At 36.6% G+C, this 534968-nt stretch overlaps 106 protein-coding genes, 4 long non-coding RNA genes, 5 other non-coding genes and 3 pseudogenes across 164 annotated transcripts in view; 61 read left to right on the top strand and 57 right to left on the bottom strand.

The window, feature by feature from the left end:
- LOC148168368 (rho guanine nucleotide exchange factor 10) overlaps positions 1–8427 on the top strand; it is a 25461-nt gene extending 17034 nt beyond the window's left edge. For all 4 annotated transcript variants that reach the window (XM_088046768.1, XM_088046767.1, XM_088046770.1 and 1 more), the window contains 7 exons: positions 3756–3933; positions 3982–4420; positions 4892–5188; positions 5234–5326; positions 5370–5594; positions 5646–6338; positions 6388–8427. In XM_088046768.1, coding sequence (XP_087902894.1) covers positions 3756–3933; positions 3982–4420; positions 4892–5188; positions 5234–5326; positions 5370–5594; positions 5646–6338; positions 6388–8199 — 3737 coding nt within the window. In that variant the 3' untranslated portion in view covers positions 8200–8427. The remainder of the gene's footprint in view (positions 1–3755; positions 3934–3981; positions 4421–4891; positions 5189–5233; positions 5327–5369; positions 5595–5645; positions 6339–6387) is intronic.
- A 791-nt stretch (positions 8428–9218) lies between these two features.
- Positions 9219–22933, top strand: LOC148168367 (transmembrane protein 47). 3 transcript variants are annotated; one of them, XM_088044751.1, is made up of 5 exons: positions 9219–9425; positions 11061–11115; positions 19336–19522; positions 20972–21121; positions 21315–22933. In XM_088044751.1, exons 2-5 carry the CDS (start codon positions 11065–11067, stop codon positions 21536–21538), a joined length of 612 nt encoding a protein of 203 aa, XP_087900877.1. In that variant the 5' UTR covers positions 9219–9425; positions 11061–11064; the 3' UTR covers positions 21539–22933. The 3 variants fall into 3 exon arrangements, with proteins under 3 accessions (XP_087900877.1, XP_087900878.1, XP_087900876.1); XM_088044752.1 differs by lacking the exons at positions 9219–9425; positions 11061–11115 and adding an exon at positions 15931–16186; XM_088044750.1 differs by lacking the exons at positions 9219–9425; positions 11061–11115 and adding an exon at positions 19164–19287.
- Positions 22934–23071: 138 nt separating this feature from the next.
- Snm1 (DNA cross-link repair protein snm1) lies at positions 23072–24699 on the bottom strand. The gene is made up of 2 exons (XM_088044748.1): positions 24411–24699; positions 23072–24296 (listed from the first exon to the last, which is right to left on the bottom strand). Exons 1-2 carry the CDS (start codon positions 24461–24463, stop codon positions 23186–23188), a joined length of 1164 nt encoding a protein of 387 aa, XP_087900874.1. The 5' UTR covers positions 24464–24699; the 3' UTR covers positions 23072–23185.
- Positions 24692–29236, top strand: LOC148168365 (uncharacterized). Its single transcript, XM_088044744.1, has 2 exons — positions 24692–24782; positions 25777–29236. The coding sequence occupies exon 2, from the start codon at positions 25809–25811 to the stop codon at positions 28881–28883; it is 3075 nt and encodes a 1024-aa protein (XP_087900870.1). The 5' UTR covers positions 24692–24782; positions 25777–25808; the 3' UTR covers positions 28884–29236.
- Positions 29237–29581: 345 nt separating this feature from the next.
- Positions 29582–31381, top strand: Cdc50 (cell cycle control protein 50A). The gene is made up of 4 exons (XM_088044749.1): positions 29582–29768; positions 30073–30909; positions 30957–31122; positions 31169–31381. Exons 1-4 carry the CDS (start codon positions 29723–29725, stop codon positions 31209–31211), a joined length of 1092 nt encoding a protein of 363 aa, XP_087900875.1. The 5' UTR covers positions 29582–29722; the 3' UTR covers positions 31212–31381.
- Positions 31382–36406: 5025 nt separating this feature from the next.
- On the top strand, positions 36407–43093 carry rictor (rapamycin-insensitive companion of Tor). Of its 2 annotated transcripts, none has more exons than XM_088044742.1 (16): positions 36407–36624; positions 36677–36724; positions 36774–36936; positions 37179–37501; positions 37551–37779; positions 37826–37979; positions 38388–38839; positions 38885–39029; positions 39389–39490; positions 39725–40786; positions 40836–41079; positions 41128–41578; positions 41628–41743; positions 41791–42288; positions 42339–42377; positions 42427–43093. In XM_088044742.1, the coding sequence occupies exons 1-16, from the start codon at positions 36567–36569 to the stop codon at positions 42837–42839; spliced, it is 4497 nt and encodes a 1498-aa protein (XP_087900868.1). In that variant the 5' UTR covers positions 36407–36566; the 3' UTR covers positions 42840–43093. The 2 variants fall into 2 exon arrangements, with proteins under 2 accessions (XP_087900868.1, XP_087900869.1); XM_088044743.1 differs by having other exon boundaries at positions 36408–36624; positions 38885–39023.
- LOC148168362 (sterol O-acyltransferase 1-like) lies at positions 43062–44777 on the bottom strand. Its single transcript, XM_088044745.1, has 5 exons — positions 44654–44777; positions 44456–44605; positions 44262–44404; positions 44076–44215; positions 43062–44024 (listed from the first exon to the last, which is right to left on the bottom strand). The coding sequence occupies exons 1-5, from the start codon at positions 44677–44679 to the stop codon at positions 43185–43187; spliced, it is 1299 nt and encodes a 432-aa protein (XP_087900871.1). The 5' UTR covers positions 44680–44777; the 3' UTR covers positions 43062–43184.
- A 75-nt stretch (positions 44778–44852) lies between these two features.
- LOC148168361 (sterol O-acyltransferase 1-like) lies at positions 44853–46600 on the bottom strand. Its single transcript, XM_088044746.1, has 5 exons — positions 46318–46600; positions 46128–46268; positions 45939–46081; positions 45754–45893; positions 44853–45705 (listed from the first exon to the last, which is right to left on the bottom strand). Exons 1-5 carry the CDS (start codon positions 46344–46346, stop codon positions 44872–44874), a joined length of 1287 nt encoding a protein of 428 aa, XP_087900872.1. The 5' UTR covers positions 46347–46600; the 3' UTR covers positions 44853–44871.
- Positions 46601–47832: 1232 nt separating this feature from the next.
- On the top strand, positions 47833–49825 carry LOC148168360 (pescadillo homolog). Its single transcript, XM_088045774.1, has 2 exons — positions 47833–47944; positions 47996–49825. Exons 1-2 carry the CDS (start codon positions 47921–47923, stop codon positions 49709–49711), a joined length of 1740 nt encoding a protein of 579 aa, XP_087901900.1. The 5' UTR covers positions 47833–47920; the 3' UTR covers positions 49712–49825.
- Positions 49708–51575, bottom strand: pelo (pelota mRNA surveillance and ribosome rescue factor). The gene is made up of 6 exons (XM_088045775.1): positions 51380–51575; positions 51040–51283; positions 50511–50988; positions 50272–50464; positions 50116–50222; positions 49708–50061 (listed from the first exon to the last, which is right to left on the bottom strand). Exons 1-6 carry the CDS (start codon positions 51418–51420, stop codon positions 49970–49972), a joined length of 1155 nt encoding a protein of 384 aa, XP_087901901.1. The 5' UTR covers positions 51421–51575; the 3' UTR covers positions 49708–49969.
- A 313-nt stretch (positions 51576–51888) lies between these two features.
- kl-2 (dynein heavy chain 2, axonemal kl-2) lies at positions 51889–67825 on the bottom strand. The gene is made up of 43 exons (XM_088044816.1): positions 67756–67825; positions 67280–67708; positions 66956–67234; positions 66450–66910; positions 66148–66405; positions 65736–66101; positions 65176–65691; positions 64887–65126; positions 64668–64838; positions 64430–64622; positions 64033–64381; positions 63732–63978; positions 63359–63607; positions 63144–63313; positions 62768–63097; positions 62534–62720; positions 61552–62163; positions 61272–61491; positions 61061–61223; positions 60700–61016; positions 60148–60653; positions 59807–60098; positions 59463–59761; positions 59213–59415; positions 58985–59170; positions 58516–58939; positions 58063–58472; positions 57701–58011; positions 57325–57593; positions 56989–57273; positions 56761–56942; positions 56507–56714; positions 56007–56458; positions 55787–55958; positions 54733–55740; positions 54486–54685; positions 54125–54438; positions 53774–54080; positions 53512–53728; positions 53271–53462; positions 53040–53224; positions 52103–52995; positions 51889–52057 (listed from the first exon to the last, which is right to left on the bottom strand). Exons 1-43 carry the CDS (start codon positions 67823–67825, stop codon positions 51903–51905), a joined length of 13497 nt encoding a protein of 4498 aa, XP_087900942.1. The 3' UTR covers positions 51889–51902.
- Positions 67826–68000: 175 nt separating this feature from the next.
- LOC148168357 (5-taurinomethyluridine-[tRNA] synthase subunit MTO1, mitochondrial) lies at positions 68001–70470 on the bottom strand. Its single transcript, XM_088045158.1, has 8 exons — positions 70144–70470; positions 69977–70095; positions 69434–69928; positions 69084–69387; positions 68874–69037; positions 68492–68826; positions 68162–68441; positions 68001–68115 (listed from the first exon to the last, which is right to left on the bottom strand). The coding sequence occupies exons 1-8, from the start codon at positions 70337–70339 to the stop codon at positions 68023–68025; spliced, it is 1986 nt and encodes a 661-aa protein (XP_087901284.1). The 5' UTR covers positions 70340–70470; the 3' UTR covers positions 68001–68022.
- A 2093-nt stretch (positions 70471–72563) lies between these two features.
- On the top strand, positions 72564–73734 carry LOC148168356 (epithelial serine protease-like). The gene is made up of 6 exons (XM_088045159.1): positions 72564–72668; positions 72717–72907; positions 72957–73123; positions 73170–73256; positions 73310–73446; positions 73496–73734. The coding sequence occupies exons 1-6, from the start codon at positions 72609–72611 to the stop codon at positions 73658–73660; spliced, it is 807 nt and encodes a 268-aa protein (XP_087901285.1). The 5' UTR covers positions 72564–72608; the 3' UTR covers positions 73661–73734.
- Positions 73735–73889: 155 nt separating this feature from the next.
- Positions 73890–74968, bottom strand: LOC148168355 (epithelial serine protease-like; annotated as a pseudogene).
- Positions 74969–74985: 17 nt separating this feature from the next.
- On the bottom strand, positions 74986–76140 carry LOC148168354 (epithelial serine protease-like; annotated as a pseudogene).
- Positions 76141–76185: 45 nt separating this feature from the next.
- Positions 76186–77292, bottom strand: LOC148168353 (brachyurin-like). The gene is made up of 6 exons (XM_088046068.1): positions 77213–77292; positions 77016–77166; positions 76808–76974; positions 76666–76758; positions 76482–76621; positions 76186–76435 (listed from the first exon to the last, which is right to left on the bottom strand). The coding sequence occupies exons 1-6, from the start codon at positions 77271–77273 to the stop codon at positions 76268–76270; spliced, it is 780 nt and encodes a 259-aa protein (XP_087902194.1). The 5' UTR covers positions 77274–77292; the 3' UTR covers positions 76186–76267.
- Positions 77293–77489: 197 nt separating this feature from the next.
- Positions 77490–78457, bottom strand: LOC148168352 (epithelial serine protease-like). The gene is made up of 5 exons (XM_088046197.1): positions 78400–78457; positions 78194–78344; positions 77888–78144; positions 77702–77841; positions 77490–77654 (listed from the first exon to the last, which is right to left on the bottom strand). Exons 1-5 carry the CDS (start codon positions 78455–78457, stop codon positions 77490–77492), a joined length of 771 nt encoding a protein of 256 aa, XP_087902323.1.
- Positions 78458–79550: 1093 nt separating this feature from the next.
- LOC148168351 (high affinity cationic amino acid transporter 1-like) lies at positions 79551–84764 on the top strand. 3 transcript variants are annotated; one of them, XM_088045521.1, is made up of 11 exons: positions 79551–79734; positions 79860–80138; positions 80867–80995; positions 81045–81308; positions 81518–81792; positions 81840–81937; positions 81988–82230; positions 82301–82372; positions 82439–82775; positions 82828–82936; positions 83009–84764. In XM_088045521.1, exons 2-11 carry the CDS (start codon positions 79910–79912, stop codon positions 84568–84570), a joined length of 3318 nt encoding a protein of 1105 aa, XP_087901647.1. In that variant the 5' UTR covers positions 79551–79734; positions 79860–79909; the 3' UTR covers positions 84571–84764. The 3 variants fall into 3 exon arrangements, with proteins under 3 accessions (XP_087901647.1, XP_087901646.1, XP_087901648.1); XM_088045520.1 differs by having other exon boundaries at positions 79857–80138; XM_088045522.1 differs by lacking the exon at positions 82301–82372 and having other exon boundaries at positions 79857–80138.
- Positions 84765–84984: 220 nt separating this feature from the next.
- Positions 84985–89358, bottom strand: LOC148168350 (uncharacterized). The gene has a single exon (XM_088046196.1). The coding sequence runs from the start codon at positions 89356–89358 to the stop codon at positions 84985–84987; it is 4374 nt and encodes a 1457-aa protein (XP_087902322.1).
- Positions 89359–89405: 47 nt separating this feature from the next.
- Positions 89406–92399, top strand: DCTN2-p50 (dynactin subunit 2). The gene is made up of 5 exons (XM_088045526.1): positions 89406–89555; positions 89603–90075; positions 90123–90522; positions 91960–92062; positions 92113–92399. Exons 1-5 carry the CDS (start codon positions 89520–89522, stop codon positions 92292–92294), a joined length of 1194 nt encoding a protein of 397 aa, XP_087901652.1. The 5' UTR covers positions 89406–89519; the 3' UTR covers positions 92295–92399.
- On the bottom strand, positions 90526–91490 carry LOC148168349 (uncharacterized). The gene is made up of 3 exons (XM_088045528.1): positions 91334–91490; positions 91086–91239; positions 90526–90996 (listed from the first exon to the last, which is right to left on the bottom strand). Exons 1-3 carry the CDS (start codon positions 91488–91490, stop codon positions 90606–90608), a joined length of 702 nt encoding a protein of 233 aa, XP_087901654.1. The 3' UTR covers positions 90526–90605.
- Ssl1 (general transcription factor IIH subunit 2 Ssl1) lies at positions 92308–93939 on the bottom strand. The gene is made up of 6 exons (XM_088045527.1): positions 93778–93939; positions 93529–93730; positions 93178–93480; positions 92877–93130; positions 92574–92823; positions 92308–92525 (listed from the first exon to the last, which is right to left on the bottom strand). The coding sequence occupies exons 1-6, from the start codon at positions 93831–93833 to the stop codon at positions 92397–92399; spliced, it is 1194 nt and encodes a 397-aa protein (XP_087901653.1). The 5' UTR covers positions 93834–93939; the 3' UTR covers positions 92308–92396.
- A 221-nt stretch (positions 93940–94160) lies between these two features.
- On the bottom strand, positions 94161–98826 carry l(3)mbt (lethal (3) malignant brain tumor). 5 transcript variants are annotated; one of them, XM_088045781.1, is made up of 8 exons: positions 98747–98826; positions 98535–98690; positions 96408–97702; positions 95678–96355; positions 95403–95631; positions 95040–95351; positions 94770–94989; positions 94161–94723 (listed from the first exon to the last, which is right to left on the bottom strand). In XM_088045781.1, exons 3-8 carry the CDS (start codon positions 97698–97700, stop codon positions 94240–94242), a joined length of 3216 nt encoding a protein of 1071 aa, XP_087901907.1. In that variant the 5' UTR covers positions 97701–97702; positions 98535–98690; positions 98747–98826; the 3' UTR covers positions 94161–94239. The 5 variants fall into 5 exon arrangements, with proteins under 5 accessions (XP_087901907.1, XP_087901909.1, XP_087901904.1 ...); XM_088045783.1 differs by having other exon boundaries at positions 95040–95342; XM_088045778.1 differs by having other exon boundaries at positions 95040–95631.
- A 201-nt stretch (positions 98827–99027) lies between these two features.
- Positions 99028–101573, top strand: LOC148168345 (uncharacterized). Its single transcript, XM_088046081.1, has 3 exons — positions 99028–99999; positions 100049–100193; positions 100520–101573. Exons 1-3 carry the CDS (start codon positions 99303–99305, stop codon positions 101361–101363), a joined length of 1686 nt encoding a protein of 561 aa, XP_087902207.1. The 5' UTR covers positions 99028–99302; the 3' UTR covers positions 101364–101573.
- Positions 101574–102430: 857 nt separating this feature from the next.
- On the top strand, positions 102431–103070 carry ND-B18 (NADH dehydrogenase (ubiquinone) B18 subunit). Its single transcript, XM_088046783.1, has 3 exons — positions 102431–102660; positions 102715–102883; positions 102930–103070. The coding sequence occupies exons 1-3, from the start codon at positions 102528–102530 to the stop codon at positions 103012–103014; spliced, it is 387 nt and encodes a 128-aa protein (XP_087902909.1). The 5' UTR covers positions 102431–102527; the 3' UTR covers positions 103015–103070.
- On the bottom strand, positions 103059–105836 carry Plap (phospholipase A2 activator protein). Its single transcript, XM_088046776.1, has 7 exons — positions 105603–105836; positions 105363–105556; positions 104939–105314; positions 104589–104891; positions 104061–104542; positions 103460–104013; positions 103059–103411 (listed from the first exon to the last, which is right to left on the bottom strand). The coding sequence occupies exons 1-7, from the start codon at positions 105731–105733 to the stop codon at positions 103085–103087; spliced, it is 2367 nt and encodes a 788-aa protein (XP_087902902.1). The 5' UTR covers positions 105734–105836; the 3' UTR covers positions 103059–103084.
- Positions 105837–106332: 496 nt separating this feature from the next.
- On the bottom strand, positions 106333–108439 carry LOC148168342 (dihydrolipoyl dehydrogenase, mitochondrial). The gene is made up of 6 exons (XM_088046778.1): positions 108347–108439; positions 108047–108193; positions 107616–107999; positions 107241–107567; positions 106995–107193; positions 106333–106949 (listed from the first exon to the last, which is right to left on the bottom strand). Exons 1-6 carry the CDS (start codon positions 108386–108388, stop codon positions 106528–106530), a joined length of 1521 nt encoding a protein of 506 aa, XP_087902904.1. The 5' UTR covers positions 108389–108439; the 3' UTR covers positions 106333–106527.
- An 82-nt stretch (positions 108440–108521) lies between these two features.
- Positions 108522–110429, top strand: und (methionyl aminopeptidase und). The gene is made up of 5 exons (XM_088046779.1): positions 108522–108756; positions 108809–108931; positions 109135–109827; positions 109877–110051; positions 110101–110429. Exons 1-5 carry the CDS (start codon positions 108522–108524, stop codon positions 110351–110353), a joined length of 1479 nt encoding a protein of 492 aa, XP_087902905.1. The 3' UTR covers positions 110354–110429.
- On the bottom strand, positions 110418–119852 carry l(3)80Fj (lethal (3) 80Fj). The gene is made up of 22 exons (XM_088046772.1): positions 119583–119852; positions 119410–119512; positions 119167–119362; positions 118933–119119; positions 118476–118884; positions 118048–118424; positions 117158–118003; positions 116932–117110; positions 116674–116884; positions 116054–116627; positions 115728–116007; positions 115478–115682; positions 115203–115436; positions 114297–115155; positions 113474–114248; positions 112745–113399; positions 112067–112694; positions 111787–112016; positions 111545–111738; positions 111037–111499; positions 110759–110980; positions 110418–110701 (listed from the first exon to the last, which is right to left on the bottom strand). The coding sequence occupies exons 1-22, from the start codon at positions 119595–119597 to the stop codon at positions 110573–110575; spliced, it is 7971 nt and encodes a 2656-aa protein (XP_087902898.1). The 5' UTR covers positions 119598–119852; the 3' UTR covers positions 110418–110572.
- Positions 119853–120047: 195 nt separating this feature from the next.
- Positions 120048–122925, top strand: LOC148168339 (gametogenetin-binding protein 2-like). Its single transcript, XM_088046777.1, has 7 exons — positions 120048–120384; positions 120513–120703; positions 120753–120896; positions 120944–121194; positions 121355–121523; positions 121575–122412; positions 122475–122925. The coding sequence occupies exons 1-7, from the start codon at positions 120283–120285 to the stop codon at positions 122673–122675; spliced, it is 1896 nt and encodes a 631-aa protein (XP_087902903.1). The 5' UTR covers positions 120048–120282; the 3' UTR covers positions 122676–122925.
- LOC148168338 (3-oxoacyl-[acyl-carrier-protein] synthase, mitochondrial) lies at positions 122917–124380 on the bottom strand. The gene has a single exon (XM_088046781.1). It carries the CDS (start codon positions 124186–124188, stop codon positions 122932–122934), a length of 1257 nt encoding a protein of 418 aa, XP_087902907.1. The 5' UTR covers positions 124189–124380; the 3' UTR covers positions 122917–122931.
- A 118-nt stretch (positions 124381–124498) lies between these two features.
- On the top strand, positions 124499–126051 carry LOC148168337 (uncharacterized). Its single transcript, XM_088046780.1, has 2 exons — positions 124499–124776; positions 124831–126051. The coding sequence occupies exons 1-2, from the start codon at positions 124648–124650 to the stop codon at positions 125956–125958; spliced, it is 1257 nt and encodes a 418-aa protein (XP_087902906.1). The 5' UTR covers positions 124499–124647; the 3' UTR covers positions 125959–126051.
- On the bottom strand, positions 126018–128542 carry LOC148168336 (DENN domain-containing protein 2D-like). Its single transcript, XM_088046195.1, has 9 exons — positions 128490–128542; positions 128357–128447; positions 127942–128301; positions 127482–127889; positions 127055–127433; positions 126830–127007; positions 126611–126782; positions 126336–126563; positions 126018–126291 (listed from the first exon to the last, which is right to left on the bottom strand). The coding sequence occupies exons 1-9, from the start codon at positions 128540–128542 to the stop codon at positions 126058–126060; spliced, it is 2103 nt and encodes a 700-aa protein (XP_087902321.1). The 3' UTR covers positions 126018–126057.
- On the bottom strand, positions 128172–133696 carry LOC148168335 (DENN domain-containing protein 2B-like). Of its 3 annotated transcripts, none has more exons than XR_015770838.1 (9): positions 133577–133696; positions 132151–133503; positions 130906–130968; positions 130165–130614; positions 129513–130117; positions 129290–129461; positions 128819–129046; positions 128405–128769; positions 128172–128344 (listed from the first exon to the last, which is right to left on the bottom strand). XR_015770838.1 is itself a non-coding variant. In XM_088046775.1 (9 exons), exons 2-9 carry the CDS (start codon positions 133363–133365, stop codon positions 128563–128565), a joined length of 2673 nt encoding a protein of 890 aa, XP_087902901.1. In that variant the 5' UTR covers positions 133366–133503; positions 133577–133696; the 3' UTR covers positions 128172–128562. The 3 variants fall into 3 exon arrangements, 2 of the variants coding, with proteins under 2 accessions (XP_087902901.1, XP_087902899.1); XM_088046775.1 differs by having other exon boundaries at positions 128172–128769; positions 132151–132250; positions 132518–133503; XM_088046773.1 differs by having other exon boundaries at positions 128172–128769.
- A 264-nt stretch (positions 133697–133960) lies between these two features.
- On the bottom strand, positions 133961–136508 carry REPTOR-BP (REPTOR-binding partner). 2 transcript variants are annotated; one of them, XM_088044506.1, is made up of 4 exons: positions 136377–136508; positions 134417–134504; positions 134236–134366; positions 133961–134144 (listed from the first exon to the last, which is right to left on the bottom strand). In XM_088044506.1, the coding sequence occupies exons 1-4, from the start codon at positions 136419–136421 to the stop codon at positions 134049–134051; spliced, it is 360 nt and encodes a 119-aa protein (XP_087900632.1). In that variant the 5' UTR covers positions 136422–136508; the 3' UTR covers positions 133961–134048. The 2 variants fall into 2 exon arrangements, with proteins under 2 accessions (XP_087900632.1, XP_087900633.1); XM_088044507.1 differs by having other exon boundaries at positions 134236–134357.
- Positions 136509–136862: 354 nt separating this feature from the next.
- On the top strand, positions 136863–138381 carry LOC148168333 (ankyrin repeat and MYND domain-containing protein 2). The gene is made up of 2 exons (XM_088044505.1): positions 136863–137254; positions 137304–138381. The coding sequence occupies exons 1-2, from the start codon at positions 137063–137065 to the stop codon at positions 138279–138281; spliced, it is 1170 nt and encodes a 389-aa protein (XP_087900631.1). The 5' UTR covers positions 136863–137062; the 3' UTR covers positions 138282–138381.
- Positions 138382–140341: 1960 nt separating this feature from the next.
- Positions 140342–143864, top strand: LOC148168332 (solute carrier family 2, facilitated glucose transporter member 1-like). Its single transcript, XM_088044504.1, has 8 exons — positions 140342–140500; positions 141975–142094; positions 142148–142433; positions 142481–142759; positions 142810–143012; positions 143059–143271; positions 143320–143591; positions 143637–143864. Exons 1-8 carry the CDS (start codon positions 140423–140425, stop codon positions 143779–143781), a joined length of 1596 nt encoding a protein of 531 aa, XP_087900630.1. The 5' UTR covers positions 140342–140422; the 3' UTR covers positions 143782–143864.
- A 633-nt stretch (positions 143865–144497) lies between these two features.
- On the bottom strand, positions 144498–146205 carry LOC148168331 (uncharacterized). Its single transcript, XM_088044938.1, has 7 exons — positions 146049–146205; positions 145851–146004; positions 145708–145814; positions 145464–145663; positions 145177–145415; positions 144880–145131; positions 144498–144832 (listed from the first exon to the last, which is right to left on the bottom strand). The coding sequence occupies exons 1-7, from the start codon at positions 146101–146103 to the stop codon at positions 144556–144558; spliced, it is 1284 nt and encodes a 427-aa protein (XP_087901064.1). The 5' UTR covers positions 146104–146205; the 3' UTR covers positions 144498–144555.
- A 159-nt stretch (positions 146206–146364) lies between these two features.
- On the bottom strand, positions 146365–149402 carry LOC148168330 (solute carrier family 25 member 35-like). Of its 3 annotated transcripts, none has more exons than XM_088044943.1 (5): positions 149246–149402; positions 147184–147446; positions 146902–147140; positions 146627–146852; positions 146365–146579 (listed from the first exon to the last, which is right to left on the bottom strand). In XM_088044943.1, the coding sequence occupies exons 2-5, from the start codon at positions 147425–147427 to the stop codon at positions 146389–146391; spliced, it is 900 nt and encodes a 299-aa protein (XP_087901069.1). In that variant the 5' UTR covers positions 147428–147446; positions 149246–149402; the 3' UTR covers positions 146365–146388. The 3 variants fall into 3 exon arrangements, with proteins under 3 accessions (XP_087901069.1, XP_087901068.1, XP_087901070.1); XM_088044942.1 differs by lacking the exon at positions 149246–149402 and adding an exon at positions 147983–148114 and having other exon boundaries at positions 147184–147566; XM_088044944.1 differs by lacking the exon at positions 149246–149402 and adding an exon at positions 147983–148114.
- Positions 147723–150645, top strand: LOC148168329 (solute carrier family 25 member 35-like). 3 transcript variants are annotated; one of them, XM_088044939.1, is made up of 5 exons: positions 147723–147833; positions 148177–148430; positions 148478–148716; positions 150140–150365; positions 150419–150645. In XM_088044939.1, the coding sequence occupies exons 2-5, from the start codon at positions 148187–148189 to the stop codon at positions 150613–150615; spliced, it is 906 nt and encodes a 301-aa protein (XP_087901065.1). In that variant the 5' UTR covers positions 147723–147833; positions 148177–148186; the 3' UTR covers positions 150616–150645. The 3 variants fall into 3 exon arrangements, with proteins under 3 accessions (XP_087901065.1, XP_087901066.1, XP_087901067.1); XM_088044940.1 differs by having other exon boundaries at positions 147730–147833; positions 148166–148430; XM_088044941.1 differs by lacking the exons at positions 147723–147833; positions 148177–148430; positions 148478–148716 and adding exons at positions 148957–149047; positions 149472–149754; positions 149801–150039.
- Positions 150646–150657: 12 nt separating this feature from the next.
- On the bottom strand, positions 150658–153111 carry LOC148168328 (matrix metalloproteinase-24-like). The gene is made up of 9 exons (XM_088044937.1): positions 152867–153111; positions 152495–152647; positions 152340–152443; positions 151835–152295; positions 151391–151791; positions 151202–151346; positions 151032–151154; positions 150847–150984; positions 150658–150797 (listed from the first exon to the last, which is right to left on the bottom strand). Exons 1-9 carry the CDS (start codon positions 152972–152974, stop codon positions 150658–150660), a joined length of 1773 nt encoding a protein of 590 aa, XP_087901063.1. The 5' UTR covers positions 152975–153111.
- A 17725-nt stretch (positions 153112–170836) lies between these two features.
- hry (bHLH transcriptional repressor hairy) lies at positions 170837–172924 on the top strand. The gene is made up of 3 exons (XM_088046298.1): positions 170837–171086; positions 171260–171355; positions 171967–172924. Exons 1-3 carry the CDS (start codon positions 170976–170978, stop codon positions 172591–172593), a joined length of 834 nt encoding a protein of 277 aa, XP_087902424.1. The 5' UTR covers positions 170837–170975; the 3' UTR covers positions 172594–172924.
- Positions 172925–180343: 7419 nt separating this feature from the next.
- LOC148168326 (NADH dehydrogenase [ubiquinone] flavoprotein 1, mitochondrial-like) lies at positions 180344–182113 on the bottom strand (annotated as a pseudogene).
- Positions 182114–186006: 3893 nt separating this feature from the next.
- On the top strand, positions 186007–187356 carry LOC148168325 (uncharacterized). Its single transcript, XR_015770802.1, has 2 exons — positions 186007–186238; positions 187204–187356. It is a non-coding gene; the product is annotated as an uncharacterized LOC148168325 (long non-coding RNA).
- Positions 187357–193041: 5685 nt separating this feature from the next.
- LOC148168324 (uncharacterized) lies at positions 193042–193834 on the top strand. The gene is made up of 4 exons (XM_088046194.1): positions 193042–193107; positions 193153–193615; positions 193678–193698; positions 193743–193834. Exons 1-4 carry the CDS (start codon positions 193048–193050, stop codon positions 193832–193834), a joined length of 636 nt encoding a protein of 211 aa, XP_087902320.1. The 5' UTR covers positions 193042–193047.
- On the top strand, positions 193762–195995 carry nAChRalpha2 (nicotinic acetylcholine receptor alpha2). Its single transcript, XM_088046800.1, has 7 exons — positions 193762–194111; positions 194159–194203; positions 194254–194363; positions 194411–194591; positions 194717–194873; positions 194921–195666; positions 195714–195995. Exons 1-7 carry the CDS (start codon positions 193926–193928, stop codon positions 195903–195905), a joined length of 1617 nt encoding a protein of 538 aa, XP_087902926.1. The 5' UTR covers positions 193762–193925; the 3' UTR covers positions 195906–195995.
- On the top strand, positions 195878–196901 carry LOC148168322 (uncharacterized). 2 transcript variants are annotated; one of them, XR_015770840.1, is made up of 2 exons: positions 195878–195951; positions 196002–196901. It is a non-coding gene; the product is annotated as an uncharacterized LOC148168322 (long non-coding RNA). The 2 variants fall into 2 exon arrangements; XR_015770839.1 differs by having other exon boundaries at positions 196002–196631.
- Positions 196902–197249: 348 nt separating this feature from the next.
- Positions 197250–198307, bottom strand: SrpRbeta (signal recognition particle receptor beta). The gene is made up of 4 exons (XM_088046805.1): positions 198095–198307; positions 197879–198045; positions 197556–197827; positions 197250–197507 (listed from the first exon to the last, which is right to left on the bottom strand). The coding sequence occupies exons 1-4, from the start codon at positions 198177–198179 to the stop codon at positions 197303–197305; spliced, it is 729 nt and encodes a 242-aa protein (XP_087902931.1). The 5' UTR covers positions 198180–198307; the 3' UTR covers positions 197250–197302.
- A 264-nt stretch (positions 198308–198571) lies between these two features.
- LOC148168319 (uncharacterized) lies at positions 198572–200998 on the top strand. 2 transcript variants are annotated; one of them, XM_088046803.1, is made up of 5 exons: positions 198572–198663; positions 199995–200164; positions 200212–200446; positions 200497–200720; positions 200772–200998. In XM_088046803.1, the coding sequence occupies exons 1-5, from the start codon at positions 198627–198629 to the stop codon at positions 200943–200945; spliced, it is 840 nt and encodes a 279-aa protein (XP_087902929.1). In that variant the 5' UTR covers positions 198572–198626; the 3' UTR covers positions 200946–200998. The 2 variants fall into 2 exon arrangements, with proteins under 2 accessions (XP_087902929.1, XP_087902930.1); XM_088046804.1 differs by having other exon boundaries at positions 198573–198663; positions 200004–200164.
- Positions 198808–199927, top strand: LOC148168320 (U3 small nucleolar ribonucleoprotein IMP4). Its single transcript, XM_088046801.1, has 2 exons — positions 198808–199635; positions 199699–199927. Exons 1-2 carry the CDS (start codon positions 198883–198885, stop codon positions 199882–199884), a joined length of 939 nt encoding a protein of 312 aa, XP_087902927.1. The 5' UTR covers positions 198808–198882; the 3' UTR covers positions 199885–199927.
- Positions 200999–201033: 35 nt separating the features above from the next.
- On the bottom strand, positions 201034–201859 carry LOC148168318 (uncharacterized). The gene is made up of 2 exons (XM_088046806.1): positions 201596–201859; positions 201034–201546 (listed from the first exon to the last, which is right to left on the bottom strand). Exons 1-2 carry the CDS (start codon positions 201761–201763, stop codon positions 201124–201126), a joined length of 591 nt encoding a protein of 196 aa, XP_087902932.1. The 5' UTR covers positions 201764–201859; the 3' UTR covers positions 201034–201123.
- Positions 201792–202553, bottom strand: LOC148168317 (uncharacterized). Its single transcript, XM_088046807.1, has 3 exons — positions 202495–202553; positions 202308–202449; positions 201792–202261 (listed from the first exon to the last, which is right to left on the bottom strand). Exons 1-3 carry the CDS (start codon positions 202509–202511, stop codon positions 201896–201898), a joined length of 525 nt encoding a protein of 174 aa, XP_087902933.1. The 5' UTR covers positions 202512–202553; the 3' UTR covers positions 201792–201895.
- A 66-nt stretch (positions 202554–202619) lies between these two features.
- On the bottom strand, positions 202620–210561 carry LOC148168316 (constitutive coactivator of PPAR-gamma-like protein 1 homolog). 2 transcript variants are annotated; one of them, XM_088046637.1, is made up of 14 exons: positions 210419–210561; positions 209887–210152; positions 209550–209836; positions 208906–209052; positions 208534–208707; positions 208296–208488; positions 208132–208250; positions 207987–208083; positions 207611–207784; positions 205508–206154; positions 205157–205457; positions 204631–204962; positions 204491–204582; positions 202620–204452 (listed from the first exon to the last, which is right to left on the bottom strand). In XM_088046637.1, exons 2-14 carry the CDS (start codon positions 210095–210097, stop codon positions 204302–204304), a joined length of 2925 nt encoding a protein of 974 aa, XP_087902763.1. In that variant the 5' UTR covers positions 210098–210152; positions 210419–210561; the 3' UTR covers positions 202620–204301. The 2 variants fall into 2 exon arrangements, with proteins under 2 accessions (XP_087902763.1, XP_087902764.1); XM_088046638.1 differs by having other exon boundaries at positions 202620–204437.
- On the bottom strand, positions 210513–211469 carry LOC148168315 (uncharacterized). The gene is made up of 2 exons (XR_015770828.1): positions 211174–211469; positions 210513–210602 (listed from the first exon to the last, which is right to left on the bottom strand). It is a non-coding gene; the product is annotated as an uncharacterized LOC148168315 (long non-coding RNA).
- On the top strand, positions 210915–212888 carry Cth (Cystathionine gamma-lyase). The gene is made up of 6 exons (XM_088046642.1): positions 210915–211015; positions 211463–211628; positions 211678–211956; positions 212009–212273; positions 212321–212648; positions 212695–212888. Exons 2-6 carry the CDS (start codon positions 211473–211475, stop codon positions 212834–212836), a joined length of 1170 nt encoding a protein of 389 aa, XP_087902768.1. The 5' UTR covers positions 210915–211015; positions 211463–211472; the 3' UTR covers positions 212837–212888.
- Positions 212821–215850, bottom strand: LOC148168313 (histone H2A deubiquitinase MYSM1-like). Of its 2 annotated transcripts, none has more exons than XM_088046641.1 (8): positions 215579–215850; positions 215044–215494; positions 214635–214997; positions 214240–214590; positions 214038–214191; positions 213838–213986; positions 213636–213788; positions 212821–213588 (listed from the first exon to the last, which is right to left on the bottom strand). In XM_088046641.1, the coding sequence occupies exons 1-8, from the start codon at positions 215665–215667 to the stop codon at positions 212875–212877; spliced, it is 2424 nt and encodes an 807-aa protein (XP_087902767.1). In that variant the 5' UTR covers positions 215668–215850; the 3' UTR covers positions 212821–212874. The 2 variants fall into 2 exon arrangements, with proteins under 2 accessions (XP_087902767.1, XP_087902766.1); XM_088046640.1 differs by having other exon boundaries at positions 214035–214191; positions 215579–215849.
- Positions 215851–218626: 2776 nt separating this feature from the next.
- Positions 218627–224361, top strand: gl (glass). 2 transcript variants are annotated; one of them, XM_088045927.1, is made up of 5 exons: positions 218627–218858; positions 222158–222422; positions 222470–222800; positions 222849–223089; positions 223582–224359. In XM_088045927.1, the coding sequence occupies exons 2-5, from the start codon at positions 222202–222204 to the stop codon at positions 223992–223994; spliced, it is 1206 nt and encodes a 401-aa protein (XP_087902053.1). In that variant the 5' UTR covers positions 218627–218858; positions 222158–222201; the 3' UTR covers positions 223995–224359. The 2 variants fall into 2 exon arrangements, with proteins under 2 accessions (XP_087902053.1, XP_087902054.1); XM_088045928.1 differs by lacking the exon at positions 218627–218858 and adding an exon at positions 218881–218910 and having other exon boundaries at positions 223582–224361.
- Positions 224362–224395: 34 nt separating this feature from the next.
- Positions 224396–227521, top strand: LOC148168311 (facilitated trehalose transporter Tret1-like). Of its 2 annotated transcripts, XM_088045926.1 has the most exons (3): positions 224396–224895; positions 225831–225908; positions 226100–227521. In XM_088045926.1, exons 2-3 carry the CDS (start codon positions 225845–225847, stop codon positions 227428–227430), a joined length of 1395 nt encoding a protein of 464 aa, XP_087902052.1. In that variant the 5' UTR covers positions 224396–224895; positions 225831–225844; the 3' UTR covers positions 227431–227521. The 2 variants fall into 2 exon arrangements, with proteins under 2 accessions (XP_087902052.1, XP_087902051.1); XM_088045925.1 differs by lacking the exon at positions 224396–224895 and having other exon boundaries at positions 225815–225908.
- A 556-nt stretch (positions 227522–228077) lies between these two features.
- Positions 228078–232755, bottom strand: LOC148168310 (tyrosine-protein phosphatase 69D-like). The gene is made up of 17 exons (XM_088045764.1): positions 232729–232755; positions 232598–232666; positions 232358–232547; positions 232041–232309; positions 231837–231984; positions 230959–231131; positions 230373–230850; positions 230170–230321; positions 230038–230125; positions 229907–229986; positions 229597–229860; positions 229430–229551; positions 229250–229385; positions 228763–229203; positions 228592–228717; positions 228390–228547; positions 228078–228339 (listed from the first exon to the last, which is right to left on the bottom strand). Exons 3-17 carry the CDS (start codon positions 232521–232523, stop codon positions 228120–228122), a joined length of 3021 nt encoding a protein of 1006 aa, XP_087901890.1. The 5' UTR covers positions 232524–232547; positions 232598–232666; positions 232729–232755; the 3' UTR covers positions 228078–228119.
- A 3345-nt stretch (positions 232756–236100) lies between these two features.
- LOC148168309 (tyrosine-protein phosphatase 69D-like) lies at positions 236101–240823 on the bottom strand. 2 transcript variants are annotated; one of them, XM_088045767.1, is made up of 17 exons: positions 240788–240804; positions 240658–240725; positions 240412–240601; positions 240095–240363; positions 239891–240038; positions 239013–239185; positions 238427–238904; positions 238224–238375; positions 238092–238179; positions 237961–238040; positions 237651–237914; positions 237484–237605; positions 237304–237439; positions 236817–237257; positions 236646–236771; positions 236445–236602; positions 236101–236394 (listed from the first exon to the last, which is right to left on the bottom strand). In XM_088045767.1, the coding sequence occupies exons 3-17, from the start codon at positions 240575–240577 to the stop codon at positions 236175–236177; spliced, it is 3021 nt and encodes a 1006-aa protein (XP_087901893.1). In that variant the 5' UTR covers positions 240578–240601; positions 240658–240725; positions 240788–240804; the 3' UTR covers positions 236101–236174. The 2 variants fall into 2 exon arrangements, with proteins under 2 accessions (XP_087901893.1, XP_087901891.1); XM_088045765.1 differs by having other exon boundaries at positions 240658–240823.
- A 1056-nt stretch (positions 240824–241879) lies between these two features.
- Positions 241880–246784, top strand: LOC148168308 (aromatic-L-amino-acid decarboxylase-like). Its single transcript, XM_088045076.1, has 9 exons — positions 241880–241983; positions 243841–244157; positions 244206–244565; positions 244612–245151; positions 245203–245368; positions 245429–245496; positions 246081–246280; positions 246329–246412; positions 246572–246784. Exons 2-9 carry the CDS (start codon positions 243843–243845, stop codon positions 246729–246731), a joined length of 1893 nt encoding a protein of 630 aa, XP_087901202.1. The 5' UTR covers positions 241880–241983; positions 243841–243842; the 3' UTR covers positions 246732–246784.
- Positions 246785–253050: 6266 nt separating this feature from the next.
- LOC148168307 (aromatic-L-amino-acid decarboxylase-like) lies at positions 253051–255981 on the top strand. Its single transcript, XM_088046336.1, has 2 exons — positions 253051–253497; positions 254370–255981. The coding sequence occupies exons 1-2, from the start codon at positions 253183–253185 to the stop codon at positions 255756–255758; spliced, it is 1704 nt and encodes a 567-aa protein (XP_087902462.1). The 5' UTR covers positions 253051–253182; the 3' UTR covers positions 255759–255981.
- A 523-nt stretch (positions 255982–256504) lies between these two features.
- Positions 256505–258882, top strand: Tif-IA (RNA polymerase I-specific transcription initiation factor RRN3 homolog Tif-IA). Its single transcript, XM_088045596.1, has 7 exons — positions 256505–257130; positions 257176–257281; positions 257332–257484; positions 257537–258001; positions 258069–258247; positions 258296–258554; positions 258602–258882. The coding sequence occupies exons 1-7, from the start codon at positions 256677–256679 to the stop codon at positions 258777–258779; spliced, it is 1794 nt and encodes a 597-aa protein (XP_087901722.1). The 5' UTR covers positions 256505–256676; the 3' UTR covers positions 258780–258882.
- A 116-nt stretch (positions 258883–258998) lies between these two features.
- On the bottom strand, positions 258999–262516 carry LOC148168305 (ATP-binding cassette sub-family F member 3). The gene is made up of 10 exons (XM_088045595.1): positions 262323–262516; positions 262159–262267; positions 261934–262108; positions 261674–261888; positions 260980–261627; positions 260762–260935; positions 260540–260714; positions 259647–259827; positions 259379–259599; positions 258999–259332 (listed from the first exon to the last, which is right to left on the bottom strand). Exons 1-10 carry the CDS (start codon positions 262393–262395, stop codon positions 259177–259179), a joined length of 2127 nt encoding a protein of 708 aa, XP_087901721.1. The 5' UTR covers positions 262396–262516; the 3' UTR covers positions 258999–259176.
- Positions 262517–263108: 592 nt separating this feature from the next.
- On the bottom strand, positions 263109–315642 carry Epac (Exchange protein directly activated by cAMP). 3 transcript variants are annotated; one of them, XM_088044991.1, is made up of 19 exons: positions 315457–315642; positions 300849–300991; positions 289956–290047; positions 278185–278331; positions 276653–276704; positions 270531–270698; positions 270305–270475; positions 269918–270101; positions 269701–269846; positions 269042–269186; positions 268807–268989; positions 268565–268759; positions 268269–268502; positions 268098–268219; positions 267800–268050; positions 266143–266255; positions 265896–266087; positions 265498–265847; positions 263109–264514 (listed from the first exon to the last, which is right to left on the bottom strand). In XM_088044991.1, exons 1-19 carry the CDS (start codon positions 315483–315485, stop codon positions 264390–264392), a joined length of 3042 nt encoding a protein of 1013 aa, XP_087901117.1. In that variant the 5' UTR covers positions 315486–315642; the 3' UTR covers positions 263109–264389. The 3 variants fall into 3 exon arrangements, with proteins under 3 accessions (XP_087901117.1, XP_087901118.1, XP_087901119.1); XM_088044992.1 differs by lacking the exons at positions 289956–290047; positions 300849–300991; positions 315457–315642 and adding an exon at positions 282841–283375; XM_088044993.1 differs by lacking the exons at positions 289956–290047; positions 300849–300991; positions 315457–315642 and adding an exon at positions 282401–282518.
- Positions 296161–297241, bottom strand: LOC148168304 (uncharacterized). The gene is made up of 2 exons (XM_088044997.1): positions 297028–297241; positions 296161–296973 (listed from the first exon to the last, which is right to left on the bottom strand). The coding sequence occupies exons 1-2, from the start codon at positions 297037–297039 to the stop codon at positions 296350–296352; spliced, it is 636 nt and encodes a 211-aa protein (XP_087901123.1). The 5' UTR covers positions 297040–297241; the 3' UTR covers positions 296161–296349.
- Positions 304168–305208, top strand: LOC148168303 (uncharacterized). Its single transcript, XM_088046335.1, has 2 exons — positions 304168–304369; positions 304415–305208. Exons 1-2 carry the CDS (start codon positions 304213–304215, stop codon positions 305116–305118), a joined length of 861 nt encoding a protein of 286 aa, XP_087902461.1. The 5' UTR covers positions 304168–304212; the 3' UTR covers positions 305119–305208.
- Positions 315643–317206: 1564 nt separating the features above from the next.
- Positions 317207–318381, top strand: Mob4 (MOB kinase activator 4). The gene is made up of 2 exons (XM_088046848.1): positions 317207–317361; positions 317467–318381. Exons 1-2 carry the CDS (start codon positions 317293–317295, stop codon positions 318073–318075), a joined length of 678 nt encoding a protein of 225 aa, XP_087902974.1. The 5' UTR covers positions 317207–317292; the 3' UTR covers positions 318076–318381.
- AP-2mu (adaptor protein complex 2, mu subunit) lies at positions 318372–320624 on the bottom strand. The gene is made up of 6 exons (XM_088046841.1): positions 320412–320624; positions 320053–320251; positions 319837–319999; positions 319572–319790; positions 319015–319525; positions 318372–318887 (listed from the first exon to the last, which is right to left on the bottom strand). Exons 2-6 carry the CDS (start codon positions 320227–320229, stop codon positions 318641–318643), a joined length of 1317 nt encoding a protein of 438 aa, XP_087902967.1. The 5' UTR covers positions 320230–320251; positions 320412–320624; the 3' UTR covers positions 318372–318640.
- An 84-nt stretch (positions 320625–320708) lies between these two features.
- On the top strand, positions 320709–322123 carry Pex14 (peroxisomal biogenesis factor 14). Its single transcript, XM_088046847.1, has 5 exons — positions 320709–320985; positions 321036–321341; positions 321386–321612; positions 321663–321857; positions 321906–322123. Exons 1-5 carry the CDS (start codon positions 320929–320931, stop codon positions 321982–321984), a joined length of 864 nt encoding a protein of 287 aa, XP_087902973.1. The 5' UTR covers positions 320709–320928; the 3' UTR covers positions 321985–322123.
- A 1145-nt stretch (positions 322124–323268) lies between these two features.
- Dd (CTD nuclear envelope phosphatase 1-like protein dullard) lies at positions 323269–326108 on the bottom strand. 5 transcript variants are annotated; one of them, XM_088046844.1, is made up of 6 exons: positions 325816–326108; positions 325482–325548; positions 324303–324493; positions 324027–324255; positions 323797–323947; positions 323269–323358 (listed from the first exon to the last, which is right to left on the bottom strand). In XM_088046844.1, the coding sequence occupies exons 1-5, from the start codon at positions 325912–325914 to the stop codon at positions 323802–323804; spliced, it is 732 nt and encodes a 243-aa protein (XP_087902970.1). In that variant the 5' UTR covers positions 325915–326108; the 3' UTR covers positions 323269–323358; positions 323797–323801. The 5 variants fall into 5 exon arrangements, with proteins under 5 accessions (XP_087902970.1, XP_087902968.1, XP_087902972.1 ...); XM_088046842.1 differs by lacking the exon at positions 323269–323358 and adding an exon at positions 323453–323749 and having other exon boundaries at positions 323806–323947; XM_088046846.1 differs by lacking the exon at positions 323269–323358 and adding an exon at positions 323655–323737.
- Positions 326109–326154: 46 nt separating this feature from the next.
- LOC148168297 (uncharacterized) lies at positions 326155–327457 on the bottom strand. Its single transcript, XM_088045560.1, has one exon. It carries the CDS (start codon positions 327372–327374, stop codon positions 326178–326180), a length of 1197 nt encoding a protein of 398 aa, XP_087901686.1. The 5' UTR covers positions 327375–327457; the 3' UTR covers positions 326155–326177.
- Positions 327458–327689: 232 nt separating this feature from the next.
- Positions 327690–331289, top strand: LOC148168296 (uncharacterized). The gene is made up of 6 exons (XM_088046193.1): positions 327690–328122; positions 328168–328706; positions 328752–328866; positions 328914–330833; positions 330881–331017; positions 331062–331289. Exons 1-6 carry the CDS (start codon positions 327690–327692, stop codon positions 331287–331289), a joined length of 3372 nt encoding a protein of 1123 aa, XP_087902319.1.
- Positions 331290–331344: 55 nt separating this feature from the next.
- Positions 331345–333633, bottom strand: LOC148168295 (cationic amino acid transporter 2-like). Its single transcript, XM_088046192.1, has 10 exons — positions 333311–333633; positions 333138–333266; positions 332932–333090; positions 332781–332885; positions 332461–332735; positions 332178–332415; positions 331885–332133; positions 331672–331838; positions 331514–331622; positions 331345–331463 (listed from the first exon to the last, which is right to left on the bottom strand). The coding sequence occupies exons 1-10, from the start codon at positions 333546–333548 to the stop codon at positions 331345–331347; spliced, it is 1788 nt and encodes a 595-aa protein (XP_087902318.1). The 5' UTR covers positions 333549–333633.
- Positions 333634–334291: 658 nt separating this feature from the next.
- LOC148168294 (cationic amino acid transporter 2-like) lies at positions 334292–336827 on the bottom strand. Its single transcript, XM_088045845.1, has 8 exons — positions 336425–336827; positions 336252–336380; positions 336046–336204; positions 335620–335999; positions 335086–335572; positions 334873–335039; positions 334722–334830; positions 334292–334671 (listed from the first exon to the last, which is right to left on the bottom strand). Exons 1-8 carry the CDS (start codon positions 336660–336662, stop codon positions 334556–334558), a joined length of 1785 nt encoding a protein of 594 aa, XP_087901971.1. The 5' UTR covers positions 336663–336827; the 3' UTR covers positions 334292–334555.
- A 1425-nt stretch (positions 336828–338252) lies between these two features.
- LOC148168293 (protein RER1) lies at positions 338253–340160 on the bottom strand. 3 transcript variants are annotated; one of them, XM_088046537.1, is made up of 6 exons: positions 340029–340160; positions 339841–339945; positions 339492–339596; positions 338988–339084; positions 338721–338941; positions 338253–338673 (listed from the first exon to the last, which is right to left on the bottom strand). In XM_088046537.1, the coding sequence occupies exons 2-6, from the start codon at positions 339910–339912 to the stop codon at positions 338575–338577; spliced, it is 594 nt and encodes a 197-aa protein (XP_087902663.1). In that variant the 5' UTR covers positions 339913–339945; positions 340029–340160; the 3' UTR covers positions 338253–338574. The 3 variants fall into 3 exon arrangements, with proteins under 3 accessions (XP_087902663.1, XP_087902662.1, XP_087902660.1); XM_088046536.1 differs by lacking the exon at positions 339492–339596 and adding an exon at positions 339623–339727 and having other exon boundaries at positions 339841–339935; positions 340029–340159; XM_088046534.1 differs by having other exon boundaries at positions 339841–339935; positions 340029–340159.
- A 139-nt stretch (positions 340161–340299) lies between these two features.
- LOC148168292 (NECAP-like protein CG9132) lies at positions 340300–341663 on the top strand. The gene is made up of 5 exons (XM_088046533.1): positions 340300–340542; positions 340630–340835; positions 340882–341066; positions 341117–341316; positions 341365–341663. The coding sequence occupies exons 1-5, from the start codon at positions 340457–340459 to the stop codon at positions 341414–341416; spliced, it is 729 nt and encodes a 242-aa protein (XP_087902659.1). The 5' UTR covers positions 340300–340456; the 3' UTR covers positions 341417–341663.
- Positions 341664–341888: 225 nt separating this feature from the next.
- On the bottom strand, positions 341889–342592 carry ND-B17 (NADH dehydrogenase (ubiquinone) B17 subunit). Its single transcript, XM_088046538.1, has 2 exons — positions 342497–342592; positions 341889–342440 (listed from the first exon to the last, which is right to left on the bottom strand). The coding sequence occupies exon 2, from the start codon at positions 342432–342434 to the stop codon at positions 341934–341936; it is 501 nt and encodes a 166-aa protein (XP_087902664.1). The 5' UTR covers positions 342435–342440; positions 342497–342592; the 3' UTR covers positions 341889–341933.
- Positions 342569–344408, top strand: LOC148168290 (26S proteasome regulatory subunit 8). Its single transcript, XM_088046531.1, has 5 exons — positions 342569–342723; positions 342975–343340; positions 343388–343574; positions 343625–344127; positions 344180–344408. The coding sequence occupies exons 1-5, from the start codon at positions 342706–342708 to the stop codon at positions 344318–344320; spliced, it is 1215 nt and encodes a 404-aa protein (XP_087902657.1). The 5' UTR covers positions 342569–342705; the 3' UTR covers positions 344321–344408.
- Positions 344356–345489, bottom strand: LOC148168289 (lys-63-specific deubiquitinase BRCC36-like). Its single transcript, XM_088046532.1, has 4 exons — positions 345213–345489; positions 344958–345168; positions 344706–344909; positions 344356–344659 (listed from the first exon to the last, which is right to left on the bottom strand). The coding sequence occupies exons 1-4, from the start codon at positions 345330–345332 to the stop codon at positions 344403–344405; spliced, it is 792 nt and encodes a 263-aa protein (XP_087902658.1). The 5' UTR covers positions 345333–345489; the 3' UTR covers positions 344356–344402.
- Positions 345490–345579: 90 nt separating this feature from the next.
- Positions 345580–351350, top strand: LOC148168288 (uncharacterized). Of its 2 annotated transcripts, none has more exons than XM_088046530.1 (8): positions 345580–345931; positions 347409–347524; positions 347823–347977; positions 348027–348234; positions 348283–348412; positions 348462–348529; positions 349091–349488; positions 349535–351350. In XM_088046530.1, the coding sequence occupies exons 2-8, from the start codon at positions 347516–347518 to the stop codon at positions 350145–350147; spliced, it is 1581 nt and encodes a 526-aa protein (XP_087902656.1). In that variant the 5' UTR covers positions 345580–345931; positions 347409–347515; the 3' UTR covers positions 350148–351350. The 2 variants fall into 2 exon arrangements, with proteins under 2 accessions (XP_087902656.1, XP_087902655.1); XM_088046529.1 differs by having other exon boundaries at positions 347820–347977.
- A 602-nt stretch (positions 351351–351952) lies between these two features.
- Positions 351953–353203, top strand: LOC148168287 (brachyurin-like). Its single transcript, XM_088046191.1, has 5 exons — positions 351953–352032; positions 352081–352265; positions 352315–352873; positions 352927–353022; positions 353078–353203. The coding sequence occupies exons 1-5, from the start codon at positions 351979–351981 to the stop codon at positions 353201–353203; spliced, it is 1020 nt and encodes a 339-aa protein (XP_087902317.1). The 5' UTR covers positions 351953–351978.
- Positions 353204–354634: 1431 nt separating this feature from the next.
- On the top strand, positions 354635–355575 carry LOC148168286 (brachyurin-like). The gene is made up of 3 exons (XM_088046061.1): positions 354635–354692; positions 354737–354927; positions 354972–355575. Exons 1-3 carry the CDS (start codon positions 354642–354644, stop codon positions 355540–355542), a joined length of 813 nt encoding a protein of 270 aa, XP_087902187.1. The 5' UTR covers positions 354635–354641; the 3' UTR covers positions 355543–355575.
- Positions 355576–357059: 1484 nt separating this feature from the next.
- On the top strand, positions 357060–359196 carry LOC148168285 (uncharacterized). Its single transcript, XM_088044839.1, has 6 exons — positions 357060–357116; positions 357164–357375; positions 357425–357979; positions 358123–358207; positions 358256–358470; positions 358517–359196. The coding sequence occupies exons 1-6, from the start codon at positions 357060–357062 to the stop codon at positions 359076–359078; spliced, it is 1686 nt and encodes a 561-aa protein (XP_087900965.1). The 3' UTR covers positions 359079–359196.
- A 110-nt stretch (positions 359197–359306) lies between these two features.
- Positions 359307–361490, top strand: LOC148168284 (uncharacterized). Of its 2 annotated transcripts, XM_088044840.1 has the most exons (7): positions 359307–359417; positions 359534–359632; positions 359754–359998; positions 360042–360521; positions 360565–360834; positions 360882–361046; positions 361088–361490. In XM_088044840.1, the coding sequence occupies exons 1-7, from the start codon at positions 359378–359380 to the stop codon at positions 361361–361363; spliced, it is 1575 nt and encodes a 524-aa protein (XP_087900966.1). In that variant the 5' UTR covers positions 359307–359377; the 3' UTR covers positions 361364–361490. The 2 variants fall into 2 exon arrangements, with proteins under 2 accessions (XP_087900966.1, XP_087900967.1); XM_088044841.1 differs by lacking the exon at positions 359534–359632 and having other exon boundaries at positions 359309–359417.
- A 314-nt stretch (positions 361491–361804) lies between these two features.
- Positions 361805–362926, bottom strand: LOC148168283 (uncharacterized). The gene is made up of 2 exons (XM_088044842.1): positions 362262–362926; positions 361805–362214 (listed from the first exon to the last, which is right to left on the bottom strand). Exons 1-2 carry the CDS (start codon positions 362646–362648, stop codon positions 361828–361830), a joined length of 774 nt encoding a protein of 257 aa, XP_087900968.1. The 5' UTR covers positions 362649–362926; the 3' UTR covers positions 361805–361827.
- Positions 362927–363006: 80 nt separating this feature from the next.
- omd (integrator complex subunit 5 omd) lies at positions 363007–366328 on the bottom strand. Its single transcript, XM_088044838.1, has 9 exons — positions 366015–366328; positions 365778–365970; positions 365366–365727; positions 365184–365319; positions 364901–365116; positions 364446–364851; positions 364158–364402; positions 363296–364110; positions 363007–363245 (listed from the first exon to the last, which is right to left on the bottom strand). The coding sequence occupies exons 1-9, from the start codon at positions 366240–366242 to the stop codon at positions 363021–363023; spliced, it is 2826 nt and encodes a 941-aa protein (XP_087900964.1). The 5' UTR covers positions 366243–366328; the 3' UTR covers positions 363007–363020.
- A 5-nt stretch (positions 366329–366333) lies between these two features.
- On the bottom strand, positions 366334–366848 carry LOC148168281 (uncharacterized). The gene is made up of 3 exons (XM_088046190.1): positions 366758–366848; positions 366568–366712; positions 366334–366523 (listed from the first exon to the last, which is right to left on the bottom strand). Exons 1-3 carry the CDS (start codon positions 366846–366848, stop codon positions 366358–366360), a joined length of 402 nt encoding a protein of 133 aa, XP_087902316.1. The 3' UTR covers positions 366334–366357.
- A 59-nt stretch (positions 366849–366907) lies between these two features.
- On the bottom strand, positions 366908–370921 carry iav (transient receptor potential cation channel subfamily V iav). Of its 2 annotated transcripts, XM_088046680.1 has the most exons (13): positions 370707–370921; positions 370286–370663; positions 369972–370237; positions 369699–369924; positions 369536–369651; positions 369358–369488; positions 369207–369312; positions 369008–369159; positions 368745–368961; positions 367613–368696; positions 367279–367567; positions 367115–367231; positions 366908–367067 (listed from the first exon to the last, which is right to left on the bottom strand). In XM_088046680.1, the coding sequence occupies exons 1-13, from the start codon at positions 370843–370845 to the stop codon at positions 366908–366910; spliced, it is 3381 nt and encodes a 1126-aa protein (XP_087902806.1). In that variant the 5' UTR covers positions 370846–370921. The 2 variants fall into 2 exon arrangements, with proteins under 2 accessions (XP_087902806.1, XP_087902805.1); XM_088046679.1 differs by having other exon boundaries at positions 369972–370663.
- Positions 370922–370950: 29 nt separating this feature from the next.
- On the bottom strand, positions 370951–383005 carry Nuak (Nuak family kinase 1). Of its 2 annotated transcripts, XM_088046678.1 has the most exons (14): positions 382752–383005; positions 381828–381929; positions 379260–379677; positions 378957–379209; positions 378681–378904; positions 377511–378633; positions 377033–377462; positions 376827–376985; positions 376555–376779; positions 376269–376509; positions 376088–376221; positions 375639–375790; positions 371661–374151; positions 370951–371614 (listed from the first exon to the last, which is right to left on the bottom strand). In XM_088046678.1, the coding sequence occupies exons 2-14, from the start codon at positions 381923–381925 to the stop codon at positions 371491–371493; spliced, it is 6072 nt and encodes a 2023-aa protein (XP_087902804.1). In that variant the 5' UTR covers positions 381926–381929; positions 382752–383005; the 3' UTR covers positions 370951–371490. The 2 variants fall into 2 exon arrangements, with proteins under 2 accessions (XP_087902804.1, XP_087902803.1); XM_088046677.1 differs by having other exon boundaries at positions 377033–378633.
- A 321-nt stretch (positions 383006–383326) lies between these two features.
- Positions 383327–387293, bottom strand: LOC148168278 (uncharacterized). Of its 3 annotated transcripts, none has more exons than XM_088045436.1 (8): positions 387140–387293; positions 386491–387048; positions 385912–386443; positions 385656–385868; positions 385301–385609; positions 384915–385255; positions 384455–384874; positions 383327–383613 (listed from the first exon to the last, which is right to left on the bottom strand). In XM_088045436.1, the coding sequence occupies exons 2-8, from the start codon at positions 387046–387048 to the stop codon at positions 383482–383484; spliced, it is 2505 nt and encodes an 834-aa protein (XP_087901562.1). In that variant the 5' UTR covers positions 387140–387293; the 3' UTR covers positions 383327–383481. The 3 variants fall into 3 exon arrangements, with proteins under 3 accessions (XP_087901562.1, XP_087901563.1, XP_087901564.1); XM_088045437.1 differs by having other exon boundaries at positions 384915–385243; XM_088045438.1 differs by having other exon boundaries at positions 384915–385198.
- A 139-nt stretch (positions 387294–387432) lies between these two features.
- On the top strand, positions 387433–389096 carry twf (twinfilin actin binding protein). Its single transcript, XM_088045452.1, has 7 exons — positions 387433–387624; positions 387684–387761; positions 387813–387924; positions 387972–388134; positions 388177–388414; positions 388463–388725; positions 388773–389096. The coding sequence occupies exons 1-7, from the start codon at positions 387600–387602 to the stop codon at positions 388926–388928; spliced, it is 1035 nt and encodes a 344-aa protein (XP_087901578.1). The 5' UTR covers positions 387433–387599; the 3' UTR covers positions 388929–389096.
- Positions 389085–390108, bottom strand: 140up (RPII140-upstream gene protein). The gene is made up of 4 exons (XM_088045454.1): positions 389862–390108; positions 389647–389812; positions 389513–389601; positions 389085–389465 (listed from the first exon to the last, which is right to left on the bottom strand). Exons 1-4 carry the CDS (start codon positions 390029–390031, stop codon positions 389099–389101), a joined length of 792 nt encoding a protein of 263 aa, XP_087901580.1. The 5' UTR covers positions 390032–390108; the 3' UTR covers positions 389085–389098.
- A 9-nt stretch (positions 390109–390117) lies between these two features.
- Positions 390118–391774, bottom strand: shams (glucoside xylosyltransferase 1 shams). The gene is made up of 6 exons (XM_088045451.1): positions 391479–391774; positions 391288–391435; positions 391108–391239; positions 390815–391007; positions 390445–390767; positions 390118–390391 (listed from the first exon to the last, which is right to left on the bottom strand). Exons 1-6 carry the CDS (start codon positions 391649–391651, stop codon positions 390245–390247), a joined length of 1116 nt encoding a protein of 371 aa, XP_087901577.1. The 5' UTR covers positions 391652–391774; the 3' UTR covers positions 390118–390244.
- Positions 391775–391832: 58 nt separating this feature from the next.
- On the top strand, positions 391833–392785 carry Nf-YB (nuclear factor Y-box B). Of its 3 annotated transcripts, none has more exons than XM_088045461.1 (5): positions 391833–391943; positions 391990–392141; positions 392201–392398; positions 392446–392515; positions 392602–392785. In XM_088045461.1, exons 1-5 carry the CDS (start codon positions 391859–391861, stop codon positions 392706–392708), a joined length of 612 nt encoding a protein of 203 aa, XP_087901587.1. In that variant the 5' UTR covers positions 391833–391858; the 3' UTR covers positions 392709–392785. The 3 variants fall into 3 exon arrangements, with proteins under 3 accessions (XP_087901587.1, XP_087901586.1, XP_087901588.1); XM_088045460.1 differs by having other exon boundaries at positions 391990–392150; XM_088045462.1 differs by having other exon boundaries at positions 391990–392150; positions 392568–392673.
- Positions 392786–392818: 33 nt separating this feature from the next.
- RpL37a (ribosomal protein L37a) lies at positions 392819–393460 on the bottom strand. Its single transcript, XM_088045466.1, has 3 exons — positions 393369–393460; positions 393039–393174; positions 392819–392989 (listed from the first exon to the last, which is right to left on the bottom strand). Exons 1-3 carry the CDS (start codon positions 393369–393371, stop codon positions 392856–392858), a joined length of 273 nt encoding a protein of 90 aa, XP_087901592.1. The 5' UTR covers positions 393372–393460; the 3' UTR covers positions 392819–392855.
- A 2529-nt stretch (positions 393461–395989) lies between these two features.
- On the top strand, positions 395990–396616 carry LOC148168272 (uncharacterized). The gene is made up of 4 exons (XR_015770731.1): positions 395990–396161; positions 396208–396323; positions 396369–396454; positions 396504–396616. It is a non-coding gene; the product is annotated as an uncharacterized LOC148168272 (long non-coding RNA).
- A 3070-nt stretch (positions 396617–399686) lies between these two features.
- Positions 399687–411699, top strand: LOC148168266 (uncharacterized). Of its 2 annotated transcripts, none has more exons than XM_088045435.1 (8): positions 399687–403426; positions 408890–409116; positions 409167–409340; positions 409389–409543; positions 410563–410701; positions 410750–410938; positions 410986–411126; positions 411179–411699. In XM_088045435.1, the coding sequence occupies exons 1-8, from the start codon at positions 399946–399948 to the stop codon at positions 411326–411328; spliced, it is 4656 nt and encodes a 1551-aa protein (XP_087901561.1). In that variant the 5' UTR covers positions 399687–399945; the 3' UTR covers positions 411329–411699. The 2 variants fall into 2 exon arrangements, with proteins under 2 accessions (XP_087901561.1, XP_087901560.1); XM_088045434.1 differs by having other exon boundaries at positions 399687–403483.
- On the top strand, positions 406118–406190 carry TRNAA-AGC (transfer RNA alanine (anticodon AGC)). Its single transcript has one exon. It is a non-coding gene; the product is annotated as a tRNA-Ala (tRNA).
- On the top strand, positions 406616–406688 carry TRNAA-AGC (transfer RNA alanine (anticodon AGC)). The gene has a single exon. It is a non-coding gene; the product is annotated as a tRNA-Ala (tRNA).
- On the top strand, positions 406769–406841 carry TRNAA-AGC (transfer RNA alanine (anticodon AGC)). The gene has a single exon. It is a non-coding gene; the product is annotated as a tRNA-Ala (tRNA).
- On the top strand, positions 407420–407492 carry TRNAA-AGC (transfer RNA alanine (anticodon AGC)). The gene has a single exon. It is a non-coding gene; the product is annotated as a tRNA-Ala (tRNA).
- Positions 407574–407646, top strand: TRNAA-AGC (transfer RNA alanine (anticodon AGC)). Its single transcript has one exon. It is a non-coding gene; the product is annotated as a tRNA-Ala (tRNA).
- Positions 411676–415112, bottom strand: ppk23 (amiloride-sensitive sodium channel pickpocket 23). Its single transcript, XM_088045440.1, has 9 exons — positions 414697–415112; positions 414449–414649; positions 414234–414393; positions 414038–414183; positions 413890–413992; positions 413420–413832; positions 412117–412214; positions 411808–412070; positions 411676–411763 (listed from the first exon to the last, which is right to left on the bottom strand). The coding sequence occupies exons 1-9, from the start codon at positions 414861–414863 to the stop codon at positions 411683–411685; spliced, it is 1632 nt and encodes a 543-aa protein (XP_087901566.1). The 5' UTR covers positions 414864–415112; the 3' UTR covers positions 411676–411682.
- A 181-nt stretch (positions 415113–415293) lies between these two features.
- On the top strand, positions 415294–417214 carry Skp2 (S-phase kinase-associated protein 2). Its single transcript, XM_088045450.1, has 7 exons — positions 415294–415499; positions 415548–415858; positions 415905–416128; positions 416174–416460; positions 416508–416635; positions 416685–416844; positions 416892–417214. Exons 1-7 carry the CDS (start codon positions 415438–415440, stop codon positions 417079–417081), a joined length of 1362 nt encoding a protein of 453 aa, XP_087901576.1. The 5' UTR covers positions 415294–415437; the 3' UTR covers positions 417082–417214.
- A 224-nt stretch (positions 417215–417438) lies between these two features.
- Scox (Synthesis of cytochrome c oxidase) lies at positions 417439–418707 on the top strand. The gene is made up of 5 exons (XM_088044740.1): positions 417439–417715; positions 417763–417949; positions 417996–418193; positions 418238–418446; positions 418493–418707. The coding sequence occupies exons 1-5, from the start codon at positions 417635–417637 to the stop codon at positions 418640–418642; spliced, it is 825 nt and encodes a 274-aa protein (XP_087900866.1). The 5' UTR covers positions 417439–417634; the 3' UTR covers positions 418643–418707.
- A 165-nt stretch (positions 418708–418872) lies between these two features.
- Positions 418873–419619, top strand: LOC148168262 (general odorant-binding protein 72-like). The gene is made up of 5 exons (XM_088044741.1): positions 418873–418984; positions 419033–419108; positions 419156–419244; positions 419292–419477; positions 419528–419619. Exons 1-5 carry the CDS (start codon positions 418925–418927, stop codon positions 419543–419545), a joined length of 429 nt encoding a protein of 142 aa, XP_087900867.1. The 5' UTR covers positions 418873–418924; the 3' UTR covers positions 419546–419619.
- Positions 419620–419948: 329 nt separating this feature from the next.
- On the top strand, positions 419949–420970 carry RpL10 (ribosomal protein L10). Its single transcript, XM_088045458.1, has 4 exons — positions 419949–420022; positions 420146–420174; positions 420247–420552; positions 420598–420970. The coding sequence occupies exons 2-4, from the start codon at positions 420152–420154 to the stop codon at positions 420926–420928; spliced, it is 660 nt and encodes a 219-aa protein (XP_087901584.1). The 5' UTR covers positions 419949–420022; positions 420146–420151; the 3' UTR covers positions 420929–420970.
- Positions 420925–423791, bottom strand: LOC148168260 (acylamino-acid-releasing enzyme-like). The gene is made up of 9 exons (XM_088045439.1): positions 423608–423791; positions 423355–423563; positions 423153–423304; positions 422552–422968; positions 422360–422505; positions 422145–422316; positions 421847–422098; positions 421659–421796; positions 420925–421615 (listed from the first exon to the last, which is right to left on the bottom strand). Exons 1-9 carry the CDS (start codon positions 423617–423619, stop codon positions 421005–421007), a joined length of 2109 nt encoding a protein of 702 aa, XP_087901565.1. The 5' UTR covers positions 423620–423791; the 3' UTR covers positions 420925–421004.
- Positions 423792–429948: 6157 nt separating this feature from the next.
- On the top strand, positions 429949–434674 carry LOC148168259 (leucine-rich repeat flightless-interacting protein 2). Of its 5 annotated transcripts, XM_088045446.1 has the most exons (7): positions 429949–430170; positions 431363–431599; positions 432304–432413; positions 432461–432939; positions 432988–433172; positions 433428–433535; positions 433886–433949. In XM_088045446.1, the coding sequence occupies exons 1-6, from the start codon at positions 429964–429966 to the stop codon at positions 433530–433532; spliced, it is 1323 nt and encodes a 440-aa protein (XP_087901572.1). In that variant the 5' UTR covers positions 429949–429963; the 3' UTR covers positions 433533–433535; positions 433886–433949. The 5 variants fall into 5 exon arrangements, with proteins under 5 accessions (XP_087901572.1, XP_087901571.1, XP_087901573.1 ...); XM_088045445.1 differs by lacking the exon at positions 433428–433535 and having other exon boundaries at positions 433886–434674; XM_088045447.1 differs by lacking the exons at positions 433428–433535; positions 433886–433949 and adding an exon at positions 433253–433421.
- A 176-nt stretch (positions 434675–434850) lies between these two features.
- On the top strand, positions 434851–437916 carry Tsp39D (Tetraspanin 39D). Its single transcript, XM_088045457.1, has 6 exons — positions 434851–435202; positions 435259–435341; positions 435394–435582; positions 435636–435806; positions 437488–437706; positions 437754–437916. Exons 2-6 carry the CDS (start codon positions 435279–435281, stop codon positions 437817–437819), a joined length of 708 nt encoding a protein of 235 aa, XP_087901583.1. The 5' UTR covers positions 434851–435202; positions 435259–435278; the 3' UTR covers positions 437820–437916.
- Positions 437917–438461: 545 nt separating this feature from the next.
- On the bottom strand, positions 438462–441333 carry Ubc2 (ubiquitin conjugating enzyme 2). The gene is made up of 3 exons (XM_088045463.1): positions 441211–441333; positions 440275–440741; positions 438462–439300 (listed from the first exon to the last, which is right to left on the bottom strand). Exons 2-3 carry the CDS (start codon positions 440735–440737, stop codon positions 439203–439205), a joined length of 561 nt encoding a protein of 186 aa, XP_087901589.1. The 5' UTR covers positions 440738–440741; positions 441211–441333; the 3' UTR covers positions 438462–439202.
- Positions 441334–441461: 128 nt separating this feature from the next.
- Positions 441462–443608, top strand: LOC148168256 (RING-type E3 ubiquitin-protein ligase PPIL2). The gene is made up of 7 exons (XM_088045441.1): positions 441462–441629; positions 441683–442491; positions 442537–442685; positions 442733–442884; positions 442933–443122; positions 443170–443309; positions 443479–443608. The coding sequence occupies exons 1-7, from the start codon at positions 441598–441600 to the stop codon at positions 443552–443554; spliced, it is 1548 nt and encodes a 515-aa protein (XP_087901567.1). The 5' UTR covers positions 441462–441597; the 3' UTR covers positions 443555–443608.
- Positions 443609–443767: 159 nt separating this feature from the next.
- LOC148168255 (23 kDa integral membrane protein-like) lies at positions 443768–447379 on the top strand. The gene is made up of 5 exons (XM_088045455.1): positions 443768–444021; positions 446446–446634; positions 446682–446858; positions 446907–447146; positions 447194–447379. The coding sequence occupies exons 1-5, from the start codon at positions 443953–443955 to the stop codon at positions 447257–447259; spliced, it is 741 nt and encodes a 246-aa protein (XP_087901581.1). The 5' UTR covers positions 443768–443952; the 3' UTR covers positions 447260–447379.
- Positions 447380–447490: 111 nt separating this feature from the next.
- Positions 447491–449207, top strand: LOC148168254 (CD63 antigen-like). The gene is made up of 5 exons (XM_088045453.1): positions 447491–447834; positions 448092–448280; positions 448328–448510; positions 448595–449014; positions 449062–449207. Exons 1-5 carry the CDS (start codon positions 447769–447771, stop codon positions 449125–449127), a joined length of 924 nt encoding a protein of 307 aa, XP_087901579.1. The 5' UTR covers positions 447491–447768; the 3' UTR covers positions 449128–449207.
- Positions 449208–449281: 74 nt separating this feature from the next.
- On the top strand, positions 449282–452476 carry scat (VPS54 subunit of GARP complex scat). Of its 2 annotated transcripts, XM_088045855.1 has the most exons (4): positions 449282–449313; positions 449370–450612; positions 451049–452115; positions 452161–452476. In XM_088045855.1, exons 2-4 carry the CDS (start codon positions 449430–449432, stop codon positions 452368–452370), a joined length of 2460 nt encoding a protein of 819 aa, XP_087901981.1. In that variant the 5' UTR covers positions 449282–449313; positions 449370–449429; the 3' UTR covers positions 452371–452476. The 2 variants fall into 2 exon arrangements, with proteins under 2 accessions (XP_087901981.1, XP_087901980.1); XM_088045854.1 differs by having other exon boundaries at positions 449282–450612.
- An 8-nt stretch (positions 452477–452484) lies between these two features.
- Positions 452485–453393, bottom strand: LOC148168252 (cilia- and flagella-associated protein 161-like). Its single transcript, XM_088046189.1, has one exon. The coding sequence runs from the start codon at positions 453391–453393 to the stop codon at positions 452485–452487; it is 909 nt and encodes a 302-aa protein (XP_087902315.1).
- A 1736-nt stretch (positions 453394–455129) lies between these two features.
- numb (NUMB endocytic adaptor protein) lies at positions 455130–469336 on the top strand. Of its 2 annotated transcripts, none has more exons than XM_088045547.1 (3): positions 455130–455359; positions 467775–468008; positions 468058–469336. In XM_088045547.1, exons 2-3 carry the CDS (start codon positions 467802–467804, stop codon positions 469243–469245), a joined length of 1395 nt encoding a protein of 464 aa, XP_087901673.1. In that variant the 5' UTR covers positions 455130–455359; positions 467775–467801; the 3' UTR covers positions 469246–469336. The 2 variants fall into 2 exon arrangements, with proteins under 2 accessions (XP_087901673.1, XP_087901672.1); XM_088045546.1 differs by lacking the exon at positions 455130–455359 and adding an exon at positions 462757–463052.
- Positions 469337–534968: the final 65632 nt, after the last annotated feature.

The raw sequence follows: 534968 nt of genomic DNA, 5'->3' as shown, positions 1-534968 counted from the left end.
GTATTTAAAGGCCAACTGATATTGATCATCATTGACATATTCTGTAAATCTGAAGCAATGATTTACTCAAAATTGGTCCCATTGCTTGATGTTCCATCACATTTAGTAATGTTTACATTTCACACTCTCTAATAATATACAGTGTTTGATTGAGTGCATTGAAGACTGGAAATTTAACAGGTTGTGGGTTCTATGGTGGTAAAAATAAGCTTAAGAATCAGAAAAACAAAATTGTTAAATTTTGGTTATTATTTTAAGCTTGATCTGTCGTTTTTGGCATTGTTGCCAACGAAACAGAAGCCAAAAACAAATAAGCTTTACTCTGCTTGTAGTTTTAGCACAATGTCAAGAAGGTTTGTACCTAAAATATTTCAAGATTCGCACTTGTACCACTAGAAACTTAAGAGGTTGGTATAAAAAATGTTGAAGTGGAAGATAAAATTTTGAAATGTCAGAGTCAAAATCTACGTGTAAAAATACTAAACAAATTAATTTTTGTCGATTTTGACTTTTATTGAAACCATGGGGAATTTTGTTGATGAAATCCGTCAGTTGGCAGTAATTAAAATTTGCCATGTGCTTTACATTAATCCGGCCTGTTTAATTATAATTTGACGAATGAACGAGCCGCTTCAGTTCCAAATATCAGTTGACGATTGCGATCTTCTCATTTTCCCAGTTCTGCCAACAATCCGCTGTCATTGCAAGAGCTTGTCATATTTTACGATCTATCCCGAGATTTGGATGTGTAATTATCCTTTCTATCAAAGGGTCTAAACTTCGTCGATCTCCAATTCCATCGTTTCGGAAATGGCATATGTCAGATCGACTCAAATCCCGTTTCACACATCCGAAATCCGTTCTCTTCATTGTCGTATTTGTCGTCCCATAAAAGAGACAAAGCCCTCTTTTTTCATGCGTAAAAGCGGCATGAACTTACACAACGTATTACAAGAGAGTGTTGGAACATCTGTACAAAGTCGTATTATTTTTAGCGTGAACATTAGCGCATTTAGAACGGAATTCCCCCCAAGTCGTCCACTCGTAAATCGCGAAGGAAACATCTCGAAAATTGCGATTATCCCTAACGAAACAAAAAAGTTGCACCGCCATCTTTACGCCAAAGGAAAGAGCGATAAGAAAGGTAAACGAACCAAGTTCACACTATAAATATCGCTCCTATTATGTTTTCGATCATTTGTGAACGTACCCTTGTAGATCAAGTTACACGATAACATTTGTTGCTTTGTTTTAGATCGGTTTACAGTGCTACCAACATCCGTCTGATTAAACAAAGTCCCCTACTAATTTTTGATCGTTGACCACGCATGACTCACTTTTTCGGACAATCAAGGTGTAACGAAAATCGAGTTCAATAAACCGAAAGAATTTTTCTCGCGTTCCTTGATTAGTTTTAATGTTGGCAATAAAATTAAAGATACGGGTTCTGGAAGAGGGGGTTTGTTTTGTCTTTTCATGGAGCGCAGCTGGAGAAACAAAAGAAGCAGGTGCTCGACAGGGGTGCCAACCGCGATGGTAATCTTTATGGGGTATTGGGACATGGAGAAGGGGGTCAACCTTGGGATGGGGGGGGCTAAACAATGACATTGCGTAACACTGGATTACAAAAACAAGGTCGGTGACCACGTTTCGAGTTCCCGGAATGGTCAAGTTTGACAGATCCGACCTTGAACTGTGTCTTATCACGTCTACTCTTCAGAATAATATTTTTTTGTTGTCGTTATAAATCAGCAGTGACCTTTTTCGATAAGGGCGTCCACAATGCTAGCAATTACCCACATCCGCTTCCAATCCCTTCGAAATTAACTTCCATGACCCCCACTAAACCATTGAATCGATAATAGAACGAGTAATTTTATTTACTAGAATGAAAGAAAAAAACGAAAATGTTAACAGACTCGGATTAAGGGAAGTTTGGACTAATCCAAACCGAGCGGAACTGCAGTATCCGGCCTATCCTACGGAAGCTTAGGGTCGCTTCCATCTGGATTTTAGCCTCTGGTAATTAGAATTTCCCACACTTTGGTAGCTTGTAAGCTTCATGTATGTTTGATGATCGATTTAATCGTTTCACGAGTTATTTATCATAAGAGTGACGGCCACTCCAGTGGGAAAACTACTGGATGAGTTAATTAAGGCTGCATCAAATCGGGAACACGCGGCGGCTAGATAAAGTGTGAAGTAAAGTGGGTTTTTATGGAGTTAGCAAATTAACTTTCAAGAAAAAATAAACCATGAAGTAGAACATTTCAACTATACAAATTTAGAACGTTTAGAATAAATTTACTTCAAGCTTTTTGTCAAAAAACATCAGTTAGTTACTTTTAAAATGATTACCGCACTGTTAAAACTTCTCTCCCGAATCCACAACACAAAGACTGAACATTTCTCAAGAAAGTTCACTCACGATATCCCACAATCGGGTCAGTAATAATAGAGAATTTGCATTGTTATTTATTGACTCGGCATCGATATCCGAATTCTATTTTGCGATGTGACAGTATGTACCAACTGATAAAATTTAATCAGTGCGCAACATAATATTTGAGGTTCAATGGCTACAGCCTCCACCGCTAGTCAATAAAGCAAGTAAACAAACTATTATACAAATGTAAATACCAACATATTTGTTGCGGATGAGCTCCGGAAATGGCCAATAAAAAAGCAACTGAGCTGTCAGTCACAGCCACGCCTACTTAACAATTAACTTAATTATTCGGCGGAGTTTTAATTTTGATATGAAGAGTTTATCGGTAGATGCTGAACATCTGTTGTTTGTTTATCTTTTTGTCTGGTTAACCCGACAAGTGGCTTTGCTTTGTTAGAATAAGGCGAAAGTGTAATTAATTGCGCGATTTTTTCTTTAATGAGATTGTTACCTTGCAAAATATGTAGGTAAGATCGGCGCCGAGACTCTGAATTGCGCGGGTGAAACTGGTCAACTCTCCAACTCCAACGCGCTTCCAGTCGCTGAGTGAATTTTGTGGAGAGTGGTTGCTCTCGTCGGAAAATGCGAGTTTTCGAGTTTGTGAAAAAATTACAGGACTTATGCACACCTTCTTAGCTAGAAAGTCTGGACCCGGTGCCCGTAAGTCACTTTAGCTACTTTTTTTTCTTAACTCTTTGTTTCCTTTTTGAGTTATTTGCCGACCTCGGCTCGTTTCCAATTAGGAGATGTTATTTTCGCTACGACACTCTTGAACGTCCTTTTCAGTGTGTTCCCTTTCAGTTGAGCTCTCAGCTTCAATTAATTATCTAAGTTTTAATTGATGCGTGAGCTTCTTCGGTGAGTACCCTTCGGAAATTGAGATTAACGTCCAAGGCCGTACCAGTTTACAAGCTGACGTAATTAAAGCAATTTGAAGTTGTTAGAGTGAACAAATATACACTAAGACTAATTATGAATGTGTAGAGAGACCGCCACTAAGAAGTGAAAAAATTAATTGAACCCGTTTGTTGCGCGGTTAACAATAATTGCTGACTGTTTCCTGATTAAAACGTTGGAGAGACGCAAATTGTTCGCTTTGTCCCCCGTTGGGACGCCACTGCTATTATTATAGGTCTCATGGCCAACTCCGTTGTGCAATCGTTTGCGGAATATCAAGTAGCCGAAGGAGACCTTGATTGGCAGTCGTAGGCAGCTAGGGTTCCAAAATCGGAGCTGGCTTAGCCTGTTGTTAGAACCATGTAAATTGTCCGTTTCCGTCATGACCCATTTCCCACGTTCATTCCAGACGAACCTCGTCTTCGTTCGGGCACATGGGAGGAAACCCCTTGCGAGCACCGCGTACCCCCTCGCACCCTCCAACACACCATCTCCCAGAGAAGCTCCGAAGACAGCTGGTGCTCCGGCTCGGACCAGGAGCTCTCTTCTGATGGCGAAAGTGACAGAAGTGCCACTTCCAACTCCAGGTTAGCCCAAAAATTGTACCAACATCATCAAAGTTTTATTTCCCACAGGCTCAATAACACCCAATTCCGTAACACGTTGAACAAAGCAAAAACTTTATGTGATAAGTTTCGGGCTAGTGGGGGCATCGGGTCTAACCACAGGCTATCCCTCGATGGTACCCTCCCAGGAGACCCTGCAGCCCAAAACCAAGCCAACCAAGGCAAGTTGTCCAGGTGGTTCTCTATACGAAGAGGAAGTGCGCACCAGTACGATATAGAGAATGTGGACGGGACCAAAACACCTCCGGGTCATAAAATGCCGCTTCTACCAGAGGTGGAAGAAGAAAATGTGTTCAATTGTGCGGCGCAACAAAGGCGGCAAGTGCCGCCCACGCTGCCACCGGCGCCGCCAAACTTGACGCCGCAACAAGTAAAGAGGAGGATGATAGTGGCGGCGATTGTACATAGTGAGAATTCCTACGTCGCGACACTGCAGAGGCTAGTCAATGTGAGTTTTTTTGATCTAGTGATTGATTGGTAACACTGATTGTCCAGTGTTTCCACCATTTATAATAACTTTTTCATAGTGTTGTAAACTTGCCCTTTTTAGGAACAAGTTTTTGCAATGCAATCACAAATTCGCTGCACCTTTATGACTTTTTCACATTTCAAATTTAATTTTTGTCCGGCTACAAAAAATAAACCTATCAAGTTAGCTGCGTCCAGCAACAGCAGCATCGTAAACATAAATTAAGCACCAAATAAAAGTAACTATGTACGAGCTCGGCTCAAGTCGTTATTATTTATTGTTAATAAATTCCATTTCCAAACGAGACAACGTAAATAACGCGGTTTCAAATGTTTAGACTCACGTCGACTTGGGAATCTTATTTATATTTTCATTACAATTTTATTTGCTCTAGTTAATGTTTAGTTCAAAGTTTCTGTCCGCGAAATTTAAAAACGCGCTTCTTTCCAGGACTACAAAAAGCCTCTGGAGGAGAGCAGCCCAGCGATTCTGAGCAGCTCGAAGATCTCCATTCTTTTCCATAGACTCCCGGAGATCTTACAGTGCCATACTCTGTTCCGCATCGCTCTGGCTGAAAGTGTACGTAATTGGGACAGAGACGAAAGAATCGGCGACGTCTTCGTAGCCTCTTTTTCCAAAGCCATAGTACTCGACATTTACAGCGGTTTTATCAATAACTTCTCCGTAGCGATGGACTTGGCGAAGATGGAAGCCAAGAGAAAGTCCGCCTTGGCCGACTTCTTAAAAGTAAGCGCCAAAATCGCGAAGAAAAGACTCTAATTTTATTTGTAGGTGAAACAGATCAGTTCACACGATCGGTTGTCATTTTTCGGACTCATGGTGAAACCGGTGCAGCGGTTTCCGCAATTCATCCTCTTCTTGCAGGTGAGTGTTAAATTGGTAAAGATGTGGTCTAAACGTTTCGCAGGATTTGTTGAAGCACACACCGCAAGGTCATCACGATCGAATGTCTCTACAGTTAGCGCTGACCCAACTGGAATCTTTAGCCGAGATGCTGAACGAGCGAAAAAGAGAGTCTGAGCAGTACCAGGCGTTCAAAGAGATGTTGCGCCACATCAGCGGTAAATTCTCGGCGAGGCCTTTGTCGGACTGCAACAGATACTTGTTGCGGGAAGATAACGTTATGCAACTCGTAAGTCCTAATTGCTGTAGTTTATGGTTGTTGTACACGATAACATTATAGGAGTACAACCAAAGCGGCATGATCACAAAAGCGAAGAATCGGCGACTTCTGCTTTTGAACGACTTGATCGTGTGTGTGTCTGTAGCGCCGAAGGCCTCCGATGACTTTGGGGCTAGTGAAAGACTGAATTTGAAGTGGACTTTCCCTGTCGCGGACGTGGAGATCCAAGACACGAGTGCATCACCGACGTTGAGTAGAGTGTTGACGGCTGGTTTAACCAAAGGAGGAAGCGTCAAGTCGAATGGGTCTTTCGAAGGACAACCACAGGACGCGAACAGTTTATGTACGGAAATGAGTAGTTTGATGCACGACTATGAAATTATGAGCCGGATTTCGGACTTGGTGGGCTCTCTCAGGGGTAACTACAAAGACATCACCTTAGAGAACACGCGCAAGATCCTCCAACAGATCCAGACTTCTATCCAACAGAAGGACGAAGAGATGGCTTGGGTGGATTCGTGCTGTCTCCAACTCGTGGTCAGAACCAAAGGAAAAGAAGAGATTTTCACGTTTAAAACTGACAATCCTTCTATTAAGAAAGAGTGGATTACGGAGTTGAGACTCGCGCAGTTAGCGTTGGACCCTAACAACTCTCCAGCTTGGGAAGTTCCGGAACAAGAGCAACGGCCGTCGACGAAGATGCCGCTTTTCGTGAAGTCACAGTGTGTGTACAGATCACAGCATCAAACCGAGGTAAGTCCGCCCTCTAGCCGCCGCCTCCACGCTCATTGCTCTGTTCTAGGTGCGCTGTGGTTGCTACTACACTGTGAACTCTGTAAAGACTACCCGTCGCCGCCACCGGACACAAAACTATCTCTGGATTTGCACGACAGACGGCGCCAGTAGTCACATCGCGGTCTTGGCACAACACCACCAACAAGCGAGTGTCTTAAAAGACATTACCTCGTTTAGTTTAGTGGAAACACAGGTCACTGCAATGGAATTTGTAAAGGGGGCGCCGCCTCCGTGCCCAAGTCTCGCCTCCGATTCGGTTTGGATGGGGACTGACAGCCACCGGTTGTTGCTCTACGCCGCTGACGAGCCCGAGAAGCAGGAGGAGCTCGCCACCGTCGCCGTCTCGGACGTCATAACCCAAATTAAATGTCACTGTGATAGCGTATTCGTCGCCTTAGCTAACGGAACCTTAAATGTATATAAACGCAGCATAGTTGATGGTAGTTGGCTGCTACAAGAACCCCTAGTATTGAATCTCGGCAGTGAACCTGTCTCGAGTTTATTACCAATAAACACATGTTTGTACGCAGCGTGTGGGAAAAAAGTTTGGGTGGTGAGCGGCGTCACTGGAGAGATTCAAAAGAACTTCAGCATCCAACACGAACACGTGGGGAACGTTAACTTGATGGCGCACAGCGGCATCGGGTTGTGGATCTCCTTGAAGCACTCTAGTACCATCTGTTTGTACCACACAGAAACCTTTAAACACCTCCAGGATATCAACATTGCGTCGAATGTTATGAGGGTGACGACGCCTTCCTCAAGTGGCCGGGACTGTATGAACAACAACCGTTCTCAAGTCAATGTTACCGCTCTCTTAGCTTGCAAGGGATTGCTATGGGTTGGTACTAACGTCGGCATTACTCTGACCATCCCTCTTCCACGACTGGAAGGCGTGCCTATTATCAGTGGACGGGTTAACATCTCGTACCACGCCCATTTCGGACCAATTTCGTTCCTTCTAGCTCTACAACCAAAGAGTGGAACCACCTCCACGAAGTACCAGAAAGAGTCCCCGCCCACTCAGGAGAGTCTAGACGGTAGTTTTATTGAGACTCCGCCTGAGGACCGCCCCAAAATGGAAAAACAACTGTCTGAAACTTCCATGTCGTCGAAGTTGCGCTACTTCACCAGCAGCCCTGTGATGGTCCGTCGCCGAAGATCAAAAGACTGCGACATCTCGAGACTGTCCAAGACTTTACCAAGAGGTTTCGGTAATGGAGGATCCATTTTCTCGACTTCGAGTAATTCGTCTCAAGTTTCCGGCGACACGTGCGATGTCTATGGACTCTACGGCGAACTAATGTACATAAAAGACTACGAAGGTGACGAGAACATCCTCACTGATCCGATCTACGAGTCGCTACGTCGTAGCGACCCCGAATTGGCTCTTCCAAACAAAGTTAGCACGTTAGATAGACGACTGAAAATGAAAGTTAGTCGCCCTAGATCGTTGGATTTATCAAATTGGTCCGTGGATTCTCGCTCTTCCAGCTTGTGTACTTCTTCAGGGAGTGAGGAGAGCATGGCTATACGTCACAGTGTAGGGCGGAGCGTGTCGCGGAACAACTCTACCGCAAGTAGACAGTTAAATGGTGTGAACGAAGAAAAAGAAAAACCAACGGGGGCGGGGACTAAAACGTTAAAAGGCGGAGTTATGGATAATGCACGACGGACAGTGATCACACTAATGGGTGGGCGGGGCTATGTGAATTTTAGACAACCCTGTTGTCCGGCTGACAAATCGAAAAGTTCTTTCGCTATTAGAGAATCCAATAGAAACGACGCTCATGTTGTTATCTGGGAATTGAAATTGTGATGGCCTATATCCAGAATAGATATTTTTGTATAAAGTTTTGTAGGTTTATTTTTTATTTATTTGTTGTAAAGTTTTGTAAGTCGGATAGCTGATGCAGTACGTGACTTTGTTAGGTTTTTATCCATGTGCCCTGTTGCTAATAGTTGCATGTTTAATTATAATAAATTTATTACTGTTCACTGTGTTATATCAGAGCATTTATTGAAAATAAACCCAAATGCCACCAGGCATACTCGTCTTATTTCCAATTCGAACAAGGATAAATCATTGAAGGTGCGTAATTTTGTCATAAACGAGACCTTAAACGATTTGGTTTGTTTGGACTTCTAAAATTTGCGAATCATTAAACAAACAATTCTTTGGAATTGATTACTAACAAATGAAAGCGCGTAGGTGAAGTGTTCACTTGTTTTGCGATTACTCATAAACGGATGACTGGATGACGTATTTGGGAAATCGAGGCTCATCAAACACAATTGCACTTACCGACCTTGATGTGCAAACGATTACCTTCGAATAACATTTTATTGATTGCAACCGTTTGTCGGTTTTTATAGATGTGGTCAAAAACGTTCCGCCAAACATATTTATACAGGCTATTTGTAACTTTGTATATTTTTGAATGAAAAGTTAGCAAAAACAAATATCGTAAAGAAATATTGGTTCTGGGAGTTTTGAGTTTTTGCAGTCTTAAAGAATAATAAATGAAGTCGTAAAAAGTTAAATTAGTGTCTATAAAAATCAATGATGGTAAGCAGAAATTTTCGTGGGTGTTTTCCGGATGTTTTAGCTCTTTAATGAATTATGAGGTGCATTAATTTAGAGCCAACTTCGCGTCAAGGTCGTAATATAAATACTACTATTTCCACGGATTGTTTACATTTTTTCAGGATGTTTCTTATGCAAACCATTACCTTTCTTGTTTGATAACAAACTGATAAGATTAGCAATTGCATTGATAAGCAATATCCGGTGCATGTATAATTGGTTGCCTACATCAGCTAAATTTCTCCGTGAGGTGGCAGCACTGCGCCCATTGTCAGTGCCCAGTGCCCATATTTCTGTTTACAGCACATTTTTCTTCGGTCCAGATTCATCAGCATCTCCGCCATGTTCTCAAAACAAACATGGACGTGAATGTAGTGCAAGTGTCTCTTCATTGAGTGCAACAGCCGATATCTTATCGGTCGTAATCTGTGTTTATATTGATCTTTGATAACGATAAGGTAAGTGAACCTCAATGACGTCGCTCGAAACCGTATCGTTATTAACAATTTAAAGATCCTTTGACATGCAAATAACACCCTGTTTATAATAATACCCCATTTACATTCAGTGCCGAAATTAAACCGTGACTCGCATAACAAAGATTTTAAAAGTAGGCCATCGAGGTGTCAAAGTTAAAACAGGTGTCGATTTTTTACTTTGAGGTTAGGTAGGAAGGGCGCACCTGGCGTACCCTGAGAACCAGTTTAGGGGTGGATTTCGTCCAAGAATCGTGAAAGTTTCATTAAGTCGCTTCGCTGACTGTGTAATTTTTAGGGGTTGAAGTACGCAAGTTTCGTGATGCGGAGGAATTTGGGGCTGATAATGTCGCTTTTGAACACGAAACGTAAAAGTGAGCTCAAGAGGGTGGAAATTTGATTAGACATAGGGAGGGAGGCCCAGTTCTGACCTTTCACAAATTTCTTACAATGAGTCAGATTTTACATTTTATGGAATTTGTGGTCATAATTGTTACTTGTGGGTGGGAAGTTACTGCACCAACGTGGGATTTTACAAATAACGTTTAATTTGTAACGTAAACTTTTACTCAGATTCATAAAACGGCGCTTAAGCAGGCATTGAACACGGAACAAACTGCAAGAAGGCCTTTACTGCTCGCCGTTTTTTCGAAGACTTTCTTAATTAAAAGTTAGACAGGGGCAGTAAAATTGTCGACCACGATTCCAATCAAGGGCATGTAATCCGGATGCTACACTCCTGTTTCAAGGGTCAGGCACGGATTTTCCTGCGACGTGACCGCTTTTAACTAATCAATTTAAGGGTAGAATTGGAATAATTCGAACTGAACTCATCTGATAACTTCCAAGGTTATAAAGTTATCGCAGAATTAAAGGATTATAAGGGCCCCAAGGTTTGGTTAGTACGGTGCTGATTCAAATTTTGATTCATTCCAACGCCAGCTCCGTTTCAGCTCCAAGTTTCCAGCTTTAAGACCTAAAGTATGTTAACCTTTTGTCAGTCACGATTTCGAAGTGTCACGAAGAAAGCAGAGCAGCGTTTGTTAGTCACACAATGTAAATTCTGAATCACACTTAAAGCCAAGTCCACGTTCCTAATTGGTAGAATTTCGGCAAAAAGACGTGCTATTTTAATTTAATTAAATTAGATAATTGGACAATGTGAAGAAGTCGCTGAAATTAAATTTTCAACAGAATTAACCCTTCGTTAATTAATTAATCGCTGCAGCCTGATGAAACGTGAAAGAATGCGAAAGTTCGCTGAAAGTTTCAACGGGAATTCAAAGCTTGCACTATGAGGAGCGATTGAGACTTCTAAAAACTAAAAATCCCGTTGAAACGTGCCCCTATTGATTCAATTGTCGTAATTAGCCTAGCATCGCCCTCCGAAACAGATTTATGATAACAGCTCCACGTCCGATTGGCTTCTTTGTTAAATCGCCCCTAACTGTTTTAATGGAAAGTTCACGTCGTGACGACAACACAAAAGAGCAAACTTACGCCAAGAACACCGGTCGAAGTTTTAGCTTGATTGAATCGTCGAGTGCGGATTTATTAGAAGGTTTTCATCGCCGGGGATAGTTATTTCTGTGAGGTTTATTTTTGGGTCTGTTGCAGTGATATGGCGCAGACGACCACCATCGAGACTGTTACCATCACCAGGCCGCTTAAGGTAAGGAAATAAAACAAAAAGTATATGTGAAAATTCTCAGATGTTGGCGCACAATAGGCTTTGGGAACAACTTTCCCTGAAAGAAATGTCAAATTGAACCACTTTGCTGGTGGAAAAAGCGTGTGAAGAAAACCTTAAAAGAGGGCAAAGAAAAGTCGCCTCGTTAGCGGAAATCTATTGTTTTTGCAGGTGTTACGATATGATCGAAAAACGAGTCGCGCAGGCTTTGGATTTTTTACATGTTGGTGGGTTGTTGCTTTGTTTTGAAAATTGAAAATGATAAACACGAATATTTCGACATTTGTCACGTTTTTTCATACCAAAAATGCCACATCAGTTATAAAAGTGAAACTAGGACACAGAATAATAATATTTTGAATAATACAGCGTAAAAATTTGAGTTGTTCCTATGTGAAGGATATTCACATAAATTTGATCTACATATTGAATTATTATCGATTCCATTGTACATGTTGGCTGCACTGATATTTTCGGTTTTGACAACTCTGACATAGTTAGCCTTTCCAAACTTTCATGTCTATTTGGCCGTCTCGGGATGTTTTTGAAATACAATAAGACCACTCTACTTTTCAATAACTAGAGCCCGCTTTAGCCCATTTACGTCTTTCACCTCCTTTCACTAGTCTTCATGGACTCGTACTTTAGAGCAAGTCGCCATCAATCTCTCCAAACACCCATTACCACCGCCTCTCTAAGGCCACAGCTTATGAATGCAATCTTAATCTCGACAATGGCGTTTTGCCCCAAGGTGTCGTCTTGTTTCCTCCTCCGATCAACAAGACAACAGTCGTAACCCTTCTCCCTCCTTACATTTTATTGCCCATTTACCCCCGAGCGATAACAGCGATTACGTTTTGTATGATTGGTTGTATCTCGTGGGGGCAACGTCGTCGTGATTCCAGGAAATTGACGTATTTCGTTCATAGGAAAAAGTAGAAATTGCGAATAAACATGTCTGAATGTCGAATGAATCGAAATCTGGGTCGAGGGCTCTTTCTCTCTCATCGTGTGTGGTGGGCTTTCTGCTTTTGTCAGTTGTTGTTTCGACGTAATTCATTTGGGGGATGTGGTGGTGGCGGTGCGGAATTTATAATTTGAAGAAAGTCATGACAACACGTGGAATTTTCTCCCTCAATGAGAACGTGACATTGGCGGGTTCAGGGGGGTTGAAGATCCATCACAATTGAGGGAAGTTCGCCCTTGCACAGTTTGACCCTTCTCAAGTCTCTTGTTTGTGCGGATGTGCCATAAGCACTCTTCTTCCGCTTTTGGAATCAACCCTTTCCTTTCTCTTATCTGAATCTTGCAAAAATCGTCCCCATTGTTTCCTTTTCTCATTGATTCGAAACGCTTTCTTTGTACCTACGTTTGTTTATTACACTTTTTCTTTTCTTCCAGTTGGCAGCTCATTTAAATTAGTGCTCTCTAGAGTTAGCCTTCTCAGATTCCACCCCCGAACAAAGCACCTGATTACAGAGAAACCACGGTCTCATATTTTTCTTCGTCGAGCGTGCTTATCGATTGGCTACATGCCAAATCCTATAACTCTTGTTAACACATAGGCGTCCGTCGAACTATGCCCTAATTGAGCGAATAACTCATGGAAAGGGTAACGGGTTTTTGTGACAGTTGATAAGTTACATCTTGCTACTTTATGAAGCATGACCGTGTCTATTTGGTCCTTCGAGCCGGATAAAACATCAAGCGCATAGGTGCTGCAGAAAATAGAACAAAATCATGTTCCGTCACATCACTGGTCACAACAAACTCAACGAAGCGTAGTGAAGCGAATTATATCGCAAACGTTATTTTTCTCAAACTAATCGGCAAACTTTTCCCGTCCTTAAATAAATTCCCGGCCGACTGTCCAACAAAAATAAAGCAAATATTGAATAATGAAATATCCGCTAGAATGAATAATGAACCTCGCGTTGTGGAACTCTGTTTTGTCTTGTAACAGAGGCAAGACGAATCGCGTATACCAACCGAAAATATGTTTTTCATTTCGAAACAAAGCCTCGGAAAAATCCCCGATGTTTATTCATATTTCACCCGAAACAAATTTATCACAGGAGAGGCCTCATTGTCCGCCTCCTACACGTTTGAATAATTAAAGATGGTCCGATATCCTGAACTAAACGCGACCTCATCAAATAAATTCGTACGACATTTTATTTTATTGCTCACCGAAAAGAAAAACTTTATCCATCCCTCGGCGTATCGGGGCCAGATTTAGTGCGTTGTAAAAAGTTTCTTTTTTCCCTTCGAGAACACAAAAAAGACAAACAGAAATATGCTTCGGGCCAGGAGCCAGACGAGGCAAATTAACTCGTCGATAAAAAGCCGGCCGGTCGTTTCGATTTTCCAACGAGGTGGTGTCGTTTCATTTTGCCTCGCCTCGCCCCGCCTCGCTTAATGATCCAATTAGGTTTCGGTATTGAGAGAACCAGCGGATGTGTGAATCGGTTTCAGAAATGGAAAAAAATGAATGTATTCCGACAAAGTGTTAAACCACGTCCCTTTGATATATCCCGTGATTGATGTCTGATCTAACCGTCTCGAGCATGTCAGCCCGACGCAACAGCAAAAGGGTTGTGCTTTCCTTTCGACCCTTTCCCTTTCGCCAAACTGACTTTCCGTAATGATTTATTAAGCCCAATTTTCGAGTCGAACGATTCTCAGCGAAAAACATCGTCCGAAATCGATCCCCGAGAAAAATAAAAGGGATCGCATTACTTTTATGTGAAACCATGAGAAATGAATCCAATTTTACGACGCTCTTTTCCACCGAGATAAACGCCACCACCGAAAATATCAAATTTTAAAAAGACACCACACAAAGAGAGAAACAATAAATCCCTCCTCGAACGAGGGTTGACTTTCGCGGCCACCCCCATTTTCAATTACCATAAGGGGGTAAAGTGTCCGGATGGACGTGGTTGTTAGATTGGGCGTGAGACCTCGTTATGGTCTGTAGAGCACGAAAATGAGAAGAATGTTTTATGCGACAATAATCAAATTTAACAGGGAGAAGACGTGGTCGTGGAGACCTTCGATATTTATCATGGGGGTTGGAGGCACTTTTCATCTGTACAGATTAAATATTCCCGCGATGGGAGACGTGACCCGTTTCCGGTCCAAATAATGAAGGGGATGGGTATTTCCTGTATAGTTTAATCATGGAAATTAATGCTTTCGAGACGACACGGCCGGCTAACAGAATGAAGAGAAAGAGAATAAAGGCTACAGAAGTTCCATCGCGTATAGTTTAATGTATTCATTCAGTTTTTTTAATTAAATTAAATTGGAAACTAATACAGCTTCAGCCCAATAAAAATCTGCTTTCTCAGCAACTCCGCTGGCGATTAAGGATCTCATTTAGCCCAACATTTTATTTTAAAAATTCCATCAATCTCTTCGACATCCACTCTCTTTTTCCTCTCATCCAGTGAGACGTAACCGTCCGTTGTATTACACTGTATTTTAATTAAAAAGTTATCCAAGAGGAGTTGCCTCTCTCGATAAAGACGTCTTTCGCGAAATTAGACCCAAACTTGCCCCACGAAAAAAGCACAAAACACGGATTATTCTCATAACACCTGCATCCTGTTTTATAAAGCTCCACTCTCGTTCAAAGCTTTAGATCCGTTTCAAGCTTTGACGTCGTCAGAGCCTGAAAAGCTCCAGGCTAAACTCATAACGACTAATCACACAAGATCGATTCCCTTGAGGGAGGGATGAATGCGTATATTTAATCAATTTTTGACGCGCGTTTCGGATTGTTTTTCTCAGGAAAAATTTGCAACGGCGGCGGTCATTAAATTGATTTTTCATACCATTCATCAGACCCTTATCAAGGACGTCGACAGATCAGTCATTAGCTGGAGTTGTTGGCTAGCATTTGGGGCGTTTGTGACTGCATTAATCTTTGGGGGTGCTTCCGGAGGGATGCGAAGAAAAAGAGTGCGGCTGGCGATTTGGAAGCACATATGATAATTAAAAATCGATCGCGGAGGGTTTTTGCAACATTCTAGGCGGTTTTTTGGGCTCCAACAATAGAAATACAGGAACGTCGGCATCCAAGTTTCATGTTTATTTTCGCGTCTTTGCGGAGTGAAATTAGGGTGAAGTTATAGGAAATAATACTTGTAAAACAAACAAATCGCTGATCTATAAAAACAACCGTTCCTCTCTATTACTGCATAATTAGCAGTAAAAACATGCCGTCACCCTTTCCACTTAACTACTAATTGCTTGATTACAAAAAGGATTCCAAAAGTAAAAACGCGTTTACGACCGATTTTCGAACGTTTTATTAGTTCCCGGCTTGTTTATGTACGAATTAACGACTTTGAACGTTTTATTAAGATGGGGGTCGACCGCAGCCCCCTTTGAATTGAAACCAGGCGTGATTTTATCAAATAATCAGATAATCCACGAACTTTGATGTGGCCGAACACGGGTCAGCCTGTTTGCGCTCGGGAATACAGCTAAAGTTTGTCTCATTTTCATATTATTGGAGATAAACCTGTAAACAAGGGGAAACTGTGATATTTGCGGGTGGAAGTCACACCCTAACCAGGAGACTTTGTATCCGGCCGATTAACATAAATTCGGGGTCAAATTGACTGGACGGAAAACGTCCCGAGGACAACGTTCCCAGTCGCATTTTTACATAAAGTCACCGAGGACGGCGGCAGCAGAAGAGAAAAATCCCTTCATAGGCCGCACAGTGTAGGTTGGCGGCGGCGCATCGTCGTCGTTCCGATAATCGATTCCGGGGGCGGCAGCGGGGCGGCAGCACGCACACCATACACACTCTGGGCTGTTCGGGTCGTCTACAGTTCGAATTTAGCGCTCGGTTTCGTGGTACAATTTTGCGGCACGTGTGCCATTTTGTCGTTTCGTGGTACATGGATTAGACTGTGAGTGATGCGGGGTGAACGGCCGAAACCGGACACATGCAGTTTACTAAATTACATTTTCTAAGACCCTTTTCTTGTGACAGTTGATAGTTTTGGCTTTAATGGCGGAAAATCAGATCGCTCAGGTAAAATTTTGGGGTTTCAAGTCACGGCAAGGGTCTCCGAATTACATGTGTTGTTGTATGGGGTGCGTTGGTGCAGTGGCGGAGAGTTGTTTGGGTGTTTTAATTAGTTTTAAAGTTGGATTTAATAGCTCATTTAAGTTGGGATCGTTATTAGCTTGTTTTCGTGTCAATTTTTTGATGGATGTGGCGTTCGTGGGGCTCAAATGGGATTTGCTCGGAATAATTATATTAAAAAGTTTTCAGGAGATTTTATATCAATTTCAAGGACTAACTATGTATGTAGTTAATTGAAAATTATTATTTTTATGGAAATATGTTAGATTTGGTATATCCAATAAACTCTTCCAATTTATTGAAGTACAGCAGACAAAATTTCGGGAAAATATTTTACGAATCCCAATTTGAAAGTGTGACAGTTTTAGAAACCCGTTTTTGGTTTTAAATAGATGAGATCAAATATTTGGGAGTTATTAGTACTTTTTTTAATTGCCCGTTTGGCGCCTCCACCATTTTTAATCTTTCAAAAATTCTCGCTTACCCAAGTTTCTTTGAAATTAAGGGCGTTTTTTTCTTCACTTTTGGATTTCACTTCTCGTTTTTCATTTATGGCAAAGTTATTCTTTTCATGTTGTAATAAAAATTTTTAATTTAATTACCTAGTTAATTTCGTAATTTTTGAGCTTGCAAGAGCACACGCCCTTCGCTTTTAATCTTTTCCCCTTTACATTTTTCTTTTACATTAAAATCCTAATTACGCAATTTTTCAAGTGTAATCTTGTTTATTCGAAGAGCTGACTGCTAGCATCCCTCCACTTAATAAAAGTAAAACTTTATGAGACCATTTCCTTTTTATTTGATGCCCGATTTTATTTTATTTGTTTACATATTCCGAGTCCTGGGAACAAAAAAATTGTAATAAAGTGGCTATTAAGTTCTTTTATAGTCTTGACAAAGCGGTCCGTGAATAAATCCCAAAAGTAACCCCCACACCTCCAGTAAACGAAGCGTTTTGAAATCAAATTATTCAGAAGAAAGCATATTTTCGTCGGAAAAATAATTTCCTGAGCGAGTTGTTTGAGTTGTGATGTGCCTGATTTTTTCATGTCTTGACACTAAGAGAAATAAATGACTGCTACTGTTACGCACAGCATATTCCAAACGGGCGCTATTCTGCTCTAATTATGTAAATGTACCTAAAAATGGGGCAAAATGTTTGCGGCGAGGCAAAATTTACAGCGCCGTAGGGGTGAATTCATCCCTTTACCTGTTGTGTAAAGTGGCAACCCCTTTCACTTAACTACTTTAATCGACACCCCTGTTTGCATTCCGGGGTCGAACATCAAAACTAATTTACATTTACCCCGTTTTACATATTTGGCGATTTTTCAACCCCCGGAAAAATCCGGAGCGTCGCAACCGAGCCGTAACTCGATTATACTCAGAGTTCTTTGTAACAACGACGAGTAACTTTCACATTTGCGTATTTAAGGGTTGTTCCTTCAGGTTAATTCTGTTCACCCCCGACGTGTGCTACAGGGGGTTGATTATGGCGCGACGGAGTCACGCCTACTATCGATTTTTTTCGTCTGGAAGAAACCGGCAGTGAGTTACTATGGTTACAAGGTAATTTCCAGACAGCAGTTACATCCAAGAGGGACATGATCAGAACAAATGACGGCGGGAGCCAAACTGCCAATGCGGGGTGACGATGGAAGTCACGTGACGATCCTGCACCAATTAAGAACGAACAAACCGTCACGTGACACTACAGCTCCCGACTATAATAACATTGTACTTTTCTATTGTGTATTTTGTAATTCCATCGAACCGTGAAGCTTTACAAACGCCGAAATACATGAATGCAGTCGAAAACTGCTGGAAAACTATTGAAAAAGTTTCACTAGTAAAAAACTGGTCAATAAACCTTGAATTATGAATCATTGCATCAACGTCTAGAAAACTAAAAATGAATTGATTCAATTTCCGGGACATTTAATTAAATTCACCACCACCAGAATTTAACGTTTACCATCCGATAAACCGAAATTTCAAACAATTTCACTGATTGCGGTCATTCTAAATGTCAACACTTCTCATGGAGAAATATACTGGGTAAATGTGCATTCTTGATTAAAGTAAAGCTCAATTTACGAACCGGAAACGGAAATTTTCTTAAAAAACGTGTTTTCCTGGCTGCGAGCCAACGAGTAAACCAATTTCAGCAATGACAGGAAAATCCAGTAATTACTTAAAAACTACGAAATTTGTGGAGTAAATCAGATTGGATTAAAACCATGTCAAAGTTTTTTCATAAAATACATCGCAACATTGAAAATAGATAAAAGCAACTTGTGGAACGTTTTAGAAGTGGGCCGAAGTTGTTTCAGATACTTTATCGAAAAACGACTGCTTTAAGTAACATCACGTGTTGAAAGGCAACAAGAAATGCGACGATCGATTAGGGAAAGACGGCGGAAATGTGGGTTGTGATGGTGGCAACAGTGGTAAAAAATCTGGGGCTTCGGATTTGTGTCGTTGGCAAAGACTGTCTTGTTGCGATCACGTGGTTTGTAATGAAATTGGGAATTAATCAATTTCAACCTCAGAACGTTTCTTTGACAGTTTGACGTTTAATCATATTTGATATAAAGTACGATGGTTTTATTTTCCATGTAAAAAATGCAAGCCTATCCGGGTCACGGAAATTGGTTCTACGGGTCCAGTTTTATTTAGACACACTGTATAAATATTTACGGACACGATGCACGCTCCATTAACAAATTACAATCGTACTTTGCATCCATGTTTGTTTTGGTGTTGTTTGTCCTTCGAGTTTAATCAAGCTTTATCGCAGTAATTAATACGGTTGCGCCTTAAGACCAGTGGATTAAGTTCCAAGATATCAAAACAGGAAATAGAATATTTTTTTCCTCATCGACTTTGCTTCGTTTGGAAGTTAAAATGCAGTCCCCACCAAAACTTGGTGTTATCACTACCTGAGCCACACCTGACTTAATCATTTAGTCGGTGTTGGAAAACAAGTGAACATGGGGGAAAAAATAAAAGTGAAAATCGCCGCTCAAAGCAGTCGCTATCGTCTGGTAGACTTCTTGCGAATTTTTATCAACTTTACTTTTTCTTTTTTCCAGGTGATAGCGTTCATATGTGGACTTATAGTGATAGTTTTGATGATCATGGGTTTGGCCTCCACGGACTGGTTGATGGCAGCAGGATGGCGACAAGGCCTCTTCATGCACTGTATAGAAGAAGATGCTCCTCAACCTCTTCCTTTCAATATGCAAGAACCTCCAGGGTGTTACCAATCCAGAGATGCAGGTATTTGGGGGGGAATATTCAACAAGTTTTGCGGGGGTCTGTTGACCCAGATATGAGGATGTTTTCGAGAGGAGCGTCATCAATCTTCTGCCTTGGCCAACGGAATGCAAATATCGCGTTTTATTGGCAGGTTGTTGCGAGTACAATTAATAATGCAAGGGGTGCTGGGATTGAGGGTTGGAGCAGTGGCGTGCAGGACGGGATTTCAAGATTAATAGGCCGGTTTTTATTTACCTTCAAACGTTTTTATGAAGAGCATCCAAACGCGGATTGGAATTTGAAGGGCGTTGGTAATTTGACGTTATACAAAGAATTGTATTGACTTATTGGTTCGGAAATGTAGTGTCAATATATTGTTAAGTCTAGACGTTTTTTTGTTGCATTATTGTTCGTTTAGCAATAAACCAACGAATATGTACTTTGTAAATTGCAAGTAGAATATTGAGCTTATTTTCAGTTTTTTTGTTAAGAAAACAAAAAATTTAGGTTTTAATTGTCAGTGTCAAGATTTAATAAAAAAAAAATGTTATAAAACTCGATGGCTACTAAACGATTTTACAATGAGCAATCAGACGAGATTCCAAGCAAAAACCTGTGGCGCCCGGAAACTAGTAATTGTTTTTCGATAAGACGACGATAAAAAAGTTATTTTCACTGCATAGCCAATTACGAATTATTGTCCGAGATAAAATCAATAATGAGCGTAATAGGATATTAAAATTTACAACCACGATAAAACAATAAGTAAGAAACAAGATACAACAGATTACAGCGATAATCTGAGACAAAAGGAAACGTGACATAAACCGTGACGAGATCACTAATCACACATTAAGTAAACATTAGCTAGAAATTTTCTTGTCAAACGGAATATAAAATTGACGATAAACACCACATGCTTGGAAGTTAAACATAATAATGAAGCATTTCGAGAAGAAAATTACTTTTACAGGGTGTGCGAAATAAAGTACGTTTGATTAAAGTGTGTTTGTGTTTTTCGGGAGTTTCTGTATAATCAAATATAGCTTCACACCTCTCGTCATTATATTCACATTTTCGAGCCTATAGAAATTTCCTTGCTGCGTCCTCGAAACTTGATTAAATCGACGCGAATGCGAAAATAAAGCGGAACCGACTCAAAGTAATAAAACATCAATCATGTATTTTTAGTTCAAGACGGTGACAGGTAAAAAATGTTTGACAATTCACCACATTATCGCTGTCAGCTTTAAACTGCGAAGATATTTCAACCTCTCTCTTTCGTACACTTTTATTGTATGTACTTTATTATAGAGCGATTTTTCAAAGTAAAACGGAGGAGGAGGCTTGAAATTTATTGGGGGTTGGTAGATCTGGGGGTGTCAAATTGACGTCGTCATCGTGCGGTTGTTCGTCACATTCCTAAGCCCGGAAATAACAATCGTAGAATGAATCATTTTATTTTTTTAGCATACATCCATACAGCGGCGGCGTTATGCGTCATCACGCTTGTTATGGACTTGGGAGCCACCATCCTCACGGGATTTGGGCTCAAAACCAAAGATCATCACGCCAAGTACAAGTACTATAGATGCGCTGTGATAGTCATGGGATTAGCACGTGAGTACTAGACAGGAAACTAGTTAGGAAGCGTCGGAAACATATGTGCTTTGAGGCTGCACTGATATAATGTAGACCGAAAAGTCTTGACAGTTTATGAGTTTGAAACTTTCCTAACTTGATTCGAATGCAACCTGGATTTGAACTTTGGGAGAAACATGCGAAAACTAACAATTGTCTGTTCGTTTTTTAGTTGTGACGATCCTCATCGCCCTGATCATCTACCCCGTGTGCTTCGCGGCCGAGTTGAACCTCGGTAATCGGACAATATGGGAATTTGGTTGGGCATATGGAGTGGGTTGGGGCGCCGCCATTTTCCTCTTCGGCGGTGTGGTGCTCCTAATGTGCGACAAAGAAAGCGAAGAGATCTACTATAAGGAACGAAAAATCGTGCACGATAACGATTCGAGAGCCTAGTGGCCACATAGTCTGCCCGATGTTGTTCTCTGATCGTAAGAGCGGAACCTCTCTCAGAGAATGCGAAATGAACGAAAGATTCGTATGAATGGGTCGCTTGCCTGACATTGGATGTGCACCTGGTCAGTTTGATAACGACAAAAAAAAACTTCGTTTTACGTTTGGTGCGTTTTTTCGTCCGGAACTTCGACGTCAAACTGATTAGTGACCGTTTTTTCCTTGATTTCTATGATTTGCTTGCCTGGTCATCGCCAGTCAGCCAGTTTTGTAGTTGTTACCATTTTAAGGCGCTAATTTGTTCTGATTGTTCGGGCCGATCACACTAAATTTTTTTTTGGGAAGTGCGGCGACCGGCTCGAAAGATCGGTAGAATTCGTGCAGGATGTATGAATAGAGCGACTGAGAGACAACCCGGGCAGGCTAGATGTATGGTAATAAAGAAATAAATAAAGACTTGAACCAACTATTTGAAAGAACTGTTTTTCATGTACATATTCTGTTGTCCGTTCGAGCGTTTAGTGGACGTGATAAAACAGTTCGTAGTGATGTCAATATAGTTATAGTTATTTCTCAATAAATGGCAGCTATTATTATCTTTCCAGAATGGGCATTAGTTCTGTATTTTCTATTTTTATAAAACGAAATTCGTTCGTGCAGCTGCGCTTACATTGACCAATACGTAGTTGTTGAGGCGGGAGGCATCCGCGACGAAAATCGCCACGGGCGCTTACTGCCAACTTTGGAAACAAGCATATCGATTTGAACAATTTTCCGTAATCATTATGTATAGTTAGGGTAATTTAATACTGGACCAATGTTACTTTGCTTTGAAAAACTGCCAGATTTTTTGTGGCCACAGCATCGGTTCCATTCATTTCTGTAATTATAGGCGTAATTTTGATAATTCATCCATTTTTTTATTTATTACATTGTAAATAATGATATTGTCACAGAGCATGGTAATGTAGTGTTTGTGATATATAGCTTATGTATATAATAGATGTGAGAGCCATATATCTTGGTAGAAAATGCAACTTATAAGTACAGACTTACAATTTATATTTTCTACTATTTATTTCATTCCATTAATTATAATGTGTAAATTACTGTTAACGATTGTAAAAATAAAATTCAATTCTCTTTATGTAAGGGTAGTTGATCTCAAACTGGGAATTCGTTACATCGTGTATTTCATAAAAGCACTTGTACCTATCTTCTGTCTAAATAATAAATTATTTGTATTATATCGATAGCGCGGCATTTTTTCCAACGCCGACGAACTACTCCCAAACTAGATCTTCGGGGACTCCCATAAACCACGGAAACATGACTGATATTACTAACCATAAAATAGATTCGGTTTGTTATGTAAATTCAATAAAGATTGTAAGAATTTTTTTGCATTTATTTGCCTTTACACATATTACGTTTTAGCTTTTTTAGCTTGTTTACAAGTTTATAGCTCTGTTTTACTTTGCAGAACTTTAAATTACTGAAACCGACTGTATTGCTGGTTGCATAAATAATTTAAAGTAAATTTATTTATAATTTTATTTTCTACAAAATATACAAAAGTGATTAGTACGTATAAAAATACATCTTGAAATAACAATTAAAAATACATCTTTAAACAACAATTACATCTTGTCAAACATTGGCCCCCCTTGGAGGCGAATCCAAAATACTTTTCTCAAAATCTGTCAAGCCCTCGCCTTTCTCTTCAGTCCCTCTCTTGTTCTCTTCAATCGGAAAAAGCTTTACCTTCTTTCTTTTCGGCCCCTCCTTCACCAAAAACCCTTCGATATTTTTCACGATCTCGTCATTAACAGCAGCACTAGCATGTAAAACGTTAGCCTGTACCCTCTTGGGTTTAAGGAATTTCAACAGTGCCGCTCCTTCTTCGAACGATGCATGCGTTGAATAGCACACAAAATGATTGTTCTGTTGGTTTTCACTAATCCCATTCTGGAGATTTTCACTTTTCCAACGAAACGCTGAAACTTTGATGGTTTTTATCTTGTAGGCGATAGTGTTACAACAGATAACGCTGTAATGACTCCCGCAAGCGCTATGTATCTGTGTCTTATCTAGGCGCGTTACCGCGTTATCTAGCTCTGGAACTCGACTATAAAACTCGAAGATCTCCCGATTGACATGTATCGGCATCTTGAGTTTCTTGTAGATCTCGATGAAGAGATACTCGTAACCGTATTTCGCTGGAGCGTTAAGAGCCACCACGTGTTGAGGACTCCTTGAAATCCACTCGCTGATTATGTTGCAAACCTCATCAAGACTCTCGTTGCGTGAAGGGAATTTTTCGTATTTTTTTAAAAAGAAAGTTGTGTCCAAGTAGACGGCGTGAATGTTCTTTTTGTTGCCCATGGAGTCATAAAAAGCCCGAAATTTTGGGAAATCAGTAGGATTGATCCTGTAGTCCCCTGTATACAGGATGTTGCAGGCAGACTCGAAAAGGAACATCACAGATCCTGGACAGTGTCCTGCAGGGATTGGGGTTACAGCCACACTCCGATTTGCCAAAGTGAGGGTGGTGGAAAAGTGGAATTCTAACTCTACCAAGTTGTTGGCTATAACTGGGTAGGTTTTCTTGAGGATTTCTGCAGAGACGTGGGATAGGTATATAAAGCGACCTGTTGAGACGAGGTTTTTCTGGAAATTGGGGTTGTCGAGGCCTTGCATATGGTCAATGTGGCAGTGGGAGAGGAAGAAGGCGACAGCGTCAAAGTTGTCGCCATCGAACCTGTAAAAACCACATTTTTTGCGATAAAAGTCGCGCAATATTCTTGATATTCTTTTTTTCAATTATTATTACATAAAATTGCAGAAAATTAAGTGTTCGTGTTGGTTCTTATACCTGTCGATGCTAATTTCGGGTAACTCTTCAATTTTCCCGCCGAAAGTGCTCATTTTCAAACTTCGCGCGCTCCCCCTAGCGGAAGCGCGTCGTTGTTTTGGCGGTTGTTGTGTAGGTTATTTTGTCGTTAACCTAATTTTCGTAGGGCTTTCAATTGAGGCCCTAAATTAGTGCCACCCCCCCAGTGATCACCTCTTTGTGCCACCTACAAAATCCGGTGAAATTCGAGAGTTCCGCCGTCTCCAGTTCCGTGCCGCCGTTGCACCACAACACCAAACGACAAATCAAGCAGCCATTGCTCATTGCAAGTGAAGGTCGACGCTGCGTTTGTAAAGCTTGGTTAGGTTGTCATTTTTCGCCGTAAAAACCGATGTAAGTATTAATTTTAAGCGTTTTTTGAGTTCGCTTTGTGGTTTGGAAGTGATATTGAAGGTTAGTTTTGGGGTTAGAGCAGTTGTCGTAGTGAAATTGGGCCGTGATGTAATTGCCGTTTTCCTTTCTTTCCTTCGAGATTGGTATGCAATGGACGTTTATAGCACGCAGTTGTGGATAATTTGATAGCGTTTTGAGTACGGTAGATTTGCGGGGCTTTGGAAATGGGTGGAAATCGATCGCGAAGGCTTGAAAAACGACAATGTTTACGTTTTTTGAAATTGTAAACTGTGCTAACCTCAATTAAGCATAACCTCACTTGTCAAATTTGTTTAACCTCAACGGGAGACGCGTTTGAGGGGTTACAAACAAAAAGGACAAAGAATCGAATTTATACGACTCCAAGGCCTTGCTGCCTCCGCAGCGTCAGAAATGCTCCAATTTCACCAATCTCTGGTAATGAGTTCGATACTCTCCAATTGATTTATGGCAGTAGCGGCGTCACAATTACGCTTAAACCAATATTTGCATTTATTATTATGAAAAATGAGGTTTTGCTGTTGTGGCAAGTCAATTGTTGACTGCAATGACGTCATTTTGTTGCTCTGCTAAAAATGTCAACTTGGGCGTTTAATTTATTTCGCGGTTTCTAGTAAACCAAACAATTGACGACCGGTTGTCAGGAGCCGCGGCAGTAATTTTCGTTACATCATTACGTAATGTTGGCAATAATGACCTCGAGACCCAAAATAAAAAAAAAATCTTTCAAGAATTCAAGTTGTTATTAAACAAATTTAGAACCACATTCAGGACTCACAGTCAATAAATCCAATTCATTCTTATTTTATAACACGTTTAAGTCGTAATTTTGTAGATCTTTTACAGAATTTCATAATTTTCGTTTTATGCGTAAAAAAGAGACATATTCACAACAACACAAAAGTATTACAAAAACCGCGTCCTTTTCAATAATATTTTTGTTTTTTTTTTCCAGACTTTTAACAATTATGTCTAAGCTCGGCAACAATGGAAGATAATTTCGCGTTGGCTTGGGAAGACTCCGCCGCCGTCGTCCAAGGCGAAGAAGTCATCTGCAGCATCGAAAATGAGATCCTCCCCGCAGAAAGCGAGGAGTTCACTGGTGTCCAACAGACCGAAGAAGAAGAAGAAGAAATTCCTCTGACTGAAACAATTCCCGAACCCGAAGGTAACATCGTGTACATAACCGAAGACAATGTCCTCGTCATGCAACCAACCCACGCGGTTAACTTCCAAGAGCAGTTCATGGAAGTTGCCGAAGCGGTTTCTGAAGAAGTCACTGAAGAAGTAACAGAAGAAGTTTTAACAGAACAATGGGATGAAAGTTGTCCGCAAGAGATCGTGGTGGGGTCTGAAGAAGCGGTGGGAAATGAAGAACAAGCCAATGAAGATTTTGATATTCCGTTGCCGACGGATCAGGATGAATATACAGCGTCTAGGCCGTATCCGTGCGATTTTTGTAGTCGGAGGTTTAGGAAGAAGGCGAATTTGATGAATCATATGGTGGCTCATCAGACGGATCGGCCACACGGGTGTAATTTATGCGGGGTTAGGTATATAAGAAAATGTGATTTGATGAATCATCTCAAAATTCATGCTTATATTCCGGAAACGGATGGTTTGGAGGAAGAAGACGTCCAGCAATTGGATGAGTCAGATGGGGAGAAGAGAACGAAAAGAAAACAGTTCCCAAGGAGGAAGAAATCAAAGATTAAGGAAGAGTATGATTCGTACGAAGGAGATGATACAGTGGCCTCTAGTTCAAGGTCTTATAATTATGTTGATGAAGATATGCGTCTTATGGAGGCTATGGAGAACAACGTCAAAGGCGACTATGCTGACTACAGTGACTACATGGCTGATAACCAGTCTGTGGAAGTTCGGTACCCCATTACAGACCCCCGCAAACCATTCGTTTGCCAACATTGCGGAGTAGGTTTTGCCAGAGAGAAAGCTCTAGCTTCACATGCGCGCATCCACGGTGGTGATAGCCCCTTTGAGTGTCAAAAGTGTGGCGAGATGTTCTGGGATATAGCTCTGATGCGCGAGCACTTGCGCAGTAAACATGGTGACATCGAAGACTTTGACGAAGATGAAGATGAAGACTATTCCGAAGAAGACACGAAATATGGTACTTTCTATTGCTCGACTTGCGGATTGTCTTTCCATCGTCAAGACAACTTGAAGCGGCACCAGAGGGTTCACATCAAAGAAGAGTATATTAACGATCACGAGTTTGGTCATATCTGCAACGTTTGCGGGGAGTCTTTTCCTGAAGCTTTAGATTTACTCGCTCATGCAGAAGTTCATGCGAGAGGTTCGGAGCATCGTTGTATGATCTGTGGAGAGGTTTGCACTGATGATCAAGCTGTTGCTGCTCATGTTCAGTCTAAGCATGGCAAGAACCTTCCTGCTAACACGTGTATGTTGTGCGGACGCACGTGTAAAGATCGACGTACGTTATTGAAGCATTCTTGGGAACACTCCAAAGAGAAGAGTTTTGCATGTTCCAAATGCGCTAAGACGTTCCATAATAAGGCTAGATTGAAGCGCCACATGCTGTCTCACAGAAACAAGATCGTATCATGTGATGTCTGTGGCGAAGAGTTTCCTGACGGACGATCACTAATGAACCACAGACACAGCCATAGTAGTCTCACCGGGCGACAATTTCCTTGTAGAGAATGCGGGAAAACGTTTGGATCAAGAAGTTCCCAACAGATTCACATAAGGATTCATACAGGGGAGCGGCCTTATGGGTGTCGTTTCTGCTGGAAGGCATTCGCCGATGGTGGCACTTTAAGAAAGCATGAGAGGATTCATACAGGGGAAAAACCCTATGCTTGCGCTGTATGTCCACGAGCTTTTAACCAAAGAGTGGTTCTTCGCGAGCACATCCGTTCACACCATTCGGGTCCCGATCCGAAATACACTCACAGCGTCACTCCTTATTGTTGCTCGGTCTGTTCGGACATGTTTGCAACATCACAAGATCTGATCGTTCACTTGATTCATCATTGTGATCTAAACACGGCTATGAAGAGGCAACCCCAAGTGGGTCCTAGGAAATATAAACGGAGGAGGAAACTAAAACCTCACGAGTTGGAAATGATATCGAATAAAGCAGATGATGATGTAGAAGACGAGGAGGAACAACCTCATTACACCGATTCAGAAGAGGAAAGAGAGCTTCGGAAAAAAAACAAACAGAAAAACAAAAAAAGCTCCCCGAAACCTTCGCTCAACGAATCTTACACAGATTTATACAACAGCTGTTCTTCAGCAATAGAAAACATCAATTCCATTGTCAATTCCAAACCAGCATCTAAATCTAAGAGGAAGATAAAAGCGGAACCTGCCGTTCCATCGCGACCGAAAATGATACACACTCAAAAAACTCGAGTTCCTGTAGAAACAGGAGAAGATGGGAAAGTTCGACACAAGACAAAGACTTTAGTCACACGGACACAACCAACTGAGCTGAAATCAGCAACTGGAGAACGAATCCGACCAAGAACTAAAAACGTCAGTTACCACATCCTCAACACTGATAAACTGCCTTTGGCGACGTTCCCCGATGACGACACCGAACAAGCCGTCAATAGTCTCCTTAAGGAAGATCAGCTAAATGACCAAACCAACGGTGTGGTCTACATGGATCAGAGTGACCCACCACCGGACGTAGCTTCCGAACAAATCGTTGAAACAGAAGATGATAATGGACCGGTGCCAACGAACATCATCAAAGTCACACCGTCGCAGTTAAAGCTACGCCCAGGTCGTACCATTATTGGACCAGGGAGTAAAGTAGTCAGATTGGTCAAAGGTGGTATGATCATCACTAAAAATAAGAAGATGGAACCAGAAAACATCCTCCCGGATATTGAATCTAGCAAGGATGACGAAATGAAGATTAAACAGGAACTTGTAGATCCTAGTCCACTCCACGAGTTGGCTGAGCTATCGATGCAACATGCGCAAAACATGTTCAAGTGTGAAATGTGCAGTGCTGTTTTTGACGATAGAGCCAAACTTTTAGATCACGTGCCCATACATATTTGATTGTAAATACGTTCTATTGAGTTTTGTACGATGTTCGGTCGATTGTCAAAATTATTTTTTTATGATGGGTCGATGGGGAGAGAAGAATTGAGTTTGGACTGGACGAGCGTTTGAATCCTTTTAACTATGGATATATTTTTGTATTATTTTCTATGAGGAAATAACTTCTTCAGTGACACATTTTTAATACCTATTTTTTCGTTAAGTAATTGCATAATACTGTAGCTGACTAAGATGTATTTTAACCTCTTTGTAACGATTTTACTAGATTTTATGTATATAAAATAGATGCACTAGATATAGACACTGTAAGTTGTATGTTATTGATGGAAATAAATCTTTGGTTAGGCAAATATTGTGTTTACATGACCAAGAAAATTTCAAGGCCTTTCGGTTATTTGCATATTTGCAGTTCTGTTGTAGGTCGATCTGGAGCGGCAGTATATGCTAACGTAATTCAATTTACAAGGCTTTATTAGACACAGGTTATTTTATCCGTGATAGTAATTGCATAATTTTTTAAATAAAAATTATTTCGGAACAAATTTCTTAAAGTTGGTTGCGAGTATCACGTAATATCGTTACCTACGTATGCTGCATTAAACATGTCATGCCTATAATTACGATGGTGTTTATCCTATGAGACACTTTTATTGATTTAGCAAAAAGATTAAAGGATTTCCACCAAAATTCAAAAATCCCACTTCCTTGTGTTGGCTGCCATGATTTTTGACATTTCCTCAGCCATCAATTAAACGTCAATCAATTCGGGGGTAGTTTTTCGCGTAAAGCCCAACGAACGTTGGGAGAAGTGACCTGTTTTGATTGTGAGGGCGAAAATGGCACACGACGGCACCGAGACACCCAAGACTAAGAAGCCATCAGGTAATTATGACATTTCAAGGGTAAGACATTTAGCAGCGAAACCGCCCCTTGTTATTGATCTGGTTCGATAAAAAATGATACATAGTAAGTAAATTGATGAGAAATTGCCATGTGTTGCGTTTAAGGTCAACAACATAGCAATTTTCCTCAACTACAAAGACTGAGAAATAATTAAATTACAATGATTTATTATTCATAAAGTAAGATAAGGTTGGATGTTGTGGTTAGTTGTAGTGAGACGATGATGGGAGGATATTGTATGTTTACTGTTGCTGAGATTACGTGTATTTTTGGTATGTTTCAGACAGTGCTTTCAAGCAGCAACGTTTGCCAGCCTGGCAGCCAATTTTGACTGCAGGCACCGTCTTGCCCACGTTTTTTGTCATCGGCATTGCTTTTATTCCTGTGGGAATAGGCCTCCTGTATTTCTCAGATGAAGTCAAAGAACTTGTAATTGATTACACCAACTGCAACCAAACTCTGGACAATCCTGAGGGAAATTACAGCATTACAGACAACCTGTGTGCTGATATAATCGCCAACAATTCAAGCTCTCCTTGTAACTGTACCATCCCCTTCAAGCTAGACTCTGATTTCAAAGGAAAAGTCTACATGTATTATGGTTTGAGTAACTTTTACCAGAATCACAGACGTTACGTAAAGTCTCGTGATGACTACCAACTCTTGGGACACCTAGATCAGGAACCCTCCACCGATTGCGCTCCTTTTGCGAAAACCAAAGACAATAAACCTATTGCTCCATGTGGGGCCATTGCGAACTCCCTCTTCAGCGATGTTCTGACTCTAAAACGCAAGGAAAACAGAGCGTGGATTGACGTTACTTTAATAAGACGCGGCATAGCGTGGGATTCCGATAAAAACATCAAGTTTAGGAACCCCCCAGGTGACTTAAAAGAGGCTTTTAAGAACTACGACAAACCCATTGCTTGGAAAAGGAATATCTGGGAATTGGACTCTGAATATCCAGATAACAATGGTTTTCAAAATGAGGATCTTATAGTTTGGATGCGAACTGCAGCATTGCCAACTTTCAGAAAACTCTACAGGAAAATAGATCACAACCAAGATGGGTACAAAGATGGTCTTCTTAAAGGCGAATATATGCTTAAAGTGGAATATTGTAAATGACCCAAATTTCTATGACATTTTTCTAATATCTGTTTGTAGCTTACAATGTTTTGCCCTTTGATGGTACAAAACGTATGATTCTGAGCACAACATCTCTGATTGGTGGAAAAAATCCCTTTCTGGGCATCGCCTACATCGTAGTGGGCTGTGTATGCTTACTCCTAGGCATTGTACTTTTATTCATCCATATTAAATGCGGGAAAAGGTAACGAAAAGCGCCATCAATAATGTAAATAATAATTCCATTCTAGCACAAGCGAAATGATTAATGTCAATCCGAGGACAAACTACTAAACATTCCTAGTATTAGACACGAGGGGCCTTACTTCGTTCTCACCGCTATTTATTTTAAGTTGGTAACGCTAGATGTAAGTTTAATTGTGATAAACGTACAAGAAGAATTTTTTTATTGCAAGTTGTATATTTTTAGTCGTTAATTCGTAATAAATGTGACGTATAAGAAATTCATTTGATGTAATCCCCAAAAAAAAAGAGTTTAGTCTGCCGTCCGCGTCGGTGCTTCCACTCAGAAAAAAAAAACTGACAAAACCTGCACTGCCATTTATCTTGATCAGAAGAGCAAGCTGCGTCATTTTCTGTTTTTGTTTGTTTTTCACGGAGAAACAGTTTTGAATTGGGTAATTACGTTTCATTTTAGTTTTTGTTTGTATTGGCGAGGTTGGTAGCCCTGCTCCCCTCACTTCACTTCATCCCTCAATCACTTGAAAAACAATGTGTGTTGAGAAAATTACTGTTTTATGGCCTTTGTTGAAAGCATCCACGTTAATTTACGGCCTTCACAGCTCGTTAAATATGTTTTTATTTAATTTTGTGTTGCTTGTTCGGTTGGTAGGGTGGTTGGTTACCAGAGTACGCCACTGTCGTTCAACAATGTGGCAGCACCGTCTCGCTGCCAACCAGAAGACAAGAAGTTACCAAACTAGACGAAGGACACGATCGGCTTTGGTGGTGTTAAAATCAACCCCAGTTTTGCCGTCCTTTTTCAGAGAGACAGCACGTGGTAATCTCGTGGCGTGATACTTGTTTGCCTGCATCTTGTTTTGTTTTAGTATTAAATAATTGTTTTAATTTAGCGAGTTTTATTCCTCACGCGACCTAACCCGTTAAATTGGTGACCCCGATAACTCTCGCGCGGATCTACAGAAGTACGATTTTTCTTTTTCGGTGTTTACTAACAAAAGCCACGCCACATCCGCCATGGCGACCGGAAGCGGCCCAGAAGACCGACCCAACGAGGAGCAAATCGAGGTTGAAGAGCTGAAAAATGTTCACATTCCGCCGTTCTGGCGAGTGAACCCCGAGATGTGGTTTGCCCAAATTGATGCACAATTCAGAGTTAATAAGATAACGAGCGACACAACTAAATATTACGCCCTGGTCGCCCGCCTAGAGAGCGATGTCCTCCAGTCCGTCGCTGACCTCGTCCGGAAACCGCCAAATACGGAAAAATACCAAGCCCTGAAGACAAGAATCATTTATTGTTTCAGAGACTCGGATGATAAACAGCTGCATCGGCTGTTAACTGAGATGGACCTCGGCGACAAGAAGCCGTCGCAACTACTTTTGGAAATGCGTGCAGCCGCAGGAGAGCGTTTGAGCGATGAGGTGCTCAAAAGCCTATGGCTTCATCGGTTGCCCCAGACGGTCCAAGCCATCTTATCAACCAACGCGACGCTAAACCTGGAGGAAATAGCCACAATGGCCGACAAAATTTTAGAAGTTTCCCCACGCGCTAGCATTTGCGCCATTAGCCCATCCAAACCCAAGGAGGTTACAATCGGGCAGGCAATTGCAGATGCCTTGACGCCATTACTGCAACAGGTCAAAGAACTGACCACCACAGTGGAAGAATTGAAACGTTCCCGCCATCACCACAATGGCCGACGCAACGGCGAACAGAGGTGGCGCTCCAAGTCGCGCAATCGCGAAAAATCGGCAACACGCAGCGCTCACTCCGCCGAGTACTGCTATTACCACCAGCGTTTCGGCGCACGCGCGCGCAAATGCGAGCCCCCATGTGCCTACGCGGGGAATTCAAAAAACGAGTAGGAAGTGCCGGCGTCGCGGCACTGGTATCCCTCAACCCCCACACCACGAGACTTTTTGTGCGAGACAGAGACACCCAGGTGTGGTTTCTCGTCGACACCGGGTCAGAAGTGTGTGTGTTTCCGCGAAAATTAGTGCCCGGTAACCACAAACTCCATGGACAGCAACTTTACGCCGCCAACAACTCAACCATTAAGACTTTCGGACGGGTGAAGTTAAATTTAGATTTAGGACTTAAAAAAACTTTTCAGTGGCAGTTTATCGTGGCTGACGTCGCCAAACCCATCATTGGGGCAGACTTTTTGGAACATTTTAACCTAGTAGTAGATGTGCGCGGCAAAACTCTTAAAGACAATGCAACAAACATTTGCAGCCACGCCAAACGCATGGGCGTGAATGTATTTGCAATCCAGAAAAGTCCACCAAATATGATAACTAAAGTAGTTCGCAAATTGCAGGAACTAGCGCGCGCTACCAGAGCCTCAGCCCCCAAACATTCGGTAGTCCACCGAATTGTCACCACGCACGGACCGCCCACAAAATGCCGCCCCCGACGTCTCCCAACCGACAAACTGCAAGTGGCACGTACACTTTTCGAAGAGATGGTCAAAGAAGGCATCGCGAGACCCTCGAAGAGCGATTGGTCCTCGCCGCTTCACCTGGTGCCCAAGAAACAACCCGGCGAGTGGCGACCTTGCGGCGACTTCAGGGCTCTAAACGCTCGCACCGTGCCAGACCAATACCCAATCCCTCATCTCGAAGACTTTGCCCAGTCTCTCGCGGGTAAGTCGATCTTCTCGACACTGGACTTAATTCGTGCATATCACCAGATCCCGATTCACCCTGCGGACGTTCGAAAAACGGCAATCACAACACCCTTTGGAATGTTTGAATTTCCGAAGATGTGCTTCGGATTACGCAACGCAGCACAGACGTTTCAACGTTTTATGGACGAAGTTCTGCGAGGTCTCGACTTCTGCTACGTTTACATCGACGACGTACTCGTAGCGTCCACGTCAGAAGAGGAACACATTCAACACCTCGAACTTCTAATAAAACGATTCACCTCATACGGCATCGCCGTGAACGTCGAAAAATGCCAGATCGCGCAGCCCGAAGTCACCTTTTTGGGTTTTAAGGTTAACCAAAATGGCATTCAACCACCAAACGAGAAGGTCAACATTATAAGGGCAATCAAAGAACCCAGAACTATAAGAGAACTGCGGAGATTCCTGGGGATGGTGAACTTTTATAGACGGTGCATCCCAAAAGCCGCCAGCATCATGGCACCACTCACGGCGCTACTGAAGGGCCCCAAAACCAAAGAGAAGACCCCAGTTCCGTGGTCGGATGAAGCGAGACGAGCTTTCGGCGAGGTCAAAGAGGCACTCGCGACCACAACTGCTCTTGCCCATCCAGTATTAAACGCCCCTCTGGCTATCGTTGTCGACGCGTCCAACACAGCGATCGGGGGAGTTTTACAACAAAAAACAGACAACCAGTGGCAGCCATTAGCTTTTTTTTCACAAAAGCTAAACAGTACGCAAGAAAAGTATAGCGCTTACGACCGCGAGCTGCTGGCAATCTATGAAAGTGTGAAGAAATTTAGGCACCAGATTGAGGGCAGATCTTGCAGCATTCTAACAGATCACAAGCCAATAACTTTTGCGTTCCAGCAGAAGCTAGACAAATGCTCCCCACGTCAGTTTCGATACCTAGACTTCATCGGGCAGTTTACAACCGACCTGAGGCACATCCGGGGAACTGACAACGTCGTAGCTGACACACTCTCGCGCCTTGAAGCTATTAGTTGCCCACAACCCATCAGTTACGTCGAGATCAGCAGAGCCCAAGATACAGATCAAGAACTGCAAGATTTGCTAAAAAACCCCCAAAAAACCGAGTTAAGGCTTAAAAAACTACTCGCACCAGACTCAACGGCGCAAGTCTACTGCGATATCAAGAAATTGGTACGGCCATACATCCCTCGCCCCCTGAGAAAACGCATTTTCGATAGTTTACACCACATGGCCCATCCAGGCATCAGAGCGACAACCAAATTGGTGGCAGACCGCTATGTGTGGCCCAGTATGCATAACGATGTTCGCAAGTGGACTAGAACATGCATCTCTTGCCAAAAATCCAAAGTCGGTCAACACAACAGGAGTGCATTAAGCTCACTGCAGAGTCCGGAGAACAGATTTACAGACATAAACATAGATATTGTCGGACCTTTACCCGAGTCGGATGGCTATTCTTATTGTCTGACCATCATAGATAGATTCACTTGCTGGACTGAAGCCATCCCTCTGCGAGACATACGGGCAGAAACGGTCGCAGAGGCCCTGTATTCTAATTGGATCGCACGATTCGGCGCTCCCAGCAAAATCATCACAGATAGGGGCCGACAATTCGAATGCTCCTTGTTTATGGCGTTGGCACGAATCATGGGTAGCAAGGTGTGTCACACGACAGCGTACCATCCACAGTGTAATGGGAAAATCGAGAGGTGGCACCGAACCTTAAAAAACGCACTGAAAGCCCATACCAATCCACAGTGGACCAGAGTCCTACCAACAGTCCTCCTCGGACTGCGTTGCGTCGTGCGAGAAGACTCCAAGACGACGCCAGCAGAGATGGTTTACGGTCGTACTATTAGACTCCCTGGCGAATTTATCGAAAGTAATGCAACGCCTGAAATTTCACCGAACGAGTTCGTCACTCGACTTCGACGAGCCATGGACGCGGTGAAACCAATTCCGGATTCGAGCCACACCAAACGCAAAACATTTGTCAACCCTCACATGGATAAGACCACTCATGTTTTTATTCGCAACGACGCTGTTCGTCGACCCCTGCAGAGCGCCTACGACGGACCGTATAGAGTGTTATCCAGGACAGACAAATACTTCACGGTGGAAGTCAACAATAAAGAACAAACAGTTTCCATAGATCGACTGAAACCGGCATTTTTACTGCATGAACCAGCCCTAACGGATCACAATTATGCAAAGAAGCCAGAAGAACGTCCACACCAAGCAACTTCAGAGCACAGTTACGCCAAACCTCCAAAAAAACGAGTGACTTTCAAGCTATAAAACCTGTCATTCGAATTTTAAACTTCTTCCCGCCTGCCACATAACCTATCTTCGCAGCTGTCATCGTGCATCGTGGCTGCGCCACTAGGGGGGGAGTATTGTGGCAGCACCGTCTCGCTGCCAACCAGAAGACAAGAAGTTACCAAACTAGACGAAGGACACGATCGGCTTTGGTGGTGTTAAAATCAACCCCAGTTTTGCCGTCCTTTTTCAGAGAGACAGCACGTGGTAATCTCGTGGCGTGATACTTGTTTGCCTGCATCTTGTTTTGTTTTAGTATTAAATAATTGTTTTAATTTAGCGAGTTTTATTCCTCACGCGACCTAACCCGTTAAAACAACACTCCTGTCTACATAACCTACAAAATGTACTTTGACAGTTAAAAATGTGTGCATAAATTAAATAATGCAGTGTTTTTTTAAATTTATAAATAAGAAAAGAGCCGTTTAGTGTTCACGGATAAAGTTCCATTAAATAGGCGAACATGGCTGCATCAAGTTGGATGCGATATCCAAATACTCGTTACGGTCGATTTCAGAAAGGTAATGTGCTGGTTTCGGTTTTAAATTGCGTCTTGACGATTTGTGTTTACAGGACGGCATCAGAACAAAGAAGACGATATTAATTTTGATGTAAATAGCGGTAATTACGTTGTTTACGTCGTGAGCAAGTAAACAAGTCTCTGTTCCAGATTCACGCCAAAATGTTACAAATATTCTATCAGCGCTTTGCCATATTTCCAATATTTCCGACGGAAAGCGGCTAAACTATCTAAATGCTTTTGTTAAAGTAACGTTGCATATTGACGGGAACTTTGAGGGCATCGGATTTTGCATGAGAGACATTTTATGTTGGTAAGCTTTTTTCTGAGAGACTTTGGCGTTTAAATTTTCGTGATATCACACTTCTCCATGTCCTGGGATTCCCAAACGCATCTCACAGATTGATATCAGAACCTGAATTACCTTTATATCTCTTATCAGTGAAAACAAATAAGTTTTGATGTCCTTCTGGTGCACTCCCCTTAGTAATATACAGAGTGATCTACACTCGCTCTATATTTTTAAACAATTTTTGTCATGATCGACGATTGCAGCCTCCGCATAGCTCTTCTTCACGAGTCGACCCAGGTGCGTTCAGGAGGTCTAAGAGCCATTCGCCACGTTTTGCGCAACGAAGACGATATAGCGCAACTCAACAACCTCCTAATTCCTTTTCTAATCGCCAGATCCTTAGATCTAGTTCTGAAAAACGATGTAGAACGAATCGAAGCGATGAAACTCATACGAAAAATTCTGCTGCTATCACCATCCAACTTTCACATAGCAATGGGGCGGAGTTTAGTATCATTAGCCAATGGAGGAGTTGAAGAAAAAGACAGGCTGCTTCGGATATGTCTCGCTACTCTTTGCGAGTTGGGTGAGTTGAGTCCCGCGGACTTGAATCAGTGTTTTTATTGATGTCGTAGGAGTGGTCAATACCCGGTTGTTTATTGAAACGGGAGGCGTGGCAGCTATCACTAGAAACCTTTTAGAGTGTCAAACCCCTAAAATTGCAGAATCGTTGTGTGGGGTTTTGTTATTGTTGTTGGATAAACCGGTGACAAGAAACCAGGCAGGGATTGATCTACATTCAATAGCAGCTCCTTACTGTGATTTTCATTACCGACATGGATGGAAAGACAATGACAAATATGTGTAAGAACTGAAAAAACATCTTCACTGTAAAAATTGCTTATTTTAGAGACGAACGAGAACTTCGCTTCAACTGCAGCAGATTGGCTCTTTTATCAATCTTACGCAGTTGGCCAGGCATCCTTCATTTCTGCGGCCCGGCCAATAAGGCGGGGCTTAAGGCGGTGGTTGAAGTTCTCTATTTGAACCAATTAGAAGTCAGAGTAAGTTAAGTCATCTATCTCATCACTTGTTAAAGTCCGTTTTTTTTTTAAAAACCACCAACACCGCAATCCTCCCCTGCATTACAACCGGCAACGTTGCCTAGGAAGATTTTTGGTGAGAAAATAATTGTCATATTTTTGACATTTCTGAAAATTAAGACAGTGTTTCCGTTAAAAACGTTTCTTTTACAACCTGTTGGATTGCAAATCAAATGATTTAATAGTGAAAAGACTCGGCACAGCCTGAAAGGCCGTTTTGTGTAATCATATTGTCAATTATGCAGCTAACCTATTTGATTTTATCACCAAAAAGTCGCCATCGACGACGTTGCCGGTTGTAAAGTGGTGGGAGAGTGCGGTGTTGGTGGTTTTTTAATAAAAAAACGGACTTTACTCCTGCTTCTCTAGAAAGCGGTTTTGGACTTACTCTACGAACTCCTGGGTCTTCCTCAACCGGAATGGACTGACGAACTTTCCGTAGCTTTGAGTGCAGTGGACCCCTGTGAGCCTCAATCTTCATGGAGACTCAACGAAGGATTTGTTGCTGCTGAAGGTCGCTCGATTTTACCACACCTAGCCAAAACCACTCCCAGCATTAGTGATATGCATTTAGCAATCTTATTGTATTGTTTTCTTGAATCGGGGCTTTTGGGGGCTATAGTGGAAGTCATTGCTACCAGCGATACGTTTATAAGTGTACGAGCTACGGTTCTTTTAGGGGAACTATTACATTTAATTCAGGTTCTTTTACCTCCTGAATGTTGTAACATTTCCCCTGCTCTGCCGTCGCTGTTGGAGTACGCGACATATGGGAATCCTCAAGCTGTCAAGGCAGTCAGTGGCTTGCAACAGTTGCAGAAGTAAGTGAAGTTAGGTAATGGGGTTGGTAATGAGATAAATTTTAGATTGCTGAGGATGAGACCAGCGTCGTACAGTCTGTATTTGGATTTTATTCTTCGCAGCGGTGGAAATGTCAAGTGTTCAAGTAAAAACAGCAAGAAAACGAGACACAAATTGAAGACTTTGAAGGTCAAGTTACAACAAGTAAGTGTGAGTAGGTTTAAAATTGTCGTATTTACATCTGTTGTGTCGTTTTTAGTTGTCAACATTAGCTTATTAAAAGATAAATTCAATGTAGCTGGCTTCGCTCGCTTTTTTCTCCACTATTGTGGGGGATTATATCACGTAATTAATAAATGTAAGATAAGAGCTATGTTCATTGTTTATTCATGTTTTTATGTCCAGTTCTTTAATATAGAACTGAAAGTTTCTCGCTTCGCTTGCTTTTTCGCTAATTTAAATATAAGAGGGCTTTACATCTGGATGAAAGCAGTCAGAAATCTATATCAGTTTTAAAATTAAGGCGACTTTATTTGAACTCAGTGACGAAAACGATTGAATTTTGACAGTTGGTGGGCAAGGACGGCGACGACGTGATTAAAGAAACGGGAGTCTTGCTGAACAAAGATGCCTATCCGTGGAACTGGAACTTGATTCGAATAGTCCTCAAGGTAACATACCGTGTGATCAAAAAAAACGATCAAGACTGCGTTTTATTTCTACGTTTTTTAAAAATTACTTGATCAAATCTTTTTGGATCTTACAGTACATTCACAATCATGGTTGTTCATTAATAATGTCATGATTACGCTTTGCACAAACTTAACATTTTGGCAGCTCTGAAATGTTAATCAGAGCTACCAACATGTTTCGTTTTTTTTATGACTTGAGCCATTTTTACACAGGGCGAGTCTTTGAAGCTGGATATGACTGAAGCCTCCCATCGCAACTTTATGCGTCGTCTCGTCGATTATTATAGACCTTCGTGTAATCGCTATTCTCATATGGACCTCAGTACCAACCGTATTTCGACAGCGTACACACTTACCGGCATCGACCTCATCAATTGTCTTCTCGAAATAGAACACGAAGAAAGTAGTCGGATGTTGCGTGATTTGTTTACTGATATTTCCGATCATATAACGGCGATCACGAGCGGTCGCAGTGTTCACGACTGTCTTTTTAGCCCCCAACACATGAATAGTACTCAATGCCAAAGTTATTTTCTTTTTGTGGGTCGTCTAACGTCCACAGACATAGGTTTGCAACTCGTAACGAATTTGCAGTTATTTAGGACGTTGGAGCACTTGGCGACTACGACGAACAACGACTGTTACGTCAAATTGATTATCTCGTCGCTTGATTACGGGAGTGCTCCTTGTAGAGATTTACTGGGGGCTGTCTTGAAGTGTCCTGTTGAAAGTTCGAGATTATATGCCACTCAGTTCCTTTTAGTGTTACTCAGAGCAGGAATCGCCGGCTTTTCGGATTGGGGAGTCAAATTTCTAGTCAGTCAGTTAAAAGACAAGTCAAGACCTGTGACTTTGGCGGCTTTAAATATACTACATGAAGCCTGCGAGCTTCAGAGTTGTTTGGAAACGATGGTAAAACTTAACCCAAGCTTGACTCATTTGGGAGAAAGAGGGATGTTACTAACGATCAGATTGGCGTCGATACAATCAGGCTTCCAAGTGTTAAACAAGCTTGATTTTTTAATTAACGAGATTAAAAGATGGAACGAACATTTTAACTATCGATATGTGAAGTTAGTCGAAGGCGAGACATCAGATGTTTTGACTCTACATCAACGAGATGAAGATGGGAAATATGATAAACGAACAAGCTCGATACGAATGACCGGTAGGAAGGACTTCTTTTTACCTCCGCATCTGTACGGACAGTTGGCACGTCACACTGAAGGGTTTGTGATGTTGGTACATCATGGCTGTCTGGAAATGATGATGCAGGTAGTTTTTACATCCACGAAGGCACTCTTTTGTACGTCTTCCGTTTCAGACGTTAACAAACGCGCTCTGTGACACGGACGATGACATTTTGAAACTAAAAGCGGCTTTGTGGACACTGGGCCACTTTGGGAGCACCAGCGAAGGCCTTCGATACATAATTATCCACAACTGTTTAGCTATGATGATACTCCTAGCCCAAGACTGCTTAGTTTTTTCAATTCGAGCAACTTCCTATTACTGCTTGGGTTTGATCGCCACGACGCGTCAAGGCGCTGACGAACTATTCAAATTAGGTAAGCTTCCAATTAGGCATTCTTCATATTTTCCTCCGTTTCATTTAGGTTGGTTCTGTACTCGCCACAATCGACACGTTGTCTGGCCTATAATCGAAGAAGAAGCTTGGGAAGAAGAAAATGATGATAGTCTCCGACTCCAAGGCACTTTTCCTGACATCTCCACGACTTTATACTACTTTGATTCGAATATCAAAGACGTCGAAGGCAGCACTGATGATGATACGTCGGAATCGCTGATCCCTGATAATGTGGTTGCTGGCCCCCAGAAGTCTCTCACTCTTCCAGCAAATCAGAATCTGCCATCTGGCTACCACAAGAGATCGCTCTCCGAGTCCAAGACGTTCGAAATCATCCGAGCACCGGTCGAAAGTAAAAAAGGCAGCTTAAGAATAAGCACGGAAGTTGTCCGGAGGGTTCGAAACAACTCAACGACGGAATCAACCACGTCAGGTGTGAGTTCGTGCGATTCCGTCGGAGGAGGCAGATCCGCCATCTAGTAAGTCATCGTTGACTCTAATTATTTTATGAAACTAAGTGACTTGTAGCGAACGTCAACAACTTCTAAGTCCTATTCCGAGTTCCTGCAGCTTAAGTACGTTGAAACAGTCTGGTCAGAAAATTCGACGTCATTCCGAATCGTCCCGTCGTGTCTCTGTCCAAAGTAATATTCTTATTTTATGCAAACAATCAGTGATATTTGTTTCTTAGGCGGTTCTAACTCAGATAGATCCCTCCAATCGTTAGTGGGGGGCGTATCAGGCAAGCTCACCCACCAGGACCTGGTTGGATACGCAACATTACGAGCGTTAAGGAAATCACCTAGGTACCTTGAAGAACTGTCGTACGACACCGACGAAGTAGTTAACGAAACAGTGTGGGACATCCCCATCTCGTTGGTGGAGAACTTTGATTTGCTAGGTGCCACGAGCATGAGTTTTAAGAGGTTCTCTGTGCATGACGTGGGAGAGGAAGGGGAGGAGCGAGTGTATATGGGCGTGTCGTTACCACACGACATCAACAATTTGTTTCTAGACTTGGAGAAAGTGTCAGTGGAGAAGTTTACCGTAATCGACGATGAGATTGTGTATGCTATGCACGATTTTAAGGAAAAGGAGGTGACACTATGGAGGCATGATACCGAGGTCTGTTTTAGTTGCTCGCAGAAGGCTACGAAAGAAGAGCAGGTTTTTGTGGTGACACCAGAAGGTCTGTTTTTTATTTTTTTGTAACAGTAGTCAACTCTTAATTTTTTCTAGATTTTGTGGAGACCAAGTACGACACCAACAGCCCCGACAGTAAGTACTACCAAATGTCTTTATTATTATCATTATTATTCTTGTTTAGGTGTTATAAAAGCTCACGTGTTGCGTCTCGTCGACCAGTTCGCGAATCCCGTCTGGTGGAAGCAAGTGCGACAGTCGCTCCTCCACTGCAAGCAAAGCAGCCCCCACGTCTTCCATAACGCTTGTTTGTACTCAGAAGTGTGTAAGATGTTATCGGAGTGCACTTATCGCCTCTCCCCTCGTCGCATGCTCCACGAACTTTTTCTCGAAGTAAAATACGACGATTTGTATTCAGAATGCGCGAAAATCCTCAAAAACGCACAGAACGAGGTCGATTCGGGTAAGTCGTCGGGTGATTCGATCGATAACCAGGGAGCGCAGCCATCGAACATAAAAAAACTAGATTCGTTGAAACTCGCATACAAAGAGAATAAGTTTCCGATTCGGAATCGTAACGAATCGAAAATCGTGTAACTTTTGGTTCCTTTTTTTGTATTAAGTATTTATTTTTCGAAGTCGAAGAATACAGACAGGGTGTTCTTTTTAGTTTTATCTTTGCTTATATATCGTCGCTTTTTCTGAGTTTGGCTCATTCCAAGTTTTGGTTACATCCAAGGGCAATTTTTATGTATATAACTTTATTTATTTCGATTTTGAATAGCTGTTGTTGTTTTTATTTGTGATGAAAAAGTGAAATTTGTGTCTAAAAGTACGTTTATTCACAAGCAGTTATCGTTACTTTTTTATATACCTACAAAAGGCAAATAAAAGTGTTTACTACACTATGAGTAGTCACCCTAATAACCACAATTCCCGATTTCACTCTATGTAACCTAAAAAACGTGGAAGCAAGACATCCGTGTATGTTTCATCCACCTTAGGAACATTAATCCTAGCGTAATTTTCCATAGTATATAGGATGATCCCAATAGCCATTCCTAAACTTAAAGAATACCAAAGGACTACATTCATAATCGGATTTCGGCATTTGATCGAGCTGAACAACGAACCGAGCACGAAAAATTTGAAAAACAAAACTGGAAAGAAGAACTCTAAAGTGCTTGCAAGTAACCACTCGTGAACTACTGCGGAAATAAAAACCACCGCTAGTCTAGCGGCATTTACGTTTACACCTAAACTCTCCTTCAATTCGTTGTATACATAGACGAACAGCCAGTCTTGTACGATAATATTCCATTTTCTGAAATAACAAGCATAGTTGGTGCAAGTCCACCAGTCACTGTAGAACATCCTGTCACCAAATCTGGTGATTTCAGCGAAGAAGTTTTGACTTGAATGTAAAATTACGAGAAACATAGCTAAGAGAATGAAGGTTCCTGTAATTGTATTGTCGAATAAAATCACCACGAGCTCTTTTATCGTGTACTTTCGAAGTCCAAAATCTCTTAGTGGAGGAAGTAGAAGACTCTCGCTTGCAACGCTGAGAAAGAAGATTGCGCCAGCACATTCCAAGAGTCGTTGGAAAGCAAAAGTCCAGTTAATTGTTTCCCTTCGAGGATAATTATCTCGGTAGAGCAAAGTCGGGGCGAAAAGAAAATAGAAGTAGTTGGAAAACAACGGAGATTTTAGATCCTCTTTCTTTAGAACTTTCGGGGCGTTGTTTCTAACGAAAGAGTGAAACTTCATCAGGAATCTAACCTGGAAAGGCGTTTTAAGGTAGAGGTAGAGTTTACAGTGTTATCAACCTACTTGTTCGATCAAGATTACAGCAGCTGAGCCTATTGGTAGCTTAAACTGACTCACTATGGAGGCCGCCATCTTGAAACTGCTCAAGTAATACAGAAACACCATAATTAAAAACGACCGGTCCCATATTTTCACGTAGATCACTGAAAGTAGATGTTGGTCAACAGGTTTGCAGTTTGAATTCATTACATTTGGGGAAATTTCGGTACTTCCACCAAAAAATGAAGACTTTGAAGGCTAGACAAGAAACCAGTAGGTACAAAGACCATGTGATAACTGTAACGTGGAATTTTGCGAAGCCTACTTTGATTAGTTTTAAACCAAAAGTGATCCTGAAATTTGAGATAATGTACTTATTAAGGACCTCACTTTCATGTACTTACTCATTATTTTCCACATAAGACTTCACAGTGGTGTTGATCGACAGACCTACTAAAATGGCCGCAAACAAATTGTATGTGGTCCTAATGTGCTTGTTTTCTGATAGATCGGTTAAAATTGAGTTCCTGCTGGTAAATTCTTTGTCGGCGCATCTATGGCACAATTTATGGTATAACTAGAAAGAGTGTCATAGTACTCACGTTTTATTATTTTTCATCGAGTTCATGCTACTTTGTAGTAAGAACAAACAATGACATAAAAACGCAAAATACTGTCGATATTGTATTGTGCTTTTGCCCTACGACTATTTTTTACATGGTTTTTATTTTAGCGCCATTATCATCGGCGGGTTTCAAGGTAAAAACGACAAACAGGATTCGTATTCAAAGTAAACACTGATAGGTAGAAACTTGATTTATTAATACTCGATACATTCACACGTTAAAAATCTAGGGATAATTGTCTCTCTAAACGTTGGACTCTCAATAGGCGCGTTGGTTCTAGCGTAGTGTTCGATACCATACATCGTCACTAAGGAGCCCATTCCTAATGATAAAGAATACCAAAATAACACATTAAAAAGGTCCGTTTTAGGAGCGCCCAAAGAGTTAAAAATTGAACCAAAAACTAGAAACTCCATGAACAACAAAGGGAAAAAGAACCCGAACATGTTCGTCAAAATCCACTCATGCACCACAGCCGACACCACGAACACAGCTAGTTTTGATAACGTGGAATTTCCACAGAACAAGTATTTGTAGGCATCTTTATAGATGTAATTGTAAAGCCATTGTTGGACAATAATATTCCACTTGCGGAACCATCCGGAGAAGTCAGTGACGGTCCACCAATCGCTGTAAAAAAGTCGGTCTCCGAATCTTGTAACTTCTGCAAATAAGTTCTGCCAAGAATGAAGAATCAGGAAGAAGCTGGGAAGAAGGAAGAAAATCCCCGTAACGGTGTTCTCAAAGATGCACAAGATGATTTCGTTGATGGTGTACTTGCGCAGGCCGAAATCTTGCACGGAGGGGTTCAGAAAGCGGTCGATGACGAAGCTGAGGTAGAAAATCACAGCAATACATTCAAGAAAGCGGAGCAAGACGAAAGAGGGTCTAATTTTATCCGAACGTGGGTAAACATCTTGATAAATTAGAGTCGGAACAAAGAGAAAGTACAAGAATTTATCAAAAGTTGGAGGAGATCCTGACACCTTGTTTCTGACGAAGGAATGAATCTTCATCAAGAACCGTGTCTAAAAAACTCAGTTATAACAGAGACTCCTTGTATTGTGTTAGCGAACCTGTTCCACGACGACCACGGCTGCTGAAGCTGGTGGAAGCTTAAACGTCCCAACAATATATGTTGCTAATTTGAAACTACTGATGTAGTAGAGCACCAAGAGGGTCGACCAGAACCAATCCCAGCATTTCGTTACTTCTTCTAAAAGTATTTATCACGGCTTTGTATGAATAAAATCCAACTCACTTTGACTGAAGTTTCTGTTGTTTCTCCAAATTTTGAAGAAGTGGTAGACTAGGCACGTGGCTAAGAAATAGCCTAACCATGTTATCAACGCAATGTGAAGTTTTCCGAATCCTTGAACGATCAGTTTTAGCCCCAAAACCACTCTGGAATTAGCAATAAAAAAGTGTCGCAATGAAATTGTGTACTTACTCTCCTTTCTTCAGAAAGTCGTAAGCTAGCGTGTTTACAAACAAACCGATGAACGTGGCTATAAATAAGTGATAAACGGTGCGAATGTGAATATTTTCAAATAAATCAGTTAATAATGAATTTCTGATAACGAAGGTGGTCCTAAAAACCGATTTATATTTTTTTGAATTTTTTTAATGTTGGGACTTACGACCGCTTCTTTGCATCCTCCGCGCCCATCGTAGCACTTAACTGCGATAAATAGGAACTAATCTCGTGTTTGGAATGAATAGACAAGATAAAAGGTCACTCAATTATTTATGTTTTTGTGTCTGTTTGATTTTTTCTATCATATGTGATAAAATCGGGAAGGACAATCCATTATTCTTGTATTAGAGTATTTGTTGTGTTTTGGTTTTAATTGAATTTGAATGGTCAACAAATTATGTTATTGTTAAGTCTTGTTAATCTAGACGTTTGACTACAGGATTTTTGATTGGTTTTATGTACAGGTTATCCAAAAGAATAATCAGTCCACTTGTTTTATTAAGTTTTTTAATAAACACACCAATACTATTTCTTTGATGGTTTTAAAAAATTAAAAGTGACACGGCACTTCGAGTTGATAAATTTATAGAAAATAGAAATCACGTAAACGCTACTGCATAAGAGTAGTCTGACGATGTAACTCGCTAATTTTTGGAAACGGAAAAACTGTATTACCTGATGCGTCGGGCAGTCAGTGGAAAGAAATTCAGCCTTCGTAATAATCGAATGCTAAATTGTTGTGTAGTGATTAAAATTAACAGATAAAATAGTCATACTTTAATACTGGTCGGTCGTGGAAATTTCCGTTTTAACTATGTAAGGACACTATTTTGAGTAAAAAGTATTTTTTACAGAAATACAAAGAATAACATATAATAGCAAATAACAAAAAATAACGTTATCTATTCACAGTAATCCTGATTTCCTTAATCTTAATTGAATCGAATCATTTTCTTGGGTGATTTAATATCCAATATTACCAATACATATTTGATGTTCCGAGCAAATTTCATTAAATTGTTTTAATATCTTTTTGGACTTTACCTTTGTCTTTGTCAAGGTGTCGCAGTCAGTAATTTTTTTTTAGATCATTAAACCAGTGCCAATTAATTAAATGCATTTATCAAATCATGTTTTGCCAAAGCAACGATTTTGTTTACCAGAGAAAGTAATTAAAATTGTTATTAAGTTATTAATAATAAATATAAAAATACATCGACGCATGTTAACGTGCATTTTTTAAGAAAACATAGGATTCCCATTAAAATTTGCTGATGTGTTCAGTGACCAATGATTTGTATTTTTAGGTATCTGTGGAGTAGTGCACGATTGTTTGTAATCAAATGTTTTTTGTTTTAAAACGTTTTGGCGTTTTAGTTCAAATCTGTCGTTGAAAGTATCTTTTTTGAAATTTTGAAATTTATTATTTTAATATCTTTCTTTTCAGTATTGAATTTTTTTGTATTATTTTTTTGTTTGATATTTTGAATATGCTTTTTATATGTGGACTAAAACAATCTTAATTTTTATTCGCTTATTTTATTTTGCTAAATTTAACTATACCTTGGGTATGTCGAAATTATGACTTGTTTCACTGCGATGACGGATTTTTTATCAATATATTTAAAAATACCGGTTGTGCGACTTTAGCCACATCCCAAAACATGCTTTTGTAGGGATTTTTGGTTTGTACGTCACGTATCTAATTTTGACATTTATTTCTAACCTCTAGTGCACGTGTTTCTGTTTGTGAGGTCTTCAAAAAAATGGTTGCTCAAAGAAAGAAGAAGGTATGTGAATAACAATAATGTCAGCATGTTTTGTAATCATTCTTTTTGTAGTATGCGTCCGGAGAAGGGGCTCAATTTATGACCCGCAAAGCGGCCCTGAAAAAACTACAATTATCTCTTAACGACTTCAGAAGACTGTGCATTTTGAAAGGAATTTATCCCCGAGAACCTAGAAATAGAAAACGTGCGCAAAAAGGCAAAGCTGGTATTAAGACTTTGTATCATGTTAAAGACATCCAGTTCTTAATGCATGAACCAATCATTTGGAAGTTGCGCGACTATAAGATTTTTAACAAGAAAGTAGGAAGAGCTCGTGCAGTTAAAGACTTCGAATCCTTGAAGAAGTACCTAGACAACCATCCAACGTTAAAATTGGATAATATTGTGAAGGAACGATATCCTACATTTTTAGATGCTTTGCGGGATTTGGACGATTGTTTGACGTTATGTTTTCTCTTCAGTACTTTTCCTTCAATTTCTCATGTTCCACGGGATCAGAGCGCTTTGTGTCGGAGACTGACGGTGGAATTCTTACACGCGGTGATTGAGGCAAAGGCTTTACGAAAAGTTTTTGTTTCCATCAAAGGTTATTACTATCAAGCAGAATTTAAAGGAGAAACTATAACATGGATTGTCCCCCATCACTTTTCGTTTGAACCACAAAATAGGACTGAAGTTGATTTTAAATTAATGTCAACTTTTGTAGAATTTTACACAATAATGTTGGGTTTCGTTAATTTCCGACTGTACCACTCTTTGAATTTATATTACCCGCCAAAATTCTCCGTTGCAGTTCAAAGCAGCGAGGAGAAAGAACTCGTTGATGAAGGTGTCTTTGTCTCTGAACGTGTAGCCGCGTTGAATTTCCCTCTTTCAAAAACCTCCGTGGAAATGGAAGAAGACATTGAAATTGATAATTTCAGTACTGATGACAGTCCTGAGAAAATAGAAGAAGCTAAAATTGAAGCAGAAAAAATTAAAACTTTGAAAACGCTCTTCAAGGGGTTGAAGTTCTATCTCAACCGTGAAGTACCGCGGGAGCCTCTAGTTTTTATTATTCGTTGTTTTGGGGGTGAAGTATCTTGGGATAAATTGTTATTCGTCGGCTCCACGTTTGATGAAAATGACGAATCAATCACCCATCAAATTGTTGATCGACCGTCGATGGACAAACAGTACATTTCACGATATTACATTCAGCCACAATGGTTATTTGATAGTGTAAACGCTCGACAGTTACTTCCCGTTAACAAGTATTTTATGGGGGAAGTCTTACCACCCCATTTATCGCCATTTATTGATAAAAGCAGAGATCAACAGTATATTCCACCAGAAGAACGTGCGTTATACGATCCCGAAGCTTTGGAGAAACTACACAATAAAGATGATGGGGATGATGATGATAATGAGGAATCTGAAGAAGAAACGAAAGAAGAGGCGACGGAACAGATAGAAGATGAGAGCGAAGACGACGAAGCAGAGGAACCAGAGAATGACGACGGTCATCCGAAGAAGAAACTCGCAGTTACACAAGGACAAGTATACAAAGAAATTCCATGGGAAAAGAACAGACAAGAAAGACAAGAATTCAAACTTAGAGAAAAATTAGTGAAAAACAAACATAGAAAACTGTACAAAAGTATGATGGCTGGTAAGAAAGATAGAGCCAAAGAAATTTGGTTGTTGAGGAAGAAGCGGAGACTACATGATGAAAAACAAAAAGAGGAGAAAAAAATTAAGAGGAAGGCAGAAAAACAAGTGAAGTGATTGCAACGAATTTTTTTTTTATAAAGTACATAAAATAATTTCTGTGGTTTAAGTAATACAATAAATAGAAATATTTTAAAATGTACAATTTCTAATAAATACATACATAGTTGAGACGGTATTTACTAAAACCTGACGAATATTCACATAACAATTTAATAATATACAACAAATTACCTAACTAATAAATCAACAAAATAATTTAAAACACATTTACATCTATTTGTTGAACCTTTTATTTGCGACACATTTGAAAGTTTAATCTCCATTCTCGCTGTCTTCTTCATCTTCGTCTAGTTCTGGCATGGGAAAACGAAGAATTGCTGCTACACCCGTCAACTGTTCCAATTCTAGAAATAAACAATTTACATCAAAATTGAATGTTTCAATTTTTAGGAACTTACGCTCTCCCGATATATGCAAACTTGAGAAGATTTTAACATCTCCACCTGCTTCTTTAACTGAATCAACCAAATTAACATATTCCTTACGTAAATTTACATCCTTACATCTGAAAATTAAGGTATTTAACCGGATTGTTTTATAAAATAACTAATTACCTAAACAAATTATCAGAAATCAGCAAAGTTTCAATCGCTTGTGCCTCATTGGCTTTTTCTACGTGCTTCTTTCCATAAAAGGCTTTATCTGGTTCACACTGCAAAGTGGTGTAGAAATTTTCCAGAGCTTTAACTTCACTAGCAGCTTTGGTATCAGAAATTTTATTGACCACAGCTGGATCTTGCAGAATCTCTGAAAACAGTGTATTATTCCAGGGTGTTATAAATTTGAGTTAAACCTTTTAAAGAATGCTTGAATCCTGTTGAAGAATGAATAAGCATAAACTTGGACTTGTTCTCTAGTAGTGTTTTGTTGTCTGTTTTAACAGCCATTTGAAACATGTATTCATAGAATTGGTCACGAACAAAGCCAGGCGACGCGATTAACACGCATTTAACAATATCAAAATCAATATGTCTCAAAATTCCTTGTATAATATTGTCATAAAATTTAGCAACAGCTTTCTCATGTTGCTGGATGAAATTCTTCCTTTTCCTTGGTATAGAAGCTTCGATTTTCGCCCTCACAAGTGTCATACTTGATGTTATTAGACAAATATGCGCCAATCCATCTTGCATGATCACTGCTGCAACATCTGCGCTTTTTGTGGGATCACATGCTAATTCTACTCGTTCTAAAGATACTGAATCCCATTCATGTTTAAACAATCGGAATTTTCTGTTTAGTTCCAAGTCAAGAGTGTGGTAGGCACCCATCTATTAAAGAGATAGTGAAAAAGACGTCTGTTTATTGAAAGTGTTACTAACCTTCACATATTGATTTTCTTCAATATTTTTGCCTTTGAGCCTCAGCATACATGCTTGGGTATCAAAATCTATAGCCTCCACTGCAATTGTCAGCATGGTACGGACACGACTTGATGTAGATGAGCCAGTTGACGATTCAGTTTGGACTTTTCGGACGGTGGTACTTCGCACAGAATCTCCCTCAGAGATGAGATTGTATGCGTGCCACATATCCTCGGGTTCCTCTGGGACAAGGGTCACATACCTAACACAAAATAACAGATTAATTAGCAGTAATTTTCCAATCTGTTGAACGTAACCTCAAAACACGTAAGCACTAAAAAGTGGTGTTTACACTCACCCTTGCCATTCCTTGTCGATTGATTTATCAATAAGTTTCATTTTGACGATATTTTTGATGTATAAGCACGAGACAAACGCGTTTTTCTCGGTGAATTCATAATTTTTGGAGAAATACTGTTTTCAAGGACATACATGACAACCCTCGTGTAAATTTTCGCCATTTCCTTGGACGATCGAGGGTTCGGGAAACTTCGGGTCAATAACAGGTTGTTTTTGAACAGGGCCGGGCTAAGGGAAAAAAGGCCTCCATGGACGGTCAATAATTTTTCCTAACATTGTTATAGAGAGGTTTTATAATAATTATTAAGGTAAACAAGTTATTGTTGAACATTTTTTTATATAGCGTGAAGACACTTTTTACCAATTTTTCATATCTACCCTCAATTTCAAAATTTGTTGAACGAACGTAAAACAGAGTGGCCTTGGCTTTCTTTATTATTTATCAAAACAAAAATTATTTGTCAAAAATTTCAATTTATTTTCAAATATTTTTGTTGAACAGTAACACTTAACACCGTAACTCAATTGGACAAACTAAGAAGCAGAGCAGTCCCTCGTTTAATCCAAAAATCAGAATGTTCTGCTCCACTTTTCAAATCCACAGCCACGACATACGCAGGTCTATTGGGAGCTCCTGTCCTCACTGGGAAGTAGTAACACGGACAAGAATACAGGCCTATGAAGTGAGTTAGAGACAAAAATAATTCCCCCGACTACAAACCTCTAGTTTTCTTCTTCAACACTTCTTGTGGCCTAAAGTGTATTATGGGCATTGCGCAAACCAGCTGCATGGGCTGTGGTTCAATCAAACACGCAGCTTTTTTGTCCCAGCCTGCACCTTCTAGGAACATTCCTCTGACGTACACACCACTTTCGGGACGTTCAATGATTTGGCTTTCATCGACGATCATTACGGTGAACTCCCAACTAAGCGTGTCGATGGGAACTTCGTTGGCTCTGGCTGCTGTCTGCAACACAGCTGTCAAAAAGCCTGTGGGGAATGTGTAGGCTGAAAGCCAGAATAGAAGAGGGGGATGTGTAGTTTGAGCCCATTTTTCAAAATGTTCTACTCTGGCTATTAAATCTCTTGTCCAAGATCCCAGGAGTTTCATTGAAGCGTAAACTTTGAGCCAGTTAGAAGGCACTCTTCCTTCAAAGATGCAGTTGAAGATTTCTTCCAACTCCGACGACATTACCACCAAACCTTTAATTCCTTTCTCTAACTCTTCCAAAGATGTTAAAATCCCGACTAGCAAGCTGTTGTATCTTAAAATTTCTTGAAGCAATACCACATCTAATGGTTTCTTGTCCTGTCCTATCAGTTTCTCGGTAGTCTCGTAGTCGATAGGATTGGGAATCTTTGATAGTACTTCTGCGGCTAATACAGCCACTTTATCCTCCTTTGACTCTGATTTTGCTGCTGATGATTGAATTTCCAAAGACATCAATGTCTCGCAGAACATTCGACTTTCCGAAATTAACGACGTAATGTCTGCGTTTGGATGCTGACCAAAAGCTTCAGGTCTATCAATATTTGGCAGTAATCTCACGTAATCTTGGTAGGATTGAAGGGAACCGTCACGAGGAATATAATACGTTGGTAACGAAGACAATCTAAATTTTCTATAAGAATTATAAAATTACATTGATGATCTCACCGATAGTAAGGTTCGCTTAAACTTTCTTCACAGAAATACTGATTGATGTAAGTCAGCAAGAGCCGTCTATCCCAGTCGTCGGTTACATGACCTCCGTAGTTAACTCCAGCGATCAAATATTTCAGAGCGTCCCAAGGAGTTTCCTCGTATTCGTCTAAATAGATCGTCAGCAAGTTTTCAGACACCTTAAATACAAGTTGGAAGAAAAATTAAAGACTTTTTAAAACAAACCTCGAAGTCCGAGTCGTTGAAACTGTAAATTACGTTCCATCCAAGTTGTTGGAATTTCTTTCTTTCTAAAAGAATAGCGTGAAAGAAACATAAGCTAAATATTAGTTTCTTATATTTCTCCGGCCGTTGACAGACCGAAAACTGTTCCTCTGTCATCAGTTGGTATAATCGCAAGAGATTTGCTTTGAGACCCTGATAATATTTGGTTTAAAGAATGAGGGGGATGATACGACTGAAATACTTTTGGAGGCTCCGTTGTCATTTTGATACCAGCTTGCAGGATAGAAATCGGGAATTCAGGATTAGGACTAGAACTTAACCATAGTCGAAATTTCGGGTTAATTCTTCCGGTTTGAAGAGTCTCGACGATTTTATCTAGTTGTGGCATCCAACTTAATGATAAATGACAGTTGGCGAGAAAAACCCAATGGCCCTCTTTTGCCCCTCTTTGGATCATCCTGTTAGAAATTACTTTAGTTATGTTTGATTGGTTTCAATCTTACTTTGTGGCAATTGGTGATTGTCCTTGGCCCAAACTCAAAGAAAAAAACTGTTTATCCATCCCTGAAGTTTCAGCTAATTGCATTAGACCAGGCGCGGGATCGACTCCCGGCGAAAGAACGAAAATTAAAGGAGTTTGAGCAATAGATTCGTCCAAAACTGATCTAATTTCTAACACCGGTGGCTCAACGAATTTACTGCCTAAATTGTTTATAATATAGTTTGTGATGCAAAATGACATCCTGTCTTGACGTAGTGAGCGAATGAAAAGCATTTTTTGGAAAGTGTTGCAAATTTCATTCCACTCGGCTAAAATTGAGGTGTCTAATTTGAAGCGTATTTTGCGGCTTTACCTATCAGTGGTAGCGTTTCTGGCTCAGTGTGAGTGTACCAAGCATGCCAGTCTTTAGGATATTGCTCAAAAGTATCGATAATCCCATGAAATCCCGCTAATTTATCCAGTTCAGTTATGTTATCCCATCCTTGGTCACTGAGCCAAGCCGCGCAAGGATTATCCATTTGATTTTCTTTATCCAGTACCACTCCACCGCGTAGCAAGAAATTGTATTCTGCTTTAACAATTTTTCCCAGGTTGTCCAAAATTTTTACACACATGTGGAAAGAAAACATGAGCTTGTGATGCTCAAAAAGGCATCGACATGTATTTCTGGAAATTTTAGAACAGTCGTGAAAATACCATAAAATTTTTACTACCTGTAGACAGCGTAAGTATGGTACTCATTCAAGTCCACGATACGTTCTGATAAAGAGGCACTTTTCGGACTGTTCTGTATAGATCTTTCGAACAAGAAAATGTAAGATTCTAACGCAAACTGGTACATTGGGTCAATTTTTCCCATATCGTTCAGAACAAAGAATAAAATTGACGCGCGCTCAGCACAAGATCGATAACCCTAATAAACAACAATAAAAACTGAAAAAAACGTCCTGACAAAGTTACCTCTCTAGCGGCGTCAATTTGAACTTCTGTGCTTTCCGCCGTCTCCAAACTCTTCTGCACTGCTATGGACGTTGCTTTAGACGACTGTAAAGTATTGAACAATTCCGCGTCTTCTAAAAGCGACCCGCGAGTTTCGTTCAAAAGTCGTAACAGCTCGTTTTCGAGATCAATCAATTGTCTTTTGCCTTTAGCAATAGCTGTCACGAGCTTGTCTTTCTGTTCTTCCAATTGTGGTCTTTCTTTTCTAACCACAATTCCCAGAAGTTGCGCCTCTAGACCTTGTTCTTTCACAGCAAAGTTTACAAGAGTGGTCTTTGTGCTAATCTCTGGAGGATAATGCGGGTTCGTAAGTTTCGTGGTGATGAAGAATCGGAAGTTTCGGTTGTACGACACCATCCTGTCGTCAATCTTCATCAAACTGAGCCCGCCTTGTTTCACGATGGCTTTGCTGAGGACAGAATCCAAAGAAGGGTCCATAGTTTCCAATATATTTTGTAACAAGACAGGTTTTCCAGTTTTAATCGCGTCAACTAGAACCTGCATATAATGGTGCATTCCTAGGTCAATCACTTTTAGATTATTCGCAGCTTCCATGTTTTTAATCCATTTCTGTGCTTGACATTGGGGGTCAATCACCAGAGGCCATCTACTTCCTGTAGTTACTATTATTCCATTTTCGGTACTAAATTCGTCAGCTGGAAGTCCTTGGACATTCCATTCCCGTATCGTCGTAGGATCCGTCAAGAAGTTGATTACAGTAAAAGTCAACGTATATGGAATTTCCAATTCTGACACTTGTGTTTTCCACATTTCCATTAATTCCTCGCGATAATTCGACACGTATGGACCTAAATAGGAAAGGAATGCGGTCGCAAGGAGACAATCTCCAGGTAAAGCTTCGTAGGAAACATCGAGCTGGGCAACAGTCTGTTGCCACCTGACACGTTCTCCAGCTAAACATTCCACCAAAATATAGGCTCGTTCTAATTTAATTTTGAGCAATTCGGCCTGAGGGAGCCAAATATAGTTTGTTTTTGTAGTAATAAAAACTCACTTTGCGATTTAACTCCTCTTTTTGCGCCAACTTCTCTTCGTACTCTTTTTGTAGTCGAGCCAGCATCATGTTTAGTTCCGCCAATTTCGCTTGGGCTTCCGCCAACATCAGTTGCTTTTCTTTCAAGGACTGCATAGCGGCGTCAAATTTCATCTGTTTTGGTTCTACCATTCTAAGAAAGAAAGAAAATCATAATTATATAAAATATGATAAAAACTACCTCCAAACTTTTCCGTATTTTTCGATCGCGATCACCCATTGACACAAACTTTTCGCTGCCAAGGACACTGTCCCTACTTTTTCTGGTACGAATTCAGGATTTTGTGTGTAGTTGGCAATCTTCTTCATCGTGCGTTCGGAAATATGGTTTCTGTCAAACTCTTTCAAATCTTTCAAAAAGTTTATTTCTCCCAGTTGTCGCTTCGATTCTGTCCAAGTTGGTTCGACTTGTTTTAAGATCATGACCGCTTCAAGAACCATCTCAACTTTCGCGGGAGGTTTGGTGTACGACTTCATTTCACTGATATCTTTCTTGCTCAACGCGTCCAGTGCTCTGATCGCTTCTTCTAGAGTCGGCATTACCTCGTCTAAATCCGCTTGGGCGATATCTGCAAGCTTCTGACATTCTACTTCATCTTCTCTGATTTTTATGCTCTTTTGAGTGACTTCTTTCTGTAAAAAACGATTTTATGGTGTGTTTTGGAACGGAGAGAAGCGGACCTGTTGCTCATCGGCTTGCTTCTTCTGTGCTACTATAATCACGAGGTATTCGTCGCATTGCTGTTGGAATTCCGCGACTTTGACTTGAGCTTCTTCTAGCTCGACCGACATCGTCTGGACTTTGTTGCGGCAATCGTCGATTTTCGACAAACCGTTTCTTAATTTGTTGGCTTCTGACGAGACAACACCGCGTTTATTTTGGAGCATCCTAAAATTACTGTTAAATGTTGTAACTAAATAAAGTTTTTTCTAACGCTTTGTATCCTGCAACCAACTCCAAGTAGTTTGTCGGTGTAACGTAACTGTGTCGTTTCATTTCTATCACCATCCGTTTAGCGCACTTAGCGACTGAATCATGGATGGTCGCAAAAGTAGCAGCCACAGCTTCTCTCAATCTGTCTTGACTTGACATCAAAACTGATTGTCTTCGTTTCGTCTTTGGATACAATTAAAAATGTGAGAGATTTTTCATGGGAACTTACTGTAATTTCTCCAGTGATGGTTTCGACGAAATTCACATCGCTGATGTATTTATTTGCCACTTCAAGAAGAGCAATTTTTGGCCATTCGCAAAACCAGTCAATTGTCGTACAATTGACAATGGCGGGATATTGACGCAAACGGTTTCGGAAAGCGTCTCCAATGGGGCTCATGCAAATCACAATGTGTATGTTAGCACGAACTCTTTTTATTAAAAAATTGTACATTGCTTCTGAAGTTTGGATAACTCCGGCTTTCACTGCGGCGGGATATAATCTTGATTTGATCTGTGAAAATTAAAATAATTTTTCGTTTTAAAGACGATGTAGAGAACTTACATCTTCAAATTCGTCTGGTTTGTACAAATTAGCCACTTCTCCTGAGCTAAGCATGTTATTGATAATCTCCAAGAAACTCTCGTCGGTAATTTGCGTGTCATTGAAGAGAAAAGTTGTTGCTCTGTTGTCGACACCTGTCGTTGCGTACAAAACCTTTAAATCTTCACGGAATTCGGGGACTTTGTAACTTCTTGTTACGGAAATTTGGAAGGTGCCGTATTCGCACATGTATGCTGATATCCTTGAGAGCGATTGTCTTCCGCTACCACCTATTTACGTCGAGTTTACTATTTTATACTGATTTTACCACACTAGTGGGGGAAATCACTATTTGCCCACAAAGTCATTCGAGAAAAAAATGTTGTATGAACGTTACCTATTCCAACAAGAAGCATGTTTCCCCTCGGCTGCGAAATGACTCTTACAATTCTGCAAATGTGTTCAATGGCGTCTTCGAAAAGAACCAAATCCATTTTAACAACACCGGGCGAATGATTGTACTCGTCCATTTGTACCTCCAGATATTTACGTAATGCGGCACCGTCTTGCAGGTCTTCGTAAATTTTATAAGGGTTTACAAAATCAGCGAAAATGGGAATTTTGAGCTTCGGGCAAAGATTATGAAGAGTTAGTTCAAAGTATTTGCCCAGTTGGTCGCCCATGTGGTTAATGAACCATTCGCGGTCTCTAAAGTAACAACATGAAATACCAATTTATCGTACCAACTGTCTGTCTTACTTATCATCAATGAGTCTGTCGTAAAATACTCTGAAACACTCATGAATCCACAGCCGAAGAAGTGCAGTTTTATTGTCGTGGTAGTCTTTATGCGCACGTAGAAGACCTTGAAAGATTTTCGAAATGTCTCGCAAGTTGAAGAGATAATGAATTTTCGTTGGCGTAGGCAACATTTTCATTGATACTTGTTGATACAAAGAAATCGAAGCTTCCGTGATTTCTCGTCCAACGATTTTTACCATCTCGTTGAAATCGGCCAAGTGTTGACCCAACATTGTACCGTAAATCCGCAAAATGTTCGGTTCATCGGGGAAAGTAATGTTGATCACATTGAACTCGCTTAAAAGCCGCTCGGAAATCACATTTCTACCACCTCCAGGCGGTCCCATGGCCCCCAAAATGTGCATATTCTAAAAAATGAAATAAAGATGTCTCCAAAGTGTTCACTCTTACCATGACGTATTTTTTCGTTTGCTTCTGCCTGTCGTACCAAAACTGATAGTCCAACCACTGTCTCAACAACTCCAAAGGAGGTTGAGAACCATAAGTCTCTTTCGCTGGCATATTCATATCGTCTAGAAATGTAACCAAGAGTTTACCACCAGGAGGTCCAAAAACGCCCTTCGTTCTTTTCTCCAAGCGGCTTTCTATAGCGTCCTGTAGGTTTAATGATGATGTCTGAGCCGACATGTTTACGTTCAAAACTGAGTATTTATTTGTGTTTAAACTCGCTAAAACCGAATGAGCTGTGGAGGTTTTGCTTGTCCCCACGGGTCCAGTCAGTAGAACTGGATCACCATAAGATAGAAGAGCGTTGGTAATAAACTCGTAGCGGATGGTATCAACGGTTGGTACGATAATTTCGTAAAACGCGCATCTGAAAAGTTTTTGTAGAGGAAATTGAAAAAAATCTTGATGTTACCCTGGGTCGTATTTCCAATCGTATGGTAATTTAGTGTCCCATAAAGCAAAACATCTTTTTCTAACATCCACAAAGTACTCATAGACCGTGTCTTTTATTGGAAAGACACCTTCTTTTTCACGTATGTAGGAATCAACTTTTCTTCTTCCTTCTTCGTTGGTTGTGCAACAAACCGACCAAATCATGCTAAAGTAATGTTAGACTTGAAATTGAAATTGTTAAACGTACCAAAAGAGGAACCAGTTTTTTGCCATATCTGCAAAATGCTCCTCATCTTTGTGATTCACACCGTTTTCAACAGTTGTAAAAATCTCCAATAATTTACAAAGAGACGTCACCAAGTTAATTTCGACACAACCGGCAGCCTCCTCACACTGCAGTCTTTTAAAATCAAGAATCTTTTGCAAGTAGAAATGAAAAAAGCCCATCATCTACAAAACAAATTTAGGGATTTTCCCGATAACTTTTGATTTCTTACAGTCTCTTGGTACTCTTTTCCACGTTTCTTTTGTTTTTGTATCCATGATGTCACGTATGGTACCCAACCCCAGTCTTTATAGTCGTTGTAGACCATCCCACACCTGCTTACAGTAGCCGGTGATGCTACAGACAAGTCACCGACTTCAAATAACAGTGATACTTGTTCCGGCATAGTGATGCGATCACTGTTTATTAGAGTTAAAATTTTGTTATCATCCATGACGCTGTTCATATTTTCGATCCAAACAGCGTCTACAGGCCCGTCGAATAAAATCCATTTTTCGTCGGGGCTTTCCTCTAGTGAAATAATTCAAACTTGGTTAATTCAAAATCGGAGTTTACCAGAACATGTGGCTCTCATCACGGCACTGATTACACCGTCCAACCATTCACCGGTGCTCAAATTATATTCTCCGTACAATTCTCCCAAATTTAGCGCTTTTGGATTAATAGCAAAAACAAGGACAGTGTTAAAACCGGATTTATTGAGTTTGTGCAGTTTTGTCATGGCTCCTTGAAGGGTTTTCCACGTTGTGGACTTGGCAGATCCTGTTTTTCCCAAAATCATAACTGAATGACGGGAGTTTTTAGTTTCGTACAATTGAATGACTTTCGTGATTGCGCTCGGGATTGGCTTGAATTCGACGTTATTTTTTGGTAGTTTTTCCCAAATTTTGACTTACCTGGTACCCATTTTCATGCATGAACTCTATAATGGCATGATTCATGTCGAGATAATCGACTGTTGGTATAGAAACACCTGGAAAAATATCCGACATAATCCCATTGAAAAGAGGCAAGTCATCTGAAGTTAGTCTAGCTATATTCATGTCGCGCATCGCGAGATAGATAATCTCATCCTCAGGAAAATGTGGAAATTGTCGTCTTTTTCTCCCGCCGTATCGTAGCAAAGCGACCATAGAGCGAAGCCCAAAATCGTAATGATCCTGTTTACTTAATTGTTGCATTGCTAACTGGTACAACGTGAAAACTTTCTTGGCTAAAACTTTTGTGTTTTGAAATCCGTCACTGAATAAGATATTCTCAGCTATGATGGCACTATCAGGGACCATCATTGAAATGGGACGAAACATGGATTTTAAGTTATCCGGAAGCTCTGTTCTTCCGGCGTATCCAGGATTCATTGTGATGAAAATCCCACAAGTTAGTTTCAAGCAGATTTCGACTCCTAGGGCGATACATGTTACGTTTTGGAAACACGCTGGATTGATTACCTTCAAAAACAAATCTGCGGTCTTTTCTAGCAATAGCCGATAAAATACTGAGAATCTGTTGAGCGACAACAGACAACACTTCAATATTGATTCGGTTGAATTCATCGAAGCAACCCCATGCTCCTGTTTGGGCGAGACCGGAAAAGCATTTTCCCATACTTTTGTAATCTAGTCCTTCCGAACAGTTTGTTACAATGACCCACATGCCCATCGCTTTTCCTAAATCTTTGACCGTTTCTGTTTTACCGGTCCCCGCCGGTCCTTTCGGGCTTCCGCCGCGGAAAAGATGAAGGGCTGTTGTGAGAGTGATGTAGCATCTAAAACTGGAAGTTCGTAATTTTCTTTGAGGAAAACTACCAACCTGTCGGTTAATGGCGTTATAACTAGACGACCGGAATTTCCGTTGTATTCGTAACCGTACAAGAAAGCCGTGTTGGTTTGTTTTATGACGCAGTCATCTAGATCGCGATCCCAGTAAAATCGTAGCTGAGAGAACCATTCGAAGGCGTTGGTATCTCTGCAGTCTGAAGAATAAACGGTTCATGGAGTAATAAAAACGTTGAATTTCTTACTGGCTCGGTACATCCTGTCTATAACATCACGGCAATGGATTTCAATCGTTATCAAAGCGTTTGCTTTAAGTCGTTGAATTTTGGTGAGATCCCGTCTGCTTAATTCAGATAATTTTCCCAGTACCTGGTTTTGTTTTTTTCGGAGCTTCTTTAACGGTTTTTTACTTTCGGTTATTTGGGCATGTACCAGCGCCTTCGTGCAATCAGTTGTCCATTGTATCTAAAAACGAAAATTGTTGCCTTCAACCAGCGTTGATGATCAATTAATCATGATCATTACCTGACTGCAAGCATTGCACAGTTGTCCAGAATACGTCAATAACCACTTGTCCCTTTTAGTCAACATTTTCTTCAAAGCGCTCCGACACGGCTTGAATTCTTTCCTCAGAGTAGCTTTCATTTGGGCTTCCAAAGTGACAAGCCACGCTTCAACGGGCCCTTCCAAAGTTATAGGCTTAACGATATCTAAATATTCACCGTCTTCAGAAAACATTCCAATCGCTTCTTGTTTCCCAGAGGCCAAGTTTTTGGCGATTTTCAGTTTGGTCAGATTATCAAAAAGTTTTTTAAGATGTGGTTGTACAGCTTCTGGCTTCTTTGAATTCCCCAAAATTTCTAACATATCGTCGTTTGATATGAAGTAGAAACGTGGAAAAACATGTCGCTTTGTTTCTAAATATTTCTCCAGAGCTCTTTGTATCAATTCCAATTTATCGTTCATTCTGTTGAGTTTGTTGTAGAGATATGGAGGTGAGTCGTAATGGGTTGCTCTCATTGCGGTACCTCCAGTGTTCATGTGATTTGTGACCGATTTCCATTCGTCCGTGATTTTATCGAAGGCCTCAGACTCGTGGGGGAGTTGTTTGCGGATGTCTTCGCCGAAGAAGATGTTCTAGGAATTTATAAAGCGAATTAAATTAATAACACTAATTTACAGCAGGTTTTTGCGAAAGAAAATTTATGTTTTAAAAATTTTTATTTAAAGATCCACGCCCGTTCTTCATAGCAAAATGGAGAATGCGGTTAAAATCGGATTACAACGCAAAAAAAAAATTCATTCTATTGGCTCGCATTATCTTTATCAAAACAGTTTTTATGACAAAAAACGCACCCAGACCAACCCGCTCGATAGTAACTTTTCTTTCATTGGCTAGACGTTCAAAACTGTTGTTTATTGGATACATTTCTTTACTAATTAACTCGCACACAAGGAAGAATCAATTCATTTAATAATTCGGAGAAAATATGCCACTATCGCTTACCTCCAGATATAGCCACTGCCTCTGCACAAGCAAAGCAAGTTCCAGCGTTTCTAGAATATAAGACAAAGTCCTTTCCCAATAATCAACTTCTTTAGTGAACGGTTCCACAAAACGCGTACTTTTCATTGTAGACAACTGCAACATGTGGTCTTCCAAAGTTTGAAAACATTCTTCCACGCTTTTGATTCTACAGAAAATTATTGAAATGTTTGATTGAATTTTGTGGTAGTTTACTTGTAGACTCCTTTCTCCTTATAAGGAATCATCTCAATCTTCATATCCAACCAAATGAGGGCAATATTGGCAATACCCTTCTCAATCTGCAATTCCATTGTCGCCGCATGCGAAATATCGCTAATTTCCTCCACAAACTTGTGCATTTCCATGGCATATATTGCTTCGAGGTTGAATTCCGGCGAGTTTTCGTCAAATTCTACGCCAATGACTTTGCGAACTCGATCCCAGTGCCTCGGTCGCATCGAAGGATTTTTCAAGTCGCCAATAAGTGGTAGAGTTCTTCGGAAGTTATCAACACGTTGGCGCGTGTGTTCAACAATATCCCAACTATCATAAAAGGAATTAATGGGAATTAATTTCGATTTGTTTGTACCCTTTGTCTTTCAACTCGCGACTTAATCGAGTTAACTTTCTGAAAAGAGTCTGGGCGGTGACTTCCATTTCTTCCGTTTCGATCGACCAGAACTCCCCCGATTTGTATTTTTCCCAAGCTTTGTTCCATTCGTCTGTTAGTTGCCAGACGAGTTCGATAGCGGCGATTTCCTAGATGACGAAATCAGAAAAGGGATTATCAAAAGATTAACGTACTCTCTCAAGTTTAGTTAATTCAACAGTGTCGGGAAGACTTAATGCGAAGATACCCAAGTCTGCTCTTAAGTTATTTTCATGATCCCTCAAAAGCGCAAGTTTGGCTTTTAATTCTGAGATGTATTTCAAAGCGTCTTCAGCAGACCAATCGGAGGAAAACGGTCCTTTGGAGAGGAAATCTTCCAACATTTCTTTGCCGTTTTTTCTCAACGTTTCAGCTTGATCCAGAAGTTTGGTTTTGAAGGTGTCCTAAAATTGTGTAGTTAGTTGAGGTTATTGATATTTTGACTGAGTGTGTACCTTTCGTTAAGGAAAGGAAAAGTGTGGAAATGTAAGGAGTGGTTTATTGTGTCTTATGGCCTCTAACTAATACCTTGGAATAACCAAGCATTTTTTCCGCCTCCGACAGGATATCTAAATACCGAGCCCATTCCGTCGGGATTGCTTTTTCTCGATTACGCACTTCATTAGAAACTTCCACGGCGTATTTTTCCAAAACGACCATCTGATCTGTTATCTTCGGAAACATCGCTTCTCTTGCCTTAACTTCATCTTCCAAACGTTCGTGAAGAGCGATAGCCTTTTCCATTTCGACCAAATCTTTCGGTTCTTTCATAACTCTGAATCAAATAATCAAATCAGTAAACAAATGGATAGTCTCCAAAAGGTATTACTCCTCTGAATTAATTTTGATGTAGTCATAGACATCGGTTATGTTGTTAACAGTTAGTTTGTACAACAATTGGCATAACTTTATTTGCCACTGGACACAGTGCTCGATGATTGCTTTCTTCAGCTCTGAACAGTTTATCCGGATGAAATGAACAACTGTAACGCTTTCTTGGATTTGCACGTTGTTAGCAACTTCCGTGTATCTTCCGATGTTTGCATCAAACTGAGCAGCATTTGGGCTCTCCTTTTCGTACTTCGACATAAAAAGGTCCTTGTCGATTTCCCAAAGATCGCGAAAGGGCTCCCATGTTGTCATGTATTCTTGTATCAACTTCACGTTGTAACTTACCTCTAACAAATAAGGGAAGCATAAAATTAAAAGGAAATTGCAAGACAAACCATCGTTGAGCATCTTCTGCACGTTAACACACTCGGCATCTGTCTCAATAATACCAAAATAAGGAGTAAAATCAGTTTCAGCCACATGAAACTTATCGTTTAAGCGTGGTAAACTCGTTAGCGCATCCACGATGTTCGGTAAAATGTTGTAAATAACACGCGCAACTTCACTCAGAGTTGGTTCAAATTTAATCTAAAAGTTTGTTCAGAAAGGTGTTAATCTCACAAGAGATCTTACTCGGTTTTCGTCTAAACTTGTTATTAGCTCCAGCACTGGATTCGGACCGAGCGTGTCGTCACCGTGAAGGCATTCGTACATGTGGTTTAAAGTGTTTCTGCAGCAAATTTTTAGAGCCTCCTCCATGAGAGTGTCGAAATTGTTAATATACGTGATCCACTGATTTGCCATCTAAAATAAAAACTTACGACTGATTCTGAGATTTAACTCAATTCTTACGATAGTCATGTAATTTTCAAAACCTTCAAACACCAAAATAAGAAACTGAATGATGCTGTGATAGAACTGAACCAGCTTCTCCATAGTAGTTTCTTGTTGCTTCGATATATCAGCTACTAATTCGTTAATATTGAAGACATAATTCGGAGTGATTCGGAACATGCAAGTGTCGCAAATCTTCTCGCAAATCGCTACGATTTCTAAATTACAACTCTTGTAGTCATCCAAGAATTGTTGCAACTGCAAATAAATAAACCTCTGAGTTTATTTCCCAAGAAAGTTAACCCACCTCGGCTGTGTTATGGGAGCACTCAGCAATGTATTCATCGCCGACATCTGAAGCCCACGTCAGTTTGGATAGTCCGGGAGCGATTTTCTTTTCCACTATTGTTATCAATGGTTTAAATAACAATCTCTCGTCGTCACTTAAAGAAGCGACAATTTTGTTATAATCGAGCACCACGGCGAGCACACTTTCATAGACAAATTTAATGTTTTTGGCTTTTTCGGCAACACCTTTGATGTGAGAAGGAACTTCATATTTTAGACTCTCCCAGTATTTCGCCTCTTGGAAAATCTCCAAGAGGGACCTATCAAGGTTGCATTCAAGAAGTCCAGGTTTTGTGATGCTTTTACACATCAGAGGTCTGTTCAAACGTTTGGCGATGTCCTCGCCTAGCCGAACGTTCCATTTTCGGTAGAGACTCAGTACTCGTTCGTCTATAGAACTCGCTAGTTTTTCGTACTGGGAAAAAATCTCCGGAGCGGTACTACACGGCATCATCCATTTAGCATCCTCAAAGAGCTACAACAGTGTTAGTTTGGTACCAACAAATTTAGAGAAAATACCTGTCGGATTAGAGTTAGTCTGTTTTTCTTCATATTCGCCACCATTGCGCGCCCCGCGTAGTATGGAAGACGCGCTGGATACAATTTTTCGTTACTCAAGTCACGTTTCACTTCATGAATCTCTTCTTTGAACATCTCGTAGACAAACTGAGTTTTTGAATCAAATAAAGGCTTCAAACTCTCGCGCTTTGCGTAATTGTTCAAAGCAGCTAAACTTTCAATTCCTTCTTCGACATTCGCGACTTCTTCAAAAACCGCGTTTGTTAAGTTTTCAATGACGACTTCAATATCTTTAATTCTGTTCTTGAACTGTAACATCTGGTCGTACCATTGGGACTCTTGAACGTTTAGAATGATGGGTTTCACCTTAAAAGTCTGTTAAAACAAAGGAAGGAAAAACTGTTTTTATTACATCGTGGATGTATTTTAAACTTTCCGCAAACATCTCTTCGACTTTTGAGCACCAATTGAGAAACTCTTTGTGTCTGGAACCACCAAAATTAGGCTTCGGTATGTCTTCAGTCTCGTCGTGGCGACCAAAATTGATCATAGCTTCGCAGATTTCGATCATATCTTTGCATCTTTGAATGTAAGAATCAACGTGGTTGAAGATCGGTGCCTTGTCTAGATTCCACGGTTTGGGGCCGTACTTTGTATGGCTTTCAGATATCTAATAAAAATAATAAGAGACAAGTTTTAGAAATTCGTACGTACCAAAACGTAGGTCCGGATGTAATTAGTGAGGCATTCTATGCAGGTTTCAAACATTTTTATCCCTTGTCGGCTCTTTTTCTCTTCGAAAATGACATCAAGATCTATGTATCGGGTGCATTGTAGAATCACCTGATTACTCAGAGCTCGACATAAATTCGTGATTTTTTCTTTCGTGTTGTACGCGAGACTGTTCATCCAAATAAATCTGATGATTTGTAAGATTTCCGCGAGCTTCTCCTGCATTTCGATGGGATTCTTAATCTGAAAGAGTTCAGTGCATGGTTCTTTCAACACCCCCAGGTATTCGATATTTGACTTTGATTCTTTCACGTTTTTTTCGATTTCATCGGCTAGTATTAAAAACTGGTGGACATAAGTAGACTGTACTGCTATTAAAATGTTGCAGATGTGCTTCAAACTATCATTGGTGAGTTGGTAGTTTAAACCAGACAAGTTTTCATCTGAAAAAAGCACGTAGAAAACAGACAAAGTAGAAAAGAACTGACATCTATAGACCCAGAAATCGTACTCATCAATGGGACACAATAAATCGTCAGGGGCGTTTTGATCTTGATCTTGAAGCCCCACTCGAATCTGTTTAGTCCAATACACAACAATAGCTTCTAGTCTTTTTACGAGTTCCTTGTCTTGGCTCGCTATTTCGGCAGTGATGTCAAGAGCCTCTCTTGGGATGTAAAGAACAGTTAAACCTGATAACTTGCTGTGGATGTCGGTGAACTTCGACAAGAACATGTGGAGATTATGCGAGAAGTCATTTTTCACACCTAAATAAAATTGTGATAATTAAGAGGGGCTCATAGTGATACTACTTTCAGGCCAGTGGTAACTCTTGAAGAAAACAGGAGCGTATACGTTTTCCACGATATTTAAGATGCTCCCTTCTATATTCTCGTCCATCGTACCAAAATTAATTGTATCAAAGAAAGTGTTGACATCGAAAACCTCAAGCGGTTGTCGTAAAAAGTACGTAAGATCCGCACAAGAGACTTCAGGTGTCCCCAAAGTGCATGTTAGATCATCACCATCGAAATATACAGTCAACAGTGGCTCGGTGGGTGTGAGGAAAAACTGTTTGATAACTTCGTGATTTTCCTCAGTCCAATCAGTCGAGCGTAAATCGTACAGTGTTGTCAAATTCTTAACAAAACTCACTAATTTGTTGAGATCTTCATCTGTGTAAGTCACTTGAGTTTGTTCTTCAGTTGCGGTTTCGGTACTTTGAAGTAACGCGGCTTTGTCTGCATGAAAGAAGTTAAGACAATGAGGAAACTTTCTAAAGTTTTACCTTCGGATTTTTCCGAGAAAAGAGAGTCCTTTTCTTCTGGGGGGTCGTCGTAGGGCTGAGGAGACGTCATTTTTTACGTATAAAATATATTCAAATTCTTAATATTTTAGGAGAACTTTTTTTGTGTTTTCAGCAAAAATAAATTTGTCAACAATTTTATCGATGTCGTCGTGGAGACCAAACATCTGCCGCCTATTTAATTTGTATTGATCGATGTAGGGGTGAAAAAATAATAAAGCACCAGAAATTTTCAACCAGTTTATTTATTTACATTGTAACTTGAGGTTTTCTCTTAACAAATCGTAACAACCTAAAGACCGACGATGGACTAATCCCGGGGATTCTGCTAGCAGCGGCTATCTGAAATTTTCCCATCAGTTCAGAAATTCACTTAATTTAACACTACCGTTTGTGGTTGAATGATGAATAACTTCTCCCTTTCTTCAGAATTGAGACTAAGGCTATCTGAATTATAATCGATGTCTTTCGGAATAACCAGAGATTCTTCTTTCCTGACTTCCTCGACTTCCACAGCTTGTTCAGCAGCGGCAAATTCGTATAACGCCTCTATATGAAGACGATTTTCTAAAAGTGGATCTTGCGTTAACTGTAGTAATTCCGGTGCGGCTTTTGCTAGCATGCTTATAGTTATTCCTTCGTTATTAATATCCAAGACGTTAAAAGCCCTGTAAAAACGATCAAGATAACACTTCGTCGTTATTATAAGAGTCCCTACTTCTTCTGCATTGCACTCTTCGACGGTGTGATCCCCAACAGCTGTCTCCACTGATGGACAGGTTTACTAATACTCTTAAGAAGCGCGATGCCGTCTTGTAATTTCTCCCGCATATCTACCATTTTATTATATCGTTCTTTGCCAACACATCCGATTTCAAAACCTTTAGCCGTCAATCGTTGATCGGCGTTATCAGGTCTTAAAGTTAACCGAAATTCGGCCCTACTTGTAAACATCCTGTAGGGTTCATTTGTTCCTAGAGTTGTGAGATCATCGATTAAGACGCCGATGTAGCCTTCAGTACGACTGATAACAAGAGGAGGTTTCTCTAAAGCCTGCAACAAAATCAATATTTCAAAGAATGAGGCTACGTAAATATTACAAGAGCTGCCGCGTTGATTCCCGCAATTATCCCTTGGGCTGCAGCCTCTTCATATCCGGTGGTTCCGTTAATTTGACCAGCGAGAAACAATCCGTTTATTTTGTTTAGTTCTAAGGTGGTTTGTAGTTCTCGGGGGTCAACAAAATCATATTCAACGCCGTAACCTGCAGTGGTGTGTTATTGTGATAAAAATAGTGAGATCGTACAAACCCGGTCTAACAACTTCCGCTTTTTCTAATCCGGGAACGCAATGGATTAATTGGACCTGGAGTTCCTCGGGAAGAGTACAGGACAAACCGTTTGGATAGATAATGTCGCTGTTTAAACCTTCCGGTTCTAACCAGACCTGATGCTGACGTCCTCCAAATCTCAACACTTTGGATTCTATGCTTGGGCAATACCGGGGACCTGTGACTTCCTCCCTAACATGTCTATTGACATGGAGATTACTTTTTATGATGTCTTCAATTGCTAGGGTTGTTTTAGTAAGATAACAAACGAGTTGGTCTTCGGGCTGAAATTTCCTTGTTACTTTGAGGTATATGTTGGGAGTTTGATACCTTAATCCAAACTTTGTCATTAACGAAAGAGAACGGCAACGGTGGATTATCACCCTTTTGAATATCACAGACAGTGTAATTTATAGTGTTGGCTCGGATTCTCGGTGGAGTCCCCGTTTTCAAGCGCCCCATTCGTAAATTCAGGGAAGCTAAAGTTTTTGCCAAGCCAATCGCAGGTTTATCCCCGATCCGTCCCGCGGGATAAATTTTAGTCCCTATATTAATCTGTCCGTTTAGAAAAGTGCCAGTAGTGATGACCACACTTTTTGAACGGATTTTTGTACCATCATTTAAAATAATTCCTTGGCAGTCTATAACAGTGCCGGTGTTAGTTTGATTTGCATTTTCTGTGATGAGGTCTTCCACAGAAGCAACTAAAACGTCTAAATTTGGGGTGTTTTCAAATAGTTCTTCTTGAATATGCTTCTTGTATAAGTCTCGGTCGATCTGGGCGCGGTAGCCCCACACTGCAGGTCCTTTTCGTTTATTCAAGACCTAATTTTAAATGAAAAAACATGAAATTGTACTAAATTGAGTTAATACCTTGTACTGGATTCCAGATAAATCGCACATGCGGCCACAAATCCCATCCAAAGCGTCAACTTCTCTCATTAAATGTCCTTTCCCTATTCCTCCGAACGAAGGGTTGCAAGACATCTCTCCTATTTAGATTTGATTAGTGTTGGAAGGAAAAGACGAGGGTTTCTTACCCACTGTCTCTTTTTTATGCGTAATTAGAAGAGTTTGGGCCCCCATCCGTGCAGCAGCCGCACATGCTTCACTTCCAGCGTGACCCCCTCCGACAACAATCACGTCGTATTGTTTTTCTTTCGAAAAACCACGGAAATGATGGATATTTCTAGTTTTAGGGCCACGGAACAATGTCGTCAGACTGTGTCGTATCATTTTATAATGCTAGTGTTATTAAATTAGATGCTTGGGGGATTGAAATGGTTAGAATTTGAAATTATAATATTTTTGGGATCGGAAATAAAAAATAAGGTTAACTTGTTGTCATCGATTCCAACCTCAAAATCTCAAATGTCAGAGTGTTCTTGCGCATTTTTGCGCGCACCATGTAACCGGAAGTGTGAAAATCTGAATTTAAAATTTTTGTGAGTAGGGCATAATTTGAAAATTCATTTAATAAAATTAATCCATAAAATTGTTTATGTTATGTTGCGTATTTCCTGGTGTATTTGACTGTGTGCGTCAATTTAATTAAAATTAAATACTTGATGAAAATGGTGGATGCGCCGGTTCATGTCATTTGTGTAAAATTCTTCGTAACAACTGAAAGTGAATAAAGAAGTAAGATCAACGTTACAATGTTTATTTCTGAGCTTAAGCGACAGTGACTTAATTACTATTATGTGGGATTTGAAGAAATGATCCGATTTTATTATTGTTTATTCAAATAGCTATTTACTTATGTAATAAGTAAATAATTTAGGTCTTTATGGACGAGCCCTTTAGTTTATAGAAGAGGGCTTGCGAGCGAGGCCAATAAATAGGACTAGTCTGCAAAAGACTAATTATGTACGAATTACATACAAGGCTTTATGTTCGATTGGCATCAAATCTTGTGACGGTTTTAAAGTGCGCCGTTTTTAGTGTTATAGTGCAAGTGAAAAACACTTAAATAGTGCATAAAATAGAAAAAATAATTGGAATAGTATCAAAAACTAAGGAATCTCTTTTTTCTATCAAGTCCAGACGTGTGTATGAAAAATTTACAACGCATGCAAGAGATTAAATTGTATTTTAACATTAATTCATTACTATTATTATGGACACCGTCCATATAGAGTCACTTTATAGAAGCTAAACGATATCGTAAAACATAGATTATTATTCAATCGGCAATAAATACATTTTTGATTGTTTTGAATTTTATTAATTATTGTTGATCAATTTGAATGCGGTCAGACCTATTTTATAACCTAATTCGGTCCTGGGCACATCAGAGCGCGATCAAACCCCCACCTTATCAATAGCTAATTATGATTGGCGGAGTAAGAACAGTGGATCTCAGCGATAACAGAATATTTTGTCCGAACTCGATTTATAAATAACTACCAAAAGCATGAACCATATTCTACAAAATAATGAAAATGTTAAGCAACACACTAACAGCTCGATTTCTTTTGTGTTGTGTGTGGTTTACTTTCATCAACGTCCAATGGATTGATTCTTTTTTGTGCATGACTCAATTAGCATAGAAATGAATTCAATAAACAACAGATTTGGATATCTAGCGAATGAGAGAAACGTTACGATCGAGTTGGTTGTTTGGGTGCGCTTTTTGTTATAAAAACTAAATTGATAACGATAATACGAACCAATGAATAAATTTATTTTTTGGGTTTAATCGGATTTCTCACATTCTCCATTTTGTTATGAAGAAAGGGATGATCTTTAAATGAAATTTAATCAAATGGGGTGTTGGATTAATAAGAAAGCTAAAATCTTGCTCGATTTCGTTACTGGATAATTAAAACTAGAGATACAATTTTTAACTCTTCTCTAAAATTTTGGTTTTTCTATACAATAAAAATTTGGAAAAATCGTCTTTTTGATGAAGGTGTTTATTTAGTTTTAATCACTGGTGATAACAATTTATCATCCTTGGTGACACAATTAAAGTAGCGGATGCAAAAGGCTTCATTTTCTGTTTATCAATATTTTGTCGTCAATGCGATTGAAATCAAAGAATGTACGACAAATAAATGGTCATGTATAGATTTAATTAAGAACCGGAAATTTCTTCTTGATTATGTTTAAAATTCGCACGTGGTCATATAAGTGGATTCTTATAAATCCATTAAATCAATAGATATATAAATTTTAATGGATTTTTATCTATGTCAATCTAAAATTAAAATTGTGTATTGTCTTCTAAGGATGCAACAACTCCGTTTCCCTCAGATAATCTAATTTTAGCGTCGTTTTATAATAAATGAATGGCACAGTTGTACTTCAGGGTTTCTTTAATCTTTAAAGAGGTTTATTTACAACACATCGATTTTTGATCTTCAAATTACAAAAGCTTTTATCAACACTTGAGAAATTAGGACATTGCAAAGTTTATCATTGGGTTTAGTCAGATCTAAAAAAATAACCATACTCGAGACCTTATAAATAGAAATCAAATTTCTAGAAAATCATTAGCACAATGAAATCTGTCATCGTACTGTGTTTGTATCTGGCTTCGGCCTGGGCTGTGCCCCTCATTGTAAGTGACTTATATAAAGTGAAGTAGCGCGTCTAATTCGTTGTTTAGGACATAGAACCATCAAGGCTGCAAGTGGTTCAAAGTCACCGTGGTCGGATAGTTGGAGGAGAAGTTGCTAAAGAAGGACAATTTAAACATCAAGTTGCTGTGTACTATGATAACGATCAAGGATCGTTTTTCTGTGGAGGAGCTCTGATTTCTTCAAAATGGGTTTTAACCGCTGGACATTGCGTTTACCAGTAAGCTACAATTTCTATCAAGAGGGACACTTTTCAATTTCCATTTTAGTGCGAGGGAATTTACTCTTCACTTGGGTTCAAACAATTTGGTGACCAACGACACTAACAGGGTAGTTCTTGGAGCTGCTCACTCCGTAATTCATCCAGATTTCGATCTTGAAACTCTTCAGAATGACATTGGTCTAGTCAGAATCGATACTCCTTATGACATGAACGGTAAGTTAAGCTTTCAAAAGTGTTGCGTTTCTTAGAGATTTTTTAGACCATATTGCGGTGATCCCGCTGGCTTCTTCCGAGCTTTCAGACAGTGTCGAAGTTACCGTAAGTGGATGGGGAGCTTCTGGAGATTGTAAGCGTTTCTTACCATTAAAAAAATGCAGTTATTAAACTTTAAATTTTAAGGGGATGGTGTTGAACCAGCCTTACATTACGTACAACTGAAGACAATTACTAACGACGCTTGCAATGAAGTGTACGGAGGTGCTATTCATGATGGCATGGTCTGTGCTTCTGGAACTTGGAATGAAGGAGTTTGCAATGTAAAAACATCAATAATAGAAAAAATAGGACGCTTAATTGTGCTTGCAGGGTGACAGTGGCAGTCCTTTGATAGTTAGCGATGAAAATGGTAATGCTATTCATGTTGGACTTGCCAGTTTTGCTAGTGCTACTGGGTGCACCACCGACCATCCTTCTGGATTTACAAGAACAGCGTATTATGCAGATTGGATAAAAGAGCATATTTCAGAATAATTGATTTGTAATGATTGTGATACTTTTTCAAATATAGACAAATAGAGTGTAACAATACATCTTTATCAGTGAAACTTGAGTGTTTTGATAAATGAACACTTCAAAAAGACGATTTTACTGATTGTTTCCAATATTTGTAGAACGACAATTTGTCTAACAATAAGTTTTGTTGAGACATTTTGTATAATTGTATAACCACAGATCAATAATTGAATACGGTGAGTTTTCGTTAGTTATCTCTTGTGATATTTTTAATCCAGCCATTGTAAGCCTCAACTCTCGTGTATCCTGTGGGATCCAAACTTTCACAACCATGAAAGTTTATAAAACTTGCAATAGCTACTTGAATCATGTGATATCCAACAGGTGCAGCCGTCATTAAAGGACTTCCGGTGTCACCCTTAAAACACAAATAATCAAATAAAAAGGATCCAAATTGAATCGTACAAAACAAGGCCCTTCATTATAATTTCCTTCGGCGCAACACATGCTGCCCCACAGTTGCTCACCATAACACTCTTGACATTCGGTTTGCCCCCGGATAGTCATTTTTACCCAGTGCAATTAATTTACTATTTCACCCTCATTTGTAAAGAAATATCGTGTTTTCTATTTATAGCTTATTCCATACAAACCGCTGGTTTGGCCCAGGCAGCAACTTTAGACAACTCTCCCTTGGTAAATGTGACCCATGGAATTGGGCAGTATTGCCACTGGTTGAATATAATCTACAAGATCGTTGATTTTACCACCGTCTCACAATTTTAAAATTACCATTAAAGTCAATGGGTAAACGCAGTTTAATCAAACCCACCTCGTGTCTTAAAGTTTCCGGATCAAAACGCGGCTCGTAAAAAACCGTCGAACTAGTTAAAACCAAACGATTTCCATCATCTCCTGCTAATGTACTCGAACCCAGTTGGATAATAAAATTTGTACCTCTAAAAGTCAATCAGTGCGGTTTTGAATAAAACTGAAATGTTTAGTTAAAATCCATTGTTCACTATAAATTGAACCAGAACAGAAGTATCTGCCATCTTCTGTATGTTTGTATTGCGATCCATGGAAATTGACCGACTCGGGCAAGGTCTCCTCCAACTATTCTGCTTGCTAAACAAAAATTTTCTCGTTTGTACTTAAATCGGGGTAAAAAAATAGTTACTTGGTATATTGTCTGGGATTCTTCGAAGATAGTTCTTGGAGAAAACCGCAGAGAAGCAGGAAAGAAAGAACAAAGTAAACAACTTTATGGTGACGACTTATTTACGAATTGTTTGGTAGTCTTATATAGGTTAAGGGAGCAAACATAAATTAATAATAAATTCCTATTTGATCTTTTAAGAAGCGAAATGATTTATTGTGAATATAGATACCATCAATGTTTAGATTAAAGTACTTATTTCCTTATCTTATCAATTCTTCCAGAAAATCTGGCTTTACTACATATTTTTTTTAGTTCTCAATTATACCATCGACGTTGGTTTAGTTATATTCAAAATTCAGTTTCCATAGACATCAGACATCTTACATACCCAGAAGGATGTAGCTCCTCACAACCGTGGTCACTATAAAATCCAGAAACTATTTGAAATACTCTGCAAGACTGACGGCCACAATAAGAGGGCCTCCAGTATCACCCTAAACTTGATAAATAATACTTTTGTTCAACAAGTATGAAACTTACTAAACAAATTCCTTCATTGTAATTTCCAACCGTGCAGATCATAGTTGTTTTAATTTGATCTCCATAAGTTTTCTCGCATTCTTTATTTGATATTATAGCAACGTCCACGTAATTGAGATTATTAACAATTCCACTGCTCGCTGAAATAAAATGGCCTAAAATTCCGTCGCGAGCTTTTTTGTCAAAAGCTACAATCACTTATTTGGCCCCATCCTGACGTTATACCGACTCCTCCCTCATGTGTTTGGCCAAGTTGAGCCAACTCAATAGGTTTGATGTAATCTGTAAAATTGGCTTAAACTTGTCACCACTCGTCACGTTTCTCACCATTAAATGTGATTGACATGTGAAGATGGATAAGAACAATATCATGTTCAAGTGTGTCAGGGACGAAACTTGGGAACATTATCGCGGTTGAGGATGCAACGATTAGACGGTTTTCTTCAGGAGTCTGGAGGGTGGTTGATCCCAAATGAATTGTATAAAGTCTTCCACTGTTCAAAAAATTCCTTTGAGATTGTAGCTCAATTTTTAAACTCACTTGTATAAACAGTGGGCTGCTGTTAAAACCCATTGGGCGTGGATCAAAGATCCTCCACAAAAGAATTTACCATTGGCAGTGTCAATGTAGACAGCTGCTTGCCAAGGGAATTGGCCAACTCTTGCAGGTTCTCCTCCGACGATACGACCTGTCAAGACACTCAAAAATTGCAGATGAAGCTTTACTTTTTATTACCATTGTTGATTTTACAATGGACGACCACACAGTACAAAAGAAATATAAAAAATTATTCATGTTTTGCGAGGGACTAGGATGGTTCTAAACTGAGACTTTATCGACTAGGGGCAATAAATTTTTATTAGCCGCTTAAAAAATATAATTCTTAACTGCAGTAATCACTTAAGCCGTGCGCTTCTGATTATCAGAAAGTGCTAGTTACATTAGTTATCCAATCATAATAAATATCAACTCTTGCATATCCTGAAGGATCTGTGCTTTCGCATCCGTTTTGGCTCATAAAACTGGCCACTGCAATGAGGAGAGGATGCGCGTTAATTCCGTATTTTATCAAAGGTCCTCCTGTATCCCCCTTAAATAAGAAAACAGAAATCAGAATATTATTCCGTTTAACTCACGATGCAAATTCCCTCGTTGTAATTACCAGCAGCACAAACCATTCCGTCTTTGATCTGACTGCCGTAAACTAACTTACATTCAGTATTTGAAATTATGGTCATTTCCACGTAGTGCAAGTTGTTGTTGATTCCAGTAGCACCTAAAGTCTTATTTTTGTTAAAGTTTAACAGGAGTTGGACATACTGTCGCTTGTTTGTCCATAACCGGTGATGGTTACTACTGTTCCATCAGCGATTTCACTACTCGTGGATGCTAAATCAATCGGTTGAATATAATCTAGAACAAAAATTACATCTTTGTTTCTTTTCTTTTCGCAGTGATTTACCGCTGAATGTAACAGGCAAGTGAAGTTTAATCAGTCCAACATCATTTTCCAAAGTGTTTTGGTTGTACTGAGGATGAGCAACGTACGTTGAAGTCGCCAAGATTTGCCGATTCTCATCAGGAGACAATAAAGTGTTTGATCCCAAGTGAATTGTAAATGCTCTAACTCTATTCACATCGTTAATCTGACTGTAAAACATAGAACTTACCCGTAGACACAATGAGCAGCTGTTAGTATCCACTGATTGGTAATGAGAGCTCCTCCGCAGAAATATTTACCAACTACGTTGTCTAAATAGATAACTGCTTGCCATGGAAACTGAGCAACTCTAGCATCTGATCCACCGACTATGCGAGTTTCTAGAAACGAACTTGTGAAGACACTTTTAAGATCACGTTTCTATACTTGTTGCCACGGAATAAGTTAAACACGTTGAGATCAATAAAAGCAAGAAGAGCTTCATCATGATTTTGCTTCTGATGTTGCTGTCGTTATAAAACGGTATGTGGAGCAATCGAAGATCTATTGTTTATTGTTTTGTGATGAGGAGCTGATATGAGAATTTATGGCTGGGGATTAAGTGTCATTGAATTTGTTCTTAAAATGGTGGATGCGCTAAAAAATTAAAACTCGACATGAAGTAACAGTTTTATTAATTATTTAAGAGTATTAGGTAAAAACATTATGCGCTTATTATTTTGTATATCCAGTCGTGATACACATCCGTTCTTGTATATCCAGTTGGTTCAGCGGTTTCGCAACCGTTTTGGCTCATGAAACTCGCAACTCCGACATGAAGAGGCTCTCCTTTAATTCCAGGTTTGATGATAGGACTTCCAGTGTCACCCTTTTAGTGAAAATTTAAGTATCTTACTTACATGATATTGTACGTACCAAACAAATTCCCTCGTTAAAGTTGCCCACAGCACAGACCATCCCATTTTTAATTTGAGTCCCATAAGTAATCTGACACTCAGTGTTTGATATTATAACCAAACCCACGTAATTTAGCTCGTTAGAAAGACCAGCAGCATCTACAGCATCTAGTCTTAATATAGTGTTAAAACGTGAGATTTTTACCATCGCTTGTTTGCCCCCAACCGGACGCTGTCACTTGAACACCTTCAAAAATTTGGCCCATGTTTGCAATACTGATTCCTTGAATGTAGTCATTGAATTCGATGGGCATGTGAAATTGAATGAGACCAACATCGTGTTCTAAAGTGTTTGGATTATATTCCGGGTGTACTATATAAATTGATGTAGATACTGTTAGTTTGTTTTCATCGTTGGATTGGAGGTCATTGGTTCCTAAAGTTACAGTAATCTTTTCGGCTCTGTAAAGTTTCCTTGTGGAATTTAACTACGGAATTATTGATAACTTACCCGTAGACACATTGAGCAGCTGTTACCACCCATTGTTGGTTGACAAGAGCTCCTCCGCAGAAGTATACGCCAGTCTCAGTCTGGACGTAAATTGCTGCTTGCCAAGGGAATTGTCCTGCTTGAGCGGGGATTCCACCAATTATACGAGAGGCTTAATTCATCAAATTAAAAGTACTTAATAAAACTTTTATAATTGGTAATCTTACCTCGATGAAGGTGGCCAAACTCGATGCATGTTAGTAGTAAAAGTAATATTAGCTTCATTTTTCTAGATCATTTAGCTGAATTATGAGACTGATAGGAATGGAAACCTGTTTTTATTTAATGTATCTATCCAAATCCTTTAATCTCGTTATTTATAAATAGTAGTAAAATTGTAGCAAAAATTGCAAAGTAATGGTTAAAATCAATCTTATTGAGATTAAAGGATTTGGATTGAAACATTAAAGAAATGTCTCAATTTAAATGAGATAAAAATGGTGGATGCGCCGGGTCAAAGTGTTAAGTTTTTTGGAAAAGATTTAGTTTCGGTTGCTTTAATGAGCATGTGTAGGGAACATCTCGGAAAAAAATATTTATTAAAAAAAATAAATTTCAAGTTTTGCGACGCTTTGTATCATCCTTCATAAAAATGATCAAACTTTCGTCGTTTATTTGCGTATTTTCGGTTCTTTTCCAGCCGTAACAGAATCATGTATTTTGGGTTGTCATCATTTCACGAGTTAGGGAGCTGATAAAGACGTATGATAAGTAATTTGAAATGTAATAAGATTAGTCACTCTTAGGATTAGTTTTTATCACAATTACATTGATACAAATAAATTATTGGGACAAATTTTCCGATATAACAAATGCCGGAAAAAAACACATAGCTTTATTTTTGTTTATGTTATCATGCAACGACCAAAAGGCCGCTTAAACTGTTCAATATACCTAATACCTACCAATTATGAGATTTGATTTAGCTTCGTCTCGTATTTAATCTAGCCCGTTAGGTCGTTGATAATACTTTCCTTATTTACGTTACGTAATATATAACTTTAATACTAAAAATTAAGACTGCACGTGCGTCTGAATAATAAATCTCAGAACGTAATCTAAAGAATTTTCCCATTTTGATAAACAATGACAATATTAATAATTGTTTTTCAGGAAGCAATTACAAAATATTTCTCAATTATTAAAACTTAATATGTACTTATAAACCACGATTACTGCTCAAATTGACCAATAATTTAGTAGAAAAAGTTTGTATAAACTGCATTTTTATTTCAATAATTAAAATCACCTGTTTCCGAATTTCAAACCTCCCGCCACGTCCGGTTTACAACCAAAATAAAGGGGCGGACCCACTGTCAAAACAGTTCATAATCATGAGTTAAATTTGACAGATGTCACGGATTTTTTTATCTCTTATCAGTTATAATAATTACATTATTTTAGCTTAGTGAACACTCGCATTTATCGCAATTCTAATTTCTGCGTCTTCGGATGTCCGAACGCCCAAGAAGTGTTTGAATCTTGACGTCAACAATCAACAGGTGAGTTTAAGGTTACAAACAATTTAAAGATTCAGATCCTCAACAATAAAGTTTTGTTCAAATATGGTTATCGTCGTTATCAAAAATGCAGCTTATCATGACAATGTCATTGTTTTTTGTAGTAGCCGTTAGATGAAGTGAACGGAATGTTGATTTAATTCAAAAATTTGAGAGGATGAATACTGTGTGGAAAGTGTTGACGAGAAAAAAAGTCCTTGATCCGGTGTCTACTGAACAATCGGAGTTAGGACGAGTGTTGAATACTCTTGATTTAACAGCTCTAGGTGTTGGAAGTACTTTGGGTGTTGGAGTTTATGTGCTGGCTGGACATGTTGCAAAGGATACAGCAGGACCTTCAGTTATCCTTTCTTTTCTTATAGCTACAGTTGCTTCAGTTTTTGCTGGTAAGTTATTTAAGGAATTTAGGTATTTAGGAAGTACAAGGATAACCTTTGACACAGTCGGCTGTATTATCTAAGTATTACGCGAGTCTGATAGTAGTGACACAGAGACATACTTTTGCAAAAATTGTTAATTACGCTATTCAATAATAATAACAGATAAGGTCATCAGCTGGTGGTTGCTAATAACAGTAAAGTTCCATTTATATTGGATTAGGAGAGGTGTCCTAAATTCCGTGAATCGTCTTATCTGCTCACAGGTCTTGTTCTTTAACTTTTGGTGTTCTGATTAGATTTTTTTAATGACACATTAAACACAAATTTTGATTAATGAGTAACATCACTTTATGAGTTCATAATCAATAAAGATCACTTATCTGGTGATAATAATATTTAAAAATAATGTGTCCATTGTTAATTTGTTGTTACATGTTCAGACGTTTTTGTTCAAACAGTCAATAAATCATCAAAATCTTTTTGGATATCCAACAGTGCAAATGGTTATAACGTAATAGTTTTCGAAAAAAACCTCATAACAGATAAAAATGAACCAATTATTAAGTTGTAGGCACTTTCTCCCATTACATAAGAATCTCCCTTTGTGTGTTTTTTAAAAATGAAATGAAAAACAGCACTAATTACAACATGCGGCCAGTAGACATTCAGTAGTCTGATCAGACGGTCGTAGTGCAACGTTTATTATAATCAAACTCTATTTCACTTGTTTCCAGGGCTGTGTTACGCTGAATTCGGAGCCCGAGCACCAAGAGCCGGATCTGCTTACATTTACAGTTACGTGTGTGTGGGGGAATTTATCGCATTTGTAATAGGATGGAACCTAATTCTAGAATATGTTATCGGTATACTTTGTATAATTTTCTACAATTACTGCAATTTATTCAATTTTAGGTTCAGCGAGCGTGGCAAGAGGCTTAAGTCTTTATTTGGACACCCTCGTCAATAACACCCTTAAAGACACATTTATTGATATAGCTCCTCTAGGAGATGTGTCTTTTATTTCCAAATATTTTGACTTTTTTGCATTTGGAGTTTCTATGCTTTTGGCCGTCGCTTTGGCGTTTGGGTTAAAAGAGAGCACTTTGGTCAACAATATCTTCACTTTCGTGAACTTAATTGTGGTGGGTTTTGTCATCATCGCTGGAAGCATCCATGGTAAGTAAGATATCTGTTGATTATTGTGTACCTATTTTTAGAAAAAAGTTTGAAATCACGACATTTTATCTACTAATTTGATGACGTTATTTCTTTTATTGTTATCTACAAGTGGCACGATTTAATAAACGAAAAATGTTGACTTCATTTCGTGGCCACATAAAAATGGAGTGCTTTTAAAGTTGTAATATAATTTTATCTACAATTAGCCGATTCTGGAAACTGGAAAATCCCTGGCAATGCAACCAATTCCACGATAGGCGAAGGAGGATTTTTTCCTTTTGGTGTAGAAGGAATGATAAAAGGTGCTGCAACGTGTTTTTACGGGTTTGTTGGATTCGATTGTATAGCAACGACTGGAGAAGAAGTTAAAAACCCAAAAAGAGCGATTCCAGTGGCCATTGTGGCTTCATTGTTCGTAATTTTCCTTGCCTATTTTGGGACATCTACTGTTGTTACTTTAATGTTGCCGTATTATGAACAGGTACGGAATTCCAAAGAAAGAACACAAAAACATTATTTTTGTCTTAGGACCCCAATGCACCTCTACCACACGCTTTCGCTAGCGTTGGCATGGAATGGGCAAAGTGGGTAGTGGCCATTGGTGGAATTTTCGGTCTATGCGCCAGGTTAGTCCCACTTTCTCTTCCTTCTATTTGTAATATTTCCATCGTTTTAGTCTTTTTGGCGCAATGTTCCCGCTACCTAGAATAATCTACGCCATGGCTTCAGACAACATCATCTTCCGTTTCCTAGGCCGAGTCAGTACAAGATTTAAAACTCCGGTCGTGGGTACACTTCTCGCTGGACTTTTAACCGGACTGATGGCTGCTCTTTTTGAGTTGAAGCAGTTGGTTAACATGATGTCTATCGGAACTTTACTAGCATACACAATCGTGGCAGCAAGTGTCCTTCTGTTACGGTAAGAATTCATAACGAAATCATCTTCAAGCTTTATGTTGTTTGTCCTGATAAATGTTGTCCATTGTCAGCTATCAAGCGAGTACTGGTGTCATTTACACGCCTCTATTAGGGTCCATTTCGGACTCGGAGGACAATGAGACGTAAGTAAGTCTTACGAAATACCAGACTGCCGAAACGTGTCATGATTCTTTCATTTCTTGTTACAGATATTCAGAGAATAGAGGGTTGGATATAGGAGAATCAAACGAAGAAGTGGAACTAATCGACGATGACAATGGTTCATCCAGTGTTTTAAAGCAGATTTTTAATTGCGGGGGTCACCAGACTCCGTCCGAAATCACAGAAAAGATAGTTAAAGTTGAAGTTTGTTTATACTGCGTACTGTGTGTTGGCATCGGGCTTTGCGCCATGCGTTTGAAGACCCAGATTAGGGATGGTGAAATCTGGGCTATTGTGATAACAGCGGTGATTGTTGCCTTGGCGGTTCTAGTACTTATGTCGATGGTGACTCAACCCAAATCCAGAAAAGAACTGTCTTTCAAGGTAAGTAACTGCGCATCACGTAGTAGTAATTGTAGTATAACGTTTAAACTAGGTTCCTCTGGTCCCTCTCATTCCTGCGTTGAGCATCCTGATAAACATCTACCTAATGCTGATGCTAGACCCCAACACCTGGATCCGTTTCGGCGTCTGGATGGCAGTAGGTCAGTAAACAATTAATAAATTTTTTCTTTTTCTTTAAATGCACGCTGTAAATAATATGCATGGGTATTCAGGCCTTCCTACTTACTATTTTTCTGTAAAAACCCATACCGATGTACGAAACGAGAGCATAAGCAGTCGCTCATCCATTGCAAAGAAAGGAAAGCTCAACGGTTTCGCCAATATCGCCTTCGACGCCGAGGAGGTCAAATCCGAACCGAAAAAAAGACCTGCGCCGCAACCTCCTACGTCCCCGACTGCAGTAATTGCAGATCTTGATGAGATTTTGGAGACTGCCGAGGCAAACCTGAACGATAGAAAATTCTCAGCTGATTCCTCCAATTCTAACATTTTACTTAAAGAAAACATTCAAGCTGATGTGCATTGTTCTGATGTACAACCAAAAGATGTTCCTTTGTCTACGTGTGATAGTGTAACGTCTTCCAATCCCGATCCCGTTTCTAGTAACGTTGCTGACTCTCCTACTGTTGCGCCTGGTGAAGAAAAAATCGTTGCGGTTGAGGTGCAAGAGCCCATTCCAACAATTCTAATAACCGAAGAAAAACAGCTAAGCGCCGAGGAAATTCCCGAAGAAATACAAACAGTCGAGAATGAGGAGAAACATTTGAGCGCTGAAGAAAAACAACCAGTCGAGAATGAAGAAAAACAGGTAAGGGATGAAGACAGTCCAAAAGAAACGCAAATAACTGAGAGTCAAGAGAGTGAAAAAAATCGTAATGGGACACCAATTCCGGAAGGAAAAACAGAAACGGATGGTGTGGCGCCGCAGCTTGCAGCTATACCAACGCCGCCCCCATTTTTAATAAAAATGGAAGATACATCGAACGAACACATTCCAAGGCCTATTTTCACTGCGTCTGACTTCATGAAATTGAAACTAAAACCGTTGGAAATTAAAAAACCGGTAACCCCACCAGTGGATTATTCTCGCCAAAATTCGGTGATGTCTCCAACAGATTCTAATATTAAATTCGGAACTCCTCAGTACAAGGAGTTCAGAGAAATATTAGGTCATCAACTTCAAGAAGGATATGCTCCATTACCACCTCTCGATTTGAAGAAGAAGCCTGTCGCTCAAAGTACCGGTGCTCTTGTAAATGAGAATGTTATCACAGACCATATAGACAGAGAGCTTGTTAAGGAAAAATTTACCCAGTTCCTAGAAAGAACAAACAGTTTGCCTTCAGAAGCAATCATTAACAAAACTAACAAGATTAAAGAAAATCCCCTGATTAAAATAGATTCAAATGAAGAAAAGAAAATGCCAAATGGAAATTCAGCGGATGACCAAGAACAACATAGGCAGAATATTTTTAAGAGAAAAGATGACAAAAATAGCGGGATGGAAAAGCCGCAAAATATCCCAGAGGCAGATTATAAAGAACAACATCGAGAAAATATGCAACATATTTTTAGAAGCGTTAGACTACGCAAAGAAGACAGTTTGAAAGAGAAAGGAGGACCAATCAAAAACAGGACTATTTCCAATGGTTCTATTGTAAACAAAAATAGTGAAAATAACGATCACTTACAACACCGAAGAAACATGGATGATGTTTTTAAAAGTATTAAATCGAGAAAAGTTGATAGTTTTATACAGAGTGAATCTCAATAAAGCAATACAAGAAGACATTGCAATGATATTTGGGAAGGATTTTTTGATATTTATTTGATGGAGATTATAAAGCTTTTGTCCATTTCCTTTGTTGTCGCTTTCCTGTTCTAATTGTCACCCAGCTTTTTAACTTTGCATGATTTTTACTAACAATTAAGAAAACATTGATATTAAGTTCAGGAACTATTATAAAGTTCTTTACAGGTTTTACAATTTATGGACTTTATGGTCTTCCAAATAGTGTAAGAACGTACAGAAATTATGAACGATTAGAATGATTGTCTTAATGTTTTCCTTTAATCTTATATTCCGATTATATATTTTATATTGTGTTAATCAAAGTATTTAATAAATTATGTTGTAACTTTGGCTAACTGTGTTAAGAATTCAATACGAAGAACGCACCTGACCTGTTTATTTTCCAGATTTTTTCACATTGCAATAATAGTCGGAATGAAAGTACCCGGGGAATTTTTTGTTTCTGATCAAATACTTGTATTTCTCGCAACTGCTCCTCCAAATAGCAATAATATCTTGTACTGTCGGTTTGTCAAAATCTACACTTCTGCTTAGACTGTTATGGTCAATAGAATCGTCACGTTCCAACATCGAAGAATGATAAGAAGATCTAATCTCTTGTTTAGAGAACAAATTTTCCGTGTAAAAAGTAACCAGCGCTTGAATTCCTTTCAGTAACTGTTGAGAGCCTTTCTGGACTTGACTTTCCAAATACGTCTCCAACTTTGAAATCACTTCTGAGTGCTCTGCGAAATTCTGGAATTCAACCAAAATCCGATACGTAACGTAGAACACTTTTACATTCATATTTGGGTATTTATATTTCGATAAACAAATGTCGTGTTTATCTTGTGTCCTCGTGAACCTACCATTGAAGTTTTGGAAGATATCCGTGAAGAATTCCAAAGTTTGTTTTTTAATTAACTTGTTCATGTAATTTGAATATTTGACGTTTTTACTGATCTGGGACTCGTGTATTTTTTGGTCAATGCGACTGTCTTTCCACAGCATAGTCCCAGGGGGTCCCCGTTCATTGAGAATGAAGAACTTTTGTTTCTCATTTGACCAAAAGTGATCGCAGTCACTTTTATTAATTGGTCCCTTAATGAAGTTGGAACTGATCTCGCATTGTCCAAGACAGTCACAAGAGAGGTATTTATTGTAGCTATCATAACACTCCAATAATTTTGTCGTGCTGTTTAAATAAATTGCAGTAAGAGATTCGGCTGAACACGAGTCACAAGCTTTCGTAAAAGTGATAATATCAGAAGAGACTTCCAGATTTATATTTTTTTTATCCGTGGAAACGGAAAGAGAGTTTTGGTGATTATTGATAACGCTGTCTTTGAGGATCAACTGAGTTTCGCCTTCTTTCAGTTGATCATAATGAACAGTGACGTAGTCAGGGTGCTCATACGTATAATCTATGACCACAGACACCCAACCTTCGCTTTTATGTTTGCTGGTCACGAAGATCAACTCTTTCTCAACTTTGGGCCAAGAAGTGATTTTCGTCCCGTCTGGAAATCGAAACACGTTTTGCCCCATTCTGTATTTAATACATTTCATGCCATCTTCTCGTTCAAAGAAAACCTCTTCAGCGTGATAATCGTGTTCGTTTAACACATAATACTCTTGTTTTTCTGTTAGTTCATTCCCAGAAAAATCGATCCGCTTTCCGTTGAACTGCAGAAGAGATCTGTTAATGTAAGGAGCATCTTGAAACTGGGAAAAGTTGTAATACGTTCTTGTTTCAACATTCGAAGAGTCCTTCCGTCTGCTGAGTTCATACGCGTTTTGATCCCCATTTTTGAAAACACGTGTGGTGTTTTTCGCGCATTTTTCACTGTACGAAGCTGGTTCGTTCGTCAGGGTGATTACATCACCGTTGGAACAATAAGCTATGGTAGTGCCATTTTCAAGTTTCACCACGATCCATCCGTTTGCGTAAAAAATGCGGTACTGCTCTTTATGTGAGCTGTATTTATGCTCCTGCTTCACTTCAACTACAGTTTTGTTTCGTGGTAATGTTGTTATTAACAGTCCGTGTGGTAGAATGATCTTAAAGTCGTACTTCATTGGTACCATCTCTAGACTTTTTGGAATGTTAAGAACGCTGTAGCCCCCAATTTTGCGTCTTCTGGGCTTCGGTTTGAAAAGAATTCGTTTTAAAGTGTGAACTAGTGGGAGGTGCACCGGTGAAGTCATCCGTTTCAACCGGCGAACTGACGGCTTCGTTGATATCTTGTAGATGGGATCTTGGATGGACACCGCCGCTTTGAAGAGTTCCAAAATCTTGTCGAGGTTCTTATCATCCATTTTAACTTTCTTGTCTTCAATAGTGGGCTTGTTAGAGAAACTCGGGATAGTTGTAGAAATTTTGCTTTTTCGTAACACTTCAACCCAGTAGTCGTTGTAGTTTGGTATTATTGCATCTTCTTCCTCTTCTTCTACTGTACAAAAAGATTCTGGAAGGGAAGGAACCCGTGTACAAAGTTCCACTTCTTTTTCAAACTCGGCGAAACTGACTATGGTTCCATCTTGTAAAATAAAATGGAACGCCGATGGTCGTTGTTTATGGAATACTAAAGCATTCCCATCAGATTCTACATTAATGGTACACTTTGGTTCTTCAACTATGAATCTTGTGGTGTCGATCGTAATTTTAACATCGTCTTCACTTCGGAATATGGTAGTGTGCCCGGTTAATTGGCACTGTTTCGGACCTAAATCAAACCCAAGCAGAGGACCATTATTGTTGCAATGTTCAACAAGACGGTCACTTTTGGGGTATGTTTGAAGTTCCGCCATGATTTCATCGAGGATCTTTTTGTTGTCATTGCTAGTGCTAGTTTCGGGCTCTAAGAGGTGTTGATAGTCTTGATATACTTCTGATACGTGAAGATCAACCAAACCTGGACATTCCTCTTCACTCTTCAAGTCATATTCTGGAAGTTTGTATTTCTGTAACCATTCTTTATCGTCGTTGCTTGCAAACCGACAAAAATCTCTTAAACAAACTGGAGTCCTTAAACTTTGGTCCCAGATCTTTGTGTGTACCCCGAATTCATTGCAATCATCGTGGAACCATAGAAGGATAGCTTTAGTATCATCACAAAAACAGCGGTCCCAACAGGAATAATCTTTCATTGCTTTAAAGACAAGTTGACAAAGAACCGACGTTAACAAATCTTCCTTCATGTGGTAAGCTTGAACCAGATCCTTAGGAGCACGATTAAAAGTGACGGAACCCTTAGGAATAGCTTTTAGAAAAGCTTGGTTCTGATTGTACGTCACCAAGTTCTCGGTAAAATCATATTCTTCTGGTTCTTTTGGTACGAACTTTGGTCTTTCCATTTGATAGAACATCGCTAGGTGTTGACAATCAACGAGATCAGTTGAATCTTTGCAGTAGCACTTATCTTCAGTGGAAACTGCGCGGTTTTCAAAGCGTCGTGTTACAGGAGGTGGAAATGGACTTAACGGTTGCAGCAACTTCATGTATTCAAGAGTTTGTTCGTAACATCGCCTACCGATTTCACCATAAGTTTTCATTGCTATTTTCAAGAAGTCTTCTTCGTGTACTTGGTAAGAATTTACTTGTTTTTCAATAGATTCTTCACTTTCTGAGGAACTCAAATCGGACAAAGTGTAAACAGAACCAGCAGCCCTCCACGTAACTTCATTGACTAAAGCACGGACAATGAGAGGGACATTTACCAGTTCGCAGTGGAAACAATTAAGAATTCTGCTGTATTTTTCTAGGTACTTGGAGGATAGTTTTTGGGGAGCTCCACCAAGATCAAGCAATTGAATACTTTTGATGTAGCTCAAATGTTGGCGTTTGATGTAATTAATTCTTTTGATCAGGTATAACAGTTCCTCAAGAGTTTGTTTGAGATCACCATCACCGTTGTTTCGGTATTTCATCCAAACTGTGTTCTCCAAGTAGCTCGTTTCTCTGGGAGTATCAAACATTTCTTGTAACTTTACGATCGAATCACATCCTTTGTCGGAGGAATTCAAAGAAACATCAATAATCGCGGATACCTGCACGTTAATTTTAATAAGGTCCTGGAGGACTAGAGGATCTGGAAACCCACTCAGAACTATATAAATCAAGTGGTTATCAACGTTGTAGTCAAAAATTGTTTCGTTTTCCTCAACTTTAATCTCAGTGTAGTCGTCAACAATGATCTGTTCAGAAGGTTCTTTTTTCGTGTTGCGAGAACTCGACTTTTTTGTTTTTTTATCACTGTTTCCTTTCCTTTTACCACCTTTGCCTTTCGCTTTACCTTTTTTTCCTTTTTTCCCTTCACAGTTCTTTAGTAGTTCATTCAGCTCTCCCTCGATTTGTTTTCTGCGTTGCATGTTAACTACCTCACGAGTGTATCCTTCGTACAACGTTTCAATGATTTTTAATTTCGTCATCAGTGCAAAAAAATAGGGCGAAATTTCCGGCCTTGCTAACTCATTGAATATCATTTGTGGTGCGGGCACTCTGAGAAACTTTGGTAAATTAACATCGGTGCCCTTTGAAGAAAGTCTTTCGATCAAGTTGCAAACATCGAGATATGTAATGAAATAAACTTCAGAGATGGGTTCATACTTTTTTCCTGTTTCAACAATCTCGTTGACGAATTTCACGTCGTTTGTTGTGAAAGCTTGCAGGAATTCTATCTCAAACAATTTCTTGTAGCAAAACTTGGAGAGAGACAACTTTGATAACTCTTCTATGGGTGAAAGCGACAGTTTCTTGATTTTCGACATTACAGTGTCGTTTTAAATTTTGCGGGTTTAGACGTTTAGTGACTTTTCAGGCTGACTTTTCGTTTGACACTGACAGCTGTCACTCTGACACCCAGTGAGTCACCAAGGTTAGTTTTGAAAATAACATCAATAATTTAAATAGAAATATTAAAATACACGCAATGGCCGATCCAAAGTACGCCGATTTACCAGGAATTGTAAGCACAACCTGTCAATAAACTCAATTTGTGACATTCCTTTTAAGGCACTGGATGAACCTGACGTGTATGAAACTAATGACTTGCCGGAATCGGAACAAACCACCGATTTTTTCGAAGAAGAAAACAATACGGTGGAGAAGATCCACGTTTCGGCAAACGAAGCGTTTAATAAGTTTAAAGGGAAGTTTTTGAGGGCTAATAATGTTGATTTTTCTGAACGCATCAGTAAGAGTATCAGAACTGGTTACGACGCTCAGTCTGGGGACTGGGAATTGGGTGGTGCGGGTGAGAAAGAAACGCCCTTACAGAAGTATAGAAGGCTTCAATGTGAAACGCAAGAGTTGCTAGAAGAGGTCAATAAAATTCAGAGTGAAAAGAAAGGTGAAGAGAGTAACTGCCAAGTTTTGAGCAGCCAAGTTGAACAAGCTCTCAAAAAGTTGGCTGATTTGAAATTAGAAGAAGCTCTAGGAAATGAAGTTGTGTCCAGCATTTCTGATCCACAGGGCACTAAAATAAAGTACAGTCATCATTTTCTAGTAACTGAAACTAATTAGTTTATTTCAGAAAACTACTGACCCAGTTAGAGCAGTTTAAAGCAAATGCAAGGGAGAAAACTGAATCTCAGGCTGAAAGTGATGATGGTTCCAGTGTTGTTTATCAACTGAGTTACAGACCAGAGCAGGCCAGACTAGCCCAAACTTCCAGAGTTGCAGAGTTAGAAAGTAGATTGCACCGTTTAGAAACAGTTCTAGGGAACTCTAATGATAAATTGGCAAGACTCACGTCGGTAACAAATAAAGGAACTCTGTTAGAGACTGCACAGTATCTCAGTGCAACTGCCAGTCTTTTAGATTCATCACAGTTGGATCACATTGAGGGACGTTTGGCTTGTTTGCAACAAAAACTTGATGCCATTGCTGAAAAGAAGAAGCAGCTGGCACAAGATGAAGAGAAGGATAAAATGGTATGTTACAAAAATATGATTTTATTTACATGGTAGGAATTGGAATGGACAATTTTTTTAAGTATCACAAACAAAAAAACGAGTTATTTATCGTCGTCGTACAAGTACTTCTCCAGTAGTCCTAACACCTCTTTTTTAAACTTGATTTTCTTCCTTGGAGGCATGCTTTGACATTCATATATCACAGATTTCATGAAATAGTGATCAGATTTATTCATTATTTCGCTGTCGTTGTGAACTGAAACAGCATCGCCTGGAGATGTAGTAGATAACAACGCTTCTTTATCCAAGAAGGACTCCTGATATGTTATATCTGAAGCATTAGACTGCGTCTCTGTTTTTACATTTAGGGTATCATGAAGATCCTGCATTTCGCTGCTTTGAGTGTCATCATTTACAGTCATCTGAAGCGTTTGAAGTTGGGATTGAAGAGCAGATTTGTTGTTTTTCATAAAGACGATTGACGATGTCATCCTAAGAAAAGATTTAAGTTACTTTTTCTTTTTTTTTGAGAGATAAAAGTAGCGTTTAAGATGTTGACTTTTTTTTTGGAATTAACTCACCTCCGCTTCCGTATATGTGGAGCTAGCCACAGCATTTGATCAAACAATTTAAATTTGCTTCTAACCAAAGAACTGTTGCCAGAGCTCGTATATTCCCTATAAACTCGGACAAATCTATCTCTTAAATTTTCCCATCGTCGTCTAACGCTCTCAGCTGCAAAGTATTTTATTTTCAGTTAAACGAAAAAAAATCAACGCGTTATCATTCCCGTTTACGTTTATTTTGCTATGTTAGAATGAAACCATACCATCCAAATTTAGCGCGCTAGCGATGGCGTCCCAAGTTTCTTGTTTCCGTTGATAATCCTTGTAATGATCGTGACGTTTATCGTAAATTCCAGGATGTCTCGCAATCAAAGAAACCAAGTATTCATCACCATCTACTTTGGCGGTAGAATGGTTCATCGTTATAACTTTCGGTAATGATATTAACGTAAAACGCCAGAACGCGATGTTTTATCGTCAACGCGGCGTCGGTAACTGTAATTTTGAACTTGTATGACCTTTGCGTTTCCGTTCCCGTTATAGGAGGGGAAGGGAACGCCAAATGGTACGTTACGCGATCGATGCTCGTCATGCAAGGTCACAAGAATGGAAAGTTTCGTTTTGCGGCTTTGGGGCCAGTTTTTCTGTTTTTAACGCTGTTATCGGTACACAGGAATTTTGCCAACGTGATATCGATGCATTCCTCTCCCGGCATATGTTCAGCTTTGCGCAATTGGACGACGCAAATTAAGAATTTCGTTATTTTATGTTGTCAATAATCGAATAAACAAAGTTATCAAATCGTATTTTTTTATCGGAATCGAATGATAAGCGTGTGGGATGGCGCTTTCGTCATGGAGGGAAATTTGAATTGCACTTTTTTTTCTAGATTTTGGAACTCTATGAACTGGTGAAAAACAGTGAAAAAATAAACACATTGTTGCCCAAGACAATCGAGCGTCTAAAAGCCTTGGAAGCTTTACATAATAAAGGTAAGCCTTGATGTGGATTGTTATAATGATCTTGTTTTTATTGCTTGTAGCGACCGACTTTGCAAAAACCTTGACCCTTGTGGAAACAATGCAGTCCGAAATGGCCGGAAACGTGCAAAATAACAAAACGTTATTACAAGGAATCCAGGAGAGTTTCGCCACAAATCTTAACGAAATTACTTCTACTGTCGTGAATCTTGATAACAGAATCAAGGCTCTTAAGAAGAAATAAGTATAACACAATAAAAAAAAAAACGTATTTTAATTATTTTCTTTCATAATTATGTAACATTAATGTAATATTTTCCATTTATTAATTAAACTAATGTCACTATTACGTTGAATGCGCTATCTGGAACGTTGATAAATTCGTGGCACAGCCTGGACAAGTGTGTAAAATGTCGTGGACAAAGATATCACAGTTGATACAAAATATTTTTTGGCAGTTTGGGCACTGGTACACCTAAAACGATCGAATTACCACAAGTACTACTCTACATGGGAAAGTTACTTGTTTTTCAGTATCTCCAAAACTCTTCTGACATGCAAAACAAATTGGAGTCTGATTTTCAAACGGAAGTTCGTCGTAGTTTGCCGCTGGGAATAAATGGTGATATGATCGTGCTAAATGTGGAGCCGAGACTAGAGTTAAACCACAGGCTCTGCATTCTACTGGTAGTTCACAGTACTTGCTATAGCACTGGGGGCAGTAATAGCCCCCCGTGTTGAGTTTGCTACCTTCATCTGCGCTATCAACATGACTGGAAAAAAAAATCAATTTCTATTTCTAAGTCAACAAAATGATTACTCTCACCACATGCACATAGTAAGGGGCTCTTCAGTACCCTCAGCAGACATCTGATGAGGGAACCCCATTTTAATTAAATTCGATTCTAAAGTAAGGGCAGCAGGTGGTGGGTCCACTTGTTGATACAACAAGTCTTTAAAGTGGCAATCGTCCAATATTACGTTGTAATAACCACCAGTTTCATCGGCTAACCGGCGACAGACGTGAACTTCCGCAGCTAGTCCTATAACTGAGCAGCGCACGCCTTCTGATTTTAAAACCTAATCAAGAAAAGTTACAGCAGTGTCTTCTGTTGGTAGCAACTTACAGAAATGGTTGAATTGATATCTCCAGGATCACAGGTGGTTAAGCTTCCCATTATAACTAAAATTTCCCTACTGGCATGTGATGGTAGTAGCTTAAGAGCTTTTAGGGCCATTTCCAAACTGTTTTGTAGAGAGGGTTCTCCAATCAGAGACGTGTGTTTTAAGCCGCTGACAACTTTGATATGTTTTCTTGGATTTCCAGCTAAATCGCTTATTTTTTCCGCGCGTTTGTTGTGCATTATTATTATACCAATTTGGCTAATTGGGTTTTGGTCAAAAAACTCCTCAATAAAGTTTTCCAAGATCTAGAGAGTAACTGGTCAATGATACACTTCTACTAATATTATACCCACTTTTAGAGTACACAAGTGGCGTGTGGGTTTCAGATCTTGACTGGACATAGAGTCTGAGCAGTCCAAGACCACAAACAAGTGTCTCATCATTCCAAGCTTAGAATTTCCTTGTTTTTGGGCTTGGCGCTTTCTTTTAGCTCTTTGAATAATGTCAGCCACGGAGGCTTCGAGAAACCCGTCGTCATCCTCCTTGATTGCTTCCCTACAAGAAAAATTCTTAGGTTAATTAATGAGGGGAATTTACGCTACCATGTCTTTTCATAGCCAGTTTCCCATCTGTATTCTTTTGGATCTTCTTCTTCCATGATTGTGCTAAATTAATGCGTTATGTGTGAGGAAAATCCAGCAAAAACAATAATAAACACTCAAATGCCGGTCACACACCACATAGATGTCGCTTCTGTTGCAGGTCAAACTAGGGGAAAATCTAAAGTCACTAAATTTTTTGGGTAACTGCGGTAACTGCTATCAGAGATTGATAAGTTGATAATCTGGCTAACTCCGACTTTAGAGTTCGGAAATGTTATAAAATTAGACTTAAGGAAGCCTTATTTAGTCGTAGCCGGTTTGGTAAACTGTTTAATAATAAATAAAATACAAAATAACTCCGTTTGGGCACCATGAAAAAACAATTTACAACGTACGGAATATATTTTAAGTTATTTACAATGTAAAACGATATAACGATTTCTGATAAAAAGACATAAACGGTTATGAAAACAAATGACTCACTTTCCGCCTCAACAAAAGAATCACATTGTACAATTTTATAGCAGGTCCAACTTTAACATTTAGGATGTCAATTAAATCCCTTTGATTGAGCGATAGGAAAGCTTCTCCATCAATTTCCATGTCTTGAAAAAGTTCAGCTCTAGTGTAGAAGCCAGGAATAGAAGACACAAACTCAAACACTCGGTCTACACTCCACTGATGAAACGAGTTGTCGACGTTTTCTAGGTAGTCTTCTAAAAACCGACTGTGTCTTGTCCATGACTCTTTAGTGGCAGGTTCTAGCTTGGATTCTTCGATGAACGATTCGAGTTTGATAATTTTTAACCTCGGTTCGTCTTCATCAATGGTTTGTTTTAATCTTTTCCTGTATTTTCGTTTAGGTTTCTTTGTTGGTTCCTCGTCTGTTTCTTTAGGGATGGGTTCTACTCGAGGAAACTTGGGAGGGCGGCCTAATTTCGGTTTTCTGAAAAACGACATTCGTTTTTTAGACAATTTTAGTGACAACTCACATTTTTTCTTTCGGTTCTCTTGATACTGGGACAACAGCCTCGATCAGTCGGTCGGGCGATAATAACCTGTCTGGCAGGATCCTATCCAAGTCAATGTTATCTTCAGCGTAAGGACAGTATTTTTGCTCAGAATGAGTGGCAAATTTGGGGCCTTGAATGTGTCCCATTCCTCTACAGCCAACAGTTGGGCATTCAAGGAAGTCGTACACGTCATCAGGAGCTGCAATCAATCACAAGTTACAACCGAAAATTTTTAAAATGAAGACTTACTCAATGGTGTTTCTATAGGGTGTCCAGTTTTATGACACCACCCAACTGGATGTATATCAACACTGTTGTCGTCCACCCAGTAACTATACCGATCGGGCCAACCATCAAAGTGTATCCTGACTTTATGGTTTCTGACCTCATCAACCGTAGCTACTCTTATCAATTGTGGGACTCGTTTATCGACGCATTCTAGGCGCATTCCTCGCTTGAAACCACAGATTGGGCGTTGTTTGAAAGCGCGTACTGGAGCTGCCACGGATTTCGTTTCTTTCAGGTACTTCTCCCAAGAAAAATTCTCAGGGTCTGGATAATCTACAGAATAACGCAACGGATTCAGTGGTTTTGAAAGAGAAGTTCTTTTACCGTTTGGAGGTGTCAAATTGTGACCATATTGATCGCACCAACCCACTGGATGGATGTAGGGTGATGTTGGGTCGGCCCAATAATCATAAATATCGTCCCAACTATCAAAATGAACTAATATTCTGTTGTCCATCATGTCTCGGACGCTAGCTACGCAAACTAATGAGGAATTCTTCCTGTCCACAGCTTCCAACTTCATACCAACTCGGAATCCGTTGGGACAAATAGCCTGAAATGAGATTTAAGTATTTGGTAATTGGGTTTGAGCGACTTACACTTCCGGCTCTGTTGACAAACAGATGTTTCGGCGCTGCTGTAGACTTGGTGTGTTTTAAATAAAACACCCAATTGAAATTCTCACAATTATACCCTGGCGGTGCTTGTAAAACATGTCCATGTTTCTCACACCATCCTGGTGGAAAAATATCCATACTATCTGCATTCACCCAGAAGTCATAACTATCGGGATATCCATCAAAATGCAATCTCAGACGGTATCCACACACTTCAGCAACACTTAAAACACAAAAATACGACGGATGTTGAGGATCAATCCCTTCAAGCTTCATTCCAGGTCTAAACCCATTGCGATTGTAAGGAAACGGATCCTTAAAGAGTTTTACAGGAGCGGCTTTCGCTTTGATATGATCTAGATATTTCGTCCATGAAAAACCTTTTTTGGAGCACGTCCATGGATAGGCGTATTTGTCTTGAGAGTTTTCATTTGAGGTGTCGTCGTCGCTTGGACTGACCGGATCGGATTCTACTTTTCTAAGGGGAAAACCGCCTTTCTTCTTTTTCTTTTTGTTCTTGTGGTCCTTTTCTTTCTGGAGTTTGGTGTTTCCATTTTCTTGGCAATCAAGACTGCAATATTTTGATGTTATGAATTCGGAGGGCAAGCCGTAGCAGCCGCATTCCACGCAACGTAGATCTTCTTGGAACTCGCTTTTTGGCTGAGAAAAAAAAACACAGTTAAAAGTAAACTTTTGAAATGTGCGGTTTTACCTTATTGGCCTTGCTGAGTTTCTTCTCTACAATTTTATCGTACTCTTCCCTTGTTACGTACTCGATCAAGTTGAATTCATTGACGATGAATTTAAGGTCGCTTCCTGGTAAGCTCCCGACGCCCTCCTCCCACTTCAAGATTTTTTGTAAATCAAAATCATCGTTCATGTTTATGTCGGTTTTCTTCTCTTTGATGACTTCAATCTCCATAAAGTCGTCTTTTTTAATGTCCTCCATCTGTTCAGAATTATCCAATTTGGTCAGAGTAACATCAGAATCAATTTTATATTTTTCCTTGGACTCTACAACTTCCATATCGTCGTAGTCTTTCCGGTATGAAAAATTCGATTTCCGTCTGCGTTCTGTTTTTTGTGACTTTACAGGATCAGGATCTAGAAGTGGGTTAGTATTAGTATTGCGAGGCTTATCACCTTGATAACTCTTTTTAAGGATCGAGACGCCATGTTTAGAGAATTTGGGCAGGACCTCTTTACGTTTCTCCACTAGAGGCTCAAAATTAAACCCAAAACTGTCGTTTTTGGAGTTTGAGTCTTCCATGATTGATAATTCGTATTCTTTCTCACTCTTAGTTGGACTGTCCAAGTTTATAACTTCATCACAGTGAAGATCGCGAGATAATTCTTCGTTTTCTTCTATTTTCGGTGCGATTTCTTGGTCTTTTTGCACCTTACCATCTGCTATTTTTAAGTTGAAAAGTTTATTATTTTGTTCATTGTTTCCTTGTGGTATTGTTAGAGGCATGAAGGCTATTTTTTGTTGTAAACTGTTTGTGGTGACAGTCACTGGTAACCTGTTCTTTATTACTTTCGGCATGGGGGCTATCATGAGCTTTTGCCCTTCACTCTTCGTCTCTGTAAGTTTCGCCAAGGGCTTAATCATCGTCAGATAAGTCCCTGCTATTTTTGAGCCTGACGATAACGTCACTGTTTGCATACTGTTAGGTTTGTGAATCACCAGCTGCTGAGCTTTTGCTACATTTTTGACCGGTGTTAGAATAACTCCCTGGCCAGACCTACTTGGGGGATTTTTATTAACTATGTTGGGTGGAAGTGTCGCGAATTGGAGTTGTGGTACTGTATTGACCATGTTGGTTTTTGCAATTGACAATGGTAACTTAGATTGTGTCTGAATATAAACCAATGGAACCACCTGAGTTTTCATGGGGTTGGTTGATATTGATGTCGGTGCAGGGAAGCTTTCGGATGTGTTTGTGTTGAGTTCTGGGACAGACTGGCCCATGTCCCCTGATTCAGTAACCCCAGATGACGACATCTCTGCAAATTATAACCCTCTTTGGGTACATTTCATTTACACAAACAAAAAAAGTAACATCCATGGAAATCTCAGTGTGGTACAATGACGTTGCTCCCATGAATGTTACGTGCTTTTTTTTAAGTTGAGAAATGGTCCGTTACGGACCTGTTTCCACTAACCTTCAATATAAACAAAAGATCTTAAATACTAAACCTCACCTATTATGTAATTAGTACGTCCCTGTACAATAAATAATAAAATTATTTACATCCATGCGAGGTCGGTTACGATTTTTAAAGTAAAAAAACACATTCACAAGTTTCACGATTTTCAGTTTGTACATTACGTGCTGGATATAAAAACACTTTGGAAAAGTCTAGAAAATGTACAATCAATCGCCAAACAGGTGTTCAATACAGTCTTGTTATAAAATAATTCGTGAAAAGTTTATTTTATGTTATTCACTATAAACCTGAGACAATTGTGACGCATGCGCACATGGGCACGGGGTAAAGGGGGACATTTTGAACGCTTTTCCCGCCCCTGAATTAACAAAATTTTACAAAAAGAAACCAAAAAAACAATCAAAATCGTGCTTAAAAATACAACCAAGTTCACATTGCACGGGCACGTTTCAAATAACGCTTGACAAAAAACGATTTGCTACAGTATACAAACAAACTGTTCCCTATGAAATCGTTTTATTTGCAACAAAAACACTTGAATCAATGATTTGTGGGGGCCCACACTTTGTCTGAGCCTCAACAACATCAAATTTCACGCTTTTCTGGCTCAACAGTCAAAGGAGTTCATTCATTTTTCATTTCATGTAAATTATGTTAATAAACTCACCTCGGTATTCTTAACAATTCAGGACTTGAAGGGACTTCCACAAATACAGTAAAGGGAGACTCAGAGACTCTTGGATATAAACTTGGATCTAAATAAATGTGCACTGATAAGAGGCAATACTGTAAGTGGTTGATTACATATTTCCACACAAAAAATCTGAAAAAATTGAGGATTCTAGCTGTACTGTTTAAAATGTAATGGAATTTACTTACTGGACTCGCTAAATTATTTTACAAAGTAATATTACAAAATAAAAATTATTGAAGATAACAGCGCATGCGCCGACGATGGATGAATGAGTCGTACAACGTTGCCATATTAACTTTTGACAGTTTGGAACCAAATTTCAATTTTTGTTGGTTTTATTAATTTTTCAATCACATTTTTTTAAAATTAAAGAATTTAAAAACAAATTAGTGAAACCCCAAAATGTAAAAAACTAACAATTTTTATTTAAAATTTTTGGAAACATAAATTTTGAACCGCACCGATGTGACAACGCCGCCCAGCTTCCTATTTGCCGTCATTTTAATGTCAGCTGATCGTGTTGTGATGGTTGTGTCGTCAAAAACCGAATTTATCGACGAAAAGAGTTTTTGTCACCTCTAAATCATACAACCAGCGTTCTATTGACCCCATTTCGGATGCAAACAACGCGATTCTCCCCTCGTTGTCGTTTATTTTAAACTCGTTGACATAACAAAGATAAACAAAATTTTCATCAGAACATAAGACGCAGTTTGATTTCGAAATCGGAAAAGTTAAATCATGGGGGCGGGTGTGAGTGCCGGAGAGAACAACGACGATCTGATAGACAATCTAATTGAGGCGAATTACATTAAAACGTCTTTGGTTGAAAGAGTGTTTCGGGCAGTTGACAGGGGGGCTTACTTCCTTCCTGTGCCACCAGCGGATGCTTATCGCGATGTGGCTTGGAAAAATGGGAATTTTCACATATCTGCTCCGTGTATCTACAGTGAAGTCATGGAAGGGCTTAAATTGAAACCAGGGTTGAGTTTCTTGAACCTCGGATCAGGGACTGGGTATCTAAACACAGTCGCTGGCCTGATTCTTGGGAGCTATGGTATAAACCACGGGATCGAATTACATGATGATGTTATCCAGTATGCTTACATGAGATTGGAACAATTCAAAAAACACTCTGGTGCTATTGATGAATATGACTTCTGTGAGCCAAAGTTCATGCAAGGAAACTGTCTTTGTTTGACTTCTGGATACAATTTGTATGACCGCGTTTACTGTGGGGCTGCTTGTCCTGAGAAGTATCTCAGTTACATCAAAAATCTGATTAAAATTGGGGGGATTTTGGTCATACCAATTAGTGAGAGGCTTGTTGAAATGAGAAGAGTGTCTGAAACTTGTTGGACGACTCATTACCTGCTGCCAGTTTCATTCACAAATTTGGTAAGGCCAGAAGTTGAAAATTCCGAGATTGTGCCATGTTGTAAGTTACTTGTATTATCAATTTGTTGTGTTATCTCATGTCTTTTAAGTTGATATTGAACCGCTGTCATTGCAAGAGCTGTGCAGAACCACCATCAGAAACCTGTTAAGAAAAATCATTGAGGGTGAATATCCCAATGTCAAGAATCTCAAAAAGAAAAGAAAGACGTCAAAGAAGAAAAAACCTGTCAAAAGGTATATTTTCCTTCTGTATTTTGATGTTAAAAACGTGTCGTTGATGATCAATTTTAAACCAGGTCCGTTTTAAACCAGTAAATTGTTTTAAACCGGTTTCAGTAATAACACTAATAACAGTCTTGACTCAATTAGCGGACTTTGTGGTTCTTGTAAATAATTCCTTTCAATATTAAAAGTAACAACATTGACCAACCATTTTTTATAACGCTACATAATGGTTCATAAAAATTTGCATTCAGTAATTCATAATCATGTCATTACATATACAGCACAGCTAGGCAATTTATAAGATTAAAATATGTGCTAATTCTTTGTTTAACCAGAAACGGCCGCAGAGACACCCCAAGAGGCTCAGAAGAGCTGCTCGACTTCTTCTTTCTAACAATCGCCCGCAAGAAGAAGAGAGGAAATCTTGCGGCAGCGCAAGAACGTGACAATTCTTCAAGTTCTGCAAATAACGAAGATACGGATGAAACGTCCTCAGACAGCGACGATTCGTCGATAGAAGATCCTCTAGACACAATACAAGAAGCGTTTCACGTTCTAGAAAGACGCTCGCATCGAAATATCAATTCAAATGTCAATGCTCAAGATAACAACACTGAAGAAGCAAGCAGCAGCAGACAAAATGTTGAAGAAACAGAAAGTGATAACAAGGTGATAGTACATAGAGAAAATACAGAGAGTGAAGATCAAAATGTTAGATATAACATATCTGTTGAGCCAATCCTTGTGGAAGAACAAATGTCAGAAGGTAGTGAGACTGAAAATACAGAAGCAAAGCAGAAGAATAGCAGAGATAAGTTTGACAGTGGGTTAGGAGATGAGTTGATTTCTGAAGTACCGGTGGATATGGTGGAAGCTTTGTCTACTAGCAGTGATGAAGATCAAGAAAACAAAAGATGCAAGAGGGGTCTAAAGGAAAAAGGTAAAAGATTGGCGTCAAAATGGCGCAAAATTGATAGAGTGGACACGCCAAAGAAATGTGACAGAGAGGATAGCACTGACAATGAGGACAAAAGTGATAGTGAAAGTGAATATGTTGAGGCAATGCGACGTATGAAAATGTACGTAAGTCCGTACAGTGTGCACATGAAGAGCAAAATTCAACAACTGCCCTTGCCAATTAACGTGAAGAAATTTCTAAACTTTTACAGAGAATTTTAATCTTTCTGCGAATATTTGTAATTACAGTAGAGCGTTTGTTTTAGGACTATTCCCAGCAGTTAATGATGTTATTAACAGTGTACTTTAAAGGAATTTTGTACGTTGGTGATATTGTGCAAATGATTCTCTGTTGCGGTCTCATTTATTGTATTTTACATATATCTACATTTGTGCTTGTAATTGGGTTCATTAAAGGATTTGGCTGAAGAATATTTTTATTAAAAATGAAAATTTCTAAAATTTGAGTCTGGCTTTACAATTTTGCAATTTGGTGGTCGTGTTAATGCACGAATCCAAAAAAACGTCCCTAAATTTCATAGCTGCAGTTCTAAAATTACCACATTTACAAATTTTATTGAATGATGTCTGAAATTTTTAGGTCCTAATTCTTATTGAAATTGCTACACTAATAATTCTCGAGCTCCCCGCTTCAGAAGAAGTGATCGAAAAGCGTCGTATTTTAAGTGCAAACTTCTCGACCGTTCTTTTTGTGGTCCTTTCGATCTGCTTTAGTTTCGCCTGAAAGGCGTTTGAGAGTTTCGTCCCCTTCGAACTTTTCACTTTCGCGTGAGAGAGGTGTTGTTTCAGTTTAAAGCTGCCCCCTCTGACGTTTGATTGCACCACATGATATTTGGATTGGAATAGAGACGTGCAGTGATCAGTGATCTGCAGTACTGCAGTAACGTAAATAAATCTTGATTTCAGAACAGAAAACAAAAGGAATGCGATTAAACATTTTAAAATAACATGTACGTTGCATGTCTTATTGAAATCTCTTGCACAATATCCAAGTCAATCGAGAGAAACAACTACCCTTTTCCGGGCTTCCATTTATTTCAAACAAATTAATGTTTCGCCAGCCTAAACGTTTTTTGCAGTCTTTGGCAAGTCTTTGTAAGACTGATGTAAATTCAGTGTCATACACGTCGAATATCGCTCTATTGACTCGTATTGTTGTGATTGCTAATAAATTTCACTGAAAAATCTCTTATGTGCCGTGATACATAATAATTAACGTTTCAACTGCAATCATTTACGTTTAAATATGGCGCTTTTTTGCCGATAATACAGGTTTCCATAAAATTTCAGCATTACATAACCTCATTCGTCTTGTCAAAAAATAAAAAAATTTTGATTCTTGAATGTTGTGGTAATCAAATCGCAATGGGAGCTACATTTGGTTATTTCCCCGAGAGTGGTTACAATTTATATTTCAAACCAGAAGTTACTCCTTCGCCCTTTGAAGAACCAACTTTTGATCCCCTTTTAGGTTTCGAAAATGGTCGTAAAGAACGAGGTAATTTTCCAAAAGTAGTTATTTATTTTATATAACGTTTGTGTATTTTTGTAGTAATGGTAGCTACAGAGGAGCAAATGAGGTCAGCAAAAATACCACCGTCAGAGCGAGATTACTGCGCCCATTTCTTACTTAAATACATGGACTGTCGCAGGGCTAATTGGCCATTAGCTGTGAATTGTGAACACGAAAAACACGTTTATTCCCACTGCAAATATGAAGAGTAAGCTCACATTGTGTAATAGCACTCATTTATGTTTTTTTTTCAGTCATGTCATTCGCATGAAAGAATATGAACGTGAGCGACGTCTCCGAGTCCGCGAACACAAAGCCCGACAAATCGAAGCTGCTTAAAGAGTGGCTTAAAAAGTAGGTTGTTTGTAAATACATTAAAATCATTAGAAAAAGAATCAGATTTTATTAATTAGAAACTTATCCCTAAAAGATCTTGGACCTGACTGGCACAGTTTCTTCGTTTATTTTCTACTTCCGTCTGTCCCGACAACAAATGCAATTGTAAGGCACTGACAAACCCAAAATTACTCTTCACTTTGGTTTTGATCTCGGCTTGAGCAGAGTTTGCTGTTGTAAGTAGAGTCCCTAGTGCCACATACGCTCTAAACTGTGCCTCTGAATCGTTCAGTTTTGTTAAAATGTCGGGGATCACGTCAGCGAGGACTGAAATTCCCACATCATCGGCTTTTTTCAGGGTTGAAATCGATAAGTTCAATAGAAGCGTCCCTAAAGCCACCTAAAAAAAACATGTAATATCTGTAATAATCGAAAAGTTCCGTCTTACCTGACCGTTTTTGTTAAGAACACCCAAAGCAGTCACATTTTCCACAATGTCAAACCGATGGTCAAAAACCAGTTGTTCTCCCTGTTCATGACTGAATAAATTGCACAAGCTTCTTAAAGAAACAATAACATTGTTAGCAATCCTGCAATTTTCGTTTATAAAACCCAAAAGTTTTTGAAGAAGAGTTCCGTTGTTGGCTGTGGCGATGACTTCGTTATTTTTTTTGTGTCTGACTGCCAGTCGTACCACATCGATTACGGGAAAGACGATTTCGTCTGGCCAATCAAACAATTTAAATAAAATATCAAAAGCGTTGGGGTCGTCTGGTGGGCCATTGCACAATTTTACCAATTCTACTAAATTAGCTTCGCTTACAGTGGTGGTTTTACCATCGCCGGTTCTTTCGTTGAATTCTTTTAACTTCGTTAAAATTACGTTAGAGTCGCCTACTTCAAACGTGCGGTAGGCGCTAATTGGGAAGAATTTACTAGTAGAAGTAGATGTGGCTGAACTTTGCTTTGGTAGACTTGAAGCGGTCGAGTAACTGCTGCCACCTCAAGAGATAATTGTATTTTTGTTGTAATTTATACAATGGCGTTACCTGTGAAAGGGTCCATGTTTGCCCCCGCGAACCCTTGACTCCCAGCGCTGTTAGACGGTGTGTACCTTGAGCCCCCAGTAAAAGGATCAACATAATCACTGGTTGGAGCCACATACTTTTCTTGTGTGTTCTTGAGAATAAAATCAACAACCTGCTCTAGGTAAGTTGCAGGCAACATGTTCTTGGCCAAGAAGTTGTTCGCCGCAACGTAAGGATCATCGCCTCTATTATAGGGTAACTTCAAGGGTGGTTTCCCGTCTTCTACATCCACAGTAAATACAAAATCATAAGCCTTGCCTTCAAACATCGTTTTATCTTGATCTGTTTTGTTGGTACTGCCAAGAACATCCCCAACTTTTTCCCAATGACTATTATCACCATCTTCAACCCAAGTGTACGCCACAACTCCTCCATCTTCTCTTATCATTTTCATCTGTCCAGCTTTTCTCCCTGGGTCATACAGAGCTTCTTTACCTGGCAAACTGAATTTAGTGTTATTTTTGTAAAATTAGAGTAAACTGTACACACTCTGATACTTTGTAGCCTCCAATCTCCTGAGTGCTTTGTTTAGTTAAAGCGTCCACTTCTTCACCAAACTTGTTCAGAGTTGCTTCATTAGCAGCTCTGCTTTCATCTTGAGTGAATATTCTGACGACTCCATCACTTGTACCAGTGACGATGTCGCCGTTTGTAAGACATCCAACTGACCAAACTGACTGAGCTGGTAATCTAATTGTGTCCACATTCTCTCCATTTAGCCAAAATCTAACTGTTCTGTCTTCATCTGAGGTTACAAAGCTGTTTTGACCTGCTGCTTTACATCTTGCAATGCTACAAGTGACAATAAAGTAACTATTTTAACAACATTAGAACAATACCTGTAGATGAAATTAGTGTGTCCATAAAGAACACTTATACTTTCCCCTGAATAGGACCAAATTCTGATGGTGGCATCATTAGCAACAGAAACAAACTGTTGCAATTCTGGTAGATCAAGCAGTGCCCTGACACAGTCAGTATGACCAGTCAATGAATTTAATCTAACTCCATCAGTGTTCCACAAGCTGATGATCTTATCAGCTGATGCAGTGACAATTCTGGAGTCTTTTAACTGGATAATTGACCAAATAGCAGCAGAGTGTCCTGTGAAGGTTACCACAGAATTGTTTTTACCCAGGATCCATAATTTGGCAGTTGAATCCCAAGAACCACTTACAAAAGAACAGGGATTTGAAGACTGAGAAAGACAACTAACTACAAAACTCCAATTAAACTAATTCATGGTAGTTTTAGACAACTTACCAGCATTAGTATGCTCCTTAAATGTAAAAGTAGCAAAAGGTTCATGTGGTTTATAAACGTAAATTATGTTATCATTGCCCCCTGTTACAACCAAACCATCCACATACTCGCTAGTGGGTTCTAAATACAGGACAGTAATAACAAAGTTCTTTTGGTCTCGGTACGTTTGCACGGGAGTATAACCAGGGTCGACCCTGAAACAACACACTCAAAACGGGCCACAAAAAGCTGAGTACACACTGATTAGGACTCCAAAATTTTGCAGTTTTATCTCGAGAACCACTTATTATAGAGTTGTTAGAGGTTACCGCCACACTTCTCACGTCCAAAGAGTGGGCAAAAAGGGAGCAACTTAGCTTGAATTTTTTCATTTTTAATTATTTTTAACTATGACAAGCGAGTTTGGTTACGCTGAGAATGGTGCCGGTGAAACGTCAACGGATGACAGATGTGGTTATGGTTACAGTTACGGCGAAGATGAAAGAATCTGATGAAAAGGAAAAGTGTTTTTATCTCCATTAAGAACATAAACACCGCCGAACACCCACATTAACATCTTTAGAGTTTTGAATTTTAAATTATGTCGTTTTTTTTCTTTTTTATACATATAAGACACGAGACGTAATTTTAGACACTTACTCTTGAACCCGGAAAATTTGAAAAGTCCCATACCAATTTTTTTTACTTTTGATTCCAAATACAGAAGTTCTGTACACAAACTGGGTTTCGGAATTAAATCCAATTAGTAAAATGATACTGCATTTCATATAATACTTGGGAAATTAAATGCTTTAAAAGCAGAGAACGTAAAGTGAAAAACAGTACAGACAATATCTTTGTTATTCATAAACAAATATGTTAATAAAATTTAAAACCAGGATATCTGAAAAGGTACAGATTGATTTGGCTTTATTATTCTAACAAAAATTAACTACTTTAAAACACTCTAGGAAGAACTTAAATAAAAACGTGTTTACTTATATTTTATTTAATAAAACGTTTATAATTCGTGATGGAGATTGCGGTGTGTCACAATTTTGAGTCCAATTTAACGACTTTGGTGAAATTAGTACTGTAAATATAAATAATGATTGTAATTATTACTTTTTCTGATATTACATTTCACTGAACGTATTTACACAAATCAACCGGTTTCACTTAACAATTAAAAGTTAATGGCTTTGCCGAAGTACGATACAAGATTCGCCTCTCTCAACGCTTCCGCACAAGTAGGATGAGCATGACATACTCTAGCAACATCTTCACTGGATGCACCATATTCTTGTGCTAGTACGGCTTCGTTAATAAGTTCGCCAGCAGAGGGTCCAATAATATGTGTTCCCAAAATCCTATCTGTTGCTTTGTCGGCCAAGACTTTAACAAAACCGTCAGTTTCATTGTTGGTTTTCGCCCTAGAATTAGCCATGAACGGGAATTTTCCGACTTTATAGGCGATTCCTTCGCTTTTTAGGTCCTCTTCTGAGCGACCCACCCAGCCTACTTCTGGATGTGTGTAAATAACTGAAGGAACGCAGTTGTAGTCGATGTGAACTGGACCGCCTTGAATCCCCTCGACGCAAATAATACCTGAAACATTCATGATAGTTTTTGATAATTTACTATGTTTCTCACCTTCATCTTCTGCTTTATGGGCTAACATGGGACCATGGATGCAATCACCGATGGCGAAAATGTTTGGAATTACGGTTTGGAAGTGGGAGTTGACTGGGATTCTACCTTTCTGGTCTCTTTCAATGCCGATTTCTTCAAGACCGAGATTGGTGGTGTAAGGGCGCCGGCCAACACACACGAGGAGAACCTCACATTCCAACTAAAATAAACAGTAAAATACCGCCCCAATCGTAAAAATTAATCAACCTCTTCTTTGTTATCGGGATTCTTAACATCCTCAATGTTGACGCGGATGACGCCCCCTGATTTCTGTGCCCCAGTCACTTTAGTACCCAATCTGAACTTCAACCCTTGCTTAGTCAAAACTTTCTGGAATGTCTTGGCCACTTCACCATCAATTCCAGCACCTCCAATGGAACTCAGAAATTCCACAGCTGTTACTTCTGAGCCTAATCTTGACCAAACAGATCCCAATTCCAACCCAATAACACCGGCTCCAATTACTACTAATCTTTTTGGCACTTCTTTAAGTGAAAGAGCGCCAGTTGAAGACACAATTTGCTCTTCATCAATCTAAAACTTAACAACTAAAGAAACAAACAAATCTCCAGTGGAAGTTACCTCAATTCCAGCAAAAGGAGTAACTTCTGATCCTGTTGCAATCATAATGTTTTTTGCATTAATCACTTCTGATGAGCCATCAGGTTTCAGAGCTGTAACCTGATTTACACCTGTGATTTTGCCATGTCCACTAACAAGAGTGACTTTGTTCTTTTTAAAAAGTTGGGCTATGCCCCCAGTTAGGGCTTTAACAGCGTTAACTTTCTGTCCCATGAGCTTGTCCAAGTCAAGTCTGATGTTGTCACAGGCAATGCCTCTGTCAGCCAAGTCACCTGAATGAGCCATGTGATAATAATAGGAGTTGTTTAGTAGAGCTTTTGACGGTATACAGCCTACATTGAGGCAAGTGCCCCCCAGAGTTGGATCTTTTTCTACACATACTGTCTAAAAGTTTATTTTTAGTTGTGATTTTAACTATAATAAGAAAATACTTTGAGGCCTAATTGGGCAGCTTTGATCGACGCAACGTAGCCCCCAGGTCCAGAACCGATGACGACCAAATCAGCGTCGTGTGTAGTTGAATACTTGCGGTGTAGGGCACTGAGGACACCTTGGTGACATCTAATCAGACTAGATGGCTACAATATGAGACCTTATCAGGTGACCTCTAAATCTCTTTTAATTACGCAAATATAAAAACTTGAAAAGGTTCGAAGAAAAAAAGGTTATATTACGTAAACTTTACCGACTTGGAAGAGCCTACTGTGCCAAAAATTAGATTTTATGCTTACTTTCATTGAAGACGAGACAACATTTCGAAGGGCGTTCTGCATTTTTTTGTTGGTAATAGCTGGAGAAAGTTGTTAAATGGCCGAAAAAAACCCTCGAATTACGTCTTCTTCTTTCTTACTGCTGGAAACCGAGAAATGTGAAAGACTTTAGGACTGCTGTCACCTGTCACTGTCAATGTCAAGCGGTTCTGGGAATTGTCAAACAAACACCGCCCTCTTTAAAAAAATTTCATGTGATTCGCGGTTGACAGCTTTTGTTGCGAAAATGGCGGCGTTAAAGACCGAAATTGATCCCCAGGATAATGAAGATGACAACGTTAATGACGATGATGTTGAAGAAGTAGGTGGTGAGAACGCTTCCGCGGAAACCGGGAAAAAGAAAAAGAGAAAGAAGAAGAAGAAAAAGACTGGTAAGTCAAAACCGACCGGTCGCGTGCCACCGGGTGATACTGTGAATTTTAGCCACTGAGAATCACAACGAAGAAAGTGAACGTCCTGAGGATGGTGCGAAGATCGAGGAGAACAACGACGGAGCTCCTGAAGGCGACGGGGAAAAAAAGAAGAAAAAGAGGAATAGGAAGAAAGGTATGCATAGACTTGAACGTGAGATTTTGGGGCTCCTGCTACGTTATTGTTTATAAATGGGGTGACAACTAAGTTCAAAAAGTTTGACAAAAAAACTGCGTCATTTACGTAAGATAACGAGATCGCTCTTTTTAGTAGCTGCAACCCAAAATACACGCGTCACATTTAATAAACTTAAATTTCCAACCCCATTTTGTGTTAAGGTGGCGGAAAGCCCACCCAAACGGACCCTCCATCGGTCCCGATAGTGGATCTCTTCCCTGATCAAGTATTTCCGATTGGAGAAATTCAGGAATACCGAATTAAACAGGACGACCGTACAGCTAAAGACCGCTTCACATCCGAGGAGAAGCGCGCTTTAGACCGCATGCACAATGATATCTACAATGAGGTTCGTCTAGCTGCTGAAGCTCATCGCCAAACTCGTCAGCACATCCAGAAATGGATCAAACCGGGGATGACCATGATCCAGATTTGCGAGGAATTAGAAAACACTGCCAGAAAATTAATAGCAGAGAACGGTTTGAAAGCCGGTTTGGCTTTTCCTACCGGGTGCTCACGAAACCATTGCGCTGCCCATTATACACCAAATGCTGGTGATCCCACTGTTTTGGAGTACGACGATGTTGTCAAGATAGATTTCGGTACTCACATCAATGGGAGAATTATTGATTGCGCATTTACCCATACGTTTAACCCGAAGTACGATAAACTGGTTGAAGCAGTAAGAGATGCGACCAATACTGGAATTAGAGAGGCTGGAATTGACGTGCAGTTGTGCGAAATCGGAGCGGCGATTCAAGAAGTTATGGAGTCGTACGAGTTAGAGTTGGATGGGAAGACATATCCCATCAAATCAATCAGGAATTTGAACGGACACTCCATTTCACCATACAGTAAATAAATCGATAAATATTTAGTTTTATTCTAATGGTATGGTTGCAGGAATTCACGCTGGGAAGACTGTACCCATTGTCAAAGGCGGTGAAGCGACTGTAATGGAGGAGAACGAATTTTATGCTATTGAAACGTTCGGATCCACTGGACGTGGTGTGGTTCACGATGACATGGATTGCTCTCACTACATGAAGAATTTTGAAACTTCTTATGTTCCTTTAAGGTAATATTGTCCAGTCGTACGCGAAAAATTATTAACACCGCTTTTACAGATTGCAATCTTCTAAAGCCCTTCTCAACGTAATCAACAAAAACTTTGGTACTTTGGCATTCTGCAAACGCTGGTTGGATCGTGCAGGAGCCACCAAGTACCAAATGGCATTGAAAGATTTATGTGACAAAGGTGTTGTCGATGCATACCCACCCCTCTGCGACATCAAAGGTTGTTACACAGCTCAGTTTGAACACACTATTATGCTTCGTCCGACTTGCAAAGAAGTGGTATCGCGTGGCGATGACTACTAGTCATGTTCATCAATTTTTGTAAATGTTTTTCAATTTGTTTACATGAATTGTAAATAAAAGAATCTTTCTCAAGTTATTCGTGATTACATATTTAAAACAAAATTTACAAAATCGGTTTTTATGTAAAATCAATAAGAAGCTAATATAAATGAATTGAAGAATGCACAAGGAAGGTGGAATATAACATGTAAACGCTTTTATGTTATTACATAACTCTAATCAGGTCAGTAAGGTGTCGTCCAGCTCTTCTTCCTTTCCTTCAGGTTGAGACATGATCTTTTTGAGAACTTTTTGAACGACATCGGCCAAGGATTCACGGGCACCAACATCCAATATGCTGAGGCATCTCTGCGCGAAATTTTACCATAATAAAAATACCTAAAAAACTATTCAGCGTAAACATACCTGTTGCATTGCATCACCGTCCCTCAATTTCAACACCGCAATTAGTGCAATTTCAGAATTAGCCTTCACGTATCCGTTCTTCTCTTTAGTCCCATTAACCAACGTCGGTAGCAATAACTTCAATAAATCCGTGGACATCTTATCTTGCGGAACAGTCTTTGCTAAATTGATGCAAACCCTTGCCAAAAGTTGTTTCACATCGTTATTATTGTTGTTCATCGTCTACAAACAATACGGATAACAGATAAGAGGTTTTGCATCATTGTAAAAACACTTACCCTAACGAAAGGACCTAATAGACCTGTTGGTAAACTTTCGTCGTTCAACATCAAATACTGAAGTAAATATCCACATGAGCGCACCGCTGTTTGCGTAATTACCACTTTATCAGCGGATAGTTGACTCAAAATCGTTTGAATTATTCTTGTTTTGTATTGCTCTTGCCATAAACTTGAAGACGATTCTTTCAAAGCCACCGATAATGCTGCACCTCGGCCGTGCCGCAATATCCAATCAGACGAAGAGTCATCCAAGAGGTGTTCATTGAGGGTTACATCTAATTGTTCTGGCGATAACCAACGGCAGAGGGCGCCTAAGCATCCAGCTGCACAATTCCTAATCACATCTTCTTGGTAACTCAACAGCAACAGCAGCGTTGCGTGGATTTGTTTCTTCACTGGGTCGGATATTTTATCACCGGCCGGTGTAATAATACCGCGTAAAGCATGTAAAGTCGTTTCTCTGCAACAGTATGTTAATAACAAGAAAAATCGTGGAAAATCTCACTTTATGGTGGAGTCGTCTGTATTTTTAATAGTGTTGTGTAATTCCAAGAACAGAGGATCGGCTCTCTGGTGGATAACAATCAAGTGGCTCAAAGCAGCAGCTGATTTAAGTCTAACAACACGATTGGGATCGTTCAGGGCTTTGACGAAGGTCGTTTGTAGTTGTGGAAGGAACTGTTTCAACATTACTCCAACCTAAAGTTTAAATAATTACTCATTTTCTTCGTGTAGTTTTAACATTACCTTCGACAAAAGAATCGCCAGCGTTTCCAACACAGCAGTTTTAACATTTGCGCTGAATCGGTCTCCAAGGATCCTAATTAAAGGTCCTGTAATGGCGACTACGCTCGGTTGAAGGGCTGGTGCGCTAGTGACTTTGATGACTTCTCCCAAACCTAAAGCCGCTAATTCCTTCTCATCGCCATCCCCGTTGAGGATCGCTTCGCGGAAAATGGGTAAAATCGGTGCAATCCCTATGAAAAAAATAAAGGTTTTTGAAAGTTTTGAACACATTGAACTGTACCTTTGGGTAAGCAAAATCCAGGCAACAACTGAGCTCCTTTCATATCAGACATGGCATACCTCACCGCCTGTTTAACATCATTGACGTACGTCGCTTGTAACTTTGGATCCAACGTTTTCGTTACAGCGTTCAACGCTTCCCATGACATCTGCAGCACATCTTTATCACTATCAGTGCATAAGTGTATCAGTCCTCTCAACAACTGCGGAACGTGTGTTGTATACTGAGCTTTAGAATTGGCACAGAAACCACACAACAACGTTGCGGCGGCTCTTCTCTGATCGGCATTTTCATTGCGTGTGTTCTCAAGCATTGTATCAATGATAGTTCGGATTCCAACTTCATCAACAACAGACAAAACAACAGCTTGGCAGTACTCCAATTGTTGAGCTTCTTCCGGAGTCCCCCGCGAATTAGCCAAGGTTGTTTGGAGGGCAGGAAGAATACGAGGAAGATATTTGTTTAGGGCTTCTCCAGCCACTGACGCCAGAATTGAAAGAGCCTTCGTATTGGCAGGAGGTGCTGTTAACTGCGGGACTAAGTAAGGAAGAACAACGCGGGATTTGATCGCCATGACTTGACGGAGACCGTCGAGGGTCCATTCCACAACGTCTGGGTCCGGGTCGTTCTACAAAAACCAAATAATAACTCAAAAACAAAGAATATTAGCAAACAAACCAATTGATTAAGCATTGTGGGTAAGATATCATCCAAAGCTCTTGCTCCAACAGTTGAATGTAAACTATCAAACGTTTTTGCCGCGGCTTGTCTCACTTCCGGCAACGGATCACATAGTGCTTTCCTCACCGTCGGTACCAAAGAATTGACAAAAATCAAAACCATTTCTTTTGAAGTCGAACCCATGATTTCAGACAAACCGATACAAACACCTTGACGCTGATCAGGTTGATCCGACTGTAAACCTCTTTCTAAAATTGGTATAATCTCAGGCAACACTCTTTCTCCCAGTTTTCTCACTAGATCTCCCAAAGTTCTTGCAGCCACTTGTCGCTTATCATAACTATCACTAGCTAAACAACCAAGCAAGAGACCAAAAAGAGTGGGTAAAATTTCTCGGAGAGTACGCGGGGTGTTGGTAACAACAACTTTCCAGACGTGAAGGGCGGCTTGCCGGACCATTAGAGCAACGTCGGAGCGACCCATGTATAGTCCTGCTAAAACGCGGTTCCTGCGCTCAGCCCCGAGAGATTTAATGATGGCTTGGTGGGATTGTTCAGTACCGAAGTTGTCGTCTTCGCTTGCTGTTTCCGTGCTCATTTTACCGGTAACACCAGAGATGCGATACAGCAAATCACCCAGAAGTTGGACAGAACTGAGATAAAACAAATTGAAGGAAATCTCGAATGGTGGAGGCGCCGGGTTATTAAAATCGGAATTTTTACCTACCTGTAACGAATCCTCCAGTTCTCGTCAAACAGCCCTTTCTCCAATTCCGGCAACAACAGTAAAATAGCCGAATCGGCATACAATGTCACAATTCTTTGTCCAGCTTTGAGTGCAGTGTCCCTGACGTACTCATTCTCGTCAGCTAATGCTTTTAAAATCGGATTAATAATCTGTCCAATATACACCGTAAAATCATTGGTAAAGACCACTGGCATGTAAATAAACATCATAATGTAACCATCTTTAACATGTGGAGCTATGTCAGTTCTTTCGGCCGTCGAAATAATCTCCGGCATTAATTTGTGGAGTTTCTCTACACCGAGTCCACCGACCACTTCACTAAGACCTTGAGCGGCTCCAGATCTGTCTACAGAACTACTTTCGGAGGTTAGTGTCTGCATCAACCATGGGAGCAGATCTTCAAAACTGGATTCACCCATTCCTCGTACCATAGCCCCCAAAGCCCGAGCACTCACACTGCGGACTTCTGGTACCGGATCCAACAGAGAAGTTTTTAGACCAGGAATGATCGTTGGAAGGTACGGAAGGAGGTCTTTTTGATCAGTGAGGGAGTACATGTTACCGATGATTTGCGCGGCCATCTTACGCGTCTCTGTAGATCTATCCATGAAAGCACGTTGAACGACTGGCATTATAAGAGCGAGAGATGGAGCATCGATAAAATGAACGAACTGAGTGTCTAGGAGTGTTTGGAGGCACACGGAGGTTTTGTTTGAGGGGTCTTGGAGAGCTTTTAGCAAAACCGGGACAATAGCTGCAACCCCAAAATTAAACTCGTTCACACATCCAAAACCTTACTTACCTTGAATCTCGGGATTTCGGATAACTGAGCCAATGACTTTCAACGCGGCGGCTCCCGCTTCTTGCACTTTCATATGAGAATCACTAAGAACTTCAATCAACTTTGGTACGATGCTGGGCAAGCATGATGACAACTGCTTGGGCGCACAATACGCCATAGCTCCTAACAATTCAACAGAACCAGTTTTGGTCCTCCACGAATCTTGTTCCAAAGCATCTAACAACGACGGTAAAACTAATTTAACACCATGGCCTGACAGTTTGCCCATGACTACTTTAGCAGTGTCGTCAGCAGCTGCACGGACATACTGGCTGGTATCGCCGAAACATTGAAGAAGATGTGGCAGAACGTGGATGATGTAGGGTTCAAACAACTTCCCCAACATGTGGAACAACATCTCAAAAGCGAACAACGCCCCTTCGCGGTGTTTGTAATTCTTTTTGTCTTGTATGGCATCGGTGAGTTTTGTCATTATATCGTGTTGTTTCAGTGCCAAGATGCCCATGCCTTTTACGATACCTGCTAAACCATACGCTGCACCTTTGCGCTCGCCGTATTTGTCGCCTTTTAGTAACTGGTGGAGAAGTTTATTGATCAAACCAGGAGCCTCTTCTTTAATTGAATGGATCAAAGGAGGTAAACAGTTTCCAACAGCTTCTTGAACAGTTTGAGAGGGAGTGGAAAGTGCTTGAATTAATCTGAGGACAATTGGTTTGATTCTTTCGTCGTCTTTATCCAAGTGACGTGCTAAAGATCCCATCAAGATTACAACTGCTTGTTTTACAGCGTCCAAGTGCGCAGACTTTGTCGATTTACCCATGAAAGTGTCAAAGACCGGCCATAGCGTACTAACAGTTTCCTATAACAATATTGTTAGAAAAACTGTACAGATTTCAGACCACATACTTTTCCATGTAAATCAACAATCCTCAAAGCTGCATTCAACATTTCTTTCCTAACTTGTTCGTTTCGGTCGCTCAACGACGTCGATACGAAGAACTGCACCAAGTTACCAATTAAATCAGGTGTGATCAAAGGCGCTAACTGAGCTAAAGCTAGAGCTACACCTCGTCTTGGAAACCATGTATCAATAGGCTTCTCTAATTCACGACCAAATTCGTCCAGTTTTGCTGGAATCATCTAAAGAGAGCATAAAACAGTTTTGTTAAAACTTCTAATACCTGTAGCCTCTGATTATACAACTTCAATAATTTATCCAACGTTTCTTGCACTTGTTCTGTGTTAGTTTCCAACAAAGCAGCGAGAGCTCGCGAAGCTGCTGCTTGTACGCATTCAACAGGATGTTCAATGTCGGGAATGAGTTCTTCACTGAGATAAGCAGGGAAGTCTAGTCCGGCCAACTCCCACAGTTTATCAGCCAATACTCTAATGAATTAATTACTTAATTGGTCGATGGCTGCTGTAACTCACCTGTTGTCTTCATTTTCGTCGAACTTGGTGATCCATATCCTTTTGCTGATTTTCATGGCGTATTCGTAGTTACTTTCGTGAGTTGGTAAGGAAGAAATTATAATAGTAAGACTCCGCAATGCTGCATCGCGTACAACAACTGCTGGGTTTTGTAGTGCTCCTAGCAAAACGTCGATTTCTTCAATGGTGGCTTTGGTACAACCGGGATCTCCACTGGCGCCGGTCGCGACGTCCAAAAGACACGCTTCAGCTTGTGACTGTACACGACCAACGCTGCTGCCTTTAACACAACTTTTAGTACCACTTACATCTATCGTTATACTTACTTATTATTTCCACAAGAACCTCAAACATTTGTTTAATCGGCAAATACTGTGGATCATAAACATCTTTGATTCCGTTTTGTTCCTTCGCTCGCAACTTTGCATGTTCTGAAATGATTTGTAACCCGTCGTGAACTAAGTCGTCGTGGTTTCTGGCGTAATTCGACAGTAAACTCGACTTTAACAACATAAAACTATAACAGAAAGCTGGCACTGTAAATAACGGAGGAAAATCATCACACTTTCTAACAACTGTCTTTTCGTGGATTAAAGATACAGCTCTGACCATCGCTTTGTTCAAATTTTCTTCTTCCCAGTTACTATCTAGATCACATTGTGGTTTCAGCAGTCTCAAAGTAACGAAAGCAATTAGTTCTCCCAGAGTTTCCAACTGTTGAGTAAAAACTGTCGTACGGAGGTCAGTGTACAGTTTACATAAATAAGGCGCTGCTAATGGTGACTGAAGGTCACTTAACACATATGGAAGGAGATCTTTAAAATGGAGAGACAACTGTAAAGCGTTGCCTTTAGCCGCAGCTTTGACCATCGACACACAATTAGCGATTGACGTGTTCAACTGGAAACAAAAATTACTTTCGAAGAAACTAAAATAAATTACATACAGTAGTTAATCGTGTCCTTATCGCCTGCTCCTTAATTTTTTGATTTTTGATTGCTTCTAATTGTTTGGGGGTGTATTGAGGAGGTTTAATTTTTCCATCTTTTTTCTTTTTCTCTTCAATTTCACGACGGAGCTGCAATTCTTCTAGCTGTTCCTTGTAACTGTAGACCTTACTTTCGCGTTTCAAATTCATTGTTTCGTTAACATCATCCCTAGAATTTAAGTTAATAAAGATAATAATTTGTGTTTTTTTTTTTACCCTGGTACGACACTTTTGTCGTACAACTCCCCTTCCGGCGTTAGAAAAGTAAAGTAGTCATCTTTAGAAATTTGACATATGCGAGGATCTTGTAAATCAGAAATAACTCTTGCAATTAGAGGTGGTAATATCACATCAGCATTTAAAGACACTGCTGTGGCCAAGGCATTTTCGTGTGTCTAGAATTGGTGGGTTTCAACTGTGTACAAATTAAAAATAGTCTTACCGATGATGACACATATTCTTGAACTAAAACTTTCTTAAAGAACTCTCCCTGTTGGACAAGAAGAGTCTTGGGTTTGAGCTTTAAATGTTTGACGACTTTGACCCACAAATCAGGGGCGACGGTCACCACAGACGGATGATGAGTCGGTAAAAATGCATCCACTGCCAACAACTGAACATCTTCTGGTGTAAAATTTGTTGATGAACACAACGATGTTATACATTCAACTAGCGCATGTGGCGATACCTCAGAAGTGCCATCTACTTGGTCTTTATCAACTTTACTGGGAGGCTTGCTACTTTCAAGAAAGTTATGCAGCTCCTTGAATAAAGCACACGCCAACGAAGATCGCGAAGAATTCGACATCATCCTCTTCAGAACTGTTAAACATTTCCTGCGCACTTTCGTGGAAGAGAAGATCACACAGTGTAAAACTGCTCGGTAGAGGGGAGAATTCTTCCCGTTGAGTTTTTCAGGAAATTCTAAAAGGAGTTTCTCGCATAACTCCATGACGTGGACCAGCCCGTCGTCTCCAGTCATAGAAAGGAACTTTTCGGAAATGAATATCTGCTTGTCCATGTCGAGTAAGACATTCCAGAGGTTTTGAAAGTTGTTCTCTTTTTGACCCACTACAGGGAACAGTTTTAGGAGCATACAGCTAGCGCATAGACCTTCTGTGACAGAAAGCCACTGTGAAGGTTGAGCTACTGCTCTATCCACAGCTTTCAACAGCACTGGAGCTAATGCAGCTGCTTGGTTTATAGTCTTTGATGTGAAACAGTTGAGCATACATTTAATATACGTTGTGCGGACCAAAGAGGTTGAAGTTTTTAATTCCATTCCGCTCTACAAAAGACATTATTTCTACAGCCCTAAAGAAGCGAACATACCATAAAAATTTCTAAAACGTTTTGTGGAACTTCATCGCCAAACTTCGCAGCCCACAAAGACAACATATCTAGAGCATGACACAAAGTTTTTTCATGGACTTCCGTCTTCAATACCTTGACAAAAGATTCGCCAACGTATTTTAGAACGTCTGATAAATTTTCTTCAGAAACCTTATTCATGCTAAAGTTTCCAAGAGCCTGTAATACACTGATTTTATGATCTATGACAGTCAGTTTTCCTTCAGATCCATGAAAAACATCGAAAGTTTTTTTCAATAGCTCAATAATCACTTTGCTATCTCTGATCTGTTGGGACAATCTGCGACAAGCATCAGCTGCTTCTGTTCTTGCTTGGTCATCCTTTGAATATAAGTTCGCTAAAAATGAATATGTATGTATTTAAAAGTAAAAGAAATGAGGATAATTACCAATTAAACTGTTTCCAATGTCAACACCATAAGGACTTAAATCAAGACTTAGGCCTGTGATTACTAATCCCACACATTCAAGGATGACCTCTGGGTTTCTTAACATTGCTTTTTGAAGAGCAGGCCACAGGTTTTTCTTCAGTAATTCATCATTGACTTGGCTTAGCAAATAGTAGGTTGCAACTATGACATTAGGCGAAGGTCTAGTTTTACAACTAACAAAGTTCTTGATAAAGGCTTCAAGGAAAGAGTCTAAATAACCAGTCAGAAGTTCTGTTTTGCTAATCAGAGATAATCTTCTAGCTAAATATGAAGCAAGAACTACTACATATCCACTAGGTTCCACACTTTTCAAGTTTTTTAGATAAAGTGTCTCACTTTCAGGTATGCAATTCCATGTATTGTTTAGCTAAAACAATGAACTAGATTTGATAGACGCTTGATAACACTTTCTTACGATATTAAAAGCCTTGGTAGACCTTTTCTCATTACCGGCAGCCACCACAGAGGTCAACAGTAGAGCTTGAGCTTCAACAAGTTGAGAAATATGAGTCAGAAGAACACTCTGATTGGTTTTCCAACCAACTGACATGACTAAACATGACCAGTGTAGTGCATACAGACCAGTTTTACACGTGTTGTTCCTAAAACCTCCAGTTAACTGAGGACAGACATGAATCTAGAGACATACGTAACAGCCAAATTTTTGTGTTGAGTTGAAATATCAACCAACATTGAAGTCAAAGATTTGATCGCTGCATCGGAATGTTTCTCAACCAAAGCCACAATTAAATTCCGTACTAAAACTTGAGATGCGCTGTCGCTGTATCGCGGCAGAGTCAACTGTATGACGCGACATATTCCCTTGATTATAGTTTCATTTATTGCTGAAATCAATTTTTAGAGATAGTCTTCAAATTTGTGTTAAAAGTACCAGAACTTTCTAAGACATCAATGACACTTTCTATGACTTCTCTCCGTTCCTTGAGACTCGCAGTTTGGACCCTGTAGGGAAGATCCTTGAGAGCCTTTGAACACTAAAAACACAATTGTTAGTAAAATCCGTGCATTTTGGGAAAGGCCAAATCCACGTGTTGCTTTCCTCACCTCCACATCTGCCATTTTTTAAAATGACCGAGTTGATAAGTAAATCAGATGGTTTTTGAGGTTATAATGTTTCTTCTAAGCAGTAAAATTGAAGTATTGACTTAAACTACACGATTATAATTTCATCTAAAAATACAAGTTTCCGTTTTATTTCATGTTGATTTCCATTTTTCTACTACGAAAAACGTGAATTTTATCCGAATATTTAGAACACGGGCACCGGAAAAAAAGTCGGCCACCAGAATGACCAACGTAACGCAACCAACTATACCAATGACGCACGCAACAATACACGTGAAAATCACCAGTTGCTGTAATCGAGTTCCCTCGGGATTACGACGACGGGGTCCAAAGGGACGTTTCAGTACAATAAATGAGATGTGTGTGAGTGTGTTCATTTTATTGAGAGTTTAAGAAAATGTCTACGGACTGTTTATTAAAAGTGCGAAATTGTTAGATTTAAATTTCGCGGGGTGTTGGACACCTGGTGCTCACCAAACGAGTTAATTTAGTAACTTTCAAAATAAAATAGTGACAATTTTTTGAAACGTCAAACGTCAACCCATGATAAACTGCGAACGGTGTCGAAGTGTTGCAAATGGTGTACTAACGAAAATTGTTTGAGAAAATTGTGCAAAAATCGTAAACCACCTTTATATAGAACATACTGAGAAATTGGTGCTAGTTGTCTTTCAAAGATATGAGTTACAAGGAAAAGTTACCAAAACTAGTTGACGTTTATCGTTCTTCAAACTCTTTGAACAAGAGGCAATTACCTCTTGTAGTTGAAGAAAACTTAACGGTAATGAAAAAACCTTTCAAATATATTAAATTCAGGGTGTAGTCAGAGCATGATTTGTAGTGACATGTTTTTAAACCTCTTTATCTTAAATCACACCTCGCCAGTGTTTATGTATTTCTTTATTTTAGTTGGTTATGGATTTGAGACGGTCAGGTCTTGTTTGTGATAATCCATTAATACGAGGAAAAGAACTGGATGAATTTACACGCAAGTGTGAAATTTTGACTGAGCAAGAACTACAGTCTGCTATACAAATTACAAAGTCTGAGCTCATGGATGTACTGAACCAAAATGTGCCATGTGTTGGTTGTCGTAGAAGGTCACTATTTTATCTAAAACAAACACTCTTACTCAAATTTTAATTCCAGTGTGGAGAGATTGTATTTTCAACTATTCAAATTGGGACATTCCACTTTAGACCCTCTCATGGTCAGGTCTGATGGCATAATTACAATTAGAGACGGCAAACAAATGATGCCGCAAATATTATGCTCAATTTTTCACGATCATGCGTAAGTTTAATAATCCGCGTAAAGCAACAATTCATTTTTACTTGCAGCATTCGCTTGGCTAAACTCATTGAGAATCAACCCAAAAGGAGTAAGAAAAGTTTAAGGTGCCTTCTGCATTCTTTGGATTCGCAGCGTAGCCGTCCTTTGACGCATGTTTGGAGAGATGTATGGTCTTGTATGCAACAAGAGTGTAAAAAAGATGTTTGTATCATTGAAGCGCCTAGTCTTCATGCCACACTTGAAACATACTTGCGCAAACACAGGTTTTGTGGAGAATGCAGAACTAAGGTGTTGAAAGGTATAACGGATTTATTTACGTTTTGATAACAGTTTTTCTCTTCATGGCTAACCAATCTTCATTCAAAGTAAAAGAGCTGCAGAAAGGCTTTTTAGGAGTAACGAGGATATTAGCAGCCAAAGCGAAACAAATTTTAATTCTTTTTCTTAATTATTTTTAGCCTACACATTACTAATGGAAGAGTCAGAGCCGTGCAAAGAAAAAGGCTACGTCACATCCTTGTACGCGGGAATTAAAAGATGTTTTCCCGACAAACACATTCACTTACCAACAAACACAGAGTATATAACAAAATTGATCAGCCGCGCTGAGCCAGAGCTGCTAGGAAGGTACGTCCAGTTCTCCTTTTATCCCAGCTTTGTAGTTATGTCTAAAATTAGCCGTAGGGAGCGCCATGCTAAGACCTTGGAAATCGCACAAGAAGAAGTTCTGACCTGTCTTGGAATCTGCATGTATGAACGTCTTCACAGGATCTACATCCGTATGCGCGAGGAAGAGTGTACCTGTCAAGTATTTGCTGCTGTTGCTGTAGATACTCTGAGTAGAAGTTTCGAAACGGCGGTTGAACGCAAAAGGGGATTCTCTCAGTTGGAATTACTGTACGCGGAAATAGCTAAAGAGGAACAACAAAAGCAAATACGCAAAGAACAAAAGAAAATCAAACGAAAGCGTAAGAAGTGTAAAAATTTAGAACAAGAAGGAAAGGAAAATTGTAACGATTGCGAGAAAGACTACGAAGGTGAAGATTACTTGAAGAGGAATTTTTCGTGTTCTCACAATGAAACTGATCTGTCTTCATACAGCGAACTGTTATCACCATTGACGAATAGCTTATTAAAATATGGTGACGATTTGAACGGGGAGTATAGCTGCATTCAGAGTCATTTAAGGAAACAGAATAATTTACGATGTAATAAATTATGGACAGAAGGCTGCAAGTGCGAGAATGAAAACACAGAAAACCAGAAGAACACATACAGGTGTGTCTCGCCTGTTAATTTCAAAAATGTTACTAGTTCATCCAGAGATCATTATCCCGAGTACGACTACACTTCAGAGAACAGTAATAGCTGCTATGAAACCATGTCACTCATGTCGAGCATTTCAAGCTCTCCGGAAGGATCAGAATTAGCCTGTTATGATACGTGTTGCCAACATGAAAACGAGTTGTTGTCTTTTAGGCACGGTTCACAGCCAAGTTTACAACAGATGCTGGAGGTTTGTAACTTTTTTTCTACAAGGATGTAAGTATTTACTAAAAAACTGTTTCTCTTTTTCAGGGATGCAGTGAAGACGAGGACGATATTCACTGCAAATTAACACCTGAAGAAGTCTGGGAATTCGAAAGCAACCACAAACAACTGGTCGAAAAACGACAAGAGTTGCGCGAAGCCTTAAAACAAAGATTTATAGATTTCTGTGTATATGGTCCGTTACCGGTGCCTCGTTTACTTGTTCAGACGAAATATGCTTCAAATTAGAACAGTTGATTACTTTTTACATATTTAATATTTCATTTGCAGTACAGTTTTATTTGATGGGATGTATTTTTTGAATTTCTGTAGATTGTTACATCGCCTTTTTTATAAGCCGTGATCAAATATGTTATTTACTCGTTTCAATACATTCCACTTTTATGGGTTATTGTTAAGACAACTTGTTTTGAAATACGTTGATATATTACATCACGATTTATTCAATGTGGAAAAATAAATTAAAAAATGTTCAAAACATCTTTTATTCAGTGACTTGAGATATACAAAGAGATGCGTTGGTTCCTCCGAATCCAAAGGCGTTCTTCAATGCTATTCTTCTACTGCTTTCCCACTTTTGGCTTTTTTGCGGTACAAAATTGATATTCGTTTCTTCTGTGTGTTCTAAATTCAACGTAGGAGGAAGAACACCTTCTTGGACTGCTTTTATTGTAAACACGCTTTCTAAGTTTCCAGCTGCACCAAGTAGATGCCCATGGGCCCCCTTGGTGGAAGAGACCGCAAGTTTACTAGAGTGATCACCGAACAGCGTTTTTATCGCCCCAACTTCGATACCATCACCAATAGGTGTTGAAGTAGCATGCGCGTTGATGTACCCAATATCAGTTAGTTGAACTTTAGCATTGGTCACGGCTCTTTTCATAGCTAACATGGCACCTCTTCCTTCCGCATGTGGTCTAGTGAGATGAGCAGCATCTCCAGAGAGTCCACATCCTAAGATTTCCGCATATATGTTGGATTTCCGTGCTTTGGCATGTTGGATTTCTTCTAAAATCAAAATTGCACTTCCTTCTCCCATCACAAAACCATCGCGTGCTTTATCAAAGGGTCTTGATCCCTGATGAGGATTATCATTGTATGATGTGCTTAGAGCTCCTAATCTACAAAATGCGGCTATCGCTAGGGGCGAAATGCAGGCTTCTGCAGCTCCACATACCATAACATCAGCCTCGCCATCACGGATAAATCTAAATGCGTCTCCTATTGCGTGAGCCCCAGAAGCACACGCTGTGGACACAGCATGGTTTGGCCCTTGAAACCCATATTTCATACTAATCTGCCCAGCAGCCATATTAGGTAGTATTCTAGGGGCGAAAAACGGGCTCACTTTATTGTAACTTTTCTGTAACGCTTCATAAGTCCTACAGATGTCTTCTAAATCTACCATGCCCATTCCAACAGCTACTCCTATTTCCGCCTTGGTCTCTTCACTTACATCTAACAATTTCGCATCTTCAATTGCTTCTTTGGTTGCCAGTAGCGCGTAGCTTGTAGCCGGACACATAGTCCTCAGTTCTGCATTTTTGAAGTAGTTTGTGAGTTGGATTCTACTGCCGTTTTCTTGGACGAGCCCCCCTATTTTACAAGGGAGGTTTTCGAACTCTTTTCCCAGACTTGTAATGCCACACTTTCCTTCAATTAAGTTCGTCCAAGCTTCTCGTAAACCTATCCCGATGGGGGACACCACCCCCATGCCTGTCACCACGACTCTTCGGTGCATTTTACTTACCAAGAAGTGGAGACATGAAACTTGTAAGGTTATCAAAAATGACACACACGTGGTTGTTGTTGCAATCAGATTGCAACCAAAGTAAAATTTTTGAATTCTCCGCCTCTGACATTTCAACACTAGTGACCGCCCTGACAGCTGTGACACTTAAAAAATAGATGGCCTGGTTGATAGATTCATTTAAAGGAAAATAATCCATTCATTCCCAGTTTAGATTAAGAGAATTGTGTTTGTTTACTTGTTTTTGTCAATCATAAGCTTTAAAAACAAACTAGAGAAAACAAAATTAAGTAAGACCAGTTGTCTCTCTATTTTATCAATGGCAGTGGCGCCTAGTTGACGTTTCTGACGTCTCAATTTGTAGGTTATTCCTGCAATGTTTTGTTTTGTGATTTGAAACTCTCAACCTCCCAATTTCAACTTCTCTCCGGTAATCTTGAACAAAAGACAATGGAACTCGATCTACTTAACAAATGCCGCGCGTGCTTCGGAGAAGACAAACAAATGCACTATTTATTCAACGAATTTGACCAGGGATTAAGACTGCGCGATATTTTAGTAAACACCACAGGATTCGAGGTAAGTCCTAAATTAATATGTATTCACCTATAGAACTCATAATATTTCGATCAGGTTGAAGAAAACGACGGTTTTTCTGCATATCTTTGCCAAAATTGCACCACTGTCATTATCGAGTTTTACAATCTGAAAACGATTTATGAAGAAAATGAGAATCAAGTAAAGACAGTTTTGAATAGTGTGAAAAATGTGAATGTTAAACCGAACGCAACGCCTGATGTTGCTTCGCCGGTTGAGGAGACTTCTGAATTAAAAGGTGGAGAAGATGATTACATTACCATCAAAATTGAGACATACAATAGCGATTATGAAGAAGAAGAAGAAGATAAATCCAACTCAGATTCAGACGGTGAAGAGAATCAGTTGAATGAAAGTGAAGTTGACTTTGAATTCCAACAAATAAAAACCTTCACATGTCCTGAATGTGGGGACTGTTTTCTTCATAAGAATGATATCCACACTCACATGGTTTCAAAACATGAGTTAGAGGACATAGATTATGACGAAATCTCGGAACTTTCGCTACTTAAAGTTGAAAAACGCAACGACGCGGCTACTAATAAGTGTAAAATATGTAATAGAAACTTTGCGACGGCGGAAGCGTTTAAAAAACACATGGAGACTCATAAAAAAAATGTTTGTGATGTTTGTGGTCTTGGTTTTATAAAGAAGTCATACCTGAAGGACCATCAAGAAATTCATTGCTCTGAGAAAAGACACGTTTGTAACTACTGCAATAAAGCTTTTAAAAGAAGGACTGTTTTGGTGAAGCACAAGAGGATCCATACACATCCTAGACAATGCATCTGTGAGGTTTGTGGTAAAGCTTTCAATGATAAAGGTACTCTTAAAACCCACATCATGCTTTTACATGTAAGAGAAAGGAACTACATGTGCTTAATCTGTGGAGTTAAATTTCCATTGAAAGGAACTTTGGAGAAACACATACGTAGACATCAAAATAAAGAGAGAGAGTTCTTCTGTACCCAGTGCCCTTTAGGCTACAGAGACAAATCAAGTCTGGACCGACATATTTATGTAAAACATAGCGGTCAAAATGTAAAATCCACCTGTTCTGAATGTGGTAAACAGTACACCACTGTCAGCAACCTGTTCAAGCATCAAAGAAACTGTCATGGGATGATGGTAAATCCTGATGAAGACGCACAAAATTCTGAATGAAGTTAGGAATTATGGTTCATGGTGATTATAAAAAAGCCTTAGTGTTAATATACATGACCACTGTATAAATATATTTCTAAATTTGCCATTAAAGTTGCTTTATTTGTCATTTTTCAGAGCGAAGGATGGCGTTTTCTTCACTTTGAAGTACTTCCTGAAAATTGGTTTGGATTTATCGGATTCCAGACTTGCTATTTTTTTATCAAACAAACTAAAACTGTTCGGATTATTAATAGCAGCTTCAATGAAAGACAAGAACATGTTTGTTCCAGTAAACCATTTCAAAAATCCTTTGATTCCTTTTGATCTCCCATTCATTATAAACGCATCTTTCTAAAAAATCATCATTTCGTGGTCATTCGTATTAAATTTCTCACCTCAAACGTGTTGTTAACGATGTGATTCTTATAATGTTTCAGTGCAAGAATGAAGACACTGATGTATGCATCGCTTAAAGAAACAGAATGACTGTAATCCTCGTGAGAATTCCTCTGGGCCGCATTTATTCCTTGATACCAGAGTTTCTTCATGGTGGGCGACAGAATATTGTCTTCATCCCCTTCTTCAATCATTATATTTTCTGTGTCTAGATCTACTACTATACCCTAAAAACGTGTGTAACGAATCGGCGTTAAATTAAACGTCAACTTACATATTCAATTTCGTGCTCATTAACGACTGAAACGGATAATATTCCACATACTACAGGAGTTGGGCTTTCTACAATATCCCATAGAGATTGTGGTAAGACCGGGATAAACGTGTGCGGCCACGAAAATGGGTACAATATACTTTGTAAAGCATCCACACAACTTGATAATTTACTAAAACAGAGGTCATGCATAAAACCAAAAAAAGTTGACGCTGCTACCTTATCACACAACTAATTAGTATCACTTTTCTTTCCAATAAAAGCGAGGCGAAAATTTTCAAAAGAATATGAGAAGGTAACGTATGCAATGGCTTCAAGTCCGCTTCTTCATATCGAATGTCCGGATGTAAATTCAGAGTAAATTGCAACGAAGAAACTTCAATTTTAGTCGTCGGATCTAAAAATTAAAATTAGCTTCTTACTCTCTCTTATCACGCCTCATACCATTCTCTTCGTTTTGAACACCATTAGAGTCTTCAGTTACATGAATTTCGATTGATTGTCCCGGTTGCGGAAATTTGTGGTAATAAAGCTTACTTACTAACTCATCTCTCATTTTGTAGGGAATTCCATGACTGGATTCTAATTCAGTCAAAATTTTCTTATAAAACCGCGGCGCTCTGTGTTTGCTAAGTATACAGTACGTTAAAGGAATGCATCTTGATGAACCCTCTGGTATAATTCTGCGACAATAGCCAAAGGTGCGTTCGCCTTTATCATCGGTAATGACAAGAGAGTAACATTGAGCGCTACCAGATATATCGAAAGGACCGCTAGCGGTCTCTGGATAACAAAGATCCTCAATTTTGGCCGGAATCTCCACCTAAAACCCTTTATAAGTAGGGGTAGTACTATAAAAAAAAATGCATACATCATGGGGAAACTTGAACATAATTTTAGGTTTATCTGTAAATCGGTCCACAATTAAACAGCAGTAAAACAAGCTGTCATCTTTCGTTAGAACAGGTTCTTGGTATTTTGGAACCATTTTCACATAATTTTGAAACTTGCACAAATTTGCAAAAGCAGATTTTGGCCTTTTGATCTGTTCATTCTTTTCAGTATCGGAAGTGTAATCTACGAATCTTTCCAAAGTTAAATGGAGTTCTTGAATCCGTCTAGTTTTTGAATAGTTTTTGTCGTTAAAATGTCCATTCGCTTCAAAATTAAAAGGTTTTTTTCTTAATTCTGGAGATTCGCAAGAAGGGCTTATAAATGACGGAGTCGAATCCTGCAAATCCGAATCTAACGATGTCGATGAGCCAATCTCCGGAGAGGTCTAAGATAAAAGAAATATTTGTCTGTGACGGACTTTATCTTTATATTTTTACCCGAATTTTCAAGCTATCTTCCCTTTCTTCAGTCATTTCACTGTTTTCTTCAATTTTCTTTTGATTCACTTCCCCGGTATCCGAGTTTTTCGTTTTATTGTGCTTAATGACTGTTGGCAGAAGACATCGGCACGTATCACAGATATATAGAATTTTTCTTTCATTTGCCCTTAAACAAAAAAGTTCGCTTTTGCTTAAACCACAACACCCCCAATGAAATAAAGTCTTGCACAAATCACAAACGATTTTATTTTTCTCATTCACTGAATCTTCGCTACATTTTCCACAGATAGTTGGCATTTTAACGAAATTCATTTGGGTCGGGTGCCGTAAAAAGTAATATCGCGTATGAAAAAATATCTAACACGGAAATTAAATTGTTTGATTATCCGATAACAATTATCTGAAAACAAACTCGTGAATATTTTCCTTGTCGATTTTCATAGACTAGGAAATGTTTCACCTGTACAAATACAGACAAGGAAGATTTGATGGGAAATAAAACGCTTTGTATGTATACAACATTATTCTAACGTTATAACGACCACTGTATAAAAAATATAGAAATTGTCATTAAAATGGAATTATTAATTTGGTCCATCTGCGGTATTACACAGGTCCTTATTTTTTATTCCAATCTCGAATTTTCGTTAAAATTGGTTTAGCTTTGTCAGATCCATACATCTCAATTCTCGTATCAAACAGACTAAAACTGTCTGGGTTATTTATCACAGATTCAATAAAAGAAATGAACATCGTTGTCTCAGTAAACCATCTCAAGAATCGTCGAACACACTTCGGTTTTGCGTTCTTTATAAATGCTTCTTTCTGTAAAAAACGAAGTTTAAATGTATTTACACCAAATTTAGAATATCACCTCAAAAGTACTGTTAACGATGTGATTCTTGTAGTGTTTTAGTGCAAAAATGAAAACTCTAAGGTAAGCATCACTTAGAAAGACGGAGTGACTGTAGTCATCCGGGGAGAAAGTCCGGGCTAGACTCAATCCTTCGTTCCAAACTTTTTTCATGTTATGTGACAATATGTTGTCTTCGTCTCCTTCCTCGATTATGATGCTGCCTTCGTCTAAATCCACAACTATTCCCTGAAAAAAAAAGGAATTGCATAAGAAACCCAGTTCGCCTTGATATTGAAACATTTTTTTCTAAGAATACAAGTGTGGTTTGCATGATTGTCTGATTACAATATTTGTTTTTTATGGGAAGAGCCTTTTTTATGAAGAAGATAAGATAATAAGTAATAAAGTAAATACATTCACAATAGTGTCGTTGAACGTTTCAATCAATATAGCAAAATCTGATAAAAAATGCAATAAATTAATACTTACATGTTCAATCTTATGGTTATTAATAACAGACACGGATAATATTCCGCATATTACCGGAGTTGGAGACTCAACTACATCCCATAAACACTGTGGAAGTATTGGAATAAAAGTGTGAGGCCACGAAAGCGGGTACAATATACTTTGCAAGGCATCAACACAACTCGATAATTTGCTAAAAACAAATTCACTTTACCAAACATAACAAACGAATTAACGCAATTACCTTATTACACAACTAATTAGTATAACTTTTCTTTCCAACAAGAGCGAGGCGAAGATTTTTAAAAGAATATGAGAAGGTAACGTGTGCAATGGCTTCAAGTCCGCTTCTTCATATCGAGTGTCTGGATGTAAAGTCAGAGTGAATTCCGACGAGTCGTCAAATTTTTCCTCATTTTTAATATCACTAAATCCATTCATGTCTAGAGATTTTTTCGCTTCGCCGGTCCGACAATGTCCGTTTTCAACTCCGTTGTAGTCATTGCTTAAATTGATTTTAATTGATTCTCCTGGGCGGGGATATTTATTGTAATAAAGTTTGTTTATTAACTCGTCTCTGAGCTTATCGGGAATTCCGTGTCTGGATTCCAGTTCAATTAAAATCTTCCTGTAAAACCGGGGCGCTCGGTGTTTACTAAGTAAACAATATGTTAAAGGAATGCACTTTGTTGAGCCTTCAGGTATGACTCTTCGACAGTAACCGAAAGTGCGTTCACCTTTGTCGTCGGTAATTACAAGAGAATAACACTGGGCATTGTCTGATATATCCAGAGGTCCACTGGCGGCTTCTGGATAACAAAGATCCTCAATCCTGTGCGGAATCTTAACCTGAAACCCTCTCATTAGTTAGAGTAGTCACAAAAACAAAGTCGTACATTAGGGGGATACCTAAACATAATTTTAGGTTTATCCGTAAACCAACCTACAACTAAACAACAATAAAACAGGCAGTCATCTTTTGTTAATTTTGGTTTTTGGTATTTTGGCATCGTCTTCACATAATTTTGAAACTTATTTATGATTGCATCAACAGACGTAGGCCTTTCTGCTGAACACCTATCATTGCAGTCTTTTGTTTCGTCATTAAACGAGTTTTCTAGAGTTTTTTGTAGAGATAATTGGAGTTCTTCGATTCGACGAGATCCATCGAAGGAAACGTGGCACTGATTGTCATTTTGGGAAATTGTCTTTTGCTTGGTTTCAAAATTATTGATGAGTTTTTTGATTTTGGAGGTTTCTGGAGACGTCTTGCTAACTAAAGGAGTCGTATCGGGTTGATCGGACTCAGAGGTGATAGAGGAGATTGAAGAGTTATCCGGAGACATCTGAAAATAACAAAAATAGCTCATTTTGTTAAACCCGGAATTTAAAGTTTAGCTTTGATAAAAACTAATAAGGCAACTTTTGAAATTACGTAAACCCAAAGCAACTATAAAATTGGGTTTTTTTTTGTATGTTTGAAAGAAAATGTAAAGACACGTACACATTTTGAACAATAGAAATGCAATCGCTATTCAATTTCATGAGATACGCTCACGGATTTTTTTTTGTGGGAAGTTCACGGTCACGAAGATAATAAAACTCCCAAAGTACGCATTTTCGGGAAGAGTACCTACCTGTTGGTTTAGCGACTTATCCATTACAACGCAGTCTTCTTCATCACTCAACAACGATGTGCTCTGCAACAACAGGAAATGTCACATAGATTTCTTACAAGCGATAAGAACTTCCACCACAAAACCAACCAGAAAATTTAACCACTAACCACACGAACGATCTGTTAAATGTGACTTCTAATGGAAAACACTTTAAACACGACAATGATTATACTCTTCTTAAAATCAAAGTCAGATTTTATAAGTTGCGAAGGGAATTTCCACATCTAGTGGAAATACGATTCATACTGCCGAGGTTTAAGTGATGCCATAAATAAAGGAACGCCTCCGCGAGTTATTACCGAACACGTAACGAGTTCATACTGTGGTTAAAAGTTTGGGAAAATTAATGAGTACAGAAGGGGAAACACGCAGCGAGACATGAAAGAACACAGGTGATGCGTCATTGTCATCGGAAGTAATTAATGGCATGCTAATGACAAGATGAACAAGATATAAAAAGTTAAGGCCATTCCGTGAAGGTAGTCATTATGTATATCTAGATGACATAAAAAAGTTACCTCCCGCCTAGTTTCATAGCTCACAGATTTCTCATATCGAGAAATATTCATGAGTGATAATGCGTTATCTTGAAGAATTCCTTCAGTGTACTAAAATAAATTTGTTTGCCGGATGTATTAACATGTATTATTACTCTGCATCAAAATTAGTGGACAAAAAGGCCATTGTTCGAAAGAAATTTCCATTTTTTTAAACAGTAACTCGCTGTTTGAGTAATTTGCGCCACCTTAAGTGAAGATTGAAAGTTAACATTTTAATTGCATTTTCACCAAAAGTTGGCACAGATCTGTTTAGAGGTCATTTCTATTTTTAGGAAAAAAAATCTAACTACTAAAATATTTCATTCAAACTGTGCAGACCTTGAAACATTGTTACTTTTGCAACTTCGAAATCCACTATTCCATAAATATTTAATTTCGAATAAACGTTGGGCAAAAATAGCCTTTGATGCGAAACAGAAGTGTTTAGCACTTTGCAAATGTAAAGCAAAACAAATAAAATTTATGGGATTTTGTTTAATAAACAGACAAGATTAATTGCACCCAAAATACCGATGAAAAGCATCTTTGGAATGACAAACTAACAAAAAAAGTGACGATCGCAACAATGTCTGAAATAACTTAAAGAAATTATTAAAAAAAACAAACATTGGAAGAAGTGAAAAATAACGTTGAATAGTCTTACCATATAATGAAGGCTCTTCGCAATCTTGTCGTTTATGGCATTTTTGGAAGAATCCTGCATGTTACTAAAGGGCTCAGCGTAAACAGGCTCGGGTCGGCAGCTAACAAAAAAAGACGAATTTGGCTCCTTTATCGCCTCGTAAGTGGGTTTAGAGACAGTTAGTCCATTAAAGCAGTTAAAGTTAAAAAAAGATTGTGCATTCTGAGATGAAACAGGAACAGTAGAAGTGTGACTGTGTGATTTGCTCTTGTATAGAACACTATCATCACTATCTTCGCTTGAAGTAGTAAAGCTTTCGAGTTTCACTGGTGTTTTAGTTCGTATTTTGTTATTGCGCAAGGCACATTCTAGCTTACTTAACATATACCTAGGGTCATGTTTTTGCTGGGTTTTTGTGACGGGCGCTACTTTTTCCTCTTTTTTGCTGCTTTCGTGGTGCAAAAACGATATATTTTTGCTATTACTGGGAACAGGACTGTGTATAAAAGTCCGAGGGGGTTTTTGAGGTGCTGGTCCATCAGGCAAGGGTTTTTTTAAAGCTGCTTTTAGAGTGTCGGTCAATACCGACTCTTTAATATCACAACTGTGGTCATTACGTTGCCTCAACGGCAGAGTTTTTGCATTATTAATCTCATTCTTTTCTTCAGTTCTACTCTTGTTCTGTAAGTGCTTTGGAATAGGCTTTGCATAGAGACACGAGATTTTATCTTCCGGTGCCTCATCCTTCACTGGGCTTGTTTCAGGTTCTAGTTCTGATGTTTTATTTTCAAACTTGCTTCTAATCAATGTGAAATCAATGGAACTTTTTGATTTTATTAACGGCGGTTTAAAATCACTTTCTTTAGCTTTCTCTGTGACATTCACTTTGTCCTCATGTAAGTTTTTCTTGTTGAGGTCAATGTTGGTCTTTTGAACTGCATTGTATTGTTGTACTCTTTCAAGGTAGAAACTTCTATTACAAGTAGCGGCTCGTTGAAATGTATTCTTTTCAGCGTTAACATCAATTCTGAAAGCTGGTGACCTTTTAACATTTCTTCTAGATGGGTCACTCAACTCTGACAAATTTTGTGTAAACCATTTAAGATTAGCGGCATCTTTTCTAATTATTTCCGGCCTTGACTCATTCTTTTTCACATTAGAGTTTGAGTTCTCCACATTCTCAAACCTAGTTTTGATTGATTTGACCCGATTACAGTTCTCAGGAGGTCTGTACATTATTATTTACTCTTTCTGTAGATCATTATGTATTCTATTCTACAGAGCACTTAAATACAGTTAGATCGAATTGTACTTTGATTAGTTAAGTTTTATACGGTAAAATTGAAGCAACAAGTGGGTATTGTCAGGTTAAATCTGAAAAAAAAAATGGATTACTTACATTCTTAGGATCACGACAGACACCGAGAGTTCTTGGTAAATTACTTACTAATTTCAGCATGAGCATGAGTAACACTTTGGATTAATTAAAACAAGTTCTTTAAACGAAGAGTTAAGTTTACGTTTATATGTCAACTGTCAAAACTGTAGGGGGGGTTTGTCAGAAAACGTCAACGAGTTTGAGTAGACGTCAACAGGTGGCACTATTATTTTCAAAATGTCAACTGTCAGTGTCATTCATAAAAAATTTAAACTGCGTATTCTGCGGGTGTTTTTGGAGTATTTACTGGTTCCGGAATTAGTCAGGTAAAATATCCTACCTACAGTAACTTTACCCGAACTAATCGTACTTAAAATTTCGCTCAGTCTTAAAGAAAAGTTGTTATAATAAAATTACCTTCTTGGTATTTCCGCTCGCAAGTATACAAAGAACGCTTTAATAAAGTATTTATTGATAATATTTACAAAAATTAAAAAATACCAATTGTAATTCTTGTGTGAATAATTTTCACGTTACAAAATTACTTTTCTTTTTTGAGAGTCCCCACATCTTCCAAAAGCGAATGAATATCTTCTGGAACTCTACCTTCATCAATTTCTTTGGCCCATACTTGAAACTGAAAAATGCACAAGTTCGTATTAGACAAATTCTCACAAAAAGTTGCATATAACATTCACTGTGTAATACTAAACCAAGGATTTATTAACCTTTTCTAGTTCTTTTCGGAGCGCAAAAACAGCTTTCTCTCGATCAGCAACGAGTTCCTCCAAATACTGATATCTTAATTTTTTTCTGGCTCTACATTCCCTTGCACTTTGTCGGCTACGTTCTGTAAAAACTGTCGTTTAAAAATAATGAAAGAACGAAATGATAGGATTTAAAACTCACCTAATTTAGCTTTCATGTCAACTTTATCACCAGATTTTCTGCCCGGCTTGCGTCCCCGTTTTCCGGATTCTTTGCGATGAGGGCCCTCCTAAGACAAGAGAGCTAAATTAATCAACTAAACGTGACTCTTTCGTTTGCTGCGCTTATTCTTTTGTTTACTTATTTTGCGTCATCGCGAATGCATTTGAATTATTCTAGGCCTGCTGCCTGCTAACTTGACTATAATCAATATCAAAGTTTTTATTAAAATTGATTTAAATTACAAGGTTGGAAACTTGCATTTGCAGCTTAAACAAGTTGCGTAGTTCTTTTTCCGTAAACAAGATCCACTTACTAAAAGCTGTAACTTTTTATGTAAAAATGGATTTTTTTTGCAACGCAAAAACTGCAACTGGCTTTTATCTATTACACATTTCCTGAGATAACAAAAGTATGTAATGAAAAATGCACTCGCTGTTTATTTTTCCTGTCTTTTTATGGACTACGAATTATACCTGTTTTGGTTTATTTGATAGTAAAGTACATAAGTAACTTTGTTAACTACATAATATGATTAAGTTCCACGAGAGTAATTAACATGAGCCAATCGCAATATGAATGAAACAATTTTTTCCGTTAAATTTTCTTTTGAAATTGATCCCATCTCCAAAAAACAATCATTAGCCAAAACCGAATTTCCATTCACTCCACCTATTATACTTAACCCAATGTCAAGGCTAACCAGCTTGAAAACGCAAATATTTTTAGCCGGCCGGTCAAAAAAATTCCAAATGATTTATTATTTAAAACATTGATAATAAATATCTCATCTTTACTATTTATGTGAAGGCAAAAAAAAAGAAATTGCGTGTGAATTGTATCTTTTAGTTTCCAAGCCGCTGCATTCTAGTCATTGAGAATAATTTACAAGTTATCTGTAGTATACTGCATCTAAAACGGAGTTTCTCTTTATAGCATAAATATCCCACACAGTAAACAAGCGGAGTATACAAACAAAATTATTATAGCAAAACAAGTAAAAATGAAGCGAAATTTTATTAAAGATAATTTAGAGTGAGGGCTAATATAGTAATAGTGGTAAAATACTACTTGCTTACCGTATTGCGATGTTCTAAATGCGTAGTAAACCCGGTATTCGTACGCAATGACAGGCAACCGAGAACGACGTGACTGCTCTCTACGCCGGTTATTGCGCAGTATAACTACGATTACCGTGAACTTGTCCTGAATATTGGATATTTCTAACAAAACACGTAAAAGATAATCATAAAATGCCACAAGCAGACAGTATGGCGGACAAATGAGAAAAGTGAAACTTCGCTCCGAGCGAAAAGGGGCAAGTCGCCTTCAAGGTCCACGGACTATCGTCAAGTGACGGTGGGAACGAGAAGAACGATCGATTTTTTAATACAATTATTCAAAATGCGTCCTCATCAATATCAATTTATGCGTAACATTTGATTTTGACAGAAGTCACCTGTTTTTGACGTTTTGAGGTAGACAGATTTGACAGTAAACCAAAACGAAATTGTGACGTTAAATGTGATGTCAAGTGCAATTGTGTTTGATTACTGTCAATTATAATGACTCATTAATTTGACAGTTATCCATTCATAGCCTTCTTGGATCAACCAGGGTCTTGGTTTGACCATAACCATGTCTTTATCATGCGTATCCACCAATAAAAGCTTCATTTGACCACTATTTCACTGCGCACGCTTCGTTTTTCCAAAGTAACCCAAATGTGCCTCCCATCTCGTCAGAAACTAAATTATTTTTTATGAAAAAAAACGAAGAAAACACTTTTGGAAACACCGTTTTTCGTTTCCTACTACCTCAAATTAAGGGACCATTCGCAAGAATTGGCATGACATGTGTGTTGATGGCCAGTATGAACTATGGAGCCATGATCTTTTTCAGCATTTTTATCGCACAAATGTGTTTGTCATGAATTTCTTACCGTTGCACATTGCTCCTCTATCACTGACATTTCCTCAAAATCCATTGTTATATTTTCGTTTAACTCTCACCAAAGGGAAATTCTTCTTGATCAACGGTCGCACTATCAGACACAGAGATCAACGTGTCTGTGTGTTTACAAACACATGCAAGGTCATTCGATGTTACGTCAGTCATACTCGGAAGATAATCAATATTCCTACATGTTCCACTTTTATTTGACAGGCGCTTACTGTCAAATGTCAACGACAACTTCCTGGCGTTGTCGCTGAATTTTCTTTTTGAATTCCAATTTTTTCTCAAATTGATTTTTCCAATTAGCATCTTATTTGAACTGGAACTTCTAATTTTAAAAATATATTTCTACAAATGGTGGATGCGCCGGGTCCAAACAATATTTTTTTGTCCATTTTAGCATTTTAACACTTGTGGAGCTGGTAATAATTAAAAGAATGATGAATAACTCTCAATTAAAATTGAATTATTGCGTTTTTAACACCTCGCATTCAAAAATCACTTCACATGACACTAATTGCAGCCAACCGAAAAGCGATTTCAGTCGAAAATAACTGCTGCACTCTTGTGTTTTCTGACAGTCGACACTTAACCTCAGATAGCGAGCTTCAGCAGCGGCGAGATAAGTGTGAAATTTAGCACATTCTTAAGCGTTATTTAAACATTGATGCAATGACGGAATCCGCGGGTGGTGAAGTAGAAAATCAGCTTTTCGCTGCGATTGAATCAGGTGAAGTTATTTCTTTGAGAGCCATCCTACACTTGCACCCCAATGTTAACATCGTGGATAATAACATGATGACCCCCTTGCAACATGCTGCTTACAAGGGGAACAAGGAGATGGTCCAGTTACTTCTCGATTATGTTAGTTCTTATTTTATATTGCGTGTTTTTTCTAAAATTGTATTTTTAGGGGGCTGATCCTAATATGTGCAAGCATCAACACAACTATGCGGCTCTCCATTTCGCTGGTTTGTCCGGAAATCTCGAAGTTTGTTTAGCTCTATTAATAGCTGGTGCCAAACCTGAACTAACAAATGCTGTGAATAGAACAGCAGCCCAAATGGCAGCTTTTGTGGGTCACCATAAATGTGTTGCTATAATTAATAACTACGTGAAGAGAGCTGATGTTGATTACTATACTGTTATTCAGGGGCAACAGACGGAACCGTATTTACCACCATTTTTGGCAGAAAGCTTTCACCAACTTGTAATTCAGGTTACTATACACCCTGTGAAAATTGCAATGAATATGTATAGTTTCATTGGAATTGCCCATCATTTAGTACAAGTAAAAAAAGTACTAGAATTATTGTGCGAAAAAGAAATGAAAAGAGAAGCAGAAACCAATGAAGTAATGGCTTTTAAATTCCACTATTTATCATACATTGCTGGACATCTAATTAAATTGCAAGAGAAACAAAAAGGGGATGAAAACAAGAAAAGCGACGTCCTCCAAGACTTCTGTAAACACATTTTAAAACCCGGTAAAGACGGCGCTTTGGATATACTAGAATCTTTTCTTAAGGACTGTGTTAAAAACTTCCCATATAGAGAATGCACTTTATTTAGACAAATGGTTTCAACACTAACAGGCCAAGATGCACCAAGCGCATTGAGCGTTGTCACATCTGCAATAAATGGACAAAGAGGTTTTATTGATAATGTCCCTCTCTGCTGTACCTGCGGAGAAGAAAAACCAAGCAAGAAATGTTCACAATGTAAAGTCGTACAGTATTGTGATAAAAACTGCCAGAAGCTGCATTGGCATTGGCACAAAAAAGTATGTGCAACATTGGCGCATGAGAACCAAAAAAATAGCGAAAGTGATAAAGTCACGCCTGTTGATACCGCAGAGCTTTCGTCGGAAATTAAGAAGCTCTTGGTGTAAAAAGTGGAAATCACTTTTAGTACAAGTTTTTTTTACCTTACAAAATCGACTGTTTGCAACTCGTAATTGTTTTTCCAAACGTTTATTTTACACTACAATTGTAAGAATCTTTTTTAACATTAGTGTAAGTTATACAGTTTGGGGAATTGATACCCGATGAATGGGAACAATTTTAATAAGAAGTGGGAGAGGAGTAGTGTCAGTGGGTGGCATTACTCCCCTCAATGCATCCTAGCGACAAAGTTCTCGAAAATTGTAACTCAAATTCATTGAGAAATACAATGCCTATCATTACTCATAAAAAAATAAAATTGTTGCATTTTGCATTCGAAGGACCAAATCCCTCTAATAGCGAAGAATTACTAAAGGAGCAATCATGTTAACACCTCGTCTTGCCAAAAATGATAAAACAATGCCACGACGCATGCATTCGCGCTGATGGGGGTAAATTATTTTTATCTTCCTCGCTCCAATGGCAATTATGGTTTTCTTTGTTGCGCTCATCTATTTGTCCATTAATCGGTCTTGGACTCACCGAAAATTCATGTTTCTTGATGTGTGTGAGAATGAAAGAATGCAAGAATCTCTTTCTCGCTCGGTGTCCCCCACTTTCTATTAAATTTAATTCCATGCATCGGGTGTCAATTCCCCAAACTGTACTAATAGTCGCTAATAAATAGGTACAAATTTTTAAAAATTAAATCCACCTAAGCACAACCCAAATTCTCGGTTTCTTCCTACTTGAATAGATGGCGACACATAGGCCGGATGTTGTGATTGAGTCACAAATGTAACCTTAAATATAGTGTAGTCGAATTTTAATGTTTATTACAGATGGAAAGATGTAAAAAGACCCAAACAAACGGATGCGCATTAGCAAATCGCGTCAATACTCATGCGCCAGCGAACATCTGACGTGATGCAGTGGCGTCGTGTCAACACCAACATTGGTTGAAAAATAAAACCACTATTATGGGACGTGTTTATAATTTAGAAACTACGCCCTAGGTTTAAAAATCTTCTTTTAGATAATTTTTAGTAACCTTTGCACTCTGATTCGATAATAAATATTTGCGGGAATGTTCTTTCAAATAGTTCATCTGTGGCGCCTATGGTTGGGAGGCCCGTCAAATGTCAAAAATACCCCTCTACCATGCGCATGTTTGGGTTTATTTAGATATTTCCAACTATACCTCGTGTATTGCTTAGTATTTTAGTAATGTAGATTTGAATAAATGTAGACCGAAATCCGCAATAAAAGTCACTTCATTCATCCCTGAAAGTTGTAAGTATAGTCCACCATAGAATAAGTTGTAAAGAGAATAGATCAATGACATGAATACAAACTGCTTATTTTTACTAATACTAATATTCTAAATTAAACGCAATTTTCTCATACTAAAATAGTTTTAAATTCGAATATTTTTTTTACATTCTACATTTTATTTGGGCAACATTTTCATTCAGTATTTTGTGATAATTTTTCTCAACCCAATTTAATACATTTCCATACAAAGCTTAAAAACTCATAAATATGGATAACATTTGTATCGATCTATTTATTCGTTCTTCTTTTCTTCATATCTAAAATTTGTTACAAATTCTAGTGCGTATATTGCGCCAAATATAAAACCGAAGGTTAATCCAAGCGACTTTAATTCGATTTATCAAATATTGCAACATTTATGATTTATATTTTCTTATTATGTACTTAGATTTCATAAAATTTATCTTTATAAACAAAACTTTTTTATAAAAATGTATTTCTGCTAGTAAAAATAAATAATTATCTTGATGTTTTATTTCTTTTACATTAGTATGAATTCGTGTTGTAAATATAAGCCAAAAAGTAGAAATCACGTACAAAAATGCTCTTTTAAAATTGATAAAAAAAAATTAAAGAACCTCAAATATCGAAAAAAATTACGAAGAATAAGTTGAGCGAGATTTATCTAAGCTTAGTATATTAAGCATTTCAATTATTTCTGTTAATCTAAATCTAAATACTTTTGCTTTAAGCAGTACTATTAAACTAATTCGTTGTTGTAAATATTTCCAGGTGACATGTACTACACTTCCGAGTTAATTCCAGCAAGGTTTCTAATTTTAGTTGCACATTTTGTCATTTGTGTCTTATTATTATGGAACAGTCCCCAGAGCGTGAAAGCTTGTTTAATGGTGGAGACGTCGGATCAAATCTTTCAAGTTCACCATACTCAGTGAGTAATCAAAGAAAAAATATAATGTCCAAGCAGTTTAACAATGCACTGTTAAATTGTTTCCACATGACTTGAAACGTGGAGCCAAATGTAGCCGTAATTTAATTTAATTAGTTGTGTGTGGTAAATTTTAACAACCGTATTGTTGGTCAGTCGTACCGCGAGTGGCGACCATGTACCATCGTAAGGTGATACGCTTCATTTTTCTCAAATTTGTACAAATTTCCGAGCATCTCAGGATAATATCTAACACCCTGAAGATGTCAGAATCTCGTGCGACTGCTTTTAATTTCGTTTTTTGCATTGCAGGCTGGTGGTTGGATTGAGTGTTGCTATTGGAATGATTTGTTGTGAACTGTTAGTTTTTCTGACTGGTCTAACCATGTTTCACCCTACATCTGCCTTGTTATGTATCCTTCATTGTTTCATTAAAAGCTTGCCGGAACGTGGATTTGGGTTTATAGGGGGTTCAATAAGTTCGTAATAGCTTGACTTGTGTTTTATCTTTTAATTAAAACTGATTACGCAATTAATAAATCGGCGCAGTTTCGATTTTAGACGCAACAAAAATTACTTCAATTTACGTTATTTCTGAATTTAACGATTCTTCGACGTAGATCAAGTCAACCTTGTAATATTGTTGCAAGCGTTAACAGTTTCTTTGTTCGCACAATGTCATTTATTCGATTTTTCCTTAACTTATTCGTACAGCTATAGGCTGCCACGCTAGTGCATGCCTCCTTCTCAGTTGCATTGTATTGGATGGTTGGCAGTGTGGATGGTTTTGGTGGGTTTTCGTCCTGGGCTCAGTAGTACCAATCTTTAACGACTCCTGCATTCTAGTCGATATTATAGTTAACAAAAAATATTAATTTGAGTACAAACTTAATCTAGTCTAGTCAATTTGAGCTGTGTTTTTCATTTTACAACGCACAACAAAGTGATTTCTTGGCGAATAAAAAAAGCGAAAGTTTTTGCCGAAATTAAAAAAGAGATTATATTATAGTTATGTAATTGTATTTGGAAAATTATTCTTTCTGACCACAGAAAAATTGCATATCAATGGCGCTACTTTAACAGATATTTTTTGATATTACTGCTTTTTACTGTACAGGACTACCAAGCTCAAAAAAAATCAGTTTCAATTTTTTTTCTGAGCTCGGTAGATTTCGTAACCAAATCCATCCGCTTAAAAGCAATGACAATTCTCAAAACAATATTTTCAACATAATGTATTTTATAAAAAAATTAATAAAGTTCTGCATCTCATTTCCTTTCGTTTCTATCAACTGACTTTAATTAAAATTAGATAATTTTAATTGAAAACACGTTATCACAAACTGGAAATTACATAAAGTACTGAAGGACTCTTTAGTCGCCAGTTATTGAAGCCATGTCATCGTCCAAGGTACAGTTTTAATGCCTTCACACTCGTCTTGCTCCCCATCTTCAAAAAAATTTTCCCTGTTTCCAGGAGATCTCAGTATCTCGCCCATCATGGACGCGAGTGTTGATCTTGGCGGGAGTAGCAACCACCATCGGTTCCTCCTTACCAGTTGGGTACAATATTGGTGTAGTCAACTCCCCAGCAGGAGTAAGTGATGGTGTCATCCCACATAAATCAAGTTCCCCTGTCTTTTTTTCTAGGTTATTAAAGAGTTTTGCAACGAAAGCGTCCACAGCAGATATGGATCAGTTTTACAACGAACTGGGTTGGACTTCTTATGGTCCACCATTGTGGCGATTTTTTTGGTAGGTGGTACTATTGGTTCATTGGGTGGTTCTTACTTTGCTGATAAAGTTGGACGTAAAGGTGCCTTAATTGTTAGTTCCGTGATTGGGGCTATAGCTGGTATACTGTTTTTTGTGTCTAAAGCAGCGAATTCTGTGGAAATGTTGATAGGAGGACGACTACTGGTGGGGGTTGCTTCAGGTATTGTTGAAATGAGTCTGTCACGATTCAACGGTTAATTTTTTTAGGGTTGATTACAAGTGTTATGCCGATGTACTTAACGGAGTTAGCTCCGGGTTTACTTAGAGGGTCTATGGGAGTTTTGTGTCCTTTGGGAGTAACTTTCGGAGTTCTAGTAGGACAGGTTTTATCACTAAGTCAAATTCTAGGAAACGAACTCTATTGGCCACATTTATTGGCTGCTTATTTAATACCTTTAATTATGTGTGGAGGGTTATTATTCTTTTTGCCTGAAAGTCCCAAGTACCTCTTCATCGTGAAGAAACAACCCCATTTGGCTATTAAACGTAAGTGTATTTCACGTCGAATAAAGAAATTTGAAATTTATTTTCCATAGAATTGGCGTTTATTCGCAATGTCAAAGAAGAGCTCCTTCAACACGAAATCCAAGAACTCCGATTAGAAGAACAAGACAACGACGGTGACAACACCACAGATTCGTGGAACTTACTCAGGGTGTTAACTGATAGGACGCTACTACTGCCACTTCTGCTTGTTTGTAGTCTTCAAGCAGGCCAGCAATTTAGTGGAATCAACGCTGTTGGTATCATAACATTCTACTGACATTTACTTATCATCTCTTCAGGTCTTCTACTATTCTGTCTCGATCTTCCTAAAAGCAGGTTTCTCCTTAGAAAATAGCCAACTAGCAACAATCGCGGCTGGTTGCTGCAACCTTTTTATGGCAATTATTTCAATTCCTGTCATGGCGAGATTCAACCGAAGATCAACACTTCAGCTGAGTTTGATAACAACTGCGTTTTTCCTACTTCTTTTAGGTGTCGCAGTTACTTTAATTGTACTCACATATTTTCAGTGTAACCCGATCTAATTCATTTTATTACAGTCAAAAATATCGTGGATGCCGTATTTAAGCATTGTTGGTGTCTTGGGTTTTGTTGTATGCTACGGTATTGCTCTTGGTCCCATTCCCTACTTCATTGGTTCTGAATTATTTGAAGTTGGCCCCCGGCCTAGCGCTATGGCTCTCGGTAGCATGGCAAATTGGGGGGGAAACTTCGTCATCGCTTTGTGTTTCCAATCCATGCTCACTTATCTAGGAGCAGCTTCGTTCTTTATTTTTGCGGTGGTGGTAATCGCACTCTACTTCTTCATAAGGTGAGATTCAACTAACTTCGACTTGAAGTAAATGAAGTTTTTCAGATTTTATCTGCCTGAAACACGAGGGCGGGATCCAGCACAAATTGCTCTCTTGTGTAAAAAAGGATTCGCGTCACGACCGTTAGAATCGCCAGTTCACTCAGCAGGCACGGAAGAGACATTCTCAGTAACGGAAAAAGAAGTGTAGCAATTTCTTAGCATGCATCACAATTTTTGGATAGGCTTTTTATCACCGTGTCTTCCATTTTAATAAAAGTACACTTAAAATGACGTTTTATTCTTAAGAGACCATTCCAAAAGAGGTATTCAGGTTTGACAGAGAGTGTTCGTGGCATTTTTTCGAAGAGACATTCTTACATTATTAAAAAAATTCCATGTCCAACTGCAATACCTATTCAATTTTTATTCTGAAATTTACTATCTGTATTGCTATCGGCCCCTCCCTTGCTTTATGGGTCATGAGTTCTGAGACATCCTGTATATCGAAATCAGAAGTTGTTCTATTAATTCCTTTTTAAATATTACTCTATTATTGTTACCGAATTTGATAGAAGAAATTTTGCATAAAATCTTGTAAAACCGCTCTTACGTCAAGTAGGAATAAATAAATTGTTTACATTTTACCCACATTCATTCAACTCCACTTTACAACTTTGTTTACGTTTGCTCCAAGTTTGTAGTAAACAAACCCGTACGACTTTGCGACAACCAATCAAAAAATTCACCCTGAAGGTGCATACTTCATGACCTAATTTTGCGATCTTCAGCAGAACCGGTCGACCTTGAGAACAAAAACAAGAGTGGAGTCTGCATGCCATCGAAGGACGTGTTGGACGCGTTTGTATGTCACCCTTTTTTGTTCAAATGAGTCACAACTTCCCGTTTTTTAGGTTGGTGCAAAACTTTATTCTCAACTTTTTCTTTATTGAAATAATAAAAGCGATATAATAGAGATACGAAGTTAAAACAAGCGATCTAGCGTCTTCCGTACTTCATCAATAAATTCCGAAGTACTTAAATATTGATTGTCTTTGTAGTTTTTTCCATGAACACACGCTGCCAGGTCTTTAGTAACCAAACCAGACTCTACAGTATCCACAGTCGATTTTTCTAGCTGCTTTGTAAAGTTCTCCAGATCTTGATGCTTGTCTAATTTCGCTCTATGTTGCAAACCTCTCGTCCATGCAAAAATCGATGAAATAGGATTAGTAGAAGTCTTCAACCCTTTTTCATATTCCCTTAAATCACATCTTAATTACAGTTCTCTTCCTAAACACGTAGTTACCGATAATGTCGTGTTACAGTACCATGAGCAGGTTCCGTCATTATAGTTCTACCATCATGTGACACTAAACTGTGGATCATCAAACCCATGGAACCAAATCCTTGTCCCACGACATCAGAAAGTACGTCTCCGTCGTAACTTTTTAAAGCCCATAGAAAACCACCTGATGATTTCATAGCTTGGGCTGCCATGTCGTCGATTAGACGTAGTTCAAAAGTGAGATTCGCTTTTTCGAATTTTGACTTGTACTCTCTAGAATATGAACATCAGAGGTTTTAATTGGTAGAAAAATCGTACTTTTCGTAAACATCTAAAAAGACTTCATTGAAGAGCTTGTCGTACTGTTTCAAAAGAGTGCTCTTGGTGGCAAAAAATAGTGGGAAATTTCTCTCCAAAGCCATTCTAAAACACGATTCGGCGAAAGCTCTAATACTGTCTTCTGTGTTGAATGTTAACATTGCCACACCTTTACCTTTGTAACTGAAGGCTTCGATGGATTCTGTTTTACCATCATCAGACTGAAGAGTAATAAAAATCTAAGAAAATCTACATTAGAACTGAGTCATTAACTCGATTTCTGTTACTTTCGTGGGTTTGCTAATAATCAAATCTTTACCACCGTATTGATCACCAAACGTATGTCGTCCCATTATGATGGGTTGAGTCCATCCCGGGACGTACTTATTCACATTTTTACAAATAATGGATTCTCGAAATTGAGTGCCGTTAAGAGCATTCCGGATCATACCATTAGGACTGGGCCACATTTGACTCAAACCAAACTCTGAGAAACCATTTCAATTTCACTAAAAAAATCGTAGAACTCACCTTTGACTCTTTCTTCATCTGGGGTTATTGTAGAGCATTTAACACCAACATTGTGTTGTAAAATAGCCGCAGCTGCGTCTTTCGAAACCTGATTTTGGGTTTTATTTCTACGAGAATTAGCGAGAACACAAACAGAAGCTTACCTGTTGGTAAGACTGCAGTCGTAATACTCCCGATTCAGATCAACGAAAGGAAAGAGCAATTTTTCTTTGATTTCGTCGAATATTAGTTTGGTCATTTCATCGCCATCGATTTCCACGATAGGCTTAGCGACCAGTATCTTTGATTTTGCAGCATCTAAAAAAACGAGTTCAAACTGTGGTGGAATTGAAATAACTTACAGTTTCTTGTGAAGAAGTTGACGGGAGAAGTGACGCTGATGCGTTGGGAGAACATTATGCAATTGTTAATTATAGAGTAAACTATCACATGTTTTTGATGGTTACAATTTATATCGCTGGATTGATAGGTCAAGTTAAATATTTGATCGGTTTATCCTTGAACGTCGCCTTTTATGTATACTACAAATTTATCTTATCAAGACGTAATTGAGAAAGATTTATTTTAGTGACCACTTGGTTGAAAGCCTCATCATTTTGGGATATTAAAAATTACGATAAGGGTCATTTATTGACGTAATTGGAAGAAAAGAGCATAACACATAAAAAACTTTATAATTGTTCATTTAAATCGATGATACAAATCTTTAAATTCATCCCAAAAAACTAAACACAAAACTGTGTGTGGTCCTAATCTAAAATAACTAGGACCTAGCCCTTTATAGAACCCTAAAAATCCTTCCGTTTTCCATATTTTGAGAACACAATCAGTATAACCATTATATAGCAACCCCTTGCCGGCTTTATCCACCCCTAAAATACAACACTAATAAAATCCTTCCGGATTTATGTTGTTTTACCTTGATTGTACAGCCTTGTGGAAACCAAATCGAAAGGTGTCATCATAACACTGATGGCAACACCTCCAACCATACTCGCTATAAAACTTAGAAGCAAAGGCGAATTCTGTAGAATGTCGTACTTTTTCATAAACTCTTTGCAATACGCAAAAGAAGTTAATTGGGAAGTTGAACCAACAAATGCACGTGGGACTGCCGAAGACGCACCTCTAAACAGTCCTTTCATCTAAAAGACACAGTGACTTTGGGAATTTTCAAAAAAAGTAATTAAGTACTCCTTGTTGCTTGAAAATCCCCCAAAGACCGGACCATGTCCCTCTATAATGGTACTGGTGTCCAAAAGCAATTTCCTTAGAAGCTTCCGCCTGGAGGTGCGTTTTGATTAGATAAAAAGGGCTGGCGATAAAAGCACCGGTAGCGCCAGCAAAGCCCCCAATCGCCACACTTCTATAAAATATCAACTTCCCTTTTTCATCTTTCATGTACCCTTTATCGTCAAGGATCTGGTAGAGTCCTGAAACCGATTGTTATTTTATGCTAAGTTAGTTAGTTTTTACCGAATCTATAGCCATTTAGAACCAGTTGGAACCACAGTCCTGGAACTAATCCTTTTTGTAATGCTAGAATCCCGTCGTGTTTTGCAATGACATAGCCTGCATGAAGCACATTTTTGTAATGAACTGCGTGTTGACCTCTACTTCGCAATTCTCCTTGGAGTTGCATTCGTGTTTTCATTACCTCCAAAGGGTTGGTGAAAAACCCGGCACATACCGCTGCGACGCCGCCTATCGCAAAATCCATTTTGGGGGAGATTCAAACGCTAAAACCAAAGAAGTGACTGTGAATGTTTTGATCTTCATGATTGCAAGCCGTAATTGTCGGAATTGGGTGTCATGCCCCACCATTGCATGACGGTTTATTTGCGTAGAGAGAAATCAATCTAAAAGAACGGAGATGAAGATAGAACTTATCGATTAATTGGTGACGGATAGTGATTTTAGGAAATTAGACAAATAATCTTAATGAATTATGTTGTTTAACATTCGTATCAAGGTTTTTATTGCAAAGAGATATTCGTTTATAAATATAGTATTGTTTGGAATTTTCCCCATTGTATCACTGTCCATGACTTATAATTTGATTGCAGTTCAACACTAAGCAACAAATCAGACTAATTATGTGTCGATCATTCAAGTGAAAACAACAGGTATTTATAAATAATTGTAAAATATTGAAATAATTAATAAATTGCATCACTTGTTTACATATTTGGTATTAAAACTGCTTTATTATTATTAATAGGATAAAGGGGCTAATTTTTTTTTATAAATTAAAATTAATAATTCAAGTACGCACCTGTAAATCTGTGTAAAGACTATTTTTCCTATTTTTTAATTTAAATCACACACTTCCACTACTAATAAATGTTAAGTACTATTCTTTCCTCTAAATCTGCTATTATATAAAAGAATCCAATGATAAGATAACAGGACAACCGACTAAAATCTATATATGTTATTATACTAATGATAGAGCAAGTTTTGTTCCAGTTCTTATAAAATGGATTTTGTGATCGCTGGTGCAGCTGCGGTGGGCGCTGGCTTCTTCACCAACCCCTTAGAAGTCTTAAAAACTCGCATGCAACTGCAGGGTGAATTAACTAAAAAAGGGGAATATACAGTCCACTATAGAAACACAATTCATGCCACTTACATGATAGTAAAACACGAAGGGATTTTATCCCTACAAAAAGGGCTGTCTCCTGCTTTGTGGGTTCAGTTTATTATGAATGGAGTTCGACTGGGTTAGTTGGTTGGATATTAAAATAATTTTGAAAGAAACAGTTTTTAGGGATCTACGAAACATTGGAAAATCGAGGGTACATTCTAGATCGATCAGGGAACACAGTCTTTTATAAAAGCGTTCTAGCTGGAGGTGTTGGAGGAGTCGCCGGACAAATAGCTTGTAGTCCTGTTTTTTTAGTGAAGACGCATCTACAAACGCAGTCTTCGGAAGCGATTGCTGTGGGGTTTCAGCATAAGCATCGGGGGATGTGGCAAGCGATGAAGATGATTTACGGAGAACAAGGGGTTAGTTTCTTTTTTAAATTCCAGGGAATTGGCACTGAGCAAAAAATTAAAGTTGTTTAGCTGCTCTAGTAATTAAATTGCTGCTCAACTAGTACGTTTTGGGGCCAAAGCTACCATACGCAACCGTCAAAACTTGTGTATTGCTGGTTTCCTATTCGTGAAGTCTGTGCGGTTGTGTAATCAATAGACGTAATTATGTATGTGTGTTTATCAGACAGCTGTACAGCTAGCAATAATAACAGGAGCGCAGTTCAAGTTTTTGGTGTCGAAATACATGAGATGAAACAGTGATAAATTGTGATATTTTGGATTATTATTAATATATACGTAGGTAAGTACCATCCATAATGTTAGTGACTTAAATTAAGTACTTGCCTAAAATGGAAGTAATATTATTCGGAGCTTTAACAATTCAGTACAAAAAATATTTGAAAATGATTATCTGATACTATTGTTATACAATATGTTCTTAAACCATTGATAAATAATGAGATATGATGTAATGTTTATTCTACTAATCACAACTTACTTCAAAGTTAATTCAATTGAAATTATTATACTCATTAAAGGAACTAGATTCGAATTTCTAAACTTGCACAATTAATAAATTCGCATCATGTGCACGTGCACTTCAAAATTTCACTGACTGCGCATGTCTGACTTCGCGTTTTTTAAACTTGCAAGTACTAACTATACACATACACATACTTAAATGAGAAGCACTAACGATTTATCGTTTTTCCACATCTTTCAAGGCTAAAAACTAGAAGCATTCCTAATGCTATATACCAAAAATGGACTTCGCAATAGCAGGAGGAGCAGCGATGGCCGCATGTCTCTTCACAAACCCCTTAGAAGTCCTAAAAACTCGGATGCAACTTCAAGGTGAACTACAGTCAAAAGGGCAGCACAAAATTCACTATAAAAATGTACTCCACGCTGGTTACGTAGTCGTTAAAAATGACGGAATTTTGGCCCTTCAAAAAGGCTTAGTTCCAGCTTTATGGGTCCAACTGATAATGAACGGAATGAGATTAGGCACGTACTTAAGTTCAGACTGTCTCTTTTCTAACTATATCTACAGGAACATTTCAGTTTGGTGAAAATCGCGGCTACATTACCGATAAAAATGGAAATCTGGTTTTCTATAAAAGCGTTTTGGTAGGAGGAGCAGGTGGAGTCGTTGGTCAATACTTTGCTAGTCCTTTCTTTTTAGTGAAAACACATTTACAGTCACAAGCTGCTCAAGCTATTGCTGTGGGGTACCAGCATAGCCATGAAGGAAGTTGGAGTGCTTTTAAAAAAATATACAAAATGAATGGAGTAAGTTTGGGAATAAATTTATTAACACGAAGAGTAGTTTTTATTTCACCTTTACACTCGTTTAAGTAGCGTATTTGTTTATGTCGAGATTATTTTTCAGCTCAAAGGTCTCTTTCGTGGGGCAGGGGCATCAGTACCGAGAGCTTTCGTTGGATCCACATCCCAACTTACCTCTTTTAAATATAGCAAGGAGTTTCTCAACCAATATGAATACTTCTCTGGAAAACCTTTGCTAACTTCTTTTTGTGGTAGCATGGTCGGGGGAGTTGCCATCAGTGTTATGATGACACCATTTGATCTTATAATGACGAGGTTGTACAACCAACGTAAGCAACCATATGTCATTGTTCTACTGAAAATTTTACCATTTGTTTTACAGCCGTGGATGCTAATGGCAAAGGATTGTTATACTCCAATTACGTCGATTGTGTAATCAAAATCTTTAAAACTGAAGGCTTCCCGGCTTTTTATAAAGGTGTAGGTCCAATGTATTTGAGGCTGGGTCCTCACACCGTTTTGTGTTTGGTATTTTGGGACCAGTTAAAAGCATTGTATGATAAATTTTTACCAAAGTAACATTGTTTTAAATAAACTTGTTTCGTTTTATTGTTAAGCATTTTATAATCGGAATAAAGTCTGGTAATCTTCTGGACACCCTATCCAAAGCTGAGGCGAAGGCAATGGAGATTGTTCCGTAACTATAACCCAGTTATTATCAAATTTCCAGTACAATTCGTCCTTAAAGAAGTACGTCACACCTGAATTTTGTATTAGTAGTAATTCGTGCAAGAATAAGCAATTACGCACCTCTAAATGTTGCCGCAGCGTCCAGATTATGCGGTACTCCTCTCCATCTTTCCATGTGCTTCGGATAATCTTCGTCCATAGCTTTAGTTGTTTCGTTATATCTCCAGAATCTGTCTTGCTTGTAAAAATAAGTTTTTCCTATAAAAATTGAGATAATCTTCAAAAATTTCGGTCTAAAACCCCACCATTTCTAGCCCAGGTTTGAACTGCATCGATTTGATCAATAGTTGATGGAAGCCCATAATAAGAAATCGGCTTTGGGCTGTTTTCCACAAACGTTTTGCCGTTGTAAACCCAAAATTTGTCTCCTATTAATTGAAATTAAACCACCTTTTTACCAACTCCACTTTTTCACCTGTAAATAAAACGATCATTCCGTCTGGTCGTTCGTACGCGGCATCAATTTTCACAACTTCCTTAGGAAGACCTGGAAACATTTGTCGGAACAAAATAGGGTACCCCTCTGACACTTTTCCCATTTCTTTGAGTCTCCAAACGTACTAAAAACCTAAATGATATGCGAGCGGTACCTTTAAAAACGAACCTGTTCTTTAAAAACAAAAATTTCTTCTCTCAAAACCGCCACAGCGTCAAACTGACCAAAACAAATATTCGGTAAACTTGGAGAGTTTGTTGAAGGAATATTATGCGTTGTGTCGTGGTTCTTATGAACCTGAACTTCTTCATCGTCACCCTCATAGATTACTGAAAAATTTCTGGCAGTTGTGGTTTTGTAGAAACGTGTGGTTGTCTCGGAGTACCAAGGTGTGTTGTCCCTTTCATTGGTAGTAAAAGTAAGGGTAGTGCCAGGGTGAATAAAAGTTGTTTCTGTTGTTGTTGCATCAAAATGGGTAGTACTAGGGTGAGTAACAACTGTTTCTGTTGAAGTTGTGTCAACATGAGTAGTCGGGGGCTGTGTGGGCTCATCCTTTATATTTCTACGAACTATAACCAAAATTGCAAGACCCTTATTCTTTGTGTTACCTACTATACAACTCGTACATCCCAAGAATATCGTCATAACCCAACTGAAGATCTTTTTCCGTCTCGTAGCCACGATAATACGGAAACATAACAGAGTCAGGTACTATAGAATGTGATAAACCCAAAGAATGTCCCAATTCGTGAAGAGCCACAGTAACAAAATCCAACCCATCAGTCTTAGCTGCTTCTTTAGAATCAGTCCAATTTTCATCCGCGTCAAAATGAATATCACCACCGAACGACTGTTCTTCGTAAGGAAAGAAAGCATGAGCTAGAATATTTCCGCGACCATCGAAAGGATAGCGATCGCCATGATAACTACTTCCAAATGCCACAATAATATCAGCATCCGGAGTCATAACTCTTCTGAAAGTTAAACGTCCGTATTTCGCCCAAACATCGAGTGCTAATTGAATGTTTTTCGCAACTGAGTCTTCTCCAAGCTTCGGGGACCAGTTCGCTATACTATTTCAAAATGAAAAAAGTTCAATGAGATAAGAGAGACTTACAAATAAGTAATGGTTCTTTTATTCCACCCTGGCGACCCCAAATTGTATCTCTTTACTCGTTTCCTTTTTATGTCGGGGACGCCGCAGCGAGGAGATGTCATAAGCTGGAAGAAGGATAAATTGGGTTTTTTTTAAGGACTCGATAATGAGGTTACCGCTAAAGTTGCATTGTCTAGTATTCCAGTTTCTTCAAGAGCTCCGAATTTTTGAACGACTTTGATAGTCTCCGAAATACCTGATTCCGTGTATAAGGCTCCGGAATTGGCATCATCTTCTTCGATGTAACCAAATTTTTTAAGGAAGTCCAACTAAAACCGAAAGTGATTCAAGCGAGGCAACAATGGAATGCCATTTTTTGTGATTATCTATTCTGAAGGTAACAGTTCACATCCACGTCCGTTTCTCTGCGTTGTTTATTATCGGTAATAACAATATCAAAATTTTATCGATGAAGTTAGTTCAATTAACATTGCAGACAGTTATAATTAGTTAAGTTGTTAAGTAAATTGTTCAGTAAAATCACTTACCACTTTCGGGGATGGTACTTGAGGGTTACTCAGTAAATTTAAAGGAAAACTATCGATAGTTCCAACCAAAATCAGTGCGATTAGTACTATCAAATGACCCACAAACATAGTGTAATATTCGTTGATAATCAGAAAACAATGACTGTTATGTGAAGACACCAATATACTTGACACTGTGATTAATAATTCATTAATACAAAATATTGACACGATTTGGTTTTTGTCGATGTCTGAACATCTTTACACGGAGCTTAACCGCGAGTAGCTGTAAAGATAGCTGGAGGGTCTCGTTTTTCCGTGATTCATAATTTATTTATCATCCTTCTTGGATAACGAGAAATACCTATCTTTCACAACAGGAAAAAGTACACGAGGGTCGTATTGCAATGTTGTTTTCTTGGTTCTGTTGAAACAGTGAGTAATTAGATAGGAAGTAAATACAGAACTGAATTGAGAAAACCGATTCAGATTTCAACTTTTTTGTAACATCAATATCGAGTCTCTTAAAATCTGGAAAAATCACAGATAATGCGTGAGTTTCTTTTAATCTCTGAACACAACAATTTTTTTTACTGAAATATGTAATTCCTTTTTGTTTTTTGTACAATTACTAAAAACTAAACCAAATAACAAACTCAAAAGTAGAACTACTGAAGTATGCAGCGCAGGGCGCGTCAGTGTGTTTGTTGGGTTTTCTATACTTGTCTTCCATGTGTTGGAAGCCTTAAACCCTTTATTCTTTGATATTTTATTATTTCCATCACACGAATGCTGATAATTTTCTGCTATCAAAATTTTAAAAGCCGTCCATTAGAACGGTTTCTAATCAACTAATCACCAAAAACTATAAATTTCTTATATCCGTTATGTTACAACACATGGTAAATTGGTTTCGTCCTCCCCTAACTGTAACATCGATGATTAATGAAGTCATTCATAAGGCAAAAAAAGTGGCTGAAGTTTTAAGTTCTAAGTCGCTCATTTGGTTCAAGCAGGTGCCGCTGAATGTTACAATGCAATAATTTGTAAATTCACAGGAGGGAAAAGGATAAATTTTTCTATAAAAAATAGTTACGCAATAAGATGCAATGCAGCAGCTATTGCTTATAATAAAAAAAGTAACTATTTTTCGACGATTTCAAAAAAAATGACCGGACGAAGTCCAGGAAAGTACGCAAAAAAGTACATTGAGCGTGAAAAGAAAATCTGCTTACAATAAAGCTAGGAGGCAGTTGTTTCCTCGACATAAAAAGAAGTTGCACCACCTGACGAAGATTACGGGATTCAAATGGACGAAGAAGAATTTTTAAAAAAACGGCAGGATTTATTGACAAGTTTGAAAAAGGACGCTGAACAAATAAAGTTTATTGAAAAAGAGACACGAGGACAAACCGCTAATACTAGGTGGAAGGAAGAAAGAAGATACCGATTGACTGCCTCTAATTTTGGCACTGTGTGCAAATTACGAAATTCAACAGACCCAAAAAAACTATGCCAAAACATTTTGTCGAGTGAATTTAGAAAGAGCGCCGCCATCAAATGGGGATCCGAAAACGAGAGTACTGCGAAATTATTATTCCAAAGACAGTTTGAGGTTACCGTTTCAGATTGCGGATTTTTATTGACAAGGATAATAACTTTCTTGGTGCTAGCCGGGATGGAATTATTGACAAAGACAACATTTTAAAAATCAAGTGCCCTTGGTCAGTAAAGAACAGAACCCTTCAAGAAGCAAGCGAGGAAAAAAAATTAAATTACTTGGTACGAAATGATGGAAATCTCCAGCTGAAACGAAACCATCAATATTTTTACCAAGTACAAGGACAGCTGGCCATCACAGGAGCGAAATATTGTCACTTTATGGTTTGGACTCCTTGTGGATTTTTTGTTGAAAAGGTAAAATGTAAACATTAATTAATTAACGATATTTATGTATTCATTTATTTCCAGATCGAATATGACCAATCATTTTGGGATACAATGCTGCCTAAACTAAAAAAAAATTACCTAGAATCAATGGCCCGTGAAATTTTAAAATAAACAATTGAAAAATACTATGTAACAATTTTGTTCAATATATGTATTTTTTATGCTTATTATTCTATTTACCATAGACCTACACACCAGCATCGTAAACTCCCATTCATCCCTCAATGCTCATCTGGTTAATTTGTTATGGTCAGGTCAGAACCATTTTTCGACCAATAACAGGGAACTTAAAAGTGTCGAATTTCAGTTCTCTAAATGTTTGTATTACTTTCTTTTTCTTACATACTGGTTGCACCATTGCTTATTCACAACTTAAGTGATTTCTGCCAAATTACAGTGCCCTGCCCACAAAAAATCTGAATACTGTTCGACTGCGAAGATCCCCTTAACTCTAAATGGTGACATTTAGTTCTAACGAATATAGGAATTTTAGTCTTCAATAATCCCAAAAAGTCCAGTGAAAAGTCCAAACAAAATTCTGGAAAATCATTAGAGCTTTCATGGAAATTTATGTTCATCCAAATGTGGAAATGCATTGAATACAGGGTGATAGGTTACGACCATAGTGAAAGGGGAGATGGAGGAAGCCGTGAAAAGTAAAGTTTCGAAGTTTTTTTCCGGTTTTCTTTTAACTATTTAAAAACCAAAAAGTAAGAAAGACAAATTTTTAATCAAAGTTATCATAGGAAATTTTAGGATTAACATCAAACTTACACTTATTGTTGTTTGCATTTGTGAAAATAAACTTATTTGCAACACAATAAAGCTATCGTTATTACGGCAGCCACATGTCATTTTGAACATTTATTAAAAATTTATTTTCTCTTTGTTTTCCAAACAAAATTGCAGTACTTTTTCTTCCTGTTATTGGCACCACTGATTCAGTGACAAATTGTTCATTTGGTCGAAAGACTACTTGGATTTTCGCAAAATTCAAAACTAGATTGAATGAATCTAACTGGACGATTTCAAAGTCTTGTATCTTTGTAAATAAAACGAAAAATAAATAATAAAAATAATGACGGATTCCAAGAGAGTTTACCTTCCTTGATTAGCTATTACAACTTTACCTAATAACACCCTGTTCATACACGCGCAAACTGTGAATCAAATTGATGAAAGTTGAGACGTATTTTAGGAATTGAATTTTGTAACTTACAATAATTACAATTTCGAAGAATACAAAAAAATGTAGAAAGAACAAAGAAAGGCTGGAGTTCTTTTCTGTGGTAAGTGCAATTATGAATAAAAACTAAGCTTTAAAGTGCACAATTTGTCTGCATAAAGCACCCTTTGAAAGCGTTTGAATAGTGTTTATTTCCGGTGTTCCTGTGTAATCTTTTTCCTGAATGAATCAATCTCAAACTGTCGAGTCGGGCAAGGGAGAGTCAGCCTAAATTCTTTGTGTCCAATTCAGTTGTGCCTTTTGTGTCATCACGCATGGGTTACTTTGAGGAGCCATGACCGCCCACATAGTTCTCAGATTTGACCGCTCACTACCTATTTACGTACCCACACTTTGTATTCTTGTTAGTGCCCCTATCACCACACCAAATATTTCACAGAGCAGTCGAAATAATTATGTATCTTATCAACAGTCTCCAAGATGTTTTTATTATTCAGAAACCATAACTCAGTTGTACGCTCGTAAAAAGTGGCGGTTTCGGTCCAACGATGGGCTAAAGTAAAACAAAACCGGATGAGAAGGCGGGGTTGGAGTCGACCTACTCAGAATTAGCTTTATTGTCGGCTCTTAAAATCCCTAAAATCCCGCCGAAGTCAATCATCAATAGACCAAATGGGTGTTTGTTGGACACGTTTTCAGTAATTTATCTCTTTGGTTAGCCGAAGGACATTGTTAAAACAATCACTGGCTCCAAGAATAAGATGGGGAGGTAGATTTTTTGCTGTTTAGGGAAAGGCACGCGTTTATGGTCCGTTTCTTTCATCGGGCGGTGTCAGAGACTTCCTTCTGCTAACGGTAACAAATATCCCACTAATAAGGGAATGAGACGCCTAATAATGGTAACACATGTGCGGCTAAAATGGGGCTTCTTGGTGGGCGCTGTTGTCAAAGTTTTTTTGTTTATCGGCAGGAAGCATCCGTAAATAAACAAAGCTTCCGGTCATTTTTTCTTGAGACTGGTAAGTGGTCCCGATTGTTTACTTTTCAAAAGCCAGTGACAAACTTCAGACAAAACGAACGAAACAACAATAGACAAGCTTCCGTTTTTGGGTGATTTTTTGTAATATTCTAATTCTAATTTCGTGTTCGTGTTATCCTTTCGACACATCCAAAATTGTATTCGAATTTGCAGCAATTTGCGAGGCGATAATTGTAGGCTTGGGTGTGATGCGAAGACAGGATGCTAGTGGCACCGAACCAGCACTTACCAAAAACAAATACCTCCACTTCTTTGTGATTAACACGAAGACAACAATTACGCCGGTTGTCGAAATGTTAGAAAGCCGCCGTAATTTTCGGCAGGTGATAGCTCGTTCGCAACCGTGATAATGAAAGATGGCCAGCATCCTACGAAACTGTGATTATATTTCGCTTAGTCTATACAAAATACTAAATGGGCAGAGTCCGTCTGTGATCTGGTGCTGTAAAATGCAGGCAGAGCGCCTCATGGGCTGTAATTACTGCCACGATGGGTGATGAATATCTAACCTGCCGTGCGAGATTCAACAGGTTATCACCCAACTAGAGGCGGCTTTACGGGCAAGTTTGGGTACGTTTACACGAAGCTGGTGGGAGGGAAGAAGGGAAAAGTTTGGGTTTTATGAGAGAGGAGACGACTGTAAACATTTTATTGCAATTATAAATAATCATAATGTTACATCGAATTGGACGTAATCCTTTGGCGGATCAACTTGATTACGGACTTGGAGAGAAGATAACATTTTTACATGCGTTTATTCGAAGCAGTTTTAGTTAGATCTTTTATTGGTTGTTCAGGAATATGTTTTATTGCAACGTACACCATCAGGTTGTCATTTTTTCAAAAATCTTCGCGTGGTTTGGCCATTTTTTCTCATTTCAAATCCCATATTTATGCACCATGCAGCTTATTAATTTCATTTTTATTTTTGTTTGCCATTTCGATAATTAAATATCTCGTGGTTTATGAAATGGTGGTAATAAAATCCGTTGGTATAATATTCTCTGGCTCACGCATACATGCTGTGCAAATAAATTTGAGCAATAAAATATCAATTTTTAAACAAAGGTAGTTATATGGTAAAATACATATGTGTTTTACATTTCCATAATAAAATTTATGGTGCTGTAAAATCCAAATATTCCAGATAAGCTGAAATCTGAACGAGTCTCGTATAAACGTGGTCGGCCACCATTTGCCGGTATAATATGCAATTAAGGTGTTAGTTTTTGGTATAATTTATATACCTTTGTTAGTTATAGCAGGCTTTCGATGTTTGTAAAGTAGCGCTTGATTACACAGTATCGTAGACCCTCGAAACGCATCGTCGAGATTTGCAGATGTTGATGGGTCAGACATCTAATTAAGGTGCTCGCATTTTCGGACTGTTATTAAATTATGTGCAATGCGTTTACTTACTTTTTTTAGTTTAATCATAACTTTGCATTCGATTCACAACGAGATGATGAATTTTAGCTTGCTTATTTGAAAATTGCTGCTTCATCTTCCATGCATCATTTAGCATATTGCCTTCATAAATCTTCCTCTGAGCGAGGCTCTTCACTGTCTTTATTATATGAAAGGTGACATTCTAATATTGCAAGCTACAGGTGGTTTTCCAAGATTACATCTAACGTTTGACACGTCACTATCTCTCAGAAAGAATGAAAATGTTGGTAAAACTGCAAATATCACATATTTGAAAATGACTGGCCGATCTTCCATGCATCATTTAACATATTCTTCCATGTCTCTATTATTCGACAGCTTTTTAAAGACATTCTAATATTGCAAGCTGCAGGTGGTTTTTGAGATTCTATCAAACGTTTAACACGTCACTTTCGGAACTAAGGACGAAATAATCGCCTTCGAAGTCGTTTGTTGTTCATAAACCCTTTTCCTAAAAGCAATATGCCTTATCCAAACACCTTCCACCCAATAATAATCTATAAGCCTCGTTGAAAGCCATTGACTGTATGATTAACATAATGGATGTTTTCACAGCTTCTTCCCGTATTGGTTTTGTATTTTAACTAATCGAAATAGCTCCAGGTAAGACAGGTGAAAAAATATTGCTGAAGCCTGCCAACCCTCAACAATTACCCCCGAACAACCACTTGACCACCTTAAAACATTCGACTTCAGAATCAAGTTAAAACATCAGCTGTTGGAAGTGGAATTTATGGGTAGGTGTAGACAAGAGAATTATAACCATCTCAAAATTCCATCAAAAGTCAGGTGTTTGATATAAAGAAACCTAAATAAATGGTGATCACGTTTTAATTTGTACTGTTTGCTTTAGTGGGATTCTCCACCACGTAAACGTTCTTGATTGACTCGATGTCAAGGAAAAATAAATGTTATGGCTACGACAGTGTCAGGGATCGCTATCCATTATTTACCAAAGAGCGGTCTCTTCTTCTATGTATAGATATGATCCGCTATCTAGACGGATGTTTATGTCGATAAATAAGTCGTTAATAAGTCGAAAAGCGAAGCTTCGATGACCTCTGACCGGGGCCGGACGTCGTATGTGGCGTGTTCTTGATCATAGATCGCATCGTAAAATGTTTATGTGCAAGGCACAAGGCACGCGTTTTGTCTTACATATCTCTACTAGACAGTTGTTAATGAAGCAGATAAATGTGTAAAGGTTTTGACACCGACATCAAAAACCTCGACGACCTTTCACCTCATCTCCGTCACGTTGCCGACTAGGTCTTTTCCCAACGGTCAAGTGTAATAAATAACCAGAGAAGCGAGATTTTGTTTTGGTTTTATCGGCATTTTTAGTTAATTTATTCCGGTTTCGAACAAATTAACGACCGACCAAAGGCTTCACCGGTGCTAATAGCTAAAAAGGTAAAAGGACATTGATATCTTATGAACTCCAGAACTAAGTTATTCGTACTCTTTTTCAGAATGAGCTTTGAGTGTTGGCAGTCTTATGATTATGACACTTGACATCTTTGCATATCAATTAATACGTAACCTCGAACTGTCAAAGAAGCGTTGTGGGATAACAAGCAGAGCTACCAACATATTTCAGATTCCGAAGCCTCTTCGGACCGAGTTTTACTCATTAACGTTATGGTTATTAGTTTATTAGGAAAAACTAAATAATTTGAGATTTTTAGATCAGTATCTCTCCAATTAGAAAAAAAAGGATTTGAAAGCATGGAAGACTGTTCTTATCTCAACCAACCAACAGCTAAATTTATTATTCCAAAAAATTAACATTTTTGCAGACATTTTCAAATATACGTTAATTAAAATCAAGTCGTTGATGCTCTCAAGGCTCTTTCTTACAAATACAAAAATCTTTAACCATACAGAACATACAGCAGCTGTCGTAACTCTGTTGTGCTCGTTTCGCAGTGTAATGAAATGTTAATTTGTTGCTTGTTTCTCAGGTTGAGAATAAACAAGATAATTATATTGCTTTGAAATACGCCATAACTGTTTAATATTCCTGGAGTGGTTTCAAAGGAAATAACTTTTTCAAGAATTCCGTATATACCATATCTAATTCAACCTCTCCATATCGAAATTTTCAGTTAGAGCCATAAAGGCAGCAAGATTTATAACCCGACGAAAAATTGGAAATCCCTGTAGCTTTCTGGGTGTGCCTAATTCTTCTTCAAAAATCCTGTAAAAGCTTCAAGGGTGTCTATTATTGAAAAAGAGCACTGACCGCAGTAGCCGCAATTACCACAAACACAAACCATAAACTCCACCAAGAAACTAATAAATCTTGTCGCGATGGTTCTCCGTATTTTTTTTTGCAATGGAACAAGTGACAAAACCTTCTCCGACATTTTGACGGACATCCAATCGGATATTCAATAAGAAGACCACAAAGAATGGTGGTAATCGAACACCGTCTACGCAAAAAGAAAGCACAAGACGCTGTACGTCAATTAACCCGCATTACTCGTTCATTTCATCACATCCACCGGCTCGTGCATCACCATCACCCATCTTCTCTTCCTTGCCCATCAGCAAATTGAACATAACATGCAATCTTCGCTGTACTGTGAAAATAAGTATCATCTCGTCTCGGTTTTCGGCCGTTTTTAATTTCGTTGCGGCCAATCATGGATGATAAAAAAGACGAGTGGGCTTAAAAGGGATCCAATTTTGGTTATGCATTTTTGCAAATTGTTTTATATGATCAATAAAAATGCAAGTTGGGGAAAATTAGGTACGGAGGTAATGAAAGGGCCGTGGAATGCTCAAGAATGTTTAATTTATGTGCGGCTAAGTCGAAAAAAATCGATGACAAATCACACAATGCCGCTCTGAAAATTATGGCGCGGAGATTCCACACAGACTTTTAAACCTTTATTTAGGAGGCCTCCCATAAAATCACCAAATTCACTAAACCTGTTGCATTACAATTTTAATCGTATAAGGCAGAGTCTGTTTAATTTGCTTTTAATTTATTCAGAGTAAAGAGCCATAAAATTGGCAAACATTCTTTGTGGGCAAAATAGGTCATCAGTACCACTGCAATAAAACGATAACTAAACATTACAAGGTAAATATTTTACAAGGGTGCTGTTTGATTAATAAAATGTGCACTTTTATGACCGTTGAGGACTCACCGACCGAAAAAGGCTCAAAGGGAAGCTATAATAAATAGTGTACACATAGCGGGCCCAAACCTTTTTATTATCGGCGGCTTTTATGTTGCAATTTCGTCCCACCAAAATAAGTGTGTGTTTTTAATGAAGAATCAGTATAAATTAGAAATGTTTTCGAAATATTTGTATGTATAATATACACATAACGGAACATCTGCTTAGGGACGCTTTATTCTTAGTAAGGGTTAAACTCAATATTTTTCTACAATTTTGAAAGGAGAGAATAAAAATCCCAAGAGATGAGTTGATATTTCTACCTGTGGAAGTTATGTTTTTACCTGGTAAGACAAAAATAAGACGAGGCAGCTGACTCAGTACAGCAGGATCGATCGGAAAATAATAATCAATAAAGGAAAATCTGAAACTTGATTCAAGTTTTGTTCTTCTATTCGTTTGAAAAATATTTCGTGATTTATAAACACCAGCTAAAACTATTTTGTTATGAAAGAAAAACCTGGAAATTATAGGTATGCCGCAGTGTTTATAACATTGTTGCGATAATCATTGCATTCAAAACACTGATATAATTTTATTGCAGATTGAAATATTTTGGCAGACTCTGTCTGAAGATAACAATATATAAACTGTTATTATTATAAACTCGTCCAATAAAACAACTTATTTTGGTAACAGGATCACGCGCCTTGTGGACAAAAGATTTCAATATCTACTAATCGCATCACGTGATTGACTTTAATCAGTCACTAAACAAATTAATCCGTCACCTTTAACCCGCCTGATAAGTGCAATTTTGAAACATGATTATCTCGTCTAATTACCAAATTTTTCAAAAAGCAGCTCAAGTTTATTGCCAAGCGTTTTACCCACAACCAGTTCACCGCAAATTAATCATCGGCGATAATCCACACCGAAAAAAAGACTCTTAATAATAAGTTTTTTGTTGTAGAAAAGAGCCGTTCTTCCAAGTCTTGTTACCATAACAATGTAGTTAATTATAAGCGACGTAAAAAAATAGCGTCGATTTTTTGTATTAATAAAGCCGAGCTTCAAAAGCAAGGGCAGACAGTCATCTAATAAATGTTTTTTTGCTCTGTTTACTACCACAGCAGATTGGGTAAGCTAGTTAATATTCGCCCAAAGGTGCCGAAGCCTTTACCTGTACCGCTTTGCAAGGTGCTAATCAACGGAGAATCGCTTGCTACCTGCTTTTCTCGCGAACACCAACCTAACAACTACCTGCACACTCAAATCAGATGCACCAGTATTTTTTTTGTGGCGGATTATTACTGATTAGAGCCGAAAAACGATTTTTTTCAGCACTGTCGTTGTAGGGTGAATTAACACAAAAAAGAAATAGGCCCGAGAAGTAACCGAATTGGGAGAAAAAAAAAGATACGGCTTGACACACCTTAAAAACGATCACTGGGACAAGGCTTGAATAATTGTCCTGTCTGTTGAATAAATTGGACAGAAAATCGTCATTTAGGTGATTAACATTTTGCCGCGATGCGACGGTTATAAACAGGTGTCTTTTTTGTATTTTTTTAATGGCAACTAAACTTTACTTGCGCTATTAAACGACAAACTCTTCCTTGCATAAATCTGATCATTTATGACAGCACTTTATGGCATCTCATTCTTCAAAAAGGTGAACACCCTAAAAATATGACTACGTGTGGTGTCGAGGGAGGTCGTCCTTGACGTGTCTCCGTTTCTGCAAACATTTTACGATAGTTTTGGAGGATTTTATTGTTATTACCGCCGTTAATACTTATTATGAGCATTGCCGAAATAAAGTGCCGACTAGCCCAAAAATGACTTTCGCTTTTAACGGTTAATTTGCACAATAAATTTTATGGATAACGGAGGGTAAGTACCGCTGTAAAGTTTTGCACAACATCGACCTGTATTCGGCATTTTGCTAATGGTGCAGTTCTTTGTCGGATCGGCTCAATAACGGTAAAGGCGGCGACTTTTTGACTGTCGACTTTAAAACCGTTTTCGAATAATGGAACCAGATTTACATTGCGCATTGAAGATAGTTGCACGTAGTCGCATTTCGCGGAAATAGTTCCAAGTGGGCGAAATTTAGAAAATGTTATGCAGGCTTGTATGGCAGATGGGCACACAATTTTTCGTATTAATTAGTTATTATTGTATAAAATTATAGTAACGTTATCGTAACAGATGTTATATCTTCAGCTTCACAAAAAATCCGACTTGTAATTCTTCATCATAATACCTGATAGATCAAATCACGGCAACTGGTAGATGGTGCTGATACCATGTTATGTATTAATACCAGCAGCCACAATAATAATAAATTAATGCCGGTAGTCAACCTGCCAGCTTAGGGGCAGGAAGTGCAACACCACACGTGAGTACCACTGCAAATTACTTTTCAATTAATCACAGAAATTCCAAATTCAAGGTGTGAATTCTGAAAGTGACTTTTTTAGGGAAAAATTTCTCCGTTCCTACGACACGCTATTACTAATCCACTCCGTAAAGACACTGATTTAACGGAAACATCCTTACAAGGATTTGAAAACTCTATTAGGAACGCAATAAATGCTACAGACATTACTGGTAATGCTTTTCAAGCAGGACTGACACACTTTCTACATTTTACAAAACATTAAAATTCAAATTCACACTGATGCGTAATGAAAGAAGTCAAGTGGAACGAACTTCTTGGTTTTGGATTGTGTCAAAAATTTTCATGCTGTCGTGCCGGCATTAACATCGTTTTACAGTTTGTGCACGAATAAGGACATAATGGGCCCCGTTCACAACAGTAAACAGCAAGAAAAGACATTTAAGTTTTTAGTAAACAATGTGGGTATATTGAGAAAATGTTGAACTCTTGAATTTTCCGAAATAAAAGAGTATTTCTCAAAATATTTCCCAGGTGTACATATATTAAGAAGTACAGTAGACTCTCGATAATTTGAAACTCAAGGGACCTGGCAAAAAGTTCAAATTATCGAAAGTTCAAAACATAGTGTGGTTCAAATAGTCGAGAGAAAGACAAGAAAAAATTCACAAATCAACGAGAGTTTCAAGGCAAACAGACAATAGTCAGGATAAACAAACCAATGAGAGAAGGAGCGTAAAATCCACAAACTCCACTTTGTCGAAATATCGTAAAATTTATATTTTGTAAGCTATTAATTCTTCTGGTGAAACAGATTTATGTTACGAAACTTCCAAGAGTCCTTTATTACAAGACATAAGTCAAAAAATGTAAATCTGATTGTAAACCTGCAATTGCATTTGTAAGAATGGCTTGTTCAGAAGTTTTCTGTTTTTTTTTTGTACGCCCACGCGAAGGACTTCAAGTTAACAAGAGTTCTTGTGGGAAAAATTCAAATTATAAAGGGTTGGCCGGAAAAAAATTCTCTATTTTACTTCAAATTAACGAGGGGCCAAAATACATTGAAAATTTTTAATTTATCGAGAGATATCGAGGGGACCGGGAAAAACTTCAAATTATCGAGAGCCTACTGTATAAGTATAGGAAAACTATTTATGGAGCAAGCTAAAAAAGTGCTGTTTTCTTGTACTAGGTGCGTGCAAAAGGCTTTCTCCAATCTCAATCAAAGTCATACTGGTTTTTTCATTTCGCTTATTTGGACAGATATTTTTAAAATGTTACAATTTTGAAAGATCGTGTTACCGTGTTAAGATAATATAAAAATTTGTTTTATAAATGGTGAATTTACCTTCAACTTCGTGATTCGTACATTATATTCATTCCAGGCTTCTACACATACTTTGCATATCATTTAACATTCCTTCATATATTATTTACGAAGCATTTTTAATTTTTATTAATTCTCTACGATACATCACACCTAAATCTGATTGTGGTCCAAGACTTGAAGAATGTAAATTTCTTTTTTTCTCATCCATAAACGATGCAAATGATACTCATGATAATTTATAGCAGAGGCGTCCTAAAAAACGTACAAGTAGCCCGACCGCCTCGCAAATTATTCAAATTAATAATTAACAAACAAATATTTTTTTTCCTTCTAACAGTCGGTGTGTGTGTGTATTTCCATATGGTTTTGTTTTTATTACCATGAATGAGTGAATAAGATGGAAGAAACGACGACGTCGACGCCTTGGGCGGCGTGAAATCACGACATCAACGAGAGAGAAGGAGAGATACTTTATTTATAAATAATTCATGGGAAGGTGGTGGATTCTGGGAACGGCGGCGAGCTGTGTTGTTGATATCGCGGGCGGCCGTGAGTGAGTGGAACAACGCGGTTAAATGACGTCAGATGGAGTGGGTCGAAAACGACGGCCTCGCAGAGTACAACCAGACTAGGACGAGACCGTAGCCTGTTTACTAACGACTGGCGAAAATTTTGACTTTTGACACACACCTTTCCAACAAGCTATACGTATTCCTGTCATCTTCCATCATCTTATTACGGCGAATCGTGTGCGATTATCCTTTTTTGATCTCTGAACTTGTTTCACAACTTTCTTTGTTATCGCCTCATCGCGTGCCCCACATTTTGGGTTTCTCAAGATTTTATAGAGCGCTTATTAAATATCATAAGGACACCAACACCACAAGCAACGCAATTTGAGAAAATTGTGAATCTCCTATGATTTCTAATATATTGGTAGTTCTGGTTCTCTTTGACAGTTTTACGTTGTCACTGTCGCCAACTTTGAATATCAAAACCGTAAAACAGAAGGAGCAGGAAGAATAAACTAATCCCATTTAAACGGTCCCTTTTTTTCCTGCTCTAGAGCTGCTTTTTATATCTTCAATTAAATTCTAAACTAGCTCACGGATTCTATCTCCCGACCAGTTGACAATTTGAATGCAAATAGGCTCACATTCGATCCGTGTTAACAAAAGTTGTCTGTCTATCTCTTATCGATCTGAAGAAAAGCCGCCTCTTAATTAGCGACAATCTGATTTTCTTGTGAATGCATGAAATTGAGTTTTATAAGCCTAGATCGTTATCTTAAAGTTTGATAGTGGACCTCGGTTACTACTTGTCTCCGAGCGTATTCTACCATGGCACTATTCTTAATTAAAAAAAGATCAGGTTTCAACAAATCATTTTCGTGTGGCAGATTTATCAATGATCGTGATCAGCGAACCATTTATGTGGCGGCGAAGCTATTGTGGACTCTTATGGTGATATAACTTTGAAATCGAATAGCTAAACCCAACGAAGGATTAGAGCAAAGTGGTGTTTGAATAGTTTTACGCCCCATGGAGTTGGACAGGTCGCGATGGTAGACCAACCAGTGGCGGAGCGTGCCAAAAACAGACAACAATGGAAGGGAATGGTGAAATTAGCCCATCGTCGCCAATTGCCCGTTCCAAAATGTTTATTTTTCGAGTTAGATCACGAAAAAAAAATCACACACAAATCACAAATCAATGGTGGTTTTGAGTGGATAACTTTTCGTTCTTCACGAACCGTCTCTGACGGCGGCACAGACCAACAGAGTGGGACTGTGGGAGCCGTAATGATAACCATGCCAGCGTGTCATCTCTATCTGATAATGCAACGGTCCAGTGGACGCAGACACGTGCACCCGTGGGCGCGATGTTTTCCAGCTTTGTCGTGCATATTAAAGGTTAAAATATCGTTGGGAACAAAAAAAAGGTCTGACCCTCCTCCACCGACGCGTACAAACTAGTTTCTGCGGACTTTTAAAAATTTCTTTTCGATAGGGTAAACGTCCCTAAAATGGCCCCTATTTTTTGCTGATGCTATTTGGGTTTCCGGAATGTTTATAGCCCAGGCTATCAATAAAAAACCCCCTAGAAAGGTGTCGGTTCTCCTCAAGCAGCACTTTCAAGACCGCATGAATCAGTTTCTCGTTATCCCAACCGGAAAGTCCTAAAGCAATTTTCCTTGGAACCCAACACGTTTTCGCCGCTCCATTTACCGATCACGGTGACCCCTCGGCGCGTTTTTTGCTCAGTAAATAAATGTCATTGTAAAGCCACAACAACGACCTTCCGTTGTGTCCGGCATGCACACATATCGAAACAAACTTAGCGTCCGTCGACCGCCGCCCCCCGCGCCACCGACACCAACGCAATGCTATGCCGAGGCGACCGTGATTCACCCGACTCGGTAAGCATCATCGGCGGCATGAATCAGGCAGGCTGTGTGTCTTTGAAGGATGCGGCAGTGAGCCACCCGCGGTCCGGGGCGGGGCTTTCCCACAGTCGTGAGCGTGACGCACGGAGGCACGTGTTGCTCGACCTCGGGCCAGACACGAGAACACCGTGCTCGCCACAGCCTGCTTGCTTGCTTGCTCACCCACCTGTATCTCGGCAGCAAACACTGCACGCTCCCCACACATGTGCCAGTGGCGGCGCGGAGGCGCGGATGGCGCCGAGAAGGCGGAAATTGCGGAAAACCAGATCGGAGGAAATGGCTTTCAATGGTTTTCATGGAATCGAATATGATACTTTGACGTTAGGCCGACCATCGGAATGCTTCTATCGACACTCGTGGATTATACCAGAAGCTTGAAAGAAGTTGAAAATCTTCAAATAGTGTAAATCACAAAATATAATACATAGTTTCACAATGTGCCTCTCCTCGCCTCGCTGCAGTTGGCACCTTTTTACGTTAGGCTTCCAACTTTGTCAGTGTCAAAATGTTTGATTTTTTTACGTCGCCTTAAATTGTTACGTTGCTATTTTTGAACAAAATGGGTTTTCACTTTTATAAATAGGATAACAGAATGGTACAACATTGGATCCTTTTATGTGTTATTATTTCAATCAAGAAACATTCTATACTACAGCTCATTACTATTGGTCCACTTATTAAAAAGTAAAGTTGGAGCAGCCCCTAGCAATTTTTATCGAAAACAGTTGGCAAAAAAGCGTTTGACCTTGAAGCAATTGGGACATGCGTAAAGTCCGTTTTTTTTTAAAAAACCACCAACACCGCAATTTCCCCTGCATTACAACCGGCAACATTGCCTAGGGAGATTTTTGGTTAGAAAATTGTTGTCAAATTTTTGACATTTCTGAAAATTAGGCAGTGTTTTCGTTAAAAACGTTTCTTTTACAGCCTGTTGGATTGAAAATTAAATGATTTAATAGTAAGACTCGGCACAGCCTGAAAGGCCATTTTGTGTAATCAAATAGAAAATTAGGCAATTAACCTATTTGATTTTATCACCAAAAAGTCACCATCGACGACGTTGCCGGTTGTAAAGTGGTGGGAGAGTGCGGTGTTGGTGGTTTTTTAATAAAAAAACGGACTTTATATGCTAATCGTCCTGTGCAAGTTTGCTAAAACTTGTTAAATTCTTATTTAAATCTCTCTTTTAGAACTAACCTTTGATTAATTTTTAACTAATGTGAGATGTTGATGCATCAAACGTTGACAACGTGTTAACCTCAAAAATCGTTATTCAATTTTCCCCTAATTTGCTCCCTAATAAATTAAAAGCCGGATTCACACCCGAGAATTTTCGAAAATTTACACAGGAGAGTGGACTAATAGCAATGAGCTGGACTTTAATTTCATTCCCGAATTTTCAAATCGCGGATTTGACGACAAATATGTAAAAAATTAAGAATGGACTTAGCTACTTAACGACCTTAGCCGACGATTAGTTTGTATCAGACACAGACACTAGGGAAAAACAGTTAATGCAAGAGTATATCCAAGAAGGCCTTGTATGTCATCGTTGACAGGAAATGCATGACAGTTCAGTAATGTCAAAGTCCACGTGTGAATAACGTACCATCGCGCTCAAAAAAATCTAAGACAGTGAAATTTTAGTCGATTATTCTTGGTTTCAAGTCGTGTGGTAATTTTTTTAGTAATCTATGAGAATTTATTTGTCAAAATGACATGTCTAAATTCTGCCATTCTGGGATACAAAAATCAGTTACACCAACCCACTTCTAACGTGGGCATGGCTATAGTTAGATGATAATGAAGCAAATGTTGACAAAACGGCAGTATTCCTGTCTCGAGAAAAATTTTTCAATTTTGAAAAAAATTTCAAATTTGACACATGTCACATATCGGAAAGACGGATCCAGCTTGCAATAATAATGTCTACATGAACATTTCAGTTTTGGAAGTGTTTAAAGGAACATCTTGTCTTAGTTTTTTTTTATCGCGATGGTAACAAAAAAACAGAGGCTCTTTGATTACCATTTTCAAATAGACCGACAACGCCCCGAAAAGATTACATTTCGAATATCTTATAAACTAATTTTGTAAAAGACTTGTGGGGCATATAATTTAGATATTTGAACGGCACAAGGATTTTTAATATCTCAAGGATACTTTTAACTTATGTATCTTCATATGTTTGTTCGTTTTAATTTGTCAGATTTCCTGTAATTATGATAAAATTTAAAAACCTTTTTTTTGACACACATAAACTTCATTACGCTCCCTCCAATTTGTACACCTTGTGGTTAACAAGTATTTAACTTTTACCGTTAATTTGTTCGGGGGAAACCATCAAGAAGTCATAAAACGGCCATCATGTGGCGTCGAAGGGATTTGCTAAAACAGTCATGGGCACCGTCTCCAAAGAGATCACTTCTTTGTTCCTCACAGTAGGAAACTTTATGGAAATGAACCCTAAATAATGTGTGCATATTTTCGTCGGTTTTCGGGATTACGACCACAATAAGTTGTATTACTCATTTTTACACCTCCAGTGGCTTAACTTACGCACAACTGCAATTTATTGTCTGTTTCAGGAAAGAGATTAGATAAGCTGGTCCTCTAATGCCTTAATTTACGACGGGGTTAAGAGGGCGCGCGCTGGGGATTTTGATAATTACAGGACAGGTTTAAACCGGACCATAGCGTTAGTGCAACTATTTATTAGAAACCGCAGAGATAATTTGTCACATTTTATCCATTATTATTTGATCTGTAATGTCATCATGGATGTATTTTATCTTGTGCATGCAAAAATCCGACAACCGCTGCGTCCTGCAAGAAGCTTTGTAGCACAACCCGAGCTTCAATCATCTCAAAATTTAAACCCTGAGAGTGTCTTTTATTATTTCGCTGAATATAATGGATAATGACTTGAAAAAATAATTTGTAAAAATAAACGAGTGAGTACCTCAGGTACCGCCACTGGTCGACATCGGCATACCTGAGGTCCGGATCCAGCCGAACGTCTGTGGGAACGCGCCGAGTGCATCATCTCACATCCCCACTCCTCTTAAGCTCATTCCGGCTACTGAGACGTGCGCCTCTGTAAAAGCTCAGCATCGCATTCCGCGATTAAACCTCGTGTAGAGTGGTAGATCCTCGGTGTCAAGAACTATACGTCAGTGTCTTATCAACATCGAAAATGGTCACGGGAACCAACAGTAACCCAGTGCAACCCAACCCTGTCTCAGCCCCCAACAACCCCACGATGGAGATTGCTTCTTCTACTAAAAGAGTCAGTGATAACAGAAGGGTAGGTTTTTTTTGTTGCTTTTTTAATTACTGCCGCCCACATTGTCTTGGCAGAGCTAGTGGCTATTTTGATCTGACGGATGTTTTGAAAAGTGTCCGGGAAGTCTGCCAAAAGCGGCTCGTGTTTCGTTGAGTAATTTCGGTTCCCACGATCATACTTTGTTTTTTTTGCAGAGTAATAAACCGATCATGGAAAAGCGGAGGCGGGCGCGCATCAACAATAGTCTTAATGAGCTGAAGACGCTGATCTTAGATGCTATGAAGAAAGACGTAAGTACCATAAAAAAAAGCCTTTGATCTTTCCACACGCGCGACCTTTTAAGTAAACAACCAATTCCGAAAACTATCGAAAATAATGATGCTTAATTTCCCAGAGGAAAAAACCGTCCTAATGTGTGATAAACACAACAACCTCAAAAAAGCGTTTAGTACTACTTATTATTACACGTACTCTCGTAGTAAAACTAGTTTTCGGACCACGTTTAACATCTTCATCTTCAAAGATGTATCATTATGTAATAAGTGTTACCTCCCCTATAATTTCTTTTAATTACATTATGAATTTTGTGCTCGATGCACGAACTGGACGCACTTCGACGACCATTATAAACTCATTTCTGTTTAACTGACAACTTAATCATGTGGAAACGTCGGTCGGAGTAGAATTTCACAAAGCCGGGTCTTTGAAAACATCGTCAAACTTAATTAGTTTGGTCGTTAGGATGTATCAGTTAAAATTCGAAGGAAATAGAGGGTGCTAATGAGGAATATCAACATCTGCAAAACGATTTGGAAATTTGAAATAAGCAATTCGAAAAATGCGAAAACATTCCGATTAACACCAAAAGCTGCGTAAATCTAATTGCGTATTTCTGTTTCAGCCTGCCAGACATTCCAAGTTAGAGAAAGCCGACATTCTCGAAATGACCGTCAAACACTTGCAGAACCTCCAGAGGCAACAAGCCGCCATATCCGCAGCCACCGATCCTTCTGTCGTTAGTAAGTTCAGGGCCGGCTTCAGCGAATGTGCGACAGAAGTGGGCCGTTTTCCTGGCCTAGACCCGATTGTGAAGCGGCGCCTCCTTCAACACCTTGCCACCTGCCTTAATCAAGGCTCTAAGCCACAAGAAGTTCCCCAAGTTCAAGTGCATATTGTTCCGAATCCTGGTTCAGAAGTTGCCCAGAATAATGGCATTATTTTGAGTAACGGCAACGGGACTGGGGTACAACTGGTCCCGACGAGACTGCCCAATGGTGATATAGCGTTGGTGCTACCAACGGCTGCCGCGCCTCCGCAGACAAACGGAAATTCCCCGCTGCCGCTCTTGGTGCCGATTCCGCAAAGGACGTCTTCGACAGCGTCGGCGTCGTCTTCAGTGGCGTCGAATTATTCGCCAAGTCACAGTCCTGAACCGGATGTTGTGTATAATCATCAGCCTAAACCGTTGTCGTTGGTTGTGAGGAGGTGTGAGGAACCTACGGAGGAAAAGCCGTGGAGGCCCTGGTAGGGGAACAGTATTGTGATCGAAACTGAAATTGTGATAATTTTCATGAGAGGGATCTTATATCTTAAGAGTGTTGTTTCTGAGATTCTTCTTCATTTTGCCATTTAGGATTAAGAAAAGCGTATTATTTGTACATAACGTTATTTTGTTGTAAATTGTATACTTTTTTTAAAAAATGTTAAGTTATTGATATTTTAGATTTAAGAATGTGTTGTAACGCAGTGCCTTATCAACAGCAAGATCATTCTGTCTTCCATGTTGGTAAATACTATACATATTTATATTAAATTGTATATTATTTTTAATAAAACATTATATTTTAATAAGTAATAAACACGTGCCTTTATTTGAGAAATACTTTCCCGATTACATTAATTGCAGCAGTCGTGTCACTGACTAGTAATTAGAAATTAAAACGTCTTATCGATTACAAAACTGAAGTATCATTTGAACTGAAGTGTTACTTAAAAAGAAAGTGATAATATAACTAGTCATTGCATCAATAACGAGGCATTTCATTACAAGCATAGAAAAAAGAGCATTTGCGGCATCTTCATTCGCAACGGGGTTTAGATGTTTGTTGGGTTGCATCCCTTAGCATTTCAAACGGGTAAATATGTGATGAAAAGTGATAACGATAACACACGACTGTGTTTTAACTTTAGTACTTTTACTTAATATTACTGATTTTACCATTAATAAAAGGTTGTTTTGATGGCTTTTTAATTCATCATCATAGTGCAATCAATTATTTTTTACATGTAAAAGGAATTATTTTTAATTTCAGTTTATAATGAAGTGTCTTTCCGAATGCCAATTTATTTTCAATTATGAAGACATAAATAAAAACATGCACATGAAATGATTACAAAAATAAGCAGAATTATTACAGCAGAAGCAATTATAAATATCGTTACCTTCCAGAAATTCAAAGAAATTTGTTCTAAATTAAATAAATAAAAATGGAAAGACATTTAAAAATCAGTTGATAAAATAAAACAGTGGGATTTTGGTGTTGGTAGTTGGTATCTCACGTCACCATGACAGCTCCCTAAAACTAAATTAAACTAGGGCCGCCAACTCACTTCAAATTCCACAGACCGTTCAATCATAACTTTTATTCGATTAACTGGTACTTTTTAAATTACAAACTATTCAGAATTAATTGCAGAAATAAGTGAAGCAAGAGTCAAGCAAATAACCACTTCATGATGATGATGTTACAATCTCCGAAATGAAAAATGATCTCAGAATAATTTAGGTTATTCCACTTAATCAAGAAACCAACAAATTCAACTCAACACATTTTAGATTTCATTTGATGTGTTTTTAAGATTCTTGTATACTTCTGCAACAGGTGTTGGTGATCGTAACACGTTGAAAATTAATGGAGCCATAATTTAAGACATTTGAATTAATTAAAATAATTGCATGAGCGATTTTGACACTTTCACGCTAAATCGTTGAAAATTTTTTGTAAGGTTCTCGTGATACATTGGACTTAACGATTTTAAGTGCATTACGAAACGACGTACTTTGAAAAATTAGCACTTCATAAATCAGCGCTCTGTATCAGTTGATCTTTACGAGTTATAAAATAAAGTTAAGAATTAAAATGTATTCCGGGCATTTCATGGAAAACGATATAAAATAAAATTTTCTCCGTGTAATAACGTGGTGCTAAAAACTTGGGAGATAAACAGGTCCCAATTTGTGACCATTCCGAAAATGGTGTGGTCCGCAGGACAAATTCGAGCGGTACTCATTTTAATTTAACTTTCAAGTACGCATTTCTGATTTTTATCGCTTGTGCAGGACGAATTAATAATTATTAATCTTCAATTCCAGTACGTACCGACTCTCTCAGAAAATCGAAGAAGTTGATTCCGGATAATTATAATTGGGAATGCCGACTGTTTCTTAATTAAAAAATTTGCTCGTTTTGTTGTTCCAACCCAATTAAAAATTTGTCAACGGGCCTAATTTATTAACAGGTCCTTGTTGGTACACGCAATAATATTTTATATGAACGATATAATCCTGAAATCTTACAAATTGCCTGACGTTAGCGTTATTTATTGCTCAATTTTAGCACAAAAATATGCCATTAGCTGTGAATAATTTTCACGTTTAGCATCGCAATTATCAATAATGTTGACTTATTTTTTACGATAATTACACAAACAGTAATTTGCCTATATTACGTGCTAACGTCATAAAACATGCGTCACTTTTTTATTTTCGTAAAACAACAATAACAGTGCAAGTAAATGACCTATGAACTCCTCAGGCCTAGAGGCGCGTGGCGTTTCAAAGGTTCTAATAATAAGAGATCCTGATTTCGAAAGAGCACAAATCAAAAGTGACTGTTGCTGTTTGCTGGATATCTATCCGAATCAATAAATTATAATCGTACACACGCACAAACAGTTTTAAGAATTTGACCTTGACGATTATCAATCAATTAAAAGCGAGTAGCAGATGAGGTGATCTATAGACGGAACGCGTGTACACGTGCCACGCGAATGGAATGAGCATGTGGCACCGGTCATACACATGGCGTTGTTCCGAGTATGGTACAACCAGTGCGAGAGCAGGGCCGGATTCAACTGATTTTGACAAAAACAGTAGTTGTTTACCTAAAGATTAGATATACGGAAAAATAGGTATTATCATCCGATCAATTAAATTTCAGACGACGTTGAGTCGCTACTTTATCAGCCAAGTCAGACAAAACACCTATAAAATCTTCAATCTAATTGAACAAAAGAGTCGTAAATTGGTAATTTGGTACAAAACTTTCCAAATGGTCCTTGATGTTATACAAAGCACGGGATTTTGATTCTCTGTACGCTTTGTATGCATGACTCAACCTCGACGCGTGTTATCCACCAGGATGTAAATAACACACTGACATTTTAATATAAACAAGTACACACTGTCGCATTTAATTAAAGGACGGGATCCGCGTCTCTGTTACACCGCATATAAACACACCAACTACGCAACGCTCAGTGGCGTAACCGGACATGGTAAATGGGACCATTATTTCTAGACCACTTGCAGCTGAATCTACAAAGCGAATCTTTCATTAAGGGGATTCTATTTGAAAAATTACGATAAAATTGAAAACCGCACAAATTTCGGTCGACGTCTGAAGGTCTGCTCGGGTCTGAGTTTTGTCAGAATAATACAAAAATTTAAGACAGGGGTAAAATTGAATTTTGGAATACGGGACACCGAATTCTTATGGCAATAAAAAATCGCGAAAAACTTGGCGAGAACCGTATCTTTTTGTTTGTCGTAGTTCCGCATTTTTGGAGTTCTGAAAAAATTGTCACTGTATTAAATCCACCTCAAAAATTAAAACGATTCAACTTTCGAATTGGAGATGTGTAAGACCGGATTCTTATTAGCAACATAAAGTCGAGAAAAACGAGAAATTCCGGAAATAGGAAGCTCAGAAAAATGTCACCAAAATACATTTTTAGCAAAAAAACTGCAAGGGAAACGAAGCCGAAAACCGCTTCTTTTACAGGGTGTGTCAATTATCGTGGATTAACTCTTCAGGCCGTTGCGTTGTGTAGAAGCGCTTAAGAAATAGAACGAAATAATAAAAAAATTCGTTACAATGTGGATTACAAAACAAACAAAAAATTTGGCAACGCTAAACGTTCCTGCAATGCCCTTCAATGTTTCAATGTATGGGACCATGGGAGTGCAATTTTCGTTAACAGGAACTTTTGTTTACCATCACCCAACGTTCTTTTCAAATTAATTTTATCAAGTTATTTCAAAAAAGACACTCATAGGGTCGGTTTACAAAAGCTAACTTAAATCATTTATTTCAATTAAATATTTAACGCCATGTTAAAACCACATGTGACCGTTTTTCCGCCAAACAAGTGTCAGCAATCGTCAAATCAGTTGCGAGATTAACTTAATTTCAATTAAATTATACAGGGGGTGTCCCAGAACTCGCGCCCCAGAGAAAAAGGACTTATGGAGGCAACTATTCTGAAGCAAAATTTTGAAACAAAAATTTTTTAGGTCAAAAATTTATCGAGTTACGACAAACAAACGGTAGCCAATCTCGAAATTGAACAGAATTTTAAAATTGGTAACTATGGACACATACTATCATCCATTGAAGTCAGATGAACATTACACTGTCGTTGCCTAGGAAATTGGGATGACCTGTTTTTCCACCTCTAGAATGAGACTTCGGGATTGGTTGTTATTTTTTTTCCTTTCTCGAATACTATTAAACTTAATCAATTTTTGTTTTGCAATTTACCATCTGTATTGCTGTCGGCACCCTTCCTTGCTGTCTGGGGCGCGAGTTCTAGGACACCTGTATATTGTTTAAACCAGCCCGTAGGGTCGGTTTACAGAAGCTAAACTGAAGCATTAATTTCGATTTAATATTTAATATTTAAATTAGTTGCGAGACTAACTTAATTTCAATTAAATTAATGTGTAAACCGGCCCGTAATTTTAGAAATTTCAAATAAAACAGTAAATGAACATTATCAATGGATACATAAAAATGAATTACACGTGTTACTAGAAGTAATTTTGAGAAGAACGTTTCATATTTTTGTTAAATGCAGCGAAAGAACTGAACTTTCAGATCAATTATCTCCACCAAAATGTCAGAAGAATATTTTTTACTATAAGTATATTTTTTTCAAGCAGCAGTAGGTACATTAATCTCAATATTTGATCTGCCAAAATACGGCAGGAATTAATTTAGGTATTAAATAATTGAATTTTGAGCATATTAGCAAAGTCCAAAAGTGATTTAAGTGGACAAAATATAATCAGTCTGAAAAAGAGTAGAAGCAAACTAACTCATTTCCAAAGTCCAGTTCTGTACGTGATTTTGCCAGTCATTTAAAAAACGATAAATAAATAATACATTGGTAGTGTCAAAATCTATAAATGAACAGAGCTACCAACATGTAGTAAGAAAAAGCAATGTCTTCTTGACGTTTTTTTTTTAATGTTATACTCATATTACTGTCATGAGTACTCGCAAGATAAAGTACCTGTTTATTTTGCACTTTACAAAAGTTCTTCCTTGCACATGTTCGTATCAACTCGTAGGTACATTTGCAGAGTGTGTATCCTCATGAAACCATTAATTTCAAGATAAAAGCTAATCATAGGACGCGTGTCTGACGTACGACCTTTGAACAATGGATTCCTATGATAAAATGTCGTGATATCGTCCACCTCAACTGGCAGGTAAAGACAGAGATGACAGTGACTAAAGATAGGATTATTCTAACATTGTGAGTTGACCGTGCCACCTAGGTAGTAGAACCAACAATGCTGATTATGTGACGGTTACATTCTCACACTAATAACCGTCAATCAAATCAAAGAAAAATGACAGGATCATTAGAAGTGGTTTTCTAATAGTCAACAAAAAGATGATAGTGACTTTCGCTAGGAGTTTAACATCCATGAATGTTGTAGTTTAGAACGTGATTTATCTGTCTGATGGAAGATTTAGAAGGCGACGTGTTATTTTAAAGAAATTCGTCATGATCACGTTTTCACACAACAAAATATTAACAGAGTGACCGCACACGAACGGAGTATTGAGTATTTCCCGAAATTTTTCTTGGTGCGAACTTATCAGCAGCAAACGATAATTAAATTCGTTGGTATTTAACAATTGAAATGACTGAGTAGGTATAGCTTCCACTAGCTGCTATTAATTTGTTAAAGTCCGACAGTGGGTTTAGAAAATCCAAATTAAGCAATTCAGTTCGAATTATCTCCCCCTCTGCTAATAATGGTGTACTCAAATTATCGACCTTTTTATTTTGTCTGGTTATTTGAAATCGTGACCAAATCTAATTTTGTAGTTTTACAAAACTGATTAAAGTCAATTTGTAGAAAAATATCCCGCGGGTATTTGTAATCCAATTAGTCGAACATCTGTCATTTACATTAGTGTCTTTATTGAACCAGATTTGCATTCATAATTCGTACTTATTAGCATCATGGCAGAGACAATCAGAGCGCGTCAGTTGGTAGTCCAGAATCCGCGAGTGTTAATTATTTCGATAAAGCATAAATTTTCAATTGGTACCCAGAAATTTCGGACACGATATTAAAAATTCATGAATGAAATTAAAATCAAATGATAATCCATTAAAATCTCAGACGTCCCTCTCGGTGCTCATCGCAGGAATATAAATGCAGGAACGCGTGTGTGGTCTAAAATGGTTTGATGAGTTAATTCGAGTGGTGCAAAATTACTATAAAATATTCCAAAATAATAGTAAACAAAACACTGAGGACCACCTGCCTACTGTGTTATTAGGGTAGCAGACTTAATTGAATTATTTACTGGTGGTCTTGGTCGGGTGTGCCCGTTCGACTTCTACTATTTGTAACAGAAGACCCGTAATTTTGATGAATTTATTTTTTTGCGTGTGTTATTAGACATTTTCGGTTTTTTAATAAATTACTATCTTTGGATGTCATGCCATGATAGCGATGGATCTCGTGACATCTGCACCGGTGGTTTTTCCTAGATTTCGCAATTTTACGCTATTTAAAAAGTGCAATTGTACGCTGCATCAGATTCGTTTGTGGACGGAATCTGTTTCATGGGCAACGGGCCATTAGATTGGGAGAAATAATTTTCAGTATCTATACCACTAAATGTCCATTATTTATCAAAAATTGATGAAAAATAAACTGAAAATCTAGAGAACTTTGCATAATGATTATATTATTTAATTTTTTTTTTACTCGTTATTCTCTGTTAAAGACTGGATTCTTGTTAATTTATTACAATCAAAAGCTCAAATTGAGAAGCAAAGCTCGGCATCTAAGCCTTGCGATAATATTCAACGACAGAACCTGGAAGATGAAAAATGAGAATTCTTGATGTCTGCATTGAAATATCTGCTCGTTGTTCGCACTAATAGACATCCAGTTTGTGTAAGATATTCAGGAAGCGATCATTCAAACAGTAAACATCTAAATGAATGCATATATCAATTTAAAGTCAAAATATAAACGATCTGAAGACATGATTGTGGACAGCAAATATGCAAATACGTCAAGTGGCAGTCCGTTGAAGCTCCCGTAATACGTGAATACTTCCCAGATGTTGATGGATCGAAAGATATGTTTATTAACAACAGTGTGAAGTTGAAATCCAAGTTCTGTTCCACCATCCAGGTTCGCGTGACATTTTCTAAATGAATGGGTTATATGTTTATTTGTTCCGCGAAGCAAACAGCAGGAACACGTTCCAGTAATCAATGACTTTTATGGGTAACGCCAGTCACCACAATAACAGCTTGGCGGCTGTATATTAAAATGGTGACATTTACAACCGAGTCGGCAGCAATCTCATGACCCTGATTAGTGAAGAGCTATCAGCTTTTTGTATTTTTAACGACGACGCTTAAGAACGGAACTTTGCTGCAATAAAGCATGATTCGATTTTTTCAGTCTTTACAACATCTGCTTCAAAGAAAACCGACGGGATTTTTCTTCGAGAGACTCGTCAAATTAAATCCATACTATCCACACTTCTTCGCACCTAACATTAAGCATGGAACGGGTTCGTCGAGAGCAATTTTCATGGTATTTTAACAAGATCAAGCGTCGTAAAGGAAAAACATTTTAAAAACATTCAGCACTGTTGAAGTATAATCATCTTGAAAGATCCCGACAGCAATAATTTAATTTTATGGCATGTACATTTTGGGCTCGCGGGTTATTTCAGGAACTGAGGTTTGCTGAAATGAAATCAAGAACCATAATTAACCTCGCTTTCTAAATAAAGCCTTCTCTGTTATTATTGTGATGATTTAACGCTTTAACAACCTGTTAAAAGAAAAGCGTCGTTTAATGCCGAATTCTTTTCTTTGAACACTCAATACGCCTGCAAAAAATTCGTAAATTAACCTGCTGGTTTGGTTTTTAGTTTACTTTAATAATTCTACCTCAATTACAGATAAGCAAACAATTAATTTTTTAGAAGGTCCCATCGATTGCTTGAAAATTGCCCCCATTGTCCTTCAACTAGCGTTACATTGCTAATGATGCGTTGAACTACGCTTCAGTGGAAAACACCATACACGACGCAAACAGATTTTTGTCTAACAATTCTTTTCGTGGAAATCCTCCATTCGCTGCTCTACGTTACACCTAAAATGCCGAATTAGTCCTTGCACCGGCCAGACAGCCCCATCTCCAAGACCACAAATAGTATGTCCTTCGATTTGTTTACCCAACTCCAAAATCATATCATATCAAACCTCCACATTATTTTATTCAACCAGTTGCAACCCTCTCGGCAAGGTGTGCACTGTCCGCAAGACTCATTTTTGTAGAACAATGCCAGTCTAGCTATAGCCTTAATAATATCAGTGTCTTTGTTCATGACTATAACAGCGGCCGTCCCTAATCCGGACTTCACAGCTATCAAAGCATCAAAATCCATCATTACTTCTTCGCAGATGTCCTTGGGGATCATAGGAGTGGAAGACCCACCAGGAATTACAGCGAGGAGATTATCCCATCCGCCGATAACACCCCCAGCGTGACATTCTATTAACTCTTTCAATGGGATACTCATTTCTTCTTCGACAGTGCAGGGGCGGTTAACATGTCCCGAAATGTTGAACAGTTTTGTGCCAGAATTCTTAGGTCTTCCGAATGAAGCAAACCACGAACCTCCTCGCCGACAGATTGTCGGTGACACTGCCACAGTTTCGCAGTTGGTAACTGTGGTAGGGCACCCAAACAGACCTATATCTGCCGGAAAAGGCGGTTTTAACCTAGGCTTTCCTTGCTTGCCTTCTAGAGACTCCAACAGCGCTGTTTCCTCTCTACAGATATAAGCCCCAGCACCTCTATGCACGAAAACATCGTAATCATAGCCAGAACCACACGCATTTTTCCCAAGAAAGCCAGCTTGGTAGGCTTCAGCTATATATAGCAACTTGAAGACTTGAAGCCTCGTTGTAAAATTCGCCTCGAACGTAAATATACGGCACGGGTCCCCATTGCAAATCCAGCAATCAGACAACCTTCAAGCAATTTATGGGGATCATGCCGCATAATTTCTCGGTCTTTACAAGTCCCGGGTTCTCCTTCATCACCGTTGACCACTAGAAATTTCGGGCGACCACCACTAGGTTTGAGCATAAATGACCATTTTATACCGGAAGGAAAACCAGCAGCGCCGTGACCTGACCTGACCTGACCTGACCTGACCTGACCTGACCTGACCTGACCTGACCTGACCTGAGATCTTAATTTCACTGATGATCCAATCGGGGCCTTTGAGCAAGATTTCTTTGGTTTTGTACCAATCACCGCGTTTTAGAGCACCAGATAAGCGCCAATCGTGCTTTCCATAGAGGTTGGTGAAGATGCGGTCTTCGTCTCTGAGGGGCCCGAATTTGGTTTTGGTCGAGAAAGAGAAGACTTGGCGGGTTTTGTGGCGATTTCGAAGGAAGAAGCTTAGATAAACTGTCATGTCAATGGAGTGACGGAAGTGTGACAAATTTTATGATGCTGTCAAAGATTATTACTTAACAATTATTATTATTGGTGCAAGATAAAAATTGAAATACCTCATGGCAATCTCCAGGGACATTACAAGAAGAATTCTGTTATGTCAAAGCATCTTCGATGCTTTTTATGCGGTCATATGACGATGATAAAATAGCAATTTTGCACACCTCAAACACTTTTCATCTTCTAATTTACACCTCATATTAAAACCCAGTTGTTGAACATTAAGCAAGATAAAATTAGCATCATCTGGCAGTAATACCACTCCAACACAATTTGACAAATTCTGCAATTACAAGTATTTACCGTCTTCATTATCTTCAACTGCTCGCTAAGTATTACATAAAAGCTGTGTTAACCCCAAGGATCCGCGTCTGTGAGCCGCTCCTTAAATTTTGTCGCCTGACACTTATTAATTGCAAGATCATCGCTATAAATGAACATCGGCTTCTCGTTTTATATTCGACACAAAAATGATCAAGCGAGAAACCTTTTCGCATACTTACATAAAGATTTATTTTGGTCGAGCGGTGTGCGGGATCAAAGCAACCCACGACGGCGACCGTTTATTGTTTACCTTGGCACCGTCGATTGCGATTTCGTCTTGGGGGGCCACACTTCCAAACAAGTTGCATTCAAGCGAGGCAGGTCATAACGAGTCGTGGTCATATGAAGAGAAATGTGACCAAGACGGAGGTTCTTGCGCGAAATTAGTCACGAAATTATTTTGAGTGCTTTATTTTCAACATATAGACGAAATTTTGCTCCGTCGCCACCAAGGCTTTGATTTAGCACTTTGCTTCGGTAGAGGCAATCAACTTTTTGCCGGCGACCTGTTGACCCTGCACCCACATCTCACTGTTTTGTCTAAATCCATGGGTTTATAAACACTGTTTAAAACAGTTTATATTTCTTCGAGTAATGTGTAATTATACCCAAATATGTAGAAAGAACATTCCTCAACATCGGCATCTAAAAATTCCAGCTTTTAAGACATTTCCAAGTAATAAAGATACGGTTTATAACATCACGAAAAAACACTATAAAGTCTGTACCAAATTATTTTAAATTAAAACAGGGAAGATTTTAATGGCACGGTCCAACACACCATCGGCTCCTTCTGGGGCGCGGTCTGCCCCTTAATAAGAAACGTTTTAATTACAACCAACATTATATAGTTGTAGCGTGGCTAACGCTAATGACAGGTCGTTGGTTTTAATATGCACTGCTGAGATGAATGGTATGAGAAGAGAAGGCTGAGTCTTATAGGTGTGCCCCAACCGTACGTAATTGATGTATGACGTGAGGGTGGTCTCTGTGTGGTCCAGCACCGTCAACACGACATCTGTGATATCTTCTTAGTGCTAATAGATGTCCTGCGGCGACTGTCATTCGTTAACGTCACCTACACAGGATTCGATATTGCCAAGAAGTTCCTGGAGAAATTGCAAACTTTGCAGGTACAAAACGTTTGTGGGCAATTAAACACACATTGCAAAAGTTATGCCCAAAAGTGGGATGTTATCGGCGGCGGCATCTCTGTGCGTTTTACTGCTTGATTTTTCTAGCCGGTTGTAAAACATCTAATGAGATTTCCGTTATTAGAAGAATTGGTCGCGCTCCTTTATGGGATCTGTTTGGCAACACAGCGCCCACACAAACTACAGACTCTCCAGGTCTATGATAAAAAATAAGAAGGTGAAGACCAGAAAATCTAAAATTCTTGAAACGATTTAATGTTTTTTTTTTTCGACCGCAATGTATGGTGTTGCTCAAAAGCCCCCATACCGAGTACCTAGTGAACCCCCCGATGTGGGGAGACTGATTGCCGACAGTTCAAACATGCGTGCTGCTGTAAAGAAATTAAACTTTGTCGGAGACTTAACGTGAAAGTTCAAACAATTGTACTCTTTCGTAAGTGAACTGAATTTATAATGAAGACATTGGAAGTCCTGAAAGTTCAAACTGGTAAAAAGAAAAATGTGACCGAAATCGCTCCAGTTTGTTTCTACGCCCATAAAAAAATTATAATCAAGCACCGAAAAAATGCCTATCATCTCATAATTCCATAATTATTGATTTCATTTCATTACCCACCTGTTCATAATGACTTAACAAGATTTTGATTAAAATTCTGTGCACATATCTACGCTTTTTTAAATTATTTTTTATAAATAAACCGATCCGACTGAAAAGTGGTCCTCGCTGGCTCTGATAGGTGCATCTCCTTGCACCGCATGCACCAAGGAAGGAATGCGAAGATCACCCATCATTTCTCACAGTAAAGCGGCCGACTGAAAGAGCGCAACGCACGACCGGTCCTGCCCAGACAGAGGCGTCTCTCCAAGGAGTATGAAGAAATAAGAAATCAGTGCTAGCAGCAACACATGTTTGCATGCGACAAGTAAAACGAAGCAGTTAAATTAAGTTGGTTTCAATTTTATGCTTCCCTCGAGCATCGAAATTGTTCTAATTATTTATTTATTTATCGAGGTGCATTCTTATTAGCTCGTAGACGCCTATGTATATTAAAGCATCCTGCTGGGAAAGACTTTAGAGAAAGATAGCATGTCCAATCAACATACACACGTGCCGATGCCTGCTTGTCCTGCGGCTGAAAGCCGAGAACAAAGATTTTCAGATTACAGAATCCGCTGTCTCACCAACAGTACAAGACTACCTTGCAATGAAAAAAGAGGAAAGGACGTTTTACGTTTACTGAGAGCATTTTTTAATTGCGTGACCTTATCAGTGGTAGAAACAATGGATTTTTCACATTATCAACATACATATTTTTCATGACACGATGAGAACGGAAATGACTAAAATGTGTAGGTGGTGGCTCTTCAAATCATCTGCTCTTATTTATTTTTCCCACAGTGCTTTCCTTGACATTTATCCTTGTACCTATGTTACTGTTTTTACACGTCTGTAAATTTGTCGTATCAAAGTTTTGGTAAATACGACTGTCTGTGAGAACACGGCATTCGTTACCATGAGCAAGATTTATTTGTAACCAGAATAGAAGATGAATAATGAGACTCTAATTAATCAATTACAATGTAAGCTAACTTGACGTGTCTAGCAAGTAAATGTTACTACAATAAACAATTGAAAGAACTTTTTAATTACTTTTATTAAACATAATCAAATTCTTCGTGGCGGTAGTTTTGAGCATCTCTTAAAATTAGTACCGCCTGCTGAAAAGAAGCAAGTAATTACAACGCAAATTTAATTATAATTAAATTGTTTTCTTAATGATCAGGTAGATGGTGTCTGGCGCCTTTTCCATAAATGGTAACATATCTTGAAAAAAATCCCATTCTTTCTTGTGGTTGCACTCTTCGTTTTAGGTCGTTGCATGCAAAAGCTCATTGCGAGTGCTTCAGAAAAAGAAGGAACACAACTAAATCGCAGTTCGTCACAAGATTACTGCGAAGATGTTGCAAGCACGAGAAAATTTAGCATTGCGATGTTAACAAAAATCTCCAACACAGCGTGGGAGGCATACAAAACATCAAAAAATTGGAAACCAGGATGAATAATACCCATACAGATAGAGCAAATTGCATCATGAAGGTCAAAAGTAACTTTATGCGTGTTAAATTGAAGAAAGCGTCTGAAAGCTCCCAAGAGCTCCTAAGTCCTTAAAATCATCTTGGCGCCGCGGACCACCGCCCAGCACAATTTTTATGCAAAGCTCGCGATAACGCCCCAGGTCGTCCCACGAAGGAAAAGCTCTTTGTCATCTCACTCCATATATTTTTGCCACTTTGTTTCATTTTATAGTCTGTGACTTATAAAGGTCATATTACAGAAAAATCCGAGTTGAAGTATACATGTTGTAAGCGGCGTGAGCGTGGTCGGCGGACTCGGACAGTCTCCTTCTCCTTAAGCATGTGTTGGTGTGTACGAGGCCGTGAGAACGTGGAAGGCGCGCGAGTCCCAGGCAGGCGTGCGCGCCAAATTAAAACGCCCGCGACTACGCCACCGTGCTCCTCGATTTCGATTGCTTTCTTCTTCCTCCGCTCGCTAGCACCGAAGAACGCGCCAGCGGCTGCCACCTTGCTCAGGGTCGACGGTAGAGGTATTATAGATCCAGACATTAAATTACAGTGAAAACTTGAAAGAGGAGGAGGCTCTAGGTTGGGATTTTTGGTTAGCGAGGACAGCGGAAATGTGACGCGAAGACATTCATCACATTTTTGGATACCTGATTGCGAGAATCCAAACTTGCGTCATTTTTTTGTACTCTTCTTCGGTAGTAGCTTTCATTTTCTTTGGAACAATAACTTTATTTTTTCACTTCTGAAATCGTTTTAAAATGTTTTAAAATCCCGAGATTCAAAAAAAGTCCAAACAAATCAAAAGGCAAAAAAGGATCCGAAGAACCTAAAACAGAACATAATAAATATGAGAAATTATAAAAAGACAACCATCATATTTATACTGATCTGAAGAATTTAGAGGCTGTGAAAGAAATAAACTGAAAGTTTCGTAAATTCTAGAGGATTTGTATCAATTCCTGATGAAATTGATTTAAAAAAACGGCAAAACGTAATGATTGCCAACCGCAGGAAAAGAAGTAAGGAAGGAGCTTTGTTTATTTTTTGAATGTTAATCGAATAGGATAATAACCAGCAAAATAATGAGTTAAAAAGCGAGTAATAATAGAAAATGAATAGCAAATTACAGTGATTATGTCTAAATTTGAAAGTACGAGCAAACCCGAGTAATTGAATTCTAATTTGACAGTAGGTTATCCATTAATTGAGCCTGTCGAGCGCTTTACACCCGGTAAATGTAATTGTTCCTCGCGGCAGTAATTTGGACAACTTCCTCTAGAAATTAAAATACGAGAGGATACCGACTGAGCATGATTGAGTCATCTATTTCTTTGTAGGAAATTTTTTTACCGATTTCTCGATTCGTTGCAAAACCTCGTCCCATTAACATTTTTTCGTGAGTTATCTGATTTTCGCCGAAAGGCGTCAGTCAGCATTTCGAAATAGTGTGTCATCCACATATTTATTATGCAAGTTTCCCCTTTAGCCGAAGTGTGGGTACCAGTTTGTCGTCTGGTTTCATCGTCCTCGTCTACGGTCATCAACAGTGGCGTGAGTTCTTAAGCGGCAGCCGCACAGCCGCCTCATCCCACACACAAGTCTGCGGCTTTTTATTGCATCGTGTGAGAAAGCTCCAGAGGACGGAGGAAGGACCGATACGACCACCTCATTGCCGGACTTCACGCCCAACAAAGCAATACCACCATAAACCCCACACAACACCACGGTTACCAATAAACGCCTCTTCAACCAAACAATCACTTTAATGTTAGTTTCTTTAATAGTAATAAAAACGATAAATCACTTTAAGTATCGGAATTTCGCCGAGTTACTGGCACATAATAAAATACCCATCAATAATGTGGTGCCAGATTTGGAAAGCAGACTTCAGAAGGTCGGAGGCCAACACTGCAAGGAGAGCAAGGGCTGCAACTCGGCGCAAAAATCTTTTGGCACAATAATTATTGAAAGTCTTTTAAGTCTAGACTGAACCACGACTTTGGTAATTATTAAAAAATAAAATTCCAATAATGTTAATCTCACGTGCGCCCTCCAATTAAGACATTAATTTTTTAAAGCTACTCTCAAAATTTTTCGTTTCAATATCAGTATAATTTTGCAGTTTTTATGACAAGATGTCGCTTTAACCTGTGTAAATTACAGTAACTTCGCCACTATGGCCCCAATTATGAATTCACCTTGCTCGAAAATTACAATTCTTCCACCTCTAAAGACCTGCTTATATTATATTTGGCGGTTTACACCCAAAGCCAAGGTCGTGCTGAAATGCAGACCGGCAAACTTCAAACCAAATTTGTTTGGTTTTTTTTCTACGACTTTTTATGGGAGTGAATGTGTATCAATCATGATTCTATCCGCTTTATTTTACTACGCATTTGGAGTGTAAACATGACTACATGTTTGGTCATAAAATGACTAATTCGTTTGTAACTGTTTATGCCGTATATCGGCATCGTTACCAAATGTGCCACTTCGTCGGACGATTGGTTTTGCAAGGTCGTTGGATTGTAAAAGGCCGTTTGGGAAAAGCCGTTGCAAGGTGACTCATGTTTACTTAGTGGAAGTGCAATGTTAGCAATGACGACCATGTGTGCAATGGTCACGAATAAGTCATTAATTGTATTTTAAAATGCAAATTAACAAGTCTGTAAATAATTTTCGCTTGGAGTTTGTAAATTAGCTGCAATTACTTATTCTCAAGTGAGAGAACGAAGCAAGAATTGAATAAACGTTTAAATCAATATAATCAAAGTAGTGCCAATGTGGTAACCATAAAACATCTCCCGACACGTGCCTCAGCACTAAAAGAATTAATAGTTCCAACAGATGTCAGAATTTCATGATACAGAAAGGCTTATTTTATTTAACATCACGTAACATTTCACGTGCAAGGTTTTTCGGCTTATCGGCAATAAATTGCACGTCATGCCAAGAATATAAGAGTGGTCTCATGGGATTTTTACGTCATTACCCACGTGCAGCACCATGCAGAACATGTATACTGAGAAAGGATGCTGTCGACGATTCCCGCGGTATCACACAGAGAAAGCGAGCGACTGCCACACGTATACGACCTAATAAAAAAAAACATCACCGAAGAGAAGAGCTAACTCCACGTACTAACCATCCAGTAGGCATGCGAACTGCATTTTTGCAAGTTTCGCCGCGGCTTGCAGTCTGACTCGTCTTCAAAGCTATGCATGCAGGACCGGATTCTATACGTGGTAAAAGCTCGGATGCGAGCTTCTCCTGTTTCAAGAGTGTTAGATTATTCTGTTACAATTTCGACGATTTTTTCTGGTTTGCTGTTGAAAGCGCGTTGATCACATTGAAACCACTGTTCCTCCCTGAGTGAAAATATTTTGCTAATCTGTCGGCATGACTTATTTCACCTTAAAATAAGTACTTTGATCATGTACAAATGACTTTTATGAACTCGAATAAGTATCTCTAAGTCGTGGAGTTTTGTTTGTTTTTCGAGTTAAAATTACTTTTGATCACATTCGTGCTACTGACTTTTATTATCACTGGAAGTACGACCATAAGTTCAAACTTTCTTTGATCTTGTTTAGACTACTGAAATCCGTCATTTTATGTAATTTAATTACAAAAGGACTCTTTAATTACTTTCCGAGAAAGAGAATTAAGTTTGATACTAAAACATTTGTAATTTTTACTACGAAACATTGCCTATGATTATCATGTAAGTATCAAAAAATTGAATTAACACTTCTTACAAAACATTGTGTGTCAATTTGACTGTAAACAATAACGTTACAATTGTTTTTAACATTTGCACGACAAACACGTGGCTTTGTTTGTGCACTGCTTTCCATCAACAAATTGACATGAATAATTAATATGTTTTTGAAAAACACAACTTGTAAATTCTGTTCTTAGTTCCTTAAGATTGTGTTAGTGTGATTTTAGTTAGCACGCCTGTCAAAGCAGCTAATCCAAAATGTGTTTGTTGTGTTATCTGTTTTAATTGAACTTTTTCAATTTAAAGTCATTAAAATATAATTTGTTACTAATATTGGCGGGCCCACATTTAATTATTGTGATTAAAAAATGATAACTAATCAAGTTTTTTCATGCTTCGTCAGCGAGGTTCCTAATGGACCTTTTTATCTTGATCCATCTCCAAACGGCCGATTTTGAATCTGACCTCCCCGTGTTTTTCACCGATCGGCAACGTTGTCACAACTTTGTAGCCTTCAGATGGATAATTGTCGTTTTAATAAATATTTATTGTAATAGCCCAACGGTAGATACAAATAAACAAGAAATAATTTAAACAGATTTTATCGCCGTTTTTACGTCCCGCCGCCTCTGGCATGCTACAGTTAACGACGAGTTACCTTGGTTCGCAGTAGTTACACGTACACGTGCTTTTCATTAATAATGAAGCTATTATTTATGTCGAAAGTTCTACTCCTACGAGAAGCGTCTTCCTGCAAACTTGGATGTGACAGGATTGGCAAATGAGTGAGACCACTTTCGTTGGTTCTACCTGTTCTCAGTAATGGATATTTTGAAATGAATGGGTTGGTGTTACTACAACAGGTGCTAATTGAAGTTGAACGTGTATGATCATCTTACCAGTTGCTATTATTAAAAAGAACGTTAGACGCTAAAAACTTGCTTGTAATTCAAAAGAAAATTAATTTATCCGGAGGCTGTGATGGAAAATTTGGTACCGCCCGTGGGTCATCCACACGATGATGGTACCACATACCATATGGGTTGTTGAAGTAACAGGATACATCCATAGGTGTTTTGAAGAAGAAGAGTTACGACTCGGGACTTACGTATTTCATGGTCCATCACTTAACTTGTTATAATAGTATATCCGAGAGCTATAGAAGAGCCGCAGCGGCATTTACACACTGTAGCCGTTAACTAGCCTTACATGACTTCTAATTTATGTAACTAATTAAGCATTCAGCGTCAGGAATGTGAGCGGCCCACAAATAAAAACTATTACTTAACAAGTCTTGTAAAGAGGAAAGCATCTTCGCTTTTTGAACAACCTTTGACCGACAACATTCTGAAAAATTACAACAAGCTATTTCAGTTTGTTGACAATGTTCGTTAAGAGACTTTAACAGAAATTTGTCGAACCAGATTGATTTAATGCGTTAAGTATACAGCAATTTAGCGTTCACGTGTCAGGATGCCTAATTATTTATTTGAAATTTCTATTACGCCAAAACGTGCAACACATAGTAATAAAATTTAAATAAATTAGCAATGTTTGGGACAATGATGTTTATTACAAGTTCAAATTTCAAATCCGACTTTCTTATAGATTAGCCGACCGGTGTAAATTGCATGACGTCAATATTGGTGTTTCTAATTGAAATACGGTGTAAGAATCTACGTGATGTCGGGAATTAGGGGCAAGTGACTTTATAGAAATGTACGTGGATTCATATTAAGGAGAAATTGTTTGATCTAGATAGTTCGTTCAACGTTTAATGGCCAAGACAAAATATTTACCATCGCCCCGATAAAGCGTGAGAATCTGCAGCGACGTGATGTGGTTCTTACCTGGTTGATATAATATTTACTTCCTGTTTCATGTTTTAAGGCAGGTTTTATAACAAATATGTATTTTAGGTTTTTTAAAATATAAATAGGAATAATTATACTCTGACCCCCTAACTCTATAGGAAATTTTCGTTGTTTTTCGACACAGTTATCACAGATTTATTAATTGATTCCATTTGCGCAGATAAAACAATCCTGGCGTCATTTATTATTGTCGAAAAAAAGCGTAAAATCACAAGCAGGAAGTCATTTTCCGCACTAGCGACGTGTGAATCAAAAAATACTATCTCAAGATAGGCAGAGAATGCACAATTAAGGTAGGTCGTAAACTAAAATCTAAAACTCAACAGTTTCTCCTAGCGGTTTCTTCAAATGTTACTCCAATGAAATTAATTAATTTATTACGAAACACTTTCTTGCTGCACCTGCTACAATTTTGAACTTAATTTCATTTCACTATAATTTCATTAACCAAATTCTTCTAGTTGTTGACCTTTCAAAATTGACAGTGTTGTGTAGGTAATCATTAGTCTTTGATTCTATTGCGTCCATTTAGAGTCCCCAGGTGTTTCTTTAATATCAAAGTATCGCAAAAAATGTGTTGAATTTATAAAAGGTGATCAATTACGTGTTGATTAGATTGACAATCAAATCATTGATTAGTTTTATTGCTGCAATAACTTTGAATAGAGTTAAAAATTAGAGTTTTATATGGTGCCATCAGACCATCACCAACTCGTTAGGAAATAGGTGATAATTATTATTAATATACATGAAATGTCGTTGCTTTAATATTCCCCGATAAATATAACAATTAACTCAATGAATAAATTAATGCTAAAATGATTATTTGACATCGCACTGAAATTGGAAATACGCGTAGCGGTATACAACCAGCAATACTTTGCTAAAAAGTTCAAAATGTTTTTTTCAAAATTTTGGTTTCAAAACCTTGTTTATTAGAACAATGCCTATTTCGGTTCGCAAAACATTTTTTACAGCTCGAAACAACAAGAGCAGTACATTTTACACGGTAAAACAGCTATTGTAGCATTTAATTAATAAATTACACATCTTTTTTATTTGATGCTACTGACCCAAAAACAAAGGCACAAAAAATCGACCTTCAGGAAGTTGGTCATTTTCATGGTATTAACATGGTCGCGTTTGACTGATACAGGAAATTCTTCGCTGTTGACAAATCTCCCATCAAGGTATTATAGAGTGCTATAAATAATGTCAAAAACCATGAAACGCACGATTGGTTCCAGCATTATTTTTTTACACTCCGATACCTTACAATCAAATCTTAATATAAATTTAATTTGCTGCCTCACCTCACAAAAACCAACCTTTTAGTCACTTTTAGCTTGGATAAATTACCAAAACACACCTGTTTTACAATAAAATGGGTCACGGTATTGTTAAAAAACCAAACCATCAGGTATGATTCCGTTCTTCTGTCATGGTAACTACCAAATTGTTTTAATTTAATTACGACATGAAGAAAGAGTCTGATTTATCGTTCAACAGAAGCGGTTCGGCGTAATAATGAGACTCATTTGAGAAAATTGTGGCTACTTTTGCAGATCATGGCCCTAACTGAATGAGCCACGTTACCACATTCTCAGTAAATTGCTTTAAAATCGTTTCCTGCATTATCATCATAACTGATCGAAACTGATAAATCATGAATTAAGGATAATTAAAACTGAATTTTATCTGCTGAAACTTTAATTTTGGAATACAATTGAGGATGACTTCCACAGTTGCAGTTTGGGCGGTTTTACTGTGCATTTTTATCCAAAATTCAGTGGTAAGATAGCTTATTTTAAGACTTAAACGAAAATTTTATTTTTAGAGATGTGAGAAACATTTATTGTTCAAAAATTTCGGTATGTGCGACAAAGGAGTCGAGTACCCCTCAAAAGTATACACTACCTTCTACACGAAAAATGGAACTCAGCATGTTACAGGCAATTTAACTTTTTCTCAAGATTTCGGTGACAATATCATGGTTTATTTCAAATTGTTTTTATTTTCGCCTGTAACTAATCAATACAGAGAAGTATTCTCCGGTAAAGAAAAGTTTTGTACGATGATTAGGACGTACATGGGGCCGTTTTTGGACGAATTGGAAAAAAGGGCTCAGATTTTACCTGGTTCTTGCCCCATTGTTAAGGGCAAGTACCAAGTGGCCGATTTCGCTTTAAACACGAATAAATTGACAATAAAAAATATCGCACCTCTTGGTAAACTGAAAATAACTTGTGAAAATACCGAGATAAAAACTGGAAAAATCATCCTGTGCTATGAGTTGGAATGTGAAATATCTTAATTTTGTCTCAATAAATTCACTTTGATTGCAACGGTGTTTCTGTTAAAGTGGTGATAAATTATAAAAATGGTCCATAAAAAATTGTTATTGTATTGACTAGGAGTCTTTCTCAGGAGCGCTCCACTTGCGCAGTTTTATTGATTGCCTCCCATGCTCCAGGCAAATGCAGACTCCACAAGATCTCCCGTTCAACCCCGTCCACTAGGATCTCCTTAATTTCACTATGGTGACGATACGCGTTCGATTTCCAAACAAAAATAAAATGTGACAATGTAGTGATGTGGTGATAATTAACGATGTGGTGTTTACCATTGGCCTTTCTTTTATTTTTCTTTGTGCATTTCAGTCATACAAATCCTGATGCGAAAAGACTTTACGACGATCTGTTAAGTAATTACAACAGATTAATTAGGCCTGTTAGCAACAACACAGACACTGTTCTCGTTAAATTAGGATTAAGACTATCCCAATTGATAGAATTGGTGAGATTTAACCTTTAACCTTTCGGATTCTAAGTGTTTCATTGCAGAATCTCAAGGATCAGATTTTAACCACGAATGTTTGGCTTGAACATGTGAGTCTTTACTGTAGGTCATAAAGTTTCTAGTCTTACTTTTACTGCAGGAATGGCAAGATCATAAATTTGTATGGGATCCTGATGAGTATGGTGGAGTTACAGAACTCTATGTTCCTTCCGAGCATATCTGGCTACCTGATATCGTTCTTTACAACAAGTATGTAACTCTGCAGATTTTTTTTTGTATTTATTGATCTGTTAAAGTGCTGATGGGGAGTATGTCGTTACGACTATGACGAAAGCTGTGCTTCGCCATACGGGAAAAGTTTTATGGACACCTCCTGCAATTTTTAAATCGTCATGCGAAATTGATGTGCGCTATTTTCCATTTGATCAACAGACGTGCTTCATGAAATTCGGGTCATGGACTTATGACGGGAATCAGGTAACAAAATATTTAAAAAAAAGCGAAAACTTTGTGTTTGTCTGTTACCCAACCCGACCCAAAAAGATTGTGAATGCATAATAAACAAAACCTTGGAAATCTGCATGAATGATTTCCTTTTCTAGATCGACTTGAAGCACATCAACCAAAAAGTGGGCGAAGACAAAGTCGAGGTGGGAATCGACTTACGCGAGTATTATCCCAGCGTTGAATGGGACATTTTGGGCGTGCCAGCTGAAAGACATGAGAAATATTATCCCTGCTGTGCAGAACCCTACCCAGGTGAGAATTTACGGGCATCATAACTCCTACTAAAACTATCTTTCTAGATATTTTCTTCAATATAACATTGCGTCGTAAAACTCTTTTCTATACCGTCAACCTCATAGTACCATGTGTAGGAATATCATATTTATCAGTCCTAGTTTTCTATCTCCCGGCCGATTCTGGGGAGAAAATCGCTCTCTGCATCAACATCCTCCTCTCCCAAACAATGTTTTTTCTTTTAATCTCTGAAATCATTCCATCGACATCGTTAGCCCTGCCATTACTCGGAAAATATATTTTATTTACGATGGTTTTAGTAGCTTTGTCTGTCGTCATCACCATTATAATCTTAAATGTACATTATCGTAAACCCAGTACCCATAAAATGGCACCTTGGGTTCGTAGTTTTTTCATTAAAAGCGTTCCAAAGTTGCTTTTAATGAGAGTCCCCAAAGATTTATTAACGGAGCTAGCTGCCAATAAAATATCGACTTGTAGAATGGTCATTAAAAAACGCGAACTCGAATCGATGCCTTCGACAGGGTCATCTTCATCTAGCTCTTCGAGTTCTTCAAGAAACCGAGCGAGTGGTTGTAATGGGTTGCATTCTTCCACAACCAACAGATTGAGAGGATTTTCTGGAGCGTTAGGGAGTAGATTGGGTTACAATGGGCTACCGTCTGTTTTTTCCGGGTTAGATGAAAGTGATTCTGGCACCAGAAAGAAGTACCCGTTTGAGCTAGAAAAGGCAATACACAACGTGATGTTCATCCAGCACCACATTCAGAGACAGGATCAGTTCAATGCGGTAAGACTGAAGTTGAAGTCTTTCTTTTTTACCGTTGATCGTTACAGGAGGATCAAGATTGGGGGTTCGTAGCGATGGTCTTAGACCGACTCTTTCTATGGATTTTCATCATAGCATCTATCGCTGGAACATTCGCAATCTTATGCGAAGCTCCAGCTCTCTACGACGATACTAAACCAATCGATACAGAGTTGTCATCAGTAGCCCAACAACAGTTTTTACCAGAATTAGATTTCTAATCGGCAATAAATCACTGTTTGGTCAATATAATCACGTACTTATCAAGTTAGTATGTAATTATTAAATAATAAAAATATTAACTAAAACCATTTCAGTCTGTTTGACAAGGGTCTAAAAATGCACCTGAATCGATGACTAAGCGGTTATCTAATGTAACATTAATATCATTCAAGCGAATAAATTTAACAGACCGTTACGATCATGAATTTGCAACTTGGCATTTCCATACACCTTTTTTAGTAATAACTATTGATCGATCGATTAATCATTTGATGCAACCCTTCCAAAATGTTGGGTTGTATTCCCCGAAGACTGCTCTTTGTCGTCAGTTTGCTGGGTGAAATCTGTAACGGATTTTGTGCAAAAAAGACAGTACTAAAAAGTATAAAATGAACATGTCTTATTAAAGTAATTGTGATGATAATGATTAATGACAGCTTTGTTGTCGGGGCGGCGTAAAAAGTGGAGACGGAGTTTAAAGAATCGCCTTTTAAAATATATGTCATTGAATATATCAGTTACTTTTTTACAGGTCTAAAACCCAAACTTTTTGCTGCATCATCTCGTTCTTATAATTGTAACATTAGTTATGTAATTGAAAAACCAAACTACAATTTACAAACCCATGAGGTCTCAAACCCGTGAATCGAACGAGATACTTATTATTTTATAAGACATCACCACCATTACTTTTACCCAATGCAACTAACGAGATTGCTTTTATCACGTTACTAACTGCTATGTCATGGTTCATTATTATTCGGCACCTACTTTGTACTCATGTAGGCACATAAATACATTCATTCAGTGGATAATGATGATCTACCGGCAGAGAAAATTGTTACCAGTTTTTTTTTCATCTAATTGGATACCTGTCATCTTTTTGGAATATTTCGATAAGATATATGAAAATGCTGCTTAATCATTTGCGCAAGGGTGTCATTTTGTTGCTTATTTTTGCATGTTGTAAGAACGCTCCACTTTGCTGTGTCATTCGAAAATAATTAAAGATAGGGGAGATCACTGACACGATTTCGATTGAAAAGGGTTAAAAAAGGTCGAATTGCCAAAAATTAATATTAATTATGTGCATTCAAATGCGATGACAGGCAGTGCACAGCGACAATGTTGAGATAGATAGGGTTACCCTAAAAATGGGCTGTTTCTTGCCAGTCACGTTTTTCTGTCTTTTTAGAAGCACGGAAGGGAGCTAGTCATCGATACCGATTCTTTGATACATAACAGTGAAATCTGATATAATACAATAAAGAAACAGACAAAAACTGAGTAATAAAAAGTCTCCGTTACATGATATATTACTATCTAAACAATAAAAAGTAAGGAACATTGTAAAGAGCTTTATTTAATAAATTAACAATAAAACAAATACAACAACTCAAGCAACCTTAACCAACCATTTCTTCAACTGATCAACATCTACAGACCCATTCTTATTAAATGCGAAAGATTCGGCAAATTCAACCTTAAAATGAAGTGAAGAAAATGAAAAGTCAGAATCACCAGATCCTAAAATTGCCGTCTTCTTTGTTTTGGGATCAACTGAATCCAATTGACTCGCCTTCGTGACACGTAAAGTATTCCTAAAAATATACAGTTTATATGTGAATAACTACTCCTAAAAAACTCACAATTCCTTCTCAAGAATAGACCTAACAGCATTGCTACCTTTAGACAAAGTTTGATCTTGTTTATTGCATAAAATTAAAATACTTGGAGCATTTTTTGAAACCACAGGATCTACTAAAACGTTGTAAAGAAACTCAGCGGCGTCTCTAACATCCTGTTGGATGCTAGAGGAATCAATTACAAAAACAATGCCTCTAGTGAGTGCCTTGTATTGCTCTACAAACTTATCTCTAAGTCTTTCATGGCCAGGGATGTCTACCACTTTCAGATACGACTATAAAAAGGAAAATAGTAAAAAAAGGCGAGCGGAAAAAGACAGTGTTACATTATTTATAATGTAGGTCCCGATATTTTCCTTGATTGATGTTTGAGTTTGAATGAATTTATTATGTAAGAGTTGAGCGTAAATTAGTGTTTTGCCACTGTCGCACAAACCTGTTAACAATACGCAATTCCTGGAGGCCTTCTTTCGCCGATACAAAACAAATATTACTGGAAATCAAAAATGTTAACCTAACATATGGACATGTCAGAAAATTACCTAGTGTTAGTACTATGACAAGAACAGCTACTAGAATATGCAATAAATTGCTTTCTTCCATTTTGACGGGGACGTTCCCTTCCATTTATGGCAGGTTTAATTGATTATAAGGATTTTTTAACACATGTAAAAACAACAAAGTTGTCACTTTAAGTGACAGCTGACAGGTGTGGAGTACAGTGTGTTGCATAAAGACGAAGAGGTAATCATAGGACGCTATTTTACCTACAATTTTTTTTGAAACGAAAAAAATAAAAAGAAGTTTGAACGGAATTTATACGTGCCGATTCGAGCACTCATTATTCTAAACTAATTCAGTGTAAAATGGGCTGAAAATTACGGATTTATTCGATTATTTATTCAACTAGGGACTTTGGGTTTTCGCTACTGGTAACGAAGCAGTAACGATTACTAAAGCAAAACAATTGGTCCATTTATGCATTTCCCTAAATTTGAGTCCAATAAAACTTGTTTTTTTCATTGAAATTACAATTTTCTTGGGCATTAGCTAGTTGAAAGTGTTGTTGAAGTCATGGAAGGTTTCCAAGGAAAGAAACAAAAGTCTGAAGGTTCGTACTAAAATAGTCTTTAATCAATAAACTAAATGAAGGGAATTACCCTTTGTGAAGTTCACAGTACAATAAGCCCCCAAATATCTCTTAAAAAAGCATTTTTAATCATAAAAACAGTAAAAGTCGTACAATTCTGATGTTGGTACCCCCTCATGTTTACTTGTCAAATAAACGTCAATCGGTCACGTTGCAAAATTGAGGTTAGTTTACATCAAAATGTTACGTCGTCAAGCGCGTTTACGGCGCGAGTATCTCTACCGCAAAACTGTGGAAGACAAACAAAAGTCGATTCAAGATAAAAAGAACAGAATCAAACGTAGTTTGGAGGAGAACATCCCCATCCATGGGGACCTACAAAAGAAGGCTTTGCACTACTCCAAGAAGGTTGAATGGGAAGATGCGGGGCCCCAAGCAGCAGTTGAAATGGGTGGTGAAAGTGGGGGAACATTCGCGAACTCTCAAGACGATGAGTACAGATACGCGGGGGTTGAAGATCCGAAGATTGTTATCACGACTAGTAGAGACCCAAGTTCACGGCTTAAGATGTTTGTGAAAGAACTACGGTTGATTTTCCCAAATGCACAAAGGATGAATCGCGGAAACTACGAAATGAAGCAGTTGATCCATGCTTGTCGTGCAAATGACGTGACTGACTTTATTATTGTTCATGAACATAGAGGTGTTCCTGATGGCTTAGTGGTGTGTCATCTCCCTTATGGCCCGACTGCGTATTTTACCATGACCGATGTGGTGATGAGACATGATATTCCTGATTTAGGGACCATGTCAGAGCAGTACCCACACTTAATTTTTCACAATTTTAAAACAAAGTTAGGGGAGAGGGTTACCAGTATTTTGAAGTATTTATTCCCTGTGCCTAAGGAGGACTCAAAAAGAATCATCACGTTTGCGAATCATGACGACTACATCAGTTTTAGGCACCATACATACAAAAAAGTAGATAAACAGGTGGGTTTTCGCCCTCGTGCGCTTCACAAATTGTAATTTCCAACTGATTGTGTGTTTTTTTAGGTTGAATTAGCAGAAGTGGGGCCCCGTTTCCAGCTGAAGTTATACGAAATCAAACTAGGAACGCTAGACACCGCAAACACTGCAGATACTGAATGGGCGCTAAGGCCTTACATGAATACCACCGTTAAAAGGCGTTTTTTGAGCGACGACGATGGGTGGCAACAAGAGGATGATATTTACGACTAATTATTTTGTTATTAATAAAAAATCACAAAAACTCGTATTTTAATTTATCTTTTTATTTTATCTAGTTCTTTTTTGTTTGGACACTGTGTTAATAGAAACAATAAATTTAGAAGTAACAGGTATCTCGAGGAGCGGTAGAGTTCGCAAGAAGTCTTCCAAGTTGATGGACTTCGAGTCACCAGACGAGATCGACCGAACGTACAATAAAAGACAGAGTGGGATAGGCCGAAAATCAGACTTCGATGTTCAACCACCACGGAAACTTCCTCGTCCTGAAGACGTAACGTGATTAAATACCCCGTAAATCACCCTAACTCTCACTTGTAGGTCTTTATCAAGTCAGAACACGGCTTTGAAAATTTCGACATGGATCCCAGCGACTCCGAGTATGAAAGCGAGTACGAACTCCCTGCAAATACTGAGTCAAGTATCGACTCTGTTGACACCGACAGCGATTTCGACGACCAAGACACCGGCGGTTTCAAACGATTAGACACTGATACCTCCAAGAAACGTGTACTTATAAAAGATGGAAGGATTGTCAAAACTGAGAAACACCAAAGTAGGGGTAGATTAAATGACTAATTAAGAAATGAAACCTTCAAATTTTAGGGGGCGGAAAAGTCACACCTAAATCAGGGGGAAAAAAGACGCCCGTGTCGAAAACATCACCTGGAAGTTTGTCTTATGACACTTCTAGTATTTCTCCACCTAGTCCGAGAGGGAAGGATTCGTCTTACAAGGGTAGTGGAATTAAACCTATAGATGTTGCAGCTCACTTGAAGTTGCTGGGGGAGAGTCTTACTATCATTGGGGAAAGGCTGAAAGAACATGAAGTAAGTTAGTAACACTGATAAATTTTTATGCAAATTTTCGTTTCGCTTCAGGGACAAATTGCTGTGTCCGGCAGCTTGTCAGTGCTTTTGGATTCGTTGCTTTGTGCTCTTGGGCCATTGCTTTGTCTCTCACAACAAATACCGGAATTGCAAGAGAACTGTTGCAGCCCTGAACAATTACTGAGTACTTTAGATAATGTAGCGTTCATTATGCCCGGACTCTAAGTTGCTTGTCTGAGATTTGTTATTCTAATTACTATAATAAAGTTTAGAGTATATTTCGAATTTTTTTTTAAGAATATCCCGGCGCATCCACCATTTTTAAACACCAAATAAGGACAAAAGACATTTATTTAAACTGCACTTTACCCTTACCTAACGGACTTTAAACAAAACATACACATCACGGCCACCTCCCCGATGGTTTAATTCCCGGGGGATGGTTGAAACAATGAGCTTTGCAAGGATCGTCATAAAGACAGGGTCCCTCTTTTGGTTTCCAGTGTTTACAGCACGGTCTGCAACACGGTCCAGGCACATACCGATTGTTTTTGTTCTTCGGTTTGGGTGGACAGGGTTGAACTTGGGCACACCATACTCCACAAGGATCACAACAAGGAGGTGGAGTTAATTTCATGGTACATGGTTTGTATCCTGTGGGACACCCGGGTTCGGGAACGCATTCGTTGTTCTTAGTGTAGTCTTCGCAACAACGTTGTGGTTTCAAGTTTTCTAGAGTTGGAGGACAATGCGGCGGATGCCAATCAATGTTGTAATTATTGTAGAAGTTGTCGATGCGGCTTCGCACTTCTTCTTCGGGTGTTAACTAAAAAAAAGGTGTAAAAAGGAGGCTAAAGTCTCTATCAATGGTTTACCGGTGGTGGTTGGCAACTTGGAGGACACGGTAACTGGAGAGGTTTCACTGGCTGAGGAACTGTGGGCGCAAGAATTGGAGGCGGACAAGTCATGGTAACTTGGGCGTACGGGAATGTACAAGGAGGACAACAGAGTGGTTCACAGGAATTCTCAGCACAACAAGCCATTTTCCCCGGAATAACAACAAATTTAAACACGTAGAATTTAGAGACACAAATTTGGATATTTTTCGAATTGTTAGAGACGTTGCATGACAACTGGGTTTTGTCACGAAATTACAAAACAGCCAACTGTTATCTTCATCCTTTTTTGCATTTACTTTTTTTAAGAGCCGCCCCAACTTCAAGCAAGTTACACGGCCTTGGTTTGGGAGGACATGGTTGAACTTCCGCACACCATACTCCACACGGATCACAACAAGGAGGTGGAAACAATTTCATGGTACATGGTTTAAAACCAGTAGGACACCCATCGAGACAACAGGGCGGTTTACACTGATCACAACAGGGTGATTTACCATCAACAGTAGTCCCTTTTTGTTTCTCGGGGGTACATTCGGCAATTTGAGATTTATTTCTATAACGTGGACTCTCAGGATGCCAGTCTAAATTATAATTGTTGTAAAAATTGTCGTAGCGCAAATGTTCCCGTTCTTCTAGGGTCAACTGAAAATTAAAATTAAACTCATGGAGAAACGATTAGCGTGTTTACCAAAGGTTTTTGTGGACAGGGACAAAATAGCCCGAGAGGTTTCACTGGTTCAGGTCTTGTGGGGGCTAGAATAGGGGGTGGGCAAGTCATTGTAACTTGCGCGAAGGGAAAAGTGCAGGGAGGACAGCAAGGTTCGCAACAGCTGAAAAAACAAGTTATCGAATTGAAAGTTTAAAAATACACGTACCAGTCGAATTGAGCCATTTTTGTTTTTTTAGAAACGGAAAATTTAGAACGAAACTTCAAATTATAATTTTGAAAAGTGGCAACTTGACTCCGGATTAGAAGGAAGGTCAACAATTAAAACAAACATTAATCAATCAAACTTTTTTCATCTGCACATTACAGATACTTGGTGGTACCTTTCCAGCATATCAGCCACATCAAATCTCATTTTAATTAGTTGTAATGAATTAAGAGTGAATGAGCTCTAAAGCCATTACAACGCAACTAAACTGTTTTTATTTATATAATTATAAATTACAAGAAAAAAGTGTGAACCTTGAATTTATGGTGATTTCAGAAAGTTACATCAAGACAATAAGCGTTAGTTGAGACATTGATTTACCCAGAAAATTAAATTGAAGAAATGAACAGGAAATTCTGTGATATTGTCCCAAGTTTTCTAAAATCACGTACTAGTTTATCTAAATATATGTATCTCAATATTTATTCATATGGATGCCCTTTCACCCACAGAGCCAATATACACATATATAAAGTTAAATATATCAGTTAGAACAAAAAAATTGTAAATACTCTACATACTTTCCAAATATCTAAATAGGTTAAGCATAGAATATACATTATGATTAAAAAAAGGGTTTGCGTTGCGTAATTAGTAAATCATCAAATAAATCTAAAGAAAAAATGAAAGATATACCAAAAACTAAGCATTATAAAAAGAAAAAGAGCAGTAATACACCACGGGTCTAAAAACAAAGTTTCATAATATTTTCGTAACAAAAAAATTACACCATGAACGTTACAATAATGCCATCCAGAACGGATAAATTACTAATACAATGTCTATTATTGGTAAGCTAAATTATGTAATTTGTTTTTCTCTACATGTGTATAGTTCAATAAACAGCTACATAAAATGTAAGTATGGATTAATTCAATTTTTCGTTTCCGTTTTTTTACGAGTGTTTACTCCAAGTAATTTTCGGCTATATTGTCTCCCATGAGCAATAGCGCAAGTTTCATTGGTAAACAGCAAAAAATTCCTTTTCAATGGAAAAGTAATTTTGTTTCAACATTTGAACATCAAAATTTGTTACTTTACATGAATTCTGTGCATGATATTAAAGTTGTTGTCTTACAGCAATGGACAAGATTTATTGTCAAACTTCAAATACAGACTGTTGCAAAACATTTGTTAAGAAGTTTATTTAAGATCAGTTTATAATTTCTGCAAAATGGTATATACCGAAAGGTCACGTTTTCAAAATGAGAAACCATCCTATAACCAACTCTCAATTCAAACAACGTAAATTGTTGCTCGGAATTTCTTTGAAAACCGCAACAATTTATTTTGTTGATCCAACAACAGATCTAAACGTATAAATACCATAAATATGATCACAGCAGTGCTGAAGCACTCTCTCAGTCAATATATAATTATAACAGTTGTAACAAACATAGAAAAATATACATATGCTCTCAAACAATCAGTCAGCGTTTCAGATTCATCTGAACACAGCTTAAGCAGTGTTGGTACCACATTTTCAATCTCTTCTGATAACCAATCGGCGCACCAACACTGCTTTAATAGATTATCGTTGTTGAGCTAACGCGATTAAAAAACCAGTCACTATGATAAACGCGAGATACTCGCACTTCTGAGTTTCCAGTGTGTCAAACACTTAACGATAGTCATAAGGCTCGTAAACTTCCACAGGTAGGGGTCTTTCAAGTTTGTAACTAAAGAATACTTAAAATAATTGTAAAATAATCCAGCCATAGAACATTAAACACAACACGGACACGATTTAGTGAGAAGTGTTGACCAAGTTCGGAGCATCGCCTTGACCTTTATGCTCACTGTTCTTAATGCAGTCTTCTGATTTGCTTCCCGTACTCACTGTACCATCATTATTGATGATGATCTCATCAGCTGGAATGTCTCTGAAATTAACAAAGCTAAAAACGTTATTAAAACGATTTGAAGACCATTTTACCCGCTCTCAGTCTTCACTGTTAGCGTGTGATGCTCCTGGGTCATCGGGTTTCTGCCGTTGGGTTTGTTGGTGTTGTTACGTTTTTTATTTGGCTAAAAATACTTTTCTTATTGTTTAATCACCGTCACGTGATAACTTACATTATTATTTCTTCTATTATTGACTGGGAAAGTCGGTGGTCCTGGTTTGCGTTGTTGTCCCCTACCTCTGGATAAATTCTGTTGATTAAAATTACTTGGTCCTGCAGGACCCATAGCGCCACGTCCTCTACCTTGGTAACCCATGATCGGTGCTTGCTGCCTCATGTTCTGATAACCGTAATTCGCACCCCAAGACCCCACTACCACGCCTGCGACTTGTAGTTGGCCTCCTCGCGACGAAATCGGTCGGGGGCGCATACCCGCTGGAATTCTGTTTGAAGGTAAAGGCATCGTTGGTAGACCTTGGGGAGGTAACCCTTGCCGCATCATTCCTAACACAAATATCGCATTTAATACACGTCACATTAGCAAAATTTGCCTGTCTTAACTCAGATTGAGGACTTCAACTACAGTCAGTTGAGTCACCACCCAGAGCTAATTTAATGTTCTTCCATGCAACAACCTGCCAAGTCATGTTTTAACTTGACGGGTGCTTTTTTGGAAGGGAACATGAGTGAAAAAATACCTGGGAATGGCGCGAGAGGCATTTTGGCGAACTTGACGTCTAGTCCCTCCAAAATGGCCTTCCTCATCCTTTCCACTTTGACCACCCGTTCGATGTGATTCTCGCACACTTCTAAGATGTTTTTTGAGTGTGCAGACCTATTGAGGGTGTGATGGAACAACTTTCCGTCGAAATACAACCAAGGACAACACATGAGCCACGGTAACGGTGCTCCGCAAGCGTCATTCGCTAACAAGGCCATTTCAACTCCTTGCATGAATAAAGCTGCCAATTGGACTCCTCTGCTTGTAACCACATTCAACTAAAAATCGATAAATCAAAACCCTCGTGTCACTGATGAAAGGCACTCACAGTTAATTCTTGAAGGTACTGAGGATTCATGAGATCAACATTAAAAGCCTGACAAAGAAAAGCGTCGAGTTCGTGTCTTCTCATAATAGGCTTATCCTGCGACATAATATACCGTAAAACGCATGCCATTATCAGCATATGTTGAGGCACGTATCCTGTATTTAGTATAAGAGGAGTATCTGAATTCAAACACGACAACAATGCCCTCATTCTCCGCCTTTTATCATCTAAAGCTGGTCCAAACCATAATCTCTGAAGTGTCGGCACGGCCCACGGTAACGGCTCCGCTTTAACTTCTTCAGGACATTGATACGGATTAGAGCGACTATAGATCCACTCTTTGACTATAATATCAGGTTGAGGCGCGTGTTCGGGTATTTCACCAGATTCCTTTTTCTTCGTATGCACATAACGTAAATGGTGCAAATTGAACAATACTGCATAAACTCGTTGACGGAGAGGCTGATAGACGTCGTGAATTGGAGGAAATTCGCGGTTACCTTCATCTTCCATTAGACACGACAGACGGACTTCTTGAGTACTTAGCACGTGGAGAATCGTTGAGGCCATCAAACCTTTCTGGTGGCGGAGGGAAGCCGTTCTCAAGACGTCCGGTGAAATCGTTGGGGTTACCATGTTTTGAAGAGCTGAAAAGAAAAGTTTTGGTTAAACCGACATGCTTGGCAATAATGTAAACTACTGTTTCAACTCAGATTGAGGACAAAATTTCGTTGAAATAGTGTCCGCACCCAGAGTTGAATTCATCTCCTTCCGTGCAACAACCTATTTAGTTACAAGAAAAACGTAGGCAGGCGCTTTTGAGGAAGGTTTAGTTATCAAACGAATGTTTTCAGAAGATGTTTGAACTCAGATTGAGGACTAAATCTGCTGAAAAGAATGTCCGCACCCAGAGTTAAATTGATTTTCTTCCGTGCAACAACCTATTTAGCTATAAGAAACACGTAAACAGGTGCTTTTAAGGAAGATATTATTACAGTAGTCACTACATAGTTCTCACGAAAGTTGTAATGTGACTGTTTAAACTCAGATTGAGGACTAAATCTGATGAAAAGAATGTCCGCACCCAGAGTTAAATTGATTTTCTTCCATGCAACAACCTATTTAGTTATAAGAAACACGTAAACAGGTGCTTTTAAGGAAGATATTAATTACAGTGGTGACTACAAAGTCCTCACGATGGTATTGTATTACTGTTTAAACTCAGATTGAGGACTAAATCTCATGAAAAGAATGTCCGCACCCAGAGTTAAATTGATTTTCTTCCGTGCAACAACCTACTTAGTTATAAGAAACACGTAAACAGGTGCTTTTAAGGAAGATATTATTACAGTAGTCACTACATAGTTCTCACGAAAGTTGTAATGTGACTGTTTAAACTCAGATTGAGGACTAAATATGCTGAAAAGAATGTCCGCACCCAGAGTTAAATTGATTTTCTTCCATGCAACAACCTATTAAGTTACGAGAAACACTTAAACAGGTGCTTTTAAGGAAGATATTATAACAGTAGTGACTACAAAGTCCTCACAATGGTTGTTTATGTTATGTTACTGTTTAAACTCAGATTGAGGACTAAATCTCATGAAAAGAATGTCCGCACCCAGAGTTAAATTGATTTTCTTCCGTGCAACAACCTACTTAGTTATAAAAAACACGTAAACAGGTGCTTTTAAGGAAGATATCATTACAGTAGTGACTACAAAGTCCTCACGATGGTTATTGTATTATTGTTTAAACTCAGATTGAGGACTAAATCTGCTAAAAAGAATGTCCGCACCCAGAGTTAAATTGATTTTCTTCCATGCAACAACCTATTAAGTTACGAGAAACACTTAAACAGGTGCTTTTAAGGAAGATATTATAACAGTAGTGACTACAAAGTCCTCACAATGGTTGTTTATGTTATGTTACTGTTTAAACTCAGATTGAGGACTAAATCTGCTTAAAAGACAGTCCGCACCCAGAGTTAAATTGCTATCCTTCCATGCAACAACCTATTTAGTCAAAGAAAAACATAAACAGGTGCTTTTAAGGAAGTTACAATAAAGTCAACTTAAGTTAGTTTAAGTCAATTCAGCTTACCAGAAGTCGGTCGAGTGCTCTGGGCAGCATGTTTTGGCGACGATGGAACACTACTGGTATTTGAACTGCTTGAACTGACTAGTAAATTAACTCTAGTGCCGCTAGAAGTACTAGCCAAATTTTGGTTGTTATTCGCGATTGATCCATTGAGGAGCCCATTGAAGTGAGGAGTATCTAAAAGAAATCACAATGTAACTTTCTCTCAATTTTAGGCTTCAATAGAAAAACTTGTTGAGCTCAGAATGAGGACTTTTTTTTTCAAAAAATACTCGTTCAGAGTTCAGTTAATTTTCTTCCATGCAACAACCTGTCTAGTTAAGAAAACAACATAAACAGGTGCTTTTTAGGAAGGTACTTTAATAAAAAAAATAAGTACCCGAATGTGAGTTGATGGTTCCGTTCTGATCTAACGTATAATCAGACGACATAACTAAATTAACAGTCGCTAACTTATAATTCTGTAGAGTTTCTTCCTACAAAACAAAAAATGTTGTTTTGTACCACTCAACTAAAGGACAAACCTCTTGTTCTGTTGTTTCTGAAGCGAAACCAGCGCCCGAAACCTCCAGATCGATATCATTGTCTTTAGTAGTTGCTTCATTGTTGTTTTGAGAGTTATTTTTCTTTTCTTTCGGGGTCACTGAAAAGTTCAATCATAACATGTTTAAACTAATGAAATGGTTACCTGGTGGAGCGCAGTACTTCAGAAAACCACTGGCAGTACCATTCAAGTAATATTGCACCGACTGTCTAAATTTAGAGGCACGTTTCTCATCGATATATGGTATAATAGCGGTAACTAATGCATCCATGTTTGACGGCGGTGGTAAAGTTCGAACAAATTCGGCCAAGATTTTCACGTTTGACTCAGGCGGTGTCTAGATAACTGATTAGAGACGAACCAATGAAAGGTGTGAACTTACTTTATTATCTCTTATCACATTCGTAACACCGATTTTTTTGTGGAAATCTTGTAAATCACTTTCAGTGAGGAGAAAGTTGCCCATTAGAGATGCCATAACACAGAGTTGTTCTTGGGTTAGTTGAAGAGATTTTGTTAGTTCGTTTACCATGTACTCTTTGGTCTCAAGAGAGCCCTGCGTGAACACTCATTATAAGAACGCAAAAAAAAACAGAGAGAAAAGAATTGTTCAAACTCAGATTGAGGACGGGATTAATACAATCCTGTCACCACCCAGAGTTTCTTTTTTTCTCCTTCCATGCAACAGCTTGTGTAAACACTGAATTATCTAAACAAGCGACTATTGGAAGGTTGATCAAATTTACCAACTTACCTTATATGTGAGTTTTAAGTTTTCGGATGAAAAATAACGAGGCGGGTCAAATGCGGCGTACTCTGCATCATCTGCTAAAAGACCATGAAAACCGTATTCTCTACAGTAGGCGATGACATCTTGATGATGATCATCCATTGAACACATCTGTAATTAAAATTTAATTGCAGAAAGCGCGTGGGAGGGTGAAAACATGTAATCTGCTTCATTACAAATTAATAGAATTGTTAACTTGTGGTAAACGCATGCAGAAAAATTATATACTTCCGTATCACACCACATTGTTGATGGGACCAATAATGTGGTACTTGGAGGAAGAAAAACATGTCATAAATATACATTTTATTACAATAATTTTTTGATTACAACTAAAAGGTTGTGATTTGAGAATAAAATGACGTAAAACATTAATGCATCAGAATAACTCGGCTTAGTTTTTGTGTAAAATTTCTTTAATATGTAAATAAATATCAAACGTGTATTAGAAGATTGTATAATAGCAAAATTTGGCCTTGTTTTGTTTTAATGTCACCAGGATTATAAAAGATTACGCAATTATGCTACGATTAGAGCAGCACAGGGGCGTTTTTTTACACTGCATGATCAAAAAATTTGTTCATAGAAATAGTAAAATTTGAACTTACCACAGTCACTCCAAGATGCCTCAAAGCCATTCTCAGCGCAGATCTTAGACAAGTTGGAGGTGTCCACCAGATCTTGGGAGGGGGTGTAGCCTTAGTGTTTATGTGTTTCAACACCATCCCAACTTTCTGTCTAACATTAGCTTGTTCAGCAACCCATTCGTTCATCCTACATGTTTCTATAGTACCATTAAAAACCACAGCCAATTCAATGTTCCCTCTTTCAATAGCTCTTGTTAATAGAGACAGAAACTGAATCATTCGATTCCATTGACCACCGCAAGCCCAATCTAAACAAAATTTCTTATAGAGTTGGAATAAACGCGATCGAATACAGTACCTGAGAAATAGCCACCATATAACCTATCCAAACAATTTTCTGCGTCTACAATTAATTTCAGTTTGTTCCCTAAAGGTCGAATTTTTCGGTTTGTATTATGTGGCTGTTGCCGTTGAGTTACATTTCGAGCTATCTTTAATAAATCAACAGAGACTGCGCCTCCTTCTAAAGTCGGGCTTTCGAGATAAGCTTGCAAATCGTGGATCCCCATTTTGAACGATTATTTACAACAATTTAACAGAGACCGGTTTTCATTTCCTTTCAACCTGAAACATAATTTCAAAGATTTTCTTAAAATAAATATCATACCGTGGTCTATTTGCGGTCGTGTAAGCAACATATTTTAAGAAAACATTTACAAATTATGAAACCTGAACCGCCATCATGGAAATTAAAACCGCATGAGAAAATATTTCCGACACAGTTTCAAACAACCAGAAGCGATACAGCGGATAAATCAATGATAAAAATACTTTCACAGTGAGAATGTTGATGAAAATCGATTTTGATACAGCTAAATTATTGCTATTACCTCACCAAGACGCCTTCACATTTCAAGATGCCGGCACACTGCTTCCTAGTTTTTTTCTGACATGTTAAGCGTTGTAAAAGCAACAAATTATTGCAAAAACATTATATTTCCTTTAAATTATGTTCTGCAAAGGATTTGAGACTTCTTTTGGGTTTAATCAACGTGTAGAACTGCATGTTTTGTGCTTGAAAAGATAACAAAATATTTACCGGAAACTGCGTTAAATGCGTTACTAAACTGCGCATGACGGAAGCCGCCATGACGACAACGAAATTCGAAAACGCCCGCGAATTGACGATTCAAGTTCATTGCATCGGTAATCAATCATTGCTAAAAACGGAATTTCATGGCACAGACTTAATAAAATTAATACACCCGAAAAAGATTATGAAATCGTAACATACATAACTCAGTCGCCTGCAAAAAATCCAAGATAAAAAAAAAAATATTCAATATTTTTTTTTAAAAATTTGGAAAAACATCGTTCAACACGCGAAACAACGAAGCAAAAGCGATTACACATTTACGATAGCACGACAAAGATAATTGTGCCTGCTGACGTGTGTTAAAATACAGTGAAACTGATTCATAAACCACGTGAGTATTAAAAATATTGCCCCTCGTTATCGCGTGGTTTTTTGTTGACAATCGTGCACTTATTATTACATAATTAACTTTAAATTACAACTTAAATGATGCAACGACCACGTGGCGTAATATCCGAGCACAATGCGATAACACAAATCAATACATACATATTTTTAGTTCCATTTTTAAAATAGCTCGATTTATGACTCGTCCGTGAATAAAACTACTTGCATATTTGAAGGCAATTGGATAATTGTAAATGTTTAACATTACACGACTTATTTTAATCAATTTAGAATGACCTTGAGATTACAGAGTTTTCTGTTGCCGGCCGAAAAGCCACTGGCGGGTCATTTTCAAGTGTTGAGTAATGTGTGATAATAATTTGTTTATTCTTGTGTAATCAGCATCTTTATAGACTTTAATATCTGCACCGTCATATCTTTTCTTTATTAGTTTAGAAGAAATGTCTGGGGAAAGCGACTATCTTCCTGCGCCTAAAGGATTTGCAACGGCTGCAATCCATGCGTTCCAAGAACCGGAGAACTGGGATTCTATGGCTGTGGTGACCCCCTTGGTCACTTCAACCACGTTCAAGCAATACGGCCCTGCTAATTTCAAGGTAATTTTGTACGGTGTGATTGATATTTAATCTTTGGATCCTGGTTCAGAAATTCGAGTACGGCCGTTCTGGGAACCCCAACCGTCTGGTTTTAGAAAACTGCCTAGCGTCTCTCGACAACGGACAGTATGGCCTTTGCTGGTCTTCGGGGCTCGGTGCTACTTCCGGAATCGCGAGTCTTTTCAAGGCTGGTGATCATATCATTTCCGGAGACGATGTCTACGGGGGCACCAACCGACTTTTTAATAAAGTCTTCACCAATCATGGACTCGAGTTCTCAATGGTTCATGAAGACAAGATCGAAAGTGCCATCAAGCCAAACACTAAAGTAACTCCTCGTCGGTCTAGTGTTAAATCTCTTTCTATTTTCACGGTTTTAGTTGATTTGGATTGAGAGTTTGACAAATCCGACTTTGAAAGTGATAAATATTCCGGCAATTGCGGCTATAGCTCGGAAACATAAGATTTTATTGGCGGTCGACAGCACGTTCTTGACGCCGTATTTTCAACGACCTCTTGATTTGGGAGCCGACATCGTCGTACATTCCATCACGAAGTATATTAATGGTCATTCCGATGTTATAATGGGGGCCGTCATAACGAACAATAAGGAGATTTACGAGCGATTAAAGTTTCTTCAAAATGGTATTGTATCATGATGTCCCATTCCTAAGAAACCATTGATTTTGTAGCAATGGGAATCGTCCCATCACCTTTTGATTGCTACCAGGTCACCAGAGGTATAAAAACTTTAGCACTACGAATGAAACAACACATGAAAAACTCCATTCAAGTGGCGAAATTTTTGGAGAGTCATCCTAAGGTAGAAAAAGTGGTACATCCGGGGCTTCCATCGCACCCACAACATGAACTCTTCAAGAAAGTATCATCGGGATGCAGTGGGATGTTGTCATTTTATCTGAAAGGTGGACTTGAACAAGCACAAACTGTTTTGAGCTCTTTGAAAGTTTTCACACTGGCGGAGAGTTTGGGGGGTTTTGAGAGTCTAGCGGAGTTACCGTAAGTTTAACCTGTTTGGCTTCTCTCTTTGACTATGTGGATTTAGGTCGGTGATGACCCACGCTTCTGTTCCCGAAAATGAAAGAAAAGTGTTAAAAATCACTGACAATATGATACGATTGTCCGTCGGTGTGGAAGATGTCGAGGACTTGATAAGCGACTTGCAACAAGCTCTGGAAAAGATCTAAATTTATTATAAATAGAAGTCTACAAAATACACTCTCAATTATACTGAACAAACATTCGAAATATTTTCAATCAGGTAATCACACGTCATTTTATTCAGTGTACCGCACTTGGCCAAGTGCATCCTCACACTTGTAATATATTTTTCCAAATAAGTTATCGAATTATCTTGAAAGTACGGTTTAGTGAAATCTATTTTACTTTCCTTGGCACCTGCGGGGGTGCTAAAAATCCTGCGCATGTTCCTAAAAAACTCTTCTATATCTTTTTCATTTGTTACAATCTCCACTTGGAATTTGTAAGGCACAAACTGGTCATCAAAATTCTCTTTTTTATCAACAACCATACAACGGAAAGGCGACGCTATTAAGGCTCCATGAGAACTAAAAGGCGACAAAATCACCCCTAAACACGGAGTAGTACTACCAATCCACAACTGCACATCCTGTTGCGTATCTAAATCCTGCTGCGATGGTTCCGGAGCAAACGTTGGATGAGAATGGAACCACCCCAAAATATCCAACCCTCGCTGATGAATCAAATCCGCAGCTTTGGACTGAGAAATCGGACACATGTCACAATGAGTTGCCGAAGACGCGATGTTTCGACACGGTTCATAATGCGATATCGTCAGGATTTTTTTACTAGGGTCCCATGAACCGGCGACTAGACCCATGACTTCAGCAAGGGAAGTGTGGGCGTGAAAATCCATCAGGAGGAGCGTCGTTAAATGCATCTTGACTTTGTACTTTTGCTGGAAAAGAAGCGTGAAACTGGTGGGGATCACCAAGTTGAACTTACAGGATTTCCTTCAGGGAATGGCCTACAGTAGATTAACCGAATTGCGGGTTTTTTAATGTAGATTTTGGGCTTTGCAGGTTCTTCGTTGACAATGGTGGTGTTGATAACGTCTCCTTTTTCGTCGTGGGTTAATGTGCAGCCACCTTCGCCGTCCTAGGACACATTTTTTATTTCACACAGATTAATAAACTATCATATTTACATTAGTGAATTTCCGTTTGACTCTTGGTCGGCATCCGAATTCTATTGTAGATTTTGAATTAATTTTATTTTCTTTGGACGTTTTTTCCCGAGTTGTAGGAGCAATAGCTTGAAAAACATCAAGCAACGGACGAACATAACTGGTTTGGGCTACAATTCAATGTATTTGCATAAATCAATGATTGTTACGAAACTTACTACATCCAAAATTAATTACTCCAGTTTGTTCCAGATAACAATGAATGCGACTAATACAATTAACATCGCCACAATTTTTTAACCCTTGGCGAATCGACGTTTTTGTTATGTAACTTGGTTTGTTAGATAACCAACAGTTAATTATATGATTTCTTATCTGAAAAAGACAAAATAAAGACACAAAAACCATTTAGCGCCTCCTTACTTTTAGGTATCTCAAAGGTGTCTTGGTTGGACGTCCCTCAAAAAATTCACTGTGCACCACTTTTTCCAGGTCACTTATGAAATTTTCGTTAATTTTTACTTCAGATTGTGGCACTTCAAGACTTGTTAACTCTTTGACTAAATGATCTTCCAGTATTGACAAATCAATACAAGTTTTTTGAGATTTACTGATGGAATCATAATTTTCATCAATTTGCTGTTTAGTCTCTTCCTGTTCTTCTTTCTTAATCTTGTTAATAACAAGACTTGGCTTTATTTCTGGCTTTTCTTCATCAGAATCCTCAATATCAACCTCCACATCTGAATCTGAATGATCCTTACTTATTTTCACCTAGAAAAATTTGCTACAATTTGTCAGTTTTCTAAAAAACTTACAATTTCTTCTCCTTCACAAATAGGAACCCCAAGCCCTTTCCCTGTTGTTATTTCCACCCTACTTATCTCAGTTTTTTTATTTTCTTGGTTCATAATCTTAACTGTTTTTTGTTTTAGTTGATTCATAGGAAATTTTAATTTTGCTTTGATTTTGAACTTTACATTCTTCTTCAGCTTGTTTTTCACTTTCTTTTTCTGGAGATCTGTTTTGACATTCTGTTTTCGTGACGTTAAAGGGACAGGAATATCTAAATCATCATCAGTGCTGTTAAAAGAACTGCTCTTTTTACGCGGTTGCTTTATATGGATGGTTGGTTTTGCTGTGCTCACTGCAGCTATAACTTCCTCAATACTTGCAGGGATCTAAAATTGTAAATAACAAACATAATCTTAAATTTTGTCAACTAACCTGAGTATCATCTAAGATGTCTGAAACTAAATGATTTGAAATATTTACTTCTTCAACCATACCAGAGTTGAAATTATAAGCATTTTGTGCCTCCATGTAAAAGTTTTTCAAATAATACTTCACTTCAGCTGGAGTTTTAGACCCAATAAACTGCGCTAGTCTCACATTACTCTTTCCAAATATTTCAATTCCACGTTCTAACAAGTTCTTTTCCTTCTCAGTCCAGCCACTTTCATCAGTTATGGAGTTTTCTGTTGAAACATGTCCCAAGTTCCCACTGTCATTAACCTCAAAATCTGTGTTTGTTTTCTCTGCAAGACTGGTTGACAAAACATTGTCATACCAACAATCAGGATTCGCACTGGGTTTGTCTAAGAGCCACTGAGGATGAATTGTGTAGTCACAGTTCAACAATTCCGTATTTTGAGACACCAAGGGGGCGTTTTCATAACTAAGAAAATACAAGAAAGTAGAGCCGAAGGGTCGATAAAACGAGAAGAAATATTGAGTCTTTTCTAATTAGAGGCGTACTTACATGCCGGTGTCCGTTTTTGTTAAAAAATTATCTAAATTAAAATCTCCTAAAATATCAATTTCGTCATCTTCCGCCATTTTTGTTTTCATTTGGCTTTTGTTTTTGGGGCTACGCAGAATAAAAACGATACTTTTAGGATTTCTGGGATCTCATTTTTAAGAAATAAAAGAAAAAAAGCTTTTTGAAGCTCACAATTTTTGTTTACACGTTTTTAACACTAAACGGGAGAAAGAAAGGCAAAATCAAATCTTTCTAGGGATTTTATGGCGATTTGGTTGGTCAGCGCTGGTACCGAACAACCGCGAAGTGTTTAAATTACAAATACTGTTGGGACTGCAGTAATGTTAAACAAGTTCTGGTTTTAATATAATATTACACCGGTAATAATGTTTTTTATGTGAAAAAATTAATAAACAATGTAAATTAACAAACAAAACAAGCAATGGAATGCAAATAAAATACATGAATTTTATCTTCTTTGTTGTTGTTTACATGAAAATATGTAGTCAGAAGTGTTTACATTATAAAAATTCGACGAAAACTTCAAAAAACAGCTATAGAATTATCACCTTTATATTTTTATACGTGAATTTCTATAAAGATAACTGCGTTTTTGTTTTATCAGATCGGTACAGAACGTTGTTATTGATTTACATAATTTCCAGGCCTAGACCTAGATTAAGTCTTCTTAGTCATCCAAAGACCTGTAATTTTTTCCTCAAATGAATAAACGTCACCAAATTCACGTACGTTCCAGTTAATTACTATCGATTAGCCCTTAGAAGGTTTCTTAGGACTTTCAGAACTCCACTTGAGTGGCTTCAACCATTGCCTTATTAAATTAATGCTCGTACTGACGCTCATCTAACAGCGTCGAGACGCTCTCATAATTAACTAAGCGTAAACTGATTTATTATAATTATGTCCACCTGAAAAATTCCATTCTTTCTCTCTACACCCTACAAATACTTTGTTGCAGCAGGTAAGCTCGGAAATCCTTTGGTCAAATACAGGTGGCCGCTACCACTGAATAAATTAAATCTGATATGATCATCATTGAAGAAGCCACTTGGCCAAACAACTTTTATTTATTCAGACCGGGATTCATCACTGTTACAGGAGAGGATAACCGTAACAAAAGAACACACGTTGTTAAGTCGAGGCACGTGGCTTTGTGATATTTAACACCAACAATTTCAGCCGCAATCATTTGCTTGAAGATAAACATCGACAAGTAATTAAATGTTGGCGGTGTCCCAATGGGATTGGTATTAAAAGTCGCATTGTTTTTGATCCATGATAAAGTTGACATTGATATGGTTTGGAAATTGCAGAAGAAAAACGGTTATCTAGTTTTGAGTTTACTTTAGGATTTTTTTTGAAGGGTGTGGACGTGGACTTTTAAAGAGATGAAAGTGGGCGACACATCGTCTAACGTGTGTCTGTTATCCTCTTATCTACCACAATATCCAAAGTGTATCCATTATAATAAATCAAGTGGCACTTTGGATTTCATTGATTTTCTAGATGAGTATCGGAAGATCAGTCAGAATAAATTATTCGGCGGATTAAACATGACAATTGGACGAGTCCAGTTTGCAATTTGTTACTATCTTTTATTCTAAATGCCAGAGCGAATAAAGACATCTGGTAAAGTACCTAGTGGAAATTGAATTTTGCACTGCGCACGACAAAATGAAGTCAAATGATTTCTCTTGAGTTTTGATCGCAGTTCCGTTAGTACCTATTCCTTACCTTGAAAACTTTTATTATTCTTAATTGGTTACATGAATGATATAGTGAATAAAATTATTCAACTATAATTAAGTCATTGTCATTAGTATAATTTATAAGAAAGTGATTTAATTCTTTAACAGTTTTACATTCCAAACTCATACCTTTAACCTATTCCTATTATATAGCAAGTTTTACTAATTGCTGTTTCGATTTATTTAAGTTCGATCGTCACAAAATATGAGTAGTCTGGTTGCTGTGATTTTTTTTATTTTAATCATCGTCATCAATCATTCAGTCTCTTGTCCTTGGAACTAACAATAAGACATTTTGATACGATAAACTCGGATCTTTCTTAAATGTCCAATCTTGATTTTGAAAAATTTCAATTTTACTGAAACAAATCTCACTCTAATCCTCATTTTTAGAAGATCTCTTGGATTTGTAAAAATGGCAAACTAGTCATAAAATATGGTAATTTTTCAGTGTAAAAGGAAATGCCGGTTCAAGACTGAGTTTCGCATTTACCCTTGCCTCAATAAGTAAAAATAAAAACCATGTCATTTTCGCTTTATTTTTTCCATTTATACTTAGTCAAGTATAAATTCTTGAAAATTGATCCCCTTTAGTGTCAGGTCAGGACGAGGTGTAACTCAATACCGTCTCAGGCATCTTACGAAAAATAATCCCCACATTTTTTATAATATAGGAAGTACACATTGTAGGGTGGGAAATATTTACTTTCACATTCAAACAAATGTCTACAATTCCCGAGCTTGAGCTTTTATCTAATCGATTGCTTTCGCCGCCATACCAGGATAATAGAAGAGAAAATATTCCTATTGGTCGAAGGGCTGGCGAATCGAGGGGATTATAAGGGATGCGCCGCCCTGTACTGCCATAGATACATTAATTTTCATTTACATTTTCAAAGAAAAATCAACGAAAATGTAGAAAGTGCATTTAAAGCAAAGGAAGATGCGTGTAAGGGACTTCCGAGCCGATGGTTCAGGGATGTATTAAATTGTAGTCAGGTGGTTAGCGGGTGGAATTGCGGAATATCGATGACTGTATTCACGGGAAGTGAGGAAAATTGATACCATGCGTTATCGATGGAAACAGACCCATCGAAAGAAACAAAGAGTTTTAATTGATTTTTTTTTATTTCACCAAGCTCTGAATTTTACATTTTAAAATTTTCCGACCACAAGATCCTGATTTTTTTACCCTCGTTGTTTTTTTTTTCTGTGGTGTCACTACATACATTATTTAACCTGCCCCCCACAACAGATAATTCGCTCGAATCAAGTGGCTTGTTGATGTAATAATAGAAGACAACCCCCGCCAATAAGGGGCGCGGGGACAGTATTGGACGCAGATAGGGTGATCGGTCACTCATACCACTGTTTAAAACAGTTTGAATATATAAACTGTAATGAACTGATGATACGTCGCGAATCAGTGGAAATATGTGTGGGTCCTAAGAAATTCAAGTTTTGTGATGACGAAAAGTGATTTTTTTGTGTCTTAAATAAATCTGATTGAGGTGAGAGTTTCAAGTGTTTTTCTTATTGTTTGTGAAAATCTCAAGTGGAAAGGTGAGAGATTATGAGTAATTACAGTAGCGGGAAATTTTCCAAATTTTTTGAAGGTTGCGACAGATTGATGCACATAGTGTGTTTCTTTCAGTTGCAATTGTAATTGTTTAAATAGTTTTTTAACATAATTATCTATGTTATTGTTATTTTGCAATATTGTAGGATGATTTTAATCTAACAATATTTTAGCAAGGTTCAATCGAAAATGAAATTGTTATGAGATTAGAAATTCGCTTTGTGTACCTAGAATTTTCTAGGAGACACTTCTCCAGTTATCTTGTAAAATAAAATTTCTTTTGTAGAAGGTCATAAATACGCGTATCAATAAAATAAAACACTAACAATGCCATTTTTGTGTTTACTTTGTTGTGGTAAAATTATGCAAGTTAGATTGGTTTATAATTATTTGGGAACCAACAATTCAACAATTTTTTTTTGTATCTGATCCCATTTTAATTCCGTTTGAGATCAAATACAGTAGAGCCCCCACATCTTTCTATTTGTCGTAGTCCAAAAGTTCCAAAAAAAGTGTCATCGAAATAAATCCACCTCAAGAATTAAAAAGTAGAAGGTTTGAATTACAGACTAAGGACCGAATTCTTATATTAGTAACAAAAGTGCAAGGAAGAAAAACGATGACAAAATCATTTCTTTCGGAAATATAAAGCTCCGAAAATTCCGGAATAAATATTGTACGGATAATTGAAACGATGATTCAAAACCAATCTTGAGTGAATTAACCGCAGCCGGATAATCAGGACTCTCTTCTGTAATAATAATAATAATTACAAACAAATAAAAATGTGGCAGATTACTCTATAAAAACATTCTTATTGAGAACAGAACAATCACATCGGAAATTTTTCTAAGCTTTTAAAACCGTTTCGACATGGTACGACGCGACGTGGATTAATACCCAAGAAGTTTGCGTTTATCTGCGTTTATTTGTGTTATTATTTGAAATAAAAGGTAAATTTGTTATAAAATAAAACTATCATTTAACAAAAATGCAATTTTGGGCGATACATTTGAGTGCCGTTTTTTAAAAATATTTTTTAATATTTATTTACCTAAGCTGGGCGCGATTCGATCCTTGGAGATGCTTCAGTTTCTTTTGATGTATAGTTTTGACATTTTAGAATATCCTTGGCTGAAATGCTCTACACTTTTAGCATTTTTGTAGATATTGATCTAAGCCAATAAATAAAAGATTTTTGAAAAGCTTTAGATCCATTTAATATATTTGGCACAGGATCAAAATGAACTGATCAATAATAAAGATAAAATCAAAATGCCACCATAATAATAAGCTTGATTAACTCCTTAAATCCCTTAATAAGTACTTTCAGTTTAGTTTAACATATCACTGACATTTCAAGTTTATATGAATATCTAATTTAGATTGAGAAGTCTACCATTCACTGGTCGTATAACTACATATTTTAAGTTTAGGGCATTTAGCAGAACTACCAACTATTTTAAATATCACATTTTGATTAAACTGTGTTCTTAGTACTTAATACTTTATTGATATTTTTAGCTTCATATCTGAGCTGCATTCGCACGCATTTGTCACCATATAATTGATGGACTGGAGAACGATTAAAAGATTAAAATTTTACTTAGATGATTAAAAATAATAAAAGAATTTTTTTCGGACCATAATCTTTAATTGTTGGGTATAACTTTTATTGTTCTAATAAAAAAATATGGAGAAAAAAATAAGACACCGTTTTATTAGTTTTTTATTAATTTTCAACTACTACCACTATAAAATGACATACTGAATTGAAGAACAATAGGAATGTTTCATTTTTTTCGTGATTTTAGTCTCATTTTCAATATCTGGATTTTTGATTATTTCCATTATTGGCTTCTTTGTGGACTCGTTTTCATTGAGGTTTAACTCAGGCATTTTAGACTAAACTGTCGTCAGAATTGGAAAATTCTTCGACTTTGTCTCGGCTTTTAAACAAGCTTAAAAGTAAAAACTATTTTATGTTTAATTGAATAATAATCTGTTTTTGGATATCGTTTAGTGTCTATTAAGTGGCTGTTTATAGATAGCGTCCGTAATGATAAAGTAAAACGGCCGCTTGCCTGTGTCAAATAATTGTAAATAAATTAATGTTATAATGCAGTTTCACCTCTTGTAAGCGTTGTAAGTTTCTTCAAACATTCTTCTGGACTTTGGTGGGAAGAAGATATTCGCTAGCTTTCGACGATTTTCCAGCTGTTTCTTCTATTTTATGCAGGATTTCAGTTTTTTCATTTGCACAAATGTGACCACAGTTCGTAATAATTGCACTAAAAACAGCACACTTTCAATTTTAAATGCCAAATCTCATCTTTTGAACATTCGAACATAAACATAAAGTCTTGTATACAATTCGTACATGATTAGGCTTGTAGACTCTCTCTTTAACTTGTCCAAAAATTAATCCCCTTTTTCGGATAACACAATCTTAAACTGGAGCTAGACAAAAGTAGCCTAAGAAAGTTTTCTAAGTTCCAAGAGAACACACTTTGACATGGAAGGAGCGATAATGTTTTTATTTCTATATTCGATTGGAAATTTTTGTACTTTTTTCAAAGGAAGTTTGCAATATAAACTTTTATTGCACGTGTATCCATGCGAGAATAAAAATCTCTGTTATCTGCTTCCTAGTATAGTACACTATAATACAGTAGGATTATCCCCATTAATTCTAAAGACAAAGGTTTAATTCCTAATTTATTGCACTCAAATCAAAAAGAGAACAATTTCTTTTATACAATAAACAACCTATCAATTATCAGATGACACAATGATTAGATTCTAATCTTTGTGACCCCTTTATTTGACTCCGATCTTATCTCAACTAATTTATTATTATTTAATACGAAAATTAGATAAATTGCTCTGAAATGTATTTGTGAAAAACCTCCTGTGGGAGTTTTCGGAGAAAAACCTCTTTGAATTCGTAGCTATGACAACCAATTAATAGAGAGTTGACTTTTTGGGGCTTCCACTGCGGATGGAATATTAGTTTGCAGGAAATATTTTCCGGAAACAAATTTCGAGCTTCCTTTTATCAAATTTCATCCCTTTTGAAAGGAAACAATAAAGACCACTCTTGCCACATCCGCTGTTAATTTTTTTTTTCAAAACTACGTTGTTTAAACTGGTCAGAATCAAGACTACCAAATTGAGGTCGGTAAATTTTGTTTGATTCATAACGCCTGTATGGTTTCTGTTTTGTAACAGGTGCGCAAGTTCGTCCTTTTCTTTGGTCCTTATCCAGCTTCGCGATGGATGCCAGTTACGTCCCTAACAACCCCCAGTTCGGTTTGCAACTTGAATGCAACTGGAATTCTGGCTCAAGTGCAGGAATTCAGCAAGCATCTTCGTGTACCGACGATCTTTCCTCTTGTTGGAGCGAAGATATGGGATCTTTTTCTCTACCATTAGACCTCGAGCCTTTACCAAGTCTTTTTAATTTCTCACCTTGTAACAGCAGTTCAAACTACAAGTAAGTGAAGACATCCACGCGATTTTTTCCAAGACACTCGTTTCCAGGACGGAATCTTTAGCGCAAAGTCAAGCACCACAGTACATGCTACGCGAAAACAAACAACCAACTTCGGACATGGCGGATGTTTTATTATCCTTAAAACACGCAGTGGTGCATCCTGGACAGAGTCCTTCGGAGAAATACGATGCTCAACAACATCTTTATCATCCTCAAGTTTTGTTATCACCAGGGGGGTACTCTGGGAGTTTGTGCGATCAGAGTTTCACCCAACAACCCCCCATGTTTCCCAGCATGTCGGTGAATGTTTCTATGAATATGACAATGCATGGATATCACCCAACTAGTAGTTATCCAACGAATGATATGTGTCCTCAGGTTCGTGAAATTTTTCTAAGTTTCTTGTTTTTCGATTGAAGTTTTCAGGTACAGTGGAACACGACTCCTCAAGGAACATCTCCAGCAACATATCAAACGCAAGGACTTTTGAGTCCTTCTTATGGTGGCACAACTTACTCCTTCACGGCTGATTTCAGGCCACCTCAAGAAACTCCAGTTTTAACGTCGTACAAATCAGTCCCTATGTCTTTTGCATCACCACGGAGAAGGCACAGTATCAGTCTCATCGACGACGATAATCAAAAACCCAACGTGTGTAGGATTTGCGGTGAGATTTATGTCAATGTTACTGCGGTCTTGACAATTTTCTTGACACAGTTCAATTTATTAGATAAGTTTTTTGTTTTAGATTAGGTGGGACGGGGAAAAAGTTATAAAAAACGCTGTTTTGGGGATAAGTGGTCGGTTTTAAAAACTTTCCATCACTTGGAAAGGACAAATGAATGAGAAAAAAATAGCTTTAATCTATTAATTGGTTTAGATTTAGAGGAAATACTTTTAATCCTTTGAACTTTAATCTACATCGGAAAGATTACTCGTTTTGTTGGATATTGTTGTATCTAAGCCGTACTTTTTATAGGTAGAATCTTTCGCTCAGATACATATAGAATTAAGAAAAAGTCAATTATCACTTGGACTTTTATGATAAAATTGGTCTTTGAAAGTGTCTACTCAAAATTAGGAGTTTCTCTAAATTATTAACACTCAAAAAACGTGTTTTTTGGTGACTTATTTATTCATTGGATGTTTCATTTTGTAGGTAAAAGCTACGCCCGCCCCAGCACCCTGAAAACCCACCTGCGCACGCATTCAGGTGAAAAACCCTATCGCTGCATCGACTGTAACAAATCCTTTTCACAAGCTGCTAACCTGACAGCGCACGTTCGTACACATTCCGGAGAAAAGCCATTCCGGTGTCCGGTATGTGACAGACGTTTCTCCCAAAGCTCATCCGTGACAACACACATGCGCACCCATTCCGGAGAACGACCATATAGATGCAGATTATGCAAGAAAGCCTTCTCTGACAGCAGTACTTTAACCAAACATCTCAGGATACACAGTGGAGAAAAACCATACGAATGCAAATTGTGTCTTCTGAGGTTTAGCCAAAGTGGAAACTTGAATAGGCACATGAGAGTGCATGGGGGAGGGAATATGATGCCTCCGTGACATGGGTTTTTACCATATGGGGCTATTTTTTGATGAATTTGGTTGGTAGATAGGTAAAGAGAGTTGTACGCTTTGACCACAAATTCAGAGTGCTGTTTGATCAGATTAAGCGAAAAATAAGAGATTTGCTCGGAGTTAAGACTTTGATCTGCTAAGGCAAATACGGATAAGTTTAAATATTTAAATATTTGACTTTTTAATGTGGTGTTAGGAGACAATGACTTATTATAATTTTCCGTCGTTCCTTATAACACCAATGACGACTATTAACTAAAACTTTTTATTGAGCGTTTATTGAGAGAGGGGACAGTGTTTTTCAAAATTACCTTCTATAACATAGTTTTTAACTGTAAATTTAGTTTTGGGGAAATTTTTTTTTAGCACCATTCTAAATCCATAATTTATATTTCAAATTGGCCATGGTAATAACGCCACCGGATTAGTTTTTTGTTACCTCAAAAAAAAAGTGATGATAAACAATTAGGAAATTAACTATTAATCTCTTTATTCGAGTTGTGTTTCGACTTTTAGAGAAGATTTAGTAAGTGTTAATTTCAAATAGAAATAATAATGGCAACGGTGATCCTTTCTTCCATTACCATAAAAAGAACGCATTTAATAATTGCTGCAACGGTAAACAGAGCAATAGTCGATTTACTCGAAACATCTCGTTTCTCCATAAACCATAAATCGGCACAATTCCTCCCAAAATAAAACAACAAATTTTAACAATGTTTTCGTTCAGTTCCACCGAAATCCGATAAAAAATGTTACGGGAATTAGATTTCCCAACAACAAACTCTCTAATAAATATAAACACTCAACACCGCGACGAGTGAAAAACAAGATAACTTGAAAGAGTGCAGTGTCAGTGCTGTCTATTGTAAGCAGTATTAAAAAGGTAACAATAGTTTACGTACTTTTCGCCCTTCAATTCGAAAATTTAAAATTTGTTTTCTCAAAAAGTAGATAGAAAGTCAAGTGCGGTGATAAAACCCGAAAAAGAATTCCGGAGCAGGTCAACGATTTATTTGCTTAAGTTGATTGATTTGGATCAGATAATTTGGAGTGTTTTAGATTGGTCTTTCTTCCTTCCCGTTGCTACTGTTTTTCATTGTAAATTTCCGCTGAATTTTAGACTGTGGTCAAAACGTGGCAATGTTGTTAAAAGTCGAAACTTTAATGCAACGATCTGTTATAATCGAATTCTGAATGTACCAAAGACAGACATTAAGTATTGAAACACTAGTCATTTTTTGTAAATTGTAAATATGATCTCAATGTTGATATTTTTAATAAAAATTCTGTACAGACTTGTGGGTTTTCCTTGAGATTCTACGCAGAGAACGGGTAAAATGATTTAAATAAACACCTTCATTACGTCAGCATAAAGACAGGGCAATGGGGGGTCCCAATTTCTCTCAGTTTAGTTTTCCTCATCTTAAAAAACGTAAGTTTTTGGTTCTTTGTTAATCAGGATTTACTGGGACCAATTTATTTTTTTTGCGAAATATATCTTAATCCTCATTTTTGTTCAATTTTTACATTCTTAAATATTGACAACAATAAAACATTCACCTATGCCCATATATTTTGAACAAATAATTTTGACGCAATATTCTCACAATTTATATTGTTTTGCGGCTGAAATTTAAAAATCCATACTTGACAAACTAAATAAGATAAGATATTTAGAGAGAGGGTAACTCGTTTATTAGGGCACCTTATAAAAGAGCAGTATTGATTTAAAGCGTAAATCCTTTCCGAGATAATTCATTGTTGTATTAAATTCCGAGAAATTGTGTGATTCTGTTTTAACAATGGATACTGATGCAGAGTATCAAACTCCGATGATTCCTCCAATTACCAAGACGCCAGGGCAGAAGCTGAGGCAGTATATTGCGGCCACATCAGGTAGGATTTTATTACAATTTTTTATACAATTTCTTGTAAAAACCTTAAGTCATTTAGTCAAAAGATAAGAGTGTTCAAACTTAACTTTGATTTAACATAATCATCAAATAACGCAAAGACACGCATTCAAATCCCCAACCAAACAACATTAAGTCTTTTTAAGTTTTATTTTTTTAACTTGAATTTTCCAGTTTCGATGGGCGCGCTGTGTGCTGGAACCTCTTTGGCTTGGACCTCCCCGGCTCTTTCTCAACTCTCCGAAGTCCATCACAACTTATCTTCTAATGATACAGAATCTTTCTATCTCTCAAACTCCGAGGGTGCTGCAATCGGAGGAATGCTTTCAATCGGAGCTCTGGTTTCTGCAATCCCCGCCGGTTACCTCGCTGACAAATTTGGAAGAAAGAAAGTCATCCTGACCCTCTCGCTAACTTACTTGTTAAACTGGCTCCTGATAATATTTGCTCAGAACTCCACAACTCTCCTCGTTGGTCGATTCTTCGCTGGTATTGGAACTGGTGCGATCTGTGTCGTGGGTCCTATGTACATTGGTGAAATAGCGGAGTCTTCAGTTAGAGGGATTTTAGGATCTTTCATCAACATGTTTCTCTGTTCGGGGATTTTATTAACTTGTGTGTTTGGTTCTTTCACGAGTTGGAGAGTGTTGTCAATGATTCTAGCAGTCGTTGCTGTGGTCTTCGGTGGAAGTTTTATCTTCATGCCGGAAACGCCTGTCTATTTAGTGAAACGGAAGCAACTTGAAAGCGCTGAGAAGACGTTGACTGGACTCAGAGGGAGCAACTATGATGTGCACACTGAACTCAAAGAAATACACAAAGAGATAGAAAACTCGGAGAAAAACTCCGCAAGTTTGAAAGACATCTTTTTGTCGAAAGCCAACAGGAGAGCTTTTCTGTCCGTTGTTCCAGTAATGGCGTTTCAACAGCTTTGCGGGGTCAACGCCGTGGTCTTCTACACTGTTCCCATCTTCAAAGCCGCCGGCAGCAGCATCGCTCCTGAGATTGCTGGAATTATAATAGCACTAGTTCAAGTTCTATCTGCTTACGCTTCTATTTTCATCATAGAAAAAGCCAATAGAAGATTCTTTTTGATGTTGTCTTCCGTTGGGATGGTACTCTTCATGACTAGTCTCGGGATGTACTTCCATCTCCAACGCTTGAATCTTGATATTAGCCATCTTAGTTTTCTACCAATTGGTAGTGCTGTTTTCTTCATGATTGCGTTTTCTATCGGGTACGGCCCAGTACCTTGGTTGCTCATGGGCGAGCTTTTCGCACCAGAAATCAAAGGAATAGGAAATGGGTTTGCTATTGCCACAAGTTGGTCGTGCGCTTTTCTTGTCACATATTTCTTCCCTATTATAAACGATACTCTTGGGGCTCATGTGTCATTTTATATTTGTGCCGGGATTATGGCATTTGCTACTTTATACGTAGTTTTTGTGGTTCCTGAAACGAGAGGGACAACACTGTTGGAAATCCAAGAGATTTTGAGTAGATAAGCTGACAATCACAATGTCTAGAATAGATTTTATAAGACTGTTATATTTATTTGTTTTTGTAATGTATTTGCTGAATAAAATTGTAAAAATATGCGCATTATTATCATTCTTAGGAAGTTTTTGTTTTTAGTTACTTAATTACATAAAATTAAGTAATTAACACCAAGATGTGGTAAAGATGTGTACAATTTACGAAAATATTTACGTGTGGCTCTTATATCTAAATTTTTACGAATTTAGATGAGTATTTCAAATTTTTGGATTTAGCTTTTCTTAGCATTTTTTGAATTATTAAAATCAGATCTTTGACATTCTTAAAATTTTTAAAGTTTCGAATGTACATTCTGTACATTCTTGAATGTTTCAGTTTCTTAAGGTTTTTTGAATTATTCTCTCCATAAATAAATAGATGCTTTGAATTTTTGGTTTGAAGCAAAATGTGATAAGAAATAAAGAGAACAGAGATATTGATCGCAATCTAAAGTTGGAGCCGCTGGCGCCATCACGTGAAATTGTCACGAATAAGCAACTGATAACGGATTAGATATCTCTAGAAGTTCCTGAAAAATCACAAGGAGATAAGACGGTTCCTTTTTAATGTTTTATCAAAATAAATATGGATATTTCCAATTTTATTTAGGCATAAATAAGAAAATTCTAAACACATTTTATTACGAAAAAAAGAATCTTTAAAGCGTTAATGTTTTCTTACAATATTTATGAAAACAATTTTTATAATACATCAAAGCGCAGTGATGTAAGAACACAAATTGATCGAAATTGATGAAATTAGTGTGAGAGCGGCGAAGAGCTCGCACCGCAGCCACAATGTCACACTTATGTTCTTCAAGCATTTTTTCAACCAAATAAAAGAAACAAACCACAAGACTACTCGAGACAACACCATCGCTGGAAATAAAAATCGCCAGTTGAATATGAAGTACAAAGAACAAACTTACTCGCAACACACAAGAAGAGGGAAATTTTGGACCTTTCCGTCTTTTCCTCCACAAATTGATTCCCAGATGTTGATAATCACGTCTGTGGATTCTGGAATCGCTTTGATTTTATGCCAGTTTCTGATATTGTACAGATTGATGTTCGAATGAAGTTTACCCTGCAAAATAACGTAAAATTTGTTTACTTCATGGGGGTTACTACCATTGAGTAGACTTGCAGGTGCACTTTCTCGAAGAGGAGGTGGTTATCGAGACTTTTGAAATGAATGCTCTGCCCTTGTGTTTTTATCACGTCGTTTTCTAGCGTTGGGTAGAATTGCACGTCACCCTGAAATATTTTGTTTAGAAAGTTCTCGTGAAGTTAGTAAATTACCCTGTGTTGGGCACCCAGTTCGTGGACGTTAATGATGGTCTTAACATGATTCTGAAGAATCATCACCCAGAAATCTGACAGAGTACTGGCGAGTGGTTGTTGAGCCACAATGTAACTTTTATGTTGTTTATAGTTGTTCACAAACATAGCATGGATATAGTCAGGTTCTTTGTATTGTAGTGCAACCCTGCTATGTTCCACAGGTAACAATTTATCATCCGGGTACCGATTCCTTTTGCGGTACTTCTTGCACACTTTATAAGGCGTTATAGCTTCGTACATCCAATCTGAATTTTCTAAATACTGAGACCACATGGTTTTGGTGGTATTCCCTTCAACCAGTCTGCTGAAGTAGGCTTCAAAATCGTGGTTAATTTCAATAGAACAGTTTTTGTAGGTAAGAAAATCAAAAATTATGAGATGCGCCAGTTGATATTGTCTCTAAAAAACAGTTTAATTAAAGTTAGGCTTTATTTGAATGACATACCAAGTTTGGTACTGTCCCTGCCCGACATTCCCTCATCTGAGTGACGATATCGTACAAAGGTAGCATATTTTTAATAGAGGAAGTACGTAGAGCAATGTCGCACAGTACTATCGTGGCTGATCTTCCAATTCCAGCTCTGGAAAGCTCGTTAATTTTAAACCACAAAAAATTCGAACTTACAAGCAGTGAAAAACTATCGGAGCTGAAATATGAGGAATTTTCAACAAGTGGTTTATAAACTGCAAAAAAATATGAGACGAAAGAACGTCCTGTGGCCACGAATTGAAGTGTAAATGAGTCAACTGAAATTTCAATGTTACTACTCGTATTTTCTCAAATAGACGTACATTTCGGTATTGTCCGAATCGTCGTATAGTTAATTGGCGGTGGGTGTAAAACTCGTAGCTCGTCACATCGTCAGTGTCGATTTCTATGTCACCAAATCTTTTAGTTTTGTTTTTATTGGGCCAGTAGCAAAAGAACTTCTCATTCAGGTTGGTAATCATGACGATATATTCGACCCCTTCTTGCCATATCATCTTGCAAAAATCTTGAACAGTGTGCTCCAGAGGGTTTTGTGTTAGAATGTATTCTTTATCGCTGTTATATCCCTAGAATGAAACTGTTATTTTTAATTAACACTTTAAGGTAAGTTACTGTGACATAACTCGCGTTGATGTAGTCGGTAGAGTCTTGATCGGTTAAGGTTTTTTCGAGTTTGACTCGATTTTCGTCGTCTAAAAACAATTTTATAAGACAAATGTTAAATAAATAAAGAGAAAACGTACAGGGGCAAATATTGGGATATCTATTTTTCTCGACGTTTCTCGGTAGTTTTCCAACTTTTGCGTCTTTTAAGTATTCCATAGAAAGGCACTAAAATATCCCCTTAATTTATTTCTTTAGTTAAATTGACTTACTTTGAATTGTTTTTCAATGTCGTTGTGGGTCCTGTTTTCACCAAAAGAGTCCCGTACGTAATCGGCAAAGACTTCGGTTTTGATAGGAGTCCAGTCACAACACATTTCAGTTTCACCTTGTTTCTTCATGTCTAAAAGTTCTTTTTCTTCGCCTAAAAATTTAATTTGAATGGAGTAATGAGTGTGAGAGCTATTTGTGTTACCTGTTAGTATTCTTCTTTCTAATTTTACCTTTCGTATGTACAAGAACCCGAAAACAAACATGATAATTAACAGAACTATCGGAATAATACCGAATAAATAGGATAATGAAGCCTTTTTCGTTACTGATGGTTCTAGTTCTTCTGTAGCTGAAATGTTTTTTGATACATATTTCATTATATGAGGTTGCGTTAAGTTTCTAAAGACTTCTTCTGACACGAAGTCAATTTTTGTATTGTTTGTGTTTTCACAAGTCAAATTGTACGCTTGTATGTCTGACTGCTTGAGTTGCAAATATCGTTTATTATCTTCACATTTTTTGGATGATAAATAGCCGATATCACCGATGGCCCAAAATAGCGTGCTAGAATCGTTAGGATTCTGATCTGTTGTATTTGATGTTATAGATAAATTAAAACATGTTGATATGTTGGGCATTTTATTAAAATTTATTTTTATTGTTTTCCAATTACCAGTTCCCTAAAATGTTAAAATGATAAAAATCTTAACGATCTTTTAGAGTTGAATTATTATTAAATAAAATAAATTAATACGCATAAAGTTTTGACGCACATGACGTTTACTTACGTTAAAATTTTCAGTGTGAGTGTTGTTTCCTGATTCAAATATTAAAATTGTCGAACATTCTTGGCATGAAGCTAAATATATTTGAATACATCCTTCAACAACATCTGAACAGTTTTTTGAAGATTCGTAAATTTTTTCCCTCTCTTTTTTCTTGTCGGTGTAAAAATATGCATCTAAAAAATAGTACATTATGTCATTAAGAGCAAAAATGAAGCTTTATGTGCTGAGCCTGCCAAACGTAGTGAGGCAGACATTAACGGGTGATTCAAAAGCCATTTTTGCTCCGAATGGCATATCGTCGGCTTATATTGTTAAGTTGATAAGCCCATTTTTGAACAAAATGCGTTTTTAATTTTATAAAAAGATAACAAAATGGTACAGCGATGGATCCTTGCATGTGTTATTATTTCTGAATTAAGAAACATTCTATTTTCATTGCCTAAATTTCCAAATTCCAGATTTTACGACAAATATTTAAAAATTAAGATTTCGCAACCTCGGTTAAAAAAATCAAAATGGACTTAGCAACTTAACGTCTTAAGCCGACGATAAACGATTTTTTGCAAACTAGAAAATTACTTTATTTTACATTAATTAAATTCATGCAGAATCATAGTGCAATGGAAACATTTTTATGGTTACGGTGGAGCCCAAGTATGTAATATAAAATGCTGTATTCTGCTTAAGCATATAAGGGAAACTTTTACCTTGACAATTGAGCTAGCTAGACAACGTGTCAATTTTTTGACGTTTGAAAAAAGGTTCTTTATACTCTACAGTTCCCTATTTTTTAGATAAAACAAGAAATCATAACATTTATACTAAAAATATCAGAATACGGAAAGTAAAATAGTGTAAGTAGGAAGAGTATTACTTACAGTTGTGTAGTTTCCAAAAGCTCTTTTTGCTTGCAGTTTTAATAAAAAAGTCCGTGTTATTTTGTACATCAATAGGATTTGAACAATTATCCATTGCAGAACCTGCACAATTAAAAAATCTGCTTTCTTTTAAAAGTAAATGGTGCCACTGAAACATGTACACTTAATAATTTGAAAACAACAAAAATAAAATTTTTAACTCACTTGCTTTTCTTTAAAATCGTGACTGACGGTGTCACTAAAGTCATTATAAATTCTAACACTAAAGAAAAGAGATCTATTTTCTGAATTTTCTAATATTGACTCAAAAATCGAGTTCTCTTTATTATTAATAAAATATTCCCACCTTTCATCAAACACACCTTTGTTTAAACGTGTTCTATTTTGAATGGAGTTTGCTTTACTCCAATTAGAATTTGAATCAAAAGAAATGTTGAATTTTGTTGTTTTGCCCACTCTCAAATGTGCGGTTTCTAAAAGGAAAAGCTCCAGTGGTCAATGATCATATGAAATTGAATTACCTATAAAAGCGCTATCTCTTCCTTCTTGATCAGCAGTCATAATACCAAAGTCATCTTTTGCTATACAAAACTTGATGGAATCGGTGTAATTTTGACAGAAAACGCTCGTGAAACCAAAGACAACTAATAACAGGATGTTTTTCATGATATGCCAACCAAGTTTCATTTACATAATTTTAAATAAGTTTACCTAAAAATTCACATTGCAAATAATTACAACTTCCTTATCAACAGACTTACATTCATATGTGTGTAGAGTTAATAATTCATCACGATGATAGGACAATTGAAAGATCTTGATGTTAGTAACTAAAGAAATTTAAGTTTATAGATTTGCATACAAATAGTCAGTTTAATAACTAAATAATTACTTTACTTATAACACCCTTTTTCATTTTGAGTGGTGACTAGTTTATCTGGTGACACAATAAACAAGATAAGATAAAGATATACATATCAATCTTCAATGAAAAAAAAAATGTCTAAATAAGCAAAAGTTTTAAGCAATTTTTTTATGAAACATAAAGTTTGTAACTCGACTACTTATTTAAAGTGAATAATAAAGGAAAAAAAGCTCTCGTTTCAAGTTCCACCGCGACATTGTGTAGTTTGTGGTCTTTACATTGCGCCATAAACTTGGTGTAATCAACGAGGAAGAATCAGGAGACGTCCTTATAATGCATTCCCTAAAATAAAAATAAAACCCTTCTAAATTGTTTGTGTAAAAATAACCGCCGCTTAATTGAGTCCTTTCAGATCATATCCACGCCAAGTCCACCCCTAAAAAAACAATTTATTTCTTGGAGTTCTAAAAAAAGCAGAATCGCGTCCCAAATAAATTCTAATTATCTGAAGATGTACTCGTTAAATAAAATGGGATGTGTTTTATTTATATTTTTCGTCTCGTGAAGAAGAGTTCATTTAATGGCTTTCGAGTTGAAAAGAGATAAACCCACAACGCAGCATCAGTAATGACGTTATAGAAAAATTTAATAGAATGTCGAAGGCATGATATTGAGGTCGATCCAGTACCCTACTCGAGTGCGAAGGATGAATTCATCGGAATGCACCCCATTCCGAGCGACGCAAATGAAATTTAACCCTGTGCTTTCATTGATGTTTTTCTTTCCGCATTTAGCTTTTTTTTACAAAAATATGGAAATAATTTAAAGCAATTCCATGGTTTTATTAAGAAAGAATGAGCATTTTCAGCAGAAACCCATAAAAACATAAAACCCTGGAAATCCTTTAAATTTAATTTTAGAATCCGATAAAAATTAAGCTATTTCTATTGTTGTGAAAATGAGGTTCTATTAAGTCGGTGATTGGAGTAAAATTCCTCCAGGTTTTACGTCTGTGCGAAAAGTCAATTAGATGGAGAAGGTCTTTTGTAGTCGAGGATGGAAAATTATTAGGGAAAGAAGTCAGCGGTTTGGTGGAGGAATTATTCGCAGAGTTAAACGGTGACTTGCGGTGGTGAAACTTGTGGGTCGCGAGGAAAAGCGATACACGGAAGCAACAGGTAGGAACAATGTTGATTTTGCGGGAAATGCAACACATGTTTGCTCCAAATGGAGTTTCCAGTCTTCTGAATTAAATAGATTTAATATTCATCGAATGCACCGAATTAATTAAATGATCTTTGAATTGATCTTTTTTAATTGTTTATTCCCAAATTTTTCAATGTTGGCGTCTAGATTTGACTTTTGTTTTACTTATAAAATTTTAGTATTTTTTATGATACCGCAATGTAATTCTGGGAAGTTATTGCTTTTGATCTGCTCATCAACTGTGCCAATTTTCAAATTAATAAAACATAACAACGTAACAACCTTTAGAATTTTTTATTTAAGGAATTACCAAAAATTTCTCACAATTTTTATAAATAATAGCAACTGTGTAAGTTTCAGTATTACAGCGATGTAATTTGGGGAGGTTACAACTTTTGATCTCTTCATTATCTGTGCCAATTTCCAAATTTATAAAGCAAACGTAGAACACTTTAGAAATTTTTAGTTTTAGAAGCTGTTCAAGATTTTTCAGATTTTTTTATAAAAAATTGAAACTCTGGTAGTTTTAATTTTACAGCGACGTAATTTGGTAAACTTACAACTTTTAATCTGCTTATTAATTGTACTAAAATCCAAATTTAGAGAGCAAACGTAGCACATTTTAGAAATTTTCAGTTTTAGGAGCTGCCCAAAACTTTTTAGAGTTTTTTTAAATTGAAACTCTGGTAGTTCTAATGCTGTAGTGATTATGTTCGAGGAGGTTACACCTTTTGATTTCTACATTTTCTGTGTCAAATTCTAAAGTTATAAAGGTAATACGTTCTAGAAATTTTTAGTTTTTGAAAAAACCAAAAATTTCCCACATTTTTTATAAAAAAATTAAACTTTGGAAGTTTTAATGCTACCGCAATGAAATTTGGTGAGGGTATAACTTTTACTCTGTTCTTTATCTGTAAAAAAATTCCAAATTTTTTAAGCAAACATTACCACATTTTAAAAATTTTAAGTTTTAGAAGCTGTCCAAAATTTCTCTTATATTTTATATAAAATTAAAACTCTGGTAGTTCAAATGCTTCAGCGATGAAATTTGGAAAGGTTACAACTTTAAATCTCTTCGTTATCTGTGGCAAATTCTAAATTTAAAGAACAAACGGAACACGTTTGAGAAATTTTCAGTTATATTGTGTGATTCATTAAATTTCCATTCGCAGTTGGCTTTGAGAACAAAATTCATGTCGTAACTAACACCATTACAGTAGTTTCGACTTAATATTTGCGAGATTTGCTAGTTATCGAACAAGAAGTCAACGCACGTCCAAAATACACGGCCTACCTAGAATGAAAATTTAATGAATCACACTAATGAATCACACGATAGAAGCTGCCAAAAATTTCCCACATTTTTTATAAAAATTTGAAACTCTGAAAATTTCCATGCTACAACAATGAAATTTGGTGGGGGTATAACTTTCGATATGTTCATTACATGCGCAAAATTTTAAATTTATAGAGCAAACCTAGCACATTTTAGATATTTTTAGTTTTAGGAGCTGCCCAAAACTTTTTACACTTTTTTTTAAATTGAAACTCTGGTAATTCTAATGCTACAGCGATGAAATTCTGGGAGGTAGCAACTTTTGATTTCTTTATTATTTGTGTTAAATTCCAAATTTATAGAGCAAACGTAGCAGTTTTTAGTAATTTTCAATTTTTGAAAGGGCCAAAAATATCCCATATTTTTTATAAAAAATTGAAACTCTGGAAGTTTTAATGCTACAGCAATGCAATTTGGTAAAGAAATAACATTTGATCTGTTCCTTATCTGTACTAAATTCTAAACTTATAGAGCAAACGTAGCAAATTTTAGAAGTTTTCACTTTTAGGAGCTGCAAAAATTGAAAGTCTTATTATAGTTTTAATGCTACATCGATAAATTAGAAGTTTAGAAGGTCACTTTTTAAAAGTTTATTTAATAGGAAAGTTTTTGCTCAGAAATGCACTGCAACGAATTCCGACAAAAAGGCAAAGACATGATTGACTACATTGCAAAATGTGATAAGAAATAAAGAGAACAAAGATATTGATCGCAATCTAAAGTTGGAGCCGCTGGCGCCATCACGTGAAATTGTCACGAATAAACAACTGATAACGGATTAGATATCTCTAGAAGTTCCTGAAAAATCACAAGGAGATAAGACGGTTCCATTTTAGTGTTTTATCAAAATAAGTATGGATATGTATTTCCAATTTTATTTAGGCATAAATAAGAAAATCCTAAACACATTTTATTACGAAAAAAAGAATCTTTAAAGCGTTAATGTTTTCTTACAATATTTATGAAAACAATTTTTGTAATACATTAAAGCGCAGTGATGTAAGAACACAAATTGATCGAAATTGATGAAATTAGTGTGAGAGCGGCGAAGAGTTCGCACCGCAGCCACAATGTCACATTTCTGTTCTTCAAGCATTTTTTCAACCAAATAGAAGAAACAAACCACAAGACTACTCGAGACAACACCATCGCTGGAAATAAAAATTGCCAGTTGAATAAGAAATGCAAAGAACAAACTTACTCGCAACACACAAGAAGAGGAAAATTTTGGACCTTTCCGTCTTTTCCTCCACAAATTGATTCCCAGATGTTGATAATCACGTCTGTGGATTCTGGAATCGCTTTGATTTTATGCCAGTTTCTGATATTGTACAGACTGATGTTCGAATGAAGTTTATCCTGCAAAATAACGTAAAATTTGTTTACTTCTTGGGGTTACTACCATTGAGTAGACTTGCAAGTGCACTTTCACGAAGAGGAGGTGGTTATCGAGACTTTTGAAATGAATGCTCTGCCCTTGTGTTCTTATCACGTCGTTTTCTAGCGTGGGGTAGAATTGCACGTCACCCTGAAATATTTTGTTTAGAAGGTTCTCGTGAAGTTAGTAAATTACCCTGTGTTGGGCACCCAGTTCGTGGACGTTAATGATGGTCTTAACATGATTCTGAAGAATCATCACCCAGAAATCTGACAGAGTACTGGCGAGTGGTTGTTGAGCCACAATGTAACTTTTATGTTGTTTATAGTTGTTCACAAACATTGCATGGATATAGTCAGGTTCTTTGTACTGTAGTGCAACCCTGCTATGTTCCACAGGTAACAATTTATCATCCGGGTACCGATTCCTTTTGCGGTTCTTCTTGCACACTTTATAAGGTGTTATAGCTTCGTACATCCAATCTGAATTTTCTAAATACTGAGACCACATGGTTTTGGTGGTATTCCCTTCAACTAGTCTGCTGAAGTAGGCTTCAAAATCGTGGTTAATTTCAATAGAACAGTTTTTGTAGGTAAGAAAATCAAAAATTATGAGATGCGCCAGTTGATATTGTCTCTACAAAACAGTTTAATTAAAGTTGGGCTTTATTTGAATGACGTACCAAGTTTGGTACTGTCCCTGCCCGACATTCCCTCATCTGAGTGACGATATCGTACAAAGGTGGCACATTTTTAATAGAGGAAGTACGTAGAGCAATATCGCACAGTACTATCGTGGCTGATCTTCCAATTCCAGCTCTGAAAAACTCGTTAATTTTAAACCACAAAAAACTCGAACTTACAAGCAGTGAAAAACTATCGGAGCTGAAATATGAGGAATTTCCAACAAGTGGTTTATAAACTGCAAAAAAATATGAGACGAAAGAACGTCCTGTGGCCACGAATTGAAGTGTAAATGATTCAACTGAAATTTCAATGTTACTACTCGTAGTTTCTCAAATAGACGTACATTTCGGTATTGTCCGAATCGTCGTATAGTTAATTGGCGGTGGGTGTAAAACTCGTAGCTCGTCACATCGTCAGTGTCGATTTCTATGTCACCAAATCTTTTAGTTTTGTTTTTATTGGGCCAGTAACAAAAGAACTTCTCATTCAGGTTGGTAATCATGACGATATATTCGACCCCTTCTTGCCAAATCATCTTACAGAAATCTTGAACAGTGTGCTCCAGAGGGTTTTGTGTTAGAATGTATTCTTTATCGCTGTTATATCCCTAGAATGAAACTGTTATTTTTAATTAACACTTTAAGGTAAGTTACTGTGACATAACTCGCGTTGATGTAGTCGGTAGAGTCTTGATCGGTTAAGCTTTTTTCGAGTTTGACTCGATTTTCGTCGTCTAAAAACAATTTTATAAGACAAATGTTAAATAAATAAAGAGAGAACGTACAGGGGCAAATATTGGGATATCTATTTTTCTCGACGTTCCCCGGTAGTTTTCCAACTTCTGCGTCTTTTAAGTATTCCATAGAAAGGCACTAAAATATCCCCTTAATTTATTTCTTTAGTTAAATTGACTTACTTTGAATTGTTTTTCAATGTCGTTGTGGGTCCTGTTTTCACCAAAAGAGTTCCGTACGTAATCGGCAAAGACTTCGGTTTTGATAGGAGTCCAGTCACAACACATTTCAGTTTCACCTTGTTTCTTCATGTCTAAAAGTTCTTTTATTTCGTCTAAAAATTTAATTTGAGTGGAGTAATGAGTGTGAGAGCTATTTGTGTTACCTGTTAGTATTCTTCTTTCTAATTTTACCTTTCGTATGTACAAGAACCCGAAAACAAACATGATAATTAACAGAACTATCGGAATAATACCGAATAAATAATATAATGAAGCCTTTTTCGTTACTGATGGTTCTAGTTCTTCTATCCCTGAAATATTTGATGGATATTTCATTAATTGTAGAGGTTGCGTTAAGTTTTTAAACACTTCTTCTGACACGAAGTCAATTTTTGTATTGTTTGCGTTTTCACAAGTCAAATTGTACGCTTCTATGTCTGACTGCTTGAGTTGCAAATATCGTTTATTATCTTCACATTTTCTGGATGATAAATAGCCGATATCACCGATGGCCCAAAACAGCGTGCTAGAATCGTTAGGATTCTGTTCTGTTGTGTTTGATGTTATAGATAAATTAAAACATGTTGATATGTTAGTCATTTTATTCAAATTTATTTTTATTGTTTTCCAATTACCAGTTCCCTAAAATGTTAAAATGTTAAAAATCTTGACGATTTTTTAAAGTTAAATTTTTATTAAATGAAATAAATTAATACGTACAAAGTTCTGAGGTACATGACGTTTACTTACGTTAAATTTTTCAGTGTGAGTGTTGTTTTCTGATTCAAATATTAAAGTTGTCAAACATTCTTGGCATGAAGCTAAATATATTTGAATACATCCTTCAACAACATCTGAACAGTTTTTTGAAGATTCGTAAATTTTTTCCCTCTCTTTTTTCTTGTCAGTGTAAAAATATGTGTCTAAAAAATAGTACATTATGTCATTAAGAGCAAAAATGAAGCTTTGTGTGCTGAGCCTGTCAAACGTAGTGAGGCAGACATTAAAAGGTGATTCACACAAGCCATTTTTGCTCTGAATGGCATATCGTCGGCTTAGGTTAAGTTGCTAAGTCCATTTTTGAACAAAATGTGTTTTTAATTTTATAAAAAAGATATCAAAATAGTACAGCGATGGATCCTTGCATGTGTTATTATTTCAGAATTAAGAAGGATTCTATTTTCATTGCCTAAATTTTCAAATCCCAGATTTTACGCCAAATATGTAAAGAATTAAGATTTCTCGACCTCGGTTAAAAAAAATCAAAATGGTTTTAGCAACTTAACGACCTAAGCCGACAATATACGATTTCTTGCAAACTATAGAAAATTACTTTATTTTACATTAAAAAAATTAAATTCATGTAGAATCATAGTGCAATGGAAACATTTTTATGGTTACGGTGGAGCCCAAGTATATAAAGTGCTGTATTCTGCTTAAGCATATAAAGGAATTTTTTACCTTGACAATTGAGCTAGATAATGTGTCAATTTTTTGACGTTTGAAAAAAGGTTCTTTATACTCTACAGTTCTCTATTTTTTAGATAAAACAAGAAATCATAACATTTATACTAAAAATATCAGAATACGGAAAGTAAAATAGTGTAAGTAGGAAGAGTATTACTTACAGTTGTGTAGTTTCCAAAAGCTCTTTTTGCTTGCAGTTTTAATAAAAAAGTCCGTGTTATTTTGTACATCAATAGGATTTGAACAATTATCCTTTGCAGAACCTGCACAATTAAAAAATCTGCTTTCTTTTAAAAGTAAATGGTGCCACTGAAACATGTATACTTAATAATTTGAAAACAGCAAAAATAAAATTTTTAACTCACTTGCTTTTCTTTAAAATCGTGACTGACGGTGTCACTAAAGTCATTATAAATTCTAACACTAAAGAAAAGAGATCTATTTTCTGAATTTTCTAATATTGACTCAAAAATCGAGTTCTCTTTATTATTAATAAAATATTCCCACCTTTCATCAAACACACCTTTGTTTAAACGTGTTCTATTTTGAATGGAGTTTGCTTTACTCCAATTAGAATTTGAATAAAAAAAAATGTTGAATTTTGTTGTTTTGCCCACTCTCAAATGTGCGGTTTCTAAAAGGAAAAGCTCCAGTGGTCAATGATCATATGAAATTGAATTACCTAGAAAAGCGCTATCTTTTCCTTCTTGATCAGCAGTCATAATACCAAAGTCATCTTTTGCTATACAAAACTTGATGGAATCGGTGTAATTTTGACAGAAAACGCTCGTAAATCCAAAGACAACTAATAACAGGATGTTCTTCATGATATGCCAATCAAGTTTCATTTACATAATTTTAAATAAGTTTACCTAAAAATTCACATTACAAATAATTGTAGATACAACTTCTTTATCAACAGACTTACATTCATATATGTGTAGAGTTAATAATTTATCGCGATGATAGGACAATTGAAAACCCTTATGATGGTAACTAAAGAAATTTAAGTTTATAGATTTGCATGCAAATAGTCAATGTAATCACTAAATAATTACTTTACTTATAACACCCTTTTTCATTTTGAGTGATGACTAGTTTATCTGGTGACACAATAAACAAGATAAGATAAAGTTACACATATCAATTTTCAATAAAAAAAATTAAGTGTCTATGCAAAAGTTAGTCATACTTTTATTTATTCAATTTATTTAGCAAAATTTGTTTTGGTGCATTGAAGCAAGTTTTTTTTGAAACAAAGTTTGTAACTCGTCTACTTATTTGAAATAAATAATAAAGGAAAAAAGCTCTCGTTTCAAGTTCCAGCGCAACATTGTATAGTTGTGGTCTTTACATTGCGCCATAAACTTGGTGTAATCAACAAGGAAGAATGAAGACACGTCCTTATAATGCATTCCCTAAAATAAAAATAAAACCCTTCTAAATTGTTTGTATAAAAATAACCGCCGCTTAATTGAGTCCTTTCAGATCATATCCATGCCAAGTCCACCCCTAAAAAAACAATTTTCTTCTTGGAGTTCTAAAAAAAGCAGAATCGCTTCCCAAATAAATTCTAATTATCTGAAGATGTACTCGTGAAATAAAATGGAATGTGTTTTATTTATATTTTTCGTCTCGTGAAGAAGAGTTCATCTAATGGCTTCCGAGTTGAAAAGAGATAAACCCACAACGCAGCATCAGTAATGACGTTATAGAAGAATTTAATAGAATGTCGAAGGCATGATATTGAGGTCGATCCAGTACCCTACTCGAGTGCGAAGGATGAATTCATCGGAATGCACCCCATTCCGAGCGACGCAAATGAAATTTAACCCTGTGCTTCCATTGATGTTTTTCTTTCCGCATTTAGCTTTTTTTACAAAAATATGGAAATAATTTAAAGCAATTTTATGGTTTTATTAAGAAAAAAAAGAGCATTTTCAGCAGAAACCCATAAAAAAATAAAACCCTGGAAATCCTTTAAATTTAATTTTAGAATCCGATAAAAATTAAGCTATTTCTATTGTTGTGAAAATGAGGTTCTTTTAAGTCGGTGATTGGAGTGAAATTCCTCCACGTTTTACGTCTGTGCGAAAAGTCAATTAGATGGAGAAGGTCTTTTGTAGTCGGGGATGCAAAATTATTGGGGAAAGAAGTCAGCGGTTTGGTGGAGGAATTATTCGCAGAGTTAAACGGTGACTTGCGGTGGTGAAACTTGTGGGTCGCGAGGAAAAGTGATACACGGAAGCAACAGGTAGGAACAATGTTGATTTTGTGGGAAATGCAACACATGTTTGCTCCAATGGAGTTTCCGGTCTTCTGAATTAAATAGATTTAATATTCATCGAATGCACCGAATTAATTAAATGATCTTGTTTGAACTGATCTTTTTTAATTGTTTATTCCACATATTAATGTCTTCGGTCTACCACCACTATTACGTTGAATGTTAAGTTTGTTGCCTAAATTCAACTACTGCTATCAAATTTTTCAACGTTGGCGTCTAGATTTGATTTTTTTTTTACTTATAAAATTATTTTTTATGCTACAGCAATGTAATTCGGGGAAGTTATTGCTTTTGATCTGCTCATCAACTGTGCCAATTTTCAAATTTATTAAACATGTGTAACACCCTTTAGAGTTTTTTATTTAAGGAATTACCAAAAATTTCTCACAATTTTTATAAATAATAGCAACTGTAGTAATTTTAATGTTGCAGCAATATAAATTAGGAAGGTTACAACTTTTGATCTCTTCATTATCTGTGCCAAATTCCAAATTTATAGAGCAAACGTAGTACACTTTAGAAATTTTTAGTTTTAGAAGCTGTTCAAGATTTTTCAGTTTTTTTTATAAAAATTTGAAACTCTGGTAGTTTTAATTTTATAGCGATGTAATTTGGTACACTAACAACTTTTAATCTGTTCATTAATTGTATTAAATTCCAAATTTATATAGCAAACGTAGTACATTTTAGAAATTTTCAGTTTTAGGAGCTGCCCAACATTTTAGAGTTTTTTTTAAATTGAAACTCTGGTAGTTCTAATACTGCAGCGATTAAGTTCGGGGAGGTTACAACTTTTGATTTCTACATTATCTGTGTCAAATTTCAAGCTTTAAGAACACACGTAGTATATTTTAGAAATTATTAGTTTTTGAAAGAGCCAAAAATTTCCCACATTTTTTATAAAAAAAATTGAAACTTTGGAAGTTTTAATGCTACAGCAATGAAATTTGGTGAGGGTATAACTTTTACTCCGTTCTTTATCTGTAAAAAAATCCAAATTTATAAAGCAAACGTACCACATTTTAGAAATTTTCAGTTTTAGAAGCTGTCCAAAATGTCTCTCATATTTTATATAAAAACTGAACTATGGTAGTTCTAATGCTACAGCGATGAAATTAGGAAAGGTTACAACTTTAAATCTCTTCGTTATCTGTGGCAAATTCTAAATTTAAAGAACAAACGGAACACGTTTGAGAAATTTTCAGTTATAGAAGCTGCCAAAAATTTCCCACATTTTTTATAAAAATTTGAAACTCTGGTTTCCATGCTACAACAATGAAATTTGGTGGGGGTATAACTTTTGATATGTTCATTACATGCGTCAAATTTAAAATTTAGAGAGCAAACCCAGCACATTTTAGAAATTTTTTGTTTTAGGAGCTGCCCAAAACATTTTACACTTTTTTTTTAAAATTGAAACTCTGGTAATTCTAATGCTACAGCGATGAAGTTCTGGGAGGTAGCAACTTTTGATTTCTTCATTATCTGTGTTAAATTCCAAATTTATAGAGCAAACGTAGCACTTTTTAGTAATTTTCAATTTTTGAAAGGGCCAAAAATATCCCATATTTTTTATAAAAAATTGAAACTCTGGAAGTTTAAATGCTACAGCAATGAAATTTGGTAAAGGTTTAACATTTGATCTGTTCCTTATCTGTACTAAATTCTAAATTTATAGAGCAAACGTACCAAATTTTAGAAGTTTTCACTTTTAGGAGCTGCAAAAATTGAAAGTCTTATTATAGTTTTAATGCTACATCGATAAATTAGAAGTTTGGAAGGTCACTTTTTAAAAGTTTCTTTAATAGGAAACTTTTTGCTCAGAAATGGACTGCAACGAATTCCGACAAAAAGGCAAAGACATGATTGACTACATTTGTAACTATAACGAAAATCTCCACACTCGCAGAGTAACTCCTAATATTGAACCCGGCTATCTCCGTAAACTCCTCCCCGAAGAAGCCCCCAACAACCCCGAAGACTGGGCCTCTATTATGGCCGATGTCGAGGCAAAAATCATGCCAGGAGTAACCCATTGGCAACATCCACGTTTTCATGCTTATTTCCCATCAGGAAACTCGTTTCCGTCGATTCTGGGAGACATGCTTTCAGGAGGGATCGGTTGCATTGGTTTTTCTTGGGTACTTGGACATTCACCACCATTATTTTTAGTAATAAAGTAATTCCAGGCGGCAAGTCCTGCGCTTACAGAACTCGAAACAATAGTTCTTGATTGGTTAGGTAAAGCGATAGGGTTACCAGACCAATTTTTAGCGTTTAAAGAAGGAAGTCGTGGTGGAGGCGTCATCCAGACTTCTGCAAGTGAATGCGTTTTGGTTTCGATGCTAGCAGCACGAGCTCAAGCGTTGAAGAGATTAAAACAACAGCATCCTTTCGTTGAAGAAGGATTGTTGTTGTCGAAACTTATGGCGTATTGTTCCAGAGAAGCACACTCTTGCGTGGAGAAAGCTGCAATGATTTGTTTCGTAAAGTTGAGGATTTTAGAACCGGACGAGAAGTCGTCGCTGAGAGGGTCCACTCTGATGATGGTACTAAACCTGACGAAACTCTTTTTTTCCAACCCTTAATTTTCAGGCAATGGAAGAGGACGAAACAATGGGTCTCATCCCGTTTTTCGTCTCCACAACCCTCGGCACGACTTCCTGTTGCTCCTTCGACAACCTCGGCGAAATCGGCCCAATCTGTCGCAAATTCCCATGCGTTTGGTTACACGTTGACGGTGCATATGCTGGGAACGCTTTTATTTGTCCCGAATTAAAATACCTCCTTTCTGGAATCGAATACGCCGATTCCTTCAATACCAACCCCAATAAATGGCTATTGACTAATTTTGATTGTTCAACAATGTGGGTACGTGACCGGATTCGACTAACATCCGCTTTAGTGGTTGATCCGCTTTATCTCCAACATGGATATTCAGATGCAACCATCGATTATAGACACTGGGGAGTCCCATTGAGCCGAAGATTCAGATCTCTGAAATTGTGGTTCGTACTGAGAAGCTACGGAATTTCCGGATTGCAGGGTTACATCAGACACCACATTAAACTCGCGAAGATATTTGAGTCGTTAGTGCTGCAGGATAAAAAATTCGAGATATGCAATGACGTCAAAGTAAAATCGAAGAGTTTTCATTACATAAATTGTTAATCTAATTCGTTGTAGTTGGGGTTAGTTTGTTTCAGATTGAAAGGCTCAGACAAACTTAATGAGAAGTTATTGATTAATATCAATGCTTCGGGGAAACTGCACATGGTACCTGCTAACGTGAATGATAAATATGTTATCCGGTTTTGCGTGGTTGCACAAAACGCCACCGAAGATGATATTGGTAAATTCATTTCTTCATTTACTGCTTAATCTTGCTTGTCTGTATTCAAAAAATTTCCAGATTATGCCTGGAAAGTTATTAAAGAATTTTCTGAAGAACTTCTAGATACTCAGGTTGAAAAAGAACAAGTAAGTTTTTTTATCATTAAACATTGAAGTCCAATTTCTCTCCGGTAAGCAATTTCACGTAATTGTTTACTTCTTTATTTGCTTTCAAAACGGCTACATTTATACACATTTAATGACGTAATTCCTATCACTTCTGCAATTAAGTTTATTTACTAGTAACTAATTTGGGTATTAGCTGTGTTAATTAAAAGCAAAGAACTTTCATTTTTGTTGTGCTATGAATAGCCGGGACCAAATTCGAACCCAAAAAGCAGAAAATCTGCGCTGGCGAATTGTACAAACAAACGTTAACAATGTCGCTTCCTTTTTTATTAATTGTAATAATAAACAAAGTGACAATAAACAGACCAAAAATGAAAAAAGTCAAAACGTTGATGAATCACAATCGAGCCTAGAACGCAATTCATGAAGTAATTTATATTTATAGCTGTCAGATTTCAACCGAAACACTTCAATTAATTAAGCTAGAAATTGCTGATCTCACAGAGTAAAAGCTACATTAGAAATGACAAATCCAAGCATCAACTGTGCCTGCTTTCTCGATTGAAATTATTCAAATTCATTCTCAAATATTTGGGTTGAAGGAATTGCAGGACGAGGTGTTTGAACTTTTGGAACGAAAAAAGAAAGAGACTCTGGCTCAGAAGAGATCGTTCTTCGTGCGTATGGTCAGTGATCCGAAGATATACAATCCATCGATAGCCAAATCTTTGCCTGCGACAAGAAGACATTTGACCGAAACTGCGGAATCGCCCGATGGCAATGTCACAGTTCAGCCGCCACTGTAATTATCAATAATTCGATTCTCGTTCGATTTTAATTATGTTTCCAGGAGCGCTTCTTGGATTAGTTGGCCTTTGGCATTTTTATTCCAAGGAATTGCTGAAGATGGAACCAGCAGCGACGTTCCCATTCGGTGAGACTTTATTAATATTCCCAAAACGTGCTCTTGCTCCAGAATTTTACTCGGAAATATTTTTACTAATTCCACGCAACGCGACTATAAACGAGAAAACGGTTTTTACTTATGAGTCCTTCAATTAGTTATGTGGCTGTATCAATATTTACCTTTCAGATTCCGTCATCTCGACACTAAAGTTCGCTTGAAGACCACTGGAAAAGCCACCAACGGTGGGCAATCACCGTCCCCAGAAGGGGAAAATAGTAAATCACCAAAACGCTCCCCGGTTCTAAATAGAAAATTGCTGTCTTCTCAAGTACATGAAAATCACTAAATGTAACGCTTTCCCCTTATAATTACAATAAATTAGGCTTGCAAAGTAATAAAATTGGCATTACTGGTTTTATTGAGTTCAAAAGTTGGTAGCAGCTACGAGCTAACTTAATTGATCGTAAATGCAGCTGGATTTTGTTGAGAAATATGGAAAAGTAAGTGCGTCATTGTTGATGAAAATCGGACGATAATTCGATATTAATTCAAGAAATTTATGGATTCATGAATGTGTGACGACAGATTTATTTCGTAATGAAAGTGGTACAGATGTGTGCCACAAACTTAAGTTAAATGAAATAAAAATGAAAAAATTAGTTCACACTTAATTATAAACATTGATAAAACGACAATAAATTTGTTTTTTGTTTGGTTTTAAGCATAGAGAACAATGAAGTCGTACGTTATAATTGTAAGCGGTTTGAAATAAATATCGCTAATTAATTTAGAGTTGGGCAAAGTCTAAACTCGCTTGTTATAACAAAAATTATCATAAAAAAGTTTGTTTACAAACTAAATGGAAACAAAAGAATTATTAGTATTAACGTTTGGTAAGGTAATTGATGTAATTTTTTCTTGTATTTTGCATAATGATGGTTGGTATGATGAATGGAAATTTAAAAAAGATCTTTAGTTTTTGGAAAAAAATCCAGTTTTTAAAATTTTCCGCATATTCTAGTTTTTGGATCCTCATAAAATTCCGTGGTCTTCGATCATTCTTCAATTTATTGTTGAATTCTCGGAAAATATGCAAGTACCAATAGAAGCTGCTTACCGTTAGGTGGGTTTTGAATGAGAAAGCGGTCTGTAGGTTGTGTACACAAAAGAAAGGGATGAATTGTAGTACCTGGTGAGTCAAAGTCAATTTGAGCGAAAGTACGAGACAAAAAGAAAACTTTCACCAAACATGGGACCAGTGGATTGGGGTGCTCTTATGTTGTTCTGTTGTTGGATTGGCCCCACAGGTGCTTGACTCAGATTGGGATCTGTCACCAATTTTAAGATCTGCATCGTGATTCACTTCAGCTGCTTCAACTCGTCCATTACGTAAAAATAAAATTTTGCGAGCTGTTCTCAGCAACGTAAAACACCAGGACACCACGCCTGCAAATTGTGTGTTTTCTGAGAATTCAGTGCATTAGCTAAGTGGTGATCCTCAAAGAAAATTGTTGGATCAAATCTTGGTGTTATTTTAATTTAATTAAATAGTTTAATCATCGCTCTGATGATGTAGCATTAGTATTCAGTGTTTGGAAATAAATTTTATTTTTGATAATAAGTGGCGATCAAAGTTTCTTTATTTTTTTTTTACATTTGCATAATTCTTGACATTCTTCTAATAAGTCCTGACAAATAATATTGATACATTAGATTATAACTTTAAATCTCTTCGTTATCTGTGGCAAATTCTAAATTTAAAGAACAAACGGAACACGTTTTAGAAATTTTTAGTTATAGAAGCTGCCAAAAATTTCCTACATTTTCTATAAAAATTTGAAACTCTGGGAGTTTCCATGCTACAACAATGAAATTCTTGACATTCTTCTAATAAGTCCTGACAAATAATATTGATACATCGAATAGGCGCAAATATATTTTTTCTCAGAAAGTCGGTTTTACCTTTCCTGTTGGTTAAATAGGTAATTTATTGCTCTTTTCTGGGAACGTTCTGACAAATTAGTAAACTGAAAAAAGTGTTAACATTATTAATCAATGGTTCTGTTAACTATGTAACAGATTTGTTGTCAAAAATGGTAACTGGTTCACTATATGAGTCACAACCAATAAAAATTTATAATTAATAAAAAATACCGTTTCTGGCCAAATGACTCGTCTAAGAAAAATTTATGTAAAATAATGCAAATTATGAAGTCTGTCTGTGCTAAAAATAAAATACAGTTAATAATTATAAGTTATTTATAACTTTCGAAAGACCACGGAAAACAATTTGGACAATAGCAAGCTCCACTTTGATTAATTAGCCAAATATTTGCAAAATGTTCCTATAAAAAGATGTGGAATCACTGCCCAAAAATTCAGTGCCTACCATTCTTCGACTCTCAATAAAACTCCTGACGTCATTCTTATATGCTGGAGAGTAAAATTATCTACTGAACAGAAGACTTTGATTAATAGGTCTTTATTTTAAGGCTGTTCACGCCCATGGATATAATTAAACGTGAAAAGAAGGAAATGATAAATCTGCTACAGGTTATTATGATGTAACAGAAAAAAGCAGCAGACAAAATACTTAGTCATTTGGTCTTGACATTGGCTCAAGTCCAGTTTCACAAGTAACGACATTCAATTGAATTGGTAAATTTCGACACGTGCTATCAAGGATATCGATTTCACGAACAGGAACTGATAAAGTCCGGTTGAAAAAAGGAACTGTTACATATTTTAGCGGTGCGCCTACTCAAGCGGATTTCAGTTAAAAACAAGAATTAACATATTGTTATCATAGTTTCCCTTTGTTATCACAATTTTCATCTCTCACTTTCTCGTTCGGTTAGACTTGACCCGAAACTAGTTTTCGTGTCCCTAAATTTTGTAATAAACCTTTCAGTTTCCCACGTGAAAAATTTTCGTGGACAGATCTTTTTGGGTGCTTACTCATCAAGTGTAGGTCTAATGACGTATACCTAAAATGTTTCATAGGTGAATTTTCAGTGTTTACAAAATTCTAAAACTGGAAACAGCAGGATAAATACACATTCAGACAATCACTAAATCGCCACTGTCAATCTCTGAAAAAGTCACAATTTATTGTTATTTTTATTAAGACGCACCATGAGAGTATAAATAGAAAGGTGAATAAATAGAGCAATTTCCGAAATTCTGTCATCAGCTTCCCTGGCGGTTTAAAAAAGTCAACATCATTTTTATGAACCTGTTCATTGACAGAAATAATGGAGGTAATGTTAAACGGAAATTTTACGATACGATGACAGTTTTCCATAACAAATTAAAAGTCGTGGTTTGAAAAATTGTAATAAAAATACCATCAAGGTCGTACGATTAAGAAAAACCGTCAACCATAAATCATGCTAGACAAATTTGGTTAATAAAATATAACTCAAAGTGCTTGTAAAACGATTCCCAGTATTTAGAAAATTTAGCGCCAAGTCTGTAAATACTCTTGCACTTTCACACTGTTAAATTTCTTGATTCACCATCGATTTCTGGGAAGAAATGGCGAATCGATTGGTCCAGACGTTGACCTGAGTAGGTCACTCCTGACTGAGATGTTGCCTTGAGAAATTCCGCGCAAATTTTGTTTAATTACCGTATTTTTTATATCAAAATAGCAGTGGCCTTCCGCGGTGGGCGTAGAAATAACAGGCTCGCATACTTTCCTTTATCCAGAGTATGATAGTACGTCAGATTTCGCTAGGTCCTGTTTCATCTCCCGGACGTCCGCAAAAAAGGATTTACCATTCACGTTAGAATAGTTTTCGACCCAGTAATTTACCAGATAATATCACCCGCGAACAAAAGGTTCTGCATCCGCAATGTCAATATGTTACAAATTACACAAAAATGACATTGCACTTATCTATTTCGTCATGCTTTTTAACAGATCCTGCAATTTCTAGTTCAATGACTTTCAAAAAGTGCCCGCTAATTTTTAATTACCGTTGCTTTTAAAATTGTTTCAACCACTTTCATCGGGATTTTTGGCACAGTTTGTCTTTTGTGTGCGCAAATTATTAAAATTGTTTTCTTTCTGATTGGAATCTTAATGGGTTCGTGAGATTTTTTAAAGAAACCGGTTGTCGGCTTTTTGAATGGCGAAGAAAAGCTGGGGAATCCACTGTTGATGATGTCATTTGATTGTGCTGTAAGATTTTGACGTAATTAGCACATTGCACACACTTTGTATGTTTCCGATGAAAATTCATTTTAACAGCAATCATTGTTCTCTGTGAAGTAAACTTTCCGTCAAAGAAATGTAAATAAAATCTAAAAGTTAACTAAACTAAACTTTTGGCAGGCGTTCGTTACAGATTTGTCACAAACGATTTGCGACTGTGGTTATTGTTAGATTTTATGATTATATTTTATGCAAATTTGAAACTAATTCGAGATTTTCCTTGAATTTGATATTTTATTACATGTTAATAAAAATAATACCAAATGGCAATGTTGTTATTTTGGAAAGATGACAGTGGTGCTGTAATCGCTATTTTTTATTTCATATTCATATTTTGACAATTATCTAAGCTGGCTCCACTAAATGACATTATAATTGAACTTAAAAATGTCTCAAAATTACTTAAAAACGACGATTTTGTGTGTTTAATTGTTTTTTAACCATCACTCTGTGATTAAAAAGCGGCTCAAACCAAATTAAACTAAATTCTTGTAACGTGGAAAATAATTCGAATTTGAATTGATCCAAAGTAGAAAAATTAATGAAATACAGCATCTGCTTTTAAGACTTTCGTAGAAAAAGATTAGAGAACTGAGATCTTTAGCATTGAAAGAATTTTTAGATTTAGAAAATTTTACAAAACTGGAGAGTCAAAATTTTATTTGATTAAAACAGATCCACCAAATTTGCAATTAAAAATTTCGTTCTCCCCCTTCATTCTCTGGATTTTTCTACATTTTTTTTACCTATTTAGTGAGATCAAAAAATGTAAAATAAATATGCAAGTCGCAAATTAAAATTAAGAAATTGGCGCATCCACCAATTTGACAATAATTTTAAAAATGTATTTTTTTCTATATTTTGTTTGTTTAGTTTATATGAATGAAATCTATATGAAAATAGGTTCCTGATAAAATAGGAATTTAGACATTTTCAAAATTGGAATATTACAGCAGTATTTTTTAATTTTTCTGGGGCAAAAGCTTAGAGATTGTGAAGTATTCATCATTTTAAATAAATTTTTCCACTCAAATTGTGATGACCTTTGAGTGTAAAGGAGATAAACACCGCTTCTATATAATAATTCATTGATTTATTTTAAATGAAACCTCAACAACAGACCTCAGAATGAATGGATTTTACCTTGAAATCCTGAGGAGAAATTCTAACTTTATCTTTATCTCGAATTTTTTCAAGAAATAAGTTTTGCACTTCAGTACCAATTATTCAAATTTTAATGAATTTCGATTGATTTGGTACACATTGCATAATCGTAAAATAATCCAAAATTTATTCCCAGTAAACTTCTTAATTATACGTCTCTCATGTTTATTATGTAAAGTACTCATCCATGTCTGCATAATAAAATCGCCAAAGAATTTTGTCTGGACTTAAAAGAGTGTTGGGTTTATCCATAATTTAGCAATTTCTGCAATAGAAAACTACGTAAATGCAGAAAGATTTTTTATGGACTATGGGAAAAACCTTCAATAAAGGTACTGTGAAGATTCTCGAGCGAGAAGATAAATTTTCCATAAAATAATTGACCTAACGTGTTACTCCAATTTAATTCAAATGAAAACCACAAACATCTCATAAAGTTCTTTTCTTAAAATAACATTGTGAGTTATTGAGTAAACTAAATAAAAAAAATTGTGTTAAATTATATAATGGAGGTAATAAATTAGCACCTGGTCAAATGAATGCATGATTTTTATCCTGTAAAAATAAAATTCCAAAATTTCCTTAACTATTGTGCAATAATATTTAATTCAGAAGTGATACAGCACTTTTAGATGAGCTGTGTTTACTCATAAATAATTACATGTTGCCAAGATAATGAGGATAATGACCATAAATGTGGCAATTTCAAGTAGCTAAATTTAAATTAAACTAAGTTTAGGTTGTACAAAAGTAGTAATCATAAATGAATCAGTTTTGTAAAATATTTAACGTAGAGAAGTGGAATCTAAAATGAACCTTGGAGTCAAGAAGAAGATGTAATAAATAATAATAATTAAAAATGTAGACAAGTGTCAACACATTTGCCAAAATTGCTTCTCTTTCCAATTTTCTATTTTCGCCTGCACCAACATCAGATTCGAATAAAATTCCTGAAAAATCCATTTAAAGTCAGCTCGGTAGCAAACGTAACTGTAGGAAGCACTTTATTACGTCTATTTAATGTAATCCTGCTTTTATTGTGAACGAAGCTTAAAATGGCATTTTATTGGCTTCGTTGCAGGTCCATAAACTATTGCAAAATTGAATTTCAGACAGTTTCTTAATATTGTTTGCTTGCGTACCACAATGTATGCTTTACGTCAATATTTAATTAATAAATTACATTCTAAAGTTTATTAAACAGTATCGTGTGCGACAGCATCTCTTCTTGATAATCAAAGAGACGGAACCAATCGACAATAGCTCATATAAAAAATAATTTACCGCGAACGGAAGCCAAGAGTGGGGAAGCCTTTTATAAAAGTGTAACACCTACTACCTAAGCGTGTAGTGATTGAACACTGGAGGAGTCTTGAGTGATACCACGCTAGTGAATAGTGAACAGTGCTACAAGATGGATGTCGAAGAGTTTAGAACTAGGGGCAAAGAAATGGTAGATTACATCTGCAAATACTTGTCCAATATCGAGTCGGAAAGAGTCCATCCAGATGTAGAAACTGGTTATCTTCGCAAACTTTTACCAAGTGAAGCTCCCCAAGAACCTGAAGACTGGGACAATATCATGTCCGATGTGGATAAGAAAATCATGCCTGGAATCACCCATTGGCAACATCCGAGGTTCCATGCGTACTTCCCTTCTGGAAATTCATTCCCTTCTATCCTCGGGGATATGTTATCTGACGCCATAGGATGCATCGGTTTCTCATGGGTGAGTTTCAACACTGTTATTATATAACGCAAAAAGACGTAGTATAAACAAATCATTATAACAAACAACTCAGAGTTTATTTTAAGTGTCAAAAAGAAATTTTCTCACGATGTTTCGGAAAGAAAATTCGCCTCCATTAATTTTATTTGTTTTCTGGAACGGAGAGTACCTAACTACGTTTATTTTAGAAACTGTTTTATTTCTTTCGTGTAAATGTTTTTCTAGAGTTAGCAAACACTTTTAAATTACACAAATTAGCAACGAGAATAATATGAGGGTCATAAGTGATTCATCAAATTTGTACTCTCACAATGCGGAAATTATTTTTAGGTCTAGCACGAGTTTTAAATAAACAAAACTCTGCGTTAATAAAAACTCGTGATCTTCCAGAAGTAGACTTTTCCAAAATCATCAAATGCACGTGCGTAATTCAATTGTGGGATTTTCTTTGTACTCAAAGGGTTTCTTTTAATCTAATCGAACAACTTTCACCGATTGACGCAAATCATTTTTCAGACTCTGATTGGATTAGTCTTAACCTTTCCAACGCTGCTAAATATATCGTCTAATTTAATTACAAGAGAAGAGATGTCGCAGATGGACCAAAATTAGAACGAATTAGAGCGCCTTGTCTCATTTTCGATGACACGCCACGTGCACCGTGTAATTATTAATTACAACCGGGATAATTACAAGTTACTTCTTTTTGCAAATAATATCCGGCGAACAATGTGATGTTACACCATCGGGAAATTAATTTGTTTGCTTGAAAACCACTTATTATTTTAAATTGGCATGAACAAAATGATTGCTCTGATATCTGAACGAAATTGCTTTCATTTTCGAAATTTCATTTCTTGTTTTGATTCCAGGCCGCCAGCCCCGCATGCACCGAACTCGAAACCATCGTCATGGACTGGTACGGCAAAGCCATCGGCCTTCCAAGCGATTTCATCACTTCTTCAGAAGGTAGCAAAGGCGGAGGAGTCATACAAACATCAGCCAGTGAATGCGTCTTAGTCTCCATGCTTGCAGCAAGAAACCAAGCAATAAAATATTTAAAAGCTGAGAACCCACAAACTGAAGACAGCGCATTCTTACCAAAATTAGTCGGTTACTGTTCGAAAGAAGCTCATTCTTGTGTGGAGAAAGCAGCAAAGATTCTCCTAGTCAAATTGCGGATTTTGGAGCCTGATGAGTCTGGAAGTCTTCGCGGTGACCGCTTAAGAGAAGAAATGGAGAAAGATAAAGAGAAAGGGTTGTTCCCGTTCTTCGTATCGAGCGTTTTGGGATCAACAGCGTCGTGTGCTTTTGATAATTTAGAAGAAATTGGACCTGTGTGTCAAGAGCAGGAGCGGTGTTGGCTGCATGTTGATGCTGCCTATGCTGGAAACGCGTTTATCTGTCCAGAATTGAAGTATCTAATGAAAGGGATTGATTACGCTGATTCCTTCAACACCAACCCGAATAAATGGTTGTTGGTAAATTTCGACTGTTCTTGTTTGTGGGTTCGTGACAGGATTCGCCTAACTCATGCGTTGGTCGTCGATCCTTTGTACCTCCAACATGCAAATGCAGATGAAGCCATAGATTACAGACACTGGGGAATCCCTCTGAGCCGAAGATTCCGGTCCTTAAAACTTTGGTTCGTTTTAAGAAAATACGGACTTAACGGTTTACGCTCTTACATTCGCAACCACATCAAACTCGCAAAATATTTCGAAAAACTCGTTTCTGAAGACATTTGTTTCGAAGTTGTTAACGACGTTAGACTAGGTTTAGTGTGTTTCCGTTTATTAGCAAGCGACAATGTAAACCAGAAATTATTGGCAGTAATTAACGCCTCGGGACGTCTCCACATGACACCATCGGTGGTAAAAAATAAGTACATTATAAGATTTTGTGTAAACTCAGAACATGCTGTGAAGGAAGACATTGATATTGCCTGGAGCATCATCAAAGAATATGCCTCTGATACCATGGCGACACCAACCAAAGAAAGACCTCCTCTCACAAGACAGAAATCCAAAAGATTTTCCTTTACCAGAAGCATTTCCAAAGAAATGTACAAGAGGACTTTGAGCAGATCAAATTTACTGGATGGTGCCACCCCGATCTTGGTGGCAGATTCAGATGAAGAAGATGTTGTGGTTGATGATACCACGATTTTACCAGATGAAGAAGATGATGTCTTCACGAAAGAATTTGTAGATGGGTTTAGGATAAATGATAAAGAAATTAAGTACAATGGTGTTAGTTAAGAAGACACTTTATAGACCAAATATTATAGAAGAACAGTATTATTAGTGTTATTAAATTGTAAGGTAGAGTTTACGCGATTTTCTACACTACTGTTATAAATATTTATCGTTCGTGGATCGTTCGATATTTTGTAGAATACTCAGTCTATTTATAAGGTTTGTAAACTATTTAATGATTTTTTTAAAGCACTATTTATATCAATAAACATAGAAGTAATTTTCATCTTGTCTTTTACTTGACTAGTGGTCCTAACTTGGAACTGCATTTTTCGTTTTTGGCCCACAACTTCTAAAATACTTAACTCGTGGAGGTTAAATTTGACTCACTTATAGATTTTGAGTAGTTCTTTCGATTGACATAGGATTCAATCAGAGTTGAGGACGTTTTCGCATTGAAAAAAAAACTTGAAAATGAGGTTCTTAAAAAACTAAATAAAAAAATCTCAACAAAATTTTGTTCTGAGAATACCCGATTCCCAATTAGCAGTTCATGACTCATTTTTGTTTGTGTAATAACAAATTAATTCAATAACTAATGATTTCTATTGACAAACAACGTTTTTGTTGATATTATCGATTTCCACATCATAACAAGATAAGTACACAACAAAAAAAGAATTCCGGACTTTCTTTGTCATCTTATTTTTAGCATTTCACCTTCACTTACTTTATTTTTTAATTTTTATTCAAACGTTTTTATACCGCCAAAATTCAAACAGTTAGCGCCACGATACCAACTTAACTACACGAAACTCCCCAGTCAGCTGTCAAAAGACAGCACGTTTTTATTATAACCTTCAAGTTAGAACATGTTTCGCTTGCACAACATTGCAGCGAATTTGAAATTGTATCGATTTTCTCGTTAAGTTTATTGTCATTTATTGTGACTCTTCCAAAGAAGACAGTTCCACGTTCATCATGTCGATATTTGGGGGCCCCGCAAAGTCGTCGACCCCCTCGTCGATTCTCAAGAAGGCTCCTAGTATAAAAAGTACTCTAAATCGCTCGATTAAATATAATACTCCCAGTAAAGTTCGTTTTACGCTGCCGCATTCAAAGAAGGTACAAAACATACTGAAGGATTATGTTAAGAAGAATAATGTGAAGGAATATGAGAATTTGGTTTGTTTGATAAGAGACTCTGAGTTGTTTGATGATGATATATCGTCATTGCTCGATGAAGCAACTGCTTGTATTTCCATAATGAAGGAAGAACTAAGGTTGTTTGTGGAGGCTATACTTTCTATAAATTGGGTAGAAAGGAGTGATAATGTAGTGAAGCAGTATCAGTCATTTATTGCAAATTTAATATCGGCGCATAATTACCACGCGGAGTGTGTTATAGGAAAATTAGTGTCTTTGTTTATACCTGGTGAGTGAGAAAAGTGTCAGTTTTAGTGGTAACATTGAATTGTAGCCCCCACTGAGCCTGAATGGGAAAATGGACGACCAAACCAAACAGATTACAAAAAGTGTCAACATATTCATTCACTTCTGATTGAGCTTCTCAGGGCTGTGCCTTTGTAAGCATCAACTTTAATTCTTATCAAGATTTGTACAACGTTTTTTGTAGGTGTAACCAACTGTTGATACATTCCCTCATAGATCAGTTCCCATTTATGAACAAGACCACTCACATCCATGAATATTACATACAGAACCTTCTGTGGGTTGTTCACTACCAGCCCTTGCTGAGACCTCAAATTCTTCACTTAATTTTTTCAAAGTATGTTTACAACATTAATGTTGTACGATTCCCAATTCTTTTTTTTTTCTAGATTAATTATGATGGACGTGAGCGCCCCCCGCGAAGAAGTTCTTAAATTAGACAACGACGAAGACATATTCATGATGGATGATGACTCAAAAACCCAAGCAACCCTAAACCTGGAGTGTGTGCACGCAATTTCCCACACCCTCGACGTCTGTCTTGACAAAATCTTCAACTATGTGTATTCAGAATGTCATGAAAGTGGAAGCATCGAATTGAATTGGTCCAAGACCAAACTGTTGTATCAAGATATATTAACAACTTTTGATACCGTCATTCTGCCCACTCATAATACTCATCATGTTCAATTTGTTATGTTTGTACTGTGTTCGTTTAAAACGACACTAACTGAGGGTTTTTTCAATTACCTGTGGAAAAAAGTCTGTGATCCTAACGTACCGTCAGTTTTACGCCAAGCTGCGATAAATTATGTCGTCAGTTTCATGGCGAGGGCGACATTTGTGCCGTTATCGTAAGTCATTAACGTTAGGCTCCCGAGATGGAGGTCAAAAGCATCAAATTCAATTCTTTGCTTGTAGGATGGTGAAAGGAACGTTGCAACAAATGGCTGATTGGATCCATTCATACATAGCCACACAGGATGGCTTAGAGTGTGTTAATTCAGATTTAAGAGTGCATGTAGTTTTTTACACAGTGTGTCAAGCGTTGTTTTATATAGTTGCGTTTCGACACAAAGATTTAGTAAATACTAAAAAAAGTAAGTTGGTTTGTAATCGTAGGGATGATAATATAATTTTTTTTCCAGATGTCGTCTTTTTAGAAAGTTTAAATTTATCTAAAATTGTAACAAGCAGGTTGAATCCATTAAGGGTGTGTCAACCGGCAGTCGCCCAAAACTTCGCGGCGATCACTAGAAAGTATCAATTAGCTTATTGTTATTCTGTAATTGAACACAATTCAAGGAATAACTTGCCCACTGTTTATCGAGACGAAAAGGGCTATATCACTATATCTAGTAATATTTTAGAAGCGTTTTATCCCTTTGACCCTTACGTTTTACCAAGGTAAGTTCCACGCTTCTGGGGTTAACAGTTTGACGTTGTTTTTACAGGTCTGGTGCTAAAGTTCAGCCTTACTATCGCAATTATACTGAAGTTAGTTTAGATACGAACGACGTCGATGTGAAGGAAGGTGGAGACGCCGATGATTTCTTAGAACATGAAGCTTTTAGTTCAAAATCGCAAAAGTTTTCTTATGGGACTTCTCCTGGGTTCAAGTTCAAGGGTTGAGTTCTATTTTTAACCCGTTGTGATACTTTTGTATAAAGAATGCTGCAATTTATTTATTGAAGAGAATTTAGAGCATTTCTGGTAAATATATATTTGTTATGAACATTTTATTTTTATCTTGTGTGGTCATCAAACATCCTCTTCGAAATAAAAACTGTTCTAGTTTCTTGTTGCGTAATATACTGTAAAAACTGGGAAAGGTGTGATAAAAATGCGGCGTTTTGAGTTGGAGACCGTGGGCGCAACTTCAAAATATGATTATTTATTTTAAATACCGTTATAAACATGAATATATTATAAATATAACAAAAAATCATAATTAAATAGTGTTTTTCCACTTAAGGAGGCACATTTATACAAATGAATTTTCCTAAAAATTTCACATAAAATCTCAACGTTATTTAGACTGTGCTGCTTCAAGCTCTTGTTCAACAATTTTTCTATACTCATCAAAGCCTTCTATACTTCTCACAGAGCCATTAGCACAGACCCACAACTCTTTACAGACTCTTCGGATAAGTCGCTCGTCGTGCGAAACTAAAATAACACCTCCCTAAAAAAATTAATTAAAAAAGGACTTTTTAGTAAACACAAATTACTGTATATTTGGTGATAGCATTGCCGAGTGCCTCAATAGTCTCTATATCTAAATGATTCGTGGGTTCATCAAGAACTAAGAAATTCGGTTGTCCCATGCACATTCGGGCAAAAGCAACTCGGGATTTTTGCCCCCCTGACAAACTAGCGACTGTTTGTAAAGCGAGATCTCCTGAGACTCCAAAACTTCCAAGTTGTCGTCTGTATTCCTCAATTGGTTTCCCTAAGTAACAAAGTAAATGCAATTGGAAAGTAAGTTCAGTGAAATACCTGGAAAAGCACTTTGAATGAGTTCCACTGAATTTACATTCATGTCAAGTTGGTCCACGTGGTGCTGACTAAAGTAGCCAAATTTGAGATTTCGATGGACGTTTCGCATGCCGGAGGAGGGTGACAAAATACCCATTATGATTTTTAGAAGGGTGGTTTTGCCCGCTCCGTTGTCGCCCACCTAGAAAAAAAATCGACCCTGTTTGTTTATTTATAATCAAATTAGTTCAATCAGTAGTAAAAAACGGACGATGTAAAAATGTTGTCAATGTCTTGGGGTAAAAAACTAAACATTGTGATGTAACTGTTCTGCTGTTTTTTGCTCAAAAATTTGTTTGATTTGACGATAATACCGAAGTATTTGTTTTTTCTCCCATTACGAACAAGTTGTGATTATTTGAAGAAATATTTGGTTTTATAGCGCCCATAAAACTTATCGTTGACTTCTCTAATATCATAAAATTGATACTTTTCGCAATATTGCTCTCAATAGAGGAGTTATTTTTCAAAACTTAATAAATCCAATTTTGACTGACAGTGGGTTTGATGTACATTTCAGATTATTTTGGGTAAATCTAACAATGTGTATATTTTATTAAGGTGAAAAACCTCATGCTAAAACATCGTGTTACCTTCTTATGCCAAAATAGTTGAAGAAAATTTCAAGAAAATTGAACAAATTATCGTTTTCTCTAAATCCTTGTAAACATTTATCAAACGGAATTAATGAGTTTTGAAAAATAACTTCTCAATTAGCACTGGCTGATATCGAAAACAAGAAAGTAAGTTTAGAAACAAGACGCGAGCGCAGCGAGCGTGTCTTCGACCAAATCGTGCATTAATGAGTCGACTAAGAAACGACTGTCGAAGATAACAATCAAACTGAAACTTACGATGCAGATTCGCGAGTCCATCGTAGCCCCAAGGTTGACATTACTAAAAATGACGTTATTTTTCACATATTCGAACGTGACATCATTCAACTGCAAAATTGGCGGTGAAAGAGGCTCAGTATCCGGGAACTTGAGCACCACATTAACTTCTTTCTCCACAGGTTTCAGTTCGGGTCTGAAAAATTGAGTAATAAAACCACCCCTTGGTTATTTACGCCTTACAATTTCTCCAACATCTTGATCTTTGACTGTACTGAAGCAGCGCGATTCGCATTATACCTAAATCTATCAATAAACTCTTGCACGTGTTGGCGGTGTTGCATTTGAGCGTCGTATTCTCGCTGTTGGTTCTTTAACTTCTCTGTCTTTGTTTTCTCGAATTGTTCGTAATTACCTCTATAAATTAGTGTTAAGATGGTGACAATTAAAAACGAAATTACCTATAAGCATCGATTCTTTGAGTATGAAGATGGAGGATATCCGTTGGCACAGTGTCTAAAAAGTTGCGGTCGTGCGACACTACAAGTAGCGTTGTCGGCCAGTTCTGCAAATAGTTCTCTAACCAAATTATAGCTTTAATATCCAACATGTTCGTGGGTTCGTCGAGTAACAACAAATCAGGTCTCGAAAACAGCGCTCTGGCTAGAGCCAGTCTCATTCTCCACCCTCCTGAGAACGTTTTCGTTTCTCTTTGTTGCATGTCGGTTGTGAAACCTAAACCATTGAGAATAATTGAAGCTTTAGCAGGAGCTTTATCCGATTCTATATTTTGCAACTGAGCATAGATTTCAGTCAACTGGTTTGATAACTCTGGATCATTAGAACCTGAGTTAATCGCAACGCTGATTTCTTTCTCTTTTTGGAGGAGATTCTCCCGGACCGTATCACACTGAAGAACGCTTTCTATAGCTAAAGTTTCGTCGCCTATGACTTCTTGTTCCACGTGAAGAATTGATATGTGTGATGGTATCCTGAGCTGACCATTAGAAATCATACGGAGAAGAGTTGATTTGCCTAAACCATTACGTCCTACTAGACCGTAACGACGACCGCAGGCTAGAATGAGGTCTGCGCCTTGAAGTAAAACCCTGAAAAATCGGGATAATGACGATTTTTACGAGAGGGTTGAATTACCGGTCCCCGTAGGCTACATCAAAGTTTTCTATTCTGATGTCTTGGGTTCTGTTGTTGCCTTTGGCTTCCATTTTGCTCTCTTTTTTACTGGTAACTTGTGAGGCGGTGGCGGATTCTAACTTCACAGGCGCTACAGTTTTTACATCTTTGGATCTTTTTTCTTGTTTTTCTTGTAGTTTCGCCTCTGCCTTCTCTAGTTTCTTAGCATCTACTTTCTACAACTGAGTTTCAAACAACGAACGAGAGAAAAGAAGAATTACCAATGTGTCGTCTCTCTGCATCACCCAAATACTTTTTATATCATCAACATTATTCTCCAAATTTGCAGCCATTGTAGCGAGATGAATGGGAGCGTTTAATACTTTCGTAGGCCCGTTCTTTGTAGAACTACCCTTATTCGGCCGCATCATATTCAACAATTCATTACAAATGTTCCTAAAGAGTGTCCACATTGTCTTACATTGCACAATTTAATGACATCTTACCTGATGTCTTCTTCAGTTTTATCACTTGAAACTTCTTGTAATACTTCACCGATAGCTTCATACACTTCTTCGCTGTCTTGAAAATCATCAGCGCCGTTTTCTAACACGCCTACAAGAAATTTTTTTAGAAAAACTGTCGGATTTTTGGGGTGAGAGGTTACAACCTTCGACGTAATGTTTTAAGTCTTCGTCTATTAAGGGAAAAACGGTTTTTATGTACTCACTACACGTAGTCATCGTGGATGTTACACTATTAGTAAAAGGGACAAAAAACGGATTTTTAAATGATTTAACCTACAAATTTGTCGCAAAGATGACTTTTGCGATGACACTTGCGCGTGTGGCTGGCGATACTAGCGAAACTGAGCAAGACGGAAGGATAGGAACTAAGACGGAAAAAACGTCTTGTTGGTTGCATAACCCAGTATTATTGGTAAAAATAAAAAATAAACAATTTCCAATGGTTTGATGCTAATTTTGGGGAAAACTGACCCGGCGCATCCACCATTTATTATTATTATTATTATTATTATTATTAACCATTGATTGGTAACAGTTAAGTTAATCAGTTTTAATTGAGGTTCTAGAAAATTCAAAGAATTCTAAGAAAATTGTAATGAATTAAACAGACTGATCGAAAACCTAAAGAATTGAATGGATATTTAAGAAACGCCCGAGAAGATCATACAAATACAAGGTTAAATTATATATGTTGCTTTTAAGATTAATAACTTTCAGACCCGGCGCCTCCACCATTTTCAAGCAAGTTTTAGAAACTCGTCTAATGGCTCCATACACTCTAAGTTTGAAAATTTATATAATATTTATACTTACGACTTTTGATTGATGTTCGATTTAAGCGAAATCGATTAAGTTAAATTATATGTACCTTATTTTCCAACTTCAAACTTTCAAGTCGTAGATAACAGGTTCGGATGGATAAAAAAGGGTAAATTTAGTAGTCTTTTATTCGATCTTGTATGGAGTAAGTTATGATAAAAAATTTAATTGCCTATGTAATATGTATATACACTTTCGGAGATGTTAATTAACTCTAGGTAAAAAGATGACTATAACAGAGATCGTCCACAAAACATGCATTGGAGTGTTTTCCTTACAATTCTGTCATAAACGACAAGGTTAAAATATAAAAATAAATAAGTGCGTGGGCATCTAATAGATATAGAATATAAATATGCACGTAAACATGGATTTCTTCGATATCACATTAGATAAATTTTGCTTTATACAATAAGCTGTGAAGCCGACTGTGAAGCAAACCTTACAAATGGTTCTGGAAAATTCCCTAAGAAGAATCACTAATAAATAACAGTTACGCAAATATTCCTTTCCGAAAATATAGTAGGTTACATGACATCTTTTTAGATAAAAATAGTTAAACATCAAATTAACTAGCAATTGAAACAGAGGTTATAAAACACTGGGAGATATACAAATGATAGATAACTAACACATTTTTGCAACGTGACTAGTTTCGATTGCATTTTAATATGATTCTTTACATTTTACATTAGTTTGTAATTAACCAGTGGGATACATTATTATCTAATAAAATTACAAACTACTTATCATCCCTGATTGTCGTAACAAATCCCTATCGTTGAAGCATGAAAGTTGCACGATTTTAACGAAAATCTTGAAACTTTTACGTTTCAGTCAGTTCAATCGTCATCACAATAATGATTTTGAGAAGAATTTGGCTATAAAATGTGTCTTAGTCTAAATAAAACAGTCCTATAAAAACTGCGTGCGAATAGAAATATTTCAACTAACACAATGTTATTGCTTATTTATTTCAATTATTGTAATAAATGTGTCCAAAATTTGCATCCACTCTTATAAGAATATAGAATTCTCTTATCTCTACTTACATTGTTACAAGTGCTATTATATTTTCACAATTATTCTATGATTGCTTACTCTTTAGAGTAAGTGATTAAAGCTTGAAGTGAAAGGTTTGATTTCGACATAAGATTCTCATTTTTATAGGTATAGATTGAACGTACATGCAAATATGTAATATGTGTAGATTATGATGTTGGAATATACTGTGCCTCCACCAATATGAAAATATATTTCAAAAAATATCGTCACTGATATAAGAAAGTTTAGACATAAGCTGGTGGCGGCTTATAAAACGGAAACGGACATGCCATCCAAAATCTCCAGCCGATGTAAGTGATGACTCGCTTCGACAAGACATAATGCCACTAAGATCGACGAGGTTCCAGTTTTTGGGACATACTTGTCAACACTCTTTGATTGTCAATTACCCGTAAACACGAAATGTAGGATTTTACTTCTCCTTCGCTCTTGGGCGATGGCGGCTCCAAAACTGGCAAAAAATCATCAACATTAAAATGTGTTATTACGTAACATAATTTCTTAAATAAAACCGATCTTGACTCATTTCCAAACAATACAACATTATTTTTATTGGTTACTTAATCGAACAACGGATTAAAACTTTTTTGTCATTTATGTAATGTTAGTTAAGCCTGCGTTCGCAGTCAGTAACATTGGGACTTTTGTCGAGTCCACTTCGTTTTGTGTTCCTTGTGCAAATAATTGTTGTTAACGAAGAAACCGGAATCGGGGCGTAAGTATTGCCGTGTTTACTTAGATTTATTTTGAACTTTTATAATCTATAACTGTCAAACCAGAACTGGAAAAATTTCGTTGCTGAATAACTAATAAAACAAAATACCGTTTATTTTGTCTTTTTTTTTCTTGTTAATTTTCTAATGTGAATCATGAAATCAGTATTTTCTGATTTCTGATCCTCCCTTTCCTTTCACATTTCGTGGTGCACCGCACAAAGTTGCTCGACGTGCTGGTAAATAATGAATGAAATACCATAAAGCACGCAGAGAACAATTTCAATTCCGTACCGAATTATAAAAAATTCTTTAGATTTTTGAATTATGACTTTGAATTGAGTTCAGTACAAAGTAGTACAAAGTCTCCACATTGCTTTGAATTACATATTATTGCTCAGATATTCATGAAATTCAAAGCATTTCGTGAGTATGCTTCAGATTCCCTAAATATATTTAGCGACCAATAGTCTAGACAACTGGGACAAGTACATACTTGCTCTACTAACTATTCAAATGCAGTGGCGTCACTTTATATTTCTTAGCTACAAAGTATGAGAAAAACTGGCTAAGAACTTTTAACAACATAGTTACAGCGCCAGAGTACGAGAATATTTACGAGCGGCTGCTAAAACTGTACAATAAATTCAAACTTTCCAAATTTTTATCGTGTTTAAATTTGGTTTTACTGCCAGTTTCATAGTTATAAATCGTCACTTACCTAAATGTCTACTTCTACAAAATCGTATGGTCCTCATAGTTTGTGCCAACATGTGCATTTTCTCAAAGTTAACCAAACCATCGAAACTCGTTTTGTTTCCTTCATGTGTGAAAGTCATATCTTTCAATAATAAAGGCATGAAAGGTACCACCGGCGGCTGTAGTTTTCCAACGCTAACTCTATAAGCTCTGTGATTCCTGCTTGGATCTATGAGTGATTCAAATTCTGTGTAGAGCTTTCTGAATTTTCCTGGTAGCTTTTCCCAAGTGAGCGACAAACGTGACACAGCCACATTGCTTAATCCCATTACTATGGCACAGAATGCGTTCAAGTTTTGATATTCTTTACAACTGGAAGATTCAAGTGGTTACATCACGCCTTAGAATATCAACACTTACTATGCAGCTAATTTGATGAATTTTCTTAAGAGAGCTACACGTTTACCGAGACTTGTTGTCATGCAAATTTCAGTCACAACCCAGAATTGAATCTCGTTGAAACGACGAAGGAACACGTCCAAGTTTGCTGTTATTTGCCCGAAGTGGTGCCGGCCAAAAGTGTGGTATAAAAGCTCGTATTCATGAACACACCTACGGATTGTACATTATTGATACGGTTTTAGATGTGCTTTCGGAAATGCATTACCAGAAGAGATCCCAATCGAAAAGTGTCATGTAATATGCCAACTCTTTTGTACTAAAAAGTTCAATGTCGGCGTCAATTCCCTGTGTTGGCTCTTCTTGCTCAGAAAGACATGTCTGCAAAAAAATTACATGATTTTTCACTCGTGGTCGTCTCGGAAGAGAATAATTTAAGTCCAATCAATACGACTGTTTTACTACTTGCATCGTGTTTATTGCAAATTTACAACTAAATTCTTTTTCATTGCAGTAATTTAAAACCGAAGTTTTCCTAAATAAAGTTCTTTTTATAGCGGTCATTACAACTTTATTTGTCCCATTTCAACAATCTAAACACTCCGCATATTTTCCAATGAAACCAACTAAAAAATACACTACAAATATTTCCTTTGGATCCCGAAACAAAGAATTGTTTTCACAAGAATTTATTCGCATCAATAAAATAAAGCGGAAATTTGTCCGCTATTTTCTTGTTTCTTTTATTGCAGACGGACCGTAAAACATGTTCATTTAAATTCTTACAAATAATCCAGATTTTATTCTAACGTTCTTTTAGATAATGTAATGAGTATACAGGGATGTAGATAAAAGCAGTAAACCTGTTTAGTTGAAATGCTTAATAAATTCTCCTTCGACGTCCCTCGGGAACTTTTGTCTAATAGAGAGTTTCTCTTTGTTTGACGAATCTTGTTACAATGTTGCATGTTTTTAATCTTTCATTATACGATCTCGTCTCGTAAAAGCTGAAGATGCTCTAGATTAGCTGTTTCATTAATCCATCCCGTATATGCAGACACGAAATGTGGTAGTTTAGATACATGGAAGAATGAAACTTTGCATGAATATTAATCCTCCACTTTAGCACGTATCCGTGTTATAAATTTCGTTTGGAATGTTGCGAAAAGCTGCACTCTATAATCTGATAGCGGTTATTAAAGGATTCTATTTATTCAAGTTATTTTTTACAAAAATTGATACACGCCCGTGGAATTTCATCATTTAAAATTTGTATTTTTAGAAATTTAACACGCTCACTGTAAAACAAACAATGAGTTTTTGCGGTTTTTTTGGCTTCAGCTGAGCGTGTCAAATGAATAGTTTTTTTTTTGTGGAGTAATTGCTGTAGACAATCGTTTACTATAAATTAGTTTATAACTACATGAAACTGAACGCAAGTTTACGTAGTTAAATTAGTGTTTGAAACTCATTTAAGAACAAAAACTGATTCCAACTTTGTAACGAGACGCATGGAAATAATTTAATTATTCATAATTGATTGAATTGCAGACGTTCGATAATTACCCTTTGTTGGGACAACGTCTGAGCGGTGAAAACGCGGCTACTAAAAATTTACTCTGCTAATTTCTAAATAACGTCCATTACCTCCACTTTATAAAGTACACGGTTGTGCTTTCAAGCTAGAAGTTAAAAGTGCGTGGCTCATTTCGTACCTGTGGTGTAATGAAGATGTTGACAGACCACTTAAAATATGATTCTATGATTAATAAATAATAATCTCATTTTACTTGAAATCTCAACAGAAATGAATAATTCATGAGAAACTGAAACTTTGGTCGCTCTGATTTGGATTTATTAAATTATTCACCCCGAATGGGACTTCCTCTTTAAGGTCATGATATTGCCGATTGAAATCTACTTACCAAAGCATCCAAATGGTCTTTAGGAGACACAAAAATTCTCCCGTTTATTGAAAGCGCGGTGGGTATACTAATGTCGTTGTCTTTGAAGATGACCCTTTCACCATTAGATTTTACTTCAGCAAGTAAAAGCTCATCACTTGACCTCATTTTCAACTTTTCAGCAGCCACTAATTTGATTGCTTCCGCTGGAGTGTCTACAGCCAATCTTAAAGTACAGTAGGTATGATCAGCGCAGTAAACCCTGAAAATGACTACAAGACAAAAACTCAAAGGAGCTCTGTGCTGAAAGGATCCTTACTGTCATCCTGAGGCATTATTATTGTACGGTTCGTGTCATTTCCACTAAACAAACTTATCGGTTGACCGCAAGGAGGGAGTTTCCATTTCTGTCCTTCATGAGCTTTTCGATCTTCTTGGTATCTTTTGAAACAAACAGGGTATAATTGAATGGGGATGGAAATGCCGTTACCTTCTCAGCTGAGACATGACGTGGTGCATAAGAGAGGCTTCCTCTTGTAATGCGTTGTATTGAATGCAATCGGATTCTAACTCCGAAGCCAAGTCTTCGAGAAATTCTACAGCTACGTCGTCTTCGAAGACTGGCTGGCGGATGGTGGTCACCCAACGGTACACAAACTGAATTACTCGTCTTTTACACGCTAAAACGAACTCTTTGTCTTGGTTTGATGAATCTATTCTATAAGTACGCTCCATTAAGGAAAATATCGATTAGAACGGCTATTATCTAAATTTCTGAAAGGATATTATGCATCTAATTCCGCAGCGAGCTGGTGAGTAGGAATGAACACAATATGCGTGAGTAAAAAGTCATCCAAAAACGGATCTTGTGCTGACGTGATTATAAAATTATCCCCACCACCCATGGTCCCTCGTCCATCAAGTCTTGTCTCCAGCAAATGCTCCAACATCTTTTGCGCCGTGCCTGCCATCACAGTGTACCTGCAACTCTCGAAATCACCCCTGAAACTCATCCCAGTTATAATTACTTGAAATGCGTCGTGAATATTTGTTTGCTGGGAGTGTTGATCTTTTCCAAAATTAAAACATCTTTGCCGTGTTCTTTCAGTCTGACGGTATTAGCCTCGACGTCTCTTAATATCCGGTTGAAATTTTCTTTATCGACTCGCAAAAAGTGACAATTGTTCTCCCTTAAAACTATAGTGGCAGCTCTGAGGGGAGAAAAAAGTGAGAAAACTCAATTCAATCAGGGATGAATCTCACCTTGGAGCGTCATTGATAAGAGCAAGTTTACCGAAATCATCCCCTTCGTGGAGGGTATTAACTGTGCCCTTGCCGTGAATCACAACGTCGACAGAGCCGCGGACTATAATGTACCAAGATCTACCCTCATCTCCTTGATGAAACACTGAAAGAGACAGTTTATAACATAAGCAGGAAGTTATTTACGTTGCGATTGATACGAAAAAGTTTAAGCGAATTTTTTCGAAACGAATTTAAATGCAATTTAGAAACGAATAAAGTTGGGGGAAGGATTCCGAATAAATAAAAGGAATCATTAAAAACCGAGGCTTTACATAACTAGGAAAAATGTAATTTGTTTATTAAACCACTATTTCAGTATTTAATTGCTCTTTTTCTGTTTTTGTTTGATTTAACCGGTGATATCGATTTTCTCTTTGTAAACACGTAATTATTACATTTCCTCTCGGATTCATTATTCAATAAAGTGTGTTATCGCGAAATTTATTCGACTTTATAGCTGCAATTTGCATCATTTGCGTGCTTTTGTTTAGTCAGCATTTAAAACAAGTTCTATTTTTTGCAGCTTTGAATTTGTTTGCTTTCCATTGTGTCTTGCTTTTATTCGCGCCAATTTAAATTATTAATAAATGCTTTGAAATTTTCAACCCTTTACTTACATACAGTCCCTGCTCTTGGATGAGCCTCAAAAACAATGGCTGAAGACAATTCTCTTTTCACTGAGTTAGACAGATGAGACAATGCCCGGATATGAAGTAGCTCTTCATATATTGTTTCTAAATCGTCTGACGTTCTTTCGTGGCTCCTGAAAAACAATGAGATTTGTAAAATTCGGTCCATTCCTTCTCTGAATAAAAGTGAAATTGAAAAACGTACTGTTTCCTAAGTATCATCCTGAGCACGGCATCAGGACCCCGATGTATTAGTGTCCCCAAGGAGTCCTGTATTTGCTCTTCTGCGGTTGCAACATCCTCTAACGGAGGAAGTGAGGTCGGTCCCTCTTCGTCTTGCCAAAATCGGTACAGGAAACATTTATCTTTAAAAGGTTGCTCCTTGTTAACTGGAAAGTAAATTGCCTTGTTTCAAGGAAAGGATACAAGAATGAATGATACAGATAAATAATTTTCTACCACTGTAATTCGCAACTCAAATAAATAAATTCGTCCGATACGACTTGGAAAAGTCTGATCGAATCTCCATCAGACACACAAAAAATCTTTTTATCTCAGCACCTCTTCACAGTCTTTGCTTTTTTTTACTAACCGTGAGATATGACGCCTTCTTCTAGTAACGCCTGCCACATTCCCGCAGCTTGTGCTCTTGTGTGGATACTAGAAGACAAACCTAATAGCCAATCCACCAGTTCAGTCCCCGGAGCGCATCTTCTTACCAATCGCCCAGACACTTTCCTGTCCTTGAGACACGTATTTTGAGCTGAAATCGTAAAACAGACATTACCTCCAGTTTCTTTAACCCGAAAGTCAATTACATAAAAGCAGAGTCCTCAACGCCCATCCTATTCTTCCGATTATTGTGCTTGGAGATTCTGTTATTGGTTCAGCCGGGTTTGGTTGATCTGGAGACATTGATCGTCGAGGAGGTGGTGAAATTGGTTGCTGCATTCCACCACTTTTCGTTCCACTCACTGTGCCGAAACCTGCAAGGCGGTGGCGGTGTTAGGAATTCCAAAGAAAACAAGAATTTTGATGCGAAATTTTATTATATAATTGATTTATCTGTTGACAACACTCATTTACTTCTGACAATCAGCACAGCTGCCGAGTTAGTTTGTACGGCGGAAAAAATATTGTTTTGTCGTGACAGGTAAGAGCTGATATCATTAAGGGTCTACGCTACGCATATACCCGTATATGGCTTACGATTTTTCGTTTTTGAAGCGCATTTTGGACTTTGAAAAATCGCTCGACCTCTGTATGTATGCGTCTCAGGTAGAGCTATGGAGGTGACATCTTCGAATTTTGAAAAAGTGAAAAATTTGACTTTAATTAATTAAAAACTGAAATTCCCATTTTTCGTTTTTAAGGAATATGAAGCAACCTACGAAGTTAAAAAAAATACCAACATGTGGAGAATTAAAACCTCTATGGAGGTGACATTTTTGTTTTTGTCATTATGCTATAATTTTGAAGTTATTAATAAAAAAACAAATCAAAAATAGGCAACCAACAGTACAACTAACGCAAATTATCTTATGCAAATCTCATGATTTACGACCGCTCACTAGGGGGTCACTGACGTTCCGCCCAATTGTAATAAACTGCTATCGGGTAAAAGCAGGTAAAGACCCAACTGGTCGCTCTCGGCAACAAATATCGAAGGTACTTGTAGCTAGTGTATTGAGAAATAATATTTTATTATCTCTGATACAGGGTCCGGCAACATTTGTGGTCACCCCCAAAATTGTCTTAGAGATAAAATTTTAAAAATTTACATACTCTAATGGACAATCGAAGAAGCTCTAGAAGATGACGCAAAAACTTGTTCTTTATCACCGATAGTTTTGGCGTCGCGACGCCTTAAAAGTGTAATTTTTATCTATTTGTGAGGGTTTTTGGAACCATTCAATATATATATATATATTTTAATATAAATGTGTTAAAAATATTTAAGTAATTAAGGCAGTAAACCTTCATATTAATCCTGACATTGTAAATAATTCTTTAGCGATGGTAGGGAGCAAAGGTATCTTCAACTGCGACAACGCAATTTTACGCCACTGATTTAAAATCGGGCCCTAAGTTCTTATTTTTCAATGTAAATAATTAACTATTTCTATTTAGTGTCCAAAAGGTGCAACAATCAACGTTAATCAAAATTGAAGTGACTTGTAAAAAATTGATGTAGTTTGCCACTGTCCGTCATAGTTTTAAAAACTAACTTGTTAAAACAGCAATTTATGCTCAGTTACATTAAATTTAAGATGAAGCTGGTCACAGTTATGTTAAAAAAACAATTCGCGAGTATTTACGCAAAAACTCAAACATCGCTAAAAATTACTCTTCTAACGCATCGCAAATTTTTGCGTTAGATTGTTAAGCTTGATAAAGCGAATGCAAAATTGCAAATATTTATTTTTGAAACTAAAAACGATTTTGAGGGTGATTATTACTGTTGCCGGACTCGGTATAATTCACTGTTTTTCACACAAAATTTTGTTATTTACGCATTAATTTTACATTTCGTATTTTCCAGTTTGAAATTAGAAGACCTTTTTTCCGCAATTATAAAATGTGTATTATTGGGAACATTTTCTATTTCAAAAACTTTATCCGATAATTCTGACTTAAAACCGCTACTTACATTTTTACTTTCGGAACTATTCCTAATATTTTTCATCACCGTTTTTTAATAAAATTGTTGGCTCAAATCTTGGTGTTGATAAAAATTATCAAAAACACAATTTATTCCCAAACACCAAATTTTGTCAAAAACTGCTGACGTGCAAGTTTGATAAAAGCAACTGACCAACTTTAATCGACAAAACTCTAGAAATTTAAAAAAGTAGGTACATTGATTTACAAGTCGAGCACAGTCAAAAACACAAGTATCCAAAGATTGAAAGAATTTAAATATTTTTTCAAGATATTTATTTATAGGTTTTCCGAAATACATTTTTAATTGCTTTTAAAATTCGTATAATTAAACTACTAAGATGGCCCCTTGAGAACACAGCTACTTTTTAAGAAAAACACCCCGATTTTCAAGGGTTAACAGAAAAGCAGAAAAATCGTGAAAAGACTCCCGTTTTTAAAGTATATTTTAAAATTAACATTTTTTAAAGAATTTGTCCGGTTTTTCCAACTCTTTTTTAAAAAAGTCAAAATTTTAAGAAGTATATCCTGTTTTATCAAACGTGAATACGGTTTCGTACAAACAAATTTCCCTTTTAAAAACATTTAAAATTAGGAATTTTACCTTGTTTTCAAAGATTTTACTCTGTTTTGAATTTTGTACTAGTAGGCCCCCTCAGAACACAACACATTTTTAATGCTTTTAGCCTGGTTTTCAAACTAACTTGAAAAGTTAAAGTTTTTAAAGAATTTGACCGGTTTTTCGAAGTCACCCTTTTTTTAAAAAGTCAACATTCCAAGGAAAATACACCGTTTTTTCAAACAAGAATACGGTTTGGTCCAAACAAATTTCTCTTTCAAAAACACTTAAAATTCGTCTTTTTACCCTGTTTTTCTGTTGGACTACTTCAGAACAAAAATGAATACGGTTTTGGCCTGGTTTTCAAAGTAGCTTTTAAAAAGTTAAATTTTTTAAAGAAATTGCCCGGTTTTTCGAAATACTTTGTTTTTTAAGCAGTTTAGTCCTATTTTAACAGTCTTCTTAATTAAAAGATAAAATTTGCCTTTTTTGCTCAGTTTTTCTATGGAGCCACTTCAGCACACATATGAATATGGTTTCGGCCAAGAAAAGTTACAATTTAAATATACTTAAAATTCGTCTTTTGTCCTGTTTTCAAAGATTTTACCCTGTTTTGAATTTTGTACTAGTAGGCCCTCTCAGAACACTTTGTTTTTAATGCTTTTACTCTGGTTTTCAAAAGTTTTTAAAAAGTTAAAATTTTTAAAGAATTCGCTCGGTTTTTCGAAGTCACCCTTTTTAAAAAAGTCAAAATTTTAAGAAATATATCTTGTTTTATCAAACGTGAATACGGTTTCGGCCAAGAAAAGTTACCATTTAAAAATACTTAAAATTCGTCTTTTTACCCTGTTTTTTCTGTTGGGCTACTTCAGAACAAAAATGAATACGGTTTCGTTCAAACAAATTTCGGACAAAATCTCCATGAGCGAAGCGAATTTCCCTTTCAAAAACACTCAAAATTAGAGATTTTACCTTTTCAAGTATATTTTTCAGACTTTCCCTTGTTTTTAAAAAAGTTAAAAGTTGAAGGTACTTATTTTTTATTCAAACATACATTTTTTTAAGTTAATACACTATATGTTGAAACAATAAGTATATATTTATATAATAAGTATTTATATATGATATATTCTAACTCAGATTATTATGCCTAGTTTTCTTAGTCATTTTCCTATTTTCTATGCATTTTTTTCAACAAAAACCCGTATTTCTAGCAAAACATCAAAAAACAACATTGAACTTTAATCGATAAAACTCTAGAAATTTAAAAAAGTACATTGATTTACAAGTCGAGCCCAGTCAAAAACACAAGTATCCAAAAATTGAAAGAATTTAAATATTTTTTCAAGGTATTTATTTATAGGTTTTGGGTTTTACAGTCTTTTCTTGAAATGAAAATTGTGGTGTTAGCTTCGACATATTTGAAAGCTAATTGTCTTATTGGTAACCTATAAAATCCACCGGTAGCAGGTAAGATTAGAGACGAGGATCATTGTGTAAAATTCGTACAATTAAAGACACAAGTGGATTCAGATTTTTTAAAAAATAGTTTTTTTGCATAATAACATTAAACGCCAATTTTGCTTTTCCTGAGTGGTTCTGGCTTAAAAAATATTAATTAGGGAAGTATTTTTATTGATTAGTGAGATGTATTATTATGAAGAGTTAACTTTTAAATCACAGAAAACAACAGAGTCTAAAAGGTCCAAAAACTCATGTGTCAGGTAAAAGGTTTGGTTAAAAAAAATTAAATGCGTTTTTCTCAAATAAAAATATTAAAATAATATGTAATTTTAAAATTTCCCCGGCGACCAGTGAGGAAAAATTTTGGATCACATTTACGAAAATTACATTTTTCAATTAAAAAAAACATTCTTCCATTACGTACTATGGGAACTGGAAATTTGGGGATTTTATACATACATTTTCCATTAATTGAAAAAAAATTACGCCCGTAAAATTTTTGTCTACTAGAAGCAGAAATTTCACAAGCTCAAAACGCAGAGAAACTCAAATCCTGATATTTTAACTCATCTTTCGTCCAACACGAATTTATTGTTCCAACCGCTGGGTTTCTTAGGAAATGTGCAGGTCAAGCGACCTTCCATAAAGTTTATGATTCCCTCATTACCAAATCCTCGGTAATCCCTTTTGGCAGCTGTCAATCAAAGGTGTTGTTAAAGTTGCATACTTTTCAAACACGAAATTTTCGGGCAGGCTCGTAGACCCTTAATAACTTTCTCATAAAATATTCGAACGTGGGAGATTAAAAAAGGAACATGCTGATACCGAGCGGCTGACGTGTAGCTTATGGAATTTTATTGTTAATAAATGGTTTTGGGAGTCGCTAGTCTTTTTATTAAAATTTTTTACGTGGAAAATGGTTGAATGATAGTTTAATTTCCGGGTTTCGTTTGTATAATTTCCGGTTATTTTTATATTTGCAGTGGAATTAAATCCCCGTTTAAGTTTGCAGGCGCTGTAAATTTGACGGATGATTTTCTGAATTAGACAAATAATTTATTTCAGCGTGAAGAGAAATTTTGTTGGGAAGTTTCAAGGTTTAAGACAAATAATATCGAATGTACACAAATGGTGGATGCGCCGGGTGTAATGCCGCTTTTTGCAAAAATAATTTCTTTCGCTAATGCACTAAAATAGCAGTCCCTAATTCAGATAATATCAGAGCTTCCGGGATGTCTCCTGATATTAGGTTTTGCGACATTAATCACTTTTTTTAACTTCATTATTTAACGTCACTTTTATCTCAGACATCCAGACTTTCTTAGTTTGCGGAGTAAATTCGTTTTGTGACAAATGTAACGAGCTTTGTGCAGTCATTCTCTAATGAGTTTTCTTTCAAAATTATTGGTTCACCTTAAGTTAAAGTGACAATTTTCTCCAACACTCACAATTTCGCGGTGGCAGATCATTGTAAATTTCCCATAAAATTCCTCTCCCTATTTATTCACAAACTAGCGATAAAACTGATAAAAGTTATAGCCACATAAAGAGGAGAGGTGTCATATTAAAGTTTAAAACCATAAAACCACAACATTACCTTTTCCCGAACGTTTTGTCTTTTCCCAATTACAGAAACGAATTTATTGCGTTAGCACTGCCGAAATTCGCGAATATCGACGAGCACGACACGTAAAACTCCACCTAGAAACTGAACGTAACTGGTTCATGATGGTTACGGGGTTGAATTTTATCGGATGATGAAACTAATTAGTTCGAGCTTCGTCATAGTGTGGGGGTTGCTCAGCGAATTAGTCATAAGTCACCCCCACATCTCTCGAACTTCCCTTACGCTAGTCACGCACGTAACACAATAAAGTTATTTGTTTGAGTGGGAATGTAATGAATGCTGCTCCTGCAAGGATTCGACGACGTCAGCCGAATTAACAGTGACGCAACGTAATTGCGACTAAATTTTTTGGCACAGTATCTTTGGTTTGTTATTTATTTAACATCAAGGCACGTGTTTGGAAGCACATTGCTATTGATTCATTGTGCTCTGGTGCACTTTTTGGTCATTCTTTCGAGTTATTGACTCACGCGGAAACACTCCTTCGTTTCAGTTCGTGACCATACAAAATCGATTGGATAAATCAGAGAATGGGATGATGACAAGTTGATTGATTAATTTCACACTCTTGTCACATCAATCTTATTTAGATAACTCAATTAATAATAAATAAATATGGTGGTACTTACCATTTTTGAGCTTACAGTTGGAGACCAAGTCGTTCATCAACTCTTTGTTTTTCTGTAAACAGGAAAGGGACCACATTTATAAATCCAGACACATCCAAACGGGTGCTGTAATTATTTTAACGTCGACCTTTGGCTGTAAATTATGCAGAACCCGATAGTTTCTGTGGAAATTGGCCACACGTTATAGCCATTCTTTATTTGTTATATGTTCACAATAATAACGATCTGATAAGATATAAATTATTCGACATTACCACAGATAAAAGTATCCTGGCCTTGCTATTATCACAAAAACAAATATTTTTACATTTAAGCCCAAAATTACGAAAGTGGGAGTGAAAAAAGCGGCGTGAAACTTAATCTAATTAACTTTAGTTGAGCCTTCTTTAAACCGATTTATGTCATTAAGTAACTTTGCTATTATGGCTTTCATAAGCAGAACGACAAACTTTAACTTTCAGAGCTATAAATATTCAAGTTAATTAATTAGTTAACCGCGGACCAAATTTAGAAGGGACACAAATTACTTCAGGGAATTTTGTTTTTTGTTTGGAGCTGAGAGGCTTTTTCTTTCTTGGGGCTAACAAAGTTGGGACTATAAGTTTAAATTAGAATGTGTAGTGATGCTGTTTCCTGAATAAAAATGCAATTGAGGTACGTGAGAAAATAAATAGTTGAATTTAACCTCCTAATTCCCCATTCCAGCCGTATTTTTCTTATGGAAATTGCAATGCAAAAGTTATAACAAAATATTTCGAGAGCAGATTTTTTTTGATGATTTTTTAGTAAATGAAAGCTTTAATTATTCTACAGAGGCCTAATTTTCCATATTTTGCTTAATTTACAATGTAAATTTATTTTGGTACATCATATCTCCGGAGCGACAGATAAAAGATGCATTTTTTCCGGAATTATTATTGATTGATATCAATATTGCATTAACAAACTTTGACATCTCCAAAGATTCTTCAACATTCCATCAGGAACATCTGAAGCAATCGCTCCTGATCGCCTGTAGTTCCAATAAAATTTTAATTTGCTTAAGCAACTAAATCCAAGAACAAAGCGAAATCCCGGAGAAAGTTAGGAATTTCATTAAAGATCGAGTTTGTGCAAGGTCTACTCTTGTTAAAATACAGAATTAAGATTTTTTTTTCTTTTGAAAGGAACTTTATTGATGACTATAAAACAGCGTCTGATTGGATCGCGACAGTCAAAGTCTTTAAACTGTTTGTATGTTCCAACGAAGAATATTTTGTTTCAAATGTGTAAGTAGAAATTCGAAACATTTGTAATAACTTCCTTTTCATTTCCGGCAGTGCCCATAAAAAATGTAATTTCAACTTTACAGCAACACCACTATAAACATCAAAAAACCTTCCGTAAACCGAAATTAAAGCAATTACTTTTATACATATCCTAGTTGCATAGATGCACCCATATTAAACATCGTTTTAGCATGTTTGAAGCACAATAACTTTCTAGTATTAACAAAATTGTTTCATTTTACAAAACTACAACACTTTCCTTACCTCCCATATAAGTTTAAAATCGTGCTGTTCTACCCTCAGCAATTCGCACGTTGTTTGCGTAACGACCGTTGTATCCCTCGGCAGATCCTGAAGGATTGATTCGCCGAAAGTTGCGCCAACCCCCAGCGTACATAACGTCACAGGTACCTGGAACAATTTTTCAATATGATGAAAGGAGAATTTTCACCTCAAAAGGTGGCTAATTGAGGTGAAGTTGATTTCATTTTAAACAGATGTGGAAATTCTCATCGACGTGCTAATTAAATCGATTTATTTGGTTATTGCGTTGATGGGAGCTGGAGGAAATTTAAATTAAGAGCGTGAAAAGGAAATGAACGGTGAAAGGCTTTGAGTTTTGAAAATAATTTATTTAAGGATAATTTCCTCGACATTTATTGGATTCCAGGTGGAAGAAAAAGTCCGGGATTGTGGGTCCGGCGCCTCCACCATAATTCGCGAAAACAACGCAATTGTCGAGATATTAAAATTAAAATTGTAATTATCATCCTGCGGAAATATGAACTGATTTGGGTTTAGCTCGCAGCGACACAATTAACTTCCGATGTAAAAACCCGCAATCCCCCAGTAGTTTCAGTTCTATTTCGTTATTACGACTGCAGAGTTCGACCCCCATTTCTATAAATCCTGTGTAATACAAGTCGGAGTGTCTAGGGAATTTGAAATATTTACCATGGTCAAGAAAATCGACGTCCAACTCCCTGGAAAAGTTTAATTCGAATATTTGTTCGATAATTTCCACACAATGCTGACTCCACCAACCGAATCTGCATCTTAATGATATTTCATTGTTTTTGCAGACGTTCGTGCTTTATAAATCTAAACACGCCGTTCTCTTTAATTAAGCTTTCGCTCCGCATCGTCAAAACAAGAAAATCTGAATTTGAAATGTCAAAGAAATCTAATTTTTTTAGGTAAATATATTGACAGCGTCGTGGTTTTGAGGTGCTTTCCTTTCCACGTAATCCTAGAAAATGAGCTTTTCGACAGTTTTATGCAGACGTTGCGGTGTTTTCACTGCAATATCACAATATTTTGATAGGGGGAAACACAAAGAATTGATTTCTCGTTTTTTAAAGCACAAAGAAAGAAAGTTGTGGAAGATCCACTACAAATAACAAAGTTTCCAGCCAAGCGGGGTTCGAAATTAATATCTTTTTTTGAATACAAACAGGGAAAACTGTGGATTTCCCAGGGTTTTTCTTTTACCGTTATTTCCGTGATGAGATTTCCGGAGTTCCGGATTTTAGAAACAAATCCGATGTGGTTGTTTTAATAATTGTCTAAAATAGCATCAGGAGCATTTTTGTTGTGCTAAGCACTATTCCTAGCGTTATTTAATAATGAAGATATTTCATTTCTGGGTCAGTTGGTAACCTTCGAACGCAACTACAATTTAGCTTCATAACTTCCCCGGAGGAAATGCGAAATTAAATTAGAACATATGAAGCTCTGCGATTAAATATGTACTCCTCGGAATAGATGATTACCTCTTAAGGCTTAACAGTGAAAAATGACACTGAATTTTTGATCTCACTTCTGCCACAACTTGCATCCACTGAATATTAATCAAACGAATATCAAATTAGTCTTACAACGCAGCAGAGTAATCATCGTTCGACGTAATTGCTATTTACATATTTATATGCCCCGGGCTGAAATTCACGAAACAACACGAAATTCGAGTATTTTAGTACCACACAGTGAATATTCTTTTTAGAGCACCGTTGCTAACTTGAAATCCCAGTAGAAATGAAATTTGCATGTCGATAAAACATTTCCATGAACATTCAATGTGCACATGTGATGAATTGATTTTTCACGTGATGTGTGATGTGCAGATTTGGTTTTGGTGTTCACACAATATGATGTTCGACAGACAATTTCAATCAATTAGTCGAAATATCTCGTGGAAAAGCGAGTACGAGGATTTGAGGAAAAATTGTTAGTAAAGCCTGCTTTGGGGCGCAGCCAGCCAATTTCACTATAAATCCTCCAATAATCCGATTTTATTTAAACCACACCATTATCTTATCCGCTTATATCTTATAAACAAATTAAAGTTGTAACAAGCTTGTTGACAGGAATTTTATTCGTTTGTAGACAATGAGTCAAAAAGAGAGTTTAAGAGGATTTAAAGTGTTCCGAACTTGTTGGAACTTCCGCTGACATGACTCTAGATAACGAACTTGTTGCTTTCAGTTAAATCAGAATTTGGCTGGGGAATTCTATATAAAATGCCGATGTTTTACCAGTGGCGCTAAAAAGTCCTCTAAAAAGGATCAAACTGACACTGAGACGTGAGGGTGAAGCTACTTAAATTGTCTATCTGCCACATATGGCTTTTTATTGGCTTAAAGCAACATTTTGTTTGGCGATGTGGAAGCAGGTGCATGGAAGGACCACTTTCGCATCTGAAACCAACTTTAACAGACAGCGGCTACGTGATCCGTGTAATATTAGGATAATGAGGGTATAATTGGTAAAGGCGAAAAAAGTCAGTCACACCTGGGAAAAGTTGGTCATGTTGGCGGTAATTCTATTATTGACTTTGCTGTAATTGTTTGCTCAACTTGACAAAACATGTTCAGCTGAAGTGGAAAATAGCACTAGTTTCAAACAATTTCGGTTTTGTGCGAACAATAAATTTTGTTTAATTTTGGGCTTCTAAATTCAGATTTGCAATCTATTATGCCAAGGTTTTGAGATTAGGCAACAGAAAATTATAATACTGAAATCTTTTGTGATCTTTACATTTTATATTCTCCGTATTTTTTATTTCAATAAATTCATTAATTAATTTTTTAAGAACTTATTTAAATTTTTAGATTCCTTAGATTTTTCTTAAATTTTTTAAATTTACTTTAGATTCTTCTTAGATTTTCTAATGTATTTTCTATTTTCCTCGGATACTCGGATATTTTTATATTAATTTTTTAGTTTTTTCCATCATCTGCAAAATTATGATTTAATTTTCGTTGTATTTTCCTAAAAGTCCGTTTTAATTTTCATTGTATTTTCAAGATTTTCGGCATATATTCTTTAGTATCCTTTTAAATTTTAGGTTCTCTTTTAGATTTTAAATTTTTCTTGAATTTTCTAAATTCTATTAGAATCTCAAGATATTCTTTAAACTTTTCTCAGACATTTTAGATCTATTTTCTAGGTTTTCCAGATTAGTTTAGACTTCGGAAAGTTATTCATACCTTTTCTTTAGGCCGTTTAAATTTTCTTTAAATTCTTTTTGGATTTTCGTCAAATTCTATTTCGATTTTCATTGGATTTGCAACATTTTATATGTTTTGCATTTTTTTTGATTTGAGGTTCTCCGGTTCTCTAGATTTTTCTTAGATTCAAAATAGTTTCAAAATAGTTCTAGTTTCTTAGTCTCAAAATATGTATGTTTTAAATTTTTCTCAGAAATTTTATGTCTCCAGATCTAGAAAAATACGGTTTGTGCTATTATTTTTCTTGTATTTAGGAATACAAATTCTGATTCAATAGCCTAAAAAAATATTTTTGTTTTTTTTCTTCGACTTCTAAAATATCTAAACCATAAAGATCAGAATTGGCCCATCTATAGATTTTCAACTGCGCTGTTGACTGACATAGAATACAAGCAGATTTGACAACTTTTTCGCGTCCAAAAAATCTTTAAAATGATCACTATTTCTGTCATTGATGTCAATTTTTCGTTTATTTTTAGCGTAAATCTAATGGGTTTAGTTTTTGCTTACGCTGAATATAATGCAAAATCCAAATCTTCTTTTAAAATTGTCGTAGAATCAATTAGAGATAAATTTGATCAGTTTTTTTTCTTTAACTTCTAAAATACTTGAGCCATAGAGGTCAGATTTGGCCAACTTATAGATTTTGCGTTGTTCTTTCGACTGATGTAGCATACAAGCAGATTTGACAAATTTTTCGTGCCAAAAAAAAATGAAATTAGAATGTGTTACTTCGCCGAACTCTTCTCATGGCCATAGATTCTTCAAATTCAACTAAATTGCTACAAACTCTTCTCACTCGTTGCATTAGAAATTTTAAAAAGGGCTATCTCTAATAAAATTTCCGTTGCGTTTTGTGTAGGTACTTAGAAAAACATGAAGGAGAATTCGAAAATGAGTAATTTCCCAAACTGAACCAAATAACATCGGTCTAGGTGTTTGACTTTTCAATTTATAAACTTGACTCTTACCTTTAAACTTATCAAGGTAGAAGCCCGTATTTTGAGCATAATAAATTACCACTTACGATCGATGAGACACATCTGGTTTCATCAGTATTCCATTTCTGATGAAACCTGCGTTTTAAAATTAAAATATTTATGATGATAAATTCCGACATACACGTTTTCTACACAAAAACTTTATCTCCAAATCTGGTCAAGGTTGACCAAAGTCTGAGATGTACCGTAGAGTTGTTATTTGAAATGTTCACATTATTAATTTGAATAAATTACATTAACAAAGAGGAATATAAATTTACAGTTACTGTATCATTGTAAAAAACAATAGCGCGGTTATTATATAACCAAACATGTGCAGAATGTAATAAAACTGTGTAAAATTCCCAGGTGTTATGAGAAATTAAATAAGAAACTCGTAACACCTGTGACAAGCGTAATTCATAAACTACCTTTTTGTTCCGTTGTATCCTGTAGAGCCCCTTTTTGTTCCACATTTTACAAACTCACCATCTTAAGCTCTCGCAACAAACTTTAATGCAACTCGTGTAAACAGACGGTCACTGTTTAATCAATGAAACGATGAAGAGATAATAAAGATAACAGAAGTGGTTATTCTAATTCACGTCCGTTTCGGCTTTAGCCCTATCGTATCTCTGAATTAAAATCAGGTCTCTATTTATAACCAGATTTTCATGACAATGTCTGTTGTTGGAGTAAAATTAGCTGGTAATGGAAGGTCTATATGAAATTAGCACGAGCCATTATTAATTTAGTAACAATAAATTTATGGCCATAGAATCAATCGAGCGACCGGAAAAACGGATTATTTCAACAGCACTTGTGTTTAATTTAGGAAAAATGTATTCACTAAAGCGTTTTTATTATCACGGGTAAATAAACAGACGATGTGTATTATCTAAATAGAGTGTTATAAACGCGCACGACTTGCTACTATACTGAGCAGAATTAAGCAGGAATATTGCAGGAAGATCATCGTGCTACCTATGTTGGTGAGAACTCATTGTTGTTATAAGAGGAATGAGGTCTTCATCGGTGCCATGATGAGAAACAGTGATGTTTTGAAAGCGACAGCTGATATACAATGTGTAATAAGTTACGAAACGTGATCTTAGATTAATACGCTGGAATAACAATAACGCGGCGAAATACTAACTCCAACATCTTCGATGCACTTTCTAAACTTTACTCCTCGAATAAATAAACTCCTCCAGAAATACCCCGTGAAAAATGAAGACAAATGATTGATTCTGAGCGTTTAAATTTTACTTTTTAATTAATAACTTCCTCTTCCTACGATCCTGCGAAGGAAGTAATTTGTGATTCAAAGCGATAACTCGGTTAATTCAGTAAATGCATGCGGGTCGGGCTGTGTTGTCTAGAATTTGTCTAGGTCGCCGCTGGTTGTTGCCTGGATAACACTTAACAATTATCCCTTCAAAGGTTGAACTAAACTGCATGATTGGATAGAGTAGACGATTCAATTTAGTTTAAGCTTTGCTGGTGAAAACATAAAACGGAGTTTATTGCAATGGTTAAATTGGTTCTAACTGTTGGTTTTTCATTCTGTGCTAGTCGCGGTTCTTGTAAAAATATAAGAGCCGTACATGTGTGAAAACAAGCAATTATGCAGTTTTTTATTATTTTCCTTGCCGGGTTGGTTTAAAATTCAAAAGAATTGTTAGGGAATTTTACAGTTCCTGTAAATATCAACTTATGAGAGAATTAAAGTGAATTTTTCAAGTCAACAGACAAAATACATTTTCATTAAATTTAAAATTTTCTCCTTTATTTCCAAGCGAACTCAAACATCTGAAATTTACAGTAAATCCATTGCATTATTTACATTCTTTTTTTGCAATCCTACGAGACTTTTTTACTCGGCTTGTTTGTTGTTCCTTTGAGTTTGAAATTGAGAACGCAGCTCAGTTCATATTTAGATTCTGTCCAGCAACTCATCTAACATTCATTAAAATACTTTCAACAATAATTATGGAAATTTTAAGGTCCTACTTGATACGGCGCATCCACCATTTCCATCGTATTTCTAGGGACAAATATTAACTCATGTTTTATGTAAATGTAATGCAATTGGGACTTATTATCTGTTTTTAGAAATTACCTAGGATAACAAATAATTAGAAGCGATTGAAATTGCAGGTTAATGTAAAAAAATGTGAATTCCAAAAATTCGGCTGATATTTTGGAAATTCGCACAAATAAAAAGGCGAAATTTGCGCTATCGTTTTTCTCGGATTAGAAATGATGTGTTTTCTTATCTTATCTTAATTTTCAAAATTTTATTTTATTTATGAAAAATATTGATGTTTTGTTTTTTATCTTTTAACCACAGGTGTTAAATTCTGTGTAGAATGAGCACCAATAACTTCAGTTTGTTACGCAAATATGCGTGATATCAACCAAATTTAAGATTTACGTACGTAATTTTTTTGAAAAAATTGAAATTTTAAAAAATGATGGCGCAAATTTGAAAAACGATTTTTTAAAATTATAAGAAATTTTTTTTTTGGATTCACTAGACTACAAAATGTCAGTTTTCATTTTATTACCGAAAACTTCTGAAATACTCATAGATTTTGAGCTCCTCTTTTGATTGCTGTAGGGTACAATCAAATGCAGCGATCTTTTTGTGTCCAAAAACTTCTTAAAAATAACTTTTTATTTCTTGATGTGTGAAAATTGTTGTTTCTTTGGGTTTGAAATAGAGAAAACAGCTCAGTTTATTTTCTGCCCAGTTACTTATTTAACATTCATTCAAATACATTCAACAATTATGGGAATTATGGTTCATCTTGACGTGGCGCATCCACCATTCCGTCATAGAACCAAATATGAACTCATGTCCAATTTTCCGTTCGAATAATCAACCCACAAATAGCAATGCGTTTTGAAAGGCAGAGTTGGTCATTGTATTCTCTACAGTTTGTGGAGTTGTGAGTGAAACTTTTGTGAGATATGAGGCCACAAAACGACTAAATACGTAATCCAAGTCCTCCGATACCAAACGAAAAATTCATACCACCGGGTATGCATACAAATAAGAGGATATCGTATATTTTTAGACGTTGGATTTGTGCTGCATGAAAAATGTATCCTTTAAGAACAACACAAGGCTACAATAATCTATGAAAACTACAGCATTACAGACTTTTCAACTCAAAGGCTAAACTATTTTCGACCAGTTCTCACAAAGAGACTGCAGTCTTTGAATGAAATTTTAGGATTAAGTTGAGAGGAAAATATGAAGTGCATCGAGAGTGTCTATTTTTCCAATTTCAGGATTATTCCCGTGGCGTTGTTTTGCTCCTTAAACGTGTGAAATCAAAGTGGAAATTTCAAACGCACCACAAATATCCAATTTTCACTTCATCACGGATATTTTAATTCCATCTCGTGTTCAGACGATAAATAGAAAATCAGAGCTAAAATTAGTTTCTGTGGCTCTCACCGCTCAAACAAATCACCACAAAACCATGGAAACTTTATTAAACGAACCTTTACTGTATTTACTTGACTCGACTAGTTCCTGAAATAAAATCAATAGTTTGTACAAATTATAAACTAATAATTCTAAACGAAATTCGAAGGTGATGAATGCACTATTGATTTATTAAAGAGTTTGCTCTACTTTTTCACCCATCACATGTGTTTAACGTCGGAACGAGTTCATTTTCAAGTCAATCAATTTTTCAGCGGAGTAAGTCACGTTTAATTTGTTTGCCCCGACCGTATGTAAATAAAGGCAATTTTTACGTTTTTTGTAAAGGTTTCTTTGATTAAAAACTCGGTTAAAACTGGGGTTTGTAGAAGCGTAAAAAACAAGAGATTTGAATTATTTCCTCGTGGGATTAAATTCGTAATTTGTTTCGTAGTAGTAATTAGCAAAATTTGCGGAAAAACGCGGAATATTTCAGGGAGTGTGTTATTTACAAAACAAAAAGGTGTATATTTGGTTGCATGCCTTCCAGTTTTTAATTGGAATTGATATACGCGGATGAGTACACAAATTGATCATAATCAGAATAATTCATACGGGTAATCCTATTTACATCATCATAATTGTAGGGAAATTCATTAAACTTTAATTAAACCAAATTGTCAATAAATTTTCCGATTTATCAATTATTCGGAGGCGTTGGAGTAAGTTCCCTGTGTGTCATAATCTCCACAATTCAAGGGAGTCTAGGACTTGGAAGATATATGTCTTTAATATAACAGGATTTGAGTAATATTCCCTTTTAATCCTCTGCCGAGGCCGCCGTTTAAATCAACTAAGTAATCCTTTAGTCATAACTACTGTTTAGCCAAAAAACTTCGCAAACAAATTACCAATTATGCAGGATTCGTGCACGTAGTTGCTCAACTCCTCATCTAACTTGTTTTCGAGGTTGCAAAATCATCCAAATTGTTCACAAGTTACAATAATTCCTCCTGTTAATTTCAGTTTAGTTCTATTTTTTTTTCAAATGTGTAGAGATAGAGGAAACAGGAAACATGTTTGTTGCAAGATGCGGTGGTACAACATCGAAACTTCGTTGTTTAAATCGATGTAATACCACTCTGCTTGCTTGTTAATTGTTCATACGTTGTACTTAGTGTCTATAGAGGCATAGCCCATAATTCGTTGTTTAAGGTCTGAATCGATATTATCTAAAATGGAAAATAATGCTTGCCAGTGCAAGACGTAAATTATGGTTAAATGGCGGAAAATACGATCATGATACTCTGCCAAATATGCAACAAATTTAGAAGCAGTAAATAGTTATTTGTTTCACTAGGCTGGAAAATGTTCTTTTGGATATGCGAGGAAAGTGACGAAAGGTTTCGGGCATTTTCAAAGTATTTTTCAGATGTATGAAGCATAAAATTTTGAAGGCCGACAATAATTAATAGTTATCTGTTTTAACTTTTCGTATGAATTTGAAACGTCATTTACTTTTTCAGGGAAATTTTATCAGAAGAGAAATAAATTGGTAACACCGTATTCAAACCAACAATTCAAGATTAATTAAATTCAAATGTGTTTCTGTAAATTTTTGTTCTAACTTTACTTAATTGGTTTACCTTTATTATTTTTGAAGGTCATTGGCGTCCAAAACTACACAAATTGATACAATTGTACTTATACAGTTATCCCAACTATAGCAAAATTAAAACCAATTATTCAATTATTCAATTATATCACGTTTGATTCGGGATTTTCCCAGAATTTAGGGATTTTTGAAGTATTGGAGGAGAAAAGGAAATTTCGAAAACATAATATTTATTGCTTTCAAGAAAAATATTTCCCATAATATTTAGATTTCCTTCCCTAATCTTTGGTTTTATTGAAAATACTGCATTCATCTATACGTCATTTTTCTAGGAGAGAATTTTCCAATTTACAAAGGAGCAATTTAAAAAATCAGGAGAATTTAAAAAGGATAAGTTAGATACCTGTAGCGGATACACGTCAATTTTGTTAAATAGATGACTCCACAAGCAACTGTCAAGTTTTTTGTAGTAATCGCAAAATATAATAATTGAAAAACATAAAGTGATAAAATATCTAGTAAACTGCAATTGTTGACAATTTAACAAATGTAACAGTTCTTGTTTGACTTTTGCCAGGGGAATTGCTAAACAACCAATCATAGAGCTGCATTTTAAATTTGGTGCCTTCAAAAATTCATTTCAGGAAAATTGAGGTTTGAGATCTTCGAGCGAAATGCCTTGACGAAATTGGTACTATTCTACATAAGATCTATTTACAGCACATTATTGATTCGTTTGCAATTTCCAGAATGTTTAGACGTATGAAATGCATGAGGACTAGGAATTTTTCAGTTTAGAATCTAGGGATCATTAAAATTTTGATGTGGTAAACTGCTTTAAATGAAAATCTATGCAAAATTGTGATGACGGAGGCGCACATATTCTTTTGGAAGTTTGAAGTTTTTAAAACTGTGACTAAACGTTGCTTTGAAGATCAATAGCACCTTGGTAATGTAAATGTTTACTTACTTAACTGAAGCGTCTTTTCTCCACTATTACAGTGTCTCCCTTTTATCAAACATAATATGATTTATTTTTGAACAGCTTACATGGGATAAAAGATAATCTTCGCCAACACATGCTCTCACATTAATCAACTTCCTCTCGGGATATAAAATGTGACACAGACGGTCCAGTAATAATTTCCCGGTGTTAATTTTACAAGAGTTTGGAACTAGATAAATCCAAAGTTTCGATCAACATTGATTCTACCTTTTAGTTAAACCATTCATCCTGTTCCACTGATACCGCGTTAAACGGTGACCTACTTTACAACAAAGCATTGAAATTTGTTCAATGATACGCAAGCAACTGGAGAGTTTTTCCGAATTAATTTTGAAATCATCTCTTAATTTTAGACTAAAACCAATATCGCACAATTGAATTCCGTGCAGGAAACGCAATATTCACCGAAAAACAAAAGCTCAAATAACCATAAAATGAATCAATAAAATTGTTTTCCGCTCGCACACTTTGTAATTAAACTAAAACACTGAGTATTATAATTGGATGGCCTATAATTTAAACAAGTTCACCTTTAGTTTTCCAATATTATAGAAGTTTCTAACAATAACTCTCGCCGCTGAAAAAATAAACAGCCGCAGCACAATAAACGAAAGAGCAAATATTGGCGCCACGGTTGTGTTTTTAACTTTAATGAATTGGGGCAGAAACGTGAGTGATGGAGTTCTAATTTCTAAAACGTAAAAATATGATGGAGAAAAACTGTCTGAAGTCATTGGAAAGCTCGAGTTAGGTGTTTCAAGGGAAATTGCAGCCAAAGTATAAATAGAGGGATATTTTCAGTGGCGCTCAAATTACATTCAATATTAGAGTGGGTTTTATATAAATTGAGCACATGTTTATATTGATTGTGTCTGGGGTTTTTCGTGTGGGTTCAAACACTTAAATTTTTGTATTTTCTTCAATGATTATTATTTTCGAGCTATAACTTCCTCCGCATCCCACTCACATCGTTTCCATATTTGTCTGATTTTTGCCCAAATGGAAACCTATAAAAACAAAGACTAGTCCAAAAAAATCCCCTAAGAAATATCACCCAGGAGAACGCATCTGGTTTTCTATCGCCGAATCAACAAAATTTATTACGGGCATTCTTCCACTAGAGTAAAAACAAAGTGATACCACATTTAAAGTCCTCGAATTGTGCCTCGATAAAAATGGGGCTCTCGCCTTCTGGCGGAGACAAATCAAAAATGAGATTGTAGATGTGTAAACTTTCATTTAGTTGAAGATTGAGTCGGAATTATGCATTAGAACGACAAAGTCGGATCATCTCATGCGACGAAAGTATTTGCATTTCAATCGATTTCAGCGGTCAGAAATTCATACGAGAAAACATAATCCTGAGCGAAAAAGGAAAGATGAGACTATTTTAGCAATATGTTAACATATTTTCCACGGGTAAAAGGCTCACAAATCATACCGAGATGAGTCCAGTCACAACGAAAAATAGCCAAATATTTCATACCTTTGTATCACTTTCGGGTTGATTTATCCGTACTTCCAAACTTCCGGCCATTACAGCATACCAGCATTTCCCTTTATCCCCTTGTCGGAACACTGCAAATAAAAATATCGTTACAAAAGACTCAAACACTAAATTATACGAACCCTTTCAACGAAAAATTTTAAGAAAATATTAGTTTAACTCCCCCAGCTCTAAATCGATACCGAAGTTAGCGCGGTTAAATTATCATAACGTGTCAAAATCCACTTCCGGAATAATGTGCCGGGGGTGAAATTTAGCTTTTAATTGGGAAAGTTTGGGGAAAAATGTAGTTTGGTTTACGGGAGATTACTTTTAAACTTTCGGAGATACAACGTTTGACACAAAAATAAGGAATAGTTGGACGGGAATTGGTATTTAATTCGACTCAAAGTAAACAGTTTTAGTTGAAACAAAGTTTAAGAAATTACGTATCAATCGTTTATTGACTTAGTAAACTTAAACACGATTTGGGGCTTGCGGAAATCGGAATGAATGACTTCCGCTTCAGTATTTAAATAAATTATTTGAAATGACTAAGAATAGAGTGGTAATGAGTCCACATCCTGTAAAATCTGCCGTGCTTTCTTTGTTTATATCAACTGAATAGTATTGATCTCAACACAGAATTCACATACGATCACTCGAAAACGGCAATTTAGATTTTTCAGTTTAGATAAACTCCAATATTATTTACATTTTCTAAGAAAAGCACTCAGTTTTCAATGCTATTGAAAGATCGAAAGAATGCGTGATAGTCGCAACGGCTGTAAGTAATTGAAAGAGAGTTGCTTTTCACTAAATCTCACACAAAGAATGCGTATATTCTTGTTTTTCTTTTAAACATGGAAAATCTTTTATGAAACTTTCTATGGTTCTACCGAATGCTGGAAAATTTCACGGTTAACGAGCCCAATTAATTCGAACTCCTGGGGCTGTTTAGCTTTGAGCCAAAATAGATGAAAAATTGGCTAAAAAAACTACTAGTGTCTTCTAAGTTGGAAATAATCCAAGAAACAGATGGATATTGGAAATCCTTTGAAGGGTACAATTGTCAAGGATAGAAAATTGTAAAGTGAGGCAGTACAAACACTGCAGGTTTCCGATGCATATTGGATCTGGGCACGGAATGTACATAGCTTTATTAAACCAAGAGACGCAATTTTTCATTATTCTCAACCGGTTGCCTCCTAATCTTCAAACAGAATAATATTCTATCAGATATTTAGCTGCCCAGAGAGAAGGAAAAAACTACTCCGGCGCATCCACCATTTTTGTACGTTGGAATTGTAGATTTAAATTTAGGGATTTTCAGCTCGAAATTATGTATGCAGTTTTGACTTTTTTTTTATTTTTTATAGATATAAAAAAAACAATTTTTTTTTAAAAGTATAAAGTTAAAATTAATATTTTTATAGAACTTAATTCACGCATAAAATTCATTATTAAGTGCTCCTCGTTTGTGGCAGATTTATTGGCAATAATTTAGTAATTGGATTTAGTCAATATTGGCCGTACTAAGCAAATATCCTGGTGCATATCTGCCAGCACTATAATAAAAATATCCCAAATCGCAAACAGTAACCGTTAACACCACGATCTATATTTATACAAGAGAGCTTCCTGCTCTCCCAACCATGTAAATATTGAAATCTCATCAAGAAGGCTATCAAACTATGAAAGTTTAGATTGTCGAACCACCTAATTGAGAGTGACGTGATTAATAAATCTTCAGCAAAACAGGCAAATGTTTGGCATTCCCTTTCTACATCCATTTCTAAGACATTTACGTTTCATGGTTCGTAAAGCAGCTATTTTAATTTTAATTAACACATCTAACTTGTCCTTGCTGTTTCAAATTCAATTACAGTGTCACTGGAGTGATTTTCGTACGAAATTTATATTTTCGGCTTTTATCTTCTGTTCTTTTTCCGATAAAGTTTATGTAGCTATTTGAATGTTATTGTGTTAACAAGTTGCACGTGTAGGCGGAAGTTAATATTAACGGTATAAAGTTCACTAAAGGGTTGTAAATATGGAGAATTATTACTAAGACCCTCCACCAAACATGAATTGATATAGGACTCCACGTAATGGTCCAAATGTCGTAATTTCTTAATGGCTTATATTACCAGAGAACGTAAAATGAATATAATGATCGATAAATCAGATTAAATAAAAATATACCAACTCTGCAGAAGTTTGCTCCTCTTTGTATTTGATACGTTGTTTTAGATTTAACGAATTGCTTTGAAGCTGTTGAAAGTATGATTACGTTTCTTGTGCCGACACTACAAAAGCACATACTTTGGGATGTTGAGAGCATACTAAACCGTTCGCGTGTTTTTTAATGAGATAGAATGAGTGAAAATAAAAATTAGAAACGCCACGTTTCGTGCCCTTGGACATTATTTCCGGGACAAAGCACATCGCAGTCAATAAAGGGTGAAATTTTTATCAGCCTTCAAATATTCACCATGATCAGATTCGATTCACCTTCAACATCAGAAAGGAAAATCGGAGATAAAGTGAATACGATCGAAATCTTCGGCAACTAAGTTTACGACCATTTATGGTAGAGTGCTCGCACTGAAAATAACATCTGTTGACTCCAAGACTGCCTACGAGGCTTTTTAAAGGATAGTTATATTTTTTTGTGAGCCGATAAAGCCATTCGAAATATAATTCAAGATTTATACCCTCCGATCGAAGCGAGCTAACATTGTAATTCAGTTTCAGCTCGAGCAAAGGTGGACAAAGAGCTTTTGGATATTTCATGACGGAGGTCGAAATGTTTTACTTCTACAGGTACCGAGAAGTGTAAAGAAAACTTCGACTTGTTAATTAGTAGGCAAACGAAGCGTTTAAATTATGCCCGAGAAGTTCTCATTACTATTTTAATTAATTGTGAGTTTAGACCAAAACTACAATACCAAGAAGCGTAACATAAATAATAGTGAGGGTTGAATCAGTGGGTTAAAAATTTTGTGGTTGAATCTACAGGTGGTGTAATTAGCTTCACTAATTAATTAACAATATTAACAGGATGTATTAATGTCATCACCGGTATAATTGGATGAAACTATGCGTGTCATATCGAACAAGACGTCCAATTGATGTTAATTAAGGTGCAGTGGTAGTCCAGAATTTCTTTTACGACCCTAATTCTACTGACGTAATAAAATTCGGTTTGTACTTTGACCACAAAACCACAAATTTTTGTTTTTAAAACGAACCAAAATTTTCCTCTGGTTTTGGCAATGAAAAACTGCTCTCGTTGGCTATCTCCATGAATCCCGATAATTCAGTGTGATTTACTGTTCAAAGAACACAGCAGTCTACAAAAACCGCCATTCATCATTTTAACTTAAATCGCTAATATAAAAAAAGTTGATTTACTGGAAATGTCTACTTACTCTTTTTTGATTGCGAACAAGGTTCATTTAGAATTTGGGTCGTTTTAAAAGTGAAGTGAGATCAATTATCTGACCACAAAAAAATCAACGAATTGTGTCTGCAATTCTCAAATGTTTAAACAATGACTCATTTAATTAATTTGATAACTAGGCGTTGAATAAATTGGCAACGAGACTTGTCAGACTCTCAATATTTTCATTAGATTCAATAAACTACATTCTTGAAGTTCACGGAGACTATGGAATTAAATGTAATTTAATAATAAATTAGATCAAATTGTTCACAGAAACCAAAGTTTCCTATAGAAATATTAATAAAACCATAGTTTAATTAAAAAATCCGCATTTTGAACATAAATTATTAAAACAGCAATAAAAAATAACCGGTTTGATCAAAATTGTGATAAATTATTTATGAGTTTATTATCAATCGGATGCAGATTTAATTAAACCGCATCAAATTTAACTAGATAATTATTTCTGTGTGGATGCATAGTTTGGCCTTAAATTATTTCAGTTTAGCCCCGCTTCGAATTTTAATTAAGCAATTTCTCACCGCCAAAACTGCAGTTTGCTTGTTAACACATCATACCAAATTAATATTCTATTAATTTATTTTAGTTAGTTGTTGTAAATTTGGTTAATTATTATGATCCACAATTAATAACAGATGGTTATTATGCGCTCAATCAAAAGGTGGCAAATTTCTGAAATGTGGACATCTAATTTAGAAACCAGCTCAAGAGCCGACATGTGTTATATAAATGAATTACCACTAATTAGAGTGTTCGTTTTAAAACAGGTTTGTAGAAGTAACCACAAAAAATTGTATTGCAACGGTGGTGCTGAAATATGAAAATCCAATTCAGCTTAATTACAACCACAATAATTGCGAAGTTAATTTAAGTGTGCATGGTTTTAAATTAGAAATCGCAGCTGATTTTTTAACGAAAATTATGCGAATTACAAACTCGATAAGCAAACAACGTTTGATCTTGACGAATTCAGTCTTAATTGAGCTGTATTGAAATGAGCAGCGCAGAAAAAACAGAATTATGGTATTCGAGGAAAAAACGAACGAAGATAAATTATATCATGTTTCCTTACAAACTCAATAAATTGGCCGAGCGTGTTATTGTTATTATACTAATTCTATAAAAATAAAATCAAACGTAGTCAAATTATGTTATAATAGGCTCGTTTACACCTGAAATTTAGCGTCATCTGACGTCGCAAATCAAATTTCTTACATAATTCAATTTCCGACCGCGAAATAAAACAAATCGTCCGCCAACAAAGAAGCCCCGGATGTAGAAATCAAGAAATTTCATTCCCCCAATTCGCAGCTCATTTGAAATGCATACTACTTCATCACAGTGAGCTGTGACACCCATCAGCCCACGTGACAATTTCGCGGCCTACTTTTTCATAATATATCTCCCCAGGGCCGGACTTGATTCGATTCATGAAATTATCATTCCGTCGTACGCGTGTATGTGTTAGGAATTATCCGGGGGCCCTAATTAGGACTGGAAATATAGGAGTCCTCTTGAGTCTCAAATTTAATACGGTTTGAGTACTCAGGACGTTGGAATTCTCTCCGGAACAATCAATTAATCCAAGTTTATATTTTGGTACAAATTGCTGAAACAAGCACATAAATTCAGTTGTTTTAGATATAGTCGAGAGCGAGAATGACGGAAGAAATGAATGAAATCAAGAATCGATGGAAAGAAAAGATGTTTCATTTATTTCGTCAGTTGACGGAACTTCCATTTTGCTTCGCTGCTTTTGTTTTAAATTTCTTCTTTAGAAAATAAATTCTACCAAAGAGAAAAGCGCTGGCTTTTTAATAATTTATTCATTTATTTAAGTATTTATAAGTTTTGTTTGAGTTCTGCAATGTTGCACAACTCATAAAATCGATATAAAAATCCAATGTCAACGTTTAGTAAGAATTTAAAGTTCAGTTTTTAACAAATTTGCAAGTTGCACTGGCCTTATTTATAAACTAAATTAAAGGTTTCTGATTCCGAAGGTGTGTCTTTGATCTATGCTCCAGATTGGTCGATAACCAGTTTTTTTGGTGATTCTTCTCACAAAATAAAGTTCAAATTTAATGCCACCGAAACATTTAATTATTAGCCTTATAATAATTATTACATGTTACATTTCGCAATTAGCTTTAATCACATTAATTTGTGGTTACATTCACTGCCGGTGTGTTGGTAACACACATTTGAAAGGTGACAAACATTTTGGCACAGAAATTATCCCCATTATTGTCTCTACCTTCTTATGTAGTGTGGAAAAAGCGTCAAATAATTTTGTCTATAATAATTTATAATGCTTTTTTCAATTTTATTTGTTTAAAAAACTATCAAAAGTCAAGTCCAAGACCAACGAAAGTTAAGACCACAGATCTGAGAGTCTGAAGAAATAATCGCTCAGACGAAGTCTTAAGTATCTAATTAAAGTTCGTTTGGCATGTCATTGATCCATCCACTGTTTGAAAAAAAATAATCTGCTGTTCCTTTATTCCACCTCTTTACAATTTCGTGCTGGCTTTTTCACGAAATAATTATTGGATGTTTGAAAAGGAAAGATCAAAGCAAAAAATTAGCAAGTAGAATATTATTTTCCAATTAAAAATTATGGATCAATTTTAATTGTTTTGTGCGTATTTGTATGTGTAAATTAATATCTATGATAAAAATCGCAAATAATAAATTTAACGCCTCTCCATGAAAAACAAATAAACTCTTTAATAAGTTTAATAAATATTTTATTCAAAAATTCAGTACAATATATCGTGCAATAAAATAAATACAATTTTGAACAAAATGTGCGTGACATTTTCATAAAGAAAGAATTTACAATATGTACAACAAACGAATCATTTGCATTACACTTTCACCCTACCAGTTACATTATACCGAATTTTCTTTCATTTCAACAGTTTAGAAGAATTTGGAGGCATAACCGTGACCGGCATAACCGAAAGCTGGGGCATGAGCAGCGTAGCCGAGAGCTGGGGCGGCGTATCCATGAGCTACACCGACGGCGGGAGCGGCGAATCCATGAGCGGCGTATCCGTGAGCGACACCGACAGCGGGAGCGGCGTATCCGTGAGCGACACCGATGGCGGGAGCGGCGTATCCGTGAGCGACACCGATGGCGGGAGCGGCGTATCCGTGAGCGACACCGATGGCGGGAGCGGCATAAGCTCTAACTGCGGGAGCGGGGTGGACAGAGACAGCTGGGGCAGCAACAGCGTGGACAGCTGGGGCAGCGTATCTGACGGCGGGAGCGGCGTAGGCGGCTACGGGGGCAGCAGCTACGGCAGGGGCGGCATAAGCGGCTACGGGAGCGGCGACGGCATGGACGGCGGGGGTAGCTTGGGCGGTGTAGGCGTAAGAGGTGGCGAGTGGGGCTTTAGCGACAGCTACGGCAGGGGCGGCGTAGGAGACGGCTGGGGCAGCAGCATAGGTGGAGTAAGCTGGGGCAGCAGCGTAAGTGGAGACGGCGGGACCTCCCAAATAACCAGCATTGGCACAAGCCAAAGCGGCGACGAGGATTACGAACTGGAATTTTTTGTTATTGATATTGTAAATAAAAGATTAAGTTTTTGGTTTTACCTTAGCTGCCATTTTTGTGTATTGGTGATTGCTGTAATGCAAATGATAGTGATGCTGGGTTTAGTGGTGGCTTTTATATCGAAAAAATTGACAAATTTGGTAGGTGTGTCTCCCCCCAAATCGTTCTAAACGAGGCTCGTAACCAGTTTCAGTAAAGATCACTTTTAATGGTATTCTCGTTGTTATGATTTAATTTTTCAGGGCTTACGAAATCTGATTTATTGTAAAGACTGTGCACTACATAATTTTATGGTCACTTCATGGGCACTGTGAACCTACAATCAGAATTCACGGCCAAAATAATTTAGATTTTAATTCCAACTTTCCATTAGATTGAGTAGTCTACGCAATCGCTATTTACATAAAAAAATATATGTTTCATTGCCATAGGTAAAAAATCTCATTAGAACTAGACTGCAATGCGAAGCGTTTGAAGAATTCTAAATTACGACTTCATTTATGTTTATTTAGACCTAGAGGATGGAAATGGCTGTTTCCGCATTTTCTGCTTCCGATTCTTTCTTAAACAGTTTACTAGAGTTATTTTATTAACGTAACTAAATTATACAAATATTTTTAAACATCAAACCCACTTTATTTATCAAGTACTCTAAATTTTAAAAGCAATCTTCTGTTTAAATGTCGAGGACCATGCACTTCATTCGCACCGTCCATAATTTTTCAAAATTTATATCTTTGAATATCAAATGCAACATCAAAATTCTCTCGGAGGTGTAAGGACGAGCATACCGCAAATCGTTTGTAAATTCCACTGACATTTTTGCTCAAATTGTAGCATCCATTAAAATTCACCCATCTGAGTGCTACTGGTCAAATAAAAACTGAATTTGAATTAAATTATTCACGCGTAATGAAAATTTAAGTGTGAAATTAGATTATCCAAACATAGTCAGCGATAAGATCAACGAATTAGCGTCAGTTCGATTCAATAAGTGAAGTGTTATAGACACGGACACACCTTCTGATTACAAATTCATCGCGAGACATTGCGTACTGTTTACAACGACCGGAGATACGATCAATTGTGAATCAATTGTCGGCAAAACTTGCAATTGCTGCGGGAAAAATGATGGAATATTCATGTTTCTGTAAAACACAGCTCATTAAGAATAGTGCTCCAATTTAATTGAAACCAGTTCCATTCGCCAGGAGTTACCAAATAAGTCAACGAGTTGTTCTTTTGACATTTGGAAAATTGTTACGAAGTTAATTAAGCCAAGGGTTGTCGTCTGACTTTATTGCCACTTACATTCCCCTAAAAATCGCCTTAATCTTCGCATAACCACGTACAAGACATAATGGTTAAAGTTTAAATTGGACCGTTTCTTGGAACTGATGAATTTTTAAAGTACAACAAATCCAGGAGAAGCAGGTTTGTGTGTAAAAATAGAGTTTTCGACCATCTTTTTGTTTGAGAAAGCATTCAACCGCACTATTTTCCATTCCGCTGAACAAGGAGTGAAATGCAAACGAGACCTTTTCCTACCAGAGTTAAGGCTTTTAAAGTTTGTCTCGTAAATGTGCTTAATAGTAACACAAAACCACATCCTGTCTACACCACCGCTGCTCCCGAACTTGCACTAATTGTTACGGAATATACGACGCGGGTATAAATTACGCTATGATGCCGACAAAATTAATTTATTTTGCGGGAGCTGTTAACATTGCCCGGTTTTTGCAGAATGGGGAAGTTGGGTGGTGTCACGGGAAATTGTTTTGTAAAAAATGCACGCATGCAGGACGTTTTTTACTTTTTTTATAAAATAAATGTTTAGTGTCAAAATCAGAGTGTAATCGTGGCTTGCATCCTTTTGTCGCTTCCCAAAAATCAATGATTACCCTAGAAAAATGTGCCCATTCTTCCTTATCGTCTGTCTAAACAAACGAATTTCAAATCGCGTCGTTAGTAAGGCAAATCGACTGAACACACAAAGAGACGAATTCCCTTAAAACATTTTCAGCGGCGCCGCGCTCAATGAAATTCCAGCTTTTCTAAATAGGAACAAGCAATTCAACTTCACAATTTCAGAATTGCTGAAATTAATATTCAGATCAACTACATGACTCATACTAATCCCGCAAAATAAACATGAGAGAAAACGCTACAAGCTCCTAATTGCTACACTAATTTTCCAAATTTTCCAAGCAATCAGGATAATTATTGTTTAAGTAACTTTAAGGAAAACTTGATACAAATTCGGAATAATCACGGCGAAGTTGGGAGAAGCATTTCATTCCCTTGACGTCGATCACAGATAAAGTTTTTCAGGAAAATTATTTCTGACAGTGGCGTGTATTCCACTTTGCGCTTTATGTAACTTTCGGGTTTTAAGTGTTTGATATTATGTACTTCATAACAATAATGGAACTCGGGCGATACTGGATTAGAAAGTCACTTCAAAGTAGCAAACGATGTAGATTTTAATGGGATTCAATCCAACTTGTCACAGTCTTAAATGTTTATAAAAGGTTAATTAAAATGTTTCTTTTGTCAGGGGAAATTTATTATTACAAAGGGTGTTACTTAACCTGATCAAATTATAACGAATTTATATAATCAGAATCACATTTCCACATTATTAAAGTGGTTTCACGAACAAATGGAGCTGCACTGGTAAGAAACAAACTTTTTTGAAGTTTCCGTAGTCATTTCGCTAACAACTTCGTGTTGTCCTTTTGTACAGCTCTAGGTTTCGCTGAGATGTGAATTCTTTTATTATTATTATTACAGTCGAGTCCTTCGAAATTGTTTATATTTTTTGTTTTTCGTTTAAGTGAAACCTATTTGTAACAGCAAGGTCGTTAACTTTGAAATATAAGGTGTAAAATATAGAACTTGGAAAGGTCAAACCTTTGCACAAAATTTCTCCCTTGTAATCTTAAAAGCTATTTTTACAGGACGAATTGTCTCAGCGGTTCATTAAGGTAAGCCAAACTCAATTACAGTTGTTTTCATGTTGAATTTCTGTCGGATTAAGTAATTATCATCAATCAAAATCTGTACGAACTATTTTCATTATCATTAATCAAAGCAGCAAGACATTCACAAAGGAGATTCTGTCGTTGTTATCCGATGTAGTTGCAAGTGGGCATAATCTGGAACTTGGTTAGTTCGGAAGTTAAAAATTGGGCGTCAAAAGCGCAGCAATGCTCTAGATGCTCCAATCCACCGAATTCCCGAAAATTTTTGGCTAAATTCTTTGGTTTTCACATATTTTAGCTCAAAATCTTTGATCCTGTAGATCACTCAGATTGTCAAAGTACTTAAGACTGCTAATCCTGACGATTTTCATGACTTTATTTAAAGGATCTCTCAAAAGACTCTCTAGACTCGGTTTTTATATCCTTTGGCATTAGACCCACACATTATTTACATTATTATGTTGTTTAGTATGTCAAGATTGGATTTCGATTACAGCTAAAGTAACACTTTGAAAGTAATTGTCCGTCAAATGAAAAATGAAGACATCAAAGTTAATGGAGACCTCTGAATCTTTAATAAAATCCACTCTGTAGTCATGACAATTGATAAAAAGACCGTTTTGAAAACGACCCTTTAAATATTCGAGTGGGTCATCAACTCGGTTATTGTGACCGTCATATACGTCCAAATACACACCAAAACGTTCATAACATTCTATGACACAGGCAATCATAACCGCATGTCCAAGACCGCTATTGTTTATCTCGTTAAATTATCTAGTACAGTGCAGCTCATTTGTTGGAAATGCTTATTGATTACACGTCCATTTGTGTACATTCAAATTTCATTACGATACGGATCCATGAATACAACTTACAAGTGACTCCTTTTTCCAAATCCTCATAATATCCACATAAAGCCAATTGTTGGAGAACTGAATTGGGTAGTTTACACAGCTGGTCCACACGGCGGAGGCGTGCTGATATTAACTCAACATCTTTCACATTACGATCACAGGGCCTGGAAATGAAACAGACTATGAGTAAGTGCTGGAAAAGATATTTTCTGTTGTAATTAGCAACAGAAAGGATGTTGGACAGAATTATTTAACTGGAGACAGTATAGTAAATACAGCAGGGGTTAAAATGGAGCGCGAAAGTGCTCTTTTAAGCCTTGAATAAATAATTTTAAGAATTAAGAATTACATTTTCGACGGAATATTTCAATTCTGGTTTTAACCAAAAATGAAAATCTAATATTTAATTATTTTAGTGATTGGTACTGGGAGTTTCGCATCTAAAAGTAACCGCTGCTAGTATGTAAATATCTGCTTTTTCTATAAATATCACCAATTTCCTCAAAACCTCATCCCTCATCTCATTTCAAATATAAACGAAAAAATCCAAAGAAAAACTTGTGCGTCATTGATATTCGGTTGGTTGGTCGAATTATAAAATCCATATTGACCTTTGTGTCACGCAACAACCTTCAGTTAGTTAATCGGTTGGTTGAATGGCTTGAAAGAGGAATCAGCCGTGCAGATTATTCGTATACCGATACTCTTACCACTTTAATATCAAACGATCCATTTTTTTTATAGAAACAGATACTGGCTCTACATCATGTTTCTCATTTTAAAGGTACGTGCTAAGAATGATAATTCAGTGAAATTGGAGCGGAAAAAGGCCAATGTTTTTCCTAAAGTTCGGAAAGTCTAATTAAAACGAAGACTTCCTCAGTAACGTATTATTCTGTGGTGGAAAACGGTTTAGTTCTAATTATTTATTTGTGATTATGGAACTGACAGAACGGATTAAATAAAGCTTTTGTCTTTTGGAATTGCTCCATCCAGACTCAGTTAACTGAAAAATTATGGAATTGATGAAATTTCAAAAATTAACAATACCCTGCAACTGACACAATTCCACGTAACATTTCTCTGATTCCAGTTCAAATTCTATTATGATAATGGCAAACCCTATTATTACACAAGGCGATGCTGTAACTAAGAGCCCACACATTTTAACAAATTATGACACGAAATGATTCCCATTTCCTACAATGACTTCGTGTTCTACCACATTGAATTCACGCAGAAGCTGTTGCATAATCTGTCAGGTTTGAACCTTGTGGGTATTGGAATTATCTCTTCGGGATCACTAAATTATTAGGAACTATCACTATCGACCATCACCAAAACCGATTAAATAGATCTTATGTTGCAAGATTCAAGGTAGCCAAGTCATAACAGATAAACAAAAGGAAAATGATTTATTTTGGTAAGTGAACTACATTTTGAATATCAAAGTTCGTGTACTTTGAGAGCCTGTGAAAAATGCGGCTCTGTCATCAAAACTAGTCCTAATTTATTTTCTCGCAAGTTGCAAAATATCCAATTATTACACCCATAAATCATGATTTTGTTCCATTATGAAGGATTTTCGAGGCATCGAAATGGTGATATTAATATTTCCTCAAATGGGTTAATGCATCGATATCTGTAATAGGTAATTTATTATGATTTTACGATTTTATTTGCTGCTGTGTTAACATGTTTTGATTTACAGGTGAAGATTCGAAACGCCGAACATAAAGAAAACGAGAAATTTAAATTCTCAGCCTAGAATTTTACAAAATCATTGTAAAGTCAGACGATTTTAGAGCGCCAAGAATATCTTTTGGCTGAATAAAACTGTTGCTCTTCCTACTTCTAAACGCGAAATCCTTTTTAAACTGTTTGGTTTTTATGAAGTTTCCAATTGAATAGTGTCCACTTTTTAGTAGACATTAAATTATAACACAATAAAACTGATGAAATTATGATTGCGATTTATTTGCGCCAAAGCCCCTCTTATTGTACCCCAATTTTCCCGTTTTTGATCCCTGTAAATCCAACCGTTCAGACAATAAAAACTCCACCAAATAAAACTAAGTACCTCGTTTATGCCTTCTTACTTTTTTACCACTAAAGCACCGTTAAGCTCCTTTTTGAGACGTTTATTTAAATATGAGAATCTTTTGTGAGCGCTATGTAAAACCCGATTACACAGTGAAACGATTTTGCTTTGTGTCCTCTTGATATGTCTCGTCTAAAATCCTCGAAATTAATTTTTGAAAGAGTGGAGTGTTTCGTCTCGCTCGTAATTTCCGTCTGCATCGTTATAAATAAAAACGTGTACAATGACGTTCCCTGAAGCTTAACTGGACTTAGCAAAGAAAACCGGAGTTGGGAAGCAGCCTATTTCCTTGTGGCGTGATAATGTTCGAGATTAGGTGTCGTGAGTCGGCAAAATAACCTTCAATATCCCCTTTGGGAAAGAAGCTTAATACTTTGCTCTAACTAGTTGCGTGAGATTGATGTTCAATCATAATCAGGAGCGCCTGAGGGTTTCACCTTATTAATTAATTCTTATGTAAGGATATTATAGCCAATTAAATTTTACAATGGTGGTTGAGAATCGGGTTTATGGCTGCCATTTCGCATGGAAATTTATCTGAATCATTTTAAAAATTCAAAGAAATTTATGTATCTAGTGCATTCACGCCACAGGTGGAAAAACATTTAATCTGAACACAGGTTTTTTTTTAATGTGGCACTTATTAATTACAATTTGCAGTTTCTTCTTTGCGTTTACATCTTTGTTTCTCTCTCAAATTCTTGACAGTTCATATTCCAAATTTTTGAATTCAATTTTTTTAGGCTTTCATTTAATCCTGTAAACATGAAAATTTAGAAAAAATGAAAACGAACTGAAGAACCCGAGAACCAGAAAAGCCCCAGAAACAGAAAACGTAATTGAGTACCTGGGAATCGCGAATTTATGTATCTACCCCAATCACGCCACAGGTGCAAACTGGGTACAAAACCGCAAAAATTAAACGTAATGATTGTAGGGAAACGCCGACGTCGTGTGACTGATATGGGTCTGACGTGAAATTATATGTACAGATTTCATCACGATATCAGTGTTGCGAGAAATGTAAGCGACAGATTGTGAGAAATGTTTACGAAAAAGCGGTCTTTAAATAATTAGAAACTGTACAGAATAAACTGGGGCCATGAAAAGGGTATTGTCGTGTCAGAAACAAGCCAAAAATGCGCCAATTTTATAAGAATTATAAACTTAAAATTTGCGACAATCTCGACATTGTTGGTTGTGAACCGAACTTTTTGTTTACTGATGGAGATAAGTTTTTGTATCAGCTGATAGGACGTGCTCAGTAGTGATTTTGAAGACACGATGAATGAAAGTTTCGATATTTTTGATTTAGCAAGACGCGAAGAGTGCCTTTCATTAATCAAAATGGTTTTGGAGAACCTCGACATTTACGATTGTCACATTAATTCTCAAGATGCTGATGGGAACACATTGCTTCATTTAATTATAGAACATCAAGGTAAACTCCCGTTATAAAATGCAAGGAATAACAAAACGCTTTCAGATAACCACCAACTAATTGAACACTTAGCATCGTATAATCCAGACGTAAATCTCCGGAACAACATAAACGAAACTCCTTTATATTTAGCTTGTCGCAAACAGAACTTAGAAACAATGAAATTACTCTTAGAAAAAGACGCCGACTTGCACATCAAAGACACGAAATTGCGCTCCTTACTACACATCGCCGTCGAGCAAAACAATTTGGAAATATGCAAGTTTTTAATTGGACAAGGAATCGATGTGAATAGTCAAGACTACGAAGGCGCAACACCTCTCCATTACGCTGTTGAACTAAAATTAAACACAATAACATTTCTCTTGGTTCACAAAGCTGAGATTGATAAAATCGACTGTGATGGTTACACTCCACTTCATTTTGCCGCGAAGAAAAGTGGAGAATTAGTCAAATTTCTGGTGCGGAATAAAGCTTCAATTGAGAAAAAAACGTTCAATGGAGATCTGCCTCTACATCTTGCTGCGTCAAATGGCAATTTAGAAGCGGTGCAAGTTTTGTTAAATGCCAACTTTCAACTCCGATGCAGCTTGAATAATGACAATTATAGTCCTGGGAAATTGGCCGAAATAAATGGCCATCAAGCCATTCAGGAGCTGTGTGATGGTGGCACAGATGGACCACAAACTAGAGCTCAGGGAGCGGGACATTTGCGGAAAAATCGCACAAGCTGCGCTGGACGTTTTTAGTTCGCTTCATTTAAAGGATAATCCGTGATAAATTCCATGAAATACTGTTTTGTAATTGGATAACAATGTAATTAAACTTTTGCAACAAAATTAATTCAATCGTCCATGGTCGAGTATGCAACCAACAATACAATCTTTTAAACATGCTAATTCACACATTGCTACCAAAGCTCCCCAAAAAAATTATTTCGGTCAATATCTAGCTTACTTGTTAAGCAAACTTTAGCGATTAGTACTAATTTGATGCAGAATTGCACGCAAAGTCCAAAACTGTGCTAATTTTTTCTGTACGTCAACAAATAACTGAATTAGTTGCGATTGAAATTTCGCATAGTAAGTTTTCTATTTTTTTGCTTAATCTCCGAAACTACGACAAATAGAAAGACGCGGTCTTGGTTTTCTCGTATCTTTTGCTGAGAATCCACTTTCAAATATCCAAAATTCAATAATCAGTTTTTTTCGGAAAAAAAATTACATCTCGAATGACGAAAACTTTTGAAATTTTGTTTTTTGACCACCGCTCGTAAACTATATGTCATACCGATCTGAAATTTAGCCAGTTGATAGATTTCGAGCTTCTCTTTTGGTTGATGTATAACTTTAAGTTATTGATTTTCGTTTTCGCGCCAAAAAAGTTCATTGAAAATCATCCTAAAAAAACTTCCTAAAAACCTATTTCGGTCAATTTCTATGTTTATGTAAAGCAAATTTGCATTATTGGGACTTATTTTACGCAGAATTTTATGCTGAATCCAAACCTATGCTAATTTTTTCGTTTCTCTCACATTTTCCGGAATTTGAAAATTGAATTTTTTCGAAAAAAATTATGACTAAAACTAGGTACGTTACTAAATCAACTTTGGTCGAGTCTTGTTTATTTTTAGAATAAAAATTAAGTACCTAGTACTTATTTAACGCAGAAATTCACGCACGCAATGTGGACTTAAAAATGCAATTTAAAAGTGCATTCCAATCTTGTTTTCCTTCTGGAATATTCAATCAGCTGAATGCAGCGCTCGCGACCAATATGTAACACCATAATGAATATGAAATTCAAATTTACGAAAACTTTGAAATGCGCTGACCGTTTTTGCAAAGGCTAAACTCCGGCAGGAAAAATCTCTTGATTATGTCGTCTTTTCATCGTTCTTGTTGTTTGATGCGCTTTGAATTTCAAATTACTTGGGTTTTTATGATAAAATTTTGCTCTTTTTAATGCAGGAAAAATCATACAATAATAAGAGAAGAGATGTTAATTTTGCAGTGTCAACATCCGTCTATATTACAGCTTAATTAGATCTAACGCGAGATAATCGGCAGTGTAAACGTATATGAAATATGAGACAATTCTAAAATGATTTATCAACTTTGGATGGAAACAAAATCCTTAAACGTAGAGTTCGAAGTACATAATTAATCTCTCACACAAGAAATAAATTTGCACCATTTAATTCAAAGCTTTAATCGGTGGAGCGCTTTGTACTTTCCATAATAGCATACGCTTTCTTGATGCCAAGAAACAACCCCGGAAATCCTTCTACGGATTTTTATCCTCCAGCATGGAAAGCTCTGCGATTTCCTCTCCAACAAGTTACAGAAAACACTTTATTTTCCACATGTTTGGAATATCGTTTCGTCTATAAATAACAATTCATGCTGTTATAACACAAGGGCGGAAAATAGCAACGCGTTCATTCCTACAAAGCAGATTTAAATCGAAAGGGATTATTTTTGAAACAGTTCTCGGAAAGGTTAATTTATCTCGACTATTGATTGGGTGTATTTTCATTTTTGTTAGGACAGCTTTAATTACCAGAGTTTTAACACCTCCAGCAAATTTACTACTGCAGCAATTTGAAAATAAATCTGTAAACCCGGAAATTTTGAAACCCCTTGAAAATTGGGGTGCTAAACCTAAGAATTGCTACTTTAGTTTACAAACAAGTTTGTCTTTTTTTCACTTCTTGTCTAATTAATTTTAAATTCCTCGAACCGTTCTCAATTCATTCAAGCCCGATAAAAAATTAAAAACATTCTTTGTACCAAACTTTTTTAATTTGCATTATTTCTAGAACTGATTAAAACATGACCTGAGAGCTCTATAAAGCTCTATCAAAAACTGTAATTTCCTTGGCTTCTTTGAAGATTAAGTTCTCTAGTAAATAAATAATTCATTCATTATCATTGCTGTACTGATGAAAGTCGTTTTGAGGTATAATGGTATTGGAAAATGGAGAAGAGCAATTCAAAACTTTGTTTATTACAGATTGTGGGTTTAAATTCTTCGTAGGACATCGGAGACATTGATTCTAAATAATTGCACCAATTTAACACTCGGTGGAAATAATAATGTTCTGACTAATAATCATCGGCTCTTGGCGTGCAACGATTTAATTCCCTTTTCCTACAAATCGATTGCTAATTGCGTTTTGTCTGCAAAACTTTGCAAGTCTTTATGATAAACATTTAATTGCTGGATATGTTATGAAATAATTATCAGTAGTTTCCGCTGTAATTGCTCTAAATGGATCAGTGGGTTTGTAATCGATTTTTATCGGTGATAATTAAATTTATTGGAGTGGGAACATGCTGAGTGCACCAAAAGTTGGAGGTTAAAAATAGAACTAAATCTCACATCGTTGACGGATTCTACTTCTTCGCACTATTTCCAATAAAATAAAAATTCATGATCTCAGAGTTACTTTTTCGTTTGATTTATGTTTTCTGGAGGTGTTGATGGAGCTTGAAATAGTGGAAATTATTCCATTAACTTTACGGAGCAATAAAATGTTTTATTAACACCGGGGAAAAATTAATTAAAAGCGCAATTTAAAGAATTTCCAGGGGCTCATTAAAATACTTTAGTTTGTTCTTATTTATGAGACTACGATATGAAAAGAGTGCAACAAATTTCATTTGTAAAGCTTTCGCAAAATTAAATTAAAATCAAGCAAACCTATTCGGAAAAGCCATTAGTATTCCTCTTCGTCGCTTAAACCTTACCTTTATTACGCAGAATTTACATAAAATATTTTATCAAAACATCGGAATATTTCAGTGTGTGGAAGAGTTAACGTCTAATCCAGCTCTTCTGACTTCTCGATAATTGAGCTAAGACCGCTCATTGTCAAAACAGATGATAAAATACGAGCTATAATATGCGGTGACAGATTGAAGGGGAAATGGTGATATTTCTGCAGATTCTCCTGGGGTGATACTATCGATCGAGGGGCAGAATCCCGTCTTTTGCACTTGCTCAAACTTCTAAGTGCTCTGGAAATAGCTATGTGACTTAAAGTCACCTGAACGAACCGCACTGAATTATACAAAACTTACATTTACCCTCCACAATAACCGAATTTATGGGATGAAAAGATAAGCAGACGAAGGAATAAAATTTCCTTTAATCTGTTCGAGGAGTGCACTCGAGCATCTGTCGGATAAATTTAACTCGTATATTGAAAAATTCAGACTCAGACCGCGGCCAATTGTTACAAAAGGGCCCGAGGGTGAAAATGATGATAACGGGGATCTACGTAACTTCATCCATCTTCAAACTACCATAAAATCCAAGATGGATTTTATCTTGAACCAAGAAGTCCGGCCTTCATCATTTTGAAAAAGTTTGACTTTCGAGCCATTATATAGATTACTTAAGATCTCCGAAATTGCTCACCTGTCAAAGACTGATAAATTGGAAAGTTTACGAGTTTTGGGGCGAAATTTAATTCAAACTGTTATCTTGGCCGGGAATTTTTAACGTGGTAATTAAGTAACTTTTCAGGTTTACAGTGCAGTTTTGTTTAAAACCAATCAATCAAGAAACAAACCGAGTTAAATTTTAAACTAATTTCCAAGCTCATTAGGAAACTTGAGCAGCACACAAACGTATTCTTGATTTCGAATTAACGTAAACCTGAATTCCAAATAAGATGTCTCGCATCGAAGTCAATTTTAACCTTCTATTTAAGCGTCGCAGGACAATGATTAAATATTGATTACAACAAGACAATACAAAAAAAGCTCATTCGTTTTCAGACGAGTTTCGAAGCAATTGTCGTTCCTTCAGTGGGTTTTTTCAATTATCTAAAAATGTAATATTCTTCAACTTAAATTAAAAATATAAGTGGCGGACGAAAGTGCTCCGAAAAAGTAATTTAGAGCACGAATCTTTTGCTTTTTCTGTAACTTGAGACAAATCACTTCAAATTTAGGTGCTGTTTTAATTAATTATGTTGGCGAGTGTAAATTGCGTGACTGATGCATATTTTAGATGTTGAGTACGAAATTACCACTATGTGTACTAATTCATGCATATTCTGACATGAAAATCAATATTTGTCTTTTATAGCGGTGTAATGTAGAACGAAGCCATTTACAACTTTACCAGGTGGACCTATGAATAATTTCGACTTTTTTTGTGATTGTTTACAATTTTAAGGAAAACAGGATGGAGCCTTTATTTGGAAAGGTTCTTCAGATTGTTAACGTCTCACGTTCCTGACTTGGACCAAATTAGCTGAAACCTGAAAAACCTCCTTTATTCCAATTGTCGTTTTTCAGGTGAAAGCAGCTCCTCATGTCTCATTTCGAATTGAATTTCTGGTATACACGTCCACTCGAGGGTGATAGATACAACCCGGAGATTACTTTCGCCCAGATTTACCTTCCCTTACACGGTAAAGGGGAAGGGCACCTTAACAAGATGTTCCTCTTCACCGTATATCTTAAATAAGGAGAGGTTATAAAGGTAGACTACCTTCACCCCGCTTCCAAGTATAATTTAGCTTTCAGGAACTTTCAATATATTTTTAAATTTACTGCATAAAACCCGAAACTCCGCGAAATAGTGTTCTGTTTCCCGGAACGTCATTAAGTGAAATTACCCTCAAGACTCGAGATACGACACGTATTGTCAATAATAATAACCGTTAAGTAAAATAATTTATAACAACTGTTTAGAGTTAAAACTTTGGTGGAGCTCTTCATTTCTTATTCAACGATTGGCACGCTGCATCGTAACAAATGGTAAGTAGTCCATTTGGACTAATCTATCAGAAAAGTATGTAAATGCTGTCGGAGCTAGAGAATTGAATTTGTCAACAACAAATAAATTATTCACATATTTATCCAATAATATGTAAATGCGTAAAGTTGTGTTTACTGTCAACGTCTTGGTCTGACCTCAAAGTATAATGTTCGAGAAAAATTCTCAGTAATAAAAGTGATGGAAAAAGCAATAAAAATACTCACCCTACATTTTCAGAACGTGCAGGTATACGAGCGAGACGGAACGTTATGTAATGCCAAGCTTTCAGACATTGTATACGTCTTTTCAACTATGTGCCACGTTATGAATTCTACCTTGAAAATTTTATAAGTACACTAAAAGAAAAAACGTGACAGAATCTGAAGCGACAAAATTTAAATTATGAAACTGACTCCCCGTACAGTGGTGACGGAGAGGAAAAACGCTACCTAGTTGTGCAAAAAAAGTGTGTGGACTTGGAAATTAAAGTTTTAATCTGAAAAATCTATTATTTAGGTATCTAAATTTTCAACGATATTTCAATTTTTTATAAATAATTTAAAAAAAAATTTGTTTTTGGTTCTAACATTTCGGAATTTGGCAAAGTTAATAAGTGTGACAAAAGTTGTAATGTGTCCAAATTTTGTTCTTATGTGTTGCTAAATCAACGAAAATTCGAAATTTAAGGTACAATTTTTTTTCGTTCTTAAAACAAAAAAAATCAAAAAATGTTCTTTCTGGTTTTAAAATTTTGTTATTAGCAGAGTTAATAAATGCGTCAAAAGAGACTAAGGGGTCAAAATCTCATTCTTGTATTCCCAACGTTAAAAAAAGTAAGACAATTAATCTAGAAAATTGTCAATAATTTCTAGTTAGATAGGTTATAAAATCAAAATTTCTAACAATTCTGTTTCTGGTGCAAAAATTTTGAAATTTGGCTGAGTTAAAGGACTATGAAGAAATTTGTGTTCAAATGTAATTTTTGTATTCTTAAAATTCGCAAAAACCGGAATGAAATGTAGAATATTAGGTTCTTTTTTTCGTTCTAAAATAAAAAATTTCTAAATATTCTGTTTCACCTTGTGAAATTTTTGAATTTGGTATAGTTAATTTGGAATAGTTATGTAGTTCCCAAAAGTAGTAATCCTCCCAAAAATTTAATTCATAAAACATATCAGATTTTTTTTCGTTCTAATATAATTTATTTTAAAAATTCTGTTTTTGCTTCTAAAATTTTAGAATTTAGAGTTAATAAGCGTGTTATAAATTGTGATGTGTCCAAACCTAGTTCTTATAGTCCCAACTTTATAGAAAATACGGCAATTAATCTAGAAAATTGGCAATTTCTAATTCCTTATAAAATTGAAAATTTCTAAAAAATCTGTTTCTGGTTCTAAAATTTTGAAATTTGGCATATTTAATTAGGATAACCAACGTGTCCAAACTTTATTCTTGTATTCCTAAAATTAGTGAAAATACGGAATTTGATATGGATGGATTCGAATTTTTTTTCCTTCAAAAATAAAAATTCTGTTTCTGCTTCTAAACTTTTGGAATCTGATGAGTAGATAAGCGTGTCACAAGTAATAATCCTCCCAAATTTCATTAGTGTATTTCTTAAATTGGTGAAAATACAAAATTTAATAAATTTAATACAGAATATTAAAAATTTCTTCTAAAATAAAAATTAATATTCTGTTTCTGCTTCTAAAATTTTGAACTTAGCCAGAGTAAAAAAGCGTGCTAAAAGTAATAATCCCTGCAAATTTCATGATTGCATTCCTACAATTAGCGAAATTACGGAAAGTAATCTGAAGTAAGGAACATTTTTGGTTTATCCCAAAAACAAAAATTTCTAAAACATTTGTTTCTGCTTCTAAAATTTTGAAGTCTAGTTAAATTAATGAATGTGCCAAAAATAGTAATCATCCCCAATTTTTAATATAGAATATTGAATGTTTTTTCCCTTTTTCGGCGATTTGGAACCCCAGCTCAAAAATTGACAAGAATCGTCTGTGCACCAAGTCTCTTCTTTAATCATTCAGGTTTTCTTCGCTTTGATAGTCAGGCGGAACCTGTTGGTGATTTATCGTTGCCGAAATAATTCCATTTCACAAGCGGTGTCAGAAATGACGAGTCTTCCAATTCGCTTTAGGAGGAATCAAACAGTTCACGTACTTTTTTAGACAGACAGAAATTTATTAAATCTCAGAGAGTGCTTGTGATGGACAAATGGAGGCAACGTTTAAAAAATTGAGGCAACGAAGTTACGTAATGGCCAGAGAAAAATGGGGTAAATATGAAATATGTCACGACCGGAATTTTTAACAAGATGAATTTGGGGTGCAGGCGGGGATGTTGGATCATAGGAATGTCGTCTGTGAATTTAAATAATTGTAAGTTAAATTTAATTCTCACATTATTTAGCATTTGCTGTTTTTGTTTCATTTACATAAAATTCTATAAATCGCTAAAGTTTCATCCGTGAATGAAATGTTTCACAGGTTCCATGAATTATATTATTATTATTTGCGATATTTTCAATTAATCTCTATTGAATGCTAAATCAAATTTAGGCATATACTAAAACCTTTTACAGGGAAACAGATTATTTAAAATTGTCAGTATTTCCATATTGATTTAACTATTTTCATTAGGTAAACACGAAAAAATATTTTAAAGCTAAACCTAAACCTAAATGATTTGTTTTTCAATTTCTGCAATCTCTGCAATCCTGCCGGATTGATCTATTTGGAAATAAGATCAGATCGAAAAATGAAAATTGGGTATTAATTTTATTTGTTCTTTACTGGGCGCATCCACCATTTCGTTTTTAGAGGAGTTGAAGAGAAAACTTGAAAAAATTTTTTGAAGACAACATCCAATCTGGGGATATTTGGACGCATCCAACATTTTTCTACATTCTTAGTCCTGCAATGATTGAAACAAAATTATCTTCTTTTCTACATCTTTGACTTCTTCAACGTATCGTGACACACATAATGTGTCCAAATTTGATTGTAATCCAAACTTTGTCGCTTAGCTTATCAACTGAGCGCAAGATTACAGCCTCATTCGTCCCTATCCCCCATTCAAGACAATAGAAATTAACTACACCTCTAAAACTATTTCATATTGCGCATATTTGCTATTATCTCTATACCGCATTCAGATTTTAATACAAAGCATTTAACGCCGTTAATAAAAATCTCGAAATTCCTTCTTATGATGAGGTGCTCAATCTCGCTGCAGCTTCATCTAATCTTCCACTAAGACCGTATAAAAAATGTTAGAGGGTAGTTACGAATTAATAGCTTTACTTTAATACAGGAAGCTACAAGACAAAATTGAATCAGAGAGAACTTATTAAAGACATTTTTCACTTCCACGGGTTTCAAACAACAAATAATTTATTTTGCAGCAATGCGCGAATTTTATGAGTGTAAAATCCCTCGAGAACGCAAGTTTTTTAGTCCTTTTACATTACAAACATTTCCCATCACGTATCATTGTTTTGCTGTCTTTTCAACTCACTTTTAAAAATTAAACTTTCGTTACGTTCCTGAATGTTAAAAGTTGTTGGGACTTCGCAACAGTTTAACAAAGTAACAAAGTTTCAAAAACAAACTTAGTCAAAAATTTAACTACGCAAAGACAACAAATTCGCATGAAAAATTAGAAAAGAGTTGAGTGTGCTTAGTGTAAACAAGAATTTTTCCTTTTTAATTAGTGTCGGGTTTAATTAATTCTGAGGGAACATAAAACATTCGCAAGGTCGTGCAAACTCGGAGTTTTCACAAGATCAGATTCCTTTTCTCAAATGAAAAAATTCCGTTGAAACGTCTAGATAATTGAAAGTGGTATGGTTAAATCAAGGAAACCACGGGAGAATTACCAAAGAATTTTTAGTCGCGCTTGTGGTGCTAGTTTTAGCACTTTACTTACGTTAAAAAATTGTCTGATAATAACTGCATGATAAATATTAATGCTTGTCATAACGTACGTAAGTAACAACAATTATACATGTTTATCGCTGCCACTCCGTTATAATTATGCAAAATTTCAGATAGCCTCATTTTCTGCGTTTTCTGTTTGCCTGTTTCTTTTCGCAATTTGTATTCCGCTCGTTTTTTTATCTATAAACACTGAAGCGACCGATTATCGTCTCCAAATATGAAAAAACACACAATTTCTTGACCCTTCTTGCTTCAGAACCGGAGAAATAAAATTTAAGTGCGTTATTCCATAAGAAATTAGCATCATTTTTCGCGGAATTGTGTGGTTTATAAAATGATGAAACTGATTGTGAATACATTGAAATCTTTTTATCTGGCAATTTTACAAAATAATGAGCAATCGATAACATCAATTTCATTTATTATTGTTTTATTTGTGGGCACGTCCCCTGACAAATCGCTGTTGGAGCTTCATTAAATATTTTAATGTGGTAAAAGGTAATTTTATTTGATTGAAATTTTCAATTATCAGTTCCATTATCAGCATACATATTAAATTGAAAGTGACTAAATTTTTGCCCTAAAAAATTAAAGTTATTATGCATTATTTTGTACATTAAAGGATGTAAAGAAGTCGATGGAACTAAGAAAATGCCCTCAATATTTCTGCAATTTCAGGTGGAACTTTCATTATTACATCTCCAGCATTGTCTTTCACTGACAAGACCAAACAATATGCAATCATTTAATTAAAACTGACCGGAAATATCCGTTGAGCCAGCATCCTCTGTGTAATTTTTAAGAACTCCGTCTCGTCATCCTTGTAATTGCTATTTTAAAATAAAGAAAATATGCATGTGGTTGAACCGGAAAGTATACCTGACCGGTGCGCCCACATCAAATCTGCCCACGAAGACACTTGTTATGAGCAAAATAACGTTTCTTGCACCTGAAAGTCTAAAATTTCAGGATGTTTCTTTGACAACTATTTTTTAAAAGAATTTAATCTTGGAGGATTTAATACCGTTGAATGATTCCTGGTCTTCAAAGAGAAGAAAAAATTGAATTTATCAAAGGGAGCGGACCGGCTTTGTTTTGCTCATGGTACAATTGCGAAAAGCGTGGAGGAATTTGCATTTTCTCTCCTGTTTAATAGAGATGGTAATGAAACTCTAAATAAGTACCCGAGCTATTGTTTGACTGTTTTATTCTCGTGCAAAGATCATAGAAAAAGCAAGCACGAGCGTGACAAATTAATGGGATAATAACGATACGTGTGCCTACTTTTAATGTTGCAAAAGACAACAATGTAGGTGTGATGATCTCGATTTAAATCGGTCAGAAAATGTATACCTTTTATCAATAGCTGTTATCCATTCCATAATTACAAATCCGGTTTGTCCACACTACTCAAAATAATCAAGTATATTAAGGTAACGAAAGGTCGCGACGATGCATCAGCAACATCACGAAACAACCGGAAACAACAACAAGCGAGCAACAACTGGCTACACGCTGACTAGTATTCGACAACTGGAGGAATGCGCAAGGCAACAGGATTACTTTGCCTCCCTCGTTTATACTCGTCCTGATCCTGCTGCATGTGCTTTGGTGCAATGTTACTGCAACAACGGAAAGGAGCAAAAGCTCCCCAACGAGCGGTAATAAACTCGGAAATGCGGCGTTTCTATTATGTTACTCTTGATGAAATTATCTGAAATACGACTCAATCACTTGAAGGGGTAAATAAAGTCGCAATTTTCGCCAATGATTGATTGATTACGGAGTAAGTGTGTTGTTTAGATAAGACTTGAGGAGGAGAGGTAACTTGAGAAAAAGTCAGGGCAGGACTCGTTAATCTACCGCTTTAGATCAAGGGGGTGGCATCGTTTTTGGGGACTGAAATGTGGGTTACTTTTAGCTTTTTAGTTATCGAACCTGAATAGTAATGAAGGTATCATTTCTAGTAAATTCGATATTAAAATTTGAACTTAAAGAGAGATTCCGGAACAACACCATTATAAACTTAGTTCTTTATCCATCATTGAATTCATCGCTAATATCGCCGGATATTTAGTTGAAGAAATCTTTTTTAAAACGAGTTTACTCAAATACAGTGGTACGCCTCCTTTGAACTTAATTATGAGGTTTGAGAACCCCAATTATAAGCTAACTGTATTAAATTGTGTGTTGCCTCAAGCAGCAGCAAAATTTACCACTGCTCAATTAAGACAGACTTAAATCAAATAGTAGTTGAGAGACGAAAAAGTTGCATTAAAAATTGATGTTATGTAGTTTCTTTTACGATGCAGCGGTCTTAATAAGTAAATACTTCAGAAGCAGGTTCTACCGCAATGTTATTTAGTGGTGGATTTTTAATACTGCTACAAAATTGAGGCAAAAAAAATCTCTACGAAGTCATTGAAGTTCCAACTTATTGAATTGCAGATTTTTAGATTGAAACCTAATTTGGTGTCTAGTAAAAAGTTCCAGTTCAAACTGCATTTTTTTGTATTTATTAGAGCTACCCGGCAATAATAGTAAATCCTAAAGTAACTGTAGCGCAATAACTGTTCATTTCCGGAACGTGCCGACCGTTTTTGTGACAATAGAAAATTTATACTGCCATTTTGCAATCTCGTATTAAATGTCTTTGTTCCGAAGATTTTAATAAGAGAATTCCAAGTTAAGTGGGCCACATTTTTCTTCAATTCTGAAAACATTTTATTGTCTTTTTGGGTGTATAAATCAACAGTTTACTTTTGCAGATACCGAACATTTTTAGCGACAATGTAAAAAATTAATACACTAAAAATATACCTATTATGAAGGTTAGGTAAAATTTTATTGAATAAAGCCTAATAGATGTACCTTTTTTCTTAGAAATGATATAATTTTTAAACACAATGCTGTATTTTTTTATTCGTTTATTATTAACCAATCCATAACGCATACGAAACGAGAAAGTTAAACCCTCAGTATATTATAATCACTCGAAATTACGTTTCTGTTTTAAAATTAATCTCACAATAATTATTACAATGAGCCTCTGCATGAATTACTATGCCGCTGAGATTCGAATGCCCGCAGTGCTTTTCTCGCTGTCATGTTGGTGCGAAACGTCAGTCAGCCCTGATTTTCCCTAATAAAAACTGTCACTGAAATTTTCCCATTCCAACACATTCATTAATGTCAAAGATGAAGATGGCTGATGGTTCTATGGTTTTGCGAAGAAATCGGCCCGGCACCAAAGCCAAGGTGAGTTTCACTCACCAAATTACCCCTAAACACATCCAACACCCTTATAACCTTCAAATTACAATCAATACAGATGACAGTTGTTGAGCCCCCTATTGATTTTAGGACTTTTGTCGATGGCCCGACGAACCATTCGAAGAAATGGACAGCACGTTAGCTGTGCAACAATACATTCAACAGTTGATCAGACACAACCCTGCAAATATTGATTTAATTTTGAAAATGCCGGAATCTCAAGATGAGGGAGTTTGGAAATATGAACATTTGCGGCAGTTTTGCATGGAATTGAATGGGTTAGCGGTGAGACTGCAGGGGGAATGCCACCCTGAAACTTGTACACAAATGACGGCAACTGAACAATGGATTTTTCTTTGTGCTGCTCATAAAACACCAAAGGAATGCCCAGCCATTGACTATACGCGTCATACTTTGGATGGGGCCGCTTGTTTGTTGAATAGCAACAAGTATTTCCCTAGTAGAGTCAGTATTAAAGAGTCCTCAGTCGCTAAACTCGGCTCAGTTTGTCGGCGAGTTTACCGAATTTTCTCGCATGCTTATTTTCATCACCGCTCGATTTTTGACGAGTTTGAAAATGAGACTTGCTTGTGCAAGAGATTCACTCAGTTTGTTACCAAGTATAATTTGATGTCAAAAGACAATCTCATTGTTCCAATTCTTGAAGATGATAGCACTCCTGGGGAATCTGAGGCGTAAGCTGAGAAATTTAAATTAATTTCTGTAGAACATTTCAGTGTTCTCTGCATCTTGTAACATACCTGTGTTGGTATTCGCGACTTGTTCATACTGAACAGATCAGTTAGTTTAGAATGTCTCAACTCAAATATTTTTCATATCTGTGTTAAATTTAAGTGGCGGCGTCCTATCTGCTTATTAAAGCAATTCACCATAGATGTAAACGCGTGGATTTTACTTTATAGAAAATAATGTAAATATTTATTTTCATTTAATCATCTAAACATGTAACATGACAAATAAATTAAAGTAGCATCTAGAGTGAAACCCAAATTTATTTAGCTATATATTTCCAAGCTTATACATTCACAAATATACATAGTTTTATCTCTACAAATTAACAGTGTTTCACATAAACATTTGAGAGCATATCATGAATTACTGCAGTAACACTTTTTCTATCCAACAAGCTTATCTCAACAACTTACGAGTATTCCGTAGAAAAAGAAAATTCGAATTTTGGTTAAAATCAAATAGGTTACTACATACTAAAGGTAATGAAAATAAATTGAGATTTGTGGCAAAATTAACATCTGGTTTCATACAGTCCGCTACGACCAATGTAGCGCACCCATTTGATAACGTCATGGTCCGAGTAGTTCAATTTGGATTCAAACACCTTCAGGTATCGTACTTTGAAGCCTGAGGGGGCGAAAGGTACTTCAAAGTTCATTGAAATTGGAGGACGTGTCCACTTCTTTTTTGTGTCGGTCTCCAGCAGCTCGATTTCGGCGGATAATTGGGTTTCTTTCATCCCCGCCATGCGCTTAATCCTGAAAATAACGCATATGTTAGCTTGGTTTCCTAATGATAACATTCGTAACTGCAGTGCTAAACAATCAAAACATCACATTTGGAGCTATGAAATGTAAAGTCAGTGTAATTGTTAGAGGGACTCACTTCCACACGATGGCATTTTCCGACGCCTTATACTTCGCTTTTCCCTTCAAGCAAATCAGTTGGACTCCTGAAGTGTTTAGGGGCGTCGGAATTTTAACTTCGATTTTCTGTCCTAGTAAAGACGGTTTGAAGTTGCTTTTCAGTACAACTTTTACTTCCATCTTGGTACGTCCAACTTCACGTACCAATGGAATAACGCGAAATGGTAAAGATATGTCTTTAGTTGTACGATATCTCATCAATTCAAATTCACCGTCTGGTGGAATAAAGCTAATGGAATGTTCAGTTTCGAATTTACTCAATTTAACGCATTGATGGAATTGACAGTCGTCTATCACTACGACTGGTTTACCGGAGCGTGTTTGGTCGGATTCTGACGCTGACCCTAGACCTCCTTTGCCTTTGGCTTCCATAACTATCTTGTCGTTGATACCGAATTTGCATTCTGGCATTCCAGAAAGGTAGGATTTCATTACTACTTTGCCGGCGACGTGGGCTGACAGTACTTGTCCTAAACAATACAAATGAAACAAAGCGTGAGACTTGAGTATCAATACCTTGTGGTGACATCAAAAGATTCACGTATTCTAGAACGTCCAAAAAGAGCTCGTTGCGGCGATATTTAATACCCTCGCGCCTCCATCCAATTTGTCCAGTAACTTGAGATGTGATCTGTGCTTGTTCTTCCTTTGTTGCTGATTTGATCCCTTGTTGAGTTATGAAAGTCTTCAACACGCCCGTGTCGGTATTTTGGGGATAACCAAAATCCAAAATTTCTAAAAAACCTTACTCAAAGAGGTGAACGTAACGTGGAAATCTTACCATCTAGAAGCTCATAAATGAGGACGAAATTGTTCTTGATATTTTCTTCAGAGATCTTGCCAAAATAAGATTGCATAACTTCGATAATCTTCAGCAGAAACTCGAAGACCATCGCAGCGTTCACATTTTGTTTAGTTACGGCCGCTATCCAGATATTTGCCCGCTAAACAACACTACATTAATACCACAAAAATGGATTTTTTTTTGGTTTTTTACCTTGATATGAAAGAAAGACGTGCGAGCAATATTCGTTACAGGCGACCGAACTTGTTGTCTTGCGTGTATAACATTGACACGAAAAGCATCCACAGCATTGCGTCCAATATCATCCCTGTACACCCGGGAAATTAGCACTTCACCCTTGTGGTTGTACACAAACAACCCTCCGATCATGGTGCCGGTTTCTTTTACCACCCTAAAACAACCACACACGCACTTATAACATTGGGAATTGGAGTACGTCGATAATATTCGGGAGGCGGTATCATTTACCCTTAACTGTTATTACAAAAAATGAATAACAAAAAATGAACGAAAAGAGAAATTTGTTGGGGAAGACTTTAAAAGACACTTACGTGGACAAAAAATCATTGGAAGTTTCTTGGTTTTGAACAGCTGAGAATTTTAACGACACCGGAGGATTTTACGCAGCCATTTTACGCCCACTTTTTTGACACATTGACACTTGTCACTCGGCCAGTCAAAAGCGATCTTCCATTCATTTTCACCGAATTAATTACGCTTGAATCGTTCTTTAAAAATTATGAATAGTATAAGCTGATATAAATTCTGTATAATAGAGAAAGTTTGGGCAGTCTTCCAGCAAAATTAACGTCGTTTTAAATTTTTTAGTAGCGTTTTTAGCTTTTCACGTGTGGTACGCGTGGTCGCGCACTGACATTTGACAGATTGACACTTGACGGCTCCAATGACATTTGTTTTTACTAACCTTGGAGTTTGATATTGATAAATAATATTCTTTGAAAGTCGTGATTTCTGTTAATTACGCTTCCAAACATTCCTACTTATCTATGCGTGTTCTATTCAAACAGTAGATTCGACGTACTTCCTTCGCTGTCAAAAATAAAAAGGATGTCAGATCAGACAACAGAAGAGAGCCCCCAGGAAATAACTGTTAGAGAAGACTTAGTAAGCTCCTTTATTTTCACTCTACTTCCTTTTAACTTTTGTAATAACAGGTTAAAACCGCGGTGAAATTCCTAGAAAACCCTAATGTGATTAAAACATCCCTAGCAGAACAGCAACGGTTTCTTAGACGCAAAGGTCTAACTGATGAAGAAATCAGATTGGCTTGTGAGAGGTCGGGGGCGTATGCTTTCCACGAACAGAGAAGTAGAGCCCCACCGCCGTTACCATCGTCAGGAACCCTAGTCCCTTATTCAAGTACAGGAGTTCAACTTAGTTTATTTGATAGAATAAGAGAAATTGTACATAATGTGGCCATATTTAGCTTTGCGGCGTATGTGGTCTATCGATTTTATGAGGTATGAAATTATGACTGTGACCTATTTCTAATTTGAGGTTTTAGAAATTTATAGCGCCGTTTCTATTTGGGAAAAAGAAAAAGAGTTTAGATGACAAGATAGGAGATTTAGACAAGGATATGAAAAAGTCAGTTGGTGACCTCCAGAATAGTCTCTATAGTGTTAAGATAGAAGTAGATAAAATAAGCCAAGGAGCTGAAAGCAGCACCCAAAGACAGTTATCGGATTTAAAGTCTGAGATAGCCACAGTCAAAGGTCTTCTTCTCAGCAGGTGAATGCAGCACCACTAGTTCATGACCATATAATGTTGAATTTCCCCAGGAACCAATTTCCTCCCGTTTCCAAAAGCTCAGTAGTCCGTCCTTCTATACCAGCATGGCAGAAAACGAGTATAAGTCACGACTCTGATTCAGACCCTGAAAGAAAAGCTGAGGATTTGTTAGAAATTGGATCAGGCTCTGGGTCTTCTGAGCATGAGCATAACGCTAAAAACAGCGACTCTAGTCTAGATATAATGTAACTTTGATGACTTGAAACGCTCAGGTTGCTACTTTTGATTTTTAGATCCTTCTCTTCAAAAGACAGTGACTTTAGGAGGCACAAAAAAGACGATGACGATGATGACGACGATGACAAAGACTAAACTTCCAGCACGGTCACTAGTTATGGTTAATAGGTTTCCAGTTAGGTAATTATGGGTACAAGTGTGAAGACTACAGTTCATTTTTATTTTTTTTTGCATTGAAACTGTTTTATTCATGTGAATTAAAAACGAAAATCTACTTAAATAGTTTTATTTCACTGTAAAAGGTCATTTTTATTAGGTACTTTGTTCCAGGTTGCATTAGACTTACTGTACACTTTTGAAATTAAATATATTTACAGGATCAACTTAGAACTACGAGTGTCATGTAGCTACATCAGTTTAAACTAGCCGACAATTTTTAAATCTAAAACGGAAAGTCCTAATAAGTACAACCTACGACAGTAATGAACTCACTATTAAGGAGACAGTTTAAAAAGCCACAGAGGAGTATTGATGTTAAGACGGCGTCAGTCTTGAAATCTGGAAGTATTTGATTGTCTTTTTATAGTGTCTCCTGTATATTAAACTTCACTACTCTTTATAAAAATAACGCAGATGGTTATTTGTGCCACGTAATGAAAGAAAACATCGGAAAATTAGCACCTTATCAAGACCTAATACTTCAACAATAACATTAAGACAGCGTCACAATTTGTACAAGTTATTTACAGGCCCAATGTCGTGGCAATTGTATTGACTTAGCAAAGGCGAAACTCATTTAAGTACGACCAAACAAATTAGTTGAAGCGACGTAAACCAATATCTGGTGTTAGTGGAGGCACCGAGCTCATGATATGACAAATTGGTACCTAATTCTATGTAAAAAAGCGACCAGCTGTAAACTACGGAAACCACTATACATTATTGATGTTTATACTCAATAATTTTGAACACGATTTATTGTACAAAATTATTGTTGTACTATACAGACATATTTTCTGATGCAGAAAATACGAATTAATATTAGTCAGAGTCTTAAAAACTTATTCTATTTATTACACTGATTATATGTACACATGATAAAATCCATAAAAATAATGAATCCGAGGTTGAAAATGCTGTACAATAAAAATGTATCTAATAATAGACTCAACATCAACATTTTTAACCTTCATGAGTAACTGTCTTTGGTTTAAAGAAACACTTCCTTAAAAATTCCGTGAAAGAGTACAACAGTTCAAAGAGGCATGAAAAAATAAATTCATGGAATGATAAGTGTAGTTTTTACACATCGTTAAAGAACGTGAAATACTCCTTCATTCAAACAATAAAATACAAATAAATAAAATTCAAATAACTGAATTGTAACAAAAACAATTTGAACAAAAAAATGAACTTACTTCCGATGTGTCGTAGGAGTGTGGAAGATGAGTAACAAAGTGTGGGTGAGACATCACAATTGTCTTCAGTTTGAGCACTAGGATTGATTACCTGCATTCAATTAGATTGTTACGTGTCTGCCCACAAACAAGATGAAAATAAAATGAAAAAATGTTCCGCGCTTTTAATCTACAATAACAAAAAAGACTTTCTCAACGATTTATTTACTAATCTACAAATGATTTCGTTAGATCTACAAAAACGAAACAACCACTGGCTTGATTTTTCAGTCACATAAAAAAACGAAAGTATTCAATTGCACATTCTTTGCGGAATGCGCGACTTGAATTTTTTACTGTCTTTGCTTGACTCGAATTCTTGAACTTGTGTCACGATATTATCGATACAACTCTCGACTTGATCAACGATTTTATTAGGAGTTTCGGTTCGATGGATTTTAGTAAAACTGCTGTTACCGGGGATATCTGTTCTGTTAGGACGGCTGAAATTAAGATGCACTGAATATGGATGAAACTAATGATAACTCACCTGTTCTACCAGAGCCGATGGAGATGGAGATTCCTCGAAAGCACCGATCGGACGTCTGCCGTAAACCGAAGAGCGTCCAACACAGGAAGCAGATTGAGCAGTGCTACATCTGTGGGATCTGAGAACCACGATTTTATAGGGATTGCATTGTCTGCGAAAAAACCACATCTCTCAGATTCCCTCTGATAATTCCACATTTTCGTTAGTATTCACATTGAAGAGCAACGTACCTGGATAAGCGCGATAAGCCCCGGGGCTGTTGTCCAGTATGAAGACACTGGAGAGATCATTACAGATGGCTCCCAGATCTTTCGTATAAGAACCAAGATCTGGAGTGCAGTGCTGGCGGTAAAACCGCCTCTGAAGGATGCCTCGACCGGCGTCCAATTTATCGGCTACAGCCGCACCATAGATTTCCATGCTAGCAGTGAACACTACCAGTTCGTACCACTGCGAAACCTAATTATTTCGTTAGTTTTGGTACGATTCAGTACTCATCGACTTACTATATCTAGGAAGAAGTCCACGTGTGGCCTTTTGTGGACGAAAAACCGAACTGGATGCCTGTCTATTACTACTTTAAGTACAAAATCTGGCGGAGTGCCTGGGCGAACGGTTTGGCGGACCACTCCATCATGGTGCGAATGGATCAGCGTCTCGTCCAAGTCCAGAACGAGGACCTTCCTCTTAACTATACCTAATTATAAAGACATTTTACAGTCAACGCAGCGGAAAATTGAGTTATGGCGGGTTCAGAAAAGACAGTAATTTCGAATAATGTTGTAATGTAAAAAACTAGTTTTATTAAAAAAAAAAAATATTTCCTGATTTGGGCCCAGACACCAGAAACAATAAATTTCTAATAAATTCGTAGCGGTGCCCTGAGGATAAGCAGGCTAAACACATGCAATAAAAAGTTAATTTCTTGGACAAACAGTGAGGGTAACAACTAGATCAAACTAGATATTACAAACGTTGTAAATTCGGTTTACTTGCATTGTCAATTTTATGAAGTTAATCCGCTTACAATAATAAGTCCATAAATAAAAAGTGTACGATTAAATTTTTATCGATTGATCATCTCGGCTTCTCGTGTAATTCTTAGAAACATTTTTAACAGCGAAAACTATTTTTAATAAAAACAGTTGGTATCCTTTAGTTTGTGGCATAAATTCTATTCAAGTCGCTACTTGGGGGACCTGCCAAAAAATTCAAAACAATGCAAAATTTGTTTTGATTTTTTATACTGTTATTAATATGTTATCAAGAAAAACGTAGCGTATTGAATAAGCACGTGATACGTCGTTGTTTTGTCAGTAAATAATTAAATGCGTCATTGTAATTAAAATATTATTTATATTATTACCTAAAACGAGCTATATTTTAGTGGGTGCACGTAAATTTGGTCTCCTTATACTCAACAAAACGCTTATACAACTTTTGATAAAGAACAGACACAGTTGCTGATCACTGTAATTATCACTCTAATTGCTGAACGTGCTGAACAAAGCAATAAAAAAATAGACAAGTTGAATAATAGTTGCCAAAATGAATTAAAGAGTGCAAATTACTGCCAAAAAGTTAGTATTCAAACTTGGCAGTGTATTAATTTATTTTTAGAGAGGTTTCCAACTGATAATGAGTATATTGTTGGGATTAATCTGACGCAAATTTATCATACTCACTAAGTCTATGCCTCGATAGCGGTGATAAGGGAAACAAATCGTATTTAACCGACTGGTGTTGAATAATCTGAAATGGAAAATTAAGAAATCAAAACTGGAGTAGAGCCAAATACACAAAAAGTAAATTTAACCACTTGATCGTGCCTCACGTGCCAATTGGGGTTGTTATTATTATTTGCAAAAATTCGTTTTCTTCCACGCTTATCTCAAATGTCACAACTGTCACAACACTATTATTATCATCAGAAACAACAATGAATTGTCTCCAGTACGAAATGGGGAATCACAAGGCACGCGGCAAATGGAAATGTTTACTATTTTTAATACAACTTACAGCTCTAGTTTGTTTTTTTATCATAAAACACAAACATGTCCAAACTCTTGATGCTAGAAGCATGAATGCTCGTAGTCCCATTTGTAATTGCTTCAACATTGAAAATATTTTTCCTACACTTTCTCACAATTTAGACACAAGGATACAGCGGGTTTTGTTGATTTGTTGTTTCACTTTACTTATCACATTTTAACTTTTGCTCGATTTGTTAACCGCCATTAAAATCGACCCAGAGCTTGACACTCTTGTGACAGACGCGCATGCTCTTATCATAACCTCAACAATTCCTAGAGGGACCTGCCATACCGACCTAGCGACACCAGCGCCACCACAAACACATTTTCAAATTCAAATTTTATTAATTACAAAACAGTGAGAATCTTTTTTAAATTACAAGCATAATCAAAATCGAAGCGTAAATTGGTTCTTTCGATATACAAAAGAATTTCCTTGATTTCCTCAGTGGATGAACCAGCGAAATCCTTTTGGAAAGTCTCAAAGTCTCCTACAGCAATGAAGTAGCAAAAGAGTTCAGCAACAACATTTATACTGTTGGAATCTTTTCGGAATATAATCAAAACGATGTCGTACAAAGCACTGGCGACTTCCGGTACATAACTGACACACAAAACTCTATAAATATACGTCAGAGCTTCAATGTAAAACGTAAATTCTTCATCTAATGGTAACAATACGTCTTCAGATTTGTAATAATTCAGCAGTACGACTATTTCCCCAGTGAACTGGTTCAAATTTCCTTTGAGTGTCTCTACAATATGCGTCACATCCAACACGTCCACATAGCTACAGAGATTACACACAAACTGCATTAAATGTCTAATATTTAACTGTTTTTCTTTAGAATCAAACATATCAAACTCTGCTTCACAGTCTTCTTTTAAAACTTGATACGCTGTTACTGCAGATTTTAACAGTTCTCCTTTGATAACACTTCCTCTCACTTTCCTGTCATCAGTAATTGCAGCTAATCCTTTCAAACTCCCGGTCAAGAGTTCCTTATTTGTGGAACTCATCAATATAAAATCAAACCTTTCCAAATGTTCTTCCTCTATAAAGTCCAACTTATCAAACAAAAACGACACTGCGTGAACAAAACGCATCACTTGTATCAAAATGTAAGGATCATCAGAGTTCAGTAGGTTCAAAACTGTCTTTATTTCTTCCTCCTTGGCTTCTTTGTCACACTTTGAACATAATAAGTTTGCAAATATGCCCACAACTATTTCAATAAACCTCGGCTCTGTGTAATTTTGAATAGCCGAGCACGCTAGAGATGGATATGACACTTTGAACAAATACTGACACACGTCTTGATCTTCAGTCATGTCCCACAGGAAACACAAATTGTCTTCAACTTCGTTACTCCATTTAAGTTCGGAAAATTGAAGCAGAGTGTTCAAAACAAATACTTCACTGTACATAGTGTTGCCAATTGCATCGCCCCTTAATTTGGAGGCTGTTTCTGTGTCTATTTCGTCTGCGCCGATGTTGCTAGACGCACCAAGGGCCGAAGGATTTGTATTGTCGTCGGGATCCATAATTTTCAAAAATTTGAATTGTTGACAAAATTTAGACAAACATAACCTACAAATTTGACAAGAAGTGTCAAGCTGACATAGGTATCCTTGATGAATTGTTGGTTGCATACATTCCCGCTTAATTCAAACTATTTTTTTTACGTTATCCAACTAATTTTTGTTGTTATTGGAGCTTCCGTTTATTGAAAAATCCAATTTAATTTAATATATAAACAGTGACATTACCGAAGTTTTAATTCTGAGTGACCCGTCCGTCATTTTTTTGATATTGTCAAATTTTCGTTTCCGTTTTGGTTTACCAAAATTTTAATCATTATGGCCGCTCACAAGAAGCGCTCAAAAGCAAATTTCATGAACGAATTTCTGGACGAAACTTACCACCCCAACAATCCTATTTGTCAAATCATCCCTACAAACACTACGAAGAAAAAAAACATTTTTGATGAGCTTCGTCCAGCATCTTACGAATGTCTGGACTACAATATTTCTCAAACCGACGCGAAATTAGATGCAGGAGACACAAAAATCCACATTCAGCAAACTACAGCCGACTATGTTTATAATAAAGATCTACCACCACCACCTCCACGGCCACCAAGAAGAAAAAATAAATACTTCAGTGGAGGTGCGGCTCAGTGGAAATTTATTGATGAAATCTGGCGCGAGAAACAAGAAGACCTGCAGAAGGTTTACCATAAGGAGTTTAAGATTCGAGTTACTGAAAGAAAAGGACGAGAGGGCCAGAAAAGTAAATTTTAGGTTTTAGAGTTTCTTTCTACTGCTCTGCTTTTAGTGAATATGGGTCATGATCAACTAATGAGACTTGTTGGTCCTGCGTGGTACCAAGAATTGTCACCGAAGCAAATTGCAACAGTCGACAAGTTGAAGCACGCTATTTACAAAGATTTTTTTGAAGGCACTATTATTAATGTTAAAGAAAATATAGGAGGGTTAGGTTTGGTTCTGCGACCGAACCAAGCACATTTGAAGAAAGCTTTAAAGCATTGTTGCAACTCCCCCGTTGAGTTTCTTCTGATTCTTTATCAGATAATGAACCCGCACAGAAAGCACTACACTATTAATGATCGACTTCTTCTGAGTGCAGTGGTTCATTTAACAATGACTTCGACTTTAAGGGAGTTACACATACGGATACCTTCGCCCCCACGACCAGTCGATATCACTAAAGTTGTACCATTAAAAAAGAAACGAAAGAAGTACGAATCGCCTTATTTACAAAAATTAACTTTCGTAAGAGATCCGCCTAAATTTAGCGGAATTTATAGGAATAAGCACGTTCAACGCCCGCAAAGTCCTTATTTTTGTTATTTGGTTAGTACCATCATTGATTGGTAGGTAATAACTTTATTTGTGCAGAAAGAGCTAAAGAAGAAAGCGTCACCCAGCACCACGCGTAGTCCTCGGGGAAGTATGCCAACCAGCAGTCGTCGAGGAAGTATGCCAACCAGCAGTCGTCGAAGCACGGTCACTTGTAACTCACTCTAATCTCCAACTCCATTTACTGTTTTTTTATTCTAGCTACAAACACGAAGATTACAGTACAAGAACAACCGGACTGGGAAATCGATGAAGAACTCGTTGTCGCACAACGAGCGTACGAGAACCTTGTGGATTTCAAACCGGTACCCACTCTTTTAAAGCCTTCAAGATATGCACCATGCATCAATTTCCGAAACCCTATAGAACCTGTAGTACCGGACCAAGAATTGCCGATAATAGAAGATACGAGTCCGATTTGCCAAGTTCCTGAAGAGAAACACTCAGTTGCTTGTAGTTGTGCGTTTTATATCGAACCAGAAATCGATCCATGCGAACCACCACCACAGCTGTGTGATTGTGCTCCTCCAGTAGTCCAAACTGTTTGTCCTCCAATAGTCCAAACTGTTGCTCCTGCAGATGACACGTGTGATTGTAACAACCGCGAGGTTCTTCAAAACACAGAACTTTCTTGCCAACCACCTCAGACACACCACTCGAAACGCAAAAGAAGCAAATCACCTGAAATGGAGAAAAAAGAGCCTCGGTGCAAACACGAAAAAGATTTGCAGATCTACAACGAAAAGTATCATCTTATCAGACCCAAAAGCGGTGAAACTCCTCCTTGTCGCTGCAAAGAGAAACGCAGAAAAACCATCGATGAGCCTCTTTGTCCATGCGAATTGTGCGAAGAAAAACGACGGAAGAAAAACCAAAATTTTGTCATCACCGGCTTAAGTGAACAACCCGAAGAAACCATCAACGTAATCGACAGAGTGGTGTTAGGAAAACCATGCAAATGCTTGAAGAAATATGAACAAGAAATTGAAAAATACGAAGCCAAGAAAGAGGAAGAGGCAAATAGGCCTTGCAGTTGCCGCAAAGAAGTAACAGAGTTTGTGGAGACGTCACAGTGTCAATGCGAAAAATGCCAAGAGGATCGCAGAAAAAAAGCAGTGGAGCTGATTATCGCCGGTACCAAAGAAACAGAGGACGAAAATCTGCCTATTATCGAAGGGATTTCCACCGGGAGGCCGTGTAAATGTGTTCAACAATACGAAAAAAGAGCGAATGAGTATGAGGATTTCCAAAAACGAAAACGAGCAGTGGTGGAGATGAAAGAACATGATGATAAATTCGCAATTAGCGGGATAAGTATGACGCCAAAAGGACCACAATTCGTCATTTCTGGAATGAGGCCTCCAATTGACTGTGCGTGTGCCAAAAAAGCACGAGAAGAAGAAGAAAGGAGACTCAGAGAAGAAATGATGCCTCATATTCCTGGAGGACGACTACAGTACAGCATTGCTGGAGTCAAAGAAACTCCAACTGGTAGTGTGTACATCTTAGGTGCTACTCTACCAATAAACGACTGTGACTGTGAAACCGTTTACAAAACGTTTAAGGCTCAACATTTTGAATGTACCCGAATTTACGACGAATTTCTCCTCAAAATGAAAGAAGATTACGATGAATTTGTGGAAGAGATGGGTAGTAAGAATCCATGGAAGAGCGTATCAGACCCTGAAATTGCCCAAGAAGAAGTAATTCCAGAAGTCTGTCTAGAAACGATACAAGAAACCGAAGTGGCTGATTGTGGGCCTAAACCAAAGTCCGTACCAGCCGTGTGTTGTCCTTGTGTTCAAAAACGCGTTGAAAAAACACAACCGGCACAACCTGTAGAATGTCCCTGTAAGGTGCCAGTAGCTGAGTCCATTGAATGTATAGAGTTACCAGAAGAACCACCACCAGAAGTGGAAGAGATAATGTTGAAACGCTTCTTTATATTTGATAAGATACGCTGCGACCGAAAATGGCAACAACGGGTTATTAAAAAAGCGCTTGAAAGTATGGCGGACGACGATTTTCCTTTGGCAAAACTCCCTGATTGCCATAAACTCCCCCATTTCAAACTTTGGATGCAAATGAGATGTCACAAGTTCTGGACGAAAGAGGACCGATGTAACAAAAATTTCCGCATGTATTTCTTAATATCTCTTACTTTCTAGATAAATACATCCACGTCAGTAAATGTTTGTGGGGCCATTGCGAAAAGTGTAATAAGTATCCAACAATTTATCCAACTCTTAATAGAGCAGCAGGAGAAGGTCTGAACTGGGCAAAAGCCGATTACTGTAGACAATTGGTGAGTACTTTTAAAAGGTACCACCGTAATATAATGAGATTTAGGTGAATACTACTCTGGAGAAGTTCTACAGGACAATCAAACAAAACAGAATTAATGGCACTCGAGAATGGTTTCCGACAACTTTTTCGTACGAGTTTCCCTTCAAACATTGGAGGGATTGTTATTTCGCGTATTGCGACTCGAAAGAAGAAGAAGTGCATGCACGATTCGTGTGGCAGAAGTACGAATTCAACAACGTTGCAGATGCGTATCGAAAGAAGCATAGATGATTTATTTTTGGAGACATAATGTTGTCATTAATTGGTTCGTTTTATTATAAAAGTCTTAAGTATTTACATAATCATTAGTGTCTGGTTTAACTTCGTCTTCTTTGGGTAAAACCTTTTTGTTGCATTCTCTTTCAGTACTGTTCCACAAACCGTAGAAAAAATAGATAAGACAGCCTGTAAAAAAACTGTTATAGTACCTTTTTTTTAATAGGGTACGATCTGACCTATTGCCATCCAATATGCATAGTATTCCCAGGTATTGGCAGGCAGTGTGGTCATTAAATATACGTTCACTATAATGCTCACTCCTGGAATCCAAGGAACTAAGGGAACCTAAAACTATTCCTATAAAGATTAAAGTTGCGCTGATTTTGCATGTTACCGAAAAAGCAAGTTTCGTCGATGATGTAGGTTGAAAGTAAATCACCACCAAAATAAAAACTAAGACTAAACCAAAGATAACAACAAGAGTCAGTATCCAAGCCTCGGTATTTTCTAATTCTGTTTCAAAACCAGTAATAATGCCACCAAAAATAAACGCAAAGGCAACTGAAAAAAATATTTGAACAGTTGTTTTATCAGAACGTCTTCTTACAAAACACCAAAACAGTCCACGAAACGAATGACGATGACGTCTTGGTGGGGATTCTGGACTTTTTACTAAAAATTTGCGGCAAGTACTGTCTCATCGTTAACTCTTGTTGATCTTCAAGTTTTTTGTCGGTTTCATCGGCTGCGTATCGCAGAATAAGAACGCAAGCAGCTACCATCGAGTAGGCTAGAAGAGTACCGATGGACATCATATTGGCCAGTTTATCAACGTCGAAAATACATGCCAAGCAACCTAAGGAGAGTCGTTATTTCTAGTTATCCAAAATTAGATCCCACCTGCTAGAGCCCCAGCAATCAAAGTCCCCACTAGAGGCGTGTGAAACTTAGGATGCACGACTGCAAGAAATTTAAACAACAACCCATCGGACGCCATGGCGTAGATAATTCTAGGCAATGGAAACATGGAGCCTAGCAAACTTGAGAAGAGACCGCAAATTGCGCCAACACTGACCACAACGCGAAGTTCTGGCCAACCCACGACATCGTAGATATATGTCAAGGGGGCTTTTTCATGCTATAACATCCCAGTTATTGTCTTTACTAAAGTAAAATCACCAACCTGAGCGTAGTAAGGCAGAATCAATGTAAGAATCGCAGATATTCCGAAATAAGCGAAAAATACGATTAAAAGAGAAACTACGACGCCTATTGGAATAGACTTGTGGGGTGTTTTCGCCTCTTCGCTGGCTGTTGCGATACAGTCAAAACCAATGAAGGCGAAGAAACATCGAGCAGCACCAGTGATTACCCCTTTAATACCATACGGGGCAAATCCTCCCGTTCCGGCGTTTGGAGGAACGCTCTCTTCGGGTAAGGACCAGTTATCGCCGTCAACTAGAAAATTCGTTGGTTGTTAGTACTACGAAAATTAAAGGGTACCTTTCCAGAATCCGGAAATTATAACGATTAGTACCACGGACAAATTGACTAAAGTGAAGATGTTGTTAACCCATGAAGACTCTTTTGCTCCCAAAGCAATAGCCACTGAAAAATAAGTGTAAGACGAGGCAAGTAGTACTAATTCTCTCACCGGCAAATAATAGAGCAAAACACAATGAAAATGGATCAGCGAATTTTGCTAGATCGCCGTCCTCCATAATGGGCAAGTGTTCGTGAAAAGCGTCCGACATAACGTTATTCGCTAATTCGTCTATATAAAGAAATAGCGCTTTCACGACAGTTGCGGAACCTTCAATCCCAATTATGAATTCTTCAAAAGTAAATATTGTTACGCACCTATTAGGTACTCCAGGATTAGGTTCCATCCTATGATGAACGCAAAGAATTCTCCAATGCAGACGTAGCTGTAAACATAAGCTGAGCCTGCTTTTGGTACTCTGGCACCAAATTCGGCGTAACAAAGCCCTAGGAAACGACATTAGTACCTCACAAACAAACTCCGTATTTACCTGCAAGAATTGATGTGACTGCGGCAATGAAAAAGGAAACTGTAACTGCAGGTCCTGCATTATTCTTAGCGACGTCTCCTGCCAACACGTAAATTCCCACACCGAGAGTACTCCCAACACCCAACGCTGTTAAATCTAAAGTTGTTAAAACTTTAGCTAACTTGGTACCACTTTCAAACTCTATAACTTTTCTACGCGTTAATGCGTTTAGACCTTTCCGGATTGAGATGATGGCCATTTTTTCATTAAATCTATGTCAAAAACATGTATTTGTACAAGATTAAGATAAAGTTTACTTGTTCTAAACAGTTGTATAATCCGCATGTTTTGAAATTATGTTAAAAAGCTAACAAATATTAATACAGTCTAGGTGATAATTGATCACAATTGGCGTTACTTTGCGCAAATTAATATGTTAAAAACACTCACCTTCCGATTGTGCACTTTTTTCTCGGCTGTGGGGAAAAATAGTTTGACTATACTATAAGTTGAGTTAAGTTAAGAGCAATAAAAAGATTACAGTCATTCGATTAATTTATTGGTAATTATTTCCAAACTGATAATCTAGATTAACAATACCAATAAAGTAAAGAATTTTTTTACTGTTACGTGTATCAGGTGGATTTCCAGTCAATTAGACAACAATTACAAGTTCTTGTCGTTTTCTATTGTTGATCAACACATAAAAGAGACATTAAAAAAATATTTGTCATGACGTTTCACGTAATCTTTTCTTGTTTACGTGAAAACACAAACGTGAAGATATAGAAGAGCTCGAGTGGTTCTAAGACCGAGGAACTTGTAACCATTTTGATGAGTTTCTTTCCATCCTGTGCCTAGAAACATTGCTTAGCAATGCAAAACTTCGATTTGCCAAGTTCCCCAAGACAAAATTGATAACACACGCTCAGTTGCTTTTGTACTAAATGGAGAACTTCCTCAGATGTCTTATGTTGTTCTTATTTCTTGAGACGGATAAAATATAGAAAACCCATTATAGGAAAGTTTTGGATAGATCACTGAAACTCAGAAAGAGTCGAAAACAGAACAAACAACAGAAGGACATTAGCGGTTTTACAATCGCAAAGACATTGTAAGAATGATTACTTTATAACACTCGTTACGAAATTCAATTCGCTCATATTGTACTCTAAAGTTTCCAGGACTTGTGACGTAAAGAACTATTACGTTCAAGAAAGATAAGGGAAAAATCTATTGTCTTTTTATTACCTTTATTTTATTAAATCACTTATTTACGTTACCGTTATTCAATACAATATTGTTTTGTTTGGTTTCGATTTTTTTATTGCTTTCCCTTTCAGTGCTGTTCCACATACCGTAGCAAAAATAGATAAGGCAACCTAAAAACTCGATATACTTTACAGTGTTTCATTAGATCAGCACTACTAACCTATTGCCATCCAATATGCGTAATATTCCCAGGTATGCGCAGGTAAAGTCGTCATTAAATAAATGTTCACCACAATACTAATTCCTGGCACCCAAGGAACTAGAGGAACCTAAAAAAATATTAAAAAATGATGTCTACTTGGTTCACTTACCGAAAAAGAAAGTGTCGCTGTTGATGTCGGCTGCAAGTTTATTACTACTAAAAGAAAAATGAGTACAATTCCCAAAATCGCAATAAGGGTCAGCAACCAAGGCTCTGCATTTTCAAGTTCCGGCTCAAAACCCGTAATCAAACCACCGAAAATAAAGGCCACACCAACTGGAAAAAATAATTAAAAGAGTCTTTTGAAGAAGTGTAACCTTACAAAAGACAAAAACTGTCCACGAAACGAACGACGCTGAGGTCTTTGTCGGTATCTTAGACCGACTATTGAAAATCTGCGAGAAGTACTCTTTCATTGTTAATTCTTCCACATCTTCGAGTTTCTTGTCAGATTCATCGACAGCGTATCGAAGGATCAAAACACACGCTGCTACCATCGAATACGCCAGTAGAGTACCAATAGACATCATATTCGCTAATTTATCCACATCGAAAATGCAAGCCAAACATCCAGCAATGCTCCCAGCAATCAAAGTTCCCGTAAAAGGAGTTTGAAACTTTGGATGCACCATTGCTAGAGATTTAAATAAGAGTCCATCTGAAGCCATGGCGTATATAATTCTGGGTAATGGAAACATTGCTCCTAGTAAACTTGAGAAGAGGCCACAAATGGCCCCTACGCTCACTGCGATACGGAGTTCGGGCCATCCGATGACATTGTAGATATAAGTTAAGGGGGCTTTCTCATGCTGAAACATTCCGATTATTGTCTTAGCCCCAAAACAAAACCACCGACCTGTGCGTAGTACGGTAAAATCATAGTAAGAACAGTAGACACTCCGAAATAAGCGAAAAATACTATCAAAAGTGACGCTACAACCCCTATGGGAATAGATCTGTGAGGTGTCTTCGCTTCTTCACCAGCCGTTGCAATACAATCAAATCCAATAAAGGCGAAGAAACAACGGGCGGCACCGGTGATTATGCCCTTGATTCCAAAAGGGGCGAATCCCCCGTTTCCAGCGGTTGAAGGAACGTTTTCTTTTGGTATAGCCCAATTGTGGACGTTAACTTCCCACAACCCGGAAATGATAACGATGAGTACCACGACTAAATTCACGAAAGTAAAGATGTTGTTCACCCACGAAGATTCTTTTGCTCCGAACGCGATAGCGCCTGGAAAATAAACAGGAGATAGAGCGAAATGGTAAAATTTTCTTACCAGCGAAAACTAGGGATAAACTCAAGGAAAAAATATCAGCGTATTGCCCCAGTTCTCCATGTTCCATGATGGGCATGTTTTCTTGAAAAAAATTAGACATGACGTTATTTGCGAGTTCGTCAATGTAGAGAAACAGGGCTTTAACGACGGTTGCGGAACCTAGAATTTCAGTTACTGAAACGTTCTGGAAGTTATGAGAACGTTACCTATTAGATACTCCAAAATTAGGTTCCATCCTATTATAAACGCGAAAAGTTCTCCAATGCAGACATAACTATAAACATAAGCTGAGCCCGCTTTCGGTACTCTGGCGCCAAATTCAGCGTAACAAAGCCCTAGATAACAATATTAGTAACACACAAAGAACTTAGTTATTTACCTGCAAGAATCGATGTGACTGCGGCAATTAAAAAAGACACCGTAACGGCAGGTCCGGCATTATTCTTAGCCACATCTCCAGCTATCACGTAAATTCCGACACCAAGAGTACTTCCAACTCCCAACGCTGTTAAATCTAAAGTTGTTAGTACTTTCGCCAACTTGGAACCACTTTCATAATTTACAACTTTTTTCCGTGAAAATGAGTTAAAAATTTGCTGGAATGAGATGTTGACCATTTTCTTAAAATCTGTGTTAAAAAAAAATTCCACGAGATTAAGATAAGTTTATTGAGGCGTTATAAATCTTGCCTGTCTCGAATTGACACTAACAAGTATTAGTCTAGTCCGAGCAATTCGGGTGCCAATTGAAAACGATTGGTATTAATTTAATTAAATCACAGTTGTAATCTTAAAATAGTTGTAAATAAAAACTCACCTCTGATGGTGTTGCATCAGTATTACGTACCTTAATGGTAATAAAAAGATTTGTGTCGATTAATTTATTGATAATTGTTAGAGATAACGCTGAACTAACACTGAAACTGTTTCAATCGAGAGTCTCTAAACTGATAATCTGAGACCACCGCAATAAAGGAAGGAATTTTTGACTTGATGCGTGTCATGCGGATTTTATTAATTTCGCTAATTATAAGTTTGTTGTTGAACAACACATAAAATAACGTTTTTACACATTCACAACACCATTGCAAGTGTAATAGAAAATATTTGTAGTGTCGTTCATTCCGAAATAGCCAGACGTTTCATAACGCGACTGTTGAATTAAAAAGTTTTTTTTTATTTGTATACTTTGACTAATTAATTACAGTTTAGGGTTTTATTTGAATAGGCATATTGACAAGAAAAGCCAATTCTTTCTGGTTAATTGTAATTTACGATTTTATAACTTTGTGACACCTTAATCTGAAAAATGTAAATCGAAATTTATGGGTATTTATGAAGATAAAAATGTGAAATGAACCTAATAAAAAATTGATAAAAAATCTTAAGAGAAACTTGAGTATTACATCAAAAATCTTAGGAAACCTCAAAATAAGCTGTTTAGAATTTAGATTTTATGGTGCAAAGATAATTATTTGAAGGGGATAAAAAAGTATTAAATTTGACAATTTCAATTTTATGTTCCAATAATCTTTACAACTTTGTAAGAAGGTATTTGTGAACATTATCTAGAAAAATCATGGAAATCATTAAATTACACAGGTCAACACGAATTTTATTTTTGGTAAAAGAGTATGAAATTTTGAGACATCGATAGTTAAACGAAAAAAAAAATGGCTTGAAAAAGTTTGCTTTTTATCCCAGAGAACGTTGAAGAATTTACTTTGAAAATCTATATTTTATTATCATAACTACTGCAAAAGCAATCTTTTTAAGAAATATGGGTATTTTTTCTTTATTTCTGAGCATAATGAATAGAAAAATCATAAAATTAATTTTAGGATAAAAAAAAATGTAGAGCTGTGTTTTTACAGCCCGTTAAAAGATATAGTTTCTAAAGCCATAAATTGATATCAAAACAATGATGATAATGGAAAGAGAAGGTAATAAAATTTAGTAAATCTATTTGTACTAAAATACCGGTTTTTTCCTCTATTTAGATCTTTTTTTGCATTGTTATCGGTAATTGACAGATAAATTGTTTGGACACGTACTCGAGATATAAAGCAGTAAACTTTTATCGTACGACCAAACAGATAATTCATAATTTTGGTCATCGATGTTTCAAAATAGAATTCGGCATCTTTTGAGGCCGTGATTAGGTAATTTTTTCGTAATCTCAGAGGGAAAAAAAAAATAAGCCGGAAATTTACGTGTGTGATTTAATGTACGATAAAAACATAACGTATGTACAAATATTACATCTTAACATTGCATTAAAGAAAGCAATACCGCAAGAAAGTTACAATTACACAGGCTTCACAATGGAAAACAAATTAGAGACCAAGTAGTCTAACGCTTGGATTCTTTATAAAAATATATTATCAAAACGAATAATTTAAAGTTACACACTTTTTATTAAACCTTGTTGAAAGAACGATGCTTCTTCAACAATACTGACAATACGTTGTCATCCTTACATTACATTTTTCATTCAATACAATGTCTATGAATGTACAGTCTATTCACGTCATTTTGGTGAAATAATAACTTTTCCCGATGGTTCTTCGTGTCCCTGATACTTTGGTTTCCCGTGAGTAAAAGGCAAATACCGATACTTTATCATGTGCTGAAACAAATCCATCAGTATGATAAAAACCACAACTTTTGACTCACCTTAATCTGTCTCTTCATAGTGATACAGAATAATGTAATGAAATACATCACTAATATTGGCCAAAATACTGGTATATTGAAACATTCAAAGAACGTGCAAAATAGACCTATTACAGTACTCTTTGTTACAGAATACCAAAATTTAAATTCAGGTAGACGCCTAATGAACGGCCGAAATTCTTCATTAGCCCTCGTTGGTAACTCTGGACCGTTCTCTTCAGCTGCAATTATTGTTTTAGTAAGTGTTAGGAAAGTTTAAAGATGTACCATCGAAATCCATCGCTGGGTCTATTTTCGGCGTTAGAAACGCGATGAAGAGGTTTAGATGGTAAATACCCAACGCGTAAGTCACAATGTACCATCCCTACAAGATAAAGTTAGTCGTTTCTTCAGAGGAAATGATCCAATGTCATGATAAGAAAATTTAAATACAGACATTCTAAGATGATAGAATGATAAATAATGAGATGAGCTTAATTGAGTAATAAAAATCTATCAAGACTTCATAAATAGTCTGCATGTTGCTTTCAAATCTTTCCACAATTGCATTTAAATTAAATTAAAACTTTGACTTGGAGGCATTAGACTTAAAAGCTAACATGTTATGATAAAACCTTATCAAACATTTTCCTAAATATGCATGTCATGATGACTATTGTTTATTTTCCCGCTCAATCGAAGTGGTGGAGAAGGCAGAAGTGGTACAACCAGGAGTTGAACGTAAACAAATAATGCATAAATATAAAATAAATTAACTAATTGAAAATATACCTGTGCGTAAAGCACTCGGGCCATAAAGCCTATGAGGAGGAGGAAGGCAGAGAGCCATCGTGTTTTTTGCCATGGTACTGTCCTGTCCACCACTCCTTGGTACCACTAGAACAACACAACATCATAAGTACCTGTTTTGTGACGATGCGAATCCCGAAACCCAACAGAAGCACCAGAGTCCCAAACCAACGACATCTAGAATGCGGTGTCCACCTGTCCAACGTACTTTGGTATATCTGTATACCCACAACATGGTCAACTCAACGTTTTGTTAAAAGACAAGCATACTACTTTCATAATCTCAATTCAGAACAAGCAAGGTTGACAACAGTTCAAAGGTGAATTTTACCTGAGATAGCCGAGTCCAGCCCTGTGAAATTGCACTTTTCTTACTCCCTGAATTTAGTAATTCGTCTTCCATTCTTACGACCCAAATCTAATTACCTAAAACGTGCTAGAGTTAGTAGTTTCATGGTTAGGTCCACACCGCGCAAAATTAGCCCGTGCAAATTGACCGAATGAGGGGTGGATACTAACCTATTTGTACATTAATTTAATCTGTTCACTATTATTTACAAATTATTAAATTATAGTATCATTTTGGATTTGGACACGTCAAATGATTATAACTGGATGACAGCCACACAATGACGTTTGAAAAAAACTTGAGCAAAAATCCCCAAACCCAAAAAACTATAATATGGCAATATTGAATAATTTAACGAAAAACCAAACAACAATTTTAAAGCAATTTTACATGAAAACTCTTCGTATTCTCACTGGTGTTATATGTTAAATAAACAAACATTTTTAAAGAAAATTGTCATGACTAATTGGGGAATTTTTAACTCCCATGTTGGTGTTTCCTATTATTGACGTTTATGTGACAGTTGTATTGTTTGGCGGTGGTGTGTGTGCGTGTGATTTTGACGGGTTGTCAACTTGTCTCGTTTTGTTATTACACAATGGAAACCTATGAAAGTGTTTTGTTGGTTAAACCCGAAGTTTTTGTCTTCAATATTCCCCCAAGGGCTTCCAACAGAGGTTACAGGTAAATGTCGTTACGTCCATTGACATGGTATCCATACAATTGTACGCCCCCGTTTCCTTCAGTGATAACTGTTGTTGATAATTTCAGAGCTGCTGACTGGAATTTGGCGGAACCGTCATGGACGGGTCGTATGCGTTTAATTTCCAAAGGCGATGAATGTGCAATCAAGCTAGAAGATAAAAACAGTGGAGAACTTTTTGCCAAATGCCCTATTGAAACATATCCAGGAATTGCGATCGAACCTGTTACGGATTCTTCCCGATATTTTGTTCTGCGTATTCAGGATGACAACGGTTGGTAAAGTACAAAAATCCACATCTGCTTATCATAAAATTGTAGGCAGGACTGCTTTTATTGGGATTGGTTTTGGTGACAGATCAGACTCTTTTGACCTAAATGTGGCTCTTCAAGACCACTTCAAGTGGATCAAAAAAGAGAAACAAATCAGTGAAGAACCCAGTAAACCAGCTTTAGATCTTGGATTTAAAGAAGGAGAAACAATTAAGATAAACATGAAAATTACAGTAAGTATGTCAAGAGAGAAAAGAAGTGTTTAACAGTTTTTGGGGGGTAGAAAAAAGACGGTTCTGAGGGAAGTGGTAGAATGAAAGCAAAACCTGGAAATGGGGCAGGTTTGGGTCTTCTGCCCCCACCTCCAAGTGGAAAGTTACCAGCTCCTCCTGGGAGTTCACCAGCGGGATCACCAGCACATGCACCAAAAATTGATAACACCAGTGGAGAATCATGGGGAGAATTCGCCTCAGCAGAGGGAAGGTATACAAATTCACAATTGTAAGAATTTTAGCTAATAATTAATTTCAGTGCACCAGAAGCAGTTCCTCCACAAACAAATAGTAATTGGGTACAATTTTAAATCACTAATGTAGATGTTATTCTCCTATTAGATTGTAGATCTTCTCAAGTAGTGAATCTAGTGTCTGGTAACATGTTGTGATTCACTGCAATAATATCATTTTTAGAGAAATGAAAATATTATGTATTTTTATTGCAGAGATTGTATTATATTGTATAGTGATTAACTGTATGCAACATACAATATGACAATGTGAAGATTTATTGTTTAAAGCATATATATTGTGCTTATTATAGTATTTATAAGAGTTATAACTTATTGATGGTCAAAGCATTTTTATTACACGTTTTCTTTCACTGTTTAAAGTATCTAAAGTTGAAAACAAAATTTATGCACATTCCAAATGTTTAATTTATATTATAAGATGGAAATTATCAATGAATAAAAACTATTTGAGTTAACAAAGTGGTGTAATTTTGTTAAATAAAAAGTAAAATAATGTAAAGTGACTTATTTTCCCATAAACAAACAATCGATTTTCATATCTAATTTATTTAAACACGCGACTACAATCAATTTACAAGTTTAACTGATTTTTATTAAAACCTCTACTAGCATAATCTGAAGGTTGTGATCTATCTGAAAGTTTAGGATAGCCAGGATCGCCCTCATATACTGCTTCTCTGGATGTAAAGCTTCTCCAGCCCCCATATCGAGTCCAATCATTCGCGCGGTATTTGAAATAATAAGTAGCACCATAAGCAAACGCAATGCCTAGAAGTATTTTTCCCGAAAAGTATCTAATCTTGAGCGCACGTTCATCTCCAACAACAGGCGCAAGAATCCTGCCAAGAGTGTTCAAAGGCCAACGATATGCTCTTCTGATGGGATTGTACGTTGCTTTGTACATTTCAGGGACTTGTCTGGGCTCATTGTGAGCTAATTCTTGGTCTTTGAGCCATTGTTTTCGGAAGAGTCTCTCTTCATCTGTCATACCAAAAAGGCGCTCCCGTTCATTGTTAAATCGTCCCGCAATGGACATAGGCTTTACGCCCCCGGTGTCTGAAGCCTTCCCCATTGTTACCTACAAAATTCACCCCTCAGTAAAGTCAAAAACTAGGATATTATGTAATTTCGTACGAGACTACTCAGAGGTTAGACTTGACAATGACAATTCGAATTGGGGATTTTTCGTTTGCTTGCGTGGTAGCGCGAGAATATGACAGGTGACAGTTGTCAAAAGTCAAATTTGATGATTTTGGATTTTGCTGTTGCGGTGTGTGGATTTCTATTGTGCTTCTAAAATAAGAAGTTCTTTTGGTAGCCAGTCCAGTGAAAAAGGCGTCAAAATGACTGTTATCAACAAAGTAAGCCACCTATTTTTTTCGCAGGATAATTCATTTGTTTATGGCTTTTGTCTGTCACATTTTTGTTCGTTTTTTGCTCTAATGGGTTCAAATATTTCCGTGCCGGGCACTAGCACTAGTATAGTAGCAAAGACCCCTTTAATTTCTAATATTTCGATCAGTGTTGCCCCGAAACCTACCACCACCACAGGCAGAAATGCCCAAGTTGGAACACCACTGTTACGTTTTTTCATTATAATTGTTTCTTTCAGATGGACGTTGATGGGGGTCCCAAAGGCGAGGGATTCCGCTCTTATTACATTACAAAAATTGAAGAACTTCAGCTCATTGTGGCTGAAAAGAGTCAAAACTTGCGGCGTCTGCAGGCGCAAAGAAATGAGTTGAATGCCAAAGTTAGGATGTTAAGAGAAGAACTTATGCTGTTGCAAGAACAAGGGAGCTATGTAGGGGAGGTTGTGAAGCCCATGGATAAGAAGAAAGTTCTTGTTAAGGTCCATCCTGAGGGGAAGTTTGTTGTTGATATTGACAAGAATATTGACATCAATGATGTGACTCCCAACTGTCGCGTTGCCCTAAGAAATGAGAGTTATACTTTACATAAAATATTACCCAATAAGGTACAATTAAGGTAGAGCTCAACATGATTTTACCCCTGCAATTCTAGGTTGATCCTTTGGTGTCGCTCATGATGGTTGAAAAAGTTCCAGACTCCACCTATGAGATGGTTGGAGGTTTAGACAAACAAATCAAAGAAATCAAGGAGGTCATTGAGCTGCCTGTCAAGCACCCTGAGCTCTTTGATGCTCTAGGTATCGCCCAACCAAAAGGAGTTTTGTTATATGGCCCTCCAGGTACATCTCCAAACCTATTTCTTAATCCCTCAACTAACAACTTTTTTCAGGAACCGGAAAAACCTTGCTAGCTCGTGCCGTCGCCCACCACACCGAATGCACTTTCATTCGCGTTTCCGGCTCGGAACTCGTCCAGAAATTCATAGGAGAGGGCTCTCGAATGGTCCGTGAACTATTCGTAATGGCTCGCGAACACGCCCCATCCATCATCTTCATGGATGAAATCGATTCAATCGGTTCCTCGCGTATTGAATCCGGATCTGGCGGCGATTCTGAAGTTCAAAGAACCATGTTGGAACTTCTAAATCAATTGGATGGATTTGAAGCGACTAAGAATATCAAAGTCATCATGGCCACCAACAGAATTGATATTCTAGACCCCGCTTTATTGCGACCAGGAAGAATTGATCGTAAAATTGAATTCCCGCCACCGAACGAGGAGGCTCGACTTGATATCTTGAAAATTCACTCACGGAAAATGAATCTAACGCGAGGGATCAATTTGAGGAAAATCGCGGAATTGATGCCGGGAGCCAGCGGCGCCGAAGTCAAAGTAAGAATGACGAGACAAAAAAACTCGTAATTAAAATTCCGTGTTGTTTTAGGGTGTTTGCACTGAAGCTGGAATGTACGCATTAAGAGAGCGACGCGTCCACGTAACACAAGAAGATTTCGAAATGGCCGTAGCTAAAGTCATGCAAAAAGACTCTGAGAAGAACATGTCTATTAAAAAACTGTGGAAGTAATTTTTATTACTATTATTTAATAAAACACTCTGTACTTTATCTTGATGTAAGAATATATTAATTAACATACAGTTTCTTATACTTATAAGCGTTTTTCTTTATTCTCTAGAAGTGCTTTTTTAATTCGTTTCAGCTCTTTTGTTCGAGAATTAACAGCGCGCAGTCTAGTTTCAAGGGTTTCACACAAAGGACTTGTAACTTTTGATACAATATGAACTAAGGCGATAGTCTGGAAAGCATCATTATGTAATGATGTCAAGATTTCTTGTTTATGATCGCCTCGATCCCCGATCTTTTGTCCTTCTTCTTGTTGCAATATTTTTGAAAGAGAAGCCACACCTATCAGAAAAACTTAACCGTCATTCTTTCCCAAGGAGGTACTTACTTTCTAAGTTATACTTATTTAAACCAGTGTTTTGTATCTGCAAACTAATCTCTCTTCTTTGGTATTCTGACCCTACTTGCATCCCCTGGAAGCACGTTAACTGAACATGGTTCCCAATAGAACCTGAGTCACTTTGATACACAGAAAATATAAGCCCCACAAAGAATTGGTCCATCATTTGATACATACACTGAGTTCTAACATCTAAAAAGAAGATCACAAACATGTGAAGACTGAAATAATTAAACTTACCAACATGACTCGGCCAAACTGTAATATGAGGATGTGAATGATACCAACCAACTACTCTCAGCGGCTTCCCTAACTTCCGCTCTAACTCCTCGGCATAAGCTGATGCTGTGTACAACTGCTCGGGGGATATTTCCACCCGATCAGGGTGGCTGTCGCTACGATGTAAAATTACACAGGCAGATATGTACGAAATGCGCTTAGTTTCATCCACCTGTGAAATTTAATAAGCAATTGAAGAAATATGGGTGAAGTTACCTCGCCGATTAGTAAGCCCATGACTTCCTCTTTCTCAGTGGTGAGAGCGTGTTGAAGACAGGCTGCGTAAACATCACTAGTTAGGAAAACTTGGGTCAGGAATTTCTCTTCCGAAATCATTTTAAAGTATTTTAGGTCACATTAATTTAACACTGCGAATTAGGGTAAATTAGCAACATTAGAATCAAATTCCGGGGGAAGTTTGTATCACTGACAGCAAAAAGTTGGGTTAGGTTCAAACGTCGGCGACGCCCGCTTGGCGCGAAATTTAAATTCAAAGTGATTCAAAGCGTCGTGGAATCGCTCTCATTTTATTACTCGTGCAAACTAATAAAAATGAAAAAATCTACTGTGAGTTGGTTTACTCTGTCACTATTAATCAGTGCGATCAACCTAAAACGATTTATCTGTTCTTCTATAAATAAACATAATTGGTTAGAAATAAGGCCAGGCGACAGGAGAGTCATGTATATTCATTCATCTTATTAAAAAGACGTAAATAAAAATTTTCTTGCATCAAACATGTGAAAGATTACCGAGAGACGCCACTGCAGAGTGTCGCGGCGCTGTATTAGTCACCCCTCCACAATGGCGTCGTTAAAACAAATCAGCTTCGGTTGAATGACGAAATCCTCCGGTATTAGTAGTTCAGTAATTTAAACACAGATTTACAACAATAATCAAAAGAAGTAAATCATCTATTCTAACTCGAAATCAAGGTAGGACATTTATTTTTAAGTCCCGATTTAACAACTTAAATTGAGGTTTTTTTCAATGTTTTGTTAAGGAAAGGACACCCAAAAATCCTTTCTCCAATTTTATTTAATTTATCTTTAAGAAATCGGGTTTCATTATTTATTTTGTTTGATTTGTCGCAAAAGTGGGTTAAGGTTTTGTTTGCAGAAAAATCGATACAATTTTGGGTCATCTTTTGTTTAACAATTGTAGAATGTTTATTTAGAGGGGAAAATGCGTGCGGTGGTGTAAAATTCGAAGTCAATAAATCTCCAAGTGCTGGAAAGTCTGTAAGAAATTTATCAGGGATTTTTATCTCGCTTTTGTCCCAAAACACTTCTATTTGCTTCTTCCGTACAAATGTTTATCGGACATCTGTATAATTTAATTTATTCATGAAAATTCTGTCGGTGTCGTAAATTATTGTTAATCGAAAGAAAAACCACAATTGTACGAATTTTATTGCGGTGCACGATACATTTTTAAAAAGGAGTCTTACAAAGTATTCGGCGCTTTTTTATTAATGTAAAGGGATTTCAAAAGACTTGTTAGCTCGTATTTAAGTCCCTTTTTCTGTTTAAAAAGTCAATTTGAAAATACAACACCGTCTGTTTCAGTATCCAATGAAAATTCAAACAATTTAATTGATTGTCTTTTTTAAGTTCGACAAATTATTCCAGTTGAATTTAAATTCTCACATATCTGAATTATTAGTGGCAACTATTCCAGACTTCCATTAAATTTTACGTCTTTTATGTAAATTAATTGGCGTGAATACGTTTGAGATGGTCAGGGCTAGAGTCTCTTCGATTTCCACTTCCAATTTAAATGTAAATTTTTAAAAGCAGATCTGAAAGACCAGAGACTTTGTTGTTAGAAGCAAAATTCACAAAGTGAAGTCGAGTATTGTTAAGTGTTTGATTAAATTTGAACGGACCGAATATTGCTGTTTACGGTTTTGGAATTTTTGATACTTAATAAAAAAAATAATCTAATCAGTGATTAAGGCTAACTAAAAATATGAATTTTTTATTTTGCATCCTCACATCTCTCAGTTACGACGTAGCAGATTTCATTATAACGATGTTTACCCACATGATAAGTCGCTTCATGTTTACTCAAAGACTACAAAAAAAGCACGTGTCGTATGTCTCCTAGACATAATAGAGATCCTGCTGGTTGCCAGGGATAACCTGTTATTCGTACTGGAAGCTCCAGAGAATTGCGGCGCCAACATCACGGCATTCCGGCGCCAATCGTCGTCTGTTCTCTGTCTTCTACTTTACCATGTAGAATTTCTATGTTTACATCTTAGATCTCTTTTCCACACAACTTAATAACGATTTAATTTCTAATTAAATCATTAGTAAAGTCATCTGTGAAATAGTTGGAAAAGATAATATTGAACTTTTTAGTTGAGCGAACTTTGGAAGTTTTTAATTAAATTTGAGTTTGTTTCAGTTAATTGTCTTCCATTCCTTCTGGCTTCTGGGCTGGAAATACGTCGAGAAAAGTGCAATGCGACATTATTTTGCGTGTTTGGAAACTACACTATTCTTCCAGTACTTATGACTACTGTAAGTCGATCGGTGTATTTCCACGTGTTTTTTTTTTCATTCACTCTTCATTATACACTGTGCGGGAATCTCAACAGCGGAGGCAATTTCATGGCTTCATTAATTGGGAATTGGAGCTTTTGAATAACCTCCAATTTGCAATTTCTCTTGATTATGTATTCATGTTGGATACAAAGAAAAACCCTCTGGAGCATAAACTCGCCCTGCTATTAAGATAATTAACTTTTTTAGTACTTGCCTACACGCACTTGTTTATCCTAACATTACATAAAATCCTTGTCTGTTTTTTTTTCAGCAGCTTATAGGAAAAAACTGCGATGGAGGTCACTACACGTGTTCCCCACCTAAAGATTGCTGTAAACAAGGGTGCTGTTTCCTTCTGACTAGCTCTGTACACAGACCTCCTGCTATACCTACCACTAATATCTTCACCCCTCTTTTTCTGGGGCACTGGTACTTAAAATTCTCGCAGCCGACAGAATATCTATTTTTGTTATTTTAGGTATTTTTGGGTAGCAGTGATGGCCACAGTGGCAGGAATTTTATGTGCCTGTTCTCTTTGGCGACGTCATAGTCACGGAAATCTATGCTGTAGAGATTCAAATCGCGATGAACGAGCTTCTGAACCTGATTCTAACGGTTCTTGTTATGCACCACCTCAATATAGCAGATGTAATAGTTTTCATCAGCCGCCGCCGCCGTACTCTGAGGTTTTTACCTGTTTTTTGCTAACTTTTGAAAATAATAATTTTTTTAAGGTGACTTCAAAACCTGATTTGTATCCATTGGTAATTAGTTATAACGGAGATGCTGTGGTTAAAAATAATAACCCATCAACTGGATATCTTATGGTGCAATATTTTAGAAATTTTATAGTACGGCCTGTCGGTTCGTTTGGTTGAATTCAATTTGACGCAATCAAACGTTTGTTTTACAGGAACTCTATCCGCTACTAGTACAATAGATTCTCTAAGTTCGAGTTTTATATGCAACGCCGCCAATGAGGTAAGTGAAAAATTTCCCCGGCGCCTCCACCATTTTAGTAATTTATTTAATCAATTTAGTGAGGACAAAACAAAAAAGAATGGGAAAGAATAAATAAGACATGGAATTGATAACAATTTATGTATTCTCCTTCATTTTCAATATTGTCGCAGATGTGGAAAACAAAATTTTGAGTAATGTCCGATCCCATTTCTCTCCCATTATTTCGTAAAATATGACTGATGTGTCCTGAGGGAATACGCTCCAGATTTCAAGATGAAAAAGTCAATACGTTTTTACTTGTCGTGCGTCTCCACCACTTCTGAAAATTGTAGTCAGTTTCTCGGGCTAAATTAATTTATGAATACATAAATTTTTGTAATTACCAAAATTAAAAAAAAATCTTTGACGCTTTAAAAATAAGCGTACGAAATTTCTTATCAATTAGATTATAATTGAAGACGATATAAACAAAATTTCCCGGCGCATCCACCAATTTCAATAAAATCAAATTGAAAAACAATGTTACTAATTAATAAAATTGTACAAATGCGCAAAATGACAGTTTCTTTTCATTTTTAGGCCAACACAATCATTCCTCCCCCTTATTCTTGCATGGGAAGTCTCGAAGAAGTGACCACCGAGGACTACAACATCCAGCCCCCCGATCCCCCTCAGCTACCCACTTCTGCTTCGTTGCTTTCAAATGGGGAGATTTACCAAGCCGTACATACCAGTCCCAGCATACAGTCCCATCTTAGTACTAGTACGACCCCGTCCGCACTAACTACCCCATCCCATAAAAATCGTCAAATTTCAATACGAGATAACCCTTGCTTCGGTCAGAATGCAACGAATATTGTAAATAGTACTATAAATGACACAACAACGTTGCCAAATACTGTAGAACCGTTAGTACCAGATAGAGTAGAAAGCAAAAGCCAAAGTAACTGTGATGCTTCGCCCTATAAGAAAATTAAGTAAGTTTGTGATAATTGGAGGATATTTCTTAAGATTGTGTTTTAGGATACCAATTCATGCACAAAAGCTCCCAAAAGACCGCAGTCAAGACTCTGAGAGTCAAGATGAGGATCACAACTTCTCAGACTTGCTGAATCTTTCAGTGTGTGTTCCGAGCAGCGTTGTGAATTTAGGCACATCAATACAGTCGAACCACTACTTACAAGAACTACAATACAGTGTGACCAACAGTATGACAGGCTCTGATATCAGCAGTTTGGCAAATCTCGGTTCTCCGGATTCCCCACCAAGAGCAACGAGTCCTACTGTTGAAATGAAAGAACTTTTAGATAAAATCCAACAGCTTCCTCAACAAAAAAGTCCGTTGCCACCACACGAGCCAAAAACAAGCAAGAGTTGCTTTCATAGCAGAGCTAAAGCTAAAACTTTATACATGCCTTTATACGAAGGGCCTAGAACTAAAGGCGCTAAAATGTTCTCCAAAGGATGGCTTTCACGATCAGCGCCTAATACACCTTGCAGTAATTTCGTTCCGACTTTCCCCGTGCATAAGAAAGGGTCGAGTCAGAAAAGTAGCAAGCTGGCTATCACTGACGGGAGTCCTTTATTGAAAGAACACGAGGAGTCGGAAGAAGATGCCAAGGACGAGTGCTTATGATATGATTAAATACGGATTTTATAAAACGCTAATTTTGCGAGTTTTTATTTTGCTGTATGTTCGGAATTTTCTAGTACAATAACAATATTTGTTTAGAATAGACTATTTTAAAAATGCAAGGATTTTTGCAGCCATTCTAAAAATGTTTAAGAGTTTTAAAAACGGGGTAGGGGAACGTGGGGCAGAACGCCACAGTAATGAGGAACCCTACTTTCCCCTACACAAATATGCTCAATTTATTTTTACACCAATATTAAATATTATAAACCAATCTTAAATAATTATAATAAATCACTCAAAATTAAAAGAGCAAACATTCATCGTTTAGGCTGCACCAAACGCTGATTTTATCTTACATTCGACACCAATTTTATCACTTTTTCTACAATTGTCAAGAATTTGAGAAACATCAAAACTTAAATGATAATAAAGCAAGAAGTTCCCGATTATAAAATTTTTGACAACTAGACGAAACTCCCTAGAAAACAGTTTATGCCTAAATATACAGGAATTCAAGTTTAGATTTAGCCTATATTAGGTACTATTATTTTTAAAATACAAATAGGGATGATTAAAACATCGTTTGAGATTCTACATTCAGATCTTGACACTTTTTCTTCGCCAATTGATCGAGTTTTAACAGTTTTATTGGTACTGTTTTTTTTAAAAGGGCTCTAATTTGTTACTGTGACCTCGAAACGACAGAATAATATTTTTATAAGTGAATCTAGGACAAAAGCTAATAAAATTCGTGTTCAATTATTATAACATGAAATAAAATTGTTGGTAGCACTTTCATGGTCCTTAATGTTAAAAAATGTTTAAAAGCAGTGTATACTTTATTTAATTTTTGCAAAAGTGTACTTACTAAAACCGTTAGACTCTTTCTTTATTAACGATTGAATGTTGCTTGTTAAATAGATGCCTTTGCCATATTTTTCATACAACTAACGATACAGGTATGTACAGAAAAGGAGACATTTAATTTATTCGTTTAAATAAGATGTTGCTTCTTATTAAAGACACAAAAATCAATTCGCAACAATATTTAACAACACATACGTTTATTTGTGTTAGAGTTTTTGCAATGTTTTATGTTGAAAACAACTTTCACCATTTATGTAACGTATAGGCTTAAAATGATGTTTTTAACAGCGATCTGAACTGTAAAATGATGGTGATTAATAAAAAATATTTCCGTGATTCTTCGTATTTATTTTTCAGCACTTATTACATCAGAAAAAGTCGGGGACGATCAGATTATTCTGTCGGAGTCTAAAAACACTCAATCTGTTATTATGACAAGTTCAGACAATTCCCCAGAGTTTTTCGATTGGATTCGAGATAACACACATGCAATCATTTTGTAAACGAGCCCAAAAAATTACAATTTCATTAAATAAAATGAGTCTCGTGTCATAAATATGATTTTCATAAGATTTTCTAATTATGTAATTAATTATTTAAAAATACAAATTTTTGAGTTTTCCCAAAAAAATGAGGCTAAACGTAAATTTTGAGTAACGTTTGAATTTATATTTACATTTCAAGTCCATTAAATTATGAAAACTATACAACTCGTTTTAAAACTGCTAGAAAAATGGTGGAAGCGCTAAAATATTGTTAGTTTAACAGAAAAATTCAAACTTTATCTGTTGTTACGAAAATAGTCTTCAAGTCATACAAAAGTCTAGAGTTGAGCTCTAAAATATTAAAAATAAAAAGTCAAAATCCTAGACATGAGCACACACTTCGCATGATCCAAGATAAGACTTGAGAGTATAAATACACAGTTTTGCCCCAAACAATCAAACTATCGAATTCCATCAAGATGAAATCTTCTGTTTTTATTTCGATTTCCTTACTGGTCGTGTCTCTAGCTCAGGTAATAACACCATAGACTCACATTTCTAAAATTCAACGTCCTGTTTAGGCTTCTAGACTTCCCGCGCGCTATGTGCAAAAGTCGCCTAGAATCTTTGGAGGAGACGTTGCAGAACCGCACTCCATGCCATATCTGGCTCTCTTGGAATTTTACAGTGATTACTACGCCACATATTGTACCGGCGCTCTTATCTCCCAGAACTACGTCCTAACTTCCGGTACATGTGCCGCAGGGTAAATTTTATTGATTGTTGCATCAACTTGTACAATGACATTCCAATAGCTCTATTGAAGTTCTGGTAACTCTCGGTGCCCACAACGTCTTCATAACTGAAGAAACTCAAATTAATGTTTACAGTAAAGACATCAAATTCCATGATGGTTACAAGGAATCGGACTACATGAACGATCTAGTACTGATCAAGCTCCCTTATCCTGTTGTTTTTACTCGCGCTATTCAACCTGTAGCATTACCAAGGAAAAAGGATGTTGATCAAGTTTATCTTGGTTTTGTAGGGAAAATTGGTGGATGGGGAACTGAAAAGGAAAATAATCAGCAATTGTTTGAAGTTCTAAGAGTTATAGATATGGAAATCGTGAGTAATCTCGATCCGCTTTGTCGGCTCGACCAATTGCCTTCGACTATGTTCTGTGCTTCTGGGGAGTACCAAGGAAATTTTGTTGGTCCTTGTAATTTTGATTATGGGACTAGTTTCGTTGTCGGTAACGTTTTGCTTGGAATAATGTCTTTTGGAGAAGGGTACTGTTTGCATGGATACCCTGCAGCGTTTACAAGAGTTGTTAACTTCTTAGACTGGATAGAAGCAAACAGCGATATTATTGTTAATTGAAACATTGTATTAAAGATTGTCAATACACTTATAAAAGAATCCAGGATTTTATTTTTTTATTTTTAAGTATATTTGTTCATCCTTATTTTACAATAATTCTCATTCATTCTTCATTCATTTACTTTCACATTCATTCTTCAGTGAAAGAATAAAGATTAAATGAACCCAGTTAGCCAGAAAAACAGCATTTCTTAGACCTTAGGCCACATTCATGGTCCTTCGAACTCAAACCTCCTACAACACAAGTTTTATATCGAACCGGATTTAGCCACCCGTTTCAAATCCGCGATAACACACAACAATATTTTTCATTATATTTAACCACAAAATGTGTATAGAAAGGTTCGTTTCTTGAAGTCGTTTTATTATATTTTTTTTTTCTAACAAAATCAAGTATAGTATAGGAAGTGAGCAAATAATTCCTTGCAAGAAACTTTTAACTTACATCAGAAAGTCTCCAAAAATATCTAATCGGACACTCCCAACATAAGTCTACTTAATTTTTCCATGTTTTTATGTAACGACAATGTCATTGTCTTCTTGCCTCTTATAGATAAGAGAGAGTTTAAAAAAATAAATTACAACAAATCCCAAGTTACTTGTGTTTTTCACTCAATAATTTTGCCAATCCGGAAATGATAAACTTAAAAAATTAAAAAACGCAACCCAAGAATAGCAATACACCCTAATATCCCAAATTTCATAGCATTAGCATTAAAAATACTGAAATTACGAATCTTTTGTGACTTTCGCTCTACACTTTTGCAATCAGTTCAGTTAATAAAAAAAAATAAGATTAGTTTTGCCAAATCTTATAGTTGTGGCACTAAAATTACAAAAAATTACGAATTTTAGCAAAAGATGTCTGAAATGTGTGCTGTTTTAAAAATAAAAATTGCCATAAAATTTGCGTTTTTCGATCTACTAATTTGCAATTTGCTAGAGCTAATAAACTATTAAAAAAGAGTATCTACCCCAAATATCACAGCTGTAGTAATAAAATTACTAAAATTATGCATTTTAGTAACGGATGTCGGAAATTTTCGTGTTGTCTTAATAATAAAAATTTCTAAAATTTGTATTTTTCGTTCTACAATTTTGTAATTTGGTAGAGTTTCAAAGCTGCTGCACTGAAATCATTAAAATTACAAATTTAAATAAGAGGCCGGAAATTTTTGTTATGTTTTAAAAATATATTTTTTTTAAATTTGTGGCTTTCGCTCTAAAATTTTAAAATTTAGTAGAAGAAAGTAACTTCCACAAATGTCATTGCTTTAGCACTAAAATGACCAAAATTACGAATTTTAGCTAAAGATCTACTAAATTGCATAACTGAAGACTCGATTCAGTTATGCAATTTAGTAGAGTTAAAGTAAGTGAGAAACTAAATCCTTGCAACGATCTTTTAACTTACATCATAAAAACTTTTTCATGTTCTGATATAATGACAATGACTTTTTACCTCTTATAGATAAGACAAAAAAAATTTAAAGTAAGTTGCAATAAATTCAAACAAACATGAAATCTCCGGTGCTTATTTGTGAATTTATTATTAATAAATATTAGAAATTTCGCTAATTTAGCTTCTGAAACCTCGATTTTGTAACGCACGTCGCAATCAATTTCAAATATCCCCGTAAAATTAAGGAAATGACTTTCAATCCCGAGAGCTTAAGCCATCCACTTCATGATAAGACTTTTAAAAGTATAAATAAACAGCTTTATCACACAGGAAATCAAACGAACTGTCGCTATCAAGATGAAGACTGATTTTGCCTGGATTGTCTTGCTCATTATGCCTCTAGCTCAGGTAATTCACCTTTAAGTAAATTCCTAAAATTCTGGTATTTTTAGGCTTCTAGGCTACCCATGCGCCATATTACCAAAAAATCGCCTAGAATTCAAGGAGGAGACCTCGCTGAACCGCACTCCATGCCATATTTAGCTCTATTGGAATTCTACAATGAATACTATGCTACATATTGTACCGGAAGTCTTATTTCCCACAATTATGTAATAAGTTCCGGGACGTGTGCCGCCAGCGGGTAAGAATTTTACTGCGGTTTCCATCAGTGCGTTTACTTTTTAGCTCAGTTGAAGTCTTAGTAACTCTTGGTGCTCACAACATCTTCATAACTGAGAATACTCAAGTCAATGTTTATAGTAAAGAGATTAAATTTCATGAAAATTACGAAGAACACGGCTACCTTTACGATCTAGTTCTTATCAAACTCCCTCATCCTGTGGAGTATACAGATGCTATCCAAGCTGTAAATTTGCCAGGCAAATTAAATACCGCTCCTAGATACACAGGACAAGTTGGAAAAATTGGTGGATGGGGAACTGATGGTGGTACGACTAGCCAATTATTTCCTCTTTTACGAGTTATAGAAACAGAAGTTCTGGATAACGATAGTGATGATTGCAGTAGTTTGCAACCGTTACCACGGTCCATGCTTTGTATTTCAGGAGAATATAAAGATAAGGATGTTTCTCCATGTGATTATGATTATGGTACGAGTTTTGTAAGCGATGGTGTTTTAATTGGGGTAATGTCGTTCGGAGTAATTTACTGTATGAAAGGATATCCTTCAAGTTTTACAAGAGTTGATTATTATTTGAATTGGATAGCAGAAAACAGTGATGTTGTTATTAGGTAGATTGTAGAAAGTGAAGTCAATAAATGTAGAGAAGTCGCCACAAATTTGTATCAATTGTTCAAATAAATATATTCGACTAAAATTACTCTGTATTTTTTTTAAATGACCACAAAATGTATACGTTTTTTATTTGTGGCCTAACATAAAATTCTAAAATTTTTGCGTATGAAAATGAGAATAGTATAAAAATCGAACAATTTCTCATGTTTTGATGCAACCGCTGTTTTTTTTTCATTCAAAACTAACAGAGTATAAAATTGTAAATCATTTTTATAATCTCTGCAAAATTACAAATAAATGACTAGTAATTCTTAAGTTGTTGAAAAACATTGGATGCTCTTACAAGATTCCGCAAAACTTTAAAACTTCTGAAAAATGGTGGATGCGCCAACCAATATTGGTAAAATAAAATGTTAAAGTTCTTCTAAAGCCATCAATTTTATAAATTGCAAAGGGCGTTCAATGCATTCTCGGTATCTGCTATTTCTGATAATGATTTGGGTAATTTGATCACTGCATAAGAAAGATGAATTTTTAGAGGTACCTAACCAGGCAAAATTGGATCACTTGGATCATTTGTTTTCTGGTGAATAATTGCCAAAAAAGTCGACAAAAAGAGCTGTTCCGAACATGTTGCAAAAAAATCGAGCACCGTGCTGTGATAAAATTCCTGACAAAACAAGGGAAAAACCAAAAACCATTTTCGACGAAATGAAGGCGGTTTACGAAGAGTCTGCTCCTTTATTATTCACAGTTCAAAAATGGTCAAATGAATTTAAAAGGGGCAGAGAGGACTGAAGGAAATATTAAAAAAGTTAGCAGAAATGATTAATCTATCAGCTGGTACCGATCACACAATTCTTTGAGTAATTTAAGGGTAGCAATTAAAGAAAAAAGACGGGGAAAACTGCCTGTCGGTGTTTTGCTGCTTCATGACAACGCGCCAGTTCACACCGCGTGCATTTGCAAAGCTGCTGTTCGAGACTGTGGCTTCGAAGAAATTAACCACACGGCCTATAGTCCAGTCCTGGCTCCCAGCGATTACTACTTGTTTCCCAATTCAGAAAAAAAACTTCGCGGAAACCGATTTTTTAATGATGAAAAAGTGAATATAGCAATAAATGCGCATTTTGAGGGCAAGAAAAAAAAATTACAAAGATTGACAAGTTAGTTCACAGATCTCACAAGTGTATCGATGTTATGGAAAACTATATTGAAAAATAAAATTTTGTTTAAAGTTCTTCACAGCGATACCGAGAATACATTGAACGCTCCTGGTGTACTTCAATTTTCTCATTGTTTTCTCCATTTTTCTTATGACAATCAATGAGGATTTAAATTCTTACAAAAACTTATTAAAACTTACATCATACAATCTCCACAAGTATCTAATCAAACCAATATGTGAACTTAACTTTTTTAAGTTCTGATGTAATAAATCTTAATTCACTTGCCTCTTACAGATAAGAGAGAGTATAAAAGGAAGTTACATCAAAATCAAAATTTAAGTAACAAACATGAAGTCTCTGATACTTATCTTAGCCATCATCGCTGTCTCTACAGCCACTCAAAAAGTAAGTTCACTATTATCTAACACACTTTCTACCAAAGTTGTTAACAGGATCACTTAAAATTTAGCAAAATGTATAAAAAAGGAATTAATAATATCGTCGCCCCACCAAAACTTCGAATAATTGGTGGCCACGAAGCAGAACCCCATTCCATGCCTTACCAAGCTTTCTTAGAATTTCGTAGCGCGAACTATGTTTGGTACTGCGGGGGCTCGCTCGTTTCACAAAACTACCTCTTAACTGCTGCACAATGTTGTGATACGTGAGTGTCTTCTCTTCTCTATATTTTCAAAATTTATTTTGTATCGTAGCGCAACAAAAGTTATTGTAACGCTCGGAGCCCACAATCTCTCGACCTCCGAAACCAGTCAATATGTTTCGACATCTGAAGATATGACAATTCATTATAAATACTACGATTACCGCCTAGTTAATGATATTTGCGCTATTAAGCTTCCAAGACCTGTTACTTTCACTCAAGCCATCCAACCAGTTGCTTTACCAAGTCTTTCTTCGTACGACAACACTTATGAGGGTTCAATTGCTAGAGTTGGTGGTTGGGGTTATATAAACGGCTCTGTCGATGAAATGTCAGATGTGTTAAATTATGTTGATCTTCCCGTAATCAACAACAGGCAATGTGAGAAAGTGTACGGGTTTCTTATGCCTTCAATTCTCTGTACATCTGGAGTTGCCAACAACGGGCCTTGTACTGGAGATTCAGGAGGGCCGCTGGTTGTGAATGGTGTCCAGATTGGGATTGGTTCTTTCACGTACACGCTGTGTATAAAAGGATTTCCTGCGGGTTTCACCAGAATTACCAGGTTTTTGGATTGGATTGAATTTCACACTGATGTAACAATAATGTAAATAATTAGAGCCTTAGAGTAAATAAACCATACCTAATCAATCATATCAAAATAATGGCATCTTCAACTGCGAATTTTGTAAGAAATCACTTAAGATAAACGAGAAATTATAAAGCGTGTTTGATATCATTATCAATCAGATTTACAGTCAGTCTCAAAATGAAGACGTCTCCTCTAAGTTTGTACCTCTCGTGCCTTCTCGCTTTCGCAGCTGCAGCTCCGAAGGTAATGTTTCTGTGATTCTGTACCAACAGTACCAGTATGTTTTCATAGGGTACCAAACTCCCATTTCGTAATCTTTACAAACATCCAATTGAAGAAGTGAAAATTAAGCCGAGTCCTCGCATCATTGGAGGTCAGGAAGCAAAACCCCATTCCATTCCTTACCAAGCATTCTTGGAAATCTACACTTTAGACTCAGGATGGTACTGCGGCGGTACTCTTATCTCCGAAAACTATGTACTCACTGCAGCCCATTGTAACGACGAGTAAGTGGTTCTAAGTAAAACAAAGATAATTTCGTTGTTTCTTTAGAGGTATACTGGCTCGAGTTCTTCTAGGGGCACATAAGCCTCTTGAAGATGAAGACACTCAAGCCTCCATTTATAGTGCAAATCTTACTATTCACGAAGACTACGATAAAGAGCAAATCATCAATGATATTGGTGTTATTAAATTATCACACAGTGTCAATTTAACTGATGCCATTCAAATTGTTTCTTTACCAAGCAGAGACGATGTAAATAACAGTTATGTTGGTACAACCGGAAGGATTAGTGGATGGGGATTAACTGATGGTTTCGGTGATAAGTTATCAGATGTCTTGAATTACGTAGATGTCCCTGTTATTAGCAACGAAGAGTGTGAAGAAGGGTTTGGTAAATTGCCTGAGTCAAACATTTGCACTTCGCCTGAAAATGAAATGGGCTCTTGTAACGGGGACTCTGGGGGCCCGCTTATTTCCGAAGACGGAAAACAGATTGGAATTGTGTCTTTTGGGATTATTTTCTGTCTGCCTGGGTATCCATCTGCTTTTTCTAGAGTCACCAGTTTTTTGGATTGGATTGAAGCGAAGACTGATGTTCAAATAAAATAAACTGTGATGTAAAATAAAAATGAGCATCTTGTTCTTTGAAAATTTTCTATACTTATATATCGACTTCTTCTTATTAATTACGCTAATAAACGAATTAATATATTATTCCCAATGCAAACAGTAGTTTTAGCAAACCCATCCAATATATTTCCTCATGTTTATTCCAACGCTGCGTTCGCTCAAAAAACGTAGTACCTCTAGCTCTATATTTAACCCATCTATTTTAAGACTATTTTGAACCGAATTTTAAATTACATAAGCCGGCGTGCACGTTAAATATTTACATCGATACAAAAACAATGAATCGAGGCTGTTGGAAAGTTGACGAAAATGACGAAGGTAACGATTGATACATATTTATTACTACAGTTATTTTTACAGAGCGTTCCTGGCCCAAGTCGAATGACTTTCATTTGACTTGGTTTTCGTGTTGGTTAACTTTACAATCATTTTAGGGGCGGTTTCGAGTACGTTTTACAAACGTGATAGACATCATAAATTCTCACACGAATTATGGACCGAAATGTATAAGTCCAAAAGTACGGGCTCTAAAGGTACATTTTCCAAATTAACATGGATGCACTAAAATGTAGAGTTAGCGTTGCACTGCTTGCTTTTAACAGTGATCTCAAGAGATTGTTCTATTTTTGCTTGAGCGGGTTGTGACTCTTGCAGCGATTTACATCGACTTGGAGGATGAGGAACAAAGAGAAGATAAGGAGTACTCGCAATGGAACGAGCTCCCGGATCTTCTATTGGAAAAAATATTCGCTTACTTATCAATCCGGGAGAAATACTACGCTAGTTTAGTGTGCAAATCCTGGAATAGAGCGTTTTATCTACCGTACGTTTGGTCTCGCTTCGTTCTTGAAGACACGACTTTAACACGCGGAAGATTTAATTACTACTCAGGATGGCAGGTTACTAAACATGATTTAATAATCTCAAGGAAATTTCTTTTAGTATGTTTTAGACCACTTAAGAACTCAAACTTGTCTGTCCCAAGTTGGACGTAACTTTCGCTCTCTGACTTTCGAGGCCATGTTGAACTTCTACAATTTGTACGAATTTATGAACATGGTTTCTTTCTGTACTGAACAATCAATGAATAATGCAACCAACCCCGAATTTGAAGCTGGTAAAAATATCCACACGCTCAAGTTCACGTTTCCTTGCAACATGACAAATAGAGACGATACTGAAAGAATTCGTCTTTTCGGAACCGGTGGTAAACTTCTCGCTGCTCTCAAACGCCTCATGTCAAACCTCAAAAAGTTAAAAAGACTGGAATTGATCGATTTGATGTTAGACCCCAAAGAGGCACAATTTTTACTAGACGAAGTCTGCGAGAGGTGTTGTACTACTTTACAGATTTTATCGGTGATCAACACGACTAGAGTTGAGTACGAACTGTTCCACGTAGGAGTCTTTTTGAACTTACAGGTAACGACGTGATGAAGATTTCAAAAATGACTGCTTGTTGTAGATGTTGTACATCAGCCCTCAAAATTTGGGCGATGACGTTATTGAACTTTTAAGTCACACGAATATACAACATATTTACATTATACAGAACAGGTACACACCAAACGATGTTAAAATAAGACCTGTGGGCTACAAAATTTGGAAAAGTGCACGTAAAAATAATCCTCACTTCCGGGTGCATTTGCAACTTGAGACTCTTAAAGAAAAACCGCTGATTTGGCAACAGGGGGCTCCCGTCAGTACTATCCTGTACGATTCGCCACATGCTAAGGTCAGTATTATCTAACACCTCCAGTGACCGCAAATAAATAGTTACAGGTAAGAGAGGGCGATATACTAAACACCATCGACTTTTATAAAGACACTCTTCGTGTCTACGGCCATAAAAACATCCCCCGATTTCACCGCAGCAAATCGTTTGATGAAAGAGTTGACGGAAGTTTGATGTTATTAGTGAGGCAATGCTACTATCTAACGACTCTAGTAAGTTCTTAAGACTGAAATAACAACTTGACCGTCCACAGATTGTTACAGAGCGGATTTCTACTTCCACGGCTCTTCTTCTTGCCTACAGTGGAAAAAATTTGAAATATTTGTACATTAGAGGTAACGCTGTGATAATTCGCTGCGACTGGCAAAAAAATCCTGAATGGAGTGATGAGTTTTATTCTTGGCTGAAGACAAATAGTCGCTCTTATGAACTTGTGGAGAAAGAAATTAGTCAGATGATGGGGCACCGATGGCAATTTTTGACTGATAAGGAGTTTAAAAAGTTGCAGTGTAATCTGCGCGAACTGTAAACATTTACATAACAAATTAATATGAATAATTAGATAGTTTTTTGTGAGGTAAATCTGAAGCAAATTTGTTTACGCATTTTTTATTATTTTGTATCAACGAGTACCGATAAATTGTGTTCTTTGTGATTATACAAAGCTTTAGTAGTTGAACTACGTGTGATATTATGTAAATTTTATAAAGCTTAATTGAATAAGTGATAATTTACATATTTTTAAATAAATAGTTTACGAACGTTGTTTGTTTTATTAGATTTTAGGTTCTTCGTTTTTCCCAAATTTAGTGGGTCTATTGTATTATCAATAAGATTGAATCATTCAGAAATAACATTCCTGACGTCAATCAAACTGACAATCTGATGGAGATAACGTCTGCTATTAAAAATATAAATGAAAAAATGAGTTATAAACATATTTTTATTTAAACATACAAAATATAAAATAAAACAAACAAAATTATTTTTGTCTCAACCAGGGTAGTTACTGCTAGACGGTAACGACATTCCACTTTGCATTGTGTTTTCGCAGTTAATCTGTACGGAATACCTATGAAGGTTTTCCATATCGGCCTCAAAGAAAATGTCGTTGATCGCCTTCTCGGCTAACTTTCTTTGAATGGGCTTCAGATTTCGCAGCTTATTAGCCCAAACCTTAGCTATATCAAAGATTTCATCATCAGGCTCATTTGATACGCAGTTGCAAGTTGACCTTCGTAGTTCATTTTGTTGTATTTTGGCACCACCTGTCTTTACTTTTTTCGGTGGTGGACCTATTGGAGTTATCGAAGAAAAGTGGTACGTCTCAGGTACTATTGAAGAAGCATCACTTTCGTACTCCTCGACTTCTTCAAGTGCCTGAAACAAACCACACACATCTAATGAAAAACTGTTTTATTACCTACCGGTGACTGTTCGTTTTCTTGTTTAACGATAACCTCCGGAGTTTCGCCGTCTTGTAAAAACGACAATGCGTAAAACTTCCACGATGAAGGTTTGTACACATCGTCGGGATTACTTCCAAGGCGTTTTGAAGCCTTAACTTTATTTAGTTCTCTCCTGTAGTTGGAGCGCAGAGAATTAATCTGTTTCTTCACATCACATTCCGTTGCCCCCGGTTTTACCTCTCTAAGAACTCTAAGAAGTTTCTTATAACCCTCAATTTTCTTACATCTGTTGGAATACAGCGGACTTAAAGTGTTCCACAGCTCTGGCAAAGATTTATACAATTGTATAAAATTTCTGAAGCCTTCGTCGACAGTTTTAGGTGATTCCCAACGAAGACCTTCCATAGTAGCAAGAACGCACTGGACAACAAGCGAAAACTAGATGGCCGTCACTTTCATTCGTCAATCCATCAATGTCGGCTTTGTACGTAACACGATCAATCATACTGTCAATCAGTTTTATTTTGCAGGCGGCGCAGTAGACTTCTGAGTGCTCTTGTCCTTGGAAATAGACCTAGACTTTGTAATGTAAGCTTAACATTGTACGAACGGAAGACCTCACAGTTCCAAGAATCGAAAAATTTGGACTAGGATTCGGAAAATAGGAAACATGAAAAGGGACTAGTCCGCTAAAGTACTTATTGTCATACAAATCCGTTAAAAGGGTTGTTAAGACATCAGTCCGATAAAGCAATCACAAAAAGATTTTTGTACTTTTTATTCATGTTTAGGTATATTTATAAACATCTGAGAGCACATTTGTCCCAACGTCTCGATGTTTCTCTGCATGATAATCCTTAAAGTGTTGGTATAAACTTCTGCAGGTCTGGACAAAGTTGGATCCCGCCAATGAATCCCATTGGAATCCCCCACAAACAAAGCAGGTGACGGAATGTGGTCCCTCATATAAATCCAAATACAATCCCTCAAAATCGCAACAATCTAAAAACACAGTGAAGAGACTCCGATCACAGTTACTTTCATCTACAAACCTCAAAACATTTTAAATTCGGTAAAATATCTCTAATGTTAGACAACGGTGGCGGTAATAACTGCCCCATTGCCATAACATCGATCACATTGACGGTCGTGTTCATTAAAGCTTTGTAGTTTTCGGTACGATGGGCTTTACTTTGTTCACCCGTGCTCTTCCACTGGTGAATAAGAGTGGCAGTTAAAGCCCGCATGAGAACAGAACAATAACAAAGAGCTGGTCTTGATAAAGCTATGAAACTTAACAAGTCCCAGAGGACCGGTACGTTGGTAAACATGCGCCGGATGAAAAGATCTCGCTCTATCGTAACTTTCGCGAACTCTTCATCCGGCCACGGAAGGCCATTGTACATAACATCAGGACTGACGAACTGAACCAAAAGCAAAGAGACCAAAGTTACACTTTCCAGAGACAACTCCGAGAATTTAGCCTCCACGTCTTCACAAAGAGAACAACACGACTTTATCGCATTGATGAGTTCCGACGTGTTGGCGGCTACTTCTTCAGCCGGTAGTTCGTTCAGAGGAAGAAGTTTTCGCTTCCCTGTTCCGATTATCCCTCCATTGAACACGGAAGAATGTTTGGTCAGTGGGATCGTTTTATTGATTTTTTTGTTTTGTTTCAGTAATAACTTGTCCGAGTTTTCATCAAACGATGCGGTGTTTTTGGCCCCGAAAAGAATACTTTCTTTGCGGAACAGCGCTCGTTCGAGTAATTCGCGCAAAGCTAAAACTCTGGCGACTTTTGAGCGAGTGCAAAGGCGTCGCAGAACTCGGTTTAGTCTGTCGAAGCCTTTAGCTTTATTAGACGTGCCTGAAATCAGTGTGGTTAGCGAGAGAAACAAAACAGAAGAAAATTACCTTCTTCGCGGCAACAAATAAAGAAGTAATTTATTGTAGATTGCGTTAGATTGAGAACGACTTCGATGGGTAAACTCTCTAAATTATTACTGGTAGGAAGCTCCAATTCGTTTAGGATTTTAGAAATCGTGTGGACATGACTCGTGTCTCTTCCGAATATTGATGTAAAATGTGGTAAATTAGTCAGAATTGCTTTGGTGATGATATGCGATTTTAAAAGCGAGACGCGGCCGCTTTTCTCCCACCTAGAAACCTGGTCACGACAATATTTTTTTCTGTGATACTTACTTTAATAAAATGTACAAATTCTCCCACGTTTGCGCCAAATCGTCATCGTCCGCTTTACCTTCGATATGTCTGCTTAATATTTGCTCCAACACCACGGAAAAATATCCCCCTTTTTCGGCATACGGCCAAACTGTTTTATTAACAAGCTCGTGGGATATAATTTTCACCAACAAGCTCAAATGCTCCAAAGTTTTCAAGTTTTGGAAGAAATAACTGATGGATTGCACCAACAGCGACGGATTATTGTGTCCCAAGAAAATCACAATCTGTCCGGCAGCTTGAGCTCTTACTTCTTTCAGACTTAGCAAGTTCTTGTGGATTTCAACCAAGTCGTGGGAAAACGAAGTCAGTAATTCGACAGTCTTGTCGCTGCGAACGTTTTCGTCCACTCTGTACATAACATTTTCTGAAAAAACGGATAATTGGTCGTGAGAAATTACGCAAGAATGACTTACGAAGGATTTCTAGGGATTTGTCCTTGATTGATTGCATTGTTGGGTCGTTTGAAGGGTGTTCAATGCAGTCTAGCAATAAATTTATTATTTGAATACCGCCGTTATCACAGCTTAGGATCAAAGTTAGTAATAAGTCTTCCAGAATTTCGTTTGAGCCGAAATATTTACACCAGTCGTCTACGAATGGACACAGTTCGCGGATCACGTCCACACTTACTAAAAAAAGAAATATTATGTAATGAGAGTAATTAAAAAAATATAAGAAGAATATTAAAAAACTTACAAATGTTCTTCATATCATTGCATATTGACGAGAACAAAGTGGATGACAAAAACGACAATTGTAATATAAAAGGCACTGTGGCTTTCTTCTTTAGTTTCATAACATCGGCATCTTGAGCGTCTTGTTGTAAACTCCACTAAAAATAAAAATAAAAACGTTTTCCTGTCTCGTTGCAAACTTACAAGAAACATCTCCAAAATCGCGGACCTTATATCATTACTGTGGCTCCCAGCCAAATGGCCTAAAATCCCCACAACTGATCTGAGCTTTGGTGAATTACTCCCCTGTTCATATGATTTTATCTGACAAAAGTCTTTTAAGCCACAAGACAAAACTCTTGTAATTACAGTATTGGGGAAACAACTCCCTACATGAGCCACCACCCAATCAAAATTAGGCGAATGCTTAACTGAAGTGTCTAAAAGGGCGTTAATGCAAGTTTCAGTATCTGAATGCATTAAACTAGACAGGCATTTAGTGTTGATTTCCACTAGGACTTTGGTGGCGCGGCAGTTCATCCACAGCTGAAGAGTCTCATTCAAATCTAAAAAATATACTGTAGAGAAAAAAGGAGATATAGATTGGGAAAAATACTCGTAGATAAGTGTGCTCGCCCCGCAAATTTCGTTGATATTTCCCCCAGTAATTCCAAAGACCATGTACTGACAATGGGGGCCCATGCTGTGGGGTTATCAGCAATAAAAGTACTTAAAACTGTGTGAATTTCCGATACGACGGCTTCATCAGTTTCGTTAGCTGTTGGAAGCTCCCCAGTCTTAATCTCAGTCTAAAAAAGAAAGTCAGTTTGATATAATAGCCCTGTTTGTTTACCTCAATTGCTTGAATGTAATTCGAAGCTGCGTCCCCAAAGACTCTACTAAAAAACTCAAAAAGGGCAGTACGAGCCGCTGGGATGTTCTTTAAGAGCCTCAACGCTGTCTTCGTCAGCTCCAGGGGGTTACAGCGCTCGAGTCTGAGCGCCCCCTTGATAAAAGTATGGAGCTCATTCATCAGGTCTTGATGCGGGGCGTTACGTATCACGGTAGCGTGAGATATCATCGTGAGTTTTTATTCAATGTTTTGATAATTATTTGGGTTGTCAGATTTGAAGGTTAGAAATTGTAGTTTGAGATTAGTGGAGCCACTATCATTGACGCGGGTAATTTGAAAGTTTTTATTGTGTTTTGAAAGGAATTCCAGTGAACTTCACTTTTGGTAAAGCTGACTCGTCCATCTTCATTCGCAATTCGTGTTTCACAAAATCCGTGCATTTTTTAGGGTGGTAAAATCTCTTGTCCTCTCGATCTATGGGAACCAGCGGATCCAAGTACCACCCGTAGCTACCAAACTAAATTCTTTATGTTACAAGAACATGGAAACTTACCACTGATTTTCTGTCATGGTAGAAGGATACTTTTGATTGGGTACTTCATATTTCCACGTTTTTATCTTTGCGACGATTACCGGATCAGCCTCAACTTTTTTTGGGCGCTCATATTTTGAATAAAACTTACTGGTCAACAAAGTCTCTATAAACCCAGGCAATAATGGTACAAATCCCAGTTTTTACTTACTTTTAAAGTCTGGCGTGTACTTATCGTACACTTGGTACGATTCCAATTCCTTTTCGTACCGTTCGGTTAAGAAAGCAACAGAAAACCGCATTTTACACAAGAATTTCGAGGAAGCATAAAAATAGAATTTATTTGTCAAACTTTGATAGTTTACATGCTATCTTGGTCGTTTTCCCAAGCTAAAATTTTATTCATATTTGCTATTTTCTTTGTACTCCAAGGTTCTAGAGGATCGGGCGAGTCACTGTCTTCGGAATTCAAATGGTCGGTAGCGGAGCGACAAGATCTCGGCTCTGTAGCAGGCGCCACTCTAGAAATTCGCTTGATTAACACCTGTCTTCCTAAAGAAGAAATTACTTGTTATTTTTCGCGGTTTTGCTCCTCTTCTTCCTCTTTGGCTTGACGTTGGAAGACTGAACTTCGGCCCCATCTCCCGATCCTTGCACTCGTAATGTTTCAGAAATAGTCACCGAGCTACAAGTTACCAAATTCGCTGAAGATCCACAAAAGAAGATACTTACACTTGTTCTTCTCCCAACGCCACGTCTATGTTAATTGGTCTTATCTGCGCGACATCCACTGCTTGTTTCAGAGACTCCTTCACCAGTTTTATGCGCTCTTCCGCGTAGTCTAAATCCGAGTTTTCGTTACCTTTATCCGCCACTTCGTTATTAACGGTGTCAGTGGAACTGGACTGGGAACCAGGGACGAGTTTCTTTTTGTCTGAAGCTTTAGATTTCGCGGAGGCGTTGCGCAAATTCGCTGATTTAGCGCGTCGGGTTCTTGAAACCTTCCCCAACAGTGGTGGTTCTAGAATAAAAACTGATTTACTGTGAAGACCTAGACGTTTCGAACCTCCGAAGCCTTCACTATCACTGGGATCCAAAGCCGCGTACTTCTTCTTGATCGTTTTCTCAACCTTTCTAACAAAAGTTTCAGTCCCGGCAAAAATTCCTGCGAGACTCTTAACGCTCTTGTTTTGTTGCTTTGCTAAGCTGACTTCTTCCACGTCGCGTAAATCAGCGGCTGACAACGCGAGCATTTTCAGTTTCTCCGGATCGCAAGTGCTATCAGACTTGATGACGAGCTCCCGGAACGGGTCCTCCGTATTCGGTACTTTACCGCCTTCCTTCTTAGGAATAATCGCAGGTGTGAACACTTGAGAATCCGTGATCTGGCTGACTGTGCCCATCATCGCCATGGGCCCCACGCCAGCATTTGCTATGGCTTTCTGTTGGGTGTTAAGTGCGGTGTTAATTTGATTGTTGATGGAAACCACGTTTGTCGTCGTGGTGGTCGTTGCTGTCGTTGTCACCGGTTTCGTGTTAGCAGCCAAGTTCAACCCTTGAGAAGCGCTAACAATGTCCAAGTCATGCGTGAAAGCCATGACGTCCAAAGCTGTTGTTAAAGCATCTCCAAAGCCACCGGTTAAATTAGGACCTTGAGGATCCGCAAGAGGGTCTTTCGTCGTTTTCTTTGTTTTCACAGGGGTGTTGATGGACTCGCGACCCCACATTAAACAGCGCATTTCTTCACCTGTTAACCCGCGCTTTTTTAAGGCGTTGATTGTTACTTTTCCCACTCGTTTCCAGTTCGCGACGGCACCTTTTCTTTGCTTTGCCCTGGTCTTGCTCTTTGATTTAATGATTAAGACACCGCGTTTTTCGATGGTGGGATCCTGTTCACTAGGACCTAGTGAAATACTGTACTCTTGTAGATAATGCTGGGCGTCGGATTGGGGAATCGCTCTCTCAAGTGCAATCACGATTTTCGCCCATTGCTTCACCCATTCTTTCTCGCTTTGTTCAATAACATGGGCGTAGGTGTTACCCATCATTGCGATCAACATGTTGAGCAACAAAATGGGGACAAAGACCATGAAGAGCGCAAAAACTGTCTTGCTCACGCCGGGATAAGTTGTCAAAGAGAGTTCTTGGTACTAAAATTAACAGTGTTAAAACTGTGCGAGTGGTTTTCTGGTATTTACATCGTAATTTCCGAGAGTGATTTGGAAAAGGGCCATCCACGTGCTCGCGTAGGTGTTATACAAAGAGGCTTTGACCCCAGGAAATCCCTTATAAAGAAAATAAAACGACTGAGAGAATCCGAAGAGTACAATAGTGTAGATGATACCAAAAGTCAACATGTCCCCAGTGATCATACTGTAGATCATGGTAACAAAAGGCCCCGTCAAACGTACGGCTCTACAATTAAACATACATAAAGAGAAACAAAAAAGTCAGTACGGACCCTGCAAAAAACATCAACAGAAACCACGATCCTGGAACCGCAAAACAAAGAATCGCCTCTTCCGTTTCTTTGTCTCCATATAATCTACACGGAATGCAGGCCAAAATTAGAATATTAGAACTAAGGAAAATCAATTTCGGTGGAGAGTTCGCCTGAAAGTTAAATTACTTAAAAATGTGTCGTAGTGGCACGGAATTACCTGTTGCTTTAAAAATGCAGTGAGGCCCTGATTGCGAAGCTCATCGCCCTGTTGCAGAATTAAGTAACTGAGGACACCTAGAATCGTGCCGACTTCACAAACGTATCTAAAGAAAGAGAATCAAAAGTGGTTGTTACATTGATGGGATTACCTTGCAATGACTGTTACGTCGTCTGACCACTGGAGGAGAGGCTCGTCGAGGTCTTCCGGTCGCAAGTAGACCGCCAAGGAGAGGAGGAGCAAATGCAGAACTAGAATTAGCAGTCTCTTCAAAAATTGGTTCTAAAAGTGTGGTGTTAGAATTATAAGTGTCAGAGCTCCAAAATTACCCGAGCGAAGGTCTTCCATTTTTCCTCCAACAGTTTCTGAATGATCCCTCCATCTAACATATCCAAGTGCTCTTCTTTCGTTCCGTTCAATATTATGAAGAGAGCAGAGTTCCAATCTGGAAAATACTCATAAATTTACTGTTGATTTTTTGGTTTTACCAACTTGTGCGGCCATCGGGAAGCAGCGTATCGAGAGCGTTCAAGAAGTACGCCGAGCATGTGATGTTACTGTATCTCCAGAACTCTTTAGCTGACAGTTCTAACATTTCCCTGAATACTTCAGCTCGTCCTAGTTTGCACGCCAAGGTGAGCGGCGTCAGTCCCGATTTATTAACAATTCCATTGCTTGCCGGAAGTTTGGGATGTCGCAGTGCGTATCCAAACATGTCCTTGAAAATGAGTTTTAGATACTAAAGACCGCCTGAATAAAAGGTACCAGTTTGTCGCACACGACAACCATGTGGAGGATCATGTTTCCAAAACTGTCTTGTAGATCAGGATGTGCCCCGCTGTCCAACAGAAGATTATAGACACTCTCGTTCGCACAGCAGGCAGCCCATGCAAGGGGGTATTCCCCTAAGTACGCCAATCCTTCATAATCTGATTGTTTTGCAGGCTTTTGCCGCTGTTGGTCCCTGGGAAGAAAAAAACTCCCAATGGCTCGCTGGTTTACATTAGCTCCCGCTTCCACGAGATCTTGAACTAGCTCGTTGTTATTGTACGCAATGGCCAAGTGAAGGGCACTAGCACCCAAATACTCCTCTCCTTCCACCACATCGAGAGCCAATTTCGGAAAACATTTGATCAAAGTCCGAGCGAGTCTCGTATGTATTTTCGTGTCGCAAATAATGAGAACATGCAACAAAGACTCCCCTAAGGAGCCTCTATACTGCATCTGCCAACAGGACTCGTGATCCTGCCACTTCGCCAGAGGATCGTACCGACTCAGCGACGCCTCAATCGGCAAAATCACTTGCTCGTGATCTCTGAATTTCCATCTTAAATATTCCGACCTGTTAATGATCTGTCCTTTCCCTTCCTGATACATGAGCTGGCCGAACTGGTCTCGGATCAATTTCTCTACTTCCAATTGCCCTCCAGTGTTGTATGCGTCAATTAACTCACCCCCTGAAGTGAAAAATCGTCGCTTGTTTACAAAGCACAGACTTACCTTTCTTGTAGTTGGCTAGTTTGTATAGAAGACACTGATCTTGATTGGAGGCTTGACTGATAACTCGGTCCAAGATTGAACCCCCTTGGAAGGTGTTAGCTTTGCGCTTTCTGCAGGGTTTACATGCTTTCGCACCCATTTCAAAACAGACTGATGATCAATATCAGGTCAGGGTGAGTAAATTATGTCAAGGTGCACGGTGAATGGTAAAGGGTGGTACGGTGATGGCGCGCAAAAACTTGAGAAAGTTTGACATATTTTATATTTTTTATAAAATCACCAAATTCAACATACAATTCTAACAATTCACACAAACTCAACCTAAATTATAACGCTACATTGTCTTAATGTGGCAGACTTAAGGGTCAACTGATAATTAAAATCATTTAAACTTGAACAATGCTACTTTAGTAGTAGTACTTTAACACTTTCAATCCAATTTTTGTTAAATATCATCGTTATATAAAATAACCACTAGAAAAACTCTAAACAAACTACGACTCTAATAATAAATAAAAAAGCAAACAACATTTACATATTAATAATACATTATTTATCTACACTTTTCTATGCAAATAAATGAGACTCAAGAATACTTTGTTAGATCTGAAACCTTAATTTAACAGAAGAAAACTTGATATGGATCTACCAACTAATGCAACAATTTCTACATGAACAACTTTTCAGGTCTGACTTGTATACTAGTGATCACAAGAGAGTTAAATCTATTTATCACGTGACCCGTCACGTAATGTACAAAGTTACAAAAATATAAGAACTTAATTTAAACCGGTTCTGATGAAGTTGGGGGAGAAACGGAAGACGTAGGTCTGTTAAAGTAAAACTGCTCGTTAACTGGAGAAACTGATCCTCGGTGTAATGTGGATGGTTGCAATGGGGAACTGTATCTGAAATCCAAACTTTAAACAACACTCCACCCTCAAACCAACTTACTTTCTGGATTTAGCAGCTGTTAAAAACTCATCCAAAGTCGTATCTTCAGAATCCGAATAGATTGAAGTCGTCGGACGACTCACTTTAGCGTTGTAAGTTTGATAACGATTTGGAACATTAACATAGTCGTTCAAAAGCGACGAACTGCGAGTGTAATCCTTATACTCTCTTTTAACAGGATCTTGAGAAGTGAACGTCGAGCGACGAGTAAGAGGAGTACGATCGTACGATCTCCGATCCAAAGATGAATAGTCAGGATTTTTATAAGTCGGTTCTTTATACAAGTCGAGATCTTTGTAATTTCGAGTGAGACTAGGTTTGCGGGGTCGCTTCTTCTCATTGAAACGAGTATAGAAACTCTTTCTTCGGATCCGATCGATGACGGACTCATTCTCATCGCCCACATCACATGAATAACCATTTGGTGAAACGGGAGAGTGTAAATCTTGAGTGTGGTAATCTGAGCAAACGGACCACGAGTCACCACTGGCGTTATCATCAGGTGACAGAAAAACTGAGCTGTCATCCGTAGCCACGGAGTTTCTATTATTATCTTTGTTATCTTCAACAACTTCGCTGTTCCGCGGTGTCTTCACATTCTTCTTAGGAACTTCAACTGTTACGTTTTCCAAGTTTAAGCTACGTCTGAATGAGTTTACTGGCAATTTCGACGTTTTAGCGGCTTTGGTTTCTTTATCTACACTATCATTCTTAGCACCATGAAATTGTTTCATCTTATCAAGTAACAACGAACGGGGACGTTCGGGTTTCTTCTTCACCTCATCCGTTTGACTAGAATCGTTACAATTGACATTAGGTTCAGTACTTTTTTGCATCACAGCTTCATCAGGATTCTTATCTTTAACTTTTTTCTTTTTCATAACTTTATCGCCCTTTTTGTTGTCTTGTTCTTCGTACTTTTTAAACAGACCCAATATTTTCGTTACACTTTTTCTTGATGCTTGCAGAGGTTTATTACTAGAGCTCAAATGCGCGACATCTTCGACAGAAACCGCTCGTTTTATTAAACCAGATTCGGTGCAATGCTCCAGGTTCCGAGGAAGGCTCTGCTCGCGGAGGCGCTTGATGGTGCTTTCCACCCCAGATTTCTTTTCCTTAGCAGAGTCCGAGTCTTTCACTGAAGACGATCGGAACTTTTCCAGTTTCTTTTCGATGGAGTGTAGCAGCTTGTTCTTGTGCCCTTTTTCTTCCTCGTTAGTCTCGTTCTTGTCTTCTTTAGTTTTGTCTCGTTCCTTGGAGCCTTGCCGAGTGAAACCTTTGCGGAGTCGACTGATTTTAGACTCTTTCTCTGGAGAGACTTTGGTGGGTTTCTCAGGCGTTTCGTTGGGGTAGCTTTTCGGGCGAACGAGTTTCGAGATGCGCGTTTTCTTGACCACTGGAGCTTCTTCGGGTTTCTTCACGTTGACATAGTCCGGTATTTCTTTTTTAACTTCTGTGTTTTGAGCGGTGACGTTGATGTAATCGTGTAACGTCTTCACATTATTTTCGAGATTCTTGATGTTGTTCGAGACGTTGTTGAGCAAGCCGTCGGTTTCGTTCTTTGGTGTTAACTTAGTGGGATCTTTCTTTTCGTCGTCGAGCTTCTCAACGCTTTTTTCCCTTGAAACGGACCTTTCGTTCTCTCTCGAGACGGATCTTTCGCGCCGCGCGTTAAGACGATACTTTCTCTTGTCGCGTATTTCTTTTAGTACTTTCTGGGTTTCCATTTCGCGTTCCTTCTTTTCTTTAACAAGCGCGCTTTCTTCTTTGGGTGTATCGAAAAAGTCAGGTCGTAAAAATCTTGAGATTCTTCTCGGCGAAGAGGACGGTTTTTTAGTTTCAGTCTTGCCGTTGAGGTCGTAGCTTTTAGTTGGTGTTAAATATTTGTTGAGAGTTGAGGAATCTGAGTATTTTGTGTAAGACGAAGGGCGCGAAAGAGAGGTGTAGCTGTCGGGGGAGAATTCTTCCCTTCTTTCGTCGGTGCGCGATATGCTCTCAGATAAGCTGGAATCTGGGCTTCCTTTGCTGGAGAATGAATAATTTTTAGGTTCTCTCAACGAAACTGAGCGAGACGCTTTTGGTCTTCGGTAGGAGAAGTCACTTTCGTAGCCGAGACTTATCGATTTGTTATCATCGCGGAGTTTGACCGGTAGACCGGACTTGTAGTTTTGGTAGCTCGGCTCCGGTTGGAGAACTTGTTTTTCTTGGTTGTTTTCGACTGAGAAACGACGAGGGAGGGTTGAAGACAACCGATCAACGGATCTTCGCGCGAATCTACTGCCTTTTTCAAAAGGGCTGGTCTCATCAGAGGATAAAGTGCGTTGGAGCTTTTGGGCTTCGGAAGGCGCTAGTTGCGAGAGTAAATGTTTTTGTATCCTCCGTGACAAACCAGGAGTTAAATAAGAGAGAGCTAGAGCGTCCTCATCAGACAATTTAAATTTTTTTAGATCTAAATCTGCTAAATTAAGGTTTTCTTTCTTCGATTTTTTATCTGAAACGACGAATCGTAATCAAACTCTTGCACTTGCGGTGGTCAACAATAAAGCACTAAGTGTAACAACTCACTACCTACCGTCAGCAGTTAGTGACTTTGGCACAAAACATCTGCGGCTGCTTGAAAGAAACACCAACAAAAAAAATTAGTTAACAAAACTCAAAGAAAAAAAATTCTCTATGCGTTAGCTCATGCTGCCGACTTTATGATTCTTCCAGATGTGCACTGAGGGTTTTGGGGACTGTGTATCTTGTAGCCGCCAACTTCGTGTGCACTAATAATAAAACTCAAGTGGTAAACTTATGACTATTGATGTGTGGATGGTTAAAATGATAGGTGAAGTATGAAATTAGTGCATGCAGCCTACCGAGTCTGTGTTGCAGCAGGTAGCCAGGCAGTTAGTGGGTGCCCTTCTGTGTGGCTGGTCCGCAGGGCACATGCACCGTCACACGCACTCGCGCTGCAACCACAACACTGTCACGGCCATGCTTCCCATTGCCCTGGCATATCCTGATGTACCAGCCTCGGAATTTCTACTGGTTACGCTACTTTAATCACTTACAGTATTGTGCAACCTCCACCGATTAGACAACAATATATTCAGTATTTTGCAGCGAAAAATCATTCGGGCACTTTTTAACTTACTAGCCAACTCGACTCTTTTGTACGTTTTTCGATCTTCAGAACATTGAAATATTAAGTGACGACTTTTTAACACAAATTTAAGGTTCCAGAATGGCTGCATGGTCCACAAGAATCACAAAAATCATAGAGATCCTATAGAACACCTAGAAAAAATCCCCGGAAATCCTAGAATGTAAAAATTTCAAAATTTAGATTATGTACGACCTTTTTGAGTTTTCAAATTGAAATCTGAGCGGAGACTCACTACATATTATCAAAATACTGAAGATATTAGTGGCCAATTTAGTCCGACCTTTTAGTGACACAAGTACCAACACCAAGTGTATGTATGAGCTGACGGTGAATTGTGCTAGTAGTTTGTTATGTCATGTCCGACCTTTCTAGCATAAGCTGACTCCGATACCCCTCCGTTAGAAATTCATGTTAATTCCTCGGTTATTCAAGTATTACGACTTACCTTCTCGTCCGTGAAAATATCAAGTATATTCATTGGGGTACTTTCAAAATATTTATTAAAATTGACTGTTAGTGAACGGCTGTCTTACACAATACTGCAAGAACGAATTAGAACGACATGTGCGCAATACATCAAAATATGCCAATAACATAATAAATTACAACTAAAAAAGTTATTATAAAAAATTAACAATACATATTAACAGATTATATAAAAAACAAAAATATGGTTGTAAAAATACAAAAAAAAAGGAAAGGGAAATGCAAAAAATCGTGACCTAATCTACACGGGCACAAAAAATATTTCTCTACCACAGAGAACATTAAAAAATCCGTTTCACAACACAAAACTACAATGAAAACGGCCATTTAAAAGATTTTACCTCTGGGGCGTGCCGCTGTTGAATTAGGGTCCTTAAAAACACTCTCTATGTCTGTCGCCAGATCGCGACTGACGCTACGGCGCCATGGTGTTGATGATGAGCTTTCGTTGCTGGTTCTATCACGACTTAAACTTCGCCCCAACGACGAATGCCTGAAAACATTCAAAACATCTCAAACAAACTGTAGTCATTAAGAACGCAAGCATGCGAGAGGAAGTGGGGCCTACATCGAAATGAAGGGTGCAAACAGAGTCTGCAAACTTCCTAAACATCATGAAATGATCTTTATTAACTACACTACGAACTAAGATGGTTTGGAATCTCCAGAACAACCCATTGAACATGGAACTTACTTATAAGTCTTTACCTCCCTGACATAAGTAACTTTATACTGTGAGCTTGTAGATTTCAAATTCGTTATTTTTAGTTGTTTCAAGCACTCTACCTACCTAGATAAAGGATCCAGTCTGTTGTGGAAGTTCCAAAAGTTCGTCCCATGATCAAAATGACTAAGTAAGCGACTAGATGGAAATCCAGGTCGACCACCGTCCTCCACGTTGAGTTTCTGCGTCAAATCTCGCACCTAAAACGCAGAATTAACTATCGCTACATCGCCACTCTCAGTCTTACTCTTGATAACAGATTGGAGAAGAGATGCTCCGCTGTTAAAATTTCGAAGCCATCATCGTCGTCTTCTTCCCCGGAACTTAGAGAGTCGTTGTGTTCGAGAAGCGATCTCTTTGGACGAGTACTTCTCAGTCGGTGTAAATGAAAAGCGTCTTTTCTAGAGTCTTCAGTATCACTATCTTTGCCAAAGGAACTATGACGATATAAGTTGGGGAATGGCGATTCGTCTTCGGAATCTCTATCACTAAACAAACTGTTAGAAAGTTTTAAGAGTGTGATTTGGACTTACTTCATTCTCCTAGGTTTCACGAATTTATTTCTACTCCTATTTGTCATGGTGCTCGTTGTACTCGCTGTGTCACTAGGCTCGACGCTGCCGGCGCGTGGAGTGACGTAACCACCACCTTCAACAGCTATGGGGATGATGTACTCCCGTGGCGACTTCTTGATCGGCTCTCCAGAGGTTGTTTCAGTATCAGAGTCTTGAGTGGACTGCCGGCTCAAGCTACCAGACCTAAAACATCTCACTTAGTCAAACGAATCGACGATTCGCGAATTTACCTTTGAGATTGTGTCGACTTTTGAGTTTGGAACGGTCTGGGCATTGGAGGTTTAGTTGGAGGACTCTGTACAGCCTCTTTTCCTTCTTGCTGTTCAAAGGCAATGGGAATAATTCGTTCCTTGGGTGAGTTCTTGGACTCCGGCTCTAACGACGACGCTCTACAAAAGAACAACCAGTGGAAACCCACACCGTCGTTATTATTTACCTGTAATTCATCTTGGGGTTAGCCACCGGTACGACCACCTCGCTTCGTTGCGTGACCACTTTCGGAGCCGCCGCGACGTTATGGGCCATTTCAGTCTTAAACTCCATTGTAGCGGGTTTGGGTGCCGGATAATTCAGCTGAATCTCCGCCTTGGTTGTTTTTCTTCTTGGCAGAGTCGCTGATTTCAGTGTGATTTCAGCGGAAGAGGTCTTATTTTCCTCGACGGGCTCAGGAGTCTCTTCCACCTTCTTCACTTCCGGTTTTACATCAAACTGCGGTCTCACAAACGGCTTCGGTCCCAAAGGTGGTGATAACGGAGACGAAAGAAGTCCAATGTTACCAGAAGCCGACCGGCCACTAACACCGAAAGGTACAGGTGGCTTTCGAACACAACACGGTCGTGATTTTGATTTCCGCGCTCCTTCTTTATCTAAGGCACTTGAAATTATACTAACTGCGTTTCTAACACGCTCCTTACGTTCATCGTCGATCACAGGTTTCGGTGTTGGCTCAGATTTGGGCTCTTCTTTCTCTTCAGGGGTTTTTTCTTTTTCGGGCTCTGGAGGTGAAGCAGGAGTGGGTTCAGGTTGCGGTTTTTGTTGATCGATTATGACTTTCTTAGAGGGTGCAGTTTTGATTTTCGGTGGTGACGTAGAAGTCAAACTGGCTTTTCTTTCAAATTCTTTTTTGAAACCGTCGACGCTTACTCCAGGGATGACTATTTTCTTTGGTTTCTCGGGTTTTTCAACCGGTTTTGTGTCAGTTGGAGAGATCATGTTTTGGAACTTTTCCGCGGCTTCGAAGATGCGGGATTTTCTCCTTTCAACGGGCTTTGATGGAGCGTCGTCTACTTTCTCTACTTTTTCTACGTTGGGTTTTTCTTCTTTTTCTTCTTTCTTGGGCTGCTCTGGTGGTGTTTCCGGTGGAGGCGTTGCAGACTCTTTTTCTTTAGGTTTAACTGTTTCGTTCTTGTCGGTCAACACTTTCTTCTTCACCGTTTTCTTCTTGGTCGCGATTTTACTCTCAGGTTGTTTCTCTTGCGGCTTAACTTCTTGAGCAACTTCTTTAATATTTTCTTTATCTACATTAGTTACGTTTTCTTGACTAGGAATCTCATTAATGCCTTCCAATACTTTATTGCTAACACTAGTGGATAAAGTTCTTTTCACTTTCGTGGGTTTTTTCGTTTCAGTTTTCTTTGCTTCTTCTATTATTTCCGTGCATGCGGCTCCTTGTAACGAAGGATCAACGGCTTCTTCCGTTGGTTCAACATCCATCGGACGTGATATCGTTTGAGTAAGACTTTTATCGAGCGGTATTGCCTCAGACATGCTCGCGTCTTCCAAAGAAACATTCTCTTGAATGGCTCCATGAAGAGTAATATCAGCGATGGTATTTTCTTTGATGATTTTATCTTTTCGTTTTAAGCCTTCTTTAACACGATCTGTGCTTACGGTGTTTTCGAGTTTACGTTTCGGCGAAGCTTTTTCTTCCACCATCAGATCTTTAATTCTTCTTTCAGCAGGGTGAAGATCCATTAAACTACCAGCGGATTGTGATCGAGTCGGAGGTGCAGTTTCAGTCTTCATGTCTTCAGCAACCTTAAAAAAACAACATAATTAAGAGAAATAACTTAGAAGAGACTTACATCTCCTGTAACCACGAGCTTGTCGCTTTCAAGTTGTGGAGGCGGCGGCGCTAAAGATAATAACAAGTCTAATCTAACTGGTGTTTGATTGGCTAATTCTTCGGAGATCTCTAAACAGTTTACATCGTAGTTTTCGTTGACCCACCAGTGTGTACATATTTTTTCTATGTTGGCTCGTTTTTTAGGGTTTACAGTTAACATCTCGCGGATAAGTGGAGAGGCAGCTAAAATGATAAGGGTAAGGGGTGAGTTATAAGTTTGCAGTTCCTGACTTACGACTGGGTTTAGCAGGTTCAAAGTAATCCCCTTGTGAAATTTGTTTAACTAAACGTTTAAAATTTCCCCCATCAAAAGGCATGGCACCATAGACTAGAGTGTATAAAAGAACCCCTAAAGACCAGCAGTCAACTTCCGGTCCTTGATACGGCGTCCCTTTCACAATTTCGGGTGAAGCGTATAAAGGAGAACCACAAAAAGTGTTCAAAAGGCGTTGGTCATCAAAAACGTTCGAGAGTCCAAAATCCGCGATCTGTAAAGACGTTATTAAACCGAGCAATGGAAGTGAAAGTAATCAATCACCTTGGCATTGTTATTTTCATCTAAAAGAATATTTTCCAGTTTCAGGTCACGGTGACAAATCTTATGCTTATGACAGTAATAGCAAGCAGTGGCAATCTGTCTGAATATCCTTCGAGCTTCGTCTTCACTTAAAATCTTCCGTTCTGATAAATAATCGTACAATTCTCCACCAGCTGCGTATTCCATCACAAGCACCATTTTCTCCCGATTTTCAAACACTTCATAGATGTGAATTATATTGGGATGCTGAACTGAAGACATGATCTGAATCTCTCGCCGTATCCTCACTAAATCTGCTTCTGATTCTATTTTCGATTTTTTTATTGTTTTTATTGCTACTTCTTGACCAGTCTCTTTGTTTATTCCTAATTGCACTTTACCGAACGTGCCTTGACCTAGTTTCTTAATTATATCGAACCTATAAAAAGGTAGAAACAATTACAGATACAAATACGGACAAAAGTTGCGTCAGAAGATAAACTGTGATGATAAAAAACGCATTTTTATAAAACTTGGCACATTGAACTTCCTTCGAGCTAACTTCTAATTTTTAATTTATTGCAGTCAAGGTTGGTTCTGTTTAGGTTTCATTAAAACAAACAGAAAGAAAGTTCGAGAGAAAATTAGAGCTTTGTTAAACGGAGATCGTTGACAACAAAAAACTGTGATTACCTAAGTTATCTCGGCAAAAAAATCATCAATGAAAATTCTTATACAATTACTCAATCTAATCGAAGGTATTAATTTTTAAGTTTATAGCCAAGTAAGAGCTATTAATATGGTAAGTTATAGCGACAACACCTCGCTATTAATAAGTGTTGCAAAAACTGTCACACTTGCGATCTAGAACGAGATTGCATGCATCGACTGAATCATTGAATCTCAGAACTGTCTCCACCACAATAAGCAAAAACCAGTACAATAATACAATCATAAATCAGGTCCACACCCACGTCAAAGTACTTATTTTTAAATTGAATTTCCTTGTAACTTTTTAACGGGTCAGAAGAAAGAGTTGCACAGATGTTAACAAGGCGTGGAATTTTGAAATTAAATTTGTATTATAAGTATAACAGTGGGGGTGGTTGAGATCTTCCGAGATTTATCTAGTTTGAGAGTTGGCGGTAAATTTTCTCGTGTGGAACAAAACTTTGGAACGTAGCTGCAATCTGCAGAGAATAAATCAGATTTACTAAAGTTACTTGCCAAGAACAGAGATCAATGCGCGAATATAAATTCAGTTTGATGGTTTTAAAATCGGTATGTAAACACATGGAAAAAGTTGCGATATCAATGCTTTCGAAATTCTACCAAAAATTGTGGGCACGTGTTTGGAAGATTGTTTGTGAAAAACACTCATTTCATTACCTGCATTTGATGGATTAATGAACATCTACGTAAATGTTGTTGAAATAGTTTTTGGCTGCGATATGATGGACCGAGGATGTCAGTGTTCATGTCGTTGGTGAATTGTAATTTTCTTTTGGGTAAATGTTCGTTTATCATTGTTTCTTTAAATAAATATTTGGAACCTTCTTGTGTGCGTCGTTTTGAGATTATAATTCTGTGAACTGGACAGTTAAAGATAGTTGGTAAAATCCGGTATAAATTTGCCAATTAATTTTACGAGCACTGATTAAATAAAAATATGTTGTTTATTTATTCTTTTCAATACGTGTATTTAGCAGGTTATCGCAACAACTCGTTCCGAAATTTTCGGTGCTCCAGATCTCCGGAACTACGACAGATGGAAACATGCGGTTTTCGCCATCGCTTTTCTGTTTCTTGTTTTGCTAAGAATAAGCCTCGAATGTATATTCCTAACTCAGAAATTCAATTTTTTAATTTTTAAGGCAGATCTATTTCGGTAGACATTTATACCGGAAATACGACAGATGGAAAGATGCGGTTTTCGCCATTGTTTTTTTCCCACGGTTGTTGCTAGTAATCGTGTGTTACTGATAAAATTCACTTTTTTAAACTGCTCCTCCGCTCAAGGCGAATTTATTACGTGATTGTTATTTTGGTTCCCAAACGACTCCGTGTCAAAGTCCCCAACCATCCTTAACTTTTGTCAATGTGTTTATCCACTTTCGAAATTTTTGGAACGGAAATGGTGTGACATTTACACCATGTTCATGTCGTAAATACAATAAAAATGCGAACCAATTAAAATACCATATGTTCCAAGTCAACTTTGTTGAGCAAATCCCCATATTTCCCCCATCTTTATTTATTTAAATATTAAACAAAGTTTACGACCTAATAAAATGATTGACATGGGCACGAAGCATGAGTTTTCCGCATGAGAAGAAAGTATTTTCATGGGACGTCGACCATAATTTTTTCGGAGGATTTTAAAAGAGGTTGTTAAAGTCAGCGGCCAACTTTAATACTGCAAAATATAGAAAGTGGCAATGTTTATTAACTACTGCTATTAAAAATTGGAAGTTGGCCAATGGCAACCTACGTGCCAAATCGCCAAAAACATCGTAATTTCTGTCAATCACTGAGTACAATAGCTGCGATTTAAAGAAGTAGAAGGACGATCACGACGGCATTACTCACCTCTGCTTTAACTTCTTTTTATGATTGTGTTGCTTAACTCCTCCGGTATTTTCAATGCCGCTCATTATATTATTTATGCTGGGATCCCCGACCACCATTTTGCTGTAATAAGAAAAAAAATCGGTAAAATGGGAAAGAAAAAAACATTTGGGATGTGATAGAGAAGGATAAGAGCGCACATAAACTCAAGACGGGACATCTATTTTAAGACCATTGGATGGTAGGTTTGAATAGTTTCAGTTATTTTTATTCAACAAATTTAACTTATCCTTGTCTACCTTTAACTAAATAACTTAAGGTGCACTGACGTGAAGCAACAGTTTTCGATCATTCTCATTTATTTATTGGTAATTCTACAATTTACAACGCGCTTAATTCGCCTATATAAATAGTAACTTTGCGTTGTACGTACACGCCAACAACCATAAATTGTCGGGAAATTACTTTCGTTTTCCCGAGTTACCCTATACTGACTTAAGTCATCGAAACAGACGACAATCGAATTAAGCTGATTCACTTAGGAAGAATCCAACTAACGGGAGTTGGAACTTGTAAAGTGGTAAAATTTCAATGAATCCCTTCCTTTTACAGAGTGTTCTCTCGATGAATAATTTATTAATTTATAGCCGAAGAAAAGTCAAAAAACCCACATTAGCCCACGTGTTGTTGCTACGAATGTACCAATGTGGGCGTGCTCTGTACGTACACTCGGTACAGTCATAACACATGGAATTTAGAATTCAAATAAATTCATTAAAAAATCACACCCATGACTCATGGTACCCCATTACAGTGAGCCCCATTGAAAACCAACAAAATGTCTCCTGATTTAAATATAGATTTTTGACATAATAACTGTCAACATGCCCAATTTACACGGGGAAAATCACCAGATTTTGGTATTTCTAGCGAAAATCATCTTACCCGCCTTATTTTCTTCGAACACTCGGTATATGAGAAATACGATCAGCCACCACACTACGGAACTGCGATTGTGTAAAACACTTTTTTTAAAGAAGAAGAAACTTTTCTTAAATTTTATTTATCATTCACATTATTATTATCACTGGGAACGGAGTTTTATTAACATTTTAAATAGCCCGAAATGTCTAGTAGCCGCCATGTTTCTTCTGTTTAAAAATAGTACGCGACATTGGAATGTACTTTTTTGATTTTTGGCGCGAATTCCTCGGGGCGTTTGTTTTTCAAAAAACAACAAAAGGAAGTTCGTTATCGCCGATATTTACACCCGGAATATTTACACTGGCAATCCTACAATTGTGCAACGACACATTTCGCTTGTCAGGTGAAATAATCGCGAACTTTGCTCATTTTGCGTAAAATGACTCACTCATCAGAGATTCCCTCATAATTTGACGACTTTTCCCAACTATTTATAAGAATGTATTTCTAGTTCTTCACGTCTATTTTTACTTGTATCATTTTTCTTATTGGCATTAGGTATGTTAAGTGGCGCAAGGTGAGATCAAAATACCAAAGACGATACACATTACTTTATTACTTTTCAGTGCAATATTATAAAAACTATAGAACAAATTAACAAAACATGCTAATAGTAAATCAACAGAAAGTACAACATTGAGATCAACAAATACGATACTAGATAACAAAATAGGAATCACAATTATTCAGACTAGAATAGAGTCATGCAGTTCTGAAGAGATGGGGGATATTCAGAGTGTTGCCCAGACGCTTGAATCTGCTGCGAAGACTGCACAGCTGCCATGGCCATCGAAACAGGGGTTGTGGTCGGATGGTAGGGCACCTAAAAATTGCATAATATTTTGCGGTAAAATTAGAGAATTCTGTTGGCAGGTGCGAAGAAAAAAGTGTGACAAATAGGCACTACATGTTTTCCGAATTCAACTGTGACATCAGAAGCGTTCAATTTTAAACTAAAATTAAATATTTGTGGAGTGACTTAATATTTATAGAAAAAACTAACAATTATTTACCGAGTCATTGAACTTACAGACGTGTTAAATATCCCAGTTTCATAAAAGAATCGCGGAAATTTGGCACGGAAAACTAGAAAGTCTAAACTGCATTTGACAAGAAATACGGTAAAAAGATAAGTAGTTTTTACCAAATTTATTATGCACTCATATCCTTTAAAAAATTCCATTTCTAGAACACATTTTTCATATCACTTGTACTAAAATTAGTTTTGTCGTCTTTAAGATAATTTCATTTGAGTTTCTTAGTTAGGAAATATTTTTATTATCTTTTAATCCAAGACCGGGGAACTCTTGCGGCAACAAAAGATTTTAGATTTTTTTCCTCCAAACTTGAAGTGAAATGTAAATTCGATTCTCAGTTTTTATACGTTATGTAAAGTTCTTACATAAAACAATAGAAAAAAATTAACAAACTGCCGGAGCGGCGAATAAAAAAGCTTCATAAAAAGAGTCCCAAATCAATTATGCAAAATTCTGAATGAAAGAAACAACAATCGAATTAACAATTCGCACATTTTCCCAATGCAAATTATTCTTCTAGACAAGAAAGCATTAAATCCTGGAAAAAGTAAAAAGCACCCAAAAGTCACACTTTTTTCTCCACCATTCATTCCTCTTTGTCTCGCATATTTTCTCCCCTAAACTCACAGAAGTGTTGTGGTGGAACCTCGGATCGAGCATCATAGCGGCAGCAACGGCAGCAGCGGTGGACGTAGCAGTAGAATGATTAGTTCTCGCCAACATGTGATGGTTCACTATATTATTATTATGATGCTGAGTAGCAGACCTCTGATTATGTCCAGAAGCTAAAATCTGATTGTGTATATTATGCGCATGATTATGATGGTGGAAGTCAGTGGGATCCCCAAAATGATGATAATTCGAGTTAATAGCTGACAAATTCGTAGCAGCAGTCGATGCAGTATGATTCTGATGATGCATAATCAAATCTTGAATTTCGTTACCGATAGGTTGGGAAACCCCACTTGTGGAGCTCGTGGTGCTGCTGTTGGTTTGAGAGAAATTCACGTTGTTGTTAGCAGTGGTGGTTGTGGTTTCCTGTGAAGACTAGACAGGAAAATGTTTGCTGTTAATAAGTTGAACCTACTTGGGATTTAGGACGTGTCGTGTTATTCCTCATGGGTCTAGCTTTATATGGGACTTTAGCCGAAGCATTTTCACCGTGATGTCTCGTGAAATGCTCCTTCAATTTATCCCTCCTCGAACTGGCGTAATCACAATTGGAGCATTTGAAAGGTTTCTCCTCTAAATGGATCCGTTCGTGGCGGACCAGATGCGACTTTTCCATAAACCCTCGACCGCATATACCACAAGAGTGCGGTCTCACCCCATTGTGACTTTTAGCGTGACTTGCTAATTGGTTCTTTTTCGCTGTGGAATATTTACAATGTGGATAAGAACACCGATAAATATCTCCTGGAGAAAAAACTACCTCGAATTCAATTTTTTATCTGACACACAACCAACATTTACCTGCATGTATCCGCTTGTGGGCTATCATATGACTCAAAAATTTCGTGTGAAAGCCACAAGACTCACAAGTCAAGTTCTTGTCGCTAGTGTGAGTCAACATGTGCGTTTCGAGATTCTGCTTAAAACGGAACGATTTCGTGCAATGCTCGCATTTGAAATTTTTCTCGGGAGTGTGAATTTTTAAGTGAGAGGCAAAGTTTTGCTTAAGGCGACATTTAAAAGAGCAAAAGTTGCACTGATACACAGATTCTTCCAAGTGTTGGGCCCGATGAGAGATCAGTTTGGAGATTTGGTCGGCGGTCGTGTCACCTAAAAAATCACCTTAAAAAAAAACGACAAACAATGAAAAACTTACAGTAGTCACATTTATACGGGGGGCCAGAGAAGTGACTTTTCATGTGATTTAAATAGTCTCCGTGATACTGGCATACAAATGAACAAATACCACATTTATAAGTCACGTCTTTGGCATGACTCAACGCCAAATGTTGCTCAAGAAGGAGACTGTCGTTGATGGTGGTAAAGCAGATTGGGCATTTTATGCCCATTTTTTCATCAACGTCGTCCTCTGAAAATCAAATCAACGAATGCTAACAAGACGCAAAACGAACCTTCTTCATCTTGACCGGTTTCGGTCAAAGGCAAAACTTTCTTCTTAGAAGTGAGCATTTTCAACGCCGCCATTCTTAAGCTAGGTTTTAACCCAAATAACATCAGTCTTTTGAGGATAAGCTGCTTTTTATTCCGCAACTTTGCTTTGACTAATACTGAACTAAAGCTATTGAGAGACGAATTAGAGTCGTTCTTTTCGGAAACGACTATCTTATCCAGTTTTGCGTCTTCTTCCTCGTTTTTGTTACAAATCATTTGTCCGTACTTCACGTGAAGATTATCATATCTGGATTTGAAATTCGATAACATCCAGTTGTTCTGGACTAGATGATCGAGGAATCGGTACATTGATAATTCGCTTTTGTTGTATAAAATGCAAGTATCTAAATGTTTAAAGACTTCAGAAGGCTCTAGGGAATTAGCAGGGAAACATTTGATGAGTTTATCAAAGTGGAGTTCGCGTTTTTCGACGTTGTGGAGAACCCACTGGGATAAAACATTTAAAGCCTTGCCAGTTGACAACACAAAACTCTGAAAGAACACAGTAATGATAGTTTCTCTTGAAAACAGACCAATACTTTATTCTTGAAGAAATCCTGCAGCTCGTGGACGTTCAACCCGATAATTTCGTCCCCATCGCAAACATCATCAATATGACTCATGATCCAATTCTCAACTATATTTCCTAAGTGTTTCAGTTTAAAACGTTGAGTTAAAAAATAAGTAAACAGACAATTATCTAGATTCAACTTCGTCCCTAAGAACTCTATGCAGTATTCTATGACCTTTGTTATTATAAAGTGATCAGCTAGTTTTAGAAGCTCCTCTACATTTGAATGCTCAATTGTGATTTCTCCTGTGTACATGTAAGTTAAAATCGTGTTAAAAATTTCACTATCTAAACAAGTTATAATGAGTTGTTCTCGTATTATCTTGTGATGCTTCAAAATCGAATCAAAATAAGGAGAACTGCACGCTAGAACATTGCGGTGCGCTTTAATGACTTTATTGTTTACATGCAAAGTTAGGTCACAGAATCTATTTGATTTCTTTTGGTCATACAGTTTTTGAAACATCGTTGAAGACAGTTCCGCACAGACAAAAGTCATCGTGTTATTATCCTCCATTGCAATCATCTAAAAAAATAAAAACATGCAAAAGTTACAGTGAAACAGGTCAATAAATAAGTATGTAGGTCCAAAGGCAAAGTGGAAAATAATGACTTACAATGTCCCGGCTCCGGTAATACAATAATGCCCTCACATATTAATTCAGTATTATCGGTCTATTATAATTAAATTGTGATTAGGAACACTGCACCACTTCATTTTGAGTTGATTGACAAATCTGACGTTCACTTGACACTTTTGACATCTCACAACAAAAGCAACACAGCACAGGTTGGCCAACGTGACAGAAACGGAACTAGATTCGAATTACACGTCGCAAAAAGTATAATAAAGGAGTGCTATCAGAAACATAAATTAAGTAAACACATCTTATTTGAGTTTTTTATGCCGCTAATCCTGTAATTCCGCAATAAAAACTGCGTTTTTTGTAATCAGGTTGGAAAACTTACACGTGAAAAAACGCTAAATCCGTCGACTTGTCATAATCTATCAAGTTCGTGGGCGGAGATATTTTCGGCTTTTGTGTGGAAATTATACTGTGATTTTTTTATAGAAAAATGTCCCACCAAACAGGAATCAGAGGTAAATGACTTGTAGTCTCGTAATCATTCGAGTTTTTCTTAACTTTCTGTCATGTTCAGCGAACGACGAATTGAAGAAGTTTTTGGGGACATGCAGAGACAGCGATGTAAGAGCCCTTAAAATTTCTATTGAAAATGGTAACACTGTTTCTACGCTGTACAAATTCTAGTTCACTTGTTTAATTTTAGAGCAGCTAATTCTTGCCAGTTCTAAGAAAGTTGACTCAACATGGGAGAGTGATTTTGACAAATTTATAACACCATTAGTAGAAGAAAACCAACCATGCTACCTTCTTTACAGGTAAAAATACCCCCCTTTTAAACATGATTCTTAGTTGCCTTATTCAGACTTGACTCCAAGAATTCGTCTGGATATGAGTGGCTTTTTATAAGCTGGTCCCCCGATACAGCCCCCATTCGCCAGAAGATGTTGTATGCTTCCACCAAAGCGACGCTTAAACAGGAGTTTGGGACATCACAAATCAAGGAAGAACTCCATGGCACCATTATGGTAAAACTTTCTAGTTATGATTCTTCCTCAGCTCAGTTTTAGAGTGATATAACCCTGAATGGGTACCAAAAGTACAAAAAAGCTTCCGGGGCTCCGGCCCCTTTAACAATAAGGGAAGAAGAACTCCAAGAACTTAAAAAAACTGAAGTAACTACTGATATTAGTATTAACACTAAACAGCAAACTTTGGTTGGTGTGGCCTTTCCTATAGCTCAGGCGGCAAAGGATGCAATTGTTGATATGTCACGGGGCTCCTATAACTATTTGCAGTTTGCAATAAGTAAGAAATCGTGGGGTTATGTCACAGAGGCTATATTTTTAATTTTAGATATTGAGCAAGAAACAATTCATTTGGTGACTGCTGAAAATCTCAGTATTGAGAAGCTTCCTTCTAAAGTTCCTGAAGACAGTGGTAGATATCATTTGTACAGATTTAAGCACACCCATGAGGGGGACTACATGGAAAGCATAGTATTTATTTATTCAATGCCGGGCTACAGCTGCCCTATCAAAGAGCGGATGTTGTATTCTAGTTGTAAGAATCCGCTGACGGATACTATAACAAATTTGGGCTTGGAAATTGAAAAAAAGGTAAAACTAAAATGTTATGAGTGACTTTTAACATTGTTTTCTCTCAGATTGAGATCGACTCGGGCTCCGAACTCACCGAGAAATTTTTGTACGAGGAAATACACCCAACTAAAATTCTGCACCGTCCGAAATTTGCCAAACCAAAAGGGCCACCAAACCGAGGACAAAAGCGAGTCACCAAGTCTCACGATATCACAAACTGAGCTGTTTCATGCTTTATACAAATTATTTATTTTTGTTGATATCTGCTCAAGTAGGTGTTCTTTATAGCTTTTTCATAACGTATATTTTTATAATCAAAGCTCATTGTAAAAATCATGGGTGTAAGTAGACGCTTTTTGTTATTTAAATAAACTGCAATCTTTATACAATTTTATTGTTTTTCTAAATTTTCAAGAGTTTTTCCAGCTTCTCCTAGTTTTTTGTTGTGTGACAGTATTACTTCACCTTCTTCTTTTGAGAGGTATTCGGCCATTCCTTTGTGGATATAGTTTTCTCTTTCTTGTCTCCAGTGGTACTGCCAGTACCTCACCTCATCCATTGTCATTCCTGTAAGATTAAGAATGCCTAAAGTTGTACCTCCAGCTAAAAGTCCCAGGACTGATCCCAGTCCACCGCCGACGATCCAGCCACGGGGCCCCATACTAAATTTATACAAAGAACCACTGATGAATCCAGCTGCTACATATTCTAGAATTCCAGTTTTTCCTCTATACACTGAGATAGTGGTAGAAATACCCCTAAAAAGTCTCTGTTAATCAAACTGTGAAAAAAAAACGAGACTTACACAAAAGAGGAACAAAATAGTGAGAGCCTCCAAGCCCATTTCCACGCGCCTTTAGCAAAGCTCTTAGTTACAGCATCTTGTAGCCTTTTCTACAAAACAAAAATTAAGTTTGATAATAAAACATGAGTAGTCACCTTTGCTTCTAAGTGGTCATTAAAAACTGTAGCTTGATTGTTTTTTATAAAATTCGTGTAAGCCACTTTACTGTGCATGACACCCCCATAACAGGCCCCCACAAAAAGACTCATAGCACCGACGTGCAAAACTGTAATGGCTTCATTACTGATATTTCCAAATTCACTAAAAACACAATTTAAGTATAATTCAAGACCAAAATACTCGCTCTTACTCTGTTTGAAACATTCGCTGGACTCTCTGCCAACCTGTCTCTTTGTGTACCACTGATAGATCAACATTTTTTTCAGTTTTCGTAGTCTTACTTAACGTATCCGTGCTTATTACATCCGTTGCAGTAAATAAACTAAATCCTAAACTTGTTTTAAACACATTCCGTAACATTTTCGGGGTTTTCAATAAGGTTGGGTTAGAAAGTTTGACACTTACATAACCTAAATGTCATCTAATAGCGCATGATTTGAATTGGCGGCAATATACTTTATTTAAATAATTCTATATAAAAGTATAAATATGTATAAATAAAATGTCCTTAGCGTTTACAGAGACGGTTATTGTTCGCAACATGCTAAAACGTCAATTAAATTGCACAATAGTTTACTGGTTATAATCGACATCGATAAATCGACGAACATTCTTGAGAAACGTTTCTTTTATATGGCCACAATTGGTGTTCGCACTTTGTTCAAAATAAGCTTCCAGGGGCTGGTAAAATTCTTTGAACATGTTGCCACCTAAACGAAACTAAAAAAAAGAACGTCAATTATGGGGGAAACACTTTAAGTTACCACAAAAACCTCTTCAAAAGCCCTATAAATAGCCTGAAAAATCGGTTGTTTTTCAGAGTGGAAAAATCCCCGAGATCCGTGTACGACAGCAACGCCGTATTTTTCAGCAGGTTTGCACACACTCATGTACATGCAGTGATCAGGTCTGAAGTTATATCTGCATGAATATAAATACAATTTCCCTGGGTGGTAGTGAAAAATTATATTAATTATATCTTGATCACCCCAAGTAATTTTTAATTTGTATTTTCTATAGATAGGAACAACGTATTCACTCCATTGGAACGCCCTCATTCTTGTTAGATTCATGAGCATAACTCCAGAATTCACCCCTGTAAATACCAATGAAAATGGGGGTTTTATGGTGCCCTTTCCTTACCTAATTTCCCATAGTATGGGTGTTTAGCAAACCTGTTGTACCAACCAACGTTGGGATCCTCATGCTCTGGAGCTAACGCTGCCATTTGACTAGAATTCATTTTGTGAAAATAACTCCAAATTGTCTCAACAGGAGTCAGGAATAACGTGTCAGTGTCCATGTATAAAACAGAATCTACATCTTTTAAAATGTTCTAAAAAAATCACTTGTAAATAAATCACTAAAAACGCAAAAATCAAGAAAAATGTTATACAATTCTACAGCTGTTTTTGTTAGTCTTGTGTAATACTCACTGGTAAGAATAATCTTTGGGCAGCACACGGTTTAAACAGTTTTTTCCATTCTTCTGCATCCTTAATTGGGAATGTCAGTGGCATCACATTAAACCTAAACCTGTTGTTAGTTGAAGCTTTCCATTCTCCCAGCTACAATTAAACCAATTAGATTAAAAAAAACGCAAAAACGAGACTAACTTTCTGGTTAAAACTTTCAATCAGATCATCTTCTGTAAATACAATAAAATTCAGTTTTTCTTTACTAAACATTAGAGCCGATTTCAACATATTGAGAGTTTCTTGAAGCCTGTCCCCACAAGCAACCACTGCCACCACAATATCAGTTCTAAAAATAAACGTGATTCTGTGTTAAAACAAGTCGATTTTACCTCTTAAACTCAATCCTTTTCGTCGTCTCCTCATATTGTTTAGTTACCCTGAAACTCTCTTCCTTCTCTTTCAACTCCCCTTTATTGTTAAGTACTTTAATACTGTAAAAATAAAAAATGACCAAAGCTACCGAAAATATCAGCCCGATCCTCAGGTAAGTGTATAATTTCATTTTCCATTAAAATGGCATTTTGAACTGTTTGTTTTAACCTCTCTCTTGTCAGAGTGAAGTTTTTGACAAGTGATCTAGGGGAATTTCGTTTCACACTAGAATTAAACGTCGAAAACACCAAATCGATAAACAAGCGAGTGTTGTTTATTGTTCATTTATTGTCCAAGTTTACCTAATAACCAGTGAATTTTAGCGTAAAAAGTTGCTATGGAGAAAACGGAACTCGCCGACGATATAACCCACACGTTTGCGCTTACAGACCAATACATGGTACAAGTAGAGGAAATGGATGGTAATGACGGCGAGTATGGTAAATTAATGATAACTGGGGCTTGTAGATGAGGCTGAGCAGCTCACGGCTGAAAATACAGACGATTCCAATCATGATCCTACCGATAAAGTTGGCACCCCGCTAAGGGAGCAAGACAGGTTTCTCCCCATTGCAAATGTAGCTAAAATAATGAAAAAAGCCATTCCAGAAACGGGAAAGGTAGATAAAGTATGGTTCTCCAACAAGCATTTCTCATTCTTCTTCATTGCTTCTTGTAGATTGCTAAGGATGCGCGCGAATGCGTGCAAGAATGTGTTTCTGAGTTCATAAGTTTTATCACTAGTGAAGCCAGTGATCGGTGTTACATGGAGAAACGTAAGACTATCAATGGAGAGGATATTCTCTATGCGATGAGCTCACTAGGTTTTGATAATTATGTAGAACCCCTGAAGATCTACCTGCTCAAATATAGAGAGGCAAGTCAGGACTTTGGGGTGACTCTTTAATAAAAATATTATTTCAGGCGGCTAAAAGCGATAAGAATTTGCAACCAAATGAACTATCTTTTGAAGATACCTCTGAAGAAAGCTACAGTAAGATTTTTCTATAGCCTCGTTTCTTTGAAGCTTATCGAATTTTTTCTAGTGTATAAGAGTGAATAATGGTGATATTTTTTCAGACACATCAGTTACAGCGAGAAATATTATTGCAGCAGAATCTGGAGGCACAGAAACTGTCATTTACACATATCAAGACAGTAATCTTCACCAGTTTCAAATAAACTAAAATGTGTCTTCATGTTAATTTATAAGTAGTTGTAGCTGTGTACATATTTCTATTTTAATAAAAAAAAATTAACTAAACCTTGTTTCAATTGGGGTTCCAGTAACAACAAGTTTTAATGTATAAATTTATTGTTACAAACTATAACAACTACGTTGATTTCTTGGGTGCGGGCTTTCCACCTTCGCGGAATCCATTACGGAAGCGCCTTCGCACGATTTTTAAGTGGCGCAGACGACCAGTTCCAGTGGTCTTCCTCCTCTTGGCTTTCACGGACCAGTTGTCTAAAAATGAAGAACTCAAACTAGTTTTCAAACCGAGAATTGTACTTACATGAGCGCAATTTAGCGGCAGGATAACCGCACTGAGCGCATTGAGACTTCTGGATGTGGTACGAAGACCTGCCACATCTGCGACACAAAGTGTGTGTCTTATTACGACGTTTACCAAAACTGGAGGTACCTTTGGTCTAAAACAGAAAAGAAAGGGGCTCTTACAATATCACATAACCAAACTTTTTCACACAACTCGCGAAATTGTCTTTAATATCAATATCGAGACACTTTTAACACTTCGTATGAGAAAAATCGCGTTAAATATCACAGTTTATTTCACCGATGATCGAGATTTATTTAAAATAAATAAAAACATTTGGGAACCTACCATCTTGGCGACCTGTCAAACACAGAAGGAGCGCGATCGCTACTTTATCGACTCGGTTCTTCACCAGCGCGAATTTTGAATATAATTTGAAATTGAGGGGGGTTTTGTGATTTTTATAATTCTTAGAAGTTTGTTGCAGGGAGCACTCCTGGGATATTTTCAAGGTGTATGACTAGAATGACAAGAATTTCGCACTTGTAGTGTAATCTTGTACCAATGTTAAATTGAATTCAAGTTGTCTAAAAATAAAAAGCCTGCCACGACGTCTTGGTGTAAACATATAGCGCATACTTGAGTCAAAATGAACTAGCTAAATGGTGAAACTAAGTTACTCCAACTTCCAAGTTCGGCCTAGTTTAGAAAATTTACATATTTAAATGAATTTTAGTGTCATCGAAGGTCTAATTGTGTCTTAGTTATGTAGTGTGTTTAACATAAATGTTTTTGTTGGACTTGGAGCTTTTTCCCATGAGTGTTTATAATAAAACGACGAATTCTATGTATCAAATAACTAATTAGTTAGTTTATTTAAAGTCATGTGTTTGTAACAGTTCCCGTTGAATATTTCGGAAATATGTGACTAAGAGTTTATTTTTATGATGTGATAGTGTGTTATTATTTGTGAAAAGTAGCGCGCTCAAGATTTTCTTCAAAATGACAAATAGTACAAAAAGATGTGATAATCCAAAAAGACAGTAAAAGCTTCAAGATGATGTTCACCGGTGGATCTCATTACAAAAAGCGCACGAGTTCGAATTCCAGCAACGGACGAAAAGAAAGAATCCCCAAAAACTATGCCGAAGTGAGCAGACAATTACATAAGAACAAAGAAAATGTTCGTGACATGTTTATTACGCGCAGAAATAATAACAAACAAACGTTAAAATCAAAAGGAATAATTCCAGTTATATAATTGGCTACTTGTCCAAATTTAAATTGTACTCAGGAAGTTAATTAAACTGAAATCGATTTAATGTTTTCGGTGTTTATGTGCACATCAATTTCAGTTTGAAGCACATGTTATTTCATTTGCCAAAACTATGCAAGCACACAGTGATAATTCATCTTTGACTGACGGGATTATAGCCAATAACTCAATAATCAATTCTTGCTTCGTTTAAAAAACCAAACACTTCAAACAAAATTAGTTATTAAGGTCAGGGAAGCCCATGAATCAGATTATAACTGCTTCGAACCAAGACTAACAAGATTTTAATAAGAATAATAAGAAACACAACTTCAGCTCACAACCATTTTTGGTGTTGTGAGTTTGACGGTGCTAGCGATAATGGTTAAATGGGTATGTGCATATTTTTAGAAGCCATAAAATTATTTTGGTTTATTTAGTATCCAATAAACCCGCGAAGATTTTATTTTATTATCTGAATTTCAAATTGGAGGTTTATTTTCGGACCCGTGCTACGTAAAAAATTGACAAAGAAAAGGGGCGTCTTTTCATTACCACTAGAGTTGCATAAAACCGGACATGTATTTATTCAGTTGAAAATAATAGAAATCGAGAATTCAAAAGCAATAACTCTTTTATTCAAGGAGCTGTAAAATTTACATTTTCCGCGGCTATATTTTCTCATTTATTTGTCTTTCAGGATTCTTTGTTGACATATACATTCGGGAGTATTTGTTTTCATACCCACGTTTATTTAACAGTGGGTGAAGTGAGCGCTGTTGTCCTCCAAGTCTTTTTTACACTCGTCATCCCCGAAAATAATCATCAACATTTATGACGTACAATGACGTAGAATCCTTCTAAATTTAAGAAAAACTAAACAATATACCTCTCGAAATTGAACGATATTTTTTAGAAACCGAATATGTGGACGTTATTTTCTCTAGATAAAGCAATACTAAAAGTGGGTAGGTTATTTCAGGAATATTAAACAACCCAAAAATAACCTTTGCGGATAAATTTAAGATCATTTATTAAATCTGAGATATAGCGTGAGAGAACAGTAACTGCTCTCATTTGAGAAAGATTAGTCTAAAGATCTAAAGATCTAAAGATGAATAAAGTAAGTTAATTTATTCTTATAATTCTTTGTAATAAACTTCAATATTTTATAAACGGAAATGTTTATTTATTTTGAAAAATTTTGACGTAAATTTATTTTATCTCACGTTTTACAGTTTTATTTAGAATAAAGGAAAATTCAATTTTTTTATTTTAGTTTCTAATTTCAGTCAGAAGTCGTGTTCTTGCGCTGATCAAGAATTTAAAGTTTTGTAGCCAATTAGCCTGAGTGACAAATTTAATTACGACAGATAAGAGACTCTTGTTCCAGAAATCTGTAGATAATCCTGAGGATCTTCATTATGACTTAGGAGAGTATCATACGCTCCACACTGCGTTTTCTGTACAATAAAAAGTCGCTCGAGCCCAAGGGCATTAAAATACCTCATCGGAGGAGGTAATCTAGGTCTTTTCAGATTACCATATTCTATGTACCTTTATTTACCTGCAATATCTTGTTCAAATAATACAAATAACAATTATAATATGTAATTATCATTAAACTTATCACAGAACAGTAAAACCTGTCGTTATCAAAAATTGTCGTGCATAATATTATTCAGTTTGACGTTTTCTCAGGGCAAATCTCGTCCGCCCCGGCAAGTCCCAAGACAAGCTGTCATGGTCCATCGACATTTCGAAAGTTCCACAAATTCGGCGAGTTCTCTTCTGAAGAGTACTTCGATAGATTCCGATGAAGATGATTTTCAAACACCGAAAGGTAAAGAGATTACGAGGAGAAGAGGAGCTATCAAACACCAAAGGTAGATTAGAAATACCGGAAGAAACGAATGAATTGATTTCTTGCAGGGTTCATGAAGTTAAGGGTCATAAGTTTCTTGCAAAGTTCTTCCGACAACCGACTTTCTGCGCTTTTTGTAAAGACTTTCTGTGGGGATTTTGTAAACAAGGATATCAGTGCCAATGTATGTTACATAATAGTGAAAGGGTTGAAATAATGTGAATTTTAGGTTGTCAGACCGCAGTGCATAAAAGGTGCCACGATAAGTTATTGGGGAATTGTCCTGGATCGGGAAGAAACTCAGAAAGTACAATTGTAGGTCTCTGTTTATCATAACCGAAAGAGTCTAATCTCCTTTTTGCAGTACCTGCGGGAGCGATTCAAAATAAATCTACCCCATAGATTTAAGGTTCACACTTATATGTCCCCGACTTTTTGTGACCATTGTGGCTCACTTTTATACGGTATCTATAAACAAGGTTTGAAATGTGAAGGTAAGTGATAAATTGTTATTTTTTTATAACAACATTGCCAGAATAACGCAACCAGATAGCCGCACTGTATTACTGGTTGCATAGGTACGTCTGTTGTAAAATCGCACTTATTATTATTATTAAAAAAACGTACTTTTTGCTTGATCATTGCTAGCTAAATTAATTAAAAAAACTCTATAAAAAAGGTTGAATTTGGTCGCTCCAAAACGGGCCACAGACGCAGACAATACGCACATCACAAATTTTTGGCATCTCTTGTTAATGGCAGGTGACGCACCATTTAAACATTTTTGTTATTTCTGTGAATGCGAATTTCAAGCAGTATCATCCTCGTTTCATAAAACCGATAGTTTTTAATATTTTGATCAATATTAATTATAGTCCGGTGAAAACTAGTTCAAACTAAAGTTGTGTGATGAAAAAACAACAGTTTAACTTGTTTGTGTGTCAGTTTTAATTTCCGACGATTTTTTTAATAAAATCGGTTTCGATGTTAATTTATAGTTGTAACGAAATAGAAATAACGAGTTCCTTTCGTCACTATTTAATGGAGTACAAAAACTGCATTAAGCCCCTTTGGCAATGTCACCGACTGGCAGAAAATAAATCCGTTCAGAAAGATGCAGCTCATAATTGTGATAAATAGTCGGTCTCTTCATCTAATAATAATTTTGAGGTAATTAAAGTCGAACACGCTCCAGTGGGATGTTATGATCCTAAACAATTCAAATTTCATTCGCCGGAAACAACGATATTGCGTAATTTATTTAATACTCGCACGAAGATTTTGGTACTAAATGTTCGTAAAAAATATTTAATTTATTTGCTCTAATTTTACGCCAAAAGCATATGGTGCAACGGTGATACATGTTGGCCACGAAACATAAATAAAGCGGAAAGGAAAAAAGATGAAGATCCAGGTTTTCAAAACAAGTAAATAAAGTCAGTCAAAAAAGAATGTTTTATTTATGTGAACGTAAAGATCTCAATTTTGAAGGGAAATGTCTAACTTATCTTTTTGCTTTGAATTTAAAAAAATAGGCATTTTACAAATTAGTTAGTTTTTCTCCAAACGTCACAAAAAGTCACTATTTTTTAATCGTTTTTAGACAATAAAGTAGGCAATTTTCTTATAAGTAACGAAAAGCGCCCGTTGTCAAGCCGTTGTTCTGCCTAGGCAGAAAAAGTATATTTTGTGACTGTTACTATTTAAAACTTCCGTCTTAAATGGCACTTGCACGATCTTAACATTGAAACCCTTTGAAACCAATATTTTTGTCATCAATGACAACTACATGCATAGCCATCCATGTTTATGCTTCAATTTGCGTTTTCTCGTTGTCGCTCGTGGAACTGAATCTTTCGTTTGAAGAAAAAGTAGTATTTATTATTTGGCCGAAAAGTGGCTTTTGCTGTTTCGCAATTTTGCATACGCTCGACAAAAAGTACCACTTTTCTGCCGTACAACAAAATCTTTGATTGTTGTAAACAACGGATTTGGCGCATCCACCATTTTTGTCGGTTATGTAAAAATTGGTACTTTTCTTATTTTTTCCAAATTTCTTGAAACATTCTTCGTTTATGAGTTTAGAGATATTTGAGTCTAGTTTACAGAAGCTAAATTTAATTTTTAATTTAGATTTAGATATTTAACGCCATGTTAGCGCTGGAATATGGGATAAGATTGGTAGATCTGTTATTCATCTCTATTTGGTAGGATCGTGTCAAATAACACATCTAAAGAGAAATAAAAAGCAGGGTAACCAACAGACTCTATTTTATTCGATCATGATATTATGGGAGAGGGTGATTTGTTCTCTGCACTCAGACCGCAATCGACCCATTATTCAAACATGCGGCATCAGCAGGAAACTATGCAAGATGGGGTTTGCTTAGACAATAAATTGTGTAGTAATTGACATTTTATACATCGGCACGTATTATTTTCATACAAATTATTCTTTGTTTGTAATAAGCTATTCTAAAAGCCGCTCCTATCCGTAAATTAATTTTTATGGCATAAAAACTTTATTGCAAAATTTTATCTTTTAATTTCGAAACGAAAATCGTGTATTGCTTTCAAGCAATCGAAAATACTTTGAAGTTTCATAGAAACGATGTGTTAGTACATTAGTAGTAAAAAAAACAGCTTCTCCAAACAAACAAATTCGCAAATTCAACAATTACATTCCCAGAAATGAAGCTGTAAAAATAGATTTTTGGAAAAAAAATGAAGACGAATGTTCTAACAATTTAAGCAATCAGGAAGAAAGCAAAAAGCATACTTTTGTTATAAATCACTTGTCAGCTTGTTATCAACATGGTAAATCATTCAGCGTCGTTTTAAAATATCTGTGACAGAACGCAGTGCAAATAGAAAATCTGTTCGAAATCGTCCTATTTTTACGCAATGCACCTCTGTTCAGGTAAACAGTTAAAATAAATTAAACCGAATTTTTCCGCTCTCTTAAAATAAACAAACTTTCATATCTGATATTGGCAATGAAATAATGACCTAAAATCCCCAGCTAAACAAATTCAACCAGGTGGTGCTATTCGTGGAACGTTGTTCCGCGCCAGTAAATGCATATTTTTGAAAAAGTGAATTGTCGAGACGTTTGGCTAATCTTTTTCATACTATAAAACGGTAAAAATAAAACCGCGGCTCTATTGAACGTCATTTGGACTTTTCCAAGCCAAGAATAATTTCCTTCCTAGATCCACTGATATTAAATTAAAAAATGGAAGCAGGTGCAATTACGTAAAAACTTCTACACAATAAATCAAAGTGAAAAAATAGAGAAGGTCGAGCAATTTTACCGACAGATTGTCCTATCACAATAAACGCCACAAAAATATTTTGATTGGTATATTTTCATCGACATGCTGAAAAAACGAAAGCTTGACGTCAAAGCTCTTCAGAGCTTTGACAGTTGCAATGTCTTCTTTTTGTATACGAACTTACAGGTGTTCGAGCTAATAAAGTGTAGCAAGAGCTTTCCAACGTCACAGTTCCTAAGATAAAAATAGGATTGTTTGGCATCACCGCTAAGAAATCTGCCAGTTTAACATTCAGCGCTTATTGGTGCGGGAGTTCATATGATCATTTCGTAAGAAAAGAAAAATAAACAGTTTTTAATCAACTGGATGTGAATTAATACAGATTCTTGAAATTTATTTATTTTGTGTAATATAAAATCCTCCGGCGCACGTGTTGGAGTCCCATCAAACAGGTAGCAAATAAATTGGCTCATGATCGAATTGTATTGATCACGTGTTTTTATCTTAATTGGTCGATTAATTATACTCAAAATGCCGTACTATTCTGAACTTGGAATATATATGAGTCCCACAGTTAGTTACACGAGTACATATGTTCCGGGTCCTTATTCTAATCATTCCTCCTTGTTAGCCTCGAATTTCACGAGACCACCTCCTTCCTTGTTAAAACCGCGGAGTTTTAGAGGATACAAACCTCTTCTTGCGACCATCACCGAAAGCCAGTCGCCTCTGAGAAGAATTAATTCTCCGAAGCTTCACACTCACAGTTCACCGAAAGTGATTGTGGCCAGACCCATCAAGATCAACACTGCTGACATTGATGTGTCTCTTAACAAATACAGGAAGTTCGAAAGACCAAAAGTCGTAGAAGAGCGAAAATCACCAAGTCCAAGCAACACCGAAAGTCCCAGGAGCTCCGTCGAACCAAAAGAAGCAAAGCCTAACAAAATCATCAGAAGAGATCGTCCAACGGTACGTTTACAGACTGTTCATAGAGAATTATCTCCTTCAGAACCCTCCAATAAACGCTGGAGGGATAATTTTGATCCGCATGAATTATACGATGTCTCTCGCGATGAAGATCGAAGACCTAAAAAGACGCCAGGAGAACTTTTAAAGGAAAAATTTCTGATTCGTAGTAGAGAAAATATATTTAAAGCACCGGAGAAAAAGGTCAGTAGGCGAGCATCCAAGAAATCGGGCATAGAGAAAACGCCAAGTTTTCATGATATTTGTACGGCCATCACCACTGATCAAATCGATGAAGAGTTAAATCCTGGGCAGCCTCCTGAGATACAAAGACGACAAAGTCGGCAGTTTTCGCAGGAGGACCTTCTTAAAGTTCTCAGAAGAAACTCAGCTGAGTTAAATAGTGAAGTCGAGGCCATGAATCAGAAAAACATTGAAATTACTGAGGTGGGAGACAAACCGGAGAGTCGAGCTAGTGTAAAAAAGAAGAAGAAGTTGACTAAAAAGAAGTCAAACGAAAAAGTTTGTCTACCACCTCAATCACCTGAGCCAGATGTCAACAAGTCACAAATACAACGTCGCCCGACACAGAAGAAAATACGAAGGACTTCCACCAGTAGCAGTATTGGAAGCGAAGTTGATTATGATGTCGAAACGGAGAAGGCGTACCAAGAAGCGATACGCGATATTTCTCAAGTTGAGATTGAAAAAATCAAACACAAACCTAAACCTATTATCACTGCGACAATTGACATTGAAGAAAAACCAGCACTCAAAGCTATTGTCGATGAAGTTGAAATTGTAGAGTCCCCTAAACCAAAAAGAGGAAATAAATTTAAGTTCAATGTGATAGTTGAAGAAATTGAAGCAAAACGAAAGTCAATTAAAGCCGCTAAAAGCGAAGAGCACAAAATGCATGTGCCAAAAGCTAAGAATGTTGTGGTTTCCAATCTTTTGAAGAAGAATCTCAACGCTCATAGTGGACACATTTTGGAAGGGATTTCAGAACAGCCCAAAGATGAAGCTGATGCGGGTAAGAAAGAAAATAGGGACATCGTAAACAACAAGATAGAAGAACAAATTCAGAAAGCAGAAACCCCAAAAGTTGCTGAAAAATCTACTAATGAAGCAGCTACAGATTCTAAGAAACTGGTTGAAAAACCTGAAGGAACTCGTGAAGAACCCGAAATAAAACCGGCAGAGAAGCCTGTAAATCAAACTGAGGTAAAGAAAACGAGCTCTGAAATAAAAATTGAGGAACCAAAGAAGCCAGAAAAAATTGCTACACCTCTTCAGATTGCCAAAAAACCGGAAGTCTTAACATTACAAAAAAGCCAAACAGAGCAAGTCGATAAAAAAATAACAGAAGTAAAGAAAATTGAAGGTTTGAAGAAGAGTTCTAGTTTCGAAGAAAAATCTCACTCTGAAATAAAGAATAAAGTTGCGAATGCGATCGCTAAAAGTAAGAGTGTTGCACAATTTGAATCTCAAAATGTTTTGGAAACCAAAATTGAACAGAAGAAAGACAGTCCAAAATCTGAAGAAAATGTAACACCAAAAGATAAGATTACTACAAATAAAGTTCTACCAGAGAAACTGGAAGAGAAACCTGAAAAAGATGTGAAAAATGCAGCCCAGCCAAGTCCAAAAGAAAAAATTGTTGTTAGCACAATTCCACCGGAGAAACTAGGAGAAAAGCTTGAAAAAGATGTGAAAAATGAAGGACCACAAAGTCCAACAGATATAATTGCTGCCAAGAAAGTTGTGCCAGAAAAACCGGAAGCCAAACTTGAAAAAGAAATGAAAAATGCTGCATCGCCAAGTCCAAAAGAAAAAATTGCTCCAAGTACAATTCTACCGCTGAAAGCGGAAGAGAAGCCTGAAAAAGATGTGAAAAATGTGGCACCACCAAGTCCAAAAGATAAAGTTGTCGTTAGCACAGTTGTGCCGGAGAAACTGGAAGAGAAACTTGAAAATGACGTGAAAAATGCTGCACCGCCAAATCCAAAAGAAAAAATTGCCCCAAGTACAGTCCTACCGCTGAAGGTTGAAGAGAAACACGAAAAAGATGTGAAAAATGGGGCACCACAAAGTCCAATAAATAAAATTGCTGATAGCAAAGCTCTACCGGAAAAAGTGGAAGAAAAGCTTGCAAAAAATGTGAAAAACGCGCCGCCGCCAAGTCCAAAATCTGTGCCCGAGAAATTGGAACAGACACTCACGAAAGACAACAAAAATCCAACACCTGAGAGTCCAAAAAATAAATTTACGTCAAAGTTTGACAAACCTGAGACACCGAAAATTGGCAAAGACCTGAAAAACACGCCACCGCAAAGCCCAAAAACTAAATTTGTTTCGAACAAGAAAGACGTTTCTAAAAAAGAAGAAACCGAAGAAGACAACTTTTGGGCACTAATAGGTCCTCGTGACAGTGTTTATAAGTCTCCTAAAAAATCGGTAAGGCCTGCACCACCCCCGACTCCGCCAACTCCGCCACCAGAAGAGAAGAAGATTGAATCACAGCTACCTAAAAAGAAACCGGAAATGGCACCAATTGAAAAGAAACCGCAAATGGTATCAAATGAAAAGAAACCAGAAACTGTAACCAAAATTGAAGAGCCCCAAACTGAGAAACCACCTTCAAAGAAAATCATGCCTTCGAAACGCTCCTTGGTTAATAAAGCGATAAAGGACGACCCAGATCTTGAAGTTTTCGAGCCTCCAGAGCCTGAACCCGAGCCTGAACCGGAGCCTGAACCCGAGAAACCCTCTTTTGTACCCTTGCAATCCAATCGACTTTCCCAGTTTATGCACCCTTTCAAAAAACCCGAACAATATGATGAGTGTCCCGTGGAAATTTATGCCAAGCCTAAATTTATTCGACATAGACATATTCCGCGACCGCGACATCCAGTGCCTGTTCCGGTGAAAGAATCAAGCAGTGAAGAAGAAAGTGAAGATGACACAACAGATAGTGATGAAACGTCATCAGACGAGGATTCTGACGTCAATACAATTTATGGCAGTAATAAAGTTGGTGCAAGTACGTCTTCCAATGACTCTGGCTTTGATTCGGGCGTCCCTGGCAGCAGGAATAAGGGTTAGAGTAGTTTTAACCTTTATTCTGTAACAGCACTAACTGGAACTAACAATCGGAAATGAAGTGTGTAAAAATACTAACGCTATAAATTTAGCACCGACGGGAAATAATAAAACCGTTATAAAGTGTCAGCTTGATTTTATAACGTATTTTATATCCTTGAAGGTGTTAAAAATAACTTATCTTCTCTTTGTTTTGGTCACGTCAGTACTACCAGTGTGAAGGGCACTTTAATTATATCTACCGATTTGTCTAGACTTTTCCCTTGTAAACACAATAATTCGTACCTAGTTGTCGTTTCATAACTGAAATCCTTCTATAAATAGCAAAACCTAATTATCTACAATAATAATGTTTGAACGCAAGCAGAACCACATGAACATGAGTCACGATTTAAATAAGAAAATGGATGTGTCTGCCTATCCAACTAATCCAAAAGTTATTTTTCTTTCGATTGTACAGTTTACAAAAACCAAACTTTTATTAACCATTTGCCTCTCTGAGTGATGGGATATTGTAAGCGCCTAAATTAAACCTGAAAATTCAAACTGCAACAGTGCAACCAACTCGATTTAACGCACCATAACTTTACAAGTGCAACAAACTGGCAATGTTGTGATAACTTCCTATTCTAATTCCTTTTATTTGTGTACACAGACTGTGATGTAAACTGTCATAAGAAATGCGAGAAACTGACTGCCAATTTGTGTGGTGTTAATCAAAAACTCGTTGTCGAAGCAATCGAATCTGTACGAAAAGGTAGGTAACGTTTAAATTTTTGCGTTGGTGAAAATTTATGGTTTATGGATGGATGGAGAGACTTTTAATTTGAAACAAAAATCGTAGGTCGTAGGCGCTTGCTGCCAAATTTTTTGATCACGCAATGGTTTCTGTCCACTTTTGTGTAAGTTGGGACTATTTTTGCCATTTTCTTTAAATTTATTTATAACGATTATTTTTTTATTATATTTTCTCTTGCAAATTGTTTAGAGTAGTGAAAATAAAGTTATTATGAGGGTTCGGTGCCAAAACCACTTAAATAATTTGCTTTTTTTGAAGGCGAAGGATGTCAAGGAGTGTTCAAGCTAATCTCCTGTAGCAAGGACAAGGTTGCTTCTGCCACCAAAAGGCGTAACCGCAAAGGACATGAAAAATTGTCACACTCACAAGAATTTATAATAAATTACTGAATTTTTAAGACTCCAAAAATTTTAGCATCGCAGAATCTAAGTATAAAAAGAAAAATTTTTAAGAAATTAGTAATATAAACTGAGAAATCTGAGTTGCAAATAAACACAGACACAACATTGTCGAAATAATTCGAAAACAAATAAAAATACGCTTAGTGTGGTTCATTGTCCAGCACTTCTTCTATTTACTGAAATTTTACGGTCTGTTTCCAACTAAAAAACATCACTCACAGTAGCTCTATTTCCAATTGACGTTTCTAGATCTTTAGAAGAATGCAAATAAACACCCGTCACAGTTTGAAGAGCCCCAACTTGACATGCCTAATTTTACATTTTCATTTATCATATTTTTTACATAATAGAATAGTAAACAGAATGAAATCCAACAGGTTCATTTTGACGGGCGCAGCGATTTTGGCTTTGAACATTGTTTTAAATATAACAGCCTCATTAAAATAGAGTTAATCGTAATAGGACACGTGTTTCGGGAGACAAAATGTGCATCGTCGGTTGTAGGTGCCGATGTTTGAGGTAATTTGTAGGAAGCTTGTTGGATGACAGGTTAAAAAGGCATTTTATTTTGACTGCGCTTACGCTAGTTTGGCACCGTTGTGTTTAGAAAGTTTATTTTTGCTAACTCTTTGTGGTCATTTTTGAAAGAAAATCACGCGTCGGTAGCAACCTTGCACAAGAAAACGTAAATAAATTACCGAAAAATTCCAAAATTAACTGATTTCCTGGTGAATATTAAAGCTTAATGACATTAAACAAGATCATACAGTTCTTGGCAGGCTCCTCTAATTTTATTTATACGGTTGGATTGTATTATATACTAATCTTGAAAGACAATACTGTGGAATTTGGCGTATTATTTTCCTTGGATGTTATTGTCTCCGTTGTTTTTCAGTAGGTGGAAAGTGTTAAAAATAAAAACGTGGGCCTCTTCGGTGTACTAGCATTTTTGTACATTGTTTGGCTGCTTTTAGGAGATATTATTAGAATTCGGCGTCATACTAATATTACGTGATATGGACAATGTTCTTTTTGTTGTCAATTCTGTTTACAGGCAATGAACAAAAACACGTTGAAATTATTAGAATTTATAGAACAAGTTAATTTACACTGTGAAAGCCAAAATTTCGAGTTATTAATAGAAAGAAATAATTAAAATCAACGGGATACTGCTTTCATTTTGTTTGGAAGCTGTTGCTATTTATCTGTCACTTCATGCTTTATTTCATATACTGATCAATATGTTTCGAGTGGTTGACGTATTTATCTGGTTGTGGAGCCAGAAAATCATCCTTTACAGATTTAACAATTTTTGGTACATGTGTATCCGTTTATTAACTGGCTATTTAGAGATCAAGGTAGAACAAGAGTACTACGTTCCAAAGTAGATCAATCACTGCATTTTATTTTCACTAATTAATGATAAGATATTGGGGGCGTAGCTCAGATGGTAGAGCGCTCGCTTAGCATGCGAGAGGTACCGGGATCGATGCCCGGCGCCTCCACAATTTTTAGTACTTTTCGTGGAGTAAATCTAAATTTTGTATATTATTGGTTAAAAAAAATTGACATTTTAAGTATTATTAGCAACTATTTGATAGTCTTTTTGGTCTAACTTCATTTTAAATGAAAATTTTCAATGAACAACAGTTTGGTACCATCTTTTGACATAACAATCTTATGGATCAAATGTATCTAAAATTTTTGCCACAATATTATCAATTTCAAACTACTGACATTGGGCATCTCTGGTATTATTTGGAATGAAGACTTTCACCTCCGCACATTAAGAACTGGCTCAGAAATCGCATGGCCCGACTAAAAGGGAAAGTGACCACACCTATCATTGCATAAACCTTAACCTTGTTCTTGTGAATGTCAGTAGGGCAAATATCTTGGAAGTTTTTGACTCACCAAAAATTATGTATCGGGGGGCGTAGCTCAGATGGTAGAGCGCTCGCTTAGCATGCGAGAGGTACCGGGATCGATACCCGGCGCCTCCAAAACTTTGCTTTTTTTCTGTAAATCCCAAAAAGTAGGTCCAATGTACCGAACTTGATTTGGTAACACTTGATAAGCAACAGGGGGCGTAGCTCAGATGGTAGAGCGCTCGCTTAGCATGCGAGAGGTACCGGGATCGATACCCGGCGCCTCCAAAATTTTGCTTTTTTTTCTGCAAATTTCAAAAAGTGGGCCCAATACCAATGTACCGAACTTGATTTAGTAACATTTAATAAGCAACAGGGGGCTCGCTTAGGATGCAAGAGGTACTGGAATCGATACCCGGCGCCTCCACCATTTTCAGTACTTTCCGTGGAATAAAACTAAGTTTTGGACATTTCTGGTTAAAAAAAAAAACAGACATTTTAAGTATTATAAGCAAATATTCGGCCGTGTTTCTGCTCTTACGTCATTTTAATTCAAAATTTTTGAACGAACGACAGTTTGATACCATCTTTCGACAAAACAATCTTATAGATCAAATGTATCTAAAATTTTTGCCACAATGTTATCAATTTCGAACTACTGACATTGTGCATCTCTGGTATTAATTGGAATGAAGACTTTCACCTCCGCACTCTATGAACTGGTTCAGGTCGTACCCAAAATCGCGTCGCCCGGCTAAAAAGGAAAGTGGCCACACCTATCATTGCATAAACCTTAACCTTGTTCTTGTGAATGTCAGTAGGGCAAATATCATGCAAGTTTTTCACTCACCAAAAATTATGTATCGGGGGGCGTAGCTCAGATGGTAGAGCGCTCGCTTAGCATGCGAGAGGTACCGGGATCGATGCCCGGCGCCTCCAAAATTTTGCTTTTTTTTCTGTGAATCTCAAAAAGTAGGTCCAACGTACCGAACTTGTTTTGGTAACACTTGATAAGCAACAGGGGGCGTAGCTCAGATGGTAGAGCGCTCGCTTAGCATGCGAGAGGTACCGGGATCGATGCCCGGCGCCTCCAGAATTTTGCTTTTTTTCTGTGAATTCCAGAAATAATATATAAAGTGACAGTATTATAAATTTGACTTTTTTTTAACAAATTTAATTCAAGTATCATACATGCTAGCATAAAATGAAAAAAAAAGTGTAACTGGCAAACAATCGTAGAGCAAAATTCGTAATTTTTGGAGTTTTTAGCTACAGCTATGCAGTTTAGGAAAATTACTATCTTTGAGTCATGAATTAGCTTTACCATGCAAAATTTTAGAACAAAAGACACAAATTTTAAAAAAATTTATTTTTAAGACGAAGCAAAAATTTCCGACATCCGTCACTAAAATTCCTAATTTTCGCAATTTTATTGCTGCAGCTATAAAATTTGGAGAAGGTACTATTTTTGAATCGTCTATTATCTTCACCAAATTGTAAAATTCTAAAGCAGAAGTCATATTTTATTTTTGAAGCGAAGCAAAAATTTTCGACATTCATCACTAAAATTCTTAATTTTGACAACTTTGGTGCTGCAGCTATAATATTTGGGGAAGTTAGTATTTTTGAGACGTGTATTAACACTGACAAATTGCAAAATTTTAGAGCAAAAGACAAATTTTAGAAATTTTTATTTTTGAGCGAAGCAATAATTTCCGACACCTTTCTCTAAAATGCGTAATTTTGGCAATTTTATAGCTGCAACTATGAAATTTGGAGAAGTTACTATTTTTGAGTCGTCTAATAATTTTACCAAATTCGCTTTTAAGCTTCTTGAATTAAATATTAAGTGTTTGAAGAACTAATCCCGTCTGAGTAGGCCTTGTGATTTAACAATGCCACCAACCAATTAAAAAATACAAAACCCACTAAACCCACAAAATCAAATTTCAGACATTTTAATTTCTCTCCAGCTTCATCTCCTACAAAGACGTAGTAATTTACATCGCAACAGTTGTTATAACAACTATGATGAATGCCCGACCGAATAATTTTTCAAATTTTATTTATAGCCCCATTTGTCAAGACGTTTTGAACGTAATTCAGATTTATAACATCCCAGCAATAAACGTTTTAACTACTATGCATTTATTTTTTGTTTCCCTTGCTCTTTTAAAATAAAACTCAGTGTTCAATTACCTCGCGCTGCCCCAGAAAAATCGTCCTAGTTCCACTTAAACTAGCGAAAATTAAAACACAGCAATAACCATTTGTTTTATTTTTATTTATTCACCTGTTAGAAAAACCGTGTTCTAATTACCTACTTATTGGCTTAGGTTCGACCGAAAGTAGGGATTCACCCACATTAAATCCAGCTGTAAACCCTGCGCTATCTCTGGACCCCACCGACCTTCTGGAAGAATTTTCCCAGTCTGCTACATACGCGGGATTCCAGAAAAGTGGCAGGTTTACACCCCCAGCAACGACAATTCCAAGGTTCCGAAAATACTGCGTAGAAGATTTTAATTTCCTTAAAGTACTAGGGAAGGGAAGTTTTGGAAAGGTAAAGTTAGACGACTGCGTGTGTAAGTCTTTGCCAAGAAAAAATTTCAGGTCTTGTTGGCAGAGCTGAAAAACACGGAATACTATTACGCTGTTAAGTGCCTGAAAAAAGACGTTGTCTTGGAAGATGACGACGTCGAATGTACTCTTATTGAAAGAAAAGTCTTAGCTTTAGCCACGAAGCATCCCTACTTGTGTCACTTATTATGTACTTTTCAAACAGAGGTAAGACTACTGAAATTTGATCTTGAAAAGAAACTAACATTTTCATAGTCTCATCTGTTCTTTGTAATGGAGTACTTAAACGGTGGAGACTTAATGTTCCACATTCAACACGAAGGACGATTCCCGGAAGTTCGAGCCCGATTTTACGCCGCTGAAGTCGTTTCAGGCCTGAAATTCCTCCATAACAAAGGCATTGTTTACAGGTAACATGAAAACTTTATTTTAAACATCATCAAAACAGTCTATAAATAATCTAATTATAGCAAATTGCATAATTGATGAAAAGTCTTTGAACTGAAATATTTTTACGGGATAGGTTACTGCAGTTCGTCGTCCTAAATCCTCTGACATTTCTTTTATTACCTACCGTTTCCTTATCCAATTTTAAACGAATTGCGCCATAAATTTCAACCTGATTTGATTAAGTTTAATTACATCACATCGAGGATTTCAAGTAAACATAAATTTTGCATGAAAAATTTGGCAATGCCATGACGAAAAGCGGTTCAATTGGGATTTCTTTACTTGCAAGGGCGTACTTTACAGGTGGAAGGTCATAAATTCAGCCAGTTTTAAATATACGGCACGTAGAGATGAGTAAAAGCCAGATTTATTCATGACAGGTGTATTAATCATGAACGTGTTCACGATTAACTCGTCATAAAACACGTGAAAATATTAAAAGAGTAGTTTTGAAAATCAAGATATTCAAATATTAGATGTGGCATTGCGACATTCAGGATATAAGAACCAGAAATCACTGTGACGTTGACAAAATAATTAATTGTAGCGTGGGTTTTGAACTTTGGAGAGGTTGTGTAGTCGACGTCAACGTACTCCAAAAATAAATTTACGTCCGTATAAAATAGTCCTTTACCTAACAACTCTTTTAAAGTTTAAATTGCTGGCTTGAGCAGTTGGAAAATTAGTTTCAAACGATCGGCATTTCCATTCTCAATTTTAAAAATAATTCCAAGGCTCAGGTTTTCCAATAAAAGTGTCTGAATACATTTTAAAAATTTTAGGGATACAAAGAATGAAAAAAAAAGAAATAAACATAAAAATTTCTGATAATTCGATTAATTAATTAAGGAACACTATCAACAAATTAATAAACATTCCAGCAAAATTTAAACTTATTTTCCCGGCGCATCCACCGTTTATGATAATTTTTGTACTTCAGTGGTTCCGGTTTATCATTTTAATGTGCTCTAATCTTTAGAGACCTAAAACTGGATAACATCCTCCTCGACTTCGACGGCCACGTTCGCATAGCCGATTTCGGAATGTGCAAACTCCAAATCTTCCTAGATCGAATGGCCGACACTTTCTGTGGAACGCCTGATTACATGGCCCCCGAGGTACATGTTTTTGATTTCTAAACAATCGCCTCAACTATCTATTTTCAGATCATTAAAGGCCAACACTACAATCAGTGCGTGGATTGGTGGTCCTTCGGTATTCTTCTATACGAAATGTTGATAGGGCAATCGCCGTTTAGCGGCTGCGATGAAGATGAGCTCTTCTGGTCTATATGTAACGAAAAACCTGTAATACCCAGGTTCTTATCAGCGGAAGCCAGCGCAGTTGTACAATTGGTACTATTAATTTCTCTTTGTTCTCAAACACTAATCGATTGTTGTAGTTTTTGGAGAAAGACGCTAGTAAACGATTGGGTAACAGATTTTGTCCTTCTGGAGACATTCAAGACCAACCATTTTTCAAACCAATTCAGTGGGATCGGTTAGAGGCGAGACTGTTAGAACCACCGTTCAGACCAAATCTGGTAAAAAATTGAAATTCCAAACGAAAAAATCTGATTGATTGTTTTATTATAGCAACATCCTTTGGACACACAATACTTCGACAAAACTTTCACAGTTGAAAAAGCCAAGCTTACACCGATCGAAACAACCATTTTGCAGTCAATGGATCAGACGCAATTCCAAGGCTTTAGTTACACCAATCCAAATGCGACAGACAAGTGAAATTAACAAAATATACGATAATTGGAAAGAAATTGAATTCGTCTCGTTAAGAGACACGTGATTTTAGCATTGATGGTTGATTTAATGTTCCTAAATGTTAGTTGGAATTACTCCCAAGAAGTAACCATCAAGCGATGATTTGTTGTTTCACTTCGGGCTGACTTGGTGATAGAACTTACTTTCAAACCGTTTTTATTTATTGTGTACTTTCCTCTTTTTACACTGTGAGTATTTTGTATAAGAATATTTGTATATTATGTATCTATAGTCATCTATTTGTGCCACATTTTAGACCGTGTTTTCAATAAGTACAACTTGTGTATGTAAATATGTGGAAATCGAAGATTTAATAAATTAATTAATGAATTCTATGCCGAATGGTGGTAAAATTTTTTCAGCTGGGTTCAACTTCCCGTAGCTAATCGCAGCGATTTTCTACAACAAAAATTAATGTTTGTTGTACCGATTTCATCACTTACATTGTTGTACAAATTCTCTTTGTAAAATCCTTGTGCAATTTCGTTGAGACCATTCCCAGGATAAGGTTCGGAACAACAATGAGGGATGAGACTCAAGTCGTAGTCTTCCGGTACTTTATGGGCTTCTTCATATTGGATTCTTTCCAATTCTGGTATTTCTTTCACGACCATGCAAAAAGCTCTTATCGTGAAATAGTACAAAATTTCAACTCCTGATAATAGACTGAAACCGAGGAACAAGCCTGCGATGCCGCCGAATGATACTTAAAAATGAGTTTAGAGCGTAGAAAAAAAAATGGGAGTTTTTACCAAGGAGATCCACCCAGCCGAACAACACTTCTCGTTTGTAACGTACCATGGGCCAGGAAACAAATCGCGTTTCCATGTCTACTCCTACGTCACCCTCCCTAGAAATGGGGTGCAAAAAAAAAATTAAAAAAACATGCATTATGTTTAGTTAAAATTAGTAGTATAGAAAATGTTACTTCTGGGCCAGGGCATTTGGCGTCTTAAAAATCAAGGCAGAATCCAACAAACTTAGCTATTCGCCCAAAAGCAAACAACCGAAAAAGGCCTAAACCCCTTTAAAAAGCATTAACTTTCATGCACCCCAAAAATACCCAAATTGTATGTGTAGACCACCAAAAATATCGCACACGAAAAAACCGTTGAAAATCTCCCAAAATATGCAAAATTACTTCAAGAGCACTCTAAAAAACTTTCAAAATCCGTTGTTTTTTGACATTCCAAATGGCTTCGTATTTCTAGACCAAGCCATTTGGCGCAAGCAATAAAAAGGAAAAACAACACCAAATCAAAGAGGCGCCTTACAAAACAAAGCAGGGTCCTAAAAATTTATATGTTTTCCCAAAAGCTAACAACCGAAAAATACATAAAATCCTTCAAAAAACAATACTACTAAAATTACATTTCAAAATTGAAAAAAGGACGAGAACCAAAAAAAAAACGAAAAAAAATTTCTATTTACACAATAAGATTTAAAGTTTTTCAAACTGGTTATAATTTTATTTCATCGTACAAACCAGTTTTATTAAAATCGGTATAATTTTAAGCATTTTTGGAAACAGTTTGCATGGATTTTTTGGAACTAGTAAAATGGTGGATGCGCCGAGGATCTAAAAAATATCATTCATTTAAATAGTCAAGTTGGAGCTGCAAAAGCAGGCGAGAATTTAAAGCATATTCCAAAAAGACAAACATAGTACAAATTAAATAAATAATCAAATGTATTCCTTTGTATAGTGAAGTGAAGTGAAGTAAAGTGTTAACACACTTTAATAAAACATTATATATTACGTAAATTTTGCCGATAACAACGTGTAATAAGACAAGCACAAAATAATCTCTAATTGTGTGGAACTGGGAGTTTTTTGTTTGAATTTAATTATGTTAATAAGCTAAGAATATTCGTATTTATAGCCAAATTATTGGCAACAACACAATTTTAATTCTGGAGCCAATTTTTTTTTCATGGAACTTATTTTAGTTAGGAGTATGTTTATAATCTACTCTCAATTTTAGTCTTTTATTTAGAGAACTTTTATGCTTGTTTAAAATGGAGTTTTCATACCAAAAAAAAAAGAAATTTTACCTTTCAGTCAGTTTTTCCACTTCATAAACCGTATTGAAACACCCCAAATGACACGAGCATTGATCCACCTGTTTAATTGCCTCCAAATTGTTTTGAATACAAGTCAACTGCTGCATTTTGCAGTGGCGATACCGACCTGTCTCGGGATAAATATGAGGTACACATTTACACAGTCTCATTGCATTATCCATTCTGCATTGTCTCGTGCAACCTGTACTGGTATAAATATCATCAGTTTCCAACTGTATTTCATTTGGAAATACGCAATGTCTCTGTCTTATCGATAACTGTTTCGTATCATCAGTTGTGTAAGTCTGTTTGACCGAAAACGAGATTTTATTGACTTTATAGTCCCAAAAATGCTGCGGTTCTGTATCTAGTCCTACTTGTTCTTCAGAATAAAGAATGTAGATCTAGAAAAAAATGACGGAGATCGAGTAACTATTAAGAATAAGTTAAGAACACCATACAGGCATGTTAATGGATGTGTCTTTTACTGAGAATTTCAATGACCATCGCGGATCTGTCTCTTTGATGTAATGCATTTTAAAATCCGGTAGTTTTTCAGAGTTCCTAAAAAACTTGACGTACAAAATGTAAAAATTGTCGTTTTAATACCAAGGAGTGTTCATCTCGTAATTCCTGGAGTTAAAAGTGTAACAAAACCCTTTTTCGGTAAAAACCGGAAAGAATTCATCACAACAATTGATATCGTACGACTTGAATTGGCACTTATCAAAAATATCTTCACACTTATTCATTAGCTAAAACTCACTGAAAAAACGGTTTCCGAAATAAGATCTGCTAAACCTACCTCAAAAGCGGCTGCTTTTAAATCAAAATTTTGCCAAACTTGATCGTTTGTGTTTATTTTTGCTATTTCGGAATTAAATTTGTTGACCGTTTTAAACGATAACTTTGTCAATTGAACGAAAAAATCCACCGAAACGCCGGATGTATCATCAGAATATTTGCTAAAAGTTCGCCGGGTACTTTCTGCGATTTTTGGAATTAGAATTAGGGACTTACGTCTCGAAATATTCCTCGATCCGTGTTAAATTGGCCGGGGTCTCCTGACAAACCGTGATAGCAGGGAAGGGAACATCCCAACTGTGGAAATCCGTGTCTAAGCCTGTTATTGTTGGATTAGTTTGGAATTTATCCCAAAGACTAACTATAATAACCGCGGTGGCTATAGCCCCTATGGTTACACAAGCAAACCATGTAAATCTTGAAAAAAAACTGCGGATAAAACTGACTTCTAACACTGAACTCACTTTTCCAAAAACGGTCTTCCCTTTTCTGCGATGTATCTAACTCCATGTAAAGTGGAGTGCTCAAAAAATAGCCTTGTTTGCACTTTCAGACTTGTGGCAAAGTCCTTGTAGAGTTTGGCGATTTTCTTTAAACGCCGTTTTTGTTTGCGTTTTAGTCGGAATCTCATTCTTTCGATCGTGTGTTCAATAATAGTGGCGTGTTGTAACAAAAGCGCATTTTCCGAACTTTAATAGTTAATGATTGGTGATAAAAATCAGACAAAATCGTTATGGAACTAATTTGAAAAAGATGTAATCTAGACTGATAAGGATCTGTTTGAGAATAATAATTGTTTCATAATATTGCGTAGAATCAAATAAGCATTGTTCGCTCTAAATGTTTTGTATCGATTTGAGTGACTTTCCTTAACAACAAGTGTGAGTAAATCAATGAGGCAAATCGCACATTTCTATCTGTCGTAGTTCCGAAGATTGTTTTCATTTTGATTTTTTGTTTTTTTACTGCTTGACCCACCGCTCATTAATTTTTGAATTCAAATTTGCCGCTTTTTTGTAACCTTTCGTCGAATCCAAGTTGAATCCATTTCGATGTTATTAACTTTAGTGACATTTCCACGTTGACGTTGGCAACAGAAGCGAAAATTAGAGAACCGCGCACAAAAGGGGCGCCCGAATTCTGGTTTTGGGGGGAACGTATTATGGCATTAATTAGGTAAAAAAATCGCAAACAAACCCGCAAAAATGATGTCGGCACACAATATTTTGCAATCCGTGAATGTGGACATTGACGGATCCCCAGTCTGGTAAGTTATTAGAAGAGGTTAAGATCAACTTCTACTAAAACTTTCTAGTAAAAGAGCTCGCTACGATATAAATGTACAAGAGGCCAATCGTTGGACTTTGAGTAAAAATGAACTGATTTTACATTCCGTTTATGATTCTGGTGTAGACCGATTGGTCAGTGATTCTGAGTTTGATTTAGCAAATGAACTGAAACGACAACGATCGGTTTTCACTCCTCCAGTGGAGTCTCCGACTGTTAACAGGGAACAAATCGCGGTACTAGAAGCTTCACTGCCGGAAAATACGCTTCAAAAACTGTCTTTGGGGGAGTTTGATATATTCCCACAACTGCACAGTCCTTCTCAAAACTTGAACATAAGTAAGAAACTAAACTATGTGAACCTTCTTATAACAATTTCTTGCAGATTACTTTGATAGGTTATCAGATGAGGTGATCTTAAACATTTTCCAAAACTTTTCGAAATCTCAATTAGGTAATGTAGCTCTAGTTTGTAAGAGATTTAGTCAACTTGTTGAGGATGAGAGTTTATGGACAAGAATGGATGTGTCCCGTCGTACTTTAGAACCTGGAGCCATGGGGACCATCATGAGCAGACAAGTGATAATCTTAAGACTTGCAAGAACTAGAGTAAGTTCCAGTTTTTACAATTCTTGTCCTAATAGAAAGTTTCAGGTTCTTTCACCGCCGATTTTACCCAACGTCAAAGCAGCCCAACCTGAATATCGCTGCCGTTTGATGTATTTAGATCTTACAATGGCGTCAATCGCCCCGTCAAGTTTAGCTCAAATTCTTCGTAAATGTCGAAGACTAAAAAAACTGAGCTTAGAGAGTGTCACAGTTAGTGATGGCGTCTTTCAAGCTCTCTCTGAAAACAACAGAGAGCTTGAAGTCCTGAATTTGGCAATGGCAGTTGGTGTACACTTGACTGGATTAGAGCATCTCTTCACCTACTGCAGAAAGTAGGTTTCCAAAAGTTTGGATCAATGCTATAATTAAAAGTTTCTAGGTTGAAAGAACTGAACTTGGCATGGACGTACTTAAGCTCAAATTGTATTAACTTTATTTGTAAGAACTTACCCGCAACGTTGGACAGATTCAACTTTGCTGGCTGCAGGAAGTTCATTCATGATGAAAGTGAGTTACCTAATCCATTGGGTTTTTTTTTATTAACGCCTGATTGCAGATGTGGTACAAATAGTCAAAAAATGTCCAAATCTTCGCGAACTGGACTTGTCAGATTGCACTGCAATCACTGGAGAGGCTGTGAAAAATATGACTGTCTTAAACGAACTGAACTTCTTATCATTGTCACGATGTTATCTAATCCCATACCGCTCATTAATGTAAGATTTTTAGCGCCTTGTTTTTGTTACAATAATTGAATTTTTAGGTGCCTTAAAGAAATGAAAAGTCTCGCATATTTGGACGTCCACGGTATCAACCCAGATGAACTGAAACTAATCAAGGATGCGTTGGGCGTCACTGTTAACATTAACAAGTTCATGTTTAGTTCAGTTGCAAGGCCTACAGTAGGGACGAGGAACTCATCAAAAATTTGGAATATGAGAGTCAGAGATTGATGTATTATTGCCAAAAGAGCACAATGTGATGTTATTTTAAGTTTTTCAGAATAAGTGCCTTACTTTTGGGGATTAATATTAATTTTTATGTTTTTTTGAATGGGAGTCCAATAAAATTAATTGCTGATTTATGACACCGGAATTTATTCCCTAAATCATTTCGGTTTTAAATACGTTGAGTTTTACACCAAGTTTTGCGATACTTACGTTTAAAACGGTAAATTTGCACATTTTTAACTCGAATAAAAAACTTCCGCCATGTTTTTTTTTCAAAATTTTAACAGGACTACCAACAGCCAGGACGACGTCTTTCACCAGTTTTTAATTTAAAAAATTACAAATTTTGGTTTCAAATTTCAGTCATTCAGGGCTACCAACATTGGTAGATGACACTTAACCTATATCTTGAAATTACCGGCAAGTTTTAAAAAAATTAGAGTTTGTATCAACGAATTGGCTGTGAATTATTCACAACTTAAGAGTAGTGAACTTAACTAATCCACAAGTGTACTTACTCTTGGAAAATAAGACTTGATGCGACATAACCTCAAACATGACTACCCTCTTAACAACGGTGGCTAGCGCGGCCCTAAAGTCCAGTCACAAACTTTTTAACACCTCTGCTGCAACTCTGGTGAACTTTTAGTCTCACTTTTCCAAAAACTGATAATTTTGTTGCAGAGCCGCTTCAATAAACTCCACAGGGTCATTTTAAGAAGGAATTTCAGCGACAGTTCACGCCCCAAAATAGGCAAAGAAGCCGGTAAAGGTGTGGGCCCCATATCATGGAAGAATTTTGTGATAACGGGAGTACTGGGGAGTGGTTTACTGGGCTTTATGTATTACTTAAGGAAAGAGAAAGAGGATGGTAATTAATTGGCGTGAAATTAACAATCATAACTATGAGCTTCTAGCGCTGATGAGAGAACGCAAGCGAATGTTGGGTAAAGCTAAAATTGGGGGCTACTTTGAACTAGTAGACTCCAAGGGTAAGACAAGAAAAAGTGATGAGTTCCTAGGGCAATGGTTGTTAATTTACTTTGGGTTCACTCATTGCCCTGATATCTGCCCAGATGAACTTGAAAAAATGGCAGCTGTAATTAACGATCTAGGTTCTAATTACTCTCATTTTAATCTCAATCTAACTTTTTATTAGATTCTAGTCCCGACACCCCCACAGTACAGCCCTTATTTATCTCAGTTGACCCTCAGAGAGACACCCCTGAAATAGTCGGGAAATACTGCGCTGAATTCAGCCCTAGATTGCTAGGTTTGACTGGAACTGTAGAACAGGTTGCAAAAGCCTGTAAAGCATACCGCGTGTATTTCAGTGCAGGACCTAAAGATAAAGATAGTGATTACATTGTATGTTAGAATTATTCTATTCTTGGAATAATGTCGGTAATTTCAGGTTGACCACACCATAATCATGTATTTAGTGGACCCTGATGGACAATTCGTGGATTACTATGGTCAAAACAAGAATGCAGTAGAAATTACGACCTCTATCAAAGTCAACATGTTAAAATTTGCTAAGATGAAAGTCAAGAGTTGGTTTTAATGGGGAATTTCCCGTGGTTCTGTATCATAATTCTTAGTATAAATTACAGATTAGCTTTTTATAAACGCTGTGTTATTACCTTCCGTTTAAATAATACCTACAAATACATCATTTTTGCACGTGGATGGATTGAAATTCACTCAAAAGGAAAATTGGTGTAGAAGTAACAATTATAGAATAAAAACAAAAATAAAGAACGCCCCGAAAAAAACAACGCGCGTATAAAAACAAAGTTACACAACTCATTCATTCATTCCCTATGTTGTGTGATAAAAAATAACGATGAAAGTTGCACTGTTGCTTCTTTTTGCGACTCTGAACTTTCATAATGCGTACTGTGCGGTAAGTTTTGTTTCCATTCTTTAGAAGTTATTAAAATCATTTTATTAGATGACCGAAGCACAGATGAAGGCTACTTTAAAACTCGTTAGAAATGTTTGCCAGCCAAAATTCAAAGCCACAGATGGTAAAGAATTTAATTTTGATAAATCATAACTACAGCTCTGTTTTCAGCGGAAATTGCTGGAATGCATAATGGAGAATGGAACATTGAAAAAAGTGGAAAATGCTATCTCTGGTGTATTTTAAACATGCAAAAAATGGTAAGAAGGATAATTAACTTTTTTTTTCACAATTTGTTATGATTTAGATCAGCAAAGATAACGTTTTTGAATGGGAATTTGGAGTACAAACTATTAATAATCAAGCTCCTGAAAGTATACGAGCCACAGCAGTTGCATCGATAACAAATTGTAAAGACGCTGTGAAGACCCCCACGGATAAATGCGAGGCTGGTTATGAAATAGCTCATTGCGTTTATTTGGATAATCCAGCGGTAAATTCAACGTTTTTTCTATGCTATGTATTTATTTCTTTTGTTTACAGAAATACTTCATCCCATGATTACAAGGTTTTTGTCCCCGGTCTTTGTATATTTATTAAAATGGTGTCGCACAATAGAATTGTTTTTATCTCTCCTTCTTCCATGATTGAACCATTGGAATGCTCTCAGTGATATTTTCCCCTTTTTTTTGCTAGTTGGGGTGAAATCGAGAAATTTTAACACAGATTATTAAAAAATATAACGTTTTTAGTGGTTCACTTGAAATTGTATAGAATTTTCAAAAAAAAGTTTAAAAAAAGTGTGCATAAAAACAATCCGTTTTTCCCGAAAATCCTGAAAAAAATAGTATTAATTACTTACTTAATACCTAAAATCAACATTTTATTTCCAAACAGTTTCAAATAAACTTCATAATTGAAAAAAACCGCCTTTATCGAATATTTGATGTTCGAACACCGAACATCGATTTGCTTTGCGCATGCGAACGAGCTCCTGTCAAACTCTCTTCAGTTTGTTGTCGTGTGGTGTCTATCTGTGTAAGTAAATTTCCGCAAATATTTTAGTCATCTTTCACATTATTGTGCAATACGTGATTGAAACACACTCACAAGGTGTTCATCTACGAGATTTTCTAATAATTTTCCCATTTCTGGTTGCAGGTCAAGATGGGTAGACGTCCAGCGAGATGGTATGTTACCTTCACTCTAACCTTCATTTTTCATCATTTCTAATTCTTTCTTAATATTATTCATTCTTTTAGTTATCGGTACTGTAAAAACAAACCGTACCCCAAATCGCGGTTCTGTCGTGGTGTCCCCGACCCCAAAATCCGCATTTTCGACTTGGGAAAGAAGAAGGCCACAGTCGACGATTTCCCACTCTGCGTTCATTTAGTCTCAGACGAATATGAACAACTCAGTTCTGAAGCTCTGGAAGCGGGACGTATCTGCGCCAATAAATATTTGGTAAAGAATTGCGGCAAAGATCAATTCCATATTCGTATGAGACTCCATCCTTTCCATGTTATTCGTATCAACAAGATGTTATCGTGCGCTGGAGCTGATAGGTGAGTTGTGATTAATGGAAGCATGACAGTGCAATTTTTCTGTAGGCTCCAGACTGGAATGAGAGGTGCTTTTGGTAAACCCCAAGGCACAGTCGCACGTGTTAATATCGGCCAACCGATTATGAGTGTGAGATCTAGCGACCGTTTTAAGGCCCAAGTTATTGAAGCTTTACGTCGTGCGAAGTTCAAGTTCCCTGGACGCCAAAAAATTTACGTTTCCAAGAAGTTCGGTTTTACGAAATATGACCGCGATGTTTTTGAAGAATTGAAGGAAAACGGAAGACTGGCTCATGATGGTTGCAATGTTCAGTACCGACCTGAACATGGGCCTTTGGCTGCATGGAAAAAAGTACAGGAAGAGCTTTTAACTGCTTAGTTTGTACATTTCTATTCTGAATAAAAAATACAAGTTATCAAAGTTTTTTATTGTCTTAATAATAAATCCTTGAGCATTACTTGAGATGTTCTTGGAACCACAACAAGGAGTTAATCAAATTGTCCATTTCATTAGGAATTTGAGCGAGGGGGTGATTATCTTCGTACAGATTCATCTTCACTTTGACTCCGTTCGCTTTCAATCGCGTGTAGTACTCGAATCCTTGAGAAGGGGGTACTCTCAAGTCTTTGCTTCCGATTTGGAGCATAGTCGGGGCCTTGACTTTATGTGCGTGTTCAATCGGAGACGCCCTTCTCATCGCGAGGAGCACCTCCTCGCTGGGTTTCCCGACTTGAGTGTAATTATATCCAGCTTCCACGTAAGTCCAGTCGGGAATATCAGAAAGAACACTCATGGAAGCCACATCAATGACCGGATTTCTTGCAACGACCGCTTTAAACATGTCTGGGTACTGTCCACTCAGATGTGTGACCAAGAACCCACCATGGGAGCCGCCACAGAGAACCACCCCATCAGGGTTTAACAATGGATATTTCTGGAGCGCCGTCTGAGTGGCGAGAACACAATCGGAGACGTCAGCTTGGCCGATTTTGCCTAGAAGGAAGTCTACGCTGGCTTGGCCCGCGCCGATAGACCCGCGGTAGTTGACGAAGAGAAGAGCAAAGCCTAGAAACAACGTAACGTTACGCTCCATGAGCAATGAACGTACCCATTGAAAGGAACAGATTTGATTCTAAGGCAATATTGTTGGCGAAGGCACTGTGGGGGCCACCATGGGGCCATACTACAAGATTTGTAGACTTTGAGGCTCCGGTTTTTGGTCCTAGATAAATCGCTGTGAAGGTTTCTGGAAGTTTTGGATTAGAACACTTGAGGATTGTCGCGGGGAAAACTTACTGACGCTATCGCTGGTGTTTTGCGTTAAATCAAGGTACTCATAGGTACAGTTCTCAAGACCGCTGACCACTGAGCTTGTGGTTAATTCAGTCCAAGACACTGGTCCTTCAGATCCTTTAGGAGGTAGTTTACCAATGGCTAGGATATCAGGTTTGAGATAATTCCTGCGGTTTACTAGAATGACGTCGTTTTTCACATCTAGCGCAATTTGACTGCCCCCTTCGTATGCTAACTCGGTAATTTTACCAGAATCTAAAATGATATTAGTGATGGTAGTTCCAGAGCTCGGGATTTTTACCAATATCGATGAGGTAGGTGTTCACGGTGTTCTTCTGATTTGTGGACACCACCAGTCTATTTCCGCTCGCCCATCGCCTTATGTAGTTACTATTGTACAGCCCGTAAAACTTAGCCCCATTATCAGTCTCAGTTTCAGTCCTTACCACATCCACGACCACTGAAATTGCCGGCTACATTTTACTTTTATATGATGACTTGCATTTTTACAATCACCTTATCATTTAAAGGCAGCGCCGCTTTCATGAGTGCCATGCAGTTAGCATGGGCACCTCCAGCATCCCGTTGCAACCACACCAAGAATTTTCCATCTGGAGTAAAAATCGGAGACTTCACAGCTTTGTCTCCTAATTGAAGAGCGACTAGAATAGACAAATTAGTCCTGAGGGGGATCTAAACAATTCCTACCATAATTCCCAGCAAAATCTAGCTTAAAAATAGTGCTAGCTCTGTTGGTACAGTAGATGAGTCCCAATTTCCTAGGTTCAGTCGTATAAGCAACCCCAACGACGTATTTACCATCAGGGGAGTAAACTACCTGAGCTGGGCAAACATCATCTGGGACTCCATTTAGGATCTCAACTTCATCGTTCTCGAGATTGTACTCTGCTATTACCGACTTCTTCTTGCCCACGAGTTGCTCGCCCCAGTCTTGCCTGAACAAGTATTCCTCGCCCTTAGCTTTGGGTTTATCAGAGTCAGGAGCGTCATTTTTAGGTCTCTTTGAGGCTCTTTTATAGAACGGCTCGGACTTTGGAAGTTTCAACTCGGCGATGTACAGGAGCTTGGTTTCGTCAGGCGACCATTCAAAGGTGCGAAATTCGCCTGGGAAAAAAACAAGACGGTTTTTGTAGACTTTAAGAACTAGTTATGCAATTCAGTATCATTGGCGTCAAGTAAAAAGTAAAAGATTATCCAAGAGATCATCTACTTTTTTTTTTGTTTTGGGTAATGACAGGGGCAAGTTTGTAACAAGCGAGAAAAAGTGGTACAAAAGAATCGTTTTTACCATCAGCATACACGTCCCCATGAAGATCAAGGGCATTTAATTCAACAGTCTTAGCAAGGTTCTGGTTCTGCCAGATTTCCAAATACTGCTTCTCATTGGAGTTTTTCAAAACCGCTTTGTAGCGTTCCGATGGGGAAATGACCGAGAGTACCCTTAAAAGCTCAGATATATTAAAAGTTCCCTGTACTTTCAAAATACTCACTCATTAGTCACATCTAAGGGTAAAGATTCATACTGTTTACTAAAATCAGATGTTATTCCTATTGTCTTCAAGAACTCGGTGTTTTCACCCCTTTCCAGGTTTCGTTGGGACCATCTGGCGTTAATAACAGTCTCATTATTAGTTAGTTTAGCCTTAACTAAGCTAGGAATGGCACTTAAAGCCCTGTAAGTTTTGACAATTTTGTCAACCTAAAAAACTGGATTATAAATGAAGCAATTTTTGTACAACTTACGTTAGCTGACATTGTTGGTTATTTTGCTTGTAATGGAAGCCGGCAGACGCCTCTGTAACTAAAATTAAATTTTTGGAAAAGTGAGGTTAGATCGCGCCATCAACTGTCAAGACAGACAGTTTCAAAGTAATTACAACATAATGAGGCTCATCACCTCGTTTTTTTCGCTTTTTTCCGCTGATTTATGACTAGTTCATTGAAAAACGAGGTTTCGAATTAATTTTAGAATGGGGTTTTTATATTTTTGTTGGGTTTGTGACATTGCGTTTTGACAGTTGTATTTTGGGGGATTTTGCGAATTTTTTATAAGTTGGCAGTTGTGGATCGCGAACCGAAAAAGAAATGTCGTCACAAATTTACACATGTGTAGAATTTTGCATATAACTGAGATTATTTCGTAAGTTGTCCTGTGATAAGATAAAACAGTGTTGCGTTTTTATCAAGAAAATATCATGTGTTGTGATTTGTTTTGATGTGTGTGATAATACTTTGTGAATCTCTTTGTAATCGTTACACCCCTCAGACGTCTCAAGAGGTCGATCGTATTAATTGATTTTGGTTGGATTTTGGATGGTTTTTTCGATTAGTATGATTATGAAACAGGAAGAAATTAGATGAACCCTCAGAATTGCGAGTGAGTATTAGGTGGTTTTTCGTATTTTGGCAGGTCGCCAGGTATAAACGAGCACACCCACTAACACCTGCTTGCTCAAATCGTTTATATCATTTATTTGTTCATTTTTTACCTCCAACGATGGGTTTTATGTGTGTTTGTTGATGGCGTAGCCCCCACAGTTATATCAAGACAATCATCGATTTCTCCAAATCGTTAACGACTCATTTAAAAATAGATTCTATTTTGGAGATTTGGAGACAAGCTGTTTGTTATTTTAATTAACACTGAACATCACATTTTATTGAATTGCGTCCTCAAGACCATGACAAGTCCATTTTTAGAGGGGCCACTTAAATAACGATTTTCTGTCTAGGGTAAGTATGGTAAATTGATTGCTTACAGTACTAATGGTATGTCAGCTCGTCAAAACCGACTTCCTTTGGTTTTCACTTCCGCCTTTTTTAGAAGAATAACATAGACGCAATGTCCTGTTAATGACTTCGTTCGCCCTTGTATTACCTTGTTTATTGTTCGCCACAGATACGTTAGTTCTATTCTTGTTGGAATGTAAATTCCTTGTATGTTTAAACAGGGAGCCTTTATAGAAATGATGACAAACATGTGCGATTGTTATCATTAATTCATTATGTAAGAGTAAATATTCCAGATCATAACGAACTTTCAAGGAAAAGATGCAAAAGTTTTATCTACCAATAGACGCCATCTAATGAAGTGGGAATGTCGCAATTAACACCCAGAGATTTGAGAGTTAATAGATGGGGGGACATAGTCAAAAGTCTTATAAACATATCTTCGACGAGCTTTACAACTTTCGTCCTTGTCTGTTGCACGCATTCACGGGATACAATGTATACCTATCTCTCTCGCCAGAATGGAGAGTTTTTGATTGGCTAATTTTAAAACTTGACAACAGATTGACAACAATTGTAATGTGTGACAGTTCACAGCAAAATGAGTAATCCAACGTACTGTAACACAACAAGTTCTCTCAGCACCATAAAACCACCGACGTCGCATACTACAGACGACAGAAAGTGAGTTCAAAGAAGAATTTTTGGCTTAAGACGCATTTGAACAAATTTGTGCGAGAATTGTCGAAACAGATTTTGTAATAAGCCTAGAATAGAAATGGTACAAATAAGGGCTAACTAGTGAAATAAAAATCAATGGAATATTACAACTGGCATGTTTCTGAACTAAATCGTCGTCTGTGGAGAAATTGAGAAGCAAAATATGAAAATTAACCATAGACTACAAAGTGCAAAGAAAGTGAATTATGATGCGATTAGCAGATGATTTATAATTGAAACGGAAGTCACCAAAAATAAGGAGAGGAAGAAAAACATGGATTTTGACGAAGAGAGAAAAGATCAAGATTCAATTGAAAGAAATATCCTAGTTAATAAAAATCCAAGGTGTACCTAACTAAATTGTATGAATGGAGAAATGTTCAAAGTATTGAAGAAAAATACATGAAAGCAGTAAAAAAATACATTAAAAAGGGACAAGTAGATTATTGAGAACATCAAAAGAATATGAAGCTCAGAACTGGTTAACAAAATAATGGACAGCTCTGACGACAAGTAAGAACAGAAAGAAGAACACGCTAGGAAACCTGTGACATTCTAGCAAATAAGATTCTGTTTAAGATTTGGACAAAGGCAAAAAGGTTAACAATGAGTAGAAAGGAGTAAAAGAAGATCGTGGCAGACCGAGAGAAGACTGCGCTTTTTTCTTACACTCGGACGAGGAACAAAATCAAATTGATGTAAATAGTGGCGAATACATCTTAAAAGAGACTTTCTGCATTTTCTTCTTTAGAAGTCTGGGTCTAATGTAAAGTTTTCTATGTTCTTACAATTAATCTAGGCTGTTTGAATTAGCTTCTCCATTTTGCCAGGTTTCTGGTGTCAGACTAGAAAAGTGTTAGTCACACGTTGGTAATTTTGATTTTGTCATTAGTGTTTGACCTTAAACCTATTGAAAACTATGTTATGCACACTGAGAATTGTATCAATATCGTTTAATTGTGGAGCTATAAATGATCGGTTTTACCGCATTCATATTGTGGGAGTCTCCACTTGATGTAGAAGATTAACAATACATTAAAAGACAGCAAAACGAAATCAAACTAGTGATGAAAGATCCTTGACACAAAATTTAGCAACATACAAGAGAAATAACGTCTAAAACCTTTAAATTCACAAAACTTTGCATTCAAAGTTCTTTACTGACACTGGCTATGACAATTTGGATTTGCCATTTGAAATTCGAGTAACGATCTACGTCATGATCTCTGATTGGTTCCATCCTTACGAGAGAGACAATACTGCATAAGCGTATCAGCGATAGGAATCAGTGCAATAGGTAGAGACAGAAATAAAAATTCTTGTTGCACATGTTTTGTGTAACGTATATCCAAATTTCCATATAGTAACCGGATCTATTATTTTCCAAATCTCTGTTAACACCTCATTATAATGTTTTGGTAAATAGATGTAAAAATTTAACACTAATTTGGAGCAATCTGCAAGAATCTTCAGTTGGCCTAGGAAATATTCAACTTTGTTCAGGCTCATGTGGAAGCTGATGCTTTGGTTATCTTATCAAACTTAAAACAATGAAGTGCTGATGGAACGGGGTGGCGTAGGCAGTTTGGTGTTCGGTGATATAAAACCTGTGGGTTCGTCGTAATCAGTTTTCGAAAATGTAATATGCAGGCAGTATGCATTCCCCCACATAATATAATTTCGAAAAGTTGCAGATTTTTTCACAAAACCCTCACTTTGACAGATTTAGATTGCTCTCCATTGTTTCTTTAATAAAAGATGAGATAATCGACGAAGAAATGCAGAAAAAACAGAAATTACATAATAAAAAGGAAACTCCAAGAGATACAACCCTATTTCCTCGCGTTTAGGATGTTAATCTTGAAAGGAATTTCTTATTTCATTTTTTATTACTTACTACCTAATTAACTTTAAATACGTGAATTAATGAGCTGACTATAAAAAAATGTAGATCCCACATCTACAAAATCAGACTAACTGCAAAAGAAATACAAACGAAGACACTTGTTGGCCAAAAATGGGAATAATTACCATTACTGTACTTCGATTGACGCAACAAAATTTTTCTTTCGATTCGCACAATCAATGGAATGTTTAATGCACAATCCTCAATGTGACTTTCATAATCCCGAAGTCAGCAATTCTCAAATACAATCGATGGTATTTAGATCAGGACAGTGGAGCGTCAAAGCTGGCACATCTCCATCTCAAAAGGTGGTGGTCCCTTTAACCCCTTTAACAATGTTATTCCCTTGTTTTTGTAAACTCCCTGTGACGTTTCTTGTGTATTGTCCAGGTCTGGTGTTGGTGTTGTCCTCTCCATTAAATCCTCGCCATGGACGGCGTTGGCGGGCGAAGACGCATCGCGGCCAAGTCGTCTGCAGAGGACCAAGCCCTCGATCAAATCGCCAAAGAGGTAAGCAATTTTGCTGTCCCATAGACGTTATTAAATTTAGAAGCGCACTCTGGATGGAACGGATATAGGTGAGGATGCATAGGAGACTCGTGGAATGAAAATAAGGCGATCCCAGGTCTATATTTAAAACGAGAACAGGCATATATAATTTCGTGGGCTCCGACTAACCATTGCATTTTTCTCCAAGTCGCCGTGACGTTGTTTCCCATAACTTAAGACGACATGTACATGGGCGAAACACGTTCAGAGATTAGATAGTCAGTTTTTGTACACCCACATATGAACGAGTATTAGTCATAACCAGAAGCAGCAAGAAAAGCCACGGTGATTTCCTTTGAAACGGAAACGTTTCCGGTGTGTTTTTGTCCGGGGAAAGTTCATCCCTTTCGGGCTATTTACGGATACATGTATTTTAAGATTGTCTGAGGGGTTAAACTTCCGCAAGTGACGCTGAGTGTGAAAGTGGAAATTGAAAAATTCAATTAACTGAAGTCGCGTAACTTCTTTTATAGAGTGTTTATGCTACATTTTAAATTAATATTCACTACCGACTTATCTGTATGGCGTGATAAAATAAAGAACGTACTTCAATGTCCTTGCCACGAAATCAAATTACAATTGCTCGCTTTACTAATTAATAAAATTAGCAGAAACATTCACTTACCCTAGAAACGTCACTGAAATACACTGAAATACACCTGACTTGTGAAATACGTTGTTTAAATACTTGTTTCAATCTTATCTTTGTGGATTTTTGTTTTGTTTACTGGTGCGAATTATCTGGGTAAAACTTTTCTTTGTTTATTGCTGGATTAAATAACAATGTCTGAAAACTTCAAGGCTTTTCAAGGAAAAATTAGGTGGATATCAAATATTTTACGCCATGAGTTCCTTAATTTTCTGCTCGTTATTGAGCTATAAAATTTCCTGAGTGTTTACTGCTGCCTACTCAATTTCAGATGTGAACAGGACGGATTTCAATCCAATAAATTCATCGTTTCACTGCGAGAACTAAATTTTAATTATTTGAGCTCAATATAATGAAGTTATCACTCTTAAATTTCAAAATTTTGAAACTATTTTTGTGAATTTTTCATATTAATTTAATGTTTTTAAGATCCTCAAGTTCTTCCAGTAATCATAGTGGAAGCTTTCTAAAGTTTTGAGACACTCCAAGTTCATTTTATCATAAATTATTCGGCGATTTCTTTGCGGGAAAATATATTTCGATTAATTTATTAGTTTCGTCGTTGAAATATTAATTTATTCCACTTCTCAGATCGAAATCAGTTTAAAAAGACTATTGGTAAATATTGATGATCTCATAACAAAACAGAAGATATTATTAGTTTAATAACACACTAGTAAGAAGTTTACGAACTTCGTAAAGTTTTCTTATATTGTTTTTACATCCGGGAAACAATTAAAATTTTAGTTCAAATAAAATTGTTCTAATATGGGTCATCCTGAAAATTTCCATGTTTTATAAACAACTTGTTGAATTTGAAAAAGAATATATTACGCACTGTGTTACGTAAGTGTAAATGAAGAGGAATCACGAGCACGATTTATGATTTTGTTACAGTTAACAAACACTTATTCTATTCAGTGTGTAAAGGTGGAAGGTAAAAGAAATTGGAAAAAAAAGTTTCGTAATATGTATTATTCAGTGCTTATGTTTTTTGTGCCACTTTTTCTTATTTATTTATTAAGGTATTCGGTTTCTAGCCATAAAACATGAGGACTTTCTCTAAAATAATGAACACTAAGAAGGACCAAAAGTTGCGGTTTTGTTTTCAGGGTGGTTCAAAGAATTTAAAAATATCCTGATCCTGTTACAATAAGCTTGCATCTGGTAAAAATGCATGACATTTACCAAATGCTTCTTAGAACCGGTGCTATTTTTATTGCCGGATTAATAAAACTCGAAGAATACACATCAAAAGAAACCCCTGAAAGGTACCGAACCGACTTTACGTGCCGCCTCCTCACTGATAATTCTTTTACTTTTGTCGATTCCGCTGGTATTTTGGGCGAATGAACTCCGCCGTCTCTTATGAGGGGTTTCGCCTGTAGGTATTTATGTATGAATAGTTCTTACTAGCAGTCTTGAGTCGTGTCTCCCAACATGATGGTGTACTGGTGAAATATTTATCCTCCTGTATTTTTCACATATTTTTATCAGCAAGCTCAAATATTTATTCAAAGTAGCAACGCGTTAAATAATATTCTAATGACTTTATTCAGTACTGTGAGGTGTCGTTTCTTTACCGAAAAAATTATTAGAACAATGGTGGTTGCACCGGAAGTGGTAGTGCAGTCGAAATGGGGCCATCAGATACAAAGAAGTCCTTCGTTGAGCGACTGTCTTTCGGAAAGCGATGATACTCCTCCGGCTCACGTTCTGTTCGTGACCACAGTCTCGATGTGCAAGAAAAATGTGAGTATCAGACGGAGGCGGGTTCAGGGATCGATAAAATGAATAAACCAAGAAATGAAGAAGTTACGATCCCAATGATTGGTTATAAATATCGGAAAGTTCAAAGAGAGGCGAGAGGATTTCCTGAGGTGAAATCATTTATTTATAAACTGAATTCCGCAGAAAATGGCGAAGATTTTAATCATCTCAGTATTAAGCGAAAAATTTTTTTTAGTCGGTCGTGGGAGTCTTCATTCACTCTCCCGTTAAGGTAGTCCGAATGGTTTAAGGATCACTGTGTATATTGTTCAGTTGCCATCTGTTTTGATGCTTTTATCAGTTGCGGAAAATTGACTAGAGATTTATCTTTAAACTAATTTAAATTCTATTAATAGCAATGAACGTATCTTTTTAGGAGCGCTTAAACAGATTTTTACTATATAATTTGAAATTGCATATTAAAAAAACGATGGTCTTTTATAATAAACTAGGCAACCCATGATACTTTTGTAAGGCTTTTTATCTTATTTTTTACAATTTAGCGAGAGTGGTAACGCTTTTTTACGGCAATGATTGTGTCACGATTACGTTGTTGAGCGGTATTCTTTTATGTGATCTATTGACACACTCCAACAGATGGTCTTTATATAAGGATGATATCATTTGTCTTGACGTCATGTCGTCCCGCAGAAGGTAACAAACCACAATTCAAAAAAACTACACTTCATTTGAATTTTTTTGACATTTCGTTTCTCCCCATTTCACGAATATTTGTTTGTCATCAAGCCATTAAATTTCGTAAAATTCGTGGGTGTAACTACTTCACAGCACCTGTTATCAGCCCCTTGGAATTTTGAGGACTTTGACTAACAAAGAAAGTATGAAACAAACAACTTGGTATTACGGTAAATTGTAAAAACAGCGACACTTTCTTATCAGGTCGATAAAATATCGTACCGCGATAAGAAAACGTCCGTTTATGGGGTATGGTCACACGTCGCGTTAAAAACGTGTAATTTTTTCAAAATGACGGACACAATTGAAGGTGTTAGCATCGATGGCGTAACGAAATCGGAGAGTTCCACTGATTGTGATGGACAAAGAATACAAACGACTTCTGACGATGTGATTCAACAGTTAATGCAAAGCAGTAGTGATAAAGTAGTGATAGTGAAAGTAGTTTTCGTGTCAGTAACGTTTTTGTTGTTTTCAGGCAGAAGCACGTTTGTGGGCCAAAAGACAGGCTCGAGCCGAAGCGAGGGAAATCCGTATGCGCGAACTGGAGAGGCAGCAGAAAGAACAAGAAGAAAATGCAGACCGACAATTTGATATGTTATCTGAGCCGATGGCGCGAACGACGAGGACGTCGACGAGTGGTAGTAGGTACCTATCTAGCAGAAGGAGTTCTGAAGACTCGCTGGAAGATGGTGGCAGTCTCAGGGATATGCGGGTAAGGGCGAAATGGGTTTTGACAACAAAGGAGGTGTGAGTTGATTTCGATGCGTGACACATCAGCTTTTATGGTTATTTTTGCCAATTCTGGGTATATCTCTAACTTGTTGTGAAATCAGTGGTTTAGAGCCACTTCTGGAAAATCCGGCCTTCATTAGGAATTCTTATGGTTTTAACATGCAAAATGTTTACTATGAGTTGAACTTTTTAATCAGGCTCGCGAGTTCTTGCATGACTTAAATTTGTGTGGGTGGTAATAATGAATGACTCACTTTATAGTACTGTTTATGAAATTGGTCATTTTTAATTTTTAATGTTAGAGCGAACCGTCTAAATGACTGGGCTATGAGCTTTCATTAATTAGTCATTGATTTTTGAAAACGTAAGAGAAATCGTCACTTTCTTTACTAATTGCACCTTGGTGTCTTGTATAACTGTGTCGCAACTAAGTTTTCAATTTCAATAATTTTTAGTCTTTAATAAGTATAAAAAATTAGCAACTGTCTGTGTTAAATAGCGCTTAAATAAGAAGTTTAACACGTAGCCAATTCTGTCAATAAAAAGTTTCCAAAACCGGAAATTAACCGTAATAATGAAACTCATCATAAAACGGACGAACCTCACATTTGCTAAATAAGCAGTAATTGCAATTCTGTCGTATTAAATGACAAGTTAATTACTTAACAATCGTTTTTGTCGTAGAATGAACTGAAGGAATACGAGGAGAAATTCCGAAAGGCGATGATCGCCAACGCCCAACTCGATAACGACAAAACATCTCTTACATATCAACTGGAGTTACTTAAAAATAGGTAAGACGTGCGCTTCGTGATCCTTGTGTTAATTATACAACCTCCAGGATAGAAGAATTGGAAGAAGAGCATTCCCAGTTAAAGCGAGAACACCGAGAGGAGTGCCGAGCACACGAACAATTAAAACGGTTGTGTGCCAAACTGAAAGATGACTTGGCTGTGACTAGGGCAGAACTAGAAGAAAGAGACCAGTTAATAAGTGAGAAGGGTTTAGTCATCGTCGGAGAAGACTCTTTCAACGAAGAAGAACAAATCAACGGTGCCGTTAGTCTCAATAATAGTATAGGAACACCGAAAAAAGCGTTAGTTAGTATAGAAAATGCTCAGTTACTAGAAAGTGCAGGTGAGGGAAGTTTAGACGTGCGATTGGCGAAGTTTATGAAAGAAAAAAGCGAGTTGCAAGATCAGATTAGCCATTTAAAATTAGAGTTAGAAGAGGAGAGAAGCAAAAGAAAAAAATCGAATTCTGTGAATACGCTGAACGGACCATTATCGGAACACGACGTCGATGAAATAGACCTACAAAGTGAGTTACTAAAGAGAGATATCAATTTTTTTAAAAGCGTTGTTTCAGGGGAAGCGAGCAAACAGCTCGGGGACTATAAATTCAGAGCTCAAAAAGCCGAACAAGACGTCGCTACTTTACAAGCGACGGTGGCGAGGCTAGAAAGTCAAGTTATTAGGTATAAGGCAGCCGCCGAAATTTCAGAAAAAGCGGAAGAAGCGCTAAAAGCCGAAAAACGAAAAATGCAAAGAGAGGTAGGTTTGCAAAGAATCACTTGCATGATCATTATTTTTGCTTCTTATTATTTATTTGGCACGTATTTTCTTACTTGCAGGCTTCTTTAACTGATTCCGATGATGTTTCTGAAAGTATCTAGAGGTAGTAATAGTGCTTACTAACACGGGCTTTTGTTCTTTCTTTTATTTTAACTTGAATAACTTCTTTGGTCTTGACAGAGTAACTTATTTATGTATGATCGATTTATTTTTAAATAAACCTGACTGTGCCAGGTTACCAACCTGAAACAGAAATTGATGCTGGTGGAAGCTTCAAATGTGGCACTGATCCAGCAACGTGAACGACTGTTGTTTCGACAATCCCTTGGAGCTATTTAAATGGCATGATCGTAGTAATGTAGTACTCTTCATTTTCATTTATAATACCGTAACGCATCTAACCACATTTTCAGACTGTACAGTAACAATAAATAAACAGTTACACGTTTTATTAATTTTTCATTTTAATTAATCACCCTTAGACTAGTTACGCTTTTTGTTGTAAGTGTAGATCGTTGTTTTCTGACTGTTTTATCTCATTATAAGAACAGCATTCCGGGGAACTGGAGCATGTCGCTTAAGTAATCTTTACATTACAAGCTAATTATCGTGACGTTATAGGGCTCCCGATTTTGCACGACTGCATGAATGTAGCTTTGGTTGTGTCTCAAATTAATGCGATTTTATTTTAGACGAGGGAAGCAATGAGCCGAGTAGAAGAACTAGAAACAGCAAATACACATTTATTAAAACGATTAGATAAGTTGAAGAATGCGAAATCGGCGTTACTAAAAGAACTTTGACAATCATCGAATAATTAGTGAAGGGAAACAGTTAATAAATTTCCTATTGCAAGTTAGTGCGTGAAAAATTTTGAAAAGTGCAGTGCATTGAGAGAACTTCGTTAGTCATAAAATTGAAAAACATATTTTAATTTGTGTTAACTCTGATAAATTTTAAGCGAAAAATGCAAAATCATTGAGATCATTTTAAAATTTGTTGTTTATTTATTTATTTGATTTTATTGTGTAAATCTGTTTGTCCAGTTATTTTGTATTTATTTAGTAGAGTAAGTCCCCACTGTTTTATTTTGTATATATGTGTGTAAAAATTATCTCAGGAGCATTATATCCGTACCATTTGCTTACAAAATCGCAATATAATTTACCAGCAAAAATTGCTTCTATGTACTATACCAGGTGATACTAATATTACTTAATTTAGCTAAAAAATCAATATTAGCTCAATTTATACAGAAATTTAGATTATTATATCTAATATATTTTAGCTCTCTGGCAAGCTCAACAAGTTGGTGATATTTTACACAAACTTGAAGCACATCAAAACATACAAAAGTCAAAATTTGTAATTCTGCTCTAACACTGAAATGTAACACATAAATTTGTACATGTGAAATATGTGATTTTTGTGTATATTCTTTTGGTAAAAGGTATTTCAAGAAATAAACTAATTTATAAAAACTGACTTTTCATTTTCAACCTACTAGAATTCACGCTCCACTGAACTAGCTGTAATCTTTTATCGTTGTATAAGTGTGATCGGTATTTTTACCTGCTTGCGCAACTCAGAATTTTCCTGTGTTGTCAAATCTGACGTCTGTCAACAATCCCAAGGTCGCGGACAAATCGACCAATCACAGGTGGAGATTTGACACCTGACGTGTTATTCTAACCTTTAAATTTGTGACGTCACTTTGAAAATTGAAGGAATTCGATCTGCGCGTTGGAAAATTAAGAAAAAGCGGAGGATTTCGTGGAGAAATCCATAAATATTGAGTGAATTCGGTTTCCAATATCGCCGACATCAATATTTAGTTTGTTGGTGGTGGGGATAAGTTTATCGCGATTGGTGGCTGCGTTTCAGGCATTTCAGGTATCACGTTTACATTCCTTTATTGTGGTGTTCCAGACAGTGACATAAAACGGGGCTAAAAGCAGCAAGTGAATGAAGTGTTTCTTGACAAGAACAACAGTTATCTTTCACGAAAGGTAAGAATTGACCTAGTTTGCGTTCATTATTCAATGGAATTACTTTGATATTGCAGAATTTACCAAGTTTATCAAAATGGTGTCTGGTGGAATGACGTGTGTTAAATATTTGCTGTATGTGTTTAATCTCTTGTTTTTCGTAAGTAAACGAAACATAAAGATACCGTCTTATTATCCTAACATTCCAACAGGTTTCGGGCGCTGTTATCCTGACAATTGGGGCTGTTATTTACGTTATTTATGGCCACTATTCTAATTTTGTTTATGACAGCTTCCAGTCGGTGCCCCTCGTGCTCATCATCGTGGGGGTGATTATTTTCCTTGTAGCTTTCTTTGGATGTTGCGGAGCATGCAAGGAAAATCACTGCATGATTATCACAGTGAGATCCAGTGGGTTTGATTTAACTTCTTATATTGATTGCCATTGTTCTAGTTTTCTGTATTGTTGCTCGTGATATTTACCTTGGAAGTGGGCACAGGAATTGCCGGCTACATTCGTAGAAATCAAGTGGAAGTCATGCTAGAAACCAAACTCAATTCTACCATGTTTGACTATTACTCCAACGACAAAATTAAAGAAACTTGGGATATTGCACAACATGAGGTATCCAAGAGTAAATGTTTTATTAGTTTAGCTAAGTTAGTCGCAAATTATTTATCCAGTTTCAAACGCGTCATTAAATTGATACAACCACAGCGAAGTCAGCTGCTTCTATAATTACTCTAACATGAAGAGATTTTATGCTTTCGTGGTGATGCACAAATTTCGCTTTCTATGCTCATCAAAATTAATTTTTTTCCGTTTTTTTTTGATAATATAATTGGGTAAAAGTTCCACTTAAAAAGTAATTAAAGACCGAATGACTCAACCGCGGTTTATCGGCTCCAAATCACCTTTAAATATAAACACAGCAACAATTTCCATTGCATCATGTGGGGCTTTGTGTGAAAATAACCAAATAAATTGGATAATCGCGTGTCATGAGCTTCATGCTCACAGAATTGTAATTTTACAAAGTAGGTGGACGGGATGAAACACATTTTAATCGTTTCCGGCTAAATGCATAAAAGTATTTTTATTGGCGGCGCGGAGAACAAGTCGTCTTTCATTACAGCTCGCGGAGAAAATCAAAGGTTTCACGTAAATGATCCGAATTACAGTCGAACCTCGGAGACTCTTCTATTTTTTTAGTCTTCGCGCGACTTGATATTATATCGTTATAAAACTGTCTCTTAGTCAGACTCTGCCGGAAGCGGTGTTGAAGCATTAATCACGGCGCCTCTGATATGTTAATAAATTATTCACCGGCTTTTTACAAATAACCGGAAGCTTGCGGATTTCCATCATTATCGGTTACCAAATGGTGACATCTTTATGCCGGTTTGTTGCCAACGAAAAATTATTTTAACAGCGAAGTGGTTCCAATTGTACGTCTTATTGGATTCTACGTGGGCACACATTGTAAATTGTGTGGTTTAATCATTTTACTGAGCTCAATTAAGGGTCAAGGATGACGCTCTATTAAAAATCTTTCGTTTACATTTGCACCACTGTCAGGGTTTATGCGGATCTATAAAAACTATTATGAGATTATTGACTGGTTCTTTTGTGAAAGTTGCAAAACTGAAATTATGTAACTAAATTTAAAATCTTCCCAAGCAAAAACTTCACCTTGAGATAATTCCTATATTCAGTTTGACGTTCTTGCTAGTTACTTCACAAAGTATTATTTTAAGTTTTAATTATGCATGGAGGTAATAGTTCGTCCCCAAGATATTGATTAGAGTAATCAGGAGCGTATTTAACGCTCCTCGTTTTGTATTGTTATAATTGAATACGATACGATAAAATATTTATTTGATTAATCTGTGTAGGTGTCTCTACGCTCGGTATTTCAAACCAAGCAGAATTCAATCTAAGCACGCTCTTTCAAAATTAGTCATGAGGTTGTAATTTTATTACTGCACTTGTATCTAACTTCTTATCACTGTTTGCATTTTTTGAACAAACATTGCTATGTGGGCAGGTGATCTTTCATATTGCGTCACCAACTCCATTTATTATTTTTAGAATGTAATTTTGGTTACGAAATGAAATTTATTTACTGAAGAATTACAAAAGCTTTGAAATGTTGTCATGTTGGCTCGAGGAGTTGATTTGCAAAGTCTGTTAATTTTTTTAAAGAGTTAAAGATTGTGCAAAGATTTTAGAAACATCTCGAAGAATCCATTGCTAGAAAATTTAGTTTAATTATCCAAAATCGATTAACTTTTGTTCATTTTAGGCAAAATGCTGCGGCATGAACGGCCCCGAAGACTGGAACAAAGTGAACCACAACAATACCCTCCCCCACACTTGCTGCCCAGACACCCCCGACGATGGAACTTGCACAATTACCTCCCCAAATAAATATACAGATCCATGTTTCGCAACTCTCATGGATGCTTTTACAAAATACGGTTCGATAATCGGAGGAGTCGGTATTGGTATCGCCGTTTGTCAGGTAATTGACCGTAATTTTTTATCGAAAATGTAACCCCCCTTTTTTAGTTGATGGGAGTTCTTTTTGCTTGCTGTCTGGCACGTTCGATCCGCCAAGAATACGAAACGGTGTAAACTTGGAACTCAACTTAATTTTGATTTATTTATGTTTTGTTTGTTGTACTTTCAATGTTTCCTTCTCGAATTTTCAAGTTAAAGGTCTGATACTTCTTGAATTGTACAATCGCAACTTTTCACTTACGACTGATTTATTGCACAATATTCTCAATTTTTCGAAATGGATATTTTTTCTACTGTCTTGTGTAGGATAAGTTTAAGATGACATCTATATTAAGTATTGTTCAAAATGAATTATATTAGATTAAGGACAAATGTATTTTTCTGAGCCAAATTGAATAAGTGGGAGTCAATAAAACGAACAAAACTTTTTATCGATTTTTGATAAGGAAGTATTTATTTGTAATTCTAATGTCTCTTTACATGTAAAATATGAACTGAATTTATACCATAGAGGCTATTAGGATGAGTTAGAGTGTGTATCTCCTGTAAAGATTTGGTTATACTCTCAATATCGTGACTGTGTACAGTATATTTGTCTAGAATCTTTAAGCCACAGTTAAAATCTATGTCTAGTTGTACACTCAGTGATAAATACCTATTATTGATGTTATTATATTATAATTGTAATAAAGTTGGAAAAAACTTTTTCTCCAGTGTTTCCTTTACGTCCCACGGGATAGTAATGAAAGTCGTGTCTCGGTTACATACTAAAACTTTATTGTTACAATTAAAACTAAACAGTACTTGACTTCTAGAAGAATAGTCCATATTCTCTTAATTTAGTAAAAAAAGTATACTTTACACAAGCGGTTTGGGAAGGAAACTGCACCAATATGACATTTCATTCAAATTGAAACAGTTGCTGTAGTTTGCGCGGGCAATCTACATGTTATATTAATTGCACAAATTGCAGGAACCTATCTGCAAAAAAAAATCAGTACACTCAATAAATTACATTTAAAACCAGTATGATATGAAGAACAAGATCTTATCATAACGTTTAATACTTTTCCGACATTGTTTAACCTAATGAAAGAGAAAAACATTTATTGTCCAAAACTTTAATAAAAAAATCACCAGGAACTTAACACTTAGTGCCTAAATTACAATTGTTTATTAGAAAAACTCAAATACAAGGTTCTGTTTGGCCACTGAGGGTAATTTATCACCACAACAAAAAAGAATTTCTCGATATTACGTTTGCGGCAATTAGAACTACATTATTATGTATTACCAGAAGAGTATATTTTTTTAGACAGTAATTTCGTATCCTACTCTTTATGTAACTAAACATGTAGTGGATGATTTCATAAACATAATACATGAACACTGAAGACAAAAATAATTATGAAATAAATCATGATAGATGAAAAGACCATATTTTGCCATTATGGCGAAGGGGAGCAACATCGACGGAAGTGCTAACACATAATTCAATCACGTAGCATAACGTTTGGTCCACAATCGGGCGATGCGATCGTGTTCTTCGCGATTCTGAAGATACTGTGTGGCTATACTTCCTACCAATGGGTCAGCTGCAACCAAAATTAATTAGCACTGATAGACATGCAACGTATTAACGCTAAATTCAAGGACCCAGGTTTCTAATTAGAAGTAATGCAAAGTTCATAAATTAATGCCGTGTTAATTAGATTGAATTAGTGCAAATGCTAATTTGATGACTGCAATTAAATCTAGAATTTCAATGTTTCCGCAGATTAAATTAGAAGAAACTTTTACTGCATTTCAACTGAATTTTTTATTACTGACTTCACTTAAAATTACTGTAATTGCTTTCATTTATATATCTCTAATTACTGTGCACGTGTATGACGTGAACGGGAACAAAAACAAATGGCTCCCGGATTAATATTTAATTCGCATTAAAATTTAATTTGTTGTCGTGAGTTAATCACGTTTTGTGAGTTGCTATTCTGTTTTTCTTAATTTCATAAAAATATACAACAAGAAGGAATACATGTTTACTTCATTACCAGTCGTAATCAATAGTTATTAATAAAACATTGATAAAAAAAGTCGTTAAAGTTTTGCGTATTATACTCAATAGCCCTTTCAGGTTTGCCCTTCAAATGTCAGGTGTATTTTACCTGATTGTTATGCAGGAATGTTAAGCCGCAGTTTCTGGTTTTGGCAACATCCCTCAACTTGATGTACAACCTGCTTCGAAAATTGGAAGGTTGGCGGTAAAGGACGAAGCACGAACTAAATCGATAAAGATTAGTGATTTTTTTGCTCGTAAAATCTAATTTAAGGACAGGAATTCTGCTAAGGCTATTGTGGTCGGACCAACGTTGCTCGATTTTTATTTATTACGACTTAAAGAAGATTATCATTTAAAATATTATCGCTTAGTAATTTGCCTTTCGCCATTAGTTGTGTATTATATCCAGTTTCATAAATCATACTATTTACATTGACGTCAGTAATTTAAGAAGTTGCTTATCACAATAGAAAATATTCAAACAATTTTTTTGTAATGCTGACTTACCTGGATTGCAGTCAGTTAATAAAGAGCAGATAGATAAGAGAACCTTGGAAATGGTAAGGGCAGGAGACCAGTTATCCTTTAAAATATCCAAACAAATCACCCCCTGACTGTTGATATTGCAGTGGTAAATTCTGGTCCTGAATGTAACTTTAGGTGGTTTGAAGGGATACTCTGGCGAAAAGTGTATATCCAAGAAAAAGACACCCCCTTCGTAAACAGATCCCGGTGGTCCTAAAATCGTCGAAACCCATTCATAAAAGTTCTCCCCTTTGGGTCCCGCACTGCAATTTGGGGGAGGATCTAGTGTGATTTCTGCTAATTCTTTTTGGATTCTTTTTGCTGATGTGCCCAAGGCCTTTGACATTTTCGGATTAGGCTTTGATTCTTTTGTCTCTTTTTGATCACCGACAGCTGCTTGACCGCCTCGACCACGGCCTGATCCACTAGATCCTGCTGAAGACATTGAGCTACACAAAAAAACAAAAAAATTCGTGACTTTTCTTTGTTTGGTCAATTGAGATCCCAACGAACGGGATGTGTTTAAACTAACTCATAATTTGTGAAAAACAGCTTTGGTAATGTTATTCAGGATTCGGACGAGACAGGTAAATGATTCTTGCGACCCTTCTCAAAATCAAAATTGATTCCTGTCAGCTAAGTCGGCCATTTTGATTCCATGCATTACACAAGCCGAATTTTTCAATATAAATCTCTCAAACGCAAGAATTATAACTCCTCAACAATAAAAGAACAATCTTAATCCCGGAATCACGACAATATCGATAGGATATCGGTTTTATAACTCGGTATTAAGCACATAAGTAAGCGATTTTTTTCAGGGCTTATTAGCCGAATAAACGTAAAAACGTTCAACTAAAACGCTTGGACTTGCTAATCTCACATTATACAACTAATCTGTGCAAAGATTTTACTTACTTGTTGTATTTTTTGCACTAAAAACTGAAAACAATTCACTCCCTTTTCACTAATATCGGCTCATGGCGTACTCGATGAGTACTCAGTCTTGCCACCTTACTACCGGAAATGTCTGAAAAATGATTCACCGAAAAACAACAAATACCACGATTTCTCACTAAATCATTCCTCAGCAATGCAACCGACTTGTTTTTACCGCACTGTAATTAAATTAAACGAATTTAAAGACTGAATCACTAATTACTTTTAAAAATTAATAATTCAAACCAGGGTTTTTTTGTGTTCTCACGTTGATACACTGTTGTTTTGACAGTTGTTGACCTAACCTAATTTCGGAGCGAGTTTTGGTGATTCTTTTTCAACACAATACGAGGATAAAACATCAAAATGGGGAAACGACAGCATCAGAAGGATAAAATGTATGTTATTCCCGTCACTCTTATGTAAATCATTTCAAGATTAATTCTTCCAGGTATCTGACGTATACAGAATGGACCACTTTATATGGGGGCAAAAAGTCGGGTTACCAAACAACAGAAGAGGATCAATTTAAAAGACTACCGTTCGATCATTGCTGCTTGTCTTTGCAACCCTATGAAATACCTTACTGTGACTTAGATGGAAATATCTTTGATCTGGAAGCTTTGCTTCCTTTCTTAAAAAAGTACAAGATAAACCCTGTCACTGGTAAACCTTTAGACTTCCGGTCACTGGTGCAACTCAACTTGTACAAAAACTCAGAAGGAGAGGTTGAGTGCCCTGTTCTATTTAAATCTTTTACTAAAAGCTCCCACATTGTCACCATTGCCACCACTGGTAATGTTTACTTAATGGAAGCTGTGGAACAACTTAATCTCAAGAATAAGAACTGGAAGGATCTTATCAATGATAAACCATTTGAAAGGAAGGACATCATAACTCTTCAAGACCCTAAAGACCTATCAAAGTTTAACATCTCCGATTTCCATCATGTTAAGAACAATTTAAGGGTGGAAACTGAAGAGGAGCTTGCTGAGAGATCTGATCCTCAAGCCCGCCTCAGGAATGTAAACCCTGAAACAAAATACACTCTGGAAGAGTTGAATAGGGACTACAAAGAGCCCACAATTGTCATTAACAAAGTTGAAGATAAAAGAAAAGCTGATAAATTTAATGCAGCACATTATTCAACAGGAGCTGTTGCTGCTAGCTTCACTTCAACAGCAATGGTCCCCAGATTGGTACATGAAGCTGCCATTAAGCATGAAGATGAAGTGAGATACGACCGCGTGAAGAAAAAAGGTAGTTTTCTTGAGAGAAATGTATGAAACTGATTTCTGATTTTAGGGTACGTGAGGTTGGTAACAAACCTGGGCCCCCTTAATCTGGAAATTTTCTGTGACGAAGTCCCTAAGGCGTCGGAGAATTTTGTGAGGCATTGTCAAAGCGGGTATTACAACGGGACAAAATTCCACAGGTCCATCAGAAATTTTATGGTAGATAAAATATTGTAAGAAACTCGTTTTGACTGATTTTTTTACAGGTTCAGGGTGGTGACCCCACCGACACAGGAACTGGAGGAGAGTCAATTTGGGGCAAGAAATTCGATGACGAATTCAGGCCGAATTTAACCCACACGGGACGAGGAGTCTTATCAATGGCCAATTCCGGAAAAAATACAAATGGGTCCCAATTGTAAGGTTTTGAGCTTTGTAATAACAAACATTGTATTTTTTCTTTTAGTTTTATCACTTATCGGTCATGTAAACACTTAAACAACAAACACACAATATTTGGACGACTTGTAGGTGGTATGGAAACTTTAACAGAAATGGAGAAAATTGAAGTTGATAATAAAGACAAACCAATTGATGATATCGTTCTCATTAAAGCTCAAGTGTTTGTTAATCCTTTTGAAGAGGCTGATGAACAAGTAACTTTTAATTTTTTGGTTACTTGTTCTTATGTTGTGTTTTACAGTTGGCAAAAGAGCGAGAAGAAGAAGCGCGGAGAGTGCAAGAAGAGGAGGAGCAAAGAAGAAGGAAAATTGAAGCACAGAAGACGTTGAAAGTATACAAGAGTGGAGTGGGAAAATATATAAATCCAAACAGCATTAAAAAGTATGTGCGCTATTATTTGCACACGTTAAAAATAAATTAAAAAAACGGAGATTTTCAAATTTTAAATATTTATGTAATAAAGAGAATTATCTTTCTGTATGCCAGCTCTGTTGAGACATGCCTGCCAAACCCGTGATATATTTTTAAGTTAATTCTCGTGTATTTTTAGGTCGTCGGAGCCGGAATCAGCACCACTCCCCCGCGAGAAGAAGAAGAAAATGAAGTTTTCCTTCAACGATTGGTGAAATTCCTCTTGTTACGTTACTCTATATCTATTCAATAAATCAATACTTATTAAACTTCCTCACCTTTCGTCTCCTTGCATTTTATCTTTACGCGAAATATCTTATCTGTATCCAAATATATGCTCAACGATTGGTGTAAAACAGTCTAATCTCTTTGTTTTTGTGTTGCTCGGTTTATTCTAAATACGGTACAATCATCGTCATGTGATACATTCGCACAAATTGTTTGTCGCGCCGCCATTGCGTCTCCGGAATTTGAAAACTGAAGTGGTCCACTGTTATTGTTGTTCAGAGAAACCCTCGCAGTTATCGAGCTTTAGTGTCGAGCAGTATCAAAAGTTGGTGTCGTGGTGGTAATAAAAGTGTCATAACCGGCTTTTCATTATTCTAGTGCAATCATGGATTGTCATAGCATTTTAAGGAAATATTCACGATACTTGCTTGTGTTTTTCAATTTGCTATTCGTGGTAAGTTCCAGAATGGTTTTACGTCATTTTTAGACTTCGATGTTTACGCAGAGATACGAAAATGGTGTCATAAATAGATTCTTTTCTTGGGAGTTCATTGTGATTATAAACCTATCCTGTCGTCGCCACTGATGTATGACTCATTCGCGAAAAAAATTGGATGCTTACAAGTTGTACATTTTTGTTGTAATATTGCACAATCATAAATTTTTTACTTTTGCGCATTCCGTTTGTTGTTACCGGCTTCCCGATATAAATGTTATCGTTGACCGTGAGTTGTCATTGGGTAAAATTAACACCATTTAAATCATGGGGGCTTCCGAGACATTTTTATGCCTTCGAATGTCATTGTTTACCACTAAAAAAAACAGTCGTGTCAGTGGTTCCCATTCAAGGTCTCAACAGGAAGTCATCAATTTAAAAAAAATATATCAGAATTGTAATTTTTGAATCTATGGTTCATAATCATCACCGGAAGTGACGATGCTGTCGAGACAAACATATATCGGCGAAATATCTTGTTTTGGTCTAATTAAAGATTTGACCTTTTTTGAGCAGTCATTATGCATTCACAAATTGTTTTGAAGTACAGTAGGACCTCGATTATTCGGCTGCGGTTAATCCGTGCCAAGATTTTTTTTGGATCATGGGTTCGATTATTTGTCCAACATTTCTATTAAGTTCACTACATCTCTGGAACTACAATAGATGGAAAGATACGGTTTGCTCTTTTGTTTTTCTCGTGATTTTTCTGATAAGAACCCGGTCTAAGTCTAATTTCTAAGTTTCTAAGTCTAATTCAGTCGATATTATTATTTGCTGAGCAAACCTAAATTATTAGTGCTCATTTTACGCAGAATCCAAAACTGCGAATTTTTAAACTACCTTTACAAATAAAGAAATTATAACCGATTAAAATTTGGGATAGTGAATTTTACTTTAAGGTCTTTGAGTCGGATCTATTTCGATTTTCGCCTCGATAGACATGTATAATCGGGGCCCCATTGTACGATAATGAGGTGGATAGTGTATTTTGAATATTATGTAATAATAAATACCCAATGGCAGCCAAAGTAACATGCCTGCAGATTTTTTTATGGTTAAGGGGTAATAATTTTCTCGAATTTGACTGAATTTGGAAAAAATTAAATAATAATAGTTCCAGAAACACAAAGCAGGTTTTGTGTTAATCGTAATTAAACCCCAATTACTTCTAAAGTCGTCTCTACACTGTACTTGAGGAATCGATTTATAGACCGTGTGTTGCAGCACAAAATAAATTGGTCTTGCTTGCTTGCTTTCAAACACTATCGCTCAGATATTTTATTTCTAAAATGCGGAATGAAAGCGCAGCAATTAACTAATTTGTACATTATTTTAATTGCGAAGTTCAGTGCAAAAAATTTAAAGTTGTTTTCTTTGTGATGCCCATTTTTTCCCTCATAAATTGGAGGATGTGAATAATTTGTCGCTTCGTTGCGACTTTAAAATTAACTGAACACTTGTATTCCTGGAGGTATTAAAATGAAAATAAGAGAAGAGAAAATAAGAGGTTTCTATTGTTGACTTTGCATCACAGAAGAGACAAATTTTCGTTATTACAACTGAAGAAAAATTATTGATAATTATTAAGTATTTATCACTAACTGAAATAGATAAGCGAATGATAAAGATTCCATATTTTCAAATGTTGACTGACGTAATTTGTACAAGATCTCCGATCATTTACACTTCAAAGAGAGTTTTATACCAAACACTGGATACTTAATCCTTAAAATAACTCGTTTACGTTCTCCTGTGTAATTTTTTTATTCACAAATGAGACGTTATAAAATCTGCTACACATTTTAATATCCTCATATTTTTAGGTTTTAATGTTGAATAAAACTAGTATAAAACAGAACGCGCATCGTTAAATTTAACTAGTTTCTATTTGCATTGTTCAGATAAAACAACTGCATTCACAATCATCTTGAAAATATTTTATAAATTATTTTCACAGTTGTTATAAAAGTGATTCATTTTCGCTTTATCTGAGCATTTCTCAGGACTGATAAAGTGGAGATTACTGGCAATTTTTATGTTTGTTTCAAGTAAACTTATTACTTTTTATATATTCCATGACTGGCACCTAAAAATCGAGCAAAAGTAAAGAGCACGAGGAAGCTTGACCTAAATGTTCTTCAAACTACCATTAAATTTTATTAGTAGCAGAAATATAACAAGTTTATTACAGAGGTGATGTTTGAAAGTGGGTCGTAGAACCTGGAAATTATGTACTTTGGAAGAATAATATTTCTATTGTCTGACTGATTTTCACACTTTACTTTCGATAAATCGACTTTTCTGAGTCATGAGAGATTGTCGAAAATTTGCCTCAATTCCTACCCAATTCTTCTTTCACTGACTCCCAATTTGTTTCAGCTCACCGGAGTCGTAATTTTATCGGTAGGAGCCACCGTTAAAGCGTATTACCATGAATACAATTCATTCCTGGACGATAAATATATCTACGCTTCTGACCTTCTAATTATAATTGGAGTGATTATTTTCATTATATCTTTCTTTGGATGCTGTGGGGCTCTCAAGGAAAATGCGTGCATGACGCTCACTGTAACGATAATCAAAAAAGAAACGCCCAAAGTAACATATTTTTGTAGTTTTCCACTTTACTCATTGTCATCTTCGTCCTCGAAGTGATTGTTGGTATTGGAGGATTGATACTGAGACACAAAACTGATGAAATTATCGAAAATGCGTTGACTGAAACCATGAAAGAGTATAATAATCCGAACAATACCGAAATTACGGTTTTATGGGATCAAGTCCAAACAAAAGTAAGTTTTCCTGGAGTTTTTTTTTTACTTTAATTAGAGAAAATGCAGTTCAATTGTTGTGGAATTAACAATTACACCGATTGGTTGAATAAAAGTTCGTCCACACATGGTGAGATCCCAATTTCTTGTTGCACTTTCCGACCGGGAACCACCGGAAACGTGTCTTGTATTCCGGGAAACCTTGCCAACGGACTGCATCATAGAGGGTGCCTGGACGCCTTCAGCGATTATATTGAAGGACACGCCACATCGATTGAAAGCGTGGGCTTAACTCTGGCAGTAATCCAGGTAAACTTCTGTGATTTTATTTACATGGTCTAATATTATTTTTCCAGTTACTGGGGATCGTCCTGTCGTGCTATTTATCCAAACAAATTAAGAGCGACTACGAAACTGTTTAATTCCATATTTCCCTAGCAATATCTCTTACTTTACTTTCCGCATTGTAACAATATACCAACTTTAAACCGCTCTGTATGTAACATTAGAATCTTTTTTTTTTAAATAAACGTTCGAAACTACATAGTGTGTTATTTCCTATCCGGAATTGTTTACAACCAGTGCACCGTAAAAATTCAAGGCCGCCAATAACCAACAATTAACAATTCCTCGGCAAAATGTTGATACAACGGGACGCATTTTGTGGATTCGAAAGTGGGCGAAGTAGAATCTGTCCCAGTTCAACAATATGCTCGCGTATCAGCAGGTGAAAAGATAACCATGGCCACGTCTACGTTTTGTGTTGTGTTGACTTGATAATGTTATCAGTTGATCCGAAACAATTTTATTGAGGCACCTTCCAACCAATTCATTCGTTGTAGCGCGTGTTAGCACCAGAAATAAACCAGTTGGAAAGTGAATAAGCCGATAGAAAGTTCATACTCGTCACGTGTTCGTAAAATAACCAAAAATGAATCTCAACTGGAGTAATCGAGTGATTAAATATGTCCTTTTTGTCTTCAACCTGCTTTTCGTGGTAAGTGAAAATGGAAAACGCGAGATTTTCCGGAATTGGCGAAATTCTGTGCGCGGTATTGTGCAATAACACCTGCTGGAAGAGATAACGATAATGAGAGTTTTGTTAGTAAGATAAGCAGTCGATTATCCTAGGTGGATTAAAACGCAGAATTTGCAAGTTTTGGAAAATTCTAGCCGCGCGAACTCAATAACACTAGATAAGCGTGTTGCTGTTTTTACATATTTTACCTTTGTTAAGCAATAATTTTTTTTTAGATTACGGGTATTGTTATGATAGCAGTTGGAGTTTCAGTGAAGACATATTTCACCGAGTACAACTTTTTCCTAGACGGACGTTACTTTAACTTACCCAATTTATTAATAGCCACGGGTTCTTTGATCTTCTTCATCTCGTTCTTCGGCTGTTGCGGAGCAATTAAAGAAAGTTGGTTTATGATATTCATTGTAAGTATTCCCATTAAATTGGCTGTGAATTTTATTGTTTTTTTCAGTTTTCGATACTGTTGTCCTTGATTTTTATTCTGGAATTCTCGGCGGGAATTGCCGGCTACGTGTTGCGAGATGATACTCGGAATTTCTTGTCCAACGAATTAACGGAAAGCATGAAAAATTATAAGCCGATTCCTGATAATGTTACGACGACGACTTACATGTGGGATAAAGTGCAGACAACAGTAAGAGAAATTGTTAACTTTATTTTGCTATTTTACATAAGTTATGAAAAGGAGTCAAATTTTTAACCGCTAAAAAAATTTCAGTTTCATTGTTGTGGGGCCAAGTCGGCCGAGGATTGGTATGCAGTTTTACCAACTGTTACCACCACACCAGAAACTACTCCAAACAACTCTACACCTACAACTCCTACCACTTCTGTAGAAACTACAACTACAGTTACAACAACAACAACAACAACAACAAAACCTGATACTAGCACTGAGGAAAACGGTGGCAATAAGAGTAAAAGACAGGTTCGAGAGGCCGCTGATCCAGATGACAAACTAAACTTACCAGCATCCTGCTGCCAAAGCAAACCTGGCACCACAGGAATGATGGTCTGCAGAGTGAACAGCACCACAGCAACCGTTTACGACGAAGGTTGCATTGACGCATTTGGTAACTATTTAAAAGCACATGCAGTAACGATTGGAGGAGTTGGAATTGCAATAGCGTTCATACAGGTACCAAAATAAAATTAAATCGTTCGAGCTCACATTATCTTTTTTAGCTCTTTGGAATAATCTTCGCATGCCATTTAACAAAGCAACTGAAACATGGTTTCTACAGTACGTAATAGAAAGTATTTTGTTGATGTTATACTAAATGAACGTGTTTTATTTACTACTGTTAAGTTAATAAAGTTATTTTACGATTCTTATCGCCCATTTTAAATCTCCCGCCGCTGCGCGTACTAGTTTAGGGGAACTCGCCTCGTCGTTGGCGACTCTGCGTTTTGACAACTCAAGTTGACAGCTCGTTCGTAAGTTGACATGAGTTGTCACATTAGTGTTCTTATCACCTGATTGTGTTTTCTAGTGAAACATTATGCCCCCGAGAATGAATAAATACAAGGCGAGGTAGTACGTCTCAAATTATATGAGTGACATGACGCCAGCTGCTGAGCAGTGGTCAGTGTATTCCGCTGCTCAAAACCTCCCGGCTGTTCTAAACGACCCAAATCGTGGCAAACAATCAAATTTTTTCGTCAAAACATGGGGCGATACCTTCGTGGACAAGAACCACATCGAGAAGAGCCCGTTCTTACCCGAAATCACGTATGCTCACTTTGAAACGTACATTCGAAAGATTGGGAAACGACATAAGCGACACATACGGCTCTCTCAGAGTAAATTAGAAGCGAATCATGTAAAAACTCGAACTAAAGCGGAGCTGGTGAATGGGGAAGTGAGTGTGGAGAGTATCCCTGAAATTTTTCTTAGGCAGAGCTTTCCTCTGAATGATCCGTGCGTTTTCTCGCAAGTGTTCCATGGGGCTGATCGAAGTGACGACCATGTGTTGCAAGAGGAGTTGAGTCATTACCTTGACATTGTTGAGGTACAGATAGCAAAACAGGTGTCTCAGAAATCTGATGCTTTTTTTCACGCTATGACTTCCCATGATACTATCATGGAGCAAATGGGAGTGGCGTATAATGAAGTGAAGACATCACGTTCTAAAGTACAAACGGTGGACAAGACTTTGGCTAAGGACTCTCTAAAGCTCATTGGATTGGCAAGATCAAAAAGCAATCACGTTAAATTAGTAGACAAACTAAAACTCATGTCTACAGTTCTTCAAACTCAACCCACGCTTCAGCTACTTTTAAGTTCCTCAGACTACGTCGCAGCTTTAGAACTAATTTCCAGCACCCAAGAAGTGTTATCAAAAGAACTAGCGGGAGTAACAAGCTTAAGACATTTACCCTCACAACTCAAAGAAATGTCTAAATTAATTGATAAGATGCTAAGTACGGAATTCGAGCGATATGCAGCTGCTGATTTGCACCGACCATTGGATGCCGAGGGTGGAGTCTTAGAACAAGAAAGACTCGTCAGTTTGGTTGCTGGTTTACTAAGGCAAAACCACTTGCAATTTTTAGAAACTTACAAACAAGAGGCTGTTACCGCAGCTCAGACTTTACTGAAACAACTATTGATTGAACAACTTGCTGATGTTGAAGACGACATGGAACATTGTCTCACGGGGTCTGGGGAAGTTGCCCCAACGATGGACGCCGCCCATTGGTTGACAGTCCTCACTCTTGCTAGTCATGCTCTTGGTGAGACATAATGCTTATCTAAACTGTTTCAATGAGACGGAATTTGTATTAATCTTTGCTCAAATATTAAGTCATGCAATTGCGTTTTTGTACGTGTTACATCACAGTACAAAAAGTATAATGAATCAAATCGCTGCAAACTTGGCCTCAAAAGTAATGGGTTTTGTGACAAAATGATTAACTGGGTTTTATCGCAACTGCTGTAAAAAGTGGTCTGCGGTTTTTGTATTGCTGGCAACTGATAAGGCGTATTACCATTACATACAATCAAAAATTGTTTTATACTTTTAAAGCATTTACGAACGAGATTATAAAATTTATACCATTATAAACTCTAAATTGTTATATTGAAACGTATACATCGTATAATTTAATTGACGCAATAATTGGGTGTGTATACAGGGCGTCCCACTTACGCATGGCTTTTTTGTTTTAGGTAAACTGGTTCAGAGGGTAAAAGCTGTCCACAACGTGATAAAAGAAACAGCAGACACAAGCGCCGGCCTCAAAGTAACCTCGTCTCTTCGCGACTCCGAAAATTTCCTGTCTCTCGAAGACCACAACCGCGTCGAAATAAAACTCAAAGACTTGCTTATCTCGGTCTGTGATTATTGCCATGAAAGATTAGCCTCGTTAGTCAGCACTCAATCCGATAAACAATCCATTACGGCGTCTCAGGTCACTGAATTATCCACCATTGTCGACAACTTCACCGAACTCTGTGAAAAGATCTGCGGTCGTCAAAGCGCCGCTTTAAGAGCCGCCTTTAAAATCCAAGCTGGGAATTACGTTAATAAGTTCCACAGTCAACGAAAAAATAAATTGACGATGTTGCTCGACGCGGAAAGGTGGAAAATCGCTGAAGTGCCTCAAGAAATTCAAATCCTAGTCGATAAATTAGCTTTGGGTGATATCAGATCGCTGCCGAATTCGCCATCTGAAGAAAAGGGCGAGGAGAAGTTCAGAAAACCAGCGCCGTTTTTGAAAATTGGGGCGCAGGAGTATACGACTGTGGGCACAGTTTTGATTTTAATCCAGCTTGTTTGCGAGTACTGTGTTTGTGCGCATAATTTGCAGTGGTTAGCGCCCATTGTGGGCAGGAATTTAACGGAGCTTTTGAGAACGTTTAATTCAAGAAGTTGTCAATTAGTGTTAGGTGCGGGTGCGTTGAAAACAGCAGGATTAAAGACGATAACGACTACGAATTTGGCGTTAACGTCGAGATCCCTGCAGATGGTTTTGTGGATGATCCCTCATATTCGAGCTCATTTCAATACGTTAACTAGTGATCCGTTAGGAGGATTTGATGCTGTTGAGAGAGATATTGGCCACCACATTCAACAATTAGAGACCAAAGTTCTGTCCATCATGAGCTCGTTGTTAAGTGATCAGTTGAATGAGTGGGATGCTAAGCCTCCAGTTCCCTCCAAAGCGTTTAGAAATGTTTCGAGACATCTAACGAAGTTGCATGAAGCCGTCAGTTCAGTATTACCTGAAGAACAAGTAAAAGTCCCATAAAAAAGTTTCCAACTAACTTTTTTTTTTTAGGTGACTGACATCTACGAGATAATCCACAAAAACTTCAAAACACGTCTCCGAGAACAACTTTTAAAGATGAACATTCAAAATAACGGGGGGCCTCAACACGGAGTTGTCACCACCGAGTTAATATTTTACCTCGAAACGATGAAAACTTTGAAGGTATTGCCTGAGAAGTATTTGTCAGATAAAGCCATGGACGATATTTGGATGAGGTAATTGGTAGCGAAATTATGTACATTATTTATTACGCTTGTATAAAGTATGTATGATTAATCGAATGTATGGATTTTGTTGTTGTTTTTCATTAAAAGACACATTAAAACCTTTAGTTCATTTATTCGGCTCTTTGGCGGCTAACTGCGCTTGGTGTATATCCACCTGTTCGCTTCCCATAATCTTCCATATATTTTCGCTAGTTTCCATTCTGTGCGTATCTCGGAATGTGTGACAAGAAATCGAGCATTCGCTACCGAAAAGTGTTGGAATCCACTTGTGGAATTCCGTCGCTAGATTTTGCCCAGAAGCTGTATGTTGTATAATAACATGCGCTTTGTACAAAACGATAGTTCCTTTGGTTTCATCCCGCAATTGAGGTTGCCAATGTAAAAGTTTGAATCTACAATAAATATCCGGATTCCGACTTAAACGCAGACTTAAATGTTGACCAAACGTATCCATCGTCCAATTCTCACATTGTAGATACAAAGGCGGACCTCCACTTTCAACAATCTGAATGTAAACATCTTCACCATAAAACACTTTTCCTGTTTTCCCCGAATCACAACCGGCAAAAACAAAAGTGTTACGAACACAAGGATTTTTGGTCGGTGACGCTGTCAAAACACATCCATGAGTTAAGTGCTGAGTTGCGTCAATTTCTTTTTCAGTAATCACAGCCGAAAGGTACAATGGTTGGACAGTTTTACTACAAGGTGTTGTCAAAGTCATGCCATAGGACATTATTTGGAAATTTCTGTAGTAATATACATGGGTTGACTCGGGTTCTAAAACTGTGGGGCGAAGAAGGTTTCTGAACATTTTCTGGGTTTTTTGAATGAGGAGTTGACAGTGCTCCTTCTTGTAAATGTAGGAGAACTCGAGTTGTTCTCTGAGGGCGAGCTCGTTGGACCAGTAGCCAGCGCGCACGGGAAGAGAGTAGATGATTCGATTTTGGTACAGTTCGGAGAGCTGTTCTTTTTCTTTTTTGGGGTTGGAACTTTTGGAGTAGTCTTCGCACATTTTTGGTCTGTTTTCGGACTATTGGCGAGAAAGGTTTTTTACGTCAGACAGAAGAATAATGCCAAATTAAATTATTAAAAGTGTCAAGTTTAGAACTAAATAGAAAATGCAATCGTTTTGAGCATTTCATGGACAACACTTCAGGCTGGATTTGGAAAAATTGCCTCGAAGATTTTTTATTTGGGTCTCATTTTATTACAATATTTACAGTTGGAATGCCGAAACGGCCCAACTTTGCCAGTCTCAGTAGTTTCCGGGGTCGTATATTTCCGGATCTAGCGCAAATATCGCAATCCGGTAAACGCAAGTCTGTCTTTTATACAGAAAGCTACATCTTTGTTGAAAATTTGTTATATTTTTCCTAGTAGGCAACTAACTATACAGAAGCCCAAATCTAGAACTAAAAATGCTTATTTTATAAGTTAAAAAGGGACGATTTTGTGGCCAAATATTTTTCCTCGGATGTTTGCTGCTTGGTCTGAGTAATTTGTAACACTCTCCCAGTTTAGACACAATATAACCAGTAATGTCACGGATTTTTAACTTCCATAAGAAAGCATTAGACGGCCTTGAGTACCAGATTCTGACCAATAGCGTTGAGTGAGGCGGGCTAGTCCTTGACAAACGCTTGGAACTGCTTGGCACAATCTAGTGGAAAAGTTAGTGATATTTGTCGCGATGACCGAGCCAAGCTGTCAATACAAAATTTCGAGACATTTGGAGGTTATATTGTGGTAGTGGTAAATCGAAAACGATGTTCGCGCTAATCAGCTGTTAATTCAAAATTTAAAGGTTTTAAAAAAGTAAACAAATTTGTAAAGTTTTATACAGCAGTGTTTACAGGAAAGCTTTTTATTCATAAAGGAACTTTTATAAATTGATTATAAAGGGAAAATATAGTTTCAATTAAATCAATAATAACTTACAGGCAATTGGAGTATAGGGAGTATGTAATATAATACTAAAATATAATAGCACACATGTGTATTTCTGATAACAATAAGGAAACTGCATATCTAATTCAAAATTTAAAAAAAAGGTATAAAATGTAGACGCCTGATAACATTGTATGGTTCGGGGACTGAAATACCGTGTTTATGACTTAATTGGGGTACTCACTGCACAAAGAGGCGAAACCACAAGATAAAGGAATCTTCAACGGTGGTGGTTTCGCCTCTTTGTGCAGTGAGTACCCCAGTTAAGTCATAAACACGGTATTTCAGTCCCCAAACTATATTAATGCTTCCGTCGATGAGAAATGTTATTGCAGGCTATTTTAAACTACACGTCATATAAGCGCTGAGATAAAACGGTTGAGGCGGGCCGTCAGGCCGGCAACCGTGTCACGCTAGCTGAGAGGTGGGCCATTTTAAATTTAGCGCCGAGAAAAAACCGTTGAGGCGGGCCCTCGCGCATAAGGACTGGTATCGCAAATTATGGGCCCGTGACATTACTGGTTATATTGTGGTTTAGATAACTGTAAAAAGTGAAGCTTTCCCTCGCCAGATGTCCCACAAATAGATTTTCCTCGTTCTTATCAATTCCCTCTTTGTCGTGTAAATCTGAATTCCACAAACGCGTACGACAAAGAAGGAAATATTCTGAAATCTACGTGCGGTCATTGAAACCGATATCACTCTGAACTGTCCTCCACGTCGCACAGTAATTTTCTTATCTAGGCCGCGAAATCCGCAACCGCTCCATTTCAGTTCGAGTGGTGTGAAGGCAAAAGCCTCCGAAAATGGTTCAGAATTTATCTTGTGTATCTAGTTCAGACAGAATCGCAAGTGTATTTAGTTGACTGAGCCGCCGAATAAAGATAAAACACAGGTAAAATACCTGCGATAATAATAATTGACACGTTCCTAGTGATATTGCAATGTATTTGTTAAAGTGATTGTGACATTTAAACCATGTTTTGCCATCTGCACAAATCGTCACACAAATGATCAATTACGAAATTTAGGTGAGTAGAAACGCTGAGGTGTTAATTTATCCACGTATGAGGTATTTCCCTCACTAAACATGTGCGATATTCTTTTTTTTACGATATTGTCATTCATATCCCAGCAGGCGTTCTACCTGCAATTATCAGAGCAAGGCCGGCTGAGATAGAATTTTTAAACAATCACAGCTTTTACCTTGCACGACGCAATCATCTCTGTGACATTTAATAATTCTTAAAGTGGTTTCATTAGCTTGTTGTGGAACAAACTCATCAAGCCGACAATTGAAAGAGTAAATTTGCCTCCATTAAACTGTTATACATTTATTGAGCCCAACTGCTGTGATTATGATAGACATCTGAGAACACGTAATTTTTTTAACATTTTCATTCTTATTAGAATAAATTTGATTTGGGCAGGTCGCTTTCAGCCTGTTTCGATGTCCGTGTTATTGATCTGTTTCTATCCTTGTCGCACATATGGTTGTTTAAAGGGGTGTTTCCCTCTTCTTCCAGACCCCACGTGGTTTTCGTAACGTCACGATGACATTTGTGACGTGAAAACACCTCCCGGTAAATGTTACAGTTGCAGGAGGTGAAGACCTCCCGGATTTAAAAAAAAAGATCGTAAAAGTAAACAATATGACTCTGTCCCGGTGAAAACGGTAATTTGCATACAGTTTTCACCGTCATAATTAAAATTTGCGTAACAGTTGGGTCAAATTAAGTAGTAAAGTGGTACGCGATGATTATTACTTAATTAAATTTCACTATCGTTGCTTAAGTGGAGGTTTGAGTATGCGTTACGATCCGACTTTGATAAGATCAAAGACATTTTTTCGTGATGTTTCATCTTCTAACAAGAATATGCCTCATTGAGCAAACACGGAGAAATTATTGGTAAATTCGCCAGTCTTCAACAAGTATCTAATCAAATTAACATACTGGATGCATGTATTCTCAAAGTTGTGAAATGCTCAGTTTGCAAGTCGCAAGTTTGCAGTTCAGTTAATTTTACGCCTTTCTGAATGCGGAACTATCAGTCAAGTTCCTTGGTTCAGAACACGCAGTTTCAAATTTCGCGCGGTTGATTTTTGGTATGGTAAAATTAAAAGAACCAAGTTCTTGACGTTTTTTAGCTTAACTCTTTCGTTTGTTTGACGTTTAATTCAAAGCAAACTGTAATTTTTAGAAACTTTGATTTTATTACTATAAAATGTTGAATTATAAAACTGTTGAACTATAAAAATTTGAATTGTTTATAATATTATTAATCTTGATCGTCATTTAATTTAATTCGTATTAGAGACAAGACAGTCATTGACTTCTAATTCTGAAGTCTTCTGAAGCTAGTTCTGGTCCATCAGGTCAGGGTTCAGAATTTTTGCTCACGAATGTATTGGCTTTATAATCAAGCATAGAACTCCTCGCGAAGGTCAGTTCTACCATTAGGAATAATCTAAAAAAACAATTAAATTTTGAAGACCATTCAAAGCTTTTAATATCTTCTTAAAATTCTTGTTTCTATTCAAAAAAACTACAGCATGATTATCTTTTACTTTGTGTACCACAGCTGATTGTAATTTTTGATTGCTATAGTCATAACTGTTGACTTTATTATAAAACTTTCTTTGATGGGAGTTTCTCTATTTTAGTCGCGATAAAATAAATCCGATAATTACTGAAAGACAATCAATCGAAACACCCCAAACCTAAAAATATCTATGTCAAGTTCCTAATTTAGCCGAAATAAAGACAAACTTGACCTAGTAAGGTAATTCATTGTCGATAATGTATTGATACTACAATGAGGTTGATTTTTGTTTATCACTCGTCATAAAAAATTCCGTTGCTCTTAATTACTACACGATAAGCATTTAGTGATTTCTAGGCTCGAAAACTGAGTAAGAACAGGTGAACGCTCAGTAAAACTCGGCAAACAAATTTGAGCAAACTGTAACTCTTATTATGTTGTTACAATTGGATTGCCATATTCAAGCTTGTACAATATAATTATTACAAAAGCCGTCAACCTTTCAGTGTCTGGTTTGAGTATAATGCATAAACATGTTTTTTTCAAAGGAAAATAAAAACAGATGAGCTGCTTTAACAAAGGTAACTTATTCATACATATGTATTTGTGGGAATTTTAGGACGATTTATGGCCCTTGTTAAAATATTTGAGTTTTTGGTGTTATTTTTACCGCGTAGTGCAAAAACTGAAGTCTGTCTATTATGTATAAATTGTTTGTTTTACTCCACAGCTACATACATGTTTCATTTTTTATTATACATAAAATATATAGATTCCCGTTTTCGCGTTAAAATTAATGGTAGTGTTGAAGAATAATGTGTTTATTTTTAAAGTAGTTAGCAAAGTTTTACGAGCTGTTCAGTTCCCAGATTGCATAAAATCTCAATGAAAATGTACATTACCCAATCGATATCTTTGTTTACCTGTCACATTAAAACCTCCCCTTGAAAAATAATGAAGGCAACGGAGCGATTAGGCCCCCGAATTATTAAAATCTCACATACTGCAATATTTTGGTGAGTCAAGATTAGAAAGCGTAAACATAAGGAAAAGCGTGTTTACATTTGTTCCGTAATTAAATTACCACTCAAAATTAGTTAGTGTAGGTGTCGGGATCGTGAATTCCTGTGGGAACTGTGAGTATCTGTGCAAAAAAAGTGTCCCTTGTCAATAATTTTCACGTAATTACAATATACCATTTGTGTGGTTTCCTAGTCTGGGATACGATATAGGGAGATTCTATATGACTTCGGCGCCAACATACGGATACAGTGCCCCCCCTCACGACAGGTATTGTTGTCCGTTAGACGGGGTAAAGACCGTGGGATATTCCAACTGAGTGTTCCCCATACTTTTGCACCCATTCCCATCATCTACATAATACCAAATTAACCGACAGGAAGAACAATGGATAAGGTATTTGAGTAAACACGACTAAAACGATGATGTTTCCGCTAAAATAAAAACCATCAAAATCGTTCAGTGGTCTAAATTAGATAATTACGCCCGCTTAATTGTGAGTTATGGTCAAATTGCTTCCCACATTATGGCCTCAGTAATCATCAGCAATCAAATCTGCGCAGATAAGGTTATTAAGGGACTTATTATTCGTGTCTAGACTGTAAAAACTAATTTTTGATTTGGAATGAATCGAGCATGAAGCGAAGAAATTTTGACCCCTCTTTGGGGCTTCTTTCAAGAATCACCCAAATTGTTTATCGTTATCGTGAGAACACGACTTGTAAACCAGTTTTGGTATTTCAAGGAGATTTTACAATAAAATTATTCCACAATTATAAAATCACCACGATTTCAACTGTTGAAAGTCATCTAATCTTCTCTATCAATATTTATTCAGATAGATAAATAATGAGGTTTGTCCAGGAAAAGTGTGTCTCCACCAACCTTGTAGAGAAAAATTCGGTCAAAGCTGTGCTGTGACTTATGGAATGCGATCCGACTAATATGGCTAATACATTTGAGGCAAGGCCATTCAGTGTAATTCATAATTGCGATCAAATCAGTGACTCTAAAATTAATTTATTTTTTTTACATTGTTTACTAAAGTACTACGCAACTATTTCTGTAGAGAATTAATGATAAGTGATATAATGTTGTTTACTACAGTCTGTACTTTTAATTTATTCATTCATCGGGTTTGAAGTCTTGTTTGTTTCCAATCGTGATAAAAGGATCTAAGCGTACGTATATGGAAAATGGGAATTTTTGCAAAATGGTTAATTATTGTGGTGATGCCAAAGTGCGAAAGATATTTGAGTTGATGATCTAACGAAGTGGGTCTTTGTGTACATAACTCGTCAGCGATCAAATCTCAGTTTTCAAAGAAATAAAATTAAATTATTGTAGAACAGACGCTTTCTCTTTTTTTCAAAGTTGGTATTGCGTATTACTCGATTGTTTCGTTCCAATTTAGTTATAACTTTTTTTAGTTTTAATCGAGTTTAATTCATGTCTAGCACAGATTAAGCTAGCTAATCGAGTCAAAGTACTAATTAGATTTTATTTAATTTACAATTGAATTATGCAGACTGGCGATAGACCAAGAAAATTAGGAGAATCTCAATTTGAATAAAACATACATTTGGCTTGGAGTCGATGGGAAACAGATAAGACTATCAATCTCAGTCTGAAAATTTGATGAAGTGAAAAGTAAAGGAACCTGTCAACTAATACATAATATGTATGAGAATTAGGGGAACTGGGGCCTTCAAAAACGCAGTTGAGGCGTGAGATTTTTCATTCTATGGCCCAGTTGAGGGAAAGATGGGACGATAAAAAATAGATTGTTTGAATTGATTTTCCTTCCTTCGATTTTCAAATAAAATTATCTTAATTCTTTATTAGGCTTCATTGGAACGAACTTCATTGTTTAATTAAACTACCAGAACCACAATGAACTCTAATTGAATCCTTTTCAATGTGTTACAAATTGCATTGAACAAGCACAAGAAAGTTTGAGCTGTGAAACACTTCGAGGTCGATATACGGGATATTAGAATTTTATAATGAAAAGTGAGTGCTGAAGATGATTGATAACTATAAAAACTTGTCTTTCTTGAAGTGTTATCTTTCGATAATATGGCTGCAAGTCTTTGGCGCAAACCGGAGTCTATTTTCGCTCTGTTTATTTGACTTATCTCGGAAACATAACTCTGCGTTTTTTCTACAGGCCACAATTTATCAAAATTGACGTCACCTTTATTGTTATGGTAATTGATGAACAATTTATGATCATTCGTGAACCGTAATTTGAAATAAATAAACATAACATAAATTGAGTTATTGAAATCACCCCGCGCATTTGCGTCACTAAATTAACAATTTAACACCACAAGAATTTTTTCCCTCGCCGGATATTCGCGTGGGAAAAATGTATTAATATCCACTTTTAAACGTTCATGTATGTAACTAGACGTAAGTAAGTGCGCTTTGAAATTATTTCTACATTACTTGCGTGAATAAAATTCAAATTCTCGATGCTGATTTCTGCATTTTAATTTGTTTCCCAGCGATTGTTCTCTGTTACCACATATCCTTCGAGTATTAGATGCGGCTAAAACATGATTGCAGATGTGCTGCAGAATTTTACTTGAGTCAGCGTCTGCGAATTTCTTGATTGGTATCCGGCGCAGCAGCCCTTTTCTAATGGAATTTAAGAAAATGTATCGACCCGGAATACCAATCCTGTGAAAAGTGTAAGCAAATGTCATGCCTTGACATGTGTTCACATTTGAAATTTAATATAGAAGGAAGCCACGCAAGACTCTCAATGGGTTTTACAATCAATGTGTTGCTATCAATATTTATTATGCAAGTGGGAGTAAAACCTTATCATTGCATTGATGGATACAGAGCGCTATTTTAAACAGTTATTGATTGGAGGGAAATCTCTTTTATTATTTAAAGGACGTTGAAGAAGGTTTGGACTTATTTTTGTGAAAAACAAAACGTTAAAAGAACAGACGGGACACTTCAATTTAATGGACTTTTGCACAGACATTCAATGCACGTAGCTGCTCCGAATTGGATTTTTCTATTATCCTTTAAAAGAGTCCTGCATTTCAATACAGTTTCCAGGAGAACATACGTTCGTTTATTTTAAATTAGCGATTTCATTTAATTTTGTTCAGTTTGGAACATGTTTAATAAAGACATTGGAGTTCGTCCTCAAGAAAGATGTTTGTGCTTGTTATCTGGAGCTTTATTGCCGTTACATAATATTTTACGCAAGTTCCACTTGAACTTGTAAATTGTCCTGGCACAACGTTTTTATGTTTGGAATTTCCAGAAAGGCAAGTCGAGCGAAGTCCAATTTTCCTACATTCTTTGCTAAAGTTTTCTATATTTGACGATTTATTTGTGTAAAAGAACACAACGTAGTTGTGTGATTTCAATTGAAATAAAAAAAATCGTAACCTGTCGATAAAAGCGCCGTATTTTCTTTGTCGTGGAAGAGAGTTATGACATAAAAATCCTTCTCGGTTTTATTTGGTTCATTCTTTCACACACTACGTATCGACACGTCTAGCTTCTTAAGCAATTCTCTTATTATTACGTAGAAGATTGATGGAGTGTTTGACCTAATGAATACACAATTTTTCTCGTTTAGTAGTTTTATTTTAGTGGATCAAAATGTGGCGACGATTTTCTCTTATTTGCGTCACATTTGTAGGATTTTGAAGTAGATATTCTAGTTCAGTTCAGTTTCAAATTTCTCTCATTAATTAATACATATTTGAGCATGCTGATATGAACGCTTCTCGATGGATCGAATTCCGGGTAATAGCTAACCAAATAAATAAGGTCTAGATAGTGATAGCTTAAATTTGATGAACTCCGTTCCCCTAGCAATAATAATAATTGATGAAACCCTTTATATACCCTCATGTCTCACATTTAGCCTAATCCAATAAAACTTAATAATTTAAACGGAAATTAGCCCCATTGCTAAACTTTAGCCCTAAGCTCCAATTAAACTGAACAAATTGATTTGAAGCCAATTCTTGGATCTGCCGACTTTTCGTTTGATAACGCGAAGTGTTGATAAATTGGAAGGATAAACCAGACGAAGGTTGTAAAGTCAAAGAATGCTAAATTACATCCTGCCAATTTAATTTCCGATGTTTACACCAAATCCGTTATTTAGCTTACACTTCACCGTGGTTAAATGTAAACACAGAAGAGGCGTTTTCGGGAGGTTTGATAAATTAGAAAATCATGCTAAATCTTGATGGGTTTTTTATTATCAATCGGTAATTCTATCCGAGGTCGTTGCGGTGAGATTTTATAGATAATGTCTGTTTATTCCAACTAAATTTAGACTACTTACTTTGAAAAAAAGATGATTTTTTTTCAAATTGTTAACCGGAACGTTGCTTGTCGCTCAGACGTTACAGCCATTGTCAGAACTGGTCAAAATTGTGGTGCAAACAGTACGTTTACCTGTCCTGACATTTGCAGGACGGTTAGTAGAAGTATGTGGGGATACCATCCATGATTTTAACCGTCATAGGCGTGTGTAAGCAAAGCAAGTCTTCGCACTAGTCGTATCGCGTCGCGTCCGGTCACATTTAACCGTCTTTTTCGTCGTGTTTTTTCCAAATAAATTCCAATCGAAAACTCAACGAAAGCCTCTATTTCGAACAATAAATTCCTCGTCTCCGTTAAAAAAACTCCGAGCTTCCAACAAAGCGCTTGACCGTTCGTTACCTCGCATTGAAGTCACCGGAAAGTGCTCTAAATCTGTGATTAATTCGCCAACCAACGCAAGTGTTTCCAAAAAAGTGTTCACGATCAAATATTTGTGTCTCGGGCCACGTGTTCAAGGCCGTCCAGTGTTCGTGAAGATGTTTCGATGAAGAAAGTCTTCGATCGTGTCTTTGTGAAGTTTGTTATCAAGCACGTGAACATAGGTGCAACTGCATTCTTCTGGTTCTATAACCGGCCAACCTCTTCCTGTTCTACAATGACGATTTTTATGTTCGTTAACGGACTGGTCTAACTTTACCCTAAGCATCTGTGTATCGGACCGCATCTGCTCTTCGGTTGTAATTTTCGTGGTGCGTTGGTTTAGTCGAATTTTGTAAAATGGGTAATCATCCGTCGAATCATCAACCCCTGGAAAGGAATCATGTGGGAAAATTTGGAGATCATAACACGGTATGTGGAGAAAGGGGGTAAATATTTGAGTAATGTCAGCGGCAATGACTCACTAAATTATATTTCAATCACCTTACGAAACGAGTCATCACTCAGATTAGTCATTTTGCGAATTTCCCTCTGTTTCAAGAAAACTGAATAAAATGTGTAGTAAGCGATAAATTGTTGACTAAACACTTGTGTATTGACACAGTACAGCAGAATTTCATTGGAAATTGCAACATTATCAGAAATTATATAAACATTGTAATTTATGCACTGACGTCCAAGTCTACCTATAATTAATTTTTCCTATCGAACGCTGTTTTACTCACGAGAAGAGCCTGTTTTCATGGCCAGGTAACAACCAGAAGTTGTACCTGGGAGAAAAAGCTCAGATTGTATTGTTTTGAACAGAAATTGCTTTTCAAAGAATCCTCCGGTCGGCTTATCTTGGTTTGTAAAATGTAGCTGCATTTTTGTCCTTTCTTTTTTGAGTTATCTTTTCCATCCCTTTCATTCTATACAAAATTTGTTTTATTCTATTATCTCTATTATCTCGTGTATGTACTTTAACTGTTTTGGGTCCGGAACATTGATAAATTATTTCAGAGTTACATAATACGTAAAATGTGGAACACTTACCGATAACGCTTGCAGGTGGGACTAAACAGTGACATCATTTTTCACTCATAAAAGATTCATATGCAATGGGGGTGAAACTTGGGGTGGAAACATTTGTATTTATACTAGTATTGAATTTGAGTCATATTTTTGCTTGTGTTTAATGAGAAATTTTAGCGCGACTTAATTTTCTCTGGGGAATTTGGAAAAACACCCAGAGGGCGTCAAGTAGACGACATTTACATTTTTCTACTATACCTACCTTCACAGATAAACACCTCTTTCTTCATGTTTTAGTACAATTAACCAGTTTATCAAAGTTTGCTTTTTAAATTAAATGGGATTGGGTGTATAATTAATTTGTTATCGATAAATCGTCATACTGCGAATGACTCACTTCTTTGTTCTACAACATTGCCTTTGAATTTCTTTTCTAAAGTGCTGTAATCCAAATTATCTTGCCATGAGAAATTCTTCTTCATTAAATTGTCTTATTTCAATTGCTCTAAAGAAAAATATGTACCTACTATTTATTTTGCAAGTAACTATTTATTTATTATTTCTCAGCCGCAAAATAAACGTTATAAACATTTAACATTTACACGTTTAAAAAATAAATATCTACTAGCATTTATCGTTTTACATATAAAAGAAAACCAAGAGCTAAAATGTCCCTAGAAATTGCACTACAGCGCCCAGAATAAAATTGATAGCTTCCACAACCTTTTTTACGTTGCTTCAATATTTCTTTTATGTAAATAGGTGACAGCTGCTTTCCACTTTATGTCGCTATAACCGCCCTCCTGAACCTGCGGGTAAAGGCATGCATTTATATTTTATTGAAACAAATTGATCTTTTAAATTATTGAAGACATCCGCAGGTTCCTCAATAAAATTGAATTTCCACTTATCTATATTTAGTAGCGTTACCAAATTATTTCAGTTTTTTTGAAGACCTTGAAGCACCATTTGGGGGCTCAAACATCTGCTCTTCGTAGTTTGGATGTGTTGCTGAACACTCTGTATCCTCGCGCAATTGCCCTGAATTAACAAAAAAGAAAATAATTAACCGGTTTGAACGTCTCAGTAGAACTTGGCGTGTTCATGTTTTTTGCTTCTTAGGGTGTTCTTGAAGGCTTTCTCTTCTTTTTCTTGTAAATTGATACAATTAACGGCAGATGTGCAAAATTCGCCACTTTTGTCTTCAAAATCCCGTTCCATTGTTTGGGTAATCCTGAGCCCGCAGATCCACTGGTTGCTCGTCTTTAGAAAGTAAATAGACGCTTTAGTTTTATCAGCGTCATTGTTATGACGTCTGGGAAAGTTTTGCTATGAAGGTAAATTTTTCATATCTAAGTACCTGTCATATAACTAATGATTTAATAACGGGATTTTATTAGGTGGTAGACCTTGGACGGTTCTTACAGCGAAACTCTTTTAATAATGATAATTCGTGTTTTTAATACATCGATAGCTTCTTGTAGAAAAACAAGCCACAAAATAGAGATATTAAAAGCTATATTAAGGTTCTATTGATTTGTTACACTCAGAAGAGCTTTGACAAAAACCGCTGCTTTGCCTTTGACATATAACAAATTTTTGTCCTCTTTAGATTACGACGCACATGTACCCAATCAAACCAAAAGCATTCTTTGAAGAGCTCTTGTCCCCAACATTTCCTCAATGATCTTATCCCAAACTTACAGACCTCCTTTGTCCATGGAAATCAATAATTTATTTAGTTCCTTCCTAACGGCGCTGGAGGTTCCAAGTGTCAGAATTTCTTTATTTTAGTCACAAGAAAAACGAAACCAATCGATCGTAAATGGCGATGAAAATAAATCGGTGGGCAACAATGAGGTTTATTTTTCTTGCGCGATACAAAGCCGTTTTATGATATGATTACAACTGACAGCAATTTCTTTGAGAGCTATCCTGATGGACATTTATTTTCTCGTGTTTTCTTTGAACTACCGCCATATGGTTTAGTGGGGGATTAAAATTAGGGAATTGTGATAACTCTGATAATTCAATTTCTTTCGTTTATTAATCGCAGAAGCATTTCTCCTCTTGAGATTAAATGTTATTACAACTTTGAGAAGTTTTGCAATTTATGAATTCACGTGCCTATTAACAAATGAATGAAACGAGTCTCCAGAGGTAATTAACAATTCTGCAAGAATTTCAAGGTGACGAGATACACCCAGACAATGCGTTCTTATTTTATTCCAGCATAGAAGTTGTGTTTATTTTTGAAAGACGCCACAATTTAAAGTTCTCTAGTACCTTTAAATTGGAGCTCGTTTGGATTGTAAAAAAACGCCATGAACTTAATTTGAACGATAAAACTTCACCGGTTAATTTTACTTTTGTACAAAGTTGAGGGTGTTGACCTCAGCTACAAAAATTCACCGGTTGGAGGCCGTCATTTTATTTCAATTCTTTTGTGGTGTGTGGTATTAAATTTTTGTGAGACCATCTCGTTATCTATTCGTGTTGCTTACGTAACGATTGACTTTGACCCAGTGGCTTCCGGTTCTGACATGTGGTGAAGATTGCAGTATTGCCCTGAGATAATCCGCTCGAATTAAACTGTTTTTTTTTCCAATTTCGTGATTCATGAAATCCTCTTGCATATGCAACGCTTTTGTTCGCTGCTGATTCATAAGTTTCAGGAAGTGGCTTATTTTTGTCGAGTATCGAAAGGGTATACAATTTCCTGATGCCACCTTTAGATTTAAGACACTGAAGCCTTGAGGACACCATTGTAAAAAATCGCTCATGCATTCGATTAATTTACCGGTTTTTAGCCTCGTCGGGGTGAAATTACCACATGAAGAATTCCATTTTTTCAAGGATTGTCCAGCGCAGTGATTTCTCGCCTAGTAATAGTGTTATGCATATCAATTATAACGGGTTGTGACGTAATTATGGCCTTGGAATGGCACCGCTTTTTCTCTTGAATAATTAATAATTCTATTTGGTGCACCACGTGTTGCTCAATTTGTTGAGGAAATAGATTCAGTGGTTGTTTTGTCGCGTTAAATCAGGTCAGAATCGGTTTTTATCAACAGAATCGACGTTTAATAACAAGACTGAATATCCGTTCTGTATAATGCAGATCCGCTTTAACTGATTTATCCTTGTCTATTTTCTGCTAAGTAGACAAAACAATGTTTTTATTCCCAAGTAATCCGCCACGCGTTGCTCATCATAAACGCTATTTTTTTCTTGGCAAATCTCCACTTTTGTGTGCACAAAGCTTGTCTTATCACCGCTGTAGTCATAAATAGCGCCGCCACGCTCATCCATCTGGTTAATTGATACCAATTTGATATTTGTAGGTGTGATAAATTTTACAAAATGCGTTATCTCCGAAGTTTGCATTGCAAATATCGATCTGAAATCTGCATTTAATCCTTTGAAAGCTCAAGGGCCGCTGGGAACAGTTTAATTCAGGATTAGAGACGACGAAACTTGAGATTTGTAGGAGCGATCAAGTTCAAATGAGATACATAACTCCTCATTCCTATAAATGGAGTTTAGAGTCGCTTTGAAAAGTTGGAGCTGTCTTCGAACAATTTACATGTTTAGATCTGGTAGTTCACATACATTTTTCGCATTTTCATAGTTCAATAATTCATGCGGTGGCCACATGTCACTGCTTCCGCTGTTTGATTACTAATATTCTTATTTTTCCGATTTCCTGCGATCGTATACAATACATTTTTACAAAGTAAACAGCGAGGGGCGACAGGTTTATCTCTTCGACGGCGATATTTCCAGGCTTCAATCAATGACGTGTTGATCTATGGTCGCAATAAATTGCCAATATCGCCGTAATATTTTCGCTTTGGAGAGAGAATTTAAATAATGGGTAAAATAATATTTGTAAAAGAGCGCTTTGAAAGCTTGTAAAAGTTTCAACAGCGCTTAATTATCTTAATTTTTTAATTCATTGACGTGTTGGAACAGCGATTATCTTACTGCATATCACGTTCATCAAAATTCGCGACAGGTTCATATCTTATCGTCCCCCCTCAAGGTTGAAAAAGTAATGACGAATCTTATAACTTATCTAATCAATCTCGACTTTTCTAATTTCATTTTTCTTTCCAGAGGCGAAGTTTGCGCTCCCCTCGCAAGATGGACAGACTACGAAGATCCTTCAGGGATTCCTTTCGTCGACGAAAGGATCGTGTTCCTGAAAGTTCAAAACCTCACCAATGGCAGGCCGACGAGTCGGCAGTTCGGTCAGGAACTTGTACATTCTCCGTAAAATATTTAGGCTGTGTTGAAGTTTTCGAATCTAGGGGAATGCAAGTTTGTGAGGAGGCCCTTAAAGTTTTACGGGTAAGTTCCCCCATTCTTTGTCACTTCTTGAGTAATGGTTGTCTTTTAGGGCTCTCGGCGGAGACCTGTTCGTGCTGTTTTACACGTGAGTGGCGACGGTCTTCGGGTAGTTGAAGACGACACCAAAGATTTAATCGTAGACCAAACTATAGAAAAGGTGTCGTTCTGTGCACCGGACCGAAACCACGACAGAGGGTTCAGTTATATCTGCAGGGATGGCACAACGAGAAGATGGATGTGCCATGGTTTCCTCGCTCTTCGTGAATCAGGAGAGCGCCTCTCTCACGCCGTAGGTTGTGCTTTTGCTGTGTGTTTAGAAAGAAAACAGCGCAGAGATAAAGAGTGTGGAGTAACAATGATGTTCGATGCGAAGAACTCGACTTTTACACGGACTGGTTCGTTTAGACAGGCTGGTTTGACTGAAAGAGCTGTGGATGTGGCGCCTCCAAAACCGCCTCCAGTGAATCCTTTCGCCATCGAACGCCCCCATGCCACTCCCAGCATGTTACAAAGACAAGGCAGCTGCCGCGGTTTCAGCACTTTAGGTCAAAACTCCCCTTTCAAGCGACAAATGTCGTTACGTGTTAACGAACTTCCCAGCAACACAGCGCGACTTAACGCGTACAAATCGCCAACATCTCCAACGAACACGAAACCGCAAGTTTCTCCAATTCCAGAGATATCACCCGGTGATTCCGTTACTGCTCTCTGTCAACAACTATCTCAAGGTTTGAGTCAATTAACTCACAGCGGCTCCGACGACTTCAATTTCAACAATCAGAGTTCTGTCAATCAAAACACGTTGAATCTCAACGTGACGACCATCAACAACACGTTTAATCAGTCGATTACATCCACACCGGCGCCGGTGACTTCATCCACTATTACTCCTGTCAATATGAGTTTTAGTTCTAATTTGAATCGTTCACCAAGTCGTGCGAACACGAACAACAGTAGTAGTTCCAATGCCAGCAACTTGCCGAAACCGGATCAGTGGTTGGGACGAATTGTCAATTCCACATCGCCAACTCCTGGGAAGCTCGATGGTAGCACTCCCAGGAGGGCGCCTCCTTTGGTTCATTCGCGAGCAATGTCTTTAGATTCGTCTGGGGCGTTCTCTAGGAACGCGGACCCGTTCGATGCCGAATGGGCAGATATGGCAGCTACAAGCAACAACCCAACAAACCCATTTTTGTCGTCAACTACCAGCCCGCAAGCGTTTCAAATCCAACTATAGTTCTCTTCCACACGCTATCTTATTTATTGTTATTGTTGATAGTCCTCTAAAATTGGTACAAATGCAAGTTTGGCCAATTCATTCCAATCAGTTGTTTAAGCTGCTTTGCAGCGTTTAAGTCTGTTGTTGTCAATGTTGCCAGGACTGACTGTGCAATTTGTAAATAGTGTTAAAAGGAGATGTAAAAGTGTAAAGATCTGATCTAGATGTACAATATGGAAACGACTTAACAAACGATGCTCAGTTTGTTTTTGATTAACGAATTTTTATAGTTTCTTGTATAAACTTTTAGAAGCGCTTTAAAAATGTCAAAAACTGTGTAAACTCACCTGCCAGTTAAAGTTTATGCACACGAGTATTTCTAAGAGTACTTAATATAGTCTTTCCATGATTAACCGCTACACTAGACTAATTTATGATAACTATATCATTAACAAGGCTGAGAAAAATTAACAAACGTTGATGATACATTCCACTATCGTTAATTTTGATCAAGTCAATGCAATAGTGGGTTTAGAATTTGTATTTTCCGTCCACCTCATTTTTAGATTCGGACAAAAAGAAATTTAACCGTTTTTAACATATCCAGTTGATTTGGATGTTACTAAGCGCAAAAATTAACTTTGTTGACTTTGTTTCATAGCTCTTTAGTGTAATATTACGAGATAATAATGTGCAGCAGCGGGAATAGGATCGAATAAACTGTATTAGTAGAATAATAGGTGATAACAAATTCATTTTATGTTTTGTAAATGTTATGGCGATGCTATTTACTGTTTCTATTTATTTTTTGGATACAGAGCACGCAGCTCGAATTTATGGCACATGTACTTATTATATACACTTGTATTATACAAAATCTTAATTATGTTTCTTTCTGTAATATAGTAATAAATAAGTATTATCTGTTACGTCTCGTTTTTACCAACCTTCTTTATTCTAGTTTTAGGGTAATCTTAAGAAAATTGGAAATAAATCACGTGGATTATGGAAGCAGTAAATATTGAAAACCCTAATGATTAATAACTAACGATAATTTATGGGAGATTTGGAGCGAAAAACCCATCGATGTAAATTTTCCTCGAAAGATTTATATTCTTTGCTGGAATTAGTGGAGGGCCACTTAATTGATTGACGATTAAGAAAATTCGGGAAGCAGGAAACATCTACACATCATCGGTTGAAATAACTAGGTGGCGTCCACACGCTTATTCTACAGATTTCTATGTAAAATTTTTATTAATAAAAAAACAAATCGTATTTTACTTACAGGAAACTAAATAGTGTCATAAATTCAAGTAAAATTCGTACTTTTTTTCACACTGACTTAAAAAACTAATATTAAAATCTTGGCGTGGCAAAGATGGCACTACTGGTGTTATACAGAGCGTATTCTCAGGGGTAGCTTTATTATTATGGATGCTCGTGGTTTCAACAAAAAAAGCTTTCTGGAGTCTTGTTTCTGTCTGCATTTTTATTATTTACGCCCACCGAATGTTTTGCTTTACACATTTCCGTTTCATTTTTTTACATGGAAACACCATCTCTGCTTCCCAAAAAACCAGCGTTGAACCAAAAACTTATCAATTCTTTTTATAAAGGGTTTGCGTAATCCGCTCCTTCCAGATAACTGCAGTGTCCCTTTTAAGTTTTTATAACAACTGCGGAAAAACTGTGAACCAGTCCCAAGAGTCGAAATATTTATTTAAGAAGTCATAATTTGTTAGGAGAGAAGCAGATTCCCCGGGGAAAAGGTAAGTTTTTTATAACTATTTCAACACAATTATTAACTGTGTTTTTGTAGGGGCGTCTCCTCGGCAAGGTTGTCTTCAGATCTTTTTTTTCTTATTTTTTATTCCACATTTTTGTCGCTTCAACAATCTGGTTGTTTAGAAAAACGTACGGAATTAAATTTCGCATGTCAAGAGAAATGAAAAAAAAAATATTGATTTTTCAACAATTTTAGTGGAATGTTTCAAAATTGTTTTTTTTTTGTAAATAGATTAAAAATGTGTAGTGTGTTGGTAGCACTGTATTAATCGAATATCTAGCAAACTGTCAAATAAGCAGTAGTACCATCATATTCAAGTTCCGCTCGAAACTTCAATAAAATGATTTAATATTATATTAAATGTTTTTCTTCCAGGGATAAGTTAAATGTTTTGCACTGCATTAATCAGCTGTCCAAGCTTAAAATAGCAGTTTCAAGAATGAGTAAATTAATTATTCTAAACTTGAGATGGGTTTTCTATAATCTTATTTTACGTTTTTAAGGAGAAAGTGAAGTTATGAATAATTTTCGTGTATTTTCCTTGCAATTGCTCATAAACCAAAGCGCTATAAAACTGGAAAATCGCAGCCACACTTTGAAGTTTTATCCACAATCTTGTGTACGATGTAGCAGTCTTAAGTGGAAATATTATGGCAACAGTTTACATTATTGAACTGGCGCATCCACCAATTTTATAATAAATAAATTCTTTTTTAATGTTTTTATTAAAGTTTGAGCGCGGTGAATAAAAGTTGTTTGGGGTTTAAAAACACTAGAATATATACAGAGTGCACGAAAATAAGTCGATTTCCTAAACATTAGTTTGCGACATTGATCAAAAAAGTCACAGTTGAATAGATGGTTCTTAAAAACTGAAATCAAAGAGTAAAATCTCGCCTTTAAAACAACTTACCCTTATCACGAGCATAAAATTAAGTGTAATGATATCAGAGCTGGACAGAGCTGTCTCCTTCATCGTTTTCAGGAGGAATAAAAGAAGTAGTTTTTTATTCTTTTTGTTAAACATGTACCAGTTTGTACTGTATGCAGACATGAAAACTCTCTCAGACTGAAAAATAACGTTAACGCAGACATGACGTTAATTTTGCAACTAACTTCATTTTCCAGTAGCTGTCCTATGGTACAGAAGCATATTATTGTAGAGGCAAGTCCGTTTAATCCCATCAGTGACATTCTGACGACGATCATTAAGTTGTTCTTCTGAAAAATATTTCTCGATATTTTTATCTTTAACTTTTTAGATAGAAACCGGAATTATTATGAGTCCAATTAAAATTATAAGTTCACTTATTATGTAACAAAATATTGGATAATAAAAAATTTCGTTTATTCTTTTATCAAACCTGCAACATTTAAAATGGTACTTAATGGTACTTTCGTATTTCTTACTCCAGAAGTTTTTGATGAAGCTTAATACAAGTAAGCAACTCATGGCGGACATAATTATGGTATTCGTTATCAGTCTTAGTGTTTTTCCAATCGCAGGGAGTTAACCTTTTCAGTCGTTCGTTGAGCATATAAAACTGATTGTATAAATGTAGAGTGAAATAAGTGGCATATGCAACATTTGCCATAACCGTGGCTGCAAAGTGATAAAAAAACGAATAAAACAACACCAAGTATAATTGTAAGAAAAACGAGTTAAAGTGGTCAAATGCAACTTTCACTGGAAAGAATAAATCGTATCCGTTATCAAACCACGGCATCAAAAATAAATCAGCTACTAGTAAATTCAATCCTCCTGTTAGTACCAGTAGTTTTACAATCTTTGATATTTGTTTGAATCGATTAAAAGTTTGTGGTCCCAGGCTGTCCAACTGCCAAAGGTGCGGAAATACTTCTAAGTATAAGTCAGAAAACATTTTTTGGTAGATTGGGTGGTAGCGCATGACGTAATGCGAAATGCTCTGAAATGTATGTTGTTGAAAAGAGCCTTCATTAATTGTTACGGTATACCATTATCATTGCTCCCGTGAAATTTATATATTGTGTGATAAATAAGTACCATTGGTTCGATAAAATTATGACGAAGAAATTACTGACAGCTGTTAGTACCAAGAAAACAAAGTAGAAAATTTTGAGCTTCTCTAATAACTTATTTGTACTTAAAGCAGTAGGGATTGCAATAAAATCTAGGAGAAAATCATCTAAAATGGGAAAATTATGCGAACGCAATGTCCTGTTGAGTTACCTTTTAAAATATTGTTTATGGCTGTAGAATCCATAGTGTAACAAGGGTTCTGTTTTTTTTCACTAAAACTAAGTAAACTCATTATAATTTGGGAATAAGCCGTTGTTGAACTAAGCCTTAATTTTGAAATATTACACCGTAATGAATACAATATTTTAGAACAGAAATGAAAAAATATTTTCATGTTTTGTGTTGTTCACTTTTCAACGCACTGAAAGCTCGTGAGTGCTTACAATTACCTAAATATTGTAATGAATATAATAATACAATATGACTATTGTCATTAATAATTCTTTTCTATACTTAATCGATATCGAAGGTTGCCATCATCTATTTTATGTGTTTATTTGTAGATACATACATAGTATGACTCACATTTTCTAATTTTTCTCCATTCGCACTCTTCCCAAAAAACCAGCGTTGGACCAAAAACTTATCAATTCTTTTTATAAAGGGTTTGCGTATTCCGCTCCTTGCAGATAACTGCAGTGTCCCTTTTAAGTTTTAAGAGTAGAAATATTTATTTAAGAAGTCATAATTTGTTAGGAGAGAAGCAGATTCCCCGGGGAAAAGGTAAGTTTTTTATAACTATTTCAACACAATTATTAACTGTGTTTTTTGTAGGGGCGTCTCCTCGGCAAGGTTGTTTTCAGATCTTTTTTTCTTATTTTTTATTCCACATTTTTGTTGCTTCAACAATCTGGTTGTTTAGAAAAACGTACGGAATTAAATTTCGCATGTCAAGAGAAATGAAAAAAAATATTATTGATTTTTCAACAATTTTAGTGGGATGTTTCAAAATTGGTTTTTTTTTTTGTAAATAGATTGGAAATGTGTAGTGTGTTGGTAGCACTATATTAATTGAATATCTAGCAAACTGTCAAATAGGCAGTAGTATCAACATATTCAAGTTCCGCTCGAAACTCCAATAAAATGATTTAATATTATATTAAATGTTTTTCTTCCAGGGATAAGTTTTTTATTTACATACTTGGATGAGTTTAGTCCTATAATAAAAACGTAAAACTATGAACTATAATTTCCAAACTTTTTTAAAGTTGGCCTTTCTAGTTTCACCGATAAATTTGTGGTATCTCGCACGGACGGTGAAAATTCCCCCAGAAATCATTTTTATCTAAAATATGCAATTATCTCGGCGTCGAATTCTCGAATGATTTACTTCTTCAATTTTCGAAATTTATTCTCAACTGTTGGCACAAACTTTAAAGATTAACGATAACAGGATTGACAGTATAACATATTTATGTACAAGATAAGTTAAAAGTTTTAATAGAATCGCAAGCTTCTATGAGCCGCGTAAGATTTTATTTAGTCGATTTTCTACTTTATTCCAAAATAAATATGCTGTAGATATACATATCAAATAGAAATTTAATAAGCTTATCATGGAGCCGTTTAAGTTATTTACTTTCCATCCTAGACGCAATTTAAATTCAAATTTATATCTCTCTGTTATGTTCCAAGACAAAGTATTGCGTTGTGTTAGAAATCGAAGTCTTTTTTTAACTTTGTTGTAATCTCGCACGGAGGACAAAGTCAGAAATTGTGAAATTTTATAGCATTGGAGGTGGTTAAGCTTTATGTTTGTTTGAGAGCAACTGAAAAAGTTTTCAAGTTAAATTTTATATAACGTAGCTGAGGAGGTCGTACCTTTTTTAACAATTTAGCTTCCTTTCCACGACAACATACGAACAAAATGTGACATTTTGCGGCTCGGAATGAGAACTCGTTCAAGTAATAACTGCATTCAACCGCAAGCTACCGTAATGAGGATTTCAGCTTGTGGTTAAAACGAGAATCTCAAATGAAAGGGTCACGATTATTTCAAAAAGATACATTAAACCTGAGCGTCCAATTGTTGCCAACGTGTCTTTTAATTTGAATAAAAGTGGTAATTAAATTGCGTTGCCAACGGTTTTGACTAAATCTTTCAATATTATTTACATTTAATTTGCTTAAAGAGACTTTCTTTGAAATGTGCGATTAGAATTTTAAATTTTTTCAACATGGACGACGTAATTTATTCTCAAAGGTTAGTCGAGAAACTTACAAACGAACAAGATTAAATCGAAGTTTCCGTAAAAGGGAACTTCGGGAAATGTAAAAATCATAAACATTTGGAAAAACGTGACTTCATTAAAATATCAGAATAAACGTAGTAACGTTTTAGTAAGACTTAATGAATCTCGCTGCAATGTGGTGGATGCGCCGGGTGTTCGAGAATAAATTAAATCTTATTCAACATATTTTAAGTAATTTCCTGAAGCATCTTGCGCTTTTGAGGCAAAATTAACTATTTTACTTTGAATTATGCTCCTCTGTGCAACAAAGTGTTTAAAATCAATTAGCGTGTTGCATGCGCTGAAAAGTCGACACCACAATAAACTAGAAACGTGATCGTAAACCAACTCTAATAACAACAACATAACGCACTAAGCATAGCGTATTCGACATAATACGAACACAACATAAATGTGAAATTACGATGATGATAAAGTGTTCGCAACCAGATTTCCAATTTGCCATGGATTCTAATAATCAGTGGGTTCCCAGTTAACGTAATAATTTAATTTGGTTTGTGCTTCATTTTGCAACCAGCCAACATGAAAACTAATTAAACAGATTGTTCATTTGGAACTTCTATTTGGATTCTCTTCTGCTTTATTATTATTATTGCTGATTATGTTTGATCAGGATGCCAAATCCTGCGATTTTATTGCAAAGTGATCTCCAATTTTCGCGGTAATGACGCCGAGGGAGAATTGTTCGACCAATTTCATTTATTTGAAGAGTTTTGCGAAATCAAAATCATGATCTTAATATTTGAGGAAAACGCTTTTGATAATAATAACTGTTTTACAATTAATGGTGGATGCGCCGGGTAAAAAAAGTTTTTTAAAAATTGGAGGATTTATATCAGATTTCGTTTATTTATAGATTTAGCTGCTCTTTTGTTTGTCCTAGGTACAAATCGAACGCGTTTGACAAGTTTTACCTTAAAAATTGTCATTACTAAACAGGCTATTTGTAGTTTTCCCCAGACTTGGGGAATTTATTTTTTGTGTTCACTATATTGCCCTTGCCAAATTAACAATTTTGTTTTTAATAATATCGCGGTTCCTGTTCTCCGTCCCAAAGGATAGTAAATAATTTCCTTTTTTTATTCTTTTTAATTTGGCGCCTCCTAAAAGCAGCGAAAATGAAATTAGTACGGGAAAAACCGCAATACGCAAAGCCCAGCGCTGCGTTGGAGATATCTTCACCGTTGTAAACATGCTATAACGTCAAATTAAGCAAAATAATAAACTTGCAACTTTTTGTAGCTCATTCCATTGAATGTATTGTCTCCGCATTAGTTTAATTGTGTGAAGTCTTGGTAATAAAGTCGTCAGTATTTTCGCAATAAATTGGGTCAAGTGAAATATTCCGAGCTTCGATAAAGGTGATGGAAGTTTCCCTCATTGTCATGATTTAGCCAAAGTTGGCGCCAGATTTATTTAAAATCATTTGAAATCTTTTCAATTGCATTAGTGAATATTGAATAAAGTTACCATTTTCGGGATGGCTGAATCGAGGATGGAATTGAAAGCTGTTCGGTTCAGCTAGGAACATTACCATGTAAGGCACGTTTTCTACCAAGGTATGCAATCCGTACTGAAAATTTAAATAGTTTCTAAATTTTTTAACTTAAAATCTCTTAAAACTGTTTAAAAAGCTTTGCGCGTTCCTTTAACTCAGCAATTTTTTTACGGGTTTCATTTCTTACAGAATCCCGGAACTTTAACATGAAAGTTAAAAAAAGTTTTATCATCCATAATTAACCGAAAAGGCATTTCAGGAAAGTTTACGCTTAAAAACTGTCAGGATACGATGAATTATCATATAAAGCAAACAAGCAGACATAAATAAGAACTCGATTTAAATTGCTAATCGGGGATTTTTTCGGCGCTGGTGTTGGCTAAGAGACAAATTATGCGATGCTTGCTTGTAATAGATATATAACGTGCTTGATTACATATTCAGTGTATCCACGATGATGAATTTATTAAGGTTCGAGGTAAATTAACTAACGTGTTTGGATTAACTGGCTAACTTTGTAATATTTCTCTTGGTTTATCTTTCCGGTTATGAAAAATAAATAAATCATCTTTATTACCTTTTGTTTTGTTGATAATAAAGTGCAAGTAGCCCGTCATTCTGTGTCCTAGGAATTTATATTAAGCACTTTGTGAAATCCCAAAAAGCTAATATTTCCATAAAATGAAGTTCATCTACGTGCTTTGCGTGCTATAAAACATTTAAAGCAGGTCTCAAAATGGTCTGTAGAAACAATTTTCATTCTTTTTAAGATCTAAGGAAGACAAATCTTACAACATTAAGTTAATTATGATGTTTTTCGCAATAATACCCCAAAAAAAGTTATTATTCATTTATGCAAGACAGTAAGCTTTGTTTGAATATAAAACAGAATAAAATCAACATCTGCCTGGAAAGTTGCACGTTTAAATTTAATCTCCTTTTTAAAAATATTTCTGTTTAATTATTTTTTAAGCACCACCAGTTTTAGCAAGCGAGAGAATTACATTTTCATAAATGAATTTTGCATCAGAAAAACCCACTCCTTGAATATCTTATTTCAAAGAGAATGAATTAATTGACATGTTATAATTGTGTTCGCTTGTTCTTCCGGATGGCCCGGAGCGCGGCCACGGAAGTCCAGAGATTCCGGAAGGGTTGAATAGCGTCCGTTTTCCGGTCTCACGACAACGACGGCCTTCACCCTTTAGTTGTGTTAATTAAATCTCACTACTACCAGACATTGTCTAACAACAAAGAAATTCAATTAAGGAATTATGAAGGTTCTATTTAAGTAGCGCTGCAGGAGATGAATAAACCTGAGACTAATGTTGTAAGTAAAACTGCTTGGGTTTGAGAACACGTGGATTCCTGCCAACCAAAAATGGTTATCAAGATCTTTGTTGAAAATTTACAAGTACATGAGGCGCTTTGTGAAGATAATTTGACGTTTTGTTCTGCTAATACGTTGGGAGAACTTATTACGTTGTCTTAACAAATTGACAAATAAAACGAAGAAAACCTCCTCATCAGGGAGCAAGTTGATGGTTCGTTAGCAGTTCAGATCAACACGTTACATGTGCTAAGTTAAATGTTTGCAGTGCATTAATCAGGTGTCCAAGCTTAAAATAGCAATTTCAAGAATGAGTAACTTCGTTATTTAGATAAAATAGTATATTATGAAACGTGTTTCATAATGAACATTTTGCCGCACGCACGTTTTTAGGACACGACGAGCGCAGCGAGGAGTGTCATAAAGTAGTAAGTGCGGCAAAATGTATTATGAACAAGTATCATACGCTAATTTTTCTATTTCGCCTTATTTTAAACGAAAAAACTTGATTTCTAAATCTAGGGAATTTTAGGGTAGTTGGCATTTGCAAAATGTTCGGGAAATCCAAATCCAATTTTAGTCAGTTTGACAGGTGTGACGTTTTGAGGTTATCGGAGCGCAAGGGAGCCAAGAGAGTGAAGATGTTGATCATGATCATGATGGTACTCTTGCATCCAAAGAGTTTTTCTCCGATGAATTATTAGGCCAAGTACAATAAGAAATAATAGTGTATTGATCGATTTATCAAGGTTTATCAAAACCAAAATCTAAATTGTCAACGTTGACGGCAGGTTGACGGTTTGTCTGCTGCAAACCTAAGAAAAATAAATGCTTCTGGAACTATTGGCACGGGATTGGTCCATTACGATACCGAAATACGCTCAAACGCGTATCGAAATATCTTCATTATGAACGCGAAATAGAAAAATTAATTATTCTAAACTTGAGATGGGTTTTCTATAATCTTATTTTACGTTTTTAAGGAGAAAGTGAAGTTATGAATAATTTTCGTGGATTTTCCTTGCAACTGCTCATAAACCAAAGCGCTATAAAACTGGAAAATTGCAGCCACACTTTGAAGTTTACCTACATTATTGAACTGGCGCATCCACCAATTCTATAATAAATAAATTCCGTTTTAATGTTTTTATTAAAATTGAAGCGTGATGAGTAAAAATTATTTGGGATTTAGAAACACTGAAATGTATACAGAGTTGAAAAAATAAGTCGATTTTCTAGGCATTAGTTTGCAACATTGATCAAAAAAGTCACAGTTGAATAGATGGTTCTTAAAAACTGAAATCCAAGAATTTCGTCTTCAAATCAACTTACCCTTATCACGAGTATGAAATTAAGTGTAATGATATCAGAGCTGGACAGAACTGTCTCTTTCATCGTTTTTAGGAGGAATAAGAGAAGAAGTTTTTTATTTTGCGTGTTAAACATGTACCAGTTTGTACTGTATGCAGATATGAAAACTCTCTCAGACTGAAAAATAACGTTAACGCAGACATGACGTTAATTTTGCCACTAACTTCATTTTCCAGTAGCTGTCCTATGGTACAGAAACATATTGTAGAGACAAGTCCGTTTAATTCCATCAGTGACAGTCTGACGACGATCATTAAGTTGTACTTCTGAAAAATATTTCTCGATATTTTTATCTTTAACTGTTTTGATAAAAACCGGCATTATTATGAGTCCTATTAAAATTATGAGGTCACTTATTATGTAACAAAAAATAGGATGATAAAAAATTTCGTTTATTCTTTTATCAAACTTGAAACTTTTAAAATGGCACTTGAAACTACTTTTGTATTTCTTACTCTAGAAGGTTTTGATGGAGCTTGATACAAGTAAGCAAGTCATGGCGGACAGAATTCTGGTATTCGTTATCAGTTTCAGTGTTTTCCAAATCACCCTGTAGTTTTCTCAGTTTTCCATTAAGCATATAAAACTGATTGTATAAGTGTAGAGTGAAATAAGTAACATTTGTAACATTTGCCATAATCGTAACTGCAATGTGATAAAAGAACGAGTAAAACAGCATTAAGTATAAGTGAAAGAAAAACGAGTTAAAGTGGTCAAATGCAACTTTCACTGGAAAGAATAAATCGTAGCCGTTGTCAAACCACGGCATCAAAATTAGAACAGTTACTAGTAAATTCAATGCTCCTGTTAAAATCAATAGTTTTACAATCTCGTGAGTATTTATTGTTATCTTAATATTGTAATGAATATAATAAAACAATATGACCATTGTTTGTATTTATAATCGATATTGAAGATTGCCATCATCTATTTTTTGTGTTTACTAAACTATTTGTTCTAGTTTGTATGCTTTTTTCACATTATCTTTAACAATGGTTAAAAATAGCCTGTAATCCGAAAAACGCTATTATTGTTGAATTGAAAGCTTTTTCTAATTGCTAATCTGTAAACTCATTCAAAATGGAAAAAACGAAAAACTTAAGTAAAACTAAGAGATTTGGAATTTTGATTAAAGCCAAGAAAGAATCTTCTAAATTCTGAGAAAATTTTGGGAAAGAAAAAGAATTTAGATGAAGTTTCCTTTGAAATACAAATTCTTCGGAATCTCTCACAATAAAATTTGGTTTGATTTTATTGTTTAGAAAATTTCGAGGTTTAATTTTATTGTGAGAGATTCTGAAAAATTTGCATTAGTCAAAAGGTAAATTATTGAAATATATGTTTATAATTGTAAATCAATGCAAAGTAACAAGTTATAAATAATAAAGTTGTGAAAATATTTGAAAAATATTTGTAAATTTGAAAATTTAATTGTGGTCAATTAAAACAACAGCTTAGATTTATCATAATTTATTGTTTGAGAACTATTTTACAAACTAAAGTTTACTGTAACTACTTCTATCTATAATTTATTCAGAAACATTTATGAGAAACATCACTGTGGAATAAATGGCACGGAACAGCTAAAAATAAAGACTTAAAAAAAGAAAATTGGTATCCTTAATTATCCTACACCAATCAGCAGCTCATAATTAATTGTAATAATACCGGAGCTAGATATTATTATTTTATCTTTTGTTTTCGTAAGAAAGAGTCGCAAGAGTTGTCTATTCTTGGTGTTAAACAAATTCCACGTTGTAGCATAAGCTGAGTACAAAACATTCTCCGACTGCAAAATGAATGTAAGACCAAAATTTAATAAAATAGTTAATTACTTCGTTTTCTAATAGTTGTCCCAAGTTACAAAAACTTATTACAGCAAAAAGACCAATGAAACCAATCAGAGACATACGAAGGACGAGTACGGAGTCGTTTTTCTAAAAAAGTTTTTTAGTCTGATTGATTTTAAGTTATAATTTATAATATAAATACCGGAATCATGATCAATCCTAAAGCTATGATTAGTCCACTTCCTACGTAAAAAAATAAAGGATAATATATAATTTCGTTGAATCTTCTGGTGAATCTAAAATTTTTAGACTAGTTACGGAATTACAGACCTTGGTTCTTACTCTAGGAGAGTCTGGTGGAGTTTAATGCAGCTGACTAGCTCATTAGTGACAAATTTTTGGTATTCATGGCCAGGTGGAGATGTACCACGAGACAAGTTTTCCAATCTTTCATTAAGCATATAAAACTGATTGTATAGATGGAGAACAAAATAAGTCAAATATGCGGCATTTGACATAAACGTCAGTACAATATGGTAAAACATAGAATAAAACACCACCAAGAACAACTGTAAGAAAAAGGGATTAAAGTAATCAACTGCCACTTTAATAGGAAAGAATAATTCGTAACCGTCTCCAAAGCACGGCATTAACATAATCGCAGCTGAGAACATGGCAACTGTTGCTGCTACAAATAGCAATTTTGCAAGTCTTGCTAATTTTTTGAATCTGTGGAAAGAATCTATTCCTAGAATATTTAACTGCCAAAGGTCGGGAAAAACTTCTAAGAATAAATCAGAAAACATTTTCCTGTATTTGGAATGGTATCGCATAATGTAATTTGAAATAATCTGAAATATTGCCATGAATTACCTTAATAATGAGGTAGCGCCTACCATGAAAACTCCTCCTGTAAAGTTTAGATATTGTGTCATAAATAAGTACCACTGGCTGGACATGATCATCACAAAATAATCTCCAACGGTTACCAGTACGATGAAACCAAAATAGAAGAAACTGATGCTTTGTAAAATTTTATTTACATCTAAAATCGTGGGAACCATCATAAAATCGATGAGAAAGTCATCTAGAAATTCAAACATAGAAAATAGTAAGACATTAAACTAGATATCACCTTTTAATAAAGAATTTAGTTGCATTTTTTTACCGTCTACAATTTCTTACAGCTTTTTTTCGACTACGACTTTACTTGGAATGACTAAGAAAGCATAATAATTATGAATTACTTATTCCTAGTTGAGTTAGAAGAAATTAGTAAATCAATATCATTAAGGTTCATTATGTTAAATGTTTTTCCAAAATGAGTATTCGTGGGAGTGGTACGAATACAAAACAAATACAAATTCATATTTGATTAAAAATAATAAGTAATATACTTTGTGGTCATCTCTAAAATCGTCTTTAATTTTGTTTTTTTTTTTAACATTAATATGTTAAAAATATCTCAGTTTTTATTTTAGATTTTATGCAAATTGTATTTCAAATTATTCGAAGAAAAAAATGTTTGTTTTAGCAAGTTAGTTTTGAATTCATAACGTCAAACTGTCAACATCTTGTGTCACAAATGTCACCTATTCTTTTATTTGCTTTAGAATGTAACAAAAGTCTTAGTTGGTAGAACTGTCGCATTTCCGATGTTAATAAACGATTTTTAAGGCCGGTTTACAGAAGCAACTTTAAATCTTTAATTTCGGGTAAATGTAACATCGGGTAACATCAAGTTAAAGTGACATGTGATCGTTTTTCCGCCAATTAAATGTCAGCAATCGTCAAATTAGTTGCGAGATTAACTTAATTGCAAGTAAATTATTGTGTAAACCGACCCCTGGTGTCCAAAAAGTGAAACACACTCGCTTTATTCAAAATAGATTTTCATACGATGAATGAAGTGGCTTGAAAATAAAAATTTGGTGTAAATGTAGTTTCCAATTACCTCATCATTAGTTTGTGTTTACAAACTTGATAAAAGTACGTTTTTTTCTCTAATTTTAAATACAATTTGCATTAGATTTAAGACTAAGAAATTTGAAAAAAATTGAATTAGCGAGTGATTTCACAAAATCGCTAAATATTATACTTTTTGGGCATCGCGACGCTAAACTAACGGTGATAAATCAAATTTTTGCGTCAGATTCTAAAATTTGATGGACTATAAGCGTATGCAAATTTGCAAATTTTGGGATTTTAGGGGTGTCCATAACTGTATAAAAGTCAAATCATTCCTATAGATATTAATAAAATTGGAAATATAATATGTATGTATGTATGTACGAGTATATTGAAAATTTATTTAGAGTCTGAAAACTATCACGTAAGTGAACTTTATTCGCGTTTATTGTAAAATAACAATAATTGAGAATGATTTTTGAATAAACAAGTGTTTCCATTTTTATTGGTATTTGTAATTGTCGAACTGTATTTATGGTTGCTTAATTGGTCAATTTAACGAATTATAGTAGCGATAAAACCATAGAGCAAACCATAAAAAATGAAAATAAAACCTAAAATGACGGTTTGATGAAAAGCATGACAAAATTTTATTGAGTTTTTAACAATCCATAGCTAAAATTTGTATAATTTTTTATTTTTGCATCATTCAAAAACTATAAATTATATATTTCTCTTTTGAATGGTAATAACCGAACTGGTAAATATAAAATAAAACAAAACAAAAATTCATTTCAGCATAAATTTATAAACAATTCTAAGCACTGTTTAAATTTGCAACATTCACTAGAAACATTACAGTTGAATAAATAACTCGACACATCTGAAAATCGTACGTAGTAATTAGAGTCTAATTCGATTCTAAGAGAAACTTACCCAAATCAGTAGCTTGTGATTAATCGTAATTAAACCAGAGCTGGACAAAGTAATATTATTCTTGGAGTTTAACATAAACAACAACAGGAGTTTCCTATTCTTGGTGTTGAACAAATACCAGGGTGTATAACACAACGAATTAAAAACTTTTTCAGACTGAAATAAAATAATTTTAGACCATAAAAGTTATTATTTGCTTTCCTTACTTCGTTTTCAAGTTTTTGTCCGAGAAAACAGACAGTTGCTTCTGCGAAAAGAGTGATACAGGTGATGACTGCCATTCTAATGAGCATCATAGAGGTTTTTTTCTAAAAGAAAACGGTTATAATGTGAGGATAAAGCCTTATACAAGTACCGGAACCATGATGAGACCCAAGAAAATAAGAAGCACACTTCCTGTGTAGTAGTAAATCGGGTAGTACAAAATCTTATTGGTTCTTCTAATAAATCTGAAACTTTTAAATTAGGGAATTACTTCAATTTATGTGTTTACTACTTAAGAAGCATTTGATGGAGTTTTATACATTCAACTAAAACACGATTGATAGAACGTTGGTCCATTTCAGTAACTTCCCACTGAAATCTTTTTAGTCTTTTGTTGAGCATGCGGAACTGATTGTACAAGTGTAAAAGAAAATAAATCAAACACAAAGCATTTGCCACAAGTGTGGCAACTATATGAAAAAACGCAGAATAAAATAATATTAAGAACAAAATTAAGAAAAAGTAATTGAAATAATCAACTGCCACTCTCACTGGAAAAAAAAGTTCGTATCCATCGCCAAACCATGGCATCATAACTACAGCCATTGTGAGCATAAACCCTGTGGATATAACAAATATCAATCTTGTAAACATTGCCAATTTTTTAAATCGACTATAATCGTCTTTGCCTAGAGAATCCAACTGCCAGAGATGCGGAAAAAGTTCTTTGTACAAATCAGTGAACATGTTTCTGTATCTTGGATGGTACTGCGTCACGTAACTAGAAAGAGTCTAAAAAGAGAATTAAATCTTCCAAAAAGTTAAATTTACCATAGAAGCGGCTGCTATGAAGGTTAAATAATCTATCATAAGTTGATCCCAATGGTTTTTTAAAATTATGATTGAAATATCGCCTATTGTTAACAGAACCAGAAAACCGAAGTAGAAAAAATTGATTTTTTGTAGTACTTTGTTGAAGGACAGTGTCCTGGGAACCACAAGGAGAATCCGGAGAAGGTCATCTGAAATTAAGCGTTGGAAATAGTACGGAAATCTTACTTCTACCTTTTAATAGAGACTCTGGATTTATAACATTCATATCAGAGCAGCTGTTAAACGCTGAGGTTAAGTCGTTACTACAGTAAATGGCTGGTAGTAACTTCATCTTATTAAATTATTTGTTAGCGTATGAGTTAATGGATGTAGAAAGAGCAATATCAATTTCTTTTATCGTCGCGATATAAATGATGCACAGTAATATTTCAGTAATGGAAAACTTTTTTTGTAAGAGTGTAGGGGAAACCAGGGTAATGGGAGCCTACTAAGGGAAAATGTTGATAAAAACATTTGTTAACATTCTTATAATTTTTAATTAGGAACTCTTACATTCATTATTTAAGTATATTTCAATCACAAATATAATAAATTACAGTCATAGGTTGAGGTCCAATAACGATTTTACAAAAAAAAGTCAATCGCTCCCATTACCCGACACATGCGGGTAATGAGAGCCCACTTAACGTTTTTTGGGAAATTAGGCCATAATATTTACTTTGCCCCGAAAATTCAACTAAACATACTTTAAATGAGATCTTAGGTTATTAATACAATGAACTATACTTCTTTTCAATTCATAGCGAGGCCCCCATTTTAATGTCAACTAGTATACATGAGTGACCAGTATATTGTACTATGTTAGTAAATTGCATGAAAGTTGGTACTAGTTGGGATGTTTTGAAGAAGAGGGGGATATCGTGTCACGTCAATTTGTCAAAATAGATTTGTTTACTCTAACCTACAAGCTTAAATTTTTAAACTTTTCTGGCTCTTAAAAAGTGCACTGTAAGTTGAAAATACGTATTAAAACACTAAAAAGTAAGATACCGGCCATTTCAATAACTCGACCGATGCGTAAACTGTCATTGAAGACTTCGCAATGATAGGTTACGTCCAGTACAAAAAGGTACCCCTAACTTATACAAAGGCAATTTGGGGCAAGATTATATCAAAATATATCAAAATTCTTCAATCCTTTAATTGAGTAAGCATTCTTGTTTCAAAAAAATCAGCGAGATTTTATTACTTCACTGTTAATAACCAACAAAGAAATCACTTATTTAAAAACCATCTCAATTTGTAAGACAATAACTTCATATTTTCGGAAGAATTCAACAGTTTTTGATATTATTCCAACGCGAAATGTAAATGTCTCATCAACGTTTTCAATTATGACGTTCCTGTCAAAATGCTGTCATACATGTCGGCAACTTTTGGTGTTTAAAAATGTCCCTAAAAAGTACATTCCTCGACACAGTTTTTGGGTACAGTCCTAAATTTCGGGCCAGGTTCGACCTTTGGACCTCGCTAAGAACTGAAATCTAGTATATTTGTAACACAAATAAAAAATAAATATAGAATATAACTTCATGCTTACCTTGGCGCTGGCAATCGGCAGTTTTTTATAAGCATGGAGCGAAAAACACACAACCCTTCTTCGTGACATAACGGATGGCGCTAACGACTCGTGTTCATCGGGCGAAGTTTAACGATGGTTGACGGAAGCGACCGAGTGCTTACTATCGCGCAAATGTGCCTAATTTTCCTTGTATTACAATCGCTCCCATTACCCAATGGCTCCCATTACCCGCCGTTCCCCTAATAATAAAGTTGTGCTGTATTTTTGACGATTTATTTAAAGGTCATTTTTTGCAAAGTATAAAATTTCTACATTGTACCTCGTACAATTTTAGATTTTTAAATACTCAGATCTTTTACTTCTATTTTTTTTATGTTTCAGTTTCACTAACAAATTAATCTGAAAGTTGGAAAATTGGAAGCACGAGAACTGCGTGTCTATAAATAGTTTCTACCAAGTAAGAGGCAAATAGATATGAAATTCCAAAGTAAAATTAAATAACCAATTATTACTAACTTCTGGAGTATGCTTGAGCAAATGAAAAATATGATTGTGTGTCACAAAAGTTTTTTAATTTTCTTTTCCCAACGTGAACAAAACATCAGTTTCCGCGCGTTGGTTGTAAATAAAAGGAAAATAATAAAGGATAACGTTAAGAGATGAATGGTAGTTAACCCTAATTAAAAAAGAACCCTTTGTTTATGAATTGTCGGTTCAAGGCTTGATAATGATTGCTGATATAAAAGGAAGAGGGCTGTTTTATCATCAAGCACAATGCTGGGTAGAGAGATAAGTCCATTAATTCGGATTCTATTAGCACGGCGACGAGAACCGGTACGATAAGGACTAATCTCCAGCCATCGGCTGGAATTCACACTTCCGAAAACTCACCGCCGTGTGATATTCAAAATGGTAACGTGGAGATTGTACTTCTTTCCTCTCTTGATCGACCACAGAAAATTCATTAGTTGAACGTTGCAATGTCATAGAAGTTGGCTTCAAATTACTTTTGTTCGATTCCTCTCGCCAAATCATTCGGATCATTTACCAGCCGTGAAAAATTACCTGTCTTTTCCCGATGCTGCTCTATCCTCTGCTGAGATTCGAAAATACACCCATTATTCATTTCGTTCTTCCTTTTTACTGACAACAAACCTAAATATATCGTTTGATAACATACCGTGAATGTATTCGAACAATATGATAGTAACTAATCAAATCGCAACAACGAAATGAATGTCAGAGAGGAATTTCAATCTAACTTTGCCAATATCATTTTTTACATATTTTTGTAAATTTCTAGTTCAGTTTGAATGCTTCGGGAATGGCAGCGGCATTTTATGAATTTTTGATAAAATACTAGCTACATTATACGAGTCTGTTGCATTCTTGTTTAAATATCAAATGCAGTTGTAATTTTATTCTGTTTTGATTATTACTTTATGAAAGATTTTAATCTTTATAACATTATTTGTTTGCATATTCGTATAATAACACGATTCTATAAGCAAAGTTAAAATTCAACGTAATTGAATAGCAGATATCTTGTGATCTCTTATTTTACCTAAATTACTTGTCTTAAAATGAGAAATTTAAAAGTTAAAATCTTAAGAAATCAAAAAGAAAACACTTTTTAGTATTATTTATTTAATCCAAAGTTTTACAAAAATTTAAATTTAAAATGGGCACTAATCTAAAAAAAAAGATGAATAATAATAAAAATCTTAGACAGCTAATGGATTTCTAGAAAGAAGTTGCAATTTCAAAAACTAGAATTTAAAATCAATATTCTAAATTAATAAAGTAATCACTAATTAATCATCTATAAAACGTATTTGAAATAACACAAATAAATTAATTACATTGAGTTTAATATAATAATATATTTTTCGCTTTTTAGTTATTTTCTATTCTTTGGCCTCTGTTAATTTTAATGAAATACTAAATATAACGAGCGTGGATGTGATTGACTCCAATTAAATAATAGATAATGATTTTTGAAATTATAAATTTTATTTATTTAAAATAAAATAATATATTTCACAAATGTGCATTGCATTATTTTAGTATTGCACATTTTGCATTAAATATGTTTTTGATTACAACTACAAAATAAAATCATTTACGGTTATTAAATTTAACTAAATGTTAGATGAATGTATCATTATTAACGTAGATGAAAATTGATGTTAATTCGTATCTATTTTCGTTTTAGTACACGTAATGCAAATTTCACTTAATTAAATTTTAAAAATGGTTTTGGTAGATCCGTTGGTCTGTGATCAAATTACTTAAATCGAGTTGGAAAGAATTTAGTGTATAATAAAATTGCGTTAATTAATTTGATTGTAGATATTTTCCATTTCCTCCAATTGACGTGGAAAGTTGGAGAAAAATGAATCTTGTCATGTTGCGTAACGAGTTTTGTGAAAAAAGCTTTTAAAATATGAATTTCCCCGTCGTAATCTTATTACAAAATCCATTTAAGTTGGAAGACATAGATGTTTAATTAGCCGGAGAATTAAGATTAAAACGAAATCTTATCGAGACAAAAAATCCTACTCTTTGTTGTAGAACCGTGGAAATGAAAGAGAATTAAATTGCTCCATTATCACAATTTTTTTGTAAATTTATTTCCACATTCATTGTTAAAATATTAACAATACAAAGACATGCAAATTTTTAGTTATCGACGGTCGCGGAATACAAGAGCGACTTCAAAGGAAATATGCAAAACACGCCTTTGCATAAGTCTTCAAGTAACGTGTATCTTTTTAAATCAATATTCTTGGCATCGTTCGGACCGGCATAAATCTTGGAATTTTACATTCAGTGCAGACCGACTTAACACAGAATTTCAGTCTTGGGGTTTAGGCCATCGACACTCGAATATCTATTGTGTTAAACTTGAAGAAAACTTTGATTATCTTGCCAAGACAATTTCCTTGGAGGGATTTGCCGTGATAAAACTCGTCGCCACGGATTTTTTCAATTCGAATCGGATTAAACAAGTATCTATAATTTACGGATGTAAGATAGATACTAGATGTGAGCAGTGATGCCATGAATAATTTGTCTCACTTGAAATGGGTAAACCACGAACGTCTCTTTGGTCATCACAAGAGTATTCACGTTCATGATGCATTCTAAGTTCACAGGTTTACACAACTATTCAATTTACATGCAAAAGTCTGACAATGAGTTAGTGAGTTTGCTAAATACATAAAGTTTGCTATTTGTCAGCTCTACGTAAACAGTAGTGGCGTGTTGCTGCCACTCTTATGGCGGAAATTATAATATTACTGCACCAAAGTCGTACAAAGCCTCGCGGAAAGTTGGACATTAATGAATAACTTTTGTTTAGTTGATTCAATACATGCCAGTCTACTAAAAATACGTAATAATGACACATTTCTTCCGCTTCTTGCACATGTTACGACTTGCAGACAATTTGAAGCGGAAAAATTAATTTCATTCCCTATAGCCCTTTATCCTGGTATAAGCCGGGAGAAATCGGCGGGTAGTTCCGGCAAGCAGCCATACTTTTCCAATTAAATTCAGATGTATATCCAGCGAGCTGGATTGAGATACCGATCAACGTCATCATCAAACACAATAGAATCAATATTATTCTTGTAGTTACCTGATTGGAGAATCGTTTTTGGTCCGCATTCCGTTCGTCCGGCTTTTGTGCTCGTCCATCTAATTTGTAACAAATTCGGCGAAGCTGTTGCGAATTTCCTCCACTCTTTTACAAATAGAGTTTTCCGTCTTCATTCGCATTATCTTTTATCTGAACCGCTGCGTCGTATTAGGGGGTGTCAGTCACGTCTTTACAGTGTGAATTTTGCAACCCTTGTATTCTTGTTTGACGTCCCCTTCGTTCCAGATGGGACTTATTACGAAACCACGAGTATTATAATCAAAGGTGTTGATGTAGCAATTCGGCTGGAAAGTAATTTGCTTGAAAGGATACACTCTGAGCCTGTCAAGGACCTGTTTGTTTCGTTATTCTGCAAGTTTAAAGCGTACCTGGGAGCTTTCATCTTGTTATAATTTTAATATAACTCACATTTCTCATTTAAGCTCCGGTCTGAACGTTGCAAAAACAAGAATTGGTTAATCCCAGTGTAGTGGTAAAATTAATTTTGTGTTCTTCTGTAGAAAACGGTCAGAACTAATGGGAAATAATGGGAACCCTCGTGAGCTGAATGATTTGTTAAAATCTCCACACGATAGAGCAAAAAGTAGATTTGCTTCCAAAGTTAACAAAGAGGAACAAGGAAGCTGAATGTGTTCATCATTCAGCCTAATTTAAATGCGCAGTGAATACTCTGTAAAATCCTGACTTTGTGTATTTTAACTTTTCAAAGTTGTTAATGGAGCTACACCCAATGAAAACGCAAATGTCTGCACGTGTTTATGTCGCTAAGTACGCCCAGCTTTCATATTCTTAAATTATAACCAGAACTATGTAATTAACTCCTTCTACGGCCAATTCTCAATTTTCCATACACACAGCCCTCAATTTATTCGGATTTTATAAGATTTTTAAATTAATAACTGATTTTTGTGGTAGTTTTGACGCTTCATAATTTTATATTTTACGCAGATAAACACACCAAAAATAATAAACATTCAAAATTTTACCGATGTATGATAAATTGTCCAAAAGTAACTAAAACCTCAAAATTTTACCATTCTAAGTTAAAAATTAACAAAGAATTCAGCAAAAATTAGCGAAAATTTTTGGTGCGTTTTTAAAATCAAAATTCTTAAAAATTCGATTTCTTGCTTTTAAATTTTGGCACTTAGCACACTACACAAACCAAAAGTAATAAAAGCTCAAAATTTTACCGTTCTAGGATAAAAATTACCAAAATTACGAAATTTAACAGAAAGTGGTGGAAATTTATAATTCGTTTTCAAAATATATATTTTTTTTAATTTGATGTCTTACTTAAAAATTTTGGCATTTAGCAGATTTGATAAACAAACCTAAAATAATGAAACCTCAAAATTTTAGTGTTCTAGGATAAAAATAACAAAAATTACGGAATTTATCACAAAGTGATGAAAATTTTTGGTTCGATTTCAAAATCACAATTTTTAAAAATTCGATTTTTTGCTCTAAAATTTTGGCATTTTGCACACTTGATAAACAAACAAAAAGTAATAAAAGCTCAAAATTTTACCGTTCTACGATAAAAATTACGAAAATTACCAAATTTTGCAGAAAGTGGTGGAAACTCTTGGTTCGTTTTCAAAATAAAATTTTTTAAAGATTTGATTTCTTACTTTAAAATTTTGGCATTTACGGATTTGATAAACAAACAAAAAATAATAAAACCTCCAAATTTCAGTGTTCTAGAATAAAAATTACAAAAATTACGGAATTTAACAGAAAGTGATGGAAATTTTTGGTGCGTTTTTAAAATCAAAATTCTTAAAAATTCGATTTTTTGCTCTAAAATTTTGCCATTTAGCACACTTCATAAACAAACCAAAAAAAAAATCAAATCACAAAATTTTAACGTTCTAGGGTAAACATTTTCAAATTTACGAAATTTACCAGAAAGTGCTGGAAATTTTTGAATTGTCTAACTACACTTCAAATAACACTGAATTAGAGGCAATTGAAGTTTCGTGGTGTTGCCAAAAAATGTGTTTTTGTAAACTTCGGCATTTTTCAACTTTGGGATCTCCGGTACAATATCGGATCCTAATTGCCAAGAATCTGGTCTTATTCCGAGTTTAAGTATTTCAGTTTTTCAAGAAAAATATTTCAGGCTCATCATTTTACTAAAATACGTTTTCCACGTTTTAATAAAAATTGCTCGTCGTTTTTTTTGCTCTGCAATTTAATTTTTATTTAGTCTTTATTTTCTTGAACTGTTTAGGTTTAGATAGTGTGATTTGTGAGTGTTCTGATTCGTTGATGGTTCCACATTATTAAAACAGATTTTCTTAATTATTTTCAAATTATTTCAACATGGAAAAGTAATTCGCTTTTTATGGAGCCTTTGATTCCAATTTTGGAAATTAAGTAATTTCCCGTCATTTCCCACAGCAGCAGGCGCACCGGTACAAAAGTACGCCACAGCGTTTGATTACTGATTATGTTCGATCTTTCAGATCAAAATTAGCTTTCAGGCTGGAAAACCCCAATAAGGTCGTCGTTCGACGTTGTTGTAATTTCTTTGTTTGGGGGAGAATTGTTGAAAGGATGGCAAGTTCGCCAATAGTGAGGTTATTAGTGTACGCAGCTGGGGGCGGCGGATTCGAAGACAATCAAGGAGCTGGATTGTCACTCAAAACCATTGATTGCATTCACTAGTTAATGAACACAACGCAAACGACTTAATCTGGTGTTGACGTGTGCATTGTGACAACTTCTAGGGAGGTCTACGCTATGTTCAACGCGCCACCATTCAACAAACTATAAATTAATAAAACAACAGTGGGGTGGTTTTTGTTGCGCGACTCGAAATAATAATTATTTTCGCAAAAAAACGCAAGCCACGCATGAATGGGGTTCACAGTGGAATCCTAGAGCGACAAAAAGGTCCATTACAAAAATGGGGCTCTTAAATCGCGTGAATTTCTACAAACGATCCATTCATCCCTCAAATGATGTGCTTACAAGAAAGAACTGATGAGTCGACGTAAACAGAGTTTAGTATAAAATGTATCCAAAAATAAGTGGATTTATTGATTAGGATTGTGAAACACGGGAGCTCTTCAACCAGAAAATGTAATAGTCCTGTTTCTAGTAACTCGAGATCTATTTTGTCCAACCTGCAGCAATGCGGCAAACATCAGAGTTACAACTGTCTTTACATCTGCACATCGCGTGAACAATAGGAATCCTGTAACAAAAGGATCGCGACATCAGGACAAAGGCTGCAGACTTGTAAGGGTCGGAAAATATGCGTCAGGAATTATAGTCATGAAAAATATGCCGAGACCATTTCGTTTAATTAAAAATCATAATTAGACACCAGAGATAATGACAATATGATCTTCAAAACAACACGAGGCAACTCATTTCATTTCACTACCAACTAAACTTGTCTAATAAAGTCCCGCGCGTTATTGTGATTAAGTACGTGATTTACCTTCCTACTTTAAATAAATTTTAGACAACTCGGTTTAAAAACGCAATTCGCCACCTAATCAAAACGGCAATTACACCAAACAAACAATACATTTTAAATAGCTTCACCTGACTTCCTAATCAGCAAATCAGCTCTCATTGCCAAACTTTTTTAATCAACTTCGCCCTTTTCTATACATGGGAAACTTGAAGTTTTGTAATTTGCTCGAGACGTCTAGTTTACTAAGAAACCCCCATGTGTAAAACAAAGGTATAGAAACAAAAATGCTGCGTCGCCACTTTATAAAAGCTGCCTCCTGCTGATTGTTCAAATCCAAAGCATATATACTCTCCACTACTTTCCCTCGTCTCTTCAACAGATAACATCCACTCCCCATTTACTTACTAAGCTTTTCAAGGAGACTTTTCTGGAGTTGAAACGCATAAAACGACACAAGTGTGCGTGGGGTGAAGTGATACTCGGTATTCACAAATAATTGCCAAGGCTCTTAGGAAATGCAGCTTTTTCATTAGGGAGGATGAAATAAGAGGCGTGCACAAAAATGAAAGTCTCAGTGGCGGCAAGACACACCGGTTTATCGGCAAGCTAATGCCCAGATTGCCCACTTTACTTTCACAAGTTCAGTACTTATTTTCTGTTTCTTCTTTGTATTTTGGTACCTTTCTTGTCTTCGTGTCTTTACAGCTTTCAGTTTGTCGACCATAAATATAAAAGTGCCACATCGTATTAGTTGCTAAGAAGCTAACATAAAATTTAGTTTTACGTAAAAGCTACATATCTTTTTAATGCATCGATAAAAGCTCCTTAAAATCGGTTGTGAAATCCTTTAAGCTCCGAACAAACTCAATTAAAAAGAAATTGTTTTGAGTTTGTAGCATTGGGTCAAAGTTTCTTTTTTCTCTTGTTGGCAATTAAATTGAATTCGTTGACTGATTTCGTATTAGAATGAGGAATTGTCCTGTGAGGCGTGTCTTTTTAAAAATTCCAACAGTCATTAAAACACGTCTAATAATAAATTCTGTAATTACAGTTGCAGAGGAATTACCGTATGCAATATCAAAGAGCTATGCATAAAAAATGAAGCAGCTAGCGAATGAAATCGATGACCCATTACTCCGAATCGGGTCATATCCACACAATTCTAACTAATTCATGATGACATTAGCTCCAGCATCATTAAAATTGCATCGTGACACTTTCATTCTTAGAAAAGTATCGACAATATCGCGTAGAAGTATAGCTCGTAGTCATGCAACCTCTCTTATTCTGAAATCCTGCAAACGACCGTTAAATTTAAGAGGCTATCTTATGGCCGAAATAAATTCAGAAGCTTTTGCTTGCCGTTACTCTAAACTAAATTTTATAGCACAATTCTAAAGACCAGTTTGCAACGATACCGGAACAAGATTTTTGCATAGATACACAGTAGAAGTTAACATCGATTTTGTAGTAAACTGTATTTGTTCGTTCAATTTTACAGAGTTTATCCAGATGTAACGTGCAAATAATTCTCGAGTAATAGCTTTGGTCAGTGGCAGCTGTACTAATCCAGCAGACATATATAACGTCGCTTTTCCAAGATAGGAAAATCCGGGAGTAGAGGATTGGATCGTACTCCGAGTTCGAGCATAGAGTCGTATTTCCTCAAACCTATAAACGTCATTTTCGTATGTAGAGTGTTCAAGTTGGTAGCTGGAATGGCCAACATCTGCTCACAACCAGATGAATATCTATGTTTTACTCTCGACGAGCGAATAAATGTTCCATCGTTTTGATTTAAACTTACAAATATCTATTGATAGAACGACCACATTTTCAGATTCTATCACTTACCTATTACCACAGATTGGACTTGGGGCTTTGTCTCAAACACAAAAAGCTAAACTCTCCCGAAAGCATTGCTTGTAATAAATTTAAACTACCCTCCGATGAAGACCCTAACATAAATACTAAACGAACCCGTTTCACGAAACATTACCCTTTGATTGATAATAATTGAAGGCCTTTTTCTAAGGAAAACGGACAGATAACGAACGAATGGGTTATCCACAGATTTTATTACACGCCTATAGAGGTAAGAAATAATAGACAATTGTAAAAATATGTAATAATGTTTTTGAATTCTTTGATTCACTTTTTAATCCGTAATTTTCTTTAAATACTTATTTCATATCTGGATTTCCTAGAGAATTCCAAGAGAAAACTGGAAAAAATTGGAAACAAATCCCGCAGAATCTCAGTCACTGTTAGACCATTCCTGAGAAATCTAGAACATCCCAGGATCAAATTTTGTAAAAGTTAGATTTTTTTGGATCTCTTGAATTGTTAATGTACAATAGTGAAGACGTTTTCAAATAAAATTCGCTCTTTAATTATAATATTATAAATGTGCGACTTTACTTTATGGCTGCTTATGCTTTTCGGCAGTAAAAGCAGTTTATTTGCGGTTTATCGCGAAATTCGAATGAGAATTCCTTTCAGCAGTCGAGAAAAGACGTTACCACACATTTCAGCAAGGGTTAAGCGACTGTAAACGCTATAATAAAAGAATATTTCGTCGTTTTGTAATATACGGTGACTATTCCGTTTTTAGAGTTATAGAAAACTTGGAGTTTCGCGGAAGATTTATTGCACAAATCCGTAAACATGTAGTGAAAATGACGCCGAAGCTACTTCTTGACAGGAGTTCGTAACATCCTCAGGTGTCCCGTTAGCCTGAAATAACTGGCGTCAAAGGCAAGTAAGTGTAACTTGGGGAATATTTCATGTAGTTGTTTCGGTAAACTGAGTATTAAGCCGAAATATTGTCGGAGCGAGAAGCCAAGAAAACTGTCTAGAGTAAGTAAACCGGTCGTGACTGAAATGTCAAGCTCACAAGACGCTAATTATTCATGATACATGCTGGTGCATTTGTGCACTACGACAAGACTGTTGTAATTGCTCCTCTGTTTGTGATTCATTTAAATATAGAAGCACACGACCTGTTTATGTTTTCATAACATTGGCTGATTAAATATGCGTAGTGGCAGGATTGTGAAAGTTTTTCCTGGTATAGTTTCCCGGAATGCATAACAAACAAAGGAAATCTTGTGCATCATTACCATTTTAGTGGAAAGTAAATAAATTCTAGATATGCTTTGTAGACAATAGACTTGCATCATAAACCTCGTCTTCAGAGTTTTACGTCGGTGATAATACCGACTGGAATAATTTTAAAAGTTGTGCAGTTTTATCGACAACTTCACTAATAAAACTCTTAAACAATGCAAGTCATATTTATTCATTAACACGTGCTTTGGTCCTGGAAGTTCCTTGTTGCATATTATTTATTATTGATCAAAGTTCAGATTTCTTTTCACTTGCTATTACTTATCCATTTCATTTCAAAACGCATATCTAGCAACAGTGAAATTACCTAACCAGTAGTCTCGTTAGCTTTAATAATGCTGAACACAACAATAAAACCACTGTAGTCATGTTTCAGCTGAGCAAAAATATGCAAACTAAACTTGTTTCAAACTAACTAGTGGAATACAGACTCTTTTAATGTCGTTTTTTCTAGTGAACGAGCGAGCTCCTGATGGATCTCATTTAAACCAAAAAAACTCGCAGGAATAGTTCCATGTCAGATTACAACTCTGGTTCAATTAGAAAGAAAAAGTTTTAGTATGTGCAGACAGTTTTTAATCTATTTGTAGTAAAACGGGATTTTATTTCATGTTCGTGTAATACAGACCATTTAATGAAGCGAATGTAAAAAAGGAACGTAAATATGTTAATGGATATTAAGCGCAAAAAACTTTTGTTTGTATGCAGTTCCCGGCTAAAAAGGTTGGGAGTGGCATGCGCGCAGACAGTTCTAGACAATTCCAAAACAGTCGGCGAAAAACGTAAAATCAATCCTCAGATCTATAAATTCGTGACAATCTTGAAAGAATCGCAGAGGATCTATTCAATTAACATTACTTTTAAATTTATTTACTGATCAAACAAATAGCCCCAAGCCCTCGAAAGAGGCTTTTCATATACCTCCAAATCTTCTTTAATATTGTTAAAAAAAAAAAATTGTTAAAAATTGAGCAAACAAACATCTCCTTAGAAAACTGCCGAAAGCAAGTACCTTCAAGAACAACTTACTCCACATTATAACTTTTTCGCAAGTCACACATCCATCCCCGAATCAAGTTTCAGAACACGTAATTTTTACTCGTGAGAGCACGTAAAATTTATCTTGATGCAGAAGCAATCTGCAAACACAAATTTATCTTAAATATTCAGATGTAGGTGAAATGAGTGCAGCGAAAGAAGGAAAAACTTTTCTATCTAAGTCACAAAGTCCTTCAGATTACACCTCGCTGTGATTACTCATACCAAGGGAAATAACAGTCTGCTGAAAGCTAATATACTTTCTTTTATATTTCATACGGGAGAAATGATAAAAAATGTACGGAAATAATTTCGAGCGTGCCGTAAAAGTCTCTCTGAAAAAACCATAACTTTTCGTTCAAGGGCTGTTTGAACGGATTTTCTCCAAGAAGAAAAAAGGATCTACTTGATGCAACTTTATGCACTTTAAAGGATTATTAGGACTTTAATTAAGAGTAAATCTTTACGTTGCTCGGACAAATTGAATGAGACTGGCAGAAAGCAAGAACTCTCGATGGCGCTTAAAAGGAAATTTCATTTCGGTCAGTTGGAGCAACGAATTTTAATTAAACACGCGCGATATGTCGTCATAGCTGGAAGCAAACGTGTGCGCTTATCCTAGGTAAAGAAAATTTGTTTAGCTGGAGAAATTGTCCCCCTAAAACAATGTTATTTATTATTCCATTATATTTTCCCATCGCAATCAAAATATTTCCTTTCAGCAACGCGAAACAGCAAATGGTGGAGGCGCCGGAAGACACTTCACTATCGTCACCATTGTGTTTACCTACACTGCTTTGCACTTTGCATTAACAATAATTCAGCGCCAGATTCAGTTAACTCGGCAATGTTTGTAGAGGGATGTGCATTGTTATTGGGTTAAAACTTTAAAAATACGGCCGTCGCGCCTCAACAATGGATGGACATGTGGAGGCTTATAATTACAAGTAATTTCGCCCGAGGGTGGATTTTAAAAACCATTAAAGTGGTAATGCTTTTATTTCGGTGCGCTTTCGGTTCTTTGTTATTGAATATAAAAGGATTAAATTCGTATTGTTCTTTAAATTAACCCGGCGCATCCACCAATTTTAGATCCGAATCTTCTAGGGCTTGTTTGTCTGTCTACTTCTTTTGGATAAAACCGCCGTCTGGAATAAATTCCCCTTCGCTCTCGGTTTAGGTATGTCATATCCGGTAATAAAACTGCATTAGGTTGAATTCAAGTTGAGCAGTTCATTGGATGTGTTTCCACAGCCAGTGCTCAATATTAATAAAACGATGCCACGTGCAGAGGATAGCTATCGGTTTTGTCCAGTCCAAAGCATATCAGGTGAGGGTGCGGTATAAAGTACGACTCTCAAGAGTCCACTCAATAGGGGGGCCACGTTCGGGCCCCATATCTCATTACATTACAGATCTCAGCATGTGGAAAAGAACGCTTCAAATGCACCGTCCCCGAGGAAATCGAAATACATTGGAAACTCAAATGAAAATATAATCAAATAAACTGATTCTAGATGTCGAATGGAACTTAATAAACAAGTGCATAGGGAAATAAATTACAAACGGTAATCTTCTATGCGTCGACTGTTTGCCTTTTCATGATTCGAACGATCGGAAATGTCACATTGCGAATTGATGGCGCTGCAGACATTAATAAGTTGAAAGAGAAGTTGAAGAAAATGTCAAGCAAAAATTAAATTTAATAAAATTTGATAGATTTATTTGTGTTTTTCACAGGCTAGCACAAAGTGTAGAAAGAAAAACTTTTTTGTTTTTTGTTTAAGAAAGTTGTGAACAATTTCTAGGATCGATTAGAAATGCCACGCGGCAAACTGATGATGCTGGCGACATTAATAAGGTTGCAGAGAAGCAGGAGCATATTTAGCTGTGTCGAGCTCGCCTTAAATTAAAATAAATTTCGATGGCTTTACAGATTAGGCGCTAACGAATATTAAACTCCGTCTGTTCGAAAAAAGTCTCGAGATTAGACACGAAACGTTACCTACACTTTAAGGATGCACTTTCATTTTGCTGCAAAAAACGAGAGAAATGTCTTAAAAAAAGTTTCGACGGAAAGCGACTGGCGAGATGAAATTGTGTTTTTACAAGACAAAGGTTTATTTTTTAATAAAAATTGGAGTGTATTTTCATAAACACGAGAAAAAATTCAAAACAACGGGAATTCCTAGAGGTCCTAGTTTGCAGAGCGAAATTCACTCGTTTTAATTAATCTATATTTTCCGGAATAAAACATTTTTATCATCACAAAGGGAAATTTTTGCCCCTTTTGTGCAGCATGAACCTCCGAATATTACATTATTCGCGTGCACAGGATATTTGCTTTACTAAAAGTGCATCTGTGTTCATACCGGACGTAATATGGCTTTTGAAATATTTATCCAGATGACGCTACTGGGTCAAACCTGTCCCAGGATGCGCATAATTAATTCCCATTGTCACTTTCCGTCTGCATATTAGTGATTTTTGCATACAAAGAAAGGTCGTAAAGTCAAATTTTAGTGTCAAAGTTACGAGTTTCTTTTTGCAGTATTTTATTCGCGGTTTCGGGATGAGCTGCAACATTGTATATCATCTGTACTTCAATAAATCTTGAAGTCGGCTAATGTATGCAAACTACCAACTGATAAAATAACTGGATCCGTATTTTACGACTACTTTTGTCTGTTTCAATTTCCAAGCAAGCACGTGCGTGCGGGGAAGGCAATAAAAACAGATAACCATGTTCACTAAATATGCTCTACGTGTGCCACAAGCACCCCACAAAAAATTCTTTTTCTAAATTGATTTTCACCAAAACAACAATTTTCTCTCGGATTCGAAAATTCGTCCTCTGAATGGTGATGAAGTGATCGAAATACAGGAATAGCTAAAGCAAATTTGGAGGCGACGACAGCAACTTTAACAAGAGTTATAAAAGAAAAGTAGAAGACAACACATCAAAAAGTTTTCGAAACGAAGTGACAAAAAGCGGCAGAGAAATTTGCTACGAGACCGCATTATTAATAAGATCAGGAAGAAAGTCGTCATTGTGGGCTTTTAAATACTTTGAGATTCTTTGCGTGTTCTTCAGGATGACTGTTTTTTCTTTTATGTGTCGGAGTGATGCACGGCGATGTTTTCCAACATGGCACTCGGCAGTTACGCTTCCACTTCCTATTGTACTATTGAATTATATTACTCTATATGGAAATATTGCATTTCCAATCCGCTTTTCTATGTTGTACGTGTCACAAAGCTCCAATTTAACGGTCATGTCGAGTATAAAACGTAAATTGAGATCTCTCCAAACGCTTAGCTAATATAAAAGATATTGCTGCACTCACCATACAAACTTAATGAAAAACAGTCAATTTTTCAGTATTCACGAGTTTGTCGTTTCTCTCAATCGCAAATAAAATTATACACTCAACCCGAAAGCTGTTTAAACAACCCTCGTACATTATAATCGCCCTAAACGGGATACTCTCGAAATTAAAGAGCCAGTAAAAATTCGTTTGATGTTGCTTCTAGCTTGCCCTCGTAAATTCGGGGTATAACGGACTCGTAATTACCTAAAATCCAATAAGTGTGACCGAGAGAATTCCAGTATTCTTTACAATGATTATTCTGAATGTAATTTGGCCTTTCTTCTTTCATTAGTGCTAATTTGTGGTATCACGATTGCACCAATTTACTGACTATTGGAAAATTATTACAGACGAAACAGCCCCATAAAATGTCTCCAATTTCATTTAATAACGACTAGCTATTCCTTTATTACAATTGTTTGCTACCCTGAGTTTCAGTACACACAAATATAAGACGCAATATCGTCACGTAAAACGGTGAAATATTTTAATTTGAGCCCCAAGTACAAGAGAAAATCGATAAGTTGTTAAGGTAATGCATCTAAACATTTCATTTAAGAGAGAAAATGTGGAAAAGCTCTTCTGTATGAAATTCCCTTCTGTCACGTGCAAAGCAATCTTCTGTATTATTTAATATTGGACTTAGACAGCGAAAGGAATATTTATTTGTACCAACTGTCGAGATGTGACAATTCCATTTCCTTTCCACACAATACGACTACAAATAATCGCATTCTCGTCATGTGTATTATTCACTACAGTATGACTTCATCTTATACTCGACATCCCAACAAACTTATTTTATAAAAGAATTGAAAGGGAATGTTTAAGTTGGGACAGCTACTGCTGTTGGTTTACTGCGACAATATCTTAGCAGCACTTAAGCATGGCAGGTATAAAGTGAGAGAAATATGCGTATAAAACGCGGTTACGTGCGCAGGTTATAAGAAGTGACGGTAAAAGCACCTCGTCATCTTTATTCTGATAGTGTAGGCTCTTAAGCATCAAAAGCTTTAAGTGCATAGTGCTTTCGTAGTGTCTATTATAAAACAACAAGTACCTAGACACAAAACAATGGTCGTTATAACTCGGACTGTTACAAATTTTAAGTGGTTTCTTGTTATGGCGAAAATGAAAACTACGCTCAAACAAAATTTGAAAAAGGATTGTAAATACGGAGTTTTTTAGACTTGATGGCATTCTATAAGATCCAAAAAGAATGAGAAGTCAATTTTATATTAGATACTCGTATTAGAAATTGACCACTCAAGTTTTTCTTTCATCTAATTTGAAGGAAACTTTAGTACCTTCGAGAATGTAATGCTTAAAAATTTTGTGTAAATTATTTTGGTCGGAATTTGTAATATGCTAAGTGTTATAATTTCGATTTTTTGCATGTATAGTTAGATTAAAAAAATTAATTTTTGAAATTTTTACAAGACAATTTATAGAAAATTTAGAGTTTTAATGGAAAATTACTTTATTTATCTTGACACTGTGTACTTTAAAATTGTAGTCAAATAATAAATTTTAAGTTATCCAAAAGTATGACAATTTTTTTTTCAATTTGGGGTCAGAATAAAGCCGAACTCGGTTTGATGGTTTAATACCGGATTAAAATAAAATTTAAATTTTGTAAACAGACGCATTTTTGAAACACTGATTAAAAAAAGTATTATATAAAATTGTTTTTTTCCAAACGTCACAAAAAGTAACTATTTTTTAGTCGTTTTTAGACAGTAAAGTAGACAATTTTGTTATAAGTAATGAAAAGCGCTCGTTGACATGGAATCACTTTTGCTGCCTAGGCAGAAATAGTACTTTTTGTGACGGTGACTATTTGAGACTTACATTTTGCACTTGCACGATCTTAAGTTTGAAACTCTTTGAAACCAATATTTTTCACAGTAAATGTCATCAATGACATCTACATGCATAGCCATCCATGTTTTTAGTTCAATTTGCGTTCACTCATTGTCGGTCGTGGAACTGAATTTAACGCCTGGAGAAAAAGTAGTATTTGTTGTTTGGCCGAAAAGTGGCTTTCCTGTCTCGCAATTTTGCATACGCTCGGCTCCGCTACGCTTCGCCTCGCTACTGCAATTTAATTGCTCGACAAAAAATACCACTTTTCTGCCGTATAACAAAATCTACTATTTTTCTGCGTTGGAGCCAATTTTAATGTGTTTGTATATTATGTTGGTTTTTTAATTATTGATTTCAATAAAATATCAACAAAAAAAATTAAAAATTAAACAGGGTGTTCAAAAAATAGCGGACCAACTGATAAGAACGTCAAACTCTAAGACGCTGTGAATTGGAAATGCTGTTTAAAATTTTTATTTGAAGCTTTGCAAGGGAGCAAAATAACTTTAAATATTGCGAAAAACGGCAACAGTGTTCAATTCTTTCGGTAATTATTAGGAGTATAATTTTGAGACCAGAGCAACACTTTGGTAGTTACAATTATTAATAAATCATGTAATTGGTTACTATGGTTTGCAATTAAATTTGATAACACCTGACCAGTAAAAGTCACAAAGTAGATCAAGAACCATTTGTTCTCTTCTTGGTGTGCGAATAGTCTTGGGTCCTCCATGATCCTGATAAATTTGGTTCCAATCGGCCCATCTCATGTACCTGTTGATAAACTCGTTGAAAAGTAGTCTTGGAGGGAATTTGCCAGTTAGAAAATTCACAAGCCTTACTGCCCCTTACTGCTTCTCGACTGTTTCCTTCAGGTGTCGGTATATTCAGCAAAATTATACATCTTTAGAGAAATAAACTCCTCTAGTTTGTGACACCTAAAAAATGTTTGACTTTTCTAAAAAAATGGTCATTGTCAGGCACTAGGCAACAATTAATTACTGAATTCTTGAAGTGAAATGTTGCCAGATTAATTTTGCGCTTTTGAGCTTAATTTTAAAAGTGCAAAATAACGTTTTGCATCAACATTTAAGGCATTTAAGGCATTTAGGTATGTAAATATCACCCAAAACATGAACTCTAGTAAAATTTTGTAAACCTTGAGTTCATTATTAGGAAAAATTTGTGCCATAATTAGCGCCCCTTTAAGTGGCTGTAGATTTCCAACGAAGCACTCAATAATTGAAAAAACTTAATTTAGCTACTAGTTATTATCTGAAGATTCACGTAGTGAATAGTTGGTCCGCCATTTTTTGAACACCCCGTATGTATGTTATCTATGTATGTACTAATAAATTGAGCTTTTCTACCAAAATTTTCAAGGGGTCAAAAATATATGTACTTTTCATTTGCATAATTCATCGTATACACAAAAAAGAAGCAAAAAACGTTGATTTATACTTTTCAAAAGAACTACAGTTTATACAATTTGATGCATTAAGTCTTTTATGCGTTGAGTCAACAAACTTACATTAACAAGAACTGTTATAAATTTAACTGCATTATAAATTGTAAGCGTATAAATTGTCACAGAGAACAAAATTGTACCAACTTGACTAGAAGTTTGCTCACAATGTTGTTTTTAGATGTAAAAGTACACTTAAGTTTTAATTGGACACTAAATATAAAAAAAACTAAAAAATGTCATACTTTCAAAAAAAACAAAATTTGTCGTTTGCTCGCCCTTTTTTAATTGTAGTGTTGTAAGTTATTAACGGTAGTATTTTTTTAACACTATTACACCACTCGTTATATTGGAAATTGAAGTGTTTTGTCAAATTAAAATTGAACAATCGGGCCTATTTTAGATGGATTTACTCAAATAATGAGTATTTTGACCCGGCGCATCCACCATTTTTAAAAGTATAATTTTGCGCTTTAAATTTCGAGCCAGTCATCGTTGTTTTCCGGTGTGTGTCCAGTTCAAATATTGAGTTTCGCCTGGCCGAAACAGCTTTCTGCATGATCTATCTCTGTTGGTTGTCTTCACGTTTCCCATTTGAATATTTGTGATCTCAATCCAGTCGAATCCTGCTGTTCATGTTTGCCACCGTCCCACAAAGGTTATTGAAGTTTTGTACTCGAGAATTTATAACCGGAGGATGTCCAATCAATACCTATTGTTATTTTATCCCACGTTATTAAAGGAAGTAATGCTGACAACTGGGAAATGTAATGCGATACTTCAATATCGCGTTTCACGAATGAATTAACTTTTTTACTGGTAACAATGTCTCTGAACTCCGGCAGGAAATTGAAATATCTTTCCACCATCATGAGTTCTCTAAACTTCAAATGTATGTTTTAAATTTAATAAAAAACGTGACAATACATTTCCGGTACGTAGTTTCTTCCACTACTTGCAGTGTATTAAGGCTGTGCATTAGAGTCAGCTCCGAAAGATATTGAAGCCGAAAATCAATTTCCTCTGAAAGACGCTCCCTTTCATCTTTCTAATTGTTTCAACATTGTGTACAATGCCATTATGGTTCGCTTTCCTGACTTGAAATAAAGATCAAAATTTATCATGTCCTCAAACTCCATGGCCAAGTTCGAACATACAAGCACATATGTCTGGTACGGACTCCATTAATATTGCTTAGAAATGGTAATAGGGCCGTTTCAAAACAATTGCGGGTATGTATGTGGTTCATTACGGGAATCGCGTGTCTCTGGAATAGTGATTAATTTCGATAAAGTTGGCTCTTCATTATCCAGAGTGAGCGAAACGGTTGATTATCCAGACGACAGAAGAGCCGACGGCGAACATTACTGGATATTATCTAACATGTGTGACAGTTGCTGACACATCCAAAATTCCTCCCCATTTACTCTTCATTCTGCCGTATTATTCGCCCATCTATAACCATTTATTACGAGTTTGGTTTGGTGGCTGCCAGGGAGATTTAACTATCTGTTGTTGGAAGCAGATTTATCGTAAACAATTCCAAAGATAAGTATGTACATATGTATGCATACACCCATAAATTTGTTCAGGGGAAGCCGGTGAATTGTGGCTGCTTTAAAATTAATTGTAAGCGCATACTAGAGCTAAAAACTAGATAAAGAGACAGTTATCAGCGAGACAGTAGGACAATTTGCTTGGCTGCATTTTCATTACAACCAACGTTTAACTTCAAAATGCTTATTGTAAGTACAAATTTAACCAGTAAGAAATTAAATGAGAAACTATGCAATAACAGCACTGTGATCGTTTAATACGACAGTTATGGGCTATTACAAGTTTGGTAAACCGGTGCAGACGGCCAAATAGTGCAAGGATAGCGCACGAGTATGCATTGTTATTACTATATTTGAATTATGGTGGTGTCCTAGGACTACTTAAGCCAACTTTGGATTAGTTTACGGTTATGGACTCTTGTTCTCAAGCAGACGCCAAAATCGTATGCTTAAGCTCCATTGTCTCGGGTATGAATGTCATTAAAACAATCTGATTACCGACTTCAACACTCGATCTTAAAAGCTTTCCAAACAATTGAGAAGTTTAACAATTTGATTTCTTAAGAGGAGTTCGTTGTTGCGGAGGTTTCAATTCGGTGCATATTTTTAGGTTTGGTAATTAAGTAAGGAATTTATGCAAAGTTTCCAGTACTGCGTGTCTGCTGTGACATAAATTCGAAACTTGGTGCATCCGCCATTTCTAAAGCTCCATTTGTCTATTTCTATTTACAATTCTCTTCTATTTCTATACAATTTCAAATTCTGCTCACAAGACCAAAAATCCTTACATACCTACTTTCATTTTATCGGCTCTTTTTTTGACTTTCTCTAGAAACCTCCGATTTTCTTAAGTTATAATTTTTTTAAGTTTGCTTTTTATCTTTCTTAAGATTGATTCAGATTTTTTGAAAGTTTTCAATATTTTTTAAACTACGAAAATTTCCAAAGGTATTTGAACTCTTTAGCGATTGGTGAAAATTCCTATTTAGAAAGAGATCCTTCGGGATTTTCTTTGAGACTTTAAAATGTTTTGTTTCTATTGATTCCCGGAGGATTTTAATGTACCTGGAGGTCCTTTTAGATGCCTAGAGAATAAACTCTGATTCTTTAATTCCCGTAGATAGTTTAGTAGGGATTGTTAACGCTTGCTGGATCCGGAAGTTCTTATAGATTTCAGGAGATTTCTTTATATTCTTTGAGATTATACGGGATTAGTCTTAGAGATTCCCAGATATTTCCTTAATCTTTATAGGGATACTTAAGACGCCTAAAACAGTTTTTTGGCAAAAGTTTTAGTCTTACAATTGAGTAGAATTTAATTTATTGTTGACTATTGAAAAAGTAGTGCAAACCCTCTCTCAATCATGATTTTCCAGCAGCAAACTATTTGTTTTTGATATTTTGACGGCACACGAATGATGTTTTTATATAATTTATTACCTTCCACCGAAACTCAAAATACACGAAACGTGTTTTTATTCCATTTTCTCCACTTGAATGAGACCTAGTAAATAAACAAGTCCCTTTGACACGACGTAAGTCAACGTCTAATTAGCACCCCGCACAACGAACACACTAAATAATGAAATTAAGTAAATGAGAGTCCTCCCGGACTAATTTAAAAATGTACAAATTAAGAAGTATTTAATTGTAAAAAACGGCGTTCTCATAATTTTCCATTTACGTTTTTTCACAAAATTAGAAAATTAGGTAATTCGCACGGCAATTTACTTATATTTCAAGCGTCGTCGGTTTTCATCAAGCATTTTACTGTTCTTCTCGTCATAAATTACATTGCTTCGCATTCAGCATACGCATCTCAAGCAAAATAATACCGCTAAGTACTAATTACTGTAGCTGCCACCTTAATTAGTACAGCACAAATCCTGCCAACGACTTTAATTTGTGATGAGTCAAGCTCGGGCTTAGTTTCTATAGCAATCTGCAATCATTCTAAATTTATGTAATGCTATTTTGGTTGCTGTGTCATAATTCAAATTTAGTAAACTTACAAAGTGAGACTGCTTCTTAATAATAAATTGGGATCGTCGTCTAAAGACGGACGGGAAACTTTTATTAATTCTCCGGCGCATTTTTAGGATTTTTACTCCTCCAATGAAATAAAAAGAGTGAAATTGTTAGCGAAACCAATTAAGACATTAGCTAGAAGCTCACTGAATTTGCGGCACACGTTGCCCCCTACCAGTTCTGTGTTTGGAATTTTTAGCATAAAACGTTTCAAGATTCTGAACGTACTTTGTTCGGAATTTAATTGGTTCTGGCTGGTCTCTTGTTCCTTAAGCCATGGGCTGACTAATGACGCATCTAAAAATTCAAAATATAAGCTCGTCAAGGAGCTTTTATTCCTTCCAACTCTACTAGAAATTTTCAATTATATCGAAGCCTGATTAATGGCACTATGAGTGCTTCTACCTTAATATAAATTATATTTAATATCGATTATGTGCGCACAAATGCTTAAGTGCAGGAAGGCCCTGACTTGCTCTAATGATGCAGGAGACTTGTGACAGAGCCTGTTGCTATGACGACGTCTTGTAGAGGCTTCAGGAAAATGTTGGTTTGTTACGAAAAATATAATTACGCCCTACATGAGGATCGAGAATTATCATAATAAATACTTCTGAAAAGTGTTCGTAGAGCATCTTGTAGACATCATCCCACTTGTCTGCTGCTTCCAACGCTTCACCTCTTAAGGTATTACAGGTTTTTCTATCTCGTTATAATAGCATTACAAAAGAAAACAGAATAGCATTAACTTAGTTTGCTTTCGGCGATGTTTGTATTTCATGACAGGCTTTCTTCATAAAATTGCATTAGAAACGTCTCCGTCTGAGAAATGTTCGCATGGAACTGAACACAATGACAATGCCGTACTAATAAGCAAAATAGCTTAACTTTTCTTCTCCTGTAGTCGATATGTTAAGACTAGTCGGTGTAAACGCGTTGGATGGCTCTTAGAGCACGCTAAATACGCCCCTCGGGAGTGCTAGACTCTTATGACCGAGCAACGACGACCACTGAGCCTCCGAGAATCTTCCGGTGTCGTCAAAACTCCCGTAATTTCCCTACCAAGCGATTCGTATGTTTTTTAGGATATTTGGGTCTCCTCACTTTTTATGACCTTTCATTCTACTTTTGCTTTCCCGTCGCGTGTGTTTGAGCCCGGGCAATAAATTTTAAATTTGCCACAATCTATAAATTCTAAATTTTATAACATTCAATTCATCAATTATAGAACCGCTCAGGCTGCACTTGTTTTAATATGGCCACAGAGCTTTTAACCGCCTCCGCTTATAAAAAGTCCACAGTATCTGGAGACGCTGAAACTTCAATGTGGCTTTTTGGCGTATTGTTTTACGAGTTGGCACACCTTTTCTTCGCAGCTCTTAATATTTTAAATAGTTTGCATTAGCGCCGAAGTGTGCAGGATCCACTTTAGAAAAGCTCCGGAAAAGCTTAAAGAATTTAACTTTTCAAGGTTTGCGAGAGCTGGTTTAAAAAATAATCAAACTTGCAGCTTTCAGCTTAGGGACGCCGATTTTAGCTGATTTATTATTAACGTGGCAGAACTAGTTAAAAAACAATGATTAAAATTTTAAATTGGGCTCATAAATAAAAGGCGGATTTTGTTAAAAATGGATAATTTCGGTGAGTTTCGGTGGGCCATTTACTTCAATTAGAACACTGCACAACAAAATTAAACTTTTTTTCTGTTGTCGGGATAAAATTGGGAATTACTGGTTAGCTTACCCGCCGAATTAAAAAGTGGTGCTCGTTTGACTTTTTTTTAAACCAAAATTTTCCACAACTTTGGAAAATTAGATACCGTAACTTTGATAGTTTTAATTCTAAAATAGTAAAATTGGGGGAGGGGGGGGAGAGATTTTACCACTTTCGGCCGATTTAACTGTACTAAATTTCAAAATTTTAGAGCAAGAAACTGAATTTTTAGAGATTTTTCTTTATAACAACTCAAAAATCCTCGCTACTTCCAATTAGATTCCGTAACTTTGGCAGTTTTACTCCTAAAATAGTAAAATTTTGAAATTTTATTAACTCTGATCCGTTTATTCACTCTACTAAATTTCAAAATTTTAATGTAACAAACAGAATTTTTAGAAATTGTTATTTTTAAGACAACCTAGAAATTTCCACAACTCTCAATATAATTACAGCCCGTCACATTGACTAAATTTAATTTATTTTATTTTTATTTTGATTTGTGTATGTATTAACTGTACTAAATTTCAAAATTGTAGACCAAGAAACAGAATTTTCTAGATCTGTTTATTAACTACTAGTTTTCAAAACTTTAGAGCAAGAAACTGAATTTTCGAAATTTTTATTTGCAAGAACTTTCCATAACTTTCAATTAACATACGTGAGTTTGTCAGTTTTAATTCTTAAACAAGAAAATTTGGAGATTTTACCATTTTTGATTTGTTCATCAACGGTGCTAAATTCTAAAATTTTAAACCAAGAAACAGAACTTTAGAATTGTTTATTTTAAAGACGAACAAAAAATTCTCTCAGTTAGTTGAGATAAGGAAATTCGTTCCGTGACATTTTACCTTTTTTTATATAAAACAGTCTTTGTTTACTTTCGAATAAGTTTTTAAATTTATATGTAACTACCAAGAAGTTTTTTAGTTATAATTGCCCTCTTTCGTTCGTGAATAATTATTTTATATTTGTGACCGATTATCCCGATTTTTCTGTGGCCAAAATTACTCTACTTTGTATGTTACTTACGGTCAAATACAATGAGTTTGTGACTTGACTTTCTGAACGCGTTTATCAAAACTGTTCCATAATTAGCGGGTGCTTTTTCGAACATTAGTTGTTCCACCACATCACCAATTTAGGATAACAAGATCGCAGGTGATTTTAACAACTGCATGTGACTTATTTGGTAGCCAAAATTGCAACTAATTGGCTGACAAATTGATTTTGCATGTTGGCGGTGTTGGCTCCCAGTGTTATAAACATCCTGCAAATTTTGCATATTTACGCATAAAATTATTTAAAAATAAAAAAAGCTAAAAACTCGGACATTCTTTAAGATCTAGACAGCATAAATATCCAAAATCCAAATCTGCTGAAGGATTTAGAGCGGGATAAAAATGAGTTTATCAATCGGAAATCCGCAGTTATTTACTCCACCTAATTCGATAAAGCCGAAAAAAATTAATCATTCAAGAGGAAGAGAGTTCATTAATACCGAGCCTGAGGAAAATGTTTCGACTTCAGCAGAATGAAACTTCTCATTAGAAAGTTGAATTCGTTGCAATCAAGATATTCATTGAAAACGTCGCCTCTGAAAAAGTAAGCGCCGCTGAAAACGGCTGATTTGTTGGCGACTTAGTTTCAGTTTATAATTACACAAGAAGTCGTCTTCGTCGGAAAGAATCAGTATGATGGGCATTTTGCGGAGCTAGCGATAAAATTCAATTATGATTAGGATTAATGAGGGTAATAACAAAGTTTTTATTTCAACATTTAAACGTGATAATGGCTTCTCCAACTTGATCAACGCCTTGAATTATTTGCATCGTTGACTTCGGCAAACAATCTCAGAGAGTAATTATATCACTTGGAAACGTCTTCTTGCAACATCTTTATTTAACCTCCCTCAATCCATCACTTCAACTTTTATATTGCTTTTAAACCCACCTGCACAAAGTTTTGCCGTTCAGACAACGCTCTGTCAACTTATTCAAAGTGAGGGGGTGACACAAAAGCCTCACTGTTTAATCGAACAGGAAAACTTTTATTGCAACTTATTGCCATTTAATGCCACGTTTTTTTACTAGATATTTAATTAAATCTGCGGGTTAAATTATGTTCATTTTCTTATTAAACCGCCAAATTCCATGTACTTACATCCAGCAGCAATCAGACGAAACTCTGTATGAGGGCGGAACTCCTGATGTCTTAATTTCATTTCCACACTTGTAATCATTCTAACTTTACTACATTTCTTGAGTGACGGATATATTTCTCTTTTGGCAGTTTAATCAGCAGAAGATTGAAATAATTTTGCTATGTTAATGACGTCTATATAACGTCAGCGTCTCTTTCAGCGCGCGATATGCAAAAGGCAAATGCTGAAACCTTCTTAATTCATCTAAGTTATTATGCAGGGAATTATATGTGTGTCGCGAACAAACGCGTACAGACTTTACCACACACGGATTTTCCTCAACGAGTTTAATTAACTGCCACCATTTAAAGAAACACGTTGGTAAACATGAGCTTCCTCTAACATCATTTCGGTTCAAATTTACTTAAGAGGAAGTGCCGCGTTAAGTAGTGCGGTAACGATTTATTATGAAAAGTGGGAGTTATGTAAATTTCTGCCATCATTTATGGGATAATTTCAAATAGAGATGAGGATAATGTCGTTTTTTAGGAGGTTTTAAAGTTTATGGAGTTAATGTAAAAGTGGAAATTTCGTAGGAGAAAAATCAAAGCTAAAATCGTTATATTTTTGTAATATTACAACGTGCATGGTTTTATATCTCTGGGTTACAGCAGCTGGTGGTAGTTTTTTATTAAAATGAATTTAAAATTAATTGTGAATGAGCGGATTTTATGAAAAATGAATGTGCGCGAGCGTTTGCATATTATATTCATTTATTTTTAGTTCGTGGATGAATTACATTAATAAAATTTACCAATTTATTATTCTGCATTATATTGGATTATTTTTACCAAATTATAGAATGTGTCGGCCAAGAACTTTTAGTAATCTATATTTTTTATTATGTTTATTGTGTAAATATTAAAAAAAATCTGAATTTAAGCACGTGAAAAATTAAAATTTCTACGTTTTTAAATTCCGATAGTTATAAATTCTTTTGTTTCTGCGCATGAAAGACAGATCAATTCTATTGGAAAAGAGTTGCATTCCTTTAAAATTAGAATAGGATTTGGTGCATCCACCATTCTTGCAGAAGTTTCAAGAACTTGTGTTTCTCATAATTCAACGGATAATTGGGAAATCATTGCTCTTGAGTTAGACAAATGGAGTTTACACAAAATCTTTACATAGTTTGCGAGATTGAGGTTTTACCTTGGAATATCTTTATGTTTCTTAACCTTTTTTATCACTAAAAAAAAACAAGACAAATGTTATTAAAAGTTTTACTATGTAATTTTGATATATTTTTATTTTAAGTTTAATCTAATTTAAAGCAGACAATGTGAATGAATGTATGGACGCCTCCACTATTTTTAGCATAGAGATTTCCGTTCAATTTTTTTTGCACAAATTATGGAATTATGAACTGTACTAAATTTCAAAATTTTAGAGCAAGAAACGGGTTTTTAGAATTCGGCATTTTAAAAATGTCTCAAAAAGTTATTCTACTTTCAATTGGAGCCTGTAACTGTGGTTGTTTTAATCCTAAACCAGCAAAACCTGAAAGTTTTGCCTCTTTTGCTTCGTTTACCAACTTTGTTAAATTTCAGAATTGTAGAGCAAGAAACAAAATTTCCACACCATTAAATTAGAGGCCATAACTTTGACATTTTTATTCCTAAAACAGTAAAATTTGGAGGTTTTGGTTTGTTTATCAACTGTGCTAAATTCTAGAATTGTAGAGCAAGAAACATAATTTTTAGAAATTTTTATTTGAAAGTCAACTTCCAAATTTTCACAGCATTCAATTAAAGTCCATAACTTTGCTAGTTTTATTCCTAAAATAGTAAATATTGGAGGTTTTGCCACTTTTAATCTGTTTATCAACTGTGCTAAATTCCAGAATTGAGAGCAAGTAGCAGAAATTTCAGAAATTTTTATTTTTAAGTCAACCTCAAAATTTCCACAACATTCAATTAAAATTCATAACTTTGACAGTTTTATTCCTAATACAATAAAATTAGGAGGTTTTGCCACTTTTGATCTGTTTATCAAGTGTGCTAAATTGCATCATTGTAGAGCAAGAAACAGAATTTTTAGAAATTTTTATTTTTAAGTCAACCTTAAAATTTGCACAGCATTCAATTAGACTCTATAGCTTTGACAGTTTTATTCCTAAAATAATACAATGTAGAGATTTTGCCACTTTAGGTTTGTTTATAAACTATGCTAAATTTTCTAAATCTTAAAGCAACAAACAAAATTTTTAGAATTTTTAATGGTTAAGAAATGACAATGCTTTAGTATGGAATTTTGATATTTATTTATGTTAAGTTTAATCAGATTTAACGTAGAATTAAATTCAAAATGGTAAGACAATTATTGTGAGAAAATATACTCGCATTCATCATTTCTAACATTTTTGACAAACGAAATTTTTTCTTATGTTCAAGACAACTCATTTTTTTTCTAGACAAATGACAATTTTAATCATTGAACTGGCTCAGAAGTTAATTTGACGATTTCACAAAAAAACTGTTTTGAAACGAATTGTCTTTTGTAATTTTGCTTAATTTGGCGGTGTGAAATTTTTCTCCGTCTTGCCACAACAGTTTAAGCAGCTCATCATTGTTTAAGCCCTGGAAGTAATAATTGAGGTGTAAAGCTTCCGCTTGCAAATAAAGTGTTCTCACTTCCTCCGTCTTCCTGTAAGCACGTTGCATTACAATAAACTCTTGCACCCATTCCAAAAACAAAGCACTTCCCATCTTGCTAATCTCTTTCTAATGAAACGAGCATACTTCCGCCTTAGTATACATAAAGCGTGCAAGTTTTCAACAGCCCGAGGCTTACACACATGTTTCGTTTTCATACGAAATCTCCAACAAGAGCATGTTCAAATCCAATAAAGCTCAACTGCACCGTCTTCTCGTTGAAGCTCAGCGAGCTTATCCAACTTTTCACCAAAAAAAGCGCACTAAGAAGCATCTGGAAGTGATCTGTGATGATTTTTTCCACTTTGCTCAATTGTGCGTGTTGTGACGCAGCTTAAATTAAGTCTCAGTAGCATACGTGCAGCAGTAAATGCCAATTACTGTATTTGCATGTATAAACACCAAACAAATGTTTGTAGGGAGCTGAAACAGAGGCACTGAAAACAGAATAGCAATCAACTCGTTTGGTATTCATCTCTCGCAGACAATTTGACGAAGAAATCAATTATGGTTTATAATCAAATGTCGACAAAATCGAACAGGATATGACTTGGGTTTGAGTTCTTGCTTCAAAGCTTTGCTGGGAATGATATCCTGTCGGAGGCAATTCCAGTTTTCAAAAAGCAATTCTGAAATAATAATGTTAAGTCGTTTTACTTTTTATTTTCGATTGGTACAGGATGCCTTTATTAAAAATATAAATATTGTGGAGGAGAGCGCAAAGAGAGAATCTCATTTGCATCGCATCCTTTAAGCTTCCACTGCAGTTTAATTACGTTAAGTGTTTTTACAGAACACCCGCTGATAAACAACCATTGTCCTAATGCAAATACTTGTAACTGTTTGTTAACTCTATTAACTTTTTTCTGTTTCAATTTCTGCCCGGAATAAAAATATTGTTGTTTAATAAACAGGTTTTGTTTTTATTTCGACGTGAAATGTCAATTATTTCGGATCACAGTTAAATGGGCAAATTGACTGTCTCGTTACCGTTGTGCGCTGGAAATCAATTTATATTTATTCACGGAAACTGAATAAATAAAAATAATAACATGAATCATAATACGCAAATGTTGGCAACCAGATTCAGTTGTAATATTTGTGCTATTATATCAACAAAACTTGAAATCGATACTGGTCGTGAATGCTTCAACTCCGGTCCTGTCTTTTAATTCCGCCAGCCCCGACAGGGTCCCCATTAACTTTCCAACTCGGTTTGTGAGAATCTAAAGCTTCCTTCGACCATTTCTCTTTCAGGTTTTTGGAAAAACCTAAAAGTCAATGAGCTTCAATAAATTAGCCTATAGTCGAACACAATTCCTTCCTCTCTTTTATTTGACAGGGTGATTAATAATGGACTCTTCTATTCGACCCTTAGTTCTGCAAGTGAAGCTCCCTGTATTGAATAAATATAGAAAAATCCCCTGAAAATTTATCAAGGGAGCGATCCTTTTCAAGGGTTTCCAGCACTTTCCTAGTTTCAGTATTAAGAAAACAGGGTCGGGATTTGCCTTAATTAATGCTTTTAAAGAGGGGTAGCTTAAATCTGGACATATTTTTCCTCTCCGAGGTTTATGGCGGGTGCCCATGGAATTTGCACCCCAATTGTAATTAGGGAAGTAAGTCAAGTTTAAACTATTCCTTTACATTTCCCCAAGAAATTTCTTTTGAGGCTCGAGCGAAACTGGGGAATACCGTGGGAGCGACCAAGCGGAACTTATTTAAAGTTATTGATACACCGAAAATTTGATGTTAATAAAAATGGAATAGAGTGTAAAAAGGAGAGAAACTCAGAGCGTACTCAGTGTTTGATTTATGTTAGCCCTTTTGTTCGTGAACTTGCAGACAAATTCCGCTTTAATAGAAATCTGTTCGTCGACCTGTTTGCTATTATGCAAAAGCCTTTATTCTCACTGTTCAATACAACAAGTTTTAATTAAATATTTGCTCTTTGCTTATGGATTATTGGCGCTTTGTATTGTTATGATGACTAGAAAAAAGAAACTTGCGGTTATCAAAACACACTAATTTAAAAGTTTAATTAAAAACTAGACACTCGATTTTCTTTTGACGATAATTTCGGTACTTTGTTTGTCTTCCCAAGGCAAGTACTTCATTAATTTAGTTAAAGTTTATTGTGCTTATGCAGTAACACCTGCTACGTTTTCAAGAGTGCATTTTCCACAAGGTTGGGTAATAAAACTAAGTGGAATTCTTTTAAGACAGTAAGTGCACATTGTTCTTAGGGGTGCATTCGAGTTTTATATTTTTAAATTTTTTATTGAGTAATAAAACGTTCCTTTTAAACTTTAACTACTTAAAATTTTATTTATGGGCACATAAATTTATTAAATATTTGTACTACTGAGCAAATGCAATTAAAATTGATCAATCGAAAGAAATTAAAGTCATACTCACAAATATTTATTCGCGTCTGAAAAATTATTTTAATTTTTTGTTAAAACTTTTTTCTTTTGGAGAAATATTGTAAAATATCTTGGTCTGTGCAAAACACAGAAAATATGTTGTTACATCTCATAAATATGGATTTACTTTCCTGGCGCATCCACCATTTTTAATAATTAAATAAAAAAGAGTTGCAATATACAGGGTGATTAAAAAAAAAGCGCTCATGCGACCTATCATGTTGCAGGTAATTTTTTCTTGAGGCCAAAATTAAAAACCAAAACGAAATTTGTATTTTAACTAAGATAGAAGCTTTTTTATTAACTCTATTTGGATAAACTTTTTGTAACAATTTTATTGTAAGGCATTACATTTTTTACAGTTAATGATATTCTGTATCGAAAAACGGACAAAAAGTGCGTAAAATTAGTGGTTTTGGCATAGAAAATTTTATTACGCGCTTCCACCATTTTAGTACGCTTCAAAATTTGTATCGCTTAAAAATTGTTACTCTAAATATAGAAAAATTGAATTTTCATCAAATTCTTTATCCACGAAAGTAACTTTATTAGCGAATTTGGCTTGGAGTGTATTAAAGACAGATCAATTGTACTATCTGAAAATTTTAATTAATTTTAATTTTAACAATCCAAATAGAATACTAACTTCGGTTTAGCATTTCTTAAGAGACTTGGGTTTGAACTAAAAATAGCTGGAATGCCCTCGTCTCGAGAAATTCCCGAAAAAGACCGTCTTTGCATTACTGTTTTAGCTCTTATTATTTTCCGTTAGGCCATCCGGTATCTCGTCGTAATCTAAGGTCTCCTTTGTTGCAGGTCTCCATCTCCATTTTCCTCCTTATTGATTTCCTCAACGATACAACCACAAAGGTACTGTAAAATTTATTAGTGGGTAATAAGGGCAATAGGCACCCTCTGTAATATCGCACCCCTAAAGGACCAATCCGATCATCTCACCCGGGGCGGTTCCACTCTACCGAATGTAAATTTAATACATGAAGGAAAATGCCAATCGTAGCTTTAAAAATTACAATATGAATAGACGAAAGAGCTAATGGCGAAAACTTGTACCCAATCGGGCAAGTTGAAAAGCATTAATCCATAAAGAAAGAACACGTTGGCAATAGTAGATGTGTCACACAATTCGTGCTGTTCTGAATTGTTAATTGAGTGACAAGTGGCAGGTTGGCTGTCTGAAATGAAAGCTCCATTGGGGGAATTTTCACGTGACGTGTAGAGCTTACGTTGGCTCTCGTGCAACCCTTCAAAATTTTTGACGGCAATGTCGAAGGACACAAAGTTTTCAATTAGCGTTCGGTTTTTCATCGAGTAACGATTTTAATTAATTTGCGAGGGAATTTGATAGGGACTAGGGATTAAATTATTTCTATTATGTCCATTCGTTTCATTAGTTTAATTAATTTGGAAATGTGCGGTGTGATTAGGGGAGCATTTCCCGGTTTGCATTCGGCTAGACTTCTGATGCATACAATAATTGAATTAATTCACTTATTTCATTGTCGGAGCGAACGAAGTTATAGCAATTTACTATTCTATTATTTTCTAGGTATTCTATTGATTTGACATAACTTTCAATATGACGGTTATAGTGCAAAATGAAATTAAATTGACTGGCACAACTATTTACAAAACGAGTGGCAACCTGAAATTTTATTGATTCTGCAGCGCACTCGTGTACAATATTTGAACAGAAAACACTTGAGTGATTATTTTGTGACGTGACTAATGGAATAATCTGATAATACCAGGGATGTAAACAATAGGATTATGGATGCATATGGGTTAGGTGGTAAATCGTACAAAATTGATTTAGACCTGTAATGATAATGGCATATTGCCCTGTTGGAATCGACAAAATATTAATCTCTTAAGCTTCTCTCCCCAATTCCGAATTTACAACGGTCGCCCAATTATTATTAACTCTACGCATCTAAAAAATGTAACTAAATTTCGTTGTGGTTAAAACAGGAAACATCAGTTCTGAGTTAATTACAAAAACTCCATACAACTTTCTTGGCTAATTACGAATCGAATTCAGTTCGTCTTAACAAAATTAATGTATGAATAGGCTGAAACGAAGAAAATTTAAATTAATTTGCAACTGCCAGAACAGTGAATTAATATATTAGAACTGTCACGAAACAAAGTGAGGCGCTGAGCTCGCCACTGGATATAATTCAATTACGAATGACTTGGAGCGACCAACCAGCTTTTGATTTAATTAATTATCCTTCAATTACCACATTACTATCCGGAAAGTGGACTGAAAGGAGGTGTCACTGCCTCCAACGAAGCATACGAAATACAATCACTCTAATTAGCCGAGATCAATTGCGAAGAGCGCTTTACAAAAAAAATTAATTTCTATACGTCACTTTTCCTGCAGAGATTTTTTTTAATAAACTACCGATTTTTTAAACTCCTACAATGTCAAACTGTCAAATTGTTTCCGAATGGTGGGAGTATCACCTTATGATTTTTGTCGTGATATTTTGCGATTAGTAAAAAAATTGACAGTTGATTGTGGAGCCATCTATTAAACAAAGTTGACATATATCTACTACAGGTATCTAACTTATTCCTGTCAAATCCTGCTGATTTCTAAAATTGCCGTATAGTAATATTTTATTTTAAATTGTTTATTCAATTATATGCATGATTCAAAATCCTGATGCAGTTAAATCTGCAGCGCAAAGCTTTGAATAATTTTTATTTATTAATTACTTTTGTTCATTATTGTGTCCCCGATGATTATAAATAAACAGATTTAAATTTTGAACCCAGCATAGATGGACAGTGAATCAAGATAATTCCCATCGACAAGCTAAATACCTTTTGGATAGTTTTAAATAAATTTTTCTTGAGTTTCCGGGAGCTTTATAGTAGAATTCCAACAAAGAAGCAATCGCAATGTGCAGACGTCACGTTAATGCAATGTGGAATGTTAATGCAATGCGATGTCAGCACGAAAGGAAACAAAGATAAAGAAAGCAAAAACAGGAGGATTTACTTTATCCCTATGTCGCTCAATAACAACTCAAAATTGAATTATTTCCCCAACGCAAAAAGCTGCAATTTGTCCGACATATTCATGCTTGTGAATTACACCAAAGACATCGGTATCAAATTAAGCTAGCGCTCTTTAATGAAGTTGCACAGGCGAAATGGTAGAAGCTAATAGGATTATTTCAGGTGCTTAGGGATTAAAATTTCATTTTTACGAAACGCTGAAGATAAATAAACCTCAATTAGTCGTGTAAAGTTACTTGTTGCCTGTGGGGCTTTTATGTAATTAAAGGGAGATCAGATAGAGGGGCTCGAGTCTTGATTTTAGACGCTATTTTTATTTTCAATTGCAAACAAAACCGTATAACATTTAATTAAAAAATTTAATTAAAATCGTCTTGAAAGCATATCCGCTTTCAGCTAAGAACGAACCAATTTTATCTGTGGAAAAGTGCTATGAAAAAGTTTCAGTTAAAAAACAAAAAACCGAAATCACGCTTTTATCAGGTCTTAGAAATCGGAATGGGTCTGTAAAAGTCAAAGTGCTTGCATAAAATCTATTTATTGAAAAACTATAAAGGAGCGGGAAACTGACATTTTCGCTTTTCTTGGACGGAGCGATGTGGAGTTTTCTACTTCTATTGTCCCCAATTAATGTACCTGCAATAGTTTTACAACTTTGGCGAAACCTGTCAGAAATGAGATTTTCGCGTGGTTAAGTTTATTAGTCCAACACGATCATTATTAACTTTCGTCTAATGTTTAATCCAATAGTCACGCGCCAATTTGTTACGCCATGTGGTCAACTCGGATTTTTCTGCAAGCCGGAGAGAAACTGAAATTGCCGTAACCGCATTGTGTACTAGGAAGAGGAAAGAGATGAAATATCTCTTGGGATCCATGTTCGCTACTCTCTATGTAATTATTTCGGTTACAATAATTCACTTAGTTAATACAACGTAAACTGCTAAAGTTACGCTATAATTTTCATAATTTAATGGCCTTAAATTATAAATAATTATGCTGCTCACACGATAAATGTTAATCTCATATGTATGAAGTGGCTACGGGCTAGCAATGAAGAGGAGCTTTATTAATAGTGTCCTTAATACCGTGTTCCACGACCTAGCGAAAATTGAAATTTTATTAAAAGTCATTGCATATTTCTCGTTATTAAATCAAGCTGGGATATAAATAACGTGGTAATTACAGGTTGTCACGACAGTTTGTATGTTTTGTGTAATGCAATGATTTATTAATATTTATTGTTTGCTGATTTCATAATTGACCATAAATCGGGTTAATTTAACTGTTAAACGGGCACTCAAAATTAAATGACGATTATAAATTGCTCGCACTGGGTCATCAATACTCCTCATTGAATTTCTAAAAAGCTGTAATTTATTCATGGATTTATTCCCTACATAAAATACGTTTCAGTTAAGTATTGTATAATTAATTATACTAGTCAACAAATTTTAGATGAAATTTATACTGGAGAAGTTTCTAAACTGGAATGGTCTCCTAATTCCAAATTTGAAATCCGTTAGGTTTATCAGGTTCGAATTTAGAGGTGTTCTTATAAAATGTTTTTTTAGGTTCTACTGTACAAAAATTTATTTTCTTCGGTTTTTCTTGAATGCTTTTCAACAACCTATAAAACTTCTAGCTAGGGTTAGTATTTTCAATGTCTCATGGTTGAAAAAAAAAACGTTGTTTTTAGTGATTTTCTTATGCAAACTTGCATACTTATAACTTATAACTTAAGAATTATTGCATTGATCTTTGATTGTAATGCAACAATAAAAAGACTGAGATCTTGTTTTTTTGACGAGCTGACCAACGCATTGCTATCTCTTATCGTTTAGAAGATACACAACAAAAACACTGAAAACTTTTTTAAAAATTTAAAACTTTTGTTATTTTTTAATCACTTCTTTTAAAAATTAATGCCTATACCTAAAAATCATTATTTCGAAGCATATATTAGGTTTTAATGTGACTTTAATGTTAACGCAGCAATGAATAATTTATTTTAAAAAAAGGTTTGGTGAAGAGTTCTTAGTTAGCTTATGCACTACAACAATTGGAGGGTGCAAATTTTTGAAGGGAATATTGTTCAAAATTTTGTGGGAAAGACAATTGGTAACACAAATGCTCGTCAAGGCTGTTGGAAAGTTAGCACAAAATGCGATGTTTATATATTTTTTGCTTCTTCACTTTTACTTTCTTTCGGACTATCGATGATCATTTTACGAAAATTTTATCAAGGGCCAAAAAATAGATTAAGTTAAAAACGTCTTCAAATAAGGGAGAAGTGAAATCATTTAGAAATGCTAATTTTATTGAAAAACTACGATTTTGTAAGTATTTGAATTAAAATGTTTACAAAATCTTCAAAAGTTAACCAAACGTGATTCTTTTTCAAAAATCACTCCACATTCTTTTCTATGTAACTTTTAAGTAACAAGAGATAATAACATGTTTAACGCAAGGTTAGAAAGCAAAGATTTCAACCTTTATTATGATATGATTATTATGTATTACAGTAAAAAATCAAAAAAAGTATTAATTTAGGAGTTTTATACAAAAAAAGGGACAAGTTTTTAAAAAGTGTTTGTTTTTTGAGTTTTTCTCAAATGTTTGGGCAAAACTAACTCCCCGGCAACATCAATAGTTCGTTGGAAAGTTTATTTAATTAACTTTTCAGTGATGTATTATAGAATTTCATGATTTTGCAAAAACTGAAAAAAGTAAAATGAACGCTGTGTACTCAAAAAAAATATTTCTGAGGCTTGACCTGATAGAACTTCAGATTCAAAATCAGAAGGAAATTCTACTTTAGAACAGTACAACTTTCTAGGTATAAAAACTTTCCGACCAGTTTCCGTTTTTGGTGAATTTATGAAAATAATTGTTTTCAATAATCTGGAAGTGTCTTTTAAAGCAACTCTGCATTTGGTTTGTTGACATAAAAACACTTTCCGGCATTCTTTTTCCCCATTCGGTAAGCTTTAAAGTTCGGTTTTATTATTGGAACAGACGTCTAAAAAGCTTCGTCAAAAATGTAGTTTTAGGGATTTAACAGTCACGTCGTGATTCAATTGAATCTAATTTAGTTGATCGGATTGTAAGCTTTTAACTACGCTGATGAAAGTCAATACCGACACTAATTTTTTTTGTTCATTTAAGTCTTGCACATCAGCGGTAATCGTATGCATACCGCTAATTACACACTAATGGGTGAGCTTTTCATATGTTAATCTAATAAAGAGCTTCGACATAAACTCTATTAGTAACACGTTAATGGGCAAAGCGCGACCTACGCAACCATTTTACTGCATACTAACCCATTATCGCTAAAATTGTTGAAAAAATGCTGACTGAAATGAAATTTCGACCGTTCCCTTGGTAGAAACACATCAAAGGGAAATTTCTAATAAAGTTCTCATCAAGAAGACCCCTCCTAATTAGGGGATGAAAAGGGGTCTGACCGTGCTTATTTTTCATATCGCAGCCTCATTTGTCGCTCAAGCTCAAAGTGCTGATTGTTGGAGCGTTAACTATAATGAAATGGTTTGGGCATTCATCCGTGTTCTAATTAAAAAAATCAGAGATTCTGATTGATCAATTTATTCCAACGATTACCACGTTAAAATTTCCAAAGTCAGCCGAGGGTGATCGCTTTTTTATTACAAAAAGTGCGCAAGTTGAGAAGTTAGCAGTTCACTTGGCTAGACGTTATCTGGGAGTCAATCGAACTTTTGTGAGAACAAAAACAGTTCTTAGTAAACTGAAATTAGACCTGTATAACGGGAAACTTCCTTCGTGGAAATTAAACCAGATGACTTTCCATTTTCCCAGCTTTTCACAACTACCAATTTTAAAACGTAATCAACTTATTCAAACCTTAATAACAAATTAACGGCGCGATTTTTTACGTTGGGCGGAATTGAATCATAAAGAAAATGAATCCCCACTTTGTCACGGGATCTCGTTCTAATATCACAAAGAGCTCTATATTGCAGCAATTATGCTAATATTGTAGTCAGGTTTGGAAATATGTAGCTGAGATTAGCATGTCGAAGTGCTCTTCTTGAAATTACGGACTTTAACTACATAATTCAGGGAATTCATGATGAACTGCTCTATGCATTGTTTACAATTAATTTTGTTTACATTCGCGCTCAAAACATGAGGAACTGGATTATTCTTCATTAACTGCTTCAACTAATTGAATACATTGTTTAATTAAATGGATTCAGTTTAGTAATGAACAGGTAGACCACATTTCGACAAACAAAAATGTTTAATTATTACGAACAGAGGGAACAAGTACACAAATGATCTACTTTACGATTGGCGGTAAACATACCGCCATAACTAAATCAAACACATTTCCAAATTTTAGTTCAATTCCACACAACAATTCTGTTCCAACTGTGCAAAGTGACAAAGGCTTAAATGCGTGCTTTATTAAAATCGTCCCAGAACTCTCGATAAGCTCTGAACTTTTATCCGGATTTATGACCAAACTTTTGACTTAGATTTGATCTTTATCTTTGTCTCTAATTTCCCCTTTTTGAGTGGGCCATCTTTATGAATACACCACTTAACTTGTTGAAATGAGAAACCGCCTCGAATTTATGCTACAGTAAAATTGTCTGCTACTGAAATCATGTACGAGTTATACAATATAAGAACTCTATCTGGCACATACATCACGACTTGATATCTTGACATGTCTTTTATTCATCTTATGGCGCATTTAATTTAATATACACTGAAACGATTTCTTGTCTGAAAAGCTCAAAGCCCCTATACACCAAGCCAATGACAAATAGAATGCGACTTTACTAATGTAGCGTGAACCAACGTGGCATTCTGGTAGAAACCAGATTTGGCCCGGGCTCACGTAAGCTGTTTGGGGGAGTTTTTCAGGTTTGGAGGGCCTCTTTTTGGGGGAAATAGCTTAAACAAACTTTGCTAAGAATTCGCTCTAACATTTACCGGATTCCGAAAATTTTATTTATTAAAAACAACTATTCTACTTATGTGAAAGAAACTTACGTTATTGGGGCATATTTTATACAGAACTTCAAGCTGAAGACAAAACTGACTTACTTTTTTACGTACGTCAGCAAAAAACCGAATTATGAGCGTTTGAAGTTTTAGGTCGTCGCCAGAGGACAAAAATTTTAAAGCTCTGGAATATTTAGTGTTCCCTGAACTATGATAATTATAAATATGCGGTTTCCACCATCGTTTTTCTGCCTTTTTTTTGCAAAGAATTCGGTCCTACATATGCCAAATTTGATTTTTTTCCAATTTACAGAGTTTGAAAAACTGATTTTTGAGTTCTAAAATGTCTAACGCTTAATAATATCTTCGAACTGAAGCTACAACAAAAAGAAAGATGTGATAGATTTTCACCAACGTTTTTCTCGAGCTTTATTTGCTTACAATCCGCTCTCTAACGTTAAAAATTTGATGGTCATTATGTTTGGGAAAAAAATTCGATTCCAACCATCAAACATTTTAAATTTTTGTTTTTTTTATCGCAACTCATAAACTATTTGACGTACCGATCTGAGATTTAGTCAGTTGATAGATCCCGAGTTGCTCTTTTGTTTGATGTTAATTTAAAGGTACTGAGCGGCGTTTTCGCCTGCAATTTTTTTTTTAAATGATTTTAAAAAGACTTCCTGAAAATCTATTTCGGTTTTCTCGTTTATTTGTGAAGCAAACCCACGTGATTTGGGCTCATTTAACGCAGAATTTCACACAGAATTCAAAATTGTGTAAATGTTTAATGTTTGTTGACAAATAGCCCAATTAGAAGCGTTTGAAGTTTTAGGTTGCCGCCAGAGATCCAAAATTTTGATGTGCCGGAATATTTAGTGTTCGATATTTCCGTAACTACGACAGACAGAAAGATGCGGTTTTTGCCATCTTTTTTCTCGCGTTGTTTTTGCTTAAAATATGCTCCCAGATGTCTTAAATTTGATGATCGAATTATTTGGGAAAAAAATTCGACTCAAACGATAAAAATTTTTGAGTTTTCTTCTCTTTTCATACACTATTTGATCTAACGATCTGAGATTTGACCAATAATTGAAAATTACCCCCAAAAGTCCTCTTGAAAATCTGTTTAGGTTATTTGTGAAGCAAACTTACGTTATTGGGGCTCATTTACTGCAGAATTGTACGCTGAATCTAAAACTAAGCTAATTTTTTCCATACGTCAACAAATAACTGAGTTATAGCATAGGAGATTAAAATTTCGGGTTGTCGTCAGAGGAACAAAATTTTTAAGGTTTGTTGCTTTATATCTCGGTTTTTAAAAGAATAAATCGGTCAAATTTTACAAATTTACAGACAATGCAGTGATTGAGCTTCAATATGTTAAAAAATATATCTAAAAGTGCTCTAAAATGTTTTTTAATTTTAAAAAATTGTTTACGATGTTTTTTTAGAGCAATTTAGACATCAGCCCCTAATGTTTAAGCGATTTTTTCGTCCATAAAAAGACAAGCAAGTTCTTGTTTGCTAATGATCAAACCTCTTTTTTAAGATGATGCGGTGTTAAAAGCCCCACCTCGCCAAATTCCGATTTTAATTGAAAATCAATAGGCAATTATCTTTCAATTAATTTGAAACAAGAGTAGAACGAAGTTATTTTAAATGTGAATGCATAAAACATCTAGGGCTATACCCATCTGCTAAAAGTATCACTGACACGCGAGACCCTCATCTTCGTTCCTCTTGAATTATTCAAATTCCAAATAAAAAGTAAACAGCTGAATAGACGATTCTCACTTGGATTGACTTTGGCAAACTCTAAATCAACAGAAAAAAAAATCGATGGTGTCTGATGTAAAACTCGTCCAAATAAGGATTAATAACATTTCCATAAATAAATCTTGGCTGAGAATGGAGGGAATTTGCACGTGTTTGTGTTAAGTTCCGGAAAAAGTATGAGTATGTTTTTTTAACCAGTGTGAGACTCCCAGACGAAATCAAGTACTGTGCAATGTTATGGCATCGAACGGTCAATTGCAGCACTAACTCACCAACTAAATAAATTATCCTGGCGTGTCCTATCAGGATTAGTACACAAGCCCCATCTATTTTTAATGTCGTAAAGAATTCATTCTTTCTATTTGACTACACGAATTGAAACGATTATTTGAGAATCGCTGAACAGATGCGACCAGAATTTGTTCAGAATGAAATGAAGGGGAAACGAGAATTTCCTTCTCTCCTCTTAAATTTTCAAGCGTCCTAATTTCCTTTACTCTCTTATTTATTTGTTGCTGCTTTTCGCACATAGATTATTAAGCAATTCGGAGCATCCCTACTTTCAATTAGTCGAAAAAATTACGCGAAAACGAAACATTTGTTGCTTTGAATTTACAAACAAGCGAGGAAGCAATATTCGCCCTGGGGAACTTCGATTCTGCTCCAATAATCATTTATATGGAAAATAGGCAATATCTACCCAGCTATGGCGAAGGTGACGTAATAATGGCCAATATGCTTTGCGGTTCCATTCAAGAGGTGCTGAAACCACATTTGCGGAAATTAAACCAGCTAAGCAAAAATTAAGCGTCTCTCATCTGTCACAATGTTAATTTCCAATCAAACTTCCCTGGCTCGTCTAAGCAACTTGGAAACTTTCTGCATACCTGCAATATGTAAACAACACAATGTTTCTGAGAGATTTGACATCATACGCGAATTATGTAGACTCGGAGGAGTACTTGAAACTTTAACAGCATCACGTCGTGAAACGTTGATGATATTGGTAACAAAGAGCATGTTGTACTTCCTGCATTATAACATTTTTCGCGTCGGATTTATTGAAGAATGAATAGGTAAAGGATCAGTTGAAAGAAAATTTAAATTGCTATCGCGTGAAAAGAGGAAGACTCGTAAATACGCACGTCATCGAGTCATTATCTATTTATTATCAGGTGCTGAAGTATGTTCCGAGTTCCGAACTGTCTGAAATTAGACGATAAATATTGCAGAAGTAGAGGGCATTTCTTACGGTATTACCGAAGAGTTTTTCACTTTTTAAGCGCTTATGCTAGCGGTTATTTATGGGGACGAAGGTGCGGGGATTATTCGTATCAAAAATTTAAGAAATTTGCTCGGAAAATATCATCAGTGACACGGCAGCTAATTATAAGGATAGCCGACGAGCAGCTTACCTGCAGTGACATTATCACCGTAAATGGCTTTGGATATTAATCATCAATTATATCATCGTCCATTTTCATCGCCCATCTATCTTCCAATTTAAAACAGGCATTGTAAAACCCATCAATATTATTAATTATTTAATAAATTTACGAATTACATTTGGAAACGTAATTACGTGTTATTGCATTTGAATAATGAAATGACAACACCCTCATACAAGATATTTAGTTCCGGAACTTGTTTTATAACCCGACATTCGTTAAACTACCCCTTTGCACTTTAATTTTAGATAAACAACTACAATATTCCTGTATATGAGATGACTGCATTCGTAAATCGTCGAGTGGACATTAGTTATGGCATTTTCGCCAGTTCCTGTTTATGACACGTGAGAGGACTTTATTATGTCACCGTTGGAATACTCAATTTTATAAAATTAGCTATGGCTTTAATCTCGCGATTATTGGAGTCTTTTACAGCACAAATGAGGGTAATAAAAAGCAACATGTGATTTTATAAAAGCTTCAGCGCGAAAGAGTTTCATTATCGAGGATTTAGGAGCCAGTTTGAATCCCTCGTTTAAGGAAAACACAAAAGAGGAAATTAAAACAAGAATAAAATTATCTGATGCTGAAACGTAACAATCTAATTTGTCTATGGGAGTCTTGGCGAGCATTTTTAGGGATGTATAGCTTTAGATTGCGCCTAATTTCTTTGTAAATAGGCGATTACAGTCAGGTTGATAAATTGTTTAGTGTTCGAAGAGTTTCTTTCGTTGCTCATCTGGATAACAAGGGATTCAATTACGTTTCAATTGTCGCGATTTAAAAAAAAATCAAATAAAAGTCAGTCGAAAGTTTGGTGTGTTTATATGATTACATTTTAATAAATCGATTTCGAAAATTCTAAAATTCCAATAGGATTCATTGTTTAAGTTTTCAATGTTTTGGCAGTTTTTATACTAGGACTATCAAATTTGGATGGTTCACTCTCTTCAACTCGTTCGTCAAGTATGTATGCTAAGTTATAAAAATTAATAGTAATAAAGAAAATTTTTGGAAGTTTGTATTTTCAGGTTGAGACAAAAATTTTCAAAGGTTTGGAATAAATTTTGCAACTCCGGCATTTTAGCCTTTTACTTTTTCTGACCTCCTTATTAATTGTGCTAATTTGCACATATTTAGAGCACGAAATACAATTTTTAGATTGTTATCTGAAAGAGCCCAAAATTTCTATACTTTCTCATGGATTTTTCATAAATCTGCCAGTTTTTATGCTCAGACAGTCACATTTAGAGGTTTTAGTCCTTTTGGCCTGTTTATCAACGGTTTAAAGTGACAAATTCTGATACAAGAAATCGAATTTATAAGAATTTTATTTTGTAGACGGACTAAAAATTTTCACCACTTTCTGCTAAATACTGTAACTTCGGTAATTGTTATCCTAGACAGTAAAATTTGACAGTTTTATTATTTTTGGTCTGTTTATCAAGTGTGCTAAATGTCAAAATTTTAGAGCAACAAATCGAATTATTAAAAAATTTTATTTTGAAGACGAACCAAAATTTTTTACCGTTTTGTGCTAAATTGCATAACTTCGGTAATTATTATCCAAGAACAGTAAAGTTTGGAGTTTTTTTTATTCTTGGTTTGTTTATCAAGTGTGCTAGATTCCAAAATTTTAGAGCAAGAATTCGAACTTTTAAGAATTTTTATTTTGAACACAAATAAAAAAAATTGTTAATATGGCAGTTTTTATTTTGAAACGGTAAAATTTAAAGGTTTCATTACTTTCTTAGGGCTTGTTTATTAACTGTGTTACGAACAAAATTTTTAGAAAACTTGTTTTTCAGGGGGACTAATATTTTTTCATAGCTTTCGTAAATTTGGCAGTTTTTATCTTAAAACATTAAAATTTGAGGGAAGGTTTTACTTCTTTTGTGTTGTTAATCAATTGTGGTGAATTAGAAAAATTTAGAGCAACGACGAGACTTTTATTTTCAGATCGATTTAATTGAATCGTTCTGAAAATAAAAGTCTCAATAAGTCTGGCAGTTTTTGTTCTGATAGTAAAATTTTGAGGCTTTACTTCTTCAGCCTGTTTATCAACTGGGCTCCGTTACAAAAATTTAGAGCATCAAAAAGAATTTCTAGAAATTTTAATTTTTAAGGCGACACAAAATTTTTAATATTTTGCAATAAACTCTGGCATTTTTTGCCCTAATATGACAGTAATCCTACAAATTTAAAATTTAAATTAATAATTATCAAAAACATTTTTCGTTTTTTGAAATAATTAACAAAGAATATAATAATTTATTGTTCTACATTTAACTGTGTCTTGCAGATAATTTTAAGAGGAACTTTAATGTGACGAATAACTGTTCAGATATTTGCGATTAAATTATCAGAAAATTTTTATTTTAGGCGCGGGGAAATTGAAATAGGTACAAAATCAATAATTTCTCTCCCATTACCATTACAGACAGGTTCATAAATAGTTTATCGAATTTGTTGTTTTTTGCATCCGAATTATAAGAGGATTACGTAATTTTAAATATTGAACAAGTTTTATTATGTATTGGAAATAGAATTTCCATAAAGTCCACAAAAAAAAACCTCGAACTTCGCAGACTAGCATTAGCGTTTTTTTTTCTCTAATCTTGGTACTGACTCATTTAAAAAGTGGGAACATATTTTCCTATTTCATGTGGTATTTTTTTATCAAACCACCACTTTTAATTTACTTTTTTGGGAATGATGTATGTAATGTAAACTCGTGCGATTAGTAGTTGAGTTTCTGTCAGTGAGTGAACATGCCTATGCAAAGGTGTAAGTTGAACAGTCCGTAGGACGAATAATGGCTCGTAAACTACACGGAATGACCTCGTTTTAGTTAATACCAAGAAATTAGAAGTGACAAGTGTAAAGTTTGCTAGTTTCCACAAAACAAATTTCAGTTGTGTAGTTTGTTTACGAAGTTCATTTCCAGGCAAGGAGCCAAGCTCTTTAATGTGAATAATTGCCAAAGAAAAAGTGCAACGGCTTTACCGTTGCCACAATTTAAACATTCATCTCAGTACGAGAAGATATTTTTGCCACCATAAACATTGCTTGTGTATACAGAACGAATTTTATCGCAGGGATAAAAGCAAACTCAATTATCCGGAGTAACTCGTCCTCTTAATATTTCAGAGATGACGTACCAAGTAATAATCGCAATTAAATTGCCTTTGCCCTTTGTATTTTCATAAAGTAACTGAGTTTCGAAAATGAATTCAACTTGTGTTATTCTTTGTACAACGAAGAATTTGTAATATTCCATGTCCTTTAGCCTTTCTGCGTCGTCGATATTCCCTTTGAAATCAAAAACATGGACGGGAGTACAAAGGCATACTTTAATATAAAATATAATTAGTGAAATAGGCGAACAAACTCGATGAGAGAATTTTCAGGAAAATACTATTATGTTCGGTTCGCGTCGCTACATTTCTGCGACGAAAATGTCGGGCGGTAATTAGTGAAGATGTTACAACACCGATCCAAAAATTCTAACGAGTCAACTACCAGTACCCACATCAAACTTTTTAATTACAGTTATTATTTATTAGTGCAGTAAAATACGAATTTCATTAATCCCATTCGGAAGTTTTAATTAATTAACCTAAGGGCTGTCACGCGGTCTCAGCTTCGTTAGACGGAAGCATATTTGTCGAAATTTTTCTTCTCCAGTTATTAGTTATTTAGGAGGATTAATTAATAAAATATGTTTGAAATTTACTAGAGTATTTAATTAAAACAACATTGGAATTCGCATTACATGCGGATCAAATTCGATGAAAAAAAAGCATCAGGGAAAAACACGGGTATTATTTTCCCATCGCACAAAGTTTGGGAACATCTGCTTGTTTTATTGATTTATAAAGTGCGTTTGTTTTATAAATGAACACAATAAACAGTACAAGCGATGAAGTCGATGTTGTTTTATCGGCTCGACTGGATCGCTTATCACAATCGTAATTCAAGACCGATGACGTTCATTGTTGGAACGAATCCATTTTTTGATGGTGACTGTGCAAAAGTTTTTAAAAATTTAATATCACATAGTCAATTTAAGTTTGTCACGAATTTTCTCAGAACCAATAAAATTGTCATAACTCTGGCCTAATAAAAACGTTTTATTATTTTAATTTCCCTAAGCTCCATTCACTGAATTAGCTTAACACGATGAATCTATTTTATTTATGTAAATGTACTCACACATGTACTTTATTCAGACAAAATACATGTTAGCGGAGTAATTCTGTTTTCATAAAATATGAAACTTCGTTTCGCTGATTCACTGGAAATAATATTTATTATACTCAGAAGCAACAATGGAAAATGAAATATTCTCTTTTCGTATGTAATGCATAATGATATCGAGTTTTAAAATGTTATTTCAGTGCAGTATAACTTACCTCGGTTCTTTTTCAACTTTAATTTATTTGCGTTTCCTGTCTCTGATATGTTTACGATCGAAATAACTCATCGGTTTGCTTGAACCAAAAATAATGCGATGAATACCCAGATCATTTGTAATTTTTTTCTGGCTACTCGGATATTTACATCCTGCAGTTATCGAAAGTACACACGATAGTTTACCTACAATTCAATGCTCTTCTTTCATCACAGATCGCGTGTGAATAAATAAGAATGTGTCATCTCCTGGATTTAGATTCTCCTTTTCGCGGATTTTCTCTTTACATATTCAACGTTTTTATTTATTGTAACGTAACAACATTAGAGAGGGTGCACCTTAATGGAATCAGATTTGTACACATGAATAATTCTGGGACGATAATGAATTGATTTGCATTTCATATCCTATTCAAAGCAAGAAGGACACAACCTTAGCAACATCAACCTGATTCAGAGCCATAAATTTGCGGTGCATAGACTTGAGGTGGTGCATCTCACGTTACGACATGTTAATTTCAGCTTAGTCAGTTCTGGATACATTGTCGTTTATAGAAGCACGACAATCGAAGATGACACCTTGTTATTAGAGGGATTACGACGAGAGTTGCATTGTTCCAAATTGCGGTAATTTGTAACATTCGAAGATGTGTGAAATGTGCAAGTGCAGCGAGGTGGAATATCATCGAAACTATACCCAAGTTGCTTTGCTGGTAATTTCAATCATTTTTAAAGGGAACATTTGCGTTGGATTCCTGTCAACATGTTAACCAGTTTGACTGTTGTTTTATGGTTTATTATTATTTGTGTATAAACAGTACCTCTTTTATTACACCAAGTGTTTATAAATTATTTGACTACTGTTAAGACTGTTGCCAGAACATAAATTCTTAATATAAGCAACATAATTCATTTACACGAGAAATGTGAGTTATTTGAAAATAAGCGATATTTAATTTTAATAGTCAGAATATTAACTACATGAAAGCTAACTTTGTATTTAGTACAAAGAATTTATAAATTACCATCCTCAAAAGCAATCTCCATTCCTGACAAAGTTTGATTCTTTTTACTAATTATGCGCTTTTACAAGAATAATCGGTAATATCAGAGAGATGTCAAACGCAAAACTCGAAGCACTGCCTCTGAAACACAAATAAATGTAATAAGAATGAATAACAATCTAAATTCGATGTCAGTCTGGACGAGTTATAAAAGCAAAAGCTGGTCTAAATATTGGAAAATTGATACAACGAGTTTTACTTACGCAATATATTTAACACAGCGCAAAATATTAAAATGAAATGATAAGCTGCCAGGGAAATTGGTGTTTTTTAGGTTCGGAGGATTAATTTAGTCGTCAAAGGAAGGGTACCTGAAGGACTAACAATAACTAAGAGTTCTAACGGAGAAGAGTGGCAACAAGAAGAATAACTTAAATTATTTTGATTTTAGGATGCGATAAAGGAAATAAGAAAAACGAACAACAATACAAAACTCCTGGAGAAAATTGTAACAAGTCACTAAGTAAATGTGGCTTGCTGGTTCAAGAATACAAAAACTGGGAAATCGTAATTCGATTATTGAATAAACTAATAAAAATTAATTGCTTTTTTAAATATTTTGCTCGTTTCCTTCTTGAAGATAATAAAAAATTGTTGCTCTGCTCCTTTCGTTTTGTTTACCTAAACATTGTTAAATTATTTATAAAAATTCGGGGTATAAAATAAAATAAGAAAAAAAGTTTATAATTCTAATAAATTTTATTCCAAAACTGTAAAATTTGGTAGTTTCACTTACTCCTTTGAATTGTTTATCAACTGTGTGTAATTAAAAAAAATAAGTAAAAAAATAAAATTTTTAGAAATTTTTGTTTTCAGGGCGGCGCAAATATTTTGTGTTTTACACTAAATTTCGTAACTCTGGCAATTTTCGTCTTAAGACAGT

This window comes from Gnatocerus cornutus, chromosome 9 (genome assembly GCF_029298725.1).
Source record: "Gnatocerus cornutus isolate USDA-ARS CGAHR chromosome 9, icGnaCorn1.1, whole genome shotgun sequence".
Classification (NCBI taxonomy): domain Eukaryota; kingdom Metazoa; phylum Arthropoda; class Insecta; order Coleoptera; family Tenebrionidae; genus Gnatocerus; species Gnatocerus cornutus.
This window is presented reverse-complemented; position numbering and strand designations above follow the sequence as displayed.

Coding starts and splice junctions, on each gene's coding strand:
- LOC148168317 (XM_088046807.1), bottom strand. Junction 202,262..202,307: donor CCTGTCCACAAAAACCTTTG/GTAAACACGCTA, acceptor TTTAATTTTCAG/TTGACCCTAGAAGAACGGGA.
- LOC148168353 (XM_088046068.1), bottom strand. CDS start 77,273: ATGATGAAGCTCTTCTTGCTTTTATTGATCTCAACGTGTTTAACTTAT. Junction 77,167..77,212: donor AACTTATTCCGTGGCAACAA/GTATAGAAACGT, acceptor GTTCGTTTCTAG/AAACTCGCATAGTCGGTGGA. Junction 76,759..76,807: donor CTTGCCTGTTACATTCAGCG/GTAAATCACTGC, acceptor TTTTTGTTCTAG/ATTATATTCAACCGATTGAT.
- LOC148168337 (XM_088046780.1), top strand. CDS start 124,648: ATGGAACTCGATCTACTTAACAAATGCCGCGCGTGCTTCGGAGAAGAC. Junction 124,777..124,830: donor TAAACACCACAGGATTCGAG/GTAAGTCCTAAA, acceptor TATTTCGATCAG/GTTGAAGAAAACGACGGTTT.
- LOC148168288 (XM_088046529.1), top strand. Junction 347,978..348,026: donor CCTCTTTTTCTGGGGCACTG/GTACTTAAAATT, acceptor TTGTTATTTTAG/GTATTTTTGGGTAGCAGTGA. Junction 348,413..348,461: donor TTTTATAGTACGGCCTGTCG/GTTCGTTTGGTT, acceptor TTTGTTTTACAG/GAACTCTATCCGCTACTAGT.
- Pex14 (XM_088046847.1), top strand. CDS start 320,929: ATGTCAGATCAGACAACAGAAGAGAGCCCCCAGGAAATAACTGTTAGA. Junction 320,986..321,035: donor TAACTGTTAGAGAAGACTTA/GTAAGCTCCTTT, acceptor TTGTAATAACAG/GTTAAAACCGCGGTGAAATT. Junction 321,858..321,905: donor GACTCTAGTCTAGATATAAT/GTAACTTTGATG, acceptor TTTGATTTTTAG/ATCCTTCTCTTCAAAAGACA.
- LOC148168330 (XM_088044943.1), bottom strand. CDS start 147,427: ATGGATTTTGCGATAGGCGGCGTCGCAGCGGTATGTGCCGGGTTTTTC. Junction 147,141..147,183: donor TCTAAATGGCTATAGATTCG/GTAAAAACTAAC, acceptor AATCGGTTTCAG/GACTCTACCAGATCCTTGAC. Junction 146,580..146,626: donor CACAAGGCTGTACAATCAAG/GTAAAACAACAT, acceptor GTTGTATTTTAG/GGGTGGATAAAGCCGGCAAG.
- LOC148168360 (XM_088045774.1), top strand. CDS start 47,921: ATGGTTGCTCAAAGAAAGAAGAAG. Junction 47,945..47,995: donor TTGCTCAAAGAAAGAAGAAG/GTATGTGAATAA, acceptor TTCTTTTTGTAG/TATGCGTCCGGAGAAGGGGC.
- numb (XM_088045546.1), top strand. CDS start 462,981: ATGGGTAATCATCCGTCGAATCATCAACCCCTGGAAAGGAATCATGTG. Junction 463,053..467,774: donor AATTTGGAGATCATAACACG/GTATGTGGAGAA, acceptor TTTTCTTTCCAG/AGGCGAAGTTTGCGCTCCCC. Junction 468,009..468,057: donor AGGCCCTTAAAGTTTTACGG/GTAAGTTCCCCC, acceptor GTTGTCTTTTAG/GGCTCTCGGCGGAGACCTGT.
- LOC148168285 (XM_088044839.1), top strand. CDS start 357,060: ATGAAGTCTCTGATACTTATCTTAGCCATCATCGCTGTCTCTACAGCC. Junction 357,117..357,163: donor TCTCTACAGCCACTCAAAAA/GTAAGTTCACTA, acceptor AGTTGTTAACAG/GATCACTTAAAATTTAGCAA. Junction 357,980..358,122: donor CACACTGATGTAACAATAAT/GTAAATAATTAG, acceptor ATTATCAATCAG/ATTTACAGTCAGTCTCAAAA.
- Ubc2 (XM_088045463.1), bottom strand. CDS start 440,737: ATGTCTTCAGCAGGATCTAGTGGATCAGGCCGTGGTCGAGGCGGTCAA. Junction 439,301..440,274: donor ATTAACTGACTGCAATCCAG/GTAAGTCAGCAT, acceptor TTTTGGTTGCAG/CTGACCCATTGGTAGGAAGT.
- LOC148168350 (XM_088046196.1), bottom strand. CDS start 89,358: ATGTCGAAAATCAAGAAACTGTCGCTTTCACCCATAGAAGAGTTATCA.
- LOC148168351 (XM_088045521.1), top strand. CDS start 79,910: ATGAATACTGTGTGGAAAGTGTTGACGAGAAAAAAAGTCCTTGATCCG. Junction 80,139..80,866: donor AGTTGCTTCAGTTTTTGCTG/GTAAGTTATTTA, acceptor ACTTGTTTCCAG/GGCTGTGTTACGCTGAATTC. Junction 82,776..82,827: donor GAAAAGAACTGTCTTTCAAG/GTAAGTAACTGC, acceptor CGTTTAAACTAG/GTTCCTCTGGTCCCTCTCAT.
- LOC148168313 (XM_088046640.1), bottom strand. CDS start 215,667: ATGAAAACAAAAATGGCGGAAGATGACGAAATTGATATTTTAGGAGAT. Junction 215,495..215,578: donor ACAAAAACGGACACCGGCAT/GTAAGTACGCCT, acceptor GTATTTTCTTAG/TTATGAAAACGCCCCCTTGG. Junction 213,987..214,034: donor AGTAATTAATTTTGGATGTA/GTAAGTTTCGTA, acceptor ATTGAATTGTAG/CCCAAACCAGTTATGTTCGT.
- Dd (XM_088046842.1), bottom strand. CDS start 325,914: ATGTTGAAGCAATTACAAATGGGACTACGAGCATTCATGCTTCTAGCA. Junction 324,256..324,302: donor TGGACTTCTTCCTAGATATA/GTAAGTCGATGA, acceptor CGAAATAATTAG/GTTTCGCAGTGGTACGAACT. Junction 323,750..323,805: donor CTCCATCTCCATCGGCTCTG/GTAGAACAGGTG, acceptor TCTTAATTTCAG/CCGTCCTAACAGAACAGATA.
- LOC148168339 (XM_088046777.1), top strand. CDS start 120,283: ATGAGTTACAAGGAAAAGTTACCAAAACTAGTTGACGTTTATCGTTCT. Junction 121,195..121,354: donor CAGAACTAAGGTGTTGAAAG/GTATAACGGATT, acceptor AATTATTTTTAG/CCTACACATTACTAATGGAA. Junction 122,413..122,474: donor GTTTACAACAGATGCTGGAG/GTTTGTAACTTT, acceptor TCTCTTTTTCAG/GGATGCAGTGAAGACGAGGA.
- LOC148168318 (XM_088046806.1), bottom strand. CDS start 201,763: ATGGCTTGTTGTGCTGAGAATTCCTGTGAACCACTCTGTTGTCCTCCT. Junction 201,547..201,595: donor CAAGTTGCCAACCACCACCG/GTAAACCATTGA, acceptor CCTTTTTTTTAG/TTAACACCCGAAGAAGAAGT.
- pelo (XM_088045775.1), bottom strand. CDS start 51,420: ATGAAACTTATTGATAAATCAATCGACAAGGAATGGCAAGG. Junction 50,989..51,039: donor AAGAAAATCAATATGTGAAG/GTTAGTAACACT, acceptor TCTCTTTAATAG/ATGGGTGCCTACCACACTCT. Junction 50,465..50,510: donor ATTCAAGCATTCTTTAAAAG/GTTTAACTCAAA, acceptor CACTGTTTTCAG/AGATTCTGCAAGATCCAGCT.
- LOC148168259 (XM_088045444.1), top strand. CDS start 429,964: ATGACTTTATTCAGTACTGTGAGGTGTCGTTTCTTTACCGAAAAAATT. Junction 430,171..431,362: donor TCTCGATGTGCAAGAAAAAT/GTGAGTATCAGA, acceptor TGTTGTTTTCAG/GCAGAAGCACGTTTGTGGGC. Junction 431,600..432,303: donor GCAGTCTCAGGGATATGCGG/GTAAGGGCGAAA, acceptor TTTTTGTCGTAG/AATGAACTGAAGGAATACGA.
- LOC148168362 (XM_088044745.1), bottom strand. CDS start 44,679: ATGAACTCGATGAAAAATAATAAAAC. Junction 44,606..44,653: donor TCGATGAAAAATAATAAAAC/GTGAGTACTATG, acceptor ATTGTGCCATAG/ATGCGCCGACAAAGAATTTA. Junction 44,405..44,455: donor TCTTATGTGGAAAATAATGA/GTAAGTACATGA, acceptor CTCAAATTTCAG/GATCACTTTTGGTTTAAAAC.
- LOC148168356 (XM_088045159.1), top strand. CDS start 72,609: ATGAAATCTGTCATCGTACTGTGTTTGTATCTGGCTTCGGCCTGGGCT. Junction 73,124..73,169: donor TACTCCTTATGACATGAACG/GTAAGTTAAGCT, acceptor GAGATTTTTTAG/ACCATATTGCGGTGATCCCG. Junction 73,257..73,309: donor ATGGGGAGCTTCTGGAGATT/GTAAGCGTTTCT, acceptor TTAAATTTTAAG/GGGATGGTGTTGAACCAGCC.
- omd (XM_088044838.1), bottom strand. CDS start 366,242: ATGATATCTCACGCTACCGTGATACGTAACGCCCCGCATCAAGACCTG. Junction 365,320..365,365: donor CGATTTTGGAGATGTTTCTT/GTAAGTTTGCAA, acceptor TTTTATTTTTAG/TGGAGTTTACAACAAGACGC. Junction 363,246..363,295: donor CGAATTTAAAATGTTTTGAG/GTTTGTAGATGA, acceptor CTGTGTTTTTAG/ATTGTTGCGATTTTGAGGGA.
- LOC148168297 (XM_088045560.1), bottom strand. CDS start 327,374: ATGGATCCCGACGACAATACAAATCCTTCGGCCCTTGGTGCGTCTAGC.
- AP-2mu (XM_088046841.1), bottom strand. CDS start 320,229: ATGATCGGAGGGTTGTTTGTGTACAACCACAAGGGTGAAGTGCTAATT. Junction 320,000..320,052: donor CGTCTTTCTTTCATATCAAG/GTAAAAAACCAA, acceptor AGTGTTGTTTAG/CGGGCAAATATCTGGATAGC. Junction 319,526..319,571: donor TCTTTTGATGTCACCACAAG/GTATTGATACTC, acceptor TGTATTGTTTAG/GACAAGTACTGTCAGCCCAC.
- LOC148168316 (XM_088046637.1), bottom strand. CDS start 210,097: ATGGGGATCCACGATTTGCAAGCTTATCTCGAAAGCCCGACTTTAGAA. Junction 209,837..209,886: donor ATATGGTGGCTATTTCTCAG/GTACTGTATTCG, acceptor AATTTTGTTTAG/ATTGGGCTTGCGGTGGTCAA. Junction 204,583..204,630: donor ATAATAGAAGAAATAATAAT/GTAAGTTATCAC, acceptor AAGTATTTTTAG/CCAAATAAAAAACGTAACAA.
- LOC148168331 (XM_088044938.1), bottom strand. CDS start 146,103: ATGTTCTCCCAACGCATCAGCGTCACTTCTCCCGTCAACTTCTTCACA. Junction 145,815..145,850: donor GACTGCAGTCTTACCAACAG/GTAAGCTTCTGT, acceptor TAATTCTCGTAG/AAATAAAACCCAAAATCAGG. Junction 145,132..145,176: donor TTTTTAGATGTTTACGAAAA/GTACGATTTTTC, acceptor TTCATATTCTAG/AGAGTACAAGTCAAAATTCG.
- LOC148168335 (XM_088046773.1), bottom strand. CDS start 133,365: ATGTACAGACCTCCTGAGAACTGTAATCGGGTCAAATCAATCAAAACT. Junction 130,615..130,905: donor ATAAGTCGCTAAACCAACAG/GTAGGTACTCTT, acceptor TGTTATTTTCAG/ATGTCTCCGGATAACTCTTC. Junction 128,770..128,818: donor TCGTTAACAGTACTTTTGAG/GTGATATTCTAA, acceptor CGTTTTTTACAG/AAAGAAGCATTTATAAAGAA.
- Cth (XM_088046642.1), top strand. CDS start 211,473: ATGTCTGGGGAAAGCGACTATCTTCCTGCGCCTAAAGGATTTGCAACG. Junction 211,957..212,008: donor CCATCAAGCCAAACACTAAA/GTAACTCCTCGT, acceptor TCACGGTTTTAG/TTGATTTGGATTGAGAGTTT. Junction 212,274..212,320: donor ATTAAAGTTTCTTCAAAATG/GTATTGTATCAT, acceptor TTGATTTTGTAG/CAATGGGAATCGTCCCATCA.
- LOC148168333 (XM_088044505.1), top strand. CDS start 137,063: ATGACGGAATCCGCGGGTGGTGAAGTAGAAAATCAGCTTTTCGCTGCG. Junction 137,255..137,303: donor TCCAGTTACTTCTCGATTAT/GTTAGTTCTTAT, acceptor TTGTATTTTTAG/GGGGCTGATCCTAATATGTG.
- Skp2 (XM_088045450.1), top strand. CDS start 415,438: ATGATGTCGGCACACAATATTTTGCAATCCGTGAATGTGGACATTGAC. Junction 415,859..415,904: donor TTCTCAAAACTTGAACATAA/GTAAGAAACTAA, acceptor AATTTCTTGCAG/ATTACTTTGATAGGTTATCA. Junction 416,461..416,507: donor CTCTTCACCTACTGCAGAAA/GTAGGTTTCCAA, acceptor AAAAGTTTCTAG/GTTGAAAGAACTGAACTTGG.
- ND-B17 (XM_088046538.1), bottom strand. CDS start 342,434: ATGGGGAAGGCTTCAGACACCGGGGGCGTAAAGCCTATGTCCATTGCG.
- LOC148168296 (XM_088046193.1), top strand. CDS start 327,690: ATGGCCGCTCACAAGAAGCGCTCAAAAGCAAATTTCATGAACGAATTT. Junction 328,867..328,913: donor TCGTCGAAGCACGGTCACTT/GTAACTCACTCT, acceptor TTTTTATTCTAG/CTACAAACACGAAGATTACA. Junction 330,834..330,880: donor CTGGACGAAAGAGGACCGAT/GTAACAAAAATT, acceptor CTTACTTTCTAG/ATAAATACATCCACGTCAGT.
- twf (XM_088045452.1), top strand. CDS start 387,600: ATGTCCCACCAAACAGGAATCAGAG. Junction 387,625..387,683: donor CCACCAAACAGGAATCAGAG/GTAAATGACTTG, acceptor TGTCATGTTCAG/CGAACGACGAATTGAAGAAG. Junction 387,925..387,971: donor CCATGCTACCTTCTTTACAG/GTAAAAATACCC, acceptor TGCCTTATTCAG/ACTTGACTCCAAGAATTCGT.
- Nuak (XM_088046677.1), bottom strand. CDS start 381,925: ATGGTGGTCGGGGATCCCAGCATAAATAATATAATGAGCGGCATTGAA. Junction 378,634..378,680: donor AGCTCGTGGTTACAGGAGAT/GTAAGTCTCTTC, acceptor TGTTTTTTTAAG/GTTGCTGAAGACATGAAGAC. Junction 376,222..376,268: donor TCTCCAATCTGTTATCAAGA/GTAAGACTGAGA, acceptor TCTGCGTTTTAG/GTGCGAGATTTGACGCAGAA.
- LOC148168287 (XM_088046191.1), top strand. CDS start 351,979: ATGAAATCTTCTGTTTTTATTTCGATTTCCTTACTGGTCGTGTCTCTA. Junction 352,266..352,314: donor TCCGGTACATGTGCCGCAGG/GTAAATTTTATT, acceptor ACATTCCAATAG/CTCTATTGAAGTTCTGGTAA. Junction 353,023..353,077: donor ACTTTCACATTCATTCTTCA/GTGAAAGAATAA, acceptor AGCATTTCTTAG/ACCTTAGGCCACATTCATGG.
- Scox (XM_088044740.1), top strand. CDS start 417,635: ATGACTACCCTCTTAACAACGGTGGCTAGCGCGGCCCTAAAGTCCAGT. Junction 417,716..417,762: donor ACACCTCTGCTGCAACTCTG/GTGAACTTTTAG, acceptor ATTTTGTTGCAG/AGCCGCTTCAATAAACTCCA. Junction 418,194..418,237: donor AGCTGTAATTAACGATCTAG/GTTCTAATTACT, acceptor ACTTTTTATTAG/ATTCTAGTCCCGACACCCCC.
- hry (XM_088046298.1), top strand. CDS start 170,976: ATGGTCACGGGAACCAACAGTAACCCAGTGCAACCCAACCCTGTCTCA. Junction 171,087..171,259: donor GAGTCAGTGATAACAGAAGG/GTAGGTTTTTTT, acceptor TTTTTTTTGCAG/AGTAATAAACCGATCATGGA. Junction 171,356..171,966: donor TAGATGCTATGAAGAAAGAC/GTAAGTACCATA, acceptor TTTCTGTTTCAG/CCTGCCAGACATTCCAAGTT.
- LOC148168329 (XM_088044939.1), top strand. CDS start 148,187: ATGGATTTTGTGATCGCTGGTGCAGCTGCGGTGGGCGCTGGCTTCTTC. Junction 148,431..148,477: donor TATGAATGGAGTTCGACTGG/GTTAGTTGGTTG, acceptor AACAGTTTTTAG/GGATCTACGAAACATTGGAA. Junction 148,717..150,139: donor TGATTTACGGAGAACAAGGG/GTTAGTTTCTTT, acceptor ATTATTTTTCAG/CTCAAAGGTCTCTTTCGTGG.
- ppk23 (XM_088045440.1), bottom strand. CDS start 414,863: ATGAGATTCCGACTAAAACGCAAACAAAAACGGCGTTTAAAGAAAATC. Junction 413,993..414,037: donor TACGAGATGAACACTCCTTG/GTATTAAAACGA, acceptor CAAGTTTTTTAG/GAACTCTGAAAAACTACCGG. Junction 412,071..412,116: donor CGGCTGGGTGGATCTCCTTG/GTAAAAACTCCC, acceptor CTCATTTTTAAG/TATCATTCGGCGGCATCGCA.
- LOC148168281 (XM_088046190.1), bottom strand. CDS start 366,848: ATGCGGTTTTCTGTTGCTTTCTTAACCGAACGGTACGAAAAGGAATTG. Junction 366,713..366,757: donor GTACACGCCAGACTTTAAAA/GTAAGTAAAAAC, acceptor CTGGGTTTATAG/AGACTTTGTTGACCAGTAAG. Junction 366,524..366,567: donor ACCATGACAGAAAATCAGTG/GTAAGTTTCCAT, acceptor TTAGTTTGGTAG/CTACGGGTGGTACTTGGATC.
- LOC148168361 (XM_088044746.1), bottom strand. CDS start 46,346: ATGGGCGCGGAGGATGCAAAGAAGCGGTC. Junction 46,082..46,127: donor GACTTTCTGAAGAAAGGAGA/GTAAGTACACAA, acceptor TGCTAATTCCAG/AGTGGTTTTGGGGCTAAAAC. Junction 45,706..45,753: donor CCGTGGTCGTCGTGGAACAG/GTTCGCTAACAC, acceptor TGAGTTTTTTAG/ACACGGTTCTTGATGAAGAT.
- LOC148168286 (XM_088046061.1), top strand. CDS start 354,642: ATGAAGACTGATTTTGCCTGGATTGTCTTGCTCATTATGCCTCTAGCT. Junction 354,693..354,736: donor TCATTATGCCTCTAGCTCAG/GTAATTCACCTT, acceptor TGGTATTTTTAG/GCTTCTAGGCTACCCATGCG. Junction 354,928..354,971: donor GGGACGTGTGCCGCCAGCGG/GTAAGAATTTTA, acceptor TTTACTTTTTAG/CTCAGTTGAAGTCTTAGTAA.
- REPTOR-BP (XM_088044506.1), bottom strand. CDS start 136,421: ATGGATTTTGAGGAAATGTCAGTGATAGAGGAGCAATGTGCAACG. Junction 134,505..136,376: donor TAGAGGAGCAATGTGCAACG/GTAAGAAATTCA, acceptor CTCTTGTCTTAG/GAGGGCCCTCATCGCAAAGA. Junction 134,367..134,416: donor TGACATGAAAGCTAAATTAG/GTGAGTTTTAAA, acceptor TTTAAACGACAG/TTTTTACAGAACGTAGCCGA.
- SrpRbeta (XM_088046805.1), bottom strand. CDS start 198,179: ATGGAAGGGAACGTCCCCGTCAAAATGGAAGAAAGCAATTTATTGCAT. Junction 198,046..198,094: donor TGTCATAGTACTAACACTAG/GTAATTTTCTGA, acceptor TTTGATTTCCAG/TAATATTTGTTTTGTATCGG. Junction 197,508..197,555: donor TCTATTCTTGAGAAGGAATT/GTGAGTTTTTTA, acceptor GTATATTTTTAG/GAATACTTTACGTGTCACGA.
- LOC148168367 (XM_088044750.1), top strand. CDS start 19,234: ATGGGGGAAAAAATAAAAGTGAAAATCGCCGCTCAAAGCAGTCGCTAT. Junction 19,288..19,335: donor AAAGCAGTCGCTATCGTCTG/GTAGACTTCTTG, acceptor TCTTTTTTCCAG/GTGATAGCGTTCATATGTGG. Junction 21,122..21,314: donor GATAGTCATGGGATTAGCAC/GTGAGTACTAGA, acceptor TTCGTTTTTTAG/TTGTGACGATCCTCATCGCC.
- nAChRalpha2 (XM_088046800.1), top strand. CDS start 193,926: ATGTGGTGTTTACCATTGGCCTTTCTTTTATTTTTCTTTGTGCATTTC. Junction 194,592..194,716: donor GGACTTATGACGGGAATCAG/GTAACAAAATAT, acceptor TTCCTTTTCTAG/ATCGACTTGAAGCACATCAA. Junction 195,667..195,713: donor GACAGGATCAGTTCAATGCG/GTAAGACTGAAG, acceptor TGATCGTTACAG/GAGGATCAAGATTGGGGGTT.
- ND-B18 (XM_088046783.1), top strand. CDS start 102,528: ATGGGAGCTACATTTGGTTATTTCCCCGAGAGTGGTTACAATTTATAT. Junction 102,661..102,714: donor AAATGGTCGTAAAGAACGAG/GTAATTTTCCAA, acceptor GTATTTTTGTAG/TAATGGTAGCTACAGAGGAG. Junction 102,884..102,929: donor TCCCACTGCAAATATGAAGA/GTAAGCTCACAT, acceptor TTTTTTTTTCAG/TCATGTCATTCGCATGAAAG.
- LOC148168293 (XM_088046537.1), bottom strand. CDS start 339,912: ATGGAAGACGAATTACTAAATTCAGGGAGTAAGAAAAGTGCAATTTCA. Junction 339,085..339,491: donor CCCGAGTGCTTTACGCACAG/GTATATTTTCAA, acceptor TTTATCTTGTAG/GGATGGTACATTGTGACTTA. Junction 338,674..338,720: donor CTATGAAGAGACAGATTAAG/GTGAGTCAAAAG, acceptor GATTTGTTTCAG/CACATGATAAAGTATCGGTA.
- LOC148168260 (XM_088045439.1), bottom strand. Junction 423,305..423,354: donor CCCTTAGATGTGACTAATGA/GTGAGTATTTTG, acceptor TGAGCTTTTAAG/GGTACTCTCGGTCATTTCCC. Junction 422,506..422,551: donor AGATTTTGCTGGGAATTATG/GTAGGAATTGTT, acceptor TGTCTATTCTAG/TCGCTCTTCAATTAGGAGAC.
- shams (XM_088045451.1), bottom strand. CDS start 391,651: ATGAAATTATACACTTACCTGAGGATCGGGCTGATATTTTCGGTAGCT. Junction 391,436..391,478: donor AAAAGGATTGAGTTTAAGAG/GTAAAATCGACT, acceptor GTTTATTTTTAG/AACTGATATTGTGGTGGCAG. Junction 390,768..390,814: donor CCCATACTATGGGAAATTAG/GTAAGGAAAGGG, acceptor TGGTATTTACAG/GGGTGAATTCTGGAGTTATG.
- Plap (XM_088046776.1), bottom strand. CDS start 105,733: ATGAAAAAATTCAAGCTAAGTTGCTCCCTTTTTGCCCACTCTTTGGAC. Junction 104,014..104,060: donor AAACATGGACCCTTTCACAG/GTAACGCCATTG, acceptor TTATCTCTTGAG/GTGGCAGCAGTTACTCGACC. Junction 103,412..103,459: donor TTCTTAACAAAAACGGTCAG/GTAAGACGGAAC, acceptor TGTTTTTTTTAG/GTGGCTTTAGGGACGCTTCT.
- LOC148168283 (XM_088044842.1), bottom strand. CDS start 362,648: ATGGAAGGTCTTCGTTGGGAATCACCTAAAACTGTCGACGAAGGCTTC. Junction 362,215..362,261: donor AAGAAAACGAACAGTCACCG/GTAGGTAATAAA, acceptor GGTTTGTTTCAG/GCACTTGAAGAAGTCGAGGA.
- Tsp39D (XM_088045457.1), top strand. CDS start 435,279: ATGGTGTCTGGTGGAATGACGTGTGTTAAATATTTGCTGTATGTGTTT. Junction 435,342..435,393: donor TGTTTAATCTCTTGTTTTTC/GTAAGTAAACGA, acceptor ACATTCCAACAG/GTTTCGGGCGCTGTTATCCT. Junction 435,583..435,635: donor ATCACTGCATGATTATCACA/GTGAGATCCAGT, acceptor CCATTGTTCTAG/TTTTCTGTATTGTTGCTCGT.
- LOC148168292 (XM_088046533.1), top strand. CDS start 340,457: ATGGAAACCTATGAAAGTGTTTTGTTGGTTAAACCCGAAGTTTTTGTC. Junction 340,836..340,881: donor GCGTATTCAGGATGACAACG/GTTGGTAAAGTA, acceptor ATAAAATTGTAG/GCAGGACTGCTTTTATTGGG. Junction 341,067..341,116: donor AGATAAACATGAAAATTACA/GTAAGTATGTCA, acceptor TTTGGGGGGTAG/AAAAAAGACGGTTCTGAGGG.
- scat (XM_088045855.1), top strand. CDS start 449,430: ATGAGTGACATGACGCCAGCTGCTGAGCAGTGGTCAGTGTATTCCGCT. Junction 450,613..451,048: donor TCTTGCTAGTCATGCTCTTG/GTGAGACATAAT, acceptor TTTTTGTTTTAG/GTAAACTGGTTCAGAGGGTA. Junction 452,116..452,160: donor CAGTATTACCTGAAGAACAA/GTAAAAGTCCCA, acceptor TTTTTTTTTTAG/GTGACTGACATCTACGAGAT.
- RpL10 (XM_088045458.1), top strand. CDS start 420,152: ATGGGTAGACGTCCAGCGAGATG. Junction 420,175..420,246: donor GGTAGACGTCCAGCGAGATG/GTATGTTACCTT, acceptor TCATTCTTTTAG/TTATCGGTACTGTAAAAACA. Junction 420,553..420,597: donor TCGTGCGCTGGAGCTGATAG/GTGAGTTGTGAT, acceptor ATTTTTCTGTAG/GCTCCAGACTGGAATGAGAG.
- und (XM_088046779.1), top strand. CDS start 108,522: ATGTCAAGCGGTTCTGGGAATTGTCAAACAAACACCGCCCTCTTTAAA. Junction 108,932..109,134: donor AAAGAGGAATAGGAAGAAAG/GTATGCATAGAC, acceptor TTTTGTGTTAAG/GTGGCGGAAAGCCCACCCAA. Junction 109,828..109,876: donor ACACTCCATTTCACCATACA/GTAAATAAATCG, acceptor GTATGGTTGCAG/GAATTCACGCTGGGAAGACT.
- LOC148168357 (XM_088045158.1), bottom strand. CDS start 70,339: ATGATACGACACAGTCTGACGACATTGTTCCGTGGCCCTAAAACTAGA. Junction 70,096..70,143: donor GCATAAAAAAGAGACAGTGG/GTAAGAAACCCT, acceptor AAATCTAAATAG/GAGAGATGTCTTGCAACCCT. Junction 69,388..69,433: donor ATGACAAAGTTTGGATTAAG/GTATCAAACTCC, acceptor AGGAAATTTCAG/CCCGAAGACCAACTCGTTTG.
- LOC148168308 (XM_088045076.1), top strand. CDS start 243,843: ATGGACTGCAACGAATTCCGACAAAAAGGCAAAGACATGATTGACTAC. Junction 244,566..244,611: donor GAGGGTCCACTCTGATGATG/GTACTAAACCTG, acceptor CTTAATTTTCAG/GCAATGGAAGAGGACGAAAC. Junction 246,413..246,571: donor AGCAGCGACGTTCCCATTCG/GTGAGACTTTAT, acceptor TTTACCTTTCAG/ATTCCGTCATCTCGACACTA.
- Nf-YB (XM_088045460.1), top strand. CDS start 391,859: ATGGAGAAAACGGAACTCGCCGACGATATAACCCACACGTTTGCGCTT. Junction 392,151..392,200: donor AAACGGGAAAGGTAGATAAA/GTATGGTTCTCC, acceptor TGCTTCTTGTAG/ATTGCTAAGGATGCGCGCGA. Junction 392,516..392,601: donor TACCTCTGAAGAAAGCTACA/GTAAGATTTTTC, acceptor ATATTTTTTCAG/ACACATCAGTTACAGCGAGA.
- kl-2 (XM_088044816.1), bottom strand. CDS start 67,825: ATGACGTCTCCTCAGCCCTACGACGACCCCCCAGAAGAAAAGGACTCT. Junction 64,839..64,886: donor TTGAAAATTACATGACTATC/GTAAGAATTGAG, acceptor TTTTTATTTTAG/ATGGCAAATCAGTGGATCAC. Junction 64,382..64,429: donor GCAGAAGATGCTCAACGATG/GTTTGTCTTGCA, acceptor CTTATTTGTTAG/AGGTAAGTTACAACGTGAAG.
- LOC148168307 (XM_088046336.1), top strand. CDS start 253,183: ATGGATGTCGAAGAGTTTAGAACTAGGGGCAAAGAAATGGTAGATTAC. Junction 253,498..254,369: donor GATGCATCGGTTTCTCATGG/GTGAGTTTCAAC, acceptor TTTTGATTCCAG/GCCGCCAGCCCCGCATGCAC.
- LOC148168289 (XM_088046532.1), bottom strand. CDS start 345,332: ATGATTTCGGAAGAGAAATTCCTGACCCAAGTTTTCCTAACTAGTGAT. Junction 345,169..345,212: donor TGGGCTTACTAATCGGCGAG/GTAACTTCACCC, acceptor TAAATTTCACAG/GTGGATGAAACTAAGCGCAT. Junction 344,660..344,705: donor AAATAAGTATAACTTAGAAA/GTAAGTACCTCC, acceptor TTTTTCTGATAG/GTGTGGCTTCTCTTTCAAAA.
- Epac (XM_088044991.1), bottom strand. CDS start 315,485: ATGGAATGGATAACAGCTATTGATAAAAG. Junction 268,220..268,268: donor GTCATGTCTCAGCTGAGAAG/GTAACGGCATTT, acceptor TTGTTTCAAAAG/ATACCAAGAAGATCGAAAAG. Junction 266,256..267,799: donor AAGACCATTTGGATGCTTTG/GTAAGTAGATTT, acceptor ATTTTTTTGCAG/ACATGTCTTTCTGAGCAAGA.
- LOC148168278 (XM_088045436.1), bottom strand. CDS start 387,048: ATGATTGCAATGGAGGATAATAACACGATGACTTTTGTCTGTGCGGAA. Junction 386,444..386,490: donor AGGATTTCTTCAAGAATAAA/GTATTGGTCTGT, acceptor GTGTTCTTTCAG/AGTTTTGTGTTGTCAACTGG. Junction 384,875..384,914: donor CGACACGTCCTAAATCCCAA/GTAGGTTCAACT, acceptor TTTCCTGTCTAG/TCTTCACAGGAAACCACAAC.
- Ssl1 (XM_088045527.1), bottom strand. CDS start 93,833: ATGGAAGAAGAAGATCCAAAAGAATACAGATGGGAAACTGGCTATGAA. Junction 93,731..93,777: donor ACTGGCTATGAAAAGACATG/GTAGCGTAAATT, acceptor TTTTTCTTGTAG/GGAAGCAATCAAGGAGGATG. Junction 92,526..92,573: donor TTGGAGATACTGAAAAACAA/GTAACTTTCCCA, acceptor CGATCGTTTTAG/GTGTACCAGTGCCCAAACTG.
- LOC148168345 (XM_088046081.1), top strand. CDS start 99,303: ATGGGGGCGGGTGTGAGTGCCGGAGAGAACAACGACGATCTGATAGAC. Junction 100,000..100,048: donor TTCCGAGATTGTGCCATGTT/GTAAGTTACTTG, acceptor ATGTCTTTTAAG/TTGATATTGAACCGCTGTCA. Junction 100,194..100,519: donor AAGAAAAAACCTGTCAAAAG/GTATATTTTCCT, acceptor TTGTTTAACCAG/AAACGGCCGCAGAGACACCC.
- LOC148168254 (XM_088045453.1), top strand. CDS start 447,769: ATGAATCTCAACTGGAGTAATCGAGTGATTAAATATGTCCTTTTTGTC. Junction 448,281..448,327: donor GTTGGTTTATGATATTCATT/GTAAGTATTCCC, acceptor TGTTTTTTTCAG/TTTTCGATACTGTTGTCCTT. Junction 448,511..448,594: donor GGGATAAAGTGCAGACAACA/GTAAGAGAAATT, acceptor AAAAAATTTCAG/TTTCATTGTTGTGGGGCCAA.
- LOC148168328 (XM_088044937.1), bottom strand. CDS start 152,974: ATGTTTGTGGGTCATTTGATAGTACTAATCGCACTGATTTTGGTTGGA. Junction 151,792..151,834: donor TGGGATGTACGAGTTGTATA/GTAGGTAACACA, acceptor TTTTGGTTATAG/TTCGTAGAAATATAAAGGAT. Junction 150,985..151,031: donor TCAAACCTGGGCTAGAAATG/GTGGGGTTTTAG, acceptor CAATTTTTATAG/GAAAAACTTATTTTTACAAG.
- LOC148168294 (XM_088045845.1), bottom strand. CDS start 336,662: ATGGTCAACATCTCATTCCAGCAAATTTTTAACTCATTTTCACGGAAA. Junction 336,381..336,424: donor AGTCACATCGATTCTTGCAG/GTAAATAACTAA, acceptor ATTGTTATCTAG/GGCTTTGTTACGCTGAATTT. Junction 334,672..334,721: donor CGCATATTGGATGGCAATAG/GTTAGTAGTGCT, acceptor TCGAGTTTTTAG/GTTGCCTTATCTATTTTTGC.
- LOC148168319 (XM_088046803.1), top strand. CDS start 198,627: ATGGAAGGTTTCCAAGGAAAGAAACAAAAGTCTGAAG. Junction 200,447..200,496: donor CAAAACTGAGAAACACCAAA/GTAGGGGTAGAT, acceptor TTCAAATTTTAG/GGGGCGGAAAAGTCACACCT. Junction 200,721..200,771: donor AAAGGCTGAAAGAACATGAA/GTAAGTTAGTAA, acceptor GTTTCGCTTCAG/GGACAAATTGCTGTGTCCGG.
- LOC148168310 (XM_088045764.1), bottom strand. CDS start 232,523: ATGAAACTTGGTTGGCATATCATGAAAAACATCCTGTTATTAGTTGTC. Junction 231,985..232,040: donor ACGATTTTAAAGAAAAGCAA/GTGAGTTAAAAA, acceptor TACATGTTTCAG/TGGCACCATTTACTTTTAAA. Junction 230,322..230,372: donor AGAAAGAAGAATACTAACAG/GTAACACAAATA, acceptor TTAAATTTTTAG/GCGAAGAAAAAGAACTTTTA.
- iav (XM_088046679.1), bottom strand. CDS start 370,845: ATGGGTGCGAAAGCATGTAAACCCTGCAGAAAGCGCAAAGCTAACACC. Junction 369,313..369,357: donor GACGTAACAGTCATTGCAAG/GTAATCCCATCA, acceptor CTCTTTCTTTAG/ATACGTTTGTGAAGTCGGCA. Junction 368,962..369,007: donor CTGTTGATGTTTTTTGCAGG/GTCCGTACTGAC, acceptor GTTTAATTGTAG/AGCCGTACGTTTGACGGGGC.
- LOC148168338 (XM_088046781.1), bottom strand. CDS start 124,188: ATGCACCGAAGAGTCGTGGTGACAGGCATGGGGGTGGTGTCCCCCATC.
- gl (XM_088045928.1), top strand. CDS start 222,202: ATGGATGCCAGTTACGTCCCTAACAACCCCCAGTTCGGTTTGCAACTT. Junction 222,801..222,848: donor CGAATGATATGTGTCCTCAG/GTTCGTGAAATT, acceptor TGAAGTTTTCAG/GTACAGTGGAACACGACTCC. Junction 223,090..223,581: donor CAACGTGTGTAGGATTTGCG/GTGAGATTTATG, acceptor TTCATTTTGTAG/GTAAAAGCTACGCCCGCCCC.
- Snm1 (XM_088044748.1), bottom strand. CDS start 24,463: ATGAGCACTTTCGGCGGGAAAATTGAAGAGTTACCCGAAATTAGCATC. Junction 24,297..24,410: donor CCCGAAATTAGCATCGACAG/GTATAAGAACCA, acceptor TGGTTTTTACAG/GTTCGATGGCGACAACTTTG.
- 140up (XM_088045454.1), bottom strand. CDS start 390,031: ATGTTACGGAATGTGTTTAAAACAAGTTTAGGATTTAGTTTATTTACT. Junction 389,813..389,861: donor CAGCGAATGTTTCAAACAGA/GTAAGAGCGAGT, acceptor TTGTGTTTTTAG/TGAATTTGGAAATATCAGTA. Junction 389,466..389,512: donor CTATTTTGTTCCTCTTTTGT/GTAAGTCTCGTT, acceptor GAGACTTTTTAG/GGGTATTTCTACCACTATCT.
- LOC148168305 (XM_088045595.1), bottom strand. CDS start 262,395: ATGACTACGTGTAGTGAGTACATAAAAACCGTTTTTCCCTTAATAGAC. Junction 261,889..261,933: donor TGCAGAGAGACGACACATTG/GTAATTCTTCTT, acceptor ACTCAGTTGTAG/AAAGTAGATGCTAAGAAACT. Junction 261,628..261,673: donor GATGTAGCCTACGGGGACCG/GTAATTCAACCC, acceptor CCGATTTTTCAG/GGTTTTACTTCAAGGCGCAG.
- RpL37a (XM_088045466.1), bottom strand. Junction 392,990..393,038: donor TGCCGCTAAATTGCGCTCAT/GTAAGTACAATT, acceptor CTTCATTTTTAG/ACAACTGGTCCGTGAAAGCC.
- Cdc50 (XM_088044749.1), top strand. CDS start 29,723: ATGGCACACGACGGCACCGAGACACCCAAGACTAAGAAGCCATCAG. Junction 29,769..30,072: donor CAAGACTAAGAAGCCATCAG/GTAATTATGACA, acceptor GGTATGTTTCAG/ACAGTGCTTTCAAGCAGCAA. Junction 31,123..31,168: donor CATATTAAATGCGGGAAAAG/GTAACGAAAAGC, acceptor ATTCCATTCTAG/CACAAGCGAAATGATTAATG.
- LOC148168342 (XM_088046778.1), bottom strand. CDS start 108,388: ATGCAGAACGCCCTTCGAAATGTTGTCTCGTCTTCAATGAAA. Junction 108,194..108,346: donor TTGTCTCGTCTTCAATGAAA/GTAAGCATAAAA, acceptor CTCATATTGTAG/CCATCTAGTCTGATTAGATG. Junction 107,568..107,615: donor CTCCTTTTGCTGGAATTGAG/GTAACTTCCACT, acceptor GTTAAGTTTTAG/ATTGATGAAGAGCAAATTGT.
- LOC148168295 (XM_088046192.1), bottom strand. CDS start 333,548: ATGGCCATCATCTCAATCCGGAAAGGTCTAAACGCATTAACGCGTAGA. Junction 333,267..333,310: donor AGTCACATCAATTCTTGCAG/GTAAATACGGAG, acceptor GTCGTTTCCTAG/GGCTTTGTTACGCCGAATTT. Junction 332,134..332,177: donor GATTGCTGGGGCTCTAGCAG/GTGGGATCTAAT, acceptor GACTCTCCTTAG/GTTGCTTGGCATGTATTTTC.
- LOC148168262 (XM_088044741.1), top strand. CDS start 418,925: ATGAAAGTTGCACTGTTGCTTCTTTTTGCGACTCTGAACTTTCATAAT. Junction 419,109..419,155: donor AAAATTCAAAGCCACAGATG/GTAAAGAATTTA, acceptor CTCTGTTTTCAG/CGGAAATTGCTGGAATGCAT. Junction 419,245..419,291: donor TTTTAAACATGCAAAAAATG/GTAAGAAGGATA, acceptor GTTATGATTTAG/ATCAGCAAAGATAACGTTTT.
- LOC148168303 (XM_088046335.1), top strand. CDS start 304,213: ATGAATGAAAGTTTCGATATTTTTGATTTAGCAAGACGCGAAGAGTGC. Junction 304,370..304,414: donor TTTAATTATAGAACATCAAG/GTAAACTCCCGT, acceptor AAACGCTTTCAG/ATAACCACCAACTAATTGAA.
- LOC148168349 (XM_088045528.1), bottom strand. CDS start 91,490: ATGAACCATTCTACCGCCAAAGTAGATGGTGATGAATACTTGGTTTCT. Junction 91,240..91,333: donor TAGCGCGCTAAATTTGGATG/GTATGGTTTCAT, acceptor AATACTTTGCAG/CTGAGAGCGTTAGACGACGA. Junction 90,997..91,085: donor CCACATATACGGAAGCGGAG/GTGAGTTAATTC, acceptor ATCTTTTCTTAG/GATGACATCGTCAATCGTCT.
- LOC148168256 (XM_088045441.1), top strand. CDS start 441,598: ATGGGGAAACGACAGCATCAGAAGGATAAAAT. Junction 442,492..442,536: donor CGACCGCGTGAAGAAAAAAG/GTAGTTTTCTTG, acceptor TTCTGATTTTAG/GGTACGTGAGGTTGGTAACA. Junction 443,123..443,169: donor TTGAAGAGGCTGATGAACAA/GTAACTTTTAAT, acceptor TGTGTTTTACAG/TTGGCAAAAGAGCGAGAAGA.
- LOC148168252 (XM_088046189.1), bottom strand. CDS start 453,393: ATGTGCGAAGACTACTCCAAAAGTTCCAACCCCAAAAAAGAAAAAGAA.
- LOC148168324 (XM_088046194.1), top strand. CDS start 193,048: ATGACTTCCACAGTTGCAGTTTGGGCGGTTTTACTGTGCATTTTTATC. Junction 193,108..193,152: donor TTTTTATCCAAAATTCAGTG/GTAAGATAGCTT, acceptor TTTTATTTTTAG/AGATGTGAGAAACATTTATT. Junction 193,616..193,677: donor CCTGTGCTATGAGTTGGAAT/GTGAAATATCTT, acceptor TTTCTGTTAAAG/TGGTGATAAATTATAAAAAT.
- rictor (XM_088044742.1), top strand. CDS start 36,567: ATGGCTGCATCAAGTTGGATGCGATATCCAAATACTCGTTACGGTCGA. Junction 37,502..37,550: donor CGCTACTCTTTGCGAGTTGG/GTGAGTTGAGTC, acceptor TTGATGTCGTAG/GAGTGGTCAATACCCGGTTG. Junction 39,491..39,724: donor TGATTCGAATAGTCCTCAAG/GTAACATACCGT, acceptor ATTTTTACACAG/GGCGAGTCTTTGAAGCTGGA.
- LOC148168290 (XM_088046531.1), top strand. Junction 343,341..343,387: donor ATAAAATATTACCCAATAAG/GTACAATTAAGG, acceptor CTGCAATTCTAG/GTTGATCCTTTGGTGTCGCT. Junction 344,128..344,179: donor CCAGCGGCGCCGAAGTCAAA/GTAAGAATGACG, acceptor GTGTTGTTTTAG/GGTGTTTGCACTGAAGCTGG.
- LOC148168266 (XM_088045434.1), top strand. CDS start 399,946: ATGCCGTACTATTCTGAACTTGGAATATATATGAGTCCCACAGTTAGT. Junction 410,939..410,985: donor CCAGCGCAGTTGTACAATTG/GTACTATTAATT, acceptor CGATTGTTGTAG/TTTTTGGAGAAAGACGCTAG. Junction 411,127..411,178: donor CACCGTTCAGACCAAATCTG/GTAAAAAATTGA, acceptor GTTTTATTATAG/CAACATCCTTTGGACACACA.
- Tif-IA (XM_088045596.1), top strand. CDS start 256,677: ATGTCGATATTTGGGGGCCCCGCAAAGTCGTCGACCCCCTCGTCGATT. Junction 257,282..257,331: donor CTTCTCAGGGCTGTGCCTTT/GTAAGCATCAAC, acceptor CGTTTTTTGTAG/GTGTAACCAACTGTTGATAC. Junction 258,002..258,068: donor GCGACATTTGTGCCGTTATC/GTAAGTCATTAA, acceptor CTTTGCTTGTAG/GATGGTGAAAGGAACGTTGC.
- LOC148168365 (XM_088044744.1), top strand. CDS start 25,809: ATGGAAGATAATTTCGCGTTGGCTTGGGAAGACTCCGCCGCCGTCGTC.
- LOC148168309 (XM_088045765.1), bottom strand. CDS start 240,577: ATGAAACTTGATTGGCATATCATGAAGAACATCCTGTTATTAGTTGTC. Junction 239,186..239,890: donor CTTTTGGAAACTACACAACT/GTAAGTAATACT, acceptor ACTATTTTTTAG/ACACATATTTTTACACTGAC. Junction 237,606..237,650: donor GATTCGGACAATACCGAAAT/GTACGTCTATTT, acceptor TTGAAATTTCAG/TTGAATCATTTACACTTCAA.
- DCTN2-p50 (XM_088045526.1), top strand. CDS start 89,520: ATGGCCGATCCAAAGTACGCCGATTTACCAGGAATT. Junction 89,556..89,602: donor ACGCCGATTTACCAGGAATT/GTAAGCACAACC, acceptor ATTCCTTTTAAG/GCACTGGATGAACCTGACGT. Junction 90,076..90,122: donor CCACAGGGCACTAAAATAAA/GTACAGTCATCA, acceptor AGTTTATTTCAG/AAAACTACTGACCCAGTTAG.
- Mob4 (XM_088046848.1), top strand. CDS start 317,293: ATGTCAAAGATGAAGATGGCTGATGGTTCTATGGTTTTGCGAAGAAAT. Junction 317,362..317,466: donor GGCCCGGCACCAAAGCCAAG/GTGAGTTTCACT, acceptor TATTGATTTTAG/GACTTTTGTCGATGGCCCGA.
- LOC148168311 (XM_088045925.1), top strand. CDS start 225,815: ATGGATACTGATGCAGAGTATCAAACTCCGATGATTCCTCCAATTACC. Junction 225,909..226,099: donor GTATATTGCGGCCACATCAG/GTAGGATTTTAT, acceptor TGAATTTTCCAG/TTTCGATGGGCGCGCTGTGT.
- LOC148168284 (XM_088044840.1), top strand. CDS start 359,378: ATGAATCGAGGCTGTTGGAAAGTTGACGAAAATGACGAAG. Junction 359,633..359,753: donor CAAAAGTACGGGCTCTAAAG/GTACATTTTCCA, acceptor TGACTCTTGCAG/CGATTTACATCGACTTGGAG. Junction 359,999..360,041: donor ATTACTACTCAGGATGGCAG/GTTACTAAACAT, acceptor AATTTCTTTTAG/TATGTTTTAGACCACTTAAG.
- LOC148168332 (XM_088044504.1), top strand. CDS start 140,423: ATGGAACAGTCCCCAGAGCGTGAAAGCTTGTTTAATGGTGGAGACGTC. Junction 142,434..142,480: donor ACTGGTGGGGGTTGCTTCAG/GTATTGTTGAAA, acceptor TAATTTTTTTAG/GGTTGATTACAAGTGTTATG. Junction 142,760..142,809: donor ACCCCATTTGGCTATTAAAC/GTAAGTGTATTT, acceptor TATTTTCCATAG/AATTGGCGTTTATTCGCAAT.
- LOC148168352 (XM_088046197.1), bottom strand. CDS start 78,457: ATGAAGCTAATATTACTTTTACTACTAACATGCATCGAGTTTGGCCAC. Junction 78,145..78,193: donor GCTGCTCAATGTGTCTACGG/GTAAGTTATCAA, acceptor GAAACTTTACAG/AGCCGAAAAGATTACTGTAA. Junction 77,842..77,887: donor TTGGGGGCAAACAAGCGATG/GTAAAAATCTCA, acceptor TAGATGCTGTAG/ATGCTGCTGGTCTTTCTAAC.
- LOC148168255 (XM_088045455.1), top strand. CDS start 443,953: ATGGATTGTCATAGCATTTTAAGGAAATATTCACGATACTTGCTTGTG. Junction 446,635..446,681: donor ATGCGTGCATGACGCTCACT/GTAACGATAATC, acceptor ATATTTTTGTAG/TTTTCCACTTTACTCATTGT. Junction 446,859..446,906: donor GGGATCAAGTCCAAACAAAA/GTAAGTTTTCCT, acceptor GAGAAAATGCAG/TTCAATTGTTGTGGAATTAA.
- LOC148168320 (XM_088046801.1), top strand. CDS start 198,883: ATGTTACGTCGTCAAGCGCGTTTACGGCGCGAGTATCTCTACCGCAAA. Junction 199,636..199,698: donor ACAAAAAAGTAGATAAACAG/GTGGGTTTTCGC, acceptor GTGTTTTTTTAG/GTTGAATTAGCAGAAGTGGG.
- LOC148168336 (XM_088046195.1), bottom strand. CDS start 128,542: ATGGACCAAATTAATAATTCCATTTTAATGACAATTTCTATATTTTTT. Junction 127,008..127,054: donor TGTTCAAAACGAAGAGAATG/GTATGAGGCGTG, acceptor TTTAATTTTTAG/ATCCGACGACTAAAATTGAA. Junction 126,564..126,610: donor ATGAGCACGAAATTGAATAT/GTAAGTTGACGT, acceptor ACACGTTTTTAG/GGTATAGTAGTAGATCTAGA.